This window comes from Maniola jurtina, chromosome 12 (assembly GCF_905333055.1).
Source record: "Maniola jurtina chromosome 12, ilManJurt1.1, whole genome shotgun sequence".
NCBI lineage: Eukaryota > Metazoa > Arthropoda > Insecta > Lepidoptera > Nymphalidae > Maniola > Maniola jurtina.
The window spans coordinates 8,715,298-9,156,587 of record NC_060040.1 but is presented as its reverse complement, the minus strand read 5'-3'; the positions used below and the strand labels follow the sequence as shown (position 1 = coordinate 9,156,587).

The following is a 441,290-nucleotide window of genomic DNA, read 5'->3' as shown; positions in this document are numbered from 1 at the left end:
TTCTTGGCAAAAGATGATCAGGGTCCGAAGGTCTACTCATTGGAACAAACTCTGCATGCTCGCGGACCACTTTAGTGGTCCGCGCACCCACGCACCCTACTTTATTAACCTCAACTACCCCGTTTTTACAAAAAATGATATGGGTGTCGTTTTCAGAGTTTTCCAGGGTGCTGATTATGATAACGACATTAATTTTGAAATCCAAGATGGCGGACATGCACTTTTTAAGAAAAAAATTGATATGGGTGTCGTTTTATTGTGTTTTCGCGGTTAATTTTGTATCTTAATAAATACTATCGTTTTAATGCTTGTCAACCCAACCACGTCACGCGAGCTGCTTTAGCAGCTCGCGCACCGAGCAAAACACTAGTTATACTATATATAGCTCGATTACCACTCACTGACTGACTCATTGACATAATTGTTCTCCTAGAAAGAGACGGAAAATGATATAATGATGTAGGGGAGTTGTGTTCGGTTTCGGGAACCCTCTGGGGAAAAATTATGACATTTCGGAAAAACAAGATGGCGGCCGACGTGATTTTTGCAGCTCCGTTGTTTTCCAACCGATTTCGTTGAATTTTGCAATCTTTGAAGAAAGTAGTAAACGGTTAATAGAAAATGTGAAAAAAATTGGAAAAACAAGATGGCGGCCGAACCGTAGCGTTTTGAAAATTTTGAATTTTCGACCCCGAACCGCGGCGCCACAGATCCAAGACGGGGTAGTCGAGGATAACTATTTTTTCGTGTTTCGCCCACGTTTATCCTGTATTTTGACAGAACGGGAGTGGTTTTAAAAAATTCAAGATGGCGGCTGTCATGGCGGCCGTTTTGTTCGAGGTACGAAAAAATGCAATTTTAAAAGTTATATATCTCAAAGTTGGCAACATCGGAGCGATTCGACTTCTATGAAGCGGTTGTACGTATAGATTCGAGGTATAGATCGGTGGGAAAAAATTACCCCATTTTTAGGGAAATTTCAAGATTTTCGGGAAATTGTAAAAAATCGAAATACGCACTTTTAGCAAAACTCAAGTATGAGTGATTACGTGTTTTGCTCGTACAAATGACATTTGGGTATTTTTACTGCCGGAGGCTGGCAACACTGGAATTTATCAAAGTAAAAGTGATTTTCGACACGGTCTTTTTCACGGTATCCCCTTTCGCGTGGGTGCAAGCGAGAGGAAAGATTGAAACGTCATCGAGAGCGGTACATCCTGTAGTTAATAGGAAAATTATGAAACCGTGTAAAATCTTTCTGTGAAACGAGTTGGCGGCCATTTTGTATTTTTTTTAATTTTTCGAAATTTTGATCACGTTTTTGAGGCAGTTGGCAACATTTTGGAAAGTCGACATGTATGAATCGATTGTGTGACTCAACCAGCAGTATCGAAATATGTGAACAGTGTTGCCACATTTGGGGAGATTTTCGAGATTCTCCCCAAAAACTCCTCCTGTAAAATTTTGTATGAAATTTTTTTTTTCCACTGATGGTTTCGTATAGAAAACAAAAAAAAAATCGAGGAAAAATTTGGAAATAGCTGATGATCGAGGATGTCGGAGACGGGTGAAGGGTCCGCTCAAGGTATTGAAGATAGGTGGGGGGTGCTCGACCAAATGTCATTCATGACGTCATCCAATTGCCAAAAAGCTGAAAAAAAATTCAAAATGGCGAAAAAAAGATGGCCGCCATACAAATTTTGCCGGCGTCCAGCTCGGAGGGTATAAAAGATGGAAGTGTGGTTTCTTGACAAAAGAGGATCAGAATCCAAAGGTCTACTCGATGAATAGAAAAAAAATTCAAAATGGCGGAATTTATTTTTCCATACATTTTGTAAGGCGAATATTTTATGTTTTATTCTCCTAGAAAGAAACAATAAACGATACGATGATGTTCGGGAGATATGTTCGGGTGCACGATATGAGTAGGGAAAAATTATGATATTTCAGGAAAACAAGATGGCGGCCGACGTGATTTTTGCAACTCTTTTGTTTTCCAACCGATTTCGTTGAAACTCGCAATCTTTGAAGAATGTAGTAAACGATTAATAGAAAAAGTGGAAAATTTTGGAAAAACAAGATGGCCGCCGTACAAATTTCGTCGGTGTCTATCTCGGAGGCTATAAAAGATGGAAGAGTGGTTTCTTGGCAAAAGATGATCAGGGTCCGAAGGTCTACTCGGTGGAACAAACTCTGCATGCTCGCGGACCACTTTAGTGGTCCGCGCACCCACGCACCCTACTTTATTACCCTCAACTACCCCGTTTTTACAAAAAATGATATGGATGTCGTTTTCAGAGTTTTCCAGGGTGCTGATTTTGATAAAGACATTTATTTTGAAATCCAAGATGGCGGACATGCCTTTTTTAAGAAAAAAATCGATATGGGTGTCGTTTTATGGTGTTTTCGCGGTGAATTTTGCATCTTAATAACTCGATTCGGTTTAATACAATAAAGCTAAACATTACCACGTCACGCGAGCTGCTTTAGCAGCTCGCGCACCGAGCAAAACACTAGTTATACTATATATAGCTCGATTACCACTGACTCACTGACTCATTGACATAATTGTTCTCCTAGAAAGAGACGGAAAATGATATAATGATGTAGGGGAAATGTGTTCGGATGCGGGATTCGACTGGGGAAAAATTATGACATTTCAGAAAAACAAGATGGCGGCCGACGTGATTTTTGCAGCTCCGTTGTTTTCCAACCGATTTCGTTGAATTTTGCAATCTTTGAAGAAAATAGTAAACGATTACTGGGAAATGTCGAAAAAATTGAAAAAACAAGATGGCGGCCGAACCGTAGCGTTTTCAAAATTTTGATTTTTCGACCCCGAACCGCGGCGCCACAGATCCGAAACGCGAAATCGAAAATAATAATTTTTTTCTTGTTTTGCTTACAATGATCCTGAATTTTGACAGAACGGGAGTGATTTTTAAAAATTCAAGATGGCGGCTGTCATGGCGGCCGTTAAGTTAGAGGTACGAAAAAACGCAATTTTAAAAGTCAAATATCTCAAAGTTGGCAACATCGGAGCGATTCGGCTTCTATGAAGCGATTGTACGTATAGACTCGAGGTATAGATCGGTGGGAAAAAATTACCCCATTTTTAGGGAAATTTCAAGATTTTCGGGAAATTGTAAAAAATCGAAATACGGACTTTGTACAAAATCAGAGTATGAGCGATTATGTGTTTTGCTCGTACAAATGACATTTGGGTATTTTTGTCGCTGGAGACTGGCAACACTGGAATTTATCAAAAAAAAAGTGATTTTCGACACGGTCTTTTTCACGGTATCCCCTTTCGTGTTGGTGCGAGTGAGAGGAAAGATTGAAACGTCATCGGGCGCGGTATATCCTGTAGTTAATAGGAAAATTATGAAACCGTGTAAAATCTTCCTGTGAAACGAGTTGACGGCCATTTTGTATTTTTTTTTATTTTTCGAAATTTTGACCACGTTTTTGAGGCAGTTGGCAACATTTTGGAAAGTCAAGATGTATCAATCGATTGTGTGACTCAACCAGCAGTATCGAATTATGTAAACAGTGCTGCCACATTTGGGGAGATTTTCGAGATTTTCCCCAAAAACTCCTCCTGTAAAATTTTGTATGAAAATTTTTTTTTTCACTGATGGTTTCGTATAGAAAACAAAAAAAAAATCGAGGAAAAATTTGGAAATAGCTGATGATCGAGGATGTCGGAGACGGGTGAAGGGTCCGCTCAAGGTATTGAAGATAGGTGGGGGGTGCTCGACCAAATGTCATTCATGACATCATCCAATTGCCAAAAAGCTGAAAAAAAATTCAAAATGGCGAAGAAAAGATGGCCGCCATACAAATTTCGCCGGCGTCCAGCTCGGAGGGTATAAAAGATAGAGGTGCGGTTTCTTGGCAAAAGAGGATCAGGATCCAAAGGTCTAATTGATGAATAGAAAAAAAATTCAAAATGGCGGAATTTATTTTCCCATACGTTTTGTATGGCGAATATTGAATGTCTCATTCTCCTAGAAAGAGACGGAAAACGATACGATAATGTAGGGGAGATGTGTTCGGGTGGGCGAGGCGAGTAGGGAAAAATTATGACATTTCAGAAAAACAAGATGGCGGCCTATATGATTTTTGTGACTCTTTTGTTTTCCAACCGATTTCATTGAAACTCGCAATCTTTGAAGAACGTAGTAAACGATTAATAGAAAAAGTGGAAAATTTTGGAAAAACAAGATGGCCGCCGTACAAATTTCGTCGGTGTCTATCTCGGAGGCTATAAAAGATGGAAGAGTGGTTTCTTGGCAAAAGATGATCAGGGTCCGGAGGTCTACTCAATGGAACAAACTCTGCATGCTCGCGGACCACTTTAGTGGTCCGCGCACCCACGCACCCTACTTTATTAACCTCAACTACCCGGTTTTTATAAAAAATGATATGGATGTCGTTTTCAGAGTTTCCCAGGGTGCTGATTTTGATAACGACATTTATTTTGAAATCCAAGATGGCGGTCATGCATTTTTTAAGAAAAAAATCGATATGGGTGTCGTTTTATGGTGTTTTTGGGGTGAATTTTGAATCTTAATAAATAAATTTGGTTTAGTATAATAAAGTTAACCCAACCACGTCACGCGAGCTGCTTTAGCAGCTCGCGCACCGAGCAAAACACTAGTTTATAATATTAGTAAAAGTATGGATGGATATAGAGGTCTCATAAGAAAGCTCAAAGTCACTCAGCGGGTGATGGAGAGATCAACGCTTGCAATTTTTCTACGACCTAGGTAGATAAGCACGTGTTCAAATCAGAAATGAGGAGATCCCTAAGAGAACCAGAGTAACCGAAATACTTCCACGGGTTGCGAAGCTGAAGTGGCAATAGACAGATGACATAGTTTGAAAAACCGATAGATTTTGGGGCCGCAAAGTACTAGAATGGAGATCTTAAATTGAAAAACGCAGCGATTCTAGATCGCCCATTAGATGGACAGATGATATCAACCATCCCATTGAACCCGCTGTGGATGCAGTCGGCGGAAGGCCGCGGTATGTGGAAGTCTCTAGAAAGCACCTAGTAGGTAATATGTCCAGTAGTGGACGTCTTAGTTGACGATGATAATGATGATGATCACATTGTATAATGCTAATTAGGACCTATACCTCAGAATACATAATAGTATGCGTCCTAAACAAATATTATTCGTGACGTCTATTACAGTAATATACCTTCGTGGCATAGTTTATCTAAGCTTAGTACATGATACCGTGGAATCCCCGCGAGTTTAGCTCACTGCAGTGACCTTCCCACAAGTTTTCCAGGTCGAGGTCAGAGGTTACCTATTTAGTTTTACGCGCTTGCTTCACGTTTTATAGAGCTGAGCATTTGTCTTGATTCAGTTTTAATTAAAACCTACATCTTTTGTTGAAAAAATATTGAAAAAATTAAATGTTTTTTTTATAAGAGTAATTCAAGTTATAAGTGCCTACTGAACATTGAATTCACTGAAAATTTAAATATTATATTATTTCAGTTTAATTTAAGAACGCAATTTACTTGTATTTATAGATATGTGGTCATGACGTAATCATTTATTTTGAGTTCAAAACTGAGAACAAAAAGCTTCAATTGCCTAATGCTTATTTAAGTCTCAATCACGATAATAACCTTCTTATAATGTCTTACAAGTGTAAATTAAAAATTTATAACACCCCCGACAAGTGAAGGTTACATTAACTAGAAAAAAGCTGATAACTTTCAAACGGCTGAACCGATTTTCTTGGATGATAGCTAAGAACACTCTCGATCAAGCCACCTTTTAAACAAAAAAACCTAATTTAAAATCGGTTCATTCGTTTAGGCGCTACGATGCCACAGACAGATACACACGTCAAACTTATAACACCCCTCTTTTTGGGTCGGGGGTTAAAAATTACACAAAACACAAAAAACAAGACAAGTTAGCTATTATAGAGAAAAATCAAGCAATCAAAAAATCAATTAACTTACCTAAGTATGCATCGACCTAATGGAGATAAGATAATTATGTATAATCAATTTGTAATGTGTATTTGTATGTTTTTGAATATTATATATTTTTATTTACTTCCTTTACTACCTATTTCTATTTAATTAGGAAGTGCTAGGTGTGGAATGCCTTGCGTCCATGTTTCCTGCCACACATAATCAACAAGTGTAAATTAAAAATTTATAACACCCCCGACAAGTGAAGGTTACAGTAACTAGAAAAGAGCTGATAACTTTCAAACGGCTGAACCAATTTTCTTGGATTATAGCTAAGAACACTCTCGATCAAGCCACCTTTCAAACAAAAAAAATTAAATTAAAATCGGTTCATTAGTTTAGGCGCTACGGTGCCACAGACAGATACACAGATACACAGACACACAGATACACACGTCAAACTTATAACACCCCTCTTTTTGGGTCGGGGGTTAAAAATACCAATAATCAAGAGGCATCTCTAGGCAAACACGCATCTCTAGGCAAACACGCTCCAAACCTAGACTTCATCATTGTTTTCTATTGAGCACTAGCTGATACATGCGACTTCGTCCACATCGATTAAGACTTTTTGAAAATCCTGTGGGACCTCTTTATTTTCCGGCGTAAGAAGTATGCCATTCTCCAGATCGTAAAATATGTCCATGCAAAAAATCACGTCGATCGGTTGCCATATCGATTGCGGCGTAATTAAAGGACTAACTGAAATAAAACCTCTCATAACCAAAGAAAGTGTGTTTTTAACCCCCGACCCAAAAAGAGGGATGTTATAAGTTTGACGTGTGTATCTGTGTATCTATGTATCTGTCTGTGGCATCGTAGCTCCTAAACTAATGAACCGATTTTACTTTAATTTTTTTTTGTGTAAAAGATGGCTTGATCGGGAGTGTTCTTCGCTATAATCCAAAAAAATCGGTTCAGCCGTTTGAAAGTTATCAGCTCTTTTCTAGTTACTGTAACCCTCACTTGTCGGGGGTGTTATAAATTTTTAATTTACACTTGTTTGTTGGCTTATTCAATAAACAAAGACATTTTCGTATTTATAATAAGAGCCTCGCAATAAAAATAAAAAAGCCAATGAGTAGTTTCCTAACCCGAATCACATAAAATATGAGGCTACTTCCATATTACCACAGAATATTTCGTAGTACTTTTCATAGGTAAAAATAAAAAACCTCAGTTTTAAAATTAGCTGCAGTGACATTTGTGCGGGATATGCCGGTCGAGGTCAGAGGTCAGAGGTCACCTGTCCCGTCCCAGGTGCATGTTACGAATTTTGTAGAGCTATCGATGCAATTTGTTAAGCTTCACTGCTAACTAATATGTTCCCATTTCGATAGCTGTGATTGATCATGATCAACCCACCACGAGCCCACTACTGAGCACAGAATGAGAAGGGTGTAGGCCAAGTGCGGAACTATCACCATCACGAACCCATCACCACCCCACAACTGAAACTCTCAGAATGAGAAGGGAATAAGCCACGCTGGTCCAGTGCACATTGGCAGACTTCACTCACCTTTGAGAACGTTATGAAGAACTCGACTTATAGTCTCGATAGCTCAACAGGTTGAGGAGCGGACTGAATTCCGAAAGGTCGGCGGTTCAAACCCCACCCGTTGCAATAGTGCAACGGGTGGGGTTTGAACCGCCGTTTGTCGTACCCACTCCCGGCACAAGCTTTACGCTTAATTGGAGGGGAAAAGGGGAGTATTAGTCATGATTGGCATGGCTAATATTCTTTTATAAAAAAAAAACTATCAGGCAGAGATCTTATAGAGCGTACTTTGACTTTGCTTACACTTAAGTATCTGTTAAAACGGGATAGAACAATGTTTTCCTTCACCGTTAAAGCAAGTGATTGGAAGGCACATAACTTCAAAAAGTTAGAATGCCTGCCCGGGACCGAGCCCCGACTTACCGAATAGGAGGCGGACGCCTTTTAACCACTAGGCTATCGCGGCTCTAGCCTTGGTTAACCAGTACAAGTAAATGGGTTCATTAAAAGGTTTGTTGGAAAATGAACATGATATTATGTTCAGCTAGTGCTGGGTATATTTTGCAATTTTCCTTTGTTTATTTTATAAGATACTTTCCTGCACATTGCTAAATATTAGATAGCTTCGCCACAGCCGAGTAATTTTTTTTTAAGTTTTATAATTTTCATTATTATTGACCAGCTTTTGCTTCCGAATTCGGCCGTGTGAATTTAGGATTTTTTTAATCCTGTAAGACAAAGAAATAGTTAAAAAAGACTTGCAAAACCGATTTAGCCGTTTTGAAGATATTAAGTCTGTAGAAGAGGTTAGAGAATTTTAGAAGAGATAGATATATTTTTGTGATGTACTTAACTCAAATTCACGTTTTTTGGATTTTTCATTTTACTTGTGCTATGAGACCTACCTACCTGCCAATTTTCATGATTCTACGTCAGAGGGAAGTGCCTACCCTATAGGTTTCTTGACAGTCACGACAGACAGACAGACTATAAGGGACTATAAGGGACTCTAAGGGACTATAAGGTCCTATAAGGGTTCCTTTTTCGTTTTGAGGTACGGAACCCTAAAAGGAAGAACTTAACTGATAAAAATGTTTATAAATGTATAACGAGACAGCTCGATATATCAAGCTGCCTCGTTTGAATGTACCTACCTACTTGAGAATGTACCTAGCGGGTAGCGGTAGCCCCCGATAGACTGTGAATTGGGTCGTCCAATAACTCATGAGATGCATTTTTAACATTGCTTGCCACGATCAGATAGGTATTTACCAGGAAATAAATAATTTAACAGAATTTTTTTCACTTTGAAACGCAATATAAAAATCGAAGTTATACAGTGTGTTTTTTTTTAACTGAGGCAGTATGGGGAAATCTAAAACCATAGGAGATACAGGAAAACTGTCTGAGAAAACTTCAGCTCTTTTTTGTGAAAACAATTTTGGCATAGTCAATTTTTGTATTTATTTATTTATTTGACCATTTTCTGCAGTCCCAGTTTTTTTTTCGATACAATGAAATGATCCTTATCTACAAGAAACTGAGTCGATCAGCATTAAAAAAAATTATGTCAATATCAATGATTTTTATAGACAACTCACGCTTGACCAAAATTATTTTCACAAACAAAGAGCAGAAGTTTCCTGAGACAGTTTCCCTGTACCTCCTATGGTTTTGGAATTCCCCATACTGTCCCAGTTTAAAAAAAAACCACACTGTGTGACACCAACTTAGCACTTAGAAAAAAAAAACTCAAATTCTATTCCGTGAGATGCCTATTTTCCACAGGTGAAATCATGTAATAATAACCTCGAACTGAAATTCTATAAATTCTATGAAATCTTATCAATATCATCTTTGAGGTTGTTTGAGGAAAGAAGTATATATCTGATATTCAGATTATATTAGTATTTATCTGCATGCTACCTTTATATCGGATTTCGATGGCACACGAATGAAATACGAGTATACCTTACCGGCACGCTAATCCCTTGTTGAAATTTTCATTTTGGAAAGTAAAATAGCTTGTTTTTTACACAGACAGATACACAGATACACAAAAACACACGTCAAACTTATAACACCCCTATTTTTGGGTCGGGGGTTAAAAATGACGCATATCAGAAAATCTTATACAAGTGTAAATAAAAAATTATAACACCCCCACCCCGAAGGTTACAGTAACTAGAAAAGAGCTGATAACTTTCAAACGGCTGAACCGATTTTTTTGAATTATAGCTAAGAACACTCTCGATCAAGTCATCTTTCAAACAAAAAAACTAAATTAAAACTGGTTCATTAGTTTAGGAGCTACGATGTCACAGATAGCTACACAGATACACACGTCAAACTTATAACACCCCTCTTTTTGGAGCGGGGATTAAAAATATATACACCTGTCAGATAATCTTATGTTAAAGCTAAAAGCCAAAATAGGAGTAGAATGGCTATGCTAAGTTGGATAGTGCAAAGTGAACGGAAGTTGTTCGACTCCCTAGCGTAAACCGTATACCGACATAATACTTCCACAAAAGTTCACTCAGCAGGTAGTATAGGTAACCTTTTATAATAAAACTTTTATGATAGAGTACCTGCTTGCACGCGACATGTCGAGATGGCAATCGGGGCATCCCCACCCCGATTATTATCTCGGCTACTTACAATTTTCCGAAACATTAAGCTTTACATTTTGTGACTAGCTGATGTCCGCGACTTCGTCCGCATGGAACTCTTTGATTTTTCTGGGATAAAAAGTAGCCCATGTCACTCTTCAGGTCCTTATAACTACTATATACGAGTATGTATACAAAATATCATGGCGATCCGATGCTCCGTTGCGGTGTGATTGAAGGACAACAAACACACTTTCGCATTTTCCTCGATAACCAAAATTTTCATTTATAAGGCAGGTTTTTTTTTATTGAATATATTAAAGTAAAAAAAGGCAGGCTTAATAGTCAACTAAAACTAACTAACAGAATAAGTGGGACTGATTGCAATTGCTTGGCCTGGAACTAGATTCTAATTACTTGGACGTAGATTAGTGTCGCTGTTTCGTAGCCACACCTTTCAGACGCTCTATAAATTAAAAAAATAAATAATATTATTAATCCGTAGTCCTAATTGTTGAAGTCATGACTTCTTCGATAATAATGAATATCAGAAGCTTGTGATATCGGAAAATTGAAGTTAACAACTTATTGCCATCAGAACAGTTCCACTTTCGTAAGCAAACAGATTGTATGGCAAGAAGCAACTGGAATAATAAAATAATCCAATTTAAAGCCTTGCCCAAACCTACTAACAAATAGCTACGCCCAAAGAGTTGTATCACTTTACTAGAGCAACAATTATTATTATTGTCCTGTAAAATGGACTGCACAGTAAATTACCGTCGCCTTGGACCCGCACTTTTACTGATGATCCGTCTATATATTTTTAATCATATTATATTTAAAAGCAACTCACGTGGTTATATTATTGGAACAGATATTGATAAAATTTACGTAAACTAAAAAATGTTTATTAGGTTTCCAAGGTTTGAAACCCAAATGTTTATTAGGTTTTCCAACCCAATGTTTATTAGGTTTTTTAGGAAAGTAGCAAGAAATCGATGGATGAGGAAGGCTCTCGGGAGACATCGCTGGCGCAAACGCCAATTAATTGATTGATTGAAGCTTTGCTTTGTAATGAGTGTGTGCTCTTACGATTCCCGCGATGTGAAGTTTACTGCTTCATCAACTCAATGGGTGCGGAGGAACAATAGCTTGTAAAATAATTGCTTGCAGAAGTTGTTGTTCCGTAGCGAAATACCGTGCAGTTTTTGTTTGTATTTTTTCTTGTGTTCTTATAGTCGTACTCACCTATATTAATGGAGATTTTTCAATTTGTTGTACAGACAGAAACAAAGCATTTGATGAAATGATTTCCGTCTGAAAATTGCAAGCTAATGAGTCTCTAAGTCCCTAATTAATGAAGCACAGCTCACGATGTGTCATGACTCATGTACGAGTGGCTTACTAACTTCGCCGTCACACGATCTAGTTTGAAGAACTTCTAGTTTAGTAATTGGTTAGGCCTTGCTTAACATATGAAATAGAAATAGGTACAATCATACTGTTAGAAGTTTAAATATATTATGTACCTACTCATTGTAACGTACCTACCCAAGTCCCAACCCAGCGTAGTGTAGGCATTTGAGTTTCCAAACATCTACTTTATCATAATCCATACTTAGTAATATTATAAATACGAAAGTGTGTCTATCTATCGGTCTGCTAGCTTTTCACGGCCCAACCGTTTAACTGATTTGGTTAGGTACAGAGTTAACTTACATCTCGGATAAGAACATAGACTTTTGTCGGGACTTTTTGTCACGGAAAATCCAAAATTAAAAACCTAAGAATAGTTTAAACAGTGGAAATTCATAAAATTAGAAAACAAAATTTACTAAGATGCTATACTATAAACATTTGGAAGTTCTCGTCTTTGGAATTGCAACGTATATAGTTCAAAAGGAAATTAACCAATTTCCGTCTGAGCTACGGTTTCACAAACATTGATTTCTATAATAAGTTTAAATATTTGCCTTCCTCGTACATTTTAGGCAACATGTTTAGAATTAAAATGTAATTTATGTATTGAAGCTCGTGATAGCCTAGTGGTTAGAACGTCCGCCTCCTAATCTGAGGTCGGGGGTTCGATCCTGGGCACGCACCACTAACTTTTCAGTTATGTGCGTTTTAAGCAATTAAATATCACTTGCTTTAACGGTGAAGGAAAACATCGTGAGGAAACCTGCATACCTCAGAGTTCTCCATATTCTCAAAGGTGTGTGAAGTCTGCCAATCCGCACTGGGCCAGCATGGCGAACTATGGCCTAAACCATTCTAAGAAGTCTAATAATAAGATCTATCATTCTAAGAAGAGACCCGTACTCAGTAGTGGGGCGGAAATGGGTTGATCAGGTTATGTACTGAGATCGTTCGAAATTTTTTATATTTTATCATGCTTATACCACAAGACGTGTTCATCGATAGATGAGCCTACGTTCCTTCTTTCTTGCATTAAGTTGACTTTTACACGATTTTATACTTACAGAAAATATGTACCTACATATAGCATAGTTTTTTTTTTACAATAAAAAAAAATAGTATTGCAACCCCTACGCGGCATCGCTTTGACGCTACGCTAAAGCAGCGCTACGATGCTACAAATCTGCTACGACTATGTACCTATCTATGATACACTATACTAGATATTTCAGAGTTCATAATATGATATTATCCTAACTAGGACCAAGTTCTTAAGTAAGACAAAGGAGTAAAGTCATAAAATATAACTTTGCAAATAGCTACATAATACATACTAACTCCCTAACATCTACAATTTGCCTAGTAAATAGTTTGCGATATTAGTTTTGTCGTCATAATATTGTAAACTTTAGCAGTTAATGTATCAAAAGTAAGTACACCAATATGTGCGTTACTAAATAAACATCATACTCTTCAAGGCTTATTAAAAGCTATTCGTAGCTTTTATTTGCGAAATCGTTTCATTGGTGAAACCACGTTGTTACGTACATAGGTACTTAATTATTTTGAACATATTGCACTAAGGTGAAAGACTAGTAGTAATTCAAATGTAGTAGGTTTAATTCAAGAATGTATGAACTGCAAACAAGTCAAAGAAAACATGAGTTGATACTTCAAAGCCTTTTTTCAGCATTTCAAACCCCATTCATTATGCAAATGACTTGAGCTTGTTTTGTAAGGAAACCCTAGAATGAATAATCATGAATATTATTCAAAATAGTAGCGACCAAAAAGTTTTTGACAATTTTTGTTAGCTTATCTCCTCTTTCCTTGCGTCGCTCCCTCATTACTGAAGGTCATGGCTCCTTTCTGATAACACCTTCTTTTTCCAACGCAACCTGTTCTTTGACGTATGATAAGCCCAATAGATGTTAGAATCAAGATCGTCATCAGGTCCATCCCATATTTCGGGCCACATCTTGTGACCTCTTACCTTGGGGTCTTCCATATAAGCATGAGTTTTTCTATGCTGGTGACTTCTTTCCTGGCTATGTGACCGAAGTTATCGAGTGTTTTTCGCAGACAAATCGTAGCTAAGTTTTTACACCTAGCGTTTTTAATTTGCAGACGTTTGTTCTGTACTCAGTCTACGTGAAACTCAGCATTCAGCTCCAGCAATTCATCTCGAAGGTTTCTTTTCCGGTAGCTTATCTAATACCTACCTTTACCTAAACAAAACCAAGCTGGTGTGGAAATGGAAAATATTTGAAAGAAATAGTTCTCGTCGCCCACCGACTGATGTACACTGCTGAATACTGGCCTTTTGTAGGGACTTCCACATGCCACAGTCTTGGGCTGACTAAATCCACATCCTGCGAATCGTATGATATCCTCTGTTCATCTAGTAGGGGAACTATCAATATTGTGCTTTCCCTTTGCTTTATTCTTTCCTAATAAAATAAAGGAGGATGATGAAAATACTTACCTTTACTTCAAAAAGTAAGGCAATTAACAAAGTAAAACTATAGGCATGTTTGTCACTTTAATTTAATAAATAAAATACATAGGCATAAAATTGCAAACTGGATTAGCAAAGGTATGTTACCAGATGTATAAATGCATTGTAAAAAGAGTCTCAAAAGATTAAGAACTCACCAAAAAGCCAAAATTATAGGCTTTGCTGTTTACTGTGTCAGAATTATTGAAGGTTTCGAAATTATACTTGTACCCAAAATATGCACTGTCTGTGATGCTCATAAAATACAGCTTTGAGCAGTATTTTTAGGCTTGACTAGAATTTTGTTTTATTGCTTACAATAAAGTCATACATTACATACAACATAATATTAATATTAATTCTGTTGTGTAAAAAACTTTTAATCATCGTGACAAAGATACAATTGTTTCTATTTCTTACATATAAGATCCTTGAGAGTTTTGTACACAATTGAATTTAAAACTTCAATTAATTACTATTCTTTAAAGTATGTACTATTTTAAGTAGGTACATACAAGTACACAAATAAACTTAAAATACTTGTCTAAGTAATTAAATACAATAGTAAATGACAACAATAATAAGATCGAATGAATATTGAGCTACCCTACATATAAATACAATATCGACAATTTCGTTCCATAAATAAATAATACTACAAGCTACAACTTAATTGAAGCGCAAACGATTAAACAATAAAGACAATAAGAATGATTTAAAAAACAACACGTAAATAAATACCTATTGATAAAAAGGGCAATTTGGCGTTTTAAAGCTATCGATTAGCTATTAGATCAATCTGGATCATTCACAAAGTAAAAAAAATATGTGATTGACAGGATCTGATCAAAATCGTATCGTAGTGGTGGTAGCGGTCTACGGACAGGACATAATATTAATTTTTTATCCGTATTTTATTAAGCCCTGGTTTTCACAATATTTTCAAATCTTTTTGTATTAACAATATTACTTAGCTTTATCTTTTCTAAATTATTCGATTCCTCAAAGGAAAAAGGAACGCTAATAGGATAACTCCGTTGTTAGTCTGTCTGTGTAAGACACTTTTTCTTGGGGACGTATCGAGTTGAAATTAATTTAAAATATTTGGATTTACGGTTCCTTGAAGGTATAAAAAATCATGTTTCTAGGTCAACGCAATAAAAAATAGATAAGCCATTTATGCCGCATTTTGGCAGTCGCAAATAAATCAAAACCTATACTTAGGATATAATGCGTAAAAAATGAGTTGTCACGCACCGTTGACGTAGAATCATGAAAGGCAAAAAGCAAATAAAAAGAAAAATCCGAAAATCGTTCATTTGTTGTTATATCTACCAAATATATATATTTTTTGCAATCATAAAATTTACATTTGTAGTTGGGAGTAGATTTAAGCCAGAAAGTAATTAAGTATTGGGTGTGCGAGTCCACCACGTACTTGGTCGGTTTTTTCAGGAGAGAATTTGTAACAAAATGAAATTGTTGCCACGCTTGCTAAACTGAATATTTACTGTAAACATTAAGATGGCTTAATGTTTACAGTAAATATTCAGTATACTATAATAACTTATTTTCAGAATACATATTGAAGAGTTTAGAGAGATATCACATTTAAGAGAGCCAATTAGTGTAAATGTGGCTATCCACATATAATCTCCCACTTGAAAGAGATGCTGGGAACGTGTTCAAGTGAGAGGAACTTGCATAAATGATCAGAAAAGTTACTCGACCTTAAAAGCTTACATAATTCATGCAGGCTTCAGCAACTGCGAGCTGGCCTCATTTTGCACACGAGAACCTAAACTCGTTCTAAACAGCATTTTAGTTGAATTTATTACAGCAATTAAGTATCATGCATCGTGTTTCGCTTCTATGAAGATGCTGAGCTAAAAACACGTCAGCTTCGTATAAAATTATATTGAAAGCTTTTATAATTTTCTTTGCTATAATTTTACCGCCAACATCTATACCTATCCACATTGATTATACGAACAAAATACATACATAAACCATAATATCCGAAGAATAGATTAAAGAAGTGGTTATAATGAGGGGTGGCATGCGAGACGCAATTTAGCGCGATTCACTAATGTATGTATGCTGCTACCCACGTCAATTTAAACAATTTAGACAAGTTCGTTAGGCAATCGTGGCGATTAAATCACTTTACGCATCCCGCAAATAATTTACCTCAGCTCAGTGTGATCGAAGCTTAAAAGCTTGGTATTTATTTTATAAAAGCGTTTTTTATAACCATGACATTTTGTAGGTTAACAGTAGTAGTAGGTATAATTAGTATGATATTTTAACGTTATATTTTTATTGTTACAACGGTAAATGTGCGTGTGTATAAATTATAAATACCGGTAAAGGTATTCTTACTTTTTGTAGTATTAATGGTATCTGGATAACGTTACTAGATGTATGGGTTACTTTTAACGTTGGCATATTAACGGTACTTTTGTAACGCTATCCAAAAAAATACCGGTGATTCGGTCCCTGGTAAACAGTTTGAAGAAGAAAGACGATCTTGTTCCTTATCTTCTTCGATTTAATCGGAGTAGAGTCCTTCGTAGAGCGAGCGTGGCATATGTTCTGCTAACAATGACTTGAGCTTTTCGCGAGGGGAGACCGGTGTGTAGCGGGAGAGCGGGAAGGTCCGGGTCACGCCGTCACTCAGCGCGCGAGTCACCGCCGTCAGGTCAGCGTCCTGGTAATGAAAAATGAATTATGCTCCTTTTATCACTATTGTTCATTTTTAGGCTGGAAGCTTTGGAAGGTTGTTTTGATGTAGAAATCCTAAAAGCTCCAATTACGGCTATATGTATCGTACTCACAGATATGCCTGTTAAGCCTGAAGCAACATTATTATAAATATAAATGTCTAACGGCTGAACTCACACGTTAGTCGGAGTGTGCTCGACTAACGCATGTGTTTCAGCCATATTTATATTTGTAAAAGACATAACTCACGTCACGATAGTTTAAGCCTTGAGGCAACATCATTTGTAACGGCAGTTAGAAGTAAAGCTGGAAAAATGATTTTTTAAAAATTATGTCAATTATGTCAGAATTTTTGAGATTTTTTTCTTATTGGGTGTCTGTCTTCATTATAAAGAGAACCTAGATACATGAAAGTTTCTAAATCCAGCAGTTTGAGTTGAGCTTTATGCTGACTGACTGGCATAATAAATGTCAGTCAGTCTCTCCGTTGATAGATTATTACTTATATCTATACTATTTTAAGTTGGCTTTAACTCACTAACAACTTGAGTGCCACGTGGCCTCAGATCAAGTTATTTTCACTCAGCAGCGTCAAAACTACGAGAGCAACTTAGATAGAATTCATATTTTATTATTTTCTAGCACAGCTTCCAGCTTTTAAGTTGATTAAAAAATGTTAGAAAAAAATATGATTAATTAGCGGACTGTAATTAAAATTGGCTCGGTGGAGGGCTTTATAAAAACCATTAATCTGAGGTGAAGGCAATTAGTAATCTGTCAGCTTCTTTGCTGGTCCGTGGAACATTGCAACTTGCAAAAGTACTTACCTATGCTATAACACTGTGCTAAAACTATGCTATAACAGGTCCTAAGGTACATCCATAGTAATGTTATTTTGAAAGTGTGTCTGTTTGTCTGTCTGCTAGCTTTTCACGGACCAACATCTTAAATAATTTTGATGAAAGGTACATAATTAGCTTACATTTCGGGAAAGGACATAGCCTTCTTTTATCCCGGAAAATCAAAGAGTTCCCACAGGGTATTAAAAACCTAAATCCACGCAAACGAAACCGAGAGCATCATCTAGTAATACCTACATATACTTAGTAAGAATAGTCTTAGTCTAGATTAAAACTTAGTCATCCTTTCATTGTATGAGAAATCTTATAGCAAGAGATAAAATATAGCCGTCATTAATTTTCCCTTTTGTTTGCATTTTCACTATCATGCTGTACCCAAATCACACGGTATGAAAGGTTTTAATAAATGGAATTTACCTTTCCTTTTCGATTTGCTCATCAGCTAATAAATCTCCTATTCATTACATAAAATATGTACCCAGATGAAATTAGCTATTGAAATGAAGCGGAATCCAAATACGCTGATAATATAATATTTGATGGATTAATTAGGTAGAAATGCCATGTATGAACATGAACATAGCTATTATCTACCGATGGAATGTTCTTCGAGTCGTTAGGCATACCTGATACCTACCTCCATAAGTGATTGAATTAATCAATTATAGCTGATGCTCGCAACTTTGTTCGTGTAGATTTAAATTATTATTAGCTATCGTGATGATGATGACAAAGTGCAGGTAAAGTTTAATAAGTAATAAACTTCGTAAAATTTTGAAATGACGTATAGCATCTAAAACAGTACTGAAGTAAATATTTACTAGGTAGTGTTAGGTTAAGAAAAATTAATTTAAATTGTTAGAAAGGATACAAAATTACATTAATTTAATTATTAATTGTAGTTGAATAAAATCAATATCTGACTCATATGATGTCATATAATTAATGAATTAAAAGCGTCACTCAGAAAAGCATTTATTATTTAAATAATTTTATTTATTATTTTAATTATCGTCCTGTAATGTCCTCCCAAAACCTACGCGAGGAATTCAAATCACAACGCGTAGAGGTTATCCGAGAGTTTTGATCTAAAAAAAATATATTTAGTTAGAGCACAATTATCGCAACATCTAATCTTCTAACATTTCTGACAATTCAAATAATTAAAAAAAATCCAACATTTATATCTAATATGGGTGCTTCGACGCTTTTTATTTAGGTTTCCTTCCGAGACTCGGAACGATCATTGAATACCTTCGATGGACTTTAGATCGTGAACTGAATCACTGGAATTGTATGCTTCGTAGAACAATTTTCTTTATATAGTATCTAATTCCTTGTATAAATTATGTATGTGATTCAGATTTGAATGGTAAAAAATTTCACTTACAGCACTCTTAGTATATTTCTCGATACTGCGGAGAGCTTGCTCGAAATAGTCTTCTCCGTAGGCGCCTTTTTGTTCGTCGCTAAGCCGTTTCCACATGTCGCGCGCTTGCTCCAGAAGCTTCTCCTCGGAGAGCCACGCACTACCCGTCGTGTATTCGCCGGCAGCTACCACCACCTGACCCAAAATTAATAACATTATATATAACATATATTTATAACATATATTCATAATAAATTTAATATGTATAGTATATTTATCTATTCCTTAAGAACTCCTAAAATCTAGAACATCACAGAAAAGGTAAACACAATAAAATATGTTGATACCCGATGGAGTGCTTTGACACCCGTACTAGGGAAAACCTCTGTTACGGGCACCACATCCTTCCCTCGGATCCGGATGGTTATTATTAGAACCCCTTCACACTCGCGTTCCATCAGTGTATGGGCCCTTTCATAATACAATACGGTGCGGCGTCGCATTGTAAAATTTTACGTCGCCGTACGTTATGCGTCGTGGAAAATATGGGAATCGACGAAGCAATCAACGTCAACGTATTTACGTCAACGAACGTAAGAACGACGTCGCACCTATTGAGGTGCTTCTTACGATGCAACGTCACACTGCAATTATTGTGGTAGGGCCCTATGTGTTCGTCGAACGTATGACGCGGCGACTACGCGATGCTAATGCAGTGCAACCAAGTTACTGATGGTTAAGTTAACACGTGTCACGGTGTCATTAACAAAATGGACACCGACAAGGAAAATTACTGGATTTGCTAGTAAAAAGAACATTAATGCGAAGGTAATTATTATTAAGCTTGTGATGTACACGTTGTACCTATGCGTTAACACCAGCGCAGCGTCGGGCGTCGCGTCGTGTTGTCGTAGCGTCTGCATTGAGCATAGGTTCGATGAACGTCTACGCTGGAGAAACGCTAGTGTGAAGAGCGATCCAAATTCGGAATATTTAATATACTGCGGTACTATTTTGCACCGCAAACCGTTTTGGTAATACACACACACACACGTGTTTGAGATTTTCACTAATTTGATCTTAAATAGTGTTTCGAAAACTGCGTATCACCTACGTTGTTTAATATAGATATAGATAAAAGAAAAATGTAAAAAGTATTTATTTATGTATTTTTGGGTGCCGTCTATTTGTATTTCTATAATTTTCAAATATCAAAGTCGAGACCTAAATAAAGATTAATAGAAAAGAAACCTTACAAAACTTGTAAGTGGATAAGTTGGGCGAAGTTTCCAATTGAGAAAGTTTATTCAAGTTTCCCAATCGAATTTGTCCGCTAATTTAGTCAATAAAGTGAGATGTGGACGACAGGACTTAAACATATTTTTGTAAAAACCGCCAGATTTACTTCTAACATCCCTCATTAATTTTCTATACATATATATGATGTAGGTAGGTAGTATCTACCCAAATATATTATAAAACTCCAGATAGGAAATCTTCATACAATTGCACTTGTATTAAAAAAATTGAAGACAAATTAATTATTAAAAAGACGTACGCTTGTGTAAGGGACACATACGCCTAACGACACAGATATCGTATGTGGATAATACATATTGGCTCTGGACTTAGGCACCTTCGAGTGTGCTTCAAAAAATGGCCGCAAAGTTAAAAAGTTTTCACGGGAGTTTTAAAAACCTAAATCCACACAGATGAAATCGTGGACATTAGCTAGTCTATTATTGTAAACAAGGATACATCTGCGTTATTGGTTTGCCCTAATGCGGATGTGGGATCTGTGTAATGAGGTACTAAGCTAGGCCTAGTTTAAGCTTCATGCATCTAAGAAACTTTTTTCCCCTCGTTCCCGTTTATTGTCACTGATGTTACCGATTTGAGGTCAGGTGGATATTGTTCCATTGTGTTCAAAGTAGCAGCCAAGTTAGATTTTGTTCTCTATATAGCTTGAAAAATCGGTTTTATTTTTCCACTAGATGTGAGAATCTTCGTCCACGTGGATTCAGATTTTTAAATCCCTTGATCTTCGCTTGTCTCGGACAAAAAATAGCCTATATCTGTGTTTGAGATATCTACCAGCTATATAGCTCTGTACAAAATAGAAGATGTCAACGAAATCGTAAACGTGGATTTAGGTTTTTGAAAATCCCGTGGGAACCTTTGATTTTCCGGAACAAAAGTACTTAACCGTGTTCCCGGAATGCAAGCTCTATACCTAATGTCGTTTAACGGATGGGATGTGAAAAGCAAGCAGATATTCAGACACATTTTCGCATTCATGATGTTGACTTCGAAAATCAAAGAGTTTGAAAACCTAATTCGACGAAGTTGTGAGCATCATCTTTCTTCTTGGCTTGCATCCCAAAGACAGACATAGGATTTTTATTCCAGAAAATCAATGAGTTCCTCCGGGTTTAAAAAAACTACATTCACGCAGATGAAGTCTATGATATGATATTAGTATAGATCACGATATCGTCGTGTCGCCTTGTGAAGAGTGTGGATGCGAGACTTACGACGTCGACGCCACGCGGCTTCAGTTCACGACGCAGACAGGCGGCGAGGGCGTCGAGCGCGGCGAGCGAGGCGGCGTGCACGCCGCGCACGGGCGCCGCCACGTGCGTCAGGATGGACGAGGCCAACACGACGCGGCCCCGCGAGCGGCGCACTAGCGGCAGCATCACTTGAACCAGGCGAGCCGGTCCTGGAAACAGACGCGTCCAATTAGCTCGTTCTAAAGTCGGAATGTCCTCCTTCAACTGGCATTGTTCGCATTTGTATAAGAAAGTTTCCGCTTCTTTTCACGAACAAGAGCTCGCGAATACCTTTGAAAAATATTTTTATTAAGCAGGTACCTACTTATACTTTTCTTATATACCTACTTGCATTTTTCTTAAAACATTCGCGAAGTTTCATTTAAATAAGGCTCTTTTTAATACACTAAATTCATTTTACTATCGCCATATTATAAGCCTATACACAATTAAACAAATCTTATTGCAATTTACTTGGTGATGATGTTATGTGGGCACATTTTTTAACCTACAAGTAAGCACTAGAAAGCGATCTCACCTAGTGGCAAGTGATGATGTTGTACCTATAAGATGGAAGCTGGCTAACTCGGTCCCCCTTGTATGGCAGTTTCATTAAAACCATACCTACCTCTTATCGGTTTTTACATGGCTCGGTAATCGTACTGGAACGCTAAATCGCTTGACGAAACGGAACGGAAAATAGGCAGCAGCCTCTGCCAGACCAGACCACAGACAATTTCGAAATTATAAATTCCTAAATTATACCAGCCGAGAATCGAACCCGGGACCTCCCATTTATACAAAACCACAGCGCTCACCTTTCCAGGGGGGTCATCATCGTCAACCTACTTAATTAACCTACAAATATTTTACATAGTTTTATTTAATAAAGCCCTGTAATAACTACCTAAGCTCCGACCCTTTTTATGAAAGAAGAAATTCTGCACCAAGAACACGGGATTATGATGAAAACAACGGCCTTAAAAAACGAGTAGTTAACACGGGTCAAGCTATAACCAATAACAAAGGAGATTCAATATTTAAACTAAAGACAGAAATAAAACCAAGCAGTAGACTTCATTTAATTTTATTTAGTTTAGAGATTGTGTACGATAGCATAAGGCCTCATTCATAGGAGAGCTTATTTTAAGGTCCGTTAAAAAAGCGTTCAAATAGAACAAATGCATTCCCAAGTATGTTCACACGGAAACGTTTTTTTAACGCGTGCATCGTTAATACCTGCCAACGCCGGGGTTTAACGCAACGCTTTTATAACGCTCGTGTGAATTATGGCTTGGCTGTCACATTATAACGCTTGCAACATTAGATACGCTTATTTCACAGGCTGAAATCTAAAACATCCAGCGCCATCTATTGCACTGAAGTTGTAACAGACACAAATGCGGAGACAGCCATCTTACAGCGATACAGGGTAGCGCGTACATACCAAGCAAGTTCACCTCCATAGCTCGCCGAATCACAGAGAACGGCACCCATTCTAGTTCACCCAGCGCGCACCAGGACTCGCAGTTGACGATGGCCCACAAGCCTTGGGCGCCCTCTGGTAGGTGGTCCACGATATACAGAGACGCCGAGAGAATCTGGTGAACAAGAGAATAACAGTTACATTCAAACGTCGAATGAGGTCACTAGCATTTTGTACACTTGAAGGTGATTTGTACCGACCATTTAGATTTCTTTTTTAAATGGCGTGCGTACTCTTCAATTTTCCGGGATCAATCATATGTTATTTAAATGTGCCGATCGATCCCTCAAGTGAAAGCTGTTCAGCGCAACAGCGGTTTGATTACTGATTAGGCAAAGAAGATTATTAAAGATAACAAGAATAAGAAAAAGAAAGATATCTACAGTCCCTACATTCTCTGGTCGAGGCTTTGCTACTTTAATAACGTAAAATATTTCAGTTTGCGTAGGACCGTGAAACTAGTTATGAATTATCCCTTGGAACCACAATTTGATGTAAGTTTCGGGCGATACACGTGATATATCCATACAAAATACAATAATAATCCATATAGATCCAAAAGCGAAAGATACGAAAGCTTCCAAAAATTAATGTGGTTGACCTTAGTTATGAATTATTTAGTTTTTTTTTTTGTTTGAAAGGTGGCTTGATTGAGAGTGTTCTTAGCTATAATCCAAGAAAATCAGTTCAGCCGTTTGAAAGTTATCAGCTCTTTTCTAGTTACTGTAACCTTCATTTGTCAGGGGTGTTATAAATTTTTAATTTACATTTGTGTTGTCAGGAATTGGAATAAAAGCTTCGCGACTATTAGGTTAGTATTGCTAGCGCGCTTAATGGATAGGCTACTTTATAGGCACCTGTGTTTCTGAAGTGATGTCCAGCTGAAGAGTATGTAGTCTACCAGAGCAATCTTCCTTGAGCATATCGGCATCAATATTTCCAGCCTTGTTCTGGAAGCCCGCGAACACATGATATCCCAAGTCGTCCAGCTTCCTGGCTAGCGCGTTTCCTAACACATTGTCGCATCCTGTCACTAATACCGCTTTCCCTGCTGCTATGACCTGCAATAAAGAAAAGTAGGTTAAGTTAAAAATGTTAAGACTTTTTCTATAGTAAACTAGACGATGCCCATGACTTTATCTGCGTGGTTTAGGTTTTTATAAAAATCCCGTGGGAACTCTTTGCTTTTCCGAGTTAAAAAGTTGCCTATGTCAATTACCGGGACGCAAGCTAACTCTTTACCAAATCTCATATGAATCGGTTAAACGGATGGACCTTTCAGAATCCCGTGGGATCTCTTTGATTTTCCGGGATAAAAAGTAGCCTATGTCCATCCCCGGGATGTACGCTACCAAATTTCATCAAAACCGGTTAACCTGTTGGGCCGGGAAAAGCTAGCAGATAGACAGACAGGCAGACAGGCAGACAGACAGACAGACAGATATACATACAGACAAACACACTTTCGCATTTATAATATTAGTATGGAAGTATGGCTGGTAGTGTGGAATACCTACCTAGTAACCATATGGAAGTTTTTGCAGCATTAGTTTATCAAAAATCACTAACATACTAGCTACCCCATCAAGGTGGACAGACGGCATCAAAGGAGTCTCGTAGGGAGTCGCTGGTTCGAGGCAAGACAGTGGCGAAGATTCTGGCGTGTGGAAGGGACCTATATCCAGTAGTGGAGGTCTATTGATTTATGATAACTTGACGACTATTCCTTTATAACTATCGTTGAATGGGGAAGAGACAAACAGTAAACAGTTTTAAACAGTCTTTTGGTCCAGTTCAATCAGCTGTCAAACGGCAATCTCCACGGGTTGAATTAATCATAAGTTGCGTAATCTAGCGGCTGATAGATGATTACGAAATATTCGTAATTAATTTGAATTATTCAGCAAATGGAAATCGTACTGGAGGACCGGCGGGCGACGAAATAAAGTTTTCGTTAGAAATAGTCGGCGCAAGGTGATTAATGTCCGTTATAATACCCGTCGAGTGAATATTTTATTTAGGCCTTTCAGGTACTTCCACCTATGCGTGTCGTGATGACGTTCACGGTAACTATTTTAGGGCTGCTCATACACTTCAATCGTTAATTTTAATGCCATCTCCCTCTTACTGGTTTTAGGTCACGCAGAAATTGCAGCATTCTTATCTACTTGTTACCTGATAACGGTTCCTATTATTTGTTTTAATTAATTATTATGTAATGAAATTTTTTTTGAGTTTCTTGCTGGCTCTTCTCGGTAAGAAAGGCATTCCGAACCAGTGGTAGATGCTCTTGACGATTCAGAAGAAGGTACTTGTAAAAGTCTAATTGAATAAAAGTCTTTTTTTTTTAATATTTTTTTGTTGGGAATGAATATGGCCCAACTGGGTATAATAAAACGTTTAATTATTTGCCTATAAAAAGTGGAGTAAGCTTGATTTGCCATCTTGAATGAAAAGTACACAAACGCGTTTTAATAGAAATAAGAATAACTCAGTTCGCTCATTAGGAAATGTTTCAATAGACGTTGTAAAAGACAATTTTCAGGCATTTTTTACAGAAAGCCTTTTATGAAAGTGTCATTTTATAAACATAATGGCAGCTTTACGTAAAAAGAAATCACGGAACTCTATACCTACTACGTCTAAATTCACTGACATAGCTAATTTACCTTTATTCCGGTCATTCTAAAAATAAAAATATGTCGTCAGTAATTTTTATTGTTATATACTTAGTTAAGTACGTCACACATTTCGAGAAAAAGTGTTTAAGAAATAAGTAAGAAGTTTAAGAAGTAGGAAAACGACTGGTAACCTATTTTTAAATTGGCCTTTATAATAAAGTATGATGACGCAAGTGAATGTACCGAGGTTGGCAACCAAGGAACATACCGCTCTCCGGGAAACCCTGCAAACTCTACTTACGTACACGTTATTTGAGTGAGTCTACAAATAAATAATAATACGTCAACGAACTCTATAATGGACGCATGGGTAGCCTCATTGTTTCCATCGAAATTGGTAACTGATTATTCTGCAACTTCCAATTATCCGATGATATAATATGTGAAATGTTATATAGGTTTATTAGAATGATAAGAATATCAAATTAGTATGACGATAAAATTCCACGAAGATACAAAACAATCACATTATCACTTTTTTTCAAATTGAAGAACTTTTGAAAATGTTTTTATTAGTATGCCCTCTATACATATAATAAAAATTAATAAGTATTAGGAGTTATGTCTGTGACATAAGTATAGAAATACGGTACCTCCTATAAAATTCGTGGTGTAATCACAGTAGTAATTCTAGTTTAAGATTAAGATTAAATATACATATAAAATTTAAAAAAAATGTAAGTAGAATAAAGAAAGAAGAAAGAAAGAAAGAAAAACTGTTTATTTGGTACCAACAAAAATATAACTTAAAATAAATAAAATATGAAATGGGACGCGTGACCTACCCATATCTTTATACTAGCCGATGCCGCGGCTTCGCCCGCGTGGATTTAGGTTTTCGAAATCCCGTGGGAACTCTTTGATTTTCCGGGATAAAAAGTAGCCTATGTGCTAATCCAGGATACTATCTAACTCCATTCCGAATTTCGAGTTTTTGCGTGAAGGAGTAACAAACATACACACACACACACACACACACACATACAAACTTTCGCTTTTATAATATTAGTGTGATTCGCAACTGATTGCTCAATTTATTTGTAATCTGGTATAAAATCCATTTTATTTTATTAACCTAACCGTAACCTACACGGCACTCCTCCCTCTAGGGATTCATGACCTTATTTGAAAAATCTTTGCTAGATAATTACTCGGGGGCATGAGAAAACAATACGAGTACAAAGAGAATAATGTCTAAGTTGATCTAGACTTAAAAAATAAAATTATTTATAACTCATCTCATAATTTAGGACCAAAACATCAGAAAGAAGAGTTGTTAGGCTCAAACTGCATTGGGGGAGAGACGAAGCGACGCGACACATTTTGAAACTGATCTGTATTGTATAACTAAGGTAAGTAGATAATCTAGTTTTACTTATAAATTCGTATTAAATTTTACCTATCCTAATATTATACTTAAAGAGGTAAAGTTTGTAAGTTTGGATGTAGGAGGTGATCTCCGAAACTATTCATCCGATTTCAAAAAATCGTTCACCATTTGACACGACATTATTCCAGATGGACATAATCTATTGGGCGGATCAACTCGTAGTCTTATAAAATTAAAAGAGTTCGTTGGTTTATTTGTGTACTCATCACGCGAATAAACTAAACCGATTAAAATTAAACTTGCAGTTCGATTGCGTCTCGCCTCGTCCCATGTAGCCCCGTACGTTAGTGAGGTCGCCCACGGCGTCTTTTTGCAGATATCCAGTAGCGATACAGTCGAAAAAGGTAGCAATAATACCGCGATACTGCCGCTGGTCGTACACCTTCACCCATCGTAGCAGAGATTTTGCATCGCTATTGATAGTCGTTAGTACTATGATATTGACTACCTCAGAATATCTGTTGATTTTACAGTTGCAAAATGGTCTGGATCGAGACCACATTAGTCGCGTTTTCTTTGTTGCTGCTTCTACGGAAGCAGCCAAAGCGTGGGCAATGTAAATATTGGATGCACCCATAGGTACAATAAAGAAAGGCTTTTAAATCAATACAGTCGGGCATTTGCATCGTTGTAGAAGCGATGCTGAATGAATACTATGCGATTGTATCACTTCTGAATCGTTAATGTCGCGTGTTACAAATGCGACTGACAACCAAAAGTTAACGAAATACGCTACTGAATCGCTGCAAACAGTCACCGTGGGCGATCTCCCTAGAATTATTACTATATGCATGTTTTCGTTCGATAGAAGGTCGACTCTAAACCAGTCCGAGCGAATTTTCCATTATCAGTTTATAAAGAATTTTATGGGCGCATCAAGCAGCTTATTCCATCGTAGCTACTTTAACGGTAATATACGAGTACTATTATTGCACTAGAAGTTTTCCGAGATTAAATTAAGAACAAGGCCATGTGGCATGTAGCTATAAAGATATTGAAAAATAACAACTTAGAAGATAATTTCAGTAAAGTTAACCGCCAAAAGTGGAAGAGCGCCGGCCGCTGACTACATTAGCGTACGAGTCTCTGCCAAGGGTGTACGGTACGATAAGAATAACTAGATAAATTTGAAAACTGAAACCCGACTACGATCGTCTTAATAAACGCTGAAATATCATGCTAAAAGTGTTTTTCTGTTCCTTGGTATATTTTAATGTTGTAGTACATTATATTCATGAACTCAGAATTCTCTCCTCTTTCATTTTACACCCCACTCGATACAATAGCAAAAAAAATTTTGGAAACCCCCACTTTTTTTGGTGTAACATCCGTTAGGTCAATTTATTTCGTATAAAATATATCCTATGTCACCCGGATCTTTACAGCGAATCAATTGACACCTGCTTCATCAAAATCGGTCCATTAGTTTAGGCGCTATGGTGGAATACACAGAATCTGGATACAAACACATACATACATACATAGACTGCTAAGATCATAACCCTTCCTTTTGGCTTTGCCGCAGTCAGGTAAAAATAATTGTAAAAATAATTTTAGGGTTCCATACCTCAAAAGGAAAAAGGAACCCTTATAGGATCAGTTAGTTTTTTATTGACTATCTTAATTTTCATGGGACTTTAGTCCAACAAGGACACGCTAGACCCATTGTAGCCTAATTTACTATCTAAATAATTGCTCTACAGAATTTAACAGATAATACTAAAGAAATATTATTGCCTACGTAGAAATATTTCAGGAATATTTAAATAATAATTTACTTAGTTACAAAAAAATTGGTGATCTACATAATAGGCAAACTAGAAACTGTAATAAGCTTGCGACTCCTACGCTCGGCCTCTTGAAACTCCAAAAGTCGTTTGTGGGAATGAGTATAACCTTTTATAACAAAATTCCGCAATGTATTTTGGACTTGCCCTTACAAAAGTTTAAAACATCTATTGAAAATTTCTGTTTATATTTAATTTAAAATCTATGTAAATTTGGTGTACAATAAAGAATATTTTACTTTATTTTACTTTAAAAGTATGCTCCTTAAAAAAAACATATTACACAATCGAAGATTATGTAAATTAGAAATAAAAGAGCGCGGATTTGATCTGCAGCTCGCTCCAGCAATGCGCGGCCGGTACTGCAATTACTTTCATACGTGGCATAAAATTGTGTATCAAATCTTCGAAAAGCGCAACTGTCGAGGTTTTAATATTTCTTCTCGGTAGGAAAGGCATTCCGAAACAGTGGTAGATATGCATTTGACGATTGAAAATTACTTGTAAAAGTTTAATTGAATAAATCAATACTTTTATTTGTTTATATTTTTATATAATAATTGATTTAAAACTACCTATGTCATATTATTATTAATGTTCTATTTTAGCACAAGAATAACTCTGTATATCTTTTACATCCCACTAGTAGTATGCACTGGACATCGTCTGATCGTACCTGCCACAAAAATATCAGAATAAACTGATTAACTTAATTTTTCAAGAGGATAGTGCTGAACAGAACGCAACCTATGAGCTATGGCTATAAATTACAAACATCAATTTTACTAAAAGCACGTTACTATTTTCATGGGTAATCTGAAGGAATTTGAACAAATGTTTGCGCTTACAGTTTATGAGGCTATCGAATATTAAAGTGAGTTACTTAAGATTAGGTGGCCTACCATTTCTCTAGAAATCAGGACATACCATCACCTATGCATCGGGAGCTTTTCATTGCAAGACTAAATGCATAGCAAATAGGTTTAAATATTGAAACTTGATCGGATCCAAAGGCAGGCTGTTCGACTTGAGCACGATCCCAAAATAACCGGCTCGTTGGGTTGGGAAGCCTGGAGTACCGCAGAGATGTAAGCTCTCTTTGCATGTTCTATTGCCTTTATAATGGGGAGTGCTCTGAAGAGCTGTTTGACCTCATTCCACCTTCCGGCAACGCATCGGCGGATCGGCGGTTCCTCTAGGGCTGCAAGTGTTCATGGGTGGCGGTGATCACTTAACGTTAGGTGAACCGTCTGCTCGTTTGCTCGCTATTCTTTTTATAAAAAAAGTTTTTTTACCGATAGGTAGACTTTAAATCAAATACAAAGCTAAAAGCGTGGAGGACGGCACGCGTGGTGGTGCGTATCGTTTGCTTGGTGGTTTGCTTTTGCTGCATGTATAGCAGTGAAGGAAGGGTCACGCTGCATGTTGCACCATACAAAATTTGTTTTAACATCTTATGGTTCCTAGTGAAACAGTAAATAATGACAGAAACTTTCACGTTGGAGAATCAGTAGGTTGTTTAGAATCAGTAGGTACGTAGTAATGCATAATATTATTGTTTATGTAGGTACCTTAAATTATAAAATTAGTATATTTAAAAGATATCCTGAGTAAACATAATATATGGCTACTATTAGGTTAATATTCAGCCAATCTTTCAATTCAAGGCTGGTCTCCACAATCTAATGTATAATATGTGGGCGTTACGGCGCCTTTCACTTCGCTAAACTATTATTATATGTGAATAAAGAATATTCAGTTTCAACTCTATTATAATGTTAATGGCAGGGATTGACTGAAGCTGAAACGTTAGTGATTATTCTGATAAAACACTTTCTAGCTACCAGTGGATGTTATTCTAATTATCGAAACTTTATATGAAATAATATTATTGTACAAAAATGTAGTTAGGTACATACTATCTTATACCCAGACGGCCATCTTAGATTAACAATGATAAACACAATATTGTATTGTTATCAAAACTAAAGGTGTGTACCTTTCAGTTCAATTGGTCAAAAGGAAAGTCGTAAAATTTTAATTACTAGATTTGACCCACAACAGACACAAACATCATCATCATTATTAACCGATAACCATCCACTTCTGGAGATAGATCTCATGTAGGGACTTCCACACACCAACAAGACAACTAAGGCACAAAAAAGGCAGGCTAAATAAAACCGATTAATAAGGTTAAAAGTGGTAACACTTTAATGGTGGAAAAAGTACTTGCTTCGATTGCTTAAATTGATCCACTTTTTGTAATCGAAGAATTCTTCAGCAGTAAAGAAGCTCCGATAAGTGATATCGCAATAAAAAACCGTGTAAATGGGCTATATTTCATTCTAAACATAGGATTTACTACAAAACGAGAACCGATAGCGTAATTCCTGTTGAGCCAATTTAATGCCAGTCGATGATGTTTTATAGTACCTATAAAAGTTTAAAGTCTATTAGATTTAAGTTTTTAGAAACCTACAGTATTCAGTATGCACCGCCCGGCCTTCCCTCAGAAGTTATCAGTATATGTTTGGTGTTTCTGTATGGTAGCGACTAGCGATGGTGCGCATTGCTTGCTTTTCCTGCATGGCGTGTCGAACACACACGCACGACAACATAACGCCTCCTACTAATAACTTAAATCGCAGTTAGACCTATATGGTCTAAGATCCGGTAGTAGAAATACCATGATCGAGAATACTATGTACTAGATAGTGTCGAATAGTTGGCCTAGATAACGTGACGATGGTGTTAAACAAGTAAAACAAGTATTTTCAACTTCCATCAACTTCCCTGATTAGCCATTTATGAAAGTCGAGCATCAGCTAAAAGAATATACCCAAGGAGTATCATACTACCTACTAGTGTCATTGTAAATACTTGTATAATTACTTAATTGTGCTTAGTAATAGTTGTATAAAAATACAGTCTTAAAGGCGTCTACCCATTATAACTGCCTTAAGTTTATTTTTAGCTGTAGGTATCTACCGCCCGAGACCATTCACAACCCTCGGCCACCCTCGGCCTCCTTCATAATAGTTTCCACAATTTTACACAGTTCTCTCATTCATATAATTTCTGTTTCGTTAATTCATATTATGAAATGTTAACTTACTGGAATTTTTGTATATCCATACTTCCGTACTAATATTATGAATGCGAGTGTCCATCTGTCTGTCTATCAGTCTGCTAGCCTTTCACAAGCCATCCGTTTAACCAATCTTGACGGGCACGGAGTCCAGTCAACGATACTTTTTGTCTCGAGAAATGACGGGGTTTCCAGGGGATTTTTAAAAAACCTAAATCCACAACGAAGAAATTACCGCCATGATCTTAGTATTTGGTACAGAGACAGTTTGCATCCCGGAAAATGAAAAAGTTACCACGGGATTTTTTAAAAAGCGAAACTTGCGCGTACAAAGTCAGCGTATTACCTAGTTAATTATAAACTGAAGTCGTAACCATATTGTAAAATCAAGAAGAAAAGCTTTTAATTGAAAGGATTCGCCCGCGGCCATTGTGCGTAGTACACAGAGATCGTTACTTGCCGCTAGTTTGTTATTTTATATTCGGAGATATCTCAGGAGATTTTATTCATACTCCATAATATAATTTATAATTAACTAGAGGATGCCCACGGCTTCGCCCGCGTGGACTTCCGTTTTTTTAAATCCCTTAGGAACTCTTTGATTCTCCGGCATAAAAAGTAGCCCATGTCTTTCCTCGGGATGTGCCGTACCTATGTCATGTCTGTACCTTTCATTAAAATCGGTTCAGCGGTTGGGTCGTGAAAACGTAGCAGGCGGACAGACAGACACACTTTCGAATTTACAATATTAATATAGTATGGATCATCGTGGTTTCCATTCCATTTTTGTATGCATCTACTGTTGGATAAGTATAGGTTTTTAAGAGAGCGAACCATCAAACACTGTATAATGCTTTTTTTAACTTAATAAATTCCCAATTTAATTCTATTTTTAAAATCATAGAAAAAAGATTGTTTAAAAATCTTAAAAGTGAGTGGGCTACTGTTGGCATTTATAAAAGTAGGAATAAGCTGTTTGACTTGTATGCAGAAAAGCAATATAATTTTACTCCAGCCTTTGTTCAATATGTAAGAAATTATTCAAAATTATTTAGAAATGTTTGCATACAAGCTAAGTCAATTCACATAAAACGAAAAATTATTAATTCAGATAATAAAATAAAAGCAGCTTGGGAAATCATCACAGATGAAACTGGGAAACATAAAATGGAAAATAATAATAAATTGGAACTTAAAATTAACAATCACATTACTGACTCTGACATAGAAATTGCAAAGACATTTGAGGACTTTTTCCGAAACATCCCAGTTACCACTACTAGTTCCCTTAACTCGTCGCCAACAGAAGCCTATAATCTTCTTAGGGGCAATGTTTCTGAGTGCAGTGTACTATTTAAGTTTGAACAAATTACCCCACATGATATTATTAAGGTATTCAAATCTTTACAGTACAAAAAAACAGGAGACATGGGGGATATCAGTAAAAGTAATCAGCAATATTATTGATATTGTTGCTACATATCTTGCTCTAATTTTTAATAAGTCCGTAGAGTCAGGATCCTTTTCAGATCTTATGAAATACAGTAAATTGATTCCTCTTTTCAAATCGGGCAGTAAAAGTGACCCAAATAATTACAGGCCAATTTCGATTTTGCCGACTTTTAGCAAGATATTTGAAAAAATTATGCTCAACCAACTGCTCTTGCACTTTAACTTGAATAAATTACTTCACTCGGAGCAGTATGGTTTTACTAAAGGACGATCAACAATCGATGCGGGCGCAATGCTTTTAAAGCATATATTCGATGCGTGGGAGAACTGACAGAATGCCGTTGGAATTTTCTGTGATTTGTCTAAAGCATTCGACTGCGTTGAGCACGAGACTCTCTTAGCTAAATTGAGCTATTATGGAGTCAAAGACACTGCGCTTAGTCTTATTGCGTCTTATCTCAGTGATCGTATACAAACAGTATGTGTAAATGATGTGAAGTCATCCGGATCAGCCTCATTAATGGGTGTTTCTCAAGGCTCTATCCTAGGTCCCTTCATGTTCTTGGTATATATAAACGATCTACCACATTTTGTCCAAAATACTTGCGATATTGTACTATTTGCTGATGATACGTCTTTGATTTTTAAATTAGATAGAAATGAGAATAATTATGACGATGTAAATAGAGCCATATCGCAGGTCACTCACTGGTTTACTGTTAACAATTTGCTTTTAAATGCAAAGAAAACCAAGTGTGTCGAATTCGCACTGCCCAATACCAAGACGACAAATAACATAAAATTAATGATAAATAATGATATGTTGAAAGTAGAAGAGACCACCGTGTTCCTGGGGATAACTTTAGATGCAAAGCTTCAATGGAACGCCCATATATCAACACTTGCTGGCAAACTCAGCTCTGCTGCTTACGCTGTTAGAAAGATTCGACAGATAACTGACGTGGAAACTGCAAAAATTGTATATTTTGCCTATTTTCACAGTATTATGTCTTACGGAATCTTGCTATGGGGTAAAGCGGCAGATATTGGAAAAATTTTCGTTTTACAAAAAAGGGCAATACGCGCAATTTATAATTTAAAACCGCGCGATTCCCTACGAGAGAAATTTAAGGAAATAGGTATTCTTACAGTAGCTTCTCAATACATTTACAATAATATAATTTTTGTACGACAAAACATCCTCAGCTACAAAAAAATCGGTGATTTCCATGACAGGCCAACTAGAAATCGTAATAAGCTCGCAACTCCTACGCTCCGCCTCAGAAAAGTGGGAAAGTCATATTTTGTGGGAATGAGTGTAATATTTTATAATAAAATTCCACAGTCAATATTAGACTTGCCTTTACCAAAGTTTAAAAAATCCATTAAAAGTATGCTCCTGGCAAAAGCATATTACACAATCGAAGATTATGTAAATGATAAAAAAGCATGGATTTGACTCGCTCCAGCAATGCGCGGGTCTGCAATTGCTTGTATAGTATAGAATATTATTGTAAATTGCACAATTGAAAAGAGCAACCGCCGAGTTTCTTGCTGGTTCTTCTCGGTAGGAACGGCATTCCGAACCAGTGGTAAATTATTTGACGATTCAAAAGCACTTGTAAAAGTTTATTTGAATAAAAATCTATTCTATTCTATTCTATTCTACACAACAGTCCTCCACTCGCTTCCCGCCTTTTTCGTCAGCTCATACTAGGTCCAGCAGGCTGGAGGTCGTCCTACACTATGCCTACCGGTACGCGGTTTCCTCTCCAGAACACATCTGCCCCATCAGCCGTCGTTTCTGCGGCGTATAATATGATCTGCCCACGTTCTTGTTCTTTTAAGAATTACCTCGATACGGGTTTTACCTCTGAGATAGATTCTCAATATAGCTTGTCCCATAGCGCTTTGAACGACTTTCAATTTGTGAACGAGGTCAACTGTCAGTGTCCGGCGTCCGCGTTGCTCTGTTTCTGCTCCATATGTCATGACCGTGGTACACGTAGTGAAGCGTCACTACGCGTACCACGGTCCTAAGTTCACTGCGTATAGGTACCCCTGGAAGGTACTATTTTTAGTGGTATTATAATAATGATTTTATTTCATTTTATTGGTATAAAAATAAATAAAACCTGAAAAACAAACATCATTTTAGTTTGGATTTGAGTATTTTGTATCTTGTTTCGGAACTTCTATAAGCAATATCCTACCTCTGTCTGCTAATTCACATTTCGCCGGCGTGGTAGTCTAACTCTAGAGCCTATATAAACCCTTCTACTTTCGAGATAAGACCCGTGCTCAAGAAGTGGGCTAGATTATGATAAAGTAAATAGCATCTAGACGAATGCTTTTTAAGGAAAAAATAAGCCAAATAATATAATGAAGCGATGAATGATATCATTATTCTGAATTTCATCCTACGTTTTGGCACGATATTTCAACTTTCAAGCTTTCACGCGTGTGGCACTGGCGCCCGTGGCTAGTCAATGCACTTAACGCCTACATATGAGAATAGTTTTATCCTCGCCTTCAACTTGTTTTTATTAGAAGCAGTAAAGGTTTGCTTATGGCTTTTATTATTTCATATCTGTTTATATATTGGTCTCATTTCCATGTTATACGGTAAACTGATCCTTTGTTTATATCTGAAGTATTATAGACTTTCTCCAAAGGGAATGACATCAGCTTTGCGTATTATTGCAGTGTGCCGTCCCACACAAGTCACAACTATCGTGAGTCAGCACTCAGCATCTTCCCATGAGTGGGTTGGTTGGCGATCAAAAAATTCATACATCTCCGAATTGGCGCCGCTCAACTATTTCTACTATGGAGACGAGTTATTTATGTGAGATTTGTGAGTGGGTAACATCTTGCAATTTATGAACAGATTAATTAGTGGATCGTGTCCTATGAATTTAGATATTCCAAAGACGTAACATTATTTGCAGTAGGATAGAACATTTTTTTTTCACTAGTAATGGTTCGAAACTTTGTACGATTTATTTTTAAATTATTTACCAATTATAATTTGTTACAGTGCATTGCTTGTACCATGAATGGTTAACAGGATACGAATAGAAGCAAAGCGATACAGAATAAAAGGGACAACAAAAATGGGTATTAATTTAATTTTTAGTTAACGCCCGCATCATATTAAGTTTCTTATATGCTTTTTGCTTATATATATTTTATTCGTGAGTTTGAGTTTATAATTAATTCACAAATTTTAAGGTTCTGGTAGACGGACGGACGGACAGACATAAATACAAATTGACCCAAATAGACTCTGAGACCTCGCTTCGCTCGTTCAAATATACCTATTCCTGCTGTCTGATTCCCGCGACTTAGTCGGCGTGGATTTTGGTTTTTAAAAATCCCGTAGGAATCCTTTAATTTTCCGGAAAAAGTAGCCTATGTCACTCTCCGGGTCTTTGACTATATATGTATATAATCACCAAAAAATCACCTTGATCTGTTGCTCCTTTGCGAAGTGTTTGAAGGACAAACCAACATACAAACACACATATAATGGGTGGTGATTGTTGCATAGTGGTTTTGATGTTAAAAGAAGAAGACGGACTGGTTGAAAGATATTAAAATACTGTATTATACTCATTATGAAACTAGTTTAAGTGCACTGCACTTGAGCAGAGCTTTAAAACAAGTAGACCGACGAGATGAGGGCAAATTAGATATGCTGAACTTTAAACTTTAACGTAATCTAGATAGTATATTGGTAGCTGTAGACATTCAAAGGATCAAATATTTAAGAGAAAATTATTTTAATCAATTGTGCATGCTGCATGTTATATATACCCTGATTTGCCTTATTCAGTGGATTATAGGACATTAAGCTTTTTATTCTTTGTATATATATCATGGACTTCCGCAAAGTATATTAAAGAAATTTAAAGTTACGATGCATTCAAAGATTTTAACCGTGACCTACTTTACCGACTTTTAGCTCAAACAACTCGTCAAAATTTCTTACGAGCACTCGGGTCAATAGTAGGCGACTATAATAGCCTAATGGCTAGGCTAATCTAAACTTATAATAAAACTTACTGGTCGATTTTAGTGCATTAAAAATATTTTGAAAATTTTTATTGGAGGAAATACTTATTTTTTTTGTTTTTTTTTTTGTCTGTCTGTCTGTGCACACTTCACGATGAAACAACTGAACGGATTTGAACGTCACTTGGCATTATTATTATTATTATTAAGCCTTTATTTTCCTTATCAATTACAAGTATTTACATAGTTTATGTTTATAGTAACTAATTTAATCTAATGTCTATTCTATTTTATTTGTTAGTATGTTAATCGTTGTGTGTGTGTGTGTGTGTGTGTGTGTGTGTGTGTGTGTGTGTGTGTGTGTGTGTGTGTGTGTGTGTGTTGTGTAAGCGTATAAGCGTATTGTATAAAAGTATGCGTGTGTATTTATGTGTGTAAGTTATGTTTATTTATGTGTTAGTAAATTAGTAGTTATTTACAAATTTATTTTTTACATATTTACTTATATATAATAGTATTTATAATTCTGTTTTGATAAGGGCCCCTCATTGGGTATAGGCCTCCTCCAGTTCGCGCCATTTCTCTCTGTTTTTTGCTGTTTTAAGCCAATTCTTCCCTGCTATCTGTACTATATCGTTAGACCATCTCGATTTTGGTCTACCTACTTTCCTCTTGCCTTTTGGCCCTGGCCATATAGTTGTTTGTAAAGTCCATCGGTCATCCGTTATTCTCGAGACATGTCCTGCCCACTTCCATTTTAGCTTTAGAGCGTGTGTTAGAGCGTCCGTTAATTTTGTCTTTCTTCTTATTTCTTCACTTTTTACCTTCTGTATTTTCCGTAAATTTAGAATACTTCTTTCCATTGCCCTTTGGCATGTTACGACTTTATTTTTAATATTCTTAGTGAAAACCCACGTTTGACTGGCATAGGTGAGGCAGGGGAGTATACATGTGTCTATAACTGTTCTTTTTAGGTTTAGTGGATATTTCCCTTTCATTATCTCCTTTTGTGTCCAGTATTTATTCCAGCTTATATTTATTCGTCTCTCCACTTCTTCTTCTCCGCTCCTAGGGCTGAATGAAACTTGTTTTCCGAGATATAAGTATGAGTCTACATATTCCAATTGGGTGTTGTTTAAAAGGATTGCGTTTGGTGTACTGTTGGTCATTACTTTAGTTTTGCTTATGTTCATTTCAAGCCCAACTTTTCTGCTCTCCGTATCTAGCAAATTTATCATTTTTTCGAGTTTATTGCCATATTCGGCAAAAAGTGCTATATCATCTGCAAACCTTAAGTGACTCAAATATTGTCCAGAAATTTTGATTCCCTCATGATTCCAATCAATTTTTTTGATGACATTCTCCAAAACTGCTATAAATAGTTTTGGGGAAATTGGGTCCCCTTGTCTAACACCTCGGCAGATGCTTATTTCCTCTCCGCAGAATTCAAGTTTTAATCTACTTTTACTACTTTTGTATGTATTTTTCAATATATCAATATACTTCTTGTTAATATTACATGTTTTTAGGGCTTCCCAGATGGACTCATGTGAAATACTATCGAATGCCTTCGTATAGTCTACGAAGGCGATATATAGAGGTTTATTAAATTCTTTATGTTTTTCAATAAGTTGTTCCATCACGTGTATATGATCTATAGTGCTGAATCCCGAGCGAAAACCAGCTTGCTCTTTAGGTTGGAAGTTGTCGATTTGGGGACCGATTCTACTAGAAAGAATGGATGTAAAAAGTTTGTAGAGATTTGAAAGGAGACTAATCGGTCTATAGTTTGAAATGTCAAGTGGGTCTCCTTTTTTATATATTAAAGTAATTTCCGAATAGGTCCATTGAATAGGCACTTGTCCTGTATTTAAAATTAAGTTGAATAATAAAGTCAGAGTCACTTGGCATACTTATAGCTAATATTGAGTGTTTAAATATAGGGTAGTCTTTATCCCGAAAAACATTAGGGTTTCGTCGAGATCGAAAAACTTTTATCGATTTTACTCCATAACTCCGTCAAAGAATGGATTTTTACAGTTATTTTTTCTTTACAGTGTGTACTGTCATATTGGGTTAATTCCATGTAAGTTTGGTGAAGATTAGATAAATAGTTTCGGGGACAGAAGACGGAATTCCTCAACTAAAAGCAAATCAATCGCGATCAGTGAAATAGCTTAATAAATGTAGATTCTTAACCATACGTATGTGATTTTTTGGATGGGTGGGATTTTTTGGTGGTAATGGAGAGTCAAAGTGTTCCCACGTATTAGCAGAGCCTATTCCTTCATGATTCACTCGGGGACATTTTGGAGCTGTAGCTAGTCAAACACAGTTCTTCGATTTCTACTATTGTATATTCAAGACATTTTAGCCCATCACAATTACTTAGATATTCACAACTCGGTTCTTATTCTAAGATTCACAATCAATAATAATATCATGTCTAAATCCACACATTCCTACCTATTTGTCTAAATAATAAGTAGGCTCCCAGTGCGAATCTAAGCTGGGTCAACTAGTAAGTATGAAATATTCTCGTACCACTTAATTCTCATTCGCGTATGTACCGTTCACACTAAATACCCCGTAATAATTACTGCTGCACACGTTCGAGATTATGTCTTTAGTACTTCCATATTCTGTTGAGAATGTCGCTCTACTCGTAGCTACCTACTTAGCAAACCATACGTGCATACACTTGACAATGAAATACGGTTTGATAACTAGAATGACAATGGATTGCACTCACAATAACGCATTCAAAATGCTGTTGGGGATGCTGAGGGACTGTAATGCCAGTAGAATGCTAGAGGACGCCAGTACTGATGACTTTCATGACATCATCCGTAAAAAGATGGCTTCACTCCTACAGCGCCTTCGTAGCAACCACAACAGCATTAGATATATAAAATAGGCTGCCCAGTCACTGACTCTTGCAACTCTCAGCCTAAACCCTTGGACCAAGAAAGCTAGGCACAAAAGTTCCGACCGAAGACCGAATTTCTTGAAATTCCCACGGGGACGAAGCCGCGGGTGCTTGCTAATATTTGTCTAAAAAAAGACAGTCTTGATTGGAGTTTTTATGTACTCACTAAGTACTGGAATACTTTCTTCGAACTTCTAATTATCTTGGAAGCTTTATTATATTTTACAACCTTTTATAATGCCTCAGTGAACAAAGGCCTCGGTTGTTCTTTCAGCTGAATAATAATTATGTTTAATTAATTTGCCACAGCGACTTTATTTTTCTGCAACAGTTATCCGCAACAACCAACAACAGATTATCTTGTTACATATATAGCTCGATGACTGAAGAGGAAATCTGTATTTTTTAAATTAATAATGTCAATAGTAAAATATTAATTCTACGTTCGCTGTAATGTACTGTGTCATTTTTAAAATAAGTTGAATAAATAACATTTTTGTCATATAGGTACCTATTACTAAGCCGATTTTACCAATACAACCTCGAGTGACATTTAACTGAGGAATAAATTGGGCGTAATGACAGTTTTTATATTAAAATCCTGCAAAATATCTTTACTCTCGAGATTTTTTTTATGTTGGCGAAATCGGTCTTTAGTATAAAAGTTAATTATTATAAAGCTTTCAGTTTTTTTATTTCGTTCTAAAATAACCTTTCTTTGACAACTTTTTAAATTATCTTAGCAGCTTAATGTACCTATTACAGTCGTTTCTAAAATGGAAAAGATTTTTGAAATCGCATGACTAGTTTCGGTAATTACCTCCTACATGCAAACTTACAAACTTTATCTCTTTATAATAAGGTATACATAATATTAGCTGATACCCGCAACTTCCCTTGCATAAAGGTTTTTAAAAATCTCGTGGGAACTCATTTATTATCACTGTGTGATAATCCAGGGTGTGATCTATCTCTATTCCAAATTTCAGCCAAATCCGTTCAGTAGTTTTTGCATTAAAGAGTAACAAACATCCATACAAATATGCGTCAAACTTTCGCGTTTATAATATTAGTAGGATGTGTTAATCTAGGATATAGTCTATCTCTTTTCCGAACTTCAGCCAAATCCGGTCAGTAGTGTTTGCATGAAAGAGTAACAAACATCCATACAAACAAACATACGTCAAACTTTCGCGTTTATAATATTAGTAGGATATTGTTAGGCTCATGAACCCAATTTACTTGTAGCCTGTTAGGACTGTGGAATTTTGAGACTGTCACGGCCTGCATCCAAATTGAGTCTCCTTTTGTCTTCAAATTAATTAATATTCTAGTTAACAAGTCAGCAGTGCCTCCACTACGCTCGGTTTCGGTGTGAATTTCTACGGTCGTTTACCAAACAAAGGAGTATCTAATCAAATAGGTACTTACCTTTCTTATACATTTCCAATTTTAAAGCTATAGCGAGTCTTTTATTCGAATGCAGAATCCCTCAATAAGTTTTCACACCTTATTATCTACTGCCTAAAGGGCTTGACTTTATCTGCAACAACGTTTATTGTACTTAATGATCATATTATATTATATCATGATCATTTAACTCTGAAAAATAATCTCCCGAACATCTTTACAAGCTCTACAAGACTGTACAAAATAAAACACTTCTTTTCAGTTGACTTTCAAGTTTTTACTTATTTAAATTCTTACCTACTTTTCTAAATAACAAATACCTAAAGATTTATTGGGACCAAGTAGTGTTATAAATTTCATAAGTTCATTACGTTACATGTTGTGAACAGAATTTAATTAGTTTGTACTCGTACGGTAGAGACTCCATAATATTAGGTTGTACAACGTAGGTAGATGTTATTAACACCGGGTATTTCCCGGGATTAGTTATGCTGTAAACCTAAGCAAATAGTCCGTAATAATAATTATTTGAGGTTCATTCAAATTGGGGGTTTAATATGTTCATCTAAATAATGTACTGTTTGTAACCGTAACTGATTTATTCCTAAGAGTAGGATCATGTACAGAAATAAAAATAATAATCTAGTTTTTGTCTGCAACTTCGTCCGCGTGGATGGTGCTTTTTAAATCATCCCATAGAAATCCTGTTTCAGAGATTTTTGCCGTCATAGATTCGACTAACGTCTACGCCGTAGAAACGCTAGTGTTTAGAGGAACTAAGTATATTATAGGAGTTGAGATGCCAATTACAAACAATTATATTAATCTTCGCTTACGTCCATAACTTCTTTTGCGTCGCGCATCATGTTTGTTTTTTTCTTTTCGCTATAGAATAATTTAATGAATGAATAATATGTTTAGTTTTTGCAACATATGGTTCATAGTAAATACGCAAATAACAAATTAAAAGAAATAAACAGCAGTTGTGTTGACTTCGGGCAGTAAAAACGTCGTCACCAAAATAGATAGGTAAGTATTGATTGATATAGGCAGGTAAAATTATTCCTGGAAAATTCATATTTATCTAAGTAAGAATCTCAAATTCAGAAATATATCTTTCAAAGATAAAAACATTTCCTCATAGACGAACGCTTAATATGTGGGCGGTTTGGATTGCTTCATATTATGTGGGTGAAACTGGGACACTTATTACCCCTGTACCTAAATTTTAAATAACAAAATACGATTCTTCCATAATATAACGTATTTGCTTGTATTCAAAGCATCTTATTCTATTTATCATTCTAAAGGGACTCACCAGTGAACTGTAACTGTAATATTACACTATCACAAAAAATCTTTATGAAATTATGTTAGCTGTACGTATATTTCTACAAAAACTTTCTATCAATAAGTACAAATTTCACGAGTTGTAACAGATAATAAAAATATGAGTAACTCATCAAATATATGTTATTATAAAACACGCTAAAAAGTAAGATTAAAAAACCCGTTTAATTTTTTTTAACCCCCGACCCAAAAAGAGGGGTGTTATAAGTTTGACGTGTGTATCTTTGTATCTGTCTGTGGCATCGTAGCTCCTAAACTAATGAACCGATTTTAATTTAGTTTTTTTTTTGTTTGAAAGCCGGTTCAGGCGTTTGAAAGTTATCAGCTCTTTTAGAAATATATAGGGTGTTATAAATTTTTAATTTACACTTGTTACAATTTAATTAATAAAAAATTGATAAGTCGGAAAAGCGCGTGCAGTCGTGTTTGTTTTATTGAAGCGAATACGCAGAAAAAACAATTACCTGAAACCACCCTTATGATAACGGCTCGCGTCCTGGTTGTAGATATTGAAGGGTGTAAAATCGTAGACATCGGTGTCAGTCCGTCTATACTCACGATTTTGCTCGAAACTATTAAAACAGCAAAACTTACTTGCAGGTTGTGGTAGAACCAGAGGGATCCGGTAACCGAGATGGAGAACCAGAGGAACAACGTGAACACAGAGATTTGGCTGATGTGCAGCGCGTTCATCAGCGCCGACAGCACCACGGCGAGAGCATGGCACAGCACTATGGGCAGCGCGCATCGGTCGATGATGTCCCATGGCACCTCCTACGAACAAAAAAACATATTTATGACTATATAAACAAAAACTGATTGACTAACTATTAAGAGGGCTCTCTCCGTCACTCGTTTCCACTCGTTTCATACAATCGTAGTTCCAATTTCATTTGAATATTAAGCAACCTAAGTCCATGAAATTTTGCAGACATATTCTAGAAACTAATATCTATGTCTGTGGTTTTCCAGATTTCTGTTAAAATATTCGGTTTTAAAGTTACGTGGTCTTAAAAAATTTCATACAAATCTTGGAGCCCCTATAATTTTAAAACTACATATTTTTAGAAAAATCTAAAACACCACAGACACAGATATTAGTTTCTAGAATATGTCTGCAAAATTTCATGGACTTTGGTTGCTTAATATTCAAATGAAATTGGAACTACGATTGTATGAAACGAGTGGAAACGAGTGACGGAGAGAGCCCTGTTAACACATCAACGCACAGCTAAACCATTGGGAATTTGAAAATCTAACGTAGACCTCAATGCAAAAAGATTTCAATATTTTTCAAGGTTTATCCATGAAAATTGGCATTTGGGCATTTAAAAAGGACGAGCTTCAACATTTTTGTCATTTGTTTTTTTTTTTTAATTCTTCTACAGCGAAGCTATAGTGGCTTTGTTAAACATAAAGTTAAAACATTGCGTTTGAGAACAGGTATCAAGTTTTTAGCTACTTAGATGCCAGAGTTTACAAAATTGCCACGATTGTGGTTCCAATGTTGCGGATTAAAGATACAGTCATTGCTTACTGAGAAGCTTTCTATACGATTATTAACTTTCAAGCGTTAGTTAAACGTTAAATAGTAGCTTCTAGCTTCCTAAAAGCGATCTAATATAATTTAGCAACAGCATGTCTATTTTGCCTACAGTAGGCCTATGTCCAACAGTGGATGTCCACAGGCTGATGATGATGATGTCTATTTTGGCCCTTATAGAAAACTAGATGATTTCTGCAGCTTCATCTGTGTAGATTTATGTTTATTAAAAGTCCCGTGGGAAGTCTTTCATTTACTGGGATGAAAAGTATGAATCAAAGTCAGTTAAGCGGATGAACCGTGAAAAGCTAGTAGACACAGACTATTATAATATAGTATATATATATATTATATACTTGTATAACATGGATGGACTATGCATATGGATTATCTCTGAATTTTCTATGCATGAGTTAAAAACAAAAAGGTTATCCCTTATCACTCGGTTGCTTAAATGAGGACACCGTGTCCTAAAATTAAATTCTAAAGCCTCCCGACAGTTAATACCTACATAGAGACATTTTTTGTTCGAATTAAGCTTCGAGTGACGTGTTTCCTAAAAGCCCTCATACTTTCACAGAATATAAAATAATTGCTTGCCCGACTGCAATAAAAGGTTATCATTTTTCGGGTGTACCTATGTATGTAAGATTGGATTTAGATAGGTGTATTTTTAGGTGCACCCTATAACCCAAATGATTTTAATACAAAATAATTGGAAAAGTGACTCTGGACTGGTGATATTGTCACAAAATCAATAAATTGGTGGATTTTAATAAATAAAATAAAGTCATAAAGTATATGGTCTGCATTCAGAAATAACTGAAAGTAATACAAACAATTACATACAATTAACTTTTTATCATACAATTTGAGATTTTATCTCCATTGAAGGGAGTACGTACATACAAGTGAGACGTATCGATAATATGTAATGTAGATAAGTATGTATGAGCTTCAAAGCCGAACTTGTTCGATGGACAACAGAATTTTAACCAAATGTTCTTCAGTGCCATAAATATACTATTTAGTATGCAGTAATAATAAATGATGATATTATATGGCTTATAGTGTTTATTTTCTCGCTAAATGTTACGTCAGAGTTTGCATAAATAGGTAAAGAAAGCTGACGTTGCGACGAAGGAAATAGGGAGTTGGGAACTTAGCTATAAATAAATACTAATGCTGCTTCGGGCGGTTTCAGTTAATCTACTCTGCAATAATTGTATAAGATTTTTACACAATTATTCCAGTGAATAAACCGGATTAAGAATGACTGGAGGCATGTTGGCACATTTTATACGTATAATAAATCTTTCTTTATCTAAATATATAAAGTCCTGAGTCCTGACACATTGACTGACCCGCCAACGTCCAGCCTAAACCCTACGACCTATAGAACATTTTGCACAGAGCTTCCTTTTATAATGTAGATGAATAAGACCGGGTTTTTTGAAATTCACCTGGGACAGATAGAGAATAAAGAGGATTAACATTCGCGGTCGCAAAGCTACTTTTCCACCGAAGTGTTTCTAATATGCGTCTATTTCCACTAAAGTTAAGTAGTGAGATATGCTATGAAGATGCGTTTTGCACGAAGTAGCTCTGGTGCAATCACGACGTGAGCTATAAAACTACGCTTAGGCAGTCATTGACTGACTGGTCATGCTCCATACTTCGCAAAGCTACTCATACATACATATATTTTACTCTTGTCTTTATATTTCTTAGATAGGGATCCCTTATTGGGTATAGGCAGCTTATTATAAGAGATTTATTTGGTAATTAGATAGAGTAGAGCTCAAGTTACATCATGCTCAAGTCATGTAATACCAAAATAAGTATCGAATTGTATACAGTTGAAAAACAAGAGAGTTAATAAAAACTTAGGCTAATAAAAGTTTTTAACAGGGCTCTCTCCGTCACTCGCTTCATACAATCGTAGTTCCGATTTCATTTGAATATTAAGCAACCAAAGTGCATGAAATTTTGCAGACATATTCTAGAAACTAATATCTGTGTCTGTGGTTTTACAGATTTCTGTTAAAATATTCGGTTTCAAAGTTACGCGGTCTTAAAAAATTTCATACAAATCTTTGAGCCCCTGTAATTTTAAAACTACATATTTTTAGAGAAATCGAAAACACTACAGACACATATATTAGTTTCTAGAATATGACTGCAAAATTTCATGGACTTTGGTTGCATAATATTCAAATGAAATTGGAACTACGATTGTATGAAGCGAGTGACGGAGAGACCCCTCTTAAACCTCTACTGACTTCATAATATCATGAACAGTTATTATACAATATTATTCAACAAGTGTAAATTAAAAATTTATAACACCCCCGACGATCCAAAGTATTTGAGTTTTCCAAAACATCATTTTGAAATAAATAATTATGTATTTAGGCAACGTCCATCTTGACAGCTTGACATTTGTCTATTGACATAATATTATGAACCTAACGGTTATCCAACCTCCTTTTCTACAAGAAAACTAGAAAAGAGCTGATAACTCTTAAACGGCTGAACCAATTTTTTTAGATTATAGCTAAGAACACTCTCGATCAAGCCACCTTTCAAACAAAAAAAACTAAATTAAAATCGGTTCATTCGTTTAGGCGCTACGATGCCACAGACAGATACACAGATACACAGACACACAGATACACAGATACACACGTCAAACTTATAACACCCCTCTTTTTGGGTCGGGGGTTAAAAACCAAGTTCAGTTGACGTAGGTCTGATTGTTTAGTGCTCCGTGCTGGAAACTTTGTTTTTAGTATTGTGTTATGGTAAAGAATGATTTTAATTACGGAACATTGACTTTGCAGGACCAAATAGACTTACAGTGTTTTAGAGTTCAATACCGGGGGTTGGCAATATCCCTTAGCGATATGGCTAACTCCTGATTAACGCCGTTTCGATGCGACATAAAATTGTTTTGTGTAACCTGCAGCCTAAATGGGTAATTTGGTTTTACTATAGCAATATTATGTGAGGCTGACTCGCACTTGGCCGGGGGTTTTATTGAATAATTATAAAGTATTTACTTTTGTATAACGTATGTTTTAAGTATTTAATTTTTGTAAAACTAAAATTAGGTATTTATGAATATGAATTATTTTTATAACTGAATCTTGTCTCTCAGTAGTTGGTATACGATCACCGTACCAAGATAAAACATGCACCAGGCATACAATCCGCCAGAGCCGCAAGAGCACATGCAATGCATGTTTCAATATTGAAAATGCGTGCTACATCAGTTGGTAGCGGGTTTCAGAATCGTAGAAATGCTGATGGTTTTAGCCACAGAACACTCTGGCGCTTCCAAAATTAATGGTTTTAGCAGAGATCGGTGGTGAAGATGCTCTGCCCCCGCGTCTTGACGGTGTAACTTGCATTGAAAAATTTTCCTCGTGTGCCTTTTGCGAGTCTGGCAAGCATGCACGATCTTTAGGTCAGTGATAAATCAAGCGGAAAATCGCAAACAGATGATTCGCGGGCCTGATAGTAAAATTGTCTGCGCAGATAGCATTAAAGTTCCTTCAAAAAATGTCTACCTTTGATGTGGTAGTCTGGGAGCCTTTGATAAGCGATCCTCGTCTCGCCGAAGGACGCCGGTGCATCGACGGAGCGGTGATAGAGGCGCGGCGCGTTACATCGCCCGCGGCCATGGTCACTTCTGTAACAAGGGGTGAATTAAGTAAAAACCTTTTTTTTTTACTATGACACGGGCACGCCGCCCCATCATATCCTAAATTACATGGAATTAATAAATACAACTGTAGAAATAGTACTGCCTTTGCAGGAATATTTCCATAATCGATTTAAAACCTTATGTTGTCGGTAGACTAAACTAGAAAATGGAAAACGTAATCCTAATTCCACATAAGCAAAGTCGTGGGCGTGGACAAAGAGTTGAAGGACGGTCTAGCAACAGCGCAGTCGATTACGACTGTTAATCAATGTTGACCCAAGGCGGTAACTGAATGGGTGGCCAGATTTGGAGGTACAAATTAGGCATTTCCGTAGAGTTTCCGTACCTCGGAGAGCACGTGAACGGAGAGCAAATTAGTAGATTTCGCTCATTTGTGCGCGAGCAAAGCAAAATCGTACTATATATTATTACTTCCTATCTTTATGGATGAAAGTGGATACGCAACTTCAGGATTTTAATAACGTTTATTATGGATTCAGCTTCTCTTTTTTTTAAAAACACAAAGAATATCTTCGGTCTGCTCATGTGAATAACAGTTTAATGCAAGCTTAATTGATTTCCATTTCTTTTGCAGGAAATCCGTAACTTTAATCATGTTAAAAATAAACCGATTTAACTAACTGGCAATCGGCCGGCGGAATATTTGAAGTAGGTACGTAGTAGATATTGTTATCTAATAGAATTTCAAGGTTTTCTAATATACCTATCGAACTAACATACCCATCCCAAGAGTCCTATCGTGGAGTTATGTAGGTACATTTTCACCCACCTTAATACATTTGCTAAGCGAAAATAATTGTATCTATCTGTTTGTCTGTCTGTCTGTCGGTCTACTATCTTTTCATGACCCATCCATTCAACCTATTTCGCTGAAATTTGGTTTAGAGTAAGCTTACATTCAGGAGACGGATTTAGGCTACTTTTGTCCCGGAAAAACAGAGGGATTTTCAAAAACGGATGAAATAGCGGGAATCATCTAATCGACCCATTACGCACGGTCGACTAGTTGCCCGGCGACTCAGTCGACGGCGACCGTTTGAACCTGTAAATATAGTATATCTATACTAATAAATAAAATTGGAGTGTCTGTCTGTAATTTCGAAATAACTACCTCATATTAAGCTCATATGGCTATTTGAACGATACCATAACTGAATCACACGTTTTTAAAATTTTTGTCTGTCTGTCTGTCTGTCTGTCTGTCTGTCTGTCTGTTTGAAAAGGCTAATCTTTGGAACGGCTGAACCGATTTTGACGGGACTTTCACAGGCAAGTAGAGGATTGACCAGGGCGTAAAATAGGCTACTTTTTTAACCGACTTTCAAAAAGGGAGTTGTGTTTTTCTACCTATGTACACCGAAATCTCCGAGATTTCTGAACCGATTTGCGTCATTTCTTTTTTAATCGATAGAGGAACTTTGCGACATTTTTTCATAAAAAATTTGGAGTCCAACTCCTCAATCCTGATGCTGCAGGGGATCTGACCAATCCACGCGGGCGAAGCTGCGGGCATCAGCTAGTTATAAATAATAGGAGTCGCGGCAACTTTGTGCGCATACCCACGATGACTTCCATATAAATTAGATTCTAACGGTTGCCGTCGACCGAGTTTTTTTTTTCATGACTAATACTCTCTCTCCCTTTTCCCTGCAACTAAGCGTAAAGCTTGTCCCAGGAGTGGGTACGACAATAGTGCAACCGCGGGTGGGGTTTGAACCACCGACCTTTCGGAATTCAGTCCGCTTCTCAACCGTTGAGCTATCGAGGCAAGTGGCCGGGCTACTAGTCGACCGTGCGTGCGTAATGGGTCGTAAATAATAACTATGTGTGTAGAGCCCAAATGCGTGACTGGAGAGTTGGAGAGCTAGGTCGACATGACGTGGAGGCCGCCTGCGCCTTCGCAAATAGAAAGTGCACCCGTTGTAAATGTCGCGGTTCATTTTTGACTGCTGCTCCACGCAGCCGGACACATGTTTATTTTTAATACGGGCCACGTCCACGCGACCTAAAACGATGCCGGCCACATTAATATAAGTTTTGATAGACATCCCGTGGGTGAAAATTCGTCATTCCTGCGTATATTCGCCGCTGGAATACGTTGAACAAAATGGTATCGTTGCCAATGTTAGCAGTTAGCACTCGACAAAAACGTTCTCAACTCATTTTTTTTTTTAAATTGAAATATTAGTTTTCGCCGCGATTTAAACCACATTATACCTTATGCATTATGAGTACATACCATTACCATCGGTATTTCGACCCAGTTGCATATGGAATGGATCGTATCAACCCGGTATGACCAGTGGGTCATACCGGGTTATGGTGACTATAGAGTTATGGTGATGAGTCCACAGGCAGTCCCTGTGGTCACCTGTGGTACTTACTGAGAAGAAGCTCACATACTAAGTTAGCTGATTCCTGTGACTTCCTTAGTGCGAATGTAGGATTTTAAAAAACTGTTTGATTTTCCGGGATAAAAACATTCTATATTTATTTTGCAAATTACCTTTTTCCCTTTGTTTGAAATCAGTTCAGAGTGGTTTGGGCGCGAAAAAATAACAAATAGACACAGCTACTATCGCATTTATAATAAGGACAGATTTACCTAAGTATAGCAAATATTTTTGTACAAGTATTTTTTGTTATAGTTCATTAAATTTTCTGCTGCGAGGTAGTAGATAGGTACTATACAGATATATTGCTTTTATTTGATACGGAAAGGAAAAACTCAAAATATTCTTGATATAATATCATAATTGATAACAAGGAGTAACATGGAGCACTGTTAGCCTGTCGGTAACTGGATAAGTCAACTTAGGAAATACACCTTTCAGTTTACAGCTACTCGTGTGTTACAGGGGTGGGGATGCGTTAACGCATTCTCCAGCGATAAAAAAAGGCTTGAACCTTCTTGGGGTGCCAGCGAGGTGACCTCTCAGTGTGCCTGGGTGCTGCTGGTCCCTTTTGGATACGTCCGAGGGGAAGAGCAGTATTCGGGCCGGTGCGCCTTGGTACTATGGCTAATAATTTCTCTTCAAGCATATGGTTAGCTATGGCTAAATAGGTCGTAAGTCGCGAATACCTCCTTTAATCACGACGCAACGAATCAATGGATCCGTATGATTTGGGTCTAGTTAAAGAGTTTACACTGGCTACTTTTAAGCCCAGAAAATCAAAGAGTTTCCACGGGATTTGATAAAATAAAATCACGTGGACGAAGTCGCGGGCATCAGTTAGTAATATTGTGTGTCTGTCTGTCTGTCTGCTATCTTTTCACGACTAATCTGTTTAACTGATTTTGTTGAAAGATACAGAGTTAGCTTACTTTCAGGGGACAGACATAGACCATTTTTTACAAAGGACGGACGGAAAATCAAAGAGTGCCCAGGAGATTTTTAAATAACCAAAGTCCTCGCGCACGAAGTCGCAGCATTATCTAGTAATTATGTAGGTTTTATCTTTGCCAAATCCTGGGAACATCTTGGGTGAAGAAGATATTTAATAGCTAACAAGATGTCTGACTTCGTTGAAGTTTTTAATAAGGCATAGTTAAATAAAATTTAAAGTAAGAAAAGTGATCTTCAACGCAAATATGCTACGCTGCATAAAGCTCAGGTTAAATCTCTTTTATTCAACTTTTGTTCTTCAAAACAGCAAATTAACATAGTTTAATAGTTTTACAAAAAGCCGTGGGTGTTAGTATCTCCAGTTCTATAATAATGATACTAGGAAGTAATTGGGGCTCCAAAATAATATTATATTTTTACCCATACTAATGTTAAAGAGGCACAACAATGATGTGAAAGTAAGGAAGGCTGTTTGTCTGTTTGTTATCCTTTTCACCGAGACCATTGAATCAATTTCAATAAAATTTGATATTTGATATTGATTCAGGGATACCTTGCATCCTAGAGACGGACATAGGAATCTTTTATCGTAGAAAATAATAGGATTCCCAGAATTTCCACGGGATTGAAGAAAATTTAAATCCACGTGGAAAAAGTTGTCATCAAGCCATACCCATAAAACAAAAAGGTAATTGACTACTTAACTTGCTCTAGAAAATTGAATTTGTGCATTATGTTCTATGTAAGTAGGTACACCTAAAGTAGACTTCCACTAAGAATTTTGAAAAAAAAAAGTAAGTAAGTAATGTTTATGAAGGGTAAAATATCGCGTTCGATAAAATTGATTTTCTGTTTTTGTCATACAAAAAAAAGGAAATTCACAGGGTTCGCTCGATGGGTTAGTCCGCCACTGGGAAAGGCTTTATTTTTTTGGCTTCAGCTTTTGTTTTAATTTTCCATTATGTTTTTACTTTTGTCGGTCATGGAATTTCACAATGTGATTGTGGTGTGTAACCCTATAAAAGATTTCAATTTGGTCTTTTAGCTTGTTTCAATAGAACACGTTGACCGTAAACAAACGAAGTTATTTTCTCGCTTTTAAGAAGTACGAATAAAACAGGGCTTCTTACAAATTTCTAACAATTGTTTTTTTTTTCGTTAAACGTCTATAGTGTGATTTTTCAGTATAGTTGGTTCATCCTTGGTCCCTCCCATGACGCCTTGATTGTGAATACATCTTTTACAAAAGTAAAATCACTTGACAATATAACCAAGTTAAATATGTCAAGTCACAGCAATCAACTAGTTGCAAACTTGGGTTGCAAACAATCAAATAAGGTGCAAACTCTTTTAGATATACCTACCAGGTTTCATATCAGGAATAGGTATAAATACCTATAAATATAAAACTTGCATTGTTCATCTAAACAAAACCAAAATAACATGGTTTATGATATGATATGACAATATTTTAAGGAAAATATCTAAAACAGATTATAGAGTTACTTAATTCTTCAAACAGACCTTTGGTAAATTACCAAACAAAATACTATTAAAACTTAAATAAATAAACAAAAGCTTATTATTTAAATTACTGATATCGCAAACCACGCGGTAGAATTCGCGGGCAAAAGTAACAGGCATTAAAAATAAAAACATTAAATTCAGTGCATTCCAGAACTACAAAATAATGTACAGTCTAAATTATTACCGGTTAATTCAAGTGTAAAGCTATCAAAACCACAGCAAGGTCGGAGGCCAAAAATATCAAGCCATTTCTACCGTATCCTATTTATTTTATAGCTAAATGTAGGTACATAGACTATAAAGTGAACGTAATATTAGCTCTGTTGTTAGGTATTCTATTTATCAGTTTCTATATTCATCCTCTTTCGGTATTCTCTAAAAACGTATTTAATAAAACTACACCTGTTGTTATCAAGTACTTACGCTCGGACAAAATTAAATAATCGAATATGTAAATCGGAAACCTTTTTATATAACTCAAAATTTAAAAAATCCCCCGACACAAAAACCTCTATAAGAAAACTAGAAAAGAGCTGATAACTTTCAAACGGTTGAACTGATTTTCTTCGATTATAGCTAAGAACACTCTCGATCAAGCCACCTTTCAAACAAAAAAAAAACTTAATTAAAAAATTTCATTCGTTTAGGAGCTACGATGCCACAGACAGATACACAGATACACACGTCAAATTTTTAAAACCCCTCTTTTTGGGTCGGGGATTAAAAAGAAAATGATATATTGGTATGCTAATATATAATAAGTGGAGTAAATAATTATTATACCTACTTAGTTACTTATTACTTTGAATTAGTATTAATTAATAAATTAATTCTAATTGTTTTGAATAACATGTGTTAAGTACTTGTTAGGTATATTTGCAGTTATTCGCCGAGATATTATAATATTATTATAAATGTCCATGAAAATGCTCTGCAATTTAAACTACTTATTTTAAACCAGATAGTTTATGCTTTGGAGAGTTTTTATTTATAATAGCGCATTTCACCTTGCATTTATAGAGTAGGTAAATACTTGAATCCAAAAATAAATAAATTGCTATTTCACATCAAACATAATATGCATTAGCATAAAATAAACGCATTACTAATTGCACATTAGGAAGTAGGTATAGTGTCTGTTGGCAAAACACGGTTAACCTTCGCGATAACAAATTATTCTGTAATGAATATACTTAAGTAACCGGCTTCAGTAACCACTGCCAAAAGTTAATGATTTTGGAATAAGTATTATTTATTTCTCTTTGATCGTCTACATACATACATGCTATCCAAAGTTCGATATATTTAGCCTAGAGATTCGCAATGTGCTATTTCAGTTGCACTGCAAAAGACTGATGCTTTATAGGTCCCACTCTAATTTATAAACGAAAGAACTGAACGTAATAATAATATAAATTAGATCTTTTGCTTCAATGTCATCTTCATGAATAGTCAGCTGTATCTAGTCTTTACAACTGAAATAATAATGATCATAATTTTTCGTTATAGTTTACGTTGAATTTAAAACTACATATATTTAAAATTGTTTGAACTTTCTTTAGGAAGTTAGCAGGAATAAAAAGTAAACGTTATTTCTTTTAAGATTTCTTTTACTTTGGTGTTTTAGGTACCTTTACGGGTCTCGCTTGTTGTTGTTACGAACAAGTAAAGTTAACAACAATAAAGTTATTATGTAGTTGCTACTTACCTACTTTATCTTCTGTTATACGTATACCTATATTAGACACAGTTACCTACTAACCTGCCGGCTTAGATCTACAAACGTGTGTAGAACTTTACTACCCGAATACTATTGATAACTATGTTGCACTTACGACTTACATTTATTACACTAGCACTTTTATTAGAAATTTTATTAGATTTTCACATGACTCATACATATTTATTGTTTTATTTGTCAAACCTAGTTATCACTGTGAAATGAAAATTTTCAAAGTAGATGTAATTAATCACAGTACTAGTAATTATCTGTAATTCACGAAATAGACATACTTTATACCACGTTGACAGTAAAAGCAGGGCGTGGCGATATGTGGATTTTCGCTCCAGGTCGGCGCCGGCGTCGGTAGGCGGTCGCGGATGCCACTGCGTGCGCTGAACACTCGTTGGCAGACGCGTTAAATTTAAACACATACACAATATTATTTATTACACACACTACATTTTTAAACGGAAAACGGAATGTACATTTTGTACTGTAAAATCTTATTATGTAATTTATAGTACTGAAATAATCTTAAATCAAGCGCGCATTTCTTTTTTTGCTAAGAATAATTAAGTTATTTAAGAAGTATTTTGGCTTCAGTGCTTTGCTGTTTTAGAACCTCACCTAAAAAACATGTTTTCAGGGTGCATGTATATATGTACTAGGTGTTTATTTCCTCATAATTTCTAAATGCCTGCACAGATTTGGATGTTTGGGGTATCGTTAGAATTCTTACACTATCCCGAATGGTATACTATACAATACTAGAGTATACAAATTACCTGAAACATAGCCATACATAATATATGACTCTTTTAATTTATATGCAAGAGCAATTTTGTAGTTTTTTTTACATTAATATATTATACCCTAAGTGTGTAAATATAGTTTATTGCAATTCCTTTCAGTAGGACAGGTATTGATGGATAAATTTATGATTCATTGACCGTGTCCATGGTGACCCAAAAGTACAAATACCTACTGATTAGATCTTTACCAGAAGATAATCTTAGCCTGACGGTTCAACCAATTATTCCAAAGCCAATTTCGAGGCCAAATTCCTCAGAAATCTGTTTAGTAGTTTCAGGGTGATACATGAACAGACAGACTAAAATTACCTAAATATATATACAGTTTTGGGCTCTAACGATAATAAAGCTTCTTTCTAATAAAATTTCAATTAACATTCAGAAATCATCTAGTTACAGTTCTTTTATTAAAGATTGTATTATTTCTAAGTTTTCCACTTTATCTGATTCCCTTCATTAAATTCTATTCTTTGAATTGTTTTAAATACTTTATAATTTATCGAATGAAGTTATCCCCGAGAAGTTTTATTATTGGGTTTTGAATAAATATTTTCATTGGAGAGGTTCTTTTCTTGCCTAAACATGTGCGTAAACTATTTGGATTGATTAAAAAAGATCCTTTTTGGAACACTATTCATATTATTTTTATACTGTAAAATATACAGTAATACAGTAGGTATTACCAAGTACAAAATTTATTTATCATGAAAACATTAATAACATTCGCTCTTTTAGAACCTCACTTTCTCATAAAATATTTACGATTTCTTATTGTTCATTTTGAAATATTGCCAATTGAAATTACAGGTCATCTATTTAGTATTTATTGCAAAAACACTATTGCTCTTGACTATAAAAATAGCGGTTGATGTAAAAGAATTGAACAATAACAAAAAACTTTGAAACATTCCAGTGCCAGATCCATAGACGTCAGCACAGAATAATAATAATATTAGGTATTCATTGACCTTTCTTTGTGGCTCCATATTGTGTGCATTTAATAAAATGAGGCAGTTTTATTGTTTTTACTCCACATGAATTATTAAAACAGAATAAGACTCGTTACCCTGGTGGTTAATCCGTCCGCCTCCTAGCTGAGAGGTCGGGGGTTCGATACCAGGAACGCACCTCTAACTTTTCGGAGTTAAAATCACTTGCTTTAACGGTGAAGGAAAACATCATGATTCATGAGGAAACCTGCATGCCTAAGATTTCTCTGTAATGTTCTCAAAGATGTGTGAAATCTGCTAATGTGCACTGGGCCAGCGCAATGGACCTTCTCATTCCACCATTGAGAGGAGACCCGTGCTCGGTAGTGGGCCGACGATGGGTGGATCACAATAGTTTTGTTTATTCTGAGATCACAATGATGATGATTATGATGAAGACTCATTCACACGGCATTGACACCGCAAGTATTTTTAAAGAGATAAATATTGCCGCACACATATCAACTTGGAATCGGATCATCGCCGCCTCGCCTTTATCAACTTGTCACCATCAACCATACGGAGGCACGTACCTAAGCCGCTCAGCATCGTTGAACCGACCACGGCTAGGCCACGCCATCCTAACGGCTTGGGGGACGACTTGGACGTTAATGGACATACTTCCAATTTGTTCGAAATTGAACGTAAAGGACATAAGCGCGTGGACGACAGGCAGTTTACGTGTAAGTGACTGCGCGTGGCCAGCGAAACGTAAACGAGACGTATCACACTTAATATTATAAAGGCGAAAGTTTGTATGTGTGTGTGTGTGTGTGTGTGTGTGTGTGTGTGTGTGTGTGTGTGTGTGTGTGTGTGTGTGTGTGTGTGTGTGTGTGTGTGTGTGTGTGTGTGTGTGTGTGTGTGTGTGTGTGTGTGTTACTCCTTTACGCAAAAATGACTGGACGGATTTGGCTGAAATTCGGAATGGACATAGATAATATCCTGGATTAGCACATAGGCTACTTTTTATCCCGGAAAACCAAAGAGTTCCCACGGGATTTCGAAAAACCTAAATCAACGCGGACGAAGTCGCGGGCGTCAGCTAGTGAATAATAAAGTTGAGGCAATGCCGATACGTTTCCGAGTCGATATGTGTGCGATAACCCTAAATAGGTACGTAGTGGCGCTTACTTTGAGAACCTATAGAATAGTTTGTACTGCAAAAACGTACGTACACAATTAAAATCGCGTGAACAACTTTAAGTTCAGTATAGGTACGCGCTAATACGTATTCAGTAAGATTTATCCTCCAATGATACGTGCAATTTAATATCGTATAATTAGATGTGAATTATGCTTACTCAGGCGTTGCGGTTTTCCAAAGACATTAAGTTTTTTTCCAGTACAATAGAATTAAAACGCCATACGATCTTATAAACCATGTTCGTTACCATAACAGTCTATATCCAGTCAATCTTGAAACAGAAGCCCGTGTAGTACTGTAAAGGCTTACTTAATTTGCATTTGCAATTCATGTAGGTATAACTTTACAGAGGTGAGCTTACGATTTATACGTGTATTCTACGGCCAGCGCAGCCGGGGCGGGGGCGTATACATTATAATTATGCAAAACATCTGCACTACAAACGTCAACTAAATAAAAAAGTTCTCATCTGACTTGGAAGGCTTCAGCTTAGTTGTATTTGCTTACATTTTTAACCCCCGACCCAAAAAGAGGGGTGTTATAAGTTTGACGTGCGGGTCCCGTCCCCGATTGCCATCTCGACATGTCGCGTTCTAGTTGTATAAACAGAAAAGCATCAAAAATATATCAAAAATTCAAAATTCAAAATTCAAAATATTTTTATTCAATTAGACTTTTACAAGTTCTTTTGAATCGTTTATTTTATTATTGACTAGCTGACGCCCGCGACTTCGTCCGAGTGGATTTAGGTTTTTCGAATCCCGTGGGAACTCTTTGGTTTTCCGGGATAAAAAGTAGCCTATGTGCTAATCCAGGATATTATCTATCTCTATTCTGAATTTCAGCCAAATCCGTCGAGTGGTTTTTGCGTGAAGGAGTAACAAACACACACACACACACACACACACACACACACACACACACACACACACACACACACACACACACACACACACACACACACACACACACACACACACACACACACACACACACACACACACACACACACACACACACACACACACACACACACACACACACACACACACACATACAAACTTTCGCCTTTATAATATTAGTGTGATGTTAAAATTATAAGGATGAAAATTAGAACATGAATTAAAAGAACAAAAACTGTTTTTCACAATCTATGAAAACCATGAATAGACTATCGTGATTCCATTATAAACTTAGATAGAACTTGATACTATATTATTTTCGTTATTTTTAAGAGGGCAGGGCCTGAAAAAGTTCTTTACAAGAACTTAAATAAGTGATATTTAAGATTTCTCTTCTTTTTAAGATATTAACAGGAATGTGGTTCGTGTATTCACGAAGCTTCACAAATTGGTTCTTGTTTTCACGAATTCGCAGTAACTTGAAATATTTTAGTGGATTTAGCTTTATGTAGTCCCGAAATACTTACTTAACAGTATGAATAAAAGTAATAACTATACAGTCTGCTTTGGTAGTGTTTAAATTTAAAAATAAACATAATATCGTTAATTCCAGCTTAATTTGTATTGTAGGTTATTGTGGTCGAATGAAAATCTCACAAAAGTACCTACCTACCTAATGGCTCCGGTTTTACAATTTCATATCGTGTTGTGTCGTATATCATTTCATTTTAAAAGGACTTTCAAAAGTTTATAAATATTTTATTTTTATGTGAATTACTACCTTTTTACCTAATTATCTTCTACTTACGTTTTAGTTTACTTTGTAACTTAAAAAATATAAAAGTATAACTATTACTAAAATTATGATTTTATGTATTAGTGCGTATTGTTACACTTGTGGTAATAGTCTAGTGGTTAAGACATCAGCCTCCTAGTTGGGGATCCGGGGTTCGATCCTGGACATGCATTTTTAACATTTTCGTGCGAAGTGCGTTTTGCAGTGAAAGAAAACATCGCTAGGAAACCTGCAAGCTTGAGAATTCTTCATAACGATCTCAAAGGTATATGAAGTCTGCTAAGCGTGGTATAGACTATTGCGAAACTTTTCACATTCTGAGAGGAAACCCGTGTTCAGTAATAAACCTGCAATTGATTGATTAGGATAGTTGACTAATTGGAGTCATAATTATTATTATGATGCCCAGTCCCACCACAAGGCGATCTCGTGAAATCCATGATATCAATGAGCCGAGCCAAACCAAACAGTGTCTTTAATTTATCGCATGAAGATAAAAGATGTTCAATATAAATACTCACTATTTTGCATAAAGAGAAAAAAGCAATTATACAGTGTATTCTTTAGTAGGTACACGGTGGGGGAAAACAAGCATTATTGGGAAATGCAAATGAATGCAATTATGTGAACGCCCGTGCGACAAGCCGCAGCAGGTGTCACGTTGACATAATAGCATACGAATATGTTGTTACGTAACTCGTGCTATAATTAATTAGTAATCGCTCCGTGTCTATAACAAAATCTGCTCTCACACACTATAGAGTTCATCAGTTTAATGATTATAGAGTGGTAGGTACTAGTTGAATAACTATACTATTAAAGAGTAGTAATTGGTTAGGGGGAGGATTCATAATAATCCTGAAATATGTACTTCCTAATTTTATACCGGAAGGCCAAATACGAATTTTCATAGATATGACTTGAAAAATGACGAACTTTCTTACAAATTTTCATACCTTATTCAACCCCCTTAGGGGTGGAATTTTCAAAATCCGCATACCTTCTTCATTTTAACTGAAATACTCCTCTGTGTAACGGTAAAACATAAGTTCTTATGAGTGTAATAAATTTAAACTCTTATGTTTTTAAAATGTGACTGTGACACACAGACTGATAGACGGACGGACAGAAGGAAAGATGGGCTGGAAGAAGCTCTAATTTCCTTGTTATACCAAAGAAGCTTTAAAATACATTGACAGAGATTCCCGATTTTTATGGCATCGAAATTGTAGGTGTAGTTCACCTGACGTGAATGGCAAGTCTGACGTCTGAAATTGCATTTCAGAGAGAGATACGATTTGAATATCCTATCCTGGTAGTAAATAAGGTAGCAAGGGTAAAGAGTAAGTAGGTAAGAACGTACATACTTAAAAGACTACTACTACGTACGTACGTACTAACTGACTGACTCGCTGACAGATCTACCGACGCACAGCTTGAACAGCTAGGGTTACAAATTTGAAATTTTGACAGTTGATAGGTATATTGGAATTTCACACCTAAAGAGGGATAAATAGATGATGAAAATTCGCATCAAAGTCAATCACTTCTCAAGTTATATCCAGGAAAATTGGTATTTGAGCTTTCGGTTAAAAATTGTGTGATGAAAAATGTGTTTGATTTTTAGCAATTCTAAGAGGGTTAATTGGGGTATAAAAATTTGTATGAACGTCTGTCACTTTTCAAGTTATAGACACATGAAAATTAGTATTTTGGATTTCGTTTAAAATATTTAAATACGTATTTCAGGATTTTTGGAAATTTCACCCCTTTCCCGATTTTCCTAAATTTTACTCGAGCAAAGCGAAAGGCTATAATATGTACCTATAGGTACTTACGTGAAAGTTCGTGGAACTGTTTAGCTGAATATTTAGTTATTTGTGACCCTTTGTGTAATATTATACCTGTATATTTAATATGTATATGGCTCAGGTTCGAGCTCTACTATTAGAATTTGTAATAGTTTGTCTATTTCATGTATTATATAAAAAGATTTGTCTTCGAAAAATATAAATCGAAAAGGTGACTGATCTATCAACGCATAGGCCAAATATATGAAATCCATAATGTTTTCTTTCCAAACTAAATTTAAAGTTTTTGTGGAGGCAGAGTTGGTATTTTTATTAGTTTCTAATTTGGTAAAGGTCAACTCGAACTGTTGGTAGTGGTGTGGCTCCATTGGCGAACATTCGACAAACATTCGTCGGTGCGGCCGACGTCAAACGTTTAATTTGACATTTGCAAAACATTTGCCAAAACATTGGTGTTGAGCATTGATTTTAGAAGCGCCCCCGTGTTGAGGCGGCAATTTGGTCTGCATCATAGGAAATTAGTCTAAGATCCGGCCGCTTGAATTTGCAGATATCTGTGTTTGCAGGTATAGAACTTTATTTTTATGATACAATATGATAGTAGAATAGAATACAGCAGGGTTGCCGAGCCAAATTAGCCCCAAATACCTTTAATTCAATATAAATTTTGTATTAAAGTAATTATTTTTTGTTAAAAATTCTTAAAAAAATATAACGATACTAGCTAATGACCGCGACTTCAACCGCGTGGATTTACATTTTTCAAAATCCCACGGGAATAAAAATAGCTTATGTGTTTATCCAGGTTTATATATTTCCATTCCAAATTTCAGCCAAATCCGTCCAGTAGTTTTTGCGTGATTGACTAACAAACATCCAAACATCCACACTTTCACATTTATACCTAATATTAGTAGGATAAAAATAATTGCGCCGGGCAACCTTGCTGTATCTATCCTGCTATTATGTAAAGGGGTAATCATGGAATTTTTGAAAACCTAAATTCAATTGGACGAAGTCGGTAATAAGGTCACTTTGGATGGCATGACATTTTTTACGCCTTTGTCCTTCATGTAGCAGCTAAGAAACTATGTAATTTTTTGAACGATATGGTTAAAGTCCTGAAGAGTGACAGACTACTAACACAGAAATCCTATGAGATTTATAAAACCTAAATCCACGCGGTCGTGAAGTCGCGACCATCATCTAAAATATAATTGAGAATATAAATTTAATTTTTGACTTAAAATACATCACAAATTCAACTCTAAAGTGTTGTTTACGTGGATAAGTATAGGAAGTTTTATATTTACACTGATTCGCCAACGAGGTCGATTACTGACCTATAAAAATAATAACTTGTAAGCAAAGTGCAAACAATAAACACTGAGCTAACGTAAGCAATTGGCAACAGTTGTTCATCTTCACACGAGACGTTGAGGCAAATTTATAAAATTCCAGCGGTCATCATTTCACAAGCATAAAGTATTTTTGGGCGGTAAGTGTGTCGCTAGCGGCGATCGAACTCGCAATAGCGCCAGTGTTCGGCGATTGAAAGCTTGCCAGCCGCCCAACAGCCAAAATAATTTTCACTCCTCTTTCAATGCTTACCTTTGCATGCGAATTTCGTAACATAAAACGATATAATTTACATGTTTATTTGTACAGTTATGTTGGGTTCCAATATTCGTATATCTATTACCGGTTAAAAAGTTGCTTATTTATTCTTAATCTTATAATGGTTTCAGCGGAGGCTTGAAGATTGATATTGTATTTAATTCATTCATGAAACTAGCGATTCTCTGTGATTTCGTCTATGGCGATTTAGGTTTTCAAAAAACCTGAGGTAGTTCATTGTATTTACGGAACAAGAAAATCCTATGTCCGGGGTACAAGCTACCTCTGTCTTTCATCAAAATCGGTGCAGCGGTTGAATCCATGAACCGGTCACATTCTCGCATATAATAATCTATAAAATAAATAAAAAATCACAACTCAGTGATAAATTTAGGACCTAAAAGAGCTTATATACAAAGATTCACTTTGCAATGTATAAACCAGGAATAAGGTTGGACTTTTTAAAAATCCCACGGGAGTAGAACTTAACACGATAATTAAAAATTAGTTAAGTATAGCAAACTCCGACACACATCCCTAACTTGAATCCAAAGATAACCAAACCTATTGGTATGCAAATCTGTTTCTCGTACATTCATAATTCCACTGATCACTCGCATGACGCTGTAAATTGACTAGTACGTGTCTCTTGTCCGCCTGACTACCTGTTAATACTATGATGGTCTAAGATTTATAAAGCTATACACTCTACAAGGATTCTCAAAATTATTGTCGCTCTCTCTCTTTGCATCAGCTCGATGGATATCATTGATTGTTAGCGAATCAGCACGCAGATCCTTCCATATTGTACAAGGGTGATTAAAGACTGAGATTAAAATCTTTATTATAAACCTCAACGGGAATAAAGTTCAACGGTTATGTCACAACTCGTACATTAATTACGTGAAAGCTTACAAGTTTGAAATAATTAAATTGCCGTAAGCCGTGTTTGATTTCCAGAAATTCGAATACTAAATTATAAGAACATATTACCTATGTATAGGATAATAACTGATTAATGCTAGCACTTTGTATAAATTAAAAACTTCCAAGTAAAGTAATATAATGCAAATTATATATTTTAACAAGCTCCGAGAAGTGTTTTTTATTCCGTACTGCTTTTATACTGCTTTATCAAAAAAAAAGGATTACACGTTTTAACATTTAGACAGCATATTTTATACGTAAACGACCTAGACCTGTGGAATGAAGTAAACAAATAGCTTAAAACTATAAGCTGATCTTACATCGGAATGAGAACGAAAGATCCGTTCTCAGTAGTGGGTCGGCGATGGGTTCAATCTTCGATGCGATAAGTGATTTTAGTTCAGGAAAACACTAAACGTAAAGGAAATCGTAAACGTCGATATTAGTTCGCAATGTGTTTTTTCGCGAGTTTTCTGGCATTAAAAGTTCCCGTAAAGGTATATTCAACTACAGTGGTCGGCCCAACTCTTCCTCGGACCATCCTCGGGAGATAAACTTTACTATACGACCAACACAAAGCGAATATGGAAATCGAAAATCACTTTGTGATGGTCTGCCGCAGAGATAGCTTGTTGTTTCTTGTTAGTTTGTGGAAATGTAGAACTGTAATGAATTGAACCATCACATACAAGGAACCAAAAGCTTAATTTGCTATAATCCGCCAAACCAAAGAAATCTGTATGGCACAACATGCAGTATGCGACATGCAGCGCCCGCCCTCCCACTGATAAACATGCAGGAAAAGCCAACCACCAAGCAAGCCAAACATCCACACTTTCACATTTATAATATTAGTAGGATTATTACTTATTTAAATGTCATACTCGGTACGGAACTTGTTACTATAGATCAAATAGATATCCGTCTACCTTTAAATAGAGTTTTATTAAAAAAATTCAACAACAATCACGGGTTTTAAAGGCAGAATGTTTGAATATACTAAACTATAAAAGTAAAAAAGCTCCAAAGCTCCGGCATTTAGTTTACAGCGCACAATCGAAATACAGCGAAATAAAAAGTATGTGTTTTATTCAAAAACTACCTGATCCGCCCCGGTTTCGTTCGAGCGAAATTGGGTGAAAATGGGTGAGGGGTGGAATTTCCCTGAAAAATTGAGAAACTGAAAAGAGTGAGATTTCGGTGAGGTAATGGTGAGGTGTCGGTGAGGTTTCGGAGAAATTTCGGTGAGGTATAGATTGGTGAGGCGTTGGTTAGATTTTAGTGAGGTTTCGTCGAAATTTCGGTAAGGTTTCGGTGAGGGTTTTTTGAGGTTTTGGTGAGCTTTAGGGGAAATTCCGGTGAAATTTCCTAGTTTTTTTTTTTACTTTTGCAGTAGTATAATATAAAAGGAGATACTGTCTGACTGACGTATCAAACGTAGGTACATACTACCCGGCTTGGGTCTAGAAAAATGAGATTGTGCAATTTCGCATGTAGGTTGTCTCATTGAAACTATAAGAGATGGTTGTCCCAATAACATAGGATTTTAGAAATTCATTCAATCGAAGCCGGGGCTGATAATCTATATAGTACGAATGTACCTAAATTGAACGAAACCCCTTTTAATAGCGATACTTACTTATTCAGGAGGGTTAAAGTCTATGAATTCAATTAAAGCTACAAAGTAAGCGTTAATAAAATAAAAGTAAAACGAAGAAATACAAATTACGTAATTTAAATACGAAAGCTGCATTAGGAGGTGCAATCCAGTCTGTAAGTGGAAAAGTGAACTCCGAGAGTGAAAACGGGCGAGAAATAGTACAATACACTTCAGTTAAAATCTAATTCAACTCGTAAAGTGGATAATAGACCGTCTCCACTGAGATTTTAAAGAATACTCGGTGAATTGTACTCAAATCTACAATGACTTACTTTGCGTTGTAGTTAGTCTACAATGACTTACGTTGCGTTGTAGTAATGAGAATCACGAAAAAATTGAAATAATAATTTTTATAAAATGAAAGACAAAATATTGATTTATACTCTATTCAATGTTTAGTAACTTTTTCCCTCATCGATTTTGCATCAAATATTTATATAATATATACTGAAAGGTTATAATATTATCTTTGGTTTAAAACTAATTGTGTTCATGTCCTCCACTTTTGGCAAAACTTATGACCATTTCCCGATATGCCCATAGCCCGTTGATTGTATTAAATTGTCTTTACAATATGGTCTCTACACTGTAATTTATGCCATTAGTCAGAAAACTCATGAAGTTATTAACAGGGCTCTCTCCGTCACTCGTTTCATACAATCGTAGTTCCAATTTCATTTGAATATTAAGCAACCAAAGTTCATGAAATGCAGATATATCCTAGAAACTAATATCTGTGTCTGTGGTGTTTTAGATTTTTCTAAAAATATGTAGTTTTAAAATTACAGGGGCTCAAAGATTTGTATAAAATTTTTTACGACCGCGTAACTTTGAAACCGAATATTTTAACAGAAATCTGGAAAACCACACACATAGATATTAGTTTCTAGAATATGTCTGCAAAATTTCATGGACTTTAGTTGCTTTATATTCAAATGAAATTGGAACTACGATTGTATGAAACGAGTGACGGAGAGAGCCCTCTTAATAAAAAATGGTAAATTTTCTTTAATTATCTCCAAAATGAGTTTCAAACAAAGTAATTGCGATGCAGCGGAGTTTCTCCAGTTTTGAACAGTCTCGGTTCAATGACTGAACAATCTATTTTCAACCGTGGTCTAAATGAGGACAAAAATATATCGCGTGTTTCTTATTACTTCTGCTACGGCGTTAATTACCGAATTCAAATCAATTCTTTATAATTTATTTACGTTAACGTAAAGTTGCTTTAATGGAAATTCCTCAAATATGTGAATTATTGTTACTACGGTAATTTTGTCGGTGTACCTATTGAAAATCATCCTTTTCTGAATAGAGTTTTGTTAGTTAAAATGATTAAGCTCTACAAGCCTCGTGTGCAATCTTCTATATACAGTGAAATACCACTTACTCACTAATAATGACGAAATTTCAGGAAAGCCTACAAACTTGAAAGAGAGCTGGGTTCTTTGTAGGGCGTTGGCATCTGCCAAGAAAATGTTTGAAACATCGTATGTTTTTGAAGTTAGAGACTACGGCATTTAGCGTATTTATTTTGAATTTTAAAAGCATCGGTCAAGTGCGAGTCGGACTCGCGCACGAAGGGTTCCGTACAAGAAATAAAGTTTTTTTTTTGATTTTCATGGCAGCCGATATTTTTAGATAGATAGATAGATAGGCAATAGATAGGTATGTACACACTCCCTGAAAAGTTCAATTTTCTTTCCATTTCGGTTCATGAAATAAAGCCCGCTGGCAGACGAACAGACACCGGAGGCTTTCTAATAAGGTCCCGTTGGCACTCTTTTCGTACGGAACCCTAAAAACTCGTGTATATTAGAAAATTACCTATAGGTAAATTAGGGGATGAAAGTTTGTATAGGATTTTTTTCTGTGATTATTAACTTGAGGGTAGATTACTTCTAGGGCTAAGGCATCAGTTAAGTTACTAAAATTCACCTCTAAGAGGATAAAACGGGGGTTGATAGATTGTATGTAACTCGTATGAAAGCTGTATGAAGTTCAGCAATTGCGGTATTAAGAGGGCTCTCTCCGTCACTCGTTTCATACAATCGTAGTTCCAATTTCATTTGAATATTAAGCAACCAAAGTCCATGAAATTTTGCAGACATATTCTAGAAACTAATATCTATGTCTGTGGTTTTCCAGATTTCTGTTAAAATATTCGGTTTCAAAGTTATGCGGTCTTAAAAAATTTCATACAAATCTTTGAGCCCCTGTAATTTTAAAACTACATATTTTTAGAAAAATCTAAAACACATGAATTTTCGCGGACCTATTCTACTTATGTCTACTATGAAACAGATAGTTTGTATTCCCGGGGTGGATCTCTATCAAAATCGATTCAACAGATGGGCCGTCAAAGTGTTGCCTAGAAGACAGGATACTTTTTCGCATATACATATAAGTTAGTGGATGGATATTACGGGTTTTGTCTTCGTCTTGTATTAGTTTTAAATACCACCGCTAACATTGTAGCGACAGCTGCTTTCTTTCTGTTATCCATCAAGACTACTCTACGAACTTGGACACAGTAAGCACTGATCAGAATAATATTGATCGTTTGAAAGCCTACCATCAATACTGCCGCGATAATAATATATTACGATACAGTGTTGAAGGTATTGATAGTATAATGTGGCGTAAATACCCGCTAATGTATACAAAATAAACTTTAAACATGATGTAGTTCAGTAATTCTGTAATATAAGATGGAAAGTTTTCAGAATGTTATGCAAATTGGTGGTTTTATAGATTTCGATGTGCTCTTTCCGAATTTTTATTTTGCCACCTCGTACCTTTGCCGCTCGCGCCGCCATCTTGGAAAAATGGCGCCAAAAAACAGTTTTTTCACGATAACTTCTTTCCCACTCATTTTACGATAAAAATGGCTATGTAATAATTAAACTAGAGACAATTTCCTACAATTTGTATAGTCACCTTTTTTTGTAGACTCAATAGTTTCAGCGTACGAGCGCCACAAAGCCCACTCCAACACTCGTTTTGGCTAAATAACTCATTTCCACCCCACCATGTGGTAGAGTGAGTGGCGTGATTTTTTTTATGGTATCTCCAGGAGCCGGTAGTCACCTTCAATTTAAGCCATCAGTTCGACCAGAGAATACTAACACTATTCAGAATTCTGCTCGAGATAAGAGTAAATATACTGCATCGCAGTTTTGATCTCACGTGCATACGAGCCTTTTTTTGGGTTTTAAACCCAAAAGATGCCCATGGGACCTTATTACTAAGCCTCCGCTGTCATCCGTTTGCTTGTCCGTCTGTCCGTCTGTCTGTCAGCGTGCTGTATCTCATGAACCGTAATAGGTAGAAAGTTGAAATTTTCACAGAATGTGTATTTTTTATTGCCGTTATAATAACAAATAATAAAAATTTCAAAATGGCCGTCATGAAAAAAAAATAAAGAGAGCATTATTTCTTGTATTATGGTACGGAACCCTTCCTATGTGAGTTGGACTCGCACTTGACCGATTTTTCGGCGTCTCGAGCATGTTTATAATGTGGTCGCAGTCAATACACAATATCGCAATTCGTGCATGAAAAATTTTACCTCGCACTACAAACTAAAAAATAAAAAAATGGGTCAAGTGCAAGCCCAACTCGCACACGAAGGGTTCCGTACCATCAAACTAACATTACTTTTTGTTTTTTTTTTTCATGTCAGCCATTTTGAAATTTTTATTATTTGTTGTTATAACGGCAATAGAAATACACATTTTGTGAAAATTTCAACTCTCTATCTATTACGGTTCACGAGATACAGCCCGCTGACAAAAAAACGGACGGACGGACGGACGGACGGATGACAGCGGAGACTTAGTAATAAGGTCTCGTTGGCATCCTTTGGGTTCGAAACCCAAAAAACAGGTCCATATTCACATGAGATCGAAACTGCGATACAGTATATTTACTCTTATCTCGAGCAGAATTCTGAAGAGTGTTAGTATTTTCTGAACGAAGTGATGGCTTAAATTGAAGGTGACTACCGTCTCCTGGAGATACCATTAAAAAAAATTTACGCCACTCACTCTACCACATGGTGGTGTGGAAATGAGTTATTTAGCCAAAACGAGTGTTGGAGTGGGCTTTGTGGCGCTCGTACACTGAAACTATTGAGTCTACAAAAAAAGGTGACTACACAAATTGTAGGAAATTGTCTCTAGTTTAATTGTTACATAGTCATTTTTATCTTAAAATGAGTGGGAAAGAAGTTATCGTGAAAAAACTGTTTTTGGGCGCCATTTTTCCAAGATGGCGGCGCGAGCGGCAAAGGTACGAGGTGGCAAAATAAAAATTCGGAAAGAGCACATCGAAATCTATAAACCACAAATTGGCATAACTTTCTGAAAACTTTCCAGATAAGCCCCTTTTTGACGACCAAATTACTGGGCTAATGTTATATAAATAGTTTTAATTACTGGTGTACAAATTACTGAATTTGAAATAGTATATTCCACATTGTTACTGCGAATTGCTAATGGAAATTTTAGGAGTAGTTAAGTTAAGCATACCTATTGTAAGTATATAGTATAATTGTCGCACCTATCTATCTATGAATTAACATGAGCTTTTGAATAAATATTTATTATTGGGTCTTTAAGAATCCCGTGGAACTCTTTAATTTTTCGAGATAAAAAGTAACCTATGCCCTTCACCGGAATGTAAGCTAACTCTGTACCAAAATCTGTTAAACTGTTGGGCTGTGAAAAGCTAGCAGACAGACAGACAGACACACTTTCACATTCATAATATTAGTATGCATCTTTGCTAAAAATATACTCCAGATACTCAAAAGATTCTCTGCATAACTTGCCTGAAATAACAACAAAATAGATACAAGCTTTACCTTCCCATACATGGTTTTGTCTTTAGGATTAAGTGAAGTCACGTAGGCGTTAATGACGACGTTATCCTGGCACGGCTGTGTTTACGGGCGGTGCGAAGTTATGAGCTAGTTGTTTAAATGTCATCCTCGTTAAGAAAAGGTTGTTTCTGATCCGAATAAATACCGCAGAAAATACAGCTCGCAAAAGTTCTAGTCGCCAGAGAAAAGACGGGGGACTGTGATTTGTGTTGCGCCGTTAGTGTCCCTTAATTGGGAAACTGAGCGTTCTATTAGTGCACCTACTCTACTATCGGAGAAAGTGCTTCCCTCCCGCTGTCCGGTGCGCGTTAGCGAGGTAAACCTATATACTAGTAGCTATCTATCTATCTAATTTCGAGCGTAGGTAGGTACAGTCCGTTCAACGTTCAACACACCGTGTGCGTAACTAGATAATAATCTTCCACTACCCTCTATTAGAATAATATTGTTTAAGATTGATTTTATTATTATTGGTATACCATATTAGGATATTGTCATAGTTATACGGTATAGCATTGCTAACCATTAGCGCACCATGTTAAAAAATCCTTTAGCACTTAATTAAATCAAACTGTTTAAGAACGGTTTTACTACAAAACAAAAATATAACGAATAGAAATCGAATGAATAGTAAATTTTGACTTAAAGATAAGTACATAAATGAAATAGTTAACTTCTCCCAAAAGATTAGCTTGAAACGCCCTCAGCAAAAATATTAGCAAACACGTACGTACGTGGTGCATACTACGATAACATTTTCAAAGTGAAAATACTATTATTAATTAATACAATATAACGATGTGTAAAACTAATATTAATGACTTTGCCTACTGCGTGCATAGTACTTAGTAGGTAATTACTGATATAATACCTGGAAATATCTATTAATTCTTTATATAATTATATTACCAATGTATATTATACCATATTCTAGCAAATGAACACTTCTTATTCTTATTCCTATATCATCATTATGATCAACTCATTTTTTTGCTCAAAAATGTTTGACATTTGCATAGGGGTCACTAGAGGTCATTTGGTTGCAAATGACCTCTGCTACACCCCCTTAACGGATTGCCGACATATTATCAGTATCACTGTATATTTCATTGTAACCGCTGATATAAAACTTTCGCAATGGTAGAAACGTAAGTTCTTTGAGCAAATAAACACATAAACCTTGTCTATTTTTGAAACGTTCGCAATAAAAACTAAAGCTTATAGTCAACAAATTTCCACAGGAGTAGAACTTACAATCTATCTATCTATTTAATGAAGTTTTCGTTTTTTTTGACAACCACCCTGGCGCAGTGGTGAGCCCTGTGGTCTTATTAGTGGCAGGTTCCGGGTTCGCTTCCTGGCAAGTGTTTAGAATTTTATTATTTATAAATGTCTGGTCTGGTCTGGCGGGAGGCTTCGGCCATGATTAGTTACCACCCTATCGGTAAAGCTGTGTCGCCAAGCTATTTAGCGTTCCGGTACGATGCCGTGTAGAAACCAAAAGGGCATGGGTTTAATAAAAACTGCCTTTCAGATTCGCCCGTTTCCATCTTAGACTGCATCATCACTTTCCACAGGGTGAGATTGCGGTCAAGGCTAACTTCTATCTGAATACAAAAATTATTTATCATCTCCTTGGATGCACGTGTAAGTCAATTAAAGTAGATTTTAGATATACATATCAATAATGACCGGAACCATGTTAGGGCAATTGCGGATTTGCGGATTATGTAGTTCGTTACTTTTTTTACAATTTCACAATACTAATACCTTGAAAACTGAATCCACGCGGATAAAGTTTCAGGATTTAGCTAGTTATCTATGACTATGCAATAAAAATATGCAAAGGAGATCATTATTTTTGGGCCTTTTCTGAAAGTGCCGGCCAACGAAAAAAAATGGTACGGATCGTTAGAACTAGCCATTTGGAGTAATAGTTAATATGGCAGAAAAGTTGTAGGATTGCTCTGAACCAAGTTATACAAGGTCGAAGATTCATCATTTTCATACATTTTATTGATTTCTAAAAGTGCTGGGAAACATAAAATAATGTTAGATATTGCTAGAACTAATGATTTGAAGCAATTGTCATTATGACCCGAAGGCTGTGGGGCCATTATATGTCGTGTTATACAAGTTATACAAAAAATTAATATACTTTGTATAATTAATTGTAACCGATTTTATGATTTTGTTACTGTTCTGATTGTTTTATACGAATTTGAATACACGCACAATTATTTTGACTCCCATGAAGTGCTGGATCAGCTGCAATGTGGACAAAATTCGTTTATACATACCTGGATTGTATGCGGTCTCATCCAGACATTTCCCAAACTTCTGCCACTGGGATATCTCCGGCGAGCTCTGTGATGAATGCACCATTTGGTTATAAGTACTGTTCACCTTAGTAACTACGGGCTTGCTTCAGTCGATAGCTGCCCAAAGCAACCTGCGTCGATTCTTCTGTGAATCTAGGAAAGTCATTGAACGGAGGATGTCGGCTTCCATAGCCTGGAAATGAGCTCTTCTTCTATTATAATTACATATTGTTTGTGATAGTTCTGCTGAACTGTTTTGCTCACTGGCCGTTCATGGATTACGTCAAGAAAATCACGTGCATGCACGTTGTTGTCTATCAGAACATGATAGCCGTTCAGCAATGCTGACAAAATCCTGAAATAATCGATCATGTTACTTAATGTCCGGTTACAAATCCTGAATAACCCTGAGTAAACAAAAATCTCTTCCAAAGCGGTCGTTAATCATTTACATTATCCAGCAGCAAATGGTAAAAAGTCTAGATTTATTGGCTTCGCCAGTAGTTAGCTGGGTTTTTACTGATGTTTTGTTACTGGCATTTGTGCCACATAACCGCACACCTCAAGAAAGAAAGATTGCCTCAAGATTGTTTATGGTATCTCTAAAACCATGGACTAAGATAAAAATCCAGTAAAAATCTTCTGTATCATTTAAAATCTAGGCATTGTAAGTTGCTCAGCGTGTAGATTATTGTTCCATCGCAACAAATATAAAGGCTTTTAGTGGTTTTGGAACTTGTGGTTAGGGTATGATTTTCACTGAAAGTATTTAGTGCTTTTCTGAAGATATATGTACATGCCTGTATCTGTCTGTACATGCCTTTTATAGATAGCCTTTCATTCTTGAGGCATGCGGTTATGTGACAAAAAATGCTAGAAACAAAACATTTAAATGAAACCCAGCTAATAAACTGACCAAACCAATAAATCTAAGCTTGTTACCATTTGCCGCTGGATGGTGGAAGTGATGAACAATTGCTTTAAAAGAGATTTTCGTTTGCTCAGGATTGATCAAAGTGACCGGGCATCAAGTAACGTGATCGATTATTTCAGGATCGCGGTAATATCGCTAAACAGCTATCATGTTTTGATAGACAATAACGTGTACTACAGACGTGATTTCCTTTACAAAATCCATGAACTGGTCAATGCGCAAGACAGTTTAGCAGAACTTGTTATCACACACAATAATTATAATAGAAGAAGAGCTCATTTCCAGGCTATGGAAGCCGACATCCTCCGTTCAATGACTTTCCTAGATTCACAGAAGAATCGACGCAGGTTGCTTTGGGCAGCTATCGACTGAAGCAAGCCCGTAGTTACTAAGGTGAACAGTACTTATAACCAAATGGTGCATTCATCACAGAGCTCGCCGGAGATATCCCAGTGGCAGAAGTTTGGGAAATGTTTGTTTGAGATCACCTAGTATTACAAGGCCGTATACAATCCAGGTATGTATAAACGAATTTTGTCCACATTGCAGCTGATCCAGCACTTCATGGGAGTCAAAATAATTGTACGTGTATTCAAATTCGTATAAAACAATCAGAACAGTAACAAAATCATAAAATCGGTTACAATTAATTATACAAAGTATATTAATTTTTTGTATAACTTGTATAACACGACATATAATGGCCCCACAGCCTTCGGGTCATAATGAAAATTGCTTCAAATCATTAGTTCTAGCAATATCTAACATTATTTTATGTTTCCCAGCACTTTTAGAAATCAATAAAATGTATGAAAATGACGAATCTTCGACCTTGTATAACTTGGTTCAGAGCAATCCTACAACTTTTCTGCCATATTAACTATTACTCCAAATGGCTAGTTCTAACGATCCGTACTATTTTTTTTCGTTGGCCGGCACTTTCAGAAAAGGCCCAAAAATGTATGGAGCTAGAATGATCTCCTTTAACAGAAATTGTTCGAGCACCGGTGGAACTTTGATGAACAAAGAAAATAAGAGGCTTCGGATTTTCTTAGCTGTTCTCGATAAATAGGTAAGTCGGCGTATAAGTTTGCCAAACATTGTTTACTTATATGTTATCAGTTTAATACGAAGAACAGCAATAATATTGAAATCTAACCTCCATCTACAAGATAAATCAGGCACCCACGTAAGTTTAAATAATCTTATTTAATGTTAAAGGTAGATCGCGACGCGCGACCACTACGTGCGTCACTAAAGCCCAATATCAACCAAAGCGGAGATTGATGGAGGGGACAAGTGTAAATTAAAATTTTATAACACCTCCGACAAGTGAAGATTACAGTAATAACTAGAAAAGAGTTATTAGCTATAATAGCTAAAGAACACTCTCGATCAAGCCACCTTTCAAACAAAAAATAAATTAATTAAAATCAGTTCATTACTTTAGGAGCTACGATGCCACAGATAGATACACAGAAACACACGTCAAACTTATAACACCCCTCTTTTTGGGTCGGGGGTTAAAAATAAAAGTCAGTGTCAACTGAATGGGGTAAAAATATCCTATTGATTATTATTTACGAAAAGTGTCCTTTCCTCTCCGTACATCTGCCTGGTCGTTTACAAAAAAGCAGCAACGATCGTTATTACATATACTCAATTATTGTGATTAGCTGAATTTAGGTATAATCCACTTGCTGCAAAAAAGCATTTCAGCCAATGGCGATAGAGCGTTAGCCAATCAGAGGTGACTACCGTTACACTGCAGCTGTTATTCTATGGCAGCCCCCAGGAACTCCTTATTTTTTCTGTAGAAAGCAATGTGTAAAATGTCGTCTCCCAAATATTGCGTGTTGCGATCGTGCGTCGAGCGCACCTCGATGTTTAGTTGACTATCCATACTAATATTATAAATGTGCAGGTGTGTCTGTCTGTCTGTCTACTACGTTTTCACGGCTCAACCGCTGAAGCGAATTTAATGAAAAGTACAGACTTAGAATATATTCCGGGGAAGGACATAGGCTTTTTATCCCGGAAAAACAAACAGTTCCCGCCTGCTTGACTCATGATCTGAAAAATGTGTTCCTGCAGTAATTGATGCCATAAAATTGATGGATTTATTTGGGTGTTGATTTTAGTAATTCTACTCATGAAAGGGCCCCTGACCATCAAGCGTTACTTTGAAATATTTTCTCCTACTTATACTTAACTTATACTAAAACATTTTTTAATTCTTAAGTGTCTTTAACGTTTGTTTTGTTTGATTTTCGGCACTTAGTTGGTACAACAAAAATGCTAATAAAAGTCATTAGGAATTTAGGATGCTCTTAAGTAGATACGTTTTAATATTCAGCCGTTAATTATTAATTTTTACGGCAGGTCTTACTTTAATCAACTGTATTATACCTTTCAGACAGTAGCAAATTAATTCGAGCGAAATATTACCGCCAATCTTTATTCACCGTGGCCGTGACGAGCAGTTTGTTGCTTAATAAATAATAAGGTTTTGAGTTTCTCATCCTAAATGATAAGCTAATTATTTTTTTACTTGAAGTTTAACCTATCTTTACTTAAAATAAAAATGTAACTGGACTATTTCTGTACATTAAATATATTTCGAAAATATTCGGGGAAGCATAATATTATTATCGATAGAGCTACAAACATTTTTTTTTTATTTAGGCTTCTGGTTGTTTGTGCACGCTGAAACAAGGTGCTAAACGAATTTGAATGCAATTTGGTATTCCTGGCACGGATTTTCCTAGCACAGGGGCTCTGGACTCCATGAAAGCAATATGTAACCAATTTTTGTTTAATAAAATATTCATTTCATTTTCACAGGACTTCTACCCTGGTGGGTAGGTCGGACGCGTACTATTCCGACACAAGTGAACCAAGCGAAGTGAACCAGGGCATTTCTCCTGGTGATATCTGGGTTGACCCTGAAGGCTTATCTTACCTGACCAGGACTAATCAACGAAGGTGTGGTTTGCTGAATTACCCAAATTTCTTGGCTTCGCTTCGATTTTTGTGACCATTGGCTGATCCAGACGTGGCAAGACCTCTTCACAGATTCTGTCTATCTTTCATCTTTCAATAAGTTGAGATAATGTTGAGATAAGTAGATTTTTCGTGTAGGTACATACTATAGATATAAAGCAAAACAATTTACAAGATTCGTACATGCTCTTTATGATATAAAAATAGAAAACATTGATATAACTTCGTTTGATGTAACGTTTAAACGGGTTAGTATTAGAATTCAGTTCATTTCTATTGCATCATCTTGTACAATCGGTAAGTATTGTAAGATTAACATTATAAGCTATGAACTTCGACTGAGAAAAAGTACATAAATAACAGGTGGACCAAACTGAAGAAATTAATTTTATTATTTTGTAAACAATCTATATTTTACTCATAGTCTAGTTTTATTCGTAGTAATCTGTGTTTTACTAAAACAACTAAGATAACCACCTTTTTTTTTTTTGTTGACGCTGGGGAATGCATTTACGCATCCCCCCCCGGAGGGAGGGTATGTGGGACTCGCCGGCCGAGAGGCGACCGGAATACCCACTAAACCCCAGCGGCGCTACTGCGCGTCGCCTGGCGACTGGGTCACGGGAACGGCCGAAGCAAACAACCGCGACCCAGCCAGCGACGTCTGCCGAGGCAGACCCTCCACCGGGGACCTGCTCGGTCCCCATCGACGCACCTACGGGACGCACCAACGAAGTGCGTCCCCCGACCTTGGGACGCGCACGTCGCCCGCGTCCCATCCTCCGCTTCGTCCACTGTGCCCTCTGCTAGTCAGAGGGACACGCGGAGAAACCTCCCCCCCTGCCAGGTCATTAGCCATAGCCAACAATATCTCCGAAGAGAAATTATTAGCCATGTTACTGGGGCGCACCGGCCCGAACACTGCTCTTCCCCTCGGACGCATCCAAAAGGGACCAGCAGCATCCAGGCACACTGGGAGGTTACCTGGCTGGCGCCCCAAGATAACCACCTGGTCGTCTTAGTTATTTTAGTTAACTAGTAAGCGCACAAAGGCGGTCTTATCTTATATTACAATGTGCTAGGATGATTAAAACCAAATATTTAAAATATTAGGCTACAATTTACTCCACCCTCTTTACATTTTCATTTTTTTACACACGAATAAACTCATAATACGTTTTACTAAGTTTTTTATTAATTTGAATAATTGTATTGTATTTTCCTGCACCTATTAGTATTGGTAGCAGTAGGTATAAGGGCCGGGGCACATATTATGGCGGAGCGCAACGCAGAGCATTTTTCACAGTCAAAATATTATCGACATTGTCTTCATTGAAATCACATATCTACAATCAATAGTGCATCCGTGCGGATACTCGCGCATCCGCGCGCAGTCCCGCGCGTACTCGCGCATTCTCTGGTAGAAAGTCGCGTAATGTGTCACGCGATTAGAAAACTTCACGGGCATGCTCTGCGCTGCGCTCCGCCATATGTGCGCCGGCCCTTACGCTATATAGATACGCCACAAAGGAGCAAAAATAAATAATGCATAAAAACTTAATTAATTGTTACAATTTTTTTGTATAAGTACACTATTAAAGGTGCAAACTAATCAATCAATTTATAGCAAAGGATTATCCACACTGGAATTCTAAAACTTATAATAAGTACAGCCAAATTTCACCTTACGGCATGCAATATTTTAGACTTTTACAATAATTATAAAAGAATTTAAATGAAATATATTGACTAACTACCGTGTAGTGATTTGTCGTTGTGCACTCTGGCGTGATGACAGCGCGCTAGAGCGGACAAATATTGTGCTTGTGTGCACACTGTACGTACTCGTATTTTTGAATGTAAGAATTTGATTGTCTTTTGTCACACCATGCCTGACAATAGTTATGCATGCTCTTTTACTGCTTTACATTAATGCTCTTTTACATCACCTAGTTCACAATATTTTATTTAATTTATTAAATAAAATATTGTGAACTAGGTGATGCCCGCAATTTTGTCCGCGCCGATTTAGGTTTCTAAAAATCCCGTACGAACTCTTTACATTTCCGGGATAAAAGTAATTTGTCCGGTCTGCGCGCAGCAAGTTATTTCTGTACCAAATTCCAACAGTATCGGTTATCCATATTATGGATCCTGCACAGGTAACAAAAGATGGACAGACACACTTTTGCATTTATGGATTTGGAATTGCCGGACGCGACGTAACGATGGCAATGGGGCTCAGCATTGTTCGCGGGTAATTTACGAAACTGTGACGCAAATGGGAGACAAGTGTAAATTAAAAATTTATAACATCCCCGACAAGTGAAGGTTACAGTTATAACTGGAAAAGAGCTGATAACTTTCAAACGGCTGAACCGATTTTTTTGAATTATAGCTAAGAACACTCTCGATCAAGCCACCTTTCAAACAAAAAAAACTAAATTCAGTTCATTAGTTTAGGAGCTACGATGCCACAGACAGATACACACGTCAAACTTATAACACCCCTAATTTTGGGTTAGGGGTTAAAAATAAAAGTCAGTGACAACTGAATGGGGTAAAAAATATCCTATTGATTATTTAAGAAAAATGTCCTTTCCTCTCCGTACATCTGCCTGGTCGTTTACAAAAAAGCAGCAACGATCGTTATTACATATACTCAATTATTGTGATTAGCTGAATTTAGGTATAATCCACTTGCTGCAAAAAAGCATTTCAGCCAATGGCGATAGAGCGTTAGCCAATCAGAGGTGACTACCGTTACACTGCAGCTGTTATTCTATGGCAGCCCCCAGGAACTCCTTATTTTTTCTGTAGAAAGCAATGTGTAAAATGTCGTCTCCCAAATATTGCGTGTTGCGATCGTGCGTCGAGCGCACCTCGATGTTTAGTTGACTATCCATACTAATATTATAAATGTGCAGGTGTGTCTGTCTGTCTGTCTACTACGTTTTCACGGCTCAACCGCTGAAGCGAATTTAATGAAAAGTACAGACTTAGAATATATTCCGGGGAAGGACATAGGCTTTTTATCCCGGAAAAACAAACAGTTCCCGCCTGCTTGACTCATGATCTGAAAAATGTGTTCCTGCAGTAATTGATGCCATAAAATTGATGGATTTATTTGGGTGTTGATTTTAGTAATTCTACTCATGAAAGGGCCCCTGACCATCAAGCGTTACTTTGAAATATTTTCTCCTACTTATACTTAACTTATACTAAAACATTTTTTAATTCTTAAGTGTCTTTAACGTTTGTTTTGTTTGATTTTCGGCACTTAGTTGGTACAACAAAAATGCTAATAAAAGTCATTAGGAATTTAGGATGCTCTTAAGTAGATACGTTTTAATATTCAGCCGTTAATTATTAATTTTTACGGCAGGTCTTACTTTAATCAACTGTATTATACCTTTCAGACAGAGGCAAATTAATTCGAGCGAAATATTACCGCCAATCTTTATTCACCGTGGCCGTGACGAGCAGTTTGTTGCTTAATAAATAATAAGGTTTTGAGTTTCTCATCCTAAATGATAAGCTAATTATTTTTTTACTTGAAGTTTAACCTATCTTTACTTAAAATAAAAATGTAACTGGACTATTTCTGTACATTAAATATATTTCGAAAATATTCGGGGAAGCATAATATTATTATCGATAGAGCTACAAACATTTTTTTTTTATTTAGGCGTCTGTTTGTTTGTGCACGCTGAAACAAGGTGCTAAACGAATTTGAATGCAATTTGGTATTCCTGGCACGGATTTTCCTAGCACAGGGGCTCTGGACTCCATGAAAGCAATATGTAACCAATTTTTGTTTAATAAAATATTCATTTCATTTTCACAGGACTTCTACCCTGGTGGGTAGGTCGGACGCGTACTATTCCGACACAAGTGAACCAAGCGAAGTGAACCAGGGCATTTCTCCTGGTGATATCTGGGTTGACCCTGAAGGCTTATCTTACCTGACCAGGACTAATCAACGAAGGTGTGGTTTGCTGAATTACCCAAATTTCTTGGCTTCGCTTCGATTTTTGTGACCATTGGCTGATCCAGACGTGGCAAGACCTCTTCACAGATTCTGTCTATCTTTCATCTTTCAATAAGTTGAGATAATGTTGAGATAAGTAGACTTTTCGTGTAGGTACATACTATAGATATAAAGCAAAACAATTTACAAGATTCGTACATGCTCTTTATGATATAAAAATAGAAAACATTGATATAACTTCGTTTGATGTAACGTTTAAACGGGTTAGTATTAGAATTCAGTTCATTTCTATTGCATCATCTTGTACAATCGGTAAGTATTTTTGGGTAAGGTCTGACGAAATCACAAACACAATCTTTATGATAAATTATTACACTTTTATTTCATATTTAAATTTATTAACTTTTACATTTGTCAAATAAATGTTGTTCCTCTTACGTTAGTATATTTTCGAATGTCGTCGTTTTAAAACCACTCTTACAGGTAACCTCTCCACGTTTATTAGCCACTCCCCTTTTTATCTTATCGTTATCGGCCAATCCAAATTGTACAATGAATAAACTTAGTGACTAATATACAAATCATCAAGCTCGTTTAACAAATCATCTAAGTAATAAAGATGTTTTCATCTTATATATTGATTACAAATATTATCCTTTATTATGCTACAATTCATCAACTAGAAACTATAAGAATTTTATATACAGTACGTTTATCGATCAGATGTTGAACAACTTCAGCCAATCAATGACGCCTTCTAATATGATGTTATGATTTGTTATGATTTGAGTGGCGCCAACTATCTAATCAGTAACTTCTACACGTTTTTAGATAATTAATATGGGCCAAGCTTACAGCTCGGCCATCCTGTTTTAAGCGAGTCTCATCGCTTTTTAAAAAAAAAAATTAAAACTTAAGTAACATGTAAACTTCACAACCAAAATGACAAAGACTTAGTTCAACAAAACAAAAAAAAATTAGGATAGTAATTAATTAAATTAATATTCTTGCTAACCTTAACTAGAAGGAATATACAGTTTTATTGATACATTGGTATTGATTATGATTGCAACTTAATTTTAGAGCACTCGCAGCAACCCTTTCCATCCGATATAATTAGAAAATAGCAGATAAACTCAATTCAATTCCAAACTATTTACCCTCGCAACTTTACCTGCCAGTCTACAGTAGCACTCAAATTTAGCCTTTAATCTAAAATTCATTTTTCTGTTCTCTTCCGCTAATATTAAAATAAAAAGATGCAGACACTCTAAATTTATAAATAATTTTTCAAAAATCATAAAGATATCAAAAATTGCGAGACCAGTAGCAACTAAAGGAGGCCTCCATTTAATCAAAGAAGGTAGGTACATGCATAAAGTCCGAAGTATCAATTATAACTCACAAGCCAATATTTTACAGGAACACTCAATAGAGATTTGGGGATGAGCATGTAAAACTAATTACTAAAAACTACTTTAAAGGGTTTCAAGTATCTCAAAATAAATTGTTAAAAGTTCTGTTCCAACTAGACTCTCCTTTCCACTAAAGAATTATATAAGAAAACTGATGAACTATATTATATAAGTCAATTATACAAATTCAAAATATGTCTATTTGTTAGGAAAATACTATTAAAGTCCGTACATACACGCATCACTTTAAAGCTAAATCTCATAAATATGGTACACAAAACGAACATACCTATTATGCTACAATTACATAAAGCTAGGACTAATTATGGTATGTAAACTACCTAGCTCTACTACATAATGTACTTGCCGAAACTCATACTGGAGGAAAAATCTTTTACAAAGTTTAAAGTTTAATCAAATAGTGTCAAACACCATAGATATCTTAGCTAGATGTAGGTATAGTTTGTTAACGAATATAACGTGTTTTGACTTTTTATATTATTGTATAGTCACCATACCTTTAAAGATTATGTTTTCTTCTATATTTATATTTAGAATCGGGAGCGATTCTTAATATGAATATGTGTAAGTGAACTTCTTGTCCTTTTGATAAAATAAACTCTCTAAACTTAAAGTTAATCGCCGCCAGTTCTCGATTTAAATCACAAAACATTTTCATACACTTTCAACGCAATAGTTTTACGCACATATTTTCTTCTTCCCTTCTTATTGGAAAATCGCGGATTCCGAGCCTTGGCGCGTGTCTCTTCTACCGGGATACATATATGATTGTCCTTATTTCCCTCCAGATCCAAATTTTTAATGACCCCTATCCTAGGGTCCTTTCCCTCCAGATCCAAATTTTTAATGACCCTTATCCTAGGGTCCACCTCCTTCCTCCTATAGGACTTTTTGTCCATAGCCCGTAACCTCGGGGCTTTTCCATCCTTTCCTTCCTTGGGACTTTGTGTCCCTGACCCATACCTAGTTTTGGGTCTTCCTTTCCCTCATTTGTTCATTTCCAACATCCTTGGATCCTGCAAACATAAAACACTTTGAGTAGACCGTTCATTTAATTTTGTTTCATAAGCATCCATCATAATACAATCCGACCTAAGAGAAGTAATTTTACTTGGTAACCTAGAAAACCTATTATCATTATTATAATTTAGTTTTCTCCAGTTCCGTACCCCTCGAAGGGTGCCTACGAGACCCTATTTTCTAAACCTCTGCTCTCCGTCCGTCTGTCCGTCTGCACGTGCGTCACGGCCCGAGTTGAAAGGAACGTGATTACGGATGTATGAAAATCCTATGCCTGGTTGCTTCCAATTCAAACTTTTTCTTTTAATGCAGATTACGCTTCCCATATTTCTTACAATTACCTATTGTTTTTTTTTTTCTAGCAAAATCCACATTCTGAAGTACTAATGGACAATGTTAAACAAACGCCAGGGTACAGTAGTTGCGTCACTTGTGCCTCTTAACCATATAATATCTACATGCAAAAATAATCTTTGATTTATAATTTCACATGATACTTATATATTTTATTTTAGCCATAATATGCACCATATGGCGTACTTTGTCGTTTCGAGTAACATAAGCAGAACTACCAAATTCGACCCTGGGAACGACACAGTCGCGACTCGCCGCCGAATGATACCTATTAGTTTATCATTAATTCCTTTTCATAGAGAAAAGCGATATCAACATAATAGCAGGAAAAAAAATGAAATAAATATTCCGTTCGATACATCTCTATTCTCTACGACATCAAGATCTCTATCACAAGCTGATCGATCATAAAGATTAGAAGAAAGTAGGTACCTTATACATTATTTTATATGTTAATCGTAATGACCCGCATCTGTTCGATTTCCCTTTATTCGTTTCGTAAAAGATTCATCCTCGTACGTCCATCATCATCATCATCGTCATCTACATCGTCATCATCATAAGGTCACTGTTGAACATAAACCTTCCCTAGTAAGCACCACACGTACTGTCCTCAGCCTTCCTCATTCAACCCCTGGTTCCTATTGATACAAACCACTAAACCCCCCCTATCAAATGTGTACCTATCTACATCCATCCATCATACCCAAATGCCGTGCTGGTTGATGTGATGAGCGACAAAGTGTTAACCTCTTCAATACGTCATGGAACTGTAGGAATAGCCATGGAAGACCTCCAAACCGAACGTTGATATTTTGTGTAAGTGGTCCCACGAGTCAAAAAAAAATATTCTTGTCCATAAAGGAACAAGCCACGATATAGATTCTTCTATCGGAACTTAAATATTCCAATCACTGCATGCATTCCAACTAATCAGTTTGCTACTGTATATTTGAAGTTGATAATAAATAAAAATGTTAGCTTAATTAAATTCCTATGATAATTCGATTTTTGGTGCATCAACCAGCTTCACCTATTATGTAAAATTAAATGTATATATATTTTTTTTTTAATTACCGGCTGTACATTTTAAACTAACCTAAGCAAAATATACTTTCTTACTAATAACTTAATCTTAAAAAATTTTCAAGAGGATCCTTCCGCCTCAAATTAACTCAATGATAAAAATGAACAGGAAACTTTAAATGTTGTAAAATCCAGCCAATGCTTCGTACCTTGCTTTATTAATCCAATAGGTACTTCTTTGGATTTTGTCAAAACAAAATACTTTTACTTGTTGAGTGTATAATAAATAAATAATGTAATAAATCAATTAACTGTTAAAGCTAATAACTTTTACAGAAAGCGAACCTCATGATATCTCTTATGAGTTTTAAGCGTAAAATTACCACGCCGAAAACAAAACATGAGCTGACAGTATTCTTATTTGATATACGTAATCCAGTAATACTATATCTATCTACATAATTCGTAAATATGTATGTATAGTTTGTAAGTTACTATTTCACTTTATGCTGTTTCAATGCTTCATTTTTTTAGTTTAGCCTCATTCTATTTTTAAACTTACTATTTCGCTATAATATTTACAAGTAACCTCATCGAAGACTACACGGTCTTCTGATAACCCAACAAGCATTTATCCAACAGCTATCGCTTTCACCCGAACGGAGGTTCCCTGAAATATACTGAGATAACAATACCTAGTTGACACATGGATGTACAAGAGCGGCAACAAGCTATGACCCCCTCTAGTCATAACTATCTTTATGATTGTAACATTTCAAACAGTGAAAGTATGTATAAACGATTTCGTCCATAGGACATGCGCTCTAAAGAATGTTAATATAATTATCAGCAACTAAAAGCTTGAAGAAACTAATAGGTACAACTTGTCTTTGAAGTATGAAAATATGCACATTTATCAAGTATACCAGTTCATCAAACATTAAAGTACGCATTTATAAAATGATAACTCATTTATTAATCAAGATAACTACCTGTTTATCAAACCTACCCTACCAAATATAAATAACTACTCACCAAATGTAATACTTTATAACTTAAGTAAAAATATGAAACAAATGTGCATCAACCACATACATACACTCTTCAAATTCATCCATTTATCAAAATGTTATATAATATAACCATTCACCAAATCCATTATATACTTAGTTCATTAAATAGTTTAGTCAAACTTTACTCCACTTGCCACGATTGCAAATTTTCAAACCAACCAGTTTAAACCACTGTGCCTCCAAAATAATCAGCCGCAAACATTGCAGCTCATCTCACTTGATAATGCATCCCTCCCTCAGAAAAACAGGCATTAGGAATGTCTTTCCAAGACGCGCGAGAGACAGCCACCGTGGCTTTTCGCGAGATTTAATCCAAATTGAACTAATGCCTAAATAAACAATTTAATTAGAGGGCGATTGCTTTTGCAACCTCTAACCGTCCAATCAAACACCGAAAGTATTCAATAATCCGAGACGTAAATAAAAACCCGTCAGAACACCGTATTTATAAAAAAAAAGACAAGAAAAAGATTCCTCCTCGCAATAGATCGCGTGACATCTAACAAGTGAATTATCGACTTTATTACACAACTTATTCTCAACATGTTTTACATCATTTCCTACAATTGAAATCTTTCTATTTTAAATACCCTAACTACAACTTCATAATCCAACCAAAAATCACACTAGATTTATCCCTCGGTCCCACATCTTTAATGCTTTTTTTTTCTGTTTGGGTAACTAAAACAAAAAAATATATATACTCATGTTATAAAACGTTGTCAAAGCTTTCCTGAACGCGCTAAATAAGCAAAAACATAAAATCAGGCGAAATGCCAGACCAGCCGAAAAACCTTCAATGCTTAATCAGCCTAAAAAAAAAAAAAAAATTATGATCAATATTCATATTATTATCATGAGATACTAACGGCGCTCCTAAGCGAAATTTATAAGGCACCGCATTTCGATTTTATCAAACAGACTGATCAATTTCGAGAGCACAACAAACGTGGTTTCCTGAGAGTTTTGTTAACTAAATGCATATCGAAACTGAACTATCGCGAAGCGAGTCAAGCGAGCGTGAATTTTTTTTTTTAAAATATATTTCTGGGATAATGTCATGCCAAAAACGCGAGCGTAGTGCAAAGATATTTGCCTAAAATTTCTTTCGTACAACAAAGAAAATAGTATTTTGGTAGTAGGTACTTATTATCGCGCCCTGCCCTAAGGGCAGTACTGTAGGTATATTACCATTAAAAAAAAAACTTACTCTAATTTTAATAGAACATTTGCCAGGAATTTAACCCGCCAAACGATGTTAATCCAATAAAAACAAAATCATATTGCATTTAAATGCGGCAGTACACAGTTAATTGCGTGAATACAGGTAAAAAAAAAAACCCCGCTGCTCATATACTATACCTACCTACTACTCGTAGTACTCAAATTATTGTGCCAGTATTAAAAGTAAATTAGCTGTTATCTAGCGTGGTAGACTACGGCCTAAACCCTTCTCATTCTGTGAGGAGACACTTGTTGCTCAGTAGTGGGCCGGCCATGGGTTGTTCATGGTGAGCTGTTGTCAACAAAGTTATGTTTGAAACTCAAACATTACGCGTTTCAAGTGGTAAAAATAAATAAATGAAAACATTTCTCCTCACTTTTGTAAAAAAAAAACACTTATTTATGCACCCCGTATTTAAAACTATCTGACTACCTACCTACCATAATTTTAAATTTAGTTAAAGAATAACCAGATAAGATAAACCTACTTTTACACCCATTTTAGGATTTATATTTCTCAAAATGCTCAATTTATTAACCCTGGGTCACTATTACTTTATTACAACGGATCACCTTCATTTTTATCAATTAACATTTTATATCCCCAATCATTTAGTAACCATTACAAGTAGAGACGGATTATTTCACTGGCAGGCGTAAAACGAAAAGCTATTTCATGTAACTTTTTCTACCTTATCCCAAAGCGGTTTACAAAAAATAATAATTTCACAAAACAACATTCAAGATGCCCAATGAGTGCTGTGTGATAATATCGCGTCACTGTGTGCTAGAAAAAGGAAAACATCTATCTATACAATGAATGCAGCAAACGATTGAACCTAAATCCAGAAATTCACCTTCCGTAAAACAAAACCACTATGTGAAAATAAATCCCTATCGTAACTCTTAACCAAACTAATTCGGCACACGATTACAAGTGTGAAGATTGAAATACCACGTTCCGTGAGATATTCACCTGTGAAATCATTTAATGAGAAATAAAACCCCGGCAGGACATAGTAGATACATCCTGAAAACTATTTAAAAGTAACAATAACGCCCATCATTAAGTAAACCACACTTTTTATATTGTTTAACACTATGTTCACTATCTATTCCATTGTACCCACGATACAGGATAACCTAGTGCGGGTACCACCAGACACAGGAAAATTGTGCAAGACTGTATTTTGTAAATAAACATTTTTCATTTTTCATTGTAAAATAAGCCTTCTAAATACCTCAACGTTATTTAAACCACAATTTGAAGGTCGATCGCATTTGTATAACCAATATACAAGATGAATTATAAAAATGTGGGTAATTCTAGGTATCATAACGTTATATAATTTCCATTCCAACTCGGAGCAAAGCTTTTTAACAAAATGATAACTAAATGTAGAACAAACAAAACGAAAACCCACACAAATAAAAAAAAAAAAAATTACCATTAATAGGTATCAATAAAAATAAAATCATGGAAAGATCCTACCCGTTTATCCAGAAATCCTTTGATGCCATGACTAGGTACTTTGATATATTGAGGCCCAAATATTGGCCTTGTGCTCCAAAATGTCTGTGGTCTACTAGACCTCCACTTCTTTCTCGTTCCTCTGTATATTTCCACTTGTTTCTCTGAGTCGTGAGCGTGACAAGAAAATATTATATTTTCTTGATATCCCACTTCTGACCTTTTGGGTAAGGTCTGACGAAATCACAAACACAATCTTTATGATAAATTATTACACTTTTATTTCATATTTAAATTTATTAACTTTTACATTTGTCAAATAAATGTTGTTCCTCTTACGTTAGTATATTTTCGAATGTCGTCGTTTTAAAACCACTCTTACAGGTAACCTCTCCACGTTTATTAGCCACTCCCCTTTTTATCTTATCGTTATCGGCCAATCCAAATTGTACAATGAATAAACTTAGTGACTAATATACAAATCATCAAGCTCGTTTAACAAATCATCTAAGTAATAAAGATGTTTTCATCTTATATATTGATTACAAATATTATCCTTTATTATGCTACAATTCATCAACTAGAAACTATAAGAATTTTATATACAGTACGTTTATCGATCAGATGTTGAACAACTTCAGCCAATCAATGACGCCTTCTAATATGATGTTATGATTTGTTATGATTTGAGTGGCGCCAACTATCTAATCAGTAACTTCTACACGTTTTTAGATAATTAATATGGGCCAAGCTTACAGCTTTGTAAGATTAACATTATAAGCTATGAACTTCGACTGAGAAAAAGTACATAAATAACAGGTGGACCAAACTGAAGAAATTAATTTTATTATTTTGTAAACAATCTATATTTTACTCATAGTCTAGTTTTATTCGTAGTAATCTGTGTTTTACTAAAACAACTAAGATAACCACCTTTTTTTTTTTTTGTTGACGCTGGGGAATGCATTTACGCATCCCCCCCCGGAGGGAGGGTATGTGGGACTCGCCGGCCGAGAGGCGACCGGAATACCCACTAAACCCCAGCGGCGCTACTGCGCGTCGCCTGGCGACTGGGTCACGGGAACGGCCGAAGCAAACAACCGCGACCCAGCCAGCGACGTCTGCCGAGGCAGACCCTCCACCGGGGACCTGCTCGGTCCCCATCGACGCACCTACGGGACGCACCAACGAAGTGCGTCCCCCGACCTTGGGACGCGCACGTCGCCCGCGTCCCATCCTCCGCTTCGTCCACTGTGCCCTCTGCTAGTCAGAGGGACACGCGGAGAAACCTCCCCCCCTGCCAGGTCATTAGCCATAGCCAACAATATCTCCGAAGAGAAATTATTAGCCATGTTACCGGGGCGCACCGGCCCGAACACTGCTCTTCCCCTCGGACGCATCCAAAAGGGACCAGCAGCATCCAGGCACACTGGGAGGTTACCTGGCTGGCGCCCCAAGATAACCACCTGGTCGTCTTAGTTATTTTAGTTAACTAGTAAGCGCACAAAGGCGGTCTTATCTTATATTACAATGTGCTAGGATGATTAAAACCAAATATTTAAAATATTAGGCTACAATTTACTCCACCCTCTTTACATTTTCATTTTTTTACACACGAATAAACTCATAATACGTTTTACTAAGTTTTTTATTAATTTGAATAATTGTATTGTATTTTCCTGCACCTATTAGTATTGGTAGCAGTAGGTATAAGGGCCGGGGCACATATTATGGCGGAGCGCAACGCAGAGCATTTTTCACAGTCAAAATATTATCGACATTGTCTTCATTGAAATCACATATCTACAATCAATAGTGCATCCGTGCGGATACTCGCGCATCCGCGCGCAGTCCCGCGCGTACTCGCGCATTCTCTGGTAGAAAGTCGCGTAATGTGTCACGCGATTAGAAAACTTCACGGGCATGCTCTGCGCTGCGCTCCGCCATATGTGCGCCGGCCCTTACGCTATATAGATACGCCACAAAGGAGCAAAAATAAATAATGCATAAAAACTTAATTAATTGTTACAATTTTTTTGTATAAGTACACTATTAAAGGTGCAAACTAATCAATCAATTTATAGCAAAGGATTATCCACACTGGAATTCTAAAACTTATAATAAGTACAGCCAAATTTCACCTTACGGCATGCAATATTTTAGACTTTTACAATAATTATAAAAGAATTTAAATGAAATATATTGACTAACTACCGTGTAGTGATTTGTCGTTGTGCACTCTGGCGTGATGACAGCGCGCTAGAGCGGACAAATATTGTGCTTGTGTGCACACTGTACGTACTCGTATTTTTGAATGTAAGAATTTGATTGTCTTTTGTCACACCATGCCTGACAATAGTTATGCATGCTCTTTTACTGCTTTACATTAATGCTCTTTTACATCACCTAGTTCACAATATTTTATTTAATTTATTAAATAAAATATTGTGAACTAGGTGATGCCCGCAATTTTGTCCGCGCCGATTTAGGTTTCTAAAAATCCCGTACGAACTCTTTACATTTCCGGGATAAAAGTAATTTGTCCGGTCTGCGCGCAGCAAGTTATTTCTGTACCAAATTCCAACAGTATCGGTTATCCATATTATGGATCCTGCACAGGTAACAAAAGATGGACAGACACACTTTTGCATTTATGGATTTGGAATTGCCGGACGCGACGTAACGATGGCAATGGGGCTCAGCATTGTTCGCGGGTAATTTACGAAACTGTGACGCAAATGGGAGCAAGTCGTTTGTTTTCGCGGTCAACGTTTTAACTCACTACAGAATGGTACAATAGTGGCTGAATACTGAAACAATTATATTTACAGATTTTACCTAAAACTAAAATTAAAATAAACTTAAATAATGAAAGAGCTAAAGTAAATTTATTACAATACTTCACTAAAGGTGTCCTGATAAATCCAATTTAAAATGGCGTATGTTAAATAAAGGAACATAATACCTTTACAACTTATATAATTTCATGTAGAGTTACTATAGCATAGTTTCATAAAATACCCTTTGAAAAAAAGGGCATGTCGAAATAAATGTTTTACTGCTGTCGTCTTACTTAATACTTACTAACTTATACCCGCAACTTCGTCCATGTGGACTACACTAATTTCAAACCCCTATTTTACCGCCTTAGGGGTTTAATTTTCAAAAATCCTTTCTTAGAAGATGTCTACGTCATATTAGTTATATGCATGCCTCAGCCCGATCCATCCAGTAGTTTGAGCTGTGCGTTAATAGATCAGTCAGTCAGTTAACTTTTGCTTTTTAATATTTAAATGTCCTCTTACATACCTATGCACATGATAAAAATTACTAAGCAAACCTAGTTATAGACCATTTTGTAGGCTAAAAGCCTACAAAATGGTCTGTAACTAGGTCTAGGTTTGCTTAATAATATTAATAAATATTAATATTACATAGCTATTGTTGAGATAATAAAAATATTACTCATATGTACCTTTCTCTTGTCATTACAAAAATACGGATGCAAAGTAAATATTCATTAAAAACAAAACAATGACTTGTTTAAAGACCAATTATGAACAATCTACGATTTAAAGGTAAAGAATCAAGGTTGCAACTTGCAATATCAAAACTTAACTTTTTTGAATAAAATAATTAAAACGTGTGAATGGTCTGTTGTTATCTTTAATGGTTTATTATATTCATAAATACCACGGTGGTAATTAATCACAGTGTTCCACTTTTAGATTTGAAAAAAAATTAAAAATCTAAATATAATTTTTATCTCTATAAAAAAATCGATACTAATTTTTAACTAATACCACAGATACGCATAGAAAGGATAAACTCAATTATTATTATGGCAACGAAAAAAATAATTTACTAAACGTCCAAAATAATTAAATATAAGTTCAAGTGTAACTTAAATTCATTAGCCAATCATTATTTTTCTCTGGCGGAGCAACATATGTCGTGCCATTCATGCCGAGGCCAAAGGGAGGACTGGCCGTCGTCCTTAGGTAATAAAGACCACGGGTCGAGGTCGAGGAACCGTATCCAAGAACGGCATAATTTTTATCTATGCATGAATTCGTCTCAAATTCCTGCCAAGTTAGACATCGAATTCCCACAAACGATTTTGGTATTCTTATGCTTTCTGCGTATATTTGAGCAGCTCTCAGGTGGCTACAGGAGGGCATTACGCACCCTGGCTGTTGAGGTCCACCACCGTTTATATAGAAATCTGCATGACCCAGAGGTTCGATCACGCCTTGTACTAACCTATTCGAATGCAAAACGTCTACATACTGAGCATCCATTTTATCCAGTCTTTGATCCGCATACGCAAAAGAGAAACAAGGACCTGCCGGGTCCAGTCCCGTTATGCGGCCTATTGTGCGAGACCTGTATCGATGGAAATATTTTCCGGTCCAGCCTGCTATGTGTGCTCCTAAACTTATCCCAAGAAGGTGAAAGTCTTCCGCACTGGCTCCAAAATTTTCCAAATTAGCCAGCAAATTAGCGAGCCTCTTCCCCACGAGACGAGCATTGTGCACCGACAGTATGTACCTCTGATTCATCATTTCCTCGGCGTCGACGAGCAGCACGTTAAACATTTTCTTTTCATTATAACCTTGGGCTAAATCTAACGACACCGATGATTGCGAATTATCTCTGTATCCATGAATAATTATTTTTGTTTGTTTTGTAATGTCGAACACGCCGGGCTGTGTCAGAGTCTGGAAGCTTTTATCGATGGAAAATGTTTGTATGTCCGTGTCATTCAGATAAATAACTTTCATAGTTTTTAAAATAGCATTTTGACTGTTCATCGAATTGAACTGGAGGTCCATAATAGCTCGACCTGCAAATGTGAAATAAAATTTGCATTACTCACAGAATTAATTGTATTCATATGTGAAGGTCAGGGTTAACCACTCACAAGCACCAGATAGTGTCGCGTACAGATTTTCAGCGAAACTCAAATTCGTTGGATCACTTTGTGCCTCCACTTGAACTATCAGTAAATGGATAACCGCGATTATCATCAGCCGTACAAGCCTGTAGAGGTTCATGGCAAACCCTCCGCGCTAACACGGTCACTGTGTCACTGTCTGCACTGAGAGAAAGGTCCGGCTGGGTACTTGCCGACTACAACAGTCGTTACAGATCTGGAGGGGGTTATACTGCCAATTAATTGTGCGTTGCACATTCGCTCTTAGAAGGCCGCTTTGAATGCTTGTATATCTATATAAATCACTAGATGATGCCTGCAATTTCGTCCGCGTGGGTTTTCTAATAATCCCGTGGGAACTCTTTTTTTTCTGGGATAAAAGTACCTAGCATATTATATCCGACTCCAGGATGAAAGCTCTGTACCAAATAGCTAGCTGATGCCTGTAATTTTGTCCAGGTAGATTTTTTAGTGGGAACTCTTTAATTTATCCGAACTATTTATTTATACAAACTACTTATAAACCTTTTTGTTGCCATTTTCTGATGCCTTTACGAGTATATTCTGTTTTTTTTTCGTTACAGTTGGGATGATTTTTTCCAACTTTAATTCATAATTATATTCTTATTGGTATCTTCGGTGTCTTATTTTCGCAAAAGGTGAGTAAATTATATCCCTTTTTACTGGAAAAACCGTGTGAACATCTGTACAGTAGGTAAGTAGTTTAAACATGAACTCAGTGCGACTGGGGACTAAATAATAATTTTATAGTATAGGGATTACAAAGTTTTTTTTATTTTTATTTGTATATTATGACAAGATGAGATTTAGAAAAAAATCGTAAATTGAATCATGAAATTAATAAATTGTAAAAAAAATAAGTTATTGATCGTAAAATTTATTTAAATCCTGCTGTTGCCAGTGACTTTGGCTACAAAAATAACCTAGATAATTTTTAGAAAGTCTCTACCACCCTCTCAGTTCTCTACCTACTTGTAAAATTTCGGAAGTTGAAAATAACATGCGAGTATAACAGACGAGCATAAACAGTCTGGGTTGGGTCCCAGGCATGTCTAACTTTTCGGAGTTATGTGCATTTTAAGCAATCAAAATCATTTGCTTTAACCGTGAAGGAAAACATTTTGAAGAAACCTGCATGCCTGAGAGTTCTCCGTAATATTCTCAAAAAAATGTGAAGTCTGCCAATCCGCACTGGGCCAGCGTGGCTGACAATGGCCTAAACCCTTTTCATTCTGAGAAAAGATCCGTACTCAGTACTGAGCCGGCGAAGGACTGATTATGATGATGATAATATGATGATAAACAGTTAAAAATTAAGTAGATAGAGGCAAGCGAATACAAGATAAATACTTACATAGATGAGTCACAAAAATCGCTATACTAGATGACGCACCAGATTTCTTGATAAGTAGCATCAATATTACTTTTCCGCCGGGCTTTCGCTAATGAAATCTCCCCAATATTTATAACAAGTAAACATACAGCTCGCTGTCAGCAAACTTAAGTAATATATACATAAGCAAGCACCTAGGCCTGAAAACAAGAGCTTTCGACGAAAATAGAAAGTATGCCAATCACATCAATATCAAATACTGTTACTGAAATATGGAATCAAACTTGTTATTTGCAATTATAAGTGCCTACATTATTATTCGGTGCAATATTATTTGGTTCAGAATGCTGTCACCAAACTTGAATATATAAATAAGCAAGTACTGAAACCTGTACACAAGAGCTTTCAACGAAAATAGGAAATATGGCCCATCTCATCAAATAAGTTAATTATCATGATCAATTCATTACCGGCTCACTACTTAGACTGGTCTTCTCTAAGAATGAGAACAGTATATGCTACACACCCGACGCCACGGTCCGGCACGCTGCGCTGGCCGAATGCGGATTGGCAGACTTCACACACCTTTGAGAACATTATGGAGAGCTTCCAGGCATGTAGGTTTCCTCAAAATGATTTCCTTCACCGTTAAAGAAAATGATTTTAATTGCTTAAAATGCACAACCCTGGGTGTTTATACTCGTATGTTATTTTCATCTTCCGAAATTTTACAAGTGGGTAGAGAATTGAGAGTGTGGTAGAGACTCATATGTTTTCCTTCATCGTTAAGGCAAGTTATATGTAATTGCTTGAAGCGCATCTATCTAGTTCACGCTGACATAACTCCAAAATGTTAGAGGTCTAGAGAGAAATCTAAATATTTATTATAATAAAACTTAAAGTTAGCCTTATCTAATTAGACAAATCATGCCCGCGTGGGATAAGGCCAAGAATACTGGCTGCATTTATACGCTGGACAGCCAGGCTGATCCGTTGCGCAAAAAATGAGCCAGCCCTTCTGTCATCCGATGAGGCTATTAAACGCGCAGGTGAAATCTCTCGTAAGTTTTTTTTAGCACTAAGGCTCCATGGCCCCAGGGTCTCCGCGGCAAACATCTAGTGTTACTTATATGATACTAGAGGATGCCCGCGACTTCGTCCGCTTGGATGTAGGTTTTTGAAGATCCCGTGGGAACTGTTTGGATCTCCGGGATAAAAAGTTGTCTAGGTCAATAACATGCACGCAAGCTACCTTGGTACCTTTCATACAAATCGGTTGAGCGGATGGGTCTTTAGGAATCCCGTGGGAACTCTTTGATTTTCCGGGATAAAAAGTAGTCTATATCCGTCCCCGATATAAGCTAACTCTGTACCAAATTTCGTCAGAATTGGTTAAACTGTTGGGCCGTGAAAAGGTAGCAGACAGACAGACAGACAGACACACTTTTGCATTTATAATATTATATAGGTATATAGTATGGATTGAAATATAAAATCAAACGTGCTATTTGCAATTATAAGTGCGTACGCTATTATTCGGTGTAGGTAATATTATTTGGTGTGAGGTAAGTGGCGTGACGGTGCCGCGCTCCAGCCGTGGGCGGGCTGCGCCGTGCGCGCTCGCCCGCCGCCTTCCTCGTGCGGCGCCTCAGTAGCTGCTCGCCGCCGCGCCAGCCGCACGTCCGGGACGACCTCCTCGCGCTCCCGAGCCGCCGCAGCCTGCGCCGCGCCTCTCCCTGCCGCCGCCGGCATAACAAACGAACGCACGGTGCCCTTTCTGTGCTGAGTGTCTCCACTCTCATTACCGCACAGGGAACGTATCACGCCGCGCTCGCATACCATACGTAAGTTACAATTCAACTCATTATTATTGTGTGCCCATAATAAATGACCTATTTCATTTATTTTGATTATTGCTGTTATTTTCCAATTGCAATTTCGCTATATTTCTTTGCGTGCTTAAAAGTTACTGCATGCTTGTTTCACGCTATGTTTATTTCAGCGAAAATGATTCGATGCTTAATAAATTTGTTATTTTTATAATTTCTTTTGGTTTTATTTACACAACATTTTTATTCCTTTCAATATAATTTTAAGTAAGGTGTATGACGTATGTATAAGCAAAAATAAAGTCCCCCATCAATCTTAACTGCATACTTATTATTGAATAAACTAAATAGGAACTTGCATTCGTTTTCACTGAAACTGATTTGCTTTAGGTAATATAAAAAGGCTTAATTTATCCAAATACTATCTAAATAGATATTTGGATATATACTTTTTACATATCCTTGGAATTATCACGCAATTCCTGGACCGCCACCAGTCTTCTGACGTACAACGTGACGTCATCACTCAGGACCCATGTGGAAATATACTTTTATCTTTCTTCGCTAATCTTTCTCAATATATCTCATTTATAAACAAGCTCTCAAATAATAAAAATTATAAGTAACCACTCAAAAAAGAAAAAAATTCAAATGCCACTTGAACTCACAGTTCACTTCAAAGAGACCTCTGTATTGTGGAACCAATTTTCGTCGGCTACTTGCCTACTTTTACCGTTACCTATACAAGAAATTCAAATATTTCTCGCAAGTTCCTTTTCCGTTTTATATTTACGTGTGCTTTCTCCTGCGAACTGTTATGTAAATTAGTTTATAGATTGGAGGCACATGAATACATGTACAGTGTACAGTCATATGTACATGTACAAGTACATACGTATTATGTGCATTGTGCACGCATAAGTATACTCTATCTATCGCCATTACAATATTTATTCTCAACGCGCTCATATATTTTAAACTTCACGAAATTATAATAAACTTCCCCGCGCCTAAAGCATCTAAATTAACATCGGCTGGGAAATTAAAGACAATCTATCTTTATTAGAAAATTCAACATCGCCCTTTTGATGAAGGCTTTTTGAACTTTCTAGGCGAGAGCGCAAACATAAAGAAGGTATGAGTAGCTAGGTACAACTCATTTGCGGAAGCCGTTGGCGTAGATTGCGCCTCCTACCTATTCTTACTACAATTGTACCAACAAAACATACATGGGTATTTGAAAAAATATTAACAATTTTTGTTTAAAGATATTAATTTTTATATTACACTAGCGACCCGCCCCGGCATCGCACGGGTGGACATTTATTTTTTCTATTTTCCGGGATAAAATATAGCTATACGGATTCGGAAGAATCCCTCTAAGTAATTAATGGTAAAAGAAATTTTGAAATCGGTCCAGTAGTTTTTGAGCCTATTCAATACAAACATACAAAAATACAAAGGTTTCCTCTTTATAATATTACTAGCGACCCGTCCCGGCTTCGCACGGGTGGACAATTATTTTTTCTATTTTCCGGGATAAAATATAGCCTATACGGATTCGGAAGAATCCCTCTAAGTAATGGTAAAAGAAATTTTGAAATCGGTCCAGTAGTTTTTGAGCCTATTCAATACAAACATACAAAAATACAAAGGTTTCCTCTTTATAATATTAGTATAGATGACAACTTATTTGTATTAATCACAATATAGCTCAGCTAGACGCCTACGAGCTGCTATTACCTGAACAATGGTTTATTTTCAGCAATTGAGACTTGATTTTTAGTATCCATGGACTTCCATCAAGACCTCGGGAGCGTCTCAGATGCCGATCTGAAGCATTTTTGAGCATATTTTGAGCATTTCAAAACATCCATAGTCAAGTTTTTGCATCTTCTTTGATGCTTTGCCTAATACCTAGAAGGGCCCGAAGCTCATTTCATATACCTAGTCGATTCCGTCTAGATTGATAAATCTTTAAAAAAAAAAATATACTTGACTAACCATATTATTATAAATAAATGTGAAAATGTGCTTGTTTGTTGGTTTATTGGTTTGTTGGTATGTCCTTCAATCACGTCGCAATGGAGCAACAGATCAACGTGATTTTTTGGATGGATTTAGTTAAAGACCTGGAGCGTGACATTATTTTATTTTTTTCCCCGGAAAATCTAAGAGTTTCCACGGGATTAATAAAAACCTAATTCCACGTGGGCAAAGTCGGGGACATCAGCTAGTATTTTACCTAATATAGAAAACGATCAACCATTATAATAACGTTAATCGGTAACGTGTGGCAATATTTAAAACAATAGGTAAGTATAAGTATATGATATTGTTTCCCGTGTACTTGGATATAGTATATTTACGATTGTTCCTTATTACTTACGAACATAGAAAACTGTTCCAAATTGAATGGTCTGTAAAAATATTTCATAGAAATGAACGGGAAAGTTGGCCGTTGGCAACAAACTGTTGGCAAGCACTCCAAATAAGACCCAAAAATGTTGTATCTTGAACATGACATAAATAAAATATTTAAACCTTAACACCAGTTTTCACTTTTAACGGAATATAAATCAGATCGCGCGTTTTACTAAATACAATTTTGGGTAGGAGCAAAGAGTTATATGCTGTACCCAAATGAAAGGTGCTAATTTTGTGGCAGCGTGATTAGGTACTCAAGTAAAACGCCACTCACATTTATATAACATTTGTATTCACAAGAAATTTACAAGAAGTGTACTGTATTTACAACAATGGTTCGACCAGGCGAGGTCTATCGCCTATTCTGGTGCGGAACATAAGACCCCTGGAGTACGTCGTTCGACAATGGTTGATGAGGCTCTCGGAGGTCCACGAGAGCTGCAGGATTTTTAACTCGTTCCAGATTTATTTGTTCCAACTGGCTATGTAAAATTTTCTTAATCGTTGTCTGCCAGCCAGCCAACGTCATCGGCGGTTGTAAGCTTCTACAATTTTACGCTGGCTATACACGGTCGAGTTTACCGATTCTGCAGCGTAAAGCGGTGTTCAGTAAAGTGCTAGCCATACACCGTCAAGTTTACTGAACAACGCCGCCGCGCCGTTTCAATTCCGCTGCAAACTTGATGGTAAACTTGATTGTGTATGGCCAGCGTTACAGAGCTTTAATAAGTTAAGAACATGTTATGTTTCACCTTTATCAATGGCGGTATGATATTTTGAGTTTTTATAAACAAGTGCTGAAATAAATTTAGGTATGCTTACTTGAGTTTAACTTACTTTATTCATTTAATACATTTATCAAAAATTGCGGAACCGGCGTGGATTATTTCAAACTAGATTATGGCTACGATTTTTGCCATTTACTAGGTTTGGTTTTCCGGAACAAAAAGTATTCTATATTCGGTTCCAGGAAGTAAAACTAAGTAGGTACCTATGCCAAATTTCGTTAAGATCGGTTCAGCGATTGAGTTGTGAAAATGTAACAAACATATAGACAAGCAGTGTTACTTTCGCATTTATAATATACATAAGTATGAAAAGTAATCAGACGTTAAATATCATAAAATAAAATAAGTAGGTTAACTGCCTTAAGACGTCGCTCGGAAAATGTGAGTAGGAATTACCAACAGTAGAATCATCCCGCTGGATAGGTATAGAGATTGAGTGGCTCTAGGGACAGATTAGAGACTCAGATTAAGCTGCGTCTAACTACACCTACTTTAGCTAAGATGTCTGTTTTGTGTTAAAAAATTAAGAACCAGGTTCCTTCTATCAATAATGTTTCCTCACAATTATCATATGGAGTTTTTAGCTAAATCTAGATAAATAAATAAAAGTTTATTTAGCTTAACAAAATAAAGAATAAAAATAATGATACAATTCATGTTAAGACAAAATAACAAACTAAACTTAAAACTAGAAAATACAAAGAGCAATATTATGTGTGCGAGCTAAGATATGATATAGCTATGATATCTGTCCATGACTTCCGCTATCATCATCATCATCATCATTGACAACCGATAGACGTTTTTTTTTATCTTTCGTCTGGATTTAGAAAGATTAGCCAATGTCAAGTTTGTAGTTATTTGTAACAATGGACCCCGTCTGTGCCGGCGCTCGCCGACATACGCACGGCACCCCCTTAGAGCGCTTTCCAGTCAGTTTTAACAAAAAAAAAAAAACACTCCAAAAAGGCAGAGCACGCCCGCCAGCTAACACCAACACAGACGAAGTCCACCGATAGACGTTCACAGCTGGATAGGTCTCGTGTAGGGATTTCTATACGCCATGGCACGGCTTGAATCCAGCTGCACCCTGCGACTCTTCTTCGGTCTTTCAACGCTGCGCTTTCCGATGCCCTTTGCTCTTTCATATGGGGCTATTAAGGGATAAACTAATTCTTTAGAATTTAATTATTGGTCTGTCATCGGTGCTACAGATATTCATATGTAACCATAATCACGTAACTTCAGGAGCCTCCTGTGCTTTTTATATCACTTTTTCGGAGGAGTTAATCTCCGCAACTGCTCATCCGGTCCCAAAAATTCTTTCATCATTTGAAAGGTAGGTGTGCTATTCCAGATGTGCATAGTATCATTAAGTAACTAATAAACACTATACGCGATAACCACGTTGACCTTTTGAGTTAGTGCAAAGTGATAAGTGAAAGTGTACCTAATGTAAGTGATGAAAGAACACGTGAACAAAGTACATTTCTAATCAAGAGGACTAAAATGTGTCAGTGGACAATTTCCTAGTAGGTATCTACATAAGATAATTTATAAGCTTAGGTAAAAGTTAAACGACTTATTGTTAGTCATAAATTAGACTAGATTGTAGTACAATTGAGTAGCTTATTGGCACTTTACACGATATTACGATACGAGAAATATTTAACTAGTGCAAATAACTGTAATTGTTTGAAAATAATTAATTTATTTAAGTTATTAATGTTATGATTAATTGAGTACAGTAATAAAATTAAACAATGGAAATTAGATTTTCAATGTATTAAATTGATTAGACTGGATGAAAATACATTGGCTTAAAATAATTATTGTTTAATGAAGCCGATGCTCATGGAAAACATCGGTGTGGTTGGGCGGAATCATTAGCCATAGCGAGCTATTGTTATAGAGCATAGCGGGTAAACTTAATACAAGTAATAGCTAGTCAATACAATGTTATTAATTAAAGTCCGACATCGTCTAATACCAATTACCAACGCAGGCCGTTTGGTTCTATTAGACCTAATTTATTATTAGTTTACAACTAAATTGTTCGAAGGATTTATACAATGGGATTTTACAACACAGGAATAAAGGGTAAAATTAATGACTGAAGTTAACAAAAAAAAATAGTACAAAGTTATCGAACACAGAGTGTATAGAGACAGAAAGAAATAAGATTCACTACCCTTATTATAAATGCGAAAGTTTGTTGGTTTGTCCTTCAATGACGCCGCAACGGAGTAATGGATCGACTTTTTTGCATGGATATACTTAGTTAGATTTGGAGAGTGATACAAGCCATTTTTTATTCCGGAATATGAAAGAGTTCACACGGGATTCCTAAAAATCTAAAATCGACGCGGATGAAGTCGCGGTTATCAGTAAGTATGAGTCGCCGTCGTATAAACGACTAGCTGACGCCCGCGACTTCGTCCGCGTGGATTTAGGTTTTTCGAAATCCCGTGGGAAATCTTTGTTTTTCCGGGATAAAAAGTGTTATGTGCTAATCCAGGATACTATCTATCTCCATTCCGAATTTCAGCCAAATCCGTCCAGTGGTTTTTGCGTGAAGGAGTAACAAACATACACACACACACACACATACATACAAACTTTCGCTTTTATAATATTATAGTGTGATGTGATACGATCCTACGACAAAATGATAAAATGTCGGGAAAGTGTACCACACACAGTGATGGTGCCGGAGCTGCAATAAACGTAAAGTTAAATAGTTGCGTCGAGAATAAAGTGCTTGACAGCTTAAATGCAATGTGTGTCCCATACATTCTGTACAGAGGCTTGTTTACCATATTTGGCAGTTTTTATTCCTAGCAGATGGCCGAAAGCACTGGGAAAAATATTTGCAACGCTTACGTCTTCATTTGGTGTTTTAGTGCCATTCTTTAAAAGTAAAGTTAAAATGTTGCGTCGAGAGGAAAGTGCTTGACAGCTTTTTTAAATGCTACGTGTGTAGCGTTCCATACATTCAGTACAGAGGCTTGTTAATTATATTTGGCTATTTTTATTCTTAGCAGATGGCCAAGAGCACTGAGAAAAATATTTACAATGCTTACTTCTTCGTTTGGTGTTTTAGTGCCATACATCGATGGTGCCACCCTTTAAATGTAAAGTTAAATTGTTGCGTCGGCAATATAGTGCTTGACAGCTTAAATACAATGTGTGTAGTGTGTACCGTTCTATGCATTCTGTACAGAGGCTTGTGTACCATACATAAGTATCTGGTGGTTTTTATTTCTAGCAAATAGCCAAGAGCACTGGGAAACATATGTTCAATACTTACTTACGTCTCCGTTTGAAGACAAGAAGTAAGTGTTCCATAAATAGAAGGAATGAGGTGTGTACATATTATATTTATTTATTCAGGTAATAGATATTCCCTGATTTTTCCCTCCCTTACGTACATAACGCCCGTATTCAATCAATACATTATTTTCCAGTTCACTGATATGGGGAAAATTCAAATGTCAAATATATCTACTGATAAATAAAATCAATTACTAAATCATGCCGCAATGGAATTTTATGACAAAACATCTATTTATGACAAAATGGCAATGGCGCTAAGTAATGATGGAAAATAGAAATCGAAGTATTTCGTATATTTACAAATTAATTAAATAGTAATGTGAACCCTGTAAAAAACCAAAGGAAACGCTATGAGACACGTACAACAGGCTAAGTATAATTTGAATACCTTCAAGGCAAGAGGGAATAGGCATCTTCTAGGCAAGCGCGCTTTTACCTAGACCATGTGACCATGCTCTGTTTCTCAGGCATGATTGTCGTCAAGCACAAGCCCTTCTTACAATTAAAAAACTCGCTAAAACTCGCTGTTCTAAAATTCTGGCAATATATTTAAAACAGAAATTGTCCAGTTACAGTTTTCACATTCATTCAATCAATCGGTAAAGAATCAACAGTGAAGCGAGCAACTACGAGCACTTGTAGCTGGTGCCCCTGATAATATGATCGATCATTTCGCGTGACTGCCACCTACATATATCTATTATCTACAATGTTATCCCAACAATTTAATATTTTTACTCTGATACAAGTAAACCTTTGACTGCAATCTCGCCTAATGATAAGTGATGATTAAGCCTAAGATGAAAGCCGGCCCTAGGAAGGGATATCGCAATTTAATTAGACTCATACCCCTGATCGGCTTCTACATGGCATCGTACCAGAACGCTAAATCGCTTGGCCGCACGACTTTGGCGGTAGGGCGGTAACTAACACTGGTCGAAGCATCATCCCCCCAGACCAGAACAGAGATAATTTAGAAAATATACCTAAATTCCCAATTGGCCCTGCCGGGAATCGAACCCGGGACCTCCCACTTTATAAGACCACTGCGCTCACCACTGCGTCAGGGAAGTCATAAGTAACAATCTCGCTTTTTACACAATCAAGCGAGCTTTCTATGACATATTCATGAAATACTAGACGATATCCGCAACTTTGTCCGCGTGGATTTAGATTTTTAAAAATCCCTCTTTGGTTTTCCGTGATAAAACGTAGTCTATATCCGTCTCCAGGATACAACATATTATCTCTGTACCAAGTAAATGATAGCAACAAATTCGTATATATAAGTACGGGTTTAAGTTGGGAACTCTTAAATTTTCGAGAACTGAAAGTAGCCTATTATGTAGCATTGAAATGACATACCTAGAGCATAATAACGATAGCGTTAATACCTACCACTAAATGTGTTTCCAGCAGCGCTTATCCCGATATGAACACTTGCACTGGACTTAACTGTATTACAGATACTCGTAGATTTGTTCTGGTATTGAATTATTAGGTTACCCTGTGCCAGCGCTTGGTGCACACTGCTCCACACTATTTGTAGCAAAAGTTTGATACGCGGTACGCATGCCACACGAGGGCATATAAAGCCGGGTCCGTGTATTATGACTGCGTATCATCACCCGTCCACGTTATGCGATCATGATACGCGTCAGCGACACGGATGCGTTGATTAGATAAAATAAATGATACAGAATGGCCACAAGCTTCGGCCGCGTGCATTACACAAATTTCAAACCCTTATTTTAGCGCCTTAGGGGTTGAATTTTCAAAAATCTTTTCTTAGCAGATGTAGTCATAAACACTAACTGAGGGCCAAACATCCCGATCCGTCCAATAATTTGAGCTGTGCGTTTATAGATCAGCAAGTCGGTTACGTTTTCCTTTTATATAATATTTAAATTCTACCCAAGCAGTCGCCTCACTGCGTATTGGTGTCGGGTAATTTTGCTCTTGCATCAGAAAATTCGGTGCAAAGTTGCAAATCTTTATCATATTTTGTAGCTCTGCCTTATATCTACACAGTGTACTAATGTGTGAGATTATTTTACACAAGTCGACATATTTGGGTCCTTTTGACCCACATTTGTAAAAGGTCGAAACTAGTCTAAACTAGAGATCAGACGTACCAAATTCTCTTTATGTTACCATTATTATGACGGACAACACAACTGGCATTTAAGTTGCTCAAAACTTCCTCCACGACAAAGAGAATTCGCTCGGTATTATTCTGCGTAGGCGTTTCAAACTTACGATCATCTTCCTAAGCCTCAAACAACAATATTTCCTTCTTTCCGTCAGAATTTCTTTAGCCAAAGTCCAGTCTCATCACATAAAAAGGCATTATAAGCCTTAAGCTTGATAAACTAGTTTTGTGACAAGCAGCTTCTTTTTACCCCACTATGCGGGCAGCAAGGACAGGGCTATTTTTTCACTACGTGGGATTCTTTTTATACCCTCAAAGCATCCCAACGGCTAAATGAATTTTAAGGTGTTTACCGATTTGTTTAAACTATAGACTAGGATTCGGTTTTATAAACCAAAATAAGTGCCGTAAAAACAAAATGGTGGCAGAGACGAAAAAAAAATAAGCAACAGCATACCTGCAAAACAACGGTTTGGCGAATTAAAGCAAATTAAGCTATTATTTCTTGTATATCAACCGACATATTTCTTGTAGTATATCAGATAACATAAGATATAATATGTAACCTACAATACCTGACTTTCAGGTTGTGTAATTTTTAAACAGAGATTACGGTTGTAAAATTTTATTCAGGCTATCACGGTATAAAACTTATGTTACTGGCATAGTAATCCTACTAATAATATAAACGCAAAATATCGTACCTATTAATGGATGTATGTTTGTGACTCTTTCACTCAAAAACTACTGGACCAATTCGGCTGAAAAGAATAGAGATAGATTATACCCTAGATTAACACAGGCTACTTTTTGTCCCTTAAAAAAAATTGTAAAATCTTTATCCACAGGAACGAAGTCGCGGGAAGCTTGTATAAAGTAATAAAACTTGTCCACAAATATAAAGTAAGACTCCCGGGAGAGTCAATTATTTTGAAAAAGATTGTTTCTAAACTGGCTGTAGCATTTCGTGTCATGTCCTACCTGCTTTATAAAATTTAAATTTGTTTCATTATTTTCATACCTAGTAGTAGTTTTTTACAAACAATGATCCATACATGATGATACATAGTAGTAATTGTTCACAAACAATGATCTCAGTGACTTAAACTCTTTATTTTAATTTTTCATTATTTTAATTTTAAATTTTAATTATTACATTTTAATATTACTTTTAATTTGAGTAATTTAATTTGTATAAAATTAATTATGGACACAATTATTATTGTCTGAAACAAAATATTTTTATTTTATTTATTTATTTATTAAATCTAATACAACAATTTTGCCAACATATTCTAGTCAACTTCACATGAATAACTGATAATATTCTCAGTGTGACGGAGTTCTAAAAAAGGTTCGTTAGTGTTTCATTCATAGTACGCAGCACAATGGCCGGGAATGAGAAGCAGCACGCAGATTTTAGGTCACTTTAAATGTGAATTACGTATAATGAATCCCTTTTCGACTTAATAAAATATAATCAGCTATGTTCGTTGCTTGGAAGTGATTTGAATTTTTTGGTGTTTCCTTTAGTCTATTGTCTACATATTATATGTTTACGCTACCGTAAGTGTTCCATCATTATTAATACACAGGTTCAGTTCCAATTTACAAAATGATAAAAGAACGATTGGTGAATTACATCTACTCCAGTAACGTTGAATTTAAAGCACCATCCAAATATTAGCAACCAAAGCGACTTACAAAGCGGGAACATCAGCTGCGTGGCGGTCGCGTTTCACGATATTTAATGGCACCCACGCGACCACTAAAACTGCACGTACAGATTTCCTTCGTGGGCGCTCCCGCATCGCGTCCCGCGTTCATGACGCGCAGGTGTGGCCGTAGCTTAATACGTTTATGATTTTGCTTGCGTGACATTGCTGTTCAAGAAATATGTTAAAAGATAACTCTCTACGCTACTACCAAAATAGATAAAAGATTAACAAAGCGATTGATGATAGCATAGCTATAAATAGAAAACTTACAAAACTTCGTGAAATAGATTCTATTTTGGAGGTATAAGGTTTGATAAGCGAATATAATTTATTAAGGTAAGTATGTATTTATTACATGACTGCTCAAAAAAAGGAGTATAATGTTTTCAGGGTTCATGTATGTAGGAAATAGGTATGTAAGTTTCTTTATTCCACCAAAACTACTAAACGCCTGACTAGATGAGGATAATTGAGTAGGTGAACTAGATGTAGGGATGACGAGTAGCGAGTCTTCTTGCGTTTAATAAAATAAAAATATTTTATTTCAGACAGTAAACATGTCCATAATTAGTTTTATATAAATTAAATTAATTTAAAAAAATATCAGTCAATTAGTCATGTCAGTCAGCTTCCTTCTTTTAGAAGAATGAAGCTCCATCGTCAACCCATCGCCAGCTCACTACTGAGCACAGATCTCCTCCCAAAATGGAAAAGGTTCGGACATAGTCCACCACGCTGGCCAAGTGCGTATTGGCAGGCTTACACGTACACACGTCTTTCGTATTTACAGCATCCTGTGAACTCAAAGAAGTAAAGTATCTATAGCTGTATCTGTGCTTGGTTGTAACTTGTGTAGATGTTCAACATGATATTGAATGTCGAGGTACACTGGTAGCGAAGTGGATTATTTGAGGTTTAACCATAGATTATCGAATATGACGTCATGAAAGGTATCTGTCTCGAATCTAGTGGGTGGATATTCCTATCTCTTCTTTGATGAATGATGGCATCTAATTATCCTAACATGCTATTCAAGCTAAGCTGATCCATAAATCTTGATGCTATTAATACCTTCCTGTACTGGAACCGATACCTACCTTTACTAGAATCAGTTACTCTGTACGAATTAATATTAAAATATTGTGATACAAGGGCGGTAAATAGGTTATTTTACAAAGGAGCTGACGTTTGTAAGCCCGAGCTGCAGGCGAGGGTTTACCATTATCACTAGTTTGTATATCATACGACATGTTTCAATATACTTGCGAGAAAACAGGCAAATATAGTTATAAAGCAAATAAAATATTGTTATAATGTTTTGTATCCGAGTTATTCTTTATCTCAGAAATAGATAAATTGAGAAAGATTTTTTTATTTAAATAAACTTTTAAAAGTGTTTTTTTCGAATCGTCAAGTGAATATACTATATGCAACACATACCTATAGTGATATAATATATTGTTGAGATACTACAGGTAGCTCTAATTATAATAATATAGTATTGAAAACATTGACTTGGCAACACTGAGTCATTGCTTCGAAGACTATTTTACTACAGTAAATATTCATCAAAACACTTAAAGTACTTTTTCCTTTTCCACGAACTTAGTTAACGAGCACTCGTGTTCAACAAAAAAGCGTCGGCCATACCTACATTAAAATATTATTCTTTTATCCGAATGGCAATAACTCTAATGAAGCGTCAAAAGCTCAATGGAAAAGTGGTGGACTAAAACATAAATAACATAGGTTCAAATTCTACTAGATATAGTTTTACTTGCTTATACGCCAAGTTGGCGGGAATAGTCATCTTGATTTCGATGTGTAAAATAATTATTAAAAATGTGTAAAAATCATAATCTTGCTGTTTTCACTATGTTAATAGTGTAAAATGATAAACTTGAAACATTGTTGACGACAATAATAATAATTATAATTAGGTCACAGCACTACCGCATTCCTGAGCTATGCATACAACTCGTTCGCCATCTGTTCGTACCTGCCAAATTTCACAATTCTAGGTCAAGCTATGCCCTATGGGAAGTACCCTATAGGTTTTCTTGACAGACGTGACGGACGGACGGACGGACGGACAGACAGACAGACAACAAAGTGCTCCTATAAGGGTTCCGTTTATCCTTTTGAGGTACGGAACCCGAAAAAGCAGTACTCTCCTGCATAATATCCTCTTTTTCTCACTCATTTTTTCTTACAAAAAAACTCACGAGGTGTCGCGGTCGTGGGCACCCAACAGAAGCGGAGATACATGAATACAGCTTTGTAAAATAATGCTCTGCCCATTTGAGCGTAAAGCTGTATGGAAAAATACAGTGTTTAATGCGACAAAGTACCTGATAATATAATAAATGTTGCACATTTAAGTACATTCATACCTACTCTATTTTAGTGTGTATGAGTGGGCTTTTGAAAGTTTTCCATTTCCTTCCTACTAATAGCTGAGTGAAAGTTTGTGTGTATGTGTGTATGTTTGTTACTCTTTCACGCAAAAACTACTGGACGGATTTGGCTGTTTAGAATGGAAATAGATTATACCCTGGATTAACATTTGAACTATCGTAACATGGATTATTTAAAAAAAAATTGAATTGTAATTGACCTATAATGTATATAATGAATATTAAATGACTGTGACTGACACATAGGCTACTTTTTATCCCGAAAAATCAAAGAATCCCCACGGGGTTTTAAATAAACCTATATCCACGCTAACGAAGTCGCAGACATCAGCTATTTATTTATTATATCATATAGCTCCTAATAGTTTCATAACAAACTTGTCCCAAGTGAACAATGCTCAGTAGCTGTGTCAAGTCCGGGACCTATGTTACGCGTGTTCAAATGTGACAGCGTGCATGTATAATAAGCGCTACAATGTATCTACATTTTTAACCCCCGACCCGAAAAAAGGGGTGTTATAAGTTTGACGTGTGCATCTGTGTATCTGTCTGTGGCATCGTAACTCCTATACTAATGAACCGATTTTAATTTAGTTTTTTTTTGTTTGAAAGGTAAACTAATCGAGAGTGTTCTTAGCTATAATCCAAGAAAATCGGTTAAGCCGTTTGAAAGTTATCAGCTTTTTTCTAGTTACTGTAACCTTCACTTGTCGGGGTGTTATAAATTTTTAATTTACTACTTATTTCATTTCCACGAATGTGTGTAATTCATTTTTTCTCGAAACCATAATATTATGATATAATTTGAATTTTTGTAGGCATTATAATTATTCCACATTATTCTTCTTGTCATAATATTAATGTTGTACCCTATTATCTTATTAGAAGAAACATTTTGTATCAAGTAGGTACGATACTTTAATAAGTATAATGAAGAGAAGCAGGCTAAGCGATGCTGATGTATCTTACTCTGTAGCTCAAGATGTAACTTAGTAAACTTTGAGCGCAGATAATAATATAGTGAACACAACTTGGGTGCAAAATCTATGAAACGGGTAACAGACTAATTGTTTCAGATAGTGCTACAACGGCTACCAAAGGTCATCCTTTGTATCCATAAGCATAACTTTAACTTTGTTGTCGATATTCAAATTAAACTTTAAATCGGGCATCTTTCATTAAAAAAGTTAAACGTGTTAATTCTCCGTTTCGCAGTCTTGCTGATAAATAATTCACGTAGCTTCGATGTAATACTTACCAATTACTTACCAGTTACCAATGTACTTATCTGTTAATGTAAAAGTTCAAACTAAGTATATCCTATGATTTTCCAGTAAAACTCAAGGAAGTAAACACTGTTTCATAATCGTTAATTTTGAAATTTTACAAGTATTCACTGAGTAAATCTTGTTTTTCTTGATTTTATCTGAGAGACACAGTAAAATCCAAATAATATTAATTGAACGGGAATGAAATCAAATCACACCGTCTCCACGTATTTATGTTTGTCCTAACTCCTACCCCTAAGTAGAGTGTTTTTGTAAGCGCGTAAAGTTCGCAGCGGAAAGCAAATGAAGCGAGCCTACGAGGAGATATCAACTCATGTGCTACGAGGAGATATCAACTCATGTGCTACGAGGAGATATCAACTCATGTGCTACGAGGCGATATCAACTCATGTGCTACGAGGAGATATCAACTCATGTGCTACGAGGCGATATCAACTCATGTGCTACGAGGAGATATCAACTCATATGCTACGAGGAGATATCAACTCATGTGCTACGAGGAGATATCAACTCATGTGCTACGAGGAGATATTAACTCATGTGCTACGAGGCGATATCAACTCATGTGCTACGAGGCGATATCAACTCATGTGCTATGAGGCGAAGCGCAAAGACATCGCTTTGCTCTACGTGGCCTCGTAGCTTTGGTGGCGAACGAAGTCCGATGCAGCAAAACATTTGTACAGGATGGCCCATAGAAATATAAGACTTAGAGGTAATAGTTAATAGTATGTAGATATAGTTTTAAGTGTTAGAATAGGATAGTATGGACCTACCAGAGCCACATGGTCACACTAGTGACCCAGCTCTTAAAACGAGAAATAAAAAAAATAAAAAAAAGAAGCAAGTCGGCGACATCCAAAGAGAAACTAAGTTCGAGTAGGTAATACTGAATTAAGGAAGGATGGAGCGAGCCTTTTGACGTAGCCCATTACAAAAGCAGTCAGCCAAATTTTATTCAAATCTAACACTACCTGATTAAGACCTAAGTGTACAAGGGTAGACCCCCATATCAAACATATGTGAGTTATTATTCGGACTTTACCGTGTCTCTGATGTTGAAATCACAAATATATTTCCCGTTAGATAATAGCTAGTTATGTAAGTTTCAGTCTGCAATATCCTGCTCGCTTGCTCTAATGTGAGTGCGGTTGCAAGCTTGCAAACAATCTAATGTTTTCCTTATCTCAATATCGCTGGATCGTCTCAGCTTGCAATAAGAACTCTCCGATAACCACTTTAAGTAGACAATCCCTGCGCCAGTCCTGCAAGTGGATAACAACCACATTTTTATATTTCTCTGACATAATGTGCAAAGTACTTATCTGAAATAGTTTTTCTTTTAATTAAAAACAAACCTGAGTTTATTAGGGTTCCGTACCTCAAAAGGAAAAACGGAATCCTTATAGGATCACTTTGCTGTCTGTCTGTCTGTTTGTCGTGTCTGTCAAGAAACCTATAGGGTACTTCCCGTTGACCTAGAATCATGAAATTTGGCAGGTAGGTAGGTCTTGTAGCACAAGTACAGTACAGGAATAAATCTGAAAACCGCGAATTTGTGGTTACATCATTTAAAAAAAATTAAAATGTGTTTCAATTTTCAAAGTAAGATAACTATACCAAGTGGGGTATCACATGAAAGGGCTTTACGTATACATTCTAAAACAGATTTTTATTTATTTTTATGTATACCTAATAGTTTTTGATTTATCGTGCAAAATGTTGGAAAAAATACTCGGTCACGGAACCCTCAGTGCGCGAGTCTGACTCGCACTTGGCTGGGTTTTTAAAATAAGTATGACTAATTTTGCCCCTTCCCTTTCTAAGTGCCGACTACGAAGACAGGGTGGGACAGCTAAACTATTTACCAGACCAGATTTCAGTTCACCTTTGCCTTTATCGTCGTGATATTAGTTTGAATTACTAATCGTTATTCATACAATATAAAGAAAAGTCCGACTCACCCACTGATTGACTCATCAACGCCCAGTCCGAAACCTTGGAAACACAAAGTTGAAATTTTCCTTCACAATGTAGACATAAGGCCGGAATTTTGGAAATCCCTACGGGAATAAAGTGGTGAGCGTTTGCTCGTTGCATAACACATAAAAACCGTAACACTTCCAACTAAATAACTTGACAAGATCTATGAACACTATATTATAATGTGACGAGGTTTAAGTTACTACTGATTAACGTCATCTGTTCAATATTGAAATATCTACTTGTGTCACTGATGATAAAATTATGGTATTTCTTGGTTCCAATAATCTATTTTAAGGTATCAATAAAACTTCATGTAATTTCATGGTATTTCTATGAATAATTATTTTCGTAATAAAACCTTTCTATCTGAAAATGTATATGGAATCTGAAAAATTCTTTCTCTATTACACCGGTAGGTACTTTGCTCCGAAGGAACTAATTTGTTTTATCTGATTTTCCAGGTAAAGTCTATTACTGGAAGGGAAAGGCGCTCGTTCTAAGAGCAGCGAATAGCTATAGTACTGTCGTCATTTATGTAGGTACCTACCGACTTATGAATTTTTCAAGGAAAATATACATAAATTATATGCGAATATACAGGGTGTTTGGTAATTAGTATATAAAGACGACACGTACCCATGCTATTTTGATCTGATAAATACAATGCTGAAGTATAGTGACGAAATAAAATTATAAAAATTTCCGTACACTTTTTTTTTACAACCAATTTACTTACTTTTATACTTAGGACTCATTCATTAGAACAAGAATTATTCTAAACTTGAAGCAATGTTAGTGCTCGCATACAGCGCATTCAGTGTTTAATAATTAAAACAACCACTGAGAATTTAATCCTAGTTAACAACGTTTGCGTGGGATGCTTAAAACTTAGTAACATATATAAACCCTACCTATTCTGAAATTAATAGAACCTTAGCAAGTTTGACCCCACCTACTAACATAGTTATCTATTGTCGATATTAAACTTCATTTAATTCTACGGTACATTTGGATGAACCTTAGTATCAAAGAAACAGAAAGTGGCTGCATTTTTACGCTGAACAGCTTGGCTGATTCTTTGCGTAAAAAATTGACTAGGTACCTATTTGTCAACAGATGAGGCACGCTGTCTTGTAAAATTTTCTGCATTAAGAATCCATGCCATCATAAAGGTAATTCCATTAAAAATTCAAAGGCTGACACGTATTCATCAATGCGAAAGTTTTTTCGGGAAAAGCAGTACACATTTAGGAAAAAACAGTTCTAAACCAATTTTGCCAAACTGCTAATTAACATAGCTAGTAAAACTTTTGATAAGATATATTTATATAAGACATGTCTTACGTTAATTGACTTGTGATACCTATAAAATATTCTTAAGGTATCACTACCCTACAAAATTAATTAATGCGTTTTTTATTCATTTAGATAGCAAGGTATTAAGAGCAGGTGACGTCTTGAAGTCAACAACCCTCTTACAAAAAATAAGATTCTTATAAGATTATATTTTTGAAGCGAAATTTCCTTCTAGTACCTACGTACTTTATACCTGCCCCGAAGCGGCAGTCAGCGGATTTAGCGGATTTGCGGATTACGGTTTTGATATAGGGACAATAATGTACTTTTCGTATATCATCTGTCTATATAAAAAGTTTGGACTTCGTCTGTGGTGGCGTTTGCTGGCGCGCGTGTTGTGACTTTTTGGAGTGTTTTTTTTTTGTTAAAAGTAAAACTGACTGGAAAGCGCTCATTCGGTAATGAACCTTCATTCGTCATGATCTACTAATAGGTAATTTCTTGCAACTTCGTACTAGAGAAATAAAGCACAGAAATAACTTTTTGCAATCTTCTACATGCCTGTAATTATAGCCCCGTCAAAATTGGTTCAGCCATTTCAAAGATTAGTCCCGACTAACAAATAGACAGATAAAAATTTTGAAATGAGAGAGCGATGTAGAGTTTAATAGGTTAATACAATATTAAATTCGAAGTACCGAAGTATCCTGTCAGAATATAAAATAGGTGTCTACTGAAAGAATATAATCTTTGCGACCGCCCACCTTACAATTTATTTCGGCCTTTGAATCTCCAAGGTCTGGTGTGCCTCGTAAAATTAATTAAATGAGTTTATTCTTCTTCATCTAGATAATGTTATTATATTTATTTTATTTCTTTATTAAAAGCGTAATAACCATAATATAATTATGTACTTATTTTACCCTTACGAACAAAGGCTAAACAGGACGGGCAGGTGCTCTTTGCGAAAAGATTTCTTGCTTTGTTTATTAATTTTATTTTTGAATATTATTGTTTATTTAAAATAACATTCCCAGTAAAACTGACTGTGGTTTTTGTGGCACTGAACGTAGTAGAAATAACGTCATGTACTTTGTATAAGTTCAATAAATAAATTGCGGGGTAACCCAACACTTTTTCCTTTCAACGCTGTATATTTGCCCAGAAACCAAGTTACAATAAATCCAAACAGAAAAAACGGAAACAATTTTACAAACAATAACATTAACTACTCTAGAATTTGTACAATTTTGCGAACTTTTTCAGGTTAAGGCCAGTGTAATTTTGGCATGGTCATCGGTTATATAGCTATGGCTATTTCACGAACTTCATTTATGAAGGTCATATTATTAAATTAATGATACAGTCAGTTTTCTTTTAGAATGGTAGAACCTAAATCTTTGGAAAAGGCATTTTTATTATTTTTGTATAGATACATGTCTAGTAGGTATACTTATACTTATTAGATGCCATCCGCGATCTCACCCGCATGGGTTTAATTTTTTTTTAATTCCGTGGAAACTCTCTGATTTTCCGGAATAAAAAGTAGCCTATAGCCGCCTTCGGAATACAAGCCATGTCTGTAGCAAATTACTGATGATGCCAGTGACTTCGTCCACATTGATTTAGATTTTCTAAAATCCCGTGGGAATTCTTTGATTTTCTGGGGCGAAAAGTAACTTGTCCGCCCCCGGGATGCAAGCCATCTCTGTAATCAAATTTTCTCAAAATTGGTTAATTGATTGGGCCATGAAAAGCTAGCAGTCGGACAGACAGATACACTTTGACACTTATAATATTATTATGAACTTTCAAGGAATCCAAAATGTATACTCGTTATAATAATCAGATATTCGTCACTTACTATTTCAAAGAAACCAACGGGTCAAGTTGCGTGACAGAGTTGATTCATATTAACTGAATTCCACAAACCGTGTCTACCTACACATACGAGGCACCTAAAGACTTACGCTAGTTTTACAAATGCAGAAAGAACAGTTGCTATTACCTACTACTTAATAATAATATATTCACCACAGGAACCAGCTGAAATGGTCTCGCTGAATGGTCACTTTATTTTGTCAAATTTGTCACTGTCACACTGTGTATGTCAATTATTGGACATAGTTCATGTCTAATGAGAGCCACAATACCCGTCTTCCGTCTTCTCATGCTGCCATTTTTTGCCACGTCTTTACTCATCATCATGAACAACCTGTACCATTGCCAGCTCACTACTGAGCACAGGTTTTCTATCATAATTACAAGGGTTTGGCCATAGTCTACCACGCTGACCAAGTCCGGATTGGCAGACTTCGCACATCTTTGAAAACATTATGAAGATCTCTGAAGTCCATGCCGGTTTTCCCACGATGTTTTTCGTCACCGTTGAAGCAAGTGATATCTACGCACATAACTCCGAAAAGTTTGAGGTTTTCAGAAAATTCGAGAGCCCATATATCGGCTCTCGACCTCCCGAATAAAAGACAGGCATCTTTTACTCTAGGCTATAAGCATTCTTCATCATTACTGAATACCTGGGGATTCACACGAGCTTATGAAAAATAAAAGCAAGAACATAAAAGCAATATCTTCCTGGCGTGTTTTATGTTATGCGATATAGAGCCGGCACTAAAGCTATGAGCGCTCGTGTTAAAGCCAGTCTAGAATCGTTAAACCGTGAACAGTTCCGCTTGATTTGTGGTTTTTACGTTACGCAAACAGCGACCGCCGCGCCGCCGAACCGAATGAACGACAAGCCCGTTACAAACACGACAAACATCACTTTAGAATATATTTTTTTAACTCTTACGAGTTAATTCGTTGTGAGTTTCAAAAAAATGTAGTTTGGCTCCCATTTCGATACTAACCAATCAAATTCAATGACAACAACATAGTTGGTTGTTTGTTATAGAAACCAATCTCTATTTTATTTATTTATTTAAACCACTTAATTGCCTTAAACTACTATAACTATATATATTTGTTATAACTATATATATATATTTGCTATTTGTTACTGTATAGAAATATCAGGTACAGTAACAAATATAGAGTTGCTGTGGGACAAAATATAAAAACATGTCGTATTAAATCACCATTATGAGTACTCAGTTTTTTTCTTATCCCCTTCATTTTCACGGTAAACGCTTGATTAAAAAATTAATTAATACCTACATATTACACCTATGTTGTTCTTCAATGTTATCTTATATAGTGGGTTTTTCTTAAAACGCGCCATGTTTCTGCTTATTAGGTATGCAAAAGGTTCAACACCTGTGATACGTTCTTTTTCAATACCTACGAGTACAGTCACGAGAGTTCCGTTCTATTTTGAGCGGCGTAATCTGCGTTTGGAGTATTGACCTAAGATAAATTAATTATTCATTGATCGCCTTTCCTAAGCCATTCCATGTCCAAACTTTACTAAAAAGACGCTGTCCAAACTCGAGGACAAACTTTTATCTAAAATAAACTACTCAGTTCCGTTATACAATTAATATACATTTAATGATGAAAAGAGATTCTCCCAATAGTGAAGTACATTATGTATTAATGTAGATGGTGTCTCACACTTGTTATTGGCATATTGTGTTCACAATCACAATTTGAGAGAAACAATAACGTGTGAGTGAACTGAGATCCATTAGTTTGATTTTATTTAGTTTGTAACGATTGACATATAGCTCACCTATGAAATATCAGGATAAAAAAGTACGTAATCAAAGCACCATTTCAAAAGCATCAATTATTTATTTATTTTTAGCACCTTCGACGTGCTAAGTTACTCGATAACTCCGAACCGATTTTCATATTTTTTTCTTTACAAAATGTATAATATGTCAGGTTGATTTTATGAAGATCTTATGATTTGTATCGAAGATAGAGGACGGAAAACGGTAACAGAAAATCAATCGCAATCAGTGTGATGACTTAGGTACTGCTTCTGCGGATTTTAACTTTGTTTTACATGATTACTACTGCTAATATTATTTAAACTGTTAAAGAAATAGGTACAGATATTGTAATGTGTATACCGGTAGCAAGTAAAAATAGATTTCTGTGTGCAAACACTAGTAATGTAAAGAGCGCCTTATCCGCCATACAAAGCGTCGGAGAGTTATAGGCTCTCTACGCACTGCATCTGATTCGAATCCAAGAATTCTTGATCCGAAGTAGCTGTAATACTATTTGTGTAAATGGTTGCGCACTACTTCCGAATTTTATTTTACAGCTTCGGAACATGAAAATTAGATCTATTGTGTACCTTTCATCATTATAATCATCAAGGTTTCCTCTCGAATGAAAAAGTTTTGGTCATAGTCCAAAACGCTGGTCAAGAGAGGATTGGTAGACCCATTTGAGAACACTATGGAGAACTCAGGACTTGATTAGATTAAATATAACTCTGAAAAGTTAGGTATGGATCCGGAATCGAACCATAGACCCTCCGAATAGATCGGCGTGCCAAACAAAGCCGTGCGAAGCCTAGTGGTCACACTAGTGACTAGGCTATCACAACTTGTGGCACCTCAATATTAACTACGGCTAATCGGGATGCGTGTTTACATTTTCGTGTGGAATTACAATAGGAGGCAGGCTTTGAAATACGCCGAATCTAAGAATTCTCGATCAGGGGTAATTCTCAAACCAGAGACCCCGGATTCTCGGAGTCGGATCGGATGCAGTGCGTAAAGAGCCGCAGAGACGGCCACAAAGCGACGCAGGTGGCGCGTTAGGGTCGACGTTAGCAGGTATGCTTTATAGGTTGTGTTGGTATTTATAACCAAATTCTAAATCACGCTGAACAAACAATCGAAATGTCAAAGTTTAACTCGATATAAATTGAAATGTCACAATATTGCCGTTTGCCGACCATATCGACCCCGTTCATCTACGCATTGGAGGCTCCTTTGGTTGGATAGATGGAGATAGAAGAAAATGCCGAATTTAGATCTTCAGATTCGGTCACCTATCGACTTAGGTCAACGTTGCTTAAGAATCATTGCCTAATTCACTTTAAAAATACCTAACCTACAATTGATAAATGGGAATTCGTATAGCGAATTACGCCATGTTATTATCCTTTTAATATGCAGTAAGTAACAAAAGAGTGCTTACCTAGCGCAATGTTTAAAAAATGGCCTGCAATAAAATTAGCATCATCCGTAGAGTTGTCGCCAATTAGGTTAGCGGCACAGTGTCTACGAAGCTACGACGCTCTACGCCTCTACGCTGTACGACCCGCAGACGCGGTGACTGCCGCCACTCTAATGTGCTTTTATTTTTACATAATATTTGCCCGCCACGCTGAACTTACAATACTTCGAAAACATACGTATTTTGGTGTTCGTAATACTCTATTTTTAATTAAGGTTGCCTGTGGGCATAGGGTAGTTATATTATAAATAAAATAAAGCCGCAAATCACATGTTTTAGTGAATTTGCTCTTATGTTCTAAATTATTTAGTGAATTCCACTGTAATTTTTACAATGTTAAATCCGTAATACTTATATTATGTACACGTCTATAGAAAAGGTGGGCCCACCCTTGCAACACCAGTCAAAGCAGCAAGTTTAACTATTAAAACGTAACTTAAGACTGAGGCTGCGCTCACTTTTTTCATTCATACCTTTTCGTACGAAATCCGGACGAATGAAAAGGTACAAACGATCTCGATCCTTCAACTACTGTATTGAGTGCCTTTACGTATGTGTTCGCACGATTGAATTTCACACGAAAATGCAGGGGAAAAATATGAGCGTAACCTTTCGCGTATAGCGTAATTTGCCTTCGCTCAGACTTTACTTAGAGTTAGAACGAAACAGATTTATGTCACAACCATAACTCTAATTCATTTTAACTGTTTGTCGTCTAAAATAAGTAAAGTTTAAGCAAAGTCAAAGTACGCCATACAGATCAAAGTCTGTGTTTATTGTTCCCAAATGAATGTTTGGATGAGACGAGGGATTAGATTAAATTTGTGTGTGTGGCATACAATTGATTTTGACAAAATTTCTGTAGTATTACGATATGCTCTAAGATTTTGCCTGAAAAATAGATCTGAGCCAAGTGGGTTGCAAGCACAATGAGAGGCTCTGGCAGAGCAGCTCATAACATTAACATTCGCAACGTTGCGAGTTGCGACATATTGTATTTCATCGTTAATAGTATCATTCTATGTCCCTACATCCAGCACCGTTATGTACGTATTGTATCATCTCTTGAATAAGCAAAACAACATTAAAAACATTATCCTACACACATATAATAATAAAACTTGTGAAACATAAAATGCAAGTACATACCACAGTCCGTAAAAATTTTATCCGTCGTAAAAATAGGTATACCTCGTTGTTGTCGCTTCAACCTATCAAACCTAACCTAGGTTCCTTGCAAAGACTTCCACAGAACGTCACGGCCTCGTGTCATTTACACACCTCTTACCTTTTTTTTTTTTTTAATTTATTTAATCAAAAAAAAAAAAAAAAAAAAATTAACATTGGATCTATAATATTATCGCTCGCCAAACTGAGCCTAACTGAACCTAGCAACTCGCTTGTGATCGTCCAACCTTTGATACTCGTAGTGTGGCTATTTCCGTTGTAACACAATATTTTTGAACCTTTATAGGTCTAAAACTAATGCTATCCTTTTCTGCAAGGAGCATTATGAAAGGAATAACAATGTATATAATATTTAGACCTGTCATTTCAATTTAGTTTAGAGATTTGTGTCCAACAGTGCACAAAGTGCATAGTTAAAACCGACAACATTATTTTTTCGGTACGAAATCCGTTGTAACGCCTTGAGAGCCCAGCATTTATCTGAAAAATGCTATCCAGAAACGTTCGTATACTTAGTATAATTAATTTCTATTAAACATCCATGAATGCTATTCCACAACTTTAAACTCGTGGAAGCAACGTTGCTTTCTTAGCCTTTAAATAATAATAGTTAGTTATAAGGTCGTTAAGTGAACCTAAACGTTATGATTGAACCATGAAGACTTGTGAAGAGCTACTTTTTATCCATTAAATTCGAATCAGGAACAAATCCAAAAACAGGAAATTGCTTTTGTACAAAATCGTCTTGATCACTTTGTATGTATGAATACGTTTTAATATGCATGAATTTAATAGGTTTGTAAAGACATTCACATCTGCGGGGTTCGCAATTAATGAATTTCAATAAACAAAAGGTGTTGATGAGTTTCATTCATCAATCCGTTTTACCTCCTCCTTTTTAACCGGCTTTAAAAAGGGAGAGGTTCTCAATTCGTCGGATTTTTAAGCATCTATCTATCTTATCTAAAACTTGTGCCAGAAGTAGGTGCCTACGATAATAGTGCAACGGGTGGGATTTGAACCACCGACCTTACGGAATTCAGTCCGCTCCTTAACCGCTGAGGCTCTTAATCAAAAAAATAATTGTCAATGAGGTGCCATTGTGGAGTCTCAAAAAAATATGAGTCAAATCAAATCAAATCAAATCAAATTTCTTTATTGCGAATTTGGGTAAACAGTAGAGATGTTACAAAGATAAAAAGGTACAGCCAAATTCTGCTTATAAGCATGCAATATGTTACATTAAATTAAGATACATTTTGGTCACACAAAATAAAATTAAAAAAAATAATAATAAAATAATAATAGCAAAATGTCCAAAATTAAAATACAGTTATAACTTTTCTGAGAGGTAATCATTAATTGAGTAATATGTCTTTTCTAATAATAGTTTTAGGTCAATAAGTTAATTGGCAACGGCCCAAAAATATTATTAATAAAGAACTATATTAACTCTTGTATACATAATATATACGGTAATAAATTAAATTATTTTTTGATTTTTAGTGTATGTGGTTAGTTATTTAAGTTGGTTTTTTTGTAATTTTTTTTATTCGTAGCACTCTCCAATAAACGTTGTTTGATTCTCATTTGAATAATATTAACCAATAAAACTCAATAAAACCTGGTAAATACGTTCTGGAAACAAATATATATATCTGTGGTTTATTTAATACATACAATTAATTAATTCATTATTTTATGTATTTTCTCGGTAGGAACAGCATTCCGAACCAGTGGTAGATTATTTTGACGATTCGAAAGCACTTGTAAAAGTTTACTTGAATAAAAATGATTTGAATTTGAATTTGAATATGCTGATAATAAGCTTACCTATAACAATATTTTTACCCGAAGCCAAAAGGAAGGGCTATGATTTTAGCAGTCTATGTATGTATGTATGTATGTATGTTTGTATCCAGCTTCTGTGTGTTCCACCATAGCGCCTAAACTACTGAGCCGACTTTATATATATAAAATAATGTGTCTTTATAAATATAAATAAGGTGTCAATCGATTCGTCTTAAAAGTTCGGGTAACATAGGCTACATTTCATACGAAAAAAATTGACCTAACGTATGTTACATAAAAAAAGTGGGGGTCTCCAAAAATTTTTTTTCTATTGTCATTATTGGGATGTCAAAATGAAAGAGGAAAAAATTCTGGGATCATAAATATAAATGTAATGCATTATTAAAATATACCAAGCGACAAAAAACAATTTTACTAAAATATTAATTAAGCGTTTATTAAGACGATCACAGTCGGGTTTTAGTTTTCAACTTTATTCCGTTAGTTGCATAGGTTTGCAGCTTCTTTAAATATCATTTGCGATAGAAGTTTAATTAAAAAGAAAAGCCCACACTCTGGAAGTTATTAAGAAGCTTCAAAGAGTAATGAATTGACAAGCACCCTAGTAACAAACTCAGCGTAACTCCATTTCATTTAATAGTGCTTTTAAAACTACTTGGGTAAATGTGTAATAATAACATACATATAGAAAATTAAAATAGATATGAAAGTCGGGGGTAGGTAATGGTCACGTTTTCACCATGGATCGGTTAAAGATCGGCTTGCGTGATAGGTGTAATTGAATTGAAGTTCACATCAAGTGAATAGCCCCGGTGACACGGCACATGCCGATTTCGTGTTGTCCAAACACGCATATACCTTACACGCATCTTACCTACTTAACTACTTGCATTTTCGGTTACTAAACTTTGGCCGGTCTTGTTTCCGGCTAGCCCAAAGTAAAAACGTTAAATACGCTCACTAATAAACTTAGTTAAAAGAACCTCTTTATAAAAAATAAGCTTTCGTTCAAGCCCTTTAAAACGAATAGGTATATCAAAATTAGGCCAATGAGCCCAAACACGTTGGAATTGAGAAGTTCTATGGACACATCATAAAACGGTGGATATCAACTAGGTCTATAGTACTTGTCAAGACAAATCTAAACAGCCCAAAGCCAGATACGACGAAGCCATGTTGAGAAGTTGAGGAGTTCAAATTATGGTACCTCCTGCCTCAATCATGAGACCACCTCCATGGTACCACATAATTACATGTGCGTTCCTTTCAGCTCAATAGGCTAACGAGAACTGGTCTAAAATTCAATTGCAAGATTTGACCACAAATAAACGCTTTAAAAAAATAATAACATGGGCATCTTCATAGGTGTATCGATTTTTTCCCTGTATATTATAAAACGTAGGTATTCGTTGGTACAGTAACTCACATATTCCAACATTCTCATTGCCAACTAACTGTTGATGCAGATCACGTAGATACACGTAGATTATCCGCATAAGGTCGTTACAGCGGCATGTTCATCCAAGATGGTTGGTCTTAAAATAAGTCAACATATTAACTACTTTTAAATTGAAGAACTTGATTCATATACCTATAGAAAAAATTAAATTAAAAAAGATAAACAATTATTTTGCATATCCCTTCTTATATTATGTGTGTACTTCCCTACTGTACTGCGTCATCTCCCAACAAAAACTTCCCATTCCGGGGCCATAACGAAATGAACGCTTTGATGACCTACAGTGGTTGATCAGAATCCATCCGGACCATAAAACAGTCTATTGCTTCCGTGTCAATCAAACTTAACCTAGTCAGTACAGTACCTACTCACCATGTGCAAGATGCCCTTCAATGTAGTTTTCCTGGTTCATGTAAATTTGTGTTCAGTTTTGTGAACGTGCTAATAATGTAGTAGTAGGAAATCGAACAGGAAAGGCACTTAACATAATCAGATCAGACTTCCAAGACACGAGTCAATCCATGTGGACGGTGCCGGGTTGCAAATCACACAATTCCGCAATCAAACAAAACAGTTCTACACACAATTTGCTTTAAATTCACTGAATAGACAGAGTTACCTACTGTTTCGTTCGACTTCATCCACGTGGATCATAGTTTTGTTAAAAATCCCGAAGATGCTCTTTGATTTTCCGGCATAAAAAGTAGCCTATGCCCGTCCCAGGATGTAAGCTATCCCTGTACCAAATTCGGTTAAACAAATCGTAATCGGTCGTGAAAAGCTAGCAGACAGACAGATACACTTTCGCATTTATAATATTAAGTATGGCTTCTATCCTACAGAGACATGTTATGCTACCTGAACTGAAACTCAGCCCGTAACGGTACACTGCATTGTATGAACGTGTCTCGGAATCCCTTGTTAGTCGCAATATTTTCTCCTTGGAGACACATAACATCACTACACGTTCGCGGAGTTTAGTTACTCTGAAAATCTCAGACCTTGCTCGTATCAAGTCTACCCTTGTTAGGTTGACATCACTCTATGTTACAAGACAATATTGTTCTGAAAGATAAACTTCCATTTGGTATATTTAAGTAACTTGTCAAGGTAGCTTTTTATATTGGTTTCCGAAAATAGTTTTTCTAATTCAAGCTTTACTAAGACATAAAGAGGGTTATAAAGGATGTAAGGCTACACGAGAAAGGCTAAGAAGGTTATAACCTTCACAGGCTAAAATGACTGATGATGATGATGAAGTCTTAACCCTTTGGTTATAGTAACTGTAAACTGTTTAACCTAAAGCAAAATATCAGTGGTCAGTCACCACATCGCCTGGGTCGAATATTATTCAATGCTTTATTTACTTTATAAAAACAATACAGAAAAAGATCTTGTTTTTTTCAGCACAAAGATATTTAGTTAACATGACCATAGGCCCTGAGGACGAGGGTTCACAATGAACCTTTAGGGCGGCTACGCACTCATCCGATCCGAATCCGTGAAAATACGTATATAAAAAGCTCGGACTGAATTCGGATATTGCTTACGCACTAATCCAAATCCAAGCTATTCAGTAGACATCTTTGTAATATCTACGTCATAATATGTCCGCTTTGAATCCAAGGCACATCCAAGATATTCTCACGGACGGCAAGGAGAAATCGGATGATGGAAGTCGGATCTAATGCGTAAGTTATCATACAAATAGTTTTATGACTACTTCGGACCGTATTTTCACGGATTCGGATCGGATGAGTGCGAACCCACCTTTACGGAGGCGGTATTTACAAAAAATATTCCATTTAAATTCAATTCTTTTATCGGTAACGTTATTAATATTCTGAAGCCTCATATTTTATCTGCGAGATAATTACACGACCTGTCCAAAAAAGGAATGTAATATTTTCAGGATTCATGACGTATATATTATGTATGTAGGATGAGTGAGTGTGTTATTCGACCGTATCTTTTAAATGCCTGAACAGATTTGGATGCATGAGGTATCGTATCGTTAGAATCTTTACATCATGCCAAATGGCATCACACTAATATTATTATAAAGCCGAAAGTTTGTGTGTATATGAGTATGTGTGTGTGTGAGTGTGTGTGTGTGTATGTTTGTTACTCCTTCACGCAAAAACCACTGGACGGATTTGCCTGAAATTCAGAATGGAGAAGATAATATCCTGGATTAGCACATAGGCTACTTTTTATCTCGGGTGACTAATATTATATAGGCGAAAGTTTGTGTGTATGTGTGTGTGAGTGTGTGTGTGTGTGTATGTTTGTTACTTCTTCACGCAAAAACCACTGGATGGATTTGGCTGAAATTAAGAATGGAGATAGATAATATCCTGGATTAGCACATAGGCTACTTTTTATCCCGGAATATCAAAGAGTTCCCACGGGATTTCTAAAACTTAATCCACGCGGACGAAGTCGCGGGCGTCAGCTAGTTGGCTATAAATCATAAAAAATCAACATGGCGGCTGTATGGCGCCATTTTCAAATGTGAAAATTTTTACTTTTTAATTCGTTTTTGAGCAGTCGTGTTTTTTATCTTTCTTAAGCATGACTTGTTTTAGCGGATTTATATGACTAAACTTATAGCAAAATAACATTCCTCCGCTTATTTTGCACTCGCTGCAAAAAATATATCGACGCATTTTATATAGGTGGGTACAAACCACAAAGAAAATTATTTACGTTTCCAATAAACATCCTTTTCTCCTCACTGCTGCGCAAAAAAGAATTGAAAGGTTTATCTACCCCGATTCAATGTTGGATTATTTAATAAAATATTTAAATATTATCCATTTCATTCATTTGCTATGACTTAACTATGTTAAAATTAACAAGGCATTTTATTAAGTTGTAAAATACTAAAGAAACGAATTTAAACATGTTTTACTTTCATTATATGCAAAAGCTTTTTTATGTTAATCAAGGCACTTAATTACGTTGCTAATAGTGTACAGCACTCTCAGAATCGATCAAACGCATAAATCAGCTCATTATAAGCTCATCGTGGTCAATTCCGTTGTACCGTGTCTCTAAACTAAAATGGCAGATCTAAATATTTTGCTATCTGTTTCATAATGCTCATTGCAGAAAAGCTATTTTTTTTAGCGTTATTATTAGAAGCATTTTGTTTATAAACTTATTGATGCCCGCGACTTCGTTCGCCTGGATTTAGGTTTTTAAGAATACCATGAAACCTCTGATTTTTCGGAATAAAAAGAAGTTAACGTTGATTATAGTACCATTGATCATCTTTGATAATAGAGATGAGAACATGAGAACATTCGAACGTTTTCATGGCATATGGCCGTGGATTGTCAAATTTTTACTTATACCGCCGAGTTTTTTGCTTTCTGAACCAGTGGTAGATTCCACTAACGATTCAAAAGCACTTGTAAAAGTTCTTTGAATAAAAAATCTTTTTATTTCTATTTCTAAAAATCAAGCTTAAACTGTAAGCTACGAATTCCTGAAATTACTAAACAAAATTTTACCAGCTTACTCAATGAACAAATAAGAATTCTCACAATTAGAAACCTACTCGTTCCACGAATAGCTACGGAGCTATCACAAATATATTTCAGAAATTACTGCCATTATTACTTTCAAGGCCCCGCGTTTACATCGGAAGCGTGACGGAATTGTTTACGATCCACCATTCGGAAAGCGGTTGCTTGCATTATATTCGTGTCCCGTCGTAGCAGTTCAATAGCACTAGACTGAAGTTGGAGAGGAACGTGTGCGCGCGGATATGTTAGGGTTCAGCTCAGGTCGCGTACACTGGGAGTCGGTCTGGGGATAATTCAATTCCTCCATTCATGGAGGTGCGAATTTGCAAGTGCGTATCAGAGGGCGCGCCGCGGCCGCCCGGCTCGCCCGCTCCACCCGCGCGATGACGTCAACGGCCCACCGCACCACCCGATTATAAATATAGCCTTGCCGATAGCACGCTACAGGTTTTGGCCCTTAAGTTCTCCGTAATAATATAAGGGCAGTCTGAAACTTTATTGAACGCTGTGTCTGCCCTGTTGTTTATTTTTACATGTTATTATTAGCCATTATCGATTGTTTTAGACAACATAGCCGAATAATAAAAAAGCTATCAAATGCAAGTTGGACTCGCACACGAAGGATTCCGTACCATCATACGAGATTATGTACTTTTTATTTTTATTTAATTTATGCGGCGACCATTCTGAAATTTTTACTATTTGTTGCTATAGCGACAATAGAAACACACACTGTGTAATTATTTCAACAATATCTATTACGGTTCAGCCCATACCGAGATACAGCCCACTGACAGACGGACAGACTGACAGGCAACTGGATGGTAATAGGGTTCCGTTGCTATGTACCCTTCGGGTAAGGAACTCTGAATATATGACATTATTAGAAGCTTGGTAAAATTTTTGTTTCAACCATGTTTTTACTAACTGCCTTTCTGGTCTGACAAACTGTGTTTTTTTTGTTTTGTTGTTGAAACAAAATTTCCGTTGCCCTAGAGATTTCAAATTTTAAACATAGCCCATAGAAAAAGAGAGAGAGAAAAAAAATCAAAAAACCATTAAAAGATTAATGTATAGGTGTATGTACTTTCTATACTCCTTCGAACGATTACGCACTCATCCAATCCGAGTCCGTGAAAATACGGATATAAAAAACGCGGACCGAACTCGGATATTGCACGCCTTGTATGGCAATAACTAGATATTATTACTTAGAAGATATTATTACTTACGCACTAATCAGCTATTCAGCTTGCTATTCAGTGGACATTTTTGACATATCGACATCATACGTCCGATTTGAATTTGAGGCACATCCGAGATATTGTGACTGATGACGGTGAGATATCGGATGGCGGAAGTCGGACATAGTGCCTAAGCTACCATACAAATAGTTCTATGACCACTTCGGAACGTATTTTCACGGACTCGGATCAGATGAGTGCGTAACCGCTCATACCTACTATTTTAACACTTCTTTTGTTTCACTTTTTGACTTTTCAATTATTCTCATAACTATAATTTTATTTTATTCTTATCAGACCGTTTTAAAAACGAGGTATAATTTTTTTGATTAATTAATTAAATGTTTGTATTTTATCCACAAAATCCAAGAGTTGAAATATACTTAGATAGTCCATTTATGATTTACAAGAATAGAATCACATACCTACCTACATATAAATTCAGCCAATGCATACAACCTTAATGTTTGATAATAAAAACCCAAGGTATTTTCAGTGGTGTTACTTAAAAAGTTATTTAATATTAACAGAGTACAATCTTGAACACCCAATTTAATCAACTAATAGAAATTTAATACAGAAACCACCAAGAGTACCTAAAGCAATTTAATAGCTTATATTCTCACAAAGACTTTCTCTTCATTCAAAGGATTAGTTATTTATCGGACCGTCGGTAATCTCAAAATGATTGTAAAGCTTTAATCTCACTGCTAATGGTATAAAGGTGATCTGTCCGTCATTCGCACCACACCAACGTAGTTTGGTTTTCATTTCAATATTATAACCAATCAAACTCGATATAATTTTGTAGACATATTTTATTTTATTTTGCATAGGAAAACTTACAGCTTACATACAGTAACAAGTGTAAATTAAAAATTTATAACACCCCCGACAAGTGAAGGTTACAATAACTAGAAAAGAGCTGATAGCTTTCAAACGGCTAAACCGATTTTCTTGGATTATAGCTAAGAACACTCTCGATCAAGCCATCTTTCAAACAAAAAAAAACTAAATTAAAATCGGTTCATTGGTTTAAGAGCTACGATGCCACAGACAGATACACAGATACACGTCAAACTTATAACACCCCTCTTTTTGGGTGGGGGGTTAAAAGTAAATAGATAAGAACAAAAGAAAATTAAAGCTAATAACAAGTTCTCACAGATAGAATTTATATTTTAGAAACTAGTATCTATGTATGTCTGTGGTTTGCCAGATTTCCATCAAAATTGCACATACCTACGTATTTAAGATTGTTTAAGTTATTTAAAGCTACATAGGCTACTTTTTTAACCGACTTTAAAAAATAGAGGAGTTGTGTTTTTCTACCTATGTACACCGATATCTCCGAGATTTCTGAACCGATTTGCCTAATTTTTTTTGAAATCAAGGAGGCAAAGAGGAACTTTGTGACATTGTTCCATAAAAAGTTTGGATTCCAATCCTGATGCTGCAGGGGATCTGACCAATCCACGCGAGCGAAGCTGCGGGCATCATCTAGTAATAAATACAAAATATGTAAGTAGGTATGGTCGAGATGGGCATCGGGGTGTGAGGCGGGGTAACGCCCAACACACCCGCACAGCGCCCGCGTTCGCCCGCACCGGCAAGCGCGAGGGCTGTGCGGGTGAGCGGGGCGTCCCTACCCCGATTGCCATCTCGACCTACCGTACTATAGGTACCTAAGTACCTACAATATAAAGTACATCCGCTGGAAAAGAACGAAAGCGATCGTTAAAGGACATACCTGGTAAGGTGTCTAAGCCTAATGGAGAAGTTTACGACACGTAAAGTTAGGCGAGCATGTAGAAGATATATGACTCGTTACGTACAGGATCGAACACCCACAATAGCAGGTGCTAACAAGTAAGTATAGGTACCTAGTATTTAGTGTAACAATCTCTTGTGCTCTATCTTTAAACTAAAATGGCAGGGCTAAATGTATTGCTATCAAATCCTTATTGCTCCCTGCGGAAAATTATATCACTTGATTTGCGACTGTCAAATAAGGTTTAGCCACAGTCACATCTCATACCCGAAGGCAACGGTACCCTAGAACCTAGTAGGTACTGAGCTTATATCTTGTACGATGGTACGGAACCCTTTGTGTGCGAGTTGATTCGAACTTGACCGTTCTTAGGGTTCCGTACCTCAAAAGTAAAATAGGATCACTTCGTTGTCTGTCTGTCTGTCTATCTGAAATTGAAAAAAGGCAGAAATACGTGCGGAGTAGTTAATTATTGTAAATAATTATTTCGTACCCAAAATTAATGCCTTGATGTAACAGAATGAATGAAATTCGGATCATTCATCGTCTCTTCTGAGAATCCTGCTATTAGGTACAGCTGATGGATAGATGTTTTAGCGCAATCAAATTACATCGTTTTCATTGCCCGTAATTCGTAACACGTCAGCGTGATAATAAAGATTTAGTGCGAATTGAGGATTCTATTATAAGTAACGACTACTCTATTTTTCTTATTCATCAGTCTGATCTCCCGCTGAGGGGTATTCAAACAAATGATGCCATAGAATCGAAGGTTCGTCCTTCACTGGGCTGAAGTGCGAGTTGGACTCGCACACGTACCATTGAACAAAAAATAACCCTTTTTTCATGGGGGTCATTTTGAATTGTTTTATTATTTTTTGTTATAGCGGTAATAGGACTACAGATTCTGTGTAAATTTCAACTCTCTACATATTACATACTAGCTAACACCTATCTTTTTCTATGGGGTTTTTAACCCCCAACCCAAAAAGAGGAGTGTTATAAGTTTGACGTGTGTATCTGTGTATCGGTGTATCTGTCTGTGGCATCGTAGCTCCTAAACTAATCAACCGATTTTAATTTAGTTTTTTTGTTTTGAAAGGTGGCTTGATCGAGAGTGTTCTTAGCTTAAATCCAAGAAAATCGGAGCTGTTTGAAAGTTATCAGCTCTTTTCTAGTTACTGTAACCTTTACTTGTCGGGGGTGTTATAAATTTTTAATTTACACTTGTTGTATAAACTCATCATGGATATACGTAGTTCTTTTTTTGTTTTGTTTTTGGTCATGGACAAGTTATCAGGAAAAATATATTTGCGAGAATAGGGAATATTACATATACTCGTAAAACAAATCTAGAGGGGATTTTAAAAGTTTATGGACAGAACGTCTCTCGGGCCAGCTAGTTATTTTTATAAATAGGATTTTAAATGTAGAACAGAAGCAGGCGTTGCTTCGCAAAAGTCCATGACACACAAGGAACAACAAGCTTAATTCATTGTAATCCACAGAACGAAATTTTCAAAGGACTTTGTTATTTTGCATTGTAGAGTTTACGTGAGAATACTCTAGTGTCGGACTGAAACGTATGTTGAATGTGTTTCAGAAAATTTGTATAATGTTGCGTGTTGGTGGTGCTTATTGCTTGCTTGATTGCTTGCTTTCCATCGATGTATAAGGATATGCCATTCCCATATAAATCCGTTTACAAAAATGAGCCTATAAAAAAATAAATATTACGTCATTGAACTCGTCAGTGAATTTGACGCGAGCGTCAACTCTCTATTATTAAAAAGATCAAGGATGGAATGGAGCTGTTTTGTGCAATATTTCGTCAATTTTTTTTTTGCGTTAAAAATATTATTAGTGCAGATATGAGCATGTAATGAATCTAACAAAGAATTTTCACAAATAATATGTAATAATATAAACCATAACCAAAAAAACTTCTGTAGTACGGAACCCTCTATCAATGCGGCAGCTTCGCCGTTGCGGATGCGGAAGCCCGCAAAATCGCTAAAATATAACTACGTCATACGTACGACGTATACATACAAAATACACACATCGTTAAATAGTTAAACACATACATAAACATACATAGTTAAATACATAAAAAATACATATAAGCATGTATACACTCAGACATACATGTATAGTTTTCGCGACTTGCAACATCCGCATCCGCTAACTATCCGCATTGATTATTATTATTGTAGATGCAGATGTGGATGCCCAAATCAATGCGTAACCTTCACAATTGCGGGTGAGGATGCGAATATCGGAAACATCGCTAGTCTACTAGTACAGATATACATACATAGTAAAACAGTTAATTATATACAAACATACATAGTTAAATACTTACAAACATACAATCATAGTTAAATATATTCATGATGATAAGTAGTCTGTCATACGCGAATAAAAAGTTTTACTTCAAAAAAAATAACACGACTCCATTCTTTCTGTATTCCAATTGTACGATATTTTTGCGGCAAATATTTAATCATAGCAAAATTAAAAATATACCCAGCTTATACGTTAAATTAAATGAGAAAACGATATACTTACGAGTGAAATGTTATTCCATCTTTTTTTTGATGGATTTCCGTACGGTTTTTGCAAGATTTGACCGCACATGACGGCATTTTCGACAGTCAAAAACACGTGCGATACGATAAAGCGTGTGCGGCCGACTGATGCGTGATAAAGAGACTTTTGCCAATTCTCTTTAACTTGTGAGCGCATTTTTTTTCTTCTAAGGGCCTATCCATATACATCGATGTTGCTTTCCCTGTATGTTACGTAGCTACGAGTAGTAGGTGAGCGGACGGTGCTTATCGCATGCTGCACGTTGTAAACTGAGATTCACCTGATTTGATGCGAATTAAGTAAGCTTATCAAGAGGTCTACAAAAATATTTTGAATTAATTTACAAAGCTCGCATTTTCATCGATAAACGTGCCAATATACGAGTAGACGGTGAAGTCAACAGTATAAGTTGCATGACAGCCGGTTAAAGTTACGTTACGTAGTTACCGTTAAAATTTACCCGTCAATAAAAGCAATAATTGCACAAGTGAGAATTTGTTAAGTTTGGATTTTATTTTTAACCTTAATCATACAATAACTTGTGCAACCTACTTTAGTTATTACCTACTTATGTGGCCAAAGTTTAAGTCGCTAACCTTATGAAATTTTCAAGATCTGCCATCCAACTAAACCATAATACTTACTTGATTTTTTTAATGTATGTCCATTCGGGCACAGTCCATCTGAGTAACAAGTAAAGCTGTTAAGGACAAACTTTCATTCTTAAAGTAAACGTAAAAGGGAGCGGCGAACGCTAGCACTTAGAACTCAGTTAATTTGTTTTTATTATAAAAGTTTCCACATTTCCAGTAAAGTCGACATTGCAACCGTCTATGTAACGTAATATGTAGATTATTATCTTTACACCAATTCCGTGAAGCGATAGGCTATGAGCTTTTTTAACGCACGCACGGCAAGTGCGGAAACCAGCCCAGGAGAAGAAAGAAGGCTATGAGCTTAGGTACATATTTTACGACAAACTATCTCCTCTCCACCCCAGCTTAGCTTAGGTTCGCTTGTTTTAAACTTTTTTGTGGTAAGACAAATAAGGTAATAAGGTTTTAATGTCTAATGATTATTATTTATTGACATATTTTATTAGGGTGGTTTTAGTATTATGTTTTTCTATCGCCTTTTTGTGATGGTATGCACAAATGACAGCGGGTCCCTTCATGTGCCTACAAACAATGCCGCAAGTCGTTTCACTTATACACTATTTCATTGGTGTGTTACAAATAAAAGATGGATGCTCTTGGATTTGACTTTATTTCCATTCACACGACACAGACAGACATTGTATCAAGACAGCGATAGGTGACAAGTGACAAGTATGTGACAAGTGACAGATGACGTTAGGATATTACACAGACTAATACAATACCGTAACATCTCCCTTTTTTTTTTTTTTTTTTTTAACACTAGGTACTAACTGTTAACAATTTTATTATTATGACAACGACAGATTTTTTATATTTTATAAACACAAGTATATACATAGTACAAGTACAACATTATTTTTTATAACACCACAAGAAAATCACTTATGACTATCCAGGCTGCATGGTTTACAACCTTTGCCTTTCTCGATACATTGACAGACTACTACTAAAATTGACATTTGTTTTTTGAACCTTTACCTTTCCTGAAAAATAATTTAAATACTAACATTTTGTTTACATCTTTAAATAATTGAAATACTAACAAACTTACTAACAAATAACAATTTCATTTTGTTTACATCTTTATAGGTATACTGACTGTGCTGTGGAAAATGATATTATGTGTGTACTGACTGTTTAATGATAAACTGACGGTTTCTCCTAAACTGTCCTAGTTCACTATTTATTAGATAACTTCTAGGTTCAGGACCTATCTGGATAATAACTCCAGGAACCCATTTTTTGTGTTCAGGTTTGTGTTTAAATAAGATTTTATCACCTACATGCAATGGTTTAAGAATTTTTGTATGTTTATTATAATAAAATTTTGTGTATGACTTTTGTTTTTCATTTAATTTCTTTATTTTATTCATATCACAAAGCTTAGGTAGCAAGTTTTCTTTTCCAGTAGGAACTGCTGTACGCAGTTGTCTAGACATACATAACTCTGCTGGTGAATATTGACTTTGTTTAGGGGTATTTCTGTACAAAAGTAATGCTAAATACATATCAGATTTGTCAGTTTTACACTTAATTAACATATTTTTTATAGTTCCAATAGTCCTTTCAACTAAACCATTTGACCTACTTAAGTATGGACTAGAAGTTATGTGTTCTATGTCCCATTCTTGAGTGAATAACTTAAACTCTTTGCTATTAAACGGGGGGCCATTGTCTGTTATTGCAATCCTGCAAATTCCATGACGGGCCAATATTGACTTTAAATGTGTAATTACTTGGCTAGCTGAATAGCCTGATGTTAACTTGGCAAGTTCTATATACTTTGAATAATAGTCAACTACCATTAAGTATTTAGTTCGTTCAAATTCAAAAATATCTATACCAATTTTGTACCATGGTATGTTTTCATACTCATGTTGCATAATTGGTTCTTTACTATTATTTCGACGGTAAGATAGACAAATGTTACATTGACCTATATATTTTTCTATGTCATTTTGCATATTTGGCCAAAAGACTGTAGTTTTTGCTAGACGGATTGAGCTGTTTATACCTTGATGGGCAGAATGAATTAGTTTTAATATATACTCTCTCATTGACTCTGGGATTATAATGCAGTTAGATTTGAAGACAACGTTATCAATGACATATATTTGATCTTTGAGACTATAATAAGATTTGACTGACTGACTAACTGAACGCTTATGTTCAGGCCATCCGTTGTGACAATATTGAATTATTTGACTTAATGTTTGATCTTGGACTGTAGACTCTTGAATTTCTTTTAATTTCTCTGGACTGACTGACAAATTAGACATTATTATATTGACATGTAAATCTATATCTTGATCAACTTCTGACAAACAAGTTTCACTTAATGCTGCTCTAGACAAAGTATCTGCAATATATAAGTAACGACCAGGCTTGTATACAACAGTTAGATCATACGGCTGCAATCTAAGCATGATTCTTTGCAATCTTGGGGGAATGTCATATAGAGCTTTTTTGAAAAGAGTTATGAGAGGTTTGTGGTCTGTCTCCACTGTTATGTTATGACCATATATGTATTGGTGGTACTTAGTACAACCAAAGAGGACAGCTAGTAGTTCTTTCTCGATCTGCGAGTAGGACTGTTGTATTTTACTTAGAGAAGCAGATGCATATGCAATGGGTTGCTTGTCATGGGATAACACTGCACCCATGGCATCCTTCGATGCGTCTACAGATAAAATTATTTCCTTTTTAGGGTCATAGTATGTTAAGACAGGTGTTGAACAAATAACTTTTTTAATATTATTAAATTGAGACTCATGGTGCTCTGACCAATACCATTCAGTATTTTTTGATAAAAGTGCTCGCAAATGACTTATTTGCTGTGACAAATTTTTAATAAATGGACTAAGATAATTGACCATACCTAGGAATCTTTGAAGATCTGTTATATTTTTAGGACTTGGCATGTTACAAATAGCTTTTACTCTAGACTTATCAACTTGTACACCTTCTTCACTAAATATATGGCCTAAATATTTGACTTCTTTTTGACAAAACACAGACTTTTCTTTGTTAAATTTTACATTAATTTGACGTGCTCTTTCTAAGACTTTTTGTAACCGTTGATTATGTTCTTCTACAGTTCTACCATAAATAAGAAAATCATCCATCATAATCTTAACACCTTCAATATCACCAAATCTTTTTATCATTTCTCTATGAAATATTTCTGGAGCTGCATTAATACCAAAGGGTAACCTAGTGAATCTATATCGTCCAAAAGGTGTAATAAATGTACAGAGCTTAGAAGAAGCTTCTGACAACTTGAGCATCCAATAGCCTTTATTGGCATCTAATGTTGAAAAATACTGAGCTCCAGCAAGACTAGATTTAATTTCATCTAAGGTTGGAAATTGGAAATGTGATCTTAAAATTGACTGATTTAGCTTTCTAGGATCAATGCACAGACGTAATTTACCATTCTTTTTTGAGGTTAAGACTAGAGCGCTTACCCATTCAGTAGGCTCTTCAACTCGTTGTATGACTCCACTTTTTTCCATAGATTCTAGCTCTTGTTTTAGTGGTTGATGAAGACGGAATGGAACCCTTCTGCATGCCTCTATAGATGGAGTTGCATTAGGCTTCAAGGTTAGTTCGCATTGAAAATCTGTTAGACAACCTAAACCTTCAAACAAGTCCTTATTTGTATCAACTATATCTTGACATGTTAAATTCTGGAAAGAAACACTATTAATTTTTCTTATTAAATTTAAAGTTTTACAGGTATCCCTACCTATAATATTTTGACTTTTCATGTCGACTATATGAAAGTTAACTGTATATGACTTATTTTTATGAATCACTGACAAATTGCATTGACCTACCAGAGGGATAATTTCTCCACTGTATGTAGAAAGTGTGTTCTTACTTTTGTGTATGTTGGAAAGTGGCAGATTTAATGAGTTGTATGTGTGAATGGATAGAATATTTGTGTCTGCTCCAGTGTCTAATAAAAAATTTACCTGTATTTGGTTTATACATAGATCAATATTCCAAGGTTTTGACAAATTAGACTTATCATCCTGTATACAGTAGACAGAACCAACATAAAACAAAGATTCATTATTTACAGACTGATTTTCACAATTGACTACTTTTACTTGATGTGAACGGCAAAACTGAGCGAAATGATTGGACTTATTACACTTTCTGCACTTGACACCTTGAGCTGGGCACTTGAATCTATGTACCTGACCGCACCGACCACATGATGTATTCCTCTGACTTGATGTTGATGGTGTGCGTTGACGTCTTTGCTGTGACTGGTGTCTGGACCTGTTTCTATGGGAAGAGTCTCTGCGACTTGGTGATCTTGACACGCGTCCTATGAAATGTAATGATGCGTCTTCCAATGCTTTTGCTTGTTGTTTAGTAGACTCACAGCGCTTGGCTATGTTTATTGCCTCCTCTAGGGTGTTCGGTTTTTCAATTAGAATCCTTTCTTTATAGTAAGTGTTGTTGCAGTTCCAGCTAAATATGTCTCTGAGCAAGCTTTCACGTATGTCACCAAATTCACAAGTGTGACTTAAATTTTTTAGATCCGTGACATAGGTGTCTATAGATTCATTTGGTAGTTGTTTCCTGCTAAATAATTTATGCCTTTCTATCGTGACGTTTATTTTCGGAGTGAAATACTGTGTAAATTTTTTACAGAGATCGCCAAAACTAACTTTTTCGATATCTAGGTCAAATGAGTAAAAAATTTCCAGACAATCTGATCCGATGAATTGCAAGAGAATGGCTGTTTTACGTGCATCTTCGGCTTCATCTAAATTATTTGCCTTTAAATAGACTTTCAGTCGTGTGAGCCATTTTTTCCATAACAATGGGACGTTGTTACCTTCAACGATGAACGGCGGCAGGGTCATGCCTACTGGCAATGGTGTCATGGCGTGGCTGGTTGACGACTCGCTGTGACCTGGTGGTCTTCTAGGCTTTGTGTTCACAAAATCTTCGTCCTGCATTGTTTTTCTTTATTGTGATCCCTGTTCTGGCACCATATTTCATTGGTGTGTTACAAATAAAAGATGGATGCTCTTGGATTTGACTTTATTTCCATTCACACGACACAGACAGACATTGTATCAAGACAGCGATAGGTGACAAGTGACAAGTATGTGACAAGTGACAGATGACGTTAGGATATTACACAGACTAATACAATACCGTAACATACACATCGTGACATCGGTCAATTATTGCAGAGATGTTGCCCGAAGCCAAACAGTGTCATATCTAGCGTCGGTAAATAAACTGCAGATTCTTCTTTGGCATATGTTCTGTGGGAAAATTTACATAGATATTTATTATTATCACAAATTCATGTAGTTTCTCTTTGTTACAGGTTGTAAAGTCGTTAAATCGAGTAACGGAAGCAAAATTTGGAGTGACACATAACAACACCACTGAGCTGAAGCGCAAAAAGAAGAAGGTCTAACTTAGTCGTGGAGTTCTAATAATGTGGTCGGGCAGGCGCCCAGTGGGTGTGCGCTTCGGGCCGTGTACTTAGTATCGGGGGATGCGCGTGTGGTGGGGCGCGCGGGCGGCGGTGACGATGCGCGTGTGCTGCGTGGCCACGGTGCTGGCGGCGCTGGCGCTGCGCTCCGCAGCCGAGCCCGCGCCGCGCCGCTTCCCCGCCGAGTGGCGCAGCGGCCGCGACCTGCAGCTGCGCTCTCGCCCGTTGCACGAGATATTCGACCCGGACTCGGCGCCCGCGGACCAGGACCAGCCCTACCCGCAGCGCCAGCAAGCCGCCATGCACAAAGACCGCCGCCGGGCGCGCAACAACAAGCGCGCGCCGCACCTGCCCGCCGAACTGGCGAGCCAGATGATGTTGCGCGCCTCGCGGTCCGGCAGACCTTATGATGTTCCACAAATAGGTAAGTAATGCTCTACTTCCAATCATTTTTAATTAAAGAAAAAGTAACATTGAATATTTAATAAAAGAGTAGTTCGCAAGAACGTTAAGGACCTTTAAGATTCTTATTTATAAAACTATCTGTTACATTAAGTCTTAAAATCATAAATCGATATTATTGGGTCGATGATATTAGTCGGCACTAGTATTTACAAACTACGGTCTATTTGGGCTGCAAATTAAAAGCACCAGCCTCAATTTGCCATTTTTACCCGACTGCGGCAGGGCAAAAAGGAAGGGTTATAATTTTATTATCTCGTGATTTGGTCTACAAAAGTGAGGTGTATTTATGTTCACTATTTTCTTTATAAATAAATAAGTAATATTTGACTAATATTTTAAAAATAAACTGAAAACTATACTTACAAATACAATAGGCTCGCAACTGGCACCCAAAGTCACGAGGTTAAACAGTTCTAAATTAAATTATGTTTGTGTGTCTTTTTACATGTGAAAAAAAAATGAAACGCGAAAATTTACGGAAATAAAACTGCCCGTGTGCGTATGCCCTAAAAAGGCTTGAAATCGATCGTAGTCGTTTGTTGACGTACGGACGTCAATTTACGGGTTATTTATAAACCTCATTTTAAAATGATTGATTTCCTTACCTGTGGAAATCATTTATTTACTAAGAAAGAGTAGATAGATAGTCTAAGGACGCGCTTATTTGAGATGAATTTCTTGGAACTTCACGTTTACCTACCCTACTTTATTACCGCTCTATTCCAAAAAAAAAAAAATTATATACAGCGCGCTCGCCACAGAGGCCGCACGTAAAGGCGTAAAGCTAAGCAGCCGGGTCGGGTCGCATTGCAACGCAAAAATCCGCCTGCTGAGAAGAGCGGCATGACGGATGCAATAAGCAAAAATGCTTGCCGCACCTTAGCAGTCCGACCCGTCTCTAGTGGACGCCTTCCTTTAGATTGCGCTGTTTTGCAAAATAAGCTCCATTTATTTAGCAACAACGTTATGAATTTACCAGAGTAGAAGAAGGATGGAATGCACGAAAGATTATATTGCTAGGAATTTGAATGTTGTTACCTAGTAGATTGAGTTCACATTCACCATTAGTAAATACGATAGCACGGCGCGGCGGCGCGGCTGCCGCACGAAAATTTTCGTGTTACGATAGTTAAGACACAAAAGTTTTCGTGCGGCAGCGTCGTGCGTTAGCCTAAAAAGATATAGTGTAAACTTATAATATCTGCCTAGCTCCATCCAATATTCAAGGAATAATCCAATTTTCATGGAAGTTAATTTCTCATACGCACGTAGACAAACGATCGAGCATTCAGGAAAATCCCTTGAGAACTAAAAATTACTTAACGTGGGCAATTCACATGTACGTACCTATATGTACAAAGAATAAATAAGTTGTTTGTATGTGTTGCAGAGAAATAAATATGTCAGTGATTTCGCTTTCTAAGGATATTACGAAATGCCGTAAGAATTTATCAAACAAACTTTTATAAGTACGTACATAATATAAACTTTAGAATCTGTAAATGCATCTACCCCTGGTTCAAGACCAACCAGTAAAAAACACGGCGGTTGCTCTATTCAATTGTAGCAAAAAAAAGGATAACCGGCCGAATTTGTGGGCTTCTTCTCAGACAAAGTGAAACGTAAAGATGGACTGAACTGGCTGACTAAACGACTTTTCAAATGCCAGGAAAAACTTCTGCTTTTGCGCTTTAGAAAACAATGTATGGGTTTGATCATCAACAAAAAAAAATTATATTATTATAAATTTATTTCTGTAGGCCTAATTTGTCGAATAAATATTTCTAAAAAAGGATCTAAGAGCCCAAGTTTAAGTTACCTATTAGAAGCAGACAAGACTGTCAGAAATGGGGAATATGTACGACGCAGGGAGAGAATACTTAAGTTAATGCAATGAATACAAGCAGGGACATTAATATAGTCCTAGCTACTTCCTATTCATCGGCTAATCAAAATTCATGTCGCACGCCACATGTTCCTACGCATTCAGTAGTTGACTTTAATGGAGCTTTGACAATCGAAGCTTAGTCCAAGTGAATGACTAAATGGATCAGACGTCAGACAGATATTATGTTCGTTGCACCGACTATTCCGAATCATTGCTCGTGAATAATAATAATTGGTGCAACTGCCTTGTTGGACAAGTAGTAAGCTTGTTTGGCTGGGGATCAGGAGGATCCAGATTCGAACCGAAAGAAAATATTAGGTTTTTTTTATTAAAATATTCTTAGTAACTCGTGATTTGGAGTTCGTGATTTGGAGGTGTGTCTCGAAGAATACGTCAAGGTTGTTAGAGAATAGAGATATCTAGTTGAAAGGACGGAGAGTAACATAGGTTACTTTTTATACCGGAAAATCTAAGAGTTCCCACGGGCAAAAATCCACACGGACAAAGTCGTGGGTATCAGCTAGTGTTTTTACATTTTTGATTTTAAATAAATACCCATATCGATTTCTTAAATAAAACAAAAAAACACATAGAATACTTAAAACACAATAATAATAAATGTTATAACGAAATTTCAAGGAGGAGTGTGGAAGCAAAAATCTACCGTCTAATTTAAACTCTGCTGTCGGATCGAACCATGAACCAACGCGATGAATCAGACGACGTCATATGCGTTACAGTTCGGATGTAAAAGTCACATTTAAAAATTTTGTTAATTTTCATAAAATGTCCTTCCTGTGGTGCCTTACCTACGTGGATAACGAACCTATGTACAACAATTTAATTGCGAGTATGACATATCACCAAAGATTATGGTTGGAACTGGATTTTAATGAGAAGAGCCGGCAACAATCTCAGCCTATTTAATAATTTCAAAAGGCAATAAAACTTGTAAACTATTAGAATTTACAAAATATGAATCAGGATAATATTAATTACAGCAGATGTTGAGGATATTTGTATTTTTATTAAAGATATTAGGTGCACTGATTAAACAAGTTAAAACCCCAGTTTTTACACTGGTTCAACCAATTACCCGTTTTAATTACGTTTTAATAACGGAACGCGGAGAATTCTGAAAATTGTCGCAGCGACACGGGACATATTAATTGGGTTACCAACTGCCGCGGCCAATGAAGCTTTCACAGAATTACACTATGCTAATATTATAACCGACTCCACCTCTAAAGCGATTATTTTATTTTTTCCTTACTCTCAATGTTAAATGTAATTAACTGGCCAAGTTTAAATATCAGAACAGGCATAACGTCAATATTATTTAATTAAAAATCTTTTCCATAAATAAAAGCTATTATAACTTGCAACAAAGTTGTTTTGTTATAATAATTAATAAACGGTCGAATGTGCACTCTCATTATATTGAATGACTACACATTATCTTAGTTACATAACTACTCAGAATACAGTATTCTGAGGTTAACTTTTTCTCGTTAATATTAAATATTGATCTCATGTTAATTTAAAGTATGTTTTAATTAAACGGTTATAATATCATACATATTACTGTCAATACTGTAATATGTTGATAGTACTGTCAAAAACTTCCCAGCAATACGGCAGGTATACCTATTTATGTTTCGCGTAATTCTTCCCTTCTTGTACCACAAAATCCCTTTGTGCCCTCAAAATTGTAGTTCAACGGGAAGCCTTTATGGAGCCCGCGAGTTTAATGAATTGTTAAAGTTTAAGGGTGTCTGGCAAGGGATTGCCACGATACTAAGTGTCTGGCAAGGCATGACGTGATTTCTAATACCATTCCGAAGTAAATATTAAAAAAAAGACTTAGACGTTATTCTTTGCCGTAAGATTTTTAAACCTTCATTACCTGTGATCTCCCACTATGATCAAAACTTCATAGTGGCTGATCGTTCCTGCCTGTGTATTGGGCACAATACACAGAGAAACCTTCAGCTTTTATAAAATAACAAAGGTCTGGCCCTCGTGGGCTCTGTCTCTGTTAGATTATGACGTGTCTTTTTGTAAGAAAAGCTTTTTATTAAAATAACTTAGAAACTTGATTTTTTTTAGCAATGACCTAAGTATTTTACACCTAAGCGGTTTCTAAAAAGAGCCGACAACAAACTGATCCTATAAAGGTTTGGTATGAGGTCCGATTATGAGGTACCCATTTTTAAAAGCAGTGAGTAAATAAATAATCAATTAAAAGAAAATTAATTTAGGTAGAATGCGATTATCTCATACAACATCATGTTAAATAAAACAGCTCTTTCTTGTAATAAGGATCAAAACTAAATTCATTGTACTAAACCTTAAATGGGTTTGGGGTACGAGTGGCTTAACGTAGGTCACTGTTACGGCAATCGCTTGATTAGCAAAGTGCACGTTACGTTACCACATGTCCCCACATATCCTCACACAATGACAAACACACTGTTACAGGAATCAAAACCTTTGTCTTCTTAGCCGGAATTAACCACCGCTTCCCAAATGAGACCTGATCTAAATTTTAAACGTTGTTTTTTTTTTATTATAAAGCGCGTTTGTTTTATTTGATCGAAATATAAAGCAGATACTGCGGGCATCTGCTTTATATTTCGTTCTCTCTTAAACCCCCGTAAACCCTTGTTATTGTGAGCGGAGACCCGTACTTATTAATAAGCGGACGATGGGTTGATCATGATGATGATGATGATGATGACTGGTTGATGGATTAGACTCTTTGAGCAGTATTGTTAATCATAGGATGATGAACATCCACACATTTATACATTTTTTACAAACATGCAAATTATATTTTATAGCCGATGCTCGCGGCATCGCCCGCGTGGATTTAGGTTTTTTGAAATCCTGTGGGAACTCTTTGATTTTCCGGGATAAAAAGTAGCCTATCTCAATAAATAGTTTATTTGGATAAGGATAGTGTATTTGACGATAATATGATCAATAAACATAGGCTAATAATTTTAATTACCTTTATTCTATGGAAAAGTGGTTATAATGGCTAAAATATAAATGTTTGGTTTATACTATCGCGGACTTTTTTGTAGGCATTATTGAGTTCTACAACTTTTCTATAGAAGGCAACCATACATCTCTAACCATTTAGGCAGCGTTCGCGAGAATCGTTAACGTACGGCAGTTTTTTCGACGCCTTACTCCACAATTTTCACTACCACGAAAAATCCTATCTATTTTCCGGGATAAAATATAGCCTATACGGATTCGGAAGAATCCCTCTAAGTAATGGTAAAAGAAATTTTGAAATTGGTCCAGTAGTTTTTGAGCCCATTCAATACAAACATACAAAAATACAAAAATACAAAGGTTTCCTCTTTATAATATTAGTATAGATTATTTGTATGTACAGTCAAAAGCCGTAAGTCGTTTAGCGCCTTAATGATCATATTCGCGTGGCACGGGTATGCACATGCGTTAGGTGTGTGTGGTGTGTTTATAGAAAAAGGTAGGTAGTAGGTTTTGATGCAATAGTTTCGCGGAATTGCTACTCGAATTCTGTGGTATAGTGTTATACATACGTAGGAATATAAGCTAATAGATCTAAGGATGTTATAACAAAAATAGTCTCAAATGTACGATAGTAATAATAGGGCATTATAAATTATTAGATACTAGCTGATGCCCGCAGCTTCGCCCGCGTGGATTGGTCAGATCCCCTGCAGCATCAGGATTGAGGAGTTGGACTCCAAATTTTTTATGAAACAATGTCGCAAAGTTCCTCTATCGATTAAAAAAGAAATGACGCAAATGGGTTCAGAAATCTCGGAGATTTCGGTGTACATAGGTAGAAAAACATAACTCCCTTTTTGAAAGTCGGTTAAAAAGTAGCCTATGTTACTCCCTGGTCAATTCTCTACTTGTCTGTGAAAATCCCGTCAAAATCGGTTCAGCCGTTCCCAAGATTAGCCTTTTCAAACAGACAGACAGACAGACAGACAGACAGACAGACAGACAGACAGACAGACAAAAATTTTAAAAACGTGTGATTCGGTTATAGTATCGTTCAAATAACCATATGACCTTAATATGCGGTAGTTATTTCGAAATTACAGACCGACACTCCAATTTTATTTATTAGTATACTCTACTCACAGCTAAACGGAGTCCTTTTACCTTGACTCCCACTTTCCGGAATGTATCTATTAATATCACCGATCATATTGATCTCTTAGGTCTCGACGTGTCTGCTAACATCAACTTCGGAAGATCCATCGAAGCCAAAGCCAAGACCGCCGCAAAAAAACTAGGCATTCTTAACAAGGTCAAGCAGTACTTCACGCCGCGCCAACTGATAACTTTGTATCAAGCACAAGTCAGGTCGTGCATGGAGTACTGCAGTCACCTCTATGATGGCTCCGCTAAATATCAACTAGCAGCTCTGGATGCCGTTGATCATCGAGCTAGGAGACTTGTAGGCGAAGACTCTCCTTTGTTGGCGAAACTTCATAGTCTCGATCACCGCCGTAAGGTCGCTGGCTTATCGGTGTTTTATAGGATATATTTCGGAGAGTGTGCACAGGGACTTTTCGATCTTGTCCCCCCTTCACCATTTTACCACCGAACCGCAAGACGTCGGGCGAGTTTCCATCCTTATGTCGTCGACATTCCATCTACACGCACGAAACGTTTTGCGTCTTCATTCCTCATACGCATGGCTAAGGTTTGGAATACTCTTCCCCGATCTGTGTTTCCTACCAATTACAATCCGGGTATCTTTAAAACAAGAGTGAATAGGCACCTTCTAGGTAAACGCGTCACATCTTAGACCACATCATCACTTTCTATCAGGTGTGATTGTGGTCAAGCGCTTGCCTATCGTGAATAAAAAAAAAAAAAAAAAAAAAAAAAAAAAAAGTATAGATAAATCGTGTCAAAAGTTTACGACGCCATCTTTCACTAAGTACAAGGTCCCTGGAAACTATGCATGTTGCTGATCAGTTGGGAAAACACCTATCTTTTAACGTAGCTAGTCGAAAATGTGACTAAAGTTTAAATTATTTTTGATTTTAAACCCGCAAAAATGATAAATAAACTCCAACAGTACGGTTATCTTTGCTTTAAATTAGTATTAACGGTCAAAGCGTGGAAACACTTTAATCGACGAAGTTATACGCGGTAACTTCATAATGTTAATGACCTGCTGGATTTAAGTTTTTACTGCCAGAGCTTAGTAGTTTAATATTTTAAGGGTGGCTTGTGATTTTCCACAGTTTGCTTAAAAATGTATTCGTATAATTTTTAACCCCCGACCCAAAAACAGGGGTGTTATAAGTGTGTATCTGTGTATCTGTCTGTGGCAGGTGTGTATGTGTCTGGTTGTCTAATTAGAATTTATAGCATCAACTAGGTCAATCATCAAGTCTCCAGTCTCATATATCAGATATTCCATGCAAAACGAGCTAGAACCATCGTAATTCTCACTACGTCGACAGTACTGCCCTAGGGCACAGACGCTACGTGAATCGTTACTATTATAAGCTTAACAATATGGATAGGAACTAGGAAGGCATTGCACCCTGTTTAAAGATGCAAATGCTTGCAGACTGTACAGTGATCGGGTTGCTTACTTGCGCTAGAGGTAAACCACTGAAATTCAAATCGTTCATCAATACATGACTAGATGTTGATGTTATAAATTGTATGCAGAAGTTTCTATATAATGTAGACAAGAAATATGATTGGATTTTTCGAGATTCTCACGGGAGTGGAGCCTCGAGAGATTGCTAGTAACAAATAATCGACATCACTAACGGCACACTAGTGTTTCATTATGCATGTAACTAGCTTATTCCCGTGACTTCATCCGCGTGGACTACACAAATTGCAACTCATGCAACTAGGTCGAAATATCAGCAATCAAAATATTACAATTATCATGTTATGTACCCGTTATCTACAGTATTAAAAAACCCCTATTTTACCCCCTTAGATTTTCAATAATCCTTCTTAGCGGATGTCTACGTCATAATAGCTATCTGCATGCTAAATTACAGCCCGATCCGTCCTGTGGTTTGAGTTGCACGTTGATAGATAAGTTAGCCAGTCAGCTTTTTCTTTTATGTATTTAAGATTTGTATTGTTGCGCACAACTTGGGAAGAGAGGTATGCAATGTCTTTGAACTCTGCTTATGGACGCATTACCTACGTGCTCATCTCCGATCGAGAAAGGTCTCAACACGTACGCAACGAAGACGTGCACCACTTGCCAATGTTCAAAGCCATATTTATTAATCCTCACAAACTTTCTCTAAATATAGCTCGCCATTTTATCCGACGTTTCATTTTATTTATACGAGTACTTACTCGTATATACCTAACTCATTCCACCTTCTCCGCTTTGCACGTCTGCAATAATCTCGTCTATTTGTATTACAAAAAAGTTTTGTCTGATGAAAATAGGTAAGTATGTATCACCATCACTTCAGTACAGAGAAATATTTAATTTATATCTAACACTCAGAGAACTCTAAAAAGTTAATTGATTTGCCTTTCAAATAAGTTACCGGTCATTGACCGATAAAAATCGGTCTGAAAGCGTTAGATCTTACGTAAAAACGAGAAGGTGAAATGGAATGCCTTCATTTCACGTTCTCGTCTTAGCGATCGTAGTAGTACTAAAATTAATTAAAGTTTTAATGAGATCGTTGTATTTCCTTAACTATGTCTGAGAGCGTAAGTATATTAGCCGACGGATCCGATTGCTGTCATTAGTGGACATTACTACCCGGTTTGCTACCTGCCTTGAATGATTCTAGGTTAATGGGAAGTACCCTTTATAGGTTTTGATTCCCGTGCTGGCTTTTGACAGACACGACAGACACTACAGTCAGACAACGAAGTGATTTTGCCTATAAGGTTCCTTATTTTCACTGTAGATACGGAATCCTAAAAAATCAGCCCATTGTCTGGTTCCCATAATTCCTATCGCATATAGCTAGTGAAATATTGTCAACGAGACATAATGGAGACGAAGTGTGTCTCCTAGAATATTAAATACAACGACAGGGAGGCACAGGTGCGGCACTTCAATACAGCAGACAGGTCACTGTCCTCGCCGATGTAAACGACTACAATATATATCTGATTTGGGTGAATTAAATCATATCAAAAGACAAGCTCTTATGAATTATCCAATCTAAGTCTAAGTAATATTCATTCGTCAGTAATGAACTTAAGACTAAATTAATTATTAAGTCAAAGCTTAACCAATGAATTTTGTTCTAGATCACAGCACACACGATACACTAATATGATGTACATATAATATTAATATGTATATTTTGTTTATCATCTGCAGTTACATTAATTGACGATTTGGATAGAAGCAAGCGTTACTTTGCCAGAATACAAGAAACACATAGCATCGAAGCATACTAGTAAATCGCTGATCCTTGAAAAAGGCTTCTATCTGAAGGTATCAAGTGTAAATTAACCCATCAGTAGTTTAGATTAAAATACTCGATGCGTTTTATCGTTTGATTAGACAAATTGTGCACAACTCGAACCAAATATTTGCGCTACGCGAGTGCTACATAACTTAGAAGTTCGAGCTACGAGTTCGCTACGCCACTAACTTATTGCACAACTAGGACACATAATATAGCTTCAACCATCTGACACATAGATTCAATTATCTACCGATACTTGGAAGGGGAGAGATATGGTTAGTGCTTTGCAAATCCCTATCTAGGTACAGAAGGAACAGTAAAGCTTTCAGAAGCAAGTTTTAGTTCGCAGACTACGTGCAAAGCAAGAACATAAGGATATTTACACAACTGCAGAGCGCAAAGGAATGTTATACTAACAATATTTGGCTTACATCGGAACTAAAATATATGAAAAACAGATATAGGCTAATCTATACCAATACAGGGTGGTCAAAAAGTCGTGGATCAAACGAAATAGGGAGATAGAGGAGGTCATTTCTAACAAAAAAAAATTCTACAGCATGGCCATATTTAAATTGCCCTAAGAGCTATGAATATTTTTGGGTTTTTTAATAAAATACCAGATTCTCTTACAATTAGACTAATTAAAAAAAAATGAGATAAAAAACAATAAAACAAACTATGTTGTGTCATTACTAGATAATGTATCAGCACTAAAAACCTTTGATTGAGGCTCTGGCTACCAAATTACAAGAGCAATTAATTTTTTTCCAAAACTTTTAAAGCGTTACCAAAAATTAAATGTCACTTTAAAAGCGCACTGTAAAAAAAATGTACTACGGAAAAGTGACCCTGTATCAAAAAAACTTGCTGATTTAATGCCAATTTAAATGAGGTATAACACATTACTCTTTGTTTCGTAATTCTGGTATTATAATCGTTTTTTCATATCAAGGTGCAAATTTCAGTAGATTAGTTTAATTCAAAATAATTTTGAAGATTATCATGCTGCTAGTTAAACTGCTAGTTTTTTGTACGTTGGAATGCTAGAAACATCACTGTGCTTGTCACACTTAAAATTTGTAAAAAGAACAAAAACTCTTCACTACCACCACATGCCAGAACTACCCAGAACGCCCTCTTTTCTAGGAAACAAAAGGATAAAAAAACTATGCCTCTCTTTCACATCCTTCCTTATTCCAACAATGCAAATAGAAAGGATGATTAGTGTGAACGAGAGGCATAGTTTCTTTATCCTTTTGTTCCCTAGAAAAGATGAACTACTTTCAAGACGGGCGTTCTGGGTTGTTCTGGCAACTGGTGGTAGTGAAGAGTTTTTGTTCTTTTTACTAAGTGTGACAAGCACAGTGATGTTTTTAGCATTCCAACGTACAAAAAACTAGCAGTTTAACTAGCAGCATGATAATCTTCAATTTTTTTTTTGAATTAAACTAATCTACTGAAATTTGCACCTTGATATGAAAAAACGATTATAATACCAGAATTACGAAACAAAGAGTAATGTGTTATACCTCATTTGAATTGGCATTAAATCAGCAAATTTTTCTGATATAGGGCCACTTTTCCGTAGTACATTTTTTTTTCACAGTGCGCTTTTAAAGTGACATTTAATTTTTGGTAACGCTTTAAAAGTTTTGGAAAAAAATTAATTGCTCTTGTAATTTGGTAGCCAGAGCCTCAATAGAAGGTTTGTAGTGCTGATACATTATCTAGTAATGACACAACATTGTTTGTTTTATTGTGTTTTATCTCATTTTTTTTAAATTAGTCTAATTGTAAGAGAATTTGGTATTTTGTTAAAAAACCCCAAAATATTTATAACTCTTAGGGCAATTTAAATATGCCCATGCTGTGGAATTTTTTTTTGCTGGAAATGACCTCCTCTATCTCCCTATTGCGTTTGATCCACGACTTTTTGACCACCCTGTATATATTAGGTATATATGCGAAAGTGTTTGTTTACTTATTTGTTTGTCCTTCCTTCACGCCCTAATTAAGCAACCAATCGACTTGATTTTTGGTATAGAGATAGATGAAAGGAAAGAGAAAAACCTAAGAGTTTCCACGGGATTTTTAAAAACCTAAATCCAAGCGAATGAAGTCGCGGGTAGTAATAATAGATAAATAATAATTATTGTGAAAGTGTGGAAATTTGTTACTCCTTGATGATCTTTTATTCATACCCGGCACGCAAGACATTTCTGTACCAAATATAGATGATGCCCGCGACTTCAACCAGTGGATTACGGTTTTTAAAATCCTGTGGCCGAAATCTTTAATTTTCAGGGACTAAAAGTAGCCTATGACCATCCCTAGTTTGAAGACTTGTATTTTTCGTTAAAGTCGGTTAAACGATCGCAGGATAGCTTACAGAAGGACACATTTTCGCTTTTATAGTAGGGTTACAGAAGTATGGATTATTATTAAATAGCACTAGGTATATAGTTTTCATTCATTTATTTATTCATCCAGTCATAGAGTTTGCATTCTCAGGCTGAGAGTAAAGCTGCGTTAGTCGACGATGGTTTGATGTGATGAAATGATAGATAGGTACCTAAATAGGAGAGCATCTTTGACAAATAAAAGTAACGTATTGTCGGTATTTATTCCAAGTATTTATTATGAACGGTGGAGAGGTTTTCTGTGTAGTCAAATAAATCATTTTTGAACACCTGAGATATTTACCTACTTTAAGACCCTTTTTGTAGGTCTCATTTTCTCGCTTCAGTGGAATATGGAAATGAACGTTGTTTAAACCAGTGTGAAATGTTTTTACTTTTAACATCAAAAATCATGTTTAAAAGAGTAAACAAACCAGAAACATATTGATTCACTCAGGCACATACACTGAATGTTTATTAGGATTTTTTAAACAAACTTATCATTAATATATTATAATCATTATCATCATTATCAATCGATTGCCGGTTCACTACTGAGAACGGACATCTTCTCAGAATGAGAAGGTTTTCCTCATAGTATATCACACTGGCCAAGTGCAGATTGGCAGACTTTACACACTTCCTCACAATGTTTTCCTTCCCAGTTAAAACAAGTGTTTTTTTTTTTTTAAACTCACTCAACTCTGAAAAGTTAGGATGGAACCCCAGACCCCCGATAAGGATAAGGGGGCTGATACATACCCACTAGCAAACTAATATTATGATGTGTACATAAGTTTAGTACTTGTTCACGTTGGAAAGCGCGGGCGCGGCGGCGGGTGCGGGCCCGGAGAAGTGGCGAGTTCGTGTTCACATTAGCCGCCAGGCGTTTGCGCGAGTGTGACGTGTTGTCAGAGATTGTAAACATGGACGACGATCTTTTATTTTTAACCGAAAATTCATATCTAAAGTGGGAGATGTTAAAAATTAGAATTGGTGTGCACGAAATTAATAAAGAAAGAGAACAGTATGGTGAATTTCATACTTTATATAGTAATTTGAGAGAACATCCTTCAAGATTTTTTGGATATACCAGGATGACAGTCAACTGTTTTGATTACATATTGGATTCAATAAGGAGTGAGATTTCAAAAGTAGACACAAATTTTCATAAAAGCATAAAACCCGAAGAAAGACTATTTGTAACTATAAGGTGAGTTTAAAAAAAAAAAGAATTTTCGTAGTTAATTATATTTAAAGTTTAATTTCCATAATTTGATGTGTTATATTCGTAACTATTGTAACTATGGTAAGCCTGGGACGTGAAACTATTCATTTCATTCATAACAACTTCTGTAATTTTGTTTCTCGTACGTAATTTTTGCATAGGAGTAAACTCCTTCATGTACGGCAACAGACTTTTAAAAAATAACAGGTCTTCGCAATCTTGTTCTTGCCTTTCGCTGCTTTGCGACAGTTTAATTTGTAATAATTCCAACTTTTTCTTCTCTAATTCCATGAATTCCTGTCTTACATCTTGTGCACATTTACGTTTGGTGCTCGTATATTGTGTACTTGTAGATGAACCAGCTATTGACTGGGGAGTTGGGGACCGTTCATTATTATCACTACAGTTTCCATCAGCAGTTTCATCTAAATTGCCTTCATTTAATTCTGGGGTAACGTCATCTTTTATAAACTGCATCATTTGAAAATATGGCCACATTGAAGTGTTTTGATCAGTTCCAGCATCTCCAGAACGAGAAACCGGAATTTTTTTAAACTCTTTCATAAATTGGTCCCGAATATTCTTCCATTTTTTTCTTAAAGCCTTTTCTATAAAAATTAAATATTGTTTAGTGTTGATGCCTTATATAATTTTAGTAGGTATATAAAGTAATTAGTATAGATATATTTAAATTTTACGTAATAATTGTATTTTTTTTATATGTTTCAGATATCTTTCCACTGGGTTGGCATTTCGATCTTTGGCTTATAGCTTTCGTTTGGGTGTTAGTACAGTGTCTGAGATTGTTTATAGTACCTGTGAAGCTATTTGGAAAAAAAATTTGAATGTCCACATGCCACTGCCATCTGAAGACCAGCTTAAGCATATTTCTTCAGATTTTGAGAAAATGTGGAACTTTCCTAACTGCATTGGCAGCTTAGATGGTAAACATTGTAGAATTAAACGACCTAAACGATCAGGATCGGCATTTTTTAACTACAAGCATTATTTCTCTATTGTTTTGCAAGCTGTGGCTGATGCGAACAAAAGATTTTTAACTATTGAAGTGGGAGGTAGAGGAAAGCAAAGCGACGGCGGTACATTCAACGCCTCGTCCCTGAACCGGTTACTCGAAAGAGGCGCATTCAATATTCCAGAACCAAGAACATTACCCAATTCTAATATTACAGCTCCATATGTTATAGTAGCCGATGAAGCTTATCCTCTTAAAGAGTATCTTATGCGTCCATATCCACAAAGAACATTGAATCAAGAGAGAGAACATTTTAATAATAGATTGTCAAGAGCGAGAAAAACCGTGGAGTGTGCATTTGGAATTTTATGCAATAAATGGCGAGTTTTGTTAAAACCTATTGAAACTGATGTTAAACATGCACGCCTGATTATCAAAACCGCTTGCTTATTGCATAATATTGTAATTGATATAGATGGTTACAATTTCAATGATGAGTTAACAACTGAAACTCAGCACCAAAGGCGACAAACTGGAAGAAACAACAATCCATCAAATCGAGCTAAACAAATTCGGAGTTTATTCACGAAATATTTTTGGGAGAACAATCGTTTAATATATACGTCGCCATCTTTGTAATATATTTTTGTATCTTTTGTAGTCTGTCATAATATTCCTTTAGAAAAATAAAAAGTTAAAAATAGGTACCCACAATATTTCATTTACTCACCCTCCATTTCAGGAAACAATTCCGCAATTTCCTTCCATAGCTTATTGAGAATATTTCTGTTCATATGATGCCTGTGTTTGCTTTGCCAAATCGGAGTTCTAGCCTGAACAGCACTAATAAACTCTTCTGTATTGAAAGACATGATGGAGACGTGCTACCGTTTCTAGCGACAAGTTCATACTGGTTGAACTTACCTGACGTCGCGAGTGAATCGCGCGCTCCGCCGCTAGTTCGACGTAAACACACACAAACATCTCACGCGTTTGATATTGCCGCGAGCGGCGCGCGCGCGCCAGTCGCTAGCTTGCCCGCTACTTAGACCGCACGTGCGTTTCGTATGTGAACACTTGGATATTACGCCATATGTTTGATATTTCGTGACCGCGCCCGCCACCGCGCCCGCGAGTCAACGTGAATGACTACTAAATTACGTAACGATCGCACCTACCGTGGTAAGCTATTTTCATCCATTGAGAAGTACGGAAATCCATTCATGAAAATCTTCATTAGTATTTCACCTCATTTATATGAAACATAATTCATATAGCTTAACCAACCAATTAAATAAATATTATGCAAATTGGTTTGCCCAATTAAAAAATTATGTGTGAACATCGACGAAATATAATCACATCACACTAATAATATAAGGGCGAAAGTATGTGTATATGTTTGTTAATCTTTCACGCCAAAACTACTGGACGAATTTGGCTGAAATTTGGAATGGACATAGATTATACACTGGATTAATACATAGGCTACTTTTATCCCGGAATGTCAATGAGTTTTCACGGGATGTTTAAAACCCTATATCCACGGGAACCAAGTCGCGGGCATCAGCTAGTAAGTACATATATTCAAAAATATGTTAAGAACAATCTTGCTCTTTTCAAGCTGATTAAATAGTGAACATTTCGGACTTAATACCCATTTATTTAGTGGCCATAGTAGCATATTACGCGAACATTGTTGGTAAACCGTCATCCGATCTATCAGTCACATGCAACAGGTTCATTAGTTGTTTCCGACAGCTCACTTTAACTCGACGACCGCTAAGGAGGTAAATTAACCGCATCTAGCAATAGTACCCCTAGTACAGTAGGGTAGGGCTTCGTGTGAAATATTTGCGATGCATCGTCAGAGTAGGGATACCTACATATTGGTGTTCAAATTCGTTACTACTCAAGGAACAATCACTTACCTATTTTAACATAATCCTCTAGAGCCAGTCGTAAATCGTTACTTACAAGGTTTTGGATACACTATGGTTTTACAGGAAAATCAATCAATACGAACGAACCAAATTCGTCCGCGCAATAATACCACACCTGAGATCTTTCAACTTTAGTGACGCCACTGACGTTTCATAAAATGTTTATTTCGCTCAACAAAATAAAGAATAAAAATACAATTGATATTAAGACAAAATAACAAAAATAAAGTCTAAACTTAAAACTAGAAAACACATAGAACAATATTTTGTGTGTGAGCTAAATTATCACACGCAACCAGTGCATTACACAGGAGATGGACTCTACAGGTAGAGTAGTGCATTTTTACATTTACTGCATGTTTAGCCATAAACAAAAAGAAAAAAAAAGAAAAATAAACCGATTTTAATACCAATTAGCTTATTAGCTGCTAATGAGGACACAATGTGGAGTCACTACTAATCACGATAATATGAAGAGTGAACGGATTGGTGCGGCTAATTGGCACACATAATATCACACAATAATGACTAATAGTCACTATACGTAATAATATAATAGTGTTTGTGGTTATTGAATTCGGTTTTATTTATTTTTTATTTTACAAAATCAGAAACATAATAACTTAAACTTTATAAATAATATGTAAGTCAATGGCCCAATTCCGAAAATTAGATAATTAAAAGTTATTTAAGTATGCTCATAGAAGCGAATAGGACAAAATATTTTTTTAACCTTAAAATTCGGATCCCTAAATCACACAGCACAAAGCTATTTTTTTTATCCTTAACTTAAAATTTTTAGATTTCGGAAGCTATTAAAGTCGCTGTTTTTAGACCTATCAAATCAAACTATTTATTTTTTAAATATTTTGATTTGATAGTAACAATTGTTACTATACACTTTTTGAAAGTCAAGGTGATTTAACCCAAAGTTTAGAACTGTAGATAATATTAAGTAATGGTGATAGTTTAACGTCAACTTATTAAAAGAAAACTAAAAGCTATACAAGGGCTCCAAACACGCCGTCGCGTCTGTCAAGAATCCCACAAACTCAGTCGGGTATTCTTTTTATTATCACCATTTCACAATATCACTTATAAAGTTAAAACTATTAGAACTATCAAAGCTCATTCCCAAGCTTACTTTGAACTTGTTGAGAGGCATTTCCAATTTATGTCTTGTGGGAGCTTATTATAGATATGTAGGTAAGTATACCACAAACACAAACCACATTAATAATATTATAAATATGAAAGTGTGTTTGTCTGTCTGGTAGCTTTTCACGGCCCATTCGTTTGACTCCATAGGCTACTTTTTATCCCTGAAAATCGAACAGTTCGTGATTAAATTCGATTTTTAAAAAAGTATCATGGACGAAGTTGCGGGCACCATCTACTTAGTACAGAGATAACTTGCATTCTGGAGACGGATATAGACACTTTTCATCCCGGAAAATCAAGGAGTTCTCACGGACTTAAAATCCAAATCCATGCGGATAATTTGCGGGCATATCTAGTTATAAAAATATATTTCCTTAATTGTGAATTATGACACAATAAAGTAGCACATAAACCTTTAAATACTCGTAGCAGTGTATATTTTCAGATTTCATAATTCATTAGAAAATTAATGTCAAATCATAATTCAATGAAAATAATTAAGAGGAAAACCTATGCGAATGACATTGACGATTTCCCCTTCAAACTAGCAATTTTGACATGTCATGACCCTCTATTGACAATTAATCAAGCAGACATTTCAATCTGCGAAATTTACGCGGACTTTTAGTATTTTGACGTAGGAGGGTAAAAGATCCAGTACATGAACGAATAAGGACTACCCTGACTTTGACCTAAAATTAAGATATATGAGAATCGTTCTATATATAATTTTTATATATTTTTTTATCTGTGTCTATACACAGTAGGTATACACTCTTAAATTATTTAAATATCAAAAACGCAAAAAAATGCGTGGTATTAATTATTATAAATTATTTTATTTAACAAAAGGATAAATTGCCAGTAAATGAACTGGGAATTTCAGTGAATGAACGAACTCTATCTAGTGCATAAACTCTCGATTCCTATTAATAAATTCTTAAGTATATTTTCGCCTTGGAATTTTAAAAAAAATGTCAGATTTTCAGTTTTTGACTTATTGTATATTTTTTTCTACATTTTGCGCGATAAATCAAAAACTATTTTACATAATAATAATAAATAAAACCTGTTTTAGAATGTATAATAGAGCCCTTTCATATGATATTATCCCCTTTGGTATAGTTATCTTAGTTTGAAAGTCACCTAAATTTTCTGGAAAACAGTCCAAATGACTACAGAGAAAATGAAACTTAACGCCCTTGTTGCATCCAAGTCGCTGGAAGTGCAACATCAGCTACTGAATGTGTTAAGAGTAGTGAGAATAATATACCGTAACACAAGTGTCTGATGTTATCAGATTTGTTCCTTTGAGCCGAGAAGCCACATGTTCTGATGCTTTTTAGACAATCTAAGATCTCTCATTAAGTGATCCAAATAATTTTGATTGAATGGTCTAAGTTGAGATGTAAAAAAGTCACTACATCGTCACTACCTTCTGAAAGTTCTTGAAATGGTAGATTAGAGGTACTGGGTTGGGGCTGAGGTACAGATTTATCACCAGAAGTCAGAATCGTTCAAATTGCAGACTGCAAGTTACAATAGAGCCGCTTGGAACAATTTTTTTTGCTGTTTCTTCTGGTAATATTCACAACGCAGAAATAATAATCATCATGGTGTTTAGATGGTTTGCGCCAAATTATAAAATTTTTTTTTAGTAAAAGTAGTTAACTATTCTTATTTGCTCATAAACGCAACGAGGAAATACAGCTTCCACATATAAAAATTGGAGTCCAGGCCTTGCTGTTAGCTGCTAATGGGTTCTCAAAGTAGCCCGAGTATGCTTGTTTTACTGGGCACAAAAGGAAAGAATGAAAGGAGCTTACCCAGTACATCTTAAAAGATCCGTTATAGATACATGCATCCTGCCATGCCTTACCTATGCCAGCCAAACATGGGTCCAGACAAAGAATATAAAAAGAAATAGTGACTTGCTAAAGGGCGATGGCAAGGTGCATAAATTAAGCAAAAAATATTCAAAGTGAGAATTGAAGACATAAGAAAAAAGACAAAGCCTACAGACACCTTGAGACATGCCCTAAAACTGAAATGCAAATGGTCATATTGTATCGATTTTTACAGATGAAAAAAGGACAGGTAGGTAGACCGAAGACGCGTTGGTCTAATGCTATTGTGCAAATCGCGAGAGAAAATTAGCTTGATAGTACCAAAGACAGAGAGAAATGGGGATACCCAAGAGGGATCCATATCCAAGAAAGCAGAATACCAGAATAAATATAAAAAAAATTCAAAAGAAAAATAAAACCGACTTCAAAATCACAAACACTAAAAAGTAAAAAATAATTTAAGTTATTGTGGTTTTTGAAGTCGGTTTTATTTTTATTTTGAAAATTTTTTATTTCAAAATTTTTAGTGGCCCCACTGTACTATAATAATATGCCATGCCCAGCTAAAACCCTACTGTTTACTAAGCAATTACACTGATCGCGAGCAATTTGCTCTTATCCATTGAGGAGTTCTGTTCTCCATCTCAGAAGATATTCATCAGAACTTCATCAAATTTATATGGGACCACCTGCAAAGTATACCTAGCTTTTCAAAAAAAAAAAAAACCAGATCGGTCCAGGCGTCTTTGAGCAATCGGTGAACATACATTAAAAAAAAATTGAATTTGCTCTTATCCATTGAGGAGTTCTGTTCTCCATCTTCAAAGATATTCATCAGATCTTTACCAAATTTATATGGGACCACTTGCAAAGTATACCCTATCAAACAAAAAAAAAATCCAAATCGGTCCAGGCGTCTTTGAGTAATCGGGGAACATACATAAAAAAAAAGATACCAACGAATTCAGAACCTCTTCCTTTTTTTAAAGTCGGTTAAAAATATACTAAGATTTACTAACATGGTGTTATACCATAGAGTAGCAAACAGAGGCAAAGCTTCTAAGAAGCGAGCAAAATTTATAACTATTGGTAGGGCTGGCACTGGAGGATACAATTTAATTAACAATAGTTATTTGTTCAACAAGATGGTAAAGTTTGTTTTTGTTGTGATTGCCTAGTTTAAATATCGATCTTTAAATATCGATCGATAGATCTAAATATCGATTTTGAACGAAATCAGTCAATTTAGAAAGAATTATAAATGGTGCCAACTTTTTTAAATTTTGGTTACAGGTTCCTATTTTGTGATCCCAGGGAGCTCTAAATATCGATTTTGAACAAAATCGGTCAATTAACAAAGAATTTCAAAATGGCGTCGACTTTTTTAAATTTTGGTAACAGTTTCTTATTTCGTGATCCCAGGGAGCTCTAAATATCGATTTTGAACGAAATCGGTCAATTAACAAAGAATTTCAAAATGGCGTCGACTTTTTTAAATTTTGGTAACAGTTTCTTATTTCGTGATCCCAGGGAGCTCTAAATATCGATTTTGAACGAAATCGGTCAATTAACAAAGAATTTCAAAATGGCGTCGACTTTTTTAAATTTTGGTAACAGTTTCTTATTTCGTGATCCCAGGGAGCTCTAAATATCGATTTTGAACGAAATCGGTCAATTAACAAAGAATTTCAAAATGGCGTCGACTTTTTTAAATTTTGGTAACAGTTTCTTATTTCGTGATCCCAGGGAGCTCTAAATATCGATTTTGAACGAAATCGGTCAATTTACAAAGAATTTCAAAATGGCGTCGACTTTTTTAAATTTTGGTAACAGTTTCTTATTTCGTGATCCCAAGGAGCTCTAAATATCGATTTTGAACGAAATCGGTCAATTAACAAAGAATTTCAAAATGGCGTCGACTTTTTTAAATTTTGGTAACAGTTTCTTATTTCGTGATCCCAGGGAGCTCTAAATATCGATTTTGAACGAAATCGGTCAATTTACAAAGAATTTCAAAATGGCGTCGACTTTTTTAAATTTTGGTAACAGTTTCTTATTTTGTGATCCCAGGGAGCTCTAAATATCGATTTTGAACGAAATCGGTCAATTAACAAAGAATTTCAAAATGGCGTCGACTTTTTTAAATTTTGGTAACAGTTTCTTATTTCGTGATCCCAGGGAGCTCTAAATATCGATTTTGAACGAAATCGGTCAATTTACAAAGAATTTCAAAATGGCGTCGACTTTTTTAAATTTTGGTAACAGTTTCTTATTTCGTGATCCCAAGGAGCTCTAAATATCGATTTTGAACGAAATCGGTCAATTAACAAAGAATTTCAAAATGGCGTCGACTTTTTTAAATTTTGGTAACAGTTTCTTATTTCGTGATCCCAGGGAGCTCTAAATATCGATTTTGAACGAAATCGGTCAATTTACAAAGAATTTCAAAATGGCGTCGACTTTTTTAAATTTTGGTAACAGTTTCTTATTTTGTGATCCCAGGGAGCTCTAAATATCGATTTTGAACGAAATCGGTCAATTAACAAAGAATTTCAAAATGGCGTCGATTTTTTTAAATTTGGTAACAATATCCTGTTTTGTGATCCTAGGGATCCTCAGATATTGATTTTGAACAAAATCTATGACAGTTCAAGAAAATAGATTTTAAACACTATTTAAATTATTATCATTAACATTAAATTAAATGAAAACACGACGCGCGACGTGTACTGCAGCCCCTGAGCTTGAGCACAGGCCGAGCCGATATAAACCGATTTCTCTCCGTACGCGACGTAGCGCCTGTGCTCACGCACACACGCGCCTCAAGCTTGTAGTAGTGTACCTATCGTAGCGCGCTTGTATGAAGCTTTGACTCTGTTCGCTACTCATGTGGTTATACAACGCAATACCACACTAACAAACACTCGTACAAACATACAGACAAGTATATACTCACACACACTCACACACACACATGGACGCACGCACACGCACTTTTGAACGGTTTGAACGGAACACGGTTTTGAAATTGAAATTGAAAAAAGTGTAAGAATTTGTAAGAAAATATTTAAAAAAGGTATATCAGCCGGTTTTTTATTCCAGCTCTTAATACATGTAAAAACGTCCAATCTGTTCATTTACTTGAGCCTTTACCCTAGTACCTAATTATATCGACCGCCCCATATCAAAACAAAGTAAATGTCATTTTTCCGAAAATCGTTTTATGTCATAAGCCTAACTTTCATAGTATGTCCCGTTGTATTGTAAGGACACCCACATTAAAGTAAAGTTAAAAGCTAGTAAGTCGCTTTGACCATTTTAAAACATAGTAAGTCTATGAACTGGCTAGGTTTTTTATAGATTAATGCGCCTTACTAAGTTTTTCAAAGGAATTAGATTAAATAAAATAAATATCACCCATTATCTAAATACCATGTCAAAACAGTAAATACTTAATGATGCATTAAAACTTAAAAGTAAGATAGGAAAAGTCAATGACCTCTACATGTCAACTGTTAAATATGGCTTGCAAGGGAAATACTTTGCATACTTACATAATGTTTTTAAGGTTCCATATCTCAAAAGGAAACACGGGACCCTTATAGGATCACTTTGTTGTCTGTCTTTCTGTCCGTCTGTCGTGTCTGTCAAGAAAACCGATAGGGTATTTCCCGTTAACCTAGAATTATGGGCAGGTAGATAGGTCTCAACTCTCATAGCCCAAGTAAAGGAATAAATCCGAGAACAAATTTCGTGATTCTAGATCAACGGGAAGTACTGTATAGGTTTTCTTGACGGACGGACGGACAAATGGACAGACAACAAAGTGATCCTTTAAGAGCTCCGTTTTTCATTTTGAGGTACGGAACCCTAAAAAAGAAAGTGATGCACATCTAATGAATAAATGTGTAGGCCAGTCTTCACACTAAAATATTTAAACCCCTTTAATTTAAAAACTGTCATAGCCTAGTGGTTAGAACGTCCGCCTCCTAATCGAAGGTCGGGGGTTCGATCCTGGAATCACGCACTACTAACTTTTCAGTTATGTGCGTTTTAAGCAATTTAATATTGTATATCAAATCTTTGAAAAGAGCAACCGCCGAGTTTCTTGTTGAAGACTACGGCCTAAACTTCTCTTGAATTTAAACCACTTACTAGGTTTTGATCTGAGAAAGAAATTTGACATTAATTGACAAAATTGAGAGACCTAAGCTTGTATAAGAACACAGAAGTGTCATAATTCGTGTTCACTTTGCCTAACGTCTCTCGGAGAGCAGAGAGAGATTTAAACTGTTTCTTATAATCACTGGCCATATTTCAAATGCGAAAGTGTGTTTTTTGGTTTAATATTCAATCACGCTGCAACGGAGCAACCAGTCGACGTGGTTTTTTGCATGGATACATTTAAAGACCTTGAGAGTGACATCTCTCTCCGCATCGTATTCTTTATTGCTGAGGGTTGTGACCTCTTTCCATTATTCCTACATCTAATGGTAGGTTTTCTTGGGATAATAATGCGGTGGGTTCAAAGAGCCTACGGAACTCGACTAGAAAAACGAGATTTTGACTCTTAGTTTTAACGGTTATGAATTAGTTATTATTATCAGTGATAAAATTGATTAGGGCTGCCAGGTAAAATGACATTTATCTCGGAAAATCAAAGAGTTTCCACGAGATTTTTTCCAAGTTTGCGCTACTAAGTACATATATTATGAAGAGGAAAGGTTTGTTTGTTTGTTATCGATAAACTCTGAAACTACTGAACTACTTGCACTAAAGACATAATCATCAACATCAACCGACAGACGTCCACAGTGAACATAGGTCTTTAATAGGGTCTTCCACATGCTACGGGTTTGCGCCGCCTGAATCTTTGCGCTTGCGCTTGACGACAATCATGCTTTAAAGAAAGCAATGATGAGGTCCAAGTTGGAGCACGCTTACCTGGAAGATGCCTATTCACTCTTGGCTTGCAGGTATCTATGGTATATATGGCAGGAAACACGGCCGCCGAAATGGCGTTCCAACCTTTAGGCTCTCCCCATTGCCCGCAGCATGAATCTGAGCTTCCTTATGATGGTTATATTATGTACATATAATATCTCATAAGAAATCTCTAACACACAATCCAGCTAAGTAGGTCCAATTTCAAAAAAAGCTAGCTAGCCGACAAATCTAACTCAGTTAGGCAGCCTTCGGGAACCTTCGAGATGTCTCTCGTCCAAAATTCCTCAATGCTTGAAGACCAGTCTTTGAATAGTGCATGATGTCAGTGATGAAAAATGGATCCGAAATATAGGTCTTTTTTTGTACACAGGAAATGCCTGACGCATACCCCTCCGTCATGTGGGGCTTGCACCAAACTTGCACTACTACGAAATCCATTTCGGAACACGGCGCCCGAAACGAGGCGCGCTATCTCCTAAAAAACATAGGTATAATACCTATTTAGAACACTTACTATCTGTCATCATAATCTATGACAACCTCCGAGTATTTACCTGGTAAAACCGTAACTTTCGAATAAATTTTAGTATATAAGCAGGCTTCATTTAGAAATGAAAAAATCCCTATTTTATTTTTCAACGATTATAAACACAACTTTCATTCAAAAATAATAAGCTTAAATTCATTTTAAATAATATTTTGCGACGAAATGACGCGCGCAGTCCGTCCGCCATTAGAGTCCAGTGGACACTGAATTCCATAGAGCGCCTGCAAGAAAATAAATAGCACAGGAAGTTTTTTGGTTAGTTTTAGATTATTTAAGAAATGAAAAACATTTAGTATAAAACTAACAGTTCAAATTGATTGCTAAACCTAAACATATCATTTTCTGGAGGTTGGCTTCAAAGTATCAAGATGTTAAAGAAAATTTTTACAGAACAAGTTGCGAACAGCAATGTTTTCAACTTGTTTTTTTTTATTATTGGGATAATGTATACTAAATTAAAAAAGGCCCTTATAATCTTCACAAACTGAAGTTTTTAATTGCATGTATTTAATAGCTGTTAATGCTTTAGAAAAATAAACAATTTACTTCAAAGTACAGCATTTTTGCGATTTGTCAAATAGCAATTACCTTAAGGTATCATGAGGTTTAATTATATTAAATTTATGTAAGCCATCTCACCGTTATAGCCAGGTTGTGGCGAAGTAAAACACAATTAACCTTTTCTCAGAACATTATGGTTAGAGCTCTGCTCGTGTTCCGTAGTTTGAGTTCAGAGAAGCCCACGCAAATTCCCTTCGAAGTTCCAATCCTAAAGGAATTGAATGGAATCTCACTTAATAAGTTCATAGAATTTATTTGTTTTCTAAAATAAAAATCACTTATAAGGTTAGTAGTTACTTAATTATTTATCTCCATGTCTGACGTCATCACATACGAGTAACATAAATTCATTTTACATGATAGACTTGAAGCACCCACTAATGATATTTTAAGTACTAACGGAGCGAACTAGAGCACAGAATAATAGTACTACTAGAGCGAGGGAATTCTCGGTTTGATCCTGAATCGACGATATGTCAAATATTAGGCTATGGTGATGTAAAATCAAAAAAAAATTTGGCTACTTTAGGGCTACCTCCGTCAAATAGCTCCTGCATCAGTGGTCAAATGTACTAACAGCTGACGAAGGCTCGACGTTTTGTTAGAAGTTCCCTAACTGTCGTGAACTGTGGTAGGCTAACAACGCATTGTCAACTGCTGAGCACCGTCTATTTAGTGCTAATTCACTGAACGATAACTGACTGGGCTTTTGTTCACTCATCAGGCCAATTTGTAAGACATCAACGCCTCTAATATCTATATGCCACCCCTCTGAGTGTAGGCATTTATACCTACTAATAATAATTATTATAGATCTGCTAGCTAGATCGAACGCGAACGAAGTCATCGGGCATCAGCTAGCAGATCTATAATAATTATAGGTTTTTAAATAGGTATCCGGCGGGATAATTCATGAAAGGAGATTGCCCATTTTCTTAGGAGCTTTGGGCCCCCCCAATATAATTGTTATGTCACAATGGTTTTAATTTTATTTTGTAGACAAATAATTCCCTTTTTATATTCTGCAAACGATTTCCATTTATTCACCCTGGTTATAAAGAAATCTTATTTTTTATGTTGCTGATATTGAGGTTATATTTAATTCATACTTCTTCAAAATAAATGGATGTTTACGATTCTAACTGTAATTGTGGACATTTTAAGTGTAAAAAATATGAGAATGACAATGAGAATAAATCTTACTATCCTTGATAAAAGAAAATATTATTATGTTGCTGAAATTGAGGTTATATATAATAGATACTTCTTCAAAATGAATTGATTTTTACTATTCTAACTGTGATTATAATAAACCTTACTACTCTTGACAAAAGGTGAATTACCACTTCATTCCTACAATCCACCACCCACTTGGTGATGGATTGCAGCGGAACTTAGCTGGTGTTAAGTGTGGATGGGAATAACCTCGAACATACCTAAAGTAAACTCAACAATATAAAAGGTTAATTTATAAAAAAAAACAACATTAAATAAACAACATTTATTCGTCATAGAATATATTATCCAGGAATGATGCTGGGGCGCTTACCTCATTGAAGCGGCCCCAGCTTAAATACCACAATACAGACATGGTATGAGCGCAGCACCCTACTGTACGATTTCCCACTAAGCAACTGCAATAATAAGCAATGACACTCTCTAAAGAATTTGCCCTATTCTGTTCTTTACTTATCAGTAAATATGTGTAGTATGCCTTGTTGCTAACATGTCGTGATTTAATCCTGCCCCTGACTAAATAATTATTTTGGCCAAATATTAAGGGCAAATCTTCTTCTATTATTTCATTGCTTATTTCCACACTGTATGTACCATTTGCTCGCACATGCTCCCCATAATAGGACCTTGCCTGTTTTAAATGGTAAGATCCTAATGCAAATCTTTTTAAATCATTTAAAGTTAATCTTGGAAAATCATCTAAATGAGGAGCACTGCTATCAATGCTTTGGAAAATCGTACGCCTTCTGTTTATATGTTCCCTTTGAATAAATTCCGAAAGATAATTTGGCATATTCAATCTTGCCCGAGCAATATTAAGATACTCCACATGTTCCGGTCTGTCGTCAATTGTAGGGTGGAATTTATTCAAAAGGGAGCAAGCTATTTTAAAATCAACCATAAGGTGCCTTGACGCTCTATTAAAATATTCCTGCCGAAATAACTTAAAGTCTCTTTTTATTCTACCATTTACAACCTCAACAACCCACCGACACATTGTCACACATCTAGATTTATTAGCCTGTTCGGTGGTTAATTGGTGTTCATTTTCCAATAATGATTCAGGCATATAAGTTTTATAATTATATCTCTGTAATTGAGGAATCACATCCCTGAATCCTCTATCCAAAATAAACACATCACGGGGTCTAAAAAATGAGCGCATTGGACCATTTTCATTATCAAACAAAGCACTCATAATTGATGAATCATTTTGTGTCGCTTCATATGGTCCTACACACTCTAAAATATACCCATCACAACAAACAAACAAGAATGGTTTAACAAGATTAGCATATTTATGCAAACTATAAGTCCGTTTTTGGTACAAGTAATTACTGCTGCTTTGGACATAAACATATGTACCATCACATAAAACAATAGCAGGCTTAATATTTGAAGCCATGCTGGCATCCCCAAAAAATCCCTCTGGTATTGTCCTATTGCGTGATGCCACATTTTGGATGGATATGTGATTGATTCCTAAATATCTAGAAACAAACTGTACATTTAAACAATTTCTTACAATATTCATCTTTCTTTCTAAAGTAGATCTTGGTATTTTAAATAGTGTTGACAGCCTTTCATTGCTATCACCTGTTCTTAGTTTGACCAAAAATATACTAAGAGATACAGAAGGGTTTGGAAAATGATCATACAACATTGGAATACAGATCAATAGCTCATTAAATTGCTCTGCATTAAGTCCCAACCAATAATGGGCTAAATGTTGATCCATCGAGTTTATGTTACTAAAATCTATGTTTCTTTCTGCAGCTTGTTCCAGTCTTGAAAATATATCATCAATTTGATATCCAGTAAAATCTGAATGAGGGGTCTCAAGTTCATCCCATTGATGGCTGCGCAAATGATATTCACAGATTCTAGCTGTGAAGGGAATATATTTTTTGTATTGTATCAATAAAACTTCTTTTATAGCATTGGGCACTAAAAGGCGTTCCGTATTCTCACATCCAATAAACATACAACGACGAGAACTTGCAGAAACTCGTTTGTACTTTTGTGAATTAATTTTTGATTGTGTTCGGGGCAATTGTTGCTCTCGCGATGGTGGAACCATTTGAGGCAGTGGAGGTGGTTCAGGAATCACGGCATCTGGGATGTCAACTTCCATAGGGTCAGAAACCATTGGCTCCAGCAAGGGTCTGTTCATGTCATGAAGTGCTTGTCTTTGCACATTCCTTGTTGCAGCTTCCCAACAAGCACGATAAACGCGTTCCAAATGTCTGACCTAAAAAATAAGATTGATTACCATCTTTATTTTTTGTGTAATAATATCAAACATGCAATTTAAAACAGTAACTCTGCCATGTAAATAACACTTACATGATGAGCTGGAGTCCATCTTAAGATAAAGGTCCTTTGAGGACTGTCTTGAGAAACTTGGTGAGTTCTTCGACTTGCAATTGAGATTCCACATCCAAAACATACGTTTAGATGTCCAAGAGCAGGAGATACCTCTACTTGAGATGGAGTTGTGTTTGTTAGCCCGCGCTCTTGTAATAGCACTAAACATTCAATACATAGAATGTCATCAGAGGATACCTGAAAAGGTTTTATTTTATGAAAATCAGGGTAATGTTACACCATTGTATGTTTTTAGAAGTTTATTATTATAATATATAGAATGCATATTGGCTTTTGGATGATGTTGAATTATATTTCTTATAGACACTGCCCTACTTATCTGTCACGTATACACACACACACACATATATATAAGGTATCTAAGGAAATAGCTGCAAAGGTTACCTAGGCGGGTAAACATAAGTGTGTATGAGACAAAACTGTACAGTTTCTATGTACAAATGACACTTGTTTATCAAGTAAATATCCCCTCATAAATGCTACATAAAAACTAACTATGGTAGGTATTATACATTTAAAACCTATGATAAATAATAAATATAAAAGGTTATGTAAAAATGATGCACATTCAAACAGCCTGTAGTGTAGATATATACAGCTGAACATAGGCCTTCTTCTTCTTCTTCTTCTCTCTGGGCTGGTTTCCGCACTTAAACGTTTCCGTCTGTTGTGCGTGTGTTGCCCCTCCCCGCCGAAGTCTTCACTCCAGCCATCCAAGCTCGCTCCAGAAGCCAAGTAGACCGCCCAGGTTGCCGAGGACTTCATGGAGTGAGGTTGGGGAACCCAAATGGCGTTCTCGTTGTTCTGCCACGACCATGCACTCCAGGAGCACGTGCGTCGGCGTTTCATCGACCTCCATGCAGGCCCTGCACAGAGGACTGTCGGTAACACCTATAACGAAAAGGTGTTTGTTTAGTGGGCTGTGCCCTGTTATGAGTCCCACCACCTTCCTAAGTTTACCTTTGTCCAGGCGGAGTAGTTTGTTAGTTTGTCGTTGAACATAGGCCTTATCATAGACTACTAAATAGCGAATAGTTAAGGGATGTTCATGTAATTGTAAATCTTTTAAGGAACTTAATCATACTTACGATTGTAGGCGTTATCCAAGATCGTAGAATAATTAGCAATTGTTCGTCTAATTCTTCAATTGGTCGTCTTCGAAGATTAGGCGCCAAACTCAGAGAACAATTGACACATCTGCGTGAGAGTGGACGGTTAGCGCGATCTCGACCGGGTGTAGACATATTTAAAGTGTTTAAAAGAGTCCAATGCTCACTTAAAACTAGAATAAGAGTCTGATCGCTCACTTATCGCTCCACTCGATAGCAAATCGTAACGTAACAGAAGTTATTACGGAGGAATTTAAAAATTCAACTCAACGCAAAACAAACAGCACAAAACAATTGTAAGCAACAACCGGCCGGCTTTGACACTGCATGGTGTTGCTAGGTATAATTATTTTGTCAATCGATTATTGAAATCGATTTTATCAAGTTTTTTTTTAATTTATTATAGGTAAGCGCTTGACCACAATCACACCTGATGGAAAGTGATGATGTGTTCTAAGATTGATGTAGTCATAGTCAGACACATCTATTACAATATTGTAAAGTGTCACGAAAAAATAATAAACTGGATTCTACGATTTTACTCTACCTAGTTACTTAGACAAAAATGTTAATAGATTTATTTTTTTGTATAACGACATAATATAATGTTTAAATGGGTTTTTAATACGTACCTATCACGATACAAATGATGTTATTTTATTTGTCAATATTTTGAATCCCGAATTATGGGAGTTAAAATAAACAGCCACACATCATAGTTACCCATGAGCATGATGCAGTCACTAGACCTAGTTTGCCAATACAGACCACAGTGGCGACGGGTTAGAAACGTCAGGTCATGCATTAAAATAAGTTTAACATAGGTAGTTACATAAATAATATATTAATCAGTGTGCACACCAAATCGATTCTATACAAGTATTTTTCTTTCGATACCGAGTAACTATCGAAAGAATGATTCGATTCTAAAAATGCTCGGTATCGAAACAAAAGTATCGAGAGTAATTAATGTTATAATATAGGGTATCCCTAGGTTTGGTAGGCGGATGTACGTCAATTCAGTTGAATAATTATTTATTACATTTTTCAATGATAGAGTGAAAGAAAAGTCGTAATAAAATATATAATCGTAAAAAAATAAGACATTATTTTTAAATTAATTTAAGTTTTGACACGACGCCAAAAAGAGGGCCCGTTCACGGGCAATGTCTTTTATGTTAAGTAACAATCCAGACAATTAATTATATCTATCTATCGCGATATAGGCGGCTGTCCCAGTAAACTACGATAATACTGAGATTAAGTGTGAGCTGCTGCAATCTTTTCGTACTGACATCGACACCTAAACAGATTTTGCCTTGGACAATAGAATTGACACTTGATAAGCGATAAAAAATTACGAGTCCTCTAAGACTGCTCCATTTATTTTTGCCCGTTCTTTTTAAGAAAGTTTCGCTAGTAGGTAGGTAATATCAATACTTTACAACTTCAGCCTGTGGATGTCCACTTTTGGACCTAGGCCTTCTCTAAAGAGCGCCACAACACTCGATCCTCAGATTTCCTCATCCAAATATTCTTGAACAATAAAATATATCTTTTCAATAGAAGGTGCATAATATGATTTATGTTTTATTTCAGTCAACTAACTACCAATCTAAAATATGACATTATTAAAATAAAAACAGATTTTAATCATATTGTACGAAAATTCCTTTACCTTTCCACCTACATAAATATTATTCGATTAATTATTTATTTTAAAATAGAGTACATAAATGTTAAACGATACACGTATAAAGAAGATACTTATTTATAAATGTATTCATAAAAATAAGTGATGTTGTTCAAGTAGTACATTTTTATGTCTGTCGTATATTTTACTATGGGTGACTTTTTACGGCAAATTGAATGTGATCATTCATCACAGCCAAAGTGTTCTGACATGGCAGGTGTTTTATTGCTGTTTTACTTAGGTGCATGTTCCATCTGTTGTACAGTATGTATTTACTCATACGTATGTTAGGTACGTCATATTAATTTTGTTACTTTTATTTAGTTAATTTTGTGATATATACCTAGATATAAATTATGGCATGTAGATATCAAAAGTGTAACCCGAACTTATCGAAGATATTTTTGCGTCTTGTTCTTTCTACGCCTTTTGATACAATAGACAGACGTGATCTATCGGTTTGTACGTAGGTACTTACTGAAATATATTATTGTATCAACCTACAGTCTACACAAACGACGACGTCACGGATTAGTAGTTAGTAAAGCGACCATGCAATTTGTACCTGGTAGGTTTAGCATCAATGCAATACTGAATAATAGGTTGGAATTAACAGTGTTTTCAATCAATTAAGCTTCAGAATGTGTGTCGAGGAACGTAGATATATATACAGGATGTTTGGTAATTTGTATATAAGGACGACACGTACCCATGCAACTTTGATCTGATAAATACAATGCTGAAGTATAATGACCAAATAAAATTATAAAAATTTCCATACAAAATTAAAAAAAAAATTATGTCAAAGTTAAGGCCATCTTTAGATAGGCCAAGGCCAACGATCTCAGTGAGTTAGGGCACGTTAGGGCCATGAAAACTTGGACATTAAAAAAAAAAAAAAAAAATTGTATGAAATTTGTATTTGTATATTTGAAGGAAATTTTTATAATTTTATTTCGTCATTTTACTTCAGCATTGTATTTATCAGATCAAAGTAGCATGGGTAGGTGTCGTCATTATATACTAATTACCAAACACCCTGTATAATACATGTTCTATTTATACGGAAATTGTCTAATTGGTGTCCAATAAGCCTGCCTATACGATAGAGTAGGCAAAAAGTATCCCATCATTCAGTACCATCATCATGATCACCCATCATCGGCTCACTACTGAGCACTAGTCTCCTCTCAGAATGAGAAGGATTTGGCCATAGTCTACCACACTGACCCAGTGCGGATTGGCAGACTTCACACAACTTTGAGAACATTGTGAAGAACTCTCAGGCATGCAGGTTTCTCATGATAATTTTCTTCACCGTTAAAGCAAGTGACTTTAATTGCTTAAAAAAAAGCCTTGTCTAGCTTTACATAGATTAGCCAATGTCAAGTTTGTAATTATTTACAAGTTAGGGAAACTATACCAAGTATGGACTTCGTCTGTGCCGGCGCGGCTCGCCGACACACGCGCAGCGCCCCTTTAGAGCGTTTCCCAGTCAGTTCCACCACCAAAAACACCACTAAAACACAAAAACCGGCCACTTTTAACAAAAAAAAAAAAAAAAACCACTCCAAAAAGGCAACGCACACGCGCCAGCAAACGCCAACACAGACGAAGTCCATCCAAATAGATATCCTTATCATCGATGTATATGGATGGGCCCTTCGAAGAAAAAAAATGCGCTCACAAGTTAAAGAGAATTGGCAAAAGTCTCTGCATCACGCATCAGTCGGCCGCACACGCTTTATCGTATCGCACGTGTTTTTGACTGTCGAAAATGCCGTCATGTGCGGTCAAATCTTGCAAAAACCGTACGGAAATCCATCAAAAAAAGATGGAATAACATTTCACTCGTAAGTATATCGTTTTCTCATTTAATTTAACGTATAAGCTGGGTATATTTTTAATTTTGCTATGATTAAATATTTGCCGCAAAAATATCGTATAATTGGAATACAGAAAGAATGGAGTCGTGTTATTTTTTTTGAAGTAAAACTTTTTATTAGCGTATGACAGACTACTTATGATCATGAATATATTTAACTATGATTGTATGTTTGTAAGTATTTAATTATGTATTTTTGTATATAATTAACTGTTTTACTATGTATGTATATTTGTACTAGTAGACTAGCGATGTTTCCGATATTCGCATCCTCACCCGCAATTGTGAAGGTTACGCATTGATTTGGGCATCCACATCTGCATCTACAATAATAATAATCAATGCGGATAGTCACGCGGATGCGGATGTTGCAAGTCGCGAAAACTATATATGTATGTTTGAGTGTATACATGCTTATATGTATTTTTTATGTATTTAACTATGTATGTTTATGTATGTGTTTAACTATTTAACGATGTGTGTATTTTGTATGTATACGTCGTACGTATGACGTAGCTATATTTTAGCGATTTTGCGGGCATCCGCATCCGCAACGGCGAAGCTGCCGCATTGATAGAGGGTTCCGTACTACAGAAGTTTTTTTGGTATGGTTTATATTATTACATATTATTTGTGAAAATTCTTTGTTAGATTCATTAAATGCTCATATCTGCACTAATAATATTTTTAACGCAAAAAAAAATTGACGAAATATTGCACAAAACAGCTCCATTCCATCCTTGTTCTTTTTAATAATAGAGAGTTGACGCTCGCGTCAAATTCACTGACGAGTTCAATGACGTATTATTTATTTTTATAGGCTCATTTTTGTAAACGGATTTATATGGGAATGACTTATCCTTATACATCGATGATCCTTATGTATTCATTAATACATAGGTAAAATAATTTACTAACCGTTCTGAAACCCCTTAGAGACAGTGCAGTCTATCTTATTACTATCCATAGGATCCATAGGGATGATATCACACTAAGTAAATCCAAGAAATATTTTATCTCGTTTCGGTTTAGTTCGATGATTCGTGGAACACATATTTTTTTACCGAAACCCAAATACCAATTTTCATGGATATTACTTGAAAAAATTACAAACTTTGAAAAAGTAGCCTATGTCAACAGCTCTCTAGTTCTTGTAATCACCTGAACCCGTTTCTCCGATGAGACATGATTGAAGGACAAACCGACAAACAAGTAAACACACTTTTATATCTTTTATTAAGAACCTGATATTATGGGTAGTGATGGGTATCGCCTAATTACGAAGCTACGCTCAATCTATGTATAATCAGAAATGAGAGACGAAGAGTCTATGACGTTACTACTGACGATCGAAAACTTTGCTTTTATTTCGGTATCAGGTGTCTGCCTTAATTTGAAAGAGTATCTTTCCATGGCCTCACGGCAACAGGTGAGAGGTTCGGCGCATGCGTGGCGCGCGCGTCGATACCGCGCCCCGACCCCCGCGCACCGCGGCGACCCTGCTCATTCACACCCGCACACATGCTCCCAGCCACATACGTACGCCGATTTACTACTACAATTACAATTTCTATATTCATTATATAAACTAATCTCTTCCTTCAGAAATAATCTTAAACTTACTAAAATACGTGGTAAATACTACGTAGGTAGTAGGTACTTAGGTAAAGTTACCTTACTTTGAAAATTGTAACACATTTAAATTTTGATTTCTGTGATGTTACCACAAATACGCGGTTTTCGGATGTTGCCCTTTAGTTGTGCTATAAGAGCTACCCACTTGCCCAATTTCATGATTCTAGGTCAACGGGAAATATCCTTTAGGATTACTTGACAGACTCGACAGACGGACAGACGGACAGACAGCCATACGGACAGACAGACAGACAATAAAGTGATCCTATAAGAGTTCCGTTTTTCCTTTTGAGGTACGGAACCCTATAAACCATGGGAACTCTAATTTTCCGGGATAAAAAGTAGTCTATTTCTATCTTCAGGGTTCAAACTATTTTCGTACTAAGGATGCCAAGAACATCACACACGTGGATATCGATTTTTAACCGAAAAAGAGGGGTAAGTATATTATAAGTTTGACGTGTGTATCTTTGTATCTGTGTATCTGTCTGTGGCATCGTAGCTCCTAAACTAATGAACCGATTTTAATTTAGTTTTTTTTTTGTTTGAAAGGTGGCTTGATCGAGAGTGATCTTAGCTATAATAATCCAAGAAAATTGGTTCAGCCGTTTGAAAGTTATCAGCTCTTTTCTAGTTACTGTAACCTTTACTTGTCGGGGGTGTTACAAATTTTTAATTTACACTTGTTAAACATGCCGTGGTAATTCTCTGATTTTCCGGGACAACAAGTAGCTTATGTTCTTCCACGGGATGTAAGCATGCCAATGTAAGCTATCTATGTACCAAATTTTGTCAAAATCGGTTGTACGGATGGGCCGTGAAAAACTAGCAGACAGACAGACACACTTTCACAATTATACTATTAGTATGGACTAGCTGATGCCCGTGATTTCTTTCGCATGGATGCAAGGCCCTTCAGCCGCGGCAGCTGAGACCAACCGACCGATAGGACCGATATTTCCTATCCCCTACCTATTGTATAGGTATTATCGGACTAGGCTAGAGATCATAATATGGGATTAAATACCTCGTCACGTTCCAGACTTCTATAACAACCTGGGAGCCATAACCCGTAGCAAACAACAATGCGGCACGTTAGTTTAGGCCTTTAACTGCCTATAATTTAACCAACCCGAATATTGACAAAAGGCTTCACAACGCGTGTACTAAACGATCGATCACTACTCCACTAAGTGCCTTAATACGACCGCTTCCAAGTTCTATATAAAGGCATAATAATAGACTTTACTACGAATTTTTCAATAAAAACTCAGAAACCTTTCATTAAAAGTAAGAAGAGCTACAAAAACAAATTAGTAGAAATGGTACTTACTTTAGTGTTTTACTAACTGAATGGCAAATATTATAATAAAAATTAATTAAAGTTTCTAACCCCAGTGGTTTAGGCTGTGCCATGTGCGGTTAGGTATATCAGTCAGTTAGTAAAGACAAGTCTTTTTATAAGAATTTATAGAATTGGTGCTCGCTTCACTCGCGCTTCTATTTTATGCTCATCCTACTTTCTCGCTCAAAAGCATCTTTAAAACATAAAGCTTTGTGATAGCTTTCCTAGTTTTTGTTATGCTTTCAAAGCTATTTAAGCTATCTGTACACACTTAAAGGATAAATTGACACGTACCGCAAAAAATCAATACATATACACTTGAGATTTTACATGTAGGTAGATTTTCTCAGTGGTCTTTACTAGGAAAGGATCTTCAGAAATTCCATACGAGCTCTACCTTCAACAAAAAAAAATCGAACTCGATACGCTTGCACTTCTTTGTGCTTATTTCCTTGACCTTGCTGTCAAATTGAAAGAAAAAATACTGATAAAAAATACCAACATGTCGGGCCACTTTCTTTCTCATTCGAGAGGGTTCGTAAAATTTCGCCCAAAATATAAGTTCCGTCCTGAAATTAACTCCTGGCCTTACTATACATAACCGAAGCACACAGAAAATAAGCACCTGTATTATTTGATAATACGTAGATTCCTCCTACATTAATGATATTACCCATAAACGTGAGCCTTAAGCCATTGAACCTAAATCACAGTTCTCAAAAAAACATTTTATTTTATTTTGTAAGTTTGAACGCCTTACGTAACATTTCATAAAAGCAATTTTCCCCTTTAACATTTCCCGATGACATAATTCAAAAGGATTCCGATCGGAAACCAGAATCAATAAAAGTATGATGCTCAGCGGCAAACTAAACGATGTACTTAACCAATTGAGCCCGCTTTACCTACGAGTAAGTAGATGTTTCTAAAAGTACGTTTTGGCTTTTAAGGTGATATGATTATTGAATTACTAATCAGATAATATTAAGTTATAGTAGGTAATATTGAAGTAAATTAAGCGAAAAGTTTTAGCACTACAATAGAGTAGATAGAGAAGACAGAAGGATTGAGGAAGGATCAACAAATGTTTTGTGTGGCCTAACGCCTTTTACTGGTGAGGTATCATGACATTTTAAAAATTTAATACTTAAATGAATCTTCTTCATTGCATTTATCACATAATTAAGGCTTGCCTCGTAAATAAATACTAAATGAAAATAACTAAGTATACTGGTAAAATATATGGACAATAATTTATGATTTCTTGACCTGTAGACAGAAGGTTCTAGAACTTAATATTAAATTAAGTAATTTGCAAAGCTGAATGATTTCAAAGCATAGTTTGTTCCAACCATAAATTTAGTATGTACTAGATCAACAATGACAGATTACCGGTGTTACAAAAAATGAAACGTAAATGTGTGCGTGAAATAGAGTTGTCTTGACTGTAGCATTGTATTATCGATAGTCTTACTGGCGAAATCATAGGACACTAATGAGTTAGTTTAACGACGTGAAGTAAACAGTATCTTATAATCTTAAAAAATCAAATACATTTCAAATACACAAATAGCAACAAAGCTAAAGCTGGGTAACAAATTATTATTTATTAATGAAATGACTTGGTGCAGCTACTACAAATAAGCAATTTATAATAATCTATATGTATATCACGTTGTCAAGAATAAAAATGCGTAAGTATGGATGTTTCTGCGTGTTTTGGGATTTTCATAAAAATTACCGGAATTTGTTAGTTTTCCACCCCTATTTTTTTAAAGGGTGCAAGTCAATATAATTTGATTAAATACAATAACACTGGTATAATGTCTAAGTGACAAGTCAATAAAAATAAATAATATACATATATGGCGCTCAATTCATAGCTAATGACCTCCCCGATAAGCACTTAAATACAGTAATGTACGGATTACCCATAACCCTGTATATGAAATCTAAGTCACACCAAATAAAAAGGAAAACCGGCCAAGTGCGAGTCAGACTCGCGCACTGAGGGTTCCGTACTCGGGTATTTTTTTAAACATTTTGCACGATGATAAATCAAAAACTATTATGCATAAAAATAAATAAAAATCTGTTTTAGAATATACAGGTAAAGCCCTTTCATAATATGATACCCCACTCGGTATAGTTATCTTACTTTGAAAATTGAAACATATTTTAATTTTTTGTTAAATGGTGTAAACACAAATTCACAGTTTTCAGATTTATTCCAGTATTTGTGCTATAAGATCTACCTGCCTACCTTTCATGATTATAGGTCAACGGGAAGTACCCTATAGGTTTCTTGACAGACAGACAGACAGACAGACAGACAGCTTAAGCCTATCACATCAAACCTACCGGCAGACACGATTATCGACTATCGATACTTGTGACGTCATCACTTTGTCAATCCCTATCGTAACCAAACGTTTTTAAATTTTACACAAAATATCCAAAAATTCTTCATTTAGCAATGTAATTTGATGATAAGTCTTAAGGGAAACCTATCATCTAAGCTTCCAATAGTTATTTTGCCTAATTTTCAAACAACAAATGACGAAATAATGATTATAAACAATTAGTATAAATAATCAGTAATTACCTGTGAAACGTGTATTTACGCGGATTATAACGTCTTGTAACGTCACATTCGCTCACTGAACAAGACACCATGGTGGCAAGACATAGATTTTACGTTTTAATCGTAAAATTATTTAGTTAATGCAAAAAATCACCTCGACTTGGAACAGGCCGAACTCATAACAGGACTCTCTCCGTCACTTACTCCATACAATCGTAGTTCCCATTTCATTTGAATATTAAGCAACCAAAGTCCATGAAATTTTGCAGACATAGTCTAGAAACTAATATCTGTGTCTGTGGTGTTTTAGATTTTTCTAATAATATGTAGTTTTAAAATTACAGGGGCTCAAAGATTTGTATTTTTCTTTAAAAAAAGGCCCAACTTTGTGCTCGTTTTTCTAGACAATGGAGCAATTTAATGAAATTTGGAAAAACCACAGACCTAGAAAATTTAATGAATATTATGTAGTAAAAAAATTATCGTTATATATTTTATATTGTTATAATTGTGTGGGAACTACGAAAACCAGAAATTACACCCAGAAATCTTGAAAATTTCGTGCTGTCTCGATTTGTGCAAGCGGGGTGGTGAAGTGCGGGGGACGACACGTGAAACTGACAGAAACTGACAGTCTAAACACACGGGCCACATTTAGACTGCACCCAACTCCAAACTTGTCGATAGGTCTAACTAAATACACTAGTACATTTCAACTTGCGTTAGACGTATGCGTTACCTACTCAGACGTTGCCTGTAGATAAAAATATGTCTCATGTTTGCTGGCAATAGCGCATGCATCAAACCCTGCAAGTTGCAACTCTCTTGCAACCTATTCCTCACGCACAGCTTTAATATTATAATTTTTGACAATGTATACTATATGTAATGCCATATCACAGGTCACTCTCTGATTTATTGCTAACAATTTACTTCCAAATGCAAAGAAATCTAAGTGTGTTGAATTCACACTGCCCAATACCAGGACCTTAAATGACATAAGTTCATTGATAAATAATCATATGTTGAAAATAAAGGAGAACCCCGTGTTTCTCGGTATAATGTTAGATGCAAAGCTTCTATGGAACACCCACATATCAACACTTGATGGTAAACTCAGCTCTGCTGCTTACACTGTTAGAAAAATTCGACAGGTACTGACGTGGAAACTGCAAAAATTGTATATTTTGCCTATTTTCACTGTATTATGTCTTACGGACTCTTGCTATGAGATAAAGCGGTAGATATTGAAAAAAAAATGTATTACAGAAAAGGACAGGACGTGCAATTTATAATTTAAAACCGCGCGCTGCCATACAATAAAAATATAAGGAAATAAGTACCTTATCTATTATCTTATAGTAGCTTTTAAATATATTTACAACTAGCTAATGCCCACAGCTTCGCTCGCGTGGATTTAGGTTTTTAAAAATCCCGATCCTTTCATTTCCCAGAACAAAAGTTGCCTCTCCGTAATAGCCCGTCCCCGGGATGCAACTTGTTTCTGTATCACGTAAGAATATTTAAACGGATGATCCTTTTCAAATCCCGAGGGATCACCAGGATTTAGGAATGCAATTTCTTACAGCATCCTATACCTTCAATATCAATTAATAATCGACGCTTTTTAAATCCCATTAGCTTTAGTAGTCAGGTCCCCTGCAACATCAGGATTGAGGAGTTGGAATCCAAATTTTTTATTGAACAATGTCGCAAACTTTCTTTATCGATTAAAAAAACTACCCAAAATTACGCAGTTAGGTTACCTGCCAAATTTCATGGTTTTGAGTCAACGGGTACCCTAGAGGTTTTCTTGACACACACGACAGACAGACAGATAGACAACAAAGTGATCCTATAAGAGTTCCGTTTTTCATTTTGAGGTACGAAACCCTAGAAAACGTAGGAACGGCATTCCGAACCAGTGGTAAATTTGTCTGACCATCCAAAAACACTTTGAAGTTTACCTAAAAGTTTACAGGAATAAAAATTTATCATTGTATTCCATTCCATTTCATTCTATTCCATTCTGTTCAAAGATAAATAGATAATAAAAATATTTGTCACCGAAACAATAATTTACGATACATCAACCAATATCAATTTTACTGATGACAATCTGACTATTACCAAAGTGAACGACTACTATAATATCTATTATATACGACTAACATAATATGTATTATAAATTGTGTGCCGTTTGCATTCTCACTAGGTTCTCATTAAGTTTGTTTTATTTGGTTAAACTTTCTGGCATTTATATTGTTATGACGTTTAATTGGCAAACAGTCTGTTTATTGGCTCAAACTCAAAAATTCAGCCAATCACAACAAAGAAAATATTGTAATAATGATTGATGCAGCTTTCTGTAATTGAAAACAAAATATTTGACATTAACTTGAATGTGACAGTGTTTTCCGAATAGGGTTGCCAGAGGCCCCGTATTTTACTGGTTACCCCGTATTTCGGGATACAGAAACCTGGCTGGCGAAATCAAACACTGACGTTATGTCCAGTAGAAAGAATATTTTCCTTTTGCGGCAATGCGTAGCCGAAACCCACTCGATATTGATCATGGTCGTAGCCAAGGCAGCGGGGCTTGGTTTGAGGATGTAAGCCTTTTTTTATACAAGTTAGCCCGTGACTTTAATCTTTTCTAGTGGTAAGTGATGATGCAGTCTAATTTCTTGGCCGTTAGGGCCATAGTAACCATATAACTAGCCATGACCGAAGCCTCCCATCAGACCAGAAATTTAGAAATGGCAACTGCGCCTGGGAATCCGTCAAAAACCTAAGCCTAAAATAATACTTACACTATTTCTTGCATTTGCTTACCAATTTTTTTTGGAAATATATCAAACATTTCGCGCTCACTTCACTCGCGCTTTGAATTTGTATTACTTGGTGTAAACTCCGCAATTTCGTTTGCATGAATTTAGATTTTAAAAAATTCCGTGGGGGATTTTCCGGGTTAAAAAGCCGCCTAAAAAAATGTCTGGGATGCAAGTTACCTCTGAATAGTAAGTACCAAAATTTTGGTAAAGAAGATGGGCCGTGAAAGGGTAGATAGGCAAATAGATATACTGTCGTATTCGTAATATTAGTATGGATAGGAAGCTTTAAAAATATAATCTTGCTATGGCTAAACTCGTTTCCCTTTCACTTTAATTTTTTCTGTATTGAACCAAAAACACTTACGCTCACTGCGCTCGCGCTTTTTTATTGTTGTATTTTATCTCACTGACAAATTGAAAGGCGAAATTCCACTAACCAGGTAATTAGCCCATAAAGTTGAGCGAATGTTTTTTTCCTCATGACAGGATTCAGTTCCGGCCCTGATAAAACCTCTCCCGCAATCGATTCCTGGCTACGGCCATAGTATTGATACTGTGAAGGTGGAATTACAAATTAAATGTAATTTTAAGTTAAAATGAAAAGATTGTATGCATGAAATGTATAACATTTTGCTTTACAAAACTTAAGAGTTTTTAAAAGCTATTTAAATAAATAAATCTTTTATTTAAAACCACATTGCAAACACAGTTCACCAATCAAGACACGGCAACATACGGAGAAAAAATACAAAACTTACAAATAAACTAAAATATCTAAATAGGCTTTCCATGCATTTCAGAGAGAACCACCGCCTATTTCTTTAAATACTTCAAATTTTCAAATTTCTTCAAATCTAAACCCCGTATTTTTGATGGTGGTAGCCTGTAAATCAAAAAGAGGCAGGTGGCAACCCTACTACTTCCTAGACAGAATTTAAAAATTGTTTTCATTACTCGGTATGCCTACTGCCATAGTGTGACAGAAAGTGTGACGGTAGTTGTGACCTCTGATTGGCCGACTCTCTTTCACTATTTGCTAAAATTGATGATTGCAACAACAATTTTTTCTTTTTTGTAATCGAAAACAGAACACGGACGTCAAACAGGTTGACTAATTGCAATCATTTCTGACCGGCTAACATTGTTCCGCTAGTGGCTCAAACTCACTGTCGCAGCAAGAACATGGTAAATTCAGCCAATCACAGCAATTTCAATTGGTTATCACAAATGTACCGATCTAGGAACCGAGAATGCACGAACCAGGGCAGATAGAGATAAGAACAATAATATCATACGTAGGAAATCGACGGGGGATCGTTGACAACGATAGCCATAAGGACCGATACTCACGTAAACAATGACTTATCGGCATCTTGTTTCGCTATCTCGCTTTCGCTCGCGGCAGCGTGTCTTATCTAACTACTCTCGCTCCCTCACTTTGTCAGTCTTTGAGCGAAGCGAAAAATCATAGGTCTATGGTTCCAACCCAAAATGGTTTACAATGGTTTACTTCGAAACACTTTTAATTATATTACATATTCAACAAGTTGACCTTTCACGACACATTTTACATACCCGGGCCTATCTACCCAATGTGAATATTTCATGGTGCCAGTAATTAATATGAACTTCGTTTCTTTCCTAAAATAAACGCTCATTTCAAACAATTAAAAAGGATATGGAAGGATTTCAACCATGTTTTGTTGTATTTTTAAAACTAATCCTTATTTAATATTGGTAAAGAGTTAAATTACAGCCTCCCGGGGAAGAAAATGAATTAATTTTTATCCCGGAAACAGCAGAATTAATCATTATCACCCGCATCAATTATTATTTATTTAGCTAAAAATATTAAAAAAAAAGAAATTACTAATTCTTTTAACTCTACGCCTTTGCATCTCGTAGCATGGTTCGTTTGACGTGGGAACAAAACCAATAGGATAAGATCTCAGACATTAAACAAAGTACGATCTTGAATAGCCTGAAATAAGGCTGTGCTGATAAATATCGGAGCACGATTGAATCTATTCAATGGAGGGAATTTATTGTCAACTGTTACCGGTACGACTACAGCCAGCTAGGGACGAGATTTCATATTAAATATTTGAATTTAAAAGTTTTCTTGAATATCATCCGGCATAGATCATTCCAGTTTATTTATAATGTGAATAGTTACTCTGAATAATAGGTATATTTAATTCATTCCAACACATAATAAAGGTGTTCTATTCTATAGATAACTAGCTTATGCCCGCGACTTAGTCCGCGTGGACTACATTTACCACTATTTTACCCAATTTTAGAATCTTCAAAAATCCTTTCTTAGTAGATGTTTACGTCATTTGCACGCCTTTCAGCCCGATCCAACCAGAAGGTAGTTTAAGCTGCGCGTTGATAGATCAGTCAGTCAGTCAGTCAATATTATTATACTAATATACGTCTAGTAATGTTACCCTAGGAAGTAGTGATAGCCTAGTGGTTAAGACGTTGGTCTCCTTTTTGGGGGGTCAGGGATTCGATAGCTGGATGTTTGCTCCCCGAGAGGTGATGGACTATTTTCGATTTGTTCATAATTTTACTGTTTTTATGTGTTGTTCTATTTAAGTGTTGGTAAATCATTAGCTTATGATATTACGATCTACTACCTACCAGATAATTAAAAACTCTTTTACGATATTGTTTTGCATTTCTATGAGTTCTGTAATAATTGCCTTACCATTTCAATGTTTGGTGATAAATCAGGTTACCATATCCAAATAGCCGATACATCGAATTCCCAGTAGCAATTATGCAATATACATTTCAATCAAATGCATCAAATTAAAACTTGAAAAGTGCTAAAAAATTCAGAAAACTTGTACAATTGCTTTGACATTGGGTAGCAAAAACAGAGTGAACTACCAGTGACCCCTAGGCCTGGCTTTCCCACAATGACAAACAGGTGACAAAGTTATGCTACAATTATATCGAAAAGGACAGAAACGTTAATAAAAAGATAGCTTCCACAAATCCACACTATAATACTAAGTATATAATATTGTATAATTCTTTAAATTATATAGTTAGGTAAGCATTTTCTTGCTAGTAGGTAATACAATCTCAAATGTGGATTTATAACAACAATGTATGTCTATCCTAGTGTAAAACGACTACATGTGTATTTGAAAAGAAACAAGCGAAAATAAAAGGCTATTTCTACCTACTTTATGCACGAAAAAAGCAAGCGGAGCGTGAGGAAATAGAGGGAAATATATTTTCACCTCTGATTCCGAACTCTGTGAGACCTCAGCCTATATGAAAAGCAAATTTTATGAATAATGCATGAATATGAAATGGCATTTTACTGATTTTAAATAAAGATTCTGCACTCTTTTCTTCAATGGCTAGTCTTCACTTATGGATGCCGCAGGTTTTCTACGGACTGCTTGCATGAATTATTAATGTTTCTACAGAATTCTGATTCATCGCACTGAATGATTTTAGCTATATAACTGACTAAGTATATTACTTTTTTCGAGTAATTAATACTGTTTAAGTGCTGAATTCAAAAATAAAAAAGTGACTTTTTACTTTTTGAAATTTTACTTAACTGACAAAAAAATAAATGAATATCCCAATATTCATTTTTATTTCAGTTCCAACATAACAAACGTATAGCGTACACTTATTTACTATTCTTGTCCATCGCGATCAAGAATATAATTAATGGAATTATGGATTCATGATATAAATACATTTTTGAAGAAGTGAATGAATCAAGATATACAATACCTATTACCTACTTTTACTTATGTGTGTGTGAAATTTTTAAGATGGGTTTAACTAAAAGTACTTGTAGCTTTTCTTTGTATTTTTTATTATTGTACCTATATGTTTGCAGGATATACTTAAGCATATGAAATTTTTGACGAAAAGTGATTTTTAATGTCAGTAATTATAAAGCTCCAAAAATAATAGCAGTTGCTACCCTAATGATGATTACGTTGGATAAAATTATGCCCAACCTACTCTAGCTATAAAACACCATAATAACATCAATCTAATTTTGGGTGACAATTTTGATTATGCTAACATTGAAGTTGTTACTTATTTTTATCATTTTTAGGGCTCCCTACCCAAAGGGTAAAAACGGAGCCCTATTAATGTCACCATGCTGTCTGTCTGTCTGTCTGCCCGCGTGTCACAGGTGTCTAGCTCGTAGACAATCCTGAAATATTTTTATCATTTCATCGCAGTCTTACTACTGAGCACATAATAATATCTCCTCTCAGAATGACAAGGACCACGCTATCCAGAAGCGGATTGGTAGACTTCATCAGACCATTATAAAGATTTCTCAAGCATCCAAGTTTCCTGCACCTTCGTTTTTCTGCACCGTTAGGTTCAGTACCTATACTTAATATTTTTTTAAAGACAAAAATTTCAAGAGACTATCAGGGACCAGGAGAATGTAAATAATAAATAAATTAATATTAGTATGATTTACCTATATAGCATGTAGCAACCGATATTTTATTAGTGCGACAGGCAATTTTAACCAGGAAACCTTTTCATGCCCAAAACGTCTACGAACACATTTGCTAACCGAATCAAATAAACGAACTGTGAAAATGTACAGCAAACAACTACAAAAAGAAAGGAGACTAACGAAGTAGTACGCTCAAACGGTAGCCAGAAAGAGTTTATAAAGTTAAGAAGGCATGTGTTCCTCTTATTATTACACTCGTAAGTAGGAAATGAAGAGCATTATCTGGAAAATGGGTTAAATTATACCTACGTATGAGAAGGTAGGTAAATACTTACTTAACTAAATAATTATTCTGTTACTCTAAATAAATCTAGTATGGTGGAAATCATACCTAAGTATAGTAGTAGGTTTAGTGTAACATTGAAATTTGAAGACATTTTAAATAAAAAACTTTTTAAGTAAAAAAAATTACGTGTTATGTCAGAAATTTTAGAATTGGATTAGAGGATATGGATGCATCAAACTTTTAATATTTTACATTTTACTAACGATCCACCTCAACTTCACACGGCTGAAAACTAATAGACTAAGAGCCAGCGCGTGCCAGACGTTCGTCATTTTATGAAAGCTGAAAGTTTTCTGTGTATTGTCCCCAGCACAGGGTGGAAAGATCACCGACTACGAAGTTTGGATCATGGTGTGCATTGATAGCTCCCAAAATGTCACGCGTATTATCTATAGGTATAAAGGTGCGTCCGGATTATGTAATAAGAAACTATTGCACTTGCGTAACACTAACTTGCATAATGTTTAATAACACATCTTTGTTTATTATTATATGACCATAATAATAAAAAAATATTAAACCATGTTTTACTATATGGTCTGATTGGAAACTAAGATAGAAAGTGGCTATTGTGAAATTAATCGGACTAATCTACAGCAAAATGTTATAGAATATAGGTCGTTCGGTTTAGCTAAAAGTTTTACGAGAGACTTTAAGTAGATATAGGTACGCCAAGGCGCCAAATCTGCCTACGCTCTTTCTCTAGAGGTCAGTCAAGGACTAACCAGCTCATACATTTGCAGTCCAACTTCATTCGAATTCGCGTCACATAATCGGAAATTTATTTATAGGTGAAAGTGGGTAAACAACGAAATGCGTAAGCAGAGTACAAAGTCTACAGAGAAACTTTTATGGAAACTTCCAAGTGCTTTATCAGATTCAAAGAATTTTGGAAATAAGTATTAGCTTATTCTTGAAATAAGATATTTTTCTAATTCTACACAGAGAAATAAATTATTTATCAAAGAAAAGCTCACCATTATTTCATAGACGTGCACAGTATCTAGTTAGTTTTTTTAACAGGAACAACCAGAGCTATACCGATAATAATGGAAATAAAACAAACGGAGCAACGTGAGGGCATTAAAAGAGCTCCTTTAGTAGGTTCAACGCAGTGCTGTCTCGTATTAGGTATTCAGTGATACATAACATAATACTCAAGTATGATTTCTTCTTGTGCTTCTTCTTGTCTATGCGTAGTTAACCAAAATATCAGAACATTATTTTGATCATGTTACCTTTTTACCGATTTCAAAAACAGGAGGTTTTTAATTCGACTTTATATATTTTATTTTTTTTGTATATTTGTAACGCGATTTCTCCGCCAATTATAAATGGATTTTGATAATATTTTTGATTTGATAGCTCTTATTTTAGAAATGGCTCCCATATTTTGGTAAATATCTGGTGAATATTTTCGAAAATAGAGAACGGAACTCTGACTCGGACTCAGACTCAATTGATACCTAAGAGTAAATTGCTCCCAATCAGTGTACTAGCTTAGTAAACGGTAGGTTTTAACCAATGTGTTAACCAGGCATTGTATACTAGCTGATGCCCGTGATTTCGTCAACCTGGATTAAGGTTGAAGTCGTTTTTTTTTTTATTACACTAGAATGTGCGGCGCGGCGTGTATTTTGTAACAAATTCTATGATTACGTTATGCGCCTTTCGCTGTGAGAACGTTTTCATTTACCTACGTACTTACTTAGGTTGTTTAAACAGATTCTTCCGTTTCCGAATGCCCTTATGCTGCGCTCGTGGGCTAGAGATGTTGATTGTGGTGCCAGACACTGGAAGAAAAGTGTCTATAGCTGGTGCCTATTTATGCTTTCCCTGTCTTATCTTTCTAAAAAATCAAAATAACAGAAATTTATTTGTCCGTGCCTAAATAACTAGCTGGCTATTCACCGACACTTATCAAAACCCAAACACCCAATTTTTCAATTTTATCTTTCTGATTGTTCGAAATAATTTTTGAAGCTGCCAAACCCATTTTGAGGCGACTTTCGCTAGCACGTAAAACCTATGAAAAGATTAATCTAGGCTATTTTATATCACAAAACAACAAAGAGTTGATATAAGTACAAGGGGTAGAAATAGCGAGCAAAAGCCACCTTAAATATGAAGGAATTAGCGAGACAGGCGCTAATGAGCGCATCTCCGCCGTATTTATCACAGTTACAAACAATTGAATAAAACATTGTAATATTTTCGACACGGGAAACGCACTCCAGCAACAAATTATCAATCAAAGTTGAAAACAAGCGCGGGCGTGGAAGCGGGCGGTGCGGCGGCGACGCGGAGGTGCGCGGGGGCGGCGCGGCGCCAGACAGCCCGGCGCGACTGCACGCCGGCACGGTGCATCCCGCGCAGGTGCTGCCGCCCCCGGGGCCTCGCACCTCGCGCCACGCGCCTGACCCGTCGTCCCGTCTGTCTGTCGAGACAAGATGCACAACCCTACCTCAATACAATCAAAATTCAAAATATTTTTATTCAATCAAACTTTTACAAGTACTTTTGAACACATTAAAGAAGCAGACGTTATTTTGCGGAAGTCCATGATATACAAGGAACCAAAAGCTTAATTTGGTATAATCCGCCAAACCAAAGAAATCTGTATGGTGCAACATGCAGCATGCGACACCGCCCGCCCTCCCACTGATAAACATGCAGGAAAAGCCAGCTACCAAGCAAAGCATACGCACCACCACCACGCAGCACCACACAAATCCCAACACCACTCGATGCACGTTTCGCCCCGACACCGGAGTATCTTCAGGATATATAGACCTTACAATGCCTAATTGCAAAAATTTTGGGAGGGTGGACTGTGCATGTCGCATGCTGCATGTTGCACCATACAGATTTCTTTGGTTTGACGGATTATAGCAAATTAAGCTTTTGGTTCCTTGTTGAAGTGCTTTTGAATCGTCAAAGCAACTACCACTGGTTCGGAATGCCTTTCCTACCGAGAAGAACCAGCAAGAAACTCGGCGGTTGCTCTTTTCAAAGATTTGATATTCAATATTATGAAAAGTATAAAAGTACCTAATTGAAGTCCTGCGCATTGCTGGAGCGAGCTGCAGGTTAAATCCACGCTCTTTTATCATTTACATAATCCACGATTGTATAATATGCTTGCATTGGCATTGAGCAACAATATAGACGCAGACCACACTTTTTCCTTGAGATCAGTCATGTGACAATCCCACCTAAAAGCTTTGAGCTTTATAACATTAACGCAAACCATGCTTTTCCCTAGAGCCGTATTATGACAATCTTTTTACATAATATAAAGTTATAACATTGATCGTATCTAAATGCAATGAAGAAGACAAATAATAAATTAAAGTAAAAAAACTTATCCCATATTCCTATCCAAAATAAATCTAAACTTAGAACTTGACAGATAGGCTCAACATGGACACCAATGGTCATGGAACAATATTTTTAGTGGTCTACGTAGTCAGTGATAGAAGTTTTTACTAAGATTTAAGTATCTACTTAAAAATATCGGTTAGGTACAATACTTAACTGATATTTTTAAGTAAATACTTAAACTATTTTTCAAAAATTTCCACTTACCTGCATAGTCAATATCCTTAAACTACTAAACTTCGGAATGAAATCTAAGGGAGTCATGATATTCCAAACGGTAAAATATAAAGCAAGATTTTTATTTCTTACATGGGATGCGTAAAACCCAACTACTTTATTTTCGTCTCGCTGCTGTAATTCGAAAACAATAAATCCGAGTACGTTTCTGAACAAACAATCCGACAGCCTATATTTCACTGAAGTAATCTGAAACATAATAACATGTAACGCTAAAGTTAACTTTCTTGAAAACTACACTTACCGAGTTCTATAACCCGGTTTACTTACAATAATAGGAAAGGGAAATGGCCCGATTGTAGGCAGCTATTTCGGTCGCCTAAAGCTTTCTCACGCATGCCTTCGTTTATTTTAGTAGCCAGTGGTACAAAAATATCATGAAATCACCGACCAAACACTGTGATTAAACATAAAACCCCCAATCAAGGCTTTCGACGTAGTAACCTAAAATCGACGCGATGGTCATTAACATCACTTTTTTGATTCTGCTATATACCACGTATACTTATATATACTATATAGTATATACTATATCTTTGATTTTTAAAGTCGATATAGAAATGAGAATAATTTTGACGATGTAAATAGAACCATATCGCAGGTCACTCATTGGTTTACTGTTAACAATTTGCTTTTAAATGCAAAGAAAACTAAGTGTGTCGAATTCGCATTGCCCAATACCAAGACGACAAATGATTTTAATTTAAGATAAATAATGATATGTCGAAAGTAGAAGAGACCACCGTGTTCCTGGGGACAGCTTTAGATGCAAAGCTTCAATGGAACGCCCATATATCAACACTTGCTGGTAAACTCAGCTCTGCTGCTTACGCTGTTAGAAAGATTCGACAGATAACTGACGTGGAAACTGCAAAAATTGAATATTTTGCCTATTTTCAAAGTATTATGTCTTACGGAATCTTGCTATGGGGTAAAGCAGCAGATATTGGAAAAAATTTCGTGTTACAAAAAAGGGTAATACGCGCAATCTATAATTTAAAACCACACAATTCCCTACGAGAGAGATTTAAGGAAATAGGTATTCTTACAGTAGCTTCTCAATATATTTACACTAATATAATTTTTGTAGTACGACAAAACATTCTTAGTTACAAAAAATCGGTGATTTCCACGACCGGCAAACTAGAAACCGTAATAGGCTCGCATATCCTACGCTCCGCCTCATGAAAGTGGGAAAGTCATTTGTGGGAGTGAGTGTAATATTTTATAATAAAATTCCACAGTCAACTTTAGACAAGTTTAAAAAATCTATTAAAAGTATGCTCCTGAAAAAAGCTTATTATACAATCGAAGATTATATAAATGACAAAAAAGCTTGGATTCGACTCGCTCCAGCAATACACGGCTCTGCAATTGCTTGTATAGTATGCCATTATTGTAAATTGAACACTTGAAAAGAGCAACCACAGAGTTTCTTGCTGGTTCTTCTCGGTAGGAACGGCGTTCCGAACCAGTGGTAGATTATTTTGACGATTCACAAGCACTTGTGAAAGTTTAATTGAATAAAAATATTTTGAAATTTGAATTTGAAATTAGAAGTCCAAAGAAGAAAGATTAGTGTTGGAAGGAAGAATGAACTCCAGCTCACCAAAGACGCAAACGGTTGTACCATGCAAGGGGGTGAACAGAGCTTAGATACCCGAAGTTAAATCAAGTACTAACATCAAGTGATCTCTAGGCACTCGATGATAATGATGACCCCAGTGTACCCTTCGAGCGAAGTCAACTACCACCTAGACGAGTTACCAGCCATGGTTTATGAAACCCATGTCCCGGAAAATCTAGCTTAGATTTAAAGTGGTAGTCCAAGACATGCCAGGTGCAGTGCAGCTTTTCGGGGTGCGCACGGCATTTACACTTTTACAGTGCATCGTTTATAGGGGAAATATGATGTGGAAGCAGTTTCTAGGAACAGAGAAAAAAGTTCTAGAATGCAATAAAGTCTTCAGTTCGGGATAAATCCGGTGGGAAAATATCGTCTCTATCTTGTGCACCCCCACACTAAGTGTTCCAAGACTTAAGGAAGAGAAAAAAGAGAAAATAAAGAAGTGGAAAACTTCCGTGTTGATTATCATTATAGAACCCAAAATCAATACAAGTGTAAAGTAATAATTTATTACAACCCCGATAAGTGAAGGTAACTAGAAAAGAGCTGATAACTTTCAAACGGCTGAACCTTTTCTTAACGGCTTTTCTTAGATTATAGCTAAGAACACTCTCGTTCAAGCCACCTTTCAAACAAAAGAAAACTAAATTAAAACCAGTTCATTAGTTTAGGAGCTACGATGCCACAGACAGATACACAGATACACACGTCAAACTTAGAACACCCCTCTTTTTGGGTCGGGGGTTAAAAATAACATTCTAAAAGAGACGCTGCTTAAATACGGGAAGAAGACTCGTTGGAATAAATAAACGGTTGAATTTAAGTGACTTAAAAAAAGACAAAGCAATTATATCGTAGATTTCTTGAGAAGCTAACAAGGGCATCTGAGCTTTGGCTGACCGCCAAGTTTTCCTGGCATACGTAAATTGTGAAAGCGTTATCTAGCAGCCACGCACTGCCCGATCTCAACCCCACGCAAATATGGCGTGGAAAAGTGAAAATAAGAGACGTTCTACACAGCTGTCCAGGACGTTTGTTATTTCTTATACATTCTGACTTCACAACTGTTCCTTGAAAAAATTCAAATTTTTACGAAGCTTAAAGCTGTTTTACGCCGGAGCAAAAATATGCAATAATGCCGTATGCTCGAAATGGAAACATTATATTAACGGTCTTATACGATATATCATGTTAAGGGAACGTCTTGGAAGAATTGGAATATTGGATATACGATAATCTGAAGATTCTTGCTGTTACGGATTTTCGGGTATTTGTAGATGCCTTCGGCTTCAGTCAATCCGGAAAGACTCACCCACCATATTTTCTGGTTCCATAGAAGGAGATCTTGGAGTTTACCCGGATATATTTTAATAAAACGTTAACACACGTTCTTCTTAATCCAGTTCAAAACAGAGAGAGAGAGAGAGAGAGAGAACGATACATTATTGACAGATTAAATTACCATACTATTGACACAGATTAAATATGATTAGGTAGGCACAAAGTTTAGTAATATAAAAATACAAAAACTTGCTACTTTTTTACCCGAATTATTAAACCATGCAGCCCTTAGACATGCACCATGTTGTTTTGGCGTAAATGAAGCTTTATAATGTAGCATTTTACTTGAGTAGTTTTGTATTTCAAATCAAAATCTTATGGATATTAAAAGTATATTGTGAATCAAAATATAGTTCTGTTGCGTGCAAAGAACCCATCTCCCCATTTGTTGGTCATTTTAGCCGCCGAAACTCAGGTATGATTATATCTCTAGTAAAATGAGGATGACGCCAGTGCAAATGTCAATAATTACAGTGATCACAAATTACCAATCGGCAAAATCATTTGTGTACCTATAATAGGGTGTTCCTTAATTCCTTGAGGCGTGATCCTTAAATTGCAAATTAAACCAAAGTCCTGAAGTCTTGTGTAGGTACTAAAGGGAATTAGGCAAGCCAAATTGAATTAAATTGACCTGTAGACTTGTTCAAGTTAGTCACGTACTAGATGAGGTCGGTCAGAAATTGCTGGCGACAAACCCTTTCGTAATTAAATAGACTAATAACATATCAGCTAGACAGCCAATTTTAGGTACAATAAAATATAATATTACTTATAAATCTTTGTTTGATAAAATTTACAAATCAAACACTAAGTAAACCACAGTTGTAACACGCAAAATTCCTGGCCCCCAAACTAGAATTCCCTCTGCAATGGGAAGCCAGTCTTACGCTCGTATATGAGTAGGTACAAAACAATTGCAATTAAAAAATACATGCCGATTGCATTCTTTTTAGGGACCCGCAAAGGAAAAAATAAATATAGAATTACTACGTTGTTTTCCTCAGGAACGCGTGGAGGTATCAAATTGAAATTGATATGAAATACTTAAGTCTACAATTTCTTGCAGTTGTGAAAAAATCAACCTTCAAAAGCCTTCAAAGTCAACGCAATCAAAAGATACGGTCGTTTTTATGCCGCATATTTTAATACTCGCAAGGGAATAGGGTACTTCCCGTTAACCTAGAATCCTCTAGAATCATAAAATTTGGCAAAAAGCAAAGTCTTATAGCACAAGTAAAAGTAGAAACTATAAAGTATTCATCAAAATTTACATTTGCGATTAACGACTTATACTTGCAGTTGGAGATAAAGAGCAACAAAATAATTGCACGTATCCTTCCAAGGTGCAGAACCCTCAGTGCGCGAGTCTGACTCGCACTTAGCTGGTTTTTTCAATAGTAATGATAATAATATTACAAAAATATATTAATTTATTGTGTGGTTAAGGAAGTATTATGGAAATGGCATCCGTTACACTTTTTTGTCAGTCGGCGCAATAGGCGGAACTACCCAATGCGATGAGCCTCAACTGCATATTATTGCCTATTGCTTGGCAACTTGAACTCTTGGCATCGAACTTAAAATATACAATACGAGTATTCCCTGCACTGTCAGCTTATGCACTTACCTCTTTAAGTATCAATATGATGGCTCAATCCGCCATACTGACGATTGCCTGAGGTTCTGCCGGCCATGTAGGCACGCTGATACAAAAGGTAGGAAAGGCATTTCTAACCAGCGGTAGTAGATGCGTTTAATGATTCAAAAATACTTGTAAAAGTTTAAAAATAAACAATGAAGGCATGAATGGATGAGTGAGAAATTAATGTCCACTTTCAATATTGGTACAATCAAGTCAAGACATCTTTTAAACAAGAGTCTTCAATCTTAGGCTGCATCATACGTTGCCAGCAGGTCTGATAGCAGGCAAGCACTTCTCTAAAAAATGTCTCGCTATGTCTCAATACATTAACAAGTACCTATACAAACACATCAACAATTCATTTAGAATTTCAAATTGGTATATTTTTACATACCGTCAAACTGATCACTTGATCAATTTACGCCGCAAAATCGGCTGTAGCCGTAAACCTGGTCCCCGTCCTACAGAATGATCGCATTGGTCTACGCGAATACCCATAAAACATATGAATATTAACGTATAAGTTTCCGAATAGAAACATTCAGTCGTTTCCGTATGACTTACGATATTCGCTTTAATTGCCTTATTCAAGTTGGGTAGGTATTATTTTTCAAATGTCAATAAATGCTATTTTTATGGTGTGTTATTATTGGAAACGCTCAGTGACAAATTGTACTGATTGTCGTTCACTAGTAACAGCTAGACTGATAAATAACGTCTAGTTTGCTAATAATAAATTCTGATTTATACCCTTAAATAGTAGCTGTGTGTACTTTATTATTACTTCATCGACATAGTATATGTAGTAGCAATACCGATTGTTTGCGATTGTAATTATCTCTTGTATAAGTACCTACTACCTAGTACCTACTTAGCAGAAAAAAGTAGAGATATATCATATTAACGTATGAGTGGAAATTATTGTTATTATATTTAACATTGGAAAACTCAGGAAAACTGATAGAGTGATAAATTTAACGCCAAACGAATTGATTGCATACATTATTCTCTTCTTATTTTATCATCGATCAAATGTCTTTGGATTTTAGAATTATAAGTAAAATTATAACGTGTCTTTTACTTATTGAAAGTAAAGAGTTTAGGTAGAAAGAACTTGTGTACTAAATAATCGATTGTTTATTTTTTGAATTTTAGCTGGTTTGATTCCCGTGTGAGACAATTGAATTTTAGAAAATCTTTGAAAGCAATTTTGATTCTTTTTAAAAATAAAATTTTAACTTAAGGATTTAAGGTACCCAAATTAAGGCCCTCCCATGGCCCATAATTTTTTCCATCCTGTATAAGGGTTCCGAATTTATTTTCATCTGTTGAATGTAGGCGAGGACATTTCACTCAACGTTTTAAAATAGCGCGGGTTATACCTATATACTGTTTTTATCGTGACCCTTCTACTCATAGACACTGTTGTTATAAATAAATCTGGTACTTGGAGAGCTACATTTTTAGTACGACGCTTGCCGATCGATGCTGAAGGGCCATTTAACTAGTCTTATTTGCCAACATTTTAGTAATGAATGATCCTAAACTTTTATAGAAGTTATTACCGTTTAGGTGTACAATCGGTTTTATTCGTTAACTTTTGTAACTGTTTTTCTATTATACTAGCTGGTCCGCCCGGCTTCACTCATGCTTGAAAACGTAATATCAGGGCTGTAATTTAGCTACAACCAATCTTCCTTTCTAATTAAGTTTTTCTATTTCAACTTAATTCTTGATTTTGAATAGTAATTGTCACGTTATTCTTATTTAAATCCCGCTATCTTTGTGAACGTCACTGATTCTAAGAAGCTCTGTGTAGTCACGTTAAGTAGGTTTATACCAGTGTTTTATTGAAGCAATAAAGTGCCCGTAATATGATTAATGGATCTGCAATCTCGCTCCGACGCCCACTCGCTGAAGAGACTCAATACTGATACTGATTCATGCCTCTCAATATCCACAAAGGAAATATTACAAGGCGCCTAAAAAACCAATTCATCGGAACTTGATTCGAAGTCAATACCCACAACGACTACAAAGATAATATAGTGAACTTTGTTGTACTTCTTGTAGAAAATAAACTTACGTCGTAACTTTAAGCCGGGAGCGAAAATGTCTAAGGTATTATCTTTCAAACTTTTTAATCTTGATTATTGAACTATGAACAAAACGAAATGTGAACTTTATTCTGCGCTTATTTTGACTAGGGACAAATCTAGCGGAACTCTGTGCGGATTTCTGCTTGCGGAATTCCGCTTTTGACTATATTTAAATATCAAACAAACGCCATATTATCTGTGCGAACAAGATGCAAATAATAGCCATTTTAAATAAGTTGACCTAAAGAAATGAGTTGATATAATTTTTTAGCTATTTTCGAGTTCATATGCCTAAATACAAAGGCAAAAATGTGTGTTACAGTGACTCGAAACAAAAAATTTCTATAAAAAATTATCTACGTCGTAGCTCTATGCCTACGTCGTAGCAAATGTTGCGGTACTGTATAGTACGATCTCTCTAATAATGTTATGGTATCTTTATTATGCTTATTCCCAGATTATTCTGTAACTGTACTAACACTAAAGAACAATTACTTACACAATATTATCTATACTAATAAATAAAATTGGAGTGTCTGTCTGTAATTTCGAAATAACTACCTCATATTAAGCTCATAGGGTTATTTGAACGATACCTTAACTGAATCACACGTTTTTAAAATTTTTGTCTGTCTGTCTGTCTGTCTGTTTGAAAAGGGTAATCTTTGGAACGGCTGAACCGATTTTGACGGGATTTTCACAGACAAGTAGAGGATTGACCAGGGTGTAACATAGGCTACTTTTTTAACCGACTTTCAAAAAGGGAGTTGTGTTTTTCTACCTATGTACACCGAAATCTCCGAGATTTCTGAACCGATTTGCGTCATTTCTTTTTTAATCGATAGAGGAACTTTGCGACATTGTTTCATAAAAAATTTGGAATCCAACTTTTCAATCCTGATGCTGCAGGGGATCTGACCAATCCACGCAGGCGAAGCTGCGGGCATCAGCTAGTATACAATATACAACATGTTTTAGATAAAAACAAAATGAAATACATTCGGGACTTGCATTTAAATTTAAAAACTGGTAAACTGCGTGTCGGACTCACAGACGAAAAGTTCCATACTAATGTAATAAAGAATTTGCGGTTTTCGGATTTTTCCCGTTATAAGACGTTACAGTTAGGTAATAAGACGTGATCCTATAAGGGTTCCTTTTTTAGCGTTTAAACTATGCTTCCTTCCTTTTTTTCTCTGGAGATACGGAATCCTAAAATTAGGAACACAAGTTATATGCAAATCGATACATTGCTACATTCAATAGATAAAATATTAAGCATGGTAATGCAGATAGGACATAGGTTTTAGTTGACTACTTAATTCAAAACTTCGGGGCAGCATGTAAGTTTGTATTACATTTCGGACTAAAAAGTGGTCTACAAAAAAAAAGTTTAGGCGTAAAGCGTGTACAAACAAATATATGAACAATCTTTTATATTTTACAGTATTGGAGACAATATTATTTACTATCTTTTGCCTGTAATTTCGTCCTCGTGGATTAGACTATTTTAAATCCCTTAAGAACCATTGGTTTTCCCAGGATATAAAGTAGCCTAGATAAATCCCACGCCAAGACAAATTCTTCAAAAATGGGTGGGGTTTATAATATGACATGTATCTATTCGTAAATAACCCGTGTTTGAAAAAAGGTGGTTAACACAGACTTCTATTTATTTTATTTAGATGTATAGACACAAGTTCGTCTCGACTAACTAGGAAGTTATCCTTCCAAACAGTCTGTAGACTGTCGAGTAAAAAGTCGCGTTTGAGAGCGAAACCTTGCCGAACTAAAAAGCACGTACGACGATGCCTCGTGAATATTTATACGAAGATACGCTCCAGAACTCTCTTTCCAGCCCGAAAAATAGTTAACTGCATTTTAGCTTCGATTTAATATGAAAAGAAACTCGTCTTCGTTAAGCCAAGCCGCTCAATGGTCTGAATGTTAGTTTAATTTGGTGTCCTATTTAGGATTATGTTATTGCATAAAGTTTACCGTACACTTAGGTTTATAGCAATTAATCAAAAGAATATTAAGCTCTTTGTTTAAGGCCAACAATTGAAATGATTGTTGTTTGTAATTCACCGACGAGGTCATCTTTGAAACATAAGTAAGTCGTGAATGAAAGCTAGAAAAGATAAAACATACTACCGATGTTCAAGTGGAGAACTAAGTATATCTACCTAAGGGTTAACTTTTCATTTCATTGACAAGATCCACCCTTTATACAACCTACGTTAACCTTCCCTAAGACTGTGCTTACATAACATACTGATCTTATTCGGATTCTTATCTTTATTAAACCGTTTGAATATCCCATTTAAGGATCCAAACACCTAAGTCGAGACAAGAAAAATACTACATAATATATGTCGATTCTATTGTTAGGTAAATTGAACGTTAAACGGTAAAGACATTAGTGACGAACCTATTATATTATCTTCTCATCTAAAACAAATTCACATTTCCCGTTCGTCTATATATTTGTTTATAACTTCTAAAAGTGCGCCTGGCCCAATTTATTAGCCACCTGCGACTTCATATGCATGGAACATGGGAAAATAGCTAGATCCCTCATTGCATAATCCTCTACCACGGCTACTGAAGTTAAAATGATATAATATAATTTAATACAAGTTAAGAAAATTAAAAATTGGCATTTAGGTTTGTTGAACAGTCATAATGAGCTTCATATAGGGTCATCATGATCAACCCATTACCGGCCCACTATTGAGCACGGGTCTGCGCTCAGAGCGAGAAGGGCGTAGGCCATAGTCTGCGACGCTGGCCCAATGCGGATTGGCAGACTTCACACACCTTTGAGAACATGGGGAACTCTCAAGCATGCATCATTTAGGGTATTTTTTCAAAATCACAGACAGACTCTTCAATTTATTTGTATAGATGCGTCTAGATGCTGTCCGACGCTTGCCGCCAGCAAGTCTACGACGCTCTCACTTGATCCTTGGATAACTCCCACGCCCACGCCTACTCTTATAAACAGGCCAGAAAAACAACTAGCTACTGGCATTTAACTAATGATCATAATATCAAAGCCATTTAACGACGTAAACCTCTTCAATTTGTTCACTATTGGCATTCTTTTTTATTTATTTATTTATTTTTATTTTTTAATTCTGTTATTCATAAACTTTTTTCGTAGCGAAATTCTCATGGAAACCAACAAGTCTAAGGAGGCACAAAGTTGATGTTGGGCTCTTTCTGATATAAATCTCCACTTTTCCTCACCTTAGTACATTCTACATGTTCACTTTTAGGAGTCGAAGTCTGAATGCTAGTCTCGGGTTACTGAGCAGGTCCCGGCTCCAGTTTCCACCTCTTCTCTTCTTGTTCGCTGCTACTCTCTGTGATTTAAGGCGCATCTCAAGACCTAACACGGCAGCACAAAACTCAAGAGTCCGATCTGCATGCTGATTCGCTAACTCAGTGTTCAACAATGAATGATAGCCACCGAGCTCATATTTAACATTGGTTGGTTTTACATTGCTGCTTTACTGAGCGTTTTAAAATGGGTTTTTCTTGAAAACCTTCAATGGATTAAAAATAAATGTCAAAGGAGCTCTGTGGTGGTGTTCATCGCTGAACACTGAGTTAGCGAATCACCTGCCAGGGCCTGCCCAGTGCACTCTACGGATGCTATTGTTACCTACAGATGCGTTTCGAACATAGTGGTGAAGAGCGGAGTGGAAATATTCATAAATACATATACCAATCAATTTTTGAATGGAGTCATAATAAGAGATAATAATATATAGATAACCAGATGGTACAACCATCTCATTATCTAGACGTCTGTGCTCCCCTCTGATCAAATCTACGCACAATTCAGATTCTAATGTAAACTTAATTTATTTAATACTAAAAAAATAAAGTGTAAATATTATATTTTAATTACTTGAGTTACCTACTCAAAAGACCACTCCTATATCAGTGATTATATTATTTAATATTGCTTAACATTTCGCAATAAAGGAAATGAATAAAACATTCAAATCTATGACTTTGTATTAAATAAATGAATTATGTTTTTACAGTTTACATTTATTTAGTAGAGAAACCTGCTAAATGTATCTGAAATTTAAAACAAACGCTTTCTCTCCGCGGGTTTTTAAAAGTTATAAACTTCAACTAAAACAACAGGTAATTGTTTAACTTTAACTCAAAGCAAGTAGGTACCTACCGGCTGACTTTTGCAACTGCAAATGTGTTTAGAACTTTAAAATTGGTATTTACGGATATATTATGACAATTTTGTCATAAAAAATGAAAAATATATTCCTATTTATGAATTGCTTTGGGTAAAAATGTATTATTTATATAAATAGTAATTTATTATACTTACTAAAAAGTACATAATTAACGTAATAGTAATTATAATATTTACACACCTAATTGATTAACAATCCAAACTTAATATAACATTATAAATTAAACAGTAAATATGTAAACAGTTATGTTTATTTGTAAACAAAGCGTTTAACTATCCGTCTGTTACCTTTTCACAGCTCACCTGCTGTGCAATTATAATGAACTATGCACGTACTAGTGACAGACATAAAATAATATTTTTTACCACGAAAGATCATTTTCCACAGTATTTTTCAAAAACCTAAACTCTAAAGCCACGCAAATGAAGTTGCGGGGTATCAGTTAGTATATTTTTTTAAGTGACTACTAACAACTTAATAAGCAACCCTCAGAGGACGGATATAAAGTTAAATTGCATTTCCCTTTTTGCTTGCTCTTTATTTAAACCAAGTTTTATTTCTCTTCAGTGTTTGAATATAGCTAGGCAAATCAAATAAGATTAGAGGTGTATTAATATTGCGAATAACAAGTACAAAAAGCGGACAAGTGTAAGTTGGACTCAACTTGGTAGGTCCCATCGATTTGCTTAGTGAAATTATTAAATCACTAGATTTGCTTAACATCTGGCATTTGTTAACATCTGGCGGGATTTCATCAAATCCCTTAAAGGTTAATCTTGATTTTGACCATTTTCCTGCGACAGATACACATGCTGTTAGTTATAAATAAATCATTCTCACTACGTTCTTATTACGTCTTGCTTTGTCACTTAGTTTTAATCACCATTTAACTTCAGGTCTTAACAAGTACGAGTATTTTATGGAACATATTGTTATTTAAATTGTGTTTTCATTCTTAACATATACTTGTACTCGTATATTTCTTGTGAATTTTAGAAAAGTTGTCCTAACTTTCTTATTATTCGTTAAATAGAAACGCAATTAAGGATATAATATTTTCCCAGGTGGAAGGTATTATCTGAAACCATAAAGAAATAGTTTTAGTAGACTTCCATATGCCTGAATAGTCTCGAGGCCTGTTTACGAATGCACAAGACGTAGCGACGTAGCCACGAAGCTACTCGTAGAAGTAGAGGGCGCTCGCAATCGAGCTGTGGCCTCACTTTCCCCGGCGTAGCTAAAAATAGACGCTCAACGCTGAGTAGCCGGCTATCTTCGTAAGCGCGGACTAGAGCAACATAAATCTGTAGCTATAACCATCGGTTCACTTTTCATTCTAACTTTAACTTTTATGGGAATACCGAGGCTGTATTAACTTAGAAAAAATGACTGTACTCATTGCGTTAAGATCCTTGTAAGTTTTTTGAATACTACTTGTAACACTAAACAAAATCAAATCTACAAAACCACTGGTCTAGGTCAGTAATCGTCTAATGTTTTTGTTTTGTAGAAGATGTCATCATTTAGATAAGTTCCATAAAACAATGACAATAATCAATAAATAATTCGTGATTAATTATGTAGGATTAATCAGAATTCAGAACTTATAAAAAAGTTAAATAGCAATATTTAGGGGCAAATATATTTACATACCTGCATCCACAAAACAAATGAAGCTAAGCTGATTCTACCTGCATTTTTATAATATTACTTTTATAGTACTTTTATAATATTTAAACTTGCCTTAGCATTAAAAATAAATTCATATAATATTACAAAAACGAAGAGAGACAGACGACTTTCGCGTTTTTAAATTAAGATCGGTTTGGGTTGAATCATGAAAAAGTGAAAAAGGTAACTTACCTTTTTACGGCTCAACCGCTGGACCGTTCTTAATGAAATTTGGAATAGATTCCATCCTGGGAAGGACATAGGATACTTTTTAACCCGGAAAATCCAAGGAGCTCCCATGGGGTTTCTAAAAACCTTTTATCTACGCGGAGGAAGTCACGATTATCAGCTAGTCCTAAAAATAACCTTGTGTCGAAAAAGGTTGAAGGTTCTTCAAGCGACAAATCCTAAATCAATGTATTCAAAGAACCCTTTTAAACCCTCTCGACTGTGATTAGATTACACGTATCTACCTTTACCACTTGTGGAGGACTTTGGGGAGCTTTCATCTATCTAGTATCGAATCAATTAAACCCTTTGAGTAGTACCTGTATCGTGTTAATTATTATTATTAACGATACCAACGATGTGTTGTCTCCCTCACTATATTATTCAAATTGTTTGACTAATTGTGATATAAAGAGATATAATCAGGGCCTCACAAAAGTTTGTCAATAAGTTAACTTAAGTTAAATAATAAAGATTAATTTATTTACCATCCGCAAGACATCATTTTTATCATCATCAGCATTTTACCCGACTGCGGCAAAGCCAAAAGGAAGTGTTATGATTTTAGTAGTCCATGGATGTATCTATGTTTGTATCCAGATTTTGTGTGTTCCACCGTAGTGCCTAAACTACTAGGCCGATTTTGATGAATGAGGTGTAAATTGATTCGTTGTCAAAGGACCGGGTGATATAGGCTATATAAGAAAAAATCGACGCAACGGAACATCCGTTGCGTCAATTTTTTTCTTATAACGATCAAAAAAGTGGATGTCTCCAAAATTTTTTTTGCTATTGTATCGAGTGGGATGTCAAATGAAAGAGGAGAAAATTTTGAGCTCATGTATGTAAATGTACAATAACATTAAAATATACCAAGCGACAGAAAAACAATTTTACTCTAATATTTCAGCGTTTATTAAGACGATCGCAGTCGGGTTTTAGTTTTCAACTTTATCTTGTTGCAATGCTATTGATGCGGCCGCAACACGTATTTTCAGTACTGAAAAATGTATTGCGGCGCTACTCGCATTTACGGCGGCTATTGCGCCTTCTACGGACTCGCGGGTCGTCCCTGGATACGCGATTGCGTTTTGAATGACAGATGGAGCCCCATCGACGACTGAAACGAGCATAAATAACTCATTAAAAGAATCAACATAATCTTTATACAAATATAAGTGTGAATAGATACACATATTATCAACTTACTAAGTTGCGATTTTGCATGCAGCCATCTCTTAACGTACGATTAGATCCCCACTAAGAAAGAATTTTAAGAAATTTTAGCCAAGCGAAACCGAGTCCATCAACTAGTCTGACATATTATTGCTAGACAGGCATTCATCTTCAACATGTTGCTAGTTTCAGTCAAATCCTACTCAGAGTTGCTGCTTTCGCATAAACCTGCTTTACCTGTTAACCTTAAAGGTCTTGACATCTACGCTCTTTCGACCTACGCGCTTAACCCTTGGCATCAGATCAGAGTACTGAATTGGTTATTCATCTAGTAGCATCCATTTGCCAAAGTTCACCTGGGATGTTGAGTAAAAACTGTAAACACAACGAGACATCAACGCGGCGCTACGACAACGTGTTCTTGGCCTTACTAAGTTAAAACAAATAACTGTATCAAGTCATTCATACTGACACACGAATTGTATAGCCAATATAAAATCTAATTACTATTATTTAACTTTTATGAATACTAAACTATTATGCAGCGACGTAGCGTTATAAATGACGAATCAGAAACGCTTACGAGCATTTTTTACGAAAAATTGCACCTAATTCGTCATTCTTTAGTGATGTAGTAAATGTAACTTTTAAGTGACTGTCGCTGAATCGCTAAAAAAGCGTTTCTAATGCGTCCATACCTAATATTTATATGTCCGATATTTCGGTTGCTTAGGCTCTTAGAAAAACAACTCTCTAACTCATGGCTCTCATGACGTCTGAGTACGAAATTGAATTTCTAGTAGAGTAGGTATGATGTCAGACACCTTCACGCAGTTACCAACAACAACTATACAAAGTTTCAGCTCAGTAATGAATAGACAAAGAATAGTTTTTATATAAGTACAGGATTGAATTATTATAAAAATATATGAACTGTTCGTCGATGGTGTTATTTTTATGAGTACAACTTAGGCAAGTAGTTTTAGAATTTTATTTGGTTATGATTTTAGTTTCCTAATATTTTAGAATAAAGTATTGTTATGCTAGTGAATATAGTATGTTCAAACTACAAACGAAACCTAGGTACTCTTTAGTTGTGTATAGTTTAAAATTAACCAGTTTTGTAAATTTATTTTTGTAGTTAAACAAAATTATTAACATTAAAGTTACTTAAGTGTACTTCATGCAACTCGACATTCTGATGGACCCACAACCTGCACATGTTAAAGTTCGCGAACTCAATTAAAATAGTTGCTCAAACTTTTTACACGTGCTGGATGAGTTCAGGGTCGGTAGATACTATAAATGGGTGCTCTGACACTACAAAGTTCACAGAGCTAATTTCATCATGACGCTCTAGTGCTGAATATAAACCACGTATGAACTATGTTCACTTTGATCATCTTTACGAAATCCATCGCTAACTGTATAAGAGAGGTTTTAAACATTCCATTTGCATATTTTGTGATCCACCTGTCTAACAATAATAGATAATTTTTCAATAAACGAGCGTGTTTTGAAAATGCTCGTTTCTTAATTTTATTTATTGACTAGCTGATATCCGCGACTTCGACGTAATGATTTGTCTGTTTGTTTATTTATTTATGTTGAATTCGTAATTCGTTTCAGAATGCCCACCAGCCGCAGACGGCATGGAGAGGTTCGCGTGTCCCACGCCGGATCGCCAAGGGCGCTACCGTTGCATCGACGACCACGTCCTGTGCGACGGCTTCATTGACTGCCCCAATGGGGAAGACGAGGATCGGCAGGCGTGCATGTTTTATAAAACGGTAATGATTTGGACAAATTTGACTTCACTTTCATATATTTCTTTTCACATCTCTCGAAGGACTTTTAAAATTAGTGAAACCAATTATTAAGGAATTCGAATCCATGGCAATACAATAAAATTATCAATACAATATTAATTTGAAACAGAAGCAAGTAACAATACCATCCCGTATCCTTAGAATGTAAATGAGTAATAGAAAAGGTTCTAAATAGTACCTTGTGGGGCCCTATATTTTACTTTCTATTCACGTCTTTATCATTTAAAAATGAATTCATCGACTCCAGTGCTGCACTTCTAAGTTCTTTTAATGGTGCGGTATTGTGACTAATGTTTTATGTTCAACACTATCGAAAACCCTGGATTTTAAGTTAGTTTTATTACATTCAGGCACGTTATTCTCCAATATAATGAGAGAGCAGCGGCTGGCATTCAATGATTTTGTGTGGAAGTCCTGTACCTAATCTGTACCTAAAGAAGGCTTCAAAATCTGTAGCGACCTCGGGGTCTGATTTTACCAATTCATTATCAGCATCAAAGTGCTATACTTCAGACACATAAACCATGAAGACGGAAGTTCTATCCATTGAATTAGATTTCATTCTGAAATTTCGATTTACCTAAGTACAACTTCCGCTTCTCGTGGGTCGTAGGTATGAACTACGTCAATTTAGCGCGTCGAAAAAGCTATGCTTATCATCTAGTTAACTAACAGTTAGGTAAAGAACTGAGAAATCGACGCTGTCACAACTTATCTCTGTCACAAACTTTCTCTCGGCTTTCCTTGAAGCTTTCTATAGTATAATAGCATATTGTTCATCTGTTGAATTGGAGCTACACCTACACCCGTATGAGGCTTTACAATTACATTTCTTGATACAGTGATATTTAGGAGTTTTAGATAAAATAGATTTATGAATAGTAAAAAATATAAGTGATTGTCTATAGATTTAATTGAATACCTACGAAATTACAAGAAAATATCGATTGAAAGTTTCTATTAAATATCTACTTCTAGCGATGTTCTCATGAATTTGTTGCTCTTCATAGATATTATTTACTACTGTACAGTCAAACTTTGTCCGAGGGATGCGCCTCAAGTCAAGTCATTACAACATAATTATACAATACAAATTTTCTTTGTTTTTTCCAGACGAAGGCCCATCTGGACGTTCTAGCCGACGCGCTCTTGCGGTGGGCGCGTGGACGCTAAGTTAACCATCCCTCCCGGACCCTGATACCCCAGTGCTGTTACATACGTTCTGATAGCGCTGCACGGATAGACTGACATTTCATAATCGGATCGGCCATATGCACTTGCATACAGTGAGAGCTGCAAATCCCTACAAGAAATATTCGGGCGTAACCAGTCACGTTACCTATATAACGCGATGAACATATTGAAACATATCAAGTAGTGGTGCGATCTCTCAAAACATAACCACTGAAAGTGTAGTGTTAGGATTCCGACAGCGAACTCTGATCCGAAACTTCGACACATTCCGTTCAATACGTGAGTGCTTACGTGCAGAGGACCTACGCAGGAGTACTAGAAATCTTTGGGAGTAGTAATGCGACTTGGTTTCGTCCTAATAACCTTTCCGCAGCTGATTTATTTCTCATTTCGTACCTTCTAGCACTTATTAACTAAAATGTGAGACTGGTAGTCGACATTGTTAGTCGGTAGAAAATACATAATTAATATTTTAGGTTCTAAGTAGTACTGCATTTGTCAAACATTCATGTTTTTATGAATTTGTTAAAGTATTTATTCACTCAATCTACTCTATAAGTTATTAAATTCCTTATTATGAGGGTTGTAAAGTATATAAGAGATCGGTAAATATGTGTATATAGTTAAACCGAATGAAATGTGTTTGTTTAATTACACGGCCTACAATTGGTGAATGGGGGCTGCTTACAATATCGACGATGAATATATTTGCAAGCAGTCACCGTAGGCAAGACCTATATCCACTAATTACAACACAATTTATTTAAATCGTAAATGTTTTAACATTTAAGTAATTACTAATATTATTATACGTGAATGATCTCGATGACTTACGTCTTCAAACAGGCAGCTATTAAAGTAATGAAATAATCCTATTTAATTAATATATATTTATAAATCAATTAATTATTATTTATCAATCAAATAGTTTACTGTACATTAATTTAAGATATTATTAATAGATTTTTCATACGAATTGTATAAGTTATAATGCTGTGACTGAATGTACTCTTTGTTATCATTTCCCAACGAAGTCTCAGGAGTTATGGTCTATAGTTGGAAATCATTTTGGTACTATTATTTCATGTACGCGTTACTTTTCCAAAAATATTGTACACATCTGTTGTTATAAAAACTGTTAAATTCTTTTAAAAATTTAATCGGTAATATAAAATTGCACATTGAGCTTCTAAGAATATAATGAATTGAGAATTCAGTGGCATTTTACAGTTATATACCTACCTAGCAAGGTTCATCTAGTTTACATTCATTACAATTTTTTTAAATTTTTTAGGTATTTTCATCACGATAGGTACCTACTCGTAAATGCTTATCCTAAAAGTTGATCCATATTCTATTGTATCATTAATTATACTATAAATTAAAAATTATAATTTAGTTATGTCATTATATTTTTTTTATAATTATACAAGTTATATTTATAATTATATTATGTCTGTTAGTAGGAATATACTTACAGAATACAGAGCTCACAGATAGGTATCTACTCAACCAAATATCTACCTACGTAAACTTAAATAATGCATCTACTTACTAAAAATTAAATCGTAATTAATACCGCCAACACTAATGTTCGCATTGATTTTTAGACGTTAAGGATTTGAAAAAATACTATAATAAATCAATTTATGTCAAATATATGAATGTTATGTATAGTTAATCAGCGTTTATAAGTAAAACCCACTATAAAACGTAGATATATTTATGCATATGTAATGGATTTATATATTAATATAAAAGATTATTAGCATTATATAGTTATAGTTTTATAAACACCTTAGATTCATTATATTATTGAAATTAATCATTTAATCTATTGCACAGACGTTGTAGACTATTCTGATGTATTATATTATGCACTATATTTTTGTGAGTAGAATTTAGAGTTTAATAAAAAATGAAATCAGTATCTATTTAGAATTTAAAAACTTAATTTAGTAAAAATGTAGGAGTAATGAATAAATAAGAAGAAAATACTATTATTATTAAATATTAACTATATTCTATTTAAAATGCGAACTTTAGTGTATTAATGATAAGTATTTTGTGATTAAGGAGGCGCATCAAGGTATCGTAATATTGTTTGATTAACCTACATATATAATGAAATATAAGTTATATTTACAAAGTGCAGCTAAAATTAAATAAATACCGTTGTAGTCTGATAGAACGCAAGTTCTTGAGCCATCAGTCTCAGCGGTATTTACAATTTAGATTGATAAAATAAAATCAATAGACAATTTTGATAACGATACTTTGATGTAAAATCACGGAACGATTTATCGTAGCGGCGGCGGCGGCACGCAACGTAACAGACCTACCTAGCAAGTGAATAATGAGAAACTTATCGTACGCTGCTACTAGGTAAACACTTACTTAGGTGCTATTTACGACTGAGTAATTACTATTTATGTGTTAACTTTAACGATTACAGAATTTGGGCCTTTACATACTGTTAATACATCGCTTACACACATTTGGCTTAGGTACTGACATACCTACTATTAACGCATAAGAAGACATGAACAGTGAACACTGAACAGTTTGTAAGAATTTTATTAGTGGGGCCTAATTTTTTATTATTTGAAGTAGGCATGACAATATGTTTTTGTTTTGATAATCCGCACAGTATTTTTCTTCTAAAATCGAATTGAGTAGGTATGTGAATAGGTACGGTTGATATTATAGGCAAAAACAGATTTTTTATCATATTTTATCAGCCCCGCACATTTTTAGTTTCTGAAGTAGGTACCTAGTTACCACCCATCGAAAGACTAATTAATTGCCAATGAATTCTCAAGAAAAAAACACGAATTTTGTGTCAATTATGAAGTACTTAGCAACAAAAGCATCTGAAATCGCCAATTATTACCTAAACTGTTCATGTTTGTAGGTGTAAATTACATGCTTCCTATTTATTTATTATTTTGATCTACGTAGGCACCCTATTTACCTGTCATAGTTTTATTTTATATAGTTATAATTATTTTGGCCAGCTAATTGTATGTAAAATATCTATCTTATTACATAAAATTAGTAGGCTATAGAAATTATAATTTTGTCTGACTATTCGGCCACTGATTAGTGTTCTTGATAATAATTTATAAATCGTAAAATACATACGAAAATTCAATATAATTTATATTATGTATTATGATTTATCTTCCATACATAATATTAATGTTATACAAACATATGAAATTGTTAATTTTGTACAGACTTAACAAAATGTATAGGTACTTAATTTATATTGTAGCTACCGAAAAAAATGAATAAACGATTTAATTTACTATTAAATCCATCCGTTGTTGTACTTATTAATTAAAATTTCCACACAAATCGATTACTATACATTTTGCTTATAATGTACCAGAATTAAATAAAAGAATAGCTGAATACCTAATATAGAATGAAACTACTGATGAAGCGTATGCAAAATAAAATGCACATGTTCGGTTGCCAACTGCGCTGGCCATCATATTTTTTCAGCGAATAATTTATTATTAACATGTTTCTCCTTTCACAATAAAAATATTTGTCACAGCGACTACCTACACCAATTTGCCAAAACCCAAGCAGAAATTTTCTTTATAGTGATCTGCACTACCTACTTAGTCGATCATTCTGTGCGAACGAGCGACGTCCCGAATAACTGCTAGTTAGAAATAAAAGTAATGCTAATAAATATATTAATGTAATTGCACTCAAAATTTGCCTGTTTCGTATGTGCACTGCAATTTATTGTGATATTTTTAATATTATTAGGTTAAGATGCAAATCATGATCTCGAGGATAGACTAAATACCTATCAATGTGATTATTAATTTATATACCTAAGTGTAATATGTTACATTGATACAAGTCTGTATGAAATACGGGCTAATCGTGTGTGTACTATGTACTATGTAGGCTTGCGGACAGCTATGTAAAAGCGATATTGTTATAATATATTTTCATTTAATTATGCTGCCAAGTGAACTTTTGTTAATTTTGTGTAAACAAATTATTTAGAAACGATTAGCAATTTCGGTCAATTTATATCTTCATAAGATAGATATCTAATCGTCTTTGTTTGAGTAATGTATGACAATTGTATGTATGTGTGGTTAGCTCGTCAAGTCCCTGATCACTTATTTACACCTTGACTTATCATTGCTTTACTTTCGCCATGTAACCACAATGAGCTCTTCTACGAACATTAAAATATGCTATCGTACAAATATATAACGCAAGCACAATCTCTTACTGCAAAGTCATCACGGAACGCACAGCTGACCTATTTACTTAGAACAAAAGCATGCTGTACCTAAAGATACATAATTGGATCGAATGCTCATTTGTAAATCTCCGATGGAATTACATTTTATAATCTGTTATTGTAAAAATATTCTTATACCCTTTTCTCGTAACACCTTTACAATGGAAGGTATCTAACCTAATACCTAACTATTAGCTCTACGCTCAATTATCTAATAAAACTTTAAAGACCTTGATATACTTCAATGAAAGTACTTTACTGTCGAATAACAATATTTTTAGATGACGCCCTTGTAGTTGTTATGACATTTTAATTTCGCGTAACAATATTCACATTTCAGATTTTCAGAAGAATATTTGCAATCAGAATGCTTATTTTATTTGATAAAGACAATTGTATAATTTCGTCTTTTTTTTAAAAAAACCTACCTACCTAAATTGTTTAAAAATGCAACTATTTTTGTAGATACTTATATACGTTCAATTACCACTAGATAGAGATTTACATAGTTATATTTTCTCAGAATGTTATGTTTGCCAAAAAGACAAACAATGTATCAAGTTGGTATTTTCTAATATGACTACACAAATTAAAATGTCGCTGATTTTTTTAAATCGTTTCTTCAGATTGAAATGAATAACAATGTTATATAATATACCTACCTATCTTCCGATTTTCGAAGATGTTTTTCACAGGGCTAATATTTTCAGTTAATATTGCCGAGCCTATGCCCTATTGTAAAACATTAGTAGGTGTAGATACCTATATTCATTTATTCCTGAAAGCCTGATTTCTGAAACCATTCCCTTTACCTTTCACACACATTCCGTAAAACCACAATTTCCTATTCTCTCAGAGAAAATTCCTAACTTTCAACCGTGCCATTTGAGTTGCCTTTACATTCACAGGACATGTATCAGCAATTCATATGGCGATAATCTTATAACGACTACGCTATTTTGTAGGCGTAATATACTTTTGGACTATTTATTATGTATTGTTAATTACTATATATGTTGTATTAAGATAAAAAAAATCGAAAAATAAAAATAAATGTTAATAAATGCCTCAGCCAGATAAAATGTGTTTCTATTTGTTTTCTTCATTTAAAAGTCATTGGTACATTACTACCTAATACAGTCTTATCCAATAGCTTTACCCGTGACTTCATCCGTGTGGATTTATGTTTCAATACCTCCTCCTCGTGCCTTAGCTTCCTCCTGCTTCGCCCGGGTGAAATTGAATATTCCATAAAATATACATTAATATTATGGTAAAATATTATGGTTAAAAATCTATAAGTATTTATTTAACTATTACACTGATCGCCATCGAATTGCTGTTACCCGTTGAAGAATTCCATCCTCTAGCTCCAAAACTATTCATCAAATCTTCCTAAAACATGACACTTACCGGACTACACCATAGAATATATTGTATAACTAGAGGATGCTCGCGACTTCGTTCGCATGGATTTAGGTTTTTGAAGATCCCGTGAGAACTGTTTGATTTTCCGGGATAAAATGCCTATGTCAATTACAGGGAACACAATTTGGAACCGAGGTACGGATCCTTTCATACAAATCGGTTAAGCGGATGGGTTTTTAGGAATCCCGTGGGAACTCTTTGATTTTCCAGGATAAAAAGTGGCCTTTGTCCGTCCCCGGGATATATCCCGGGATATAACCGATTCTGACGAAATTTGGTACAGAGTTAGCTTATAAGCTAATTCTGACGAAATTTGGTACAGAGTTAGCTTATAAGCTAACCCTGTATCAAATTTCGTCAGAATCGGTTAAATTGTTGGGCCGTGAAAAGGTAGCAGACAGACAGACACACTTTCGCATTTATAATATTAAGTATGAATAGTATAGGTACCTTTGTAAAAGAAAATTGACAAAATGGGATTATCCAGTGGGTCCAGTTTAAGAAATAAATTAAAGTACCTATCTACTAATTTGTGAGAATAGTCGATACTTTAATTTATTTCTTAAACTGGACCTTTTCAAGTAAAGATTTTTATATAAACCTTTGAGGATGATATTGCCATTAGTCGCAAATAAAATAACCATAAGCCTACGTTGTCGCATTAGTTTACAAATTGCGAAAAACCAAATTAAATTTGAATTTCGCGGGCAGGCCGGGCTCATGACCCCATCTGCATTCTGTAATAGGTATATACCTACCTAACCTATTGTACTCTGTGCGTGCTCTATGCTAATGACACGGGTTTGCCTTTCAAGTAAAGATTTTTTTTAAATAAACCTGTGAGGACGATACTGCCATTGGCGCAATTAAAATGCCATAAGCCTACTTTTTCGTATTAGTTTACAAAATGTGAAATACCAAATTTAATTTGAATTTCGCGGGCAAACCTTAGATATAAGCAATTTTGTACAATTTTTAGAAAGACCTTAAAAGAGTTATATCCAGGGCTGTAAAATAAATTAAAAAAAAAAAAGATTGCTGTTCGCAGCATGGTTCGCAGCAAATATAGTAGATAATCTATGGTTCGCAGATATCCTCTAACAAAGAGTATGTAATCACTACGTTATAAGAGGCAGCACTTCCGTACAAAAACGAAAATTATGAAAATGTATGAGATGTATTGCATGCTTCAATACCAACATAATATCACTCACACTGACAGAAAGACAGTACTGCCAACATAACCAAACAAGCAGCTCTGCTAGGGTTCTTCCTATTTTTTTTTAAATTGAATAGGTTTAAATTAAGAAACACAGAAAATTGTTTATATTTATTTATTATAAGACTTCATTCAGTAAATAAAGGTATTTATCACCTAAGGTTTAAACACAAATTTCATATAAATATCATTTAGAATAATTAATGTGTATACTACATCAATTGAAATGAAATTAATTAATATAACTAGTAAGAGCTCCAAACACCACAAACTGGCATATCTGAGCTTCATGATCCATGTTGTTACACCAGGATTCAGGGGAAAAAATCTCCAGTCTCTGTATCAGTATGTATAATCTTCTAGCCCCGTTACTCTTATTCACTGTTTACAACTGTAAAGTTAAAATGGTATGATTTAATTACCATTACAATACGTTAAAGATAAGAGAAATAACTACGCTAAAGAGAATAACCTAATTTTAAAGTGAACGCACACTTGTCGAAGGCGAACGAGTCAGACGAAACGAATTTTAGAATTCTATAAATGAAATCTCATGAAACCTCGCACACGGAACCTGCGTCAAATCGTCCGAATTTTCAACGCGTGGAAGTGTGCGAGGTTTCATGAGATTTCATATAATGAATTCTAAAATTTGTTACATTCGACTTGTTCAGCTCGGATAGTGTGTGTTCACTTTTACTGTGATTTGTGAGGTTATGATTCTGTGGATGCTACTGTGCTATATATCAGTACTGCACTCCATACAAAAGTTGATCTCTATATGAAAGATTCGCCTGCCTGTCCTCCTCTAATAATACTCTGTGCTGTTCGCTTTCTGTTTGTGTTTATTGTTTTCATCATTTTTCCAGTTCATTGTTGTATGAAGTTGTAAAATTGATGTCCGGTTTTTTCAAAGTACCTGTCGAGAGAAAACTTTTACTTAATAAAAATGTCGAACTGTGATTCTCAAAAGCCAGAGGCGGCTAAAGACAATGTCTCGACTAATTCTATTGATGAAGGATTGCCTCGAGAGCTGAGCCAGCTAAGTCTTTCAAGTGGATCTAATCCCGACGAATTCCATTGTAATAAAGGGCATTCCGAAACCACAATGAAAAACATTTACGGATATTACCAGGCACAAAAGCTATGCGATATTGCGTTAATTGCCGGTGGATGCAGGTAAGTACGGAATTAATAATTGTTTCCGCTAAAGACTCCAGTCATTTAATTTCTTTGGCCTTTGTTTTAATTACACACGCACAAAAGGTGTGATTGTATTGCTTAATTCACTTTTTTCGATGATAACATTAAGTAAATACTTTTAATTAGTTTTACTAGATTTCGCTGCTGCAATTTAAACAATTGCTAACGTAAGTTAGCAAAGTTTCAACTATTCTTTTAATAATGACTAAGTACCTACCTATATTTAATAAGGGAGCATTTTGATTCCAAATCTCAACATATTTATATTTTGTGACAGGATTCCAGCACACAAAGTTGTTTTAGCATCTTGCAGTGAGTACTTTGCGGCCATGTTCACAGGCTCCCTACGGGAAGCTCAATCATCAGAAATAACTCTAAAGCGAGTTGACTCACAAACACTAAGATCACTTGTTCATTATTGCTATACGGGCATTATAGGTATTATATAAATGATATAAATACATTTCTTTGTTCCTTTGTACATGTTGCAGTTTAGTATCACCAGATGCCTCATTTATTTTCAGAGCTAAGTGAAGACACTGTAGAGATCTTACTCTCAACAGCCAGCTTGCTGCAACTACATTCAGTTACAAAAGCATGCTGTGACTTTCTAGAGAAACAGTTAGACCCATGCAACTGTCTAGGGATAGCCTTGTTTGCTGAGCAACAATCTTGTTTGGGCTTGCACAAAAGTGCTCTGGATTATACCCACCAACATTTTATGCAGGTCAACAAATATTTTTACTAGTACTTTTTGTTCCTGTTTTGGATACCTAAAATGTTTAACGGCGCGCCCCGGCTCCGCACAGGTGCAACATAGATTATCGCCAATTAACACAAAAACAATATCAAACTATTAAACCATCCTCTTGTATCACTCCATAATTGGTGAAAACTGCATTAAAATCTATTGCGTAGTTTAAAAGATGTAAGCGTACATACAGACAAACGGAAGCGGCTTTACCTAAACTATGAAGAGATTTAATAACAATTAAATGTGTAAATAAGTAATTGCTTGAATCAAAATATATAATTTTTTAAAGAGTACTAGCCATTATTATAATTTAAAAATTATATTATGACTTGATATGGCTATATTATGTTAATTGATTCTGAAAAAGTATTTCCTTGTTTACACTCATTAACTACTTGTACAACATTCCATATCAAGTTTACCTTAAAAGTTGAATTCCTTAGAACTAAGTAGTTATAATAGATAGTACACATATATAAAAATAAATAGTCACAATAGAAATACTTTTTACAATAATTAAACTAGACAATGCCCACAAGTTTGTTTGCAAATATATAGGTTTTTAAAAATCCAATGGGAACTCTTTAATTTTGCGAGATAAAAATTAACCTATGTGTTTATTCATGGTATATCTCCATTCCACAGCCAAATCAGTTCTGAAGAAAGATAGTAATATTGAAAGTACTTGGGAAAATTGATTTTTCCATTACAGAAGTTTTAATTGCTGGATTGCAATCCAGCAATTAAAACTTCTGTAAATCTGTTTCTTAAATTTTACTCAAAAACACTTGAGTCACATTTGTAGAGCACTATCTCTTCTCTTGTGTGTTTTGTATCTTCTTTCTTGCATTCGAGCATTAATTGTACAGTTGCTGCATGTAAAGCCTGACCAGAAAAATATAACACCTCGCTATATTGTGGAAAACCTGTGGAACTAATTTATACAAGACCATATACAGTATACTCTGCGACCATAGACTATTTTAATTGCAAGTTTTTTATAATTCTGGTCAGGTTATAAACTTTTTTTATTTTACATAACAAGTACATACTTATTATTGTATAGTATGGTCATTGACAAGAGCTTTAAGTTTAACACCTTGATTTTTTTGCATAATGTCAGTCGTTGACAGCTTCAGTTAACATTTTAGGTTGTAAAGCACCAAGAGTTCCTCGCCTTACAGACTGAACAGTTGTCAAATTTGCTCAAATCAGATGATCTCAATGTAGAGACTGAAGAAACCGTGTTTGAAAGTCTTATGACATGGGTGCAGCACGACAAAGCTAATAGGGATAAGCATTTGGCAGATTTGCTCAAGCTGGTTAAACTGCCCCTTCTCTCATCAGAGGTAATTCTTCATTTTCATAACAATTAACTATATTAACATGGGTCATTTGCTCAACTAGATCTAGGTCTGAAGTGTGAAAAATAAGTGCTTACCTATTTAAAGTTCACACCAACCTCATAAAATAAACTGACTGAATGCCAGTTATTTTTTGCTTAAACCCACACTCATAAAATGGTAAATAGACATCAATTCCATATCAATATTTTTTATTTATTATATTGAATTCCAGTACTTGATAGATAAAGTGGAACAAGCATGTGGTGATGTTGCTGAATGCCAGCCTCTGATAATGGAGGCTGTAAAGTGGCACTTATTGCCAGAAAGGCGGTCCCTTTTGTATTCACACAGGACAAGACCTCGGACTTCCACTATTGGAAGACTTCTGGCTATTGGAGGGATGGATGGATACAAGGTAAGTTAATAATAATTTAGTATCTCAAAACTTTCTTAATTTGGCAGTGTCCCTTTAACAGTATGGCAATAATAAGGCATGCTCTATTACCTTGTAATTTTTTAGGGAGCTAGCAACATGGAAATGTATGACCCTCGAACAAATTCATGGACTCCTTTTATGAGAATGGGGGCCAGAAGATTGCAGTTCGGAGTCGCAGTGATGCAAAATAAGCTTATTGTTGTAGGAGGCAGAGATGGATTGAAAACCTTGAATACGGTAACATAGATCTGCACAGGTCAATATAAGTACAATTTTAGGGTTCTGTACCTCAAAAGAAAAAATGGAACCCTTATTGGATTACTTTGTTGTCTGTCTGTCTGTCCGTCCGTCTGTTCTTCCGTTCTTCCGTCCGTCCGTCTGTCCGTCGTGTCTGTCAAGAAAACCTATAGGATATTTCCCGTTGACTTAGAATCATCTTTGGCAGATAGCTATAGGTCTTATAGCACACGTAAAGGAAAAAATCCGAAAAACTGAATTTGTGTTTACATCACACAAAAAAAAATTAAATGAATTTTATTACTAGAGCGCCATCTATATGATATTTACTAAATCACATATAGATGGCGCTGTTGTCATTATTTTGCAGTATTGCATATAAAAATGTTAAAATATTTTGTACATTGGTATGGACCCTTCTTATGCGAGTCCGATTTGAGATGTTATGTTACAAAGGAACAAGCATGTATTATGGTTTCTATACACTACTTATGATAAGAAATACTTTATTTTCATTTCTAAATGCTAATAATAATAATTACATAATATGAATCTTAGGTGGAGTGTTTTGATCTCACGTCATTAAGCTGGAGCACTCTCGCCCCCATGAACACCCACCGGCACGGCCTGGGCGTGGCCGTGTTGGGTGACGGGCCCAACTCCCCCATCTACGCCGTGGGAGGCCACGATGGCTGGATCTATCTCAATTCTGTTGAAAGGTATTTGATTTCAAGTCCCAGAGCTGAAGCACTCTTGCGCCCATGAACCATGAACACTCTTGCGCCCATGAACCATGAACACTCACCGCCACGGCCTGGACGTGGCAGTGCTAGGTGAATGGATCCAACTCCCATCTACATTTTTCATTATTTGATTTGTCTGCTATCAGCCGAAAAACATAAGCAGTAGTTTATCATCGAATGTCAATTACCGAATGTTCCATAATGTTTACGTTCAGATGGGACGCGTGTTCGCGCACTTGGACGATCGTTTCGCCGATGGCGGGCGCGCGCAGCACGTGCGACGTGGCGGCGTTGCGCGGGCGCCTGTACGCCGTGGGCGGGCGCGACGGCGGCGCGTGCCTGCGCTCCGTCGAGTGCTACGACCCCGCCACCAACCACTGGACCAACTGCGCGCCCATGACAAGACGGCGCGGCGGCGTCAGCGTGAGTGCTCTGTGTGTACTCGGTATATGAGCGGCGAAGCGTGGGCTCACGACGTGTGTGTGCAGGTGTGCGCGGCGGGCGGCTTCCTGTACGCGCTGGGCGGGCACGAGGCGCCGGCCAACACGGTGGGCGGGCGGCTGGCGTGCGTGGAGCGCTACGACCCCGCCGGCGACGCGTGGGTGCTGCTCGCGCGCCTGTCCTACGGCCGCGACGCCATCGGCTCCTGCTTGCTGGGTGACAGGATCGTCGCCGTCGGTGAGTCGCGTCCCGCACATCGGCGTCTCGTTCGCCCTCTTCACACTCACACGAGCATGCGCATTGCCGGCAGGCGGCTTCGACGGCGTGCAGTACCTGTGCGTGGTGGAGATGTACGACTCAGAGTGCAACAGCTGGCGCAAGCTCGCGCCGCTGAGCACGGGGCGCGCGGGCGCCGCAGTCGTGGCAGTGCCGCCGCCGCGGAACCTCTTCTGATACGCGCACCACCAGCTCGTCATCTACCTGCGGGTCTGAGTGCACGCTGCCCTCACTGCACTGAACTAGATCACCAGTGTCCATAATACCCGTATGTATTGTGTATATCTAAACTTTAAAGAACAAAAAAGTATTTCAGGTGCAAAAATAATAATATAGTATGTTTCATTGTTGACTTTATTCGTCTGCAGGGAAAGAGGCAAAGTTTTGCTACTTTACATATTTAATTATGGTCATAATCTCACAAATATGGCTAATTCTGTTGTACACAATTTCTGAATCAACTAAATCGACAGGTCTAAATCTAGTGCTGTCATTTTCCGCAGGGTTTCTAATACTATGCCGAATAAGTATAAAAAAGTTAGACTTTATACTTTGACGTAAGATTTTTTACTTCTTTATTACCTGTTACTTATGTCCCAAAGCTACCATGATCCAAACTTCATAGTCACTGATCGTTCCTCCCAGTGTTGGGGACAATACGCAGACAAATCAGCTTTTATAAAGTAACGAAGGTATACTCGCTCGCTCTTAGTCTAAAGTTAGAATTTATTTGATGCTTTAAGAATTTCCAATAACTCTGAACGCTCCCGAAAAAAAATTTCATTCATTCAAAATTTTCTTGTAATCTTGCATCTAGCGTTTTTCTCGCTGTAGTGAGAAGAAAAGTTGTGTGTTTCACACACTTGAAAATTAATTTGCGCTCTCGGAATTTTGAATTCCTCGCTACGCTTTGGATCCTATTTTTAACCCTTCGCTGACTCGACTTCAATACACACTCTGAGCCAAAATAACAGCTTTACAGCGTTGCATAACAAATAACTATTTTATTTATTGTTTTGAAATTGGAACCCTGAACAGAATTAGCCACAATCACTGTTTGTGGAGTCAAAAATTAAAACGAGCGAACTTTTGTACTTTAACTTACCTTAATAATAATAATTAAACATGTACTCTATCATCCTATAATTTGATAAGTAGTTCTTAGTTCTGTCCTAAATAATCCACGTCATCACAAAACATGACTACTTACATACCTAGACTTTATAAGACACGATTACATTCTACTTTTCATGTTTTAATACCTATTTTAGAGTGTTAAAGATTTTATTATATTTGCCATTTACGAGAAAGATAAGTAAATGAAATAACTTCATTACTTTGAATATCCGCATAAGTAATTATTGTAGGATGATTTTGAAGTGTTACATTTCACGTTAGGGCGTTTGTTTATGCACTCATTCGTATTCAATTCGTATTCGTTTCGTGAAAATACGATCCAAAGTGGTCGCCATACAAAACGAACATACACGTGTGCATTGATAGATTTTTTGACGCAATTTTTGAAAAATACGTTTTTCGTAAAAATACGAAAATGAATACGCATGAGTACACAAACGCCCTTCCGCTGTTGCCTTTGTAGTAATCCCGCGCAAACAGCCATCTCTACCTAATAAATAAAGATGGTTTTGAAAGAATTCTGGCGTCTTTGATAACGGATTTATTAGGCTAATAATTATACATAGATACATTTAATTTTATTTAGAAAATACCACTTTTACTCTTTTATGTAGGACCTAATCCAATAATATAATTAATTACTTACATTCAATGATGTGAGCTTTAAAAATTCAAAATTTCAAGTTTATTGATCTCAACCTCTTTTACGATTTGTTCAAATATTTTTATTTTATTAAGATTTTTTTTATTTTTACCTTCAATGCTTTTAAATATACTTATGGACTATTAAAAAAAGACTGTTTACTATTATTTTTAAGGGATTGAGATATCGAAAATATTATGTTATTTTAAACAAATTTTGTTATTTTCAGTAAATCATAAGCACTTACATTAACTTTGTATTTTCGAATTGCATATCTTTCAAAATTAACTTTTATGACTGTGTTTTATCACACCTTAGTATTATTTTGACTAGGTATGTATTTTAATTCATGCCTGAAAATAGAAGAACGTTTTATGTTTTCTTATGCATTGTCAATTCCAAAAATATGTGATGTTAAATTAAGAGGCTCACGAAACGCAAATATTTTTTTAGGTCAATTTCAGACAGTATTACTTATGTTATTAAATTTTTTACTTAAGAATGAGATAAATTCTTTTCGGGATTGTCCTGTGATGTTAGTAATAGAAAACGCTAGAAATATTATGATAGATTGTAATAAGCAGTGTTACTTAACACATAAAATAATTGTAATGTACGCTTTACATGGCGTAATAGTAAACGTAGAAACCTGTGATTAGATTGCGACTATTGTAATTGGCTGTATGTCACAGTTGCTAGATACCTACTCTTGTTCAGAGACAGTTATCGTTACATACTAAATTTTTAGCGTTTAAACTACCAAATCGTTGTCATATTTTAGCGCATATTTTTCGGTAAATGCGCGCCGAGCGAAGATGCTTCAAGATGACGGCATCATTAGATATCTGTATACCGGTATATTTACTGGTATCTCGGTAACGTTAATGAATCGTTACTTTTTAACGTTAATATAACGGCTTGGTAAAACTACAACAAAGATAAAGATATTCGGTCCCTGGTCTTGTTAAATCGTACATGTTTTATCAATAGAGCAATCATTGGCAGCCGCAAAAATTAATTTCATATCATGTCAATTCGTTTTCAAAAAGTTCATGTCTTTTTGTTTCACGTTGTATGAATAGGCCAATATTATTGACCTTTAGTGCTTGTTCAACCACACGTTTGGATTAGGCAGGAGTCTAAGTATATAATGTGGGTGACCCTGCTGTATAGTACACAATCTAGACTAAACTAAATTGACAGGCCAAAATGTATTGTTATCCTTTTCGGCAGGAATCATAACGAAAGGGATAGCAATATATTTAGACCTTCATTTTAGTTTGGTTTATAGATTATGCAAGTTCAATAAAATAAGCCATTTAGTATGTTATTTTAGTATGTGATCCAACACTAAAGATCAATAATATTAAGTTCCTAAAATAATTAAGTATCATAAAGGTTGAAAAATAATTTAGCACCTACTTTCATGAAAAGAATACTTATATTATGTAATGTAGTACCTAAGTCAACACTAACTTGTATGGGATATATTATCATACCTACCTTGCTTTACTCCTCATTATTTAACTTAGACCATTTTACTGAATTTTAAATAAAAATAATTTGTGATGCGAGATGGGCATCTTCTAAGTTTAAAATCAATACCAGCGATTTACCAATGATCAATAAATAATAATCAATATATTTTCTAAAAGTATTGCAATGGAATTAAAGTAAATCAGGCAGTGTTGCTTCTCTCTGGTTTTTGACCATCATGTCGACATTATTATATCCAAATTATATTTTTGTATTAGATTAAAACATGACGTAGTTTTAGAAATACTTAATACTTGGACGGTTAAATAGTACCTAGCTAACTACAATTTTTCGCCTGGTACTTAGTATATATTGTAATCATATTCATGTTGAAAATATTTATGTTTAATAATACCTGCCGAATTAAGAACCCTTCTCCTTTTATGAATTCGATTTAAAAAACCGGTCAAGTGCGAGTCGGACTCGTACACGAAGGGTTCCGTACCATTATACAAGATACAACACTATAAGTACTTTTTAATTTAAAGCATGGCGGCCATTTTAAAATTAGCCATCTTGGTTCGGCAATAACCCGGCACCGTGAAAATTTGAACTCTGCCTATTACGGTTCAGAAGATTCAACCCGCTGACAGACAGACGGACGGACAGAGAAGGTTTATTAATAATAGACTCCCGTTGGCCAGTGATGGATTAACCCTTAATCAAATTAAGCAATTGCCTAGGGCATCACGTCTGAGGGGGCACCAGAAGAAGCACAAAAAAAATCCGTCCTTAGGGCATCACGTCTCACTCTCACGTCACCAAAAACCACACCAACAAAAGTTTCTAGGACTAATTTGAAAATTCGCGCGTTTTAAGTTGACATAGAGTCCGACCTAGAGTCATAACCCCACTCCAGCTTGCCCACTCGCTGCCCGCTTGTGCATTCGACAATTCGAATGCCTCCGAAAGCCGCAAGGCGCATTTCAATAAATAAATAAATTATGCTTTGGTTTTTATTGTTGTCACACCTACTCCACTTCTAAAGTACGTTACATCTCATCATCTTATTTTACAAAAAACTAATGTTTTTAGGCGGTAAAGGTTTAAAGACCGATTCTAGTTGACATACGGATAGGGGGGCCCACAGGCATGGATTGCTTAGGGCATCATGTAGTCTTAATCCATCACTGCCGTTGGCACCTTTCGGGTACGGAACCCTAAAAATAACGTAGGGACTATTAATAGTTCTCGTTAGTCTTTAAAAAAAATTGCATTTAGCCATTATTGTGACTTTATCTACATTAATTTTATTATTAAGTACCTGTATACCTTTAGCGTAGGCAAGCAAAAATTATTACTTATGTAACACCTAGGTACTTTTGATTCTGTAGTTGATTATTTTGAATGGAGCCACCAATTCAAATTAATAGCAAAATCTTTTTTTTATAAAGTCTAGTCTAGTCAACTACTGAATTAATCGTCAACAATATATCTTTGTGAATAAAATATGTCCATAGACTGAAAATATTTATCTGAATTATTATAATGGTCCAAATTGTCCTAGCAGTAGACCATACTTATTACATAAATAATAATTATTAATTGGAGGAATAATTTCATCATTTAAATAAAGGGTACATACTTACATAATGTTTGTCCTTATTTCATTTTTTTATTAATTCATCGTTGTAATAATAATTTACAGTTCACCTACACATTGGAATATTTTAGAGTTTATTATGGTGGTGCAAACGAGCAAAACCTAAGTAGAGTTTTGCTCGTGACTTACAGATTTGATAGGAACTCTTTGTTTTCCCAGAATAAAAGCACTTTGCATAGTCCGCTACCTTTACCAAAAGAACCCAGGATAATAGAAGTAGTCTACCTGAATGCGAAAGTCTCATCAAAATTGGTTGTCATTTCGAAGATTATTCCAGATCAGGCTAGAAGTTCGAACACGCAATAGGTAGCTGGTATGCTCTCGTAGCCATAACGACCGCCAAAGTTTTTTTAGAAACTAATAAGTATTAAAAACCTAAGTAGGTACCTAAATTATTAATTTCATTCGATTTTATCTAATAAACAATAAAATTTGTATTTTTCCGGTATACAAAGGTTTTCCATCAGGGCCCAGGGCCTCAATTTCTAATTCTAGCCAGACTTGAAACTACCTCTTCCTTTGACGCGTTTTTAAAGTTACCCACATCCACTATTTCTGTGATTTATTAGACCAAAAAGCTAGAACCTAGAGCCGTAAAGGCAGTTGAAAATAAAAATACTTTTTTTTTTTTTTTTTTTTTTTTTTTTCTTCTCTCGTCTGGCTTTACACTGATTAGCCAATGTCAAGTGTGTAATTATTTAAACAAGTTAGGAAAACTATATTATTATGGACTTCGTCTCTGCTGGCGCCCGCCGACATACACGCGGCGCCCCTTTAGAGCGCTTCTCAGTCAGTTCCTCGGTCAGTTCCACCACCAATAAACATCAGCGGGACACAAAAACCGGCCACTTCTAACAAAAAAACACTCCAAAAAGTCACAACACGCGCGCCAACAAACGCCACCACAGACAAAGTCCCAATAAAAATACTTCACCTTGTAACACTTGGAGCTCGATTCCGCAAAACCTGCATCAATCATTATTACAATCGCAATCGTTGTTATTGGCTGAATTGATGGCATTCTTCCAGTAACAAAGTATTGTAGCCAATAGTGAACGAGCATCAACCAATCAGAGGTGATCACAGACCAGTAATAGATGATTGTGATCGTGACATTGTAACTGTCATTCTACCACAAAGTCTCAGGCTTGGGTTGTCACTTTTTTCTTTTTGCATAATCTTCGAAATTCAAATTCTTTTCATCTTTAATCTGTGGCAATAGTGTGTGGTTGAAAAGATTTCGGTGAATTATAAGATTTAGCTCCTAATAATTTCAAAAACTAAATCTCCAAAATGGCTCTTCACATACCTAAGGCACCGGGTATCCCACAAATGTTGAAAGAGGGGGCACGGGTAAGTTAAAATATTATAACCAAAACTTATGATCATGTCATGTGCATTGGGCAGTCGGTGCCCATATGATATTTTAAGTTCAAAAATTAGATTTTTTGCAGATATCTATCTTTATATCAATCTATTTACACACTTAGTACACTAAAACATTTAAGAAAAACAAAATATTATACCCTAAATGGCGAAAATCAAGTAACTATTCTTTTATTTAAGTTCAAAGAAATATCCACTTAAAAAATAGAATTCTATCGTTTTGTGACGCTACAGGTGGTAGCGTCACAAAATAGTAACTATTAGTAAATAACTACATACACTTTAGTAAATAAGCGGTTATAGGAGCAAACTGAAATCCGAAAGGTCTGAGGTTCAAACGCCACCCGTTGCACTATTGTCGCACCCACTCCTAGCACAAGCTTTACGCTTAGTTTGAGGGGAAAGGGGAATGTTAGTCATGACTAAATGACTAATATTCTTTAAAAAAATGAGATAAATACCTACACATATATTTCCAGATGTACTCTGGCTTAGAAGAAGCAGTGTACCGCAATATAAATGCTTGCAAACAATTCGCACAAAGTGTACGATCTGCATATGGTCCTAATGGAATGAATAAGATGATCATTAATCACATCGATAAACAGTTTGTGACAAGTGATGCAGGCACCATTATACGAGAGCTGGATGTGGAACACCCTGCGGCCAGGCTTATGGTGTTGGCTAGTCAGATGCAAGATGCAGAAGTCGGTGATGGTACCAATTTCGTAATTGTGATATCTGGCGCCTTACTTGAAGCTGCAGATGAGCTTTTACGTCTCGGAGTTACAACCAGTGAAATTGCAGAAGGATATGAAAGGGCCCTCGATAAATGCTTAGAAATCCTCCCTGAACTTGTTTGTCACGAAATCAAAGATTGTAAAAATGTTGAAGAGGTTATCAAATGTATCAAGCCAGCAATAATGTCCAAACAGTATGGAAATGAAGATTTTATTGCCAGTCTTGTTGCTAGAGCATCAGTGGCAATCCTGCCTGATAAAACTACATTCAATGTAGATAACGTCAGGATATGCAAGGTAAACTATTTAAACTCAAGGGATAAAAATTAAAGTGTCATTGTATCTTGGTATCATTACAGTGCCTATGTGGTAGGTGAACCTAATATGGTCATTGAATGCCTACTTTTTGCCTTTGTTTAATTGAACCATATTTGTTATATACATGGCATATATAATGCCATATTTAGACCCATCTTAATATGACATACTGCAAGTTTTTAAGCAGCTGGACCTCTGGAATCCATTAAAGATGAAAAAATAGTTCAGTTTTAGAATGATTATTGAAATAGGTTTAAAAATTTCTATATTAATAATGTTTTTTTTATTATAGATCCATGGAGCCGGTCTACTACAATCAGAAGTCCTTTCAGGCATGGTGTTCAAAAGAGAAGTTGAAGGAGATGTAACAAGTGCCTCAAAAGCTAAAATTGCAATTTACTCATGCCCCGTTGACATCACTCAAACAGAAACAAAGGGCACAGTGCTCATCAAGTCAGCCGATGAGCTTCTAAACTTCAGCAAGGGAGAGGAGTCTCTCCTAGAAAAGCAGATAAAAGATATTGCAGACACTGGGGTCAAAGTGATTGTTGCTGGAGCTAAATTTGGTGATATGGCATTGCATTTCCTCAATAAGTATGGTATAATGGCTGTTCGTCTCAATTCCAAATTTGATCTTCGTCGTCTTGCTAAGACTGTGAATGGTGTTGTAAGTTAAATTAATTTAATAATATAATCAATTATTATTAATCTAGGCCTAGATTTGTCGAAAATCATTTTAATCACAAGATTTTTTTGTAAATGTGGTAAAAGCTTTAACAAATTAAAATCAAACCACTAGGTATATACATATAGGATATAGCTTTAAAAAATCTAAGAAATTGGTGGACAGTTTTAAAACTGGTGGCCAAACGACCATGATCTGGAATCTGGACTATGTGACGAAATTCTTTAGTACACTTCTATAGATGTTTAACAAAGCCCTGCAACCAAACTCAGGGGGCAATATTAGGGAATATGTGACCGGCTAGTGCCAGCATTATAATAATAAACTTTTAATATTCATCCAACATCTCAAGGAACTTTCCCTTGGCTTTTGGGTCAAGTGCCAGATGCTGAAGACAATGTGTGTGGTAATCTTGTGCTTATTGAGTAGAGGTTCCCCTCAATAAATAAGAGTAATTATCCTTTGTTTCTTGATCAAAATTATTAACTTAATGATGTCTTTTAGGTACTGCCAAGATTGACTACACCAACAGCTCAAGAACTGGGTTTCTGTGATATAGTCAGAGTGGACGAGGTCGGAGACACGCGCGTAGTTGTGTTCAACATGGAGAGCAAGGAGTCCCGCATCTCCACAGTGGTTATCAGAGGTTCAACACAAAACTATATGGATGACATTGAGAGAGCCATTGATGATGGTGTCAATACATTTAAAGGCCTTGCTAAAGATGGAAGGTATGAAAATAAAGTATTATCTAAAAGAAAAGAATACTAAATCATTTATGACATAGGCCTTTCCTTCCAAGAAAGAGTTAGTAACACAAGGATGTATAAGCTTAATTTGCTATAATCTGCCAAAATAGACAAATCGGTATGGTACAAGTTACAACATGCAGCATATGATAAGCTTTTCCTGCTTCTTTAGTAGTGGGAGGCCAAGTGGTGCCCATGGCATGCTGCATGTTGTATCATACAGATTTGTCTCTTTTGATTTCAACTTTGTCACTGTTGATTTAGGTTTTTCTAGGACAAAAAGTCATAGCCTATGTCTATCTCTAGGATGCAAGCTATCTCTGTATTAAATTTTGTCAAAATCGGTTAAACAGATGGGTTGTGAAAAGGTAACGCAGACAGACACACTTTCGCATATTAGTGTGCTCTATGAATAACAAACGCTTTCAGGTATTAATAAATGTATTTTAATTTTGCATCACTTGATATTAATTTAAATAACTGAGTTAAGAATACCTACCTCTCAGCATTCAGTTTTAATGTAAAAAATGCTTATTATAAAATTTCTAAATAATTTTTAAATATACATATCAAAAATTGTGAAACCGAACAGGATTCTAACCTGTATCTTCTGGGTTCGCGCGCGTCTGAGTTTGATATGTATTTAAAAATTATTTAGAAAATCTTGAAGTGTAGGTAAAAAAACACTACCTATCATAAAAATTATAAAATTTTGCTGCTTATTCATTTTAGATTTGTTGCGGGAGCCGGTGCTACTGAAATAGAATTGGCTCAAAAACTCCTGCAGTATGCTGATACACTGCCAGGCTTGGAACAGTATGCTGTTCGTAAGTTTGCTGTAGCACTGGAGAGCATTCCACGAGCTTTGGCTGACAACTCTGGAGCAAACGCCACAGAAGTTATCAACAATATCTACAAAGCACACAGGGTAATCTAAATCACCTTTGTCCTCATTATTAGGGTTCCGTACCTCAAAAGGAAAAACGGAACCCTTATAGGATTACTTTGTTGTCTGTCTGTCTGTCCGTCCGGCTTTCGTGTCTGTCAAGAAAGCCTATAGGCTACTTCCCGTTGACCTAGAATCATGAAATTTGGCAGGTAGGTCTTATAGCACAAGTAAAGGAAAAACCGTGAAGTTGTGGTTACATCACAATAAAAAAAAATTATTAAAATGTATTTCAATTTTCAAAGTATGATAACTATACCAAGTGGCGTATCATATGAAAAGTCTTTGCCTATACATTCGTAAGAAGATTTATTTATTTTTATGCATAAGGGTCAAATGCGAGTTGGACTCGGACAGGAAGGGTTCCATTATCCATGCCATTTTCCATAAATAACACCTTTTAATTTTCCTGGTGACCATTTTGAAATTTTTATTATTTGTTGTTATAGTGGCAATAGAAATACACATTTTCATAGAATGAAATGTTTCATTTTTTTATTTATATTTTAATAAAGTACTCATTAGCGCCCAATAACAGTGTAATTTAACAAAAATTCTAAATATTTAATTCAGTAATTTTTGTTTACTCTACAGGAAAATAACAAGTATGCTGGATTTGATATAGATTCAGAAAACAATGGAGTATGTGATGCAAAAGAAAAGGGTATTCTTGATTTATATGTATTGAAGTACTGGGGCCTTAAATATGCTGTTGGTGCTGCAACTACTATTTTAAAGGTTGATCAAATCATCATGGCTAAGAGAGCTGGAGGGCCTAAAGCTAAAGCAAAGGCAGACAGTGACGATGAATCATAATAATACTTGAATATCAACCAGTCCTCCACTGAACTTGTGATTATCACATTGAGTTCATCACAATCGTCATTATTGGCTGAATTTACAGTACTCTTGCTTTGCTACAATAATTATGAGTTGGTAACTAAGCCAATAAGTGAGTGTCAGTCAATGGGAAGTGATTGGAATTAATATTTTTTATATTGTTGCTGTCCAAGTTCCAGTGCTAGGGCCAGATTATTATACTTGATAGAATGAGGATATTTTTGTTTAATTTGATAATTAACTTATAAGTTATAATAGTAATTTTCTATGTATGTGAATGTTTGCTTATCATCTTATTAAGATGCGTGGTATATAACAATGCTTGATTATAACATAACCTTTAGTTTCCACTTGTCGCTACTCGTTGTCGACACTGAGTATTAAAATATAACTTAAAATCCTGTGTTTTATTATTTATTTGACGTTTTAAGTACTTTACCACCGTAAAATGCTGCTGGAATTGAAGAGGGGAAGGGCAGGGTATCCTACACTACTATACGATAACGTATTATGTATATCATTTCCGCTCCAGACTTAAAAAATAGCCTATCTATAAATAAATAAATCTATAAATCTATGCTTTCTTCTCTGATCTTAAGGGGCATGAGACCGGCCTGCCCGCGAAATTCAAATTTAATTTGGTTTTTCGCAATTTGTAAAATAATACGTCAACGTCAATACAGTTTAAGAAATTAATTAAAGTATCTAGTACTAATTTGTGAGAATAGTCGATACTTTAATTAATTTCTTAAACTGGACCTTTTCAAGTAAAGATTTTTATATAAACCTGTGAGAATGATACTGCCACTGTCGGAATGCCATAAGCCTACGTTGTCGTATTAGTTCACAAATTGCGAAATATACATCGATGGAAAAACCAAATTAAATTTGGATTTCGCGGGCAGGCCGGTCTCATGGCCCTTAAACAATATAAATTACTTACTAAATTATGGTATTACTAATTTTCTAATGCTAATATTTTATTGTATACTATAGGTATCATTTATTTCAAAAATTAGTAACACCTGAACTAATTAGATCAGGTTGTTCTTGGACATAGGCCTCCTAGCATGCCTCTAGAATCCGCCATTTCTCTGTGAAACGCCAGACTGCGCCATGCAGATATAATGGCGCTATCCTTTTGGCAAGTCATCTTTTCTGTGGCCGTCTTGATCTGTTCTCATCTCTGGGGTAGGAAGGTAAGTACTAAGTACCATAGGACAGCGTGACACTTCACAAGATGGTGGATCATGTGAAATGTCACGCTGTCCCCTTGTATGTGGTGTCGCTAAGTAAAAAATTCTGAAACTCACAATTTTTTTATATATTTGCAGAGATTGTTATATTTGAGTCATTTCATAATATGTACATAACTATACTGTCAATAGATACAGCTCTTTGGATACAGCATAATAAATATATCTGTATCTTGTAACTATATTTACCACTACGTAAATATAGTATTGACAGGTTGCAAGTCCAGGGCCTATCAATGGTTTTTATTATTCTTTCTCGCTGTGAAACAGGAGCTGCTTTCCCAATTTCTCATTCAGTTAAAATTACACAAAACTTCTCGGTTTTCTTCGTTGATATTTTCACCATATTCTCTAAAATTGAGATTTTATTCGCTGGCAGCTTTTGTTCTACAAATAACTACGCCCACCCTGTCAATGTCATTCAAGTGCCAAAAGATCCTTGTGGTACTGTAGTGTTAAGCTATGAGTGTTACTTCATTACTTTATTCTATAATCACTTCTTTACTCTATGATTGCATTGTTTTCTTTACTTGTTACTTACTTGTTACCTAGTTGTTTCTTGTTTTCTTTGACGCACAATTTTCAATTTTGACGTATGACGTTTGTACCTACTGAATTTAAATTTTCATTTCTATCTGAAATTTGATAATTCCATCTTAGATAAATTCAATAATTCAGTACCTTGAACGTTCATAGAGATTTGTGACTGTGTAGCATAATAATAATTACGGTTTGGGTAATTACGGATATAATAAAATTAGAAAACGTCAAAGATGTCGTCTTATAAGGTAAGTCTACCTAAATATTTTAAAAAATATTTGATGCATTAATAATAAACACAATATCAAATTATAAAACTGTACTTGATTTGCTAGTAGTAACCTATATTTTATACAAAAATAACCTGTGAATGTGTTTCATATAATTTCAGCCCATTGACTCGAAAAGAGAAGAATTTAGACGGTATTTAGAGCGTGCCGGCGTGATGGACGCTCTAACAAAGGTTCTTGTGAGCCTTTATGAAGAACCTGACAAACCAGAAGATGCCCTGGAATATGTACGTAAACATCTCGGTACTGACGGAGGTGAGGATGAATTGGAGGCAGCAAGGGCCCGCATTGCTGAGCTCGAAGCAGAAAATGCGATGCTCAAAGAAGCAGCGCCAACAGAGGGCTGAATTCTTAGTGTATTACTATTAAGTTGATCTCAATGTGAAATGATCTCAAACTTGTTGATTCTAAAGAAATATAAGAGTACCTAATATACTAGAATAATACCTACTTAATTTGTTAATGATTAAATATTAAGATTGTTTTAGTTCATGTGCTTGAAGCACAAATTTTTGTTACAATTTATGTTACAAAAAAAGAAAAATTTTTGTTACAATTTATGACCTATGTTTAGAATTTAAAATGATATGTTGATTATTTTGGTTTGTAGCTGTGAATGTGCAGAATGCACAAATTTTTTGGTTTACATTATTAGTTAAGTAATATTTAATAATAATTTGACATTTTAATTTAGACTAGTCTGTTTATACACAGACAACCTTATTCCTGCTACCAGTTAACTTATCTAATCCTTATCATAGTAATTACTAATTATAATATAAACACATTACGCAAGTGACCTGAAATAACAATCGATTTGCTGCAACTAAAAAAATGTGAACTATAAGTTATAACCCAGATGCAAGATGTTGCATTAATGTATGTTTACCTATTTGTTCAGACTTCAGCAGTGTAGTGTTTCAGTGTGCAGTGAATGGTTTAAATCTATCCCTTTACTCTAATAGTTACAAAAATAACATCTATATATTATAAAATTTTAAATTACAAATAAAAAATATGAAAACAGCATTTATTTAATTTGTTTCTTCTAACAAAAAAGTAGATACAACAAAATTCATATCCATACTTTCCTAGTAATATTAATTTATGAATTCAAGTGTTTGTTAACTCCATGGCCCATCTGCCAGGTGGCTCTTAAATGTGGGTAGAGTTTTGGGGCCTGGGGACCCTTTAAACTAATAAATAAAATTGGAGTGTCTGTCTGTAATTTCGAAATAACTACCTCATATTAAGCTCATATGGTTATTTGAATCACACCATTTGACCCATTGAATCATAACTGAATCACACGTTTTTGTCTGTTTAAACAGGCTAATCTTCAGAACAGCTGAACCTATTTTGACGGGATTTTCACAGACAAGTAGAGGATTGGCCAGGGAGTAACATAGGCTACTTTTTAAACCGACTTTCAAAAATGGAGGAGTTGTGATTTTCTACCTATGTACACAGATATCTCCGAGATTTCTGAACTGATTTGTGTAATTTTTAGGAACTTTGCGACATTGTTCCATAAAAAATTTGGATTCTAACTCCTCAATCCTGATGCTGCAGGGGATGTGACCACCCAAACTGATAGGATTTAGAAACTCAGCTATAAATTGACATTGAGCTCGAGGACCTTCCTCAACGCTGATGCTGTAAGGAATTGCATTACCCTAAATCCTGCTGATCCCTCGGGATTTTTAAAGGATCATCCATTTAAATGATTTTACGTAGTACAGAAAAAAGTTGCATCCTGGGGATGGAATATTACAGAGAGGCTACTTTTGTCCTGGGAGAGGCTAAGTTGTTCCCACAGGATTTTTAAAAACCTAAATCTATGGACTGATTTTGTGCTTACATCACAAAAAAAATGAATTGTAATTTCTGATTCTAGCACGGAACCCTTTATGTGCGAGTCCAACTCGCCCTTGACCGGTTTTAATTCTGATACAAGTTAGCCAGTGACCTGATGGTAAGTGATGATGCAGTCTAAGATGGAAACAAGCTGACCTGGAAGGTGTTTGGTAAAACCCAACCAACCCAACCCAACCCAAGTTTTATAAAACCCATAACGCGGCATCGTACTGGAGTAAATCATTTGGTACGTAGGTAGGTAAGTAGCCATGGCCGAAGCCTCCCACCAGACAGAGACAATTTAAAAATTATTATCAACTCTCAAACTGCCCCTGCTGGGTATCGGACCTCCACATATAAGTTACTAGCTCATGCCCGTGACGGCTTAGGTTTTAAAATCCTTTGGTTTTCTGAGAAAAGTTAACTATGTGACCATAGGTTGATGGCCTACTTACAAGACTATAATAAAAGGGGAAATAAAATATTCAAATGCCATTTTGTAGCAGAAGCTTTACTTCACATGACTACAGACAAGACATTAACAATAAATTATTTGCTACTTGATCATTATACTGGATTATTTATTTGTTTATACAGCAGCACTGATAAGTTCAGTATACTTCTTGACTTTGCTGGCAACACTCATATCTACATATCTGTCACCAATTGAAACAACCATGCCTCCCATCAAAGTTGGGTCCACCTTAGCAGTAAGTTGTAGGGTCTCATTGCCTTTCAGGAATTTCTAGAAATAATGAAAATACATTTTTAATTATTTTAACAATCATAATTTAATAAACATAGTTTAAATAAATATACCTGGAATAAAAACCAACAAGTATATTAATCTTTTCATCTTGTGATATTTTGTTAGTGAATAATATTTATTTTCCTAATTTCTTAGTTTTATTAAGGTTAAAAATTCCCTAAATATTGAATGGCCTGTTAAAGATGTCAGTTTTAATACCTTGAGTGCAGCTTCCAGACTTTGTTTCTGGCCCGCGTCCAAGGGTTTGGCGGTAATAACCTCACAGGTAACCTCTCCACGGTGAGCTGCCATCATAATTTTGAATGCATTGATCACTGCCTCCAATTTGTTTAGGCGGCCATTTTCAGCCATTAGCCCTAACAAATTGCCTGTGTTTGCAGAAAGGCTTATCTGTGAAATTTATAAATTATATCAATAAAAATTATCATTCTGGCATGTAAACAAAGTGTCACCAATTAGAATTAAGGTATACTAAGATGCCTTAATGGATTTATTCTTAGTAAGAATAATAAAGATATATGTATAAGAGATCTATAGCAATGCACTCTATAGGTTGATAATAATGATGATGATCTAGCTCCACTTCACATAATATATTGAAAACCTATTTTGAAAATAATTCTTTGTGGGTGTTAATTTACATTTCAGTAAAAGAAGTTAATGCAAAATGTCATATTATTAGACCAAGTGGTTTGAGCTGGATGTTAATATGCCAGTTTGACCTTGTTACCTTGTTTTCATATATGTATGATCAAAATCATTTACATCCTTGTTTATAATGATAATATGTATATTGTTTATACCACTAGATACTCATTAATCAAATTATAATAAGATTACCGATTAGAAGATTGATAAGTATTATAAGATATTATTCAGTAAATAAGGTCTATTTTATCATTATTTTTATTACAACTGAGTAGAAGTGATACATACCCATAATAATAATTATATTTTTCAACATAATAATTTAAGCTTCAATGAAGCTTAATGAATGAATGAATAATTTATTAAGTACCTTAGAAGTAAGATGTTTTAAAGCATCTACTTTCAAACTTCTCTTCAGAGTAGGGTTAATGATGAATTCCTTCAGCTTTGCATCAGTTTTAATAGATTGCTGAAATTGTGTCAGTTCTTTCTCAACTGCGTCTAAGCTTTTGCTCTTTGAGGCCGCCGAATATAGCGCTGATGCATATCTACCCTCCAAACCAAAAACTTGTACAGGAGGTTTTATAAGCTGAGCTGCAGCTGATGATGTGCTCAGTGAGCGAACCTGAAACGATTACGTAATGTTAGTTTACTTACTTAATATTCGCAATTCATTTATTTACAACAGTTTGGGGCTTACCAGCATATTTGTCTTCATTATCGACATTATAGTTTTATTTATTTAAATAGTTTAATTCGACGACAATTTTAAAAACCACTAAAGATATAGTTTTTTTTTTTTTTCTTTAAATCTGGCTTTACTCTGATTAGCCAATGTCAAGTTTGTGATATTTTCAAGTTATTGAATTTATACAAGTATGGACTCCGTCTGCGCCGGCGCCCGCTGACATACGCGCGGCGCCCCTTTAGAGCGCTTCCCAGTCAGTTCCACCACCAAATAACACTAACTAACACAAAAACCAGCCACTCTTAACAAAAAAAAACACTCCAAACAAGCATAGCACGCGCGCCAGCAAACGCCATCGCAGACGAAGTCCAAAGATATAGTAGACTATATTCTTTGTAGTAGACAATCTAAAATCTATGCTAAAGATGGTCGAAACCATAGACGTACAATTTTCGCTTCGCTCAAAGACTGACAAAGCGTTGGAGCGAGAGGTAGTCAGATAAGACCCACTGCCGCGAGCGAAAGCGAGATAGCGAAACAAGATGCCAATAAGTCATTGTTTACGTGAGTAACAGGCCGTAAGAGTTCAGCCTGTTCCAAGTCGAGGTGATTTTTTGCATTTACTAAATAATTTTACGATTATAACGTAAAATCTATGTCTTGCCACCATGGTGTCTTGTTCAGTGAGCGAATGTGACGTTACAAGACGTTATAATCCGCGTAAATACACGTTTCACAGGTAATTACTGATTATTTGTACTAATTGTTTATAATCATTATTTCATCATTTGTTGTTTGAAAATTAGGCAAAATAGCTATTGGAAGCTTAGATGATAGGTTTCCCTTAAGACTTATCATCAAATTACATTGCTAAATGAAGAATTTTTGGATATTTTGTGTAAAATTTAAAAACGTTTGTTTACGATAGGGATTGACAAAGTAATGACGTCACAAGTATCGATAGTCGATAATTGTGTCTACCGGTAGGTTTGATGTGATAGGTTTCATGTGATGTATGTAAAATACAATATAAAACACTAGGTACTTTCCAATAAAAGAAAAGAACGAAATAAATATTTTCACTAATTTTTATTTTATTTAGCGTGACTTAGATTTCATATACAAGGTTAAGGGTAACCCGTACATTACTGTATTTAAGTGCTTATCGGGGAGGTCATTAGCTATGAATTGAGCGCCATATATACTTACAGTCTTATTCATAAAAATCCCTTAATATAGGTTTAAAACGTTCATTAGCTAAAATGCTCATTAGGCCTATTAAACGTTTCATAACTTTCTTTATTCATAAAGGTTCAATAAACCTCTCACAACTAAATTCTCGCTATAGGCTAGTTTCGCTTTGTTATGTTGTCGTTCTGATGAATTCATAGACAAAATTGCAAAAAAACTGGGCTCTACACAGAAAAGTGACACAGGTGTGACATTTGTTTTCGAATTTCGGTCAATTGTCTGAGTTCTGGAGGATAGTTAGGTATTATCGTTCGGAGTTTTGTTCCGATTTATTTAATTATAAAAATGGAAACAGGAAGGAATTTAGAAATTAGCGTTAGATTTTATTATACTATTTAAAAAAAAAGATGTATTAGGTAAAAGTATGTATTAGAATTTAGATACAGTACCTGGACATTCATGGAATAAAATCCTTTTTTTTTTAATTGAAAATATTACAATAAAACTTAAAGCTAGCCTTATCTAATTACTATACAAATCATGCCCGTGTGGAATGGTGCCAAGAATACTGGCTGCATTTCCACGCTTGACAGCCAGGCTGATCCGTTGCGCAAAAAATGAGCCAGCCCTTTTTTTTACCCAAATCCTTCTCGGTTTATGTAGTTAGGTACTGAGCTGCATCACCGCCATATTTCTTACGTTAGAAGAAATCACATACCTATGTAAAAGAATGATTACATGAAAAGAAACTTCGAAATTAGGTAGAAACTTTTAGGTACCTACTTCACGACGTCCATCCCTAGCATCTTATGGCAATTAAAACTTGCAACTCTAGTTAATTACCACAGCCTCTCGAATCCAGAATAAATAACGTACAAATAATAATGACAATGCAATGGCACTAGAATCAACCAAAACAAAATAACCTCACTTCCAAACAAATTATCAGCTGTTAAGACAAGACGGCGGCCATCTTGTTCTTTAATAAGGGTTTATAGTAGGGTTCAGCCTGTTATAAGTTATGGAGCCGCTATTGAACACTTTTAGCACTATTGAACGTTTATGAATCATGTTTTTGAGAACTTTGCTTATAACAAGCTAATAAAGCTTCTACAAATTTTTATGAATAAGACTGTAATTACTATTTATTTTTATTAACTTGTCACTTAGACATTATATCAGAGTGTTATTGTAATTAATCAAATTAAATTATTTGCACCCTTTAAAAAAATAAAGGTGGAAAACTAACAAATTCCGGTAATTTATATGAAAATCCTAAAAATTGCTCTATTTCTCAAAAAAAGATTTTTTTAAAACGTCTTTTAATAGTTTTCTATCGAAATATCAATAAAAATGTTATAAGGGGTTAAAATAACTATAAGTATCTCAGAATTCATTAATAAATTATTTATATAAAATATTAAAGTCATTTCATTAATAAATAATAATCTGTTACCTAGCTTTAGCTTTGTTACTATTTGTGTATTTGAAATGTATTTGATTTTTTAAGATTATAAGATGCTTTTTACTTCACTTCGTTAAACTAACTCATTAGTGTCCTATGATTTCGCCAGTAAGACTATCGATAATACAAATGCTAAAGGCAGGACAACTCTATTTCACGCACACATTTACGTTTCATTTTTTGTAACACCGTTAATCTGTCACTGTTAGTCTTGTAAGTCTTTGGTCGAAACCATAGACTTTATCGAAATGTGATTACATGTGACAACTGACAAGCACAGATGCACAGATGACAAGCTGCACAAAAAGGATCTTTTGGCAAAGAATAAGACAGCGGGGAGTAGAACTTGTAGAACAAAGACTGCCAGCCATAGAGATAGTATATAAACAATAGAGGTAGTCATAGGTTGTTGCCGCTCTTGTACATCCATTTGTCAACTAGATATTGTTATCTCCGTCTATTTCAGGGAACCTTCGTTCGGGTAAAAGCGATAGCTCATATAAGTCTGGCAACAACGCACTGTATGTGTAACTGGTGACAGTAGTTGTCAGCATTTGGAGACAAAACATTGGGATTTGATGCAGCGTTTTTATAAAATTTTAAAAATCACAAAAGTCTGGGTTAAAATTAAGATAAAAACTAAAAACCAAATGTGTGACGCTGTGTTTTGTGCCTCCAGATATAAGAAAGAAGGCGTCCAAGTTCCTGAATTGCCTTTTCATAGGTAAGTCTTTAATAACTATTTCATCGATACCAACCGCGACTTTTATTCCGAAAATCACTAAAAATTAAAGATTTACATGTTATAAGTGTAATTATCTCGTGTAATACTGACAAGAATCACGTTTTACAGCGCAATTTAATTTTAATTTATGAATTATTTTAGGCATCATTTGTAGTGATGTGTACACACTTTATCGATAAAATGAAATTTGTCTTTTATCGTATAAATAACATTTGCTTACTTTTGTAGATTTCCAAAATGTCCTGAAATTAGAACTGCGTGGATTTGGACAATAAAACGAAAATCTGGAAGTGAAAGGTATATTCTCGTCTATGCTCCAAACATTTGGAAGAGTCTTGTTAGGTTTCTGGTTTAAAAATAAATAAATTGAAATCAGATGCAATACCAACTATATTTGAAAGATATCCTCAAAAGTCAATACCATCAACCAGTAAGCACTAAGCTCTTTCAAATTGTATGTAGGTACTTATCTACAAATAAATATGTAGTAATGTTACACTTTTCTTTATTTGACAATAGTTAAACAAAAAAGACACCAACAATTAATTAATTTATTAATTTTTTTATCTGTACAAGTATATTTGTATAAAGTGGACAGGGAAGCACTTATCTCTATAAGAGATCTCTACCAGTGACCCTTGGCAGTGCGAGAGGTTGTAAAGGGAGTAGAATAGGTACAGCAAAGAGAGACAGTAATTATTATGGAAAAAAAACTTAGTAGATATTATGTTATAATATAACTATACTTAATTTTAAGGTTTGAAGTACAAGTGAGTTTAAATAATTTTTAAAATTAAAAATTACCTAATTGTTTTACTGATATTTTTTTAAATTTTATTATTATCATAAAGAATTATGCATTTTTGACTAGGTAACAGCAAGACATACATTAATTCATTTAATTTAAGGTTATAAAGGACGAACGAAACAAACTTCGAGAGCTGGCTAATAATGAAACAAAAACGAAGGTTTTGAGCATTTTCCTCAGTCAGTTTTCTACGTCCAGCTCTCTATAATTTTGTTGACCTAGAATTCTTGACTTTTACTTGGCTTTTTATTTTATAATAGAGCAAGATCCCGGAAGCGCCAGACTGTATTTATGTACTTATTTTCTGAGAAACGGCCAATTTATAAGTATCAGCTGCTGCCTGCTAAAGGTACATATGTATAACATTACTCACTTTTCTTAAAGTCTGAGTGTAGATATAATATAAGTAAGTATGTTTTACAGAAGATTGTGAATAATTAATATTCAATACTGTCAGAAACTTTCCGCCATAAAAAGTAACATAATATAAAATATGCCTACGTTAAATATAGTAATAATACTAATAAATTGATTTGAATTATTTGAAAAGTGTTTCATTTTACTCTTGTTTTTACTGAATATATAATAACCGTCCGCGTGAATTTATAGGTTTTTAAAAATCCCATGGGAAATCTTTAATTTTCTGGGGTAAAAAGTTGCTTACGTCAATTTCCAGGACGTAAGCTACCTATGTATCAAATTTCATATAAATCGGTACAACGGATGGGCCTTAAGAATCCCATGGGAACTCTTTGATTTTTCGGGGATAAAAGTAGCCTCAACTCTGTACCTTTCATTAAAATCGGTTAAGCTGCTGGGCCGTGAAAAGCTAACAGACAGACTGAGATACACTTTCGCATTTATAATATTAGTATGGATAAGTATATATTGCACGTAGTCCGTCGTAGTAACATAGAAAATTAATTTCGATATATCCAAATTCGCCGTCCCAGCCCTAGATGGTGCACACAGTGACAAAATGACTTACGCGCACAAAAATAATTGACACGCATTTTCAGTTTATTATCGGTCCATAGTTATAATACGTCCATGCTGCCAGCAATTAGAATCTCCTCAATTTTAGGGAATACGTTGAAAAAGTCAATGTTGAAAGTCGAGTAAGTTTTATCAAATTTTAACTGAATGAGAAATAGTTGTCCCTGTTTTCTCATAGGGAAATAAATAATAAAAACTTTGTATTCTGTAGATAATCTATAGATTACATAGTCTTTGTTCGAAGAAAAGATCACCGACACAGATAAGACAGAGTAGACCAAATGTGACTGAGAAACCCACAGGAGAAAACCTAATAAACTATTCATAAATCGGTGGAGAAAACTGTAGAGGCACTAGTAAATAAGCATTTTCGAGCTACGCCGTGTGAGGCGTAGCGAGTTTGGTTAGTTGCCCCTAGCCTCTTGTAGCGTGTTGTAGTTTCCAAAGAAATTGTAACTTTAAATAACTAGTGAATTATAATATATATTTTTTTAGTGTTCATTTCTTTTGTTTTTATTACTACCCTGGTAGAGAACACGGCGCTACTATATATCCAGCAACATCAGTCGTACATTAAATATATATACATCAAATATCTGTACGTAAAACACCTGTACAAAAACCATAGGAGAAAACATTGAGAAAACGTGGTGATTGACATTGACACTCTTTTGACAGATTTGATCTATGGGCCGGGCGTGATCTTTACGCCAAAGAGTAATCACTTGGTACGTTTCTTCACGTCGCGCTGACTCCCGCTACAATCAGTAATGTCAGTATATTATAGTGATTACTCATTACCTGGACTTCTGCTGGCGCGCGTGTTGTGACTTTTTGGAGTGTTTTTTTTTGTTAAAACTGACTGCAAAGCGCTCTAAGGGGGTGCCGTGCGTATGTCGGCGAGCGCCGGTACAGACGGGGTCCATACTTATATATAGTTTAGCTAACTTGTTACAAATAACTACAAACTTGACATTGGCTAATCATTGTAAAAGCCAGACGAGAGAGAAAAAAAAAATACTCATTACCTACTCTTTGGCTAGAATACCTAAAAAAACTACAGCTAGGCTTGAGGCCACGCATTAGGCTTTAAAGCATAACTGCTAGATTCTAGGAAAAGTTGTGTAAAATCGTGTGATACCATTAAAACGATTCACAGCATATATTGTGTACTTTGTCATTTTACTAAAAAGTTAATTTAATTCTATAACCATGACTTCCAACGAGAACCAAGCTCGGTCAAATTTACATCAGCAAGATTTATCTAAACTGGTAAGTCTTGTCTTGTGCTGTCTGAATTACTCGCAAAATATTGAAGCATGCCACCTGATTTAGAGACTTAAATAATGTATTAGTTGCATAAATGCATATTTAATGTTCAACTTATAACCTATAATATTTGTAATGGAACTGTCATCATTTCACAAGTAATTATAAACATAATCATAACTCTCGTCAGCCTGTGGAAGTCCACGGTTAGACACCTTTGTGTGCCACTACTGTGAAGTATCGGGATTGCAGACTTTTCAAAAATTTCCTATGGATGATTCTAAAACCAAATAACGACAGCAGAATGAGAATTTTGCTGCATTATTTGGTAATCACTTACCATTTTTAATGTGTCTCTTCAATTCCACACCCTTTTCATTTTAGGATGTCACTAAATTATCTGCCTTGTCACCTGAAGTAATATCCAGACAGGCCACTATTAACATTGGAACCATAGGACATGTAGCTCACGGAAAATCTACTGTGGTCAAAGCAATTTCTGGAGTACAAACTGTTAGATTCAAGAATGAATTGGAAAGAAATATTACTATTAAATTGGGTGAGTGTGTAGATTAATGTAAATCAAGTATCTAATATTTTTGATAATTCAACTATTTGTTTATTCTGGTGACTGCTCTCAAACAACACATATGATGAATTTAACCCATAAATACACACAACCCAGCTATTAGTATATAGTAAACTAAACACTGCCTTTAGTCATAGGTTTTTGTCTTCTTCAGACCTCACCTTTATAACAAGTTACATAAAATTCTCTTTCAATAAAGGATTCTTTGAAGGTATAAATACAAAACTTAAATTAAGGATTGGTTTCTGAAACAAACTTACTTGGATACTGAAAGACTTGGATATTCTAGTGTAACCCCATTTTACTTGTACACAAACTTGTAGACACATACATTCTCACACACACACACCTATACAGACACACACATAACATAAACTTATATGCACATTTTTCTTTAGTTTGTTTTGTATTCACCAAGGCGAAAACCCTGGTTTCCGAGACACTAGTAAAACAGGTGCACAGTAATATTTTGTTATTCTAACCAATTTAAGTCAATAGATCTTGTTATGTTTATGTTATAGTTATTGTTGAGCCAAATAAATCTTTATCTTTATGGCCCTTTCAGAGCACATGTACACTATTTAGCTTTTACATGTAAAAGTCCATACTGCACTCACTGTTTATAAAATTCTTTTTATTCATTCACTTTGCACATTTTTTTACATAATATAATTTTCTCTAAAGTAAAAAAAGTGTTCTTCAGTGATGTCACAAACACACTGATGTATAACTGTATGTGGTTTATTTATAAGTAATTGTGACAAAAAACATAATACCATTAAGAAATAAGCATTAATTATAATGATTGCTTTTTTATTCCTTTATGAAGATATGAAAACATGGTGCTATTTGCATTACTATATAAAACTTAAGTTCTATGGCATAGATATTTTCGGTACTAGCAAGGCACTACTAACATTCTGAGAGGAGACCTATGCTCAGTAGTGGGCCGGCGATGGGACAATCATGATGATGATGATGACTAGCAATCTGTCTAAAAGCGATTTTAATTTGATTTTAATAACTATTAAAGTCAAAGTTTTAGTTTTAACACTTTTCTTTGAATTTAGATCCTCCTACCATTAAAAACAAAATTTAGCTGGTAAAACTATACATAATTTCTTTCATCAATTAACATGGGATGAAAACCATGCATAAAATTCGTGTTGATTTGAATTACACAAATTGGTCTATTTTCTTATTTTTTATTTTATTCATTTATTTCACTAAGACTTAATTATAAAAGAACATTTTACACCAATTGTTGTAGACCAAAGCACTAGACAAAATCTGAGACTGGTGCTTGAAATTTTGCAGCCCAAATAGACCGTAGTCTGTGCTAGGGCTATCCATTTGTTATTATAATTACACCTTACAAGAACCAAGATCAGAATTGTTATATTCAATTTATCAATACCAGAAAAGTGGATTGGCTTGTTTGCAATGTACCATGTGGGCTAAATTGGAATGTGACATCAATCACTTGATTGATCATCATATATTTAAGTAAATATTAAGTAAGTAGATAAAATTGAATGGATTAATAATTTAAAACACATGGTATGTTGCAGAACGGCTGACCGACTCAGTGGTAAGAATGTACCGCCAGAGATCAGATGAAAGAGAAGAAAATACATTTCTAGAAAATATGAAAAGAGCCAAAAAAAGATCTTTGTTTCCTGCCATGGAGGCAACACCTGCAGCCAAAAAACAAAAAAGACAAGGGCCAGAAGAGTACATTATAGAAAAAATAGTGGATTTTAAGTATGAATCTGGCCAAGAAATGTTTTACATTAAATGGAAAGGCTGGAATAATAATGCAAACACGTGGGAACCAATTGCGAATCTTGATAACTGCCCTGATATACTTAAGGAATTTGCAGAAAATGAAGAGCTCAAACACTATGATAAAATGGAAAAATTGAAGGAGGAGATTTCTTTTGAGGATTTGCTAAGTGAAAAGAATCTTGTTGATAGAATGTACGAGGTTGAAGAATCAGATCTTACAAAATTAAAAGTAAGCCTAATACTTAAGTTGCTATCCATGATTAATTTGCCAGAACATGAGGAGCTTCACGTGTCTGATCTAGTTCAGGAGACGAGGTGTACCTTACAACTCTATGTTTCAACTCGCAGACGATGTAGACAAATGATGGCAATCAAACATTGGGAAGAGCATTTGAACCAAATTGATAAGGCCAAAAGGTTGTCTGTGGAGAACGATGTTGATCTTACTGGCCCTCCAGAAAACTTTAATTACATAAATGAGTCAATACCTGGCGCTGGTGTTACTATTCCAAACGAACCACCCATAGGTTGTGAGTGTGTTGCTTGCAACTGCAGAGCTAAAGCATGTTGTGGTATGCAAGCAGGCCTGTTTGCATACACAGTCCAAAAAAGACTCCGTGTAGCCCCAGGAACACCAATATATGAATGCAATAAGGCATGCAAATGTTCTTCAGAATGCAGCAATCGAGTGGTACAAAAAGGCAGAAATGTGAAACTTACCATATTTAGAACACCGAATGGTTGCGGATGGGGTGTCAGAGCTGAACAAAAAATCAAGCAGGGCCAATTTGTATGCCAGTATGTAGGTGAAGTAATTACATTTGAAGAGGCGGAAAAACGAGGAAAGGAGTATGATGCCAATGGATTGACATATTTATTTGATCTGGACTTTAATTCTTGTGAGAATCCCTATGTGGTTGATGCATGCAATTTGGGAAACGTGTCGCATTTTATAAATCATTCATGTGACCCAAACTTAGGGGTTTGGGCAGTATGGGCTGATTGCCTAGACCCAAACCTACCAATGCTAGCTTTGTTTGCTTCAAGGGACATTGATGCAGGGGAAGAAATATGTTTTGACTATTTGCAAAAGTGTAATGACAACGATGAAGAACTGAAGACTCCTGCTGTATCTAAGGATACTGCTGAAGATGATAATGCCTGTGTTCCGAGTGCTTCCGAAGCAAACACGGCTACATCTTCAGCATCTCCCATCAAGTCTCGCTTTGAAATACAGCAACAGAATATCACATCACTTAAAAACCGCACTGAATGTAAATGTGGATCGATTAAATGTCGAAAATATTTATTTTAATGGTTAATTTAATTGAGACTTAAGTTTTAAAATTGGGAAAAGCAATTTTCTTATATCTTGTTCTGTTTAATTGATATTGCAGTCACCTTCATAATGTTAATACATATTAAATTAATATTTTAAACATTTATAATTCTGTTACAGAAGTGAATGTTCTTATAATAATCTTAATCTTTATAATAATGTTTATTACATTTTACAAAAATTTACATTAAAATGTAAATCTCAATTAAATACATTGTTTTCCATTTGAGAGGTATCATAGTAAAGTTCCTATGTACTTCAAAATCACATTTTGGAAGAAGAAAATGTAAATTAAGGTGGTGATTTAAGTGCCTAGTATTATAAAAAATGTGTGTAGGTATGCTTTTGCATTGCTTTATATTTAAATAAATGATTTCAGATTATTATGTGAGAGTAGTAGTACATTTAATATTTTATGTTTTTAAAAGTTTTGTTATTCAAGTATGACACATTAAGTTTTTAGAAAATGTCAGAAGCTTATAAGTATTTCATTATTCATAGTTGACTAAAGTCTACTTTTTAATCCCAGAGACGAAAATGATGTTTCCTGTGTTGTCTGTTTTTTTACGATTCTTTAATAGCAATGTTATGCAATCCATACTTAGGGGTAAATTTTTATAGGAATTCTTGTTGTGAGACAACAAAATGTGTTGAAAATAACTCCAAGTCAAATGAAATAAATATGGCTTGATTCTGAATTTATTACTTTTACATATTATTGAAAAATTCCTTAGGTGATTTTTTTTTAATTTTTTGTTATTAATTATTCCTTAAGTCTTTCAAATAATATGTGATTAGTGCTACTTTTCAATCTCTTAATTACATATATCGTATGTTTATTTTACTCATGCATGAAATATTATTTTATTGATGATTTTAACCTAAACCAGAACAATGAGGACAACACTATTTTTGTTAAGCTGGTATCATTATTTTTAAGTTTGACATTTCTAGTTGTCATGTTGGTCTCTGGGATTAAAAAATAGACTTTAAGAGGGCTCTCTCCTTCACTCGCTTCTACTCGCTTCATACAATCGTAGTTCCAATTTCATTTGAATATTAAGCAACCAAAGTCCATCAAATTTTGCAGACATATTCTAGAAACTAATATCTATGTCTGTGGTTTTCCAGATTTCTGTTAAAATATTCGGTTTCAAAGTTACGCGGTCTTTAAGATTCACATACAAATCTTTGAGTGCCTGTAATTTTAAAACTACATATTTTTAGAAAAATCTAAAACACCACAGACACAGATATTAGTTTCTAGAATATGTCTGCAAAAGGAGATCATTCTAGCTCCATACATTTTTGGGCCTTTTCTGAAAGTGCCGGCCAACGAAAAAAAATAGTACGGATCGTTAGAACTAGCCATTTGGAGTAATAGTTAATATGGCAGAAAAGTTGTGGGATTGCTCTGAACCAAGTTATACAAGGTCGAAGATTCGTCATTTTCATACATTTTATTGATTTCTAAAAGTGCTGGGAAACATAAAATAATGTTAGATATTGCTAGAACTAATGATTTGAAGCAATTGTCATTATGACCCGAAGGCTGTGGGGCCATTATATGTCGTGTTATACAAGATATACAAAAAATTAATATACTTTGTATAATTAATTGCAACCGATTTTATGATTTTGTTACTGTTCTGATTGTTTTATACGAATTTGAATACACGTACAATTATTTTGACTCCCACGAAGTGCTGGATCAGCTGCAATGTGGACAAAATTCGTTTATACATACCTGGATTGTATGCGGCCTTGTAATACTAGGTGATCTCATCCAGCCATCTCCCAAACTTCTGCCACTGGGATACCTTCGGCGAGCTCTGTGATGAATGCACCATTTGGTTATAAGTACTGTTCACCATAGTAACTACGGGCTTGCTTCAGTCGATAGCTGCCCAAAGCAACCTGCGTCGATTCTTCTGTGAATCTAGGAAAGTCATTGAACGGAGGATGTTGGCTTCCATAGCCTGGAAATGAGCTCTCCTTCTATTATAATTACATATTGTTTGTGATAACAAGTTCTGCTGAACTGTTTTGCTCATTGGCCGTTCATGGATTACGTCAAGAAAATTACGTGCATGCACGTTGTTGTCTATCAGAACATGATAGCCGTTCAGCAATGCTGACAAAATCCTGAAATAATCGATCATGTTACTTAATGTCCGGTTACAAATCCTGAATAACCCTGAGTAAACATAAATCTCTTCCAAAGCGGTCGTTAATCATTTACATTATCCAGCAGCAAATGGTAAAAAATCTAGATTTATTGGCTTCGTCAGTAGTTAGCTGGGTTTTTACTTATGGTTTGTTACTGGCATTTGTGCTACGTAACCGCACACCTCAAGAAAGAAAGATTACCTCAAGATTGTTTATGGTATCTCTAAATCCATGGACTAAGATAAAAATCCAGTAAAAATCTTCTATATCATTTAAGGTATCATTTGAAATCTAGGTATCGTAAGTTTCTGCAGCGTGTAGATTATTGTTCCATCGCAACAAATATAAAGGGTTTTAGTGGTTTCGGAACTTGTGGTTAGGGTATGATTTTCACTGTAAAAAGTAATTAGTGCTTTTCTGAAGATATATGTACATGCCTGTATCTGTCTGTACATGCCCTTTATAGATAGCCTTTCTTTCTTGAGGCATGCGGTTATGTGACACAAATGCTAGAAACAAAACATTTAAATGAAACCCAGCTAATTACTGACCAAACCAATAAATCTAAGCTTGTTACCATTTGCCGCTGGATGGTGGAAGTGAACAATTGCTTTAAAAGAGATTTTCGTTTGCTCAGGATTGATCAGAGTGACCGGGCATTAAGTAACGTGATCGATTATTTCAAGATCGCGGTAACATCGCTAAACAGCTATCATGTTCTGATAGACAATAACGTGTACTACAGACGTGATTTTCTTGACAAAATCCATGAACTGGTCAATGCGGAAAACAGTTTAGCAGAACTTGTTATCACACACAATAATTATAATAGAAGAAGAGCTCATTTCCAGGCTATGGAAGCCGACATCCTCCGTTCAATGACTTTCCTAGATTCACAGAAGAATCGACGCAGGTTGCTTTGGGCAGCTATCGACTGAAGCAAGCCCGTAGTTACTATGGTGAACAGTACTTATAACCAAATGGTGCATTCATCACAGAGCTCGCCGGAGATATTCCAGTGGCAGAAGTTTGGGAGATGGCTGGATGAGATCACCTAGTATTACAAGGCCGCATACAATCCAGGTATGTATAAACGAATTTTGTCCACATTGCAGCTGATCCAGCACTTCGTAGGAGTCAAAATAATTGTACGTGTATTCAAATTCGTATAAAACAATCAGAACAGTAAGAAAATCATAAAATCGGTTACAATTAATTATACAAAGTATATTAATTTTTTGTATAACTTGTATAACACGACATATAATGGCCCCACAGCCTTCGGGTCATAATGACAATTGCTTCAAATCATTAGTTCTAGCAATATCTAACATTATTTTATGTTTCCCAGCACTTTTAGAAATCAATAAAATGTATGAAAATGACGAATCTTCGACCTTGTATAACTTGGTTCAGAGCAATCCCACAACTTTTCTGCCATATTAACTATTACTCCAAATGGCTAGCTCTAACGATCCGTACCATTTTTTTTCGTTGGCCGGCACTTTCAGAAAAGGCCCAAAAATAATGATCTCCTTTCATGGACTTTGGTTGCTTTATATTCAAATGAAATTGGAACTACGATTGTATGAAGCGAGTGGAAGCAAGTGACGGAGAGAGCCCTGTTAAGTTAGGTTAATTTTTATAGGTAGTTGAGCTACAATTAATTAGTTATTTAAGATATAGTTTTACTATTTTTTTTATAAGCAGAATAAGATAATTTTTTTAACAATATATATTTTATCAACCTTTACAATATCTTAAAATCCAGATTTTGCAGCATTTTCCAAGAAAATATGTAATGGAAGAAAATTCAATTCAATTTTTTTTGCGCCCAACAGTGCCAGGTTAGCAGGTTTCATTTCTGTAAAAATTAATGGATTTCGGAAATATTCCTACCTATTTAATTAGGAGCAGGTACATGACTTATATTTACCTCCACTTGCTCGTAAACTGCTACTTTACAAAAGAAAGGATTTCATTATAGAGGACTGTAATCGGGTCTTTACGGGCCCGCATTTCCAAGAGGACTGCAGTCTGTAATGGTAATTGCTGGACAGTTTCATACTAGTGACGAGGTTCTAAGAGGACTGTAATGGAAATTGCCGGACAGTTTCATACTAATGATGAGGTTCTTAGAGTGTAGTTAGCTTGTTTAAGGTAGGTACACGGTTTTATGAATATTGAATTATTGCTTTATGCTTCCTACTACTATTTTTTTTTACAAGACAGAATATTTGTTTATTTATTTTTTATTTTTAAGTAAGTATTATTTTTTAAATAAATATTTTTAATTTTTTATTACATTTTTTAAATTTTTATTTCTTAATTTCTTTTTCAGGAACTTAATTTTTATGTATTTTTTATTTTTTTAGTAAGTATTGTTTTTTTAATTTGTCTTTAAATAAATATTTTGGAATTTTCGATTTTTTTTAGTTTTTTTTTTTAATTTTTTAAATTATTGGAATTTTCAATTACATATTAATTTGTTTTTAACTATGTTTTCGAACAAAACCGTCACGTTCGAATTGGTGTGTTTCAGACTGTATGGTTTATGAGTTTTTTATTGTTTTCTCGCAAATGGAGGTAAAGCACTGTACAAGTCTCGGCCGAAATAGCAATTACCGACCTCGTTTAGTTTAAAAGGACTTGAGAAGTCCTCAGCTTCGCCTCGGCCTTCCAATATAACTCGGCCAGTAATCGCTTTATTTCAGGCCTGGACTGTAATGTACTATTACTTAAGTTTATCTATTGTTTTCATCTATGTAATGAAATTAGATAATTTATGCATAATATAATTATATAATCTTAACACTATACGTGTATAACCGAATTTTATAATTAGTATGAATAAAATAAGGACTCGGAAAAATATTTTTCTTTACTCTTCCTTAACACAACTACTCATACTTTTTATTTTATGTGCAGCTGTAACTGGAAGATTTCTGTGAATTAAATAATTATATTTGTTTTTGGAGGAAGCTTTATTATCGATAGATATAAAGACCACAACAATTTTTTTTTTAATTTTTGTCCATCTGTCTTTCTCTGGACACTTCATGCTGAAACTACTCAACGATTTCAAGTTAGATTCAAACTTCAATTTGGCCTCGAAAACGAGTAACACTCCTGTAAAACTTAAAAGATAGTTTTTTTTTCCGAAAACAATAGGGTTTGTTCAATGATGTGATCTAAAGTTTTGTGTTGTTTTGTTGAAGGTCTGATGAATATAGTTTCGAATATAGAGAACAAAGTATGTAATAACAGCAAATTAATTGTGATTAATGTAATAGCTTAACCATAATGCATATTAGGTACATATCAACACATTGGCGGCTCACTTCTGAACACTGAACTCACTACTCTCAGAATGAGAAGGGTTTGACATTAGTTTACCCTTTATCAAGTGGATTGGCAGACTTCATACACCTTTGAGAATATTATGGAGAACTCTCAGGTATGCCGATTTCCTCACGATGTATCGGAATTTGTCCCTACCTACTACATTCCTTACTTCCTTACAACATTGCGAGCTCAGCACCACTAGGTAACAACAATATAATATCCAATTGCCGCGTGAAACCCACTGTTTTCGTTAATATATTGGTATACTTACATAGATTGATTTGTAAATGAGTATGAAATCGTAGATGAATGGGCGTTCTGTATGCACAGTGCACACCGACAACCGACGTGCTTCCGTGACCCGTCCTCCCCCCATTAACATCAAAGCAATATGTTACCGTGTTCAGGCAAATGCATGATTCATGAAATGGCGTAATTTTCGTCAAATGATACCAGAAAATTTGCCTGATCGCCGCGGTGTATCGTACCGAGGGCGCTGTTCTTGCCTCAAAAAATAAAACTAATTTGCTCTTTTCCAATGTTGTCTGCTAAGGTTACGCGAACGCTAAAATCTACAAATGCGACAACCCGAAATGCCCTCGACCCACTAGTTTCATCTCGGGCGGCTCGTCCAAAGACGACAACTTCCCGTGCCTGCGGCCCGCCTGCACCGGGCGCTTCCAGCTCGTGCGCCACGTCAGCTTCGTGGACTGCCCCGGCCACGACATCCTCATGGCCACCATGCTCAACGGCGCCGCGGTTATGGATGCCGCGTTACTTCTCATTGCTGGTAAGAAATCGACCGATACTTCGATCGAATTTGTGCTTGAGAGGCTGTGTTGGTATACCAAAACAGCCTCTCAAGCACAAGTTCGATCGTGTATGGAGTAGCGCAGTGATTTATAGGATGGCTCTGTTGACCACCAACTTGATGCATTGGATCATCGCGCTAGGAGACTCATTTGGTCATTTCAAAGCTTCAAAAAACTCTAGGCCATGCAGGTTTACCTAATCTTTATGTTTTCTTTCACGCTACAGCAATTGATATTAAAACGCACATAACTGCGAAAACTTAGATGTTCAAGCTGGGGATGATTCATAATTATTCTAAAGTTTATAGCCTCAATACTTAGTGCAGCGGTTAAGGAGCGGACTGAAATCCGAAAGGTCGGCGGTTCAAATCCCACCCGTTTCACTATTGTCGTACCTACAAACTTTACGCTTAGTTGGAGGGGAAAGAGGAATATTAGTCATGTCTAACATTGGTCTTCTTTAAAAAAAAGTGTTTAAGCATTCATCGTATTATATTCCCCAGGAAACGAGTCGTGCCCTCAGCCACAAACGAGCGAGCACTTGGCCGCCATAGAGATTATGAAACTGAAACACATACTGATCCTGCAGAATAAAATAGACTTGGTGAAAGAGGGTCAAGCCAAGGAGCAACACGAACAGATCACAATGTTCGTCAAAGGCACGGTCGCGGAGGGAGCGCCCATCATACCTATCTCCGCGCAGCTTAAATATAATATTGAGGTTCGTTTTTTCCCTTAATTTACATAAAAAGGTAAAACGCCTGAAGCGCCATATTTAGACGATGCTTACTAGTTACTGCTTTACGGAGAGCTAAATAATAATGAAATGGGGATACAAGATTTTGAATATCTTGCGATTGCATGAATTGCACGTTTCTGATCATTCTTTTATTTTAAGAAAATATAACGGGACTTATTACAAAAACTTTGGATGTGGTTTAAAAAAATTGTCTGGTTTGGTATTCGTTTATGCCGCACTTAATTTGCCAATGCAATTAATTAATGCAGGGAATGTGACAGGGAAACGTAACTTCTTGAAGAAAGCTGTTTTAGAAATCGTCTTTATGCTTCTGGGTTGAAAAGGACTTGTCACGAACGTCAAGCAACGGCGAGAACATTACTCGCCTTCGATTTGCCGATGACCCACTAATCGTTGCTAGATCTCTGCACTCGAAATTGCAGTACACGAGTATGTTAGTATACCTGGGTCACACAATGGAGCACATAGTTCGACAAACCGATAGACGTTGGGGTCCCAAGTTGCTAGAATGGCGTCCCTCCTACCGGAAAATGCAGCGTTAGAAGACCACTCCCTTCTCTAGTGAGATGGATGACTTCAAAAGAGCCATTAGATTCAGGCCGCCCTCGACCGTGATATGTGATAAGTCCCTAAAAGAGACATATGTCCAGCAGTGGATGTCTAGCGGTTGATGATCATGATGATAGTTTTTTGTAGTAAGACTACATGTCTGAGTAACAAGAGCAGAGTGATACCTATATTTACGTGTGTGTGGCAGGTCCTGTGCGAGTACATAACGAAGAAGATCCCCGTGCCGATGCGTGACTTCACGTCGCCGCCGCGCATGATCGTGATCCGCTCGTTCGACGTGAACAAGCCCGGCTGCGAGGTGGACGACCTGCGCGGCGGCGTGGCCGGCGGCTCCATCCTGCAGGGCGTGCTCACCGTCGGCATGGAGATCGAGGTGAGCTCTGTCGCTGCGAGGAACGCTTCTTTTGCGTGAACCAGCAATAACGAAATAGGTGATAGTGATTACTGATTAAGTACCACCAAAAAAACGTGAAAAAGTTGTAACTAGCGTTCAGGTTACACCTTTAATTCAGGATCTTTAAAATATATTGTGTATATTTTAATTGAAAAGTTCATTATTATTTCATTGTTTCATGAAATCTGTTGCGTGGGTAGCCTTCACCTAAAAAGTTTTAACAAGTGTGGTACTGTGCAGGTGCGGCCGGGGCTGGTGAGCAAGGACGCGGACGGCAAGCTGACGTGTCGGCCGATCTTCTCGCGCATCGTGTCGCTGTTCGCGGAGCAGAACGAGCTGCAGTTCGCGGTGCCGGGCGGGCTCATCGGCGTCGGCACCAAGATCGAGCCCACGCTGTGCCGCGCCGACAGACTCGTCGGACAGGTGTGTAGTGGGCTCACACTGCGAGCCAGTACGCTGTGCAGTGCGACATGAATCAAGGTTGAAGTAGTCACTCGTTTTGAGCAGCGCCGAACATGAAAGGCTTGAGAACGAGGCGTGGAGGTGTGGATCCTCTTTTACCTATTATTATTGATGTGTGATGGATCTTGACCTTTGGATTTTGATCGCGAATCATGATCTGCTGGTCAAATGTGAAAAGTTGCATCAATCATTGCCACAATCTCAATTCTGGTATTCTTACTGTAACAAAGCATTTTAGATGTGGCGATTGTCACTAGCTGGAAAACCACGGCGATAGACTTAGTCCTAAAGGGTTGTCTATGTACCGTGATCCCACCTAGCCATTGCTAAATTAAATTATTAATATAATTGTTTCTGGTAGGTGTTGGGCGCCGTGGGAGCTCTGCCGGGCATCTTCGTGAAGCTGGAGGTGTCGTACTACCTGCTGAAGCGGCTGCTCGGCGTGCGCACGGAGGGCGACAAGAAGGCCGCCAAAGTGCAGAAGCTGACCAGGAACGAGGTAAGCCTCATCATCATCTTCATCCAAAATAAAAATCCATACGGTATTTTCTACGCTTAGCGTGCACGGACACAGACTTGGCAGAGGGACTTTCTTTTATAACAAGTAACAACATAGTATTATGTATGTTTCTTTTATCTCTTTCAGGCTCTGCTCGTAAACATTGGCTCCTTGAGCACGGGCGGCAAAGTGATTGCTACGAAAGCTGACTTGGCCAAGATCGCCCTCACCAGTCCCGTGTGCACAGAGATCGGGGAGAAAGTGGCGCTCAGCAGACGAGTAGAAAACCATTGGCGGTACGTTACTAATTTTATTGTCACCTGCCTTATTAGTGAGTGACACTTAGCCTAATGAGGGGTTTCAGAAATGGCATCACTGAGACCAGGCACCAAATCAGGCATCAACGCTATTTGACGTATGTGTACGTCAAACAGCGTCACTGTTAAAACAGTGGTGTGGAAACTCTTATTGGCCGGTGAACCTCTCGTTTATGTGGTGCCAAATTAGTTAAATTGTATTAGAAACCTTCATTATAACAGTGCATAAAAACGATTATGCTCGCTAAGCTACATTGGCTTTGGTCGGTAACTGGATGGGTAACCAGCTTTAAGAGATCCTAATTTGACCTTTTCATTTCCTCTGGCGCCTCGGAAAGCGTTACGAGGCAAACAAAAGCTGATCACTCTCATGATCCACAGCTTACCTACCTACGAGTAGAATCATGAAATTTGGCAGGTAGGTAGGTCTTATAGCACAAATGAAGGGAAAAACCGAAAACCGTGGATGTATGGTTGTGGAAAAAAAATGTGTTCATGAATAAATAATAATTAGTATTTTTCAAACATAACCTAAACCAAGTTGGGTATCATATTATTATGAAAAGCCTTCACCTGTACATTCTAAAACAGATTGTTTTTATGATTATTTTAGTTTTGATTTATCGTGCAAAATGTCCGAAAAAAATATCAGAGTATCCTCGGTGCGCGAGTCTGACTCGCACTTGGCCGGTTTTTTGTCCTTTAAATATTTAAAACTATTTCATTTTGTTACAGGTTAATCGGCTGGGGCCAGATTCAAGGTGGCGAAACTATTGAACCTGGGAAAAATTAAATAATACTATTGTTTATTAACTTTTATATTGTATCTGTCTTATATATTTAAATAAAACCTATTGTAAAAATAATAATCCATGTTTTATTGAAAACAAATTAATGTATCATACATACTCATATTCAATGTTTCTAAAAAGTAATATAAAAGCTTAAGTGAGTCGGTGTTTGTGGCTAGTTCTGTTGTACAGTCTATAAATTGACAGTTCTTATCTAGTGCTATCCTTTCTGCAGGAAGCATTATGAAAGGGATAGCAATATATTCATTTAGGCTTGATGTAGATCTATTGTTTTAGAGATTTTGTAGAACAAAATTACCCACATATTTTGTCTGTGATCATCAGTCATCATCTTCGATTGTGTCTTTTTTTCCTTGACTCTAAGTTTAATTTAAAAACATATTTTCTGATTTTGAGTAAATAATTTATTTGATGGTTATATTGTACAGTTGAGGTTGCTAGGCCATGTATATAAAAGTGTTGATGTCTTCGTCGTCGCGTCGCATGTACTTGTGCTCAATAAGCCATTCCAATTGCTCTTTTATCATCTTCTTTGATGGCAGGAACATATTCTTGAGAATTTCGACAAGTTCACTCTGCAATAAAGATGAGATAACGTAAAATATTAACTAAATCCTCATTCCGGCTAGATTAGTGTTCAGTAGTGCATCAGGGTAAAAATGAATGTAAAATCCATATTAATATTATAAATGCGAACGTGTGTCTGTCTGTCTGCTACCTTTTCACGGCCCAACAGTTTAACCAATTCTGACGAAATTTGGTACAAAGTTAGCGTCCCAGGGATGGACATAGGCTACTTTTTATCCCGGAAAATCTAAAAGTTCTCACGGGATTCCTAAAAACCCATCCGCTCAACCGATTTGTATGAAATTTGGTACTGAGGCTTGCGTCAATGTTAATGACATAGACAACTTTTTGTCCCGGAAAACCAAACAGTGCCCACAGGATCTTCAAAAGCCTACATCCACGCGGACGAAGTCACGGGCATCCTCTAGTATAAAATAAAAATTAACACTATACCTCAATAAACTACAGAGGTAAATTATTAACTATTAGCTGAAGCCTGCCACTTCAATTGTGATGATTTAGTTTTTAAAAATCCTGTTGCAATTGATTTTCCGGAATAAAACTATTACCATACAAAAAAATCATTTCGATCTGTTGTCTAAACACTCGCATTTATAATATGGGTAGTGATGGGAGCCTTTATTCTTAAAATCAATAAATAAATAATTACCTGTAGGGCAGTATTCGTGATCCGCTTTCGCATTTTTAAGATTTTTATTATAGCTTCTTGAGTTCTTAGAATTCGCAGCTGAACAATGGAATGATTATCTTCTAATTGCGAGCGTTCAGTACTAAGTTGGAGCCTTCCAATTAAATTAATCTTTCCCCGTCGTTGTGGCTTTCCATTCTTAATTAGAGCAAACTCCTGATTGACCCAAAAAGTTGTGTTTTCTGAAAAATCTTTGGGATTTTGCACAATAGGTTCATAACATAATAGCTGACGTTTCAGTTTAGGGAAAGCAACTAGAGACCAAAGAGTTCTTCTTAATTCAGGATCAGGCAATTCAGTGGCAAGTCTTAAGTTCTCATATGTTACTTTTTCCATTGGCCTTTGATTCCAAGCAAACAATACAGCCATTTGGAAGGTTGTAACATCCAGATCAAATCTGCCCACTGAATTGGCAAATGTTATGGTTCCATTACTCATATGATGATACCATTGCAATTTCCTGCCCGAGTGCTTTTTCTTGTAAAAGTCTTCTACTTCTGGAATATAGTCTTCTAATTCTAGAGGAAGACTAACAGTGACTCTCTCCGAACCCCGGGCCCATGCACCAGCATTGAGTATTTTAATATTTATAGCATCATGCCTAGTAGTTTCTCCTCTGAACTGAGTATTGAGATCCTCACTGACCTTGATATCTTGAAACATTCGGGCTAACTTGTTAACGTAATCAGCAGGCATGCCCACTTCACGCAGCCATTCAACCATGTCTTCCTCTTTCTCGGAATCTGCACTGGAGTCTAATATTAATCTTCTAGTGAGGTGGGCTTTGTGATATCTCATGAATACATCTTTGTTTTCAATGTATTTTAGCACTAATAGTACATCTCTTAGCCTAGACTCTATTTGCTCACTAGTCAATCTTTTACTCAAAGGGGTTTTACGTAACAACATATCACAGTAGTTAGCGAGTAGTTCGGGACATTTGCTTTCTGGTGCTGTTCCCTTGCTACCTCGTAGGAGGGCTGACGACGGCAATTCTAATTTGAAAACAGTAGTATCATTCACAACGCACTTGTATGCTTTATCCCTGGCCGTCAAGAATCTCGGATCATCCAAGAAAGCATCCTTTGCTAGGGAGCTGAATTTCTTAAACAGATCTAGTAGTCGCTCAACATACTTCTCAGAGTCTGATGTTATTATATCAGCAGAAGCTACCATATCTGCCAGTCCAGCTGACACAATGTGGGCTTCTAAATCTCGTAATATGGGTGTGACACCTTCCGGAATTCTGTCAAGAAGACGAAACATCAACTGAAGCTTCTCTGTTTCTCCAGCTTTGATCAGAGGAGCACTCTCTGCTAGTAATGTTGCCTGATGCTCACCTATTAGAACTTTTTCACAACACTGAGTGAGCGCAGCCACGCTTCCACTTCCTGGTTCTAAGTATCTATGTGCCCGAGCTTCCTCCTCCTTAAGGCGTTGATCAGCATATTTCATGTACGACTGAACACCATTTGACAGTAAATGCTCATTAGCTTTCAACTTATAAAACTCCTCTGTTGCTTGCATGTAAGCTGCTTCAAAGTTAGCCCTATATATTTGAAGCTTATCGATTGAATTTGAGCATAAATTAACTGTAAAAAAAAATACATTTCAAATTACCTGTAACCTTTTAGCATAGAAACACTTAAACTTAATATAAAAATCAGCTTTTTCTTACCATATGACTCTCGAACACCTATAACCAACTGGGAGTCGAATGATTCTCCATTGCGTTCTGCTTGAACAAGCTTCATAGCTGAATCCTGCAGCCTTTGCTTGATATCCATAAAAATGCTTTGATTCCATGAATCTAACATCAACTTTCTCACTAAACTTTCTTCTATATTATTGTTGTTATTCTTTTTTTGAGAACTTGAAGCATTGGAAGTTGTTACTTTGCTAATATTATTAATGGAACTTTCTAACTGACGGAATGGTGTTGGCAAATAGTTGCACTGAGTGAAAAACCTCCCCCACTCAGCAATGTATGCTTTAAGGAGTGCCTGGTCTTCCCGCTGCGCGAGAACTCGAGCCTGGGCCTGTTTGATATACATCATTATGTCCTGTTGCAGTGCATCTCTAACTTTGTAAGGTCCTCTTTCATCCCACAGGCAAACTGAATGCACCGCCCCGAAAAGATCTTGCCATTCGGTTTGAGTTACAGTTTCTTGTTTTAATAACTTTAATACTATAGGGCGCATTGATGGCCATTTATCTTCAAAAGTGACTTGTCCTTTATCCTAAAAGAAGATAAATTAATTTTAAATTGTGACTAGCGAAATTTTTTTATTTCTCATTAAAAATTAGTGCGCACCTTTAACATGATTGCCTATTTATAATTACAAATACTATACTCATTAACTGGAAACAAAACACTTTTATCATAATATCAATATTTTAATATTCTACTAAGGTACTCTATTTACTTTTCATTAATTCTCATTTCTAAAAAGATTACAGCAGAAACCACAGAAAGAAACTTGGCCTTGGTCTGCCATATTTGCTTTTTTTTTTTAATTTACGGTCCATATTTGCATGGCCCAAAGAACCTAGACAAGAGCTGTGGACAAGAGTACCTAATGTGGCCAGCAGCTATTCTTTAACTACAAACTTGACATTGGCTAATCTGTGTAAAGCCAGACGAGAGAGAAAAAAAAATTTTTGTAATCATGATGATATAAGCGTGATAAACCCAGAGACGTGCTACCAAACATGATTGTGCACTTCAGCTTTAATTCCCTGCAAAAATAAATTCTGTTGCATTGGCATAAAGTCCAATTTCTAATACAATTATGCTAAGCGGAAAAACGAGCCGAGCGAGAGGTCTATAAATTGGAGTGTGTCACTGTCTAATGGATTGCAAGCATAAAAAAATATTTTCTATGGTACGAATTATGATGTAGCTCACAAAGTTCTTATTCATTGTTTATTTAATTTCAAACAACAAGATTACTTTCTTTTGTTTTCGCAGTAATTTTCATACTGTTATCTTTATTTTATAATGTCATTAAAATATCATTTAGTTTAAAAAGTATTATAAATATTTTTTTAAATTAATAGGATGACAACACTGGGTGTCAAGCAAAACAATATGGCGAACATTCTGTACTATACTATACAGAAGTAGTAAGGTAACCATAATTTGATTGTTTAATGGAAGTGTTTTTTTCTGTTTATCGATAGATTTCTCAAAAATGAAGACTTAAGGTAAAAATGGATCGCTGTCGTTCCAGGAAATATCACCAAATATTCGGCAGTTTGCGGAATGCATTTTAAAGTGGAAGATTTTGCTACGGCTTCGTGTGCACTGAATTTTTTGTTAAAAAGAAACGCTGTACCATCAATTTTCCCAAAAGTATGCCTTGCTTACGAACTTCCTAAAACTGTTTAGGACCTAAACACATGCACCAGATTATACAAAATAATTTTACTTACCTATATTATAGGTACCCATACTTAACATGACTGGTAACTACTTTTTCGCAGAACAAAAAAAAATTGAATTTCTCTACTTTTATAACTACAGCGCGGCAGACTATGGCCTAAACCTTTATCATTCTGAGAAGAGACCCGTGCTCAGTAGTGAGCGGCGATGGGTTATCATGATGATTCATCCTCTCCTATTCTCATATAATCCGTCAAATGTCTTACATTATCAAATCGTGTTGTCACCCTAATAGAAAGGGACACACTCCAATTTAGCGCTATCTCAATAGGCTCGTTTTTGGTGTCTCAGTGCACAATCTTGTTTAAAGGTAGCATGTCTCTGGATAAACCAATATTTGATGAACACAGACCACGAATCCGGAGATGAGGAGAGATTTTTTTAATTTATTTTACGGCCCTGGATAACAGTCTTAAGGCCTTGAGGAGAGATGTTGATGAACAGACACAGAGTAAAGACTAATGATGATCTACTATTTTTTTTAAACGGATTGTTAAAAACTTTGATTAGGTTAAAAAACTCTTTTACATAACAAAATAAGGTAAATCAAATCATATTCCTGACTTATTCATTTCCTATGGTAAAATAAAAAAGTTAAAAAAAAAAATTGTGGTTTCTAAAAACTAAAAAGTACCTACCTAACTATATAACTAACTAATAATTTACCTAACTATTCGATACTAAGACGTGTTAATACAGCAAATCCAGTGAATTAGTTTTACTTGTTTCATTGCAATTTGTTGATTGTTCTTATTCTTGAAGAGGTTTTGTACAGAATTTAGCCTAAAACAGAATGGGCACATTTGGCGAAATTGTTGAACCAGTCAGCAGGTCTATCTGGGAAGACTGGGACGACGAATCCATTGGTGATAATAGTACATCGTAAGTACTATAGTGTCTGAGAAAATATGTATACCAAAATATATATAAAATATGTATGTCCATAAGAAATCATTAAGCATCGTGAATTCTTTTACAGATTGCAGTGGCAAAATCCCTTGGATCTAGCAGATCGAATTGACACATTCTTTATTCTAGAAGGCAAGTTTATATCAGAATGTGTAGAAATTAATCCTCAAGCCCATTTACAGTTAAAAAACTGTGTCACAAAAGCAAATTTGAATTTATTTGAATTGCCATCTCAAAAATATGTTTGTACAATCAAGGGTTACAATCTGCTTCAAAGCAGTGAGATTGTAGAACTGCTGAAATCACTTCTATGTAAAAGTAAAGATGTTATAACAATACAGACCAAGCCGCTGTTGGAATATCAAACTACAAGTCAAGCATATTCACCACTGGTTATCAGAAAGTTAACTACTTCAACACCTGCTCAGATACCATTGGATTTTAAATTTGAAAAACTAGAACAGCCAAATATTGTATCAGGAGTTGCTGCAGGAGGTAAGCATCTTTTCAGGTTCCCTACCCCAAAAGCTGCCAACAGGAGGCCCTAGACTCCGTTAACCATCAGCATGCTGTATCTCATGAACCCTAATAGGTAGAGTTACAATTTTCACAGAATATGTATTTCTATTGCTGCTTTAGCAACAAATAAAAAGAATTTCAAAATGACCATGCAAATTAAAAAAATTAAAATATTATTTCTTGTATGGAACGCTTCGTGTGCGAGTCTAACTCGCACTTGACCGATTTTTCTATAACTTTAATGATATAATTACAAAAAAGTCATATCATTCAGTCAAAAATTATGTAAATAAAAATACAACTAAGTATAAGGTTATTAGTACTGGATTGTGTTTGGTATAATACTAGTGCTAAGTTTTTGCTAGCATCCTAATTACATTGTCTATATTAAACAAAGCCAAAATATATTTTATCATTTTTTTTTGTTTCAGTAACATGTCTAAGAGAACATTTGGACTTACCAGCCACTACCATAGTGTGTTATATTGAACACACTGAAGAGTATCAAACAGATGAAATACAAAAAATATTAGAGAAACTTAAAATTATTGATGGCATTTGTAAAACAAAAATCATCAATAAATCAAGCATACTGAATTCAAACTTGTACATTTGATAAATAAAACATTTTAATTATGTATTTCACTTTATTTATTTAAAATTTAAATTCATAAACAATCTGATTAATTAAAAAAATAACATTTACAATACACAATATAACACAAAAGTTATTGTTTTTAAATATTACACAAACTTCATTGAAAACAAACATTAAAACTTAAGAGTTTTTACAAATAAGCACAGCCTGTTGGATCGCAGAACAGTTCAGTTTGGTTTCCACAGCAAAATAAATGAAAAATTAAAAAGCTTTCAAAACATATCTGATTCTTTAGGCTCATCGCACATTACTAAACAAGCCACAAATAACGTACATACTAGGTTTAAGTAGGTATTGTTGATCCAGTATGTTGTCTTATGACATCCACATTTCTAAAGCTCCGGCTACCATAGAGTAGGATGTATGCCGGCTACGGCGCTCAGGTAAGAGATCTTACCTGAGAGCTTACCTGCACAAGCCAGTTTGCGCAGTTACAACCCGTGCGCATTAACATGGCACCTGGCTCGAACATAATCCCTCCTCCCACTTCCCCGCGCGATGCCCCGCTCTCGCCGTGCCGCTACTGGTCTCGCACGGCGCGGCGGCACGGCGAGAGCGGGACATCGCGCTTGGAAGTGGGAGGAGGGATTATGTTCGAGCCAGGTGCCATGTTAATGCGCACGGGTTATAAGTGCGCGCGTGTGTAGACTCGCAGTTCCAAAAAGCTGCTAAAGATTGGACTGTGCAGGCAAGACGGAGCCGTACACAATAAAAAGATCTGCATGTGGCTCAGGTTTAATGTGCGATCAGATAAGTTCAAAATATTTTTTTAAATTAAATTATAGAATTATTAGGGTTACCATCTCGTTGCATTCTAAACCAGGATTTAAGAGTGAATAAGTCAAAACAACATAATGTAAAAACAAACATGACACAACAAAATAGCGTGAGACAAAAATAGGCTTTTTTAAATAAGTATGTCATATAAAATTATAACATACTAGTTTTGCCCGCGACTTCATCCGCGTGGATTTAGGTTTTCAAAAATCATGTGGGAGCTCTGATTTTCCTAATTAAAAAGTAGCCTAGGTCACTCTCCAGGTCTTTAACTATACCCATGCAAAAAATCACGTGGATCCGTTGCGACGCGATTGAAGGACAAACCAACAAACTTACATTTATAACATGGGTAGTGATGTCACTTTCGGATAAAGTAGCTTTCTAACAGTGAATGAATTTTATTAAAATTAGTTCAGTACTTTCCGTTTATTGATTACAAACAAATGATTCCTCTTTAAATAATAATTATTATTTTTAGTAAGTATAGACTATTACTTTAAATGACTTAACTTTTATAGCGAAATGGGATACTCTTAGTAGACACATAATTTAGTACCTATGCGACAGGTCGAGATGGCAATCGGAGTGGGGTGGGATCGTCAAATTCCAGAGATTTTAGAGTATGACAATACAGAAATCGGGGTAAATAAAGCTCCCGTATTTTTTACAAATTCAGCCGGAGCTGGCTGGCGAAACCAAACCCTGACGTTTTGTAATTTGTTCAATACAAACAATATTTTCCTTGTGCGGCAATGCGTGGACCAAAACCCGCGGAGCAGAAACTGACTCAATATTTTACTGTGGAGGCGGAATTACAAGTTAAATGTAATTTTAAGTTAAAATGCAAAAAAAAATTTGTTTCACAAACAGTCTCCCGTAAATAAATCTAAAGCTATCATATAAATCATATTTTTGATGTTGGTAGCCCGTAAATCAAGAAGTGGCAGGTGGCAACCCTAGTCTTGGGACGCCCCGCTTCATACGCCGATTGCCATCTCGACCTGTCGCGTACTCTAATTATGTAGGTAACCAGTTCATGTTTGTAAATAGTTGCTGGGTAAATAGGACAGTTGGCAATTGAAAAGCTAGGCAAGGAAATCAATAAAATACCTTTTCTATAAATGGATCAACTTGTGTTATTTTTTTTACCTTCAGAAACAAGCACACTAAATAATAATATTATTTTTATTCTTAAATTCAAATTAAATTATAGAAGTCATAATAATATGTTAATTTGTATATGTTACCGGCAATCTGTGTACTCTGGTATTGTATAGAATACCAAAGCATTCCATAGAATACCTAAATCATTCAGGCAATGTATAAAATATTTTTTATTTCATACTTTATCTGAGCATTCTAGGTATACAATTCCCAAACAGTAATAGGGAATGGATGAAATTCGAATTGTCCGTTTGTCATGTAGTAATGCATAAGGGTTAAATGTGGGCCTCAATAACGAAATCTGAGCACCCCGACTCCACGCAGTCTTTTCCGTCTTATCCCTGGTGTTTTTGTAAAGAGCGAAGACAAGCGAGTCTTCTGGCGTAGCCCATTTAAAAAAACTTGATATATAATCACTATCATCATCATCAAAAATAAAATCATGATGATAACCATGATGCTCATGCTTATGGCGATTATTATCATCATGAACATCAAGACCACCATCATATTATATACGCCATGCCAACGATAGATTGTGTATTTTATATTTTTCCCAAACAAACTCGGTATTTCATGGAATGACTTGGTATTTTATAGAATCACTGAATTGTATAAACCGGTAACTTATACATAAATAATGTTTTATGCTAAATGTTCATTTGATATGTGTGATCAAAAAGCGAAAATCTTGCGCTAAATCACAATTGGCGATGGCCTGAGACGGCTTCTGACTTTATGAGGTAGCTGCGTGAAGCGGAAGTGATGGTTGACGAATGACGTTAACAGTTAAGTTGTCATCATTAGGGACCCAATTACCGGTACTTTTTTTCATAGCTTATGTTAACGTTAAAAATAACGGTACCATTAACGTTATCTAGATACCATTATAATTTATAAAATACCGGTAAAACTAACAATGCTTATACCGTTAATTAATTCACCTATCTCTATCTAACAAAGCCATGTATCTTTGTGCGACGCGCATTTACTGTCAAATAAAGATAAAAATATTACCATAAGTCGTATTGGTGTACCCGCAATATTAACGTTACTTTTTTAACATAACAGCTAAATGTAACAATAGTTATAACGTTAAAAATAACGGCAACCATACTTAGACATCACCCCTCCTTACGCAGCTACCTCGCACACCTGCGCTTCATGAACGTTGGATGCGGCTGCGTCCACTACGCGAATATAGAAGTGCACATCTAGTAGGTGTGCATGGTGCCATTACATATTGTGAGCGGCAACTACCGCGCGGCTGACGTTCCTGTTTCGTAGTCGCCTATAACGGTAAACCTTTACCAAGATTTTATATAGAAATGCATGTTAAGACTAATTTAAAGTCCTTAGCATGTACAAAATATCTACAGCTTTACAGCAGCTAGAGTTTGACAGCAACAATATCACGAAAGCAAGCACCGTTGATCGGCTGACACTGTCTATCATGGCTAAAAAGCAGTTGCAGCAAGAATATCATAAGTTCAGCCAATTTTCAGTTCGTTTATTTATAAGTATAGATCTCTAGTTATTAAGTAAGACCTTTTTTTCTAATTCGTTAAACAATCTCACGTTTCCCTCTTGCTTGCTTTTTCAAGAGCATACGAGGTCGTATTCACGATATTCGCAATAATTCATTTTTTTTTTTTGGAAATACAGAGATTCGGGGACAAACTACTTATTATAATTATTATTAGCGTTATAAAGTCTGAATATTATATACCTACATACTATTATAAAATGTGGAGTCCATTTTGGTACCACACACCATGCATCTCATTTTGAATAATTAATTATTTTATCTATATTATCTGTAACTTCAAATAAACTCTATTTCTTTCTTTCTAAATATTGCGAATCGTATTTGTACCTATATAATTCGCAATCGTAAATTGCATGATATACGTACCATAGAATTCATATTTATAGAAAATATCTAATTCCTTATTTCTTTACTTCAAGATATTTAATTAAATCTTAAAACTATTTCTTACTTAAATGCCTAAATACTTGTACTTTACGAGCGCCATTTATTTCTTAAATCAAAAAACCCCTAATAAACCTAAATTATAGACAGACGAATTCGCCTTATTGAAAATAGGTGATTCTGTATTTTTAGATATGTGCCCCGAATGTAACTTTTCAAGTTTACTGATTAATGTCATTCTGTACTAAAATGGTAAAATAGGAATAAATAAAATAGAAAAAAAAATCTTGGTGCGAGGTGTGACTAAGTCTGTCAGAGCTACTTTTTCAATATTATTATTACTGCTATAAACTTGAAACAGTTTTATAGAATAACAAGCTGATTTAGGTTTTGTTTTATAAAATCCCATAGGAACTTTTCGATTTTCCGAAATAACAAGCAAAATTGTCATTCTCCAGATCTTTATGTATACATATTATACATATTATGTATATCCAAGGTATATCCAAGCAAAAAAACAAAACAAACCAAAAATCCATTTTCTTGGAGATGTTCAGACGAGAAAACGTCCCCATTGGACATCTCACATTTGGCAAAATAAATAATTTCATTTCATTTCATTTTCATTTCATTAGTTATGTGTTTTAACTTTAACTTGAAATGTAACACTCAGAGCACTTAAGAGCTTAAGTGGAAGTATTAGATCAAACAGAATTACTGTCACTAAGTTGGCATAAATTTTTCATATTGTGACGTTTCAAAGTCGTTAGTGATGTGACAAGCCTATCCTTTGACCACCAATTCCAGTCCAGTAACGGATTTTTAAAATATAAGTCATCTAATAAAAAAAACGATGCTATAAAATACGTATTCTAGATAGGCAGGCACATAATTTATTTTGAAATGAAATTAGGTTTTGTAAATATGTATTTACAAAATTACCAAATAACTTAATAAGATGACCACTTATTAAGATGTTCACACTTACTTACATTTTGTAGTTTTTTTACAATTCACCGTAAAGTTATTGAATATTACTATATTATGTTTTGCAAAACTTGCTCTAGAAGATAGTGATTGCTGTGTGAAGCGTTTTTAGAGCGAAACCAAACGTTAAAATTGTTGATTAACAGGAAGGAGAAAATATAAAATTTAAATATCCATAAGCCATAAAATGCTTAGGTTCACTTAATCTTATAACAACTAACTCTATATTATAATCTACATTCTTTATTATATTATCTATTAATTAATAATATACTTACTCAAACATTTATTATTATAAAATATTTTAACATAACAAAGAAAATACAAATATATTGCAATGGCAAATGCTTAATATATATTATATTAATAATATAGTTATAAACTACTGACATAAAAATACTTAAATCTTTACATACACAGTTTTCGTACTACGGTCCCAAAAGTTTAGACAAAAGTAAATAATTTACGGAGTAAATTCTAAAGTTTTGTACCTAAGGGAATCCTTATAGGATTACTTTGTTACTACGGTCCCAAAAGTTTAGACAAAAGTAAATAATTTACAGAGTAAATTCCAAAGTTTTGTACCTAAGGGAATCCTTATAGGATTACTTTGTTATCCGTCTGTTTGTCTGTCAAAAGCTTTTTCTCAGGAACGCATGGAGGCATCAAGTTGAATTTAATTTGTAATTATATCACATACAAAATATATTATACAAACTTACATTTGCAGTTGAAGATAATTAAACGATAAATTTTACACATATCATTCAAAGGTATAGAACCCTCGGTTCGCGAGTTCGATTCGCACTTAGCCAGTTTTTCAATATCGTTTCTTATAGACTAATAGTTAATATCTTTTTAAAACAAATAAACAAAATCCTTCATAAATTTTGAGAAAGGACTCGCTATATTTGCTCTGTGTGATTTTAGATCTTAATTTAAACGTAAACCATACTTTTGACATGAAGTTCATACTTCATACTTAGAGCAAATATGGCGAGTCATTGAAATTTTATCTTTAATTTTAACTTTTTTGTAGATAAATTGTTTTAATTTTTATTCCTAACAGTTTTTCCGCAACTTTCATAGTTTTTATGCAAATTATTTAGTTTTTTTTTTCTATTGTTCAATAGACCAGTATATTTCCGAAGCTATTAGTTCTATCAAAATAAACTATTGGCCATTTTTACCATTGACGGTTTTATATTAGTTCTGATAGTTTTTGTGGAAATTACGCAAAACCACGACCGGGGAGACATTTGGGGGGGGCGGGGGGACCCAAATCCTAGGGATGGGGACTTTTGATGATATACTTCTAAGATCCTGAGGAATATTTGTGCCAAAAATCAAAGCTACGTTATTTGTTTTGAGGTTAATATCTAACTTGCCTGTACTATAGGACCTGTAAAGGGCATAGGTATGAAGGAATGAAATCTATACTGGAATTACTGAACCGATTTTGAAAATTCTTTCACCAGTAGAAAGCTACATGATAAAATTAGAGATCCTTACAAAATTGTAATAAGCTACCCGCGCGAAGCCAGGGCGGGTCGTGAGATATTTTTGATTAGACTCATATGAAACCGCAGTGTTTTAGAGAAAGCAAGGACCTCCTAAACAGATATAATGTACCTATAAGATGACCTTCATTAGAGAAATATATATAGTATAAAATATACTAAAGTAAACTGACTAGTTTAAACTTGATATCTACACCTAACAATATGCTTAGCAGAATATTATATTGTAGTGATTGTCTTTAAAATGGCACATTCTAAAAATATACATTTCATTTTGATTAATATTTCTCAATTATTGAAAACAAATATTATGATTGGTATTGTTACGCTGGACGACTTCCATCATCAGCGAAACGTGCCGAGAGAGTCAAATAACACCATATACAGAATGCAGACTACACTCGAAGCCTTCGTTACCTACCATCGGTGCGAAACGGACGTATCTCTAATTATAATATGTAATTTTCATGTAAATCAGTACCCAATTAAACCATTTCACAACCAAAAAGGACTTCTACTTTCTCTACCAGCTCTGGACAGTCGTCTTTATGAAACTGGCGCAGTCTTAAAGGATATAGTCCTGGATGTTCAAGGTCGTCGTGGTGCATCCCCTAAAAGTCAGGTCAACGCCTTCAACTTCCTTGTCAGGACTAGAGAACCTACCAGGAGCTACTGTCATAGGAGCTGCCGCTGAAGACTTTGAGTCATACTGGAAATCGATGGATCGAAGCTCGCCAGCGACTTTGGTTTTGTAAGTACATGAAATCCTTTTTATTGGTTGTTATATTAACTTTTGCGCAGGGTACTATAATATATTACGATCTTTGCTCACCCGCGTAGTTTAATTACAGTACTATTTTAATTTGATGAATTTTTGTTAATTAATTATTCGATAGATAATTTTTACTTAGTTATATTTATAAAAAAAAAATGCCGGAACTTAGTCAAGTAGAACTGTTAGATAGAATAAATAAGTCCCTTAAGTTTTTACCGAATTTTGATGGAAATTCTCACACACTAACTAGATTTATAAATTTAGCCGACGAATTAGTACGCTCATTTTTAAATCCCGCTCAAGAGTATGACCTTTCAAACCTCTCCTTGATTAGTGGTATTCTTAATAAAATTACTGGATCTGCAGCAAGGACCATATCAGCCAACGGAATTTCCGATGACTGGAATAAAATTAAAGCTACATTAATTAACAGTTTTTCCGATTACCGTGACGAAATAGCTTTAATTACAGACTTAACATATTTAATTCAAGGTTCTGACACAGTACAAATCTTTTACGAAAAGGTTCAAAATTTACTCTGCACACTTATTACGTACGTAGAGCTACACGATACTGTCAAAACTACTGTCGATGTAAAAAGAACGCTTTACCAAAAATTAGCCCTTAAAACCTTCTTAAAAGGTTTAAGAGAACCTTTAGGGTCAAGAGTAAGGTGTATGAGACCCCCCACATTACAAACTGCTCTCGAATTTGCCAAAGAAGAATTAAATATAATACATCTGCAGAATAGAACTAAGTTTTTCCAAAATTATTATAAGCATACTCGTAGACCTTATTCCTTTTATTCACAGCGAAATTATTACAGTGACACGAAATTCCCTTCTAGATCACGAAGACACCCAATGTCCCAAAAACACATTCCTTCAGAACCTCAATACCCATCAAGTACTTATATCCCATGTCAACCTTACCCTGTTCCACAAAATTGCTCACAGGTTGAATTAAATCAACTAGAAATTCTAGAAACCAAAATTCCTGTAAATTATTATAAATCTGACCAACATTATAACTCCCAAGAAAACATGTCGACCCGGTGTGAAAATGAAATTGACACCGCTGCTGACGATAAGCAGAATTACGAGTTCATATTATCACGTTTGCCCATAGATCAGTTAAATGTAGAAGAGGCTACTAATTTAATTAATTTAGCCAAAGAATATTCCGATGTATTTTATGTAGAAAAAGAAAATTTAACTCAAGAATTTCGACAAGTTAACTTCTGTACGATGGAAAATTCGTATCCGATTTCAAATTTAACCGACGTTTTAGACAAATTAGGAAGGTGCTTGTACTTTACTACCCTAGGTCTTAATTTAAATAATGAGACTTTTCAAAATTTTATTGACAATTATCTTCAAGGCCTGCCAAATTCCATAGTTTACTTAAGCAAAATTTTAGTTTTCTCTACATCGTTACAGGAACATATAATGAATTTCCGTGCTATTTTAGAAAGATTAAGGAGTTCGAATTTTAAAATTAAAATAGATAAATCGGAATTCTTTAAACACGAAACGCCTCTGTGCCATATCTATTCTCCGAATGGCATACAAGCGAACCCAGATTATATTTCACATGTTTTAAATTTTCCATTACCTAAAAGTCGCAAGGAAATCAAAGAATTTTTGGGTATCCTTGGCTTTTACAGAAGATTTATACCAGACTTTGCAAAGGTGACCAAGCCTTTAACATCTTGCTTGAAAAAAGGAGCAAAACTTAATCATGATACAGATTTCATTAATTCTTTCGAAAATTGTAAAGTTCTTGTAAAAAGTATCCCAGTTCTAGCTCATCCCGATTTTAAACAGGAATTTAACTTGACAACCTTTGCTTCTGATGTGACTTTAAATGCAGTAATATCCCAAGGCCCTATTGGCACCGATGTACCTATTGCATATGCATCCCGAACCTTAAATGATAGCGAGATTAAATATTCCAAGACAGAAAAAGACTTTCTCGCAGTAGTCTGGGCTACTAAGTACTTTAGGCCATATCTTTTTAGCAGAAAGTTTAAAATAATTTCCGATTTTCCTGATTTATCGAATTTAAAAGACCCGAGTCCTCGTATTACGCGTTGGAACTTAAAATTAGCAGAATTCAATTTTACGATTGTTAAGAATAAGAACCCTACTGCAGACGATCACTTGAAAGAAACTCTGCCAGTACGCGTTAATCGCTCTAAAAATTCAAAATCTGTTAAATTTTCAAAATCCACAGTCAGAAATTCATCTCTGAATACTGACACCACTTGCACTAACTTACCCAAGAATCCCGAAATTCCTATCCAAAATTCGTTAACTCACAACCAAGCTATATACATATATACTTCGAGAAAAAACCGGAAAAAACCCTTTCCAAAATCCCGATTTAAAAAGCTCAAATAAAATGAATTTTCATATTACATTTTAATTTAGCTGTTAGGTATCTAATCTAACTTCCAAGCCCTCGCGACATTCCCACGATCGAATTTCATCCTACTGATAGGACTACACTATAAGTATTTCATTCAATTAGTGCTTTTTAATTAAAAATCTATTTTATACCGAAGTTTATACCTTACATACCTTTATAACTTTGTCCTAAATACTTTTACCTATTTTACAAAGATTTCCTAAATTTAAAAACTAGATGCTACTTCTATTCCAGTAAATCAGATAAAATCAGAGCTCTTACTTATGTCACAGAGTGACTAATAAGAATAATGAGCAATTTTAGCTATATATGCTCAGTGCTCGAGTTCTTGTAATTTTCTCGATAAAATGTGCAAGAAATTCCGAGTTAAGTGTAACACATTATATTTGATACATTTTTACCATTTAAATTCTTTACTCGTCACAGATACTTACCTAGTTATTAGAAATCTAGCGTAACGCATCAATTACAGAACTGAACCATCATAGTCCTAAGGTATCTGGTTACATTTAACGTATTTTATCAGTTTAGCCTATTTCAAGTAACGTAATACTATAGTACCACCTGCACATTCTTATATCAACCAATTCTAAGGCTTTCATTTACATAGAGGCTGAATGCCCGAAGGTCAATTCTTCAAAATTATGCGAGCAGAAGATATCACTGACTGAAGAACCAACTTATCCAGAGAATACATCTACTAAAATCATGCTGTTACAGAAGATAGATGACACCCTCAGAGAGAGCAACTCAACCATTACTCCATGAATCAAGAACTTCTTTAATACTACCAGTATGCCGCAATATTCGGCTTCACTTTCACCATCACCGAATAATTGCGCATCCAATGGGGGAGGTGTTACGCTGGACGACTTCCATCATCAGCGAAACGTGCCGAGAGAGTCAAATAACACCATATACAGAATGCAGACTACACTCGAAGCCTTCGTTACCTACCATCGGTGCGAAACGGACGTATCTCTAATTATAATATGTAATTTTCATGTAAATCAGTACCTAATTAAACCATTCCACAACCAAAAGGATTTCTACTTTCTCTACCAGCTCTGGACAGTCGTCCTTATGAAACTGTATAATAAATATTATGAATATTTTTTATTTACTTATTAGTTTTTTTAATTAGTTTTTTTACTATAATCGAAAAAGTTTAATAAAACTGTAAATTATATCTCTCAGTAGAAAATACGAGTCATGTCAATAATATAATAGCTGATTTAAAATAACGCAGTTTGTAAGTAAACAAGTTTTAAAAAAGAATATTAGACGCGTTTAACGTAACTCTAATCCTCTTTTGCCTTCAATTAAAGAAGCGAAAAGCTTGAACTAGGAGTAGGTACGACAATAGTTCAATAGGTAGAATTTAATATGAACTTTCGGATTTCAGTCCGCCCCTTATACTCGTATTTTTAATTAAACAAAGCGTTTTGACATTAGCTAATGTCAAATTGTGAAATAATAATACCATATTTAAAGTAATAGTGATGTGACATGGTTCAGTTGTGTCATTGTGAATGAGTAAACAAACTAGTTTCTACTTCTCTATTTTAAGCAGAGCTCACACAATTTTAATACGTAACATACACACGGGCGCATACTTTTTATATAATACAATATGTACATATAAATACGTAGAAAAGTGACACTTAGACTCAGTACAAAAAACAATCTGAAACACAGACTGTTCATCACACAAAGGTTTGTTCAGACTGGGAATCAAATGCATGACCCATGATTTCGAACTCAGTTATCAACCACTAGAATCTAGCTCTAGACTAACGAGTCTGCCCATATTAATTTTCTTATCCTATCTATACTCTACAGGTACTCATTGTAGGTACTGAGTCAGTGATTCATATCAGTCTCCTTTTGTCCTTTGTATATTACTTCGTATTTTACGAAAAAACTGGCAACCCCGAAAACTTCAATTTGCTTTGTTTAATTAAAAATCCAACTATAAACAGTTGAGCTATGGTTTCACATCAAATGTTTAATTCAATACCCTATTCAAATGCTAATAAGTACGGTTTAAAACATCTTGCCAATTTCAATTACAACCAGGGGCGGTTATCGTAACTAAATTTTTACCATAACATATGTTACATACATATTTATGTGTTGTTACAACAACAATGTTGTTACGTAACATTCGTTATGTTACGTTAAACCGGTTTTAGAAGCGGTTACGTTTTTAGAAGCGGTTTGTGAATGTGATTTAACCTTTTATTTTAATCGTAACAGTAAAATGCGCGTCGAGCGAAGATGTTACTTTATACACGGCATTGTTAGAGATAGATATATAATTACTACAGGTATTAAGTATTCTTAACATTTCCAGTACTAATAATGGTATCTAGATAACGTTATGGTATCGTTATTTTTATCGTTACTTTTTGACGTTTCCATAACGGAGCTTTGGTAACGCTATGAAAAGAAATACCGGTAATTCGGTCCTTACTCACAACTTCGTTATGTTACCAACATTCATATTTACATTATAACTTTTAAACTATTGTGAGTGATTTCTATTACAAGTGTTGATTGTTACCGCTTTATGTATTTAGTTGATGTAAGCCCGACTAGGGGCTTACATCGAATAAATAAGTGAGTACAGCCGTAACAATTTGTACTAATAATATCTACATTTATATAACTGAATTTAGCAAATTTCAAACCATGGCTGTTAGCATTCGCTTAAGGGTGATACTTAAAATCTAGCACTTATTTCACCAAGTAACTACTACTAATATTATCGTTTGGCTTACATTTCCTACTAACTTAAATTCTAGCTAGATACTCTTAAAATAGACACAAATTAGTACACAAATGTAATATGCTATTAAAATTAATAACTAATGATTTCATGAGAATTGTTTTCACCATTTACATTAGTTGCCTTGTGATATCCCTATTTATTACATCTATTTTCGGTCCATATAAAAATATAATTGTCTTTGACAACTAAGCCTTCATATGAAAGACACAAGATTTATTTCTAAATAACTTTGGAGGTACATAAAACAGCCTTTAGTTTATAATATTCGTAAATGTTACGGGTTACCTTTATATGTCGGTTAGACCGCCGTTATTTTGTCCCGATTTCACATTGTCCAATATTTGATTAACGAACTCTGAAGTTTTGCCGGCTATTTTGACCTCTGAAACAGTTGGTATATTTTAGCAAGGAACATACTACAATTTGCAATAGACCTACTTCATTGGTATTCAAAGTAACATATTACAATATTCAAATTATGTATATAGGGTACTAGCTAATGCATACGACTTCGTTCCTGTAGATATAGTTTTTGTAAAAAATTTATTGATTTTCCAGCATAAAAAGCCTATGTGTTAATCCAGGGTATAATCTATCTCTATTCCAAATTTCAGTCAAAGCCAATCTTTCAGCGTGAAAGAGTAACAAACATCCATACATCCTTCCATCCATGCATACAAACTTTCACGTTTATAATATTAAGTAGGATGTGGGACACCATAACGAAACCTGAATCCAGCTATTTAGTACATGACTCTAATCTCTATTCAGTCCCTCAGTGTTGGAACTTGGAAAATTCCATCAATTTATTCATGGTTTTGATAATGTTTTTTTTCGCATTTTTTTATTAATAGAACCGTTTTTCCCCCGAAGGGTAAAAAACGGATATTTAGGTTTCAGCCGTAGCTTGAACCACATGTGAGAGATTACCTTTCCAATATCCGTCGTCAACACCTTCTATCTCTTTCGCACACTAGGTAAATCCGTGATGTCTTGACTATACCTGTCCTTGTCTGTTATGAATGAATGGAATGCCTAGCCAGGCAGCGCGCGGTGGCCATCTTCTTCAGTACCTTGAGCAATGAGCCGGCAAGGCCCTTAGGTGTGGTTCAAGCTACGGCTGAAACCTAAATATCCGTTTTTTACCCTTCGGGGGAAAAACGGTTCTATTTAGGTGTTCGAGCCTACGCTTGAACCACATGTGAGACGTGTTTATTATCTGCCGGCGCTGCCTGACTAGTCGTAGTGCATGACACTCGATATATCAAGACTAGTGCTAAGCGTACTGTGACTCTTAATTTATGAAACGATATCTGATACAGAAAAATATAACAGTAATTCATTATTATTTACGATAACTATGAACGTTTATTACAAAATAACATAACTGTTTACCAAAATTAATTTAGATCACGACAGTACATAATAATATAAAATATCATCAACAGAACAGACTTTCCCAAAGTTAACGTAATTGCTTTGATTGATAAGTTAAGTAACATATGCGTAATTGAAACATTCGATAGCGATTCATACCATTATTATTTATTAGCTACGCAATCGGCGTAAAGTTTATACTTATAATATTTGGATTGCAGCTACAGTTTGGTTTTATCTCTTTGAAATAATGGAGAAGTAAAGTGTTTCTGGATCGCCAATTTTCCCTTTCCGGAATTCCGTCAATATCACAATGCATACCAAGTACCAACCCAGTTGTAAGTCGCAACTACTGCCCTAAAGCTGCCTACTATTGGAGATATGCCAACTTCTTTAAATAATGTTTTGATCCATCCTGCGATCACAGTTCGGAGGCATTCTTGACTCTTCCCCACGTAATAATGAACAGGCTATCCAAGCACGCTGTGTTACGGCGTAACTATCTTTGAAATAGAAATGGTTTTCTTGAACCAAAAAGACTAGATCTAATCGATTATCTGAATTGGTTTCTATCTTTTTCAGTAACCAACTTGACTGTCTGTATGATGCCGAATCAGGTTTAGAGCCAAACTTAGGCCAGAATATTATTTTATACCCCTTGTCTTCGAAGTCATCCTTTCAGATAGAAGTGTTAAATGGTGGACTCTTCTTTTCGCAGAAAGAACAGAAGGAGCACCGAAGTGTGTATTGATACTGCAAACAGGCTCTTGTAATCAAATTGGTATGAATGTAAAAATGTTAGCAAGTCTTCTGCTGAGCATGAAGCAGATTTTTTTTTTTTTTTTTGCAAAGATACCTTTCAGTATTTGCCTAACCAGGGGATGAGAACTGAGCTCGGAGGAACTTACAAGGTTTCCGGAGTTTGCCACTACCAACTTGTGAACTGCTATGGTCCTGGGCGCCAGCCTTATAACTTCATAAAGGTAACACCAGTACCTAGCCAAAACTTGTGGACTAGGGTCATCTGCGAGGATGTCCCTCGATTGTACCTGCAGCATCTTAACCAGATTGGTCTATAGGTTTTCAGAAACGATAACCTCCAGATAATTCCCACAGCTTAACTGCCTCCTCTGACCAATATACTATCTGTTTGGACGCACCAACCAAGCCGCCAACTCCAAGTGTTCCAGTCCTTGAAGAGCACAATTTGTGCGGAAATCTATTAGATTTTAGCGCAGGGGTGGCTTTTCTTTCCTTTGGTCTAGTTCTGGTTTCCCGAATACTCTGTTCCACTGTACTTCTGACTTAAGTGGCGAACTATTCGTGGAATTAACGCTGGTGGCGGAAATATCCACCCCAAGTTATACTTTCACTGCCACTGAATGCTTCGCAAAATTGGCTCTCTGTATCGGTCAAATCTTCGCTGACTTGCTTCAGAACAACTGCTGACCTTCTCGTGGCAGAGAGATCTCTGGTATTTCATATTCCTGGGATATCCCCGAGAGACCTCTTATATTGAGGTGTCATTCTGGTAAAACTCTCCCTCTCTCTTGACAACCTGTCCGCTATTCCGTTGTACAGACCCCGGTATATAACGAAATATGATGTGACAATTCATTACATCGCATAATTCTAGAATTTGTATCGCAGCATTCAATAACTTTGTCCATTTGGTGCCACCATGTTTGTTTATATAAACCACGCTCGTTCAATTGTCCGATTGCAACATTAGCGTTTTGTGGGAAATTTTGGGCCCTAGTGTTCGAAGGGCTTCGTATACACCCCATAATTCCTTTAGGTTGCTGTGCCATTTCCTTTGATAGGGGGCCTACTTCCACCACAGGTGACGACTGTTTGCTATGGCACCCCAGTCTTTCTCTGCCGCATCTTCTAGTATCAGTAGTAGCATCTGTAGTAACAAAGATTGATGGATCTTGATAATGGATCGGTAATGTTTTGTGCATATGTTTTAGCCACCTTTCCAGATGTTCTTGCACAGCATCTGGAATCGGATGCCTCTGATGCGGCCGAGTTGTTTTAATAAGCGAGATGATTTCTGAATTAGGTGGCAATGAAGTCGACCCAGAGGGACTGTGATTGATGCGAAATTTAGTTTGCCCAGATTTATTCTTTATTTATTTATTTGCATTCATGTCTTACATCATAAAACATACATATTTATTTTTTTTTTATTCACTATAGGCAAGCGCTTGACCACAATCACACCTATTGATGTATTATAATATTACAACATGAAGCCCCGTCAGGGCGCTGCAAAGTATAACATTGAAAAATACCTAGTTAATTAATCAATCTTAAAAAAAGTATTGATAAATAACAAATGCATTAAGCAACAAGTGCATTACAAAATTACTATAGAAACTTTGATATTTATTTTGGCATTGTGCCGACTCCATCGAGCTTTTTCTTGAAGATCCTGACTTCAACACTTCTGAAACTCTTGCATTTTCGGTGTCGAAACACCCTTTCACATTCAAATTCAAAATATTTTTATTCAATTAGACTTTTACAAGTACTTTTGAACCATCAATGGTTGAGTTTCGATGAGTGTTCCAGGTAATACCCCCCGGATATTCTATGCTGAATGAAGCCTTTATCGAAGGTTTCGTTTGATTGATCTGCCGTCCCAGGCTATTTAAATATTCCGTAGCAATTGTAACTTGTTGTTCCAGGATTATCGGATCTTAGTCAATAAACAGAAAATCGTCGAGATATACTATTACCCGGATGACTTTTTGACGAATCTGCTGGCCCGCCCAGTTCGTAATATTGACAAACGCTGAAGGGGCACTCGCTAATCCGAAAGGTAGACAAGTCATCTCGTATATTTTCTCCTGTTACAAGAGTGACAAGTATCGACGATGATTTTGATTGGTGGGCACATGAAAATATGCCTTCGAAAGGTCGGTTCATCATGAAATCTCCTTTACCCAAATGAATCTAACTATTGCTGCGTTATCAGGCGAAATTTCAGGGCTAATATATAATCGTTGAGCCTTCTCAAGTTGAGTATCGGCCCATGACCTCCATCTGTCTTTTTCCTCAGGAACATTGCTAACAAGAAACCTGACTGATGTAAGGTCCGGGATTTTAACATTCCCGTATTTCTACAGACGTTTCTGCAGATGCCTGTGTCTGCTAACTCTGAGCGTTTATTCGAGAAAATTTCGCTAAGGGGAAAGTATTCTTGAACGGAATTCTGTTGCCATTTAATATTTTTAAAAGATTCACTGGCGCCTTTTCCCACAGATTCACGAAATTGGCTAGGCATCCTGCGGTGAGGAAGTCATTTCCCTCCTTTCCCCTGCTATGTTGCGTAAGGAAAGGGTCTTTAATGACACCCCCTATGTTATACGGCGGATCTCTTTTAGTGGTGTTTCGTGAATTACGAAATCTATAGTGAGCCGGTTGAGAGGTTTTCGGTTTCGCTGTTTTGTTCGTGTATGGCTTTTCCTTATTAGGAAAGAGTTTATGCATACCTTCCAACTCTTTTACGACCTCTGTTGGGGATTCTTCTTTGAACAGATGAGTTCCTGATGGGGGGAGGGGGGATATTGTGCAGGTTACCCCTGAACTAATAGGTTTATGGGTCTCTCTCTGTTTTATTATTTCTGCTCAATGACCACATACGTATCGCAGAAGGGCATTCGAGTTTTCCCTGAATTCGGAATTTGCTGCAACAAAATAGCGGCCCACCACATTTTTCTAGAATCTCAACTGATTCCCAACTGGAGTTATTGGTGCCAACTGCCCGGAGATTGTTAGGTTTTAAAGAAGTAAATACTGTTGTCGCTTGGAACTACTTTTGGACGTCCGCATATCTCACGTTACAGCAACTAGTCTTACCTAGTCTATGGCAATTCAAACCATGCTTTACGGCCGGAGGATCTGCTTGCGCAACCTTAGGTTCTTGTTCTACGGTGGTTGGCGCAAAATCAAAAACGGTAAGATTAATGTTCTTGTCTTCCGTCAAACTCGCTAGTTCCTCTGCGATTCAGCAACCCTTCTTCGAAGATTATCTTCTTCAGTTTCGCGGTTGTTAGACCAATGGGGAGAAGCTTCGCTTCCCTGGACCTGGTCGTTTTCCTCCTCTTCTGATTGTGTACTGTCCGACGCAACGCTCTGCTGCTGGTTTTGTGTAATAGTTATGATATATTTGTTTTGCTCTGTCTGCGAGCTAAGTACTTTGTTAAACAATGACATTTACCGACTCAGCACGGAAGCGAAATGTTCGCCACTACCTTGCGTTAGTGTGTCATAGGACTGTGAACGAGCAGATGAGCTCAAGACGTTTGTGCAAGCTCTACGCTTTGCTGCGCTATGATGCACTTCGGCAGGAATCACCAACGATCGTTTCGTAGCCGTAGAGGGGCATCTTATTTCCGTTTGTAGACTGAAATGCTCCAACTCTGAAGAAGCTTCCCGCTTTTTTTTGTGAGTTTCAGCTTTAGCTCCCTTACAGTGCTCATAAAGGCATCATAGTAAGAGGAAAGTATTTTCCCCATTAAGTTGTGTGGTACATAGAGAAGAGCTCTTTCCAGAGGCCATTTGACATTACTTGTAGATGGGTTGAAAACTCGTGCTAGATCTACTGTAGGAATGGCAAACTTTAGCTTTGCCTCCATTACTGCCGGGCCTTGGTTGCCCCCAAACCATATGCGTCGCGTAAGCGTAGACGCAGCGCATACCAATGTATAGGAATTGTATGAGACATGGCATACCACTTGCGTGGCGTGAATCGTTCGCGTAGACGTAATGCGTGCAATTATGCCTACGGATTGACGCGCGTCACTACGCACGTGTCACGTGTACGTGCTTGGTGTTTTTATCTTCTACGCAATGTAGGTACTGCAGCAAGGAATCCCATTGACGTTAGTGCGCCCATGGTTCTGGAATTAGATGCGCAATTCAGTGATCTCGTCATTTCATAGAATACATTTAGTTTATCAGTGCTGCATTTTGTGAGACAACGGTCGTCACACTAAACGGAATGACATCGCAGTCGATACGACAGCCGTCTTTTCAGTTGAGACGACGCCGCCGTCCCATTTGATGCGACACGTGTGACGCGTCGCCTGAATTGGGACGTACCGTCGTACCACCGATGCGACGACGGCCGCCTCATTCTAGGCGACACCCGCCGTCTCGAACGAGGCGTCGGCCGTCGTGCCATTTTAAGGTATTTACGAGTAATATGTGACTCGTTCGTCGCTGGGCCTTATGGCGCCGAGCGGTAAAATATTATCAACAATGGGCTTGAAAGCGCCGATCGGATAGTGCGCGTAATAATAATTACTTGAGTGACGTGTTGACTTCACGAATATCGAAAGCGTACTGAAGAAGATGGCCACCGCGCGCTGCCTGGCTAGGCATTCCATTCATTCATAACAGACAAGGACAGGTATAGTCAAGACATCACGGATTTACCTAGTGTGCGAAAGAGATAGAAGGTGTTGACGACGGATATTGGAAAGGTAATCTCTCACATGTGGTTCAAGCGTAGGCTCGAACACCTAAATTAGTAATTATAATACGAAATCACTTTGTTATCTCAATCTGATTTTAAATAAATCAATAAATGACAATATATTTAACACAAACAGCAATGTAAATTTAAAACGTATGCACGCGATCAGCTGTTTATCAAAGTTCAGGGCAGGTCATCGCAATCAGCGTTGATCGCAGAGCGTTTTGATCGCATTGTTCGCGATACATTGCGTCCTCAAAACCATCACTTCCGAAATAAGTGGTATTGGTAATTTTGTTACAGGTATTAAGTACAATGTATGCACAAAGTTTTCGTTAGCATACCCCTAACATTCTGCATAATAATTATGTATTTATTACACATACCTGTTGCTGTATTAACTACGTCATTGATGTGCGTTGACCAATCAACGTTGTTTTCTGGGTTGGTGACTCGGCCGCTAATAATTTGCTTTAATTGATTGATTCCATTCATCAGACGTCCTAGAAATTCAGTACAGACTATATCAAGTAAAGGCCTTTGCCCAACAACAGGACACAACAGATGAACACAGATTGGCACATTATTTTTTCATTATTTCAAAACATATCTATTTATATTTTTTTTGTTTCAATACATTGAAATGATCCTTACATAAAACAGAGACAAACAAAATTTAAAAAAAAATTAAGGGTAACGTCATGACTTGACCATAAAACTGACTATGCCGAAAATGTTTACTTTTCACTAAAAATACCTAATAGTTTGTAAGTCAGTTTCCCTGTATCATCTATGGTTTGAGAGATGCTGTCTTAGTTAAAATCCAAATCATTATTTATATTATCATGGGACAACTAGTATCTCTGTTCTGAAAACAGATTCTACTGAGAAGAGCCAGCAAGAACCTCAGCAGTTGCTCTTTTCAAATCTTAAGTATTACAATATTAAACAAGTAAAAAAATTGACTGTAAGAAATCACTCACTGTGTTCCTGTTGCAAGCCGTACAGTTTTAACTTGTTAGCTTCATGTTGTGCTTTCTTCTTCAACCTGCAAGCTCTTGAGGCAAGTTTATTTTTCTCTTTCCTTGTCTTTGGCCTTACATTGAATGGCAATTCACTGACGGGAGTCATATCATTTATAACTTTGCCCAATTTGTCCAGTTCTAAACCGATTAGATAAAGTTTTCTAGGGTTTGGTGTAAGGTCATTTCCATCTCCCTTTCGTGCTTTTCCACTAAAAAAAATATGTTTTTAGAGTTCTATACACAAAATACAACACAAATGGAATACTTGCGTCTGCTTGTCACAGAGTTTCAGTCAGAAAAAATATTGTATGTCTATCTATGTATTGTATCTTATGATTTGTGGTAGGCATCTAATCGTCATAGGCGTCAGCCGTTGCGATGGCACCTAGCGACGGTCGCTAAGGCATCTAGGAACGGTTGCTATGCTCCGAGCGCAAACGATTGAAGCCGACTCCCGTAACCTGCGCCTCTCCCCAGTTTGACATGCGCCAAGTAACGGCATGTACGCGTCCCGCGATTGTACACGGGCATTTTCATTCTTATTATAGTTTTCTTGTGGAATCCTCTTAATTGTTTCATTTTAAAAAAACCTGACTACAGATTACAAAACACTGATTATGCAAGAACAACTTGTCTTTGACCATTTGTTATTTAGTTTAATTTAACAGAAATATCAATGAAATAGTCACAACACATAGTAGACTAATCCGTTTATTAGTCCTTGAGTATTATAGGAAAATATACAGCAGTGCCATCTTTGATTTTAGATAGGTACTGAGCTCAGGATAGAAATTTACCTGTGTTTAATGCCTTTAACATTACAGTTTGGGCTGAACACTGGGTCTGTTACTGAATTTAGAACATGCGGGTCCTCCGATTTCTTTTTTAGAATCAGCCTTTGCCCTTTAGGTCCTTTAGCTTGGACGTTGTACTGCCAAAAGAATCTCTCTCTTTTTGCATTTTGTCTTGCTTCTCTCCTCTCTGGACAGTCATCATTGGAATCTGAAATAAGCAACAATGCAATTAAAATCAATTAGTCATCTCTCATTACAATAAAATGTTTATTGTTATGTAATATTGTGTAATTATCAACTTCTTTGATAAACCACATTAATGTAATTTAAGATTACTATTAAAGCAAAAACTTCTTTAGCGTTGTTGAGCGATTTTTCTCAAACAAACTTTTACAAGTGCATTTGAATTGTCAAGTGAATCTGCCACTGATATATATATAGAATACCCTCCCTACACAGAAAAACTAAAAAGAAACTTGGCAGTTGCTTTTTTCAAAAATTCTATATTTTACAATACTATGCCATGTATAAAAAGCCACAGTTAATGACAGTTAGGGAACTTCTAACAAAACATGGAGGCTTCTATGTCAGGCCTGCATCAAATGTACTAGTAGCCCCATTTTTCTTTGATTTCACGTTATGTTCGTCACATACGCGTAACATTTGACATATCGTTGTTCAGAATCAAACCGAGAGTTCCATCACTTTAGTGCACTCTAGTTCAGTGCATTGTTCCTCAAAGTGTTAATTAGAATGATTACCATCTGAAGAAAGATCCTCATATCTGTCACTGTCTTCATCAGACTCTATGTCCCTGTCGTCCTCATCCTGTGAGAAGTCCCCAGTGCCAGGGCTGAGAAGGCCTCCAGATAGAGAGGAGACTGAGCCAGCTTCAGCCAGCGAGCTGGTGGATAACAAGTGTTTGCGTGGCTCCCTCCGTTGCCATATCTAGTGATCAAAGAATAGTTTATGATGCCAAGAATGCCAGTATTTAAGTACAGATGGACTGCATTTGAATCACAACCAAACTGCCACATAGCAGTCCAGTTTATAGAACCTTGCCAACAGATTGTGTTCAATTTTGCAGTTTGGTCTGCATATTAGTAAATGAAGTCTTTCTGTATAGAGGCTAAATAACAGATTTTTTTTTAAAGAGTGCTAACAATTTAAAACTTAGAGTAAAATATCCAAGTTTTCATTTCCACTTTGTCCATGGAGATTCAGGTTTTAAAAATCCTGTGGAAACTCTTTGATTTTCCGGAATAAAAAATAGTCTCAGGATGCAATTTATCTTTGTGTAAAAAATCAAAATGGGCAGTGGAAAGCTAGCAGACAAACCATAATAATATTAATATGGATATATGTATGGATAACTTTTCTATTTAGTTGTTTATTACAAAATTGTTTAAATAGGTACATATTGAATAGGTACATAATATGTAGTAGCTAGATAAAAGGTGATTTTAGAGTTCTGTACCAAAACAGCAAAAAAGGAACCCTTAATTGAACAATAGGAATTGTTTGCAAGACATCCTTGTTTTTTAACTATTGATACTGCTTTATGCTTGATTACTTGAGAGAAGTACTGAGTTACTAAAGTTTTACCTGCTCCATTGTCAGATGTGTTGGGGCAGAGGATGAGAGTTGTGCTTGTTGTGTTTTAGCACTGCTGGGAAACGGTGGCAAGACTGAAGATGCAGGCACAGACTGTCCCAAAGCTATTTCACCACTATACCCATCCATGCGCAGAAGCAGTTCTGGCAATTGGTTGATGGGAGGAGCAAAACTAGAAGATGCAGAACTGTGTTGGCTAGATGGTGAAAATGCAAGCTGAGCATGCCCATACGGGCTGCTTGGGCTCTCAGTCATCATGTTAGAGGTCTGCAATGTATTCATGGTACGTCTGGAACCACTCATGGCACCACCTATTTGTATATAGTAGCCACTTTCTTCTGGTAAAAGTAAGTCATCAAAATTTAAATCGTCGAGCGAAGTATCTGGGTTCGCATTTAGTTCAGCCAGAGTCGGGCCCAATATTAAATCAGCTTTGTCCACTTGGAATATATCATCATCTTCCATCTTGAACGGTTCCATTTTAGGAGATTCAGTATCGAAGGAAAGCTTACTGTAGGACAGTGTGGGCACACTGTGAAATGAACCAACTTGAGAGTCTTGTAAGCACAGGTCTATGTCTGAGCTGAAGTCACAGATGTCAGTGCGTCTCTGTGGAATCGGGACGGATGCTGACATCGTCCCTAACTCGAAGGGAGACTCCTGTTTGATTTCTAAACTCGGTTCTAAAAGAAAGTCATGATTGTAAATAGAATCCGACATTGCACGTGTTTATGTGAAGTGACCTTGACGAAGAATCGCCTCGTTGATAGACTGGCGCACGCCGTCTTTATCGATTTTAATTCACAGAGACCCACGTGTCGAGTTACAATGTTTATTTATTTCACAGATTTATACAATAAAATATAGGGCGCGTGTTTAGGTGATTGTTGCCTTACGTGCGAGATTCGTCGATTTAATTCTTACATTACATAATACTATTCACGAGAACAACACGAAATGAAATTTGTAAACAGTAGAATAATATACACAATGACTATTAATTACCTATTGATATTAAATAGTAAACCACTAATAATTTCACCCACTTTACGATTGTTTTTACTGTTCAACGTCTTTGTATTTCCGATAGTTCCGATAATCACTATGAGATAACACGCAAGAATCTTTTATTGATAATATTTTTAGTCACAGTCACAATAACAAAAATCAAAAACACTCCTACAAGATACAAGTTGAGTTGAGAAGTAAACAAAGATTTCACGATATTATTATTCAGCATATTCAAAGGTCATTAGAAAGAGGTAGCTATAGGAAAAGATCATAATAGTAAAGTGAGATAGCAATATTGCTAAAATCAGAAAGATGATGGATTGAGGGAGACGGGGTTTTTCCTGGAAATAAAACGCTTTTTGAAAAACTATGGAAAAACTACTGGGGTTTTTACAGTGAATTAGTTGAAGCTGATCAAATTATTATATTATTTGATTCATTTCGATGCATTAAATTTTGAAGGATGGGCCTTGATCTTGAATTAATTAATATTATAGTAACCAAGATTACATAAATCGGGACATGTGTTAAGCTTTAAATGTTTTACACTGGCAACAATGGGCAGGTCATGGTCTATTCTTGGTTCAGTGGTTGTCAAAAACCAGAAACTCCACTGCATCCGTGTACCTACTCTGTGATTGTAAAAAAAACAACAGTAAATAAAATGTCAACAGCTGACAATTTTTTTTAAAGATTATTTCTATTTTTAATATTATGGGTGACGAAAGCTTAAATTCTCGTAAAAAATGTGAAACTAATAAATATGACGTAATAATTATTGGTGGTGGTATAGCCGGACTAGCCGCTGCCAATTTATTTGTGAAAAATGGTATGAAAAACTTCATAATATTAGAAGCTAGAAAACATATCGGCGGAAGAATTATATCAATACCATTGAAAAATCACAATGTGGAATTAGGAGCTAATTATATACATGGCGTCCTAGGTAATCCAATATTCGAATTGGCGACAGCAAACGGACTCGTTAATATAATAAATATACCTAAGCCTCACAAGGTTATCGCAGCTACTGAAGACGGTAAGCAAGTGCCTTTTGGAGTGTTACACGAGATACATGAAGCGTATGTCTGTTTCCTCAGGCGTTGCGAAGAGTATTTCTTATGCCAATACCTTCCACCTCCTGATATTCACAGTGTTGGCGAACATATAAATCTGGAAGCTGCTATTTATCTAGAACGGTTACCAAATTCGGAGGAAAAAAAACTAAGACGATTGATATTTGATTGCCTGCTAAAACGTGAAACATGTATATCTGGATGTAATACTATGGATGACATTGACTTACTGGAATTAGGCAGCTATACTGAACTACAGGGTGGTAATATTGTGATACCATCTGGATTCAGTTCTATATTGGAACCTGTTACAAAAAATATAACACCTGATAAGATATTAACAAACCATCCTGTCATCAAAGTCATATGGGACACAGAACAACATGGTAGCTCAAAAAAGTTTGATGAAGTTGGTGAGGAATCTGAAGATTCAGATCAGACTGTGATAGAAGACATTTCAAAAGCATCCCCTGAGAAAGCAGGGGATTCCAGTGAAAGCCATATAAATACTACTGAAAAAACAAGTAAAAAGTTGTCACACTGTGTGGAAATTGTATGTGAAAATGGACAACATTTCTATGCTGATCATGTGATATGTACTATTCCCTTGGGTGTTTTAAAAGATAAAGTGGCGACTTTGTTTGAGCCGGCATTGCCACAGTATAAATTAGAATCAATTGATCGACTTTTGTTTAATGCAGTTGATAAAATTTTTTTAGAATATGACAGACCATTTTTAAATCCTGACATAACTGAAATTATGCTGCTTTGGGATAGTCCTCAGGCTCCAGAAGATGTTTCAAAGTCATGGTTTAAAAAGATTTATTCATTTGTTAAAGTAACAGAAACTCTGTTGTTAGGCTGGGTGTCTGGAAAGGAAGCAGAATATATGGAAACATTGTCAATGGATGAAGTTGGCTCTACATGCACTAAGATTTTGCGTAAATTTTTAAATGACCCATTTGTTCCCGAACCACAAACATGTGTGTGGTTAGTAAAATCTTATAATTTACTAATAGGACCTTGGCAGTTTTATTTATAGAAATCTCATTATCTCATATTGTCTAAGAATCTATCACAAAAGATCTTTATGGGATAGGTATTTTTATGAAAGTATATGTTTATAATGATGATTTCTAGAAAGAATGTACATATTTGAAAAGTTTAATCTTAAATATATTATTATGTATAATATTGATGATAAAACTCTTGATTAAAGATAGGTAGGTAGTTATGACTTGGTATTTTTATGAAATTGATACTATTAATGTTGATAATGGTACTTTGGTTGTAAATAATCTTACTTCAATACTTGTCTTGTTTTAAATGTTAATAAAATATTCTTGTAGGGTAGAATTGGCCTGTTTTTCAAAATGCCCTCTGCATATAGGATGTCAAGAGTTTAAGTCACAGTTTACCTTTTTTTTTGAGCTAGTAAATAACAACTTCTACTTACTATTTATTCCAGTACCAGTTGGAAAAAGCAGCCATACACAAGAGGTGCATATACAGCAATTGCAGTTGGAGCAAGTCAAAGTGATATTGAAAGTTTAGCACAACCATTATTTAGAAATGTCCATGACAAAAAGGTAATTTCATTTCTTAAAATAAACTACTGGTAATTAATTTTATTTTTTCAATTTTACGAAACCACAAATTCACGGTTTTCTGATTTTTTCCTTTACTTGTGCTATAAGGTACCTAGGTATCTGCCAAATTTCATGATTCTAGGTCAACAAGAAGTACCCTATAGGATTTCTTGAACAATAGATGGACTCAGAAACAGACAACAAATTGATTCTATAAGAGTTCCATTTTTCCTTTTGAGGTACAGAGCCCTAAAAAAGATCTCGGCTGTCAGCTGGGCTTGTGTATGTGTGTTTATTCTGTGAACTACGCAAGCTGCCATGTTACAACTTCAGATTGGACTACTTGTTATGCCAACACTGTACCAGATCCTCATGGCTTAGAAAAATATCACTTGGTTTCAGCCTGTGTTACTCTTTGCGGGAGAGCACACACACAGCAGCTTTTATTCCACTGTACACGGCGCCTATCTGTCCGGTCAAGCAGCTGCCAGGCGTCTGCTGACTCCAGACGTAGACACCGAGAATGTATTGGATTGCCCCGAGTCCAGTGATCTAACTAACTGGATCCGAGGAGTACAGCTAGACGGCTAACGGAGAATGAAGTACGTGATTTTGTTAACCAAAATATAAATGCTACCATGACACAGGCTTTTGCCGATAAAAAGACATGAATTTGATTAATCGCAAGTGTAGCTTAGTAGTATTATTTTTATGTTGTAATTATTGTTATTTTATTAAAAAGAGGCTTATTTATTTCCGCTGGTATTAGGGCGTTTTATAACGAACCATACACGACATGATTTGCGGTCGCGATACGCAAGCCACGGCACTGCGTGCGATCTTCACGCGACACGGCAATCGCAGGAAGATGACAGATTGTCTTGTAATAACATACCATATAGCCAAAGAGTCGTTCGCGAAAATTGCAAGATGCTGTGCCGTGGTTTTGTTGCTTAAGTAAACGATTCTTATATAATTGAATTATAGCCTTTGAATCGTTACCGCATTTAGATTTTAGTTAGATCGTGTCTGCGATTTAACATCCTAAACGCTAATGCAATATGATTTACTGCAAGTTAACATAAAACTAAGTTTAAGGAGAAATTATTCCTACTGATTTTCTTTGAAAATTCATTTATTTACTTACATATACATATGTAATAAACACATAAATTACTTTGTTCATAATAATACTTACTTTTATTTGGATTTTTCATTGAAAGATATTAATTTATGAATTATTATTGCAATGAAATGTAATGTAATGAAATAGTTGATTGATAGTCTTAGCACATTATACAGACTCGACGCTGATTCCACTCAGACTCGATTCAGAGTAAAGTATGAAAATGTGAGTAGGTCACTGAAGTGTGTGACGCGTGGTCCACGCGTCATACACTTCAGTGACCTACTTCAATCTTCTTCTTACTATTAGATATTGAACGTACACTTCTTTCAATTAGATATTGAAAATTCCACCATAAGGAACACAAAATAAAGCTCACATTTCCATGCTTTACTGTGAGTCAAGTCGAAGTGTCTAAAGGTGAGATTTATAGAGTGCTCCTTGACTTTGCTTAGACTTAAGATTGAGTTAAAACGAGACAGATTTATGTGAGAGATAGTCTCGTTTTAACTCTGTCTTAAGTCTGAGTGTGGTCTATAGATCTCACCCTAAGTCAGCATTGAGTCTGTATAGTTAATGTATGAAGACGTTAATTCTTTGTTTGTTTTGAATCACAATTTGTCTTATCAGTGACTTCCATTACAAGATCTTATTGTTTAAATACAAATAATTAATTCATGACATATTGTTATGTACAAATTGTATATATATAAAATTAATTATTTTAAATTAAGATGTGTTACCACATAAAAGTCTTTCACACAAATGCATTTTTTAGATTAGCAGTATTAGTCTAGGTTAAGTAAGATTTGTCATATTCCAGATGATTCCAGGCTTCATTTTCTTATTTTACGGTTCCATACATCTGAATAAAAAAACTGAATAGGATCACTTTGTTGTCTGTCTTACTAAGTCTTGTCTTCTTTCTTTCCCTCTTTATTTGTCTGACAGTTGATTCCTATTCCGTTACATTCCTGTTTTGTCTTCTGTCATAAAATAGAGTGGTAAAAGGAGAGTAGAGCCAGAGAAAAAAGCGCTAACGCGCATATAAAATTGTGTTCAATGCACACCTTAAGAGTGGAATGAAGCAGAGGCGCAGCGTGTTTTTGATAACAAACAAGGGCTGCCTTTTAATAGCTATTGCCACTGAAATTTATTTACGTATTGGTATTTAAAATAAGAGTGGCTGAACTGTCATAGATATTTTGAGAAAGGACTCGCAATATCACCACTACATTGTTTGAAAATCGGAAAGTGTACAATAGTACCTACCCAATTTGAAATGACTTTGATATTAGAGCTAGTATGGCGGAGTCCTTTCTCAAAATGTATGCATTATATCAAAATAGTTATGTAGGTACCTACCTAACGTCGAATCATTATCATCAATCCATCACCGGCTACTGGGATCTCAGAAAGAGAAGGGTTTGGTCTACCACACTGACCAAGTGCGGTAATGGCCAGACTTCATACACCTTTGAGAACATTATGAAGAACTCTCAGGCGTGCATTCCTCACGGTGTTTTCCTTCACTGTTGAAGGAAGTGATATTTAATTACTTAAAATTACCTATTGGAAATTCTCAACTACATATTAAAAAAATATTTTTATTTATTAAGTTATTATAGTTATTGCCCCGTTTTACCCCTCTATTTTGCGTGAAAGGGTGATTGGGTATTTTTATTATAAGCGAGCGACAGAACCAATTACATATATAGCTTCAGTACATAAAAGAAAATTAAATCGCCTTACGTTAGCTTCAGCTTGGTAAACGCATAATATGCAAATCATCAGATTTTGTATTTCGAATATATAATTAAGTAGGTACCTAATGATAAGGTTTTATACTCATCTACTTAAGTGAAATGAACTCACATTTCTACGCACTAAATGAATCAAACGAGCCGTAGGCAACGAAGTTTCGGGCTCTCAAGAATTTAAAAATTCGACTTGTTCATTCATTTGTGCGCATTCGTTCAATGTATCTTTAGCAAATTTTATCGTAACGAAGCGATGTAAAAGAACTTACCTTACTATAATTTGATGCAATAAATGTTTCGGGAGTCTTATTATATGAGTAGGTTTACTTATCTATTTTTGTTTTTCTAGTCAGTGCAATTTTTTATCGCTTAAATTAAATCAACGAAAAGTTTTAATGCTTTTTTTTATCGATCCTATTTCTCACTTAGGTACATAATATATTACCTATAACTACAATAAACATGCAGAACTGTCTCCAGAACTGCGCCGCCAGTCGCCGGAAGAATCTGTCACAGCTTGAGGGTGTCTGCACCAGAGCGGATGCATGCCCAGCATGCATGTGAAACCCTTTCATATGATACCCCACTTGGTACCTACCTATAGTTATCTTACTTTGAAAATTCTAAATACTAATTATTATCTATTTGTTCATGAACACATTTTAATTTTTTTGTGATGTAACCAGAAATTCACGGTTTTCGGATTTTTTCCTTTACTTTTGCTATAAGATCTACCTACCTGCCTTTCACGATTCTAGGTCAACGGGAAGTAGGTACCTACGGTTTTCTTGACAGACACGACAGACAGACAGACAGACAACAAAGTGATCCTATAAGGGTTCCGTTTTTCATTTTGAGGTACGTAACCCAAACGTATAGTAGGTACTTACTATAATTGGTAGCATTACAACCAACCAACAAATGTAACGAGTTATGGGGCAACAACGACCGACGTCATTCTTGTGGTATGTAGCCTTGGCAGGTTAAAGGCGTGGTCGGTAATTTGCTAAACCAAGTGCATTAGCAATAAGCTTGGGCTCGATATACTCAGCTACCTACCTACTATACTATAATATAGTCTCAGCGCACATTTTCTGTTTTAAAGTAAAATAAATTATTTCTGTCTAATCTACGTAGTGGTTATGTATAGAAGGAACAAACTCAACAATTCGTAGTTTCGCACGCACCTTGTATTAGTAGGTAGGTATATAATTGAGATGAATTTCAGTTTAGTATGCAGAAAAGATGCGCGCTTGGCTTCGGGTGCCGCAATGTGCAATACGCCTTAGGCATTCATTGTCAGACGCAGACAGACTAAAGTATTATATATTATATGTGCCTATAAGCCAGTGGAGCAGATGGCGAAAATAAAATCAAAACAACTTAGCGGTTTAGGTAATATGTTACCTAATTTATTACAATATATCCCATGATTATAAATATCATTAATTTAAATTGTTATACAACTTCAAGGTACACAATGTTATAATTACGAAGATAAAAAATAACTAAGTATAAATCTAATAAAAAATAAATAATATCTAAACTAGCCAAACTAAAAAAAAGTTTAAAAAATTGTGACATTGATTTGGTAAATGATATTTCTATGGATTTGGTATTAAATTTAAATACATAGTTTATACTGTGTATTGGTATTGTGCTCTTGGAATAGGTATTATGTAAAATTATTTTTTATTCCAGTAAAATACAAAGCTACCAACTTGAAATTCTAAGTGACCTACTTTAAAACATTACATATAGTTTCATTACTGTAGTACCATTTTTCAACAATAATATGTACCTACTAGATGATGCCTGCGACTTTGTCCATGTGGATTTAGCTTTTAGAGGAATCCCATGGGAGCTCTTGTTGTTCCATGATAAAAGTATCCATCTGGATGCAAAATTATCTCTGTACTTAAATTCGTCAAAATCACTTCACTGGATGAGCCATTCAAAGGTAACAGATAGGCAGACATACTTTCACATTTGTATATGATTTATATGAATCATATTAAATGACAATAATATACCCTAACATTAATGTGTTCTACGGACAAAAATAGATATTTAACTGCATTACACAGTATAACAGAAAATATAACATTTGGCAAGCCAGTTAAATAGGTACCTAGTCAGATCTTAAGATATTAATATTCACCCTCACCAGACATATACATTATAATATGTTTATGTCAATTATTATGACAGGAATGTTAATTATTAATTCTATAAAATGAGAGTAACAACATTATTATAAAGACTACATGATTATGGACGGTTATTGCCTTATCACAAATGAGAGCTAAATCTAATGTTAAATTAAGTTAGTACCAGATGAGCAAAAATATTTTGTAGAAAAATATAATTGAGAGCAACTCATTAGCGCACAACATGTAACTCCACTGTTGAATTTTTTGATGAAACAAGTGGAACCAGTTTCTTTTCCACTTCTTGTGACAATTCATGCCATGCACATTTACCTATCAGAGGTACTTCTTCCATTGGTGGTCTAAACACAACAAGTAAAGTTAAACAGCACCCATCTGCAGATGGATCTGCCTCTACGTTGAGCAGTCCCAAGGGCCTGTGTTGGGCGACATCAGCTCCAAACATTTCCACCATAAATCTCCTCAATGTTGAATGCACACTCTTTGCTGGATTGATTTCACATGTTGGAAAATGTAATGTTGTTTTTTCACTCAGCAGGACGTGCAACCTATTTGTACTTCTTTTTTTGATTAAAATGATTAATCTCATCAGATCTTTAACATGCGCTATGGGTGCTGGTAGAATGTTGCTGTGCCATGTTTCTCCTGGCTGGCTTTGCTTGTACTGTTTTGCTTTTTCAATGAGATGCAAGATATCATTCGATCTCAATGTTATTTCTTGTAAGTTTTTTATCCATTTAGCTTGTAGAGATTCTTTATCAGCTCGAGCAGGAGTTTTCAGCTCACCACCAGTAACAGCTCCTGTTAATACAAATCGGAACCAAGTTCCTCCCGCTGTTTCAACAACTAACAAAGTGTCAGGCTTACAGTGCAGACCTGTTTCTTCGAGTACTTCCCTGGTAGCTGCTTCCACTATCGTTTCACCTTTTTCCATTCGCCCAGCTGGAAGATACCACTTACCAGCACAACTTTCTTTTGCTTCTTGCATCATTAGTAGTTCATTCCTTTCGTTTAAAATTACACATGCAACAACATAAGTTACGTTGGCACCGAGTACCGGTTTGAAATTAGATGGCGTCGTAGGAGTTATGCCTTGAGATTCGGTAACAGAGTTTTGGTCGGCTATTGTGAAGTCACAGAAGTCGTTCTCTTCCCCATCGAGTCCTGATCCAACCAAAAGTTTTGTAATATTTAAGTCGACTTGGCGCGACATAGTTACCTACTTACAGTTATTTCTTCTAAGTTCTAATTGGAAATTGTACTCTTACAGATATGATTTCACCATGATATAAAAGTAACAATTTAGTACAATAATATTATTATTACATTTAGATCTTTTATAAATAATATAAATCATCTACACATAATCGTTTTGTGGATTTAAAATTCACTAATGCTTACTTTGTAAATTGTAATTTACTAATTTTTAATGATTGTAAATATGTCAAATACGTCAAAGTTCAAACCACAGCGTTCAACACAGACCAGTAATCCGGTTTTTTTTATATAACTGGTTTTAAGGCTCTGGGTTCTAGCTTTTTTAATCCTGGTAGTTCAGTAAACCCGGTCAAACTTCAGAACTCAGAAAAAGTACTGTAGTTACATATAAACGTATAAGGTAGTGATAGGTAGTGATCACCAGTGATCACTGGTGATCACGATAAGGGATTCAAACTAGCGTTTAGTCTATAATCTATGGTTGACGCGTTTAGTATGCCGCTGCCGGCAATTTAGTATAATTTAAACTCTAGAACCGCATAATATTATCAACTCTATTCATACGCAAACCGAGTCAGCTTTATCATATTATATGTATTAAAAACTCTGAAACTCATTCTCAAGAAACATAATAATATTTATTCTAGGGAGCTCATTCTTTGTTCTGTGGAATATGACACTTGAAAAAGCTAGAACTCAGAGCCGTAAAGCCTGTTGAAAAAAACTCTTCACTTGACACTGACAGTTGACATCTCTTTTCTTCAACTTGACGAACTTGCTTGATTTGATTTGTTTGATTTTTGTATGTGGTGAAGTGAAATCAAACAACAAAAAATATTTTCAGTTTTCTAATAAAAAGTCTTGTGTTTTATGATATATAACCAAACAGAAATCTGGAAATGATACCAATTTCTTAGATTAACAAAGTCTGTCTATCATGACGTTAAAAAATGAAGATTTGCAAGAGCATACTAAGAGGTTACGATTCAAGAGTTTGACCAACGTCCAACACTGTTCCGGTGATATCATTGATAAAAGCACTAGAGAAACCCGTAGCAAAGGTATTTTAGAAAAATTAATGTTCTCTTCTTAGTTGACCTAAGTATGGTAAGGTTTTAATAAGATTTTATTCCTTTATAGATGGTGCTAAATCAGCCTCACTATTTGCATTTCTTCATGTCGAACTTACACGAGGCTATCTGCTAGAACACGATGAGGAGAGATTTTCCGCAAGAAGGGAGAAAGTTTATTCCTTTTTCAAAATTCCACAAGAACTTGAAAAGTTCATGGTTTACGGCTTCTTTCAGTGTGCCGATTCAATGCTATTTGTTTATACGTTTCTACCATTAAGATTTGTCATGGCCTTCTGGTCTTTTTTTGATAGATTATTTAGACAATGTTTTGGGTAAGTTGTAGCTATTTACATTAAAATATACAATGAATTACGCAGAGTACATAGTGCATACCGACCAAAACTATCATGTCATGTGCATCAGTGTAGGTGACTTAGTTAGTGTTCAAACATCATAAATCAGAAGTTCAGATTGGACATCTATTTTAAGTTTCTTATAAGTTCAATTTTTCTTATATTGCAGGTTCAATGCACGTCCAAGAAAAAGTATACTCAAACCAGCTGAAACATGTGACGTACTTAAAGGATTTATTTTATTAATATGTAGTATTCTCATGTGCTATATTGACACTAACATGATGTACCATTTAGTGAAGAGTCAGAGTGTGATGAAATTATATATTTTCTATAATATGCTAGAGGTTGGAGACAGATTGTTTTCTGCTTTTGGGCAAGATACAATTGATGCACTGTTCTGGACGGCTACAGAGCCTCGTGACCGAAAGAGGGAACATCTAGGCTTACTTCCACATTTAATATTTGCTATGGTTTATGTCTGTATCCTTTTTATATTGACTACTAGCTGTTACCTGCGATTTTACTCATGGATGATTTGGATGGATTATGAATTTCAAAATTTTGTGTTTTCCTGGAAAAAAAGTAGTTATCTTATGTTTCTACTTTTTAAGAGGCCTTTGTCACAAAACACTTAAAGTTGAGACATTTTTTGTGATGCAAATTGATTAAATAAAATTAATTATTACTAAACATTACTCTGTAATAAAAGGGTTGCTAGAACTCAGAGTTGTAAAGCTAGTTAAAAAAATGAAATAGTTTGTGTAGGTAGTTAAAGAATAAGTACCTATGTAAGAAGTAAAAAAACAGATCCAAATACAATTTACATCAATGAAATTCAGAGCTTTAAACTATTGTTCTTTTAAGAATTTAATAAAATATGTCTGTCTTTCTCAATGTGTCAAAATTGGTGATGTAAAATAAAAATTCTCCTAAATTCTCGTCTTGAGCCTTAATAGCTCAACAGTTGAGGAGTGGACTGGATTCCAAAAGGTTGATGGTTCAAACCCTACCCATTGCATTATTGTCCTACCCACTCCTATCACAAGCTTTACGCTTAATTGGAGGGGAAACGGGAGCATTAGTCATGATTAGCATGGCTAATATTCTTTAAAAAAAAAATTGAATCTATGATAAAATTAAATAATTTTCTGTGGATTTTCTTAGTATGATATCAGTTCTTCACAGCTTGTTAATATTGTTCCAAGCTACTACACTCAATGTAGCGTTTAATTCCAATAATAAAAGTCTTCTTATAATAATGATGTCAAATAATGTGAGTATATATTAATAATAATAATTACAAGATCATGCCTGTGATTTCGTCCACATGGATTTAGGATTCCCAAAATCCAAGATGCAAGTTGTCCCAAATATAGTCAAAATTGATTGACAAAGATGGGCAGTGAAATGTTCAGTTAAGACAAACTTTTAACACACTCACAGACACATTTATATTATTAGTACTGATTAACTAATATTAACTAATAATAATAATGTCATCTCCCATTCAAAGAATTTCATTGAGATATGAGTCTTTAAAAGTAGTTTCGATAATTGTAATGTTTCTACTAGATGGTATTAACAGTCGCTTAGGCTGAATGGATACATAGTTGAAATGTTGGCACTGAAGGAACGTAGCCTAGTGATCAAAGGTGCATGAACCAAAGAAATGCAGGGCTCTGACCCAGCCGGTTATGTGGATATGTTTAAAAAAATATTTGGATTATCTGTTTTGAAGAGTTTGTCCAATAATTTACTTATGTCAAACAAGTGTAAATTAAAAATTTATAACATACCCGATAAGTGAAGGTTACAGTAACTAGAAAAGAGCTGATAACTTTTAAACGGCTGAACCGATTTTCTTTTGATCGTCTGAATGCTTAGATTTGTGTTAAAATGAACACCATTGAAGTGAATATTTTTTGAAGTTTTTATTAACTTAATCCAATGATTTATTTCAGTTTGTTGAACTAAAGGGAAGTGTATTCAAAAAATTTGACAAAAACAATCTGTTCCAAGTATCATGTAGTGATGTTAGGGAGCGTCTACATCTGTCGGTGCTACTCTTCATTGTGGTGCTTCAAACTATGAAAGAGTACATGTGGAAGGAGGAAAGATTCTGGATTCTGGCGCCGGACTGTGTGCTCGTTCTCACGTTTGAGGTTATTATAGACTGGGTGAAGCATGCCTTTATTACAAGGTTAGTAATTATTATTAGATAAAATTGTGTATAATTTACTATTTTCTATTTTATTTACATTATATGGGTTTTCTATTCTATGGGAAATTCAGTTTTTAATCTAGTCATATGCAGAAAGATCTTGGTGATCATTGTGACTTCGTCCACGTTTCTAAAAATTCAGTGGGAACACTTTGATTTTCTGGGACAAAAAGTAGCCTGTTTCCGTTCTTGAGTTGCAAGCTATCTCTGTAAATAATTCGTCAAAATCAACAAATGGGCAGTGAAAAGGAAGCAGACAGACTGACAGACATATGGATTTGAATTTTAGCGTTTGAACTATATACAGAGTGATACTATAACTATATATAGAGTGAGTTCTATTATAAATATACAAGTGCGGGCCGTGGTCCGAGCAACACGCAGTCTCAACCGTGCTGCGGCCTGCGTCACGAGCTGAGTCCTTGTGAAAATAGTCGGGCTTACGTATGATTAACCATGTGAGTACAGCCGGGAACTTGAACGGTAATCCCGTGGGAACTCTTTGATTTTCTGGGATAAAAAGTAGCCTATGTCTGTCCCCGGGATATAAGCTAACCCTGTACCAAATTTCGTCAGAATCGGTTAAACTGTTAGGCCGTCAAAAGGTAGCAGACAGACAGACACACGCACTTTCGTATTTAAAATATTAGTAAGGATTTGAATTTGTTAACAGGTTCAATGAGATACCATACGGCGTGTACAGAGAGTACACGGTGAGCTTGGCGTACGACGTGGCGCAAACTCGGCAGAAGTACGCGTTCAGCGATCACTCAGATCTCGTGGCGCGGAGGATGGGCTTCATACCACTCCCCCTGGCTGTTGTCATCACGAGGGTGCTGGTTCATGCAGTTAAAGTGGATGGGTTAGTGAATTCATTCATTCTAATACTTTATTATAACAAAAGTACTTTCAAATCATCATCACTGGTTTGGAATGCTCTTCCTACCGCCAGAAACTCGGCGGTCGCTCTTTTCAAATATTCAAAGTACAATATTATGTCATGTCTAAGTAATTGAAGTCCTGCGCATTACTGGAGCGAGCTGCGAGTCAATTCCGCGCTCTGTTATCATTTACATAATCTTCAACAGTGTAAATTATGCTTTTTTCTAAAGCATCCTCTCAATAGATTTAATTTATGTAATGACTATCTATTGTTATAATTTCTTTCTAGGTTTGTGGCCGTGCTTCTGATATTGATAGCGTATTTATGTCTAATATCAATAAGGGTGCTAGTATCTATTGTGATTCTTGGGAAAGCCTGTGATCTGATTGCACAACATCAAAATGAAAAATGTGACAGCCACCATGCAACACCCAAAAAGTAATTATAACTTTATATTATAACCTTATTAAATGTGGCACGCGACTTCGCAAGGATTTAGGTGTTTTAAAAATCCAGTGGGAACTCTTTAATTTCCGGGATAAAAAGTATCCTAATCTGTCTCCGGATGCAAGCTATTTCTGTACCTAATACATGATGCCCGTGATTTCATCCATGTGGATTTTGGTGTTTTAAGAATCTCTTTTAAGAAACTCTGATTTTCCTGGGCAAAAATATCTGTATCAAATTGCGAAAAAATTTTACGGCAAAGCCAAGCCAATACACGTTCCTCAATTTAAAATTGTTTAAAAAAATCGCATTACAATGTCAAATAAATAATTACGTAATTGTTTTCAGGGAGCAAAAAGATTGCAAAGATTTATCATCCCCACATAAAATATGCGAAGTAGAGCTGATGGACAAAAAGCCAGCGCAGCTCAAATTTCTCGTACCGGAAAATGTTGCCATGGTGAGTTTCCATGCCACCAAATAAAAACAATTCTGTGAACTTTTGACAGTACGAGTTTGTGCCGCGATAGCAGAGGTGTATTTGCTTCCTTGCGATTTGTTCTTCCGTTAAGGGGACGGTATATTCCAGGTATAATTTCAAATCTAGAGATGGCGATACACATTGTATCGGCATCTCTCTTAGACGCCCCTGAACCGGTTGCGCATCGCCACAGTGTAGATTATTATTTTCACATCGCTCTTGCATTTAATCATTACGTCACCCCACTTCAGTGTTTACGATGGAGTAAAAAGTCAAGTTATGTATAAGTTTAAAATTCAAAGTTATAGTAATAAAAAATATTTATTATGAAATAATTAAAAATTTATTTAAAAAAATTAATCTGTAGGTATCATCAGAATCGATTACATTCGACTTCGCTGGGTTACTTTATTGTAATATATAACATTGCGTATCTATAAAAAATATTTGTACAAGTTAAATATTGTTTTATATACTACTAGAGGATCCCTGCGGCTTCGCCTGCGTTGATTTCGGTTTTTTTGAATCCCGTAGGAACTCTTCATTTTTCCGGGATAAAAAGTAGCCTATGTCCTTCTCCGGGATGTATCCCAAGTCTGTACCAAATTTCATTAAAATCGGTTCAGTGGTTGGGCCGTGAAAACGTAGCAGACAGACAGACACACTTTCGCATTTATAATATTAGTATGGATTTTAATGCACACTGTTGCCAAGTTACTATCATTAGTTAGTAAACAGTCACTGATTAAAAAAAAAAAACAATATTATAATGTACTTTTATTGTTTTGTCAACAACGAGAAATAATGAATGAGATCTATTTACAATCATGCTAATAGGTGTCTTTTTCAACCTGTATGCTTATTATAGTAGGAGATTTAACATTTCACCAACTTTCATAGAATGAGATCACACACACACAGTAGCATTAAATTAAAATGGGCCTAAATAACCTTGACTTAAGGTCCTAAATTCAATTACACCGATTTTAATTTCTGGTTCTGTCTGACTGGCTATACATGAATGGATTAATTTGAGCTATAAAACAAAGCGGTTAAGGTCTATTTTACGTTAACGTTCTCATTATAAACCCCTATCTGCCAGTTTTGGTCATTACTGTGGTGACCATTACATTTGGCCTTGAAAGAAGATACTTCACATGGATAAAAGATTATAGCATGGACAAGTCCAAGTTTCTGAAATTTTCACTTATTGATAATGATAATACTGTCATTCCTAATTACTTACATTTATAGGTAAATCTTATATTTTCTATATCTTATTGCTATTATAGATGCTGAGATTATAGAAATTACACTCAACTGAAATTCAATGAAAATATAGTTAACACGGACATTACACAAGTAACTATTTATTGCATTTCACTAATGACCGAGATCGTAAAATCCTATTTTTTCATATTATCAAAACGTTTACAGTAAAAAAATATCACACGCGCTAGGCGTGCAAAAACACCTGAAAGAGATTATATGCACCTGCAGCCATAACAGGATAACATTATAATATATTTCGTATTGTATAAAAAGCTGTTTTGTTTATAATCCTTGTTTTTGTTTATTCAATATGGTTACAGTCAAACCGGCCCGCTCGGAGCTAATAGCCATAAAAGTTAACTAATTAGGTGAAATTTTCCAAAAGAGCATAAGTAGGTATGTACACATTCAATACGCTAACTTAACTGTTTACGTTAAGGTTCAAAGTCAAAGCGCTGGAGAAATGTTTTTATATGATACTGAACAAAGTCAAGACAGAGATTAAAATATTTCATAGCTTTTTTGTTATATTCAGATTCGGGCCATTGATTCAAATTTTAAATTTGTAGTAATTATGTTCTCTAATTCAGAAGCTGAGCTCTTTTTCTGGATGCCTATCATTAGGCATCCAGAAAAAGAGGTCATTACCTTTTCGCTAAAAGACAATTTTACGTTGACTGACATGAAAGCAAAGTGCCTAGTAAGCCAATAGACAATTCAGCTAGATGACATCAAAGCAGATTACCCAGTCAGCAGAGAGTCAACTTAGCTGTACGCCATAAAAACAGAATGCACAAGTAGCAAAACGTCTGGAATTGTGAATAGTCTGTATGATTAGAACACCTCATTAGCCAGACGTCAAATTACATAGTTGGATGACATAAACGCTGAATGAGATAGTATCTAAAACGTCTGGAAAAGTCTAGTATCTAAAACTTAATAGTCTAAATGGTCTGTTGCTTGCTCCCTTTTTAATTTTTAACCAACTTCCAAAAAGAAGGTGGTTCTCAATTCAGCCTGTTTTTTTACCCCATTGCGGCAAAGCCTAAAGGAAGAGTTATGATTTTAGCAGTCTGTATATGTATGTGTGTGTGTTTGTATCCAAATTCTGTGTGTTCCACCGTAGCGCCGAAACTACTGGGCTGATTTTGAAGAATGAGGTGTAAATCGATTTGTCGTAAAGATCCGGGTAACATAGGCTACATTTTATACGAAAAAAATTGACCTAACGGATGTAATATGAAAAAAAGTGGGGGTGAAAAGGTACTACCACTAACTAACAATTGTGCCAGGACTGGTCCTGATGGGATTTTGAAGTTTGAAAAGGTGCAGTTGGTTCTCTATATAACGTAGACTCGCACTAAGACAGGATTTTGAGAAATTTGATCTGTAAATTGACCAAATTATCATACAACAATACTACTTCTCACGAACCTATAAAAGCTACGAACAAACGATTTCAGTAGTTACATTTTATTACTGTTCTTACCTTTCGATTCAAAACAAGAAAAATTGATACACTGATTTGGCATTCCAAAACGAAGCGACTCTCGTCCTAATAACAATTTAATGTATACTTTAAGAATAACTGCATAAGGTAAGTTTTACAACGAATATTTTAACATCGATATTTTAATGTTAGTATACGTGAGTGAGAACACAAAAGCCACAAAGATCCTTTGTATTGACAAAGGCAAACACAATAGGATCTTTCATTTCTTGTAAATTGAACTAGTTTTATGAGAAAAAGTATTAAGTACGCATGAAATTTTGTTTTGCACATTTTCAACTTTTAAGCTGTGATAATAAGGTCTAAGTTGAAGGAATATTTAATAGTATGATTATTTTTTTGATCTATAAAACATTTATGACACTGCAATTTTTGGTCAAACTTATTATTGACTACTTAGTGACGTATTTACATAAAAAAACCAGCCAAGTGCGAGTCAGACTCGCGCACTAAGTTTCCGTATCCGTACTCAGGTATTTTTCCGACATTTTGCAAGATAAATCAAAAACTATTATGCTTAAAAATAAATTAAAATCAGTTTTAGAATGTTCAGGTAAAACCCTTTTATATGATACCCCACTTGGTATAGTTATCTTACTTTGAAAATTGAAACACATTGTTTTTTAATGAACCCATAAATTCATGGTTTTTGCCAAATTTCATGATTCTAGGTCAACGGGAAGTACCCTATAGGTTTTCCTGACAGACACAACATACACGGACAAAACAGACTGACAGGCGGACAGATAGACAGACATACAGTTAGATAGACAGACAAACAGACAGCAAATTGATCCTATAAGCGTTCCGCTTTTCTTTTTGAGGTACGGAACCCTAATAAATGATATCATTGCATAGCAAGTGAAGAAACTAAAAATTATAACACCTTGGATAAACATCTCGGACTTGAAAGTGGATGTCATTTTCATAATAATCATGATCATCATCATCATCATTATGAGCCCGTGGATGTCCACTGTTGGACATGGGCCTTCCCTAAAGAGCGCCAGCCGCTTTATATCATCAGTCCATCGTGCTGGAGGACGTCCTACACTACGCTTGCTTATCGCGGTCTCCTCTCATCCTATTTTCATAATAATTAATTAGTACTTTCCCCTAAAAACCTTTAAATTGATATCAATAAAGTTTTTTTTCCATCTTATCTTCTAATACTTATGCATTTTACAAGTTTGGTTTTTGATCTTTGAGCTACCGGGATAGAGCACTCAGATTAATTAATTTTTATTTTCAAATTATAAGTCCTGGTCTATAATGACCTAATATTAGCTTCACTACACTGCAATGTACTGTTTACTGCATTCTTTTTAAAATAATTACTTTTTTAATGTAATAAATGCACAATATAAACTTATCTTAAAATCTAGAAAAATCCTAAATAAAAATACTTTATAACATAGTACTGAATTTACTACTCTATGGCATTCTGTACAATTACAGTATGACAAAATGCTTATGAAACCCGAAACAGGTCCTGCCGCGCTGAGGCGACGGGTATGACTGACAAGATAACGTAATTACGGCCCATAAGACTCAACAATAGGGTCGAAAATTCTTTGTACTCGCTCTGTACGCGATTTGAAGAGAATAAGCGAGGAAGCGTGAAATCAAATAATTTAAAATATAATTTGAAATATAGCACTTACTGTGAAATGATCGGACCGAATTATTTATTTGATTGTTTTACACCTATGGTGAAAGTTACGTCTTTAAGAGCTTTGTCATTAAAGAGAAAAACCCAAAAGTCTAAGGTTTTAGACCAAACTTCTGATTTTTTTTCTATCGAGGAAAATTTGTCCAATCATGTTTTTATCGGACCAAATCCAAGGGGATATAATGAAAAATATTATATATTAATTTCAAATTTTTCGATCCATGCGTTCCTAACTTATTTCCATTTTAGTAAACTTTAGTATCGACGAAAACGGAGACCGCCGCGTTAACCTCCATTTTGCGCGCTCTAGGAAAACAGTACAGCCATGCGCAGACATCCCTTTCACACAGAAACATGACATTCATCACGTTTGTCTAGAAACTGGACAAGACTCCATGTGTGCATAACAGTAAACCATGTTGTTGGGAACATTAGCAAATGACTGGTCAGTGTCCTAAATGTAGGTAATCCTGGAATGCCCCTGATAATAGGGGACCCCCTGATGCGCTGATAAAGTCCACAGGTGCTCCTTTCTGGTCCCAGATGAGGAATTTCGCAACAAAGTTATTTCATTTTGTTTCACGGAGCCGTTACAAGGGGCTATAGTTTTGCGATCTATGCGAGAGAGATGTATAGAGCGCACTTTGTTTTTGCTCAGACTAAGCCATTGTTAAAACGAGACAGCGCTATATCGCGGACATAAATCTTTCTCGTTTTAACTGAAACTTAAGTCTGAGCAAAGCCAAAGTACACTCTATAGATCTCAGCCTAAGTGTAGCCAGTTTTTACTGGCATCTAATTTTCGGAAGTGCCAAATTGTAAACTCTGACAGATTGTTATTAAAAATACTAAAATTTGGAAAAGGGGTTGTTTTGTGATGTAGGATTATAAAAAGTATTGTGCTCAATAATAACTTTTTTCTCTCTCGTCTGGCTTTACACTGATTAGCCAATGTCAAGTTTGTAGTTATTTACAAGTTAGCGAAACTATATGTATAAGTATGGACTTCGTCTGTGCCGGCGCCCGCCGACATACACGCGGCGCCCCTTTAGAGCGCTTCCCAGTCAGTTCCACCACCAATAAACACCAGCAGAACACAAAAACCGGCCACTTCTAACAAAAAAACATTCCAAAAAGTCACAACACGCGCGCCAGCAAACGCCACCACAGACGAAGTCCAATAATAACTTGCCAAACAAGCATGAAATTACAATATTCTGTCTGTATTTCAGAGTGAACCATTAGTGGACGCATCGGTCGGCGCGGCCGCTATTTTCTCCAATAGTGCCATCGACCTGAACGGCGTCTGCTATCTCAACGACAAGATGAACGCGCAAGTTAAACAAGAGCCTGCGGATTATATCGAACCCGACTCGGTAAGTTGTGGCCATATTCCTGGCCTCCTGACCTGAATGGTGTTTGCTATCCTATTTAACGTGGTTAGAGATTATAATGTACTAGAGGATGTCCGCGTGGATTTAGATTTTTATAGATTCCGTGGGAAGTGTTTGATTTTTCGGGATAAAAAGTAGCCTATGTCCGTCCCCGGGGTATAAGCTAACTCTGTACCAAATTTCGTCAGAATCGGTTTCACTGTTGGGCCGTGAAAAGGTAGCAGACAGACAGACAGACAGACAAACACTTTCGTATTTATAATATTAGTATGAATAGAGATTCTAAGCTGCACATGCACACCCTTTTGCTACTATCATCTGAGTGACCGCTTCTTTATTACATCTGATCGTCTAATTTTTAGCAGCTTAGATTTTATCTAGACGAGCCTATGGTGTTAGAACTTAATTTTTTTTTGCCGCTATGGCTCCTAGACAAGTTTCAGGTAGTCACTCAGGCGATAGTAGTCAGCCTAAATGGTTGTTAGTAGTAGGCAAAGGCGTTCAATCTTAGACTGCAAAAAACATTATAAGCTGTTGTCAATAAAAAATAAGCCCGTTTCAACGAATGTATGTGGATTAGCGATACGGAAAGCATAAAACTTTCCTTTACCTTTACCTGTCTGTTCCTTGTCAAGTGTTAACGGAGAATATTGTTCATTCAGGACGTCAGTCGCAGCGCACCTAATATAAAAGCAGCTGCTTCGGCCACCGAGGAGTCAGTGGAGCGGCCACGCTCACCTGACGCGGACGGCCTCAAGCGCCGCGCCGAGTCCGAGCCCAACCTCGCCAAGAATGACGAACAAGAGACCACGTAATGTGTAATAAGGAAATGAGAAAAAGAATGGTGTTGCGAATGTGCCTAGAACCTTAGACGAATCGGCGAAATTGTATTCTAATGTCGATCGACGATTAAAAAGTCCATAGATAATAAATAATCTCTTAAGCGTTAAGAATAATACTTGACCATTCTTTAAATATTGAAACTCTCTATAGAGACTAAATAATCAAATTTATGTTGTACATGTAAATATATACATATACAAAATCAATCCTTACATCCTTCCGATTTCTCGAAAAGATTTTCTAGGGCAGTTATGAGACATGTCGTCGTTGTCAACCGAAAGAATACTTATTGCTTGATATAGTTCTTTTGTAAGGACTTCATTGCCACTTCAACATCGGAACTCTTTAAGCTATTGTCGGTTGCTTAGGTTCTTCCACGGATCTCCTTTTTTCTGATTTGATTATAGTGATCGGTAGAGTTAATGTGAGCATTGATCTCCTCATTGCTCGCAAAGTAACTGAGCTTTCTTAGTTTCTTCCGAGGCCCATAGCTATTGATCATTTATGAAATTTAATTTACGAGCGTACAATGCCCTTACTAATAGTGCTCTACCGAGTTTTGGCTCAGTAGTTCAAGTTTAAATCTTTAAAACTTACGTAGGTAGGTAAAGCACTAGCCTCTAGGTAGCAAAGGCTAGCTTTTTTCTATTTTTTTATTCAGATCCAAGTCAGCCCTTGACTGCAATCTCACCTGGTGGTAAGTGATGATGCAGTCTAAGATGGCAGCGCAGGCTGGTCGATTCCAGAAAAGCTGCATCAATCATTGTTGGGGTTGATTAATTCATGGTTAATTCATTCTTGTTGCTACGATACATTGTAGGTCGATCGATCAGAGGTGATTGCGGTCGACACACTAACTGTCAACCTACCGCGGTACCACCTATTAAACTATCTAAAGTGACGTCTAGACTGATAAGTGTGAGAATTGATATAAAGCAGGACTATTCCATGTTGCCTTTTTGGTTAGAAGTCGTTAGAACAAGTGTTGTTTAAACAATGTGGCTAATTCTGTTGTACACAATCTCTAAACTAAACTAAATTGAAAAGTTTAAATCTATTGCTATCCTTTTCGGCAGGAAGCATTTTTATGAAAGGGATAGCAATATATTTAGAACTGTCATTTTAGTTTAGAGATTGTGTACAACTAGCCACAATATTGCTCCTTAACCTAATATTTATAGTGATATCAAATGTTTATTACAGAATATTAAATGTTATTTTCTATGATTATATTATAAATTATTTATTTATACGCTTTGTATGTTTTGTTTAATTTATGATTAAGTAAATAACGAATGAAATTGGAGAACGATATGATAGGATTCTATAAAAAAAAAATATTGGCACAAAATTACCTTGTGAACTATACCTGATGATTTTTTAATGTGAAATGTTCCTATGGAAATAAAAATGTAAATTATTGTGTATATATGTGTTTTAATTTCCAAAGTTACTAAGTCAAAAGTTCTTCGAATCTTGTCGGTTACGGTGAATATGGAGAGGAGATGTGTTAAGTTTTGTAAGACGACCAGCATAGGATTGATTTTGCTTGTAGATACTGCACCAGGAACATAGTATCCTCAGGATTTCTCCTGAAAGCCTTCAATATTGTTAGGATTCACAGCATAACAGTTTTGAGCAGTTATATTCCAGCACTGTCATTACCAAGGTAGATATTATACAGTAGGACTAAGCTGTGTGGATTTTTAAGGAACTTCATGTTTCTTGCTATTGAAGCCTAGATTTTTACATGCCTTATATTTTGTTACATTCTTGTAATGACCGCGAATTTTTTGTTATTTTTTATTTTAAATGTTGTACCTGGTTACAATATTATGTATAAAATTTCATTTATTATGAAGTCACATTAATTACAATATTTTAAAGACGTAAGCCGATAACAGATGTCGCTACTAGTATAAAAATATCAATTATTTACGAACATGAACGAACTTACAAAATGGCATCTACCTAAGCTAAACAGATGCTAAATATTATCCGGAATACTTTCCCGAGATTTTTTCATAGTCATACTGTGAAGTTATCGACAGGAATTAAAAAAAAAAGGTACTTACCTAGCTAGCTAAAATTGAATACGGGTGATAGATATAGAATGTACTTACCTTATGTACAAAAAGTCGTGATAGCCTAGTGGTCAAGAGCTCCGCCTCCTATACAGGAGGTCGGGGGTTCGATCCCGGGCACCATCTCGAACTTTTCAAGTTAGTGCGTTTTAAGAAATTAAATACCTATCTATCACTTGATTCAACGGTGAAAAAATTTATCGTAAGGATTTGCCTGCCTGAGGCTGCTCTGCCTATGTTGTCAATGGTGTGTGAAGACTGCCAATACACACTTTTCCAGCGTGGTGGATGATGGCCTAAAGCCTTCTCATTTTGAGAGGAGACCCGTGCTCAGTAGTGGGCTGGCGATGGGTTGATGATGATGATGATAGAAGTATTTGGGAATCCTTTAGAATTGTAGGAAAGTCTAAAGATTCCGATTTCCGACGAATTGAGAACCTCCTCTTTTTTTGAAGTCGGTTAAAAATAGAACTGGGCGAGTCTGTCGGCGCTAGTTTATTTTTTAACGAAATCGTGTTAAAATTTGAGAGTAGGTAAACACTGTAGTGTGCCAATAGTCACCACTTGTCACACTAAATTTAACACTCTATAAATGTTGCTTATATCGTTGCCAACTGTTTTTTTCAAGAAATATTTAAGAGTGTGGAATTTCACGTATTGCAGATTTGTTACGGATACACTTATTACACGAGTTTAATAGATATCTCACTGTCAGATAGTTATTACCTATTAAAAAAACCGGCCAAGTGCGAGTCAGACTCGCGCATTTTTTGCAACATTTTTCACGATAAATCAAAAACTATTATACATAAAAATAAATAAAAATCTCTTTTAGAATGTACAGGTAAAGCCCTTTCATATGATACCCCACTTGGTATAGTTATCTTATTTTGAAAATTGAAACACATTTTTTTTTAAATGATGTAACCACAAATTCGCGGTTTTCATATTTATTCCTGTACTTGTGCTATAAGACCTACCTACTTAACAAATTTCATGATTCTAGGTCAACGGGAAGTAGGTACCTACCCTATAGGCTCCTTGACAGACAGATAGACAACAAAGTGATCCTATAAGGGTTCCGTTTTTCCTTTTGAGGTACGGAACCCTGAAAGCCAGACAAGTGCGAATTTGAACTCGGGTGGAGAGGGTTCCGTACTCGTAATCGGTGTATAGTGTTTGTATACGCAGGATAGGTTTTCCTGCAGGCCATCTATAAGTAAAGAACTATTTTCTGATATATAAGTATTTTTCTGTATTGTACCCACTTGGATAGCTATCTACTTACGTATTACATAACGTATACGTTATGTAATTGGTAAGGGTTTTTGAAGTATTAAATAAAATAACATAAATCAAGTTTTCAACAATTTGTATTTTTCGCACCTTAGGTCCTTAGGTGAATTTTCATATTAAATAAAAATTTCATTTTTCTCTTATATACACATTAAATTCAAATTTAGTCGGAGTGTATTTACAAAATATATTAAATAGAATTTAGTAAAAATTAGTGAGATTTAACAATACCTAATTTAAGAGCTTACAGCTATTTAAATTTAGAACATCAACAACATCTTTCACGCAGGTGAAAAAAAAAATAGTACACAAAATTCGTACTTATTCTTTAAGGTGAACACCATGAAACTCTTAAATACTTTGTACCTAAAACAGTGATTTCAAATGTATTTAGGTATACATAATAATGAGTTCCGCAACAAAGGTGTTAATATAACAGAGGTGTCAACAATGTAGTCTCATAGGCGCGGCACAACTTGCGATTCGACACTAGTCAAGTTCCCCCTAATGGTTCTGCAAATGAGCGGCCGCTGCAATCGCCGCAAATCTTCTTGGGCTCTGGCGCGTCAAACATCACAAACCTACACACTACGAAGTACTGCATGCTGCATTACGGGATTTCGAGACGGTCAAACGGCTTGACGTCAAGCACGTTGATTTGTTTTGCTTGATCAAGTAGCTTGAGCCAGCAAAGGTTGCCTGGTAGAGATTGCTTCAAGCAGTAAGGCCGCCTTTGCGCACAATTGTTTTTTCTTCTTTCTGTGTTGTGATCCTTTACATGTGTTTTTGTGTGCAATAAAGTGTTTCTATCAAACGGCTCTTTTCCCATTTCTCGAACACTGCCCGAACGTCGCGTCCAGCAAAATGTGGAATCGCATCCATCACCGTCATAAATGCTTAAACTCAAGCATCAAGCAAACTTTGTAAACGGTCAAAATGCTTGACTCAAGCAAAGTCTTTGTGCTTGACCGTCTCGGAAGCCATTAAAAATTATGTGACTGCGTAGGTTTGTTACTATGTGTGGCTTACGCCTGGCGGCACTTGTCGTCGACAAAGTGCCGCTCGTCTGTCTGTAAGAACACTGACTCGCCAGGGCCCGAGAAGATTTCCAACGATTGTACGAGATTTAATTACGTATTTCTTATTACAAATCGTATATTAATAACATCAACGCGATGCAACATTACATAAATGTAAGAATTTAGTCTTCTCCGTTTCAATTGTCACTCGTTTAACTAACATGAATTACACTTTATTAAAACCTATCTACGCTAGCCTTGCCTAACTGAGACCACGTCTCTTCTAAACAGTAGTAAAACATTATAAACTCGCACACCACATTCTCACCCGGTATATTGTTTAAAGGAGCGTGCAATCTCGTGCGTTCGTTGCATTCGCGGGAGACTTCATGTTAGAGCTTTTTATTAAAATTTCATCTCACTATATTGTGTGCAACGGAAAGCAGACCATTCGTAGAGCTGTGAAAAGCATGTTTCTACGTTAAATAAACGGAAAAGAAACATAATTTGAGTAACTTTTACAAGATAAAAACATATAAAAATAAATTCACAATAGGTTTAGATAAATCGTTAAATAAAGCACTGAGCTGTAAGAAACTACCTGGTTTTTGTACTCCCAAAATTTGTTTTGGTATGTAGATTGTAGACTGTAGAGCAACGATTTAAACTGGCGGTTTGTATTGTGAATTAAATTTTATGTCGCATCAATATCATGCAACATCAGTGGGGAGGGGTTACAAACTCTTTCCGCGAAGTAACCGCCATTCCCTTTAGTGCTCAGTTAGAAATATAGGCGCAAGAGTTAGTTATATTATTGTCAGATATCCTAAATTCATAACAATCGTACCTACATTACCCGAAAGGCCCACCCTGTTGCAATTTTCTACTTTTTGTTTTGTTTGTTGAAGTGGTAAGTAGGTATCCCCTGTATTTGTATCAACGTTAGTTTGTATTTATTTAACCAGCTACGAGTAAGTTAACATTTTTTTATTTAATAAATAACGTTCTATTGAACAACCGTGTTCTTAAGTTGAAGGCATTTTTGTTATACTTAGATTATTCTCGTAAATTAACTGACAACTTGTAAATCATTTGTGCTATCCTACTCATTTCTATAATAAGCAAGAGACGATAAAAATGACGAATGACCTGTGACTGCTCAAGCGCTCATCGACCTAACAACATCACAAAAAATAGTTGCACAAAAAGGCGATTGGCAAGTTTCTGCGGGAAATTGGGCCACAACAATTAAAGTACCAGAGCAAGCATACGTAGGTAGGTACATAAGCACAATGACAAATCGAAAACAAATGATATAAGAACAATTTACTTTCAGATTTTCTGATTAGTTCATTGGAAATCAGACAAAGGTATTATAAAAAAAGACTTTTTCATATATGCCTATAACGGGGATTTAAAAAATTCTGTATCAGTATTTTTGATTATAAATTAGCATGCAAAAATGCTCTTTGTTTGGTAAAACTGTCAAGAAGTTCGTCCTTGCCAAGATTTTGTGGTCCAAACTTGCCAATCTCCTTTAGATAATAATAGTAGCCGTAATTCAAACTTAAGCTGCGATTTACTTATCTACGCGATATTTATAATCTATACAGAAACCTATGAGTATTATAAATAAGGGGCCTTCGCTATAATTGCAAATAATTAATAATGATTAAGAGATCATAATTTAAATCCTACAAACTATTTTTACTAAATTAGTCTAATTACAAAAATGTTAAAATTATGTATATTATATTTATACCACTGGGAAACATAATGAAGTGAAGTAAGAGGATAACGAGTGCGAAAGGAACAAGGCCGGAGAGCGTTAATCTCAGTGTGGACCGACAGTCGGCCCCAAGTAATAGAGAAGAGATAGACTTGAGCAAATTTTGTTCAATAAACATTTGAGCAAGAAGATGATGACAGCAGCTGTCGAAAGTTAGAGAAATGGGTTCCAGGCTGATGGATGAGGGCAAACGGTAGTCGACATTCTCACACCCACATCTTCGACTAGAAATATTACAACAAAATATTTATAATAATTAATTATCACTTAATCAGCAGTCGTGTTACACTTAGTATTAAATAAAATTGCCGTGGCACGTCGTAAAGTTAAATGAATGGCACAGTTTCACGTTAGTTTCGTCAAGTATAAAGAACATTAAATACGTCCCTAATAAATATACCTACCTATAAGAAGGTAATCTCATTCGGATAATGTTTGCCACGGTTACGTTTAACACCAATAGAAGGTAAACATTTTAAAATTATAAACAATACCTATCTACGCTCGTTAATCTAAAACTCTATTATAATAGCGGATGGCAAACACTTTCCAAACACACCTAGGTACATTCTCAGCAAATAGGCCTAGTACATACCTATCACTTCGTAACGATCACCTCTATGCACACACATGAACTTGACCTTACGGTCGATAACAATCTGAGAAACGTATGAATTCTTACAAGACTATCGTCAGACAGAAAGATATGTGTCAGCGCTGCGTCAGCGTCGAGAGGCAGCGCCTCGTCGTCCGTCGCGCTGGACGCTTTAGGCCACATCGCTTCGTATTTATATTTGTTCCCAGTCTAGTTCATTCGATTATCCTATCTAATTAAAATAAATACATCGAGTCAATCGTTTCTATCATAATAGTTACAAATATGTATAAAAAGATATATAAATTTCGGTGAATTTACAAATGTAGAGTTAATAAAGCTTCGTTAAAGACAATTTTTTTACACCTATGCGATGAAATTATTTGATAACTTCAACGTGAAAATTATAGAGTTCATTGATCCGCCGGTGCGGAGACCGCGGGCTCGTCGCCACTGGAATGTGCGGGCGAGGGCGCGGCGGCGGGCGCGGGGGCCGCGGGCTAGAGCGCGTGCGGCTCGTGCGGGTGCGCCGGGCCGCCGCCGCGCTCGCGCTTCAGCCGCTGCTTCAGGTGCACCTTGGCGTGCCGCTTCTTCTCGTCCGAGCGCGCGAACTTGCGCCCGCACACGTCGCAGGCGAACGGCTTCTCGCCGGTGTGCGTCCGCACGTGCGTCGTCAAGTGGTCCGACCGACTGAACGATCGCATGCAGATGCGGCACTGGAACGGCTTCTGCCCCGTGTGGATGCGGATGTGCCTCGTCAGCTCGTCCGACCTCGAAAACCTCCGGTCGCAGCCCTCCACCGGGCACGCGTACGGGCGCTCGTGGACCGGCGTCTTGCTCGGCCGATTGGGGTATTTGCGCGGCTTGACGGCGACCAGGCGCAACGGCTGCGCGCTCTGCTGGTACACTTGGGACAGGATCTCGTGGCCCTTGCTCGTGGACGGGTTGTACTCGGCGAGCTGCACGGGCCTGTTGTCGCCGGCGGGGCTGGGGTACGGCTCGCGCTTGGGCACGCCCGAGGGGCCGGGCGCCGGCTGCGGCACGGCGTACTCCTGCGCGTCCCACGAGTGCTGCGGCGGCGGCTGCGGCTGCTGCCGGTAGTCGCAGTGCTGCGGCGCGCACGCCTGCGCCGGCGGGCAGTACGCGGCCTGGCACTCGGGCGGCAGCAGCTCGACGCGCTCCTCGTACTCCTGCTGGAAGTACTTGTCGACGCTGCCCGGGCCGGGGCCGGACGGCAGCAGCCACTGCAGCGCCGGCGAGGGCGCGCGCTTGCCGCCCAGCGGCGGCCCGTACAGCGACGCGCTGGCGCTGGACGCGTTGCTCGCGTCCTCCGCGCGCGCGCCCGGCGACAGCGACGCCTCGTGCTTGTGGCGGCGTGGCGAACATCCTAGCGACAACTCATCGCCTGGCAAAGTACCTGTAACAAACAGATACGATTCCGTCACTTATAGCACAGAAGTAGGTATACCTAGTACCTCACATGTTATGGTAGATAATAGATATACGATACTATCTACACAGTCAGTAGACCTTAGACCCGTGACTGAAAAAATAACAATTCGGTCTGGTTTTCCATCTAAGTACCTATCTATTGCATAACTTCCTATTTTCAAAAACTAAGTAGAGCTTGTCTATTTTGAAAGGGCGCGCCCCACTACATAATTTTGTTGATTTAGATGTGTAAATTGCGGTGGTGGGGCGCGTCATTTCAAAATAGACAAGCTCTATCTTAGTAGGTAGAGGTCCTACTTATCTACAGATACGTAGGTAGGTACTCATTGGTACCTAAATAAAAAAGTCCTGTCTGTAAGTAAGTGCACTGTTTGGTTTTTCATTTTATTATTGACCAATATAAAAATGCAAAATAAAAACGTCTAGGTACCTACTAATTGATGAAAGTAAACTGAAGTGAAGTAGGAAAAAAAAAATGACCAAAAAATCCACTAATCGTTTTATATTTTCTCCTTTTAAAATGTTTACATTTCCTATATGATGTATGAGCTGTAGGTATGGCGGTACATATTTAGGAATATTTAATTGTTAGGTAGGTATTATTAATTGGAGTTATCGAATATTTTGCGTGTTTTGTAACAGGCGCGCAGCGGATGTGGTGATAAGCGGCGGAAGTCGATATGCTCGTCTATCAATGCTCTAACTGGTGGACGTTCACCGTGAGCAGTCCTAACATTACCTATCCTATTATTTTATTATAGACACAGGAAAAAATCCTATTGGATTCCTTTTGCAATTTGTTAAGCTGGACCACAACGTGGGTTGGAATAAAATAGTGCTAGTTCTTTGGGAATTCTTGTGAAAGTACCTACCTAGTTAGAAGTTTGTCTCAATTATGGGACTCTGACGTCCTACTCTCGGCATTGGTTGGTAATATAATTTCTAGTTAAGCCGAGAAGTTCAAGAATAAAATTAATTCTTGTTAGGTAAGTATAAGTAATTAGTTTTTGTACATTCTACATTTTATTAAAACTATTTACTTTAAATTTGCAGAAGTAGGTTGGTAAACATTAATTTTTCAACATTTTAAATTTTATGATCAAAAATATTATTTTAATTTTAATTTTTATAGAGCCAACCTGTTAATTTTTTATGACAAAGAAAATTTTAATTTTTAATCGTCAGCATGTTTTCACGGAAAAAAATAATAATTTTACAGTCAACATGTTGAGGTTTTATAAAAACGAAATACCTATTAAAATTTTAATTTTTAACTGTCAAAATTTCACGGAAAAGATTTGTTTTTTTTTTAATTATCAACATTTTTACGAAAAAAGAATTAATACTTATCAATATTAGGTAAGTACCTAAATATTTTATCACAAAAGATTTAACCGTAAAATAAATTAAAAAAAAAAAAACAAAAGATTTAAACTTTTGTAGAGTCAACAACTTTAATGAAAAGAATAATTTTTGAGAGTTTAAGAGTATTTATTTTCTGAAGATGATCAAAACTTTTGCGGTTAATTAAATACTCACTAAGCTTGAAAAGTGATTTAAAAAATATTTGTGGCTGATACTAAAAATAAGGAATTTAAAAGATAAAATTTGCTTGCTGAACATTTATAGAAAATAATTACTATTCAATTCAAATTTTAACAATTGAGGACAGCAAAATTGCCTAAGTCCTTAAATACTTAATAACTTTTTTTAAATATTTTGGCTGGTATGTAGGTAAGCATATTTACCACAGGCAGGACAAGTTGGCAACACAAATAAATGATTTGCAAGTGAACTGTCACATAACAACACTAAGGAGCAATCACTGCTAAAAGGCACACCGAACCGCCGCAAAATGACAATGAAAACTTTTCATTCAAGATTTCCCGGCTCCAGTATCGACCCGTCCCTATAGCGCGGGTTAGCGAACTTTCCATTTCACTACGTCCATCATGTACCTACATTACTTAAAACCACTGAGTTTAATAAAACTACTGCAGCTGAACAAACGATCGGTCAATTCATTTTGTTCACTCATGTGCCTTGGATCCTCGAGTAACACTTTATTAATGATCATTTATTATTTAACTATTTGCAACACTACGCAGGGCAGCAGAAAAAGATTGCGTGTTCACGGCGAGTGACGGAAAATGCAGTGTTTATTTACAACGTTATCGGTCGGAAACCGACGGGGGCGAGTTCCGCCTACGGCTGAAGTGATACGGCGCGTGATTTGCGAGTCGGCGCACCTGATATAGGAGGAGGTTCGAGCAGACTCGGGAAGAAGGCCGGCAGATCCGACGTGGTGACGGGCGTGTTGAGGTCTGCGGGCGCGCCGCCGGCGTAGGGCGCCGGCGCCGGCTTAAGCGCGCAGTCGAAGCCGAGTGTGCCCACGTCCGCCAGCGAGAGAAGGTGCGGGCCGGTCGGCGGCTCCGTGTCGGTGCCCATGCCGTCCGGCACCACCTGCTCCTCAGCCCACGGGCCGAGCGGTATTACGAACAGCGCCAGCGTGAAAACGGCCTCTCACGCGGCCGGTGCGAAAGGGACTGGTGCCGCGCGACCCCGCGCCGCAGTTTTATCAATGGAGCCGCGGTCCCATATTCGGTAGCGGCGCGCGCATCTCCACCAATCGTGCGGCAGTGTGTGCCCCCCCTTGGCTGACGTCACCGCCCGACACCGCCCACCGCCCGCGCCGCCCCCCTCAGTGCCCGCCACCCTCCACCCGCTTTAACTGGCTCGTCGCTTATCTCTGCCCGCTCTCGCTTCCGTTCCCGCTCCCGCTTAAACCTCCATCCTACAGCTACTTTTTCAAAACCATTTTCAAATTCATAATTTTTATAGGAGAACATTTGATTCAACTAGGCCCTTTTTTCAAGTTCTGTCTCTCATAGAATCTACCTTAATTAACATCTTAACATTTAAAACTTCACAATTTTTAGGGTTCCGTACCTCAAAAGGAAAAAAGGAACCCTTATAGCATCACTAATTTATTGTCTGTCCGTCTGTTCGTCCGTCCGTCCGTCGTATCTGTCAAAAAACCTATAGGTTACTTCCCGTTGACCTAGAATCATGAAAGTTAGTAGGTAGGTCTTACATCACAAGTACTTACAGGAATAAATCTGAAAACCACGAATTTATGGTTACATCATTTAAAAAAAAATGTGTTTCAATTTTCAAAATAAGATAACTATACTAGCCAGCCTTCTGTCACACGTCGTATCCTACGAATCAACAACACACAACGGTCGGAGTGGCGTTTTTTTTTGCTGATATAAAATCTACTCAGAATCATCTTAGTAAAAATAATGTAGAGTCACTTTTGTTAGCTGCATGAGTCAATAATGCATTTCTGTACAAAGATTATGTACTTATATCACTTCGACTCTTGTTGCTGCCAACTATGTAGTTTGCTATTCTCGGAAAACTCTCCGTGACGAAGAAAATCGATAGGTAGGTATAGGTATCATTTTCTTTGCCCTTGATCTTGGTAGATAGGTAGGTACTTACCTAGGTGAGTATACCTACTTACTTATTGGATAGGTATTTGGATATTCGTCATTAGTAAATATAAGACGCTGATTGCAGGTAGGAACCTACTAGGTAGGTACCTCCCTACTCATCTATTTATTTCAAGATAAAAAGTTTAAAAAGCGTGAAATAAAAACTAAATTAAAAATTTAAAAAACCCCTGAAACAAAAACGTCTAAAAAGTAAGAATAATAATAAGTACCTAAGTAGGTATGTTATAATAAGTATAATAATAAGTATGGCCCTTTATACAGAGTGATTGGTAATTAGTAGGTATCTACATATATTATGACGACAGGTATACCCATGCTACTTTGATCTGATAAATACAATACTGAAGTAAAATGACTAAATAAAATTATAAAAATTTCTTTAAATAGTAAAATTTTTATCCCAGCGCTCGTTACGTCGGGGGACCGCTAAAAGATAACAGAAACTAAGTCCTAGGTAGGTACAGACCTACTTATTCTTCCTACAACAGATGCTTTCATAGCTGTTTCTTTCGGAACTTTGGCGGTCCGCTGACGCGGACGCGACGAGCGCTTGGCTAAAACGTTATTTTTAAAATCTTTTTAAAAATAAGATAATACAAAAATTATAAAAAAAAAAAATAGTAATAAATAATAGGATTAGAAAAATAAATAGTAGTTAAAGTAAATTTTTGTGAAATAATATATTTTTAAACAAAGTGTAAAATTAGAAGAATAACTAGATAACTAATAATAATAGAACTTTAGAGTTAAGAAGAAATTGTAAGGAATATAAATAAAGCTTTTTATTATTATATTATTATACATACATATCTAAGTAAGTACTTATTATTATAACATACCTACTTATCGGTATTTTGTGTCCGGGTTTTTTAAATTTTTAATTTAATTTTTATTCAACTTATTAAACTCAGCGCTCACCACTGCGTCAGGGAAGTCTTCTAAAATGACTTGTTATTCAAGTATGGTACGCGACAGGTCGACATGGCAATTGGGGTATGAGGCGGGGGGAAACCCCGCATACCCGCACGTCACCCGCGCTATCCAGCACCGGATGTGTGGGTGTGCGAGGCGTCCCCAACCCGATTGCCATCTCGACCTGTCGCGAGCTATACCTACCTCGTCTAAACTTTACACCAGCTTTTGAACTGTTAGTAGGTGGGATTCAAACTACCTGTATGTCTTTAAATGGACGTACCTACGATACATATTATTATGTATCTACAGACGTACAATGTAGATACAGGTGGGCATGAGCAAGGTAATGATTATATCCATTACTAATTGGCGGATTGTGACAGCTAGCAGTTGGGTACTGCGTTGCAATTATTGTACTTATCTACTTGAAGTTAGCGAGTGGGCGGTATCAATACCTACGTATTTACCTAATGCAGGTCCTTCTTTTTTGCGGTGATTTTATTAATTTTACTTAATAATAATTACGTAGTAAGGTCTTGATCCTAACGCTAACGGTGTTTCGTTTTAGATTCATTTTTTGTAAGCAAACCTCACCATAAATTCGGGTGCACAAAGTTCCACGTCGCGCCATCCCATCAAAGTAAGTACGATTAAATACCTAGGTACCTACGTCAAGAATTGTACCTATATGAAATATATAGGTAGGTAGGTATCATTATTTCAAATAATAAACCATAAAATTCTTGTGAGAGAGATTTCAAGCAAAATAAGTTCAGAGAAATAACTTTTATCTAAGAAATAAATTTGACGTATTGACAGATTTCCTATACAAAACCGGCTAAGTGCGGTCAGACTCGCGCACCGAGGGTTCCGTACTCGGATATTTTTTCCGATAAATCAAAAACTATTATGCATAAAAATAAACATCTGTTTTAGAATGGACAAGTAAAGCCCTTTACCTATATGATACCCCACTTGTAGTTATCTGACTTTGAAAATTGAAACACATTTAAATTTTTTTTAATGATGTATCAGCTAACCACAAATTCGGGGTTTTCAGATTTATTCCTGTACTTGTGGTATAAGATCTTACCTACCTGCATTTCATGATTCTAGGTCAACGGGAAGTACCCTATAGGTTTCTCGACAGACACGACGGACGGACGGACGGACAGACAGACATACAGACAACTAAGTGATCCTATAAGGGTTCCGTTTTTCCTTTTGAGGTATGCAGTTACCTACGGATCCCTAAAGACTGTCAAACCTTCTTTATTCCTCGGATAAAAGTTATTTGCCGATTGAAAAATCGGCTATAGGTAGTTAGGCCAATTAATTATACACTGAACCTGTCCAAATTAGCTATAGATATAAGTAGGTACTTATATCTGAGCCTTCTCGCAAAATCACTATTCATACTTAGGCGAAAATCAATCGAAAATTTCTATAGCAGTTTTGAAATTAGATAAGTGCACGCACAGGCAGAACAACTTGGCGGAGGGACTTCATTTTATAATATTTGTGTTGTGAATAAACAATATGGAAGTGTCGTGGTGTATGCTTAGGTATAGATTGCAGAGCGAGGAGGAGGCGTAAGGACAATGGCCGGCGGTGGCCGCCGCAGCCGAGACTCGCCGACGCCAGCGGGCCCACATGCAACCGCTAACCCAATTATCGCGTAACGGACACGATAAAGAAAAATAACAAACCCACGATTTCACCGGCGTCTAATTATAGCGCGCTATTTGTGGGTGCGCGGGCGCAGCGCATAGCGTGGCCGCGATGTCAGGGCTATTCCGGGCCGTCAGCTGACGCTCCCGCGCAGCGCCGCCACGCCGCGCTCGTAAACACCACGCAACCGATTGACGTAGAATGCGAACAATCGAGTTTTCAGCAGGTGAATCACGAGATGAAAACGTCCTGCGGGATCGCTCTATAATTAACTTGACTACTTTTGGTTCGGACTTCAGAGGCGGGGATCTATTTCTGCGCGTTATCCTAATGCCCGTGTCTATTTTCGTGGCTTGACTGTTTCATTACATATTTTCGTTTGTTGATCTCTGTGCAGACTACAGACGTCATAGTTTTCTGAGATGGTGTCTAATCAATGTTTTACTGTTGACGCATTGAAGATTCTTTTATTAACCCCCGACCCAAAAAGAGGGGTGTTATAAGTTTGACGTGTGTATCTGTGTATCTGTGTATCTGTCTGTGGCATCGTAGCGCCTAAACGAATGAACCGATTTTAATTTACTTTTTTTGTTTGAAAGGTGGCTCGATCGAGAGTGTTCTTAGCTATAATCCAAAAAAATTGGTTCAGCCATTTAAGAGTTATCAGCTCTTTTCTAGTTTTCTTGTAGAAAAGAAGGTTAGATAACCATTAGGTTCTTAATATTATGTCAATTGACAAATTTATGTCAAGCTGTCAAGATGCCTTCACTTGTCGGGGGTGTAATAAATATTTAATTTACACTAATTGTCCTAAGTATAGTTTATGAGAAAACCGTAGGAGGAAATAGCTCAACAAATTAGCCAGTTGAATTGGCAGTGGTCAGGTCTTGTATTCCGCAGAACCGCGTATCAGCAAGCGCAGTGTGGGACCACCTCCAACCCGCTGGACTGAGGACCTTAAAAGAAGGTAGCAGGAAGTGGGTGGTTGCGGAAGGTGGAGGACCGTGTTTGGTGGCGCATGTTCAGCAGTGGACGCATAGATATAGGCTATTTAGACTGAATGCTTGGACCGGGCATATATCTCTATCGTTTAGGTCGTGTGTACAAATATGTAACCCGAGGCAACCGTGGGATGTCAACAACAACAAACAGTTTTGTATTGGCTAGCGGCTCCCACGGCGGTAGTCGGAGCCGGTGGTGGGTGTATGGCTAGTGTAGAGTAGGTAGGTACGAGAGCTCGTGGCTTTGAGCATTTAGTAAACTAAGTGCAGCTTTTGCCCGCGATTTTTTAAAGATTACTCAGGTACTTACTATGTTTTCCCGGAATAAAAACCATCCTATATTCTGTCCCAGGAAAAGAGCTCTGTGTGCGAAATTTCATCTAGATCGGTTGCGGAGCGGCTGACATGTGAAATGGTAACAGATAGAGAGATAATTTTATTAATTATTCATAATATTATTTAATACGTACGTAAGTAGATGTACTATTATAAAATAACCAAAAGGACGGTAAAAGGAAGGTTCAAATCTCACCTGTTGAACTATTGGTCTATAGTAGGGATGTTATGGATATATAATTTCGGATCCGGATATGGATATGGATATTGGTAAAAAATAATATCGGTTTTGGTTACGGTTATGGATGTTAAATTATTTCGGATTATCCGATAGTTTCGGTTACGGATATTAATTTTTTAAGGAACTGTAAAATGTGATATGATGAAGGGGTCGCATTCCAGCGGAATGCACAGTTAATTCGTATGAGTGTAGTATTTAGTTAGACTCCGCCCTATCCGAAACTATCCAAAACTTTTATTACGGATTCAGTTACGGTTACGGATATTTTTTTTATTTCGGATATCCGATAGTTTCGGTTACGGATATGGATATCCATAACAACACTAGTCTATAGGTAGGTACCACAGCCTCGTACCTACACACTTTATCTACGGCTATAGATCATAATCTACGCTTACTTTTGAAAGGAAAAATGAAAAAAACCCATTTGAAGTAAAAAAAAATTGAAGCCTGTTTTTTTTTTTAAGATTTTTTATTTCACTATTTTTAGTGGCCCCACTGTACTAAAATATGCTATGCCTAGTTAAAAACCTACCGTTTACTAAGCTATTAGGTACACTTATCGCGAGCAATTTCAAAGATATTCATCACATTTTCACCAAAATATGGGACCTGCAAAGTGTGCCCTTTGCAACAAAAAAAATCCAAATTTGTCCAGGCGTCTTTGAGTAGGTAATCGGCCAACATATTATTATATACATTAAAAATATATATATAATAATATATATATATATTATATTATAATAATAATATAACAATTTTAACGACAAAGTCGTTAAAATTGTTTTAAACATGGCTTTATGGCTTAGCAAAAAAAAATTAGTCGAACAAATTTTTGAATTAGGCACTCTCCTAAGAGCTAATAGGTACTATAGGTAGGTAGGTACTTTTCTTTTCTACACTTTTTACTATCAGTGTACTATGAGTGGGTTCACTTCCTAAAGTCTGTAGTGGGTGGCCACTACAGACTTTACGAAGTGAAGCCACTTCTCTACTAGGGTGTACTTACTCGTAATTAAGAAGAACGTTAGCGATTTAGCGCTATTATTATACTAACTAAACACAACCCAATACTTATACAAATAACCATTTACCTTATAAGTACTTAGGTAGGTAGGTACGTGTAGTTTTAGAGATTTAGTATTTTTCAAAACCCGGAATGTATAGCGTGCAATACTCGTGTCAGGGCCCCACCTACGACGTGGCATTGACCCCGCGGCACCTATTTACGCAACGTTCGTTGACCTCTATTTGAAAAAAATCGCGTGTGTTTGTGCTATCTTTTCAATCAGTAGGTAATCATCTGTACTACCTATAGGTAGGTAGGTAGCCTGTTTTCATTTCTACTAGCCTTTTTAATAATAAGATCGTTAATAGGACGTATCTAGATTCTAGAAAAAAAGCAAAAGCTCTTGGATCTATTAAGTTTTCGGTGTGCTAAATGTGTATTTGGAGCACTTGATTACGACAGTATCGGCATGGAACTTGAAAGATAATCTTGTGATGAATGCCGACGTAGAAAGTCACAACTATCTTTAGCATGTCTCGTCGTTGTTTTGGCAAGCTCTCGGCAAGCTCGTACTTTGTAAGTAGGTATTAATAACTGTTTCAAATGTAATTCTAGATATTAATGACGCGTTTATTGATGCTATGAATAATATATTAATAATAGGTTTATTTCAAGTAACGATTTATGTTTACCTCCTATAGGTACCTAATCTCATACAAAAACAGAGAGAGCGCTATACTAACTTTGCGGCTAAGTTACGATAGCGCTCTCTCTGTTACGTATCCATACAAATGATAAAGCCAAACAGAGAGAGCACTATAATATTAACTTCATTCCGTGGATAGGTTATAATTTATCGTACATCATACTGTAGTATGTACATAATATTATATATCTGGCCTTAGAGCGATCTCCATTCCTAACAAATGAAATTGATACACTACAAGATTTGTATAGATTACAATACTATGTGAAAAATGCTAGTCAAACGGTGGCCGATAACACGAACGAAAATAACGTGACGCGAACGCGACCGTGCGAACGGCTGATGCGAAATTATATCGAAAAGTTGGCTTCGCGTGCTGGTATGTATCTAGGTAACGTCGGCCGCGCGTCACACCATCATGTCACCTTTATTATTACGCCGCCACTCGAAAAATGTAAGTAATTTTACAAAGATTCATCAGCGCTGACGTACCTATGCCTTTTCTATATCGTTTCAGCCATAAAATTCAGCTAATCGATGCTCCTATTTACCTACGCACGATTCTTTGCGTCGGGACTCGTATGACGATATCACTGGCGTTAGTGATTAGGCAGGTTCTCATAAAAAGCTTACTTACGTACGTATGAGTAAATAGCTATAAATATAGATGAAACTTTCTAAAGATATCTTATGCCTCACTGAGCATTGGCTCAATAGTTATCAATTAATAGTAAATTTAAAACATTATCAATTGTCAAGTGCGTTCTCTAGAAAGAAAGCTATACGCGGAGGGTCTTTAATATTAACCCGCAACAATATCAATTATAAAGAACGGAAAGACATTGTTAATCTTTCATTGGAACGCACTATTGAGCTGTCCTGTGTTGAGCTGGAGCGCTATATTGTCGTCTGCGTGTACCGACCCCCCTCAGGTGACTTTGTTCTGTTTGAGGACGTTATGGAAGAGGCCTTGAGGCGGATATGTAGGTCATCAAAAAAGATATTAGTTTGTGGAGACTTCAATATTGATATTTTGCTTCACACTTCTTTTACTGACAGATTACTCAATTTATTTAAAAGCTTTAATTTACAGAAAATTTTCAATGAACCAACACGGATAACTGCAAATTCAGCCACTTGTATAGATAACATTTTCTGTGACTGTAAGATTGTCGCAAAATCGATCATGACGAATCTAAGATCCGATCACTGTGGACAAATGATATCTGTTCCCAGTGATAATCAAGACATAACAAAGTTAATAAAGTATAGGCCAGTAACCACTAAAAAGGTAGAGCAGTTCAAACTAAAGGTTTTAACTGCTTTACCTAAACTTGACTTTACTCAGGGTGGTCCGGATGAACACTATAATGCTTTTTTTGATCTCATAAACTCTCAATTTAATTCTACCTTTAAAATTGTAGAAAAAAAACTGTTTAAAAATCTTAAATTTAGTGACTGGGCTACTGTTGGCATCTATAAAAGTAGAAATAAGTTGTTCGACTTGTATGCAGAAAAACAATATAACTACACTCCCACATTTGTTGAATATGTAAAAAATTATTCAAAATTATTCAAAAAGGTTTGCATACAAGCAAAGTCACTCTGCATAAAGCAAAAAATTATTAATTCTGATAATAAAATTAAAGCAGCTTGGGATATCATCACGGATGAAACTGGGAAACAAAAAGTGCATAACAATAAATTGGAGCTAAAAATTAATAACCGTATTATTGACTCCAATATTGAAATTGCAAATACATTTGAGAATTTTTTCCAGAACATTCCAGTCATCACTACTAGTTCCCTTAGCTCTTCACCAACAGAAGCCTATGATCTTCTCAGGGCCAATGTCACTGAATGCGGTGTGTTGTTTAGGTTTGAATACGTTACTCCATATGACATTGTTAAAGTGTTCAAATCTTTACAAAGCAAAAAAACCGGAGATCTGTGGGGAATATCAGTAAAAATAATTAACAATATTATTGATATTATTGCGCCATATCTAGCCTTAATTTTTAATGAGTCTGTGGATACAGGCGCTTTTCCAGATCTCATGAAATGTAGTAAATTGATACCTCTTTTTAAATCGGGTAGCAAAAGTGACCCAAATAATTACAGGCCAATTTCAATTTTGCCAACACTGAGCAAGATATTTGAGAAAATCATGCTCAACCAACTGCTTCAGCATTTCAATTTTAATAAGCTACTCCATTCTGAACAGTATGGCTTCACTAAAGGTCGATCAACAACCGACGCGGCCGCAATGCTGTTAAAGCATATATTCAATGCGTGGGAGGGGTCACAGAATGCCATTGGTATTTTCTGTGATTTATCCAAGGCATTTGATTGCGTTGAGCACGAGACTCTTTTAGTTAAATTGAGCCACTATGGAATCAAAGACACTGCGCTTGGTCTCATTGCGTCCTATCTTAGTGATCGTATTCAAACAGTATGTGTGAATGATGTGAAGTCATCCGGATCAGCCTCACTAATGGGTGTTCCTCAAGGCTCTATTCTAGGTCCTTTCATGTTCTTAGTATACATAAACGATTTACCATATGTAGTCCAAAATATTTGCGATATCGTACTATTTGCTGACGATACGTCTTTGATTTTTAAAGTCGATAGAAATAAGGACAATTTTGACGATATAAATGGTGCCATATCTCAGGTAACTCACTGGTTTACTGTAAATAATCTACTTTTAAATGCAAAAAAAACTAAGTGTATTGAATTCGCACTGCCCAATACCAAGAACACAAGTAACATTAATTTAAGGATAAATAATGATATTTTGAAAATAGAAGAGACTACTACATTTTTGGGGATAACCTTAGATGCGAAGCTGCAATGGGGCACCCATATATCAACTCTTGCTGGCAAACTAAGCTCTGCTGCTTACGCGGTTAGAAAGATTCGACAATTAACTGACGTGGAGACCGCAAAGATAGTATATTTTGCTTATTTTCATAGTATTATGTCTTATGGAATTTTAATATGGGGTAGAGCGGCAGATATTGGGAGAATTTTTGTATTACAAAAAAGGGCAATACGCGCAATTTATAACTTAAAACCACGCGATTCACTTCGAGAAAAATTTAAGGAAATAGGTATCCTTACCGTAGCCTCTCAATATATTTACAACAACATAATTTTTGTAAGACAAAATATTCTTAGTTACAAGAGGGTTGGCGATCTACACAACAGGCTGACTAGACACCGTAACAGGCTTGCGACTCCTACGCTCCGTCTCAGGAAGGTCCAAAAGTCATTTGTGGGAATGGGTATAATCTTCTATAACAAAATTCCTCAGTCAATTTTGGACTTGCCTTTACACAGGTTCAAAAAATCTATTAAAAATATGCTCTTGAGAAAAGCATATTATACTATCGAAGATTATGTAAATGATAAAAAAGCGTGGATTTGAACTTCGATTCGCTCCAGCAATGCGCAGGACTTCAATTGCTTTTATACATGGCATAATATTGTATATCAAATCTTTGAAAAGAGCAACCGCCGAGTTTCTTGCTGGTTCTTCTCGGTAGGAAAGGCATTCCGAACCAGTGGTAGATGCTTTTGACGATTCGAAAGAACTTGTAAAAGTCTAATTGAATAAAAACATTTTGAATTTGAATTTGAATTTGAATATGTGTTAGGTATGAATTTGGTGGCCGGCAAAAATAAAATATGGCTGAATAACTGTAGGTACCTATACTCAGTGGCAGTACTAAACATCTCTTGCTGTGCCATCGTAAATAACGGTATCAAGAGACACTATGACATATGGATCTAAGACATGGTCGCTGACTATGGGCCTCATACGAAAGCTAGGAGTCACTCAATGGGCTATGGAGAGAGCTAATATGCTTGGAGTTTCTCTATGTGATTTGAAAAATAAAATTGAGTTCCATGGGGGAACCGGAGTACCTACCTAAGCGACAGCTCAACGGGTTGCAAAGCTGAAGTGGCAATGGCTGAAGTGAAAATGTAAACATACCTATAATAAGTAGGTAATTTATGTGACCTAAATATATAAAAAGCAGTCGTTTATCAATACCGACGTAATACGAATAGGTATGTTAAAATTTGTAGATGATAAAATGTAGATAACAATATTTGCAACTTCGTAGCGACTTAGGCAAAAAGCCTATTTGCTGGCGTAGGGTGGTAGAGATCATGACGTCACACCTCCCTTTCGCGCCAACCCCCTAAAGGTTCGCGTGACGCACGATTCTTTTAAGTTTTTCCTGAAATTTTAGAAACATGTGTTGCGTTCAAGGTAATAACGATTTACGGAAATAAGTACCTAATTAGATACCTATTCACTACTAAGATAAGTCTGACGAAGTCTTATATTTTTTTATTAAAAAAGCGAGCAATAAAGAATAAGACGGAATTTTGCGATGAAAGCTCTTAGTCGGCTTGATTTCTTCGGACATCTTGAACAAATACGTCATATTTCAACAAATTTACATAAAACAATATCGAACTCGGTAGGTATAGGCATAAACCTTCCTCTTGAATCACTCTATATATTGATGAAAACCGCATAAAAATTCGTTGCGTAATTTAAAAGATCTACCTAAGCGTACAGGGAGTTTTATACTACTTAATATGTAGAGTTACAGATTACATTCCTATGTCCTCCGATGCCATTAGGTATAGGTGCGAATAGGTAACTATAGTTAGGTACGGAACATCGCAAGTATTTTGCACGCAGGACTTGGCAACGCTTACGAAGGCTTACTAAAACGAGTCTGCGTCAGAACTGCTGTCACTAAGTAACCAGTAGGTATGTGTTATTGTTCACAAAACTCATGAGTATCAGGTATCATATTCAAAGAATTTTTAAGTAGGTACTAGTAACTAGGTACCTATAATAAGAATTATCACATAGTATCCATGATCATTGATCATCAGGGGGCACGGCAGTGCCCCCGCCATATTATTTACTTATAGCTTATAGTGAAATAGGCTGACAGATTGTTATTTTCATTTCGGTTAGTGCAGCCATCATGCTATTGCATTTTGATAGCACCCACAAAGCTTTCCAAGTCCACCTGTCTTATTGGCCTTGACATGGTTCCACGAGAGTCCCAATCTTTTAAGGTGAATCCTCAATGAATCTTCTCCCGGTGTCCTTTGAGTTAGTTATTTTATGTAGGTACCTATACCGAGAGTTTATGGCATGTCTTTATTCCTGTTTGTGTTAGGCCAGAAAATGAGGAGAATAACCCAGAAGCACTAATTAAGGAAAACCTGAGTTTTTTGGATAAGTTACTGGTGGAAAACAATTGTACAACAGTTGTTTTTTGAAGAAAGAAGAAGAAAAATAATATAAATAGAGAAGAGATAAGTATAAAATTTTTAAACTATTCTTTTATTTAAGTATTTATTAAGTAATTGTTGCTTTTTCAAAAAATGATCTTGTTTTTCGTGTAATGCTGATGTATTATTACGTGATCATTGACGCTCGTAGCTTTTATTGCATTATAAAGCTCATGTTAATGTACCTAAGTACGTCGGTAATCAGGATAATATTATGTTGTTATCAGTTATCACTTATCAGGAATGACGTGAGTATTGGAGTGATAATGAAATGCTTACGCAAAAAAGCCTTATCTTGCATCAGTGAGATTATAATATATTATTGGAGGACCTACGTCATAAAAAATCGGTCAAGTGCGAGTCGGACTCGGGTATTTTTTCCGACATTTTGCACGATAAATCAAAAACTATTTTGTATAAAAATAAATGAAAATCTGTTTTGTAATGTACCTACAGGTAAAACTCGTTTATATGATACCTGCTGCACATGGTATCTATGGAAGTAGGTAGATATGTATAGTTCTTACTTTGAAAATTGAAAATAATACTTAATGATTTTTAATTTTTCTTTGTGATTAACAACAAATTCACAGTTTTCAGATTTTTTCCTTTACTTGTGCTATAAGACCTACCTTCCTGCCAAACATGATTCTACGTCAACGGGAAGTAGGTACCCTAATTACCTATAGGATTTCTTGACAGACACGATAAACGAACAGACGGACGGATGGACAGACATACAGACAGACAGACAACGAAATGATTCTATAAGGGTTCCGTTTTTCCTATTGAGGTACGAAACCCTAAAAAAGCGTGACATTGAACGATCAAGTAATACCCATGTCATTTCACTGGCTTGCGTCAAGTAACCACCTGTTGAACGACCGGCGATGCCCCTCGTGTGGTAACCTCAAACAGGGCCGCGCAGCGATCGATATGAATGACGTGTGGCCCCATTCATAAACGGGGGGGCTCTCCACCCCTTTGACGCTGCCTCCCGGCTCTCATTCCAACTCCCCGGTTCAGGGAATGGGTGGGAAATTCATGAATGGCGCGCACACTAACAATTTAACTTTTCTATTCCTTTTAAAATGGCACTGATTAAGTATTTATTTTTAACCCCCGACCCAAAAAGAGGGGTGTTATAGGTTTGACGTGTGTATATGTGTATCTGTCTGTGGCATCCTAAACTAAGGAACCGATTTTAATTTAGTTTTTTTTGTTTGTAGCCAAGCCACCTGCTTGATCGAGAGTGTTCTTAGCTGTAATCCAAGAAAATCGGTTCAGCCGTTTGAAAGTTATCAGCTCTTTTCTAGTTACTGTAACTTCACTTGTCGGGGGTGTTATAAATTTTTAATTTACACTTATTACTTTAGTTATAATGGACTTGAATGCATGTAAATGATATGTGTTAACGTAAGTAGGTAGGTACGTATGTGAATCTAAATACTTAACTTCAGCACTTTTTGATTTATTGTATTTTTGATATATTGCCAATGTAAGTAAGTACAATATTGAATTTCAATTCTTTTATTTATTTATTTATTTAAACAGCTTTATAGTAACAAAATTACAAAGATAGATTAAATGATACACTTAATTAAACAAAGGGCGACCTTATCACTAGAGTGATTTCTCCCAGGTAACCCGATTTACGAACGTACTGTAAGACGGGGAATCGTAATGCAGCTATATAAGTACCTACTTATACAATTATAAGGTATACATAAACATACACTCTAATAGGTACATACTATACAATATACAGGGTGGTCAAAAAGTCGTAGATCAAACGCAATAGGGAGAAAGAAGAGGACATTTCCAGCAAAAAATTTTTCTACAGCATGGCCATATTTAAATTGCCCTAAGAGTTATGAATATTTTTGGGTTTTTTAACAAAATACCAAATTCTCTTACAATTAGACTAATTAAAAAAAAATGTGATAAAAAACATTAAAACAGACGATGTTGTGTCATTACTAGATAACGTATCAGCACTAAAAACCTTCTATTGAGGCTCTGGCTACCAAATTACAAGAGCAATTAATTTTTTTCAAAAACTTTTAAAGCGTTACCAAAAATTAAATGTCACTTTAAAAGCGCACTGTGAAAAAAAAAAATGTACTACGGAAAAGTGACCCTGTATTAGAAAAACTTGCTGATTTAATGCCAATTCAAATGAGGTATAACACATTAACTCTTTGTTTCGTAATTCTGGTATTATAATCGTTTTTTCATATCAAGGTGTTAATTTCAGTAGATTACTTTAATTCAAAATAATTTTGAAGATTATCATGCTGCTAGTTAAACTGCTAGTTTTTTGTACGTTGGAACTTGGAATGCTAGAAACATCACTGTGCTTGTCACACTTAAAATTTGTGAAAAGAACAGAAACTCTTCACTACCACCACGTGCCAGAACTACCCAGAACGCCCGTCTTGCAAGTAGTTCATCTTTTCTAGGAAACAAAAGCATAAAGAAACTATGCCTCTCTTTCACACTAATCATCCTTCCTTATTCCAACAATGCAAATAGAAAGGATGATTAGTGTGAAAGAGAGGCATAGTTTCTTTATGCTTTTGTTTCCTAGAAAAGATGAACTACTTGCAAGACGGGCGTTCTGGCTAGTTCTGGCACGTGGTGGTAGTGAAGAGTTTCTGTTCTTTTCACAAATTTTAAGTACGACAAGCACAGTGATATTTCTAGCATTCCAACGTACAAAAAACTAGCAGTTTAACTAGCAGAATGATAATCTTCAAAATTATTTTGAATTAAAGTAATCTACTCAAATTTACACCTTGATATGAAAAAACGATTATAATACCAGAATTACGAAACAAAGAGTAATATGTTATACCTTATTTGAATTGTCATTAAATCAGCAAATTTTTCTAATACAGGGTCACTTTTCCGTAGTACATTTTTTTTTCACAGTGCGCTTTTAAAGTGACATTTAATTTTTGGTAACGCTTTAAAAGTTTTGGAAAAAAATTAATTGCTCTTGTAATTTGGTAGCCAGAGCCTCAATAGAAGGTTTGTAGTGCTGATACATTATCTAGTAATGACACAACATCGTCTGTTTTATTGTTTTTTATCACATTTTTTTAAATTAGTCTATTTGTAAGAGAATTTGGAATTTTGTTAAAAAACCCAAAAATATTTATAACTCTTAGGGCAATTTAAATATGACCATGCTGTAGAAAATTTTATTGCTGGAAATGACCTCTTCTATCTCCCTATTGCGTTTGATCCACGACTTTTTGACCACCCTGTACATATATATAAATAATTAATTTATAATATTTTATTTGCATAGAATTCCAAGAAATCTCTCAAGACCCTAATACATATATTATGTGGAACTAGATGATGCCGGCGACTTTATCCGCGTGGATTAGTACGGTTTTTAGGGTTCCGTACCCAAAGGATAAAAAAGGGGCTCTCATACATGAAAAAAGAGCTGTAAAAAATCTTTTTTGCTACCCTAGCATGTTGGGTATCATTGTTTAGAGCTCATTGAGTAGTAATCATGGATCTAGTAATTTGGAATTCCGTCATCCCTCTCCGATAATGTTCATCCTATTATATTATTGTATCGTACTTTATGGTGAAGGAACCCTATTATTTTTGGCATGCAGATAGGGGTGGTCTTGACATCAATGGTTTTTGGGATAAAAATACCCTAAATTTCAAAGAATTCCATAAACTAAATTGCATTACGGCTTGTGCCACCCCTTGCAACCTGACGTCTGGCTGAACAAATGAAAGTTTAATAAAATCTAGTTAAAATTGGCTAAGGCATCTTCTAGGGTTGGCAATCGTAAAAAACCGGCCAAGTGCAAGTCAAACTCGCGCACCGATGGTTCCGTACTTACTCGGGTAATTTTTCCGATATTTTGCACGATAAATCAAAAACTATTAGGTATGCATAAAAATAAATAAAAATCTGTTTTTGAATAAGTATACGCGTAAAGCTCTTTCATATGATATTCCACTTGGTATAGTTATCTTACTTTGAAATTTGAAACACATTTTCCTTCCTTCCTTTACCTACTTGTACTATAAGACATACCTACCTGCCAAATTTCATGATTTCAGGTCAACGGGAAGTACCCTATAGGTTTTCTTGACAGACACGACGGACGGACGGACGGACGGACAGACAGACAGACAACAAAGTGATCCTGTAAGGGTTCCGTTTATCTTTTTGAGGTATGGAACCCTAAAAACAAATATTTTTACAGGTTAAACAAGTAAAAAGGGTTATAAAACGAGCCCCTATCGACATAAGGCAGTTACGACGTGTGCGCGCGCGCCGGCGCGCGGCGTGTGGGCGACGCAATTTGACACGCGCGATACTTGGCTCGCAATCAGTGTACTCATTGAATAGAGTTGACATAATTATTTTTATAATTAATTTTTCTACATTTTGACTTAATACGTATATAACAAGTATTAATAAAAAACATTAACAAATTGACTGCCCAGCCATATTTTTTTTTCAATAAACTGATAGTTAAGTAGACGATATAGGTATGTACCTACCTATAGTAAAAATAGGTATGAAAGTAAAAGATGACTGATTGACTGACTTTCCTACTGATCGATCAACGCACAGCTCAAACTCACGGTTCACGTTGTATGGCATTGCAGTAGCTATTAGCCGTAGACTTGCAACGAATAGTATATTCGGCAGTATACCGAATACCGAATATTCGGCGAGGCCTCTGACCGAAAAGCCGAATATTAGGCAAAAGTATTCGGCTGGATATGGCACCATAACCTTCCCCTTCTAAATTTTGATTATGAAAATAATTCAAATGCATAGAAAAATTCTTAACTTGTTTAATACAGAAAATGATAAAATTATGTACCTGTTTTATGTACCAATGACTACTTAATAAATGATTATAAAAGAAATGAGAACCTTACCCTTCTAAATTTTGATTACCACAATAATTCAAATACATAGAATCCTCCATTTTTCCAATTCAGAAGATGATTATGTACCTGTGTTATGCACCAATGACTACCTACTTAAATGATTATAACAGAAATGAAAATATGAATATACTAGATGACGCCCGCGACTTCGTCCGCGTGGATTTAGGTTTTTCGAAATCCCGTGGGAACTCTTTGATTTTCCGGGATAAAAAGTAGCCTATGTGCTAATTCAGGATATTATCTATCTTTATTCCGAATTTCAGCCAAATCCGTCCAGTAGTTTTTGCGTGAAGGAGTAACAAATATACACACACACACACACACACACACATACAAACTTTCACCTTTATAATACATATTTGAATATATACGTAATCAATCGATTTTAATTTTTCATTTTACCAATTATTTCTCTATGACAAAATATATTATTTAAGTATTCCGTATTCGGCCGAATAATATGTAGATATTCGGTATCCGGCCAAATATAATAAAGCAGCCGAATAGGCCGAATACCGAATAGTAACCGAAAGTCTACTATTAGGTATATCCACTAAGAAAGGATTTTTAAAAATGCAACCCCTAAGGGGCTAAAGTAGCCCACGCGGACGAAGTCGCGGGCATAAGCTACTAAGTTGATAATAATACTAAAATTTAGTTTTTTATGAGGTTAAGGAAATTTCTTAATCATTTTTCATGCCACTCTACAGTCGGCACTGTTCCTGCTTCATAGTAATGTAATCAGAGGCGCACGCGTCGCTTATTGACGGGCCACGGCGGATTACGCGGCCAATCAAGCCTATTTACAGCAAAAATATCTATAAGTACACGTATACTTAAGGCTTTTATTTTATGTTTGTGTTATAATTAGTACGTTTTAAAAGGAATTATACTAAGTATGTATCGACTCTATTTTCCGTAGGAAATTGAGTCTTGATCGAATATCCTTAGGCCAGTTTAAATTTTCTTGCTCCTTATACTTCTTGAATCAAGTGTATGATATACGTTGCTACAAAATATGGTATCAACAGCGATATGGTATCAAATTCGTTATTAGATGAGTGTAAAATATAAGTTGCTCGAGTAGGTATCTATCCAACTCCAAAGCGAGGCAACCCTGACCATTGAACGGTTTTTCTTAAGGAACCCTACATTTTCTTGTTCCTTCCTTATCATATTTTAAATTCATAATTCGTTAGGTATCAGATGTGTGAAGAAATTGAAAAAAAAAAACGTCGGTTAGTCTAAGTTACATTTAAGGAAGCCTTGAGCTGATTCCATTCGGTAACCCATGCGAGGGATGATAGTTTATTTACCACTTATGTTTCATAAAAAAATACTTTTGATTTGGTTATCAGATGGATGAAGGTCGTTGTATGGCGGGATCTTAGACCATGATATAACTATGACTATGAATAGTTATATGAATATGATATAAATATGACTATGAGTATGAATATGATTAGACTATGAATAGTTGTAAGAATAATAATAATAATAATAAGCGTATTAAGCGTCAAGACCATGCATAACCGGGAGATATCCAATCTCAGAACCTACTTTGAGACGATGAGGGGGTCCCCCATGCATAGAGAGGTCATAGAATGTGATAAAGGACTCACTCCACTATCCTTAGCCAAAACCGAGTGGCAGAAACCGGTGGTACTTAGCACCTCTGACCGGGAGACCGCATGGAAGGAGAAGGAGTTGCACGGACGCTTTTTTAAAGCTCTTAATGAGCCACACGTAGATAAAAAAGCGTCCGTGCAATGGCTGCGCTTTGGTGACCTCTTCGGGGAAACCGAAGGGTTTGTCTGTGCGATACAAGATCAGGTGGTTAAGACGCGGAACTACCGAAAGTACATTCTGAAGGATGGCACTCACGACATCTGTCGAGCTTGTCGCCATCCCGGCGAGTCACTCAGACATGTGCTTTCGGGATGTTCGGCGCTTGCCAACACTGAGTATCTGCACAGACACAACCAAGCAGCCAAAATCCTTCACCAAGAGCTTGCTCTGAAGTACGGTCTCCTGGATGAGAGGTTGCCGTATTACAGGTACACACCGGTGCCGGTACTCGAGCGCGACGGAGTCAGGCTCTATTGGGACCGGTCCATCATCACAGACAGGACTATTCTAGCGAATAAGCCTGACATTGTGGTGGTGGACCGGGCACAGTCGAGGGTGTTTTTGGTGGACATCACCATTCCATATGACGAGAACCTCGTGAGAGCTGAGACGGAGAAAAAACGCAAGTATCTTGATCTGGCTCACGAGGTTTCCGACATGTGGCATGTGGAGTCCACCGAAATCATCCCAATCGTCATATCTGCAAACGGGTTGATCCCAGTCAGCCTCGCTCACCATCTGAGGCGACTGGGGTTCCGTGGCAGTTCGCTCGCAGCCAGGATGCAAAAAGTGGTCTTGCTAGACTCGGCTAGGATAGTCCGCCGCTTTCTCAACCTGTCGCCCTGACCCCCGGCCGTTTGGTCTCCCCTGCCGGGGCGTAATCCTCCGCCCGGTACAAATATGTATTTATGTAAATGTGTATGTAGGTTTATTTATTTTTATATATGTAAGTATATTATATTATCTTTGGCTTTTATATATATCTATTTTGTAACCGGGCGTGAGAGTAAGTTATATCTATAATAATAATAATAATAATCTTTATTCCAGATATTACATCCATTTTGTTAGTAATACAAACAATTGCTTAAGACTATGTTAGTAACTAGGTTAGTTTATTTATTATAATATAAATTTATTTGTCTAGATACCCATCCATGAGACACTAAGAGTGCATGTGCAAACCAATCCAGTGTCTCATAAATGGAGTATCTAGTTTTTCAGTCAAAGTCTTCAGAATGCCGTTGGAGCTACCACGGACTCTGCTCATCACCGATGCTGCTCTTTTTCTCATAATTGCATAAAAATCGTCGGTACGAGCCTCAGCAAACATCAGTGACGCACTGCAGAATCTCGGCAGCCCCATCAGCACCCTGAATCCATTATTATATTGGACGCGCAGGTCATTGTAGGTCCTCTGCGTATATGACACCCACAGGCTGCACGTGTAGAAAGTTTGGCAATATGCCTTAAAGAGAGTTATTTTTACTTGTTTGTTGCAACGTGCAAACCTGCGAGCTACCATATTGCATCGGACTGCCAATGCCCTGCGCTCCCTTTCTATATCTTTTATATCAGACATGTCTTCCGTAACAATATGCCCTAGATATTTAAACTCTGTGACTCTTTTAAGAGGAACTCCGTTAAGAGTCACAGGAGGGATATCATCCGGCGAGTTACCTTTGCTCTTAAAAACTAATAGCTCACTCTTTTTTACATTATACATGAGTCCATGTGACTCAGCATACGACTCGCACATCTTGAGTAACTTTCTCAGTGCGCTAATTGATGGACTCAGCAGAACCATATCGTCTGCATAACTCAAGTTATTAACCATAGTGCCATCAATAGAGCAGCCAATTCCGGTTCGGCGGAGTCCATCAATCAGCTGATCAATGTAGACGTTAAACAGGGAGGGAGATGTTAGTCCACCCTGTCGAACTCCGCATTCAAGGTGATATGGATCCGAAAAAGCACCAGCCCATTTGACCCTGTTCGTTTGTGAGCTATACCAAAACCTTAATATATTAACCAATTCTGGTGGCACATTAAGGTCCCTCAGCTTTGTCCACAGCTGTTCGTAACAAACAAGGTCAAATGCCTTAGAAAGATCGAGAAAAGCGGCATAGACAGGTGTCTTCCTGTCAGTATAGTATTTAACAGTCTGCTTGAGCGCCAGTATAGCACTTTCCGTGGATACATTTCTTCTAAAGCCGAACTGTGCATCATTTAATTTTATATATCCACTGAGCTGGCGGTCAAGCAGACCATCAAACACCTTTCCCAATACTGTGGCTAATGTAATTGGCCTGTAGTTACCTTTATCGGCAATATCACCCGTTTTATTTTTAACTACAGGCACAACTACACTCTCCATTAGGTCTGCAGGAAGGTACGAGTGTCGGATGCAAAACGTATAAAACATAGCAAGGATCCGGTAAACATGAGAACCCGCATTCAACAGGTGCTCTACACTCAGTTCATCATGTCCCGGAGCCTTTCCCCTCGCCAAGCTCTTTATAATACTCTCTACCTCTATAATGTAAATACAATAAATAAATAAATAAATAATGAAGAGTAAAAGTGCAACTATTCGTGCACATTAGGTAGGTACTTTAGATAGGTATGCAATTTGTATTAAACTAAAACTAAGCCTAAAGTTTGTACTAGGAGTTGGTACGACAATTATAGTCCAACGGGTAGGGTTTGAACCGCCGCGCCGGCCTTTCGGAATTCAGTCTAATCAGGCTAATCTAATTAGGTACCTACATAAATTACTAATGTCAAGTCTAAATTACTCAGGCTGAAAACTTAAAAGGAATGGACCGGTACACGGTTTTTTGTTATGACTGCAAAAACATCAACAGCCGCGTTCGACGTTCGTCCGTGGCAGTGACATTGGCTAGCATTGATTCCGTGTGTGACCGTGGCAGCGACCAACAGGCCACTGCCGAGTGCCGATCAATGCTACGTCCTTGAACCTTGACGCCCAGTGCGCACGCGCCCTAACTAAACGGACGTCATCCCGTGGTCATGGCCACGAAAAGCATGCCACATGCCTCCCCACCCCACCCCTCACCCAGCCCTCCTCACTACATCTCATTCATACTGCGGCATGAGTCGCTGGCGGAGAGCGTTTTACCCCTCAACTTTGCCCTTTCAATATCGATTCTGACCTTTAAACGGCAACCTGTTGAGTTTAGGATCTAAGCTGGACCAATTTTATTTTGGATAAGTATAAGATAAGTACCTTGACTATTTAAATACTCTACCATTACGGCAACTAAGGAATAACTTACTTCATTCGGAATAAATTACTTCATTCGGAGCAGTATGGTTTTACTAAAGGTCGATCAACAATCGATGCGGGCGCAATGCTTTTAAAGCATATATTCGATGCATGGGAGAACTCACAGAATGCTATTGGAATTTTCTGTGATTTGTCTAAAGCATTCGATTGCGTTTCGCATGAGACTCTCTTGGCTAAATTGAACCACTATGGAATCAAAGACTCTGCGCTTAGTCTCATTGCGTCCTACCTCAGTGATCGTATACAAACTGTATGTGTAAATGATGTGAAGTCATCCGGATCAGCCTCACTAATGGGTGTTCCACAAGGCTCTATCTTAGGTCCCTTCATGTTTTTGGTATATATAAACGATTTACCATATTTCGTCCAAAATACTTGCGATATTGTACTATTTGCTGATGATACGTCATTGATTTTTAAAGTCGATAGAAATTATAATAATTTTGACGATGTAAATAGAACCATATCGCAGGTTACTCATTGGTTTACTGTTAATAATTTGCTTTTAAATGCAAAGAAAACTAAGTGTGTCGAATTCGCATTGCCCAATACTAAGACGGCAAATGATTTTAATTTAATGGTAAATAATGATATGTTGAAAGTAGAAGAAACTACCGTGTTCCTGGGGATAACTTTAGATGCAAAGCTTCAATGGAACGCCCATATATCAACACTTGCTGGTAAACTCAGCTCTGCTGCTTACGCTGTTAGAAGGATTCGACAGATAACTGATGTGGAAACTGCAAAAATTGTATATTTTGCCTATTTTCACAGTATTATGTCTTACGGAATCTTGCTATGGGGTAAAGCGGCAGATATTGGAAAAATTTTCGTTTTACAAAAAAGGGCAATACGCGCAATCTATAATTTAAAACCGCGCGATTCCCTACGAGAGAAATTTAAGGAAATAGGTATTCTTACAGTAGCTTCTCAATATATTTACGCTAATATAATTTTTGTACGACAAAACATTCATAGTTACAAAAAAATCGGTGATTTCCACGACCGGCAAACTAGAAACCGTGATAGGCTCGCATATCCTACGCTCCGCCTCAGGAAAGTTGGAAAATCGTTTGTGGGAATGAGTGTAATATTTTATAATAAAATTCCACAATCAATTTTAGACTTGCCTTTACACAAGTTTAAAAAATCTATTAAAAGTATGCTCCTGAAAAAAGCTTATTATACAATCGAAGATTATGTAAATGACAAAAAAGCTTGGATTTGATGCGCTCCAGCAATACACGGCGCTGCAATTGCTTGTATACAGTATGGCATATTATTGTAAATTGTACATTTGAAAAGAGCAACCGCCGAGTTTCTTGCTGGTTCTTCTCGGTAGGAACAGCATTCCGAACCAGTGGTAGATTATTTTGACGATTCAAAAGCACTTGTAAAAGTTTAATTGAATAAAAATAATTTGAGTTTGAGTTTAACAATATTAACTAAGTACAGTGGACCCCCGGTAATCCGGCCCCTGTATAATCCGGCACCCCCTGTAATCCGACATGTCTATTATTATTGAATTTACTAAAGACATACATAGTGAAGTATGATTTGTACTTCAGATTATGTATGACATATAGAATCTTATCGTTGCATTTGTAATTTGTCGGATTACAAGGTACTCTTCTGTAAAAAATTCCGGACTATAGAGGGTCTTAGGCAGTACTCTATAATCCGACAAATTCGATAGTCCGACAATGTCCTGCGAAACGTTTGTCGGATTACCGGGGGTCCACTGTACTAGTATAATTCGATGTCTATTATTTTTGTCCTCTAGTCCATCCTATATGTCCTACGGTTCACATAGTATCCAAAGTGGAACTCTAATTAGGTACGCAACGCGTGGCCAACCCGAAAATTATTATCAGATAATACTGATATTTATATTATTATTAGCAAGCAATAGATTCAGAATAGATAGGTGATTTATTAAGCTTTTAACAGATTTTATCTTTACCCGACTGCATCAAAAAGAAGGAAATATTTTTTGTATGTAAGTATATGTATCAAAAAAATGTTTCGTCACGTCGCCTGTAAAAACAAGTGGATGGATTTGCATTTTTTTTTGCTATACCTAACATTTTATATCTCGCCAAACTGCACAGCAATTTTTTGGCGAGTTTGCGCTCACTTATAGAGATAGAGCTGTGCGGGCCAAACCTAAGTTGTTATTTTAAAAAAGCTGAAAGTTTATCTGCGCATTGTCCCCAAGACAGGGAGGCACGATCAGCGACTTTGAAGTTTGGATCATGGTTCTTTTCTATAATTTGATGTAGAGGGTCAATTATTATATTATAAACTAAAAGGTTAAAGGTCAAAAGTCACTTGCTTTGTTGGACTATTTTCGTAGCTATTTTAGTGCTGCAGGCAATAACTAATTGGTAAGTCTAGGTAACTATAAATAATAGCACAAAATATATTAAGTAAGTATGTGTACAGTAGATACAATGTTCAAATTCTTTGAATAATAATTCAGTGTTCAGAGTTCCCAGAGATTGTTAAAAGCCTAAATCTACGCCGACGAAGTTGTGGCCTGCGGGCTTCATATAATTAAGTATAATAAAACAAATCACACTAATATTATAAAGGCGAAAGTTTGTATGTGTATGTGTGTGTGTGTGTGTATGTTTGTTACTCCTTCATGCAAAAACCACTGGACGGATTTGGCTGAAATTCAGAATGGAGATAGATAATATCCTGGATACCTAGTCAAAAATGCATAATTCTTTATGATGATAATAAAATTTAAAAAAATATCAGTAAAACCATTTTTAATTTTAGAAATTATTAAAACTCACTTGTACCTCATGCACTGCCTTACATGATTCTAGGTCAAAGGGAAGTAGGACCCTACAGGTTTTGGGTTCCTGGACAGGTCTACAGACAGATAACGAAGTGCTCTTTTTTACTCTGGAGATAAGGAACTCTAAAAAGAGAATATATTTTATTTCTTTATTCCGTTACAAGTTGGCCCTTGACTACGATCTTACCCGGTGGTAAGGTAGGTGATGACTGGTGACGCGGTTTACGATGGAAGCGGGCTAACTTAGGAGGGATATGGCCGTTTTTTAAAATCCATACCCCTTATCTATTAGTTTTTACGCGGAATCGTACCGGAACGCTAAGTTGCTTGGTAATATTTTATTGACTCTATTTTATTGTAGAGTTGCTGTCAAGATTGAGCGAAGAGGCTACCTACCAAGTATAGATATGGATACGATAGATACAGGTAGGTATAGAACAAAGATACCATATTGTATAACATAAATTTGAATAGCCTTCTTCCTATGTCGTAGTAGGTCGCCATTGAGGTTGTTCACGACCACGCAGGGCCCTGTATGAATGAAGATGCCGTGGGCGTCTGCGTGGCCCGTTCATTCATTAGCTTGGAGGCCATTCCACATGAATAATAACGTAACGAAATCTGGTACACTAATTATAATACATCTGCTTGAGACAACGCTCTCTTATCTAACATAACATATTGCATCACATTTGTTTTATACTTAACGTTTCAAAACCTGATTGATACATGGATAGATTCCTACTTTTCATAATATTAAAATTATCGTATATAACTAGACAATTGAGTAAAAGTTCGTCGTTACATTTTTGATTTTCGATTTTGACACATGAAAGTGAAAAGTGGCCATGGCTATGCGTAGGTTAGTATAGAAAGTAATTCGTTTGACGGGGTTTAGTGAGTTAGTATACGGAGCAGTGATGCGTAGGAGTCAAGGTAAGGCCTGCGAGATTTGAGCGACACGGATTAGAGGCATTGTCTCCGCCAACACACTAAGCAATTGCCGTTGCCATCTGCCGCGAAATGTTGACTCTGGAAGCTTGACTCATCTTGATATATTGTTTTTTGTTGACATAGCGGTATAAATGTACAAAGTTATATAACAGCTGCATTCAGTTCATAGCTATAAATAATATTTATTCTAATATTTGGCGTCTTTGAAATATTATTTGTAATTTTGTGTCAATCGGTTCTGATTTACAACAGTATTGTATGAGATATGGTCGGACTGCTTGTCTCAGCTGTCTCGGTTGATATACAACTTGAATCAAAGTCAAATTATTCAAGTCTTGGAGCACTGCGTGTCAGTAGGTAGGTATCTACTAGATAGGCAGGTACCTAGTGGTAGACACTACCTACTTACAACTCAGGTTGCATTCAGTTGGTTCTTTTGACTGTTTTATTTTTCTATGTTGTACACTACAATCTATTTCTGAAACTAGAAAGCCTATATTTCTTGTAGCTGTACTGTAAAAAGAAGGTTTGAGATAAAGTAATAAACCTTACCGATCTTACAACAATAGACCTCAGATACCTATACATGATAGGAAGTTAAATATATCAATTAAAATGTATAAAAATATCAATTAAAATGCTTTGGTGCTTCAAATCCAGCACTTATGGTGCTGCAAATGTTTATGGGCGGCGGTAATCACTTATCATTACGTGACCCGCCTGCTCCTTTGCTCGCTATTTTATTATTAAAAGAAAGGTAAGTATTTACCTACTGAAATAGGTAAATTGCATTTTTGGCTAAGCACTGCAACAATCAAAGTGTCAACATAGTTTTATTGTCTCGTTAGCTTTCAGATATAACTATGTACTTACTTAAGAGGGGTCTCTCCGTCACTCGCTCCATATAAACGTAGTTCCAATTGCATTTGAATATTAAGCAACCAAAGTCCATGAAATTTTGCAGACACATTCTAGAAACTAATATCTATGCCTGTGGTTTCCCAGATTTCTGTTAAAATATTCGGTTTCAAAGTTACGCGGTCTTATAAATTCACATACAAATCTTTGAGCCCCTGTAATTTTAAAACTACATATTTTTAGAAAAATCTAAAACACCACAGGCACAGCATATTAGTTTCTAGAATATGTCGGCAAAATTCATGGACTTTGGTTGCTTAATATTCAAATGAAATTGGAACTACGATTGGGAACGGGAACCCACGGGAACTCTTTGATTTTCCGGAATAAAAAGTAGCCTATGTCTAAGAAATGCAAGATATCTCAATAATAAATTTCGTTAAAATTGGTTAAACGGCTGGATCGTAAATAGTTAACAAACAGACAGACACACACTTTCGCATTTATAATAAGTAAGATATAATAAGGAATTCGCATTTATAATGAGGAATAAAGATGAGTTCATTTTGAAGATATTTGGTGACCGATATTCTGCGTGAGTCAGTAGTGGCGTCCCATATCGTTGATTATTTATGGGGAACAGCCGGAGTAGTGCACTTAGTAATTGCGGTCGGGACCTCTCCACACGGCTCGTTTATCTAATTATTGCGCCTGCGCCGGTCGGCACGATCGTCTGCGCGTACGTCTAACGAATCCTCACTGAATAAATGACTATAGCTACCTATTATTTAAATTAGATTCAAGTTTATTAGAATGAGATAATTTAAAAATATATAAATAGCGAGCAAACGAGAAGGAGGGCTTGAGACCGGCTCTTAATTAGGTACATAGTGATTACCACCGCCTATAAACATTTGCAGTAAGTACCAGAGCTGGCTGGCTCTGCCGGCTTTTCAGGAATTTGTTGATCCGCCCCCATAATAAAATGCAGTGGGAACACTGCCCAATACATTTGGTGCCACAATAATAATATAATTTGCATGAGCGTGGAAAAAATATCTGACACTATGGGTGGTAAGTATTGGCGGAACCATATTTAGCGCTGATTTATATCTAGAGTTAGATAGGTACCAAAAATTGAATATAAACTTTGACTTACTTACCTACCTAGTTTTGACTGAAAAAAGACTAACAGAATTTATAACGCAGACAGTGAGATAAAGTCTATAGTTTGGTAGATCTCTGGCATCATAAATTGAACAAAAGATCAATAAAATCAAGAACTTGATAAATGTTATTAAGTTCTAAGTATATCACTATATCAAATCGTTATATAGGCTATTTAAGTACTTAAATAACAACAAAACAACAAGCGTGTAATAACAACAACAATAATTATAATTAGCCATCGTTATTAGTTACGTTGAGACCAAAATAGATGTACCTAAGATTGGTTGGTATACTACTTCATCTTTCAACAAGGGAAGGCGGAATACAGTAGGTATATAAATATCTTATCGTATCGTTACAAATACCTCTCAATAACACTATAATTAGCATCAAAATATCTATTATGTTTTGAATTAATGCTTCAACCATGCTTCAATTATAATAATATGATGCCCGCGATTTCGGCTGCATGGATAGGTATATGTTTTTTTAAAAGCCAGCTGGAACTGTTTGATATTCAGGGAATGAATGCTATACGAAGTAGGTATATCGATTCCAAATTTCGAATCGGTCGCATTCATTGTGGCGTGAAGGGGTAACAAACATTTGCACCCAAACTTTCCCGTTTTATACCTACTTACTTAATATTAATTAGAAAATTAGAATGTTTTTATAATATTGATACTACATCAGAAACGTTCCTACAAGTCTAACTACTAATAACTATATAAGAATACAACTTTACAAGTAAAATACTAAGTAATAGGTAACTGTACAAATTGGATGAACAATGCGCGAAGCGTACCTACTTACTCTTAGGTAACGAACATTCAGACAGATTGACACAGACATTAATTTTTATATAATTTATCTAACTAGGTACATAAGATAATAACAATATGATTTTTGGAATAATTAGTTAAAGGAGTTTAAGTAAGTTTAATGTTATTTTTGAGTCCGGTTTTGGACTCCTTAAAATTTGAAGTATCGTGTAGACTAATTTGTCCAGTAATTATTCACGGGCCTTGTCCACGTTCATCAATTAGAGTATCCGCTTTTTTTCTATTGCGCTGCTTATTACATTAGTCTTCCTCGGTCAATTATGTGGTAGGTTTGCCATAAACAAGATTTTTAGGAGACCAGTCTTTAAATATTTATTCTTTCGTCTAGTTAAAATTAAGCATGTAAGAATAAGTACCTAGTGATAACACTGAAAATAATTCAAAAGTACAGATCACCAAGTGAGAAAAAAATTGGTTGTCTGTAAAGTCGGTTTACTGACGATAGTTGAACGTGACAACAAAGGCCGATTGTGCTTCTTTGTCGCTCGTTCCGCGCTCTCGCTTGCACTTCAAGCCTTACATGGAACGCCTCAGAGCGAGGTAACGCCGCATGAGTCATGTTTTTTCGTGCGTGCAGCCGGCTCTATCGAATTGTAAGACGTTGTCACGTCAAAAAAGTTTTGCAAAAATATGTGAGATTACAAATCAGTAATGATAAAGAAAATGGAGAAAGTGGTAGATAAATTATGTAGGTTCTGAACAGTCATCATCATGATAATTGTCAATAGTTAGACGTCCACTGCTGGACATATTAGGTCGCCTGTAAAGACTTTCACACGCTACGGTCTTGCACGGCTGCTCCCTGCGACTCGATTGATTTCGTTCGTCCATCCACCTAGTGGAGCAGGTAGGTACCTATGTGCTAACGTTGCGCTTCACAGTGCGAGGTCGCCATTCTAGTACCCTGGGATCCGACGCGACGTTTATCTATAACTTGTATTGGCGTCACTCAGAAAAGCAGGTATTATTTAAATATTTTTATCGAATTATTGGAATGTCCTCTCATAACCAACACAAAAAACACAAGTTCAATGTGTAAAGGTAATCCGAGAGTCTTAATCTAAACAAACTAATGCCAAAATAAATAATTTAATTAGAGCGTGATTGCTATCACAACATCTAATTATCCAGTTCAAAATCCAAATACCGAAAATATGCGATATCGCTCCGAATCTCAGATGGAGACTAAACTAAAACCTTCGAAACACCCGTATTTAAGCAAGTTCAATCTTGTTGGCCTCCTAGCAACAGATTGTATGACATCGAATGAGCGAAATATCGATTTTATCAAACTACCTGCATTAGATAAATTAATAATTTTATATTATTTTTGACAACTCAAATCAATTTTTAAAAATAACCTTACAGTTATGTATGTAAATTAAAAAAGTAAATTAAACCTAATAATTTTTGTTACTCAGACTCAATTAGTAAAGGAGAGCACTGTCGCCTAAGACACAGGTTTGTACCGAGTTTAGGGACAGTGGATCAATAATTTGTGTCTAGTTTTGTTAGGTTTTACTAAATTATTCTAAATTATATTAGTTGTAAGTGCCTTAATAAAAACGTTATAATTAGTAATTAGTAATTTGTAAAAAACTAGTCGTAAGCTGCTTTCAATAAATTTATTTATTTATTTATTTAACTAGCCGATGCCCGCGACTTTACCTGCGTGGATTTAGGTTTTTCGAAATCCCGTGGGAACTCTTTGATTTTCCGGGATAAAAAGTAGCCAATGTGCTAATCCAGAATATTATCTATCTCCATTCCGAATTTCAGCCAAATCCGTCTAGTAAGTAGTTCTTGCGTGAAGGAGTAACAAACATACACACACACACACATCCACACAAACTTTCGCCTTTATAATATTAGAGTTATGCGAAATAAAATATAATTCATTTTAATACTAATGTTGAATAGGCGTCCCGTCACTTTAAAGATAAAGTGTATTTTTTTAATTGAGAGGTGTCAAGCACGGGACTAGCCTCATATTCACGAATATCTGGCAGCCCTATTGATGAGTCAAAGTCGAGGGCACGCGACCGAGATGACGTTAATTAATTTTAATGCATAATGGACACTTGTGTCTTAATTGTACATTGTACACTGTACCTACAGCTAACCACGAATGGGCCAATTATAATCTAAAATCTGTTCAGTGATGTTTTCAAACTATTGATACTGTGGTGATGAAAGCACGATCAATATTAGCGTTAATTATATCATCAATTATTACTACCTACTTCGGGTGGACTGCCTTTAGCAAATTACTACGACGTCCTAAAGAACAAGAAGATTTCCATCTATCTTAAGCGGCGAATGTTTGGGCAATGTGTGCTGCCAGTCATGAGTCATGAGAGTTAATCTTGTTTAGAATGTGTTTAGGTCCAAATGGAGATAGGCAGGTCAGGTCTGTAGGACCACAGATGACCGATGGGCCCGTTTGCTTCTTGAATGGAGACCACGTACCAGAAGAAAAGTCTTGACATTAACATTTTTTGACAATAACGTTGGAACACAACCAGGATCCAGGATAAACATGGAGGAGGCTCACCCAACACCAGGAAAAATGTGCGATGATGAGGTCTATATCCAATAATGGATAATTAATAATAAAGAAGATTTTAATTATTTTGAGTATTATTATTACGACTAAAACCTATCGATACTGGCTGTAGAAGATTAATACTAACTAAATTTCTAGAAAATTGATATTTATTTATTGGTCAAAATGGGTCAGTTTGAAGATGAACTTTCTTTTTATATTACACTGTTTTGCTAATTATACCACATTGAGATATCCTGGGAATAATACTTAATGGTTATTTAAGCATTTGGATTGCGATACGGCAACAGATGTATCGGGTGTCGCGTGCAACTAATATAGTTTAAAAAAAATAGGGCGATTGCATAAAACTTGTAAATGAGTCAAACATTGGCTCATATCCAGGTTTACAACAGATTCTTTTGAAAGTGTCCTCTACTCGAGTGATGATGTTAACTAAAATATTTAAGAAATCTGTAATAAAAGAGTAGATGTAACAAAAAAGGATCCTTATAGGATCACTTCGTTGTCTGTCTGTCTGTCCGTCTGCCGTGTATGTCATCCCGTTGACCTAGAATCATGAAATTTGGCGGGTACTTAGATCTTATAGTACAAGTAAAGAAAACAATCCGAAAACCGTGAATTTGTGGTTACATCACAAAAAAAATATTTAAATGTTCATGAAAAAATACTTAATATTTTCAATTTTCAAAGCACGATAACTCTATTTCAAGTGGGGTACCATATGAAAGGGCTTTACTAAAAACATGCTAAAACAGATTTTTATTTATTTTTATTCATAACAGTTTTTGAAATTTCGTGCAAAATGTCGAAAAAATACTCGAGTACGGAACTCTCGGTGCGCGCGTCTGATTCGTACTTAGCCGGTTTTTTATGAGTTTACTCTTTTGCCCGATAACCATTCCACCTAATATAGAAAAAGGAAGAGGTAAAAAAGGTACAAAGGTACTCAATCCTGATGCTGCAAGGGACCTGACCACCAAAGCTGATGGGATTTAGAAACTGTCGGTTATAAATTTTACTGACATTGAAGGTATCTATACCAAGTAAACACTTTGTCGTTGACCTCGAGGACCCCACTTCGTAACCCTGATGCTGTAAGGAATTGAATTCCTAAATCCTGGTGATCCCAAGGAATTTTTAAGGGATCAGCCGTTTAAATGTTTTTATGAAGTTTGGTACAAAAATACCTCGCATCCCGGGGACGGGAATGGATAGGCTACTTTTATCCTGGAAAGTTAAAAGTTCCCACGGGATTTTTAAAAATCTAAATCTACGCGAATGATAAAAATGTAGAGAAACTTAATAGGTAAAGAATGACGTCTGACTTAAATACTTAAGTACCTACGTATCCATAAATAAACTCATAGGTTTGTATAATTCATTAGATTTTAACCGACTTCGAAAAAGGAGGAGGTTCTCAATTTGTCGGAATCTTTTCATATCAATGGAATATCTTTACTTTGACTGAATTGTCTCTCTGTCCGCGCGATGTGATTCAGAATTCTTGGCGATGACTAAATGTCATTTGATTTGTACATAATTTTGTTATGGTTATTCATCTTCTAAATGGTAACATCGGTCTTAATAAGGTTTTTAATGAAGACGAAAATAGAAATCATGCATAATAAGCTTGCTGACCGCTTGGCTGATGTCATCGTTAAACATGGTTAGATATTCAGAGCGACGGAAAAACTTTTGAAAGGGCTTTCTCAAGATTTTCATCATAGTAAGTATACTCTATTGGCTGAACGCCTATTGACTACTATCGCCTGAGCAGTCCTTCTTTTTAGCAACCAAGTGCCTAATCATTAGGCTTCCATCGAGACGCTCTGGGGGCTGCTCAAGCTTCTGTATGGAAGCATTTAGCTCCCGTAGAAAAAGTTCAGCTGCTTTCTTACCCCCCGTCCATACACTGCCCGTGTGTCATGGGAAGAAGCGAGGAACGGAGGCAGAGACGTAGTGTGGCCGCGTTACTCGCATGTTCCTCGTTCATGCCCATCGCTCCCTTTTTTTTTTGTTTTTTTTTAAATATAGAATATTAGCCATGCTAATCATGACTAATACTCCCCTTTCCTCTCCAATTAAGCGTAAAGCTTGTGCCAAGAGTGGGTCGACGTCCATCGTGTTGCAAAGGCAAGCGACCTCATCCGGCGCGTCGCGAGTAGGAGAGTGTGTGGACGCACAGTTAGACTGCTGTTGCTAGAAAAGCTAGATATTCAGGCGAGGCACTCGGCTTTAGTATGTTTTGGCTTATTTGCAACAAGACTGTGGGATAAAGGGTTTATAACTTTTTAATAGATTTGTCAACATCAACAAGCCTCATAGTGGAGGGGATCCGAAGGTGGATGGTCCTCTATCTACAAAACATCATTGTCTCAAGGTAATGCTATCAACACGTCATAATCTGGCTGACAAAGCTATGGTGGAATTTAGATTTAACAAATTGTAGACTAAGTATTAAGTTAGCTGCTTTGAAGACAGTTCATGTGCGTTGGTACAAGGGTTTTCAGCCAGGATGTTCTTATTATTTTTAAATGGACGAACTTACGAGCTGTATGCAGTATCAAGTTTCAAGTAGGTAATGTGATTGTATAGCTAGAAGCCATTTGTCTGATGTCGTCACGTATTCGGGACGCAGGATTCTCGCGCTCAGTGGAATGCCACCGGAGATTATCATCACGCGCGTTGTACGCTGTATGTATTTCCTCATACTGTTGCGCTTTATTATATTTTAAATCACTTTACTACTTCCTCTACCAACGTTGAAAATTGACAATCAATTCATACCCCTTTGAGAAATCCTATTAACATAATATGGGCATGTCACTCAGCCAGATTCTCCTTTTATACAAGAATACCTATTCGCTGACAAAGTTTTCGCTGAATGTAAGTACTCGTACCTGTCTACCATTGCTGATGTAAAACGGTATCACTGAGCAAAGATCTTCCGGTCTAAGAGATAATAAGATTGCAAACTGACATGAATACTTTATGCCGTTTTTGGCTTCCAGGAGCTGTTTAGTTGGACGTTACTTGAATTTTATTTAGGTATGGTGAGTCAGCGATAAACAAGATACGGACATACGAGCTTAAATGCGATGTACCACTGTTCCCTACAAGGCTAATCTTGTTTTAACGAAACACTAATTACGGTTAGTAAAAACAACGTTTTATAGTGCAGTCAATCGTTTCGTTCGGAGTGGACTGAGTCAGCTGTAATCGATAGTGTAATTGCAGAGCATGTCCTCGTATCGGGTGAGACAATAACTGGCCGGAGCCGAGCCGCCTTGGACGTAGATCGTATCTTTTGCAGTTACATGCGTTTAAGTAATTGCGGGAACTGCCATTGTTAGCCGGTCGACGCAAATTGGGCATTAGCGATAATTTATTGACTTTTAAATCAACTCGCATTGTCATTGCGACAATTTGAATATTTAGCGTGTGGGCTCGATAGGCTCTAATGATGGCAATTGTTCCCCATCACTGAGTCCGCCTGCAGGTGCGCCCGGCTGGGCTTCTTTAGGGAAATCTCGATATTATACCATGGGAAACAGTAATTGTCTAAAGAAGTAACGTCTATAAATTGACGCATAAAATATGCTTTGCACATCCAAATCTGTTCAGGCTGTTGTTTAGAATAATGAAACACACATAGGTACTGAAACCTAACAACACACTGCTTTTTTTGGTTGGGTGACTACCCGGTAAGCCAATGGGGGAAATCTCACGTTTTTCTTTTGCCAAAGAAATATAATATAATAAGAAAGGAGCCAAAGATGAAACTGCTGATTGCATTTATTTATTTTGTATTTATTTATTTATCCGGTACTGTGTAGAAAGTATGATTTATTTATGTTCTAAATCTAATTTAGTGGAAAGTAGTTGTCATGTCCGGTAAGGAGTGGATAGTCAATTTATAATAGTGACGTGAGACGGCGCAGGCCGTCACAAAGGCACGTGCGTGCCCCCGAGAGCAACCGCGGGCCGTTCAAAGCTGGCGCGGCTATCAGCCATCTGGGAACATCTAGCGAGGTGTAATGGTTTGTCGTGGGCACCTCAGATGAGCCGACGTTCCCAATGTGACGCGAACAGCGTGGGTTGTACCTTTTTTAACACACAGTGCATACCTAGCTTCCAGAAGCTCATTTTGTTTACGTGACATTTTCATTGTTATTTGACGTCACGTTTGGGTGCTTCATTGCGAAATTTTTCACTCATCATTTACCTACCCCTCGCAAGCTCACAACTTACTGAGCACGTGTCCCCTCCCAGAATAAATGAGAAAGGCTTTGCCCATAGTTCACCACGCTGACCAAGCAAACTTTACACGCCTTTGAGAACATTATTGACTCTCAGGCATCCAGGTTTCCTCACGATGCCGCGATGTTTTCCTTTGTCATTGAAGCAAGTAATATTTAATTTATTAAAAAGCACTGTAAACTTTGTTATAAAATCCTAATTTCACTATACCTACTACCTCGTACCTACCACAGTATCATAATAAGCGGGTTCATCCCGAACTCAACTCTTTGGTGAAGTCACGTAAAGAATAAGTAAGTAAGAAGTAGATATGTGCGAACAGTTCTCTTGAGTGAGATTCATTGAGAAAGATGTCAAGCTCTTTGATTTGATTACAAAATTATTACCTATACGTATTCGTATCACACTGGACCTGAAGCTGTCAAATTATACCTAGTAGTAGGTAGGTACGTAAGTAAGCCTTCGTTTTGTGAGTTCGTATTGAATGCACCTTACAAAATTTGATGAACGTACTTCAAAGGAGTCCCTTAGAAAAAAAAACAACGTTGCCCAAGTCACAAATTATTGCAAATAGATAAATTATTAATTTTGCCGTAAAACGTCGGAATTTATTGCAATATTTTCTTTTAAATCTGTACGTATTTGATATGATATGCTGGCATACCTATTTTATATACTTAGATGTAGGATACTACCTACTTACCTACTGTATTTGCAAAATACCTTCCCACAAGTTTTCCACTTTTTGAAACGAAATTGTAGATATAATATATCTAAGTAGGTAGATCATTAATTAAATAATGAATCAAAATAACAAGTTATCTACAATCTGTCTTACAAGGTATCTACTTATATATCTTATTGAAGCTTAGTTTATTTGTAGACAAATCTTTTTAGCAAATTATTCAGAGATGTCTAAATAGAGAAAATAATTTCACCGCTATTTCGCTAGTCTGCAATGCCCAATCATCACGAAGGAGACTTTATTGGCTCCGCCTCTTTAAAACGTTTTCTATACTAATCAAATCATATTACTGTACAATGCTCATCAAGGGGTGTGTAGGTACGTCTCGAATCTCGATATAGAAGAAGATGATGTGGGTGTGTTCGTAAAAAGTCTTATAATACTAACTGACCCGCCCCGGCTTTGCTTTCTTAGTAGGGGTTTTATAGCAACGTTGACCCAAGTCGGTAAACGGATGGGTGACTGACTTTGGATGCAAAGGGAGCTTGGCATCCGTCGGTACCGGCTACTATTGTGATAAGAATGGTGAAATGAAATTTTTGATTTTTTTCCCTTTCAAGTTCCGTTCTCTTTCTCCATTAGGATTCATCAGATCTTCCCATTTGAATGAAACTATCCTGATAGGTATCTGACAGTACAATATTTCCAATTAAGAAAAAGAAATATCGAAATCAGTTAAGATTTCACGGAGTCATGGAGTAACATAAAAATAAAAATAAAATAAAAATGAATTGACCAATAGCTTGCATCCCTATTATTGTCCTATACTTAACTACGTTTGACCTTTAGCTAAGTAAGTAGGTACCTACTTTTTGTCTCGGAAAACCAAAGAGTTTCCACGGGGACTGACTTTCATGAAAGATATCATTAAAGAACTCTCAATCCCGTCTCCACTCAATATCTAGCAATCTGAAAAAAAATAGTTCATGAATTGCATTTCTTATTTATTCAGATACCTTTGCTGAGGCATTATAAATGTGAAAGTTCAGGAGCCGTAGTTTTTATCAACACCATGTTTACGCTAGATAGTAATCCACTCGTAATATGGATGGATGATGCAATCTTATGTGGAGTTTGTGCAAGTTTGCGAGGCATTGCAATAAGGGCTTCTATGCGCAATGCACGGTGGTTGAGATAGAGAAATGTCAATAAAGAAAAACTTGAAAACTAAAACCCGACTGCGATCGTCTTAATAAACGCTGAAATATTATACTAAAATTGTTTTTCTGTCGCTTTGACACCCCACTCGATACAATAGCAAAAAAAAATTTTTTGAGACCCCCATTTTTTTCATGTAACATCCGTTTGGTCAATTTTATCGTATAAAATGTAGCCTATGTCACCCTTATGACGAATCGATTGACACCTCATTCATCAAAATTGGCCCAGTAGTTTAGGCGCTACGGTGGAACACACAGAATCTGGATACAAACATACATACCCACATACATAGATACAAGATAGCCTTCCTTTTGGCTTTGCCGCAGTTGGGTAAAAAGAACAAAATCATTAATCATTCTAAGACAAGCTCTAGAAATCTAGCCCGATGTTTGTCATTATTTCTGATTTTGGCACGATAGAGTAAAAGCCGAAAACTGAAACCAAGTCAGTGTTTTTGACACTCGTTGTATGGAAAAATCTTAGATCTTAACTACTAAACCTACTTAATATTATAAATGTGAAAGTGTGGATGTTTGTTACTCAATCACGCAAAAACGGCTGAACGGATTTGGATGAAATTTGGAACGGGGATAGATAATATCCTGGATTAGCACATAGGCTACTTTTTATCCCGGAAAATCAAAAAGTTCCCGCGGAATTTTGAAAAATGTAAATCCACTAATATAGTAATAGCCTATGTGCTAATCCAGGATATTATCTATCTCCATTCCAAATTTCAGCCAAAGCCAAATCCATTCAGTAGATATTGCGTGAAAGAGTAACAAACATACACACACACACACACACACACACACACACACACACACATACACACACACACACACACACACACACACACACACACACACACACACATACAAACTTTCGCCTTTATAATATTAATGTGATTACCTAAGTGTTGTGATCTCAATTAATTGTTGCGATTGGCTGAATTTATGGTAATTTAGCTGCAACATTTAAGCCGATGTCGGGAGAGGTCAATTGTCAGAGGTAATTGCGGTCGTCACTGTAGCTGTCAATTTGACAATATGCAGATGTCAAATCACGACGTTTTCCGTCCCTTCCCAAATTAAATTTTCATTTTTGCAATACTTTAACTCAATTCAAAGCTGAGAATTGGATAAAATCGTGTTCTTTTATATTGCTCGATGGTGGCGCTTTGCATACAAATCAGAATGGCAATGTATGGTAATAGCGCGCCAACCTGATAGCGTTTTGTCGCAGACACAGCCGATTAGCTCCGTCCGGTCAAGATAACGATGGACGGAATGCTGACCAAAATTTTATAAACATGTCTAGCGCTGACAAGAAATATTTCTGTTTGTTTCATTTTGACTACGGATAACCCACCCGTAGCAGTTACTATTTCTAAATACTTATGTGGCGTTTAATGAAAATTGAGAACGAGTAGGTATGTTACAGGTAACTTTTATTAAACGATACCTATTTTATTTTTTGACAGATACACCTTGTAATATACACTACAATTGGAATACCTTTTTGCTGAGCTTGAAATTTCCATCCTAAATAGCTGTTTATCATTAGTACCTAGAAATTCCTCTACTACAGCAGATACTGCTTTATCATCTTCAAATCAAGTTGTCTTTTATGAAAATAGAAAAAAGTCACTTAGGGCAAAGATTTGTGAATTGCTCTGATGCTGAAGTATCTACCAATTTCAAAGACATATTTATTCATCCCGGATTGCAACCATCGTCGTAACGACAGACTTGTGAAGCGGGCAATATTGAGATGAAACAAGACAATCTTTGCTTTAGCTCGCCATTTTTCATTGCGCAATTTTTTTATTTGTTCTAGATGTTATGTTGCCGTACCTGACCGTAGCTCCATGACCCAGGTATTCAACAATATCAACCACCCTTTGCCAATCCCAGGAAAAGTTCGTGATATTACCGGCGGAAGGATTCATCCCTGAAGTTCTAACGAGTTCGAGATGATGGTTTTTCTTAGCCATAGACTACGTAACGGGGTGGTCAGTAATTGTGAAGCCACGCTTTGTCCATTGTCCAAACCGAGCAAAAAATTATCAGGATCTTGTTGCAACAATTATCAAAAATGCAAAATTAATTGAACGTCGGGAAATATTCATTCTGATTTGTTTTTGCGCATCGCTAACCATTCTAGGCACCCAACGCACGGTTACTTTTCTCTTTTTTTCACGGTTACGTTCATGTCAAATAATGCACAACTACCTCAACCTGTAGAAACTGAAATAAGGGTATAAAATAACCAGTTGGTGTACACTCGACAGCACATCAAGCTTCACATAATATTACAATGCGAAAACCGTCGCTATGCAATAATCATAATACGCCGCACAATAATGATGATCGCAATGATGATGATGATGACGATGATAATGATTAAGGATCAAGTTTTCTAAATGTGCTACGCCAGATGACTCACTTCTGACTTCGCGCTTTACAAACACTATAAGATAAACAAGACTGCATGGAGTCGAGGTGTTTTGATCTCATACTGCTGTTTTCAAAAGAATGATATTATGCTAAAATAGAAAAAAAATCAAATAGTATTACAGCATTTAACAATATTATAACCGTAGCTCAAAAAATATCTACAAAGGTATTTTTTGAAGTACCTAGTTCACAATGATCTTTATTAACATCATTGCTAGTTCATGTATTCTTAAATCGATTTGTAACTATTTGCTTACTTAGTATTAGTTTTTTGTCTACTTTAGTATTTAAATCGATTATATGAAAATGGAATCGCTAGGTAGCTCATTTTACTTTTTTCTACTGATTTGTAATTATCGCCAATTAAGTAAATTTTTCAAAAAACAACTATTATAACAATAAACAAATACATATTATAACAATTTACCCGCCGCGCCGCTCTCGGTTTAGTGTTAACTTATCCCATATTTTTTTATTTGCCGATTTATAATATCCCATTACAAATTCTACTACTAAGTCGGTACTTTAGGCTCGAAATTAATAATAATAATCAATCTATCTATAATTTGCCACAACGTTGTTCTTCATCAAAAAGGACATTTTTGAACAAGTGTAAATTAAAAATTTTCAACACCCCCGACAAATCATTTTCAAATAAATAATTATGTATATCTAGGCAACGTCCATCTTGACAGCTTGACATTTGTCAATTGACACTTGAATATTATGAACCTAAGGGTTATCTAACCTTCTTTTCTACAAGAAAACTAGAAAATAGCTGATAACTTTTAAACGGCTGAACCAATTTTTTTAGATTATAGCTAAGAACACTCTCGATCAAGCCACCTTTCAAACAAAAAAAAAGTAAATTAAAATCGGTTCATTCGTTTAGGCGCTACGATGCCACAGACAGATACACAGATACACACGTCAAACTTATAACACCCCTCTTTTTGGGTCGGGGGTTAAAAACGACTGCATTGTAGAATAACTTATCGACACTTGTTAGAACATTTCTGACAACAACAACTTTGCTAAGTAACTTATCGACGCTTGTAATGTGTGAACATTGTTAGTCGTCAAATGTTGTTGTTTTGTCTAAAAGAGCATTTTTGGCAAACAACAACATTGCTTAATGACTTATTAACACTTGTAAGGACATTTTTGAGAAACAACAACAATGCTTAGTAACTTACCGACACTTGTAATGTGTCGATAAGTTACTTAGCAACGTTGTTGTTTGACAAAAATGTCTATTTTGACGAATAACAACATTGCTATAATACGTCCATGTTGCTAAGTAATTAAATAGATAGGTAGATTAATTGTTTTCAGACAAGGCAATCGCATCGTAACACAATTCTCCAAATGATGGGGATCGCTGCAAGGACGTTTACTGTAGGCAGCGTTGCTACCAGAGTAACACTATTTTGATGAGCAAAAAGTGGGTAAAAGAACCGGAGAGTCGACCCAACGATAGCGAAGTTTTCATGTGACCCTAAGTTCAAGGTCAGCAAAGGTATTTTGATGTAAATGCTCACCATGAATGGTTGGTGTAAAATAGAGGGCAAATAAGTCGTCGACGGAGGCGGTGGCGGTGGCGGAGGTGGCCGCGGCACTTGGCGCGGGCGGCTGCGCGTAGGGCTGGTGCTGCGCGAGCGGCGGCGGCGGGCCGGGGTAGTGCAGGCCGCTCGGGCCCGCCTCCACCAGCAGCTGCATGTGCGAGATGTCCACGAACTCGTCGCCCGCGCCGTCGCCGCGCCCGCCCAGCTCCTCGTCCTCCGGCCGACGCATCGCGATCACCGAGAGCATCGCACGAGCGCATCCCCGCACCGCGCGCTACCACCGCTGGCACTCGCACACACTCGCCGGCACTCGGCCGCGCGCACACTGCGGCGGCGCTGCACGCGCGCCACTACTAGCTTATTTACTTAAGGTCCTAGGGAAATTGACGTGATCACAGAACATTACGTGTAGGGAACTAACGGTACGCGGCACGGCAATCACACGGAAGGGTCACGAATGTCTACTGATAAATGAACACAGATTTGGCACGCGCAGAGTGTCGTCGCGCCGAGAGCGCCACATCCTCGACTGAGGCGAGCGCGGAGCGGCGAGGGCGTGCAGCACGCCGCCCCCGTGCGATGAGGCGCGGAGCCGCGCTCGTGGACCGCCGCGCGCCCTATCAATGGACGCCAGCCACCCGCTCGAGGTCGGTGTTCATTCACGACGGCCGCGTTAATGGCGTTCGAGCCGGGCGTCCTCGTTTGGCTGTCGTCGCCCACGTGCGCGAGAAAATGGCGCGGCGTCGCGACGGCGACTGAAGGCGCGCGAAAACTACGGGGCGCACCAGTGTAGTGAGTGCTGCAAGCGTGCGGCGCGCGAGCACGCGTGGGCACGGAGGCTCGCCGCGTGCTCGCGCGTCACCGAGATTCCGTTCCTGCTGCCACCACTTTCTCCGCGCTGAATCACGCTCCGCATTCGGAGCGCTCGCCGCGGCTCCCGGAGACCGTTTTGGTTATGCCACAATTAGCCGCGCGCCACGCGCTCCCGTGACGTCGGCGGCCCGGATGAGATAGCCGACAAGTTACGTAGATCGGATAAATCATTGCCGTCGACTAAAAATACATTTCTGGTCATCCTAAAGGCTCGTAATCTGTGCGACGAACGACGACGAAGATTGCGGATCACTTGCTAGTTTGACATCGAGCAGGTAACTATCTGTGACGTCTTGTTATAGGTGGTAAAGATTCTCACGAGTATGTTCATTGCTCAAGCTTTGAATTTATTCAAATAATTTAAGTAAAAAATATAATATTCCAATGTTTACATATTTTTTAAGATTTCAGTAGATTGTTAAATAAAAATAAATGAAGATCGAAATCTGTTTTATGCTTCGAAAATACTCAAAACAATCAAATATACAAAAATCTGATAGAAATTACCAAATTTTCCAACAAAGATACTAAATAACACCTACACCGGAAGAAGAACCTTCACGAAGGTCGAGGACTGTTTAGGCGTTGGCATGGCAACCATCTGTTGATCCGAGCGAGGCGAAATGTCAGAGAGCACCGAGTGGGCGCATCAGGGATTCCGGAGGGCTCGATCCGGACACCTGTAGAGTGTACAATTCTATGTCTATGCGGCTAGTGCTCTATCTCTCTAATATAGTGTAAACTAGATGATGCCCGCGACTTCGTCCACGTGGATTTAGGTTTTTTAAAAATCCCGTAGGAACTCTGATTTTCCGGGATAAAAAGTACCCATTGTCCGTCTCCGGGATGTAAGCTAACTCTGTACCAAACTTCATCATAATCGGTTAAACTGATGGCAGTGAAAAGCTAGCAGACAGACAGAAAGACAGACAGACACACTTACACATTTGTAATATTAGTATAGATAGTATAAAACAAAGTTGAAACCGAATGTTTTAACAGAAATCTGGAAAACCACAGACATAGATATTAGTTTCTAGAATATGTCTGCAAAATTTCATGGACTTTGGTTGCTTAATATTCAAATGAAATTGGAACTACGTTTGTATGAAACGAGTGACGGAGAGAGCCCTCTTAATCTTCCTACTTCAGCATAAGACTTCAGAACTTCTAAGTGGATTTCAAAAAGGTTTGCAGTATCACAACAACTTAATTATTTATTTAATAAGCTATCATTCAGCTAGGTGTATAATTTGTATCATATTTCTTTATTACTTAGGTATTACTTTTTTTTCTATTTTTATTCGGTGACAATTATTGAGACCGACCGTGGTCTGATCGAAGATTAATGGAATTGAACTGTAACCTAGTAGTAGTATATAGGTACAGTCAAAGCTTTCCAGGAAAAATTACACTTTATATACCTTATTTTTATTTATTCAATTTTATGTTATTCACGTATTTAAGTTAAAATATAAATAGGTTTTAGATCGCTCTTTGTTTTATTAAGTGTATCCTGTATTCTTACTCTTTGTAATTTTGTTATTTTGTTGTTGTTGTTGTTTAAATAAATAGTAAGTTTAATGTACAAGGTAGTTAGGTACTTAGCTATATATTTTGCAAGTTACAGCCAAGGAATAAATATAATACTTGTTTATTATTTGTGTAACGAAAATAGAAATTACGTAGGGTTGACTTACTTTCGTTTGCAAAGAGGCTTCTTCTGTTAAATTAACTATGGAAAGTATCTACACTTCCAGAGACTTCTTATGACGAGGGAGCCCGTAGCTTTTGAGAAGTTTTAAGGAGTGTATTTTTGTTTGATATATGAGTAGCTGCTGACAGCTACACACTGGTGTAGCCTTTTAGAAATCTGAAAGTGGGTAAGTACGGTGGTTATTCTGTGTTGCCGATTATGACAAACTTTGAGTTTGGATTATCCTTAAAATATGTCGTGGTGGTGATGGTTTTTGTGGGTATAGTATTGAATTTATAAATACATATATTAAATACTTTTCTGTGACACCGTCCACGTTGCTCCGTTGTTTTCCTGGATTTTTCCTCTTACTTGCAAAACCTTTCATCTTGCTGCGAAAGTCTAGTCAAAATCTTTTCGGGATCAAAACACTCTAATCGTTGAGATACGGAAGAATGGTAAAGACATTTGGACCAACAAAGTCAGTCACCCATCCAGATACCAACTTGGGTCAACGTGGCTTAATCAACACAATTAGCTAGTGTGCGCTCACTCACATAACCTTTTTACAGTTTACAGATGATGACCATCTGTGTTTATAATTATAATTAAATGTTTTAAACAACAACGAAAAAAAAACTAAGCCACACCATACCTATACTTCGAAATCACAGAAGGACATCACAATTTTATTTATTGGTATCTATAGAATTGATAAAAGTCACATTACGCAAGTGAACCGAAGAGAACTTGACTACCTACGCATGAATCGCCCAGAAAAGTCTATCACGAATAGTAAAGGTTAAAGTTTAAAAGTACACGGTATTTTTAAACGGTACACTTATACCTATTATTCAATAAAAATAAGGTTTACATTTTCAGTTATAGCGGCAATTCAACAAAAGAATTGATGATTATTTATTACCTATAGATATATTATTATGAGCTGTGTACCTATTAGTTAAAAATAAGGCTTATGATATTAACTTTTAGTTAATGTACAACATTGCTCTATGCCGCCCGCCCTGTTAACAATTTATGGTGGAAGGGCGGCCTACTCGCGGGAACTAAGAACATCTTTCGTGGCTGAATCTTATGGAAAGTTTCTTCACTTTTTCACCATCGAACCGTGAAGCGTTGTAAAGTTTGCACTGTGTCTCGTACGCAGTCGACATCCTACGGATAAGCAGGACTTACAAAGCGAATCGCTTCCTCGTTTCTAATACACACTGCTAAGTTATGGAATGCACTTTCGGTTTCTATTTTCCCGCCACCTATGACATTGATAACTTCAAAATAAGTGTGGAAAGACGAAATACAATTTTTTTTAATATATAATAAACTAGAAGATGCCCGCGGCTTCGCCCGCGTGGATTTCAGTTTTTTAAAATCCCCTAGGAACTCTTTGATTTTCTGAGATAAAAAGTAGCCTATGTGCCAATCGAGGATATCTCCATTCCAAATTTCAGCCAAATCCATTCAGTAGTTATTGCGTGAAAGAGTAACAAACATACACACACACACACACATACAAACTTTCGCCTTTATAATATTAGTGTGATACTTTGTGCTACACTCTTATGCTCTTCAGCGGTATAATTTCCAGATGATACGGTTCCACTTTTTATTCTATAATCATCTAGGTGATATCATACCAATGAACAAAATGGAACAAACCCTTCTCGCCACCCAATAGGCAGTATATAATTATGTCATAAGTACATATACATTATACATACAGTATGTACATATGTTATAAGGCAGTGAATATGTCGCAGGTATAATATTGTCAAAGCCGTGATATTACAATCTTACTAGCGATATTATAATTAAACGGCAAATTGTCAATCATCTTAATTTCTTAATGCACAACTACTTATGTACGTTTCTAGAAACAAGATTCCACTAAAATTAATATATCAGTGTGAATCGTTGGAGGGTTTTGGTTACACAACTATTTGGATCTATTTAGAGTGTATACGTTTCAGCGTTCTGGTAACAAGCTTACTCCACACGTAATGAGCATACGTAAATTGACACTTACACAATATACACGCACATTGGATGTCAGTGGCATCATTGTTCGGGGGCGGGGTGACGCACTAGTTTCCACTTTCGTCAGCATTCTGTCACTGATAGTGACGTCTGCCTGTTTTATAACTTCCCATTTAGATAATAAGCTGATAATAAACGTGCATGAATTTCGGACGTCATCAAAAATAGCCTCTTAATTAATTAAGAATACTTGCCATCGATCGAATTCGTTAATGGTAGAATGCTAAAAGTAAAAACTGACGCTATAAATGCTTTAATTTAGACTAGCTGATCCACCCGGCTTTACTCAGGTGAAATTTGACATTGGAATTTACATAATAAGTAGGTATGTACCTAATATATTATCATGGGCCTTTGAAAATCTTTTCATAGTGGAGATAACCTACTTACATGCAAAATCTCAAGTTTAGCCCCAGCATTATGAGGTGTAAGTACCTACACTGAAAATTATTATGTCAGTCAGTCATTTTCCACTATACAAATAAAAGATGTACTTAGTTAATTCAATAAAATCAGGATTTATTTTAGGCTATAGAGACGCTTAGTCCGCATAGCAGACTTGCCGATTGAGAAAATTGGCGATGGAAATTGTCTTATTTACTTATACTTTACCTTTTCTATTTACCTAAGGCTTTGTTTATTTTTGGAGCTCACTTTTAGGAGTACTCGAAGGGTGCCAACGGGACCCTAATACTAAGGCCGCCCATCCGTCTGTCCGTCTGTCTATAAGCGGAAGATGGTAGAGATCTGAAATTTTCACAGAATGTGTATTTTTACTGCCGCTATAACAACAAATATTCAAAATCCGCGACATGAAAATAAAAAAAATAGCAAATGTTATTTCTTGTACGATCGTACGGAACCCTACCTATGCGAGTCCGACTCGCACTTAATCGATTTTATTTTTGTTCGTTCTGAGAACAACTAATGAATAGCTAAAATCTAAATTATTATTGAAAACATGTACCATTTTAAGTGCCAAAGTAATTGTAACAACCTACTTTAAAAATAAAGTAAAGCAATTGTTATTTAACATTATACATATTATTATAATTGGACTGAAAAAAGTCGTGGTAAAATCTGCGATTTATCATTAAAATTATGTAACTTGTAAGCATTCAACCAACGCACGAACCTTTCACAGAGCATAAACATGTACCTACCTGTATAATATGTACCTACCTAGTCCTAGTGGGCTTACCTAAGCTTCTCAGGTTGGGTTCTTGTACGATAAATGTAGGTAATAGGTCACGTAGATCGCTATTTATGAAACATAAAAAGGATGGAGCAATAAAACTAATTATATTTTACTTGAAGAAGCACTTATTTGAGTAGAATTGGTGTTTTATTTCATTAGTATCTATTAGATTTTTGAAATTGTACTTCTTTGCCCAGGTGGGAGGTGATTTTATCTTATGTCGAGACCCATTTCTATTATTTGTATAAGTAGTCAATACTGTTAGGTTTTATTATTATAATATATTGAGTCGAATTATTTTAAAATCAATATCTGGGACAATTATCAACCCATTGATTAGGTATAACCAAAAAAACTGTTGCCTTGTTGTCTGAAAATGCTAGGCGCCATGGCACCACGGCGCTATTGTGAGTTTTCTGCCCGCCCGCATCTATCTTTTTACTGCAAAGACTAATCACTAAAGAAGCGTGGTAGCAATCAAGGGCCTTGCAGCATCAGGATTGAAGAGTTGGGATCCGAAGTTCAATGATGTAGTAAAATAATAGATATAGTATATGTATAAAGTACCTACTTGATGCTCCGTACCTAAAATAATATTGCTAAATCTCTATAGTTAAGGTATGCTGTACCCTGCACCATCAGAGCTGAGGAGTTGGGACTTGGAATTCAAACACGAAATCGTTGCTTGGTACTTATAATATTAATTCACTATGAACACTTCCTGAATCTTAATAACTTAGGCAGGCAGTAAGCCTGCAGCATCAGGATTAAGGAGCTGGATCCAGAATTTTTTATGGGGCCACCACGGAAACTTAAACTTACATTTTTTTTTAAATGGGCAAAATTGAGAACCACTTCCTTTTATGAAGTCGGTTAAAAATGATAAACAGCTTTATAATTTTATTAATATGTTGTCATCGATCGTTTAAAATATTGATCAGACATAGTAAAATGGTCCGAACGGTCGAGATTCTAGTAGCGAGTTAGGAGTTAGGACCGTGCGGGGGCGGATAGGAAGATTGACTTATAAGGCTGCGGACCGCACCGCTAGCGTCACCGCCCGATTAACTCCAACGAACAACACTTTTGTCTTACTTTTGGATAAAAAAAATAGTCGCTCCACACATGAACTTGTATAGGCATAAAAACTTGGACTAGCATTGCCTAATTGGGTTAGCGAAAATCAATTCGGTGACGTTGTAAAGTTAAAATAACTCTAACTAAGATCTTTTGAATTCTTTAACACATCTCAAAATATAATGTTTTATTGCAAGAACAATACCTAATGATATTATAAAATATTCCATACAAATGCAAATGAAAGTGTTTTTAGGCCACTTTTTGTCCCGTTAAATCAAAAAGTTTCCACGGGATCACGGATAAAGTCGCGGCATCATCTAGTAAGTCACAGGCCGCTATCATTAGCAACCCCAAGCAAACCTGTAAAATCGACTTCAATTTTGTAGGTTCAATTACCTTGCAATCCAAGCTTACCATTCAGTGATACTGTCAAGAACCTCGGCTTGTCTACTCACTCCTCATTCTCCTCGATACCACATATCAAATTTTTGTCAGCAGACGCCTCTTCGCTGCTGTCGGCTCTCTTGAACGATGGCACAATCTCCTCTCAATTAAAACCAAGATATCCTTGGCTAAGCTTTAGAGCCTCGATAGCTCAATCGGTTGAGGAGCGGACTGAATTCCGAAAGGTCAGCGGTTCAAACCCCACTCGTTGCACTATTGTCGTACTCCTGGCACAATCTTTGCGCTTAATTGGAGGGGAAAGGAGAGTATTAGTCATGATTAGATAGCATGGCTAATATTCTTTAAAAAAATTTTTTCTCCGACCAATAGGTACTTGAATACGCCAACAGCAGCTACAGCTACACAAATCTGAATGAGGAGATTGAGCATAAGCTGAAGCATCTGCAAAATATTTGAATTCGATTTATTTTTGGTTTAAGAAAATTCGACCATGTTAGCGAATATCCTACTCGTCTCAAGTGAGATCTCTACATGAATAAAATGTAGAGATGTGATTAAAGTTTTAAAACTTTACTGAATACCTACGAGTTTGTTTGTTGTGGTATCTACATTGTAAAAGTTTAAATGGTATTAAGACAGTATAATGTAACTATTTAATTTGTATGTGCGAGTAATTAACAACCAGCTGGCAGAATGATTATTCTCTACTGAGTCCGTAAATTCGAACATCAGTTATTATGGCAGCATACACGTGCAGTTCATACTCTTTCTCATACTAATGGCTCGGGATAGGACAGATATGAATAGCTCAATTTTGTTGCAATAGTAGAAACAGGTAACATGACTATGAGTAGGCATCAACAATTAAATAAAATCAATCATTCCTCATACGCATGCCTAAGGTTCACAATACACTTCCGCGACCTGTGTTTTCTACCAATACCTATATAGGTACAATGTTGTTACAATGAAAGGCAATGAAAACTTGGTTGTTTCACATAAATTTCAAAAATTTTGGTTCTAGTTCGTCACAATCTGAAATCAAAGGAATCATCATACCAAATTTCAGCATTTACTAAATATAGATTACATCAAAATTTCCTATGGACTTTTGGGCCAAATGAAAATAGACAAATCGCTTTTATAGACACAGGTACGCGGCGTTAAGCTAAAACAAAACAGCAATAGACAATCTGCATTCACTGCCGTTTGTAGAAGCAATTTGGTGTCATGCAAGGCAACAGGAAATGTTGTTGCAATTGCTCGCGAGGCTGGGGTTTGATTCTTGGCTGAGATAAATTGTTCACTGTCGATGAATCGCGCTCCGTATTAGAACGTGCGTATTGAATACAAATAGGGACGCGTGCGGGCCGCGGCTTTCAGAAACAACTAAGTACGTGCTTACAACACACTATAATATGTAACATTTTAAAGATAACTGACAAAGCATTAATTCAAAACTTGCGGTAAAATTTTTGATTGCTTCTAATAATAATAATTTGGTTACCCGGCAAGAATTGTAATTCCCCTTTTTATATAGGTATATTATGAACAACTCACGCATTTCAGCGAGTCTCAAAAATAATTGTAGGTACAAAGTTTTATCGCAATCGGATTAATAATATGGAATTTGTTAACTTATATACTCCGAGATTGATTCTAGAAAACCGACTGAATCGCTACAATCAAACTTGATTGCTACTAATAATAAAGAACACCTATAACAAGCGCGTTATTACTAGCTTCCTAATAAAAACCATCGTTTGAGTAATAAATAAAAGAGAGAAGCATTCAGATAGTCGCTACCGCGGCTCGAGCTGGGCCATGACGTTGATTTATTGCCTTAAATTGTGGATTTTTCATCGTCAATGATCTCTCGCCGTTTTGGCGTCGATAAGTGCCATTTAACACTTGATATAGTGTCGGTAATTTGTGTCTGGGTTCCGCTTTTCTTTTTTCAATTAGCTCCAAACTGGTGCGTGATGTAAGAAAGGTAATTGGTTGTGAATCGTTTTATTTTATACGATAACCTTCAAATAAATTTTCTGTATCTAAGTACTTACGATTTAAATTAATGGGCAAGTGTTATTTGATGAATTTTTTGAGTAGGTAGAGCAACGATTTAGGACTTATTTTGTGACTAGACGATTAGCGCAATTTGAGTCTAGGATTTGGGTTTTTAAAAATTACGTGGGAATTACATAAAGATGGATCAATATTTTCGGGAATTAAACACTACAGGTACCTATACGTATACCTGTATGTATTACGAATCTAACTGCCCACCTTGTACAGGTATGTGCCTACCTAACATTTAAAATTACTTTTTTATGGAATTTTCTGAATTATTCTATAAAATATACTGGAAAATGGTTTATTGTTGAAACGTAAAGAAGTAACAAAGAAGCAACCATCCATAGGTACACATTTTTAGATTTTGATATTAAGTAGTAGTTAATATGGATTCTCATAATCTAAAGTCATAATTATATAGATAGAGATAAAAATAATACATATCATTTCTCCGATGCATTTTGAAATTTTGTCCAAAGATTTATGCATGATATTTTCGTATCGTATGATTTATGCGGTTCCATGGTGCGTGGGTCAAGGGCTAAGAGGTGTAAGGGCGCGTAAAGAGCACAGCCTCAGGGCAAATTAAAATTGCGGCGCACTGTCTCTAGGTAGAGATGAGTTAGAGTTATTTATTCATAGATATATCAACTGAAAACTACTTGTAGCTACAATGGTTCTAACATCCCCTCGGTAATATAAGCCCACTACCAGCTCTACAAGATTTCGAGATGCCATTTGTTAATGTGGGCCTTACAAACTTCCTAAAAAAATTGGTTGTCTGTAAAGACGGTTTACTGACGATAGTTGAACGTGACAACAAAGGCCGATTGTGCTTCTTTGTCGCTCGTTCCGCGCTCTCGCTTGCACTTCAAGCCTTACATGGAACGCCTCAGAGCGAGGTAACGCCGCATAAGTCATGTTTTTTCGTGCGTGCAGCCGGCTCTATCGAATTATAAGACGTTCTCACGTCAAAAATTCGGTGCATTGGTCTCAGTTCATGGAAGAAAAGTTGCGCTTTTTGTCAATCAGTAGATTAGCGCTGGATCTGATCTTCCTGTCTGTCTAACTATTAGGTACATACCTATAGTATTAAATCTTTCCGATAGTCTCTGTAGGTACCATAAGACTAGATGACAAACAAAGTCTAAGTTAGATTAAAAGCTAAGAGGTAAAACTATATAATATATTATATCATTTATCCTGAGTTTATGGTTAATTTAATGATATTAATAAGATAATGATATAACGCAACTCTTACGGCAATGTTATAATAGTAAAATAGATAGAAATATGTATATTTTTACTTATTGTAACTTTTCCAAAGAAATAATAACCAACCCAATAGATACGTGGAAGAGCTTTTTTGACGCTTTACTTCAATTCAGGTCAATTTCTTTATTTCAAGCCTATAAGGAATAGCGATAAGTAATATTGCGAAAAAAGAAATATCATTAAGTAATTAGATTTTTAAAATCGTGATTTTTTGTACCAGTGACAGAATACAGTCTAATTTTCTATTCGGTCAAAGTGGTCATGTAGTAGATACCCAAGATGGATTAAGTTTATGCATAGCTCACTGCATGCGTGCACATTATCACAAGTAATAAAATATACGAGGTGATCATGATATTAAAAAGAAACTCAGCATGATTATATTGCTATGGTTACTTAAATGTAAACGATATCTTAAGTTGTTTTCTAATGTGTCGCCTCGCACTGGGCAATAGCACTAATATACATTCTAATCATCATAGTAAGCAACGCCTATTCTGACCTCTCTTTGGTTTTGGTATCGATTTCCAATTTTAATAATGGAGAGTTCCCTTATTTAATTTATTCAATTTTTATCAAGAGATTTTAATGAAACTTTTATTTCATTATGAATTCACTTCGTCGAATAAGAAACGATTGGTCTATTTGATCTTTAACCATAAACGCACATAACTTTTTAACTTAGAGAAAAAGAAGTAGGTATATGTGATGTGTAAGTTGGATATATTATGTAAAAGTAATTTTTCGAAATACACTGAACGGCTTAAACCTTTACGAAGTTTTGGTTACAGAAAGTTTTATCAATTCTATCAATCTACTTGGACCTCCTTATCTCTATATAAAAATAATGCTTAATTATCATTTTTGGTATTGATAAAACAGATTTTCTCAGTCGTTTCTTATTACAAAGATTATAATACATATATTTGTTACATTATATGTATAGTTACTATGAATAGTGAAAATGAACTAAGTGGAGGAGAGCGTTGGACGAGGCGCGACGACACTGGTTCTTTATAGCCCGCGATGCTGTCCGCGCAGCTTGACTTTGTTTTTACGACACCATAACCTCAGCTATTTATGGAGTGTATTTAGCATAGGTCCGCATCACAATTCCTTCCGAGGGGCGCAATACTTGTAGCAGTCGGAGGCGCGCGCCCGCGATCATTGTGCAGGGCGCGCGCGCCGCGTGGGACGCACCTACTGGTTATCGAACACAGTATCAATAAATTGCACTTGCGTCCGTCGTGTTGTGCAAATAAAAGAATCAGAGTACTACGTGTTATCGACGAAAGGTCTAAATAAATTCGAATATACTTATTTGTTGTCCTCTTTCGTCGATATCATCATCGACCCTGAATCGGGCGCGGAGAATAAACTTTGTTTTGATATATTTCAATATCGTTATTGCGATTCAATTGGAGGAAGGTTCGTTTAAAATTATACCAGCACGTGAGTCGGTCGTTTGGCGAGGAACCTTTAAAATTCATCGCACAATGTTTGCCTGTCGTTCTTTTATTTTCATTATCGAGTAACAATCGAGTATCGAGGCTTAACGAGCAATTACGATTTGTCTGTACGTGAGGTTGTCTGCGATGCAGGCCGGGTATCAATTAAATCACGTGGAATCGAAACCATTGCTGTGTTATGACTATTCACATGCGTCGGCTCCATAGTCACGCCCTCTCGCGGACTCGTCGAAGATAAAAGATGTCCAGGTGGTCGATTCAATGGCACCCATTAGAAGCCATTATGTGCCAATAAATATTGTGAGAGACGCTCGTAGTATCGGTACCTAGCATGTGCTGTAATTTAACATAATGTAATAGGTCCCTGTAATAGAACAATTTCTATATCTACCTAACTACATTGTAGATTCGCTGATGCGAGCTGTTCAAGCTCAAAATGAAACCACTCGTAGGTACATACTTACAGGCTATTACACTAATATTTTATAGGTAGGCATATAATTATGTAGATTCAACTTAGTTATATCACACAGATTTTGCAATAGTAAATGTGTAAATGTGTCTGTTTGTCTATCTGTTAGCTTTTCACAGCCCATCCGTTTAACCAATTTTGACTACAGACAGCATTCAGCTAACATTCAGGAGACTGATATCCCGGGAAATCAAAGAGTTCCTAAGGAATTTTTAAGTGGGCGAATTATTTAGCCTTCTATAAGCAGGTACGAGAACCTATCATGTTTAAGCCTTCGTATTTACAAAGTGCTTATTTTGATCAGAAATCAGTGAAGACGATATAAAAACGGCGTTTTCATTGAGATAATCGAGGTAAGGACAAGGCATTTCACCGGGTGAGGATTAGATTATTATATCGTGATTGCGTTGTTAATATTATGTTTCTTGTGCCGGCCGGGTCCCACGGACCGGTGTCGGTTTTCATTAATGTGACCATTACCGCGGCTGGTGCATAAATTGCCGCAGGGTGACCACCGCGAGGACTCAAACCTTCACGCTAGGCGTTCAGAAACCGTTTGCCATGTACCTACAAATCTATATTACCTAAAAGGTGATTGACTGATAGGTTAATCAAAGCACAGCTGTACGGATCAGGCTGGGCATGCAGATAGCTATTTTGACGTAGAATTCCGCTAAAGTATTTTTGAAAATTCAACCCCTAACGGGGTAAAAACGGAGTTTAAAACTTTCTAATAAGTATAGTATAGCCATAGATATTATATACAAGTGTTAATTAAAAATTTATAACACCCCCGACAAGTGAAGGTTACAGTAACAAGAAAAGAGCTGATAATTTTCAAACGGTTGAACCGATTTTCTTGGATTATAGCTAAGAACACTCTCGATCAAGCCACCTTTCAAACAAAAAAATCTTAATTAAAATCGTTTTATTAGTTTAGGAGCTACGATGCCACAGACAGATACACAGATACACACGTCAAACTTATAACACCCCTCTTTTTGGGTCGGGGGTTAAAAAGATGACTGACCATGACAGATTGATATATCAAAGCGCAGCTCAAACTACTGGACGGGTCGTGCTGTTTGGCATGCAGATAGCTATTAATGAGTAGTTACCTACATCCGCTAAGAAAGGATTTTTGAAAATTCTACTTCTAAGTCGGTAAAATAGAGTTTTGAAATTGGTGTAGGTACCTAGTGCACGCAGACGAAGTGCGAGCAAAAGCTACAATATTATATACTTACAACAACATCATTGTTTTTGTCTAAACACTAGTGCTTACTTAGTAGGTAATATGGCTATACCTACTTTAGTTTTCCTTCGTTTTCTTAAAAGGTAAACAAGCATCTACGTGTGAAAGTTCATAGTTTTTGATAAAAATAAAGAAATGTGTGTTTCAAGGTTTTTGGGAATTCCACCCTATCACCTATTTTCAAAAATTCCACTTGAGCGGGTCAGATAGCATATATATATATAAGTAGAACATTTCTATGGTTCTTTCATTATTTTCATTCTACGTTATATGTAATGTAGTTAACGAATGTGACGACCCGTTCATATGTATTGTGTTCCAATAGCAACCCTTATTTTACCCTTTAAAAATATAGGTACTTACTTAAATTTTCCATTAGAAACATTAGAAAATGAAAATATATTATCAAGGACGAGTGGGAGAGCGAATTTGATCTCGCATTTAATAAATACGTAAGCACCCACGTTGTCTAATAGTACCTATTCAAATGCTATAAGAAAAGTTGGACTAATTACCTTCTGATTAATTTGTTTCTTTGGCATTCAGTCAGATTTTAGTAGCCCCTGAACTTTCCATATCTTGTGGGAGTTTGTGGAAAAGTTTGCCTTCTTAAGTCATCTTTTCACTCAAGTGCACAAATGAATAATTTGCGAGCTTCTGGACATTTCACATTTAGCATCAGATTTATTTGTGACCTTTTTGAGCGCGAACCCGCCCGAAAATTACTGCGTAGTTTGGCGAGATATAAATTATTTGTGCATTTTTAATAAACATATTAAAAAAATAGGTCGCAACGTGGCGTAACTTCACGTGCAGGACTGCAATGTTGCAGGAATGTGAAGTGAATACGCCAGTCACACACTTGCTAGATACGGGAGACAGTATATTTCGTTTCCACCGGAGGATTGCACCGATATGATAGTCAATAATCTGAGATTTTACTCTCGGACTGTACAATCACATAAACCGCGGAGCCGGTGCGTATAAATTATGGAGCGCACTCGGAGATATTGTGTTTCACGTCCGGAGTTTAGACATGGGCCGAGGATATCTGCGTGAAAAGGGCGAAATATTGCAGAAATTTCAAACTCGACAGGACAGCATTCGATTCGTCGTGGTGTAGGATTTCATTGGGCTATATCGCGTCCACTTCGAGAGCGATACAAGGCTCATGAGCCTTTACAGTCATGCTTCGCTAGACCCGACGTTTATTGATAGTACTTATTTTATTAATTTAACACATAATATAAATCCACCCATCCATTGCATTTTATGTAGAAAATATGTTAAGTATAAAATATATAATATTAAAGGATGCCCGCGACTTCGTCCGCGTGGATTTAGATTTTTAAAGATCCCGTGGGAACTGTTTGATTTTCCAGGATAAAAAGTCTAATATATATAAAAGTCTAATAAATATAAAATGCCTATGTCAATTACAGGGATGTAAGCTACGTCGGTACCAAATTTCATACAAATCGGTTAAGCGGATGGGTCTTTAGGAATCCCGTGGGAACTCTTTGATTTTACGGGATAAAAAGTAGCCTATGTCCATCCCCGGGATATAAGCTGACCCTGTACCAAATTTCGTCATAATCGGTTATACAGTTGGGCCGTGAAAAGGTAGCAGACAGACAGACTGACAGACAGACAGACAGACAGACAGACGGACACACTTTCGCATTTATAAAATTAGTAAGTATGGATATGGATAAAGCCTGTGAATGAATAAGATATCTATTAGGACTTTGACCTACTAAATTAACCTAGGCCCGGAAGCCTAATACTTACTGTAGTTTAACAGCCACAGTGTGTCATCTCTGGCAGACACTTTTTCAGTATTGACTTTTTGTTGGCTGAAATCGATTGTAACCGAAAGAATATTAAAAATCCATAACAATTGAAATCAAAATAATGATTTTCTAACATCTTTTCTGTTATAGACTTGCACGTTTAATTTACCGACTTTCAAAAAAGGACGAAGTTTTCAATTCATTGCGTATTTTAATGAAGTTCTTTATAGTAATAAACTACTTAGCCTATGATAAAGTAATGGTGGAAGCGCATATTTTGTAGCTCACATAGGCACCATAGCTTGGAGCATATCGGAAGGAGATGTTATCCACTATATTGTTAATCCGGTAATTTGAATTTATTGCGTCGTGAATAAATGGCGCGCCCGCTATCAGGAAACGTATCGAGGCAGCACCCGTGTACTTAGTTTGCGCTTGCCTTCAGACCATCCCGCTACCTTCTGACGTACCAATGCACGCAACTAACGGATCGCCTAGGTTCTCTGTGGTGGTCCGACTCTACTATCGGGAGCAAATGATTCGTGATTATCGCAAACTGTGTGGACTGCGGCAATCATAATATCATCATTCTGCACATTCGCGCTAACCCGAATGGTTGGCGCGAATATAGTAGGTATATGTAATTTTTCAAAATCCTGCGGGTTTTTTTTTGTTTTTACCATTCATATCCGTTGGCTATCACAGAATGTAACGTCCATCGATCGGATGATTTGCCAACTCGCCGTATACCGAATTACCTATTTGGCACCTGGATTGGCCGATAATGTCAAAGTATCACAGTCCGAAATTGAATTCCAATAATGAAGCCTTACCATGATAGAGTACTAATAGTAAAGTCTGGAGCTCGTCCTGATAGCGACTTTCATATCCAAGTAGATGGATTTGTAGGTAGGTACAAAAATAAACATTGAAAAAATAGAATCAGAACCGGTAGAATAAGTACAGGTTGTATTTTTTCTGTACGTAGCACAAAAATAACGTATTTTTGTTGCCGCCGAAGGCTGTGCTAGTTAATTAGGAATTAATTTAGCCAATTTCTACCATTTCTAAGTTTAGATAGGCTTTATTAGATAGACTAAGAAAAACACGCTTATTTTATTTAAACAATGGCCGCTTCTCCCCTAATCAAACACACCATTTACAAGGCTGTACTAAGTCTGGGAAGTAGCTAATCTCGCGTATTCCTTGTTGGAGATGTGATTGTTGCTCCTTAACGGGCGAGCCGCTCTAATCGGAACATCCTCGGAGCGGCCGTGTCTGAGCATCGGCGTTAATTAGACTCCTATTGCATTCTACTGGATTAAACCTAAAGACATGAGCAGTGAGGTCAGATCGCGCCGTTCCCGGACAAAACACAGGAAGACTCTTATTATCTACATTTTAACGTTTCTAAAGTCGTTCGTGATGGTATAGCTAGTGGGAAGAGCCAAGGGTCATTGTTTCACTATCGTACAAAAATATATAAAAAAGCTAATAAAAAAATATAACAACAACGAATTATATTTAAAAAAAAAATATTCGGGATAATGTAAGGATTAAATTTCCCTAAAACCATTGAAAGCTCTAGATGAAAAAAATGAATGTCTTTGGTCAAAGAAAACATCGTTTGCGAGCCTGTCTGGTATGCAGGCAATCTACAGTTTTTGACAAGTTTTTTCAAGGCCTTTTCCAGCAGCGGGATGCATATGCTAAACCCTTCCCAGAGATGCAACGGTACAATGTTTCGTTCGGACCGCGACCCGTTGAAGTGTGGACCAGCAATCAGGAATCATTATTTACGGACAGCTATTATCACCTCGTGGCTTTTCTGGTTTATTATCGGCATTGCTCGTTATGCTGTCCTGCGACGGATAAATTATGCTATTAAGTTAGCAGATTGACAAAGTTATTTATGACGTTAAGTGCAAGCTTGAGTGGTGGCTGGTAACCACGTGAGCACATGTTAACATCACTTAAAAATAAACTAAATTTCTTAAAACAGGATAACATAATATTTTCCATTTGAATGATGAGCTTTGAGCAGTAAATTTTGAATTTTTGACTGTTTATATCTCCGGATTAATTTTAAAAACGGCAAAACCGATTTTGACAGCTTTCACCGGCAGATGGGTATTGCAAGATTTTATCTCTATTTTTAGTTCTAGGTAAATAAAGCGTTTCCTGCCATTTACGTGGATGAAGTCGCGAGCTAATAACCTACAAATTGTACTTTTAAGTATTTAATCCTTCAGAATCCACGATATAAATCAATGAATATTACTTAAACAGTAGGTAACTTGATTAATTGCAGTACTAGTGATAGTGTTAGATTATCTCCACTCTCCACTTAAAAGTACAATCTCGGAATATCGTTTATTTTTTAAACGCTCCGTACAATAAAATGTTGACACCGCCGCACGCGCACTGTTCCATCTGATAAATACATGTAAATAATTATTAAATATTATCGAATGTCAGATATGGTCGTTTAGGTGGCCGTTTCGTTATCTGTGTTATTTGTTGTTAACAGTTCCGCGGGGCGCTAGACATGTTATCGTGTTGAGTTATGGCAACAAGAGGTGCGACAGCTCAGGGTTGCCAGCTTGTTTTAAGAACATCCAAGCCACCAACTGCTGGAATTAGGAGATCAATTTGAATCAATTTGGAAAGATACGTACGTGCGGACCTACATACTTTTGGGTGATAAAAATAGAATTCTCAAGTTGTGTAGAATTTCTGTCAATGCATTTGGCGAAACTAAAGGTATAAGGTAGGAGCGAAGTCTTCAATAAGCTTGTACCATATCAATACACTGAAAAATCATTAAATAGTTGAAGTTGTTTTGTATTTTTTTTTTAATTGGCATAACTTTTATTGTGTACTAAATACTACTGTGTGAAGTGAGACAGAACCTGTTTATAATATTATTATTTTTACTATTGCATAAATAAAACTAGTCCGACTGACGTTTAGGTCTTAGCATCTGGAAATTTTAACTAGGTGAATGGATATCATCAAACGAGGGAGTCGTTGCACGACACCTCCGTACCTCGGCGAGCACGTGAAGCCATCGGTCCTGCGCTTGGTCTATCTTCGGTCGTGTCGGATTGCCGTCCCATCGGACTATAAGAGTAAGGGAATAGAGAGTGCATCTGTTTTGTGTCTTGTGCACTTTAAGTAATATCTCTCGCTCGCCTTATATCGGTGGAGATACGCAGCCGTGGCTGAAATTCGGTCATCATCATAATAATCAACCCATGGCCGGCCCACTACTGAACACAGGTCTCCCAGAGAGAAGAATTTAAGCTATCGTCCGCCACGTCGGCCCAGTGCGGATTGGCAGACATCACATTAACTTACATAACATGGAAAACTCTCAATCATGCAGGTTTCCTCACAATGTTTTCCTTCACCGTTAAAGCAAGTGATATTTAGTTACTTAAAACGCACATAACTCCGAAAAGTTAGAGGAAGAGAGCCCGGGATTGAAACCGTAACATTCCGAATAGAAGGCCGATAACCTGACCACTAGGCTATCGAAATTCGGGCTTGAGTTCAGTTGAGGTCATTCGGGTTGGGACTAATCCCAGAGCGAGGGCTGCTTTGGCGGATGCCGGTAGTTGGGTTGCAGTTGAATGAGTCCGTGCCCTGTGCCCAGCAACAACGAACGAGGCGGAAAACTGTGTGGGGTTTTAGTCAGTAAGAATCCGACAACCGCCGCCGAGTTTCTTGCTGGTTCTTCTCGGTAGGAACAGCATTCCGAACCAGTGGTAGATTATTTTGACGATTCAAAAGTACTTGTAAAAGTTTAATTGAATAAAAATAATTTGAATTTGAATTTGACATAACCACCGCGCCTCCTCGAGCGCGGTGGTATTCGGTGGTATGCGAATTTCCCCACGTTAAAAAAAAGGCTATCGAAATTCGGGCAGTTTAGTTTAGCTTGCCAGCCCTGGTACATTGTCTCTGGTTTCAGCGTGTCACTAGATAAGGCAGCTGCTGACTGCACATCACGCACGTAATGCCTCCCGATATCATCTAAAAATCTTTCGGGGGCCCTCTCTTAATGGGAGTGTAGAAAAAAATTTGAATTGAAGAATATCAAGTTATAATATTTCGTGTAAGATATTAATCTTCTTCTTTTAGATTTAAATTAAAACAAAAAAATATATAAAATTAAAAACTAAAGTGCCTCAATTAAATTAAAACTAAAACCTCATCGAGACCACTGCAGCGAGGCATTGTACCCAAGATGCTAGCAGAATTTTAGAAAATAAATATTTTAATATTTATATTCTACTCTGATCGTATAGTTGTTTATATCCAACTAGCTTCTTCGCTGCGACTTTGTTCGCGTAATTTGTAGCACTCGGGGATAATGTAGCTATATCTATCAGTGAAATAATTTTCAGAATTGAATCATTCGTTTCGAAGATTACTATCTTACATTCAAACTTTACCTCTATAAAATAATAGTGTACCCTAGCATGAACGTTTTTATTCGTCCATGTACAGGTACCTCGTAATATACTTTGTTAGGTACTTTTACATACATAAGTGTATATTATTGGCGTCACTCAGAAAAGCAGGTATTATTTAATTATTTTTATCGAATTATTGGAATGTTCTCTCCAAAACCAACACAAAAAACACAAGTTTAATGTGTAAGGTTATCCGAGAGTTTTAATCTAAACAAACTAATGCCAAAATAAATAATTTAATTAGAGCGTGATTGCTATCACAACATCTAATTATTCAGTTCACAATCCAAATACCGAAAATATGCGATATCGCTCCGAATCTCAGAAGGAGACTGAACTAAAACCTTCGAAACACCCGTATTTATGCAAGTTCAATCTTGTTGGCCTCCTAGCAACAGATTGTATGACATCGAATGAGCCAAATATCGATTTTATCAAACTACCTGCATTAGGTAAATTAATAATTTTATATTATTTTTGACAACTCAAATCAATTTTTAAAAATAACCTTACAGTTCGGCCGTCCTGAATTTAACACGTCCTCGTGTTTCTAATCAATCTTGTCATGTCAGTCGCGGGCTTCCTTGCCCTAAGTCAAATCCAAATCATGGGCTATCCTGCCCTCCGTCAAATCGTTAAAACCTATCGTGAACTGCCGAACTCTCAGTTTTAATATCCAGTCAACAATAAATCCAAACGACTAACTTCTCATTCGATGTATACAAAATCTGAACCACTTATTGCAAATTACTTTTCACTACACAAAAGACTAAATTCTTTAAAAAAAAACTAAAAATTTTAATCACCAAATCAAACTCAATAAAAATTTTAATCAAATGTGGGTTGTTTACAAAAAGATACCAAAACGAAATTAAGACAACGTGAGACACGTCCCGCTTCTGAATTATTGGCGTCACTCAGAAAAGCAGGTATTATTTAATTATTTTTATCGAATTATTGGAATGTTCTCTCCAAAACCAACACAAAAAACACAAGTTTAATGTGTAAGGTTATCCGAGAGTTTTAATCTAAACAAACTAATGCCAAAATAAATAATTTAATTAGAGCGTGATTGCTATCACAACATCTAATTATTCAGTTCACAATCCAAATACCGAAAATATGCGATATCGCTCCGAATCTCAGAAGGAGACTGAACTAAAACCTTCGAAACACCCGTATTTATGCAAGTTCAATCTTGTTGGCCTCCTAGCAACAGATTGTATGACATCGAATGAGCCAAATATCGATTTTATCAAACTACCTGCATTAGGTAAATTAATAATTTTATATTATTTTTGACAACTCAAATCAATTTTTAAAAATAACCTTACAGTTGTAGGTAGGTAGTAAGTACCTAAACCGTAGGTGAAAGCTCATGTTTATAATACTTCAATACTATATTATTTATATGAATGTATTCATTGATCAATCTTGGAAAACCAAGTGCGCTCCTCTGAAATAAGAGAAAAAAATCTGTTAGTATCACCACTTTACCAGTCATCTTAGATTTAGTAGTTTATCATTTAAATATTATAATATAGGCAGTATCTTATTGAGATTATATATACCTATATATTAAGTAAGTATTACATGATACGTAAAGCTATAACTTGGTGGTCTATTCTTGGTCCGATCGAAAGACAATCAATAAATTCGATTCAATTTCAGTTTAGGTAAACTAACGGAATAATAATTAAGTCGATGCCTTTAACAGTTCGTATTAAGTTTATTACCCAGTTTAAAATACAGCTTGAACGCAATAAAATTAATCATTTTACCTTCGAGATAAGCTTTCCTTCATTGTGCTGTTGAAATTGAAAATGGATAAGGAATTGTTACAATCGAAATTGTAAAGATACAGCCTACTTAATTTAAGCTGAAATTATGAGATTTATACTGAAATTATAGGTACATCTCATACCTACCTGTTATTGTGTTGAGAAAAAAGTTGTCTCGCTATTTCTAAAGCATTAAAGATTCTTCTTCTCATTAAGTATGTACCTAGTAACTAGTACTTACTACAGTTTTACGATGTTTGTAAAATGTTTTAGTAATAAATGTCTTAGTAAGTACTATAACATGAAAACTATTATATTTATTAATCGAATTTTAAAATTATTATTAGAGAAGTCTTTACATTATATCTATTATATAGGTGCAGCCTATTTAGTATATTACGCAGTGCCTATACCTATTCATACTTAGACAAGGTACTATTATAAGTATAATATTTTTATACCCTACCATCCGTGCCGTTAGCGATAATATTTTTAGAAAATATTAGAATTTTTTAACCGACTTCAAAAAAAGGAGGAGGTTCTTAATTCGTCGGAATCTTTTCTTTTATGTATGTTTCCCGATTAATCAAAGACGCCTGGACCGATTTGGAAATTATTTTTTTTGTTTGAAAGGGTATACTTTGCAGATGGTCCCATATTTTGGTGAAGATCTGATGAACTCCTCAATGGATAAAAGTAAATTGCTCGCGATCAGTGTAATACTTAGCTTAGTAAACAGTAGGGTTTTAACTGGGCATAGCATATTATAGTACAGTGGGGCCAGTGGTTGTGGCTTTTGAAGTCGGTTTTATTTTTCTTTTGAATTTTTTTTTTTTTGAAGAAATTAGTAAGTCGGGATTCAAGATTTAATGAAAAATCGGCTGGTATGTTTACTTGTAGGTGCTATACATAAATCATAAAACACATTTTGTAAGTATAAATTTGTGTCAACATTGTCGGCAGTATAAGTCTAGAAATGTTACGACGACAAAGTACAAACAACTCTGTGTTGCTGAAGTAGATAGCGAACGGGGACGGTGTGGCGGCAGGACGTCGCACCGAAACAATTATTTTTAGCGGACTGGTTTAGCGTCCAGAGTCCAGGGTAACGTGAATTATGACGCCAGATATAACGGCTCAAGAAACGATGATACGGACTGACGAAATTGCAACGGTAATTCGGTTACCACTAACTGAGTTATGAAGACGAATAATAAATGAATTACCAGCTGCAGTGGTATGCCTGACTTTTTGGAATTTCGAAATCGAAAAGGATTCTTTTTTTAAATGTTGAATACCTGTATGAAAAATCAAAGATTTCCCAAGAGATTTTCAAAAACCTCATGCAGATGAAGTTATCCCCGGGATGCAAGCTATCCCTATATGAAATGATTTTTAGTTTTCTACAACATATGCATCTAATATACTTACATAATCATCATCAACAACAACCGATAGACGTTCATTGCTGGACATATGTGTCTTGTGAGGATTCCCACATGCCATGGTCATGCGCCGCGTGAATCCAGCGGCTCCCTGCGACTCGTCTGATACCGACCATTTCTTCACGTCGATTAGGTTTTTAATTATTCCGTAGGAACTTTTTGATGATCCGGAATACAAGGTAGAATATACCAGTTTCCGGGATAGGTGCAGGCTCTGTACCAAACATAACCGGTTAAATGGAGAACCTCGTGAGAACTCTTTAATTTTCCCGGATAAAAGGTAGCGTAGACGGACATAGTTCCGTCCTCGGGCATCAAAGTTGATTAAACTGATGAGCCGTGCAAAGCTAGCCGACAAGCAGACAGAGAGAAAGACATACGATCGCCCTTCCAGATTGGCCCGCTTCCATCTTAGACTACATCATCACTTACCACCAGGTGAGAATACAGTCAGGGGCTAACTTGTATCTGAATAAAAAAAAAATTAGTAGATATGGATTATTTAGTTATCATGCAGTTGGATCTCGGACTATAGTGAAGGATATCAAGTGGACAACAAACGCTTGCGATTCGCGTGTTCTCGATCAATGGCTCATTCTTGTTTGACAAGCCGGCACAATTGCCATCTGACCCGCACTTTCATACTGATTGCGTTGATGGTTATTCTTGCAATCTCTATTCTGGAAGAACATTAAATTACAATTATAAATAATACAAACAAAAAATGTACAAGTTAAAATCGGGAAGAGTTTTTTATATCCGTATTTTCACGGATTCGAATCGGATAAGTGCGTAAAAGCTCTTGGGCCGATTTTTCAATCGTCAAATAACTTTTATATGAGGAATAAATTCGATGGTTTTTGCATAGGAAATCTGTAAATACGTCTTTATCCTACAAATATAAGTTATTGGACGATTCTAAATTGGTTTATCATGGAGTTTATACAGTTACAAATGAGAAGAAATCGTTTTTAACCTGCTATCTTGATAAAATCATACCAAAGGTAATGAAGGTGCATAAATTTGAATAGAACGCAATACTTGTTCTGTTTGATTTGTAATAGCGGGCAATATTCTTACCGGGGTGTTATTAGCCACTGGCTGCCTGCGGCTTTACTCGATCGGAGTCCGTTTTCTTTTACTCGTGAAACAGAAAACACTGTTGCATTAGTTGTCCACCGCAGCGAAAACACTTGCGAAATACGAGTTGGTGAATTAGCTTTAGATACGTATCGGTGCAAAGTGGAGCACGTTATACCGGAAAGCTATCAGTCATCTAGTTGTAGTGATAGGCGCGGCTGATAGGTGAGCGTTGTTTCAACGCGGAGTGTACGGCGGGACAGCGGTCGCCTGACCGGCTGTCATCCGTACAAAGTTATCACTTCTATAACGTCTCCGATATGGCACTTTTAGTGCAGCAACAAATGAAGCGGTTGCATTAAAACTTGTCCGGTGCATATCTAAGCGTAATTAATAGCGGGAGATAAGTCGCGGAGAGCCCCGCGATACCTCCGTAAGGTCGGACGTAATCGAGGCTGTCGGGAGCGCCGCCACCGGCGACCGGCCCCCGCTATATTAATAACAGTCAGCCGATATCGGAGGCCGCACCAAATGGGAAATTAAAAGGCTTTCAGAGGATCCGTTCATTAGACTGATTTGTGGTGCGCAGCTTAGCGGCGCCGCGCAAGAATCTATTAAGTGAGCATTGTAATCGTCTTTGCCGGACGTAAGAAACATTTATACCTTCATTTATCGAATGTGATGATGTTAATTTGACAATATATACTAACAGGGTGGTGCGGTATGGTTATTGATGTTTAATCTTTTGAACGACCACTTAAAGAGGAATGATACCTATTAAACGAGCTTTTAGTTAAGAACACGCTTGTCTCCGTGTAATTTTGTCACTGTACTGTATTAGGACATAAACTGGTGTTACGGTTTTGTCGTTGTCTAACAAATATTACAATATTGTAAGCTTGTATGACAAGATTACGGAATGTATGAACGCTACGGGCCAAGTCGGTTCGGTATCAGAATTGAATTAAGATATTGTAAATAATGTTAGCGGTCTACACAAAGACAAGTGTTTGGAACAAGTTTGTAGATTACAATTAGATTTATGTCACAACATTTACGTACAATTAATGAGATGTGTTAGGTATATTTTGCATGGAGTAATGAGCTTATGCGACTCGTTTCATCTCATCTGCCTACCTATTGTGAGTCTTTTCGGTGTGAAGCCGCCATTCCAGCACTTTGGGACCCCAACGCAAAGTCTATCGGTTTTTCGAACTATGCGCCCTGCCCATTGCTACTTGAGCTTGAGCAACCCACTGAGCTATGTCGGTTACTCTGGTTCATCTGCGGACGTCTTCGTTTCTGATTTGACATATTGTGTGGAAATCTATCAGGTAAACGAGCTTATACCAGCGCTCAAAACCAGCGCTGCAGCTTGCTGCAGCATTATGCTGAGTGGGAGACCTATATGTTTGGTCACATGTGACACATTCATTTTAGTACATTTTAGCTCATAAATATAATATTATGTAGTATAACTCGATTAGTTTTAAGATACATTGTAGTGTTACAGTGACCTAATAAAAAAAGTTTTCTTTCTTTTCTTTCTTTCTTTCTTATACGATTTTATAGAAGAATGTGGATTTTCAGCTTTTTTTTACAATCAGTTGGGTACCTGTATAGAGATCAGCTAACACATTCAAGTTTTTACGTCCTGCACTTACACAGAGCTGGAGGTCTGTGATATTTTGATTCGCCAAAAACAATTTCGATATGATCATTTTTTATTTCGCAAATAAAAAATGCGTTGTGATACATTATTTCCGTCATGTAAACCCCGACGTCCGGCGTGGCAGATACCGTTGTGTCTCTCGGGGCGGTTCTAAAGCACGTAATCGCGCAATTTGTGCCGTTATTGTTCTAAAGTAGCGTCGGCCGTATATCAGGCGGCAGACGGGGGCAATTGATACAAACGAGCGCGTGTCACGTCTAAATATAATATTAGGAATCACGGCGCGAGCCAGGATATATTAATTTGGAGTCCTGTTGCATGATGTAGCGTATTGTTGAGGTATGCGCCGGTTAAAGCGTGTCCGAGTCGGATAGCCGAGCTAAACAGGAGAAATGTTTACTGTTAATTGAAGTGTTTACCAAATAAGGGTTGTTTAGCTTTGCAAAGTGAATATAAATAATAATTGCTCCTTACAACATATTTTTCGAAGATACCTTTAGGATTTCTCAGAATCCTGTGTCAGCGGTTGATTATGTTATAGAGCGAACTACTCATGTGACGAACCTATACCTTGTACATGCAAAATCACATAAATTAGACCCGGTTTATAAATATATCGATGGCTCCTTATCTTTTCCTCCTACTTACCTTTTAATATACACCTAAACTAACTAACTAAAAAGGGATCTCAATTTCAATATGATGTAAAAGATTTTACAAATTAACTATGCGATAATATTTATGTTACCATGTAATAATTTACACATTTCAACATCTTCGGATTCAAAAAGTTGTACATAATTAATTTAAAGTTCTGATAATGTTCAATTAAGAAAACAAAAAAAGATTTATTTTCTTTTCTTTCGTCAAAATTGATTATTATTAAAAAATCTAAAACCAATATTCGTAAATCACTTTTAAATATCTTCATCAACAGTAACGTCTGCGGTGGATATCATATCTTACGTCGGTTAAATTTTATAGCTTGCGGTGGGCCCCTGCTCTTTTGAAATGAGATTAAATGATTTACGAATGAGGTCAGAGAGGCAGCGAGGTCGGCCAACTCGGCATCAATCGCCACGCGCGCGGCACACGACGACACTTGCCTGCCGCCTGCGCGCGCGCACTCCACCCGCAACAGAGAAATCATTTCCTCTTTCACAACTTCACAAGCTAACTATGCCATTTCATTTAAAATCTATACTTACTAATTCTTAATTAATAAGTGTTACATTTCAAAGCCTATCAGTTCAACTGAGTTTTGCACATATATTAAACCTAAATCCTGGAGACGAATATAGGTTAGACATATAACTACTTTTCATTACGGAAAATTCAAATAGTTCCCACGGGGACGAAGTTTCAGACATCATCTGGTAGGTATAATATAAAACAATTTGTCGTAATTTTTTTCAAAGTAAGCCGCAGGGTCTATTTCGTATACCCACATCTGACAGGCACTGAGGTTTAATGTGGGACTATTTCAAGTTAATTTTTTTAAGCTTAGCTAAATTCATTATCATCGGCACTACAGTCTCCCGTAGGCAGTCTGTTTCAGAAGAATTCTTTCATGTTTCTCTGTCCTTGGTGCTCGTATTGCAGTTCTTTATAGCAATCCGCTTGACATCTTGTATAATTCCACCCAACTAGAAGAAACGACCCCAGTAGAAATTTTATATTATATCTAGTTGATCAAAAAATTACTTGCGTTTCATAAATCTTATCCACAGTGCTTTATTGCTGATCGATTTAGTAAAATTAATATTTATGAATAGATTTCTACTAAAACAAGTTTTTCGGGCTACTGGGTGGAACACCGTCTATTCCACGTTTGCTTTATTACAAGTTGCATTGCCTAGGGTCCGTAATCATTCTTAGTAGGTACATACCTACGGGTAGTTTTTTTTTTAAATAATACACTCCACTTTAGCTTGGTTGTTCAGTTTGGTTTACATTGTTCATAGCACACATAACTTCATTACGAGCTCAATTGAATAAACTGTGATAGGAACGTCAAGGCGCTCTGCAAGTTGATTGCTCAAATTTCCTCTTCAACTATCACAAAGATATGGTGAATTTCTAATTGGATAAACGTGTCGTTTCCTATTTAAAGGCGACGGCGGGTGTAACGTTTCCATTTAAACATGACCTCTAATGGTTTCTTGGCGTCCCCTTGTGACCTCGGGAGATGTCGAGTTGAGCGGGGAAGGAGAGCTCAAGTTATGCAGGTGGTGGGTTATACGCGGCACGCGCGCCGTCATCCAGAGTAATGGTCCATCAGGGCCCGCCGCTTCTCGCATACCGACTCAATGACGCCCTAATGAAATGGCCTTAGTTCAGTAGTTCCTGGGTGATATCAACTTTTTGTATTCTTTCCTGATACTTAATTTTAGAATAATATACTTGAGCCATGAAAGCCTGGTGGTGAAGACACCCGCCTCCTATTCGGGAGGTCGAGGGTTCGATCTCGGCACACACTTCTAACTTTTCGTAGATTTGTGCATTTTAAGCAATTAAATATTAAAGAAAACCATCATGATGAAATCTACACACCTGAGAGTTCTACATAATGTTCCCAAAGGCGTGTGAAGTCCAATATATGTATTGTGTAGTGTTATCAAAACTGGGAGAAAACTGCCATTATTTTCTTTACGATATGACGCAGACGTCTTGATTAAATTTGTTTGTTTTATTTTGAATTTTACGTCGCATCGTCTTAGAAATGTGTAGTAAGATGGTGTGCCATAAATCACGCGCGATGGTCGCGCGATAGTGCTCCCGTGCCTGCGCGCGCGCCGCCTCGCTCCGCGCTCGGAAGCCCCATACGCACACGCACAACACATTACACACACTTTTCCTTGAACTCAAATTTTATTCCTCTCCAACGTTATTAATCACGCAGGCTTAGCTCGACCGGCTCTATTGACTAAATCTGACATTTGATTAAGAGAATATTCAGCGTTATTGGCTTTCTTAATTGTGTATTTTTGTAATAAATACGTTCAAATTACATATCTTGAATCCAAATCATAAAAAAGAGTGGCTTCTCCTATTAACTAATCGAATGAATAATCTTGTATGTAACGGTTCGGGAGTCCATATTCGATTATAAACAGAATATTTAATTCGATATGCTTCTTAGAGCGAGCGCGGTCGTGAGGCAAAATAAATTTTTGATTAAGGGATTTAATTTAATTTAGATTATTTTATTGCTGAAGCAATTGCTGAAGCGGTTAACAAAATTTAAGGTAACTTTAGTATTTTAAAAATAATAAGCCATCTCTTCTAACAATTTAGAGCAGCATTTTTATTTTTGTAGGTACGTGAGTAGTAACTTGAGCTGATTCTTGGCAAAATATGTTGATAAAAAGTTATACTTCGTCTTCTTGTGTCTCTCCACTATTGGAGGTTAGCCGTCATCTCGTCATATACTTTATTTCCTGTTTTTCGCCAGACGTTCATGGATGTTCCTGAACCACGACACTTCTTCACCTACACAATGCCTCTATTTCCATCAATTTTTTTCATCATGATAGTCTGAAGGAGAGTGTACCGATCATGTCTGAGAACATGTCCCAGATAACTGACCTTTCTGTCTTTGATGGTCAAAATTAAGTAGTCTCTATTTTAGCGGTGCGTCGTAGGACGTTTCTCTTCTACGTTGTTTCTTAGTTTTTGGATCCAACTAAAAAATATTATTTACTTATTTACTAAATATTATTTACAATATTTAAAGTGTCGGTCACCTGTGCTTTTGGGCGATCGTTATGTCTGTCGTCTTCTTGGTCGTCTTTAAATAATTTTGGCTGATGGACCTGCCATTAGTGTCACACATAAAATAGAGCTATGAAAATTATGATACATAACACAAACAAGTGCCAAAAAAAACAATTATGTAAGTTCCATAATACCTACTAGTTATTGCAAAATAATCCCGTAATTGTATTTCTAGTTACATACTAACAAAACATGAAGGTCCATCAAATTCGAAGGTTGAACGTATCATAATAATATTTACGTTTTTGCTACACAAAGTAGGTACCTACCTAGTCTAGTAGATACCTAATACCGCCACAAAATATTGTAACGCAAAATTAAAACATATGAAAAATACTCCCTAAGAATCTATTAATCGTGTAAAATCCGCTATGTAATTTTTTTTTAATTTTCGTCTTTGATGTCATTTTATACTTAATATTATTCAGTTTTAAAAGATGCGTGTGCACGCAGAAACCTGTTCTTTAGCGTGTGTGCTAGTCCAATAGATAATCTTTAGCTATGTGATTTTGATCTTAAAGTGAAGCATTTTTCAAAACATTTACGTTTATTAGATTCTCCTGAAAACGTGTGATTTTCCGCAGAGCGGATTTTTCATGAGCAATGAGCAGCGACGTTATACTGTTGGTGAATGAACTAAACGGTACAAGGACTGACGTTCTGTTACGATAGGTTATCATGATTCTCCATCATCGCTATTGTAGTATTGGTCTTATTAAATATACTTGTTTGATTGATATTATTCAAATAGAGATTTGACTACCAGTTTTTAGACAAAGCGATCGCCATCTGGCCTCTACTACCAATTAAGGATATACCTACCGTACCTATCACTTCCATACGATCACGACGCCTTTGTCCAAAGCTTCATTTAAAACCAAATTGATACCCAGCACCAAACTGGAATATGAGATGCTATTTGAAGAACATTGAATTGTGATTACAAGTGAAGTGTAATGTTAAAACTTTCATGTTACTAAGTTTCTCTGACACGAAGACCTTCCTGGCGCAGTGGTGAGAGCTGTGGTCTTTTAAGTGGGAGGCCCTGGGTTCGATTTCCGGAAGGAGCAATTGGGTACCTACTCAACTGTCGCTGCTCTGGTATGGTGAGAGGCTATGACCGTGGCTAGTTACCACCCTACTGGCAAATCCGTGCCGCCAAGTGATTTAGCAACTCGGTACAATGCCGTGTAGAAGGGATATGCTAAGTATTGTTCGAAGTTAGCCAGCTTCCATCTTAAACAGCATCATCACTTACCACCAGTTGAGATGGCAGTGAAGGGCTAACTTGTAACAGACTAAAAAAAATGAAAAGACAGAACTGCAAGATTGTAAGGTACGCTTCGTTGAGTAAAATCAGGACACAAAATTAATGGATTATAAATCTCAAAAGCTGTCAATCTTCCCAGTTAAGTATTTCTTGTCTTAATCTCATAAATATGTAGGAAGGTACGCCAAGTGAATTTGTATCCCAAACTCTAATCAATGTAGTGCGTTATCCGTATAAAGAAAGAAGACGAAACGCGCTTCACACGAACTATATAAGCAATTGGAATATAGACTGGGATACGTACAGGATGAAAATATGTCCTGTTGTTCTGTGGTACGATAGTAAAAAGGTGAATAGAGACCTAATAATATCGAGAGCTAGAAATAGTACACTCACCGAAATACCTACTTATTCAAACGCGAAAACCTGTAATAATTAAAAAATAACTGTGATCTCCGATACCAAATGTTATATCTACAACTACGACGTTCTGTTATCTTAGATAGATATATGAAGTAATTTATTACTAGCTGTACTTTCGTCTTATCACTGATATCTTCTGTGGCGTCCAAATCGACACCATCCACTAATTAAAAAACAAATTAAATATACTTTGTGTCCCAAGCTATTAATTTTTACGATCACAGGTATAAGTATTACTTATCACGTATCCTACCATATCATTCACTATTTCAGTTAAAAGATAAGACACAAAACTTGAAGAACTACCTACATACCTAATTAAATATAACGTCAGCAATTAGTAAATTTGAAAGTTACTTAATACATTAATGATCTCTTATTAAAATATTCTGTCTACTTAGTCAAAGATTGGTTTTATCGTAGTATGACCGATTAATTTTAAGCCGGTCAGGGATTCTTAGACATGTATGGGTGACGAGAATTTTTGTGGCAAGAACGTGTGATGAACTCATTTAAAATCTACAATAACATAGGGAAGTAATAAATCTATACTTAATTATATAAATGCGAAAGTGTACCTATAGGTATTCTACATGTCTGTTTGCTAGATTTTCAGGGTCCATCCGTTTAAATACTTTTGACGACATTTGACTATACACTATACAGCTTGCATCTCGGGGACATACCACATACCTAGTAGGCTACATTGGCTTTTAATCCCGGAAAATCAGAGTTCCCAGAGATTATAAAAAAATCCGTTAATACACATGGACGAAGTTGTGGGCATAATTTTCTTGGTACAGACTACAGAGAGATAGCTTGAATGTTGGAGACGTAGATGATTTTATATCCAGGGAAATCAAAGAGTCCCTCGGGAGTTTCGAAACCTAAATCCACGCGGATGAAGTCGCAGGCATCATCTGTTTGATCTTTTTAATATCACCTCATATCACCCATTAAAAAGCTTATAAAAAATATATGAGATTAACCCAATAAGTTCAGAATTTGTTATGTTTTGAACTCATTTTGGTAAAGTATTGATATACCTATTGGTTTCCAGGCTGTTTCTGAGATTATAAAATTTATTAAAGTTTAAACCAATGGTCGAAGAGGTAGAGGCACGAAAGCGAATATATATTTCACGATACTAATATGATAAGCAAACAAATTAATTTCAGCCCGCAATGGAGATGAAATGTAGTCTCAAGTCGTACGCAGAGGGCGAGCGAGCGCGTGGCAAATAGTTGGGACCACCGGCGCGGTGCAGTGCTTTACTTACAACGATTTATTGTTATAAAAATAATGTATCATCGGCCGACGGCGGCTGACACCGCACAATGGCCGTAACAAGCCTTCGTGTGCTGCATTAACGGATTGAAAGCATACAGCCATGCTGTAGCCTGTTGGACTGCTATGCTTGTGTTCGCGGATTATAAAATAAAAGTTATATGTTTGATATAAAAACTGGATTGATCTCGATCTATTAACTTCTTTTGCATTACATTTGAAAAATTTAAGAAAAAGGACAGAAATAAATCAGTGCCGAAAGACCTCGAATGATGCCGAAAAGCGATGATAGTAGTACGATGTGTTTGTCATTAATTTGGAGAGGAATATTATATTTTTGTAATAAGTAACTATGTTAATGCATAAAAGTTATGAATTAACGACGTTGTAATATAATCTTCTAAATTAGGTATATAAAAATAAAATTCCTGACTTATTAAAGCCTAGCCTATAAACCCTTAGACTTACGAGTAAAAAGCTGAAATTTCGCACAAAGGTTCCCTTTATAGTGTAGGATAGCGAATAATATAGAGGATTTATATTTTTAGATAAGCAAAGTCGCGGGCGTTCGCTAGTATTCAGATAAAGTTGTATTCTGTTCACTAGAGATGCATAAAAATGTAGCATAGCGTGAAATACGACGCCGGGTTTAAAAAGGCTATATATTATTTGAACTTAATAAAATTGATTGATGTTCTAGCTCAGCAGTTTTTGATCTAAATGTAAGCTCGGTAGCATTAGATGATAAAGACGCCAGAGTTGTACTTTAGCCTTTTTTATTGGAACTCCTGGAAGCAAACAGGTCACCTGATTGTATGCGATTAGCATCCATTTGTAGGATCAAAGGAACCGCCTTAAATGAAATTGTATGCAATAGGTAAAATGTTTTTCCTGAATGAATAACAAAAAAGCTAACCTCACCAGGCGATGAAGAGAGTGGATGGAAAGAAGTATCTTGTTGTTATCAAAGAAATGAGGACATTCGAATCAGAACCAGAGTAGCTACAGTTTTACAGGGTAATGACAGCTATACCTACAACTTGCGAAGTTATAGTTGGAACATCATCATCATCATTATCAACCGATAGACCTAACCTAACCTTTATAGGCATTTTATTGGACTTAAAAAGTTGTATTTAAATTATGTATGTTAAGATATATTTGTATTTTATGAGGCTTTAAATATTCATATTTCCATGTTGATTTATATGCTGTTAAATTGCTCATAATCTCGGACTCGCTTTGAGAATTGCCAATCTGATACGAAACTGCAATTAAATTCTATTAACAGTTCCCCGGCAACGTGTAATTAAGCGACAACGTAGGCCTGAAATATCTCTCATTCTTATTTGAAAGGGCAGAACCGGAGTGAAGTTATGAAGTTTTGTTGCAATAATTATACAGCGCAAACCGTTCAGGTTGCTTTGCTGCCGCTTTCCTATCAGATAGTGTGGCGACACCATTAAAAGAGTACGTACCTATTACTAAAAAGCTCCCAGGCATATGAACGACGCTCGCTATACGGAAGTTTCAGAGCGGCTTCCGTAACTCCTGTTATTTTTTTTAGTAAATGTGTGTTTGTGATTTCGAAATAAAGCGTTTTGAAATTTAGGATTTGTAATTTGGGCATACGTCACTAAAACAAATTAAATACATTTTATATTTATTTGTTTGTCTAAAACTTTTTTGTCGGGCTTAGGTATAATTGATACGGCTCAAGTAATTTTATTTCAAACATAACTTTCGCTACGCTGCTGAAGTATTTGTGGAAAACAAAGGGTTACCACCGGATTTGAAAAAGACCTAAGTCGTTCAGAAAGAAATTATTTATTTATTTTTAAAAGTTATCCTGTGGCTAGATATTTATTCCGAAATGAGGCTATATGCGCCTACTCAATTACCTAATAACTCAGGTAGAGATGACGGCGTAGTTTGAGAAGATCTTTATTCTTAAAACTTTCGATCTATTCTAAAATAGCCCAAAATATAAATCCATCTACCGGTTTCTTTACATATTAACCGCGCGTAATCTTGATTGCATGTGCCCGCCTTGCTGTTTATTACACGTTTCTTACGAGACATCTAGATTATGTACATGCTACACGAGATGAAACTGAGACTCTGAGACTACAGTAATTACACAACTTGTCAAAGGTAGATTGATAAGTGATATTATACGAGAGACCGGTTACAAATTAATTCATGTTAAAAATAAAGGATGAGGTTTCAAGTTTGTGTAAAGGTAACCGGTATGACGAATGGTGTTCAAACCGTGATGTCAGTCGCCCAGTGCCGGCTAGCGTCAGTGGTCTGGGGCGATAACGCGGGCGGTTAATCAAGCTACCGCGGCGATTTGATTGCAAATGATAAATAGAAGTTTACAGAGTTGATACACGATACATTTTGCTGTACATGATATGTAGTGTTTATGCTTTGCTATGCAAAACTAGGTGCTTGTAAAAATATTAAGATGTTACGAATGTGTCGTGTGGAGGTGGAGTCATCTTACTAGATAACGTACAGAATAGGCATATTCTGGGGACCTTTAAAGTAGCACCAATCGAAGACAATTTTTAGAGAGACGGCTGCGATGGTATGTATGGTCATTGGTCATGTCATGAGAAGACCCGAGGATCACATGACCAGAAGCGTAATACATGTTAGCGCTGGACCCAGACCTCGACAAAGCTGGATGTCAGTAGTATTGAACGACCTTAAAACAGCTCAAATAGACACAATGACGACCCAAAACAGAACAACTTGAAGAAATATGGTTAGGAGAGCCGACCCCAATTAACATGGGAAAAGGCTAGGTCTATATTATATCCCACCAAAAACATTTCATGTAAAAAGGTAGCCAAGACTCACAAGTTCATAATGTTTTCACTGTTAAAAAGTTATGAGATCTCTAGTAGAGCCAAGCCCCTAGCTGAGCTTAGATTTGTGCTGGCCATGGGACCTATCCCAAGTCCAAAGTAATACAGCTCTTAAATGTTCTTGACTGTATCAAATTTATAACAATAAATAACAAATCACTCTACTTACAAGCTCTGATTCTACAAACCCTACATATTGGTAAAAAAAGGACGGCTTGGCCGTTTAATGTTCGTAAAACTATTACATGACATAACATATTTTAAGGCCTTAAGGAATAGTTTGTTCGACAATTACTAATTTGTACTTATTTGACCATACTTCGTGATGGTCGCAGAAGCAATTCCGGGCTTAGATGTCATTTCAGATAAAAAATCCACGAACTGTAAACGGCCAAGCCGTACTTTTTTTACCAAGATATAGGGTTTGTAGAATCAGAGCTTGTAAGTAGAGTGATTTGTTATTTATTGTTATAAATTTGATACAGTCAAGAACATTTAAGAGCTGTATTACTTTGGACTTGGGATAGGTCCCATGGCCAGCACAAATCTAAGCTCAGCTAGGGGCTTGGCTCTACTAGAGATCTCATAACTTTTTAACAGTGAAAACATTATGAACTTGTGAGTCTTGGCTACCTTTTTACATGAAATGTTTTTGGTGGGATTTCATTTCTTTTTGGCAGATGCCCTAGATTTTTTTGGATCTATTTTTTGTAGGTACATCATTTTCATGGCCCACTCTCTATCGTTACCTCTTTTTTTAAAAGCTTTTATTCAACTTGCAATGTACTCGTATGTAAATATGTTTGTTCGGGTGGAATCTTGCAACTCAATTTTGAAGCAGATATATCAAATTTCAGTCTTTTAGGACTTCAGGAAACACAGATACTTGGTACGTTTGATAAATCTGCCACGGACATCTTATCCTGAAAACTTTAGAATTCGAGCAACAGATTTTACAGATATGCATCTCATATACGAGGGGATGAAGGGGGACCCGATTTCTTAATTTATCTGTTGTTCATAATTCTTGAAATTCCTACTTAATGCCAAATTTCAGTCTTCTAGTACTTCAGAAAGTACCCTAGAATTTGTGACTAGAGGTTTTGAATGTCGATAAATCTGAAACTATAAAAGCTAGACAATTGATACACAATGTGTTTAATGAATCTGCCAAGGACATCTTATCCTGAAAATATCAGCATTCTAGCGATAGAATTTACAGATTTGCTTCCCCCATACAGAGGCGTAGAGGGGTGAAATTTCCAATTTTTAATTTTCCTGTAGTTTGTATGCAATTTCTAGTCTACATACCAAATTTCAATCTTCTAGGACTTCGGGAAGTACCCTAGAATTACAAACTAGAAGTTTTGACTGTCAATAAATCTGAAACTATAAAAGCTAGACAATTGATACTCAATGCGTTTAATAAATCTGCCAAGGACATCTTATCCTGAAAATATCAGCATTCTAGTGACAGAATTCACAGATTTGCTTTTCTCATAAGAGGCGTAGAGGGGGGAAATTTTCAAAGTCTTAATTTTCCTGTAGTTTGTATGCAATTTATAGTCTACATACCAAATTTCAGTCTTCTAGGACTTCGGGAAGTGCCCTAGAATTACAGACTAGAAGTTTGACTGTCAATAAATCTGAAACTATAAAAGCTAGACAATTGATACTCAGTGCGTTTAATAAATCTGCCAAGGACATCTTATCCTGAAAATATCAGCATTCTAACGACAGAATTTACAGATTTGCTTTTCTCATAAGAGGCGTAGTGGGGGGGAATTTCCAAAGTCTTAATTTTCCTGTAGTTTGTATGCAATTTCTAGTGTACATACCAAATTTCAGTCTTCTAGGACTTCGGGAAGTGCCCTAGAATTACAGACTAGAAGTTTGACTGTCAATAAATCTGAAACTATAAAAGCTAGACAATTGATACTCAGTGCGTTTAATAAGTCTGCCAAGGACATCTTATCCTGAAAATATCAGCATTCTAGCAACAGAATTTACAGATTTGCTTTTCTCATAAGAGGCGTAGAGGGGGGGAAATTCCGATTTCTCAATTTTCCTGTAGTTTGTATGCAATTTATAGTCTACATACCAAATTTCAGCCTTCTAGGACTTCGGGAAGTACCCTAGAATTACAGACTATGAATTGTGATGATCATCAGTGAGGGACGAAAACGGCGTATTTTAGGTATCAATAAATCTGTAACCATAAAAGCTAGATATTTGATATTTGGTGAATTTGGTAAATTTGCTGAGGACACCTTATACTGAAAATTTCAGCTTTCTAGCGTCATCCAGACCGAAGTTATGACGGGTCGAAAATACGGCGAAACACTTCGAGAAAAAGGTACGTAGCGCCCCGGCCGCCGCGTTTGGCTCGTCTTGGCGGGGCACTGCCGTGCCCCCTGATACGAATGTTTAGTACTGTGTTATTGATAGCCAATTGTAGTCACGAATTTCCTGACTAATACCTATCTAGTATTTATCTTGCATGCACGTTCGGGCATAAACGTATTGACCATTGGCCGGCCATGGCACGGCCTTGTGTAGTGGTAGCGACTTGCCTATCGCCTTTCGTACTGAAAGTGGAATCTATAAGTGGAAGAAGATGGAGCATTTACCTCTTCCTCCTGAGGTACATAGCACCTCAAATGCATCGCATTGTGATTGTTACTTAAGAGGGCTCTCTCCGTCACTCGTTTCATACAATCGTAGTTCCAATTTCATTTGAATATTAAGCAACCAAAGTCCATGAAATTTTGCAGACATATTCTAGAAACTAATATCTATGTCTGTGGTTTTCCAGATTTCTGTTAAAATATTCGGTTTCAAAGTTACGCGGTCTTTAAAATTTACATACAAATCTTTAAGCCCCTGTAATTTTAAAACCACATATTTTTAGAAAAATCTAAAACACCACAGACACAGATATTAGTTTCTAGAATATGTCTGCAAAATTTCATGGACTTTGGTTGCTTAATATTCAAATGAAATTGGAACTACGATTGTATGAAACGAGTGGAAACGAATGACGGAGAGAGCCCTGTTAAGATCACTCTGTCAAGAGTAAGGTACGTCGCTCTATCAAGAGTAATAGAAAAAGAACTCGAACTCAACACAATTCATCTGTTTGTAATATTAACTATAGTTTAAATACTTGTAGGTATTTGATAAAATACTCATTAATACAGCACGCGGTGAAATTGTTTTATTATTGCATCGCGATCGTGCCGGCTCCATTGATGTCGCTAATTAATTAGGAACACTACCGACTATGTGTATAACACAGTGATTTATATTGGATGAAATGTTTCTAGATCTATGAGGGGCTCTTGTCATTAATTTAGTTAATTATTGCCCGCTGACGTTCGACGTTCAGTGTTGCGCGTTACAAAAGCAGCAAATGAGAAATAGCTGAACGACATCTATCTTGTATTCGTAGTACGTTGAAGCTACAATAATACGTTTGGGTCACGGGGTATTGAAAATTAAATGAGTTCATTTTGCACGCTTGTCTTTTTGTAGCTAAATGTTAATGTAAAACAAGATTAGAATATTGAGTCCTATAAATTAACGTTTTCAATTTTATATGATCAAGATAATAATAATATATAGTTTTTACTTAATGACAATATTTATGTCTGATGAAAAGCAATAATATTATGATACCTAAGTTGAGAACCTGACTAGGGTCTGCACTGCGAACTTTTTCCACGCTACTTTTACTTAGATCTCTATGAAATCTGGAAATTATACCTATAGAGCCGCATGCACTACGAAAAGAATACGCGCGATCGGACGTCTTCATACAAGTTCTACGTCACAGAATTGGGGGGGAAAAATGGTGCGGTAAAATTTCGCAGCACTAGCCTTCGAAGATGCCTATTCACCCTTACTTTAGAGTTATAAGAACTTAGCAGTAAACACGGATGAAAAGGCGTTTCACATTGAAACTTTGAACAAGTTACGCTCACAAAAGAATAACACTTCTAGTAGCTTCTTACTAGACTGGGCTTGGGCGCGTTTAGAATCTTCCTAGCTTTAGTTTTAAGTTAACGTAGTTAATTATCGCCACTACATCATTGTTTGACAATCAGAAAGTGTAAAATAGTACCTAGTACCCAATTTTAATACATGACTTTGACCTTGACTTTGACTTTGACTGTGGTAGATCATTAAAGATGAAGCAAAGTTGTAAAGCACATTAGCGTGCTTAGGAACTTCTTAACTTTTTCACAAAGCTCTTACAATAAATTAAAATAATAAATCCAATTCAATAGAAAAAGTCAGTCGACGGAATCGAACATGCTAAGTAAAAAGGATTATTTATAAGTTCCGTTCGGTTTTTCCGCCTTACATAAATAGTTTTCTCAATAAGAGGTTTTTATAGGCTACTGTGAAATACGAGCTTCGATAAAGCACACGGGCGTCGGGCATCCGTGTGCCCGGTGCAGCCTATATTACAATACAATACAGTTATGTAATGATCGTGTGTATGGAGTATAATGGAATTTAAATAAAAAATGTTTTCTTTATATCAGTGGGGCATTGTTGCGGGGCAGTAACGGTGGCCACACGCGCGCCACTGCCACTTCACGGCGTCCATTACACTGCCCTTTATACTTCACGACTTACAACTTTTATTCATATACAAGGAAGATGATACATTAATGTATGTATGTACTTGCACCACCTACCTCTGATATCTATAGCTATGTCCTTTGCACCACTTTGGTTGCCTAGAAGAGATCGCTAGGTAGCGATAAGGCCGCCAAATTGTACCTACCTGCCTATATTTTGTTTTGCTTTGTATGTGTTTTGTTCTGTGTTAATTTTGTGATGTACAATAAAAGTATATTCATTCATTAATTCATTCAAGAAACCACAACCTTCATTTGCTACAATCCGGTGATACGGATAAATCTGTATGATGCAACATGCATGATATGCATCGCCCGCGCTCTCACTGCTAAACATACATAAAGCAAAGAACCAAGCACGCAATACGCACCACCACCATGCAACACCACACAGCTCCTTCAAAACACTCTCTGACGTTTCACTCCGACACCGGAGCATTCTTAGGAGATGAACCTAGACCTTACAACACACAATTGGAAAGTGAATTGACTTTGCCAAGCCAAGGAGATAAGTCAGATTATACCTTATTGTAGACTGGCGCCTAAAAAAGCTGAATGTACCTACCTAATGTAGTAAAAGTCAGTATCTAGTCATTTCCAAAACGTAACTTGTAAAGCGGCTTCGATACGATGAGATATATACATATTATAACTTACCCTAGATCATTGTTTGCTCTTAAATTTGTTTTCATTTGATAAGAGTTCCAGCTTACTTCTACTAAAACGTATGAATTGTATCGTATCATTTTGTTTTGTGCATCGCCCGCCTCCACTTTGTTAAAAGATTTGATTGTTTTATTTGAAAATACATTTATCATTTATTTTATCGAGTCATAAGTGCATTGTGTTAAACCTGAAACAAACACAACCTGTGGCGGCAGCGTTGCGCTAAACTGCACGGGATATCGTCACACTGAACATGCAAATATGCATGTGCGATTTGTAATACAACAAGAATCAACGACGCCGGCAGAAGCGTGACCTCAGATTTCATGTCTACCTTGTATTTACAGATATGGATATATACAAGTACGCTGGATAAGGTGTGCCATACAAAATGACAATTACATATTTTTTATATCAATTACAAGCGTTCCACCAAGCGTACCAGGAATTGAAATTGATACTTTGTGTCAAATGGTCTTAAAATGGTTGTCGTGTTGACAAATCACTAACTAACATCACCAACATTTAGTTCCTAGTAGGTACGGTACGCTCACATGACACTAATTACTGCTCTATGGGATTGAACACACATTCGTCGCACCGCACTGTCGTCACGCGGTCTGTTTGTTTCGGCCCTTGTAGTCAAAGATCGCCGTGCCCATAGGTGATCTAGGTCAATAGCTGACTAAAATGGAAACACCATTATCTCGAGCACGCCATAGGAGAATGACGTAAGTCCGGAGCACTAGTACCTAAACCATTGACGACCATCATTACGATCTTTGTTCGATGGTTGTTATCAATAACGGTTATTTTAATGATGCATAGACATGTCCTTAGTAAAGATATATTGCGAACACAATATGCCATTTTTCATCTCTAAGTCGATTAAATTGTAGGTACTTATCTGTTTTTATTTTAATATTATTTATAACAGGTGCTCCAAAGATCACACTTATATTATAAAGGTAAAAGTTTGTGTTTGTGTGTGTGTGGTGTGGATATTTCATTATTAGTTCATGAGTTTGTTACGTCAGATGGAAAATGACTGTAAAAACTAAAAACTTAAACATTAAGTAATGCTATTATTATCATCTTCGAAGCTCTAAAGTGACCTTTCCAACTTTGAACTTCCAAAACCCCAAGCCCCTCTCTATTTTATCAATCTAACGACTTTATTGGACTAATAATGCGCCGAATCGGAAACCAATACTTTAAAAAAAAACATTTTTTTGATCTGGTCGTGCGAGGCTTTGGCCGTGGCGAGTTATCACGGCAAAGCCGTGCCGCCAAGCGATTTAGCGTTCCGGTACAATGCCGTGTAGAAAACCAAAGGGTTATATGGGTTTAATAAAAACTCTCATATTATCACCACTTTCAGTTTAGCCCGCTGCCATCTTAGGCTGCATCATCACTTACCGCCAGGTGAGATTCCAATCAAGGGCTAACTTGTATCTGAAATAAATTAAATAAAAACAAAAAAGATTCAATATAAAATAAGCTTGTTACGAAGCTCTACGTTACGGGCAAGACGCGGAACGCGCCGGTCAAGCGCGGTGTTTGTTCTATACGGCCACTACTTAAAGCAATATTGCCGCGTGCACTCACGACCCACCATTACCCAATAAAATTAATTTTACTTAATAATCGATTATCGATTATTATTGGATGTAGTCGTATGGTTTCGGCGCCCGTGATGGATCGGTGGTGCGGACCCCCCGCGCTGCTCGCCGCACGCTTCGTTCGCGAACACGATCTGTCGGCGGCGGCGTAGCGCTCACTGACCACAGTAGGCTGCTAATATATCTTTAATTACACTGCTAGATAGACATAGAATCTATATCGGTACAACTGTTTTCTTACGGGATGGATAGATTAATTGCTTAAGAGCAAACAATCACGAGTAACTTTAATGCAAGTCTTAAAATTAAAAAAATTAAGATGAATAAATTTATTGCCAGTATCACTCGGCATGATATTTTAAGGATTCTAGTCTGTAGGGGAGGCTCTAAAATTAATGATTCTAGCGATCACATACATCCAAATATGTTTTGGCAATTATAAGTTATGGTGGAATAAAGAAACGAATATTACATTACTTTTTTGAGCAGTCGTATAAAAATATACTACTACTAGCTGCTGCTTGCAAAATAATCCACAAAAATGTTTCAACATATTTAAGGTATCTCTTAAAGTAATATCTCTTTACTCTTCGGTTCGGCGGATGAGCTGTGAAAAACTAACAGACACAGACGCAGTTTCCGATCTCTTATATGTATAATTATAGAAGTATGCATGTATTGATAATGGTTTAAAAGTTGCGCTGCAACACTACTTATAGGTGTATTGTATTGTATTCATTGTTTTACGTTTCAAATCAGATAACTTCTGTTGCTTTGAGTATGGACAATTAAGAAAGTTGGGCGATTGAATTATTTTAGGACTTATATATGTAAAAATCTAAAGCAATAACTTGGGGTTAACCTATACCAGTTCGTAATCCGTCAGTTTGGTAATAAGCTGCATGCGTAGGTGCTTTAGTAGTAAGATGTATCTTACACTGTATATCGTTAAGACACTAGTAGTTTTGTTGTCATATTAAAATATAGCAACTTAATAAAGTGCTCTAATTTAAGACGTTTACGACATTCTGGAATGGCAGTTCCTCCTCATAAAGCAGGTATTTATGACGACAGTTTGCCAGACAGGCTACATACATCAAGGGCAATAAATGATTACCATACACAACTAGGTATCTTGTAGACAACATGCATACAATATACGTTCCAGCAAGACATTGGAGTATGGTAGCGTTCTTGCTTGACGATGCATCGGCTAATCGGGCAGTAATAGCCAGCCTTGTAACCCATCTATAACGAATTTCTTATTCATCGATATTAATATGAGTACATGACAACCGTCCGCTGCGTACAAATGAGTGGAGCCGTTCACAACGGATTATATTTATGTGGACATCTCCTGATCCGCAATTAGCGTTGCCACTATAGCGAGACATGCGTACAAAGCTCATGCGATTAATTATCCGTCATCTGTAAACATAGAAACATACAATATAAGAACGTAGTTTTTAACCTTAATCTAGGGCGTTATTTAGGGCACGCAACTTTATTAAACAATTAGATATCACTTGCTTTAACGGTGGTAAAGGAAAACATCACGAGGAAACGTCCTGCATGCCTGAGAGACAAAAGTTCTCTATAATGTTCTTAAAGGTGTGAAATCTGCTAATCCGCACTTGGACAGTATGGTAGATTATATTATGTAGACAAACATATTGGCTCGTCTTGGCGGGGGCACTGCCGTGCCCCCTGATATGTAGGCAAACCCTTCTTAATTTGAAAGGATGCTTTTACTTGCAACAATATAGTTTACATTAATATTATTTCAGTAAAAACATCGATAACTGCGTGTAAAGTTTTTGTTTTTATCTCAGTTAGGTAGGATTTCTAATCATTCCGGATGCTGACATAAATTTGAATTTTGATTAATTATGTGCAATAACAATAAAAACTTCATTAATAACCATTAGTAGGAGATATTTATTAGATTTGTGTGTTTATTGATTATATTTTTATGATCGATTGATAAACTAATTCTTTAAAATGAATCTCTTTGTTGCTGGCCATCAAATATTGCGTACGCTTGGATATTATGTAAATTGCGCTTAATTGAGTAGGCTTGTAAATTAATAATTTAATGACTTTGACCTCTCGTTTGATCTCATAATGCACACGGGAAGACGTATCGACCTCATTAAGAAGACGACACGGTTTCTTAATGGACAGTGGACTGTTTACATTTTGTTCTGTTTCGTCTTGTTGCCCCACTTTATCGCGATCACCTCTTAATCTATTTATTGTAACTGATTTTAATTTTGATACATAACTTAGCCACACACTGCGTTTTATTTTTTACGACTTTAGTAACAGAACAACGGTGATTTACTAGGTAGTAAATGTAACCTTTGTCAATAGAATATCTGCTGCATTACTTAAGTATATAACTAATAAAGAGTTTCCTTTGGCGGTAACAACATTGTAAAGTGACTATGGTTTTGGTACTTATACCTACTTCTTTAAACCCGTGGGAACAATTTGATTGTGTATGTGCATTAGTCATTAACGATAATACCCTCAACCCTGTCAGTTGTCAAAACTAATATGTCATAGTTTTAGTGGCACTACAAAATTTTGATTTATTTATTTATTTGATATATTTAGTCATATTAGCGGCTCTTTACGCAATGTGGTATTTTTGTGGGAAGTATTAAATGTTGTATTTTATAATCATTTTAAAACGTAGCTCTTGTAATAACAATTATATTTACCTAATCATGCTGTTAATTAATTTCATTAGCACTTTTAATTTATTTAGTTGTCTATTAACTACGAGGGATTTAGTTTCACGATGTGGCTATACTCTTCACTATTCGTAAGCTAGTAAGGAACCCAATTTAGGGCCACTTTCACCAGATGACTATCTGACTATTTAAAACGTGGTTAAATATTCTTTTAATGACCACCCTAAATGTATTTTATTAGACACGAGAAGCTGAGACTTCGGGATCGGCTTCGCCTCTAAATGGTACAGATTAAAAATTGTACATATTACCTTCTCTTTTATGGCCTTTTAAAATTTTTGTTTTACATTTAAATTAATTGAGCGCAAACAAGATCCAGTTTATGAGGTAAAAATACAAGCCTCATTACATATTGAATTGTGACTACTAATAGACTACGAGACAGGTAGGTTCAGCATTCGAAGCGTTTAAAGTGCATTAACGACGAAAGCCGTTTTTCATCAGTTTTATTGCTACGATTGCTCGTAAACTACCCAAGGCTACGTTTTAATTATTAGAACAAGTGAAGTATTAAATGTCCCTCCGTTATTAGAAGCTATTGCTAAATCCCTTTCATTTATTTCACTGTTTACGCGTGACATTTTATTGTTTCTGGGCCGAGCTGCGTACATTACGGTTAATAGCCCGGTGCGATATCGCCGTTTTGAAATATCGTTAATCCAATCGAGCCGGATAAGTAATTCCTCGCCTGCAGCGAGCTACATACGTTTAGAGTCTTTTCGAAGCGGTTAATAGCATCCCTAATGCGCTTATTAGATCGGCCGTCTCATTTTATTTACAAAAAATAAAATAATTACACAGTAATATTCAGAGTTAATGGTCTCCGTGATATATTTATTGCTTTAATATGCGCGCATGTACGAGAGCGCGGACGACATTATATATTAATACGAACATATTTTTTTCGATAAATATTCATGAGCGATAGAGGCATTGCGATACATTACAAGGGCCATAAGTCAACGAAACGTAGCTCGGACCGGCGCTGGCGCCTCACCGGTCGTCGCCCGTGCTGTGCTTGGCCCGCTCTACATCATTCACCGCACCACGTTCGCTTCGCTTCGTCTCGTCTAGCGACATGTCGACACAGTGCGACTTCATATTTTTATGACGTTTTTATTCGTTTACACTGTCCACACATAGTTTAACTGTTGGAGACATTAAAATGTAAAAATATATATTGTTTTAGTGGTGTACACGTTGTTAATGTCATTACGATTCTCGGGTACTTAAAATATGTTTTTATTACTTTAAACGATGTATTGGTACCTACGTTGGTCCCTCTTATTATTATAAGGCAAAGGTTTACAAAGAAATCGAATGAGGTTTAAATACAACCCACGTGAATATGAAGCTCGTTCGTGGCACGAGCGGCACGCGCCCTCCACCCACTTACACTTTTGTAGTAAAAGTGATTTAGTACTATTTAACAGATAAGTAAATTTTTTCCCTTATCCAAGAAATATTTATGCATTATCCTTATAGGCATCTTTTGGTTCATTTTCTAATGAAATCTTCTTTGTAGTTACGGATAATTTACTCGTGCGGTTTTTTAATTCTTTAGCCGTGATAGCCTTGTGGTTAAGTTATAGTATTCGGAAGGGTTCGATCATCCCACTACTGAGAACGGGTCTCCTCTGAGATTGAGAAAGTTTTAGGCCATAGTCTGCCACGCTGACCCAGTTTAGCAGACTTCACACACCTTTGAGTAGGTACATTTGGAGAACTCTCAGGCACGCCGGTTTCTTCACGATACTTTCCTTCATCATGCAAGTGTTTAAAACGCATCTAAATCTAAAAATTCAGAGGTCGGGTTCGAACTCCAGAGCCCCCGACTGGTAGTCTTACGCCTTTTAACTACTAGGCTATCATAAATAGTGATGGCGTAGCAAAGCACAATTATAGAAGCTACGAGAGAATCATCAGTAGCTATCATCCCACACGCGCATTCGTTACGGCTGTACGGTGCTCCTCTACATTCGCTACCGTGTCAAGCCTTACATTCAAGCCTCTGCCGACGTCAAATTTATTGCTCTTACACTGTAAAACTTATAAAGCATAATGTCAGTATATTTTTAGGGTTTCGTATCTCAAAAGAAAAAACAGAACCCTTATAGGATCACATTGTGTGCTGTCTGTGTGTCTGTCGTGTATGTCTTGGAAAAATGTGTTCAATACAAATGATTAACTAGTATTTTCATTTTCAAAGTAAGATAACTATACCAAGTGGAATATCATATGAAAGGGCTTTACCTGTACATTCTAGAACAGATCTTTATTTATTTTTATGCATATTAGTTTTTAGTACGGAACCCTCGGTGCGCGAGTCTGACTCACTCTTGGCTGGTTTTTTACCCGACTTCGACAAAGCCAAAATGAAGGGTTATGATTTTAACAGTCTATGTATGTATGTTTTTTATATTGTTTAACTGCCTAATGCGTAGACAGTCTACGGGCTTTAATTGCTACTTCGCTTTGTGACTTGTCAAACACCCCTATTTCCATTCATCCATATTTAAATGTTTGCAGTTGTAAGTTTGCAGACGTTTCATGATGTGGATAACAGATTTGCTTTTGGTTTTTACTTTTTACTAACTCCCGACCCAAAAAGAGGGGTGTTATAAGTTTGACGTGTGTATCTGTGTATCTGTGTATCTGTGTATCTGTGTATCTGTGTGTCTGTGTATCTGTGTATCTGTGTATCTGTGTATCTGTCTGTGGCATCGTAGCGCCTAAACGAATGAACCGATTTTAATTTAGTTTTTTTTTGTTTGAAAGGTGGCTTGATCGAGAGTGTTCTTAGCTATAATCCAAAAAAATTGGTTCAGCCGTTTAAGAGTTATCAGCTCTTTTCTAGTTTTCTTGTAGAAAAGAAGGTTAGATAACCGTTAGGTTCATAATGTTATATCAATTGACAAATGTCAAGCTGTCAAGATGGACGTTGCCTAAATACATAATTATTTATTTGAAAATGATGTTTTGGAAAACTCAGGTTAAATAGATAGTAGGCGCGGAATAGTCCAAGAAAATCAGTTCAGCCGTTTGAAAGTTATCAGGTCTTTTCGGTCTTTTCTAGTTACTGTAACCTTCACTTGTCGGGGGTGTTATAAATTTTTAATTTACACTTGTTCTTACATGTCGGTAGGTTTTTTACAGTCTATTATGGAAGAGGGAAATAAGTAGGTATTTAGATAGGTAGATTTTGGCAGATTTTTTCGGTTTAGGTATATGCGGTATCAGAGACGTGTGACCCAGTTGTAAAAACGCTTATCAATCGCTCAGCAACGTTAACCGAAGTCGGTAATTGGATGGGTGACTGTCTTTGGAAGACCGAATTTGGCCCTTTCCTTACTTCCGTACCGTTCCGGATAGCACGATAAGCCAGCCGCGGTTATTATCACTAACATCTGATAATAACTGTAAAACAAGAGACCAAATCTCGTTTTCCTTAGTTTAGCCGAGTCGTGAGTGACAGGATCTGGGAATTCACCTCATTATTATCCCAAGGGAACTCCTACCCTTATAATTACGATTAATGAACAGGGGTCAGGACCTATAATTAGGAATACCACTATAAAGAGAGATGCAGTATCGTATATATCGCTCTGTATACTCTTACCTACTACAAATCACTAGATAGGTGTCTGTAGACTATTCTATCTTTCAAAAAAAAATCAAAATTCAAAATATTTTTATTCAATTAGACTCTTACAAGTTCTTTTGAATCGTCAAAAGCATCTACCACTGGTTCGGAATGCTTTTCCTACCGAGTAGAACCAGCAAGAAACTCGGCGGTTGCTCTTTTCAAAGATTTGATATACAATATTATGCCATGTATAAAACCAATTGAAGTCCCGCGCATTGCTGGAGCGAATTGCATGTCAAATCCACGCTCTTTTATCATTTAGGTACATAATCTTCGATAGTATAATATGCTTTTCTCAGGAGCATATCTATGTAAAATGATGATATAAAATTTCATTTTATGAATAGGTATACCTGATACTTACTTTGGGCTTAAATTATAATAGTAACTGCGGTATTTGATTACATGTATTACGCAATTTACCTTTTTTATGACATCACTTCTCAAATTTTACTACATTTTGATAATATCGGTAATAAAGTGAAAATTATCCCTAACCATAATATTTGGAGCATATGATTTTAACCTTTATTATGTGGTGAAATCTATTCTGCTTAATTTTATGACATGGGCATAACATAAACTATGTTAACTTTATTAGGTAATATGAAGCGTTTTTTATATTATAGTTTCGATTTTCAAATACTTCTATTCTACCTAATTGTATATGCCCTCGTCTTGTGTTATACATTTAACAGTCTAGGATTTTTGTATGCCGAGTTTCTGGCTGGCTCTTCTCATTAGAATTTTTTTGGCGGCTGTAGAAATCGTATCGACATAAGTTGTTTATTCTACATCATGTAATTATCATAGTATATTTTATTTAATTTCATCTTCTCCTTGTATTTTGTGATTTTGATATGTCTCGGTTAATCTGTTCTGGTGCTGCAAATTTTCATCGGCGACGGAAACACTTAAATTCAGTTGAACCGCCTGCTCGTTTGCTCCCTATTTTTATATGAATAAAGTCAATTCATAATTTTAGTTAGATAAATAACGAACTTTAGACTTGGTGTCACACCATTATTTTATCGTAGTACTTTTGTAACCGAATATTCTGTCCGGGAATTAATAAGATGCATTACTACCAAACGAACGCTTGACCCTTAGGACATGCTCCGAACTCATGAATATTTAATATTTACAAATTATTAATCCAACACTTTATCCCGCTTGGATCCATTGAGTTATAGATCATATAGAGATTCAATATACAGATAGATAGATAGAAGACTTTATTGTACACAAAATAGAAAAACACCAAGACAAAGAAGAAACTCTACATTAAAAACAATTGTATGCAAAGGCAGCCTTATTCAAATATGTTCTGCTACAACTTATTATACAAGGTAAGAAAAGCGCAAACGAAGTTCCAGGCTTGGATGATTTATCCAACTGCAAAGAGCCCAATATCAAGCTTTTTAGTTGTTCAACATTACTTACTGTTTAGGGCATGGTGAACAAAGTCCAATTATTATTTATCTAACCTGGATGGTTGCCGACCTTTCATAGGAGAGGGAAAGAATAAGAGATGCAGACTTCATGAATTAGCATCAAAAAAGCGCCCCTAGTTAATTAAATTAGGTATACAGGTATGTACTTATTGGATGTACAAATATTTTTAAACAAATATGTTATTTTTTATCTTTTTTAAACCTGTTACTAAGTAAGTATACCTAACTGTTACGCCATCATCAATCAATTAATGTTCACGGGTGGCGCTAATCACTTAACATCAGGTGACCCATGTTTGCTTGCTATTTTTGTATTAAAAAAACATCAAAGCTCATATTTTATTGAATGACGAAAAGCACATGCACTTCCTGTGTGGTTTACCAGTCAGGATGGCTGTTTTGCCGGACATCAGCGTCTCTAGTAAAATAATGACATCTCGACTCGGTAAGAACGCATTCCTACGTGGTGTGAGCTATCGGGCCATCGAAGTGTGATTCGGATATTTTTTGATATCACCGGCATACCTTTTGAAGGCTTTATGAAGATTAGGAAATAGAGTGCTCTCTCCGAATTATTTTCACTGCACTACGTTTTAACGTTTATTAGTTTTACAAAATCTGTGTTAGCTAGTAGAAGGTGCATTATAAATAATATGATGTATGAAATTGGATATCGTAAAATTAGAGAAAACATCTATAAAATTATATAAATAATTGCATTTCTAACTTCTTGGATCGTACAGCTTGTATTATGGAAAAGATGATTTAATTTGGTGGTATTTTTAAAATAACATTAAAGTTTATAAAATATTGACTCATTTTAGATAATCCGGTAATTCTTGTGATTGCAACACCCAATTTAAATTAGCTATGTACTTACTCGTAACTATGTCAGGTTTCTGTAGACCGACATTTTACTACTACCAGAGAATATTTACTTAGAGTTTGTTCTACAGCATAAGATGCTTTTCCCTATTTTCTACCTAAATTAGCGTTTCAATGTGGAAATCCGGCTTGGGAACATAAACAGAAATTATACATATATAATACTTAACTGGACTCAATTGGAGAGGTAGCTCACGTCATTATAAAGTAGGTAAGTATTTATAGGTAAAAAAATTGCCAGTCAGTTGGGAATGTTTTAAAATTTGTAAATTAAAACCATTAACAATTAATATATATTTAATTAATATATAACATTATTAGATATTAGACTATCTAACCCGCTACTATTTTACGATTGTGTTGTTTCTTACCGCTGTGCCGAAAGATATTGTTACTGTAATTTCTAAGTGAAGTTACTAAGTGAAATTTGTATAATTTCTTTTGAGAATAAATTCTTAACCACAACAATTAGGCGGCGATAACAACTGTAAATAGCTTACGACATTAACTGACAAAAATTTACTAAGGTAAACGACACTTATTAGAGTGTTTACTTTGTCGTAAGTTAATAATGTAAGCTGCTTACGTGAGTAAAACTTACAGGTGTACCCTAATTGTTTAGTTTTTACACCTATCGGCAATCTGACTATCAACACCGGCATGTCGGTAACACAACCTTGAAGTTTTACCCATCCCAAGATTACCCGACACCCGCGCTAAAGAAGTTTTTACTCCAAAAACTGTAACGTAATCATTGAGCACATAATCTAAAGACCCTCATTACCATATTGACGCCGAGAATATTTCTATAATGAACTCAGTCACGCGTACATAAAATTTAAATATATAAGCAGCTACTGTATTAAAATATTGATAACACATATTTTGAGACGTCTTTAATTGCTACTAATAATTCAATCCTATGCATTTCAGATAAGTTAAGTCGTTCGGACGGCTGAGGCAGAGGCACTTTAAAAGGGTATGACTTAATTGCCCCATCTTATAGAGGCAAATAAATCCGACGGGGAATGTTTACGACTGCCGGTGTCAGCGCGTGCGCCACTTATTAATTATGCTCAACTGGCAATTATCCAAAGCTAACACGATTTTTACAATCGTACGAAACTCATTAAAGGTGGGTATACATTTATTAGGACAATCAAAGTTGTTTTTTTGTGTCAATATAGGGTCATCGTTCAGTGCGACAAAACTTAGATACAACTTGTAAGTTCAACTGGAACATCAATGTCACTTTTAAAATTTTATTCACATTTAGGAGCTGAGTCACTAATGCGACCTTGTGGCTCTCGTAAGTATAAACTATATTATTGTAACACTTTTAAATCTAGATTTAAATACTATTTAATAATTATTTCAACTACTTAAATGCTACTTGTGAAAACGTGTTTAAAATCGTATGAGTTAATTGCCCCATCTTATACTAGGTAAATAAATCTGATGGGGAAAAAGTTAAATCTCTCTATAAATGCCCAAAGAAAGCGAGCTTCCTTCGAATGATGGTGGACATGAGTTCTCTCTCTTTGTGGACCAATTCCAGTACTTTGGTGTACGGTGTAAAGCTGTTCCGGGTTATCTTGAGCATTTTCCTGTGAATCTAGTTTTCGAAAGCTTAGCCCATCTTATAGAGGCAAATAAATCTGACGAGGAATGTTGACATCTGACGGTGCCAACGCATGCGTCACTTTTATTAGTTAGAATTTCCCAGATCTATTGTTAAATGATTATTTTCCTAGAAAATTATTTACCCCTATGTACAAATATCTACCTACTAACCCAATGATATTTTATACTAATAAGGGATGAATATAGTACAGCGTGGTCATTTCAAATAGGTAATTTTCAAGAAAAACGATTAATTCAAAGATTGCTCACCTGATACCATAAATATTTTTATATTTACTGACCCGGATAGCAACAAAAAAGGCGCTGTGCCTTAAGAAAGAAGGTTTATCTGACTACTTAGTTATTATTTAGCCTTATTTCCTTATTGATAAAGCAGGCTATAATATTAAAAATAATTAATTGCTCATTCGTTCTTAGCAAATGTATGACTATTCAAGTTCAAACTTGGAATAATTTATGTAAAAAATTGATATGTAAACCGGCTATACCGTATAAAAAGTGTGAGACAGCAAGTTGTCCATATTAGGTCATGATTTGATGCTCAATAAGGACATCAATGGGCTTACATAACAGACAATGGTCTGCAACGTATGAAGTATTATGTTTGAGTACGTCTTTGTGTCGCACGAGACGTAAAATAGTCTGATCGGACACCGAGCGGTTCTTTTGACTCTGGAGAAGCGTACGCGAAGCCTATCTCCGACTTGACGGCCCGATTGTTACATCGACTTAACATATCAATTATGTCGAACACAAAGACAGATAAGAAGTTGAGCGACGTGAATAAAATAATTAACTGATTGGTGTTTGTATAATTCATCAAGCGGTCGGACGCTGCGAGCGCCCGGCCACTTAGTGCCATGTTATCAGATAGCTTACTGTTGAACCTTACAATGAAGCTGTAAATGCACTTCGCCACTCCGCGTTGTTTAGAACGTTTTATCTGCTTACATTCAGATCATTATAGCCCTTTGAGATAGCGTCGCTGAGCGGCAGACGGTAGCGGTTCCCTTTAGTGTCGATGTCTTTTGTCAAACGACTGCAGACGAACACTTTTACTAAATGATATCGATTGTATGTTGTATTAACTCGGTTCTATAATGTTTAATAGCTATTTAATACAAAACAAAATAGAATATTATCATGATAGACAACCAAAGCTTTTAACGTTCTATATGGTAGTTATAGAAAAAAAGAATGAGTAGGTATATTCAGCAAAGTCAAAATTTATTACATAATAAATTAATAAATATTCAATGCGTAATGATTATTATTATTTTATTAATGAAAAGCGCAGAGTGACCTGTGACAGGTCATCGTGTCCACAGTGTAGTAGATTCAGTATGACTAGTGTGCCGGTTTTACTTTTAATGTAACATCATTGAACTCATGTTACGATCACAAACTTATTTAAGTGTGCAAAATAAATTGTCAATCAAATATTATGTTGGTTAGTTTTATTGGATGTTCATTAAAATGGTCTAATGAATTATTGTAGAATTCAACGAGGTACTAACCCATCGTCAACCCATTGGCGGGGCACTAGTCACTACTAAGCACGGATCTCTCCTCAGAATGAGAAGGGGTTTAGTCCTTTTCTCTGCCCTAACGATAGTTTTGTCCGCCCAAGCAAATTATATTTTAATGGTTAAAACGCACAGAACTGAAAGGTTAGTGGTGCATGCCCCACAATACCGACAACCGACGTCTTAACCACTAGGCTATCGCTGCTATATCAAGCTGCTATCACTTTTTTACTACCCGCCAAATACTGAGACGGGAACTTCCTATTTATAAGGTGTACTATTGAATGGACAAAATTTTAAAAGGTATCGCACATAAAAAAAAGAATGCCCGGCCAAAAACGAATTAGGTATAAGTAAGAATTGTCATATTTGAAAATGGCGCAACACAGCCGCCATATATGTAAAAATTTTCAAATTATTTATAGCCAGTGTCACTCGCGACGATATAAGAAATCCTTTTGATGTACATATATAACATACATCCAAATTTGTTTGGACACTTAGTAGTTATGATATAATAAACAAACTCACGTACATGAACCCTTGAAAACAGTACACTCCTTTCTTGGGCAGTCGTGTAAAAAACAATTTGCGTTTGTAATTTTTAGTCTATGACATTATTTTACTGTATGCTGATGGCTTCAGCGTCCCTGCGGCGCTGCTGCGGTACTAGCGCCATCATTTATGTCCACTGACGGAAATTAAAGAGAGAGGAATAAAAATGTCCCGGCTAATGACGGGCATGGACCTCTTGCGGTGAATATGTAATAATTCGCCTCGGGGACACGGTGAGAATGGCTTGTTCTGTTATGCGCCATTACTTTACATGGTGTTTTTATTGGGTACTAGATTTAACTCGCAACTTTGGCTGCGTAGAGCCAACTTTACTTCATGTCTGCGTAAAATAAAGTACCTAATTTGCGTATCTTTTTTTGGGGTTTCTTATTATTTACTTTTGTTGCAGGTTAGAAAAACCTACATGTTAAATCTAAAACACCAAGAAGGTTTAATCGCGGGTCAGCTTATCCTTTTCCACAGCCATAAAAAGCATAAAAAATCGAATCAAAATATTTATTTTTCAGAGTAGGAATATCTATTGAACACTTTTTGAATGTAAATAATATGTACTTAGTTAAATTTTATCAGTAGGTAAATAGAAGTGAGGTAATGGTAATAATTACCCAAATTCAAATTTAAATTCAAAATATTTTTATTCAATTAGACTTACAAGTAGGCTTTTGAATCGTCAAGAGCATCTACCACTGGTTCGGAATGCCTTTCCTACCGAGAAGAACCAGCAAGAAACTCGGTGGTTGCTGTTTTTAAAGATTTGATACCTATAAAATATTATGCCACGTATAAAAGTAACAGGTAGGTAGAAACATCAACTTAAAATTTAACAATTTTTGGATCTATACTTATTCTATTTTTCAATAAATAATTACCAGTTGCCTGGTTCAACTCTTGCGGATCGTAAAAGAACAAATCTAAAATTGATGGTCCGCCTAAATAATTTTAATTATATGTTATTGATAAATTCTCTCTCCCGGAGCGCTCCGATATGCCGATAACACCGCGCAATTAGGCGGTGACCTTTGACTTCGTGATTTATTGTGAGAACTGTGAAATTGACATCAGCTTTAGAAATTAGTTGTGTAAACTAAATGTAATATATCTTTACCATCGCTTTGGACAATTTCTAAAAGAAGATAATGATAAAAAGAGTGCAACCGCCAAGTTTTTTTGCCGGTTTTTCTTCTGGAAAGGAGGCTATAAAAGGTTAATTGAAAAATAGGTAAGTATATTTACCTAATTGCCTAATTCTATTTTATAATAGTGTTGATATAACACCAGATATTAGATAGGTATATATAGACTAGGTAGGTACACATTATACTGTGCAGCATATGGAAATATTAGGATAACTTACCTAATGAAATGAATCTGAAATCGGTTACAAAAAAGGAAAAAAAATCATTATGTAGTAAGTAATAAGTGTGGGAATGCGATAATAACACGTATACATAACACGTAATAACTGCATTGAATAAAATTATTGGGCAAAATAAAGCCAACCTGTTAAGATCCAATGAAGACGGTATAACCACAAACTCATGAATATCCCCGACTTGGTCGCCGCTGTCGCATATAATCATGATTCGCCCAGCACGACTTTATAAGTTACCGAGCGAAAGAGTGAAAGAAAATTATGTCCCAGAATAGAGTCGTAAAACTGAGTTTCATTACTGTCTACTTGATGAATGAGTAATCTATATTATAACAAATAAAATTGGAGTGTCTGTCTGTAATTTCGAAATAACTACCTCATATTAAGCTCATATGGTTATTAGAACGATACCATAACTGAATCACACGTTTTTAAAATTTTTGTCTGTCTGTCTGTCTGTCTGTCTGTCTGTCTGTCTGTCTGTTTGAAAAGGCTAATCTTTGGAACGGCTGAACCGATTTTGACGGGACTTTCACAGGCAAGTAGAGGATTGACCAGGGCATAAAAAAGGCTACTTTTTTAACCGACTTTCAAAAAGGGAGTTGTGTTTTTCTACCTATGTACACCGAAATCTCTGAGATTTCTGAACCGATTTGCGTCATTTCTTTTTTAATCGATAGAGGAACTTTGCGACATTGTTTCATAAAAAATTTGGAGTCCAACTCCTCAATCCTGATGCTGCAGGGGATCTGACCAATCCACGCGGGCGAAGCTGCGGGCATCAGCTAGTAGAATTATAAGTTTGGGAATAAAATACGAGTAGAATCGGAGGGAAAAGAGTTTCGTGATTTTCTTATTTCGGGTATTTTATACGAACCCACCCACTTGTTTGAAATATTGGTCATCGCCATCATTAACCCATCGCCAGTGCTCTCATAGCCAGAAAGGTTTTGGCTATAGTCCACCATACTGGCCAAAGACGGATTAGCAGACTTTACACACCTTGTGCCGCTGCCTCCTTTTGCGAGGAGGTGATGTCTGCAAAAGAGGCGGCGGAACGTGAGAGGGAAATTTTGATGGTGGATCCCTCTCGCAGGAGACGCAGCGGGCGCCGAAGGGCGAATGATGACCTCCGGCCTCCATGAGTTGCCGACCTGCGGTTGACGGGCGTAAGGGGCGTTCGTCAGCCGATACATAACCAGGTCAGGAGGTAGCGCGCCGTGTTCCGGGTGCGCTTCTGAGACGGAGCTGGTAGCAGCCAGCCTAGCGAAGGGACCCGTCCGCTTGGCGGCGGGTCAAGTCCTGGCGGGAGTGCGGTGAATACTACATTAGTGATACCCGCGCAACCGCCAGTCCGTTGAGGAACAAACACAGGTTTTAGTGGGTGCAAGCCCCACATAACCCCTCCGTTTCCCCTGACGGAAGGGTATGCGTTAGGCATTTCCTGTGTATAAAAAAAAAAAAAAAAAAAAGACTTTACACACCTTTGACAATATTTCTTCACGATGTTTTACTTCAACGTTAAAGAAAGTAACTTTTAATTTCTTAAAACGCACATAACTCTGATAAATTAGAGCTGCTACCCGGAATGGATATAACAGGCCCTCAAATGGGAGGCCGACGTTTTAACCACTAGATCACTTTGGAGTGTTAGTAACTACTAATGATAGAATGACTGTAGAACCTAGATATATATATGGGTTCTCAATAATATTTATAATGTGTTTTGCAGAATCTTTTCGAAAAAAAAGGAAGACCAAAATATCTGGAATTATGAATATAGAGACCGAAAACGTACAAAACGCTACGGCAGTGCGCTCCGACCTCCGACAACTTGTTCAACGCACCGAGCCCATCCGAGCCACTTTGAATTTGTAGAATCTACTCATGTGTTTGTACCTAGTAGCTACCTACAATGCAGTAGGTATAACAGCTTCCACAGTAACTCTATTGATACTGTACCTAGAGTTATAGAGCATTAAGAACTTTGCTTACAGACTACTCGTAGATTTATACAAGTGGATGTTGTACGGATGCGCGTCGTGCCATAGACCATAACTTGCACGTCGGGAGGCCGTACCAGGACCGATGAAAAGCGTTTTGTCGCCGACTGCCACCATGAATATTTAAGAATCTGTTTCCGAACACGCCCCGTCCCGGACGAGTTTGTCTGACACTTAACCCGAAATCGAAAGACATATTCACTACTCATTTAACAATGACTGGACATTTTTCAATATACTTTGAAAGAGGGTTACACAATTCATCGTGTCATATCTAGGGTCATTTTAAGTGCATGGTAACTTTTACAAAAATTTGATCTCATTAAATCTGTTAATAGCTACTACAGTACATTATGATTTTGAGAGCATAAGCTCAAAAAGTCATAAAGTCCGATAATTTGATGACGTAATAACGTGTAAACGTGTAATTTTATTGGCTTCTGAATTGGATGTGTACCTACTTGACGTTTCGAGTCCAAATAATTATATTTATTTATATACTTACTTATTTTTACCCGACTACTGCAAAGCCAAAAGGAAGAGTTATGATTTTAGCAGTCTATGTATGTATATATGTGTATGTATGTATGTAAGTTTGTATTTATGTGTGTTCCACCGTAGGTCTTAAACTAAGTACTGAGCTTACTACATCATCTAGTTCTAGTTAATAATAAAATCACGTAATTAGACGTACGTATTATAAACTAAAAGTAACTGAATTATTTTTGTAAATACATACTTAACTACCACCTTTGAGCAATACATTGACAAACCGATAATAATTGGATGAGAAGATTGTGAAGAGCGCAATCGAAGCGTATGAACTTTTCTTAAGTGACTTGTTGTTATTTGATTTAAGAGGCCATCTTTTGGTGATACGAAATCGAGATTATCATAAGCCTCTGTGAACTAGGACAGTCTAGTGAAGACGGTAAGTTATAGAGATGGGCATTACTGCTACTCCTTTTCATTTGGTGAAATGTTTTTTTTTCTTGACAGTGATTTCACAGGTGATTCTTCATGGAAAATGATTTTTTTATTTTTGCACTTTCAGTCATTTGCCACTTTAATCTAGGAATTATGATACAGATCAATAGCGTTTATGTTTCACAGGTGGATTTTCATGAAAAGTGAATTTTCAAAATTATGATTGTGCGAAAATTCGTTTTCTGTGAAATATAACAAACGATTGTTTGGTTTGGTAGCTTAATTTAAAAAGAGGTTTTCCCATTTCTAATACGCAGCGATGCGAGTGTAATGTTCAGAGTGCTCAGCCGCATGCTCTTTAGCGTCTTAGCTCGGGTCAGTATTTAAGCAATTAAGGGAGATTACGTGTAATAATTTTCAAATTTTGTGAGATTTTGATTCGTGATAACAATATGAAAAGGCTTTTCATGTGATTTTTCACATGCTATCTGTAAAATGGTCCATCTCTAGTAGTATCTCTAGGTAGGTACTATGAGATATATCGAGTGGCTTAAAATGTCATGGCCCACCTTTGATCCGATATGAAAGTTCATCACACTGTTCATTACTGGATGTAATAACGATGCGGATGACTACATCATTCTTATAGACTGGTTTCCATTATGATACGATATGAATATTAATATTGAACCGATTTCGAAAATACGACCATCTTAACTGGTAGAATAGACAGGTTCAATGTCTCCAATAAGGGTTAACTGATCTGGTTAAAAAAAGTATATTGAATATGTACCTTCGGAATTTAAAATCAGAGCCCGAAGTAAATGTACGTAAACTATGCCCGTACTATATGTATTCTGAGACTCTGTTATCATGTTTTTTAATTTGGAAACTTACTATAAAGGACTCTGATTGGTTCAGATTGAGAATTCAAAATTGTTGATCAAAAAAAACATACTAGCTGAGATCAAGCAATAAGCTTATTATTTACTCCGAGCTAATACCTAAGTAGTATTTTTTTTTATGCTTATGCATATCGATTAAATGAAATGGTGTAAAATCAAATGTCATAACGACAACTGAATGTAGCATTTAAGCGGTGATAGCCTAGTGGTTAAAACGTCGCTTAAACCGTCGTCGGTTATTGGTTTTGGTCTTGTAGAACGTAAAACCATGTAACCATTTATCCGTAACTTTCTGGTAAAGAGTCAACTATCTACTAGTAGAACCTACGAGTATAAACACATTTTTACTAATTCGTTCCAACTTGGAAGGTAAGATATTCTTGGTCCAAAGTTTATGTCAAGTGTTCACTGAAACTAAAATTGATAAGTATCAGTAAAGAGTAATAAAACCTTTCAAATTCTTGTGATATATTATTTAAAACACATAGATGTCCAATCAAAACGTAATTTGTCATGTTATGTTCATTATTCTGTACCTATATCACGAAATCGTAAAAAGTTTACAAAACACTGATAAACTACAATAAAATGAAGTGCCGCCTCCGTGCGTTATCGAGAAGCTTACGAAGCATTTGCTAGATGAGTGCCCAATCAAAACGTTATTTGTCATATATCCGAGTCATTGTAATGGCCCCTTTTCACGTTGGCCAATACCTGTGCCATTGGTCCTTGTATTGGCCACGGAAGACAGGGTTTATGGTTGCCGCGGTAAGTAGGTATTGTCGAGTTTGCCCATGCGGGTTATCAGTCTTTCAAAACAGATCAAAAGGCAGAAATAAAACCACGGCTTGCTCCCACATGCGTTTGTATGCAAAAAAATCCACGTTTGTAAATATTATTATTAGTATTCCCATCTTTATTTATTGTCTTTTTTTAATTATCTTATTCCTGTACACACTTATGTAGTCAATAAATAAACTTCAAAAACCGTGCTCTGATACAAACTGAACGATCTCTCAATGTGTGGCCCACAATTTCCTAGACCAATATAAACACTTACCCATTATCACTACAACAGAGAAATAGAAAGATTTTTATATACTTAAATAATAAATAAACTTTTACAAGTGCTTTAGAACCGTCAAGTGAATACCATCAAGAACCAGCAAGAAACTCAGCGGTTGAACAACGTATGGCCAACATGTAGAGGCCTTTTAAAGTGTTTGTTGGCGTAGCGTGCACGCAGGGAATTAAAGCCGCATCGGCTTCTGAATGTCGATTTAATTGCTTGATAAGTCGCGCTGCGCAACTCTATTGAAAGATAATAGTTTAAGATGTTATGGAGCTTATTGTGGTTTTATACTGCCTCTCACGATATTTACTTCCTCGAATTTAATAAGCTGTGTGTTAGATAAACGGTGGTTACAAATACCAGTTCAATCCGTTCTTGGATGAAAGATCTTTTTTCTAAAAGTTCGGGGCAATAGCTTATTTTCTAATTTATACATATAAAACAAAAGGCTGACTCATAATATTATACAACGAATAGTCTAAATGTTGGATCTAGAGAAATGTTCTATGCATGTAAGGTTTCACTATAGCGTTGATCCATCCATACTTATTCATTCTATAGCAAGTATTTTGAGAAATTCCATCGTTATCGTCCCAGAATCTCTAAATCCACAGGACGAAGTTGTGACAATCAGCTTGTTTATTCAATTGATGTTGCTTATGAATGCGCTCCGATTCTCTACTAGATCTACTCTATATTCATCATATTTTGTAACTCTCATGGGAATGTAAAAAGAGTGAAAGAGAAAAATATTCACTTATTGATTTTATTAGGTACATTTACTAATTCATCCGAAACAAAAAGGTTGTTAAGTACTTATTCGTTTTTCAAACGATATGTTATGAGGCCGCAAATCATTTTCGCGATTATCTTTACACACTGGAAGCAATATGAACCAATAAGCAATAATACGTGGTAGTGATAAATTTATATGGTTACTGTGTGGCTGAGTGGGCGCCTAAACACTATGGATGCTCATAAACAAAGCCGATCGCACACTTATGCGTGCCGCATGCAACGAATTTGTTCAAATCCTTGTCCATTACCATCATCATCGTTGAAACATTGAAATGCACTCCTAGGAATTTGACTACTAATAAATCCTCTTGATCAGGCGTCATATAGTGCGACTGGTTGAGTTTCCTTAAAATTTTTAAACGTTAAACTGAAAAATAATAACGTAACTTAGGTCTACAGAGCTCTTTAGGGTAACTACGAAAAAAGTACCTAAAAATTTGGTTAAGGTAGTCCTTAGATTATTCGTAACAGACATACCTACACACAAATAAATAAATTAACTGACATAAATAATATAAACTCTTATCCCAAACGTATATAATTAGATGAATTTTTAAATTTGAAGCAATAGCTAAATGTAATTTTGCATGTAAGGTGAAATATTTCTACTAGAAAAATAATACATAACGTACGTAAGAACTGTTTCTGCAAAAAAAGAAATATGAATTTTAACTTATTTCGGATATGGGTAAAATATTTTATGCGGCACGATTCAGTTTACAAATGTGCGATTATTTAAAGCAACGGGCATGGTAATGTCAGGACTCAGGAGCTTACCGTAGTTTTATTTCCGCGGGCTGACAAGACTATGAGCTGGACGAAAGCTGCAAAGCTGGTGTTGCGATATTAGCCTCCCTTGCGATTTATGCGCATTGTTATTCGACTTGCAATCAGATGGTAAGCGTTGCTCTTTTTGCTGGCAGATTTTATAAAGGCGTCTATACACGGTCGGTACATCGTGTACGAGGCCAATCTATACGAATATTATAAACAGGCGAGGTAGTTTGTATGACAGCTCCAGAAATAATGATCCAACTTTGAAAATCCTTTCACTGATACCTAGAAAGCTACTTAAAAGAATTCCGGCCTTATTATTCCTATTAATCAAGTATTTTAGAACGAAGCACAACCTAATAGGTACTAGTACATAATTGTAGATATGTTTTTAAACATCTGCAGCGCAAAGGTTCAATAAGATGTTATAAGAAACCTCTAATTTCTTCACGTAAACCTCTCCTACTGTGGTAGTAAACCCCACAGCTAGTTTTTTTTTTTTTTATTCACTATAGGTAAGCGCTTGACCACAATCACACCTGATGGAAAGTGATGATGTTGTCTAAGATGGGACGCGTTTACCTAGAAGGTGCCAAACGCAAAACGTTTCGTGCGTGTAGATGGAATGTCGACGATTTTTGATGCCAGTGGCTAGTAAAAAAGCTGATTGCGGTTCACTTGGAACGTTTTCTGTTGCCATAACAAGCAATTCCATTAAGGAAAGCTTTTACAATGTACGTCTACGTATTTTCAATGTTTCTGACGTGTCCAAAAGTAGAGTTTGAAATATTGAAAAAATTAAAAAGATCTGTCTGAATAGATTGCTGTATCTACCTTTCATTCTAAATTAAGGTGTCGCGTCGTGTTGATCTTACCATTATTAGTAGTTTAATGAAGATCATATTATACCGAATAAAATCAATAATAAATTATTCGGTGTCGAATAATAATTAATAGCCGGTAACTAAAAGGTGAAATTTGAATATTTAAATAAAATTTTGTCATCAATCAAATAAAATAAGTACCTACTTAACAAGTTTATCTTGTATATGTATAATTGGTAATCCTACTTATGTGGATACTGGATATCCTTGGAATAGTTCAGACATATGCATATAAGTAGTAACTTTTCTATATAAGTAGGTATACTAAGTTAACCATAGAGTTTAGTGTCATTTTCAAGCTAATGTAATAAGCTTTAAATGATACTTATTCTGAAAGGAGACCCGTGTTCAGTAGTTGGCTAGCGATGGATTGATCACGATGAAGCTTTCAAACGTGCCTTGCATGTGTAGCCCCGATTTGTAAATGATCATTTTCAGTCGGGACTCATATCCCATGGGATGATGTGACTAACCATCGCTTTTTCGCAAGTTAATTAACGACTACGTGTAAGTACATGAATTTAGGTTTTTAGAATCCCTTAGGATTGATTTACTGTCCGGAATTATAGCTATCACTTCTTGCATAGATTAAATATCTGCATAATTCGAAATTTGTATTGTAAAAAATAGGAAATTCACCTCTGATGAACCATAATAGCTTAATAAACGACAGTTATTTAGAAATTACAGATAAGACCAGACTGGCAAGATTGTATAGAAGAATGTTCTTGGATCCAATTTAACAATAGGTAAGTAATAGTTAACAAACTAACTTGTTCGTTTCATAAGGCACTTAACAGACGCCATTGCGTTTGTATTTAGACAAATTAGCGGTGAATTCCAACAGGCGTTGAGTAGTTTATGCGACGGAATGGAAGCAAATTTCGTCACGGATCTACAGATATTTCAACGGGTAGTAAATCGCGCGGAGCGGTGGAGCGATCGGATAAATCACAGGAGTGGGCGGCGCGGGCTCCCGACTCGCTCCGTATAACTGCTACCGTTTACCGACCACTGATCATCTGATACTTAATTTAATGCTCCCAGCGAACAAGCCGTAAACGTTAAGGAGATTTCACGCGACTTGTAATTTGAAAATTGATTTAAATCTGCATAAAAAATCTTATGCGACAGTCGGATAGACTGGTTATAATGTGTAACGAGTAGGTACCTACTTACACGGCAGCCTTAGTAATAAGTAGATATTGTAATAGCTCTATTTAGTCGCTTAACGGCAATTAAGGCTTATAAAGAGATATGATGAGGTTGAGTTGAGGAGGATAGAGTGGAGTGCGCTTGACTAGAACACTCGAGTGAAGTATAGTTGTAGTAGGAACAAGCTGTCCGTACCTACTAAGTACCTACGTGACGGAATTACACCGGAAGGGCGTTTCTACACTTTAGAGCCTGTCCAGAAAGCGCGATTTGCGCGCGTGTCCACTCGCGCGTTTTGATTTGTATTGCGTCCAGATGCGGCGAAATCACTCGCGTTTCACGCGCGCATGTGATGAGACGGCTTTAGGCCAGTTATAAACATGGACTCGGATAAAGCGGTTCTGTTGTGGCTTGCATACCGTCGATGGAGACGTCGTAAACGAAGAGAAAGTCGACGATTTAACGTGCATCCCATTCTACGCGACAGAATGACGCATAGTATGTTTATAACTTTATACCCAAAACTCAGAGAATATAGTGAAAAGTTTTTCAACTACTTTCGGATGTCAGTAGCATCGTTTGATGATTTACTAGAAATTATCAAAGAAGATTTGACTCCTTGTCAAAATTATGTGGTACGGGATACTGTTTCTGCAGAAGAAAAACTCGTGATTACTTTGAGGTAATATTTTTTATAGCTTTAGTAAGTATAAACTAAGACCTAATTAACAAAAATAAAGAATTTGAACAAAATTAACAAAAATTAGGAATCATTCTTATATAGGTAGGTACTTAATATTGAATTTAATTATCGTAAAGTTCCATTAATTCAGATTCATTGGAATCTTGTGTAGATGCCGGTGATGGGGTTTTGTAGCTAGACGTCATTGGTGGTCGTGAAGCAGTACAATAACCTCGATTGTAAGTCGAAAAGGTTGCAGGTGGAAACGAAGATGTTGAAGGGTCTGTTGCGGTATACCCTGTTTCTCCAAAATAATCTCTCTGTCCACGTTGAGTCATTCCTGTTTGGTAATGATATTGTGACGAAGGTTGGTAGTCGGAACGAGCAGCTGCAGGTTTAAGGCACAGTACTTGTTGAGCTTGAAGTACTTTCATTAATTCAATTTTTGTTTGAAGTCTGTGTTCCTCTGGTACTTTAAGAAGCTCTTTGTGTAAGGACAAACAAAATAGTTTGTCATCATCTGACTCCGTTTGGTTTAATGTCTGTGGCTGATTTCCAGATGCTAAATTTGTTTTTATGATGGAAAGAAATTCTTCGTCGGCTGCATTTAGTTTTTTCTTCTTTTTCGCCTGACTACGTGGAGGTCTCATTACATCTTCCCCATCGCCCGAAAACTCCTGTTCTTCAACTGCAACAGACGCGGTGTTGATATTACTCTCAGTTATTTTATTCCGTGTCGATCTTTCGAGGAACATCAAACGTTCAAAATAAATATATTTGGCTTTGCTGGAGGCTCCTGATCCAGACGGTGTGGTTTTCTTCTTCTTCATTTCTCTTACAAAGCCATCACGCAACCCTTTCCACTTCTTCTGCAATAAAGTACCTGTAAACAATAAAAAGATTGGAATAAAATAATAATTCTTATGTAACTTTTTTTTCAGATATTTGGCTACAGGATGTTATTTTGCGGACCTGCATTATGCCTACAGATTAGGAAAGTCTACAGTTATCGAAATAGTACAGAAAACCTGTTACGTCATATGGAACAAACTGCAAAATATAGTAATGAGAGAACCAATGAAAGCTGAATGGGAAGAAATTTCGAAACAATTTCAAAAATACACAAATTTTCCAAATTGCATCGGCGCCATTGACGGCAAGCATATCCGTATTATAAAACCTAACGATTCTGGATCTCTTTTTTATAACTATAAGAGTTATTTTTCAACTGTTTTGTTGGCCGTATGCGATGCAAATTATTGTTTTATTGCAGTGGACATAGGCGCATATGGAAAAAGTAATGACTCCACAATTTTTAAAGACTCTATTTTATATAAAAAACTTGTCGAGAAAACTTTAGATATCCCAGATCCAAAGCCAATATCGCAAACAGATACAACCCCCTTACCTCATGTCATAGTAGGAGATGAGGCGTTTAGTCTGTCTGAAAATATAATGCGCCCTTATTGCGGTAAATCTCTAACAACCAAAAAAAGAATTTTCAACTATCGCTTATCCAGGGCCCGGCGCTACATTGAATGTTGCTTTGGCATCTTGGTAAATAAATGGAGAATATTTCATAGACCGTTGAATGTGGACATAAAATTTGCAGAAAACATCATTAAGGCTTGTTGTGTTCTCCATAACTACGTAAGGTTAAGGGATGGCTACAGGTATGATCACACTCTCTACGAAACATCTCTGATTAATTTGAACACTGAGGCAGTGAGGCCTAATGCGAGATCATTGAATGTAAGAGATAGATTTGCTGATTATTTTGCTAACGAAGACAAACTCCCTTGGCAAGATAAAATGATATAGCTTATTACTGTAAAATCTATGCAAGGAATAATATTATTTAATAAAGTATTATTTACTTACCTAAAGTTTTTTTTTTCTCCTCGGAATCACCAGCTTCACAAAAAATTTCTACTATTTCTTCCCAGTTCCTACGTTTAATGATTCTATTAGAATAATCTGATGATTCCATATCCCATATAGCTACCCTTTTCTCAATTTCGTCGATAAAAAGTTCTGTGTCAAAGTTATCACGCTCCATTTTGAACCGAATACGTCCACTCGCCACGGACACGCGCGTAGTACTGGACGCAGCAATGGCGCCGAAGTATCTCGATATGCGCGGCACACGCGCGTAAAACGCGCGAGTCGAGAGTCCCGCTCATTGCAAGCGTTTTACGCGCGTGTGAGGTAACGCGCGAGGGCATCTGGACGGGATGTATGTAGCTCTAGTATCTCGAGAACGCGCGAGTGCTTACGCGCGAGTTGACACGCGCGCAAATCGCGCTTTCTGGACAGGCTCTTAGCGGTTCGTGGCGGTTCGTATCAGTTTAGTTGAAAAATTCTTTGGCAGTATACTTTAGGTTAACTTTACAACCGCTGCCGTTCACCGAGTACCACTGATCATCTGATAGTTAATTTAATGGTCCCAGCGAACGTGTCGTAAACGCAAATTTTACGCGACTTGTAATTTGAAAATTGATTTAAATCTGCATGAAAAATATTACGCGACAGCTGAACGGACTGGTGCGGTTAATGTGTTACTTGCCCGCGGGGGTGAAGACGGTTATTTTTGTGTCATTATAAACTATTATCGAAATATCGCTCGTAACGGTTATAAAATTAACAGTAAAGTGCATAATTTAAATGATTTTGTGAAGTGTGCCTATTTCCTGATACTCATTATGTGCGATTTATTCACTCTTTCCCACGCACAGAGTTTAAAGGAGGTAAAATTGTATGCCCACTCTTGACAACAATGATTCATATAAATAAAGATTGGTACCTATTACGTAATGTAAGTAAAACGTGTTTTGATGATAACTTATCAGCATTTAGTATACCTAAGATGATTACTTATCTAAGGAAAACATATCAAAACGTTACAGAACAAAACAAAGGAAATTGCATATTGAAATACTTAAATGCAAAATGTATGTATGTACGAATGTACTTAACTATAGCATGATGCAGAAGTTATAACGTGATATTATTATCAAATTACTTATATTGACTGAAATAATACATCTCTAATTCCAAGTCATAAAAGTTATAGATCTACTTACGATTACTTTAACAGGGCTCTCTTCGTCACTCGCTTCATACAATCGTAGTTCCAATTTCATTTGAATATTGAGCAACCAAAGTCCATGAAATGCAGACATATTCTAGAAACTAATATCTGTGTCTGTGGTGTTTTAAATTTTTCTAAAAATATGTAGTTTTAAAATTACAGGGGCTCAAAGATTTGTATGTAAATTTTTAAGTTTAACTTTGAAATCGAATATTTTAACAGAAATCTGGAAAAGCACAAACATAGATATTAGTTTCTAGAATATGTCTGCAAAATTTCATGGACTTTGGTTGCGTAATAGTCAAATGAAATTGGAACTACGTTTGTATGAAGCATGTGACGGAGAGACCCCTCTTGATAATTCAAAATAGTATAGCTTCATAATCGCATATAATTTTGACTTTATGCACAGAAAATTATGGGTGAGAAAATAAGTTAATCAGCCATGTACTTACTGCGCGGTTTATATTATTATGTTTATGGAAAGATTTAGCACTTCCAGTAGAAGAAAAGATAGTTTTACGAGCCATAATATTTTAATGCTACATACGTTGGACCTATTTTAATACCTTTTTATCACAAGCACCATCATAAATTGATGCACTCTTGGTGAAACCACTGCCTATTTGTGTTAATCCCTTATTTAAAGCAAAAAAAAATATGGGTAATAGCCACGTAGTAGCTAATTGTATTTCTTTTCATAGACACTATATATATCTAAGTATATGATTTTCACAGTTTTACATTTTTTATGTAGCGCCATAATTATCGCGATAATCAATGCGTTAAATTGAGTGGCCTCCCATGAACGGTTAAAGGTCTCAGCACACATATGGGATCGGAAAGGGATCGTAACCGTAACGCCTTTCGCCTCGCTGTCAACCAGGCGTCAACCTACCGTATGCACGTAACGAAAGCGTATCAGCAGCGCCTGTACGTCAACTCGGCTACGGCTAGGCGAGACCGCGCTTACCGCGCCGCCCGCTGGCTGACCTGGTTGGCACCAGATCAGTTTGAATCCAAAAGTTAAGTGTAGCGCACGGTTATGTCTTGGTTTACAATACGTGAGTTGGCTATCATAGCCATAGCACTTGATGAAGAGGAAAAAGAAAATAGGGGACAGGGGCAAGGGTGGACGAAGAGATGTGAGCTCGGGTACGGAGAGACGTAAGCGCGGGGACGATGAGCCGTAAGCGCGGGAATTGCAAGTTCGGAGCCTGTTCCGAGGCGAGGCGATTACGTTATGATACCGATTAGTGTGCGTTGCAGTACGGAGTTTAATACAAATCATTCTGAACGGCTCGAGGCGATACGGTGACGATCCCTTTCCGATCCCATATGTGTGCTGAGACCTTAACGTCTCATGCCAATTGAATTGGAATACAAGAAATCAAAAGCTTAATTTGCTATACATCCCAAAAAAGTGTTTCCTTGTAAGATTTATTATTATCTTTTTTAAATAAATAGGTAAACCTTTATTAACTTAATCAAACGTAGTGTGAGGCCCTGCCTCCTGATGAAGTGAAACCTCTGTTTGACGAGGCAGTGTCTTCCCATAATATATTAATGTAACAACATACAATGATACGACGGTACGGAACCCTTCGTGTGCGAGTTCGATTCGCAATTGATCGATTTTTGGATTTTATTTGACACTAGCTGATGCCCGCAGCTTCGCCCGCGTGAATTGGTCAGATCCCCTGCAGCATCAGGATTGAGGAGTTGGACTCCAAATTTTTTATGAAACAATGTCGCAAAGTTCCTCTATCGATTAAAAAAGAAATGACGCAAATCGGTTAAGAAATCTCGAAGATTTCGGCGTACGTAGGTAGAAAAATATAACTCCCTTTTGGAAAGTCGGTTAAAAAGTAGCCTATGTTACTCCCTGGTCAATTCTCTACTTGTCTGTGAAAATCCCGTCAAAATCGGTTCAGCCGTTCCCAAGATTAGCCTTTTCAAACAGACAGACAGACAGACAGACAAAAATTTTAAAAACGTGTGATTCAGTTATAGTATCGTTCAAATAACCATATGACCTTAATATGCGGTAGTTATTTCGAAATTACAGACAGACACTCCAATTTTATTTATTAAGTATAGATTCCATGAATGGTCTCTATAGGTACCTACCTACCCTTCAAACATGGACAGCCAAAGGGCTTTCCACACCGTAGCGGTAAGTAATAGAAACGTAGAAAAATTAATTTGTTTACAGACTATAGACTCACATACCTAATGTTTATAAAGGCTCTCCCGGCGTAGCGTGCGCAGAGTTGGCGCGGTCGGGTGCTCGTTCTCTATAAATCAGAGGCGCCGGCGCACGCCGCTGCCCGATTAATCGCACACAAGCCCCACACAAATCAAAATGTAAATGGATATACTATGTTAAGTGCGCTCTGCCTAGTAATAATGATGTTAGCATTAGGCATATTAATTGGCTGGATAGCCACTATCTCTCGTTGCCGGCCAACCGTGCACGCCACACGGTCTCCTGAAGCTATTTCCTATCTCTCATCGTTAGAGCGAGGATCGCATTTACGCACGTATCGCCCGTATTTATTCCATAATGGTTCCTTTAAAATCTCATATACTACCGCATGTTATTTAATCGTGCATCATTAATGATACGAAATGACAGGATCGAATTCAACATCCCGAGCTAACGTCGCGCCGATATCAAAAGCGCCGCTTCCTAAATACAGAAACTTCCTTTGAACAGAATAAAAGCGTTGTTGCCGCGGAATCATTAAGGATCAAAAGCGTATTGAAATGAACAACCAGACCGATAATGAAGGCCGCAAAATCAAATCGGCTTTGATTTCAGACGGAACAATGTTTATATGCATTTAGTGTCGTGGCCGACAACGGCGCGCGGCGGGTGCGTCCGTCGGACTCGGCGTATTTATACGTAGCTCTAACGAAATAAGCTGTTAGTGCCATTAACACACTAGTGCAGTACGTCGCGCGCGCCCTATCGCGGATCGTCGCGCGTCTTTTTATTTCGTATGGAAACTCTTGGCGCAACTCGGCACGGTCGCACCGTCGCGCCCTGCTTGTAACTGAAACGCGGGCGACTTCTTACCATCGTTCTGGCGCAAGCCTTTTCAGCATGTTGAATGTGTTCTAAGAATAGAAAATGTATCCAGTATCTACGTTTCGCTTTTTTCCAGTGCACTAATCTTTCTGCCTCCATTTCGGGACTTACCTACTCTTTTTTGCCGCGTCCTGTCGCGACTCGTAAAAACGCACGCGCAGCACGCTACGTGCCGCGCTAGTGGGTTGGCACTTAATTGAATTATTCAGCTACTCGACTAGACCGCCTATGGAACTACACATCGATAATTCTAATCAACTTTCGTGTTTTTACGAGATAATATCGTAGCAAACCTAAAGAGAATACACGTTGGCCCAACTTCGGCAAACGTGTACAATCATTCAGACCCGCTTGCTATATGATATTTTCCACGTGCAGCTTGAAGACTTATATGAGCTATCATACAAACACTTAAATTGGCCGGCAATTGCCAAACACATTGGGTTAATGTGTACTGGAGTCGTAACGTTTAAAGTTAATAATATAAAGAGTAGATATGAATTACAATTATCGAAAATGATAGTAACCGATGGAGGTCTATGAGCTGATTTATGGGAAAAAGTTAAATATAATTAGACATCCACCTATTTATTTGATCATAATGAAAGGGATTATGACCAGATACGTAATTGCCGTAATTACTTTTTAGAGCAGGTAATTTATATTATTTATTCATTAAAAAAAAGATAGGTACATAGTATAGAGAGCATGGTACCAATTCAATCTATTATGCTCATGTCGGCAATTTTGTAATATTGTTGGCAAGATGCCGTGATTTGTTGCCAAGCTATTGATTATTTATTGTGTTTGATTTATTTTGTAAAACTTATTTGCATGTAACAGGTATTTACTATACGCATATAGGTACTCTTACTCTTATCAATATATTAGGCTTAAAGCTCATTGACTTTTGCTGGAGTAATCCAGCCATCCAAGCTCGCTCCAGAAGCCGAGTATACCTACCGCCCAGGTTGCCGAGGGCTTCATGAAGTGAGATTGGGGATTGGAAATGGCGCTCTCGCTGAGTGAACAGCCAAGCTTTTGATTTTAGCAGCTTAGTCTTACATAGCACTTGAGAGCTGAGGCCGATTGATTTTATCTACTATAGAAAAACTGTCTCTCATGCGAAAGTAGCCAATGTGTGTTCAGCCTTAGCGTGTATTTTTTTATGAGAACCGATCAAAGCGCTCAGTCAATAATGTTGTTCACAAATATTTCTCTTGTCACCTGTGCCTGGAGTTAATGAAGTGGTTGACCTCGGAACTTTTATATTCGGTCAATATTTACGACAACAAAAGAAAGCTTTAAAGGCAATAGGCATGAGTTGCTGAGTGAGACCGCAGTAGGTTTGCCAAATATTAATACATTAATCCAGGACAGTAACATAATGTAGAAACCTACGTAGGACAAATTGAAATAAGGTAAGTGCTGCCATTAAGTATGCAGAACTTACCTTATTTAAATCTGTGAAACAAAAATAAAAAAGTAAAACACAATATGTTTTGTGTGAATTCGTCCGCATTAATTTAGATTTGTTAAACTTACTTGTTGCTTTGTCAGTCAATCACTTCACATCGGATTAACGTGATTTTTTGTATGGGTATAGTTAAAGATCTGGAGAGTGACATAGGATATTTTTTATCCCGGAAAACCAAAGAGTTCCCACGGGAATTTTAAAAACCTAATTCAACGCGAATCAAGTCATGGGGATCAGCTAGTGTGATTACCTATAATAAAGCGTCAGTGTAAGTACTTTTTATACCAAAAAAATCCCGGAAAATTCGGAAATCTGGCTATCTTAGTGTAAATACGAGATACACCCGGGCACAAGCGCCGCGCGCCGTCACCAACCAGCGGGTTTCGATAGTCAACGATTAAACTAATCACAGTGATAATTCAACAATCTTCAACAACACCGTATAATTTCAGCGATTTTTATGATGACCATGGGTGGTTTAATGTAACCATCGGGTTTGATGTCTTCATTTAACTTAAAGCAATGCTTGCTGAGTAGATGCTTATCGCTGCACATAATTAGCCGCCACTTAATTTCGTAATGAAAATATTATACGTGACAATTCATGTAAGGTAATAAAATTTGGTTAATTTAATTTAATATGGTGTTTATTGAGGATGGAAAACGTTTACAAATTAGTATAAATACCGTTCTGTATATTGATTATTATATTATACTAGGTGATACCAGTAACTTCGTCTATGTGAATTTAGATTTTCAGTTTGAATTTTTTCTTGATTTTCTTGGATAAAAAGTATCCTGTTTCAGCTTCCAGGATAGAAACTATTTCTGCAATTGAAATCAAAATCATACATTTTACAGCGTTAAGTACTTATGAATAATGATGATATTGATGAATAGCAGATAATAGGGAAAAAGTAATATTACAAATCTGGTATTTTTTTGTTTTCCTTAACTGGGGAAAACCAAACCCGATGATTTATTTTGTCTAATAACATCGACCACAATTAAGTTAAAAAAAAAAAAAAACATGTAAATGGGCACTTATTTCTTCTAGCACGGTGAGAACCTATAACGAAACGAAACTAGGTCCCATCTATTATGTTCCTATTGCTCTATAAAAAGGGTTACAGAGTATACGCACACATTTCCATCAGTTAGATTTCTTTGGAGATATTTAGGGTATAATTGCCCAGGAAGCTTAGATCGGCGTCAATACAAGACTTCAGATAGGGCCGTACATTTCCGCCGCTAAATGGCCAGACCCATTTAATTGATCACTTAATTATTTTGCTATCCCCTCACATTTCAATTAAAACGTTCTATTATATTAATGGATAATTAAGAAATAGCCGTCTAATTGATCGTATACATGTTTTCAAACACAAAACGTAATTTTCTTTATTCAAATGAGCCCTAAAGTGGTCTCGCTATTATTATTTTCTCGTGTGCTTTATTGGAATTTCGTGTTCATTAAACGGCGGTGTGTTGATAGCTTATTTGAATAAACTTTAAAGGGATTTCGTATTTGACCAATGGCAGCGATACTTTACGGTTGATTTATATCTGAGCGTTAGGAGGGACATGAAGGCTTGATGCTATCGGTAGATTTTGTCGCCAGGAAATGATCGCGAGCGAGGCTGCGCGTGGTTTTATTGTTGTTTGTTGAGAGTTGAGACCCAAGCAGCGCCTGCGCGGCCGTGTTCTATCGCCGTGCGCCGTGCGATGCGCGCAACCACACGAGGTAAGCTTAGTAACGCGATATTTTAGCGACAGCGTACATGATTAATTTATGGCCTAGAAACAATATTCCTGAACGGAGCCGACTTAGATCCGATTTAATGTGCAGATAAAATGATTTATAGGATAGCAATTTCATATGTATAAGGCAATATGACGAATATTGGCTATTGCACTGCATTTACACTTTAAAGATATTTTTCATTGATATCATAGATCTGCAAGAAAGTAGCTAAGTAGGTAATTTCTTGTATGGTGTTGGGTCCGACCCAAGTTGTATAAAAAGACCCGAGTTTTATAAAAATATTTTCTAAATTGACTTCCAGTCCAATCCTACATGCATCCAACACCAAACATGGTCTCCGCTTTGCTCAACCACTCACTTCATGCTATCGTCTTCAGGTTATCGGGTCGACGAGTTGAAAGTCATCCTACAGTGCGCTTACCGGTAGCAACCTCCACTCCAGAACACAACCGACGACGGCTGACACTCCAGAACCGACGGCTGAAGAGGCACCATCAGCCGTTCTGCGAAAGACATGATCTGCCCGCTGCCACTACAGCTTGCCTTTTAGCTATGTCGATCGATTTTGTCCTTCTACGATTTTCCTCTTTTACCAAAATTGTTGGTAGATGGGAACATAGCGAATATGTTTTATTACCAAGGAAATCTGCAGCTAGAAAGTATATAAATTAGACACTTTATTTTCAATCCACTTATAACAAATATTATTAAAGAAGATAATCCAATACTACCTAATTATAATATTTTGTTAGGCATACACTTATATTACGCAATGTTTATTAACATAATTGGTTTTTCGTTTTAAATTATCATAAAGTGCTGTGTTTATAAGTATCGTTGTTTTTATTGGTGTTCTCTTTACAAGCTCTCTGGTTCACATTTTAATTGCAATAAAGTAGCCAATTGACGTATCTGGCTCCCCTCTGTGACCAATGCTTTATGACTAGTCTACTAGAGGTCTAAAAATAAAAAATCATCAATGTGCGTTCCCTTACTAGGTATGTTATTGTTTTTTAGGATTCCGTACTTCAAAAGGAAAAACGGAACCCTTATAGGATCACTTTGTTGTCTGTTTGTCCGCCGTGTCTGTCAAGAAACCGTTGGGTACTTCTCGTTGACCTAGAATAATGAAATTTGGCAGGTAGGTAGGTCTTATAGTACAAATACAGGAATAAATCTGAAAAGCGTGAATTTGTGGTTATATCATGTAAAAAAAAATTCAAAGTAAGATAACTAACTATACCTAGTGGGGTATCATATGAAAGGGCTTTACCTGTACATTCTAAAACAGATTTTTATTTATTTTTATGCATAATAGTTTTTGATTTATCGTGCAAAATGTTGCAAAAAATACCCGAGTACGGAACACTCAGTCGCGAGTCTGACTCGCACTTGGCCGGTTTTTAATATTTTAAATTTAGTAACCCTCTTTCATACATAATCTTTTCTTCATTTTAACTTCAAACGGTTCACGAAGAAATTTATAGTATAAAGTTTAAATACACAGTTTAAAGAAAAATTATAAAACTAAAAAAAACTAAAATGCTACGATGCATCATACGTCATACCCTACGTCACGAATCACGATACGGCTTTCCATCGTCACATTACGGCCGCTAAGTGACGGCACCACTCTTCTAGGAAACCGTAGCATCAGTGGCGATCACAATAGATTGCAAGCAATAAGTAGTTAGTATTCTGTGCCACAATTAGTCAAAGTGTGAAAGCTTGTGAAAGAGACTGTGCACAGATGCCTACGTAGCTGATATTTTGTCTGTGGATTTATTTTCTTATTATTTGTCTAAAAGAAGCCTATATACCTACATCCGCTAGAACTAAATAAGAACACCTAGTATTTGTATTGCGCGTAGATACAATGCTATAAACAATATACACCACTATATGTATGTACCTATATAACACACCAGTCTCTCCTATCACAAAAAGATGCCTGGTGGAGATTGCTTTGCATAGGTGCAATTGTTTTAAGTTTTAGTTATGTTCCACATGTTTCTTCTTATTTTGAATGCAATAAAGACTTTCTATCTATCTGTCTGCATAATATTATTAACTGTCCCATTAATTTTTGTTTAGTTTGTAATTTTCCCAGTAATTAAGTGCAGCCTCCTCTGTTCTATGCAAATGAGCTAACTCTCGATCATTAGTCTCAACACGTTTAGTAACGTTACTTTTCGTTAATTAATCCAGAGCTCTAAATACAGGATGTGTTCTAGTTAATTATTCACACTAAATTAACGTGTCAATATAAACGTTTAGAATTTAATATCAATAAATTACCGAATTTAGGGTTTTTTAAATCCCGTGGGATAATTTTGATTTTCTGGGATGAAAAGTAGTTTTTGCCCGTTTCCAGGATGCAAGCTACCTATCTCTGTAGTCTGTACCAAAACGATGCCCGCTTTATCCACTTGGGTTTAGATTTTAACAAACCTTGTGGGAACACTTTGATTTCCCCGGATAAAAAGTAACCGCTATTCTTTCCCAGGATGCAAGCTAACCAAATTTCATCAAAATCAGTCAAACCGATCGGTACCGAACTACGTTGGTATGGAAAGCGCTGGGCAGCGCGCTAGGGTTACTTATTTAACTATGTAATCTGTAAAGTTGACGTTCACATAATTTGATTACAAAGACAAAGTCGAAGACTCGTCTTGTGATCGAACGATCCTTTTGAATGAACGCGGCACGCACCCCAAGTCAGCGTTATCAATAAAAAGTTTCAATTCAATTTATCTTATCACACGTAGTATCGTGAGTAGTTTTCACAATGAACGACGTGCCGATATCTTCCAATTTCTAATCTGAATGATCCACCTAGTTAATTAAACCGTACACACAGTTCTATGCCTTATAAGTACTGCTGCAAAGACGATTATCGAGTGATGGCTACTAGAGTTTTATTTTTAATTTAATAACTTAATACGGCGTTAGGTATAGGAAGTCAGTGATGCACGCGTTATCAACCGGTGATAAGTGTGTCTCCGTTCATGTGCGCCCATTCAAAGTACTTCATTAAAAACTTATCGTAGCTAGATAAATCACCCAACGACTGCGATCGATTATTCAGATAATTAATACGTAGTGGTTTCTCAAATATGTACCTATGTCGAATTCTCGATGTCGTGGCATTAGCTTACATAATATATACTTCAATACATTTTGATGATGAACAATTTAAAGAATGAAAAATTCTTTAAGCGCGTTGCGCGATTATGGGATGGGTAAAAAATAAAAACCTTAATTTTTGATACCTAATACGATTAATTTGATGAATAAATAAAATAATAGAAAGTAAGAATAGACGTTTATTTAGAAATTGTGCCACATAATATAACCAGTTTTACCTAGATCAGCTAGGTTATCCCGGCACCTCCATACCTGAAAAAAGTTATCAGCTCAGCATAATGCTGATAACTTTTAATAATAATAATGGCAGCGCCACGAAGTTCCATGAATACATCTACGTCTAAATCAAAAATTCTGCAAAAGTAACCTATGTCCATCCCCGGGATAAGGATATATCCCGGAGTTGGACATAGGTTACTTTTTGTTCCGGAAAATCAGAGAGAGTTCTTATCGGATTTTAAAAACTCAAATCCATATGAACGTAGTCGTAGGCATCACCTATTTAATACAGAGATAGCTTGCATCCAGGAAACGTTTAAGGCAACTTTTTATCCCGGAAAATCTAAAAGTTCCCACGGATTTTTTTTGAAACCTGAACCCACGCTGATGAAATCGTGGGCATCATCTTAGTAAAACTAAAAGGTTTCGGCACAAATATAACGCGTCCAAACTAAGAAAGGGAAATAGTGTCCGCCATATTGTGACCAAAGCTAGACATAGGTATATTTTCATTCAACAATATTTTTCCATTGATAATTAGTGCTACAAAATTGATTGTGATCAATCCATTTACGCCCCACTACTGAGTACGGATCTCCTCTCAGTATGAGAAGGGTTTAGGCTATAGTCTGCCACGCTGGCCCAATGTAGATTGGCAGACTTCACACACCTTTGAGAACATGGAAAACTCTCAGGCATGTAGGTTTCCTCACGATGTTTTCCTTCACCGTTAAAGCAAGTGATATTTAATTGCTTAAAACGCACATAACTGAAAAGTTAGTGGTGTGTGCCCGGGATCGAACCCCCGACCTCCGATTAGGAGGCGGACGTTCTAACCACTAGGCTATCACAGCTTTCAAAATTGACTGAAAATATTTTACCTAGGGTGTCACAATAATTGGTAGACACGATTTCCGCTTAGTTTGGACGCGCTATACTTTGTTGGAGTGAAACCCAACCGCTGCAGAGCTGGCAAGGAGCGTGTTGCTGGTCGCGTGCAGCGGCCGGCCACTGCGGTCGCAAGATCCCCATCAGTCCCGGAATAAATGCTATCCAACGATGGTATCGCCGGCGCCCGCGCCACCCCATTAATCTACATCAGCACGCGCTCGCTACCAGATTAATGAACCAGATAAACTTTAAATACGACTACAGATGTCCGCTCCTCTAACAGCATCCGAGCTCCATACGCGTCTCCGACAATAATTGATGAATTAAACGGATTCGACGCATTATGAATGTTAATGATAATGGTCGATCCACATCTCGATATCCACTCGATAATTGGAATGAATGGTCCGTGTGTTTCAAATGAAATTGATCGAGTCGTTAAATCATCGGCAGTTTGTTGATAAACCTTGATTTTTTAACCGACTTCAAAAAGGATGAGGTTCTCAATTCGTCGGAACCATTTTTAATGTAGGTATATTCCCCAATTACTCGAAGCAAAAAAAATTTTTTACGGTAAAAAACCGAGGTTTCCGCACTCGGGTATTTTTTTCCAAAACCATTATGCACAAAAATAAATAAAAATCTGTTTTAGAATGAACTATAATATCCCACTTGGAGTAGTTATCTTACTTCGCAAATTGAAACACATTTTAATTTTTTTAAAGATGTAACCACAAATTCGCAATTTTAGGATTTTCTCCTTTACTTGTGCTATAGGACCTACCTACCGGCCAAATTTCATGATTCTAGGTCAACGGGAAGTACCCTATAGATTTTCTTGACAGACACGACAGACGGACAGATAGATAGACAACAAAGTGATCCTTTAAGGATTCCCTTTTTCCTTTTGAGGTACGGAACCCTAAAAACAGAAAAATTAATTACTGCTGCCAATTAAAACGAAAAATTTAAATATTTGGAGCAGTTTCCGGTTTATCTTTCCAGCAAAATAGACTTATGTCTTATGTAATCCAATCGTGTTTCTATTTCATGAGGAATTAAATAAAAAAGCCAAAATGTTGTATTAATATTTGTTTTCATATAAAAAGCTTCCAAAAGTCGCAAAATGTTGCATGTGGGCCCATTAACATTATTATAATATAAGTAGGTTGTTATTTTTAATAAAAAAATAGACTATTTATCGAACTACTAGGAACTTGTATTAGTACACAACCTGATATCACAATTTATGTAACTACACAATGTACCTAATTAGGTAACTACATCAATAATGCAATATAACAATGAAATCATTATTTCAATATTTAAAAAAAATATATGAACTAGTAATTTCTGTTGAAAAAGTAAAGTTCTTACTATTTCGAATACCTAAATAACATGTCTTATGTAATAGGTATTGTATTCTACTAGAACTAGATTAGTAATAATAGTAATTTAATTATATACTACTAAACTACTAATGAATAGGTACCTACCTTAGCCACCATTTTATTTATAAATACATAAGCAACTAAGTAGGTAATCCCATTGGTAACATATTCGTATCGTAGCGCCTGTTTGCAACTACGTGTTATTTCGGAAAATTGTAATTTTTAACTAACAACATTCAAACCTATTTATCCTATATTGTATGACTAAATTACATTCGATTCACATTATTTCTTAATCTATGGATACTGGACAGGTTAGCTTCACAGAACAAACACACCATCCCTCTCAACCCGATAGAGACAAATTACATCTATTGCAAATCTTTATTTCTCAAAAATTATTTTTTTGACATAACACGTTGTAGTCACAAACAGGTGATATCATTATCACTTTCGATAATAACTACAATTAAACAATACATACAAGTATAATTATATAAAAATCCGTGTTTACTCACGTGTTTAGTCGACGTAAGCCCGACTAGTTTCGAACACATCCGGGGTCCTTATTTATATATTTATAAAGGAAATCTGTCACAATAGTTTAAATAGTAAAATACCTGGTATACCAATTTATCAATCATTATTAATCATTATTAATTATCAATTATTATAGTTACGTCTTACCAGACTATCTTTAATAAAATCAGCTGCTTTTTCAGCAATCATAACTACAGGAGCGTTTGTATTACCGCGAACAATCTTAGGCATTATGCTAGCATCAGCAACCCTTAAACCAGTAACACCTTTTACCCGTAACTCTGAATCCACTACTGTCCCCATAGCTGCCGTACCTACCGCGTGCCAAGCTGACATTGCGGTCGCTTTGGCTATACATTTCTTTTTATTCGTA

General features: G+C 36.2%; 22 protein-coding genes and 2 long non-coding RNA genes across 34 annotated transcripts in view; 12 read left to right on the top strand and 12 right to left on the bottom strand.

Annotated features, from left to right (window-relative positions):
- Positions 1 to 15,608: 15,608 nt before the first annotated feature.
- LOC123870024 (D-beta-hydroxybutyrate dehydrogenase, mitochondrial) lies at positions 15,609 to 55,401 on the bottom strand. Of its 5 annotated transcripts, XM_045913183.1 has the most exons (10): positions 55,128 to 55,165; positions 53,342 to 53,351; positions 51,250 to 51,256; positions 48,253 to 48,374; positions 43,732 to 43,911; positions 23,888 to 24,091; positions 22,992 to 23,145; positions 21,527 to 21,714; positions 19,014 to 19,187; positions 15,609 to 16,749 (listed from the first exon to the last, which is right to left on the bottom strand). In XM_045913183.1, exons 4-10 carry the CDS (start codon positions 48,364 to 48,366, stop codon positions 16,591 to 16,593), a joined length of 1,173 nt encoding a protein of 390 aa, XP_045769139.1. In that variant the 5' UTR covers positions 48,367 to 48,374; positions 51,250 to 51,256; positions 53,342 to 53,351; positions 55,128 to 55,165; the 3' UTR covers positions 15,609 to 16,590. The 5 variants fall into 5 exon arrangements, with proteins under 5 accessions (XP_045769139.1, XP_045769138.1, XP_045769135.1 ...); XM_045913182.1 differs by lacking the exon at positions 53,342 to 53,351 and having other exon boundaries at positions 51,250 to 51,251; positions 55,047 to 55,401; XM_045913179.1 differs by lacking the exons at positions 53,342 to 53,351; positions 55,128 to 55,165 and adding an exon at positions 55,298 to 55,401 and having other exon boundaries at positions 51,250 to 51,251.
- Positions 55,402 to 92,211: 36,810 nt separating this feature from the next.
- On the bottom strand, positions 92,212 to 93,481 carry LOC123870133 (lipase member I-like). The gene is made up of 2 exons (XM_045913307.1): positions 93,328 to 93,481; positions 92,212 to 93,249 (listed from the first exon to the last, which is right to left on the bottom strand). Exons 1-2 carry the CDS (start codon positions 93,458 to 93,460, stop codon positions 92,297 to 92,299), a joined length of 1,086 nt encoding a protein of 361 aa, XP_045769263.1. The 5' UTR covers positions 93,461 to 93,481; the 3' UTR covers positions 92,212 to 92,296.
- A 2,897-nt stretch (positions 93,482 to 96,378) lies between these two features.
- Positions 96,379 to 207,758, top strand: LOC123870138. Its single transcript, XM_045913314.1, has 4 exons — positions 96,379 to 96,537; positions 138,709 to 139,243; positions 205,019 to 205,179; positions 206,332 to 207,758. Exons 2-4 carry the CDS (start codon positions 138,883 to 138,885, stop codon positions 206,389 to 206,391), a joined length of 582 nt encoding a protein of 193 aa, XP_045769270.1. The 5' UTR covers positions 96,379 to 96,537; positions 138,709 to 138,882; the 3' UTR covers positions 206,392 to 207,758.
- LOC123870143 lies at positions 125,114 to 144,385 on the bottom strand. The gene is made up of 3 exons (XR_006797017.1): positions 144,376 to 144,385; positions 128,451 to 128,542; positions 125,114 to 125,234 (listed from the first exon to the last, which is right to left on the bottom strand). It is a non-coding gene; the product is annotated as an uncharacterized LOC123870143 (long non-coding RNA).
- LOC123870131 (protein ALP1-like) lies at positions 151,827 to 153,930 on the top strand. Of its 2 annotated transcripts, XM_045913306.1 has the most exons (3): positions 151,827 to 152,235; positions 152,980 to 153,504; positions 153,550 to 153,930. In XM_045913306.1, exons 1-3 carry the CDS (start codon positions 151,949 to 151,951, stop codon positions 153,860 to 153,862), a joined length of 1,125 nt encoding a protein of 374 aa, XP_045769262.1. In that variant the 5' UTR covers positions 151,827 to 151,948; the 3' UTR covers positions 153,863 to 153,930. The 2 variants fall into 2 exon arrangements, with proteins under 2 accessions (XP_045769262.1, XP_045769261.1); XM_045913305.1 differs by having other exon boundaries at positions 152,980 to 153,930.
- On the bottom strand, positions 152,267 to 427,361 carry LOC123870135. 2 transcript variants are annotated; one of them, XM_045913311.1, is made up of 4 exons: positions 427,184 to 427,361; positions 424,865 to 426,185; positions 153,954 to 154,267; positions 152,267 to 152,858 (listed from the first exon to the last, which is right to left on the bottom strand). In XM_045913311.1, exons 1-2 carry the CDS (start codon positions 427,359 to 427,361, stop codon positions 425,425 to 425,427), a joined length of 939 nt encoding a protein of 312 aa, XP_045769267.1. In that variant the 3' UTR covers positions 152,267 to 152,858; positions 153,954 to 154,267; positions 424,865 to 425,424. The 2 variants fall into 2 exon arrangements, with proteins under 2 accessions (XP_045769267.1, XP_045769266.1); XM_045913310.1 differs by having other exon boundaries at positions 152,267 to 154,267.
- On the bottom strand, positions 167,708 to 169,097 carry LOC123870139. The gene is made up of 3 exons (XM_045913315.1): positions 168,942 to 169,097; positions 167,812 to 168,030; positions 167,708 to 167,740 (listed from the first exon to the last, which is right to left on the bottom strand). Exons 1-3 carry the CDS (start codon positions 169,095 to 169,097, stop codon positions 167,717 to 167,719), a joined length of 399 nt encoding a protein of 132 aa, XP_045769271.1. The 3' UTR covers positions 167,708 to 167,716.
- Positions 213,940 to 220,514, top strand: LOC123870123 (kelch-like protein 5). The gene is made up of 10 exons (XM_045913293.1): positions 213,940 to 214,517; positions 214,819 to 214,979; positions 215,066 to 215,268; positions 216,447 to 216,644; positions 216,874 to 217,056; positions 217,162 to 217,314; positions 217,873 to 218,033; positions 218,273 to 218,480; positions 218,546 to 218,735; positions 218,809 to 220,514. Exons 1-10 carry the CDS (start codon positions 214,288 to 214,290, stop codon positions 218,949 to 218,951), a joined length of 1,830 nt encoding a protein of 609 aa, XP_045769249.1. The 5' UTR covers positions 213,940 to 214,287; the 3' UTR covers positions 218,952 to 220,514.
- On the top strand, positions 224,883 to 229,751 carry LOC123870127 (T-complex protein 1 subunit theta). The gene is made up of 6 exons (XM_045913299.1): positions 224,883 to 225,046; positions 225,559 to 226,116; positions 226,430 to 226,804; positions 227,327 to 227,553; positions 228,304 to 228,499; positions 229,112 to 229,751. The coding sequence occupies exons 1-6, from the start codon at positions 224,987 to 224,989 to the stop codon at positions 229,331 to 229,333; spliced, it is 1,638 nt and encodes a 545-aa protein (XP_045769255.1). The 5' UTR covers positions 224,883 to 224,986; the 3' UTR covers positions 229,334 to 229,751.
- On the top strand, positions 231,177 to 231,949 carry LOC123870140 (c-Myc-binding protein). Its single transcript, XM_045913316.1, has 2 exons — positions 231,177 to 231,401; positions 231,545 to 231,949. Exons 1-2 carry the CDS (start codon positions 231,387 to 231,389, stop codon positions 231,788 to 231,790), a joined length of 261 nt encoding a protein of 86 aa, XP_045769272.1. The 5' UTR covers positions 231,177 to 231,386; the 3' UTR covers positions 231,791 to 231,949.
- LOC123870137 (ATP synthase subunit O, mitochondrial-like) lies at positions 233,791 to 235,561 on the bottom strand. Its single transcript, XM_045913313.1, has 4 exons — positions 235,418 to 235,561; positions 235,088 to 235,342; positions 234,268 to 234,459; positions 233,791 to 234,045 (listed from the first exon to the last, which is right to left on the bottom strand). The coding sequence occupies exons 1-4, from the start codon at positions 235,442 to 235,444 to the stop codon at positions 233,890 to 233,892; spliced, it is 630 nt and encodes a 209-aa protein (XP_045769269.1). The 5' UTR covers positions 235,445 to 235,561; the 3' UTR covers positions 233,791 to 233,889.
- Positions 238,721 to 240,008, top strand: LOC123870144. Its single transcript, XR_006797018.1, has 3 exons — positions 238,721 to 238,785; positions 239,035 to 239,103; positions 239,715 to 240,008. It is a non-coding gene; the product is annotated as an uncharacterized LOC123870144 (long non-coding RNA).
- Positions 241,616 to 255,788, top strand: LOC123870125 (eukaryotic translation initiation factor 2 subunit 3-like). 2 transcript variants are annotated; one of them, XM_045913296.1, is made up of 9 exons: positions 241,638 to 241,882; positions 242,264 to 242,438; positions 251,663 to 251,899; positions 252,425 to 252,642; positions 253,439 to 253,624; positions 253,886 to 254,068; positions 254,469 to 254,606; positions 254,754 to 254,902; positions 255,659 to 255,788. In XM_045913296.1, the coding sequence occupies exons 1-9, from the start codon at positions 241,823 to 241,825 to the stop codon at positions 255,714 to 255,716; spliced, it is 1,404 nt and encodes a 467-aa protein (XP_045769252.1). In that variant the 5' UTR covers positions 241,638 to 241,822; the 3' UTR covers positions 255,717 to 255,788. The 2 variants fall into 2 exon arrangements, with proteins under 2 accessions (XP_045769251.1, XP_045769252.1); XM_045913295.1 differs by lacking the exons at positions 251,663 to 251,899; positions 252,425 to 252,642; positions 253,439 to 253,624; ... (2 more) ...; positions 254,754 to 254,902; positions 255,659 to 255,788 and adding an exon at positions 244,040 to 246,659 and having other exon boundaries at positions 241,616 to 241,882.
- On the top strand, positions 245,128 to 272,899 carry LOC123870486. Its single transcript, XM_045913813.1, has 4 exons — positions 245,128 to 245,139; positions 253,751 to 253,779; positions 269,852 to 271,183; positions 272,742 to 272,899. Exons 3-4 carry the CDS (start codon positions 269,857 to 269,859, stop codon positions 272,897 to 272,899), a joined length of 1,485 nt encoding a protein of 494 aa, XP_045769769.1. The 5' UTR covers positions 245,128 to 245,139; positions 253,751 to 253,779; positions 269,852 to 269,856.
- LOC123870122 (cullin-5) lies at positions 255,624 to 259,564 on the bottom strand. The gene is made up of 4 exons (XM_045913292.1): positions 259,326 to 259,564; positions 258,690 to 259,251; positions 256,973 to 258,603; positions 255,624 to 256,310 (listed from the first exon to the last, which is right to left on the bottom strand). Exons 1-4 carry the CDS (start codon positions 259,332 to 259,334, stop codon positions 256,173 to 256,175), a joined length of 2,340 nt encoding a protein of 779 aa, XP_045769248.1. The 5' UTR covers positions 259,335 to 259,564; the 3' UTR covers positions 255,624 to 256,172.
- On the top strand, positions 260,932 to 262,522 carry LOC123870136. The gene is made up of 3 exons (XM_045913312.1): positions 260,932 to 261,338; positions 261,436 to 261,860; positions 262,316 to 262,522. Exons 1-3 carry the CDS (start codon positions 261,250 to 261,252, stop codon positions 262,498 to 262,500), a joined length of 699 nt encoding a protein of 232 aa, XP_045769268.1. The 5' UTR covers positions 260,932 to 261,249; the 3' UTR covers positions 262,501 to 262,522.
- On the bottom strand, positions 273,564 to 286,528 carry LOC123870128 (protein CREBRF homolog). 2 transcript variants are annotated; one of them, XM_045913301.1, is made up of 7 exons: positions 286,229 to 286,527; positions 285,215 to 285,906; positions 284,371 to 284,557; positions 283,613 to 283,817; positions 282,774 to 283,024; positions 282,177 to 282,293; positions 273,564 to 275,307 (listed from the first exon to the last, which is right to left on the bottom strand). In XM_045913301.1, the coding sequence occupies exons 2-7, from the start codon at positions 285,857 to 285,859 to the stop codon at positions 275,213 to 275,215; spliced, it is 1,500 nt and encodes a 499-aa protein (XP_045769257.1). In that variant the 5' UTR covers positions 285,860 to 285,906; positions 286,229 to 286,527; the 3' UTR covers positions 273,564 to 275,212. The 2 variants fall into 2 exon arrangements, with proteins under 2 accessions (XP_045769257.1, XP_045769256.1); XM_045913300.1 differs by having other exon boundaries at positions 285,215 to 286,528.
- On the top strand, positions 286,849 to 290,457 carry LOC123870126 (peroxisomal N(1)-acetyl-spermine/spermidine oxidase). Of its 2 annotated transcripts, XR_006797016.1 has the most exons (4): positions 286,849 to 288,300; positions 288,779 to 288,899; positions 289,302 to 290,250; positions 290,446 to 290,457. XR_006797016.1 is itself a non-coding variant. In XM_045913297.1 (3 exons), the coding sequence occupies exons 1-3, from the start codon at positions 286,949 to 286,951 to the stop codon at positions 289,488 to 289,490; spliced, it is 1,662 nt and encodes a 553-aa protein (XP_045769253.1). In that variant the 5' UTR covers positions 286,849 to 286,948; the 3' UTR covers positions 289,491 to 290,285. The 2 variants fall into 2 exon arrangements, 1 of the variants encoding a protein (XP_045769253.1); XM_045913297.1 differs by lacking the exon at positions 290,446 to 290,457 and having other exon boundaries at positions 289,302 to 290,285.
- Positions 293,168 to 295,412, bottom strand: LOC123870134 (8-oxo-dGDP phosphatase NUDT18). Its single transcript, XM_045913308.1, has one exon. The coding sequence runs from the start codon at positions 295,167 to 295,169 to the stop codon at positions 294,168 to 294,170; it is 1,002 nt and encodes a 333-aa protein (XP_045769264.1). The 5' UTR covers positions 295,170 to 295,412; the 3' UTR covers positions 293,168 to 294,167.
- LOC123870124 (protein TAPT1 homolog) lies at positions 295,935 to 308,753 on the top strand. Its single transcript, XM_045913294.1, has 10 exons — positions 295,935 to 296,235; positions 296,315 to 296,579; positions 296,770 to 297,083; positions 297,779 to 297,876; positions 298,565 to 298,803; positions 299,498 to 299,686; positions 299,996 to 300,145; positions 300,503 to 300,614; positions 306,322 to 306,465; positions 307,146 to 308,753. The coding sequence occupies exons 1-10, from the start codon at positions 296,112 to 296,114 to the stop codon at positions 307,296 to 307,298; spliced, it is 1,788 nt and encodes a 595-aa protein (XP_045769250.1). The 5' UTR covers positions 295,935 to 296,111; the 3' UTR covers positions 307,299 to 308,753.
- LOC123870129 (early growth response protein 3) lies at positions 310,766 to 359,822 on the bottom strand. Of its 2 annotated transcripts, none has more exons than XM_045913303.1 (2): positions 317,811 to 317,946; positions 310,766 to 315,526 (listed from the first exon to the last, which is right to left on the bottom strand). In XM_045913303.1, exon 2 carries the CDS (start codon positions 315,493 to 315,495, stop codon positions 314,476 to 314,478), a length of 1,020 nt encoding a protein of 339 aa, XP_045769259.1. In that variant the 5' UTR covers positions 315,496 to 315,526; positions 317,811 to 317,946; the 3' UTR covers positions 310,766 to 314,475. The 2 variants fall into 2 exon arrangements, with proteins under 2 accessions (XP_045769259.1, XP_045769258.1); XM_045913302.1 differs by lacking the exon at positions 317,811 to 317,946 and adding an exon at positions 359,544 to 359,822 and having other exon boundaries at positions 314,365 to 315,526.
- Positions 317,059 to 318,200, bottom strand: LOC123870141. The gene has a single exon (XM_045913317.1). The coding sequence runs from the start codon at positions 318,007 to 318,009 to the stop codon at positions 317,767 to 317,769; it is 243 nt and encodes an 80-aa protein (XP_045769273.1). The 5' UTR covers positions 318,010 to 318,200; the 3' UTR covers positions 317,059 to 317,766.
- Positions 425,001 to 427,190, top strand: LOC123870130 (protein ALP1-like). Its single transcript, XM_045913304.1, has 2 exons — positions 425,001 to 425,302; positions 426,244 to 427,190. Exons 1-2 carry the CDS (start codon positions 425,001 to 425,003, stop codon positions 427,121 to 427,123), a joined length of 1,182 nt encoding a protein of 393 aa, XP_045769260.1. The 3' UTR covers positions 427,124 to 427,190.
- Positions 427,362 to 440,434: 13,073 nt separating the features above from the next.
- Positions 440,435 to 441,290, bottom strand: part of LOC123870152 (oxygen-dependent choline dehydrogenase-like) — a 5,009-nt gene continuing 4,153 nt past the window's right edge. The window contains exon 4 of the mRNA XM_045913334.1: positions 440,435 to 441,290. This exon is cut by the window's right edge and continues 1,301 nt beyond it. Coding sequence (XP_045769290.1) covers positions 441,041 to 441,290 — 250 coding nt within the window. The 3' untranslated portion in view covers positions 440,435 to 441,040.

Coding starts and splice junctions, on each gene's coding strand:
- LOC123870133 (XM_045913307.1), bottom strand. CDS start 93,460: ATGAACCTCTACAGGCTTGTACGGCTGATGATAATCGCGGTTATCCAT. Junction 93,250..93,327: donor CGCGACACTATCTGGTGCTT/GTGAGTGGTTAA, acceptor TCACATTTGCAG/GTCGAGCTATTATGGACCTC.
- LOC123870125 (XM_045913295.1), top strand. CDS start 241,823: ATGACTTCCAACGAGAACCAAGCTCGGTCAAATTTACATCAGCAAGAT. Junction 241,883..242,263: donor AGCAAGATTTATCTAAACTG/GTAAGTCTTGTC, acceptor TTTTCATTTTAG/GATGTCACTAAATTATCTGC. Junction 242,439..244,039: donor AAATATTACTATTAAATTGG/GTGAGTGTGTAG, acceptor GGTATGTTGCAG/AACGGCTGACCGACTCAGTG.
- LOC123870130 (XM_045913304.1), top strand. CDS start 425,001: ATGGACTCGGATAAAGCGGTTCTGTTGTGGCTTGCATACCGTCGATGG. Junction 425,303..426,243: donor AAACTCGTGATTACTTTGAG/GTAATATTTTTT, acceptor CTTTTTTTTCAG/ATATTTGGCTACAGGATGTT.
- LOC123870129 (XM_045913302.1), bottom strand. CDS start 359,814: ATGCTCTCGGTGATCGCGATGCGTCGGCCGGAGGACGAGGAGCTGGGC. Junction 315,527..359,543: donor TTTTACACCAACCATTCATG/GTGAGCATTTAC, acceptor TGTTTGTTACAG/GTACTTTGCCAGGCGATGAG.
- LOC123870141 (XM_045913317.1), bottom strand. CDS start 318,009: ATGGGCACCGACACGGAGCCGCCGACCGGCCCGCACCTTCTCTCGCTG.
- LOC123870135 (XM_045913310.1), bottom strand. CDS start 427,361: ATGGAGCGTGATAACTTTGACACAGAACTTTTTATCGACGAAATTGAG. Junction 426,186..427,183: donor GGAGAAAAAAAAAACTTTAG/GTAAGTAAATAA, acceptor TATTGTTTACAG/GTACTTTATTGCAGAAGAAG.
- LOC123870137 (XM_045913313.1), bottom strand. CDS start 235,444: ATGTCGATAATGAAGACAAATATGCTG. Junction 235,343..235,417: donor TAATGAAGACAAATATGCTG/GTAAGCCCCAAA, acceptor TAATCGTTTCAG/GTTCGCTCACTGAGCACATC. Junction 234,046..234,267: donor GTCTGGAAGCTGCACTCAAG/GTATTAAAACTG, acceptor CATTATTTCTAG/AAATTCCTGAAAGGCAATGA.
- LOC123870127 (XM_045913299.1), top strand. CDS start 224,987: ATGGCTCTTCACATACCTAAGGCACCGGGTATCCCACAAATGTTGAAA. Junction 226,805..227,326: donor CTAAGACTGTGAATGGTGTT/GTAAGTTAAATT, acceptor GATGTCTTTTAG/GTACTGCCAAGATTGACTAC. Junction 228,500..229,111: donor ATATCTACAAAGCACACAGG/GTAATCTAAATC, acceptor TTTACTCTACAG/GAAAATAACAAGTATGCTGG.
- LOC123870131 (XM_045913305.1), top strand. CDS start 151,949: ATGGACGACGATCTTTTATTTTTAACCGAAAATTCATATCTAAAGTGG. Junction 152,236..152,979: donor AGACTATTTGTAACTATAAG/GTGAGTTTAAAA, acceptor TATATGTTTCAG/ATATCTTTCCACTGGGTTGG.
- LOC123870122 (XM_045913292.1), bottom strand. Junction 258,604..258,689: donor AGGTGTTCGAGAGTCATATG/GTAAGAAAAAGC, acceptor TTTTTTTTACAG/TTAATTTATGCTCAAATTCA. Junction 256,311..256,972: donor TCACGAATACTGCCCTACAG/GTAATTATTTAT, acceptor TCTTTATTGCAG/AGTGAACTTGTCGAAATTCT.
- LOC123870126 (XM_045913297.1), top strand. CDS start 286,949: ATGGGTGACGAAAGCTTAAATTCTCGTAAAAAATGTGAAACTAATAAA. Junction 288,301..288,778: donor GAACCACAAACATGTGTGTG/GTTAGTAAAATC, acceptor TATTTATTCCAG/TACCAGTTGGAAAAAGCAGC. Junction 288,900..289,301: donor GAAATGTCCATGACAAAAAG/GTAATTTCATTT, acceptor ACTTGGTTTCAG/CCTGTGTTACTCTTTGCGGG.
- LOC123870128 (XM_045913300.1), bottom strand. CDS start 285,943: ATGTCGGATTCTATTTACAATCATGACTTTCTTTTAGAACCGAGTTTA. Junction 284,558..285,214: donor CACATCTGACAATGGAGCAG/GTAAAACTTTAG, acceptor TTTGATCACTAG/ATATGGCAACGGAGGGAGCC. Junction 283,818..284,370: donor TGAGGATCTTTCTTCAGATG/GTAATCATTCTA, acceptor TGCTTATTTCAG/ATTCCAATGATGACTGTCCA.
- LOC123870136 (XM_045913312.1), top strand. CDS start 261,250: ATGGGCACATTTGGCGAAATTGTTGAACCAGTCAGCAGGTCTATCTGG. Junction 261,339..261,435: donor ATTGGTGATAATAGTACATC/GTAAGTACTATA, acceptor ATTCTTTTACAG/ATTGCAGTGGCAAAATCCCT. Junction 261,861..262,315: donor ATCAGGAGTTGCTGCAGGAG/GTAAGCATCTTT, acceptor TTTTTGTTTCAG/TAACATGTCTAAGAGAACAT.
- LOC123870124 (XM_045913294.1), top strand. CDS start 296,112: ATGACGTTAAAAAATGAAGATTTGCAAGAGCATACTAAGAGGTTACGA. Junction 296,580..296,769: donor TTATTTAGACAATGTTTTGG/GTAAGTTGTAGC, acceptor CTTATATTGCAG/GTTCAATGCACGTCCAAGAA. Junction 299,687..299,995: donor CATGCAGTTAAAGTGGATGG/GTTAGTGAATTC, acceptor ATTTCTTTCTAG/GTTTGTGGCCGTGCTTCTGA.
- LOC123870134 (XM_045913308.1), bottom strand. CDS start 295,169: ATGTCGCGCCAAGTCGACTTAAATATTACAAAACTTTTGGTTGGATCA.
- LOC123870139 (XM_045913315.1), bottom strand. CDS start 169,097: ATGTCTACACCCGGTCGAGATCGCGCTAACCGTCCACTCTCACGCAGA. Junction 168,031..168,941: donor CTTGGATAACGCCTACAATC/GTAAGTATGATT, acceptor AAACCTTTTCAG/GTATCCTCTGATGACATTCT. Junction 167,741..167,811: donor GATGGACTCCAGCTCATCAT/GTAAGTGTTATT, acceptor CAAAAAATAAAG/ATGGTAATCAATCTTATTTT.
- LOC123870024 (XM_045913182.1), bottom strand. CDS start 48,366: ATGGCCGCGGGCGATGTAACGCGCCGCGCCTCTATCACCGCTCCGTCG. Junction 21,715..22,991: donor TATGGAGGTGAACTTGCTTG/GTATGTACGCGC, acceptor GTCTGTTTCCAG/GACCGGCTCGCCTGGTTCAA. Junction 19,188..21,526: donor AGCCGCGTGGCGTCGACGTC/GTAAGTCTCGCA, acceptor ATTTTGGGTCAG/GTGGTGGTAGCTGCCGGCGA.
- LOC123870123 (XM_045913293.1), top strand. CDS start 214,288: ATGTCGAACTGTGATTCTCAAAAGCCAGAGGCGGCTAAAGACAATGTC. Junction 214,518..214,818: donor TTAATTGCCGGTGGATGCAG/GTAAGTACGGAA, acceptor ATTTTGTGACAG/GATTCCAGCACACAAAGTTG. Junction 218,736..218,808: donor TGACAGGATCGTCGCCGTCG/GTGAGTCGCGTC, acceptor CATTGCCGGCAG/GCGGCTTCGACGGCGTGCAG.
- LOC123870138 (XM_045913314.1), top strand. CDS start 138,883: ATGCGCGTGTGGTGGGGCGCGCGGGCGGCGGTGACGATGCGCGTGTGC. Junction 139,244..205,018: donor TTATGATGTTCCACAAATAG/GTAAGTAATGCT, acceptor AATTCGTTTCAG/AATGCCCACCAGCCGCAGAC. Junction 205,180..206,331: donor CGTGCATGTTTTATAAAACG/GTAATGATTTGG, acceptor TGTTTTTTCCAG/ACGAAGGCCCATCTGGACGT.
- LOC123870486 (XM_045913813.1), top strand. CDS start 269,857: ATGCCGGAACTTAGTCAAGTAGAACTGTTAGATAGAATAAATAAGTCC. Junction 271,184..272,741: donor TATTTTAGAAAGATTAAGGA/GTTCGAATTTTA, acceptor TCATTTACATAG/AGGCTGAATGCCCGAAGGTC.